The 566277-nt window shown below is 43.0% G+C and overlaps 2 protein-coding genes across 3 annotated transcripts; both read left to right on the top strand.

The window, feature by feature from the left end:
- The first annotated feature begins 22503 nt into the window (after positions 1-22503).
- On the top strand, positions 22504-77961 carry SLC6A5 (solute carrier family 6 member 5). Its single transcript, XM_074999018.1, has 15 exons — positions 22504-23007; positions 24658-24796; positions 27033-27164; positions 27663-27836; positions 32744-32885; positions 33296-33428; positions 42761-42895; positions 48167-48270; positions 51962-52086; positions 59393-59505; positions 59775-59906; positions 60964-61063; positions 72475-72575; positions 75772-75939; positions 77806-77961. The coding sequence occupies exons 1-15, from the start codon at positions 22504-22506 to the stop codon at positions 77959-77961; spliced, it is 2358 nt and encodes a 785-aa protein (XP_074855119.1).
- A 13580-nt stretch (positions 77962-91541) lies between these two features.
- NELL1 (neural EGFL like 1) lies at positions 91542-556581 on the top strand. 2 transcript variants are annotated; one of them, XM_074999015.1, is made up of 20 exons: positions 91542-91590; positions 99664-99789; positions 134614-134764; positions 155696-155866; positions 181110-181206; positions 189327-189399; positions 189634-189716; positions 195876-196010; positions 196837-196939; positions 202343-202416; positions 204839-204938; positions 216132-216260; positions 308750-308875; positions 367231-367353; positions 452287-452382; positions 510892-511032; positions 537762-537955; positions 545877-546053; positions 551573-551797; positions 556531-556581. In XM_074999015.1, exons 1-20 carry the CDS (start codon positions 91542-91544, stop codon positions 556579-556581), a joined length of 2424 nt encoding a protein of 807 aa, XP_074855116.1. The 2 variants fall into 2 exon arrangements, with proteins under 2 accessions (XP_074855116.1, XP_074855117.1); XM_074999016.1 differs by lacking the exon at positions 510892-511032.
- Positions 556582-566277: the final 9696 nt, after the last annotated feature.

The following is a 566277-nucleotide window of genomic DNA, read 5'->3' as shown; positions in this document are numbered from 1 at the left end:
CCCAGTACAAAAAAAAAAAAAAAGTGTCCCCAGCACTGATCCAGAGCAGGAGTGGGGCGGGGGTCCCTGCGGGACGCATTCATGTTTTTCATGGAAGGGCTCCCTACTTTACGTGTTTCCCCCGCAGTGCTTATCCGCAAGGTCTTGCACAAAGCCAGAAGGGAGAGAGCTCGCACGATACTCATAGTCCCGCTTGGGATCAGCAGCAATGGTTTCCCTTGCTTCTGCGCATGTCGGACCGCCCACCGCTCCCTCTACCGGTGGCGCCGGATTTACTCACGCGTGCTCAAGGGTCCATAGTGCACCCGTACCCATAAGGTCTGCACCTACAAGCATGGCTAATTCATGGCTCAGCTCCTTAAAGAGCACACGTACGGAGGGAGCACAACAAGTCCTGGAATGTAGCCGAAGGACCTCCACCAGGAGGACTTACAAGCACAAATGGACTCGTTTCACAGCCTGGTGTTCCACCAAGCAGTTAGCTCCCCTTGACATTCCTATACCTGTAATATTAGAACACTTATTGGAGCTCAAGAGAGGCGGGCTTTCTCTATCCTCGCTAAAGGTCCACCTCACCGCTATATCAGCCTTTTCGGCATACAGAGGAAGGGCCCATGGTATTCGCCCATCCTATCATTACCAGGTTCTTGAAGGGGCTGGTAAACCTGTACCCCCTCGGAAACCGCTTCCACCATCGTGGAATTTGGGCTTGGTGCTCAGCACGCTATCAGGTCCACCTTTTGAACCATTAGCCACAGTTCCCATACGTCTCCTTACGATAAAAACAACCTTCCTCCTTGCAACTATGTCAGCCCGCAGGGTGAGTGAGCTTGCGGCAGTGATGGCAACGCCGCACTGCACAGTATTCTCAAAGGAGGCGGTAACCTTAAGGCTGCACCCAGCCTTTGTTCCAAAAAGTCTCTCAGGAGTCCAATCTTAACGAGCCAATAGTTTTACCCTTGTTTTACCTGAAGCCTCACAGCTCCGGCAAGGAGGCACGCCTGCCTCTCCTAAATGTGAGGAGGGCGTTGGCTTTCTACACAGACAGAACTAAGTCCTTCTGGAAAACGGACAGGCTTCTAGTCTCTCTCGCTCCTGGGTCAAAAGGAGAAGGTCTCTCTTCCTGGAGAATCTCAAAGCACATTGTGCCCTGTATAACAATGTGCTTCGAACTTCGAAAGACTCCTTTGCTGGCCCCGCCCAGGGCTCACTCCACCAGGGCGGTGGCGGCGTCAACAGCCTTATTCACGGGCATCGCATTAACAGACATCTGTAGAGCGGCGACCTGGTTATCATATGACACCTTCGCCGAGCATTATGCCCTGCCTCGGGTATTCCAAGAGGATACCCATCTGTCAACAGCAGTCCTCTCGGGGACAAGCTGCACATAAACCGATTACCCACCTCCTTACTTGGGTTACTGCTGGGTAGTCACCTATTGTGGAGCACCCACGGGGACCACTCGAAGAAGAAAGAGAAGTTACTCACCTGTAGTAACGATGGTTCTTTGAGATGTGTCCCTGTGGGTGCTCCACCACCCACCCATCCTCCCCGCTTCGGATCTCTGTCTAGTGTTTTTCAGGAGCATCCGAGGCGGTTGGTCAAGGAACTGGCGGGGACCGGATCGTGCACGCGGCAGGGGGCACGCAGGGTGGCGGCGCGCACCGGCACATGCGCGATCCAGGAGAAACTGCTGGAAGATTTCCGATCTGCGGCGCTGGGCGAGCCCTACACCTATTGTGGAGCACCCATGGGGACACATCTTGAAGAACCATTGTTACTACAGGTGAGTAACTTCTCTTTTCCTGAGAGTATGCAGCACTTTCAGAGTGCAAGAATGGTTACCTTTATTGAGGGAGAGCTAGTCTAAAAACTGCATCTGCTTCCAGTGATAGTGAGTTATTTACATCAGCCGTCAAGTTTCCCACAGGTGTAATTTATTATAAAAGGTATATAGACCAAGGCCAGTCTGTTGCACTTGTTTAGTGGTTAATGACTAGCCATAGCCCGTCAGATGAACATGAGGACTCAGTGTGCTTTGTAAAGCACAATCAGACTGTGTGCCTAAAGCCATACCCATAAGTGAGCTGCAAGGATGCTGAACCCCTGCAACTACTGACTTGCATTTGGATGATGAACTACAGGAAACCCAATTTTCAAACTGACCTTTCCTCTTTTTCTGGTAAGCTAAAGTTTTTGGTGTGTGGTTCTCATGAATGGCTTTTGATCTCTTATTTAGCCAAACTGCAAAAGTGATCTCTTAGTTTACCGGGGAAGGAGAGGGGAAGTCAGATATTAACATGGATACAGCTCCAGGTCCTTCATTAGCAACTGTCTTTGAATGATCTCCCTGCTGGGGGCCCTAATAGGATTTCTCCATGCGTACCTTACTGTGCCCTTGCTTTTCATTTTATTGCCTGGTGTTTGCTTTAATGAGAGACAGTCCCTATGATACAGAATAATGCTTTTGATCTTCAGCTTGAGCTCTAAGGGTAATTCAGAAAGATCATGCATATAGTTACAAACACACCGGTAGGCTGCTAGCAAGATTGCAAGTCATTTTTTTATTCATCAGCCGAATTTTAAAGCGTGCACATCATCTACCAATTGTCACATATGAACATACCTGTTTCATAGTTCCTGAAGCTCCCTGCAGTTTTGATTCTTAACACCCTGCCAACGTTTTATGTCTCTGGTTGAATTCCACTTGAAGAAAAGATTGTTGGTAGTGTCCCACACAACAGTTTCACTATCTTTCTGTTGGAGGTTGTAGAGGGAGCCCAAAGCCCTGACCATTAATGTAATAAGGCAAAGATAGAGAGGAAGAGTGAGAACAAAGGGAGTGGGGGAGCTGCCTGCAAGACACTTGAAGCCTGAAGCAAGCTTGACCTAACCGGAGGCACCTGGTGCAGGGAGGGAACTACAAGCAGCTGGTGCCTTATAAGACAGACAAAGCAGTTGTTTTGAGATGTTAATCTGGGTGCCTGTAAAGTGAGTGAGATGTCAACTGGATAACTGCAGGTGAACCCTCCAAGAACTCACTAAAGAAACAGACTAGATGAAGCAACCCTGTTGGTCACCCGGACCCTGAGGTAAGGCATGCTTCGGAACAGACACTTGGGACTGTGAGGTTTACTTTCGAATGAGGATGGTGATTGGACAAGAAGTGTGTGAAATCTCTGTTAAAGGACCTTGATAGGGGACAATGATGGGCAGAGCAGAGGCACTTTGACCAAACAAGGATGCACAGGGCAGCCAATTCATCTACAAGCAATGAGAGCCAAAGCTTTGGGAAAGAAATGGCCAATATACCCACTAGCTGTGAATAGTTTCCAGATTATGGAAAACCCATTTGGTGGTAAAATTTGATTTCTAGAAATAAATTTCAGGATCCCATCTGAAGCAGCTTTGTAACACCATTAGTAACACCAGCTAAGTAAGGTCACAGTCATTCATCAAAATCCTTTGTCCCAGAATCACTCTTCAAATAGCACTAGGAATATATGTAATAAAAAATTCTGTGTAAAAGTGTTGTCTGCAGGGCTTTAACCACTTTATTAGCAAGATGGACTAAATTATTCCAGTGAGATTTTGTTCGTAAAAGTTTAAAAATTGTAGAAAATGACTGCACACCTAATGTAAGAGACAGGACTGTAACCATTTGAGAAGTCACATATCCAATTACCAGCTAAAACCTGAATTCTGTTGACATTAAATTCACTTAAAACTGTTCAGGGTCAGTAGTTGCCTCAGGGTAAATATAACTCTTGTAGTAAGGGTTTAACATGTAAGTATAGCTGCATTTTCTTTTCTATACTCTTTCCTATATTTGTCTACATGTGAGGTCAAATATTCGGTGACGTCTATTTGCACACCAGCAAGTGTCCAGGTGACAGAACCAAGCCCCTTTATGCACAGATGATACAATGTAGGTGTGTAACTCTTGTTATGCCTTTCTGCACAGGCGTTAGTGGTTGACAGTGCACGTCTCTCCACAAATAAAGGATGATTTGGCAACCAGTGGGGACTGGTGTTTCTATTGTTGATTGGGGCTCTTAGGCTATGTCTACACATTGGAAGCTATTTGGGATATTGTGGTATCTTGAAATAACTGTCCAACATCTATGCAACACGCCCGTCATTTCAAAATATTTTTTGAAATAACGGGCATGCTATTTCAACATCCCTGTGCACTTCATCGCAGTATTTAGACAGTGCTACACGCCGAAATAGCTTTTTTTGGAAATTGGCTCAAAATAAGCTATGCAGTTTGCATAGCACCAGTTGTGTAGCTTATTTCACATTTAGGCTGTCGTGTAGACATAGCCTTAAAGTTTAAACTTATAAAGCTATTGACACTTCAGATAAAAATATTTGGGACAGAGCATATCCAAAAGTGTCATGGGAGAACCTCTCTCCAAACTAGTCCTTAGGGTATTTGTCTGTGATGTAGGGATTCTTGGTTCAAGTTCTGCCCCCTTTTCCGATGAGAGAGACTTTGTACTGGGATATGCTGTTTCTTGTATGAATATCCTAACCATTGAGCTATGAAAATAAAGCAGTCAAGTAGCACTTTAGAGACTAACAAAATAATGCATTAGGTGATGAACCTTCATGGGACAGACCCACAAAAGCTCATCACCTAATAAATTATTTTGTTAGTCTTTAAAGTGCTACTTGACTGCTTTTTTGTTTTGATTGAATACAGACTAACACAGCTATCTCTCTGTCACTATTGAGCTATGAGATATTCTGAGGTGGAGTTCCTTTGCTTTTCTTGAATACTTTGGATGGCAACTGTGCATTCCAGGCAGAATGTCAGCATTGCTCTCAATAAATCTAACCATTAGTAGAGTTACTAGGTGTCTAGTTTTCAACAGGAACATCTGGTTGAAAAGGGATCCTGGGAGCTCCAGTAAGCACAGCTGATGGGTCTATTGATTTACCGGTTGGTGGCAATGCATAGCAGGGCTGGTAGGCTCTCTGATGGTCTCCACACCAAGTGGCTCTCTGGAAGCAACTGACTTGTCTCTGCTATGACTCCTGTGCACAGGGGCAGCCAGGAGACTCCACACCCTGGCCCCACTCCACTGCTTCCATTTGCTGGAAACTGGCCAATGGGAGCTGCAAAGCTAACATCTACAGATGAGGCAAAGCTGTGTGGACATGCCTTTGTATAGGAGCTGGAGGGGGGACATACCAGGTGCTTCTGGGAGCTGCTTGAGAAAACCATCAGCTGGAGCCTCCATCCTCAACTCCCCTGCCCCAGCCCTGATCCCTTCCTACACTCCTAACTCCTTGGCCCCAGCTCAAAGTACCTTCCTGCACCCCTCATCCTTAGCCCTGTGCTCACCTCCCTGCACCCCAAGCTCCTGTCCCAGCCCAGAGACTCCTCCCACACCCCAAACCCCTCAGCTCCATCTTGGAGCCTCCTGTGCCCTAAGCTCCTCATCCCTGGCCCCATCCCAAAACCAGGAGACCTCATCCCTTCTCCTATTCCAACTCGCTGCTTCTGCCTGGAACCTCCTCCTGCACTCAGAACCTTTCCTTCCCATCCATCCCCCACTGTGTGCTGAGGAGAGGTTGAAGGTGGAGGGAGCAAAGCTGGGTACTTAGAGAAGGGATGGAGCAAGGGGGTTGAGTTTTGTGTGAGTAGAAAATTGGTGACCGTAGAGTGTCCAGTAGAACAGGGACCCCAGGAGCTCAGTCAGCATTGCTGGCTGGGCCCTTAAAAGGCCAGTAGGTGTGGTAGTGGGTAGGTTCAGGAGCCCAAACTCTGAACCCACTTGCATGCCCAGCCTAGAACCCTCTCTTGCACCTTGAACCTCTCATTTCTGGACCCTGTACCTCCTCCCACACCAAGCCCTCAGCTGGATTCCCCTCCTGTGCCCCCAATCCCTAATTTCTGGCCTCATCCGAGAGCCCACACCTCCCAACCCTGAGTAAGGGGGAGAGTGAGTGATGGGGAGTTGGGGCAGCAATGGAGTAAGTGTCGGGGGAGGGGGGGCAGGATCCTAGCCAATGGTCAGTGCCAGGATATTTGGTTTTCTGCAGTTAGGGTTGCCAACTGAAAGTGGCAGTTTAACCTCCCAAAGAGGAAATATCAGCACTTCACGGTGCGTACGTTCACTGGGGTTAAGTCACTGGGCTGCTCTGCAGGAGGTCAGAATTCAAGTCCTGGCTCCACCAAAGATGATCTGTGTCATTCACTGACTAATCTTGGAAAACTCTGTGTGTGGAGATGACACCAAGAGATTTATGCATGTGCTAAAAGCTGAGCACATATGTACTTGTCTGCAATTGAATTCAACTGTACTGAAGTCTGCATCAGTACCTCAGTCCCAGCCCTGTAACCATGAGAATACTTCCGCCTTTCACTGGAGTAATGAGGATAACTGCACTAACATTTGTGTGGAAATGAGTGAGGGAGGGGAGTAAGCAATGGGGGGAATGGAGTAAGTGGGGGGGCAGGATCTTAGCCAATGGTCAGTGCGAGGGGGTGTGGTTTTCTGCCACTAGAGAGTTGGCAACTTTAAGAGTTCAATTACCTCCCAAAGAGCACTTCACCATGAGTAATTCACTGGGCTTTAGCCATAACACGGTGTGGGTTTGTGGTCCATGAAAGAATCTTGAAAGATATACTGAAGATTTCTTATATGGTATAAATTACAAAACACTGAAAAGCTATCAGCAAACGCTGACACTGGTTAAAACCATGACATCCAGTTGCCCAAAACAATGTGTAATGGATGATACTTTATTTCTTCTGTATGGAAGGCAGCCAGAGCAAATCAGGAGCAGAGTAAAGAATGACCCTGAGAGGTTAAACATGTCAAAAATATGTTTTGCCTTTGTTGTGAGGAACATATAGCAGGCAATATGAGGAAGGCTCAGCATAAAGGAGCTAAAGTATATAAAATAAATGACCAAAGTTTAGAGAACCTGGATTTCCCAGGAGACTACTGGAGAAGTACAACCTTTCACCTCATCACCCACTAGATCAGTGCAAGCCCAAGTGACTAAGACTGTAACTGCTCTGTGACTGTTTGGCCTAATACGAACTCACTAGATACAGCATTCTGTCATTTTTACAGTTGTCAGTAATTAGTCTCTCATGACAGCATCTGCAGTGCAGGAATAAAAAATCTGATCTGTCATCTTACTGCTTACGGTGGTCTACCTGGATCTGATGGAAGGCTTCTTAATAGGATATTTGAAAGTCTGCCTATATTGTCAGTAAATCACTAGTCTATGATTGAGAAGACTGCAGTTTCACGGCTACTAAACTCTGATTTACTCAGCTGTTCCCTCACCTTTCAGAACAGAAATTAGACCTTGTTCCACAGCAATGTGGGAACTCTTCCTGTGAAGTAAGAGCTTGACTTAGTTGCTTTGGATTCCTGCTTATACTTCCAGTGTTCTACACAGCTCTGGGGCCTGCCCTGGCTGATGAAAAGTGGGTTTCAGCCGTACCCATCAAAACAATAATACCATGTAACAATCAAGTACAGCTTTACAACACTTCATTGCTGCTCTTGCAAAGATTAACCAAAGCCAAACAAAAGCCTCGTAATGAGAGCTATAGCAAATTAAAGGGGAATAAAACTTACTCAACACGTTAATTCTATTTTCCACTTGGGTACTGTTCATAAGTTACTGTGGAAAATGTGTGTGGAGTGATAGCAAATGTGTTCTACTGAATATATTTGCCTCTTCACAATGAATCGATAAACCAGCTCTGCCGCACCCCTCCATCACAAATTGCTTTCCTCTAATTTGATGGGCAGAATTGCTGTTAAAATGCCCACATTGCATGTGAGATTTAGACAGCTCTGAAAATCACAAAAGGTTCCTAAGGAAGTTTGGTGCCCAAAATACTTGCCTGGTTTCCTAGGCTTGTTTCTCTACTGCCTCACACCTTGTGGTGATCCCTTATACAAAATGGTTGTCAAGTGTTCACTTAGAGAAGTGTGTTGATATGGTGGCTCCAAGTGGGTACGAAAATGACAATACAAGGTAAGGAAGGATCAAGCCCTTGGGGATGGTCTATATTAACGAAGTCTATATCACTGCAAGCTCCTAATGTGAACTTGCTACAAACTGACATCACCAGCTAAACCACACTGGTGCATGCTTCTCTTTGTACTGTGTCATACCATTAGGGATTTTATGCTGCAAAATTCCCCTACTGCAGACAGGTGCTTTAACTAACCATCTGTGCAGTATTATATGATACAGTAAGAAGCGAGGTGCCTATCCGAGGTTTGAGCAATGCTCTGTTCTGAGTGTAAATATAACACACTTGATCAACTAGCATGCAATTGTTTGCCCAGTTGTTGACAACAAGGTACATTGCAGTCCATTTTTGCCAGCAATTGCCTAGAATTTCGCATCAGATGAAGCCCCCAGCTTTAGGAGACAGAACAACTTGTCATGGGTGGGTGGAATTTCTGGTTAACAGAGGAAAGATAGCCTGGTGGAGAGTGTGCTACCCTAGGAGTGGGGCTCTGGGTCCTGTAAGTATTCATGATGGCAATAACTATGGGGGGGGGTCACTAGTCAAAACTCAGTTACCCAAAACAGAGCAATCAATCTCGACCAGTGAAAAAGAATTGAATTTTGATTAAGCCCTTTAATGAGTTATGCAAAGAAGGCGGGAGTGAGCAGGGATGGACTCTCCTAATAACATTGACCTCTGTCACAACATGGGACATCCTGGAGCCAAAATCCATTCAGCTGGAAAATTGGATGGGATGTGAGAGAGGAGCAGGACTCAGTTGTTATAGGTGAACTGCACTTGCTTGCCTGAGTAAATTCACACAAAGCTTTAAGCTGAGAAGAGACAGTGTCTGGGAAAAGCCAACAGAAATTCCTCCTTGCATCACCCGTTCCCTTGTAAACTATTTTTCGAGCTCTTTCACAACTCTGTATTTCTCAAAAGAGTTAAAAGGCCTCAGCTTTGCTTGGGCCCCAAAGCAAACACTGCCTCAGGAAAAGTAAATGTCATGCAGCCCTTTGTAAGAAAAAAAAATTAATTTTTATATATAATTTTTTTTAAAAGTGGGGGTTGATGTTGTTTGGAGAAGTCACCTTCCAGGCCGAGCCAAAGCTATTGTTACAGCATACACACTACTGGAGATTAAAAGATTTGTGAAACCTGGCACCTGGCGTGTCCCATCTGCCTTCTAAATGGGAGCATGGACACTGAGACAGGACACCCTTCAAAACTCTGAAAGCCGGATGGTCACACCTGCACCACCACCACCCAGGTGCACAGGAGGATCTGGAGTCATCGCACCAGTTCAGACTGGTGGGACCATCTGGTCATGAGGCAGTGGGATGACGAGCAGTGCCTCCAACACTCCTGTATGTGGAAGGTCACATTCCTGGAGCTCTGTGCCTGGCTCACCCCCCTGCCCTCCAGACACAGGGCATCTGGTGGCAGCCTGCCATCCCTGTGGGGAAGCGAGTCACAGTCACCCTCTGGGAGCTTGCCACTGCCGACAGCTACTGCATGTTGGAAAATCAGTTTGGTGTGGAGAAGTCCACTGTCTGGACCCTCCTCATGGAGGTAAGGCACTCTTGGGCTGCAGTCCCTGTACAGGGGTGGGGAGGTGTCCCGCCAAAGGGGGATCCTCAGCAAGCAGGGTCGGAGGTGTGCCAATTGAAGGGGGGGCCGGTGAGGGAAGCCCCATCTGCAGGGGACCAGGCCTTCCCATCCTTGCACAGCCCTGCTGCTGGGGTGAGGCCTCACAGGGGGTTCCCAGCAAGTTGAGGGGAGGGTGGAAAGGAGCTGAGGACCCCTGGAACCCCGGGACTCCGTCCCTCGGTCCCTGATGGGTATATTCAGTCTTCTCCCACTGCAGGTTGTGACGGTCAGCAACACCACCCTTCTGTGGAGCATCATCCGTATGGGAGATATGGATGCAGTTTTGGCTGGATTCACCACCCTGGAGTTCATGAACTGCATCGGAGCAACCGATGAGACCTACTTCCCACTCTGTGCCCCAGAGCATAGCACAGCCAGGTATATAAACTGAAAGGGATACTTCTCACTGGTGCTGCAGGCGCTGATCAACCACTGTGGCCAGTTCAAAACCATTTATGTCAGGTGGTTGGGCCAGGCACACAATGCCCATGTGTTCCGCAACTCTGGCCTGTGCTGGAGGATGAAGTGAGCACACTTGTCTCCCCATGGGAGCTGGTGGTCAGGGATGTTCAGATTGCACTGTGCACCCTGGGGGATGTGGTCTACCCCCTTATGGCCTGGCTTACGAAGCCTCACAACAGCCTGTTGGACCCCAGCCAGACACTTTTCAATACTCGCCTCAGCAGCCCTACCCTGTCCCCACCACAACCCCTCCTTTTGCCCTTTTACCCTCTCTCCAACCCCTTCCAAGTCGATGTGGTGCTGAAATAACTGTTCTTTTGAACCAAAGAAACAATCGTGCAAAAGAAATGGTGTAATAAACAATTATTTACAAACAGTGCAGTGAACTATTTACTGTGGGGGGGGGACTTGAGATGGGTCGGGGGTCATCAGAACTTGGATGGGGGGGTCTTGAGACAGGACTCGGGGGCCTCAAAATGTGGGGGAGTGGAGGTCTGAGTACCCAAGGGGGTGTGGAACCCTGAGTGGCATTGACCTTGGGATTCCCCACCCGCCATGGGTTTGGGGCGCCCATGGAGCTGAGACCAGGGGGTGATATGGAGGTAGAAGTGGCTGCAGTGGGGTCTGGGTGGGGAAGCATGGAAGGTGGGCTTGACCCTTGGCCACTGCAGAAAGTCCAGAAAAGCCTGTAAGTTGGCTGGTGGGCAGGGGTGGGGACAGCAGCTGTGGGCAGCTGGGCCCTCATGTTCTGCCACATGCTGGTGATGACATCAAAGCAGGACTTGGGGTTGGTCCCAGGCCTGCAACCACCACTCCCTGTTGTCCCACACCCGCTGCTCCATGAGATTGGACATCCTCCAGAGAGCAGCATTGTGGTCCCTCCAGAGGCCCTCTAGGATGTGGTGACAGCCTCTCCAGCTGCGGGCTCGGCCTGGTGGTGGGGTGGGGCTGGCTTACCCTGGTGGTGAGGTGGGTCTCACCAAGCCCTGGGATGGTGTAGGTTTAGCTGTAAGGAAGACAAAGAGGAGAGAAAGTGAATCATTTGTGCAATGCATCCCTTGAGGTCCTGCCTCCAACTGTGAGCCGCAAACCCCTCCAGCACGGGCCAAGGGATGGGAATGTCCTAGGAGCAGAGCCATGTGTGGCCTGCACAATAGGCCCCGCTGCACATGGAGTTTGTGGTGCCTCTGAAACTGGGCTGACCACAGCGTGCCCCTTTCTCACATCTGCTGGATGGGCTAGTGGCCTAGAGGGGGTGACCAGCCATAGATGGGCCCTCATCGGTGGTAGGTGAACCTGGAGTAGCCTGGCCTTCCCAGGTGCCCACACACCTGCAGCTCACAGAGCTGTCCATGGGAGCAGGTGCTGCCTCTTGCCTGCTGGCATGTCTGCATACTGGGTGCCAAACTCCTGGGTGTGTCTGGCGTCAGGCCATTGCCCTTGTGGCTAGCCTGCTTCCAGCCATGGCAGGTGCTTGCAGGGCCACCCCTGTCCTTGCCCCAGGGCATGGGCTTCATCTGGCCTCTTGTGATGCTGGTGCCTGTGCCTAGGGGCTGTCTGCTGGGCCTGGGTTGCACACATTACCTTGCACATGGTTCCATGTGCAGGGATGACAGTGCAAGGTCCTGCCTGAGCCAGCTGCGTGATGTTCTCAGCACACCCAATTTGCACCTGACTCCCATCCAGCTCCAGTGATGCCCGGGATGTGGTCTGGGTGGTGAAGACTGTGTCCAGAGTGATGACCAGTGCGTAGCTGGCCTCTGCAATTGTGTCTGCCTCCAGCTCCAGTAGGAGTTGGGGACTTGGAGGCCTGCTCCTCTTCCTCCTGGTGCTCTGACTGCAGTGGAGGGGCCTCCAGTACCATGTCGATGGTGCAAGTTGGAAGTGATGTGTCATCCACCCCAGGATATCATGGAGCTTATGTAAGAAAGGTGGGTGGTGGGTCCCGCCCTGCAGCATTGGGCAGCATCCCGGGCCTTCACATAACCCTACCTGAGCACCTTGATTTGGCCTGTCCTTGCTCTGTGGAGCAGGGGATGGGTATGGCCCTTTGACCAAGGCTGTGGCCCATTTGGCTGTATACAGCTGCATTCTGGCCCTTGGTTTTGGGGTCCTGCAGAGTCTCCTCCTTCCACCCCATCACCAACAGGGCCTGGACTTCGGCCCCTGTCCAGGAGCGGGCCCACCTCTTGGTGCCCCAGGGTGGATCCTGGGACCCCTCAGTCTGCTCCCTCTGAGGGCCGAGGAGGGGTCATGGGGTGCCTGCTGCTCAGCCATGTCTGATGCTCTCAGCTGTGGTGTGGCTGTGAGGGCCTGGGGGATAGCAGCCTGCCACCCTGCTGCTTCCACGCTCTCAGCTTCCTGCTACAGTTTCCTGGGCTCCCTGCAGCTTTAACAGGGGCCATCAGCAGGAACCAAAGAGCATGGACTGCTGTGGATATAGTGTCCCCTGGGACACCTGCACAGTACCCTGGAGGCCTTTTCTGACACCAGAAGCCCCTGCCCTGAGAGTGTCCAGACCCACCTTTTGTTGACAGATCTCTGTCAACCAGCATTTTACCTGCTGGGATGTGGGGTACGGCTGGCAACAAAATGATTTATTAGGTGATGAGCTTTCATAGGCCAGACCTAGTCCAGACAGCTCATCATCTAATAAGTCTTTTTGTTAGGCTATAAAGTGCTACAGGACTGCTTTTTTGTTTTGCCTAAGGTTGTGCAGGTAATCTGCGATTAAAGATACTTTGCCAGTTCTAGGTGATATTATCTTTGATTAGTGCAGGTTAAAGATCAAATTCAAACTTTTTTGGGGGAAGCCCATCTAAAATATGATCTTGGCAGGCTCCTGACACACTCTTCCTTTCTCTGTATAATTGTCAGTCAAGTCTTAAACAGAACACCTCCCTGGACCAGCATGGAGATTCTCAGAGTCTGATATAAATAATCTGGTTTCACTTTTTCAATGTGCGTAAAGATTGATCAGTCTGAACTTTTCCTCCTATATTTTGCCCCTTCAGTGCTACGGCTTGCATGAGTGGAAGACATGGGCTAGATTTGACTGCACAACAGATCCCTAAACCAGCTGAGTGCCCCATCTAGATTCCTAACCATGGGATAGTCCCCTACTGGTGTAGCTGGATCTCTACCACCCTTTGGCCTCAGGAAAAGAGGTGAGGCTGCTTTTACACACTGGTTGTTCCCTGCTCATGTGATCTGTGTTCATAAACTAGTATCACATGGTCACAATCACTATATGGTATTGTACTGGCCCAATACACTAACATACCTTGGACATGATAAATAAGTAAAGGCTGAAAGTTGCAAGTGAACCCTGCTTTGATTTAAACTGAGAATGCTCTTGCGAAAGTAAACGAGGAAAGAAAGAAAAGGTGCTTTTGTTGTGTGCAGCTGAATTTAAAGAGCCCAAATTCCATCAGGGAGCTGCATTAACAAACATAACTACAGTAAAACCTCAATTTACTGGACTAATGGGGAAAGGGGTGTCCATTAATGCTGAAAGTCTGTTAAATCCGAACGGTTCTACCCTATGATAATGCACTGACCTTCCCAGCCCATCACTCACTCCTGTCCTCTGCGCCCCATCTTCCCTATCCCCCTCCTTCCCCATTCTTCCCCTCACACCTCCATCTTCCTCTTCCAATTACTGGGAGAGGAGCTTCCTGCAGGCCTGGCTCCTTCCACCTCCCGCAGCCCTCAGCATGCTCAGCTCTGCAGCTCCTCCAGCCCCAGTGGTCCCAGCCACTCCAGTGGCTTCTGTAGCCCTGGAGGTGGCTCTTGGAGGCTCTGGTGAGTCACTGGCATTTAATTAAGGGGACTGGGCTCGCAGATAGTGTCCTTTATTTCAGAAGTGCCTTAAATTGGGGTCCGTTGAATTGAGGGTTTACTGTAGTTATGTTTCGTGTCCTGATTCTGGTCTTGTTGAAATTTAAAAGCAGGGATTAGTTGCCATTATTTTCAGCTGAAGCTGGCTTATCCCTTTAGTGCTTTGGTGAAGCTATATGCCTTCATTTTACATGGCTACAGATGACAGTCTGCAGGGTCAAAACCAAGTAAAGGTATTAAAACATGCTGGTTACTCACTGAAACCTTTGTGAGGGATAATGCAATGTTTCCAAACTGTACATGTGATTTTCTCACAGCTCAGCTGACTGGGAAAACTCACTTCCTTGTAGGTTCAGATACAGACACTTTACTGTCTTCCTTCTGAACTTCTGGCCACTAGACTCTTCATGGTTGAACATAGTTATGTGGAACGATGGGAAAGGTTTTTTGTGGTGTTTGGGAATGCACTGAGGCCAGGTCAGGTGCCCGCTGAAGCTAAGGAAAAGTGTTCATTGACTTCAGTGTGCGGGGGCTGGCTCCTAATAACAATGGATGTATGAATGGAATGTACTTGAAGCACTGGATATACTATTTATAAATAAATGTTGTCTTGTGCTAAGTGCTTCTTATCTGTTGGATTTCTTACTCTGTAACATTTTCCCATAGTAAGTCAGAGACTCTGATTCCATTTTATATTCTATTTGATGTGGAAATTCCCCTGTGGTCAAGGGAAATGTCTGGACAAATGAAGAAACATGTAAGTATGGGTTAAATAGCTGTTAGGAGCATGAATGCCTGACCAATGGTGCAGAAATCTCTTTCAGATGCTCCCACCTGATCCCCCCTCTGCTGAATGTCATTATTGCTCCTGGATGAGTTACATTTCCCTGAAAGGGAGTCTTTCATTTTGCAGTACAGACTGCTGGATTTCCTAGTTCTCTGAATGTGCAAGTGCTTGCGACTGAGTTACGCAGGTTAAAGCAAATCAACGGCACAATGAGCATGAGGGATTTCACAGTGGCAACAGAAATTAATGCTTTAAAGATTTGCCAGACTCTTCATTATCAGGGTGCAATTATTAGGCCTGAGAGGAGTAAAATATCCCCTAACCTGGTAAGGTGAGGCTTCTACATTAAAAAATCCAGACTTTTTGTGGACAATTGCACAGTTCGAGTACCTTGGCATTACAAAATTAATGTAAGGCTTGTTCCTGAAAAGAGAGGAGAAGTGGGACTGGATTGTGAGGGAGAGAATGTGTCAAGCAGCTTTCAGGATCTAACCCATAAACAGGGTTTTAAATCTTGTGGAATCCAGAAATATACAAATCTATAACCAGTGGGTGATAAAGAAAATTAAGCTGCTGAATGTCTTATATTTGTGGCTTTAAAGACATGTTCTCACTTGTATTCATTCTCTTTTATATAAAAATGAGTCCATGTGTTTACTTGCAGTTTTTCCCAGATATGGAGGCTTTTCTGCAAATTATTATTAGCTGAAGGCCCACGATGGGCACTATTTGTTTTTAGACCAATGACAGGTTTCAGGTCTGACATCTTGCACCCTTCAAGAGAGAGAAATAAGAGCTTTTTTATATTAGAGAGAGACATTTCCCAGGTTTTCTGTTGATATTCATTTGAGCTGACCCACATAACTTGCTTAGGTAGTGTGGGTAATATAACCTCCCGTACTCCTCTTACTACCACAGATCTATGCATATGTATACATGTTTACTCTAATGAAGCAAATGTATGTATATGCTTGTGACCCTGTGCCCTTCACCATGGGAAAAATGAACATTCTTATACAATGAAAAATTAAATTTTAAAATAAACATATAAATCATCCCTACGAAACCAACATTAAATGAAACATGAAGAGTGAGCAATCAAGCACCTCCAAGACAATAAACTCCAAAGTGTAGTTTTCTCTTTTCAGGTTGCACCTCTTATAGATTGTGTTTCATCAATTTAATAAAAAACAATTATATTAGCTCTGGTTTTAATGAAGGAAATGGTAAAATACGCACTTAATAGTAACTTAAAAATACTTCACTGTTGGAATTTACTGTGATGTTAGAAATGATTTCTGATCCTGTATATTATATGAAAAATATATTTTTTGCCTTTTGTTTAAAGGTGGGGCAGAGAAAGCAATGTAAATGGTTGGAGAATCTCCAAGATGCTTTTTTCTGAACATGCTGAATATCTCTCCCTTCTGCAGTAAGTGTGCTACCCCCTCCAAAAAAAAGAGGGGGGGGGGGCAGAATCTTCCTTTGATTTTCTTCAGGCTTCAGCTGTTTTTCTGCTTCAGTGAGAGCTACAAAACAAAGCTGAGTTTTTAAGTTTCTGAAATCAGCTTTGTGTTTATAGGGGTTGCAAAAATGTCAGCTGCTAGTTGTATGAAAAGTGGGGAAAAGGGGTTGCCTTAGGAAATTATGTATCTTGCTGAACATTTGTGCTTTCAGGCACCTCTTCCCACTCACCAACACCATCTTTTAAGCTAAGACCAATAATGGAAAAGTTCAGCCAAAATCAGATGGCTAGGAAACAGAGATATTTGGCTTGGAAACTGGAACTTACTTAAAAGGTTCCTGTGGGTTTTTAGATGTGTTTCTTCTGATTTAGTTGTATTTTAAAATCTTCTTACATCTACAGGACATGCCAATATCCATCTAAGTCTACACTTGCATCTCTTTTTTAAGGGTGGGTTATCTAGTGATGTTTTAATGTTATATATATGATATGTCTCACACACATTCAAAATCCCTTCCCTTTTGCTTTTCTCTCAAGCAAGGGGACAGATTCTCTGCCCCATGAGTAAACCTCCAGGTGTATCTGTTTCCCAACCTCCTCCTGCCTTTTTATTATCTGAGGGTCCAAGCCAGGATTCCTGGTGTTTCTGGGTTTATTTGCTTATCTGTAAGGAGGAAGGGGGGGTAGGGGGAGAGAAGGGATCGAGGCCAAAATCAATTACTATTTTTCATCTTTGACAAAGTAATTAAGACTGTAGTGACTGGTTAATTCAATGCGAGGGCCTGCTGCATTGATGGATGTGGATTCACAGGCAGTTCTGCTCCAGCGTAGGGAAGCGATTATCACTCTGAACAGGAGACCTGAGCGGGGAAGAGCTCCAAGAGGACGTGTTTTCTTTTTTAAAAAGACTGCAGCTTTCTGACTGGCACAGCCCGAGAGAGCAGGGGACCAGTGCAGAGGCAAGGCCAAGCCTCACATGCACCTCTCTAAGGCGCAGAGGGTGTTTTAAGCACTCATCTGTCCCCAAAGGGGTGTCTGCTGCCCCGCCTATGGCACAGCTCAGCACACAGGGCAGCTATCGGGTGGCACCGTGCATGAGGCCACAGCTGGAGTATTGTGTCCAGTTTGGGGGCCCCCAAGTATGGAAAGGATGTGGATGTGCTGGAGCAGGTTCAGCTGAGGGCAATGAAAATGATTAAGTGGCTGGAGCACAAGACCTATGAGGAGAGGCTGAGGGATATGGGCTTGTTTAGTTTACAGAGGAGAAGACCAAGGGTTGATTTAATAGCAGCCTTCAACTTCCTGAAACGGGTCTCAAAAAGGATGGAGAGAAACTGTTTTCAGCGGTAACGGATGGCAGAAGAAGGGACAATGGTCTGAAGTTACAGAGGAGGAGTTGTAGGTGGGAAATTAGGAAAAACTATTTCACCAGGAGGGTGGGGAAGCACTGAAATGCGTTACCCAGAGAGGTGGTGCGATCTCCATCCCTAAAGGTTTTTAAGTCCTGGCTTGACATAGTCCTGGCTGGGATGACATAGTTGGGGTTGGCCCTGCTTGGAGTAGGGGCTGGACTGGATGACCTCTTGTGGTCCCTTCCAGCCCTGTGATTTATGATTCTGTGCTGTGCTGGCGGTGGGCGCCATGTCCAGCAGGCTGGCGCAGGGGAGGGGGTCCCCTGCTTCTTTGGCTGTACTCGGAGGGAGTCGGCGCAGGGCTTAAACCAGGGAGGAATTACGCTTGAAATTGACACGGCCCGAGTGAAGCTCATTATTCTGCGTCGCTGGCTCGCCAGGCCCTTCATCTCCCGCGGGGCCGGGACAGGCTGCAGGGCTCCTGCTGGTATTACACCCGCTCTCCCCGCCTCGGAGGAAGGACCCTTGGAGGGGGCGGTCCATGCAGTTACCCTGCCAGCTGCCCCCGCCGGAGGAGGGCCAGGAAGGGGTCAGGGGCGCGGAGGGAGCGATCAGGCTCCTGGGCTAAGACTCACTTGCTGGCGCTTGGCGCCCACTGGGCACCATTTCCCCACGCCGGCCCTGGAGGCCCCCCGGCGACCTTAACTCTTCCCGCCCCGGCGCGGGGAGGGAGATCGCGCCCGCGCGTGGGGCGCGGAAGCGGGCACGGAGGGAGAACCTGGGACACGACACAGCCCGGGCCCCGGCGCTGCTGCTGCTCTGGGCTGGAGGGGGCGCTTTGCTCGGTGTAGGTGCAGCGGGGTGGTCCTGCTAGTCGGCAGCCGCAAAGGCAAGGAGGAGTCCGGGGCGCCTTATGCTATCGGCTCTGTTAGTGTAGTAGTAGGGCGGGGGGTGCCGGGAGCCACTGAACCAAACCGTAAGTCTTGTATATAAAGCAAACAGCCTTTAGCGCAGGAGCGCTGCATCCCCCCCCCCCCCGCCAACACGTATTTACTCCAGCCCCGCAGCGCTGACGTCAGAGTGCTCCTGGCGGACACGCCGAGTTAAGCAGGGGACTGGGCGCGTTGTCGCTTTACCAACGCCGGGCAAATTGCCGTGCGGGCGAACTCTAGGCAAGTCGGGGGGTGGTGCTGGGGAAAGCGGTGGGAAAAGCTGAGCGCTGTACAGCTGGTGGAGGTGCTCCTCTCCCTTTGCTTTTCCTTCTGGAACTGTCACACGGGCAGGCTGGTAGACCTCTGGGAGACCCCAGCTGGCTGAGGGCACTGGCTGCGCTGCCGGGGCTCCAAAGTGTGTGTGTGTGTGTGAGAAGTGTTAGTGTATAAGGTGCCACAAGACTTCTTGTTTTGTGTGTGTGTGTCCCATCTATCTATCTATTTATCTCTCTAATCAACTAACTAATTATCAACTCACTAACTAACTAGTTCTCCACTAACTAGTGCCAGAGAGAGAGCCAGGTTAGTCTGTACTCCAACAAAACAAAGCCGCAGACAAGTCGCACTTTAAAGACTAACAAAATGATTTAGCCGGTGATGAGCTTTCCTGGGAGAGCCCCACTTCTGCAGACCAATTTCCTTGCCAATACAGACTGACACGTGTAAGTACAGAGGACCAAAAAGAAAGAAAAAAAACTACCTACCTAACTAAGCCGAGCTAGTTTTCTTCTGCTTCGTGGTAGCAAAACACAGCCACGTTTTTCCTTCCGAGGATCAAGCGTGTGGTTCTTGCCTCACTGCCGAGGTCCTAGAGAAAAAGGAGCATTTCAGAACCAGAAAACCAAACCAAATCAGCCCTGGTTCTGGCTAGCCGGGGCGAGCTGAAGCGGCAGTCAGTTCGAACCAGGCACCCATTGGCAAGCTGGCCTGTCGCTTTTCCCTGAGGCTTTGAAGGTAGAAGTATTACTGTATCTGAGCGGGGGAGTAACTGAGCCAACCCACCCGTTCCTCGCCTCTGGCCAGGTGGTTCTGGAGTCAAATATATCTATCCTGGTTAAAAAAAATACTGAGCATCTTACAGAGAGGTGCAGATAAAACGTTAAAACAAACCAAAACTAGGCTGCACCCGCCCTTCCCACTATTTTCAGCTAACTGTACCTGGAGGCAACTTTAAACACAGCAAGTTAAGACGAGGTCGGGCTTCTGAGGTTGTGTTTGAGCCGAAGAGGAAGGCCGGCTAAAGCTCTGCTATTTTAAATGTTGGAAGGTGTAAAAACTTTTCCCAAACCCGCCTTTCCGTGGCGCCAGCCCCCACCTCGTGGTGCTTGGTGTGAGTTAGCCCTGCAGATGAGTCTCCGCCTGCGGCTGCAGTCAGAGCTGTAATTCAAAGCTCCTGGTGCTTTAAGGCCGCGATGGGCAGTCCCTGCAGCTACACAGCTAGTGCTGGGGGGCTGCCTGAGACTCCTGGCCAGAGCTGGCTGCAAGGGAGCAGAACTCTTAAATCTCCCGACCAGGCACCAAGAAGGATTCTTGTAAAAGGCAGTCGGTAGTGTGGAAGTAAGGCGTGTTAGAAGGGTTAGTTGTGGTGGTGAAAGCCGGGGTTGTGGCCTGCGCCAGAAGGGATGGGGCAGTAGAGCTTTTTAAATGTTATTTTAAAGTGGGATGGACTACGCGTGGCTGTAACAACCTCCGGAGAGGAAACGGTGCGTAGTCACAGAGCTCATATCCTTTCAAATGGAAGGCCAGGGTAAGAGCTGGTTGAGGAACACTGAGCGTTGTCAAAAGTAGATGTTACGATGACTTAGTTTCAAATCAATGACACATTTTGCTCAACTGTATTCAGCCGCCTCCCAGAGCCCCCCCCCCCCCCCCCCCCCCCGGGGAGTGATTAATGTGGGCATGGACGGATTCCTTCACTGGCAAATCAATTCTATCCCCAGCTGAGTATCCTGACTTTTAGTTCTCCTTGGCTTGCTTTTTGCAGGCCATCATCTGAAATTGGCAGGAACGTTGTAGTCCACCCCTTCCAACCCAACCAACTGCAGTGACGACTGTCTTGGTGGAAAGAAATATTTCTTAGATGATTAACTTTGTGTGGCGTTTCTCCCTCCATCTGTTAGGTAGGGCCTCTCGCCCCTCAGGTGCTGTAATAATAAACACATTAATTTTTTGGCCTAATTGTGGGTAGAGACGGGGAGGAAAAAGTCACTCTAAACAGTGTATGTCTAACAAGGTTTTAGTACAGGATTTATGGTCCAGGCAGGGAGCCAGGGACTAGAAATAGTGAATGCTGGATCAAAAGCAATCGCAGCCTGAAAGGGAGGGTGGTGAAAAGCTGCTCCTCTGGGCTCTTCTGCTTTGGGTGCAGTAGGACGTGTTTCTCACATGTTCCTCCTAATTACCAGCAAGAAAGTTTTGCTTTCCCCAGTGCTCTTGGCGGGGTTGCTTTAGTAGAGTCAGCCCCAGATGAATCACAGCTAACACGCAATCCCACTCCTACCTGAGTGACAGCTAACCGGCGCTCTGGCTTCTTCGTGTGCCTTTAAAATCTGGATCCAAGGGTAATGATTTATCAAACTCTTATTATCAAGAAAATGTCAAAGGAAGGGCACCTTGCTCTGCACTGACGCAAAGCCGATCTTTCCCAAGGAGGTATAGAAAGCTTTGTTCTTGGCTGAGCAAAATTCAGTCTATCAATCGTCTATACGGCCGTTTTTACCTCCACAAGTTGCTTTCTAAGCCATGGTAAGTGCTTGTTTTTCCGTCTTTGAGATGTGTTGAAGGCGCGGAGGGTGCGGGAGTCTCTTTGGAACTTTGGCTATACCTTGTGTAGTTTCTCTTTGTTATTTTCACTTAGTATTTCATGGGGAGTAACAACCACGCAAAATATCAGAAGTATTCGATGTTGCGGATGTGAAGGGGTTGATTTCAAACGGGAACTGTCCAAGGTGCTGAAAGGCAACTTTCCCCTCTGGAAAACGCCTTTTCCCACCTATCAGTCTGGAGAGAAGCAAGGGATGATATCCCGAACCGCACGTACTTCAGAGTTTGGTAAATTCGCTCTCCAGTTCTGTGCTGTTGTTTCATTCGCTGGCTCTGTGTAGGCTTGGAGATTTGGTAGAGATAAGAACAGTACGGACAAAGGAAACTGCAATCGGGCAATCGGGCTCCCTTTGGAATTAAGACAAAAAGGAGCACGCCTGGGTTTTAAACAGGACATTTTAAAAGCAGTAAGATTTCGCAGCCTGTCTCTTTGTAACTAGGCACATTTCACCGGTCAGACTGTTTGCCGGTTTCGAAAAATGTCGCTCTTTCTGACCAGTGTGATTTCCTTAGCTTAGAAAATTAACCGCTTGTAGAATAACTGCCTAGCAGTTGTTGTGATATGAAATATCACTTTCTCGTGTTGCCTTTTTCAGTCTTTTCACTGTACCTCCTAACTTCACTGGGAATATCGAGCCTGCTAAGCAATACTGTTCCGTTTGGCTCCAGCATCTCTAGCTGCCTACAGGGCAGCTTGTTTATTGCCCATAAAAAAGCCAGTGTGCATTGTTGAATGACAGAAAGGAAATGGGGCGTAAAATTAAAGAATCTTTCTGCAACGGCGATAGGGAAAGAGAGCATCCGACGGTCGTGATGTGAAATCCAACGAGGTCTGGAGGCGCGGAGCGATAGAAGTAGGCTAGAGATTTGTGTGTGTGTTTGCAGGCTTGATTATTGTAGTCGCCCGGTTATCTTTTTCAGAAGATTAGCGCGTAGTGTGCTCAGGCTACTGAAGAGAGAGCCGTGTAGACCGGACTTCCTGCAAACCCTTCCAACGACCGCTAGCCGCAACACTGCACCGCAGTTGTAATGCACAGGGCTTAGCTGTGAAATACAGATGTGAAAGTCCCAAGGCTTCTCTGGGTGTAAACTATGTTATGTTGTCATTGTAGGATCACGCCAGTCAAAGGGACATGAGCAAGCAGGTTGCCAACAGCCCTGAAACTAAGGCCGTCGGACAACTTGAAGATGGGGGAGCTACAGGCACCAGCCCCGACGCTGAGCAGCAGCACCTGCCTTCCAAAGCCCCCTTGGCCAAGCTCTCCAGATCTCTTTCCAGCGACAACAAAATCTCGCTGTGTGACGAGGCCAAAGGCAATGATTTCGAGAGGACCAAAGTCGGGATCTGCAGGCTCAGCAGCACCGCCGTCCAGGCGAACTCCACCACCCCTCGAAAGGAGTCGGTGGAGACCTTTCCGCTTAAGAGCATCCCCAGTGCGGGGAGCCAGGGGCAGGGCAGTATTCTTCACTGCAAAATCCCCCCCTTGCAGAGCGCAGCCGGGGGAGCTAACGCAAGCCTTGGGAAGAGCACGCTGGAGCAAAACAGCGCCAGCCCCGGCTGGGTGGCCATAAGCCAGAGCACCGTGGTGTTGGGCACAGACGGGAACACTTCTGTTCTGCCGGGCAGCGGGAACGGGGTAAGTGCTTTCCCCTCCCCCAGGGGAACAACTCCCCCCCCCGCGCGTGGTTTGACCCCTGGAGCGGAGCTTGTTCAAATACCCATCATGTCTGTGGGCTCCCAGCTCTGACGGCCCACCCGGAAAGGCCTGATTGGGGCGGCGGGGGGGACCGATCGTGTCTGCCGCTCCAGAGGGGACCCTTGCAGACAGAGCCCGGCCGGGCTGGAAAGCTGCGGGGTGAGGGTGGGAAAATGCAGGACCGGCCGGCCCAGCAAACTCCGCGTCGCCTGTCCCCGGAGCTGAGCCGCAGGGGGTGGATCTCCTACAACGGGGGCTCATTGCTCGGGCTTTGCCCCCCACGACCCCGGGAAGCTGCATGCGGTGGCAGCGCGGAGTCGCGCTGCGGCGCCTGCTCGCGAGGAGGGGAAGCTGGTTGCCTAGTTTTGTCTGGGTTCCCTTCGCCTTGCGGGCTCCGGAGCCCGGGGGCTGGTCCTGCGGCTAGCGGCCCAGTTCACACCGCTGCGGGCCGGGACATCTCTCCCTCCCTCCCACTGCTCCACCCCTGGGGGCCGGGAGCGACTCCCACGCGCGCTGCAGCGTGCGAAAATGGAACTGACCCGCCCCTAGCAGGGGCCTCTCCCCGGGACGTCTAATCCGGGAGCTGGCGCGGCGCGGCGCGGCGCGGGGCTAGGAAAGCCACGGGAGTGGCTCTGCTCGCTCTGCCACGGCGGCGGGGGCCGTTTGTAGTTAGGGGAAAGAGGCGGTTCCGGATCACTGAGCAAAGGTCTGGGCGGGGGGCTGGGCTGGGCTGGGCTGGGCTGGGCTGGGCGGGGGCGGGGGGGGCGGCCTCGTCCTATACTAATCTGAAAGATGTTTCCTTGTTGCCAAACTCTGTGCGTTCGGGAGGGGGTCGACTCACTCTGCTGGGGAGCAGGATGTGACTCCAGGGACCTCTCAGGTCTATGTCACTGGGGGGGGGGGCCCTGACTCCAGGGACCTCTCAGGTCTGTATCACGGGGGAGTCTTCACGGCCGCAGAAGAGCAGAGCAGCCCAGGCACAAGCCATGTCTATGTACCATGGCTCCGATTCCCAGAAAGAATTGCAACAGGAATCAGGTCGATGCCCATCAGGCAGGAGCTGAAGAAAAATTCAAGGCCCTAGAATGTAGATGCGGGACACCCCAGGAGAACATTCACCCCTGCTCCTGAGAGTCACGTTACGAAGCTTTGGGCCAAGCAGGGGGTCTGGCTGCCCCGGCCCCGGCCCCGGCCCCGGCCCCTCCCAGATGTGGAATGATGCCCAGGCCAAGGTTTGTTCTTGCTTCCACTGAAGTCAAGGACAGAAATCAGGCGGAGCCGGGTCCAGAGTTCGATGGCTGTAGCCAATGAAACCGGACGCGCAGAGAATCTTTGGCGCAGATGGGGGGCAGCGGGGGGCAAGGTGAAGACGAGGAGTCTGCAGGGTCTGGAGAGTGAGGGCCCTCTAGCCGGGCTGTTTCTCTCATTCCCCCACAGCAGCGGCCCCGCAATAACGTCTCTGGGGCCGGGCGGGGCGGGGCGGGGTGGGGCGGGGCGGGGGGCTAAACTAGCCTCTTAAATTAGCAGAACGGAGATTTCTGTCTGAGCTGGAAACAGCCACGTTGACGATGTGCTTTTCCCTCCACCCAGGATGACGATAAAGGGGATGAAAATAAAGCTCGAGGGAACTGGTCTAGCAAGCTGGACTTCATCCTCTCCATGGTGGGTTATGCAGTGGGGCTGGGCAATGTCTGGAGGTTCCCGTACCTGGCCTTTAAGAATGGGGGAGGTATGGCTTTTCCTGTCTTTTATACACCCTGCTGCTCTTCAAGCGCCACTGAGCTAGCAAATAACTCGGGGGGGGGGGCAGGTTGGAAGGGGGGGGCGAGAGGAAAGTGCCTGGGAAAAGACCTCCCCCCACCTGCCCTTCAAAACCCAGCTGCGAATATACAGCGTCACCCAAAGGTTTAGGGAGAAATCAGACCCTCTTAAAAACCCACTAAAATCCTCCCTGACATCAATGGCCCTCAGAAAACAGCATGTTCGTTGCGTTTTCAAATGAGATGGTTTCCTACCAATGCACAGATACAACAGGCGCAACGGATTTCACTCGACTAACAACATTCCAGCCACGGAATAACTAATATAAAAATTAAACAAAAATAATAGTGCAAAAATAAAATAAAAGAGGTGAATTTAAACCCACCCGCATTAGGTAAAACAGGAGACCCCAAAGAAAGTATAAAACAACAGGGGCGGGGGGTACTCTGTGAAATCGGGAAACGTCAATCAACATGCTGGCCTGAACTGTGAATGTATTTGAAACCCATTTCCCTACCAGAGGAATAGTATTTTTAAGGCTGAATAACGTTCCGCAAAGTAATATACCAAAGGTGGCTCAAACAGTCGCGGTTCTGTGCATGATAGAACACAGCAGTTGCCTTGAAAACATCCAGCGAGCCTAAAACAGCCTCTTCCTGCGGATTCCCACAAACGCCTTAAAGACAGCTGGAGAGCCTAAAAGACGCGCAGAACCGTGGCGCTGCCCGCCGAAAGAGGCAGCGGCCGCTCGTTAGATTTGCTTACGCGCCAGCGAGGCGAAACCCCGTTCGGTTTGTGAGCAGGGGTCCCACGCGCGTTTCTGCCAAAGCAGGAGCTCCTGAATCGCGGCGCAGACAAAATTTGCAGCGAAATCCCTTTATTCGTTTTAGAAAAGGGCAGGTGCCTCCGGGCCTTAATTCTCCTCTGTGGATCGGCGTTCAGGCAGCCCGGCGTTGGTTTATTCTCCCCTGGGTGAAATATCCGCTTTGGGGCAAATATCAGCGTTTACTGAAACCGCGAGGAACCAAAAGAGTCCCGAGTTTGGCTTTTTCTTCCAGATTATTTCATGCCAATCCGAACCGCCCGGTCTCCCTTTTCCCGGCTGCGCTCAAGGCGCTAGGGCTTTTTGCAAGAGGGAGAGATGAGCCGCAGACCCCCAATGGGGCATTCCCTAATTTCCCACCCCCATCCATTTGCCTGCAGTACTCAGCCTCAACCCTCTGCCGGGGTCGCCGCGCGCTTACTTACACCTTTGATCTGGAAAGAGACCGCGGGAATGCAACGAATCCACGTTTGAGCTGTGATAAACCTTTGTCGCCAGCAACGGGGTGGCCAGACTCGAGTGACTTTCCCAAAGAAGCCCTGGGGTTGCCTCGAAAGCTGGCTCGCCTGCTCTGGCAGGAGCTCGTACCTGCGCGGGGCTGCCGGGGGTGTAACGGCTTTCCCACGGGTCGCGTGAGGTTTTCCTGGCGTGAAACAATTCCCTGTTGAAAACAATAGGGTCGGAGAAAGATTCACGTGGGAGGGGCGTGGGGAGGGAAACAACAATGCAGGGGGCAGCGGCGGGCACCCTCCGTGCTCGCCCTTCGAAGTGAGCCCAGCTGCTAGAGAAGAGCTTCGACCTAAAGCTGCCGTTATGCGGTACCTCCCGCACGATGGGTAGAAAGTTGTCTCGCACCCCTCGCTGATCACTCCAGCGGGGGGCACCAGCGACCCTTGCCCTGACGCTCACCTGAGCCTGGGTCCCTTCAACCGCAGCCGAGGTAGCAAGGCACAGTTGTGGTTGACGAGAAGGGGAATTAACCCCGAGTTAATTAATTAGCGTCACCCCCTGCAGCGTGGCTGCCATTCAGGTCTAGCCAAAATAGGACACCCGGGAGGTGGCAAAGCGCAGAAGTAGATTCCTAACAGCCCCGGAGAAAGAATCAGGAGCGACTGAAATAGAGAGGACGGGACTGTTCTTTAGACATAAGACTAGCCCTGAGCGGCGTGTTTAAGATGTCTTCAGGGAGCCCAAACGCCCCTTTGTGTCCTTCCACACAGCACACAGTGCAGCAGCCTTGTTTCTCCAGAGGAGAAAGTTCTCTGGAGGCTTCCAAAACACCATGGATCTGTGCTGACTTGACTGTTGTTTGATGCTGGGAACTGCTGCAGCTTGAGCCCTTTCCCACCACGGTTCAGATCTCTCTTCTCTTTCCCTCAAGGTGCATTTCTCATCCCCTACTTGACGATGCTGGCCCTAGCTGGGATACCCATTTTCTTCCTGGAAGTGTCACTGGGGCAGTTTGCTAGTCAGGGGCCTGTGTCTGTCTGGAAAGCTATCCCGGCCTTACAAGGTGAGCCAGCCACACCTCAGTCCTACCCTTCACGTCGGAGAGATCTCCCTTAGGGAAGTGTTAATTGCTGGAAGCTTCAACGGTAACTTGTAAAGGGCTTTATTTGCCATGACATTGGTAGTAGAATGATGGTTTGTGCATTGCAGTCTTAATTTGCCCTAGGACTGTTTTTTACAATTGCAAAAGGGACTTCACATAGCTTGCCCTCTTTTCTTAGGAAACCCAAGTAATATGGTGTGTTAGTAATTTCATAATCACATTGTTTCTTTATATTACAGTTTTTTTTTAAACTCTTGAGTTGTATTCAATAAGTGACTTGCATAGCCAATGCTGGGTGTTTTTGCTGTGCCTTCTGGGAAATGATTTTTGTATGGGTAACAGATGAAAAAATGTCTTTCTGTGTGTAATATAGTCAGGTCTGGCTATTTTACAGTCCATTCATGGTATATGTTTGTAACACTGTGGTGATACCAGCCTTCCGTCTCCTCCTTTTTCCAGGCTGTGGCATTGCCATGCTGATCATCTCGGTTCTAATAGCCATATATTATAACGTTATTATGTGCTACACACTTTTCTACCTTTTTGCATCCTTTGTACCTACGTTACCCTGGGCTTCCTGCACGAATTCTTGGAACACACCAGACTGCAGAGATAAAAACAAACTTTCGTTAGGTAAGCAGTGACATGCTTTTAATTTTTTATTTATTTCAAAAGTCATTCTTCACCTGTTGGATTGGAGGATATATTATAACGATGACACTTTATTAGGGATTAACACTGCAGCCCTTCTTTTGACAGTACATCTATTTGACGTCAGATTCTGAATGTCACTGATGGTAGCAATTGACGTGGGTGAGTTAAAGTGACCCATATAACTAGGCACTCTTCTCTCAGATCTGCTGGTTGAATTTTTTCATTTTGTTTTTTTTGGTTTTTTTTTGGGAAGAAAGGGTAATAAAAATGTCCAAAATGGTGGATTGGCCAAGATGTACTTTTGTCAAAATTTTCCAGATCTTCAATGGAAAAAAAAAAAAGATGGTGAAAAGTTCTGTGTTTCAGTAAAAAAAATCTGGGATTTTTATATAAAAAAACTACAAGTTTTAAGAAAAGTCTTTGAATTATACTAAAAAAAGTTTAGAAAACAGAAACAATCTAAAAAACGGATAATTACGGATGGGGTGCATGAGTGTGGGGGAAAGTTTTACATTTCCCTCAAAGATAAAGTGTTTTTTACCAGCTGTTTGTAACATAAATATGATACTTGCACTTTCCTTTTAGGTTAATCTGTTCTTCCAATATCAGATGAATTTTAACACACTTAGACTGGAAATGCTATGATAGTCACCTCTTTGACCTGCAGGGCATGTCAATGAATCATTAATATTAAGTGATGCTTATAAAATCTCTTAACATGACAAATGTTTTTAAAATCTTGTTTGGGAAGAGTAGGGTGTGTGTAGAAGAAAAATGTAGAGGTTGAGTCCGTACTCACAAGCAAAGTTGAGTCAATTTTTCCCACAATGTATTCCCAGTGCTTTAAAATTTCTAACTCTTTGGAATAAATATTCCCCAAATGTCCAGTCATTGCACAGTTTTCTCTACTGATCTGCTGGAGAAAAGCAGAGAGCTAAGTCACATGTTTCATTTTATTGTAGGGCTTTGCCCACTGTACAATCTACCAAAACTCTGCTGTGGCACATGTAGGGCCCTTCCCAAATTTTATTTAAATAATTGGAGTCCCATTGACATCAGTGAGCTTTCAATCTGGGTTTAATAAATTTAATATATTAAATATTCATTGAAATACTTATATTGATTCATGTTTTTAAACAAACTTACTTTACCTATATTTATAATTCTGTTGTGTTTGAGTCCTGAAAATACTCTAGCAAAGGAAATGACCATTCTTGCCCTAGCAAGAAGGGTCATTTGCTCATTACTCAAGAGTGGATATTAAGCAGTCTTTAAAGGAAAGCTGATTCCCATTTTTGTAATAGGACTTTTCAGCCTGAGCACCCGATTCTCAGCATTTCATTTGGACAGGGAAAGGAAACTTATTAAGTGGCCTATGTCTCCAAACTGCTTGCATGGCAAATCTTGAGAAATCAAAATGCACCGTATACACACAAGCTACAGTTTCAGAATTATTTGCAGAAATTGTTGAATACATAATTTCAAATAACTAAATCCAAGAAATCTGTGAACTGTTAGTGAATGAGGCCCAAATTAGACCGGGGGAAGAAAAAATAATGGAATATATTATAGCTTATGATTTATTTGCTGGGCTTTACAGGACGCAGTGGTGTAATAAGAAACAAACACTATTTTGAGGTTTAAACTCTTATGTTGTATGTATTCAGGGCTCCTAGGCACAAGACTAGGATAATACACATAGTTTATAGTAACTAAAATAACAAGTTAGGGAAATGTTAATAATTACTTATGCACTGGCATCCTGAACCCTTAGGGTTTGATCCTGTAGTGTTGATGTCAATGGCAAAGGGCTTTTAGGGATCAATTTCATGGGATCATAGGGACAAATTCAACCCTGATGAAATCCTAATTGTTTTGCTGGAACTGAGTGCTTAAGCTACCACTGCATTTGATCCATAGTACAATCTGACTCACACGTCTCATGTTCTGAAGGCTGTCTTTCACATCTGCCTAGGATCTCCACATAAGCAGCTCCCTTTGTCTTTTCACACATCTAGCAAAGATCACTGTTGAACTGTGTGCAAATTCTGTAAAGCCAATGAATGATTTTCACATATTTGCTTCAAAATCTGAAAAACTTGATGGCTTTTCTAAAGGTGAAAATGTAAGGCTCTAAACTCCCTTGGAATGTTTAACCTCCTTGATGTTGAAGAAACCTAAGAAGCTACAATTTGAATGCAGTACTCTGGCTCCATTCAGCAAAGCATTTGAGCAATATGCTTATCCTTAAGTATGAATTACTTACGTGAATGAATTACAGACAATGTGACTCCTTGGGTGCTTAAAGTTAAGCAAGGTCTTAAATGGGTTCTCGAGTACAAGGGCATTATTTTATGAACTATGCTGCAGGGATGGTCAAATCTAACTTTAAGGTGCCTTTGTTTCCCCCTATAAAGTTGGGAAGAGCCAACTGCAGGTTGCCACATTGGCTTAATAAGATCATTTTCTCTGACCCATTTATCAGTCAACCAGCTCAGCAACTGGAAGGTTTCAGTCCATCTTTAAAAATTAGCCCTGCTAGGTCTTCAAAGACCAGAGATTGGCTTTAGCTTCTTCTTGCTACATTGGACTTAATTAAATTGCTCCTGTCTTTCCTGACTTTAAAAAGTCTGATTTAAAGTATTAATATTTGCGCATGTAAATGTAATTTCAAGCTAACATCTTCCAATATAATGTAATCATTTTTTCTCTTGTATATTCGGTTTTGATCGATAGCACTGCATGAGAAGAATTATATGTACATGGTTGCAGGGGCTTCTACAGTACTTGAAAGAACAATTGTGCCCTCTGCTGATTTTAAGAGGATATTGCAAGGAAACCAAGCTATCAAATGTTAATGCTGCGCCGAGTTGCTGCAGTGCAGCAAAAGTGACCTTAGGTGTCATCCTGTGAAACCTAATGTGAGCTGGTTGCAGTTGGATGTTAACTTAATATTTTCTGCTTGGAGCATCCATTTCACAGCTACTTACTGTTCATGATTATTGTTTATTATTTAGGTTTATCCTAATTGGAAGTGATAAGAGATGATTCTAAAACTTCTGTATAATCTATTGTGTGTGTAAGAGAGGGAGTGACAGCAAGGTGTATAAGTAAACAAGTGGTTTTATATTTAATTACTATAGTGTCTGTATATTTATGCACTTTGCACACACAGATATTTTAATAATTAATAATAATTAATTATTATTAACAAATAATAATAAAGAAAACCTTCCAACCCTCACTAAAATCATGTGCACCTGTATCAGACACCTTGCTCATACTTGCTTGCACATGCATGCACACACACTACATTGGGGTGAGCAACCTTTCAGAAGCAGATGGCCAAAATTTGACGTTTTAGCCTCTGTGTACAGTCGGAGAGCTGGTGATACTTTTAAAAGTCACTAATAGTTCTACTTACAATAGGTTCATTAATAAATAAACAAAAAGGCAGAGATTTACCATTTAGGTGGTGGTTGCTCACATTACTTGGCCTCTTGTTAATTCACAGGCAGGTATGGCTTTGAGCAAGGTTAATTTTAGTGGTCTTCATATCTGCTTGAAGGCAAAGCTCAGGTCAATCACGAAGTAGTGATGTCAAGAGTCTGGAGGGAGAGCAGATGACCGCTAAATTCCTCCCTCCTTGCTGGTTGCTTTGCAGTGTGACAATATCCATTTCAGAGAAGTCTGGATTTTCTTCTTATGAGAGATCTGAGATTGGCTGTATGAAGCAAAACAAATGGGAAGTGATGTCCTGCTGACAAGGCTTAAACAACTATGGAATATATTTGTATTTCCTTGTTACTTTTTATGGTCTCAAAGACAATTGTAATAACTATTCTCAGGAAGGAGATACAGAATCATAGAATCATTCTGTTTAGTATAGCAGTACAAAGTGTTTTAGAATTCTGTAAGCTCTGAGTTAGGAAGCTTCTCTCTCTCTCTGTTAGCTGTCTCTTGGCAATTAGTTCCTTCTGAAATGAAATACACTTGAATTAACAAAACAGTTTGTTTTAAATTTGTGATCGTTGGGAGTCTTGGCAAAGAAAGTCATATCAAAATTGCAGAGGGTTTCTGTTCAGACTAAAGTAGCCCCAGAGCACATTTGGATCCAGATCCAATTTCAAGATTCTTAAAGTCTGGGGGTGGGGTTTCAAGTCTGGAATTTTTGTCTGTTGTAAGGATAAGTATTGACATGACAATTATGTAAGAACAGTTGGGATTATGCCAAAGGTCCACCTAGCCTAGTGCCCTGTCTTCAAATTGTGGCCAATGGTGGGTGACCCAGAGAGAATGAACAGAACAGGCAAACATCCAGTGGTCTATTCCCTGACACCCATTACCAGCTTCTGTGAACAGAGACTGGGGACACCAGTCTGACTAAAAGCCATTGATGGACCTATATCTAAATCCAAACTCACCCCGAATAGATCTAAGGTTTTTGTTTGGACCCATATGTGGTACAGGTTCAATCAATTGTTTTTCATAGGTATACATTTTGTTGGCGATCTCCCTGTCTTTCTTTTTGTGTATTTACACCTTTTTAGCATATGGGACCTCCTGGATTCTGTTCTCAGTGTTGCCACGGATTAATCTTGCCCTTAGATGAATGAACGGGGACCAGTTCTGGATTATTTTATCACCCATACCTTCCAATCCATCAAGTAACTGAATCTCTCTGTGCCTTAGATTACCCGTTGGTGCTAAAAAGGATGGATGTTAAGACAATTATATCTATAAAATGATTTGAGATCCTTGGTTGAAAGATGATACAGAAACATAACATATCACCATTACATATCTTTACATGATACAGTGTTTGTTCAGTGTTGTTCCCATCAGCCCTGAACAGTTTCCTCCTTTTATTGTACCTTTTTTGACAGATTCGTGCATCATTGGTGATCACCCAAAAATACAGATCAAGAACTCTACTTTCTGTATGAGTGCCTATCCAAATTTGACTATGGTTAATTTCACCAGCCACGGAAACAAGACTTTTGTCAGTGGAAGTGAAGAATACTTCAAGTAAGACCCCCCTGTTGGATTAGAAAATGTTGAATTACTTTTCTGTTAATAAAGTCTGGGGGTTAAATTGACTGGATTAATTGTGACCGGTTCCCAAAGACCTGAACCACAGCATGTGAGAACTGACCTTCAGGCATGAAGGATAAAAAGCTAAGTTTCAAGAGAAAAAGAACCATCTTTTTGCTTTGTTTGTACAACACGTAGCACGAGGGGGTAGGGCAGGTCTATGACTGTCTCTCTTAGGCACTGCCATAATGCACATATATAATTAATAATAAAAGGCATAGTAATACTGGAACCTTTGAGGTAGTTCAGAGAAACTTCTCATCTTTATAAGCAGTGTTTAATATAGACCCTTATGCTGGGGGAATGCAGCTTGCAATCATTGTCATGACATTCTTGACTCTCAGGTACTTTGTACTGAAGATTTCTGCGGGGATTGAATATCCTGGTGAAATCAGGTGGCCCTTGGTACTTGCTCTATTTCTGGCATGGGTGATTGTTTATGCATCCCTTGCTAAAGGAATCAAGACATCAGGAAAAGTAAGACTATTTCTTTAACATAATAAACCAGTAACCATACACTATGTTCTTTAAATCCATAGTCCTTACAGCTTAAGACAGAGAATCATTTGGAAGCTACTAAAAGCAAAAACTTTATGGGACCTGACTGGAAGTTGAACTTACTAAATACCCTCAGTAGGGCTAGTGGAAAACATCAGGAAGAGATGCTGGTGTTACTCTACAGAACATTTTGGTGGGGGGGCGGGGGGAGGTAATCAATGTTATGGGAGCTTTGTGGAATGATTTTATTTTGGATCCAGGCCTATTTTCCTTGTACACTCAGAATAGAAACTGGACAAAGTGTTTTGACAAGAAGTTTTTTTATTTTGAGCAAAAATGCAGATTTGGTAACTCTGAAACATTTGGAAAATTTGTGTGATTTCACTAAATTGTTTTGGCCAAAATTATGAATAAGCTGAAACATTTCATTTTGATATTTAAAAATAAAACATTTTTATTTTTATTTCAAAATAGTTTTTCATTGCAAAATTTCCTTTAACTTTATTTAAAAAGAAAAAAAAACCTGTTAATTCTTAAGCAAAATAAAACATTGTGCTTGAACAGAAACCTTTTTTTCTTTTTGATTTGCCAACAATTTTGAAAAGTGTGATTTTTTTTTTTTTTGGTTCTACTGCAAATTATTTTTTGTAATTTCCAGTGAACCAAAACTTCTGTTGTTTGCCCAGTTATATTCCGGAGATTTCTGTTCACTTCAGTGGAAGTTATATATGTGGGATTCAGTCCCAGATGGTTAACATAACAAAATGTCAGTGACCTCCTAGGGAAGATATGAAGTATGGCAGGTGACCACTGTAGCTTACCTAAGAGACCTCTAATGATCTAAACATCAAAAGTACTCCTACAAAAATGGAAACTAGGTCAAATTACAAAGAATGTCTATAAACACAAGTATGTAGGGACAAAATTGGAAAGGACAAGACTCAAGATGAGCTCAAACTACATAGAGACATAAAGGGTAGTAAGAAAACATTCCACAAATATATTAGAAGCAGGAGGAAGGCCAACTACAGGGCAGGCTCATTACTGAGAGGGAAAAACAGACTATTTGGAAATGGCAGAGTTGCTTAATGACTTTTTCGTTTCAGTTTTAGCAAGAAGGTCAGCGGTGATTGGATGCTCAACATAGTAAGTGCCAGTGAAAATGGGCTAGGTTCAGAAACTAAAATGGGAAAAGAAGAAGGTAAAAATTGTAAGATGTCTTCACATCACCAGGATGTAACGAAATGCATTCTAGAATACTCAAGGAGTTGACTGAGAAGATATTTGAGCTATTAGCTATTGTCTTGGAAAAGTAAGGATTACAGGAAAGATTCCTTAAGACGGGAAAGAGGGCAAACATAGCATCCATATACAAAGAGAGAAATAAGGGCACCCCAGGTAGTTACCAAACAGTGAGTTTAACTTCTGTACCAGGAAAGAGAATGGAGCAAATAATCTAGGAATCTATTTTCAAACATCTAGAAGAGAAGGTGGTAACAGTATGACATTATCTCTTCTTTACTAATCCATACTAACTAACCTGCTATTTTTCTTTGATGGGATAACAAGGCTAGTGGATAAGGAGGAAGCAGTAGATGTGGTATGTCTCGACTTTAGCAATACATTTGATACAGTCTCAGATGGGTAGCTATGTTAGACTGTATCTTCACAAAGCAAAGAAAGCGGTCTGTACCACCTTAAAAATTAACTATATTATTTATTAGGTGATGAACTTTCCTAGAAAAGATCCACTTCTTCAGATCTGGAGTATACTGAAAAAAATAACTGAGAAAATTGAGGAATCAACTAAAGGGGGAAGGAAGGAGAGTGACAGAGAAAAAAACTCTGTGAAGTGTCAGTTATGTGGGATGTCTGCCATTACTGTGTATATCAATGCATAGGATAATTAAGATCTTTGTTGAGTTCAGGGTGGTAAGTATCAAACTTGAAAGTGAATTCCAATTCAGATATGTCCCTTTGTAATCTGGTGTTAAAATCTTTTTGGTGTGACACGCAGACCATTAATAGTGTGTTCTGCCAAGCTAAAATGCTCAGTTACTGGTTTGTGCATATTTGGATTCCTAATGTCTGATTTGCGTCCATTCTTTAGAGAAGGGATTTTCCAGTTGTCCAAGGTACATGGCAGAGGGGCGTTGCTTGCACATAATGGCATAGATCGCATTAGTGGAAGTGCAGGAATATGAGCCCCGATCATGTGACTGACTTTGATAAGTCCAATTATGGTGTCTTTAGTGACCCTGTCAGTCACATGATAAGGGGCTTATATTCCCGTGGAAGCTCATCACCTAATGAATCATATTGTTATTCTTTAAGGTGCTAAAGGAATGATTTCTTATATTGGATACAGTCTTACGTGACCTTCTCATTAACAAACTAGGGAAATACAACCTAGTTAGAACTACTGTAAGGGGGGCGGTGAATAACTGGTTGGATAAGCATTCCCAAAGAGCAGTTATTAGTGATTCACAGTCAGGCTGAAACAGCATAGCAAGTGGGGTTCTACAGGGATCATTTCTGGGACTGGTTCTATTCAATATCTTCCTCAACGATTTAGAAAGTACACTTATGAAATTTGTGGATGATTTCAAGCTGGGAACAATTGCAAATGTTTTGGAGGATATGATTTGAATTCAAAATGATCCAGACACATTGGAGAAATGGTGTGAGGTAAACAGGATGAAATTCAGTAAGGATAAATGCAAAATATTCCACTGAGGAAGGAACAATCAGTTTCACACATTCAAAATGGGAAGTGACTTCCTAGGATGGAGTACTGCAGAAATGGAACCAGGGTTCATAGTGGACCATAAGCTGAGCATGAGTCAATAATGTGATACTACAAAAAAAGCAAACATGATTCTGGGATGCATTAACAGGAGTGTTGTGGGCAAGACATGAGAGGTGGTAATTCTGCTTCACTCTGCACTAATTAGGCCTCACCTGAAGGAGCGTGTTCGGTTTTGGGCACCGTGTTTCAGGAAAGAGAAAAAGGTCCAGAGAAGAGCAACAAAAATGCTTAAAGGTCTACAGAAGATGACCAATGAGGGAAGATTGAAAACATAGGGATTATTTAGTCTGAAAAAAAAAAAAAGAAAAAGATTGAGAGGGGACTTAACAGCTTTCAATGGTCTAAAAGGTTGTTACAAAGAGGCAGGAGAAAAAAAAACATTCTTTTTAACCTCTGACGATAGGACAAGAAGAAACGGGCTTAAATTGCTTCAAGAAAGGTTTAGATTAACATTAGAAAACTAACTGTCAGGGTGGTTAACCACTGGAATAAATTGCCAAGGGAGGTTGTGGAATCGCTATCATTGGAGATGATTAAAAGCAGATTAGATAAACACCTGTGACAGATGGTATAGATGGCATGTATACCTGTAATGAGTGCAGGAGACTGACTTTGATGACCTCTTGAGGTTCATTCTAACTCTGTAATTGTATGTTCTGTTAGCATTTGTTTCTGCAGTTCTGATTAACTAGCAAGCCAGTGGAAATTGACAGATAATTTTGGCAAGAATGTTCACTCCCAAAACTGCAGAGGCTTTAAAAGTGATCCACTTCTTTATAAATACATTTGACAATTTTGTTTCCAGAAGAATTTGAAAACCTTTTATATTTCTGTCTGTTTTTCATAATTAAAGCCCCTTACCCATTCCAGAGACACTTGTACAGTCATGGGAAATATCTACGTGACAGCAATCCTTCCTGCAGTCATGGAAATTGAGCAACTTCACTTTATAAATTGGGGGGAATTTAGTTCAAATCTGAGTTGAGAGACACCTGTTTCTCAAGAACCAATCATTACAGTTACAGTGTAGCTATGGAATTTCTGCTGCCAACTGTTGCTAAGGGATCATGAGTATCATGATTTCTAACTAAAATTAAGCCTCATTCATGCTCTCATGAGAGAACTCTTGAATGTCAGGAATATTTTTCAGCCACTGCACAAATGTGTTTCTTGCCAAACACAATTTACCCCTCCTTAAACAAAGGAGGATTTCTCCACTGGACAGTGAATTCCAAAGTACTTTGAATGACAGTGAGAATTCATTTATATGTCAGATAAACAAAGCTGTCAAGATAACAAGAGACAGCTGGTTGCACCCCAGCAGGGAAGATACATTTCATCTGAGATAGAAGTGAGGTAGGGCCAGCTCTCAAATAAACAGCAACTGGGGGGAAAGAAAGTCTGACATACAGAGGTCTAAAAATGAGGCTTAATTTCATTTAGAAATGCTGTCAGTCATCCCAGGTATGGCCAAGGCTCTAGCTTTCAAAGCCAGGCATCTGTTCTCCTTCCAGCCTGAGAAGTGGGAGAGGGTCCTCACTTCAGACCTCTCCCCCTGCATGGGGAAGGTGAAGAGCTCGAAGGAGCAGAGGTGAGACTGAGACTGCATGGTGGCCAAAGTGAGGAGGATGTGGGCTGATTTGGTAAGTGTGGGTCTATATTGATGGTGGGCTCTGAGCAGACTGGTGAGTGCTTGGAAGGCAAACTGAGGACCTTTGTGGGTGTCAATGGTGCAGGGGTGTGTGAACTGATGAGGTGATGATAATGGGGGCTGAGAGGCTGAACGGAGAAGGACTTGGAGGCGAGAGAACTGATAGTGGATGAAGAGACAGGATTAATTGCGAGGCAGTAGATGGTCAGATGTAGGGAGGGTGACAGCTCCTGTAGCAGAGGCCAAAAATCCAACACATGTTGGAGAACGGGCAACAGTAACTAGCACATCCACACACCCTGGTGATGATGGACAGGGGACATTCAAAAATCAAGACTGGCCTAAAAACACGGTATAATCTTTCTTTTATAAAACTGCAGTGATTTTTGGGCCCGTCTCATGATTCTGAAGCATCCAACTCATGTTTTTTTCATCTCTTGAAATTGGCAATACTGGAATTTCTAGGCGTGGGAACAGGCCTTGTCACTTTAGGTGTGCTAGGAAAAATTGCATTGTGAAGGGTGTGGGCAAAGAAAGAGACGGTCCGGAAGTGAATAAACTGAGATTCGCATGCAACAGAACAATTGCTTCTGTTCATGAACCTAGAGATCTTGGAAAAATTCTGCCTTGTCAGCACTGACGATAGGAATTCTCCATCTAGCCACAGAGCAGGTTCTGTCTAGGCAGAGGTAATGAAACTCCTGAGCCACAAAATCTCTCCAGTTGGGTTCACCTACTGCAGGAAAAGGTCATGGAGACTCCAACCCACTTAATTCCCCTGCTTCAATACGGTGTCCTTGCCACATAGGACCCGAAGGGGTTAAAGTGGCTAGGTAGGTCAAGTAACTGCCCAGGCTGCACCTGGAGGAGGATCCAGGGAGCCGGCATTAATTGGACAAGCCTCAACCAGACAGGAGCAGGTGGGGACTGGATACAGTTCAGGAGCTGAGAACAGAAAGGGGCTGCATGGGAAGTAGTCTGCAGTCACTTTCTGAGAGAAGGGAGGAGGGTTTGTGAGTACAGAGGCATGTTGCCTACAGTTACTCCCAGGAAGTTGTGCAGCTGGCAGATCCCAAGATGGGGAAGAGCCAAAACAATAGGAAGTGCTCAGATTAAAGCACCAAGGAAGAGAGCAGTACAGACTTTGGCTGCTGATCATGGGACCCCTGAGCTGGAACCCAGAGTAGAGGGCAGGTCTGTGCTCTCCTGCCAGCCACTGAGGAAGTGGCACAGACCAGGCAGCGGAGAGTGGACTGCCTGGAACAGTTTGCCATGGTCTGTCTGGAAAGCCAAATCACAAAGTAGAAGCTGCAGTTCCTGAAGTGACAGGGGCTACAAGGCAAGAGGTCAATGGGTGGAGAGACAACCAGAGGAGGGCACAGCACCTGCAAGGAGCTAATTCCCAGAGTGGCCGAGAGGAGGCCCTTGACAGTGGAGTGGAGTCTACAACACCTGCGCAAACTGTCAGGAATGTTGCATTTAATGTGAGTGGTCATAATAAATTTCAGTCATTTGGGTAGTCTGCTCACTAGGAACTAGATTAAGGCTATTGTCTAATCTCAGAGTGCTGAGTAGTCAACATATTGTAGCATCATTCAGGGACTACTGACATCTTGATGTGAATCAATCATTCAAACTTTGTCTATGTGAGAAAGTTGCAGCAGTTTGAATTATACAGGTTGAAACTCTCTGTCCAGCACTCTCTCGTCTGGCAATATTCCTTGTCCAGATGTTTCTGGAACAGAGGGTACCTGGATCAGAGAGCTCCAGCTGTGTGGGGCTGGAGCAGAGGTCTGCTGGTGTTGGGAGGCCTTGTGGCAGCTTGCTCTGGGGAGCCCCAGGGGCAGCCCCAGGGCAAAGAGCCCCACTATGGGGAGCCAGGCTGGGGTTGGGGAGCCCCACAGTGGGGAACCCAGACCTGCTCAAGAACTCTGCAGTGGGAATCCCACCCAGCAGCCCCCGGGGAAGGGCATGGGGTGGCTCAAGTATAGAGTCCCTCTGGTAGCCCTGAAGCCAAGGGGACTCCAGTCAGGGTGGGGGAGCCTGGCAGTGCTGCAGCATGGAGACAGGGAGCCCTGCAGGAGCCCCGCCCTGCCTCCAGACAGACTGGTGGCCTGACCTCCCCTCGTTTGGTTCCCAAAGTTGCTGGATAAGGGTGGTACAACCTGTATAAGTGTTAAAGCTGATTTAAATTAAACTGCTAGAAATTCCAATGTGGGAACTCTTAGTTTGGTTAAAGAAGCAGAAGATGAAAGGCTGAGCCACCAAGTGTTTTTTTAGACAGCGGTCACAGTTTATCTAGTGTTATTCCTCTCACATCAAAGGAATTGAACTACGTATGAATGGTGCCCAGAGTTTTCATAATAGTACTGCATTTGTTAGACCACACTTTTTAATCAGGCTACCTTTCAAATAGTACACACCAAAAGCAATTTGGATGACATAAAAGCAGGGGTGTAGAATTTTTCCCTTTTTCTTTTTAAATTGGAGGTGTTCTTCTGCAAAGGGTGCCCAATGTGCTAGGGGAAGCAGTGCACTGAATTTGGCAGCCACAGAGTGGCAGTCTTAGGTTTAGAGAAGTAATAGAGAGATAGCCATGTTAGTCTATATACTATCAAAACAAAAAAGCAGTCCAGTGGCACTTTAAAGACTAACAAAATAATTTATTAGGTGGTGAGCTTTGGTGGGATAGACCCACTTCTTCCCATGAAAGCTCACCACCTAATAAATTAGTCTTTAAAGTGCCACTGGGATGCTTTTTGTTTTGTTAGTTTTAGTGAGGTAGCCGAGTTAGTCTGCATCTTCAAAAACAACAAGAAGTCCTGTGGCACCTTATAGACTACCAGATATTTTGGAGCATAAGCTTTTGTGGGCAAAGACCTTCTTTGTCAGATGCATGAGTGGGGGATGGGGGTTTCAGAGGAGGATTTAAAGAGGGGGTCTCAGTAAAGGGGAGAGCCAGAGCTGACAAGGTCTAGTCAGTCAGGATGGAAATGGTCCATTATCTGCAGTAATTGTGGAGCTGTGAACATCAGGAATTTTCATCTTAGTTCATTAGAAGAATAACATCGTGTGGGAATCTGAGAACGGCAGCATCTTACTTTCCATTTAACTCCAATTTTCCACTGGCCACCATCATAAACTTTGCATCTGCATACTCCTTTTTGATGACTAATTATTACTCAGTGAAAACAATATTAGTGTTTCCACTTTCCAGTCAGATGTGCATATATTTTGGGAGTAACTCAGTGCTTCTCTGTCACCTTAAAATCTAAGTGTTTTTGAATTTATTTATTTATTTATTTTGGAATCAATTGATATCAAGATTTATCACCAGAAACATCTCCAAACAGGCAGTCAGTCATGTCTTATTCGTCTGCCATGCATTTATATGTGTTAATTATGATATATTAATGTGAATATTATCTATAACTGTATTAATAATGTGCTGAATGTTTATTGACTGAAGTTCCATTAAAAATGCTTCCCTTGTAAAAGTCAATACAGATTTTTAAATTGTTCTTTGTAAAATATTTCTGCAACATATCTCATGATCACAGATATTCTGTGATTATAAACATTTTCACATTTATGTGATTTAAAAGCTTATCTCGTATTTGTGACCTATAATAATCATAGCATAAATTTTGAATATTTACAACCAAATGAGACAGGAACTACTTGCTGATGAAGTTCACATACAATTTTGAATGAGCAAATACAGAAAATTATGATCTGTTTGTACACTGAAAAAAAAAAAGGGATGAAATTTGTTGAGTAAACTATTTCATTAATTTCTCTGTTCTTCCCTAGAGTTTATCTGGTAATTAATTTTTATCATATTGTTTTTGGTAGGGTTATGAATTATATAAATTATTATGCTTTGGTAGAATCATAATTTTGTATTATTGCTGAAAGTGCAGTGAGGGAAAATACACCAAAGATATGGGCTGTGGGTGTTCCAAATAGTTCAGTGAAAGTCTCCAGCAGGGGTTCCTAGCAGAAAAGTTTATGAGACAGAGAGAAGAAGGCTGCAAATGGAGTAAGAGTGAGGGCAAGGGCAACTGATGATCTCAGAATGAGTCCAACTGCAATGGAAACTGGGAAAGTGTGTTCAAAAGTCATCAGTTAAGGAGGCTGAGGGTAGGGAGCTCACTCCCAATAAGAGACTCAGGAGCTGCAAGCTATAAAAGGTTTCTGTTTGTAAATCCTACACCATAGCCTCTAGCAGATCCTGATTCACTCAGCTTTTTGTGTATGACCAACTGGAACAACTCTACCTGTCAAACTATGCATGTTGACTAAGTCATACTTAAATGATCAAACACATTCAGTCTGTTAGATACTCAGGACTTGATCCAAAGCTCACTGAAGTCAGTGGAATTATTTGGATCAGGCCCATAATTTTTAGTTCCATATAGTTCGCAAAATGCAAGGAGAAGCACTTCATATTTAGCCAATATTTGAAAATGACAAGCTAGCACAAATTAGCATTGCTCACTTAATTGCCATAGAGCTATGTTGATTTACATCAGCTGAGGCTGTTTGGATTTTGTTCTAAACTCCAACTTTTTTATTTCAGGAAGTCTCTACTCCTTTCTAGTACTCCAGCTCTCCATGTCTAATCTTTAGTGCCTTTGCTATTCTCAGTAGCAAGAAGTGGTGTAAAAGTGGCCACATTGTCAGGAGTCCTGGGAAATAATTTTGCCTTCTCGCTCTGCTCCTCCTCCAGTGGGCTAATGAGTCTGAGTATACGACTGGGAAATTGCTGTTTCTAGGCAATGAAGGACTTTTATATTTATCTCCTCTTATAGCTCCTATTGAATAATAATTTCTGATCTATTTTCCTAGGTTGTGTATTTTACTGCAACATTCCCTTATGTAGTGCTCATCATCCTGCTTATCAGAGGAGTTACCTTGCCAGGAGCTGGGGCTGGAATCTGGTATTTCATCACACCCAAGTGGGAGAAACTAATTGATGCTATGGTGGGCTTGTTATTCTGCTTATAACACTTTGATAGGGAAAATACTCATACAGATATGTTATTGGTGACTACAAACATAGTGGAGATGTGGAGAATTGGTGTTCGAAAGTGTCAGCAGTGAAAGTTTGTTCTCAAACCCCTGATCTATGACCAGACCCACTGAGGGGTGGGTGGGTGGGTTAGATGGGGGGCAAATTAAGTATTTACCCCAATGATAAAAAGGGATCCAGAGCTCTGGGCCCTTTACGTTTCTGCAGGTGTGCTGTGTGGCACACTCTGGGCCACCCTGAAGGTTGGGAGAGAGGGTGTGCCACACCTCCGTGGCACTGAGAGTTGGCTGCCCTTGCCCTGCTCCTTCTGAGGGCATGGTGCAGGACCTCCCCTCCTTGCCTTGCCAAAGGCCCAGTGAGGCTACCAGCCCCACTCTCAATCACACATTTTATTGCATTACACTGATGTGCTACAGTCACTGATATTTGCATAGATAGGTAATGCATTGTTTCATGTTCTGTTGGAATATATTAGAGCCCCCCAAGGGGGGCATTTCAGAATAGAAGTGTGATAGATGTTACAAACTGGAAGGGAGTGGTAAATAATGAAAATGAAATATCTCTGAGACAGAGTGATCTGGGTTGCTTGGTAAACGGGCTACATCTACACTAGCCCCAAACTTTGAAATGGCCATGCAAATGGCCATTTCGAAGTTTACTAATGAAGCGCTGAAATGCATATTCAACTCTTCATTAGCATGCGGGCGGCCGCGGCACTTCGAAATTGACACGCCTCGCCACAGCGCGGCTCGTCCTGACAGGGCTCCTTTTCAAAAGGACCCCGCCTACTTCGAAGTCCCCTTATTCCCATCAGCTCATGGGAAATTAAAGGAGCCCCATCAGGACGAGCCACGTGGCGGCGAGGCGCGTCAATTTCGAAGTGCCGCAGCCACCCGCATGCTAATGAAGCGTTGAATATGCATTTCAGCACTTCATTAGTAAACTTCGAAATGGCCATTTGCGTGGCCATTTCGAAGTTTGGGGCTAGTGTAGACATGGCCTATGTGACAGAAGAGCCATCAAGTTTGGAATACCATGTCTAGTACTGGTGCCCACAATTCAGGAAGGATGTTGATAAATTAGAGATGGTTCAGAGAAGAGCCATGAGAATGATAAAAGGACAAGAAAATATGATTGAGGGCTTGTCTATGCTATTTTTTAATTAAAATACCCTTTTTTCCAAAGCCCCCCCAAAGTATTCACACAGGCAAGCAGGTAATTTGAGTTAAGAGGGCTTTCCCCTCAAAATTATTACTCCAGCCCTGCGAATGACTTTTGCTGGCCCCCTCCCTTTCAAGATCAAAAAGGTATGTGTGTGAAAAAAGCACAGCTATTATTGGCTCATGTGAAGGCGCCTTTGGCAATGTTGTGGTTGTAAACTGTGGCTGTAATTGGCAATGCGCCGTTTCGCAGTGCCATGGCTTTGTGAATGCAATTTTCCAACATTATTTATTTAGGCATTAGAAGGTCAAAATAAGTAACATCAAAAAAACATTGCAGTATAGATATAGCCTTATAGCGGCTAAAAGAGCTCATTCTATTTAACCTTTGCTTTGTTAGGCTAAGTGTTGACCTATTACTGCCTGTAAATGCCTGCATGGAGAACACCTATGTAGTAATGTGCTCTTCAGTTCACCAGGGATGAGTATAACATGATCCAGTGGCTGGAAGCTGAAGCTAGACAAATTCAGACTGGAAATAAATTAATAACTTTTGACAATGAGGAAGATTAATACCTTGGAACAGTATTTTGTTGGATTCTTCATCACTGACCATTTTAAAATCAAGATTTAATTTTTTCCCTAAAAGACTTGCTGTAGGAGTTGGAAGTTCTATCGCTTGTGTTATACAGAAGGTTAGAGTAGCTGATTCCAAAGGTCCTCTGGCCTTGGAATCCATGAATACACATTTAGAACGTATGGATTTACTGAGCTGGTGTTGAAATTGTTCTTGGTTCAGTTTATCCCATGATTAACACAACACATCTGCATGATTTTTGGTTTGTTGTTTTTTGTAAATGACCTTAGGGTTCAGGGTGGATAATTTAATACACACTGAAAAAAATTAAGATTGCTCTGAAAAGCAAATCATATTTTGATTATTATCAGATCAGGTTATATGTAACTGTTCCAGTAGTAATTTTACATTATATACAATTTATGTGTGGTTATAGAACACCTGTTAGAACCAAAATCATAGGTAACGAAAACTACTAACTATACAGCTAAGGTTGAAGAATTTTGGTACCTCAGTGTAATTGTAAAAAATATTACATCGTGAATTGGAATAGATCGGAAGGATATTATTTCTCATCTTTTAACCTGGCTCGCTCGCAAGTAATGTAAAGTGCTGTTTAAAGGTAAGCAATTAGAGCAGCCAACTTAGAACCTCAAAGATGTATATGTACCACGCGTTTGCTTACTCAGATACTGACTCGCAGCTGGGCTGCGGAGGTACATTACATTTAGGTTAGCTTTTAGTGATCACATTCAAGTCTAAGATAGGGTTGGAGTTCAAGTCCAGAAATTTAACATTGAAATTAGGTCAGGTGTTTTAGCAAGATGTTAGCTTCAAATTGGTGATATCTCAGAAATCTGCTGGTATTCCAGGATTTAAATCATCTTCCCTCCATGATGTTGGGACACTGGCTGTACCTGAAACACAGCTGGATAAACATTCCCTTCTGGTTATATTTTAGGGGTGGCTTTTTTTTAGCTACTTTGCTTATATTGGGTTGTTTTTAACCCTCGTTGCAAACAGTAATTCTGTTCTGCACAAACTCATTTTGTATTATGAGTACTAACATCCTCATTGGACCCCACATTGGGCAGTAAAGGAAATGAGAGCTGTTGTTTAATGGCAAACTGGAGATCTCTAACCATGCAGAAAGGGATATGTGTTTAAGCACACCCACTCACCCTTGGATACAACCAGTATTGTCATATGAATTTTTCTTCTACTTGCTCTTTAAGAGAAATGTCTCCCTAATCCTGTCATGCTTCTGTTTATTAAAATGATATTTTGCACTGTCAGATGAAACGATCCAAAGTTAACTGCTGCATGCCAGTGCAGTGGCACTGCATATATGGCCTAACATCACCAATTAAAATAGATGCCTCAGCAGTATTTGAACAGCATAATGGCAAATAATAATACTGATTTATTTATATCTGTCTATCTATTATATCTCTACCAATCCAGTGTTCTGGGATCAGATACATATCTTTATAAAATGACAGATAACACCAGTGCCTAACCATCCAGATAGTAGGGTCTGTGACTTGTCATGATATATATTGTATAGTAACATCTCTTTACCTAAGGACTGGGCCCAAGGTGGAAAGCTCAGATCACTGTTTTTTGTACCACTCAAAGGCTGAGAGTTGCTTGGATCTGACCTTTTGGTCCAGACCTATCTCAGATTTCCTTTCTTTGCTGTAGCTTTGATGGAAGAAGTAAAATTCTTCACTTGAGAAATGGAAAGATGTATGGATATCACTGGAAGGGAGGCTGCTAGGTTGCATTTCATAGAGAAAAAGGCCTTCTCTGCTCCATATACTTGTTGAGCTGTACATTACCAATACAGTAATCTCATTCATATCCTGCATTCTATTATCTAGAATGCTCAAATAACTGGCATTTTAGTTATGTTTTCCACAAGTACAGTATAATGAAAGTAAATATAAATATAGCAAATACAATATAAATACAGCAAATACAGTATAAATTTACAGTGTACAATACTGCTACTGTTTGTAAATAAAGTACTCTGCATACTTTTTTATCTTAATATCTAATCTTTTTTTTTTAAAGTGTTATGCATTGATAGGCATACCTCTCTATTATCCAGAATATTTGAATATTCAGCCACCTCCCAGTCCTGGGGCTGCCAGATATGAAAGAGTTTACTGTACTAAAGGAAAATGTGGTATCTCTCATTAGATAACTGTGTGACTTGATGCTCTGTCCCAGACCAATTGGCACAAGTATTAAATATGGCAATATTTCTACTTCTAATCTAAACTTCCATGGCCAGATTTTCAAAACTGTACAACTCCAAGATATATGTTGAAATAAGCATCAGATTTTTTTTTAAAAAATCTGAAATCTGTTCAGACGTGTCACATCGAGGGCTGCTGGAAATGAAGCACTTTTGAAAATATGCCCCTTATTTAGGTGCCTAAATAGCTGAGCTAGTTTTAAAAAGGAAAAACTCTTAATGGAATTTGTCATTTTTGTCATAACTAAGAGTCATCTTTCCTGCTAATCATAAAACCCAACAGATTTTGGTTAATTTATTTGTTTTAAAAATAAAGTGTTAAGATTTTGAAAAATGTAGACCTGCTATACCAAGTAAGATATTGATCTCTCTTGAAAATCTGCTCCTAACTGCAAGTGCTGAGCACTTGAATATCAGGCCTATAAATGCATCTGAGGCCTGTGCTCACAATGTGTGGAAAATAATCACTAACGACCTATTGCTTGGACAGTGTCTGATATGTTTATTTTTAAAAGCCTTGATCCCATGTACAGGCCCACCAATGGGCCCTTTTCTAATGCTCTGGCAGTCCTACTCTGGCTGCCTGCAGATGGGGGGGGTGGTGGTGGTGGACAGCACTGCGGTCTGGGTGGCTCTGAGGACAGACTGCATCCCTCGCATCTTGCCTAGGACTGTGGTGACTGTCAGGACGATTGCCCACATACATTTTCCTCTCAGATGATGAAATTCTGGCCAGTCAGTACCCACAATGCCTATTGAAACCAGAGCTGAACGTGGTTCATAGTGTGTAATTTAGTTAATGTAAAATAGCATTAGTTCCTTGGATCAAGAAGAGAAAATGTCATTCTGACTGGATTTGGGGATCTGATATATAACCTATTGGTATAGACTGGAGATCTTTTTCTCTCAATCTGCATTTTCTTTGTTGAACGCTGATAAATTCATTCTGTTTTATACAGAAGTAATTCACTGAAATATGTTTGCCAAAGGTTATATTCTGTCCCCATTCATGCTCAATTTAATGGCCAATTATCAGATAGGCCCTACTCATTTGAGGGCAGAATTTGGCTATAAGTTACTGTTTTATTAACATCAATTGTTTGAGTTAATTCAAACCATTTGTGTTAACACTCAGTAACATTTAATTATACCATTGATTTCATTAGCCTTTTCATAGCCCTTTATTGAAACTGACATTCTTTTCTCTCCCATGCTTTCTTAGGTATGGAAAGATGCTGCCACTCAGATTTTCTTCTCATTATCAGCTGCATGGGGAGGTCTAATTACTCTCTCTTCATACAACAAATTTCATAATAATTGCTACAGGTATGTAGAAGCTGAACAATCAATATTATTCAAGACACACTATCAAGTAGCTTAAATCCAAAATATGATCCAATTCTGATTTTTTTTTGTTTGAAATCTGGTTAGACAGGGTCTCCTTTTGCTGTAGTTTTTGATTTGAACATCCACCACCCAAAAATGTATATAGAGGTCACCACAGTCCCTGTGTGAGGTTTGTTCTTATTACAAGCAGATAGTTCTAGGATGAAAAGTAATTCAGCAAGCTGTCAAGAAGCCTAGGCAGCATCATGAAATCCAGCAAAACTGGTAATATGTGTTCATGAGAAACTCACGTCTAGAATTAGGTGTGGTTCAAGCTGTACTGAGAGCAGCGGGGCCAACAGTCAGCTTCTGGGCGTGGGGACAAAGGTGGAAAGGGCGGGGCTTAAGGCAGATAGCTCTGTCCCTGCTTATGCTCCATCAGAGCCACATGCAGCTCGGCAGCACAGCACTGCCATGGCATTTCAAGATTTGGCAGCAGCGGTGGCTGGAGCTCTGGGCCCCTTTGAAATGCTAAGCCTCTCACTCCACCATCGGCAGGCCTGATTGAGAGCTGTGTGAGTGGCTAGCACTCAGTTTTATTACCTAATAAATAACTTTTATTAGTTTTTGATGTGCTACAGGACTGCTGTTTTTGTTGGTGAAGGTACGGACTAACACAGACACCCCTCTGAGACTAGTTTCTACTTAGGTAATTCCTATCTATAGTAAGGCTGCTTATTACTTCTACAGTTTCATTTACACCAATGTTACATTTAAAAAAAAATCTCTAGGGTCACAAATTTAGAAAAATTGTCTTCACCCAGGCTTGTTTTTTTTCTTCAGAAAACCTATCCAACAAATGGTAATTTAAAAAAAGTTTCACTATTAAGATACCTGCAATGCTTATCATAAATGTGCCTGTGAAGCACCTAGTATATTTTTAGCAGTAATTACATGGGAAATATGTTTCTGCATATTTTAAGTCCCTGGACCAAGATTTAAAAAAAAATCTGAAAATTACTCTCTTAAATCCATAATCAGGCACTTAAATATGTGGCCTGTTTTTTTCACAGGACCATGAATGTTGCCAGACCCAGAGTGTCCCATTCATGGGATTATTGTAACCTTTAGTATTAAATATGAAAGAAATTTAAGGAGCTAAGTGCTTTTTTACCTATTGGTTTAATTTTATATTTCACACAGCTTGGAGGATAAAATAAGGCATGTCAGTTTCTCTATACAGCCAGCTTTGTTTTCCAATTGGTTCATTCTAACATTGCAAAGACAAATTTCTTTTATAAAATAGTTTAATTTCTTTACTAAACTTCATGAAACCATTTATAACTGTACCAATCATGCTTAAGTACTCTTGGTAACACCCACTAAATTTTAGGCGAAAAACTCTTTGCTCATGTCCCTTTAATGAAACAATGGATAATGTTTTCTATTTTTGATCTCTTGCTCCTTTTGAGGCTTATCCTCACCAAAATCCTTCCTCTGGAGCAAGATTAGCACGTGGTGATCTCTTTCCAAACATCTACCTTCAACAGGACTGAAGAATGACCATATAGGCTACATCTACACTAGCACACTATGGCTACGTCTACACGTGAAGCCAACATCAAAATAGCTTATTTCGATGTAGCAACATCGAAATAACGTCTACACGTCCTCCAGGGCTGGCAACGTCGATGTTCAACTTCGACATTGCACGGCACCACATCGAAATAGGCGCTGCGAGGGAACGTCTACACGCCAAAGTAGCACACATCGAAATAAGGGTGCCAGGCACAGCTGCAGACAGGGTCACAGGGCGGACTCAACAGCAAGCCGCTCCCTTAAAGGGCCCCTCCCAGACACAGTTGCACTAAACAACACAAGATACACAGAGCTGACAACTGGTTGCAGACCCTGTGCCTGCAGCATGGATCCCCAGCTGCCGCAGCAGCAGCCAGAAGCCCTGGGCTAAGGGCTGCTGCCCATGGTGACCATAGAGCCCCGCAGGGGCTGGAGAGAGAGCGTCTCTCAACCCCTCAGCTGATGGTCGCCATGGCGGACCCTGCTATTTCGAAGTTGCGGGACACGCAACGACTACACGGTCCCTACTTCGACTTTGAACGTCGAAGTAGGGTGCTATTCCCATCCCCTCATGGGGTTAGCGACTTCGACGTCTCGCCGCCTAATGTCGAAGTTAACTTCGAAATAGCGCCTGGTGCGTGTAGCCGCGCCAGGCGCTATTTCGAAGTTAGTGCCGCTACTTCGAAGTAGCGTGCACGTGTAGACACAGCTTATGTGAAAGTAGCCTATTTCGAAGTAAGAACATTGAAATAGGCTACTTCGATGCATATCGTCTACACATCCTCCGGGGTTGGTGCCATCGACGTTCAACGTCGAAGTAGTGTTGGGGAATGTCGAAAGGAGCCGCCCCAGAAGGAAATGTGGAGCATCCACACCCAAGCGCTCCCTGTCAAAATAAGGGGTCAGCAAAGCCTTCAGATGGGGTCATAGGCTGGACTAGCCCTTCTGGGGCAACAGCAAGCTGCTCCCTTAAAGGGCCCCTCCCAGACTCACTCATCCTGCACAGCATGAGGTCTGCAGATAGGAATAGCGATTTCGACGTCTTGCTGCCTAACGTCAATTTCAATGTTGAAATAGCACACAGCGTGTGTAGATGCAATGTGTGCTATTTTGACGTTGTGCCAGCTACTTCGAAGTAGCCGGCTAGTGTGGATGCATCCATATTATATTATCTTGTTTACCGGATGCACCATTAGGGACTTCAGGATTCTGTCAGCTCAGTGTGATTCTTGACAGCTTTCTGCCTAGCTTTTTGTCTTGGACCTAAAGATTAGATGGCAGTGTGACTGTGACCAATTCACACAACTTGGAAAAACTTATTTTTTCCAGGGTTTGAATTTTTGATAAGTGTCTTCGTTATTCATAAAATTTGAAGTGGGAGTCTGAAACATGCCTGTGTTCATGGCAGAATAGCTATTTTAAAACAGGATATGAGAGCTCTGAAGGGGCAGAATTATGGGTTCCTTCTTTATAAAGTTACATACATTGAAAGAAAAAAGGTCGCTACTTAGGCAGACACATCTCCTAGGCTTCTCTTTGCATCAATGAAAAGATAATAAACACCATATCAGGAAACACCTGTAAGAGACTTGATGTGGGGACTTGGGAGGATGATGCAGCATACGGAAAGCTTCACTTTTTGCTGAAGCAGCAAAGACGAACAAAGTAATCATGTCTGGTGGTTATTTGGCAAACCACACAAAATCCACTGGACAAGTATCCATGTCACAAACAATAAAATCCCTGCCCTCACAATTCCTCAGCGCTTTATCTGGCAGTTCCCTCAGAGGAGCCAAAAATTGAAAGGGCAGGAGAACAGAACATCCTGCTTAGCCCTTGAGAAGCTCTCTCCCGAACACTGGGCGGGGTGAGTCAGGGTAAGGAATCTTGAAGTGCTGTTCTTGCTGCTACTGTTAATCCAAAGACTTCTGTCTCCAGGTCAACCTGACATTTTTGGCAGCGCTACGTTCTCTTGGAAAAGGGATAGTTGTGTGGGAAGTACTTTTATTAATATTCTTATTGCTTGTGCATGTGTGTAACTTGAAGCACATATACTGTATACCAAACTCTTTTACATATTAAAACCAGTAGGCATGTATCTGTTTCTCCTCAGGGATACTCTGATAGTCACATGCACCAACAGTGCCACAAGTATCTTTGCAGGCTTTGTCATCTTTTCAGTTATTGGCTTCATGGCAAATGAACTCAAAGTAGATATTGAGGATGTGGCAGACCAAGGTACAGTATTTTTTCCTTACTTAGGTTGACTTCCAAAATGTGTGAATGTATTCAATTATCTGTATTTAACTGTATTGTTGCCTCACTGCAAACATGCATCAGTTGGAATGTGGGGAGTACTAAGCCCCTGTATATAGAGCAGTAATATAATATGGTTGCCGTGAAGCAGTGCAGTACTACTTATGGCCACTGGGAAAGTCCAGTTGCCACCCCAGGACCTCATGACATGCATAGGCAGGAGAACAAAACAAGCTAAGACTGCTAGTTTCAGGCCTCTGCTGGACTAGTTCTGATTAACCTACAGAGGCAGCGTAAGAACTCCTCTGTTCATACTCCAGGCATCTACAGTTTGAACCCCTCTCTCCCCCACTGGTTCCAGCCCAGCACTTAATGTAGATTGGAGAAAGTATGTGCAAGGGAGTGTGTGGACAACGTGTTTAGCATCATTTGCACATCTCCCCCGCATCAGCTCTCTACCCTTTCCATGAAATTTCTCCTCTGCTTCTCTTGCAGCAGCTGGGGTTCCTCACCACCACCCTTGATCATGGAGGTCCGGCAACATGGTGCTCTTCACCCATTTCCCTGGCTGGATGTTGCAGAGAGGGAGGCCCCAAGCAGCCAACCTATTGCTTACAGGAAGGGAGGGTGGAGAAAGGAGTACAGCTGCTGGGCTTTTCCCTCTCCCTATTGCCCTCCTTTTTTCTGTGACATTTGGCATGGGCTCTGGAGGGAAGTGAAGAGAGCTATGTCTATTTCCTGTCCAACCCACACACCTAGGTGTGGTTTGCTGCCCCATGTAGTGGCACCTAGACCACTTAAATAGAGAAAGAATGATCTCTTCTACAGCCTTACCTGAGATACAGCAGACATTTATCTCAAAGTGTGGAGGTTCATGTGCTAGAGTCTCAGGTTCAAGTCTGACTGTGGGTGGTTACACCTGCAGCAGCTCTGATTGACTGCTTGCAACCCAAGAGGTGGGAAAGTTGCCAAGTAGGTTTTTCTCCTAGTGGTATTAGAAATATGCATCCTTCAGCCCTTTGGCTTGCTTTTGAGAGACATTTATTTCCACAGGCTAGAGTTCAAGTTGACATGGTGCGTGTTATTCACTGCACAGGTCCAGTAACAGGTAACAGGAGTTGCTGTTTTAGAGGTCAGGAGTGAAGAAGGGGAGATCTAAATGAGGAGTAAGTTTGGAATGTGGGAAGGTTGGGAAATGTGGAGCCTGGGAAAGTGTTTCTGAACAGATGTGGCTAATAGAGAGGGGTGGTATAAATGGGTGGGGACTGGATTAATAGAAGTATGTGTGTGTAGTGTGTACAGCACTGACAGGTGAATTGGTACTAGGTGTGTGACTGTGTATGGGCTGGGAAGGTAGGAGGGCAAGAACTTTATTGGCAAAGACAGAGGTAAGAAGTTGTGGGGAGGTTATAACAGTATCACAGAGTGGAAAACACATCTCTCCTTTGACTTACTGTCTCCACAGCTGCTCCATGTCAGGTTGTACCACGTGCCTTCACACTTCTTATCAGATATTTTTTATCAATAGTGTCTATGGGTGTCCTCTGCACCTGTACCCTATGTATCCCTTGCTCCAGAACAAGGATATACAGGGAGAGGGACCTGTTGCTGCTCTAGTTTCTTCTCAGTTGCCTGTAACTTAATAGTGGGTGGGTCAATCTCCATTTGCTGGCTATGCAGCTTTCTCTTTTCCTCATTTCATTTGTTAGGGTTATTTCACTTACTGTTTTCCTTTTTCTTACTTAGCACAACTTTTGTGCTTTTGATGGGAACTCCCGCCCCCATTCTTTTTTTATTTATGTCTTTTTCTTGTTGCCTTTATTGAACCTCGGTTTCATCTTGGCCCTGGCTATCTGTGGTTTACGTGGTTCCAAGGCTGTAGTCCCTCACTCCCTCAGTACTTTGGTTTCAGTTGTTCAGAATGGTCCGGTGACTGCCTCTAGTCCAGCTATGTTAAGCAGCTTGGGGCCCCTTCAGAATTTTCCAGATATTTAAAAGGATGAGATCTCCCTTTCCAAAATGGGAGACAGAGAGATTTGGGAAGTCATCCTCTGAGCCTGAGAAAAAGGAAACCTTGCATCCTGGCATGGGTAACCTGAGGCTTCTCCCTCCTCTAGTACCAAGATCTTGGTTCCAACTAAGAAGAATATACTGAACACCAACAAATTTCCAGTGAGTAATTTCAGGTGGTAACTGATATGGCATCAGAATCAGAGCCTTCTAAACTCAAAAACTTCTCCAGGACCAAGACCTCAAAGCCATTGTTAGTAGTATCTTCTTCAGGTCACAGTAGAGTGTGCATGGAATGCCCTTTGATACCAACTCTGATGCTGTCTGATGTCCTGACTCCTGAGAAATAGCATCCAGATTCACCAGCATTTTCCAGGGTCCTTTCTTAGAAAGGCCTCTGCATCCTGGAAGAATATGAATCCCCCCTGTTTACGGGTACTGAGAGGGATTTCCCACTGGTACTTTCTTACACTTCAAAGCTGACAGCCTCCAGTTCTTCCATATACTACTTTGAAGGATGACCCCTACCAGGGTGTGCTCAGTGGCTTGCCATCAGTCTACTGAACCCTGTCTGTAAGGGATATCAAAAAGGATTTCCAAGTACTGGCTAACCCAGAGGTCTTAGCACAGACTTCTCAGAAGGTTTTACCATAGGTACTGATATGTTTACTGGTCCCTAATCAGCTTCCAGGATTGACAAGAACCCCTGCGCTGACACCTCTTGTTCCACTGCCCACACATAAGGTCACTTCCTCTGACACAGGTATGTCCATACAGGATTTCAACACCTCGTTCTTTCAGCCTCCCTTTCTCAGGAAGAGCCACTTCTTGTCAAACAAATGACCCAGCAACTCTGGCAAAACCAAAAATGCCTCTTTTCCCTTGTGTCCCATCACAGTAAGCCATGTGGTAACCAGTTTTACATGCTATAATGCAGAAGAACAATCAGCCAACAATAACTGGTCCCTTTCCATTGGAAGAACTCACAAAGAGTGAAAGCTCGGTGCAGAGGAAGTGACTCCACCTTCTCACAAGTTCTCTTCATAAGACAAGGCTGTTATCCTCTCCCTCCCCTCATTCTACAAGGGTGATTTCAAGACATTTCAGGCTCTCATGAAAAGGATTGCAGAGGCCCTAGAGATTCCATGGGAGGACATACATTCCAGGAATGGGTCCCTTTCCTTTCCCTAGCATCTTTGAGGAACCTTACAATTTATTAGCATCTCGCATACCTGTAACAAGAGGAACACACAGAATGTATTAAGGTCTAGAGAGGAAAGAGGACTTTACCTGTGGAGCTCCTGTGCATACTGCAGAAGTTATGAAAAAAAAGAATAAAAGCACTATTGTCATAAGGTTTTGTATGTCCCACAGTCTGAATGATATTCAGCTTTGGAATTCACAGATTACAGCTTCATTCAAATACTAACATATATACCAATAAAATGGAAGATGGACCAGTAGAAAACCAACAATCTTTCCATTATATGTATGCCTAGGATAATGGGACCCAGTGTCTGATTAGAACCTGTAAGCAACACCACAATACAAAAAATAAAGAATGATAACGTATGAGAGCTTTGTACTTTGTTTCATGAAGGCAGTGGGATTTTAGCTGGCGACTATCTTTAGTTATAATCTCATGAGCCCTGAATGCAGTTCTTTTCACATCAGAAAACTAGTATAATTCTTTTATGATGTTCCTCTAGATAGATGCTGAAGTACGTGTGACATCCTTCTCATGCTGTGAAACTTAATAGTCTTTTGTTTTTTTCCAATTTCATTTGAATGGAAGGTACTGTTGTGTGTTCTGTCACTGGTGTGTTAATGATCTGTTTCCCCCACTCCCCCTGAATCCTCTTCCAGTTAGGGAATATTACTCTTCTATTTGCAACGTTCATTAATTTCTGTATTTCCTACTGCCAGAGTCTTCTGGTCTCTGGGTTACTTTTGATTATGGATATTCTCATTATTTGTTTACTGCATTTGATTGGGCCTGGCCATCATGCTTTGAATATAACATTGCACTGAAGCATTTTCTACTTATTTGCTGTACTATTTAATAACTACTGGCAACAGAGGAAGCTCTGATGAAAATGACAAAGGGATGCTGTCCATAGCAGCACAGAGATCTTAAATAACATCAGGCATGGCACTGTGACTCCTAAATCAAAACTTCACATCCTTTTGACCATTGCCATTTGAAAGATGAGATGAGTTTGCCACAATTTGTGTGTGTGTGTATGTACGCTCACAAACACCAGATCAAAAGCAACTATGCAGCCATCAATAATGCTGCAAGTAGGAATGCTAAAAGTCTATCCCATCAGTATAACCTTCAGCACACATCTGATCCTTTCCAAGCACAGGAGGAAAATGAGGCAACAGCATCAGTGAGTCATAAGAAGAGGAGGGAGCACGGAATACAAAGAGGCTCCTAACAGAAGGGGGACTGAAGAGTTCAAAAAGCGAGCATCACGTACTCATGGCTCCTGGGCATGAAGATGTCTCACTGGCTGCATTAATGCTTATACAATGTTATTTTTCTGGCACCTTCATTGTGTGGATAAATCCAGTAGTTCAAAGTTCAGGACGTGATCTGAGGAAACTGATGAGCACCTTGATCGAAAGGCTGCATTAGTGAGTTGATAGTGGAACACAGAAATCAAGAAGTCTGGTCACCTTTGCAGTTACTAAGTGCTGTTTCTGGAGGAAGTGTTAATGAGAGTTAATTTCCATTCAGTGCTCAGCATCGCTGGGTAGAGTTGCAGGAGATGAACAGCACGCAGGTAGCACAAATTGATAATATTCAACAATCCTATCATACTGATGGGAATATTGCCTGTGCTGTGGATATACACATTTTCTGTCCCACTTGCCAGTCTGGCATGGAAGTGTAAGTTTCCCAGAGCAGTGATATTTTTCTAATATAATTACTGTTACAGTCAAAAAGTTTGCAATGCAGGCAAACTGATAAAAAAAAAAAGGACAATCTCATTGGTTCATTCTGTATACTGCTGTTCCCTAGACTAGAAGTGGTAGTATGCAGTGTTGGAAAAATAACAGCTGGACTCTTACTTGAGACATAAGAGGTGCAGTTAAGATGTAGTAAGCATACAGAGAATTAGTTTTAGATGCTGTGCTTGTCCATACTTTGAAAAACTAGCTTGCCTGACACAGAGTTCTGCCTGGTACAATCTGTTTAAGTGCTAGCCTTAGAGGCCCAGTCATGGAATGGATTGCTAATGGCACTACAGAAATAACTTGAGTGAGTAAAAGGAGGATTTTTCAGCACATTACTTGGTCCACTTTACCTCTTCCCCCCTACCGAAAGATAAGTGTCATGCTGTTTGGGAAGTAATCTTACATTAATTCATCCTTCAGTGCTTCAGCTTTTATATCTGTCACTGTCAGTTATTAAACCAGACAACCTTTAGTCCAGTCCTCCTCTCATAACTGGAGCCATTGTATGCTCATCCTGCAAATATGAGATCCAAGTGTGGACTCTTATACTCCATAGACAGAGGCTCTACTGAATGAGCCAATGAATGTCTTCCTTTGGCCAAGCAAGTGGAAGCTGTACTGAGCGTGTTTCAACTACGTCATGTCGCCTGTCTGTGACAGGATGGTAATAACAGTTTTATTATATGCAGTCTTACATGTTGGCTATACTGTACATCTGCTTCTGGCAGTCCTCACGTTATGATAGCTTGAGAGCAACTTTTTTATTTCCTTAGGAAAGAAACATTGGCAACAACAGGATTTGTTATGGGTTATGCTCGGGTGAGCGATGGTGCAAGAGTGTTCCTCAGAGTCTGCAAAAGCAGTGAACTGTAAATCAGTTAAACGATTGAGCCTATTAAAATAACTCATTTTGTGCTTGAAGGTTTTGAAGGTTACAGGTGACAAGTGTCTTCAAGAGGAACAGGTGAAAACATGTGCATAGGAATATAGCTCCATCCTAGGGAACATGCTTTCCCATCTGCTTTATTAGAGAGCAAAGTTGCATAGTTTAGTCTCAATAGTTGCTGATTATTGTTTTTGAGCAGCTTTTGATGGTTCATTAATTCAGAGCAAATACACCCAGCTTCCACAGCACAACAGGGAAACTTATCTGATGAGAACTCAAAGAGAGTCCTTTAGTTGAACTGAAGTGTGTTTAAAATGCAAGGTGGCCTGATAGAAAGCAAAGGCATGGGACCTTAACTCACCAAGGGAAATGTATTGGGGCCTTGTCTTTCATTCACTTGCCCGGGAGAAAAGACCCTGGATCCTGATGGAAAAAAATGAATTACTGTTTGCTGCTCTAAGTGTTTCCTATGATGGTTGTTTCTTAGTTGAAATCATTTGCATATTATCCTTTCATACTTCAAGAAACTGCTGAATTTACACCAATAGGGATCTTGACATAATTACTCATTTCCTTATGTGGAATTTAAGCAACAAACAAGCAGCCAGAGGAAGCCATTTGCAACACACAATTTTAATGGTCCTAATCTAAGTATTGCTGCGCAACATCTGCTGGCACCTTTTCCCTTAACTGTTTATCTATGTAAAGACAGAGCACTTGTGTAACAGAACCCTTACCCTTGCAGGCAATGGTAGGCAGCCTGTGGCCAGTCAGTCACACACTGCTCATCAGGGTAAGCCACTGGCATGCTGCCTGATTGTTTACCTTGTATCTACAGGTATGGCCACCTGCAGCTCCCATTGGCTGTGGTTCACTGTTTCTGGCCAATGGGAGCTGCATACAGCCATACCTGTGGACACTTTCTTCCTAGTGATCTATATGGAATTAACATATGGATGCTTGTTAATTCTGCTCCAAGGTTCAGACTTCTGTTGCTAAAGAACGATGGTGAGAAATTGATTCCATATTATGAAATAAAGTTGAAACTGAATTTCCCTGGTTGGTCTATTTGTCTGATGTGAAACTAGCTTTGTCCGAAGTGCTGTAATATCTAGGTTAAACATCCTGCAACATGAAGATTATTATATGTAACATATGCCGAAATCCAATATCTAAGAAAAGGACATGAAAGTAGTAGCCAATCAGAGACAAATCCTGCTACAATAACATGTAACAGCTAGGACTTCACTCCATGGACTAAGGAAGGCAGAGTCTGGGAATTAACTGCAAACAAACAACTAAGCATTGTATTGTTTCTTGAAATTTAGGTCTTTTTAGTTCTCTGATGAGTTCCTTTCTAAAAATAATCTTTATATGGCTCATGATACTAAAACCATTTCCTTTATTTTTTTTTCTTGTCATTTTTAGGTCCTGGCATTGCTTTTGTGGTTTATCCTGAAGCCTTAACCAGGCTTCCTCTCTCTCCATTCTGGGCAATAATATTCTTTTTGATGCTTCTAACTCTTGGATTGGACACTATGGTAAACAGCTTTTTTAACCTTTCCTCTTGCCCCATCAATTGCTACTGTTCCTAAACCTCTTTGATAAGAGAGAAATAAAATCAAGACAACAAAACTTAATTCATAGGGAAGTTTTGACGTTTCATACACAGCGTGTAAAATGGTAGGTGCTGAATACAATCATGTGTACACAATAAATTTAACAGTCGTCTATTTCTCGATCAGAATATATTTTGCATAAAACATTAATAATAATAATGGCCTTTGTTTTTGTTGTTTTGTGATCCCAGTTTGCCACTATTGAGACGATAGTGACCTCTGTTTCAGATGAGTTTCCCAAGTACTTGCGTACCCACAAACCACTGTTCACTCTCGTTTGCTGCGTTTCCTTTTTCATCATGGGATTCCCTATGATTACTCAGGTAAAATATTATTTTTGAGCACCTCCATGACTTGTTCTTTGATAACCATTATCCCAGTTTCTCAGTGGAGCCCAGCACTTCTGACTCTGGAACAGCTAAAGATATTGGATTTAAGAACTGTTCATTTGTTTTAAGATTCTTTTCAGAGATTATGGCTCCTTCTATACCCTGTAAACTGGGACACATGGGTTTTAAGGCCATGTCTACTCTGGGAGCACTTTACCAGTATAAGATACTAGTATACTATGCCAGCAAAGTGCTCCTAATGTGGACACAGCTACATCTACAAAGCACTGGTATAGAAAAACAAAACAAAAAAAACCCCCAACCCCCACAAATGAATCAAGCTTTATTGGTAAAAACATAGTTTTGCTGGTATAGCTGAATCTACTCTAGGTGGAGCTATGTTACTCAGGGTTAACACATCTTTTTAAAATGGCATGTTACGCTGGCAGAAATCTATAGTGTAGACATAGCTGAAAACACCAGATTTTGGAATGAAATCTCCATTTTGTAGTGTATATAGCATACACGCAGTACATGCTGGGCTTCTGTAGTAGCTCATAGATATTCTCCATGTGTATAACATGGAAATGAATATCGTACAATAAAATGAATTTCCTGCTGGACTAAGCGGTTGTAAGGTAGCAGTGGAGACAGGAGTAGCAAAGAATGGACAACCCTTGGGGGAGCTTCCTTATCCTGACACCCCAATATGCCTCAGCCCGAACTTGATCTTCATAAATGTTAGTGCGTGTGATTGCCAAAAAGGGGGTGGGGTTTGCCAGTGGTGATATTTTGCAATATAGATCCTTGTCTGCTGGGTACTGAACTGAAAACACCCCCACTCATTTCATATAAGCTACTGAAAAGTTGTGAACTTCTGGCATTACTGACCTTGAGATGGATTGAAACCAGCAAATTAGAGGTAAAAATACCTATATTTCATTGGTCCACACTTTATGCTATGCAGGGGGTGAGAATAGTAAATTTTAAAGAAAGATATTTATGGGACACATAGGCTATGTATTGTAACTGCCTTTGTTTTTAACTTTAGGGTGGACTATATATGTTACAGCTTGTGGACACTTATGCAGCTTCTTACTCTCTTGTCATCATTGCCATCTTTGAGCTTGTTGGGGTTTCATATGTCTATGGTAAGAAATCGGTGTTGTTATTGGAGATGTGTCTGATGAAAGGGATGTTTACAGTACATGACAAAATAAGAAATAAAGGAAGTGGCAGAGCATGAAACTTTAGCTGTCAATCTCCTCAGCAGTGCAATGCTATATTAACAAACTATAAATGCAAAGGGCTTCAGAAACCTTTTAAATTATGAATTCAGTAATACTTCCTTACCAGAGCAGTCCTCAAAAATTATATATTCTGGTGATAATAATTTTTCTAACCCCAGCAGTGTGCTGGCCATTTCAGCAAGTGGTTAATTATGATTATTTTTATGACGATGGATGAGATGATGTTTAAAATATGTCAAAAATTAAACAGTGAGTAAGATCTCCAGCTGGTGTAAATCAGTGTAGTGCTCTCAGCTACATCTGTTTGTATTAGCTGAGGATCTGGACCCTAAAAAATGTTTAGGATTGGCCCTGTCAGGAGAGCCACGCTTGGAAAGAGGCACTATTGGACAATGGCTATGGGCAATATGAAGCTCTCCCTTCTCAAAAGATGATCCCTTCCTTTGATCTTTAACATTCTCCTGGAGACACTTAGAGGCGTGTCTTCATTAGCAAATTAGGTTGAGTTAGAACATGACTTGCAGGGTCATGACAAGAAGGACAGTTCTACAATCATTGCACACAAGAATGAACTGTATCAGTTTGGAGTAGGTAATCCTCTAATTTTCTAGGGAAGTGAAACTCTGGGGCACACACAGTTTTTGTCTTTGGCCCTTCTCCTGCAATGTGATGTGCATGAGTACGTAGGTCCATCTGTAAACAAATTGTTCAATGCTGATCTCATTTCAAAGCACATTAACCTTGTGGTTATTGTAGACTCACCACTTCTTGCTGAGGAATGAAAGTTACGTAAAGAATGTAAAAAGGAGAGACTGGAGCAGAAGTGATATAACTCGGGCTATTGAGACAGTTTTGCCATATTATCTTCTACAAAAGTGTGGTAGTTAAACTGGTGGTCGTGTAGTTGAGGGATGAGCATGGCAGTGATTAAAGTTAACCTTTGCCATCAGTCTGTGCTCTGATTTATATAAATCTTATTACCTCATTAAAATGTGCAGAGCTGAATTCTCTAGGTCACTGAGGGACAATCTAGGCTCATGCGTGGGCTGCATGAATGAGCCTCCATCTTAGTGGGCCGCAAGATTGTCATAAGCAAGATGATCTCCCAGATAGGGTAGTTTTGCTAGTCATGCTTGTGTACCTAGAATTTTTGGGGTGTGCTGATTGGATGCAGAGGGATCACATGGATCTCACAGTGTTGTGTGCAATCAACAAGAACCTCACTTCTCATGCCCTTACTTTAAGGGCATGTCACATTTGGGTAGGAAACAAATAATGTAGATGAAACCCAGTAGAATCTGGCAAACTCTGTGCATGGGAAATGATCAACAAAATGTCTTATGGGTCACACATAGAACCTCAAGCCCTCAGACTGCAGGTTGTCCATCACTGCTCTGGATTCCTGGACCTGGGTTGAGTGAGTTTGCGTAGAGTGAGGGCAGAAGTCAGCCTTATGAATGGAAAATGTTTCCCAGTTGCATAATGTTAAAGGACGGCTTAAGACTCCTTGGCTTTTGTTTGATCAAAAAGCTCTTTGCTTCTGTGGCCACAACATTTATATATTTTAGTTCAAGATGACTCCCAATCAGAGGGTAGTCAGAGGTGTAGCTATGGTAGTCTGTGGCTTCACAAAAACCAAGCAGCCCTGTTGCACCTTAAAGGCTAACAAATTTATTTATTAGGTAATGAGCTTTCATGGGCGAGGTATCTGAGAAAGAGGGTCTTACCCATGATAGCTCATTCCCTAATACATTTGTTAGTCTTCAGATAATATTGGCAAGTGTTACTGGCTTGGCATCTGAAAAACATCCCAAAGGTACTCAGATGTGAAGCTTGGCAAGGGTTCCTGAGAAAATTGAAAGAACATATTTGGGATGAAGGAGGCTGGGGAAGGGAGAGATGGGTGATGGCAGTGGTGGCAGAGGGAAGCCTGGTTTCTGCTATTAGCTCCTAAACAAACTGCCTCACTTTACGTGAGGGAAGACAAAGGTAATTCTTACCTGTCTCTTTGGGATGTGGTAAGACTGAGCTAACATTTGTAAAGCATATGCTGTTCTCAGATAAAATATCAATGTACTAGGTGTGCAAACTATTAAACATTTTCACTCACACCATACCCTGCACTCTTCTTCAGACGTGTTACAGCATATCTGCTTTTCTCTCTTCACCATACTTAGCTCCCAGTTTTGAAAGGGGCCAAATATTTTAGAGAAGTTTTCGTCCTGTGCCTCTCATGAGCAGTTCCCACTGAAATCAGCTCAATAGAAACCACTGATGCATCCGTCTGAGGTCCATGGGAAGAGCTGAGTCCTAAATAACTCTGGGTCAAAGAGAGTGAGCATTATAAAGAGATTGTTATGATTTGCAAATTTGACATTTGAGGCAGAAGAGGTGAACAGCTTTTACCTTTAACTTTCTCCAGTAGTGAACAACAGTGCAAATAGTGGAATGTGGAGTTAAAGCCGAACACTTTATCTGACTGAGCCCATTGGCAATAGGTGCTAGGACAGCCCAAAACACAGGGCCAGATGTTGTTTATGAAGTGGAGTGATGGCACATTGCCCGGTGTTAAAAGAAAGCATGAAAATTACTTTCCATTCCTCTCTTGGACTTATTGAAGATGAATTGAATTCCTGCATGATTTCTCTTGAGAAGCTCACGGTGGTGAGGCCTGTTTATAAGATTTGTATTGCCACTTTGTGAGGAATTTTATTTTAATGGAAACGCATAAAAGGAATCTAACAGACAGAACAAATTCTAGTAAAGCAGCAGCCTCATGGGCTATGAAAGGACTGTGTGGGCAAAACACAGCACTGAGGGTCAGGATTGGGGTGTTATTGCTGGCTCTATTACAGACTTCCTGGCAGTGTCTGGCTGTTTTTTTCTGAACAGTTTTCCACCATTTTTAATAGTAGTATAGCTGCAGCAGCTGTCAGAGGTGATGCTAGCCATTGGGGGCTCTAAGTAGGAATATTATTGGGTCCCCTGCACACAACACATTTTGATAAAGTAAATAAGGGCCTGCCTTGAGCTTGCTCAGGGCCCTAAGCAATTGCTGAGTCTGCTTATGCCTAGCACAAGTTTTAGCAGTTGTAACAACAGAGGTGGAGTGCTGGCCCAAGCTGGGTTACAGGTGGCTCTGGGCTTAGCTAGTTATTGGGTATACTTCATCATAGCAGGTCTGCAACAATACTGTGGTAAAATTTCTGGGGGGTGGGGAAAGGGGGCTGATGCCTTGTCTACACTAGTGCTCCCATGGTCACTGTGCCAGTGCTAGCAGTAGTGGGTGGGAGGCAAAGGCTTGTTTAGCTCTAAGGCTCCACTATGACCCATGGGCAAGACACTTAGGCTGACACTTTCAATCGAGATCTTTAATTTTGGGATGCCCAACTTTAAGCTCCTAAAACTTTAAACTTCTCAGAATGTTACTGGGAGCAGCATACATGGCACCCGCTAGGCTAATAAAAATGTTGGGTTTGCATGGTTTTTAGCATTTTCCTCACCTCTTGTTCATGGCTCCAGTCTTGAATCTGGTTCCATGAAGGGGCCTTTGTGTGCTCTCACACCTCCCTAAGTTGGCTCTCAGATTGCAGGAGCAAGGCTGATGTCGATGTCTGAAGAAGGCAATGGGCCAACAGATGTGGGGTACTGTGACATAGTGCAAGGAATGAACACGTGAGCATTTTAGATGCTAATTAATTCCCCAGAGGTAGCTGTTTGGGGGGATTAAATAATCAGGCTGTCAACTAGGTGGGATAAAGATTCAATTTGGCCATCAGCCTAAGTCTGATAGAGAGTCAAATCAAAGGAAGGAAATGTCACTGGAGGGACAAGTGGGGAACAGAGCTAACTGAGCTCAGTCACATGCAGACCCCAAGGCCTGAGAGAGGCAAATCACTGTAGGTGATGTAAATAGACTGTCGTGGTGGTACTGTAGTAGCACTAGTGGAGAGAAGTTGAGATAGAAGGTCACAGAAGCCGTGTCTACTTCGAAGTAGCGGCACTAACTTCGAAATAGCGCCCGTCACGGCTACACGCGCCAGGCGCTATTTCGAAGTTAACTTCGACATTAGGCGGCGAGACGTCGAAGTCGCTAACCCCATGAGGGGATGGGAATAGCACCCTACTTCGACGTTCAAAGTCGAAGTAGGGACCGTGTAGTCGTTGCGTGTCCCGCAACTTCGAAATAGCGGGGTCCGCCATGGCGACCATCAGCTGAGGGGTTGAGAGACGCTCTCTCTCCAGCCCCTGCGGGGCTCTATGGTCACCATGGGCAGCAGCCCTTAGCCCAGGGCTTCTGGCTGCTGCTGCGGCAGCTGGGGATCCATGCTGCAGGCACAGGGTCTGCAACCAGTTGTCAGCTCTGTGCATCTTGTGTTGTTTAGTGCAACTGTGTCTGGGAGGGGCCCTTTAAGGGAGCGGCTTGCTGTTGAGTCCGCCCTGTGACCCTGTCTGCAGCTGTGCCTGGCACCCTTATTTCGATGTGTGCTACTTTGGCATGTAGACGTTCCCTCGCAGCGCCTATTTCAATGTGGTGCTGCGCAACGTCGAAGTTGAACATCGACGTTGCCAGCCCTGGAGGACGTGTAGACATTACTCATCGAAATAGTCTATTTCGATGTAGGCTTCGCGTGTAGACGTAGCCAGAGTGAACAGCTAATGAAGTTGGTGCAATTTTTGCATGGAGGAAGACAGGAGCAGAGCCACACCCTTACACATGTCTAGGATTATGATGTCCCCATTGATGGTGACAGAGGACCACACAGGGAAAGTTGGTGTGAGGAGCAAGGGTCCTGTGGCAGGGAACAGCTGTTGGACCTGTGGTAAACCTGTGTAAGATGGGCCCAGCAGAATGCCTCAGCATGCTTTTACTAAGTTTTGAGAGTATAATGATGAAAACTTGATGGGATAAGGGACTTTGGGCAATCTGTGTGGCATCCAAATGGCTTGGGGAACCCGAGGCAAGCTAATATGGCCCTGAGTGAGGAAGAGGTCTAGGGCTATCATATCATAAAAATAGCCTTCCAGACCAGATGTCTATGGCTGAAAAACACCTCAGAAATTTTAGGTCACCAGATGTACTGTAGGTGTGTGCCCTAATATCTTAATGCAAAAGTGATCAGACTGAGTGACATATCAGCTAAGGCCACACAGCTGAAGGGCAGGAGGAAATAAGGCATGATATTGGAACACTTTCCTCAGCGCTGCTCTCACAGTGCACGCGTTTGGGTTCAGAAGTAACAGCTGACAACCCTTGGAGAAAGCAGAGAGCTTGGAGAAGAGCTCGTGGACACAGACTTTCCCAGGAAAAGATTACAGAGATTTCAGGGACTGAATTCAGGAAGAAAGGCAGGGAAGTGGTAATCTGGCCACTCCCAGGACAACTGAAAAGGAAGATCTGAGGAGAATTCCTCCCGGTAACAGAGGTATGCTAGCGGTGAGGTTTGCTAGCAGTGTGGGTGGCCGGGACACATGAAGCCTGTTTTCACACAGTCCACTTCCTTCAGAAGTGGCATGCTAATACAGGGAGTGAAAGATGCCAATGAGGTGCAGATGTAGAAGTATGGCCCCGGGGGTGGGGGTCAGGCTTCCAGAAGGAAGTCCTCCTTCCGGAGGCCCTTCTTCCCAAAAATTTTCGGGAATAAGGGGACTCCAGAAAAAAGAGATTTTTATGTAGCCAATTGTGTAGCACCTGGTACTCAATCATGTTTTATTTCTCTTATTTTAGTTCAAACCTTAAATGAGATCACACTGGTATTTTGAAGGATTGCTACAACAATTCTTTTTTCTCATGATCTTAGTCTTTTTGGTCATATGTTTAGGCTTATTGCTCATACTACTATCCCAACCTTATTTAAAATCCTAGTTCTCTGTCATCTATACATCTACACATTTACTCTCTCAGCTGTTTCCTTAACTTCAGTAAGCTTGGTTTTGTAAGGACTCCATACAGGAGTAGGTGTTTTGTCCATGAGTTGCGTTGGCAGGAACTAATCTTTATTTGCATATTTATTCAAATAATGTTTTAAAATGATGTATTTTTGAACTCAAATAATTGCCTGTTTTACACTCCAGTGATACTTTTCTCCACGTACTCGTACTCTTCGTACGAAACACGTTGGCATTGCACCAGGCAGGAGCTTTTCAAGGTGAAATAAATCTGTCTTCAGCTCTTGTTATATGTTCTGCTGGCTGAACTCTCTCACTTTTTTAAATTAGAGAAAGAAAGCTATGCTTGGTTGCTTCCTTGCAATCACTTGTTCTTCATTAGTACTTATGTTATATAATCCAATCAAACCTTTGTAATCCACATGCCCTGCACAGACATTTTCCAATTGTTTAGATGATGGATGCATGATTTGTAAAGAGCAGTTTAGGGCCTCACTCTCTAATTGAATCATCTGCATAATCTCCATCAGTGTATTTTGGAGTATGCAGCCAAATATAAAAATGCCAGAGCTGGATGAAATACTGCAAAAAATGATGTGCTAGAAATTTTAAATGAATTCTTTTGGTACTCTTTGATTTTTTTTCTTGGGGAGAGCCTGGCAAAGAAATGTATTGTTGAAAATGTTCATCAACACAACAGCCTCAGCATATTTGTAGAAAGTAAATTTTTATTTGTAATTGTGAACATTTCTAGCTGCATCTAGATATTTACATGGCCTTCCTCATCACAGCGTATGAGCATCTCATGCCCATTAATGAACTTTATCCTTACAACACTCCGATGTGTAAGGAAATAGCCACATTTTAGGGATAGGGATCTGTGGCCTGGAGTAGGCTGTGACTTGCCTAAGGACACACAAAAAAGTGTGTGGTTCAGCTGAGTATTAGTTCCTTGTCTCCTGAGTCCCAGTCCAGTGCCTAGTTCCTTAAAATATCTTTCCTCCTTTTTATGGGAAACTTGACAGTAATATATATAATCATCCAATCAAGAAAGAGAAACATTGTGACCTGTGTCGAGTGCACTGTTTGACTTCTGAATTGCCAGTATCAAATACTCAAAGCAATATTTGCAGCAGCCTGTGTATGAGCAATCAAGAAGCTGAAGTAAGATTTATGGGAGGGCTTCAAATACATTTGTTAAGGCTGGGGTCACAGACCCTTCTGAAAAGAGAAAGGAGTTAAAACGAATGTCTGAATAGCTTGCAGCAAATGCCTCATTCAGCTCTACTAGACTGGCACCAAGCTATTAATAGAAAACAATGAGAGCCAAATACACTGCCGCATAAGTACAGCTCCCATGTAAGGCCCCCATTCAGCAAAGTGTAAGCAAGTGAAAAGCTTTGCTGATTACTATGGAAGCAAGATTATATACCTACTTTGGGGTTCTGCAGTATTGTAAGAGAAGTACTGGACAGGTCACACTGAAATGGTGAACTAAAAATTGCTTTTAACTGTACAAAACTATATGTGTTTTAAAGTGAAATGAAGAACAGGGCTGCGTCTACACGTGCACGCTACTTCGAAGTAGCGGCATCAACTTCGAAATAGCGCCCGTCACGGCTACACGTGTTGGGCGCTATTTCGAAGTTGAAATCGACGTTAGGTGGCGAGACATCGAAGTTGCTAACCCCATGAGGGGATGGGAATAGCGCCCTACTTTGAAGTTGAACATCGAAGTAGGGCTCGTGTAGACGATCTGCATCCCGCAACATTGAAATAGCGGGGTCCGCCATGGCAGCCATCAGCTGAGGGGTTGAGAGACGCTCTCTCTCCAGCCCCTGCGGGGCTCTATGGTCATCGTGTGCAGCAGCCCTTAGCCCAGGGCTTCTGGCTGCTGCTGAGGCAGCTGGGGATCCATGCTGCATGCACAGGGTCTGCAACCAGTTGTCAGCTCTGTGGATCTTGTGTTGTTTAGTGCAACTGTGTCTGGGAGGGGCCCTTTAAGGGAGCGGCTTGCTGTTGAGTCCGCCCTGTGACCCTGTCTGCAGCTGTTCCTGGCACCCTTATTTCGATGTGTGCTACTTTGGCGTGTAGACGTTCCCTCGCAGCGCCTATTTCGATGTGGTGCTGCCCAACGTCGACGTTGCCAGCCCTGGAGGACGTGTAGACGTTATTCATCGAAATAGCCTATTTCGATGTCGCTACATCGAAATAAGCTATTTCGATGTAGCGTGCACGTGTAAATGTAGCCCAGAAGTGATAAAGGGAGCTATGGGAAGGAAAGAGCTCATTTTTCTAGCTTTCATTGTATAATTTCCCCTAAACTAACTTTCTGTACTTTCATTCTTTTGTAAATTTGTGTTTCTCCTCTAAAGAGATCTTTTCTTCAACACCATTTTCCCTCTGCTTCATTCCACCACCTTCTATGTTACCATGAGTGGGATTTTCTCTTTTCAGATTTAATGCTTATATAGTACCCAGAGGCACTGAGCCCTCATCTGGGGTGAGTGAAGTCTCTGCTGTACAGCCTTGGCTAAGAGCCAGCTGGCCTTTAGCTCATGTGGTAGAGTGCAGGGCTTTAGACCCTATGCTTGTAGGTTCTATCCCTGGTGCCAGTGACCTGGGTCTGTTGGCATTACACTTGTACCAAAAGAAGTAGTAAGAGAAAACACCAATGTTACTATAATGTATGTGAGAACCTCAGGTAACAGATGTTTCCACCCTCACACTTCTGCCTCCTGAAAGCAGTGGATGGGGATTCTGGTGCATGGTGTCATGACATAAGTCATGGTGTCCTGTGGTATTTTTTCATCAAGTCACCACACTCTGTGCACGTACTTCTGCCACCTCTGTCTGTGTCCAGCAGTGATTATACTCCTCTGCATTGCTTTGTGAGGAACTTCCCAGTGACCTCTGGCCGAGTACCTATTTTTGCAGGGAAAATCAGATGGCGCTGTACAACAAATATGGACTGTCAAAAACTTAACAGCTAGATTATTCATTTGCATATGCCTCTAAGAAGGGGACTTCTTGAGTGAACTCCAGCAGATGTCAATAAAAACGTCTTCCACTGATGTCAGAAGAAATTGGCTTAGGCCTGTTGAAGTATGGGCATCATCTACCCATTCATTCAACACATCCACATGGCTGGTTATATAAGGGCAAAAGGAGAGACCAGTCAATGATGCTTTTTCTTGTAATCTTACTCCTTTCTCTTTCCTTTAACATTTTAGACTCCATCCACCTCTACTCATCATGCAAATTTTATTAACTGCTGTAGAAGGACAAGTAAGCAGGAATGATAGGTTTATGTAATTTGAATGGAAGAGGCCCTTTATTATTCCAAGTGAAATAATCTAAATGCAAAATCTGTATAAGATCAGAGAACTCAGCCTTAGGCTCAAAACTTTTCACTTTCCATCACTTCCACAGTAGGACAAAAAGTGGCATATTTAGTTCTATTTTGCAGCATTTTTGTTGTTCTTTCTGGATAAATAATTAATAAATGCAGCAACATTTTAATAAGATGTGGGGGTCCATTAGAAAATATTTGTTACTGAGCACAGGTAATCAGTGGTAAACAGGTGTGATGAACAGTGGTGACAGGTCACAGAGTGCCGGATCCTCAGCTGGTGTAAACTGGAGTAGCACCCCAAGTGAAAACCTGGAAAAGGCAGTTACACCAATTTATCCTAGTTAAGGTTTTAGCACAATGCAAATTAGACAGAAGACACTTTACCATGCATAGAAAATTGGTGTAACAAAGGAGGAGAGCTGACTGCCTTAGCCTGCAGATCATATAATCCTAGGGCTGGAAGGGACCTGAGGAGGTCATTGAGTCCGGTCCCCTGTCTAAAGCAGGATTAACCCTAACTAAATCATCCCAGCCAGCACTTTGTCAAGCCGGGACTTAAAAAGCTCTAGCAATGGAGATTCCACCACCTCTCTAGGTAACGCATTCTAGTGCTTCACCACTCTCCTGGTGAAGTAGTTTTTCCTAATATCCAAATTACACCTCATCCTCTGTAACTTGAGACCACTGCTCCTTGTTCTGCCATCTGTCACTACTGAGAACAGCTTTTCTCCATCCCCCACTTCAGGAAGTTGAAGGCTGCTATCAAAGCCCCCCTCAGATTGTCATTGACTTCAAATCAATGGAGTAATGACAATTTACACTAGCTGAGGATATGCCCTATGTCTTGAAAGTCAGCCTGATTCTGATCTTGATTTCCACAGTGGAAATCAATACTACTTACATTAAGCACAATATATTAACACCAGTGTGCGAATATAGATTTATGGAGATTTTGGTCAACCTTTACATTGACTGGCTGGTATCCATCCCTGATCTTTAAAGATTGTGGAACCACTGGCCTGCAAAAGCGAATAGAATACGTGTTTCAGTGCTAGTTATGGGAGGACTATATGGTTTGTTCTGTGGACTGCTAGGTGCATCACAAAACTATCGCTGGTATCTTCCCTAGCATTTCTTAGTTCTCAAACCCGACTTCTGTGGAAGAAACATGTGAATGATGAAGGTTTCCAGTCTAAACAAATCACACTAAAATGTCATGGGTTAATACCACATTAGTCAGACAATTAGTGGGTCAGTGTTAGTATTTCAAAAGTCAGGAGGTAAAAGGGCAACCCATTGACCTCATTTAACCCTCTTACAGAAATCCCAAGTCAGATACAATTAAAAAATGCAAAACTGGCAAAAAGTCAAAGCTGAAATCAGAGGAAAACATCAATCATTCATTCACTCAGTTGTGCCCACAGAGGAACAGTTCCTGGTTTCAGTCAGATGTTTATACATTTCTCTTTTATATTTTCATACTTAGTGGCCCAACTTTGAACAACCTTTTTTAATGCACAATGTTTGCGTGAAAGGTTAGAACAAAAATCTTTGCTTGCAAGAGTCACAATTTTGGTTTTTAATCTTTATATAAGCAAAATTAGATCTGAACCAGGCCAGTGGTATACAGTGTGTTTGAGACCATGATGTATGTTAAACTTACTACTTTTTACATGTGCTAGGTGGTGGGTGATTCTGTTGACAAAGGTTATCCTCAAAGGGAGAAAAAAGGACAAATAAATATAGAAATTTCACACAACATCACAGACCAGTAGCTAGCCAACAAAACAGATTTTGTGTCATTACATTAAAATGATTTTTTTTGAAAAATACTATATAATGAATTGGTGTGTACAATTTCAATTTGTTGTAATTTTTAGGGAATAAATAACTTCCTAGAATTGTGTTCTATACAGTGTTCTCCAATTATAATGTATGGTTAGAACATCTGTTGAAATTTTGAACTGGCAGGTCAGAGTTTGTTAACATAATTAGGCACAAGGGAGATCACTGTAGTTGTTTTGCAGCTAGTATCCCCATCTCTAACTGGGTTTGCATTTATTTACAGGCTTGCAAAGATTCTGTGAAGACATAGAGATGATGATTGGATTCCAGCCAAGTAAATTCTGGAGAGTCTGTTGGGCATTTGTGACTCCGACTATTTTAACTGTAAGGCAAAGAATTTTCTGCATGTGTGCGGTTTTCTTAGATTTTTTTGTTTTATTTTGTTTTATGAACAAACCTGCTGATTTCCAAAGACAATAATTCTAGCTCAAAAGCATATATCTACCAATGCTGTGTGTGCTTGTGTACACACACATACATATACACATAAACATATGCCTATATACACACACGGGATAACGATATGATAATTGCAAGCAGTCCTGTAGTACCTTAAAGACTAACAAACATATTAGGTCATGAGCTTTTGCGGGCAAGATCCACTTCCTCAGGTTACCCATGAAAGCTTATGACCTAATACGTTTGTTAGTCCTGAAGGTGCCACAGTAGTGCTTATTTGTGAAGGTACAGACTGATGCGGCTCCTCTTTTAAGACTGTATGTCCTCACATGCAAAATACAAATGAACTTCTTTCTAGAGGAATTGGAGGTGCGTTTTAGGACTCAAGAGTTTATCCTGTAAATCCGGATTGAGCAAAGCACATAAACACATGCACAGTATCCACAGGAATAAATATGGAAGGTGTAAAAGTGATGTATGTGCTTTATTTATTTTAATTTTTAAAATGCCTCCATAGGCACACATCCAAGCTATGCGGAATAGGGATGGACTTAGGCATGCGGTTTAAGTTGAGCACTCTGTTATGTGAATTACTTAATTGAGGTCTCAGTATATGATCCAGTGCTGCTGCTATGGTGGGAGTGGGAGTACACATATTTTTCTCCATGAGTGATAGTGGTGTCATAAATATTTCTTACATAGCCTTAGGAACGGTTTCTTTTGGCACTTAGCAAGACGAATAACAAATGCTCTGTTCTACTGGAAGCTATGTCAGTGTGCCAAACAAACTCATTTCTAGTGAACAGTTTGCTCTTCTGTATGCTGATTTTCAGTTGCACAAACACCATAAAGCAGCAGTTTCCACACTATGTTCCCATGGAACACTGGTGTTCCATGAGCTATTGCAAAGTGTTCTGCCAGTGACAAAATAAATTTTGGGATACGGTTTGCTCAGTTGTACAGTTTTGCTCACTGTTGGCTTAGATGTACAGTAAACTGTGGCTCAACCCCGCCCGCCCCCCAGCCCCAACCTACCCATGGCTCAAACCTCCTGGCCCCATGCTGCCCCAGATGAAACCTCCCGGCCCCATGTGGCTGCAGCTCAAGCACCCTTGCCCTGCATAGCTGCAGCTCAACCCCCACCAGCCTGGCTCAAATCCCCCCACCCTGTGCGGCTGCAGATCAACCCCCCACAGCCCCAGCTCAACACCCTCCAGGCCCTGTGCAGCTGCAGCTCAACCCATCAGCCCCAGCTCAAACCCCTCAGCCCTGTGTGGCCGCGGCTCAACTCCCATCCTCCAGGTCAACCCCCCCCCGCCCCACATGGCTGTGTCTCAAACCCCCTGGCCCTGAGCAACCGTGGCTCAAGCCCCCCGGCCCTGCGTGACCGTGGCTCAACACCCTCCCCACCCCAGCCCCAACTCAAAACCCTACTCAGCCCTATGTGGCTGCAGCTCAACTGCCCCCACCTCAGCTCAGCTCCTGCCCTACCCCCATCACCCCAGCTGAAACCTCCCAGCTCCCCGCAGCCCCAGCTGAAACCTCCTGGGCCCGCACAGCGCCGGCTTAATCCCTCATAGTTAGTATGATGGAAAAAAGATGAAGTGTTCCACAGAGAGCACTGTGACATCCAAGTGTTCCAGGACCAGAAAAAGTTTGGGAACAGCTGCCATAAAGACTAGCATACACCTTTTTCTTTCTAAGAATGGAGCAAGAGACTAGCTACTTTGTTGAAAGCAATGCTTCTCACTGCCACTAAGTGGCACTGTATGCTAGTTGTTTGGTTGTGATATCACTAATGAAACAAGTTATTTTGGGAGGCAATTTTTCTGCTGCTGTCAAGTTTGATGTGGAAACTGAATTATTATGTACAAATTTTAATTTTTAATATTAATATATAAAATATATATTTTAATTTTATAACTCCATGCCAAAAATGTGAAGAATATTACTAATTCACTTTTATTCTTTACTGTAATTTTAGATTTGCATTTGATGAAAAACATTACACACAGGCTCTGAATTTTAAAATCAGTAAAGCAAAGTTTTACATTTGCTAGAGTCAAAATAGGGGAATTTATAGAAGAATCATAGAAGATTAGGATTGGAAGAGCCCTCAGGAGGTGAGCTAGTCCAACCTCCTGCTCAAAGCAGAATCAGTCTGAAGTAAATATGTGTGTTTGGATAGCCTAGGATCTGAATCCCTAGCATACTTCATTTTCTTTTGAATCTGGCCATTGTGTTGTATTTTCTTTACATCTACTAAGCATTGGCACTGGAATGGGAGAACCTGTCTGTGATTCTAAAACTTCTGGTTTACTGCTGGGCAAAACAAAGGCTTAAGAATTGACAGCAGTCAAGGACGAGGATCAGAAACTGAATCTTAGCCTCCCTATGGCCTCTCATGCCCACATGTTTTGACCAAGCTGAAAGAATGGCAAAATATTATGTTTGGAGATTATAATGGTAAATGATTTATATTGATCCATCATGATGCAATCATTATGCAGAAGGAAAAGAGCACAGAAAACAAAGTAGTATCTCTTTCTACTGTGGTTTTCTGTAATACACATATCTGATGTATTTGAATGTCTTAAGATTAGAGTTTAAATTATTTCATGTGTCAGAAGATAAAACTGATCATTTTTACATGTGCATCCACGTAGCTATAAATCTACTGTGTGTAATTACTGTACATATAAGCAGTTCACAAAAGTTACTGAATTATGTACAAATGTATGCAGATGTATTACTATTTATACAGTAAGTGAAATGGAGTAACTTAACATAATTATATTAGGAAACACTGCCAATAGACCATGTAATAAAGCCTGTTACCCTAGGGAGAGGATTCCAGTTTTGATTCTGATGGTGTAAATCTAGAGAAAATCCATTGATTTAAATGCGGTTATGGGGTTTTACACTGGTGAAACTGAGATCAGAATGTGGCCCTAAACTTTCAGGGGCATTATTGATTATTACATAGTTAGCTACCCCTCCCTTCTCTCTCTTTCGCCATTGTGTACATCTGTAATTATACTCATGTTTACAGAAAGTGTGTATGTAAAGCACAGTGTGTATATGTGTGTTGCTTATGAAATTATATTTTCTCTGTTTTCAGTTTATTCTTTGCTTCAGTTTTTACCAATGGGCGCCGTTGACTTATGGAGCTTACCACTATCCAGGCTGGTCGATGGTCCTGGGGTGGCTGATGCTGGCTTGCTCTGTTATTTGGATCCCTATTATGTTTGTGATAAAAATGCACCTAGCCCCTGGCAGATTTATTGAGGTAATTCTTGAACAGCCCAGACTCCTAAAAATATAGTCACAAAAGATTATTTTGTTGGAATTGTGGACAGTTTTTCAGAAAACTTGTTTTTTTATTATGGTATAAAGTGCAGGTGCTCAGCAGACTGAAATGCACACCCACTTCCCCCCTATTCTTCAAAAAAAATGCTACTAAATCACTATAGGCTTGATCCTGTGAGGACTGAAGGTGCTCAGACTCTCACAGGATTGAGTCCTAAAACAGCTTCCGTTGCAGATGACTGACGTACTCATTGGTCTTTCTGCTCTTTGGTTGGTCTCAAATCTGCCTCTTGCAGAAGCAGAATGTGGACCTAGAAGGCAATAGGTACTAGGGAGCCATGAAGAGTTTCAGGCACTAGAAGGCATCAGGTTAGCACTAGATAGAGTCATGCAACAAGAGGCATCAGTCCTGAGAAGACATCAAGCACTAAGTATCATCTGGGCATATCACATTGAATGTCCCGCTTGTAGTTCAAGCTACATATGGTGAAAATGAACGTTATCTTTCCTCTCCAAACCTCTTTGCTGCTTCATTGTATTGAAACTACCCTGGCCCTCCCCATCACACAGACTTATGACTTCTGTGTTATTTATTTATGTACTAACTTTTGGAGGGGAGTTATTTCTCCCTCTGGCATTTCAGGGGGTTACTGACTCTCCCTCTCTAAAAGTTCAACATGTCCTATTAGCGACTCTGGTTAATATGGTTGGCCATTACATGGTTGCTTCCCATAACAGCTTCCACAAACTCCCCCCACTCCACTTGCCCATCTTACTCCCCTCTACTCCTTTCAAAATGATATGGCTAAGACTTATCTCCCAAGCTAACTACTCTGACGATAGAAACAATGAGGAGTCTTGTAGCATTTTAGAGATTTATTAGAGCATAAGCTTTCCAGGGTAAGCTGATGAGCTGGACCGGAAATACAAAGGCAGGTAGATATATGTAAGAAAATTACTGCAAAAGAGGGAATATCCATTGTAAAGTAGGGTGATCAATTAGAATGACTGTGGCGATTTAATGACGCTGATAGGGAGCTATGGATAAGCATTGAGTTGAGCTGCAGTTATTTCGACTTCAGTGCAGTATTTCCTGAAACACTGAGTCTTTAGAATAAATTTATTATTGGTGATTTGGGAGGCAAAGGTTGCAAACTGGTAATTAAGCAGGGAATAAAATAACTGATACAGAGAGTTGAGACAATTTAATTGGTAATATACATATAATTGTTCCCTCCTAAACCCTCAGTAATATGTTTTCTTTTTTCATATATATATGAATGCTCCAACCAAATTATACCTTCAATAAAGAGCTCACTGGAAAGATTAGGAAGGTTTTCATTGTTGATAATTTTGCCTGGTTAATCTACTACCTTTTTTTTTGCCACAGATAGAAGTGATATATTTTTGCCATCAGCTAATTAAAAGCTTTGCTCACTCATAGCAATGTATTACTTTTATTCATTTGTATACTTTTGGGAAATATGCTAAACCAAAATTCAATTATTTTGAAGCAGCTACCCACAGCTTAGAGGATTGGGCTAAGTAACTGAGCACATGTCCTTTAGTGAGTGAGTTCAGCAATCTGTGGCAGTGGTTATGAGTTCCCTTTGTATGCGGGGTGCCCGCGTGTGCGTGTGTGTGGGGGGTATATAATTAAAATCTGGGCATTTTATCATTTACTAATCTTGCAAACTTTTGCAAAAGAAGCACTGAGCAGCAGAGCATTTAATATCCCCATGAAGGATATTTTCAGTAGTTTCAGACTAAACTAATTTTCTCCATTGAATTGTAATTCTGCTCTATAATTTTAAGAAGTTTTTTTTCTGTCTCCTCCACTGTGCAGAGGCTCAAGCTGGTCTGCTCTCCACAGCCTGACTGGGGTCCGTTTTTGGCTAAACACCGTGGTGAACGTTACAAGAATATGATCGATCCACTGGGAACTTCCTCCCTTGGGCTTAAACTGCCAGTGAAAGATTTAGAATCAGGAACTCAGTGCTAGTAATTCTTATACTGATGCAATAATGTGTATTCTTTTTAATTTTTCTTTTATTAGTTTCCCACCTTCTCCTTCATTCTTTTTCACAGTTCCTGAATGTGGTTGCTTAGAAAGTAGAACTTGTTGTTGCATGCTGTAGTGAAGAACTAGACGGCCACTTTAAGTACTGTTCTTATTTTGTTGGTTTTTAGTGGTGCCCAAGATCTATTATTTTCTCTATGAAATAGCAACATGACGTGGTGCAATTGGTCAAACCCTCTGGCCCTCTTCCAGTCCCCCCTCCCCACTAACTATTTTTTTGTTGTTGTTGGCTTGCTGGTCTTGCACAGTCCAACGGGAATGATTTTTGTTTAACCATTTAGATATGGTTCTGCTCTGTTGCATGCAGGCACAGACCCTTTGGCATGGGACTGAGAATTCATTAGCAATGCAACTGAACAGATAATTTGACCATCGGGAAGGTCTGGGGAAAAAAGTGGATAATGTGGCCAGATTCTGACCTCCATAATACTGAAGTAAATCCAGTGTGGCACCACTGGCCCTGATGGAGTCATTCCAAATGTATACACTGATAGCAGAATGTGGCCTTTAGTGTGCAAACAACCCTTCTATCAAATAAGTGTTGATTATACTTACACTTACTGGAAGGCTTTCTGACTCAGTAGAGGAGTTAACCTTTAAACACCATGCTCTGGTATATGACACATGACATCAAAACAGGAAGGGCTCAATGAGCCATTCAACACTTCTGAGAAGAAAAATAAAAGCACATGTGAAGCATATTCTATAGATCAGGACCAAAGTTGTATTTGAGTCTGAAAGCTGGTTTGAAGTAGTGCCATAATGATGCAGATGGGCACCACTACTTTAATTAATTTAAGGATTTCCATTAATAATTTGATGTCTTCTTCATTAAAATGCCTCAGTTACATTAAGGACAGGTATCTAAACTTTCACTTTATTGACAAACTGCACACATAAGTACAACCCAGTTGTATTAACTTCATCCAAGTATTCCGAACATTTTCTTTGCTGTCTTCACTTTTGTTTAAAATCTCCCGTAAAGAAGCCATCATATAATTTGTGCCTAATTTTATATTCTTACAGTAGTAGGTGTACTCTACTTTCCACATGATAACAGTTATTAGAAGCTGTGTAGTTCAACTTTGTGAATCCCTTATTTGTTCTATTATAAACTTCTTGTAGATATATATTCTTCTCTTTCAGCCAAAGGGGTAAGAGCTGAACTCCTATTTCTGTCTCTCTCTATAGTGAGTGTGTAAACTACTTCAAGACAAAAAAAAATACTCTTCAAGACAATATCCTCTTATAATAATCTAAGCTGTGCATAGTTGTCCTTAATTATTTGCTGTCAACCTTTTAAAAACAAATACAAAGAAGTTATAAGACTGGATAGATAAAGTTATACTTAAGAGAATGGGTAGCTTTAGTAGATTGTAGTTATAAAATTGCATTACAGTAGCATAATCTCAGTTACTGAGAAATCCAATATATGTCTTAAACATTTCTGTTACCTAGTGGACAGAGTAAAAATATAGATTTTTAAGAGAACCTTTTCATTAACTGAATATAAATTACCCAAATTTATTGTAAAGTTGCACTGTAAAGAGGGAGAAAAATATGTCTTCAGTAATTGGTAAAACTGCAACCTTTATGTTGTATTATATACACACATGAGATTTTTAAAGAGTGGTCAGTGTTCATGTAGTGTGTATTAGTGATGTTTTATGTCCCTATAAATATCTTATCAACCAATGTAGAGATATCGTGAGTTTAGATTAGTGTAGCCTGGGTTTTTTTCCCCACTATTGTACTAGTCAATCTAAATGTAATTTTCTTTTGGGGGACTGTTTATATCATGTCCTTTTTTGTTTGTGGTCTTATTACAGGGTCTCAGGTAAATATTCAGTTTAAATGTGTCTGTAGATGTGATGTTTTCATCCTGTTGAAGAAAACAAAAACAACTAGACCTTAATGTAACATTTGCAAAAGAAATAATCTATTTTGTATATAGATGTTAAAAAAATCATTTTGCTGAACTTTCTCTTTCATGGGGCAAATAGTGTTGCCAGATATTGATGCTGCTAGGGATATTCAATCTTCAGGCAGTATACATGAAGCACAATCAAATATATGTCATTAAATCACGTGGGAATAGATTTTGAAGCATTGGCTCCTCTGAAGCTGTATTACGCTTTTTTCAGTTTGGTATCTTTATTTGTCCCTGTATTACACAGATCATTAAGATGGTGGCCATTTCACAAGCATCTCTGCCTTAAAACTGTACCAACTTGATTTGGCTTTGCCAGCTGATTCAATATAGAGCTGCTATTCTAACTTGTTCGGAGATTTATTTCTCTGTGTGAGCAGTGTTTGAGGAGCTACCCAGTTTTTGGCATAATGAAACTTCATAAATACAAGGTGAAAATTAGCCCCTCCAAGCCTCCTTGGCTGAGGGAAAAAGAAAACTGTCTCACATGAAATGAATTATCGTCTGTCTTTCCAACTAGAAAGGTTGGAACAACAATCACCACCATCTCTCTGGAATGGTGTGTTTTTAAGAAGATGAATAATTCTTGACTTTTTTTTTTTCAACCTTCCTGGCTAAAACCCAAGTTTGATTTTTTCTGGAGTCCAACCCAATTTTTATGAACTTCTGATATTGTGATTTTTTAAAAAAAATATTATAAATATTGTCATGTTTGCTGGAAAATGATGAGTTTGCCTAATAGTTGTGAAACCTTTTCAGTTACTTGTTTTTCAGAGAACACGTTTGTTTGAACTGAGATTAACTAATTCTGTAAACTGATACTGATAACTACCACTGCGTAAGAATATCAGTAGTTAATTTTCTGTTTTTAAAGTGTAAAGATAAATTGTTTGAAGGGACACTGATAACAAATCAAATATAAATAAAATATTGCTATGCCATTACTTAGATTACTAAAAGGGGGAGAATATGAAAAATATACTTATTTTCCATCATTCATGTAGCTGTACTTTTTCGGTACTTATCTTTGGCTTTGGGCCTGTTCCCACTGACAACAATGGCATAGAATCAGGCTTTCAGTCGAAAAACTGAAAATAAACTACTCATTTTCATTTTCTGATTTTCATGCACCACTGTTTGGCTTGCAAAACCTGCAGGGGATATATTAAATTTTAAAAAAGGGGAAACAAATTTTTAATTAAACTAAAAAAGTGGAAATACTTCTGTAATTTTTTAATTTTATTTATCAAAACTAAAAGTAGAGGTTAAATTACCTAAAAGTGTCCCTTCAAATGCGAAGTAGTATTACAGTTGGGGAAAGCACTTTATCATTATCTAGTAAAGTTTGCACAAACTTTGAACATTTTCTAAACATGAAAGTAATTGAGTAAGTCTATGTCTAAACTAAAATTTTGTTGACAAAACCCGCAGAGCATCTGCATTCCCAAGGCATTCTGTGGACAGTAAATCGGCACTTCTGTCGACAGCATTCTGTCACTCCCCTATGAGGCAGAAAGCCTCTGTGGACAGAGATCTGTCAACAAAAAGCCAGTCTAGATGTTCTGGGGGTGTCTTATGTTGACAGACAAGGCTTCCAGGAAATGGGGCAGCCTTGTCCTCTGTGCTTCGGTTGGCCGTTCTGTTGACAGAGTGGCTGGGAAATCTGGCTGCTCTCTGTCAACAGAGGAGATTGCTCTTACGATCTGCTTAGTAGTAGTCTGGCCACAATCTGTTGGCAGAAATTTTTTTGGAAGATACCCTTCGACAGAAGCTTCTGCTGACACGTGGCTGTAGAGTAGACATAGCCTAACTGATTAAATATCAGAAAGTGTTTTAAAGATGCGGGAAGCCATATTTTCAAAAAGTTGACCTATTTGCAAGCAGGTCTATCAGACTTATGATTAAAAAAAACCATTCAAATCTGGAGAGGATTTTCTCTATGGCAGTTTTTTAAAAATGAGATTAAATTTTTGGACAAGCTGGGCTGCACTATTCTATGCATTAAAATTATACTTAATGCAAATCTTTTGCCATTTTCAAATTCTTAGGGGTCTTCCTAGTGTTTTTAATATGCAAGCAATATACAGATCTGTGTTTGTTATTCACAGCAGCACATTGTTACCAAAAGAATGGTTTAACAAAATGACCTTTAATTGAAAAAGAGTTGGAATGTCTTTATATACTAATGTTTCATTTGGGTCAAGTTATCCTTTTGTTAGGTTTTGCTCCATTGATTGTATAGATGTGCCACAGCACTGAAGATCATCACTTCCCATTTATTGTGATTTCCTCTTGCCATTTCCAATTCACTTGTTTTAACAGCAGTCCTTTATTTGAATACATACACAGTTATGTGGCTTATAATGATCTCTTGCTAGCTGTGTTTTAATGGTTGCTTTTTTATGCAGACATTTATTTTTGTTTGTTTTGCATCTCTGTGTTTTGCAATCTGAACTTAAGAAAGACTGTTGTGGATTGTTGATGTTTTTAGTTGCAGGCTGCATGGCTTTGGCATGCAATGCTCATGGTTAGAAAGCATTTTAACTGGGTTTCTTAAAAGCTGCCACTAGGTCTGGTGGGTTTATGAGATGCTTGTTTCTTAGCTTGTAGATAAACTTCCTGTAAATAATATACTGTATTTGTGAAATGGCTGAGGCTTAGTATTCCAGGGGACTCATGCCACAGACTCAGAGGGAGAAAAGCATTTATAGTATTTATGGCTTCTGCCTTTTTCACCTTCAGGCAGCGTATAACTAAAGAGAGACTTTCTTGATGGGTTTAATTTAAAATGTGAGAGCTGGGCTGGACCTTATGGCTTACATTATTATGATTTGCCCATCATGTTTTAAATACATCTTCAGGTAACCATTTGCCTTATAGGTGTATTTCATTGTTAGAAATATAATTAATGTTCAGTATAATGTTATTGTCTGTAACTTCTAGTATGTAGTGTATCTTGTGGAGCAGATCCTCAGCTGGTACAGGCTGTCATAGTTCCATTGCAGCCAATAGAATTGTGACAGTTTATATCAGTAGAGGATCTGCATCCGTGTCTTTTTGGCACTTTATTGTGGACCTATCACTGAATAGGTTAATTCTTAATTACTTGCGTAATGTCATATACTTACAGGCATTCTCTAGGGGTACTGCTGCCTATGGATAAAGATATGTACCCTTATCAGGTTGTTGTACTTTTTCATTAGCTATACATGGAAAAAATTTATTATGTTACAAAGGATGCATCATATATATATATATATATATATATATCTTATATAGTGCATATTATATGCTGTACATTATTCATTTAATAAGTCATTACTCTTGAGGCCCTACCTCAGATTTTGTATTTATGTGTAAAAATGCAATTTACTGTATTATATATTTGCTTATTATATTCTGATGTTATAAATTAGAATTTATCCTGTAATGTATGGATTCTAAAAACACTAAATAAATGTCCAGTGTTTAAAAGAAAAAATGTTAGCGTTATGTCTCCTGAAAATAACCCCCTCCACCTCAGACATCATTCTTACTTAACACACTGCCATAAGGTATCCACGGAATTGATCCATTTGATTGTTAGAAGCCTTGAGCAGCAACCAAAAACAGCTCTCCTGGGAAAGAGAGAGATTGCACAGCTGCAGAAACAAATATCAATTAAATGGTTAGATTCTTAAGTATTAAGACTCTGGAGCTTGTTGAATAATTAATAATTTTTTTAAGGATGAATTGAATCTATTTAAGACCTTTTATTGTATCAAATCAATCACGACAAAGATTTTTGAACCACAAAAAACAGGAGGTGGAAAGAGATTGATATTGAGAGATGGCAAGGAAAAGAAAGAGTAGTGTAGTTATAGAAATGGAAGCTTCATGCTGACTTTTACAGCATTTCTCTCTTGTTTTAGGATGTAAACCTGGGCTTTTCCTGTCTTTGTAATTGCAATGTAAAGGTGAAAATATATACCAATATATATACTTTAATGGATTCTCAGATACCAGCACTGTGGTATTAAAGTGATACTAATTCAGCCATTTTCACTAACAGTGGAAAACCAGTGCAAAGTTCCAGTTTGATATCTAATCACAAGATTTCTGCATGAGACTGAAACAAACATACTAATGAAATAAAACCAAAACATACATTTGCATTGTGTTAAGGCTGTGAATGAGGTACATGTCAAGGGCCCAATCCTGGGAATTCCTGAGTGTTTGGGAGTTTTGCAGCAACTCCCAGGACCAGTGTTCCCTGTAAGTTGAGCACTTGGGCCGCCACCCTGGAGAGATTTAAATGCCAGCCAGATGATTAGCAGTGTGCCTACAGCTGGCAGTATGTGTTTTTGCTGGTGGTGCATAACTGCACATTCGCGGGTGCAAATGGATGGAAAAAGAATAGAGAGAACACTGCCCAGGTTCCCCAGACTGAGAAAATACATTTTTTTTCTGTTTGTAAACTCCACTGCTGTGGGAAAGACAGAACGGGAACTGATGATAAAACAGTATAAGACTCTGCGTTTATACCATGTATTTCATCTTAGAGCTCCACAGCTATGATTAAGCATTGCAACCTTCCTGAGAGTCAGGCAATTATTATCTCCATTTTATAGATGGAAAAACTGAAGCATGGACTTTATTTTCCCCAAGAATACACATTATGAATCAATGTTAGACCCGCTAATGGAACATCAGTGTGTCAGGAGTAGAATAGTGCTACTTTTCTGCTCTTGTTATTAGGAACCATCCTCTTACAGCATTATTTTTTTCTAAATTTAGAGGATGTAGCGTTCCATAAAATAGATTTTCGTTTACATAGATTTTAGTAGAATTTTTGAAGTGATCTTTGAAGCAATCTACATTCCAGAAATTATCATAAAATGTCCACATCCTCTGCTGAAACTGCAGTGGATGCAGACATTCAAATGGGTCCAGTCTGGTAAGCAGGGCTCATGTTAAAGTTCTCGTGGCCAGAAAATAGATCAAAATCAGACCTCCTGATCCTAGGACTATAGTATCTGCTCCTGAAAACAAGGCTAAAGTGGAACATAACTGCAAGGTGAATCATCGGCAACCAGCTCAGAGGGAGGAGTTCAGATGTTTCATATCTATAACTTTTCTGTTTGCTGTCTTGCGGGCTCATGAGCATGGAGAAGGCTGACTAGCCCAATGTCACATGCACAGAGGCACACATGCTGTGTGCATGCTCATGGACAAAAAGAAGCTATATGCTCTAATTTTAAGCCTTACAACAGAGGTCAGCAACCATGGCACATGAACTGATTTTCACTGGCATGCAAGGCATAAGCTCAGCCCTGCCCCTTTTTCATCATGCAGCAGGGAGCTTCCTCAAAGCCATGCCGCATGTGGATTAACAAAAGACAAGCTAGTGCTATCAATTACCACCTAAACAGTAAACCTCTGCATCTTAATTCAATCATTAATGAAGCTGTTGTAAGTGGGACTGTTAGTGACTTTAAAAAGTATCACTGGCACCTGGACCATATATAGAGGTCAAAGAGTCAAATTTCAGCACTCTGCCTTGGAAAAGTTGTTGGCCCTTGCCTCACAAGTATCTTGGACATCATCTAACTATGTATTTTGAAAACATAATGGAATTTAGTATATAACAGAGTATTTTAGTTAACTATTTATTTGGTAAGCATGATTGGAAGAGTGCTTTCAAATCCATTATAATCTATTAGGTAAATCTTAGCATAGAGTCTCTTAGACTGCTGAACTGATAATGAAACCATTGTGGTCGATTATGTCTGTCAGGCTGCAGGACCTGTATGCTAATATAGTTGCCCTCCAATAAATTATAGTTAAGTGTTTTGTTTCAGTGCCCTCTATTGGATGCCATGTCATATTTGCTCATGTGATTGTGCTGATGAAGCATTTTGTGGCTGAAGCTTGCAAAGCATATATAGTGTGATACCACTCACAGATTTTCCATGATCTCAAGTATAAAAGGGCCTGTGCTCTATCTTCACTGCCACATACATGTAGTTCAGTGGGTGACATTGTTCAGTGAATAGTGATTATAATGAACAATTTTAATAATTTTTAAACAGACACTGTTTCTTTGCACTTCCATATACCTTTCATCCAAGGAACTCAAATTGCCGTAAGCCTTCTGAGGTAATATACAGGCAACATCAATCTTCTGAAATGCCACAGGCTCTGTAACTAGCAGTTACACAGGCAGCCCCATCGCATAACAATTTAGTGAAGATGCATACAGCATCCAGTTGGAACTGCAAGGGAAATTGTTGGTAAGCAGAATATTATGCGAACTGAAAACTAGGTAGCTTGCCAGAGTTAACATCTTACTCTTGCAAAAAGTACCACCAGACTGTTTGTTGCTACAAACGTTCAAGATGTAAATTTCCCCGGTTTTGTCTGAGTCCAGACCATTCTGGGGTGTTGGTTGAGAAAGGGCTTGGGAACAAAGTACAACTGACTGGTGGATGGCAGCTCTATTTTGCAGTAACTGTGGAGGGGTTGATTTTTGTTTTCTTTTGTTTTGTTTTTGTATTAGGGAAAATTACTTTTAAATGTTTTGGCAAAAATGGAATTCAGTCATTTTGGGATTGAAACCTGAACTTTGTGTGTATGTGTGTGTGTGAGAGAGAGAGAGAGATGATAGTAGTCCGGGCTCTGGAAGATGAAGGTTTAATCCTTGCTCTGTCTGCTTCGTTATTCATCCTAGCCTACTGCTATGATGCTCTGACCTACTCAAGACAGCAGGGTCGATGGCAGTCATATGCTGTTAGTGAGAATGGTTGCTGGGAGGTGCCAGTTTCTATAACCCCTATCTCTACCTCCTCTGTTTTATTTCCATACTAATGAACAACATACTTCCATGCAACTGCTACTTGCCCCAGAATGTTGTCTGCCAAAGAGCTTCTGTATACTTAACAACAGTTACTCGTGTCCCTAGGACTCACTTTGCTTCAGGTGCTACCTCTAGAATAATTCACATCATTTTTTCCAGTACCTAGGTATTCTTTTCAGGTTTCCCAGCTGAATAATGACTTAGCTGAACATTGCTTAGAACTCTTCCACAAACAGCCTCGTGTAATTATAACTAAAATATGCCTTTAAGTTAGATAAGGCTACACACTGGAAACTCCTGTGTGCAACTTCTTACAGCTGTGTAACTGGTTTTTTTCTGTCTGGCTACTGTTACACTACAATGCTCTGTCGACAGAAGTCACTGACGGAAGAGATTTCCTGACAAAACTTCTGTTGAAAGAGAGGAACACACACAAAAGCCAATCAGAAAAGTGCTCCACTCTGTTGACACAGTGGCCCACCTGCCTGGCTGCTCTCTCCACAAAACAGGCACCAGGAAGCACAACAGACAGGGCTGCCCATTGTCCTGGTTGACCTGTCTGTTGAGAGAAGCTCTGCCACACCCCACCCAAAAGCATCCACACGGCCTTTTTGTTGAAAGACCCTCTTGACAAAAGGCACGCTTTCGCATCTAGGAGAGGCAGAAGGTTGTCAGCCTTAGCCTCAACTGGCAAGGAAATACTTTAAGATAAATTGAGGTGTCAGGTTTAAATTGGTTTAATTATGTGATAATATAAATAATAAAGCATCTTAAATATACACATTTAGTTAAACCCTGTGGAATTTTGTGTGTAGATAAATCACGTTAGTTTTTGAGCTCTGTCAAGATAACAGCACAGGTCATGATATAGCCTAGGTGATGTAACTGGCATGCATTAGAGAATGAAACTGCCCCATAATCCAAAGGATAAAAAGCTGTTCATAATTCATGATCTAACTGGAACACAGTAAAGGTTAGGTAGCTGCCTGTTGTATGATTAACTCTTCTTGCTCCTATTGATAGTTTCATGGGATGAGACTATTTCCAGCCAAGCTGAACCCTGAAAAACATCAGTTATTTCTCACAACCAAACAGCAAAGGCTACTTGTATGCAGTAGGGATTAATTACAGAGAAACTTTTGTATAAACAACCTTAGATTCCACAGCATACAAGCTTTGCCTAGAGTCTCGCATACCTGTTTTCTGAAGGTCTATTCAGTGATCTTATGTTACACATAACAAATCAAGTCTTAAACAGCAGCGTGTATATTTTTCTTCATTCCTTGTTACTTGTACAGAATTTAAAATTTAGAAAACCATTACCTGTGGGAACATCACATATATTGCATTAAGCTTCCAGCTAAAATGACACTGCCTGTTAGGTAGGAAAAAATCCACTGTCTTTACAGAGGAAATAGTAACTCGAATCACAGTGAAGCTAGAATAATATCTTGGAGAAGGAAGGAGAATTAGTATAGTTTTGTATTCCCTGAGAATAGAAATTACCTGCTTCCTAGTGCAGTGAGAGCTAGGTATGGTTCCTAAATTTTCTGCCAGAAGGTTGACCCACATTTTATCAGCAAGAACTGTTAGGTAACTTTTATTCATTTGGAGTTATACATTGCTTGACATACAGATATCCAAATGGGAGAGGTGCATACAAACAAATTCTTTGCAGTTGTGCTGTATGGTTTCTGTCATTGCACAAGTATCGGAGGGGTAGCCGTGTTAGTCTGGATCTGTAACAGCAATGAAGGGTCCTGTGGCACCTTACAGACTAACAGAAAAGTTTTGAGCATGAGCTTTCATGAGTCTGTGCTCACGAAAGCTCATGCTCAAAACTTTTCTGTTAGTCTGTAAGGTGCCACAGGACCCTTCATTGCTGTTTCATTGCACATACTCTCAAAGTCTTGCTGGAAGTAGGCATTATCCCAATTTTATAGGCTGGAAGATTGAAACAGAGTAGCTAAGTGGCTTGACTGAGGCACAGAAAGTCAGTAGAAGACTTTCAAGACCCTTATGGCATAAAAATAATGTAGGATCTGTTCATTTATCAGACATAATATTTTCCAAACTCAGTATTTTCTGATGGAAATTATTTGTAGCTACAAATGAAAGACAAAAGCAAATTGTCTGTGAAATAGAACAAGAATGACATGAGGGACAGTTAGGTATAATGATTCTAATTTAAAGGGTGACTACAGAACAGGGTGACTGTCCCTTTAATCCTGGGTTAAATGTATTGCTCACAACCTCCAAGGGTTAAATGCTCAACAAAGACTTGAAATGAAGGACACAATAAAAACAGCAGAGCAGGAAGCTTTCAGCTACGTGGAATTTAATATTTTAGGCTGAACAGCATTTTCTATCACCTTTCTTTTATGCTTGTACATTTCCCATATAAATAATTTACACTAGCAAGACAAACAGCAGGTTGATGAGTGACATAGACAAATGTGGATCTAAACGCTCTGGGATTCCTGTCGTCAGGAGGGGCAGTTGAGAGAGAGAGGTGAATGTCAGCATGTGTGACAGCTCTTTGTTTCACTCAGTGTACAAAGCCCAGAATCATAGTCAATGCTAAAAGAAATCTTCCATAAAATGATTAAGATAAGCGTGCAGAAGATGGATGTTATTAAGAAAGCTGAATGGGCCCCTTTTTCATTATCTTGGGATGCTAGCTAGAAGGAAACTTATCTTTCCTTTTCTCTGTGTGTGTGTGTGTGTGTGTGTGTGTGTGTGTGTGTGTGTGTGTGTGTGTGTGTGTGTGTGTGTGTGTGTGTACATGCACACGTGCACACAGGGGGAGGGAGTAAACCCAGAGTCACTGCCAGATGTTGCAGGCTAGTTGGATGGAACACCCCGATTTTAAATGAGTTCTGGCATTCTACTTTCTGGATACATTGAGGCCACATCTATACAAGTGGCTTTTCCTTGTAAAACCAGGCTTTTGCCAGAGAAAAACACTGAGCATCTAAACAGCAAATACGTTTCGTCAACGGTTTGTCGACAAAACTTGGCACATCCGTTGCCAGCATTATGCCTTGCCCCATTCAGGTATAACACCTGTCTAGATAGTGTTCTGTTGACAAAACAGCCTTGTAGATGCTCTGGGGCCCTTTTGTTGACAGATGGCTTCTGGTTCACTGGGCAGCCCTGTTTGCAGAGCTTCTGGTCAGCCGTTCTGTCCAAAGAAGGTGGGGCAGTTAGGCTGCTCTCTGTTGACAGAGCTGGTTGCTCTTTTGATCTACTTTTATGTGTAGCTGCGATTTGCCAACAGAAGTTTTGCAGGGAAAGCCCTTCCAACACTGATTTCTGTCTACACAGGCTTCTCCTAAGCTGGGTCTACGCTACAGAGTTCTGTTGACAGAAGAGGCCCTCTGTGGACAAAACTAAGGAGCGTCCACACTACAAATGCGCTCTGTTGAGAATCTGTCAGCAGAATGCAGCAGTTTTCCTGGCAGAATTCTGTCTTGATCCTACGAGGCATAGTGCCTCTGTCAACAGATTCTGTTGACAAAATATAGTGTAGACGCTGGGGGAGGGGGGAAGCTCTGTCAACAGAGAGGGCTTACGGTTCACTTGCTACCCTATTAGCAGAGCTTCCAGTTGGCTGTTCTGTGGACAGAGGGCTCGGCAGTCTGGCAGATCTCTGTCAACAGAGGTGGTTGATGGGGGAGCCTATGTCAGGTGTGAACGTGTTCTGTAGACACAGGTTCTGTCAGGAAATATCTGTCAACAATGACTTCTGCCGACAGAACCCCGCAGTATAGACCCCCCTGTGTAGCTGTTGCCACTGTTTTGTCAACAGAAGGACTCTTCTGTCCACAGAACGCTGTAGTGTAGATCCAGCTAGAGGGATGACTCAAGCTTGATGCTGATTTGCTTTATTGTAGCAGCCCCAGGGACTGCTTTGTGCGGGGCTCTTTACAAACTTAGCTGCACTGTTGACAACACAGGTGCTGCGCTTTTATCCCTCCAATCCATTGCAGCTGGACCACTCCCCAAACTTACACGGTCTAAACCTCTGTGTGCTTGCAGGACAAGCCCATAGCATAAGGAGCAGTCCCGGCGTTCACCCTTTATTCCTGGCGCCCCTGGTCTGTTCATTACATTTCCATCACGCCCCCTAGGCACGGGGTCTACTGCTATTTATCAAACCAGGGACTGGTCAATTGCGTTTCACCACATACACATCTCGCCTCTCATTTCTCTAGCGTCCAAGTGCTTTCCAGGAGCCTGCTCCATTGCTGATTTGGCTTATTGCAGCAAGCGGAGGGCCCGGTGCTCTGAGCGCGGGCCAGGGCAGTGCCCCTGCTCGCCTGTACTGCTCCGCCAGAGCGCCGCGCCGCGCCGCGCCTTCGGGGGCGGGCGGCTGATCCAATAGGCTCCGAGAGGGGGAGCCGCTGCGCACTCGAGCCTCCTGGCCGCCTCTGCTAATCGCAGGCAAGTGAAGCTGGGCGGAGCGGGGCGCCAGCCGCTCTGACGAGGACCCGGGACGCCACGGGAGGTCGGGCTTGAGCCGCCCAGTCTCGCCAGAGGGGGCTGTGGGAAGCGGGCAGCATCCCCGAGCGCGGCGCATGGACCGTTCCTGAGGAGCAGCGCTGGCCGCCGGCGGAGCCGCTGCTCTCTCCCCCGCGCCTGCCCGACCACGCGCTCCAAGTTTGGGGCTCCGCTCCCGAGACGCTGCCCGCGCGCTCCCTCTGCCTCGGCGGGCTCTGCGCGGGGCCGGCACCGATGGATTTCATTCTAGTCCTGTGGGCTTGCGTGGCCTCTGCCAGGGCAGGTAAGGAGGGATCGGTCGCCCAGGGCAGAGCTGCCGAGGAGTCGCGCGTGGGCGCGTCCAGGGCTGGGTTTCCTCTCCCTCCATCCGGGAACAGCGATCTGGGGCGGCCGGTGCCCTCCCCGCGCCGTGTATTGTCCCCGCTGGGTGCCGGCGCCGCCCGCTGCAGGTGCGCGTTGGCTTCGACTCCTCTGCCCGGCACTGCTGGAGGTGGGTGGGGTTCACGTGCTGGCGCCTCGGGGGAGCCAGCCCCGGGGGATCGCTCACCGCGTCTGGGAAGGGCAAGCGGCGCCGGGTAGCCCTGCTCCATGCCCCGGGAAGGGTCGGGTCGCCTGCCGCGGAGAGAACTCGGAAACTTTCCTCTGCGGCTGGCGTAGGGGCCGGCTCCAAGCCCGCCTAGCGGGGTGGGAAGGCAGGTACACAGGCTGTGCTGCCAGCATGGGGTTGCGGCTGGAAACGTGGCGATTAGGCCGGGCCTGAAATAAACAACATGTGGCCGCAGCCGTATGTGCCCAGATCTCCCCCGCCCCGTTAAAACGCTCCCTGCTGGCCGAGGTCCGCTCGGACAGGTTATGCATCCCCCGCCCAGAGCAGCCTTTCGGGGGGCATCAGTCCGCTGCGATTTCCCGAAGGGGTCGGGCTGAGGTTTGTCAGGGGTCAGACGCTGGAGCCTTTCCGCCTGGCTCCTTGTTTGCTTTGCACCTGGGCGCGTCTCGCGGCTTGCCCGTGGGAACAGCCTCTCGGCCGGTGTTCAGACTGGGAAGGACAGGAGCGGCGGGTAATCCTGAAATCAGAGGGGCAATGAAAACGACTCGTGCCAAAGCACAGCGATCGCATACACGTCCCAAGCCCCCGGCACTCCGTGGGGTTGCAACTAACGAGCAGTTCAATCCCCTTGAGTTGTGCGGGCTTCTCACTCGGGAAAGAAAAAATCCCATCCCCGCGCCCCTTTAGGGACTGAATACCCCCTTTGGGGACCGCTGCTTCTTTGGCCGGTCTCAGCCAGGGTAGCCCTCCCTTCCGCTGTCCACCGTAGTATTGAAGAGCCATTCTCTCAGGGAAGGCTTATGTGAAGCAAGATTCAATAATGAGAAGTTTCCGGAGTCTGCCTCCCTCGCTCCCTGCTGTTTGCTCACCGAGGGGAAGGATTGAAAGTAAGGACAGGTGAATGCTTAGCAAGCACGCTCTGGGAAAGGGAAAATATCAGGTCTCTCGGGGTTTCTTCTGACTCCGGCAGAGCACAACTATGCAGGCGGAATTCGTGGTGTAGCCTCCCCTTTAATAACGTTGAGAGAATCCTTTGCAATGTTAGCCTTAAACTGTAATTTGCTAGACAGGCTGCAACCTAGTGCCTAAAAAGCTTCCCCTGTGAACCTGATCTTTTCTGAGCAGTCTTTCTCCCCTATGCGTAGCCGTAAACCACCTTTTACTTGTGACCAGTGCCGGCTGTTTCTGAGAGGGACTTTACAGCAAGTCTCCGGATCATGTTGAGAGCATGCATAACAGATCACACAGGAGCTGGTAATACCCTGGTATCTTTCGTCTGCAAGTGTTGGTATATTGACTGCAATGGGGGCCATTTTAATTAAAATGTATATTTTAGCAGAACAGTGCTTGTTTGTATTTATAGTCTCCATGTGGGTTTTGAAATGTTTAAAGAGCTGGCAAATCCCCAGGAACAGTCAGGGTAAGAATTCCAAATTCCTGCTAGGAAGAATTAATAGAAATAATATAACACAAGCAAGCCTGGCTTTTGTGTGTGTGGAGTCTTTGTTTCCTCTACTCTTGTGTAGAGTACTACTCTAATAGATTATAATTTAGAGTACATCGGGGGATATGTTCTTGGTGATGTGCAAATGATATTTTCAAGGAAATTACCCAGCAAAATTACTGTATATTATCCAAGAAAATCAATGTTTAAAATGGCAGTTAACATCAGAAAGAGTTACAATATCAGCCCATTATCTAATATCACTAGATTTTGAAGGGTGTGACATAAAGATATCTAGGAAGAGTTCCCTCCCTCACCCCACAGCTAGTATAACATCATTATTGCATGCTGACACTCCAAATGGTAGTCAAAGCTAATCTGAGACTAATTCATTTGGTACTGAGAAGCCATTTCGAAAGTTGTGTGTGTGCAACAATTGCCATCCTGCTAATAATCAAAGATAACATACACACTATAGAATTCACTTTGTTACCTCTCAGATAGCAAATATCTGTATGAGAAGAACTACATTTTATCAAGTCCATTTCTGCTTGAAGTTCCCTTCCCAGTGTAACCTAGATGTGTACATATGTAAAGTATATATTGATAGATAATCTTTTTGTGTTTACCGTGCCTAGCACACTTGGGTTCTGCTCCATGTCTAAGTCTCATATATGGTACTAGAGTTATTAATTACTCCTGATTGAGTTATATCAAATAATTAATGCTTTCTGTGCGTACTTGTTCATTTAACTACTGACAGCTTCCCATGATTACTGGGACTCAAGTATCCAAATGGGCGATAAAGATGCAAATAGACACTGCAATTTGTCTGAGCTGTGGGACTGACTGAATTTCTTTCAGGGATTTCTTGGGGACATTGTTGATAGTTATGTGGCTCAATACCATATGCAGTTGCTTCTTCTCCCCTTAGAAGGGGCTGAGTTTCTCCTGTCCTAACTCAGACAAAACTCTCACTAAGGCTGCATCTACTCTTTGAGATAAATTAGAATTTAAGGCAGTTAGCTTGATAGTACCACGTACCTGTCTTCACTGTAAATACCATTAGCTTGATTTTTGGGAACGCTAAGATTGATATTACAATATTGTGGTTACCTGACAGGTAAAGCTTGAATTCAAAAGCTTGATTAAAGGTCAGTGTGGAAGTGCCAAGTCTTAAAATCGAATTTATTAGCCTCCAGGGGTGTCCCATGTGTAACCCGCAATGCCCTTCAGTGCTTCGCTCTGGCCACTGCTCTCCAGGTACACAGGAATTGGGTAACAGGAAGACCATGAATTTCAAATCAGGCCCAGGAAGCCTGTGGAGCCTGAGAAATGTCTGTCTTATTTTGCTATTCACGCTGTGAGCGCATCTACCCATTACAAATAGCCCCTGAATGGAAGTTGTGGGTCTGTCTCTACACTTTTTTTGCTGTCTGGTGCCAGCTGCTGTCCTACCACACCACGTGGCAACAAGGCTGTTGTGGGGGTCATGCTTACATAAGAGACTGAGAAACTTCTTCTCAGCAGTTTACATTTGTGTGTGGCCCCCTTCCTTCCCCATAGGCGCCACGCAGTTGGGGTCTTTCCTGTGCTCAGACACATCATGTGGGTAGTCCCCTACCCAATAAAAGGACATGCCTGTCATTCGGTGCTGACCATGCTGCAAGGCAGAACCAAGTCCTGGCTTGCACACAGTTACAGCTCGAAGGGAGGCAAAGATACTCGGGGGCTTCCTGCCGCTGGGAGGGAAGTCTACCCCTGTGGTTAAGATATTCGGGGAGGACTAATTCAACTGGCCCCCCACTGAAATCCCCACACACCCCTAGCAAGGGACCAGTGGGGTTTACTGCTGCTGGGGGGAATTCTCCCTGGCAGCTAAGATACTCGGCGGGGACTATTTCAACTACTTCAACATTTCAGCTGGCTCTGCAGCTGCAGACCACAGCCCCCCTCCCACTGCCAAAAATGTTCTTGGGGGTTTGCTGTCCATTGCGGACACCTGCTGCTTTGATATTTCTGTTATAACATCTTTTTCTTAACATTTCCTATCTTTCTTCATGCTTTGACTCCCCTGAAAACACAGGGTGGAGGGTCAGTTGAGATTCCTGTTTCTGTTGTAAGTTCAGTGTATGAGATTTCACTGCCATCCACTGTGTTGACAACGTCTGTGTAGTGAAGAGGAACACAAAGATCTTTTTTCCCTAGACTTTTACAGTCTCTTTTTTCTAACTCTGAGAATACCACCTGTCCCTGTGTTGTTTTCAGGGATCAGATGGAGGATAGTCAGTGGTTGGCCAGTTGAGATTTCAGTTACAGAAGAGAGAGATTTGTTAACTTTTTTGCCATCTCTGTGGATGCCCAGCTTTTCCTTCCTTCCGACAGGAAAAATGGATGTTTGCTTGCCACAGGAGGGGAATGTGGAGAATGCAGTGGGGGAAGATGATGTCAAATAGAAGTGAACATACCCAGAATGCTATGGGGATGAGTGAACTGTGGGATAGGTTCCTACAAGGCAGTGCTGCAACAGTTAATGTTTGCCGGTTGAGTGTGGCAGCTATAAGGTGACTTTGTGAGAAGCACATGGGGAGGTGAGGATAGTCAAACTTGAGTTTATACAAACCAGCGTTACAAAATTGATATTAATAAATTTGAATTTATCTCATGTAGATGTAGCCCAAGTGAGTTAAGGATTCGGCTCACTGACTTCAATAGGGGTTGAGAGCAGTGAATACCATCTGGGGTCCTGTCCATAGTTCACATGACTTTTGTGGATAATAATAATATAAAAATAAATAATATAAGTATATAATAAATAACATAAGGGTTGAGAATTCTCACTTATAAGAGGAAATGAGATTTTTCCAACTTTGTTTTTCCTATTCCAAAGACAAAATATGAAATACTGGCTGCTCATAGAGATGCATTTTATTTTCTTTGTATGACTGTCTGTCAGAGATCTTAAGTAAAAGAGAGTGGAAGACCCCTGGGGGAACAGAGACCTGCTTATAAAATAGGAACAACTATTTTAAAAAAAAATGTTAAATAACCAGAATTTTGCATGTCTGTGAGCAGTCCCAAGAGCATGACTTGGTATTCAAAGCAATGTATGGGCTTGCTAAATAACTGCTATGATAGTTGACAGAAGGTAGAGATACCTGATGGGCCAGACCCTCAGTTAGTGGAGCCACGTTGATTTGTACCACCTGAAGCCTGTTGCTGGGTTTGGAATCAGTAGCTTTCAAAAAAGTAGGGAGGCTGTTCTGCTTAATGTGTCCTCTATTTTTGCTGTATTAGGGACCAGTTCTTCTCTCCCTGATGTCAGTAGCAAAACTTCTGTTGACTGTAATGGATTCGGAATTTGGCTCATGGGTTGTAGCTTAGTAGTCCATTGTTCTGACATAAGATATTTTGGGACTGATTGATCACCCAGTGATACCAGTATAACATCTTTCCTGACTTAATTGGGCCTTTGGTTTTGGAACCACATATTTCCATCTCGTGGGTCAAATCAGCCCTTCATTTTTCCTGAATAGATCATGTTACTATCAGATTTTACTGTAGGATTTCCTTTGGATAAGACCTTAAAGAAACAATGTCCTGCTGGTATTGTGTGGACAGTAAAGTTCCCCAGATTTTTTTTTTTCCCAGGTGCTTAATCAAAATTTGTCCTGCCTGTTTGGTTTTGTTGAGTGTTATAAGCTGCTGACCTGAGATGAATGCCATTAAGCTGTTTGTCATGAGACGGTATAGGATGCTTTGGCTACGTGTACGTGGTGGGCGCTTTTTCAGGATATAAATGTATCCTGAAATAGCTGACTGTGTCTAAGCAATGTGTCCTTTGTCTCAAAACAATTTTCGAGATAACAAGCGCATTAGTCCAGCATCCCTTAACACCTCATTGCAGATGCTATGGTTATGCTAGTGAGTTTTGCTGACAAAACCAGTGGAACATCCACACACACAATGCGTTTTGTCAACAGTTTGTTGACAGAACTCGGCACTTTTACTGGTGGTGTTTTGCCTCTCAGCCATGAGGCACAATGCTACTGTGGACAGATTCTGTCGACAAAAAAGCTGTGTGGACGCTCTGGGAGAGCCTTCTCTCAACAGACAGGGCATCCAGAACAATGGGAAGCCCCATGTGCTGTGCTTCCAGGTGCCTGTTTTGTCGAGAGAGCAGCCAGGCTGTCCAGCAGCTGTCAACAGAGCGTTGTGCTCTTTGGATTAGCTTTTGTGTGTGGCCACACTCTGTCAACAGAAGTTTTGTCAGGAAATCTTTTCCCATAGTGACTTCTGTCAACAGATTCCTGTCATGTAACTGTAGCCTGTGAGTACAGGGGTGCCTTGAAATAGGGCTTTATTTTGAAATCTATTTGAAATAAACCACACAATTTGAATAGCACAAATTGCATAGCTTATTTTGAGCTTACGGTGCCATGTAGACAGAGACTTGGTGATGAAATGTACTATGTTAACATAAGCTTTAGCATTACCATTTATTATTCTTATCTCTCCATTTTGGACAAACAGAGGTAGCTGGATTTTTAAAAAAGAGTTTTAGTAGTGGGTTTAGCTAGATGGAGCGAAACTTGTTCGGGCGCTTAGAAGAGCTGGTTCAGCATTAGGAATGTTAGCTGTGCACATTATGGAAGATAGTTGCCACAGTCTGTAGTGAACTCTGTCACAGAATGGGGGCAGTGCTGGTCTGAAAGAGGCATCAAAGATTTTTGGAATTCTAACGTTGTTTCTGAGCATGTGGTCTGGATTAAACTAGTGAGAACCATAGGGCCTGTTGTTGCAGAATTTCCATATTTCCCTGTATATCAGGGCTTATATCATAGGGGTGATTTGTTCAGGTTCATTCCATTTGTCTTCATTTTTTGTGGAACAGTTGATTCTTACAGTAACATGAAAGCATAAAGGCAGCATGCTCTAAATATCCATAATAAGGCAAGCTAAAGTGTTTTTCTGAAGTTCTGTCTTCCTTGTCAGTGTGTCCAGGCCTCGAAGATGCACAGCATCTTAGATTGCTACTGTTTGGAGTGAGTTTAAAAGAAATCACTTTCTAGTTTCCTTTTCAAAAGCTTTTGCTACTCTCCATGCATTTTGTGAAGGGCTGTCACCTACATTAAGCAAAAGATATGCCAGGCTATTTTAAAATCTGAGTAAAGAAAAAGGAGAAGAAAGTGTTTTGTGGTGTAATTGATGTATAAGCAAAATTTTTGGTTTCTTCTTGGTTGTTATATACCCTGACAGTTTTTTTTTTAAGAGGGCCCGTTAAAGCCACAAACCAGGCTAATAGCTGCCTAACTGCTCTAAGGGAGCAAGAATGAAGTTAAACATAAAACTGGCTGTCACCTGGTGGAAGCCATCTGGCTGTACATTAGAGGTGAAATCCTGGCCCCCTTGAAGTCAATGTCATTGTCTTCAGTGGGGTCAGGATTTTATTCTAGGACTCTACTTCTGCTCCTAGGATTGAGTTAGTAGCAAGACTTGTTAGGAGGAGGATTGGGTTTTGCAACAAGTTTTTGCTGAACATGCCAGACATAGATCTGTTGTTGTACATCATTCTTCATGCTGCTAGACTGACTCCTCTAAGAACAAACAGGCTGGTCTCTTACCATATCTGTTGTTCCTTGTTTGCATGTTTAAATATCTACTTTGGTCTACGAACAAGCTGCTATTCTGAACTTCTGAGATGAAATACATGCAGCAACTTTGTTACCACTTGAGCATGAATACCCACTTGCCTGCATAGTGATGGTGTGGAAATCAAATATTGCCCATTGCCATCAGGGTGCTGTTCATGGGTGGGGAGAATTGCCCAAATTGGGAAATATACTACATCTAACTTACAGTGAATGGTGGAATTTACCTAGCCCATTAATATAAGACGGTAGCTGCAGCGAGACACAGGCTAGCATACTTCAATTGATCATGAAGGGAGGTATTCAAACTTCAAAAAGTTCTTAGTACAGCTCAGTGAATATGAACATTGCTGGTCTAAGGGATTACTCATTTCCACTGCCTACTGTTTTCTCTGTATTTTGTTCCTTTTTTTTTTTTTTTTTTTTACTGTAGCTAGATAAGTTTTATTCAATTGTGATAGTTCTGCTACCTCAAACTGATGTTACATGTAGCGTGTTTACCGTATTCTAGCTTGGATGCAGCAAAATCTGTAAAAATAAAAGGTACTAACTTGTAGTCAATGGAGAACAGTTTTTCTTTACACCTGGGGAATTTCTATCTTTTAAGTAATGTACATCGTATCTGGACATATCCCACAGTGTACTAGTGGGTCTTCATAGTTTTAATGCTTGATTTAACATGAAAATTGATTAAGCTTTTATTTTTTTTAACAGTTATAGGATTTGGAATGGATCCCAATTTACAAACTGATATTATCGCAGAACTGGATCTTGTGAACTCAACAGTTGGAATTACGCAGGTGTCGGGACTACATGCTAACAAAGCATTTTTATTCCAAGGTAAATCAGACATTTTAATTTACTAAAGACAGCCTGTCTCCATAAATTACAAAGAGACTGAATGTAAAACTTTATTCCCTGCATATTGTGCTTGCATTTTGCTATGGTTTCTGTTTTTAAAGTACTCTGTTGTTTTGCTGAAATATTAGTGCTATTTTTACAATGGTGATGTTTAGGCCCAAAATTTGAACACATTTTATTGGTTGGCTTTAAACATTCCGATATTTAACTTTCAGTTGAATACTCTCGTATTATTCCCCTGCACGTATCTAGTTATGTACACAGATATGAGGACAGCATTAATGCACTGAGGCACACCAATAGTAATATACCAGTCTTTGGTCAACTTCAGTGGAATTGCATGTGTAAGAAAAGTAAGCAATATCTTCTCTTCATTCTCTGAGCAGAGTGATGAGCACAAAGTAAATGAATTCATGGTACAAATAAGACTTTTTTTTTTTTTTTTTTTAAGTAATGTAAGTCTCAGTATTAAGATGTACAAGTGGTGAAATCATTTTTTAGCAACCAGTGGGTGAAGTCCTGGCCTTCATGAAGTTAATGTGGCTTTGGCATTGACCTCACCGTGGCTAGGATTTTAGTTCTTCTCACTTAAAGCCCTCAATAGCAGAAGAAATGAGTTGCTATAGTATGTTTGCACATGCAGAACAGAGAATTTTTTTTACCTAGCTTAGTATAACTTTTCTGTCACTTGCTAAATAGTTGCTTGGATGGCGGTCTTTTATTTTGGTAAAAATTTAGAGGGATGAATGGCCTGATTCTGGTATCATTTACTTTAATTTTATTCCATGAATGTCTGTAGTTATACATGATTTATACTAGTGTACATGATACAACAATCAGACCTATAACTTAGCATATTCTTTACCCATCTGGTAAATGTGTACAACAGAAGATTTACCTGTTCTTGCTTGGGTCCTTAACTCAATTAAATTTTGTTTTTGCTTCATTTAAATCATTGACCTGGGCTGGGGCTGGGGATGTGGGGTTCAGTATGCAGGCTGCTCCAGCCCTCTCTTACCACAGCAGCTTGGTGCCAGGTGAGAAGCACCTCTCCATGGCCAAGACAGTTGCAGCAGACATATCCAGGGAGTGGTACATGTCACCCAACTGCATGACAGACAGACACAAATAGGCAAACTCTCTTAAATACAGTAAACCCTTGATTTTTATGGACCCCAATTTAGTGGACTTCAGGAACAGCAGCTGTCTGCCAGCTCTGGCCCCCTTTGTTTCTGAAGCTTGCTTAATTGGGGGGCTGTAAAATTCTAAAGCCCACTCTCCACCCTCCCCCAAAATGTAAGGGACTTACTGGGGCATTGCTTCCAGTTGCTGTGGTCTGCAGCAGCTGAACCCTCCATAGCTGCCTGGACCACCACCGCTTGGAGCCACTACGTGCTCTTCCTACCCAGGGTGGGGCATGTACATGGGCAGACAGCACTAGTATACATGCCCCAGCCCACCCCTCCCAGCCCTTTTGGGAGGAGCACATGCTGGCTCTGGCAGCAGTGGCAACTCTTCCAGCTTCACAGGAGGGCCCAGCCGCACGCAGCAGAAAACCTCCAGCCTCATGTGGCGGGGCAGCTCCAGCCATGTGCGGAGGGGTCCCTCCAGCTGTGTGTAGTGGGGTCCAGTGGCTCCTCCAGTGGTGGCAGTCTGGTGAGTCTCTGGCTTTTTTATTTGATTTTTGGGTGGAGGGAGAACTGGGGCTGGGGGAGCTGGGTGAGGGTGGGCAGGCAGCAAAGCCTCATATGTAATGGACTTATGACCCCTCCCCCCATTAGTCCATTAAATTGAGGGTTTACTATATATGGTAAATAGCTGTTCCTTTCTCCACCCCTGCTGCCCCAATGGGGTGGTCATTTGTCCTGGTACACACCTATGGCCCCTTGCTGCCTCCCTGTGATCATTATACAGTATAACAGAGCCTGCTTTCCATCCCATATCCCCTGCTTTCCCCATATGGTCATTATACAGGAGAACTCTCTCTGTCTCCATTTTATGAGGAACAATCCCATTCCAGGCACATCCATTTTCTGGCGCAGCCAAACTCTTACCTTGCTTTAATTTACGGTAACAGGAACCTTCATACCAAATTTGGTGGTCCTGGCTCATATTGTTTAGGAAGAGCTCTTGAACACACACTCAGACAAACTTTCTCAAATATATGGTAGATGAGAGAGAGAGAGATCAGGTGCTATAACCGGGAAATTATTGAAGAATATGTTGAGAATTTATACAGGTTCACTTCCTTTTGGGACGTGAAGTCAAATGGTTTTGCTAATTCTGAGGTGCCAGAATTATCAGCAACCTCTAGAATGTAAACATTAACTTAAACTTCAAATCTGAAATGTTTTGCTTTAAATACTATTCCTAAAAAGTCTGTCTTATGCTTTGTGTTGGAGCACTGCCTAAGTAATCAAGGCAAAAAGTGTTAAAAGTCACGTCATTCCTCAGCAGACTGCAAGGTCCTAATTGGCTTAAATTATTTTAAAATTTCTCATTGTGGTTTTTTGTGGAGTTAATTGAGAACATATTGACCAACTGTCACAATAGATTTTCACAGTCAAGTAGTGCAGAATTAAAAAAAGAAAAAAGGGTAAAAAGATCTGCATGTGCAATCCAGGGCTTTTTGCAACAGTTGATATTAAAAATAAATTTTAATGGATAATATCATAATCTTACTTCCTCTTTGTTCTGGAAGATCCCCAAAATGATTACAAACTTTTCAAACTAAGATACTTATGATACGTGCTATGAAGTTCATCCACCAGTGAAATGCAACCGCCTCTGGGGTAAAATATTCCTAGCAACGCTGAACAAATATTCGGAACAGCAAGTGAAGAGTAAAGTTCAGGCTCAGATAGTCAGTATATTAATTCTTTGTAACTGAAATTCTCCTCAAGAACAAAATTCTGCCCCAAGATGTCTGTAGATAACCCCCAGTGCTTGGGTAGTTTCCTCTGTGCATACTCAAGCTGAGCAGGTTGGCTAGGGTAGAATTGCTCTCTGTATAAAGTTTCAGTCAGGATTAGGTCTGGGACAGGAATCTTGGCATAAGAGTGCTTGGCTGCATTCCTTGTTCCTGGATAAGGTCTGAAGAAGATTCTTTCCATTTCCCTATGGGCTAGGATGGATGTTTATTATGTGTTAAAAGCCAACAGTGTGATTGGCACTTCATGAGATGGAGAAGTCAAATAAACATAATAGACTGAAAACGCTTTCACTGAATGAAGCGACTGACCTTTGAGTGGTTTTCAGTTTTTTTCTTTTTCTTTTTTTTTTTTTTTTCCCCCAAATGTGGCGCCCTAAAATTTATGAATGGAGGTATGGACACATTTGAAAATCTTAGATATGGTCTGTGGACTCCTAGTGATCCTTAGACATCAGATTAAAAAATATCACTTATAACTATGATTTGACTTTGTACCAGATTATTTCTTTGTTTAGGATAACTCTGTTTTCCTCTAGTTCTTTCCTTCATGTATGTGGGTTTTGTATTGGTTTTACTAACTGATATTTGTATATGTATTAAGTAAATAGTAATACTTTTCCCAGATAAAGCTCCAGGGGAAGGCAAAATGTAAATTAGAGAGTAAATTACAGTGAGAGTTGGGAACACTAGAATGGGGCACTGGAAGATTGGAGTCACTGGTCTTTGTGCTCATTTTATTTAACATTTTAAATTGTTTTTTCAGCATTACAGATTTACACTGCAGTGCTCCCAAAATAACTACTTCTTAAAATAACTGGAAAATAGCACCTAGTTTTTTAAAAATGCTTAGTTTTGTTGGAGCACACCACTAATTTACTGCAAATTGTCTCTCTCCTTCATCCTCTTAGAGTAAGGAATTACAGCGGGAGTCAGAAGACATGGGTTCTAATATCTATTCCCATAACTTTAGTGTGCCAACTGGCATAAAATGGTAAGGTTCTGGTCCAGCAAACCATGAAAGTAGTCTCATAGAATGCTGGCTGCAATATGGCATTATAAGTTTCTTTCCCTTCTACGTAGGGGAGTGCTAGGTCGCCTTCACTCCTCCCCCCCGCCCATTATACTTGCAGTGAGGAAACCCTAAATCAGACCTTCTGTATTATAGCCAGGATAGTTAGCCCCACTTTTATTTAAGGTTGTCTGATGCTTTCTATTATAAGATCATGTTTTCTGTGGCTTATAACTTTTCTACATGTGAACTTTCCAGGCTGAATGTACCATGCTGGGTGTCTGACTCAGGGTGGAGTTCTGGGAAAGTGACAGCCAAAACAGTTAAGCTGTTTCTGCGAAGGAGATTAGAGGCGGGGATAAAACACATTGTTTGAAATCCTTTAAAAAAATCTATCTGTGGAAAGCTCTAATGCACACATGCTTCAAAGCAGGGACTTGACATTTGACAGGGAAGTGGCCTGTGTATCAGGGATGTGCCATTTGCCATCCTTGTAAGAATTCGTCCACATCAGACTAAGTTACAAGCCATTGAAAGAATCAGTTTTCACTAGTTCCATAGAGACTTAAATGCAGCAGCTACAATCTTGGGACGGTCTGCCCCCATGAGCGTGTTTGGATCTCCTGTAGTTCCTTGTGTTGGCCAATCTATGTATGTGCAAGCCCCATACATCACCTGAACATCCTCTATTCCTGAGAACCCCTAAATGTTACCTGGCTGCTTATTTATCATCCTCCCAGACTGATTGATTGATTTTTTTATTAGGTACTAGTCCAGGCTACAGGAATGAAGCTGGACTATCATTGTATGAGATCAGGTGTGAGTGCTGGGATGAATCCCCTGCTGTTGCCCCAGTACTGTTGAACAGGAAGTGACTGCATAACGCAAATGCAGAAGGGCCAATACTTGGACCTGGAGCCTGGCAGGGGAATAGATGTGTATGAAAAGGCTGGTGGTGGACTGTGATACTTTCATGATGATGATAGGTAGATTTCATCGTGGTGAATCCTTGCCCTTGAGAGAGTTTTCCTCTATGATGCTCCAGCTAAGCAAGCTGCTTAATCCAAACTTTTCAAATGTGGTCACTAATTATGTGCTCCTCATTTTCTGGAGGCCCAACAAAATAGTCTGAATTTTGATTTAAAGAAGTGCTGAGTAGCACAGCTGCAACTGAAGTCAATGAGAGCTGTGCTTTGAACATATACAGTGCTATATAATAAGTATTTTGAAAAACCAAGTCCTAGACATCTCCCATAGGGCATCCAAAATTAATGAATGTCCCTGACCTCTCTGTGCCTCACTTCTATAAAACTGGGATAATATCACCCTTACCTCACAGGTGTGTTATGAAAATCAATTAATATTTACAAAGCACTGAGTCATAAACACCATAGCCAAGTCCACGGGGAAATTATTAATTCCACTCCAGAGCAGGTTTTAAATAGTATGCTATATATAAAACCCGGGGGAGAAAACAAAATAGTGCATACTTGCTTATTAAGGGAATAGCATCCATCCTTTGCACTGAAGCAGGAAGGAATCCTGTGAAGAAAAATGTGATTGTCATTCAAGTCTGTCATAATGCATATGTAGAAGGGGGCCTGAATTAAGGTTGTATGGACAATTTTAATTCCTCTCATTTGAAAGCTTCATTACAGACATAAGGAGCTGTACAGCAGCATCATTCATTCTTGTTCGTGGTTTGTTTCTCCATTAAGCTCAGCCTGGTCGTGTGCCTGCATGTGATATTCCACGGTATAATCAGTGGTCAGCCTCTAGGTCTGAATGACCTTGGTTGCATTGCATTCTTTTCTTTAGCGTCTTATCATTTGTCTTCTGCTGTCCCTTCACCGTTGTAATCTCTTTGATTGCAGCCAATCTTGTATACTCCTACATCCTACTCTACTTCTCTACTTCTTCATTTGTCTTAAAATCATTCCAGTTTATCTATGCCATCTACTAAAAACTCTCCTCTGTACTGCCTCCAGCCTTCTGATGTCTGCTCCATTTAATAGAGCTGCTTCCAGACCATAATACTGCTATGAAACTGGTCTGATACATTTTCACCTTCATGGATAACAGCTAAACATTGTGAGCTGAAGCATTAAAACTTTAATTCTGGCATTTCTTGACTTCTGAGTGTTTGACTTAGCAACCTTATTTGTTTGTTTTTCTGGTGAGCTGTGTATATTTTTGTGTGTGTGTGTGTGTGTGTGTGTAAAATCAGTCTCTGTCACTGAAGTCAAAAAGCAATATTTTTTCTCTCTGCAAAAATCTAGCTACCTTCAAGAAAAAAAGTACTTACAAAGAACGAGGAGGGGATAAGTGAGACGACTCATCTACATATGGCAGATTGCTTGGAACATAATTACTAAATGGCATTCTGAATTTCTGGAAATAGACAAATATCTTTTAACTTTTTCAGTACCCAGAAATGATGACATGCTGAATAACTAGACAGGCCTACATATCCCCCTATGGCCTGATAGCCAAAGAACCCCCATGGGAATGGTCAGCATTTGAGTCATGTCAAGTTCTGTGAGAGATGAGCCCCACCACTCTTTTATAAGAGCTATATGAAAGAGGCTTGGTAGTTAGGTTTGCCAGCTTTCTATCTGCAGAAATCTGAAGAACCTGGCCATGCCCCTGCTCACTCTATTCTGCCTCCCTCTGTCTCTCAGTTTCCCTATCTTCACTCATTTGCTCACTTTCTCTGGACTGGCTTTGGGGGATGGGGGCAGGAGGGGTGAGGGCTCCAGCTTGGTACTGGGGGCTCCGGGGGTGGGGTGGGGCTAGAAAAGAAGAGTTTAGGGTGTGTCGGGGGGGGTTAGGCTGAGGGATGGAATCAATGGTTTTGGATTGTGGGAAGGGGCTCTGGGCTGAGGCAGGGGATTGGGTTGTGGAAAGGGCTCTGGGATCAGAGTGCACATTCTGGGTGGGGAGGGGGTCAGAAATGAGAGGTACTGAGTGTGGCAGGGGCTCCAGGTTGGGTCAAGGGGTGGGGGAGCGGTGTGTGTGGAAGCTCTGGCTAGGGGTGTGAGCTCTAGGGTTGGGCTAGGGTTGAGGGGTTTGGTGTAGGCAGGAATGGAGGGGCTTGGAAGGCAGAAGAGGGATCAAGGCTGTGAGGGTTGGGGAATGGGGGGTGGAGAAGGGATGCTCGGGTGTAGGCTCTGGGCGGCGTTTACCTCAGGCAGCTCCCGGCCACAGTGGCACATGCCCCCTCCAGCTCCCAGCCAATGGAAGCTACAAAAGCAGGCACTTAGGTTGGGGAGGATGGGTGGAGCCCCCTGGCTGCCCTTGCCCATAGGAGCTGGAGCAAGGGCACACCATTACTTGTGAGAATCGTGCACAGCCAGGGCAGGCAAGGAGCCTGTCATAGCCCTACTGTGCGACTGACTGGAACCATCTGGGTCCCTTTCCAACTGGGCATTCCCACTGAAAACCTGACATCTGGCAACCCTGTTGGTAGCTTAAGAAAGAGACCCTTAACGTCTCTTGATGATAGGATAACGAGAATGCTAATCGTATCTCTGTCTCTTCATTTCTGGCAGCTAAACTGTAGCACTGTAGGAGTGACCTGACCCATTCTCACTGACCAGTGCAAGTATGCTGGCTGGGATGGGAATGCAACATCTGGGGAGTATGTGCACTAGATTCCAAGGCAGTTATTTGTGTGCCACTCTATTTGCTATCAGGCTATAAGATTTGATGGGACAATTGGGTGAGGGGAAAGGGGCATTTAGATTGTTTGGAGGCTCAAGTAGAATGGAGACTTCTGAGGCCTTGGAAGTAGTTCCCAGCACATACCTTGAATACATGGCTGTGTGCTGGGGCCAGAGTTTGGTCTGGTTGGAAGGTATGGCACTGGGTACAGCTATGTAATACTTTGAAAGTTAGGTGACTTACAGTTTTGCCAGATCTGTAAACAAATGCAATTTCCAGCTTTGAGTGACATCGCTAGCAAGCAATTCAATTTTTGGCATTTCAAATGATTTTTTTATGGCAGCAAAGTACTCCTTTAGTATTATTTTTTTGTTTTTGTTTTGCAAAGCTGGCTGGCTGGAAGCTAAGGAAGCTAAGAGCTAGGCCTCTTGTAGACTTTCATGTGGTTAATTGGTGGGGAGGTGTTAGCCGATGGCTGGATAATGAGTGGTCTGTAAGCCTTATTTCACCCGAGTCTTTAACTGCTATGACAGACTGTCCCTTTGCAGCGGGCAGCCAGGGTGGTGATGGGTGCCCCAGGAGTCTGTCCTGTGGAGGCAACACGACTTGGTGCTCAGCTCTCGCTGCACCTTACCACTGACCATGCTAATATAGCCAAACCAGCTGGGGTTCTTTGTGTTCGGCTGAGTTACAGTAACTGAAAGGAGTCAGGCTGAACCTTAAATGGTTACTATTTATTAAAAGGCAGAAATAAGAATCTTAGCAGTTACAAGGTTATTGTTATATCTTCTTAACTACGAGTAGGATGATACATATGGCATACCAATTAGATTACAAGTTACATGTATAAGGACAAAACGCCTTAGCTTACAGAGCTCTTACTATTAAATTTGCACAAAAGTACATTGCAGGTATAATTCTCACCCCACGTCCTCCGACTCCGGCGTACCCAGCGTCGTTCACTCAATCCCTCAGGAAGAAGAGTACGAGGAGGGTGTCCTCTGGGTCCTCGGGAGGCAATGACCTTACCCGACCGGCAGGTATAGGTAATTGGAGCTCAGTTAGAGTGGGCTGCTGGACCCTTCTTTATACTCCTTGGGTCATGTACGCTCTTCCTTATCTAAAGGTGCCAATTGTACTGGTTTGCCTTTGTGACGCCAGTTCTTACAAGGGAGTTGCGACTTGATTTACACTTGTAAGATAGAGATAACTAAATCATTAAGACAAACATTCTTTTCGAATGGGTGTGAGATTCATCTCCTGGGACGATGTGTAGGCGTATCAATTATCGGTACCAGCCAAGGGCAGTTTGAGGCCCTTTGGTCATCGGCTGGCCTGTTAGCCCTCTTACTGTGTTCTTCTGTTGTCCAGGGTGGTGATGAGGCAGCACATCTGTGCTCTGAGGCATCAAAGACTGTGCTATTTCCTCCTGTCCTGTGTGCTCTGAGGCACCTAAGAGGGGTAAGATGGAGTAGAGCAGGGGGATTCTGTCTGGCTACAGGAGGGAGCTTTTCAATAGTCATGAAATATCAGTTTCCAAATAAAATCTCAACCCAGTAATTTTAGCAACACTAAATGAAAATGATTGGTTTCTACCTGGGGACATGTGCAGGAGAGGTGAAAATATTGCTGTGCTGTCTCTTTCTGTTATCTGAAGTATTTTGTGTTTCCCGAGCATGTCTGCATTAGGTACAAGAGAACTCTGATCATACGTTGCCACTGTCCTTGGCAGTTATTTCTTCTTTCCTGTGGGACAATAATTTTGCTGCTTGTCTGTCTGCATTGATATGGTGGTATATATGGGAAGGAGAGGCCTTTCTGTAGCTAGTGCTTCTCTGATATGCTAAAAGCTGTGAACTTCTCTAGCAATTTGTTGACAAAGACTTTTTAATAAAGATAAGCATAGTGAAAATATGGGATGCTTGTTTTCCACTCGATGCAGAGCAGGACACAAAAGGGTAACTCTTAATATTGCTAATGGGAGTTGCAAGATTCCATCTCAATATATCAAAGGTAGCATGAATGCTCAAGTCTTTCAGGAAAAAGTGTTCAATTTAGATAAAACTAATAGTAATGGTTTTCAGGGCTCCTTAGAGCTCCATCAAAATGAAACCAGAATGTGTTATGTCTTTGTCTTAAAGGGATGCTGTCATGCTATTAATCAAACTGGACCAATTCCATTTTCCTTACTTCACTGGAGTTAATGGAGGTGACTCACTGTGTAAGATACTACGTAACTGGAGTTAAGACATCAGGATCTGACCCATAATAATCTGGTCCATAATAATTCTATTCAACTGAAAATATTAAAATCCTAATTTGCCCCTCTCTATCTATTCTGTTTGCTCTTCACTTGCTGGAGTTCATTCTCATACAGAGGCAGGCATATATATTATTATGCTTAAATGGGTTGAACTGGGACTTGAAAGATGCATCAGCCTTGAGCTTGTCCGTGGCATTGGGGGTGAATATTGCCCAGTGACTAACGCTTACATGGCCAAATAGTTCTTATGGGCCTTATTCTTAGGTGTAAAACTATGTATGTCCATTGACATAACCTGATTTACACCAGTGTAAGTCAAAAAGAGAACTGGATCCTTGTTGATGAGGAAGTAAGGAGTTGTCTACATGGAAAAGTGTTCCAGGGTAGCTTTTCCTAGTTAACTTCAGTGTTTGGAGTCTCTTATTTCAGAATAAAAGAATGTTAGCAGTGTATAAACAGGGAGTTCATTTACAGTGGTTGATCAACTTTAAATATACACTGTTTTATTCCAGGTTAACGTCATGTGTAGGTGAGCCCTCAGTACTACTAAAGCTTTGTCTACACTACTCAGCTTTTAGCAACATGGCTGCGTAGCAGCTGTTTGTCAGTTCTTTTGCTGACAAAGTACCTTCTACTCCTAATGAGTGGGGTTAGCATGGTCTGCAGAAGTTCACGCTGGCACTTAAAGCAAAATTTTTGTTTTCCAACTTTTTTTAACACCTTTTGGAATATAAAATATTTTTCATTCAATTGCCAGAATAGACTTAGCCTAAAAGGAAAATGGCTTGAAGGTTCAGGATAGATCTATGCTACTAAAATAAGTGAACCTAAGATGTGCAACTCCAGCGTTGTGACTAATGTAGCTGAAGTTGATCTCTATCTACTTTAGGCCTGTAGTCACAGAGAGGCAAGCATTAGTTTGTATCTTCAAAAAACAAAACTAAAGAGCAAAAATGCGGTCTTGTAGTACTTTAAAGTGCTTTAATCCTGAATTTTCTGGATTTGAAGAAGTGGGTCTGTGCCATGAAAGCTCATCACCTAATAAATTATATTATTTGTCTTTAAAGTGCTACAGGACTGCTTTTGTTGCTTTTTTTTTTTTTTTACCATAGGTCAAGTTACTCTGGCATCTATGTGACGGGGTCAATGGGAGGTCATTTTCCATGGGCTCCTCCTTATTCTTTTTGTCAGGAAGAGACTGGAGAGCTATCTGTGGTCAGTTTTGTCAGGTCTTCACTAGACAATGTACTGCTCTCTACTACATTAGTCCTGGCTGTAAGATAGTCTCATGCTCAGCTTAGGCAACGAGGTGATAGATGTCACTTTTGTTCTTGTGCATTAGCACCCACAACAGTTGTAATTAGGCTCCAAATGTTGCAGGGGACTGCTGACACTTGCAAAACCATGTTAATAGGAGTTTATTTAAATCTAGTTGATGGAGAGAATTCTACTCATATCGCATTTTGTTTAGTCATTTCTAAAAGGAGAGCAATACCATACACAAAAAGGTAAGTTGACGGTATTTAATAAAATTTATAGATAAAAATAGTTAAATCATTGTGCATCTTTAACAGATTATGCTATAATCAAAGCATAATATTCTAGGTAGACGCAGGTAATTTCCTGTGTGGTGGGGAAATGTGCTAACTTGAAGTACCTGAAGGGAATAAAAATTAGATGCTACTTTTTGAGTATTCCTTATCAGCCAAAAAAACGGATCAGTCTTTCCACTCGAAATGGTAAATTGTTCACTATGTGAGGGAGAAGACGGGATGTTTATTTTTCATTTTTAGCAAATCGCTAAAGTTAGGTCATCGTGTTGTCAGTTTTTAAGGCATGATGCAACATTATATAACTGGTTGCAAAGGGAAAGTGATTGGACACAAATGTAGTGCTTCAAAAATTACAGAAAAGAAATTTAGACATATGCCATCCATTGGAATAGAGCTTGTTCATGAATTGTCAGATCAGTAAAGCCGTGTCTACACTAGCTGGCTATATTGAAGTAGAAGAGACAACATTGAAGTAGCAGGTGTCGCATCAAGGCTCACCGTGCGCTACTTTAAAGTTGAAATCAGTGTTCGGTGCGGAGATGTTGAAATCACTATCCCAATGAGAAAATAGGAATAGCGTGCTACTTCGATGTCTAACGTCGAAAAAAAAGAATATGTGTAGACTCTCCATGTCCACAATGAAATAGTGAGGTCCACCATGGTGGCAATCAGCTAGGACATGGAGACATGCTGCCCAGCCCCTGTGGGCTCTATGGTCAGTGCGTGCAGTGGCTCTTAAAGCCACACAGACCAGGAAACCCTGTGGCAGGAAGCTGAGAGCATGTAGGTAGCAGTCCCAATACATGCTGTCTCTGCATGCCTCAGCATGACCCCCAGCACAGCTGAGAGCAGCAGAACGAGCACCCGAGCAGGTGAGGAGCCACAGGGTTTCCCCTGCGAGTGCACCCAGGGGCAGGGGGAAGAAGCAGGGTCCTTCCTGTGTCAATGCTAAGCTCCACAACCTGCTGGGGCTCTGGGGTGAGGAGGAGGTGCTCCGCATAATGCAGACCAAGTGGCGGAATGCAGCTGTGTTCGCCCAGCTGGCCGAGGGCCTGACCACCCAGGATCACCCTGCCCGCACTCCTGACCATGTCAGGAGTAAGGTCAAGGATTTGCAGCAGGGTTACGCCCAGCCTGGGACACAGCCAGCTGGTCGGGAGCTACCCCCTGCTGCTTGCCCCTATGACTGGGAGCTTAGGGCTATCCTGCGCCACCAGGACACAATCCCCATGCCCCAGCCTTCCTCGACACCGCGGCTGAGGAGCCCCAGCAGCTCATGGAGCAGAAGCCAATACGGGAGGCCAGTCCTGCCTCTGCAGGGCCAGAGCCTGAGACAACACAGAGCCAGCAGACTGGTCCAGTGTGGAGGGGGAGCTGGTCATCGACCTCCCCTCCTGCACCTCCAGCCAGGCATCCCCTGACCTTGGCGGTGTACCTTCAGGTACGTACTCCACAGGGCACATACTCCTGGGGCATGGGGAAGAGGCACCATATGTGATCTGGGGCTTCCCACACCCATGGCAGACCCCACCCTCCCTGGGTCGAGCCAGACTATGGCCCCAGGATGGTGGCATGGCTGCCAGTGCCTATCAGCACTGGCACATACTCCCACATACAGCGCCACACCCCACCCCTGGGGGGTGAGGGGAGGGGGGTGGACCATACAAAGGGGCTGCCCACAGGGCCACCAAACCCACAGATGGGGGTCAGGGGACAGAGACCCAATGCCAGCAGGGGGATGGGGGGCGTGGGCCATGGGGCAGGGCTTGGTACTCATGGCCTTTCTCTCCCTTCTCCACGTTTCTGCAGTTGCACCATCCGAGGATCAGAAGAATCTTGTTGCATCTGAGGTCCTGGAGAGCCCCCTGGGAGGCATTGGATGGTGGCTGCCAGGAGGAACTACTGGCACTGAGATGGTCCTGCTCTTGTCGGAACCAGTGACAGCTGGCTGAGGACCCCCACATTGCCACCTCTGTCCAACGCCAGGTGGAACCGGTGGAGTGGCATCTCCGATTTGAGGAGGGGGAGGCTGCCTGGCACCGAGCAGCATGGCGGGGACCTTATGGTCACCTTCCAGGACCTGGCGGCTTTGTACTGGGAGCTGGTGGTCTGGCTGCCCCTCCTGCTGCCCTACCTACCATGGCCCCACCTGCCAGCCCCCCAGGTGAGGGGCCCACTGGGCCAGACCACTGGTCTGGGGCCGATTCCCAGCCTTATCTCCTTGTGCTCCCCACCCCCACCTGGCCCTGCCGGGGACCCCGGACAAGGGGGGTGGGGGCTGGAACCCAGAACTTGCGGGGGTCGCTTCCCTTTACTCCTGCCCCAGAATGACACGCCAGCATCTGGGCCATCTGGGGCCCTCACCCTCCTGTAAATAGTTGGCCTCCCCTCATGTACATAGTTTTCTGCAATGTTGATGTTTGAGGCATGTTGTGTGCTGTGTGCTCATTGGGGGCGGGGGGTGGTAACGTGTGGGGGGTGGAGGGTAGCTTGCGGGGGTGCAGGTGGGTAGAGTGCAGGAAGCCCACTGGGGTTGGCTGGGGTGGTGTTTACTGGGGCCCCTGTTTGAAGTACTGTTGCAGGGCCTCCCAGACGTGTGTAGCCAGACAAAGTCTCCCCCTTACAAGCCAGCTTGCTCGCTGCCCCCCCACCCCTCCACTGAGGAGCACACAGGGCACGGAAATGGCTGCTGACAGCACAGTCTTTGATGCCCTCATTGAGGCCCACATGTGCTAGCTCATCGTGACCCTGAGAAGCAGAAAGTACAGGTAGAGGGCTAACAGGCCAAACTATCAACATGGCGGGGGGACCCTCAGGAAATCACCCCAGCTGGCATTGATCAATATGATGACCACACAACCACCCCAGAAGGGGAAGTCCCCCGCCCACACAAAAGAATGTCCTGTACTCTCAAATTGCTTATCTCCTGCCTTACAAGTGCAAATTAAGTAAGAAATGCCCTTGTAACAAACTGGTGTCACAAAGACAGACCAGTATGATCTGGCACCATAGATAAGAAAGAGAATACGTAACCCAAAGGGGTATAAAAGATGAGCCCAGCAGAACTCTAACTTTGAGTGCATTCCACCAACTACCTGCTGGTCGGGTCAGGTGGTTGCCTCCCGAGGTCCACAACTGGGGACGCCCAACCTCGTATTCGTCTTTCCGCGGAATTGAGTGACCGATCCGGCTTGGCTACGCTGGTATCGAAAGACGCAGAGAGGGTAAGATACACCCATGCTAGGTCTCCGACTTTTTTTGTGCACAGCTAAAGAATTAGAGCTCTGTAACTAGATGTCGTTGTGTCAAGATATCATTGTGTTAGATGGTAACAGATATCTTTGTATTGGATTGTAACGTAACTTGTTAACACCTGTACTTTGCTAGCGTATAAGAAGTAAACAATAGCCTTTTGTAACCGCACGCTTATAACTGTAGCTTAATAAACTTGTAACTAGTTAAGCTCTGAGCCTGACCCGGTTATCCTTTTGTCACTACAACACAGCTGGCACAACAAAAAGAACTTTAACCCTTTGGTTACTACAGCCTGGCCGTGGGTGAGAGTGCTAGGAGCTGCCTGCTCTAACAGTAAAAAACTGGGTTGCTTAGGACCCAGGGGAGTACCTCACCGCACATTACCCGGCCACCGGTTAACAACGTGGACCCCTGCCTGAATGGCCTGGTGGCTAGGGGTGGCAGCTGGCTGGGGATAGCCTGTGCCAGCCTCTACCGCCCACTACTGCACAAAGGCCTCCCCCTTACACTCCATAATGTGCAGCATGCAGCAGGTGCCCACAACCTGTAGCCCATTGTGGATACCCATGTTCAGGTGGGCGAGGAGGCAGTGCCACCGTCCCTTCAGGTGGCCAAAGGTGCACTCAACCACCTGGCAGGCATGGTTGAGCTGTCTGTTGGCACTCCTGGATGGTGGTGAGGTGGCCCATGTACGGCCGTATGAGCCAGGTCTGGAGCGGGTATGCCGTGTTGGCCACTAGGTAGAGGGGCACAGTGGTGTCCCCCAGTGGGATCACCCTCCGGGGGATGTAGGTCCTTGCCTCCAACTGGTGGCACAGAACTGAATTGTGAAAGACCTGCATGTTGTGAGTCCAACTGGGCCAGCCCACATATATGTCCTGGAACTGGCCCCAGCTGTCCACCATGACCTGCAGGACCACTGAGTGGTAGCCCTTTCAGTTTACGTACTGTCCCCTGCTGTGCTCCGGGGCATGGATGGGAACGTGGGTCCCGTCAAGGGCCCTGAAGCATTTCGGGAACCGCAGTGTGGCAAAGCGCATGATGGCCTCGTCCAGGTTGCTGGTGAGGATGACCCTCTTCAGAAGCAGGGCACTCGGTGCATACCACCTGTGGGGAGGGGACATGGGCACCTGTGAGAGTGTGTGCAGTGTGTGTGGCACACCCAGACCCCCACCCCCAGTGGGTGTGTGCCTGGGCCTCATTACCTCCATGACAATGACCCCAAGTGTGGCCTTGTCCGCACCAAATTGGTGTCCCACGGCGCGGTAGCTGTCTGAAGTGGCCAGCTTCCAGACAGCTACCGTGACCCTCTTCTCGACGGGGAGGGTGTGCCGCATCCTGGTGTCTCAGGGTGGGGGACAGCCGCTGGCAGATCTCCAAGAAGGTATATCACTGCATCTGGAAATTCCAGAGCCACTGGTCATCATCCCACTCCCTCATGATGAGTCGCTCCCACCACTCGGAACTGGTGGGGTGGCTCCAGAGATGGCAGGGCACCCGGGGGTAGGGGGGCAAGGCGGGCCCGATAGTCTGGGGTGTCCCCTTCAACCCCTGGGGGTGGGGACTCCTCTTCCAGGAGCTGCTGGTTGGCCGTCCATGCTGCGGATAGCAGGGCACTTGCTCCTCAGGCGGTCATCAGGCTGCTGCTGCTCCATGCTCGTGTCTGTGGGCTCTGAATCTGCAGGGCTTGTGGCAACTCCGCAGGCCTCACGCAATGCAGGTCAAGTGTGTTTGAGAGGGGCCTTTTAAGGGTGCGGCTTGCTGCAGCCCCAGAAGGTCTTGTCTGCCTTGAGACCTCATCTGCAGCCTATCCTGGCCCCTTATTTCAAACGGGGCCACCTACATATGTGGATGCTCCCTTTCCGCATCTGGGGTGGCCCCTTTCAACGTGCTGTGTCACTACTTCCATGTTGCACATCGATGGCACCAGCCCCAGCGTGTGTGTAGACACTCTGCATCCAAGTAGCATCTTTCGATGTCTCTACTTTGAAAGATGCTACTTTGAAGTAGCACTCTAGTGCAGATGTAGCCTAAGAGTGCAGCTGCTAGAAGACCAAAGGTAATTGTGTAATTCCAGAAGCTTCTGAGGGAGTTCCACATCGCTGTATGGCAGCAACCAAAGCTGTCGCTGAGCATCTGCTTTTTGGTTTTCCAAAAGATAGTTACTTTTTTCATTCATTTCTTATGTAGTTACAATTGAATGGCCCATTGGTACTTTGAGCTAGAAGAAGAGAAAACAGAATCATAGCACCTACAAACCAAATAGTTTATCAAGTCCATCCCTTCCAGTACTTATAGGAAATTACTCTTTGAAGCTAGGAATCTTCCTATTGACTTCACTGGGCGCAGGCTTCTGGTCCTAGTATAGACAAGTTTTGATGGTCCTACTGTTGCATTTATTAAGTTTCATTCTTGAGATTCTCAGATCTTGAATATCCACTCTCTGAGCAAAATCAAAGGGTGTTTTGGATGTGCAAAGAATGCAGGATTGGATCTCAACCATCAAATAATCTTTGCCTGCTCATGAGCAATTTAAACACAGAAATGCCTCTCTCCCCATGGTTTTAACATACACGTCATAATGTGTACTCTGGAATCACAACTCTTGTGGAGGGAGGGAATGGAATAAGCAAACCAAGATTTGCAAAAAGATAATTTTTAGTCATGATTTTTCTAGTTCTGTGGAGCTATATACTGGTGCTCATTCTGTTGGCTCAGAAAATGAAGCCACAGAACCTTAAAAGAATTTATTTGTGAAATGCTCATGATTTGCAAACCTGAGGTACTGTCCTTTTATTTGGAATGTTGCTTTCTAAGAAGAGTATAAGGCTAGCTCTGGAGGCAAGACATTAGGAAGGTGTTTGTTACAGTGGTTTTTGTGAGAAGTAGTGGGAGTGGTGGTTGGGGAAATGAAGCAAGTAGCTAAAGATTATCTTTGTGTAATTATTTATGTAGCCAGTATGAAATTAACATCTGTATTGCCACATATTTAGAGGTTGTGCTATTTGACAGCAGCAGTATGTTTAATGTTTTCGATGTGCTGTTAGCACTTGCTTGCAGATGAGATGGTCTGTCTTTCTAGTTTGATGCAGTCCTTATTGTCTTGAAATGTGCATTAAAAAAAAGTCAGTCAACATTAGCGCTGGTGTTATTGCTAAAGGCAAGAAATACAAGGTGGTAGGGGGTACACATGTGGCAGTTCTATTTAAATAAAAGCCTATTTTCAGAAACAAAGGCTTATAGAGCAAAAGGGAGTGCTTAGTACCCTGAGCACGTCTGCTGTTACGGATGAACCCGCAGCAATGGATGCTATCAAACTTGTCATATTTTATTCATGAGTTGTGGTGTGCTTGGATGAAATAAGAAAAGCAATGCTCCAAATCATAATTATGGTGTAAAAAGATAAAACAGTTGTTGTTGTGACACTTTTGAAAATTCTTAAATCTCTCAAATAATTCATATAATAACTTACAGAGAATGACTAAGTGTGTTGGCTCTGCTTGATTCTTTCTGTTTCTTTGTGGAATGTAGTACAAAGATAGATCCTGAAAGAATATATAAATGCATGTGAGAGTATACCCACGTTCCCAATACACACACTGCTGTATTCTTTCAGGATGTCTCTTTTAACAGCGCTCCACAAAGACACACAGAGGATATTGAATTAAAAAAAATAATTGTACAGAGGCACACTGCAGAAATGATGCATCAGTATCAACACATATTACTTTTCAAGCAATGATAATGTAGTTAACAAAACAAAGCAATCCAGGGCTTCAATTGCTGAAGAAATATTGTGTCGTGATGTAAAGAAATTATAGGAGAAATTTGTATAAAACATATTCTATCAGAAATATGCAAAGAAAATGTGGCAAATGAAATAGTGTTATGGATTTTCTTTAAGATGAAATAAAATCCTTTAAAAAGTGATTTAAAAGTATTTTAAAATGTCAGGTCATTAAGAACCTGACTGACTACAGCATACAATTTTAACTTCAAACATATGACTCCCTTCTGACCCCTTTTGATTTCAGTGGGACTATTTATGTGGTTAAGAGCTTTGGTGGATCAGGGCCTAAGAAAATACCTGTGTAGACTTAATGTTTTCAGATAAACACATATTATGAAAGACTGAGGGCTTTGTTTGCCAGCACCCAAGTTCAGGGATCTTCTGCTGGAAGAGTTGATGAGTTCACTGAGGTTCAGATTTGTGCAAATACAAGGGTGTGAACAGGTCCAATTACAGGACTGAGCCTTACTACTTGGGGATTACACTGTGTGTTGATGGACGCTTGCTGTAATCCTCTTGACTGGAATGGTATTGCATGGGGGCATAAATGAGTAGTGCATGTGGACCATAAAATGGAGTGATGTAGATTCCTTACCAGCTTGGACCAAATTCATCTCTGTGGTAATTCAATAGAATGAATTCCCTGGGGAGCAAGTACTGTCTTTGTGTGGGACACTGTACCAACACAAAACAAAAAGCAGCTTTTGTCATTGGCTAGGGGACCTAAGCTTTACAGCAATTTTAAATAATACTTGAACTTCTTAGGGGTCCGAGCCGAAGCCTATTGATTTCGGTGGCTTTGGCTTAACCCATTTTTAATCAGCTTTGTCAGGAGACAGATGGATAGACAACTGATGTGGAGAGGGAGGTAGAGACTTTCTATTTTTCAAATAATGTAAGTTTGAAAACAGAATTTATTTGTTGTTAACAATAATACAGGACCTTCTATCTGAGCACCTAAAACCCTTTACAGTCATGAATTAATTTGTCTCTTTGACCACTTCTGTTACGCATTAAATATTGTAATCTCCCTTTTATAGATGGGGAAACTGACTCTTAGACTACACTTTACCCAACTTCCCAAGTATCGGTGGGATTAGGGTGTCTTGTATTCTTTTGAAACCCCAGGCAGTGTGACTAATTACCCAAGGAAGGCAAGCAGGATTTCTCCTGAATGTTCACATTGGAATCATGAACCACTATAGAAGCTCTAAATCTTGCTATCAGCTTCTGAGGAGATGTCATCCTGTTAGTAACATCCATTGTATAGGATGGTGTTTATTGCCTTTCACTGTGATATTGAGCATTTCAGCCTAGTGGGGATGCTTTTTTGTTTCTTAAACTATTTTCTGTTGTCTTTTTATCTATACCTGCTAGGGTAACCCACACACCTACTGGGTGTGGTTCACTGTCCCATGTAGAGAGGCATTTAGACTGCATACACTAAAAGAATGAGCCTCCTCTACAGCCTTAGCTGAGAGGAAGCTGGCTTTTAGTTCAAACTATAGAGGTTCCTGCACTAAGCTCCCAAGTTAGAGTCCCAAGTTTGAGTCTGCCTGTGGGCAGTTACACCAGCATATGCCCTTAAAATATGTGCCTATTTAAAAACATAATTTCTTTATTTCTTGCCCATATGTAGTCAAGCCAGGAAACTGTGAAGTCATAAAGTCAAGTTTATCTGAAAATGTTTTTTAGAGTTATTTGGAGGGGAGGTACCAGGTTTCCTTGGCAGAAAGCCAGACTACAGACAGAATTTTCAGTGTCTCAGGCTACATCTACATGAGCTCCACCCTTTCGGAAGGGGCATGGAAATGAGTGAGTTGGGAAGATGCTAATGAGGCGCTGTCATGAATATACAGTGTCTCATTAGCATAACGGGAGCTGTGCACGATTCGAAAGTGCTGGTTTTGAATCGCGCGCCGCTCATGTAGACAGGGGCCTTTCGAAAGGACCCCCCGGACATCGAAAGCCCCTTCTTCCTTAAACCAAATAGGAAGAAGGGGCTTTCAATGTCCGGGGGGGTCCTTTCGAAGGGCCCCCATCTATATGGGTGGCATGCAATTCAAAAGCAGCACTTTCGAAGTGTGCATGGTCACCGTTATGCTAATGACACTGCATATTCATGGCAGTGCCTCATTAGCATCTTCCCAACTCACTGATTACCATGCCCCTTCTGAAGGGAAGGGGTTAGTGTGGATGTAGCCTGAGTGTTTAGTGACGTTAATGTTTATCGTATTCTAAATTAAATCCCAAACAGTGTTTCTGTGAAAAGGATAGTAAATCTGTAACAAACCTTGGAAATGACTGCCTTCTCTTGGTGTTGGATACATTGCCAGTGACTGCTGATAGTTCTTGTGATTGTGTTGCCAGGGCACCATCTGCTTTCCATAATGCTCTTTAAATACTCTTGTGCAAAGCTGGAAAACAATAATTGCAACATTTAGCTTTTGCAATGATAAGGCAACTGTACCTTGTGGGCTGTACAGATAAGCAGTGCGAAAGACCTTATAATCAACGAGTCCTGAACTAATTAGCTAACAAAGCATGTAATTTGATTAGCTGACGTAATTTAAGAGCAGAAGATGTGCTTTTAGTGGTATTATGACTTCTCAGGCATTTTCACTGGCAGAAGTGTAGTCATTTAAGAGATCAAACAGTTGCATCTGCCCTAAATAAATTTGACTTCAGTCCTAGTAACTTAGGGGAAAACAAGCAAACAAAAGCATAACCCCATTGTTCAAAAGACAAGCCCGACAGCCACCTAAAATCTCTGAAACTCTCAGATGCATAAGTAGCAGGTGGGCAATAAAGTGGACCTAGGCAAGGAAAATACTAGTAAGCCCCACATTAGTTAATTGCTTGTGGTTATGCTAGAACTCTTTTATTCCATCTTGATTTCTCAAGGTTTGAACACCATGTCATTTTGTGGTATATCCGACTATCCAGGTCCTCTGGTTGACAGCATGTATGGATTCTGTCGCTGCTGAAGTGCTTGTTTGTTGTCATTAGTTCATGTGAGGAGAAAGAAAGTGAGGGCTCTAGAGATTTGAAGCCCTCTATGTACCTAAACAAGTGCTAGCACCTGCAATGCAGACTTCTCCATAACATTCTTCTAGTGTGTCTCAGCTCTGTCCCGCAGGGATCGTTTGTTGGTGGGAACTTAAAGAAGTGGTTATTTTTTTTCCTCCTTACTTTGTATTCATTTCCAAGTCTCTTATGAGTAAATACAGCTCAGTGTGTCCCAGTGTGCCAGATTTATGTAGTTCAGTTTTGAAATATTGCTGAGGCAACCAAAGGCATTTCTCTCAGACTCTGACAGCTACTTAATTAATATGATTCTGGTCATTCCAGCTGATGCTCAAGTTAGACCAATTTCCCAGGGGTGAAAAGACAGACATTAATCCACTAAACTAACTAAATTATTGGTTGGGGAGAGACTATGGCTTCATAAGTGGTTTCTTTCCAGTATGTTAATGGCTTAAAAATCTTGGTTTCTCAGGGTTTAGAAATTTGAAACAGTTTCCCTTTAAAGAAGATGTATTTTTTTAATTTCAAATACTAGGCTCCTATTGTTAAGAGAACTAGTTTACAAACACATGCACATTGGAATGACAGAAACACATGCATGTTTAAACCTGGGAAGATAAGTTGTCAGGGTACTTTTCCATCAAGCAGAAGGAAAGTTTATTTAGGAGAATACTGTTTTCCACCTTCTCTTCTCAAGCCTTCTTTGTTGTGCAGCCATGGGAACTTACCTTTGAAACATTTGCTGCTCACCCTGGTAATAGCTCCTTCCTCTAATTTAATGAAAACTCATTAAACCGAAACAATAATTAAAATGAGACATCATCTCTGTAGGAGGTTTGCATATTAAAATCAGTCAGCATTCCAGTATAGGCAGATCTTATTCTTAAAGAGTGTTTGAAGCAACATGCGAGAAGTGATTTATAATGAATAATAATAAACTAGAAAGCTGGGCTATTGAACATAATACCCTACTCTTTGTTGAATCTGAGCAGAGCTGGCCAATAGAGCATTGAAGTAAGTGCCAATAAAGCGTTTAAGAAGACCCCCTCACCAGTGAGCCTTTGCCTCTAGTTTAGAAGACCTATTTGTAACATTATGCCCCAGTCAGGCCTCTTTACTAATGTGACTCTATAAGAGTTTGTGTTCTCTCCTATGATTGGGCTGGAAATCAGCATTAAGTGGTAGCTGGCAGATTTTGATGTGTGTGCCTGCTGTATTGGTATAGACGGTATTGGCAAACCTGCAGTGATGTGTACTCCAGGTGATGAGTGTCCTAATAAAGTCTAATGTGCTGCTTATTGCTCATGTTCCGCACTGCACAGTGTGAGCTGCTTTGTGCTTATTCAGAGCTGTACCAGGACAGAAATCTGAGAGTCCTAGGCAATTAGGATGCCTGTCCAGCTCAGCTCGGGCTGGTGCAGTTGGCAGATTCCCTCCAGGTCACATTTAAGATAGAAACTTCCACGCTTTGTTCCGCTAACTCTGAAAAAAATACACACACCAGCCTTGAGTTAGAATCAATCTTTCTGGGGGAAATTGGGGTCTCCCCCCTCTTGCCCACTTTGAGCCAACTTAATTTTGCCTATGTTTGGTAGAAAAGGTATTTCCCTGAGAGTTTTTCCCCTTTGGAAGTGGAATGAACCCACACTGTCATGAGTCTTGTGATTTGGTGTCTTCTTCCTTGCATAGCCTTTTCGGGGCTCTTTTGAGACTACAGCTATTTTTTCCAGTGTCTTTTGGAAAGGCAGGATGATGTTCCTTGGAAACATCCCTATTTCAACCTTTGCTACTTCCATTAAAAGTTTTGTGTTGTAAAAAAGCCTGCCTCCCGCTCAGGCCAGAGCTGGATTTTACTTTCGGATCCCTTACAAAGAATTGTGATGTGAGTTGTATCTTCTTTTTCTTCAAGGGGGCAAGAGCTCCTAAGATGTGGTTGTCCAAGGTGTGTGGCTCTGAGTTTAATATTCACATGTCCTCTGCATCTTCTGTGAAAGGACTACATGACCAGTCTCTTGTACAATACCAAGTCACGAATGTAGTCTGAAAAGCAGAATATAAGTAGGATGATTTTCCTATTTAAGTGCAGTTATAAAATGAATGTTGACTTAAGTTAAACTTTTTTTTTTTTAATCCTGATGCATAATATAATGGCATCTCCTTACAAGATGAGAAGCTATGTAAAAGTTAAGATAGGGAACAAAGGAACACTATGCTTAAAAGCTAATAGTCTCTCACATTTGAGATTTCAGTTTGCTGTCTAGTTTCTAGTTGTGTTTTTACTCTGTTTCAACAGTTTGACTGTCATTGAATCCCAAGCTCTGCTTTGGCAAACTTCTGCTTGCTTATCAGATCTCTGAGCATGTGAGGGAATAATTACTGAAAGTCATTTAAAAGCCAGGTTGGAACCACAATTACACATTTCTTCCAATGCTTGCATTACTGGGGACACCAAGTTTGAGTGGAGTACAGATATTAATGTTTTGAAAGTACACCTCCAACAAGTTTGATTTTTTTTCCAGGCATAAGGGGCAGCTGACAAAGGGGGTTTTCACTGGCAGAACCACATCTACACAGTGTATTTTCTGCCAGCAGCAGCCTCTGCTGGCAGGGTAATCTTGTGCAAATATGCATTAGTTGTGTGAATATGCAAATCAACGGTCATTTGCATTTTCAAGAACCTCCTTTGCATCAAGTTGCCAGCACTACAGCTCAGTGTAGACGCAGCCTTCCTGCAAATGTAAAGAAACTTGTTTGTCTGAGTGGACAAGAAGTAAGACTGAGTGAAATTGTAGGCTCTAAAGTTTAATTTTTGAATGTAGTTATTTTTTGTGCATACTTCTACATACAAACACTACAGTGTTTGTAATGGTGGAAGTGAAATATTATTGGTTTGTACAGTGCAAATAGTTACAATAAAAAATAAAGTGAGCATTACATACTTTGTATTCTGTATTGTAATTGAAATACAATACTTGAGAAGATGGTAGAAGACATCCAAAATATATAAATAAATGCTGTTCTGTTATATTTCATGGCATGATAAATCACAGATTAATTACAATTAATTTTTTAATAATTTGACAGCCCTAATAAATACAGTTAATGCATAACAAGAAGTCTTGTGGCACCCTACAGACTAACCGATATTTTGGAGCATAAGCTTTTGTGGGCAAACACCCACTTCATCGGATGCATGAGTGGCAGGGGGGGTGGTTTCAGAGGGGTATTTAAAGAGTGGGGTCCCAGTAAGAGGGAGGGCCAGAGCAAGCTGTCAGCACTGGCCCTCCCTCTTACTGGGACCCCACTCTTTAAATACCCCTCTGAAACCGCCCCCCCCCAACTCATGCATCCGATGAAGCGGGTGTTTGCCCACGAAAGCTTATGCTCCAAAATATCGGTTAGTCTGTAGGGTGCCACAAGACTTCTTGTTCTCGAAGCTACAGACTAATATGACTACCTCTCTGATAGTGAATGCACAGGAGCTACAGGACTGCTTGTTTGTGAAACTACAGATTAACATGGCTACCTCCTAAGGCTAGTTCAGATAATAAGTGGTGATTTCTTATGTTAAAAGGTAATGTTGCTCACCATAGCGAACATTTTTTTTTCTCTTTTAGAATTTTTTAAAATTCTCTGTTTTTAAAGTTTTTTTTGTTTCTTTGCTTTGTTGAAGCTAGAAATCACCCTCAGCAGATCCTTGGTGAGAGCTTATGATACCAGTTTGCACTTTCAAATTAATATACAGAACTGCTTGTTCACATGGGTTTGTTTTGAGATACACTGTGTCATATTTAAAGAAACTCACAAATCCCCAGCATTTCAAAATAAGATAACCTAAGTACAGTAGCAGGACTTGAGAAAGTCATGTCTTCGTCCTTGTTTTTTTTTCTTTTCTTTTTTCTGATGTGGCATTGTCAGTCAAATATGAAATATGTCACTGAACATGACTAGCTGAAGCAACACTCCTTATTACAGTAAGGTCTCAGAGCATGCAAACCCAGAGTACGCGAGCCTGCTCTTATGTGGCTGACTCCGATTTCTACAGTAAACCCTGGAAATGCATGACTTCCAGTTTTGCTTAACTTGCTCCTGCCCAGCCCGTGCTCAACTTCTCCAGCTCCATACGGCCCTGTCTCAGCCCCCTGCAAGCTCCACTCACCACCCACACATAGCTCTGCTCACCCCCACCCCTCACCTCTGGCTCTAGCTCACCACCCTCCTAGGCCTGGGTTCAACCTCCCTCACCGGCTCACCACACATGCACGGCTCTGGCTCACCCCCAATTCCTGTGCCTGGTTCTGGCTCCAGCTCACCACGCCTCACGCGTGGCTCTGGTTTAAACCACCCACACCACACTCCTGTTCAAATCCCCCACGTGGGGCCCCAGTTCAACCCTCCCACGGCCTGGCTCACCACCTGAGTACAGCTTTGACTCAACTCCACCCCTAGCCCCTCTGCAACCCTAACCCACCCCAGGCTTAGCCCCCACTCCCGGGCCCACCTCCCATGTCCCCAACCCACTGCCAGGCTTAACACTCCCTACCTGCCCCCTCCACCCCAAGGCTTACCATTCTGCTGCTTCCCTGGCTGCAGAATGTGTGTTCTGGTGAGGAAAAAAATAGACCCCCACTTACGTGAAATCTGGGTTAAGCGAGGATGCATGGAATGGAACCTTTGTGTAACTCAGGGGTCTACTGTACACAGGAAAAATAGCACTTCATTTCAAGGAACCAGTGATTTTTATGAGAAATATAAAACTATCTTTCCCCTGTGGGCAGCTGCCTTACCCCTGCCCCTTCCAGATTTAAAATGGACAGCAAATAGAACTCAGAGCATACAATACTTACAGGGAATTTGTAAACATTCATTGATGTTTACAGGTCAGGGTATTTTTTTTTAGAGATCATGTGAAACACAAACTGCTTAAAAGCAGATGATGTACATGACAACATGTGGACAGAAGACCTGCATATTCTTTTTTGGCAGTGTAGGGTCAGATCCTGCAATCTGATCCAGGTAGGTGGATTCCTGTACATGTGTGGAGTCCCTTTGAACAAGAGAAAACTGTACCCAAGCACAGGAGTCCAGCTATACAAGTCAGATAGCAGGACTGGAAGTCCATTTTTACCATTCAGCCCTTGAGAAAAAGTCATGGTTTCTAGTATAGTGTGTTTCAGATGTTTAAAAAATGTATCCCTATCCTCTTTACCTGTCAGAAAATGTGTACCATTGCTAATGTAAGGCTTTCCCTGCAAATGCTTAACTCTGAAGGATTATTAACTCACTTAACTCACTAGGATTATTCATGTTAATAGCAATATACTGTTACTAAGTGTAATAGCTTAGAGTGGGTAGCTAAGTGTCTTCAGAATTGGGTGCTTTCAAATTACTTTCCCTTTTCAATAATATACTGCAATAGTAATCCAAAACTCTACCTCAGTGATGAGCAACCTAGGCTGGTGAGTGGGAGTGGTCCTCCTTCAGCTCAGAGGTCTGCAAGGTTATTGTAACTAGGACAGTCTCCCAGAACAGAGTAAATTTGCTAACTGCTCTAGTGTACCTAAAATTTTTCAGGAACTGCAACTGTGCTTTGATTGGACGCGGAGGCAGCACATGGCTCTCATAGTCAATGTTGTGTGCAATCAGCATGTACCCGTGTCACTTCAGTAATACCAATGGGAAAAACAACTGTAGGAGTGAGAGAGGGAGGCCAGGCAAGGCAGGGGTTAAGCAAGGCCCGTTAGCCCAGTCAGCCCCACCTCGGTTCACCTGTAGCCAGTGTCAGGCCTGGAGGGGTATAAAGGGAGGGAAGCCAGCTCAGTTTGGGGCTGACCAGTGAAGAGGCAGGAGGCCCCAGGCCAGAGCTGCCACCTGGTTAGCCGCTGGAGGGCATAGCCCAGGACCCTCCCCCAGGTACTGAGAGGAGCAGGGAGCCCCTCTCTGGGGAATCCTTCTCCTGCTAAAAAGGGGAACTAGATTTTTGGGACCATGCCCCAAACTCAACCCAACAGCCCTGGCCAGGGGGCCTAGCCACTAGGCCACCCAGGCCCAGTTGCAAACCGCTCACACGTGGTGGAGAATGTGGGCATAGTGCCAGCCCTGCAGAAGGGCTGTCCTACTGTGCCAGCCAAAGACCCAATAAGTGCAAACCGCTGAAGCAATGGAGCCCCTGCTGAAGTGGATGGTGGAGCAGCAACGGCAGCATCTGCTCCAACAGATAGCTCAGCCACAACTACTTGGGGAATTAGCAACCCACCAGCAACAGCTGATGCAGCAGGTAAACTCCCTGATACAACCCCGAACCCCGGATGGGCTGCCGGCACCGGCACCAATCATACTCACAAAGATGGGCCCAGAAGGTGACCTAGAGACATCTTGGAGACCTTTGAGTGGGTGGCCACTGTGGCCTGACGGCAGTGGGTGGCCATCGTGGCACCTTACTTGATGGGGGTTGCTCAGACTGCCTATCGGGCACTGGATGCGGTAGCTGCCCAGGACTATGCCCAGGTCAAGGCAGCAATCCTGGACGCTCTGGCTATCTTGGAAGAGACTTTCCGCCAGTGCTTCCATGGGGAAGTATGGGCCCTGGGAGCCTGACCTCACCTTATCGCCCAGAAGCTGCGGGATGCCTGCTGGAGGTGGTTGAAGCCTGAAACAAAGTCTGGGGTGCAGGTAGCCGAGCAGGTCCTGCTTGAGCAGTTCACCCAGATTCTGCCCTCTGGGGGAAGGAAATGGGTGATGAAGATATGACAGCAGCCATCCAGTTGATGGAGAATTATCTAGTGGCCAAGTCCAGGGGAATGACTCCCTCTGTAGCCCCCACGTCAGTCAGAGGCACCCCGGCATGAGGGATAGAGGGGGGCCAGGAGTCACAAGGCTGGAGTGGGCCCCAGCATCTGCCGCTCCTTCCTGGGCCCGAAAAGACTTGGAGTTACTGGGCTAACCCTGGAGATCTGGTTCCACAGCCATCCCCAACACAGGACCCTCAAGGAGACCCCCCCCAAAAGGCCACTCTGGAACAGGACTCCTGCTTCACATGCAGGGGCAGTGGGCACTGGTCCTGAGACTGCCCATACATGAAGTGCAACTTTGGGAGGCTCCGGACCCTGAAAACACGGGCACACTCCTAAGGCCCTGCCAAGCTGACTATCCCAGTGTTTGTCAATGGGACAGAGGCAGTTGGGCTGGTTGACTCAGAGTGTGCCCAGAACCTGGTTCGGCAAGTGCTCGTGCCTGAGGTAGGGCCTCCCCAAGGCACCCTCAGGCTGCAGTGTGTCCATGGGGATGTGAAGGCCTATCCCTGCACCCGGGTGACCCTATGGGTGGGAAGGCATGAAGAACCAGTGATGGTTGGCCTGGCCCCAGCTCTTGCCTACCTGGTAATACTGGGTAGAGACTGTGGACATTTTCATTAACTACTAGTAGGACTTGAGAAGCCTTCAGCAAAGGAAAGGCAGGGACTGTAAATCTGGCTGGAGTAGGGGAGGTGGCAGACTCAGGTGAAGGTACTTCCCAGGGGCCAGGCCCAGGCAGGTGGACCCAAGCCCCCATCAACTGGAGAAGGAGCTACCCCCACTGCCTGAATCTGCAGTCCTCGCATGGCCCTCGGACTTTGGTGGGGAGCAGTGGGTGGATGAGACACTGAGCTGCGTATAGGATCAGGTGCCAGTAGTTAATGGGGAGACCACAGGGGCCCATCCAGCGGGACAGTTCTGCCATTTTGAAATCCAGGTAGACCATCTCTACCGCGTGGAGAAGGACCCACAGACCGGAGAGGTGCACCATCAGCTCCTGGTCCCCCGGCCATATCGGAGAGAGGTCATGTGGCTTGCCCATGCCATCCCCATGGTAGGACACCTGGGGAGAGACAAGACCCTGGCCCAGATCCTGGTCGGCTTCTTTTGGCCCGGCATCCATAGAGAGGTTGCAGACTTCTGTGCCTCCTGCCCAAAGTGCCAGTTCACAGCCCCTCAGTCAGTGGAGAAGGCCCCATTAGTTCCCTTCCCACTCGTGAGTATACCCTTTGAGCCGATTGGCGTCAATATAGTCGGCCACCCTGGAGAAGAGTGCAGCTGGATACCAGTTCATCCCCGTTGTTATTAATTATGCAACTTAATATCTGGAAGCCATGTTGCTATGCTCCATGAGTGCCAAGAGGGTGGCAATGAAGTTCATGAACATCTTCACATGGGTCGGGGTCCCACGGGAGATCCTAATGGATCAAGGGACAAACTTTGTCCCAAATGGTGCAACAACTTTGCCGGCTGCTAAAGATCAAGACCCTCTGAACATCTGTCTACCACCCCCCAGACTGAGGGACTGGTAGAATGCTTCAGTCGGACTTTGAAGGCCATGCTTTGCAAGTTTGTGCTGACGGATGCATGTCACTGCCCTCAAGTTTGCAGTTCGGGAGGTGCTCCAGGCCTCCACAGGGTTTTCACCCTTTGAACTCCTGTATTGGAGGCAGCCGTGGCGGATTCTGGACCTAGTAAGAGAGATGTGAGAGGAACAGCCCTCCCAAAGCAATAACGTGGTGCAGTATGTGCTCAACCTACATGAGAGGCTTGAAGCTCTAAGGACATTTGCTCGAAGCTCTAAGGACCCTCCTCCAAGCACAGCAGGCCCAGGAGGCAACTTAAAACAAATAGGCCAGACTCCGGGAGTTTGAGCCAGGGGATTGAGTACTACTACTGCTAAGTACTGACTCTAAGCTCCTTGCCTGCTGGCAGGGCCCTTATGAGATCATCCAGCGAGTGGGCCCAGTAAACTATGAGGTAGACCAGCCAGATAAGCGTAAGGGGCGGCAGATCTACCATGTACATCTCTTAAAGCCCTAGAAGGCCCAGGAAGGGCTACTAATCACACCCTACCCACCAGACCCAGAACTGGAGCATCAGGCAGCGGAGGTGGCAAACCCTGGGGAGGTACAGACTGGGCCCGACCTTACCCCGGAGCAGAGACTTCAGGCCCAGAAGTTAGTGGCCAACTCTTCCTTGGTCTTTTCAATGAAACCCGGTCAAACTCACCTGCCCGTCCACCATATCCAGACTGAACCCGGGGTTAAGATCCAAGAAATGCCTTGATCCCTTCCCCAGAAGTTGAGGGATGTGGTCAAGCAAGAACTGTAGTCGATGCTAGCACTGGGGGTAATCGAAGAATTTTTCAGTGAATGGAAAAGCCCAATAGTCCTAGTCTCCGAACCGGATGGGAGCACACAGTTTTGCATTGACTTCTGGAATTTGAATGCCATATCCAAATTTGATGCCTACCCAATGCACCGGGTAGATGAGTTGCTCGATCAGCTTGGGGAAGCTGAATACGTCACTACCCTTGACTTAACAAAGGGCTATTGGCAAATCCCCCTCACGCCTGAGTCCAAGGAGAGATGGCTTTCTCCACGCCCTTTGGACTCTTCCAGTTCTGAACCATGCCCTTTGGGCTGCACGGTGCCCTGACTACATTGCAGCGCCTAATGGATCAGCTTCTACGTCCGTATAGCCAATACACCACAGCATATTTGGACAATATAGTGATCTACAGCCGCGATTGGCAGACCCACCTACAACATGTCTGCTGTATTGCAGTCCCTCCAGGAATCAGGCCTAATGGTGAATCCAGCAAAATGCTGCCTTGGAAGGGATGAGACCACCTACTTAAGGTACACCTTGGGGAAGGGTATGGTATGCCCCCTAGTCTGGAAGGTCCAAGCCTTCCAGCAGTATGCCCCTCCATCCTCGAAGAGACAAGTGCGCCAGTTCCTGGGGTTAGCAGGGTATTACTGCCACTTCATCCCGGGCCTCTCCTCCATCATGGCCCCTCTTACCGACCTCCTCAGGAAAGAGGTTCCCAACTGTGTCCCATGGACCCCAGCTTGTGAGGAAGCTTTCCAGGCCCTAAAGACCCAGCTCTGCTGAGAACTGGTCATGTACAACCCTGACTTCTTGAAGGAGTTCCTGCTACAAACGGATGCCTCAGATGTCAGGGTGGGAGTGGTGCTCTCCCAAATTGTGGGAGGCAAAGAGCACCTAGTTCTTTATATCTGCCGTAAGCTCTTCCCAAGGGAAAAGGCCTACTCAGTAATAAAGACAGAGGTCCTAGCAGTCAAATGGGCCATAGACTCACTCCAGTACTACCTCCTGGGCAGACACTTTACCCTCATTACCGACCATGCCCCCCTACTCTGGCTACAAGCAATGAAAGAGACAAACCCCAAAATCATGAGGTGGTACCTCTCCCTCCAACCATTCTCCTTCCAGATCCAGCATCGTGCAGGAAAGGATCATGCGAATGCGGACTTCTTTTCCCGGGGAGATGGAACACAGCTGGGGGAGGGGCAGACCCCTGTGGTGGTCTTGGGGCCGGGGGGTGAGGGGGAAATGTGTAGGAATGTGAGAGTGAGGCCAGGCAAGGCAGGGGTTAAACAAGGCCTGTTAGCCCAATCATCCCCGCCTCCGTTCACCTGTGGCCAGTATCAGGCCTGGAGGGGTATAAAGGGAGGAAAGCCAGCTCAGTTTGGGCCTGACCAGCGAAGAGGCAGGAGCTGGCTGTGAGGCAGGAGGCCCCAGGCCAGAGCTGCCACCCGGTTAGCTGCCAGAGGGCACAGCTCAGGACCCTCTCCCAGGTACTGAGGGGAGCAGGGAGTCCCTCCCCGGGGAACCCCTCTCCTGCCCAAAGGGAGAACTAGATTCTCAGGACCATTCCCCAAACTCAACCCAACAGGCCCTGGCCAGGGGGCCTAGCCACTAGGCCACCCAGGCCCAGCTGCGAACCGCTCACAACTACTATGTGGACTAGTGGAATCTGACAACTCACCACTGCCCTAAGTTCAATATCAATTCAGTAGTTTGGGCCACTGTTGTAGAAAATGGTAGTATTTCACATCCATATTTTTTAATCTTTTAAAAAGTAGCTGAATGCATAAGAGGGGTGGTTAAAATATAACATTGACAAATTCATGTGCTATTAGAAGGGCCAGGAATAAAATATTTCAGTGTTTTTGTTAAAATGAATGCTGAGTGTATTGACTCGCAAACCATGTGGATTAGGAAAAGAAAATTCTTGATGTGAAAATCCTCATTTGTTCTGGAAATAATATAATTATATAAATAATTGAAGATTCTGTGAAGATTGTCTGAAATGTGCAAGTGAAAATGTCGCATGCAAAGAAACTACCAGCGCTTTCAGTGTAGATTCATTATTATCTGAAAAATTTTCAAAAATAGTTTGTCATATTTTCTGTTTGCCAGATAGAGTTTTGCAGGATTTTCCTGACATTGTAATGTTTTCCAAACTTCAAAACAAAGAGCACATCTTCCTATTTTCAAGGTTTTTGGATTTTGTACTGAACTCTTCTCACTTTTTGTGCCCTTCATTGATTCCTGATGTAATTTTGCTGTCATTAATTTTAAGTCTGTTTTGCTCCAACATTTGACTGACTCAGCAGGCTGACTATTTTTCTTTTTTAAATGAGAATTATCCTTTCCCTAACATTTTTTTAATTCTTTTTTAAAACAATGGTTTAAATATGAATTGAGCCAATGTGTTAGGTAGGGGAGCATGGAAGATCTTCATGGAGGATATTTTCATGCTCTCAAGAAGGCAACTGAACACTAATTAACGTTTGGGTGTATACATTTATATCTCTTGAAGCTAAATTTCAAAAATAACTAGATAATTTTATGGCCATTAATAACATTTGTAGCTATGTAAGCTAAACCAAGGTAATGATATCGATAATGAAATCTCTCTGCTTAAGGACATAAGCTGGTCACCTACAGCGGACAGAAAGGATTTTTTCCACTCCTGTGACATTGTACAACTTGCTGGCTACATTAGATTTTCTTTTTTAACCTGAAGCTTCATGCTTTTGGCAGGATACGCCACTACACAGACTAACAGTTTGTATAATAAATCTTCAGGGGCGAGTTTGAGCCAATGGTTAGACAGTTAAAAACGAATTGTGATATTTTTTTTTTTTTTTTTTGGGTGCCTCAACTGCCTACCTTTTAAAGATACAGGATTTCTGTGTCGGGGAACAGACAGCATGTCCTGAAACTACTTCTACTTTAAGAGCACAGAATCTGGATTCTTTCCAGGGACCATCATTCCCTCTATGTTAAGGGGTGTTTAAATGTGGTGTTTTTTTTCTGTGCCCACCTTCTTTTCTGTACTTAGGCCCAATAAACATAAATTTATAACAGTGCATTAGCTTCTTTATAGTGAGACTCTGCATGGTACATTCCATCTTTTTATCTTTGTCCACTACCTTACAGGACCAGAGCCTTCAGTAGTGCTACTCTGATTAATACCAGCTAAGGAACTAATGTTCCAGATGTTTGGCTTCAAAGAAAACCTTTCTAAAGAAGTGGCACTTGGCTTTTTAATTGGTAATGGCATTCAGGGGAAAAATAGCGACACAGGCCCTGAAAACACATGACAAAGTGCCAGCATGAAAGACATGACAAAACAAAATAGCAGAGGAGGGTGAAGTGATGCATGATTCATGCCTTTAACAGATTTTCAACATTCCCCTCACTTTTGTTGTTCATGGCCTCTGAGGGTGTCAGTAAGCAGTAAGAAATGGTGCGATAACAGTGGGTGCATTAGAACAGAGGTGACTGGGTATGTGACGAGGAGAATGGGGAGGCATGCCACTGATAGACAGCAGGCGATTAGCAAGACTGAAACATTGCTGGTCCTGCCTGATCAGAATGTAATTTAATAAATATTGTATGAGCTGTCACCCGTTGCTTCTTTAAACTGAAGAAGCCCAGAAATGATAGTGTGTTACACACATTTCTTTTATTTAATTTTGGGCAAAGGCATAGCTATCTGGCATTATTAGCAAGAATATATTTCTGCCCTATGTAGTGCAAGGATGGGGTCCTCACATGTATCGTGGAATGATGGTAGCTGAACCAGTGGTATAATTGAAACCGGACCAAGGACCAAGCACTAAGACCAAGCAGTTTCTCATATTGCTCAACATGTAGGACACTGTTTATCTGACTGGAGCGTACCTTATTTACCGCAACTTAATCTGTTCTCAGCAGACCCATATTGCTCAACATCCTGTCAGAATTTATGTCAGAAAATCAGTGGCTGGCCAATTGTGAACTTGTCCAAGTGACAAGTGGGCACATTGACAGAGATGGCATTTGGGGTTTTGCATTGAATGAATCCAGCTGTAGTGCTCAGAAAAAAAAGTATTGATGTGGAGAGGAAAATAAGTGCAATGTGAATCCTTCAGACCTAGCATTTTTACTGTGCCATTGCTTTTTTTTCTTCTCTTCTTGTCAATGAAACTCTTAGACATAGAAAGAGAAATCCATGCAGCACCCCATGTGAGCGAGAAGTTAATTCAGCTCTTTCGGAATAAAAGCGAGTTCACGTTTCTGGCTACCCTGCAACAGAGGACATCAACTTCTGGCGTTATACTGTCCATTCGAGAGTTGGAGCACAGGTAAGAGGAAATATCTTCTTTGCAGAAAGCTTTGCTTCTCTTCTGTAGCAGATGGGTCTCTGCACTTAATGGTCTAGCACGACATCAAGCTAAAGTAGTAGATGAAACATCGAAAGTGACAGTTAATGTCTGTTTCATAATTTGAGTAAGCTAAGTTTGTGTTGAAAACAAAAGGACGCAGGATACTTCATTCAAGTATCATTCAGTAAAAAACTTCATACTACTTCTGGTTTTTGTTTGTTAATTTTAAGCACATAAGGTATGTACTTAACATGCCATAGAAGTTAAAGATGCTGTAACATCTTTTAGTTCATGATTTTTCACTTCATGAATGTTAAATTTACATACCTTGCAAAGTCCGATGCTTATTACTTTCCTACATTTGTATACAGTAAGGTCTGAGTATGCGAACTCAGAGTACGTGACCCCGCTCTTACGCGACTGATCCTGATTCCTATAGTAAACCCTGTAGCACGATTTCCAGTTGTGCTTAACTTGCTCCCCCCACCCTGGCTCAACCCCACTGGCTCTGCATGGCCCGGGCTCAGCTCCCCACTCCAGCTCTGCTCACGACCTGCACATAGCTCTTGCTCAGCCCCCACCCCTGCCTCTGGCACTAGCTCACCACCCCTCAGGCCTGACTCCGACTCAGCCTCCCTCGTCCCTGTTCAACACCCCCTGCCGGCTCACCACCTGTGTGCAGCTCTGGCTCACCTGCCACCCCTGCCTCTGGCTCTGGCTCGCCACTCCTCACATGTGGCTCTGGTACACCCTTCACCCCCTGCCCCAGTTTAACCCCCCTCCACGCGTGGCCCCGATTCAGACCCCTCGCATGCGGCCCCATTTCCATACTCCTGACCTGGTTTAAATCCCCCATGGACGGCTCTGGTTCAACCCCCCTCCAGCCCCCCACGCACAGCTCTAGTTCCACACCCTACCCCCAGTTCAACCATCTTGCTGGCTCACCACTCACACCTGGCTCTGGCTCCGGCGCAACCCCCTGCCGCAGCCCGGCTCACCGCCCACGCACAGCTCTGGCTCATCACCACCCCTTGTGCAGGGCTCTGGTTCACCCTCCACTCCCCACCCTGGTTCAAACCCCCATGTGTGGCTCCAGTTCAAACCTCTCGCACGTGGCTCTGTTTCCATTTTCCGGCCTCAGTTTAAACTCCCATGCATGGCTCCAATTCAAACCATCCCACCCCCAGTTCACCCCTCCCCCTGATGTCACTACCCGTGCCTGGTTCTGGCTCTGGTTCAACCTCCTGCCGCGTCCTGGCTCACCACCCCGCACACAGCTCCAGCTTAACTCCACCCCTCTCCCCTCTGCAGCCCTAACCCACCCCAGCCTTATCCCCCCACCACCTCCCATGGCCCCAATCCACTGCCAAGCTTAACCCTCCCCAGCTGCCCCCACCCACCCCAGGACTTACTTTTCTGCTGCTTCCCTGGCTGCAGACCATGTGTTCTGCTGGGGGAAAAGCCAGACCACCACTTATGCGAAATCCGGGTTACGCGAGGGTGCATGGAACAGAATCCTTGCGTACTTTGAGACCTTACTGTAATTTTAAATAGTTTCTGTTCTTTTGACATTTAGACCGTTATTGAAACCTGTGCTTTGGATATTTTACATATGGTGATGGCTTTTATGCTCCCTTCTTGAGGCATAATATAAATTAAATTTTTTTTTCCTTTGTCAATGGAAAAATGGATCTGTTTGGATAGCTGTCATATATCCATAATGGCAGACATTCGAGATTCTCCAATAAGCAGGAACATTTAATAAGTAACAGGATTAGTAATATAGTTATGCCATTGGAGTTTTGATTTATTTATTGTAGATGATACATTGTATCAAGTGGTCAGAGCAAGGGACTGGGAATCAAGACATCTGGGTTGTGTTGCCATCTCTGCTACAGACTCTCTTTGTAGCCTGGAGCATGTGACTTTTTCGTAGTTTTTTTAAGCTGAAAGGGCCAGGGGTTGATCAGGGCTCCCTCTAATTTTTCCCATCCATAGGCTGAATAAACTTTATGTGCACCACCAACAGAAAGACATGCTGCTGGCTGCGGTTCTCTGCTAATCAACTGGATGGCACCTGAATCTTTCCTGGGCGGATGCCCAGGCTCTCATCTTTCAGAGTACACGTGTTGATCTTTCAGTCTGTCGTCTTGTAGAACACAGGCCATAGGACCTCCTGAATTCTTTCTTGTTTGAGCCAGAGTTAGTCCCAGGGGAGTTCTGTAATTTTTACATTTGGAGCCATCGTAAAATTACACGATTTGCCCAGGACTGCAGAGCGTAGCTTTGGAGAAAAACAGCCAATCCTTTGCAAAACTATTCAAATAGTTTACCATTCTCTGCATGTTATTTCCAGTCTGAATTTATCAATCTTCAACTGCCAGCCATTGAATCTTGTTCTACCTACCTACTTTACTTCATTCTGCTCTTAAGTGGGGATAACGCATGCATATCTTATTGGGCTCCTATGAAGCTTCTTTATTTAATGTTTACAAAGGCCTTCATATTATAGACACTGTGTGCAGTTACTGTTATGCATATCATATCCTGACACACGCAAATTCCCTGACTCTCAATATTCAATGTTAATGTATCTGTGCCTTTTTGGTAAAAGTTGGTCAGACTAGGCTTTGGCTTCCTAGAGTCACTGACTATAGGCTAATTTTATTATCTAGAAATTTTTCTTTAGTTCTTAAGCATCAAATTCAGAATGACCTGTAAGGCGATGTAAGTTGGACACTCCCCACTTTACGTTCACAGAGACGCCCTAACTCTGTTAGCTCCTTTCACACCCACTTACATGCATGTGTAAGGGAGCCTAAATGGGTGGAATTTCCAAAAGAGGAACTGGAAGAAACTACATTAAATTAGGGTGCTGGGAGGGGCATATTTTTATCATTTGTTACTCCCCGTTGTTCCAAGCCTGATGGAAAGTGGATTCTTGGGACAGAGGAGGATGAAACGAGCATCTTTACCTATAATTTTATCATGGTTGAATCTGGACTGAGGCTTTACCATGCTAGGTGCCACACAGGCACTAAGGAAGACACAATCCCTGTCTGAATTTAAGAATTATTTTTATATTAGATGTAGCTGTCAGGGGAGCTTGCTTACTTGCCAGGTCCCTGGGCAAGTTGGGGAGGGAGTGCTCTGTTCTCCCTGATTAGGTGTGGCCTCATGCAGGTGGGGCTGGGCTGGGCAGCTAGTCCCCAGCACCTCCTGTATCATGCAGCTCCCCTTACTTGTCCTCAGAGCCATGCCTGTGGTGATTTAGGCCCCAAGTCCTTTTGAATGGCTGGGTCCTTGGGCAGCTGCCCTCTTCTTTCCCCTCCACTCCTTATGCTGGTGGGCCTGATGGTTATGCATGCATGCCCCTCACCTAGCCATCACAAAAAGGTGAGTTCTTACAGGCATCTGGAAGGGTCTGAAGAGGGATGGAGTTCTGTGCCTTTTTTTTTTTTTTTTTTTTGGGTCAGAGATGTTGTTCTCTGCATACCACACAGCATGGAGGGAAAGTAGATGAAGATGGGACCTTGTTAACCATTTTTCCTTTTGTGGTGTTCCTAGCTATTATTTCTCTTGTTTCTTCTGCTTCATTTTCCATTGTTAGGATTTTTTCTTCCACTTTATTTATTGCTCCTTTCGGTTTCTGGGAGAGGAGCTGGTTATTTTTCCTTCTCTCTTTCAAAATCATACCTCTTTTCCATCCAGCCTGTCTTTATTTCTTTCAAGCCTTATTAGGTCAACAAAACCTTCTAAAATAGCAGCTAAGATGACTGAGGAAATTCACTACATTTAAGGGGAGGCATTTCCCCTTTACTTGTTATTGAACCTTGAGAATAACTCCCTATGCAGCAGCATATATGCAGTGAAATCCATTACTAGTATGAGCTATGCAGTCAAGTGAGCACTGGCATCATGGTGGCCTAGTGCAAGGTACCTGTGTTTGTAGAAATGACTTATATTCCATTTAGTCACTTGACTGCAGTTCTGAGCACTTGCCAGGTTTCTTGACCATCTCAGGGAAGGGAAGTGTGGCAGAGAGTTGAGAGTCCCACAGCAGCAGTCTCTGTCTGAGCAAGGAGCAGTGTTGATGGTCCCAGAAGGAACCTGGGATAATTTTTCTTGCTCAGCAGGGTAGTTCTGGACATGCAGGTTGTGGAGTGTGGGGTTAGTCTTAGTATTTGAACAGGTGCTCAACTGCTAAAAAATATGAAGTGCAAGATGCTGAGTTTGGGTAAAACCAGTGTAACCATGTGTAGGACCTGGCACAGAAACATCCGTCACCACTAGTGCTTGTTACTTATACTCTCACAGTTTGTTAGGGTTATGCATGTCAGCTGAATCACTACAACTATTTTTCTTATTTTTTCTGTTCACATCCCTGCCTAGGATATTTGTTCATCACTTAGGACAGGGCTGGTACTGCTTCTCTAAATCTCTAAAGTTCTTATCCAAGACACTAATAGGGACAGGGCTTTCAAATCTGTACCTCTGCTGTGACAGTAGCAATTCTTCAACGAGGAAAAAAACACTTGAAGGTGGATGAAAGAAAAATAAAGCAAATATTTGGACATAATATTTATTGCTCACATCATCCCAGTCCTTAGTTTTGCTTGTGAACAGATTAGAATAAGGTTGTTGAAATGGACAGAGGCCTTGATGTATCAAAAGACTTTCAAATGCTGCTTTTGCCAATCTTTGAATAATTACTGTTATGGTTTTATCTTGATTACCAATGCATTCTTAGCTTCTTCTCATTTCTAAGAAAATAGCCATTGCAAAGAGATGACTAAGGATGACCAGAGGTGGCTGGGGTCTATTCCTAGTCCTGCACCTTGTGATGTTAATTTTTTAATCAGGAGTGAAGATGACACATGGTACAAGGTTGGGGAACTGAACTGATCCTCTCCCAGCCATCTCATCATACATGGAAATTTTCTAATTGCTTAGAGACTACAGATACAGATGCTTTAATAAAGACAGGTTCAGAAACCAAGGCTATGGAGACCTTACAGAGACAGTATTGCCTTCGTGCAGCGAAATACTGCATAAAAATATTGGCTAATCTTGACCTTGTCTTCAGTCTATATGGAAAACTACCACGTGAAATTTCAGCATGGTGTGAGTCTTAACACCTGTGGTAACATGCATACATAGCCAGTCACTGTATATATTTAGCTAATAGCTGTGCTACGAAAAAGCCACTCAGTTTTACCAGAGATTTTCCCCATATGTAAAATAGAGAATAACTCCTCATTGTGTGGTAGCTTTTAACTTTTTAATGAAGCCACTTCTGTCCTATGAGAGTCTCATCTTTACATCCCTAATGGTTGAGTTAACAGAGAGGTCCATTAACTGTCGGTAGAAGATTTTAGATATCTTGAATTCTCCAAAAACTAGAAGGTTCATTACTACTGCACCCTGATAAGCAAGAAAATAGGTCTAATTCCACCTAGTAGAGGACAGTCGTGTGCATGTCTCCAGCCAGTTGATTTATGTTAGTGGTCAGTCTAAAAGGCTGGTATTTCTCAGCACACAACTGAGGTGATTGGCATGGGCGATATATGGAAATTGAACAAGTGTGCCTTTAGTTGTGTTTTCCCAATATAGATGATCAGGAATTTAATTCATGGTAATATAATGGTACTCAAATTCAAAGACATGATGATTACTTTAGAAATACCTAGATGAATAAGATACAGTTCTTAAGACATTGTGAATAATGGAAAAATTTAATTAAGCAAAAACGAAATGATTATAAGAAAGGCGAGTACAACTTACCTAGAAGCGTCTGTTGAAACAAACTCTTTTTAAATGGATACTTTACTACATTTAGTTAGTAGTATTAATCTGTGTTGTTGTCGTTTAATGGGATTTGTAATATGTAGAAGATGCAATAAAATAGTAACAAATGAATTCATCATCTTGAATTATCTTAATGTAAGTGCAGGTTTAATGTTTGTTTTTTCATGATCCAGATGTGTTAATCTGGAATTCAGAAAATGGAAATTTTAATTAACACAGATTAAATCTAATTGAACAGCCTACTAATAAATACATAATGATCTGGACTATTTTAGCTGGAAAACTGTGCTGAGCCCAGTAGTTCTGGTAGGCTTTATGGGTTTAGCTAGTCAGAATCTTTGCCTCTCCAAAATATACCCTACAGATTTTATGCCTACTTAGTCCAAACCAATAGTGGCCTTGAATGATCTGGAAACCATACCAAAATGAAGTCAGCATTTCTTTGTGCTGTCAACTCCCTACATAGCTAGGGTTTATGCCACTCGTGAAGTTCTATGTATTGCTGGTCAATTCTGTCTCTAGATTCTTCACTACCCTGGCAAGACATCCCTCTTGGCTGTTGGCTGCATGTGTGGTACCTAACCATCACTTCCTGGTAATGAATGGTTCAGAATTCAGAATCCGTTAACTTTATTTAATGTTTTCTTTTTCTTTTTAGTGTCCAGGTTTTGGTTCCAAGTGAAGATATTAAGACAGAGCCGTCCTGTGGGCCTCTAAATACATTGCTTGTCTGATTTATTTTTTAAAACATTGTACTAACGAGATGCAGTCTGATGCACTGGACTGGAACTGGGAGACCTGGGCTCAGTTCCTGGTTCTGACATTGATTTTCTGTCAGACACATTGAACCCAATTTTTCTTTTCTTCTTTCGTGAAGTTTACTTGCCACTATTTTTGGGTGCTTCTCACCCAATTTGGCATCCAGTCATTGTCAGACAGTTTAATTATGGCTGAACTTTGTCAGGTGTGAGAAAGGGGCTTCATGATAGGCTTCACAACTACTTCTGAGGTTCTCACCTTGTTTTGAATCAGCCGCAAGTCCATTGAAATCAGTGGCATTAAACTGGTATTGCCAACTGCTCTAAATTATGAGACAAGACCAAAGAAGTCATGAGTGATTTTTTTTAAAGAATATCGTATTTTGGGCTCTTCATTTGCCTTAGGGATTTGGCCTTTTAGGAATCACGCTTCCAAGTTTTTTGTCCAAGTCATGAAGCCTACAAACTTACTTTTTTAAAGAATGTAAGATGAGTTTCTTACATTAGCAACTGGCTCTAGGAACTGGGGCTTTAGGTGAGGGGGAGAAAAGTACCAAGTATTACAAGATTCACAATACAATTGCAGGAGTTAGCTGCACTGCTAGCATGAAACATATCACAGAAGATTTGAATTTGGCCCTTCAGTTGCAAGTGGCAATCGAGACTGGCATGGGCATACAACTGGGCTCTGCTAGAAAATTCTTGTGCATGCAACTGAAATGTATTAAAGTGTCATGTGAATGTTGCTGTTGCATGTATTGCCTATTCACCACCATTACAGCCAAAGCAACTTTGAAGTTCACTTGAAAATACTTTCTGTAAAATCGGTCCATGGATTGCAGCTTCAGGGTCACTGTATTATAGTTACAGCCGTATAAGGGGACAGAAGGGGAGGATATATATAAACACTGTGAGAGAGCTGGTATGAAGGACTGTACCAGGTTTTATGAGTAACAATCTAATGAAATAAAAAATTAAGCCCGCTTAGGGAAAAGGAATCTGTGCAAGGGACTTTTGATCCTAATTGCAAAACTAAAGGAGCAGTTAGTGTAGTATTTCGGGCAACTTGCTCCAACTTGTATATGTGCATATTTGACTCTGGGTTGCACAGTATTGAAAAAATGGAAAAATAGCAAATATAGCCATTAACCTTTACATTTAGGGCAAAAGTTACAGCTTCATTAATATTTATATGTTGAATCACTTTAGCTGTGTGCAGAACGCTCAGAATATTTAAAGAGTCTGCCTTGTTTCCCTTGCCTCTGAATTAGCAGGCATGCAGTGTCCATATAACACATGCACAGATTTTCTGTAGTGTAAAAAGAACTGGTGAATTTGGCTGATAATGGAATTTGTTTTTCTGTGCTGAAGGCCTGATCCAAAGGTCATTGCCCACTGTAGCTGATAAGAATCTTTTCAATGTGTCAGACACTACTCTGACTTCTGGATTCTAGTAGGAAGAAGAAGAAGAAAAATGGGTGTACGTGGAGGCGTGGGTGTGGGGGGAGGACATTAAACTCCACACGCTTCCCACTCTTTTGAACTCTCTGAAAGAGGAGACATTACCTGCCATCTTGAGGCCTCTCACTGAGAGCAGATGTGTTATGTACAAGGGGCTGACAGTTGTTGTCCATCTGAAGCATTAATGCACTGACAATAACCAGCTGTTGAAACACAATGGCTGTACCTTGTCAGCTATTGGAATGGAAGGGATGACAGTTTGAAATGCTTTAAGGCTGAAATTGGACAGTGCTGAGATGTCAGGGTTGGCTAGAAGCAGGCTGTGTAGGTCCCCCAGGTATGCTTTCCAGTACTCTGAGTGTTTCAAGTTGCTTGTTTGAGAGCACTCTGTTGGAGTTCTCTGTAATTTAGACTGAAGGAAACTTTCTCAACTAATTGCTGAAAGTTCTACATTCATTGTGCTGGCATTTGGGAATGGACTGCTACTAACCAGTGTGTGTTTGTTGAAAATTAGTAACTGTTAGAGGCACCAGAAAGACCACCCTAGCCATCAAACTGTTCTGCTGGGCTGAATGGAGTGCTGTTGTTTGTGACAGATGCCGTTAGGGAGTAGCTAACCTCTTCTGATTTCCCAAGCTGTATGGGATGGGGACATTTACCACGAATGAGGGGAGTGGTAGCTCCTCTGAGGAGAGCATCAGCCCACTTTGGGGGGAGGATGTTTCTCCCTGGCAGTAGTTTAATTTTTCTCTTCCTGCCCTGCCTCTCCACCAATTTCATCCAGCTGCTGTATTCTAGATACAATTACTGTATGGTGTCATGGGATAGCTGCTCTTTTGGGGATATTGGGCCGTAATCTGCCTTGACTGCCTTATAAAAGTCCCACATGAGGGTAATTGACTCCCCCTAAGTGGCTTGTTAGTAAATAAGCACCTGGATCTAATAGAAATTGGTTGGCGCAAAGCCCAAACAGGGGTTGGGGTACTCTTTGTAGGAGGAAGCTTCCAAGAGAAGCCTGAACCAGAGACTGCCCTGGGTAGCCTATGGGGATGGGAAGCATGTAGGAGGAGCTGATGAGGACAGCTTCCTAGAAGGAGGACTGTAGTCAGCAGGTATCCTGGAGGGCCTGCTCTCAACCAGGGTGTCCTGCTGAGGTTGGCCTGGGAAGAATCACCCACAGTCCTGGAGAAGAGTCATAGTGTACCCTGCATACACCCACCCTCCCTCCCCCGCCCTGCCCCGCCCCGCCCTGCCCTGCCAGACACTAGAAGAGAATATTAGTTTGGTAAGGGCAAGAGGCCTAACACTAAGTGAAGAGCTTGGAAGCAAGAGAACCCAGAAGAGAGAGCCTGGGTAGAAGTGAACAATGGATTCAGGTGGATGACCTGGGCTAAGAAGGGGATATTGGTGTGAAAGTTTTGTCTGCTTTGAGTTCAGAGCTGTCCCAGTGGGCTCAGGCAGTGGGCAGGGCCCAAGGCAACATGCTAACAGCAGGGCCTGGCACGTTGGACCCTGAAGGTGCAGGGCCCAAGGCAGCCATCTTGTTCTAAGTCCAGGCCTGTCTGAGTTGGCTTTTCCATTAATAAAGGAGACTTCCACAAGGAGGGGCTTTTTAGCACTTAAGTGGCTGTATGGATTTGTTGATAGCCTCATGGAGAGGAAAATCTGTTAAGGGCGCATCTGCAACTCTACACTTCCTTGCTGGGTCAGACTGGGATGGTGAATTTGGCAGTCAGAGGGATGGATCCAGCACCATCACATCTGTAGCTTTTGGCCTACTATCTTGCTATCCAAGGACAAGCATGCTTTTCTGAGTGAGATCACCAAGTTAAGACTCGCCTCCCTCACAAGAGGCCTGAGGGGCAGAAGTGCTGTCCTGAGTGTTTGTGCAGAGCAGAGTTGTCTGTCCAACCTGAACAGCTATATTGCCCCAGGGTTCCCTCCACCCTGGAAATATTTTCCAAATTCTCAATCAGTTCCACTTGGCATATCCCAGATCTGTGGCCTGGTGGTATATTCTACTCTAGCCAGTTCTAGTACTGGTGGTATATTCTACTCTAGTCAGTTCTTCCATTTATAGCTGGCCCATCAAAGGATAACAGCCTTGTACTGCTATCAACTGAAGCAGCTGTTACTTTACCTCAGTGTATGGGTCAACCTGTGATACTGATGGTTCCAGGTTTGAATGATTGTGAGCTATGCTGCTGGTGGTTGTTACAGTGGCTTGAGTGTTATTCTTTTAAGATGGGGGTAAATAAACTCTTTAAATACCCCTCTGAAACCATCCCCCCCACTCATGCATCTGATGAAGCGGGTCTTTGCCCACAAAAGCTTATGCTCCAAAATATCTGTTAGTCTATAAGGTGCCACAAGCCTTCTTGTTGTTCTCAAAGCTACAGACTAACATGATTACATCTTTGATACTATACACCTTGAATGTCACAGTGGAGGCATTTGTCGTTATATATTTCAGACTAGGTTATTATAAAGTACTTCAATTATAAAGTGTTGCTTAAAGGTGTGTGCAGTCTGATTCCTTTATTTTAGGATTGAGGATACAAGTGTACGAATGAGCATCATTTAATTCTCTCTGATTCATGTATTTGGATATGGAGTATGGTGACCCAAGATAGTCATATTTTTCTGCCCCAGATTTCTAAAATAAGTGGTGGGATGCAACAGAGTCTTAAATCTGCCTTATTTTTTCATTTTCCTGAGAATGATGGGGACTTTGAGTTATATTTGGGAGATTAGAGTAATCCACACAGAGATCCTCTAAATACTGACTAAGAATTATGTTTACAAAGATCAGTAGTGGATACTATATTGGTAGGCAAGATTATAGGTTAAATCCAAACTACATTAGTGCCCAGTCTTAGATGACAGCACCATAGAAGGTGAAATTGAAGGCATTGTTGTCACTGCAAAGGCTGTTCAGACGCCTCTGTGCACTTTTAGACCATCCTCATTCAGCTATTTTCAGAACTGCAGAGATTTTGTCCTGACATTTTATTGAATGCATCCTGAGATCAGGAGCATTTCTGAATGAAACTGATGATCATGTGGTAATTAGAGCTTAACGTCTATACATCAGTAGAGATGGGTTATTATAAAAGCCGATTCTCCTAAGTAGCTGATAGGCAAACCCTCTCAATTCTTCATCTAATCTTCCCTGCACCTCCCCTCCATTACAGGTGTTCATACATTTGTGTGAGAGAGATTCTTTCACTGATATTCTCTATTCTATATCCTTTGGTCGCTGGATCCATAGCAGCTGTTTCCAGGTTGCAATATACTGCTGAGCATTTTATTCCCAAGATTTTGAACTGAAATGAGTTGTGAAGTGCCTGGTTAAAGCTTAAGCATGATTATGATGAGAAAAGGATAATGATCAAGCAATAAACTTCAATAAGGCAAGCATTATCCTCTCTTAACAAGACCCTTGTGTGAGGTACACAAGAGTTCCAAATGCGAACAGAGGGATTGTAAAACACATTGAGTTGATTGTAGGATAATAATGTCCATCTCCAAAAGGATTTGTAATGATTTTAAAATGTCCAATTTTTATGTGCCTAAAGCCCATTCTGAATTTAACAACATAATTTGGTTATTTGCTCTTTGACACTAGAATTTGAATAGGCAACTGATGGCACATCTGTAAAGTGTGATAATCTTCAGATGATCTAATTACTTAAAGGGGGCAGCAATCATTTATACCCTAAGAAATAGTATCTTCGTCCAGGCTTGTCTCATTGTTCACTCTGTTATTACTCAGGCAATATATTTATTTAATATACATACTGGAGGTTTTCATCTGTCAAATCATATCCTATTTTGGATAATTGTCTTAAAATATATAGAAGTCCTGGGGCACCATATAGACTAACAGATATTTTGGAGCATAAGGTTTTGTGGGATAAATGACTGTTGGTCTATAAGATATCCCAGGACTTCTTGTTGTTTTTGAAGATACAGACTAACTCGACTACCCCTCTGTTACTTAAAATTTATAGATCATCATCATTCCTTAAACATACAAGCAACTGACACTCAGTAATGACACATTTTTCAGCCAGATAAAAACCACACTCAATTCTCTTGTTCCTGGATAATGTTATCAGAAAGGTGATAGAAGTCTTCTATTGCATAATGTGGTATGCACAAAAGACAACCCTTTCTAACTCCATATCACACTGACCTGTCAGAGAGGCAAGGGTTGGAAATGATGATGGACAATCTCCATAGGGCAATATCTCTGTCAGTATTTTTAGACTTCCTCATTGATGACCAGATCAGGAGAAATGAGTGCTGAGGCCTACTTTGTTTTTCTGGGTGCTACGGTTCCTGTAGATAACCTAGATGCTCCCCAGAATCAGAACTTTCAACAGTCATTCTGTTGACAATCTAAGAGCTCAGGTGGTCTGTAGCAGGCTGCCTGATTGGTTGGAAGAGTCAGCAGGCTAGCTGTTAAGTCCAGCAGCTGCTCAAAGCATTTACCTGTGACAGCTCCTGCACCTGCTTGTTCCCAGTCCTGCTTCTGCTTTGTTCCTTGCTAGATTCAGTCCTGCTCCTGCCTTTGCACCATTTTACCTCACTCCAGGTAATCTGCTTCTCACCTTGAACTAGGATTCCAGACCCCTGATCCAGCCAGCAATGAGAGATCCTTCATAAAAGTGAATGGGCCATGAGGCCCTACCCCTCTGTGTCCCCGTCCATCCTATTCTTCTCAAGGCCCCATCACCTGGTCTGGCCAGAAGTCAGAGCCTGCCCAGGGTAACATCCTCCTGGGCTGTTATGGGGAGTCCTGGAGCTTCCAACTGCTAACCCTAGGGGGTGCTCTCAGGAACCCTGTCTACGTCAGGTGGACAGTCCTGAGAGTCTTGTTCCCACAGTGGCCTAGGTGACTGTTAACTTGGCCAGGCTCCAACTTTTGTGCCTTTCACAGAAACACCACTTGGGAAGAGCATTAATTTACCATGTTAACAGTCTGGCCCTTATTCAGAAGCTATAAAAGGAAAATACAACAAATACCGCTAAAATGGTCAAAATGAATCCATGATGCAACACCATTGATTTCTGTGAGGGACAGTATGGATCAGTTTGGACTATTATGTTAAGAGACTTCAACCAAAAAATCTCCTGCATTTACTTCCTTTTGCTCTTCAGTAAGGGGAGGGGCAGAAATACAAAGGGTGCTGGTCACAAAGTCTTGTATTTTCTCATTTATCTGTCTCTACAACTCACAGAACATAGAATGGGTGTAACACAGAACACATTTATTTCAGGAACCAGTCGACTGCCTTCATTATTGCAGTTGATAGACGCTTTCATCTATCTTCTAAAGAGAGGAAGAAAAGACAGTAATCTGATAGTGAAGGAACTATTTCTAGGCAAATTAGAAATTTAGAATAAAGCCAGTAATATTCTTTGAGTTACCTTTATGCACTCTTTGCCTTGTATGCTTTGCAGCTTGTGAATGTTGGCAGCATTTGTGCAAGTATATATGTAGCTGAGCTCTCTGGTGCTGCGAATCGAAGCTTCCCTAAAGTCAGTGGGCCAGCTCATGGTTTTTAAACCTCCTCTCCATAGATTGGGCCTGATTCTCCACTCACTCCTGTTTAACTCTGTTGAGTACAGTGGAGTTGTTTTGATGTACACTGGTATAAGTGAGATACCAACCAGGCTTTAGTTTTGTGAAGTGATATGCTCCCACTAATTCAGAGGGGCAAAACCTCCAGGGTGCATCCAGTCCATGGGCACTATAACAATATACATATCTACATTGTAAAGAAATGGCTGTGCTGCTTCTGCAGTGACTTTCCTGATATTGACTCTTAATTGGGCAATTTTGGATGTTAGTCAGTGGCTTGACACCAAAATAGGAGGATCACACCCCCAGTGCAGCAGCAACACCTGTTTTCATTCCTGGAAGTAACCATTACTACAAATGCCTGTCAAACAAGAAGCCACTTTTGTCTTAGAACACATTATGTCAGTCCACTCATATGGTTTACATATGTTTATGTATTGATAGGGTGAATTTTTCAGGGCTGGGATGTTGTCCTTTAATAACAAACAAAACATTGAGTAGTAAGTGATTAGCTCTGTGGCTAAGAGGGATTATTAAGAATCATTGCAGAAAGTGATGCATCTTATATTATAGCTGCTTATCTTGCACTCAGACCTTTAAGCTTCTGCAATAAACTTCCTAAATAAAATAAATATGTATATTTTTTTCTGCCATCTTATTATTTCTGTAGGAGGTCCACTCCTTTTCCATGGAGCTTATGTCAAGAAGAGAGAAATCCACTTAAATGACTTCTTTTTGTACTTTAACAGTAGATGGCAATTATGAAACATTTAAGTTCGTAAGTGCAACATCATTGAGAGTGCTTGTCCTAGCTATTATATCTTGCAAACTGCCAGCAGCATCTCCTTTATATCGACAAAGCTCTTACTGAATATCAAAAAATTAAAATAATCTCTCTAGAATCTTCTTGCGTTTATAGATGAGTTTTTGACTCTGCTTATCAAAGCTCTGCTCTTCCTTTTAGAAAACCTAGATTCTTCTGCATTTTTTTTGCTTCTTACATGAACAAAAGGTTAGATCCTTCATTTTTTAATGTTATACAGCGATTTCATTTGTAGGGATGTCTGTCTGTCTGTCTGTCTCATGTTTTCCTTCAGTTTTTTTTATTTTGCTTTTATCTGCCCTGACCATCTTGTCCCTTGCTCTCAGATGTATGTTTCAGTCTGCTCTATAATGCTTAATTACTACTTGGGAAATTTCAGAGGCAAACTTCCTTTTGTGTCTTCCTTGCTAGGCACACATTTAAAAAAATTTCAAGTCAGCATCTTATTCTCCCTACACCCTCCAGATCTTTCCCTCAAGTGCTTTCAATTTCTTCCTTCTGCATGTTAAGTAGCTCTGCCCATCTTTGTGGTAAGAGAAACAATTAGTTTACAAACTGTGCAAGACTGGTGCATTGTACCCTCATTTTAGGCCTAGTTAGGACATGTCTACACAGCTAATGGCAGCGAGCCTCCTAGCTGGGGTGAACATGTTGGGTTTGCAAGGCTCCTGCTAGCGCTCTGAAAATAGCTGTGGAAATAGACCTTTGAAGTCAGAGCTCAGGCTGAAGCTTGGGCCCTGAAGCCTGAACTTATAATGCAAAGGGACCTCCAATGTAAACAAAAATCAGGCCCTAAGTACTTTTTTTGTTGTCAGTTGTGTACAGGCCTTGCACTATAGACAAAGCAGATCACTGACTACTGACAGGAAGGCATAAGGCGAATGAATGCGTGCACCTTTGAAAGCAGACATTTTATTATACCTGGTTTATTTTGAGCTGATGGCCAAAACCAAGTGCCGCTTTATGGATTTATAAATGCAGTAAATTGCTCCTAGTGATGTTAATTGTCGTCACTATCTGCTAGTGTGTGACTGTGGAAACTGATCAAGTGCTGTTTAGTTCTGAAGTGTGGACTGGGACCCTAAATATTGCTTGTTCTGATAGCAACTCTCTGTGGGCCCTTGGGCAGATGGTTTAACCTTTCTGTGCCTCATGTTTCCCTCTGTGAAATGGGGGGATGATGGTATCTGCCTCAAAGGCATAAGCTTCTCTGAGATTCTCAAAGGGAAGGGGCACTGCTCTAAGTGCAAAGTAGGACTGGTCCAAATGTTGATTTTTTTTCCCCCCTTTTGTGGCAGTGATTATTTTGTTTGTGTGTTAGCACCTAAGACTACCAGCTACAGACCAGGACCCTGTGCTGCTAGATGCCTTACAAACACTGAATTAAAAGCTGTCCCTGCCCCAAAGAGCTCACAGTCAGTCTCGGGCTATGTCTAAACTGCATGATAAAGTGGATTTTAAGGCAGTTAGCTCAATTTTACAATGTCACTGTCTTCATTGTGAATGCCATTAGGTCGATTTTAGGGGGAGAACTAAGGTTGATATTATTACACCAAGCATGTGAGTCAGCATAGCGCAAGTTTGAATTTAAAAGGTCAGATTAATGCTGTTGTGGAAAGTGCATTTATTTACATCAACTTTATTGGCGTCCAGAGGTGACCTGTATGTATTCCACAGTGCCCCATGGTTGTCCATTCTAGCTGCTTCCATCTCTGCTGATCTCCAGGTGTACAGGAAGTAGGCAACAGGAAGCCCATGAATTTGAATTTGACACCAGGAACCCCGAGAAATTGAAGTGGGCAGCTGGCCCATTTTGAATTTATTTCTTTATCAGTGCGGCAATGGCATCTAGCCACAAAAAAACAAAAAAACAAAAAAAAGAGCCCCAACACAGGGTGGTGGCTTCTTTCCTGCACAGGATATAGCAGGAGAGCCTGAGATTTATTTTCAGCATTGGCGCCAGCCCCCACCTAACCACAAAAATGTCCCCTCCATGGGAGGGGAATGCGGGCAATGCACCGTGGGAAGATGACATCACATACACACAACCACTTGTGGGGCATTTTTTCCCATACTGCACCACCAAAAAAAACCCTAGAATAACCTAGAATGCTAGAGGGCTGAGGGAACTGTGGGATAGGTTCCCACAATGCACTGCTGCAACAGTTGATGTTTGGCAATTTAGTGTGGCAGCACTAACTCAACTTTGTGGAGAGGTGAGGATACTCAAATTTGAATTTATAAAATTAAATTTAATAAAATTGAATTTATCTCATAGTGTAGACATAGCCTAAGATGAGAAAACAGAAGGATGCACAGACATCAGCTGGGGAATATAAGGAAATGAGACAATATTGTCTGAAAAGACAAGTTAGACACAGGGTCGGGGACGAGAGAGAACACGGAAAGCAAGTAAACAGTGAGTGGTGGCAAATGGCATGTTAGATCATTTTTGTTTATTTGGGGGGCATAGTTAACATGAGATCAGCTAAATGGACTGCAAAATGAAGCAGTGAGTGGGGCAGAGGGTGAAGAAGGACGTGGTATAGTGAAGTTGAAGTGAAGGGAGTGGTGATGGAGGTGGAGGTTTGGTGCAAACAGCCAATCAGCACAGGGCAGAGAGAATCAGAATGTTGTGTAGTCTTGATCGGAATGTTCCCTCCTGCTCCTATTGGCTGAACTGTCAGGCTGGCTGCATTTGGCAGTTTTCCCCCAAGGTTATGGGCTGGAAGCAGAAAGGGCACTGCCTGGGTTCTTGTTCCTAGGGGAGGTTTCCCCTACACGATTGTTTTAGGGTGGTGGGTATCCCTGGTTGGGTCCCAGTTTTACCCCTCCCCTACTACAGCAGTCCCTGCTTTGATGAATTCTGCTCCAACCAGGAGCCTTTGGCTGGCACTTCACAAAGGGAGCACTCCCTGACTTCCCCCAGACTTGCCAAACTAGTACTGTCCCAAGAGGTACACTAGCAGAAAAGTCCCTGAGCAGACTGTTTCAAGTGGCACTTACATTAGAGCAGTTCTGAGGTATAAGGAGTCAAACCAGCCTCTGGCTGCATCTAGGGGCATAGGGTGAGACAAGGAGGTAGCAGAATGGAGTTCAGGCTCTGGTTGTACAAGCAACGTAAATGAGAGGGTAGTATAGTGTTGGTGAAGAAAACACAATGAAGAACAAGAAAAGCAAACTGCCAGGAACAGCTTTCCCTGTTTTGGGCTTACCTTGGTTTGGTTGTGGTGATCTTGAACCTAGATAGTTTATCTTCATTCTCATTTTCATGAATTGAATGAGGCTGTTTAGTTACAGCTCCTTGTGTTCTATCTGTACTGCTTATTTTCTTTCCCTGGGTGGCTGGATTTTGTTTGTTAGTAATCTCATTTAACTGCCTGTTGCTCCCACTATTCCAGTCTTGCCAGCTCTCATGGGAATGTGACTCTGCCTCTCCTATATGTTTGCAGATCCATTGATTTTGGTGTCCTCTGCAAATTTGTTCATGACTGAATTTACATCAAAGGAACACCTGACAAAGAAAGCCTTGAAATGATTTTGTGAAGTGCGGAGAAAGGCTTTTTTTGATTTGTGTTTAGTGTATTTGGTTAAAGTCTCCAGAAATCCTACAATAATCTGAGACTCAGATGGAAGCATCCCTGCTGCAGGGTGCTGGGCCAGTTAGAGAAACATTGCCTAGAACAGCTAGGTAACCTGCATTGTTAATTACCTCTGTATATTTGAAAGAAAATCGATAACTTCAGGAAATGTGTCCTGTGAGGTAGTACAATCTATCAGAAAACAGTGGTTAAGTGTGTCTCTTCCATCCTATTATACATGCAGGGTTCCTCTGTCTATCAATTTGTTTAATTTCATTGTTGTCCATTAAGGGGATGAGCTGTCTCCAATCTCTCAGATGACCAGAAGCCAGCATTTTAGATGGATGTTTCTTCTTAGTTTTCCAATTAATTGGACTGGCACATGGAAGGAACTTTGAACTGACCTGCTTCAAATGAAAGAAGTCATGTTTCTCTTTTTACCCTCTTCCATCTCTTCTCTGAGTGTTAACAGCCTCTTTTGGATTTTACACATTTCTATTGTCAGATACTTTAGGCCAAAAAGTGTTAGTTTTCTTTAAAGAGGGAACAAAATTTAAAAGAAGCAACAGTGAACTACATGTACTTGTCAGTTGACAAGTACAAAGAGTTTTCTGTTTTGATGTAGTCAGTCTCCGGAAGCATTTGTGTCCGAAATGATGCAAACCATTGTGCTGCTGCAGAATGAAACTGACTACAAACCAAAGTGAACTGCCAGTATGGTGCAGAATGCTCAAAATAGACATGTGGCACGAATGGCAAAGAATACATGAGCTGTTTTAAATTTTTCCCTTTTAATAATCTCTGGAGCTTTAGCTAATCAGACATCTTTCTTTTTTATCCCTCAGAAAAGTTTCTTTAATCCCATGTGTTTCAGTGCCTTTAAACAACGCATCCCTATTTTATTTCACCAGTTCTTCCGATTTCTACCTGCTAAGAGCTAGGGAGGTGTTTTGCCTCGCCTCCACACCATTTGTTCTTATTTCTCTCTTTTTTTTTTTTTTGGCTTGTTTCAGTCTTTACTCTTCATTTGGTACGAGTCCCTGCCTTACATCCTGCATGGTCTGCCGAATGCAGTATCGTGCAAATCCCCTTCTGGCTGTGGAGGTCAGGCCCATCAAGATGGATTTTCTTCCCTCTCTTAGAGACGCTTGCTAGACAGTGAAGCAAAGTATTCCCTCTCTGCTCCCACATCAGTAATCCCAGCTTCAGTATGACTCAAACTTGGATGTACCACCAGCAAACATTTACTGTCTCTTCCTCCTTTTCTGGTTTCATTCTTGTCTTTGCCCAGTAATAATTTTCTTTCCTCCTTCATCCTCTTTGTCTCCTTTCACATTCCTTCTGTACTGTTTATCTTATGTCCTGTTTCCTCCCAAAATTCCAGACCACACCTACAGCATTGGAGGGCTGTGTGTTCATGCTTCCTTCAAGGCCACAAGAATTATGCAGACCTTATTAGTTCCATGCTGTTCTTGTTAGATCCTGCTGCATCCTTCCCTAGCAATTTTAGGACAGACCTAGGATTACACAGGCACAGCGTCAAGTCTGCAGACAGCAATTCCGAGCCCCAGAGCAGAACACACGGTGGGCCCCCATGCATGTGCTTGTGCAGACACAGTCCACCTGATGTTTGGGTGTTTCTGCTGGCTGTGCTGGGTGATGCTTGGCAGTGTCCTGATATGACAAGGGCTTCCATGTGCCTGCCTGGTAGGGTTGGCAATGGTCTAATCCCACAAACCCAAAGAACCTTGCTCCATCCTTTCCCTGAGACCACACTCCTGTCCTTCCCCTTCTGAGGCAGCCCACCCCTGTTTATTCCACCCACTCCCTCATTCTCACTCATTTTTACCAGTCTCTGGCAGTGGGTGGGGCTGTGGGGTGGGGGCTCAGGGAGTTTGTGTGCAGGCTGTAGGCTAAGGCAGGAGGTTGGAGTGCAGGAGGAGGGGTAGGGGTCAGGCTCCAAGGGAGTTTATGTGTGGGAGGGGGTGCAGACTCTGGGACTCTCACATACCTGCGCAGAGCACAGTCTCTGCTACTGTCCTTAGAGGCTGTCTGTGGTAGACCAGCTTGGGGAAGTAGCTCTGGTGCTGTGTGTGTTCTGGTGATAAAAAGAAGACTACTATCATGGTGCCTTTTCCAGGGACTGAACTCTTTATTGAAAATGAGCTGGCTCTGTAGTTCCTCCAGCAAGTGTGCTATCCCGTAACTGTTCTGCTATGACAAATGTCCCTGGGTTCTGCTTGACATTGCCAGACCTCTATCTGGTAACTTTAATTTACTTGTAAAACTGAAACATTGCAGCCCTCGAAATAAAAGTCAATAAATGGATTAAGCACGAAGTGTTGAGGAAAAATTTTGAAAATAAGCCTTTTAAAATAAGATTTGTGACAAGTAGATACTACTCTGCTAATTGCCTGGTGTTGTCTTCCTGTACCCCTTCTTTGGCATTAGTAATGGTGCACAGAGCCCATCACTTATAGGTTGCCATTCAAATCCAGCCCAGAGATGAAGCAAATTGGTAGAGCAGTAGAAGGATACTTTTGTTACAGCTGAGTCCGGAAACTGTACTGTGGATAAAAAATGGAACTTGGATCTCCATGGTTCAGTGTTTTAATACGTACAATCGTCATATGAAAAACATTAAATAAAATGTTTGTATTCTGAATGTAAAATATTTAGTTTTACTTTCTCCCTTTATTAAACATAATAAACTAGAAGATCTAATACCCATACTGTGTAATCTGTTTTTGATTCACTACCTAACATATGGGGACTAATTTTAATGTGCATGAACTGATTTTAAGCCTTAGAACAGAGAGGGAAATGGTGGTGATGGCATTGATAGCACAGTCTGAGAAATGGAACTGATTCTTCATCTTTCAAATGCAGCTACTTTGAACTGGAGAGCAGCGGCCTGAGGGATGAGATTAGATATCATTACAGATATAATGGAAAGGCAAGAACAGAGGTGTTCCCATACCGGATGGCAGATGGACAGTGGCACAAGATTGCATTGTCACTTAGTGCATCTCACCTTCTGCTTCATGTCGACTGCAACAGGTAAGAAACTGTTTCGTAACTTTTTTTTTTTTCGAGTAATACAAGCTACCTCTTTTGCCCCTGCTTTGTTCACAGAAGAACAAAACTGCAGTGGGTGAAAAATAAAAAGCATTGTTGTACATTCTGAAGTGACCAAACACAACAGAGTGAGAAATAAAACAAAGCATAAAAATGAAATGGTATGCGGTGATTATGAACACACGTATGAAAGGTCAATAGCTGACTGGGGAGTCTTAAATATACCTCCGTGTACTGTAGATCTTGGCTGATGTTGCTTTCAGCTGTGATTACATTTAAGTGTGATACATGGTTGTGCAGTCTGTTCTGTCTGGAGTGCTTCACTCAGCATGGCTGGAAATTTGAAAGCGGTGTTTGAGCTTCTAATTTAATTTTGCTTAATCAGGTGTCCTTCAAAACTAAAGAAAATTCTCTAGGCTTTTTAAAGACCTATTTTCTAAAGGGAAACTTCTAAAAGGGGCTGGGATTCTGAAAAGTTCTGTATTGGTAACATTCATTTTCTGGCTGTCAGTTCACTATTTCCCTTTGAAACCACCAGCCTTCCAGATCAATCCCCGTCATCAGCCACTGGATCCCCTCTCCCCATTCACTGTTGGTGGGTTGGCGGCTGGGGAGGGGAGAAGCAGGAAATACAGGACAATGGCCCATTTTAAAAATAAAAGTAGGGACATGTGCAGGAAGGCTTCAATATGGGATTGGGTCTTTAAAAATACAACATCTAGTCACCTTATCTATTGTACACTGTTCATTTTGGAGTCCTGGGAACTATTGGGCAATTAGGACAATTTCAACTTCATTCCAACATTAACACTTTATGCGGGGGGCAGGGTGGGATGAGGGGGTTCAGAGACTCATTTCAACTTCTTTGATTTATTTAACGTACTTTGTAAGTAATCAAGGAAATAGGTATCACTGATAAGGCAACAGAAAATGGTGGTGGCTTATCTCCATGATGGGTCTTGGAAAAAGAGTCTCTTTAACCCTTATAGTGGCTTATTTACTCTATGAAATAATGAAAAACAAGTGAGCACCAAGAGGATACTCATGGCCTATTTTTCCAGTCCCTTGTGCTGGTGCACAGACCGAGGGTAAGAGGATGCAAGGAACTTTCTAGAAGGTCAGGTTCTATGCCACCGAGGACAGGGGAGCATGACCATGGCCCCACTCCCTCGGTAGTAACATGCAGATCTGGACCAGCACAGAGAGGAGAGCAGACCATACCATAATGTGAAGTAGTTAGTTCAACATCCACTCCTTGTGCGAAGGGAGGGATTGTTCTTTGTGGAGCATCCCCTTGGGTGGTGCAGCTCAGTTTTTCTCTTGGCATGAGGCTATAATTAAATATCTTTATTTGGTTCTATACTTAGCAATAACTTCCAAGGCAATGGAACTATCTTTAAAGCATGGCTTGAGCATAGAATGTAGTAGCGGTTTAAATGGGTGTGTGTGGGGGACAGGAGGGAATCAGTTGGGTTTAAGTCCTTGGCTCAGCTATAGCATCTCAATTCAGCTAATGAGTTTTCTCCAAGTGTTGGCCTGATCAAATTGCTTTATATCTTAACTTCCTTACACCTTTGAACTCAAAGAGGGCGTCTTGCCTTTATTTTTAATTGCATCCGTGTGTCCTGCTGAGATTTCAGTAAATTTCCAAAGAACGTGAAAGTGATCAGTTGTGTGGAAAAATACAGAATGCCAGCAAAGGATACTGCTGAGAACTGCCAAAAATCTGAGCCCTCCTAATCTTCACTGGGAGAAAAACTGCATCTGGAAGTATGCATGGAATCGGATATTAGATAAGGTAGTTTTTTATAGGTAAACTTCAACATTTTAGGATGGCTTAGTGTCATAGGCTTTGAGAGAATTCCTGAATGCCTAATAAGAAATGTCCTTATGGACTCAATCAAATGAATTAAGTCACCGGAGAAGACAAGGCTATTTTAGTCAATCGATGAATGCTTTCTGTCTCCTTTAGGGTATTTCTGTTGCTCTCACTCTCTGCTTCAGTCTTTCAGTTCAAGCTAAATAAATACTGGGGGTGTGTATCTAATTAAAGAACTACTAGTCAAGAGAACCACTGAGTAGTGTAAGGGCTGGTTTTTTTCATTGACGCCTCACTGCCACCTTTACTTACTTGTGTACAGTTTTATGCATGCACAGAACTGTGTATGCCCTTTTGATGTACTAATATCATTGCATAGACTAGAAAGCATTGAATGTTTATGAGCAGGCAGGTGGTGTAATTGAAATGTGCAAAACTGTCACTTCCCAATGTTAGAAAATATCACTTGCACGTGTTAGAGCATTACAAATGTATGTGAAAGGATGTGTGTGTTGTGAGTGTCTGTGCAGCCAGGAGCAGAAAACATGCTCTCTAATTGATGACAAGGTTTGGCTTGATAACCAAGGTTGATTCCTGCCTATAAAAGTTACAGAAACAGTAAAGAGGTAACAGAGCTTTTAAATCTTGAACAAATCTGCCAGTCCATTGTTATACCTTCCATAGCCCTTTCATCAATCTCCTGCTGACTCATATATTCAAATCAACACCTGGTGCTTTATTAATCATTGACCTTAATCTTTCAAATTTGGGGTAAAAAGTCTTTTTTTGTACTTGGATATATGAGAGGAAGATGCTTGACAATTAGTGAAAACCTTTGCTACCTGAGAGTCGTCTTTAACATAATATAATTTGACTCTGCGCTAATGAGATGAATGTAGGAGGTGGGTGAATTGAGTATATCAAAGGCTGTAAATTTCCCCAAATGAGTTTCATTTAACATCTGCTCTTCCCGTGTTTTGATTGCTTTTTTCAATGCTCTTGGAAGACTGACTAAGAACCATTACAGAGTCTAATATTGGAGTTCTGAGTTGCTAATACATGTAGAGAGATTTGGATCTGGGTTTAATGTCTTATAAAATCAACTGGAATTCTTCCATTACCTTCAGTGGACTTTGCTTTCAGCCCTTGAGTAGCAGTGAGGGGGAATAAATGGTTATATGTAGCCAGTGATATAGGACAAATATTACGGATTAATGGGAAACAGAGCTACTTGCTGACATGTCTTCAACATGCAACTCTAGTAAATAAGACACCTTAGAGATGGGCAACATGTGGTTCTGATGGATATTCTTGCTTGTTTTCTTTATTTTTGTTAGGGACAGAAATATAAACAGAACAGACTTAAAGTGGGGTCCAGCTGAAAAAAAATTGTCTGCTCTTTTTATATTTCTCCTGCTGGAGTACAGCATCTAGGAATAAAAATTGCATGACTAATGAGAACTTTTAAATTTGAAAACAAAGAAGAAAAAGACCCAACAACATCCAAGTACAGGAATTAAAATGTTCTCTCTTTTTTACAACAACAACAACAAAAGGTTTGGCACTATGCTGGTACGATACTAAACTAACATTCCTTTGTTCCTACAACTTTAAATAAAAATCTAGTAAATATTAATGTGAGAGATCAGTGTAAAAGGAATGGGACTGGGGGAGCTTTGTGGAGCTGGAACCAGTTCTGTTGCATTGTCCTTTGTTCTTCTTGTGAATCAAAATTCTGCTCAGCGAAGTCGCAGGAACTATCAGAGAGGAGGTTAATCAGGTACCGTGTTGTGTACAGTGTACTATAGGCATGCCAAGTTTCTGGCCTAGAATATTTATGGAAATTATTTTTTCTACTCTGAGTGCTGAAATCCACTTGAGTGTGTCATGAAAGAGCTAAACCTTTTAGAGTAAACAGTATCTCTAGATAACGTCAGGTGCTGTCAGATCTACAAAATTATAGTTATCATAGTCCAGCTACAATGAGGGACTCGGAATGTGTTCAGTGTGACTCCATTGCCTAGAGAAAGATTATTTTTAACACTCTGTACATTAGCAATGCTAGGTAATTATTCAGCAAAAGGCTTGTCTTAGGGTTAAGACAGGAAACTCAGAGACTGTACATCTTAGTTTTGGCTGTGGTTCATCCAGAGAATTCCTGTATAATTCTGGGCAAGTCTGTTGAGTTTGTTTCTTAGGCCTTGACTCCACTATGTGGTGGAGCAGCTATCAGTCCACTGGCCATCAATTTATTGTGTCTGCTGTAGATGTGATAAATCAATCTCTGAGCTCACTCCCATCAATGCCGGTGCTCCACAAAAATGAGAATTGTAGTCGGTGTCTATGGGAAAGCAACCCCTGCTGACCTTATCACAGGTGAGGTACCACAGTAGGTATGTCAACTTCAGCTATGCTGTTTGCATAGATGAAGTAGATCTATGGTGCCTGAGAGTGTGGACAAGGCCTTAGCTTGCCAATCCATAAAATAGGGATATAATAGTACTTCCCAGTTTGCTGAGTGGGATGGGGAAGGCATTAGCATCTGGTGATCAGCAGCAAAAGGAAACCATAAAATAAATAAATCTGTGGCTCTGTTTTTCTCTCTTCCAAGGGAGGTAGCTGCATAAGGCCACCAAGGGGAGCACCATGAACATTATCTGAGAGCAGAGGTGGGCAAATACTGGCCTATGGGTTGGATGTGGTCCACCATGATTTGTTTCCTGGTGGGCTTCCACCTCTCTATCTACCTGTGCCTCCACAGGTATTGGGCAGTTGTAGCTCTTGTTGGTCACGGATTGCCATTTGCAGCCAATGGGAATGGCTGGAAGTGGTGTCCCAGTCTGCATTGCTTCCTGCTGCTCCCATTGGCTGTGGTTGGTGATCCATGGCCAACAAGAGCTGTGATCACCTGGATAACTGCAGAGACACAGGTGAACATAGTGATGATAGCCCTCAGGGGTTTAGTATAGCTTTTTGAATGGTCCCATGCCTCACACAGAGTTCCACTATGCTTACAAGGGGCCTGGGCTAGAGCAGAGATACCTTTGACCTCTGTGTGTTGGAGCGCAGCAGAATTCTGAGGAGGCTGTTTTTAGAACATGATCTTATTGCCATTGAAGCTGGTTGGAATTTTGCCATCTATTTCAAGTGGAGGAGGAACAGCCTTGAGCTTTTTTTTTTTTTTTTTAATGTCAAATAATGATTTGGCAGTGTAACTGCTAAGTTGCAAAGGCCTACAGAGCTTCAAAACTTAGTAGCTGCCGATCCTAGCTTCTGTTCAATGGAGAACTTAGCAATGTATTTTTAGACTGACAATGTCTTTTATAAAGTTGAAAATGTTGGTAGACAGGTTCATGACTTCAGTAGGGCAGGAATAATATTTTGTTATGCTTTACTATGACATCTTGTATTCATCTTATTTGTATACTACCAATGCGCTGGAGAGAAGATGCATAATGAGAGAGGAAATAAGCTTAAATCAAGACTGACAAGGCTCACATGAGTTATTCAGTCATTTTCCAAAGTGTGGAAAAAGATCTATTATGCTATTCTCAAACATTAGATTCACTTTTTATGCTATCCCAATATATGTTGAGATGTTACTGCACAGCGATAAACTTGCACAATAGATGAGTTTTCTTAGAGCAAAGATATGGTGAAGTTGTGTTTCAGGGAATTTTTCAAAGGGAATCTTTTGTTGCTTGGTTGCACTTTTTGTTTGTGTGTGGGACTAATGGCATTGTAGTGACAGAAAGGAGATCAGGGCAACATGAGAATCACAAATGCTTAGGGTTTTTCCTTTTCAGATTGTAAAAACAAGTACTGTGCATCATTCAGGAAAGTGAATTTTGGTCCAAAAATGTATTCTAGCACGTTCAGCAAGCCCATGGAATTCAGCACTGTAAGTGGTCATGTTGTCCAATACTGGAGCTGTGTTTGTAAATGGGGTAACGAAATTTTCTGATCCATAATATTTATAAAAGGATTGGGCCAGAGCTGAAACAATAGACTTCTAACAATTAGGAATGCTTCCTTATGTGTCTGTTAAAAGCCTAAATCTAGAGGACTCACAGTTTGGCAATCTTTCTGATAACCTGAAGACTGGGAGTGTGTGCTGTAAATCAGGAGTAAGATTAATGGAGTCTATCTAACTAACCCAGAGTTTTAAGAGTGACTAGTGATTTTGAATGCCTCCCTTTTTGGATGCCTGATCTGAGATGCTTTTAAAATAGGCCTTATGTTGAGAAGGTGAACGTACTGCTGTCCAGAAATTAGTCTACTTTAAGGTGCTCCAAGCTGGGAAGCCAGAAATACGGGCTTAGAAATGTTGGTCAACAGATATTTAGGTATTTAACTGGCCCTATCATTGTAGTATCTAAGCAACTAACAAACATTTGATACGTTTAGCCTCATGACACTCTCGTGAGAGATGGAAGTGCTGTTATCCCTATTTTGCAAGTAAGGAATTGAGGCACACAGAGATCAGATAAATAGTCTTTGGCTGAATAGGCTGTTAAACTCAGGCATTCAGTGGAATTACAGCTGGTAGAACTGGTCTAGCTGATCATTATGGAGTCTGGGAACATCGAGATTCAAATTCTGTAATTTGAGCTCGGCCTTAGTTTGTGAATATGCCAGTTGGGGAAATAAAGATGATCTAGTATGCTCCATGGAATAAACTCATTGCTGCAGGGATCAGGAAAGAGTTTGTTTTGTTTCGTTTTGTTTTTTTCCCTCTAGGGACACATTGCTCAATTGTGTAGTTGCATTAAGCTATTTGTATTTTTTCTGATCCATCAAATTTTGGTGACTACTGTAGGCAAGAGCCTAGACTTCATGGACCATGCTCTAAAATACTTAATGTAATGTTACTTTGTATTAGTTGGAGATGAAAGATAAGTGGTTTGATTCTGAGAATGAAAGCAAAAGAGAGACGTTTTCTGTTTTTAGGAGTGCTTTTCATATCTAAGCCCAGTCACGTAGGGAGGAGTCAGAGACAAAATGTAGCTTTTGGAATTTTTACAGTGTGCTTTCAGCAAATAAGCAATAAAAAAATTTAAAAACAAATAACACAATGTAAATAAAAATGCCACTTTGTCAAGCCATCTATTTGCATATAAGGATGCACGAATAGATGACTTGCAATCTCACTGGGGTGAAATCCTGGCTCCAGTTGTAACCTACACACCTAGGTGTGGTTCACTATCCAATATTGTGGCACCTAGATCACTTATGCAGTGAGAGAACAAATCTCTACAGGCCTAGCTGAGAGCCAGTTGTCTTTTGGCTCAAACTGTAGAGTATGGATGCCCAAACTAGGGGGCATGCCCCCTCGGGGGCGTATGTAAAGAAACTCCGGGGGGGGGGCACAAGGCAACCCAGCCCCCCACCCAAAGAAAGAGACGGCCTTTGCTTTTAGCTCTCAGCCCCTGCCATTTTACTTGGCTGACCTGGCGCAACTGCTATAAAAAGCAGGCAGCCGGTGAAGACCCACATGGAGCTAGCTGCCTCCTGTGAAGCTGAGTGAGTGTGGGTTGGTGCAGGAGGAGGATGGGGTCAGACTGCGATCTGGGGGTGCCTGGCTTGGGTGAGGGGGGTGGGGTAACAGCTGGGAGCTGGTGGTGCCTGGGTTTGTGGGAGGGGAGGGGCTCAGGTGGGTGGCTTGCAAGACTTATGGGGCTCAGGTGGGCTTCTGGCCCTGGCAATGTGGGGCTGGGGTGGGCAGCTGGTGGGCGGGTGGCTGGTTCCAGCAGTGCAGGGCTTGGGCAGCCAGTGGGTGGCTGGCTAGCTCCTGCGATGCAGGGCTCAGGCAGGTGGCTCTGTCAGCACAGGTCTCAGGTGGGAAGGCAGCTGGCATGGGCAGCTCTGGCCTCTGGCATGGGGCTCAGGCAGTTGGCCAGTTGGGGCTGCACCAAACACCTGCAAGGGGCCAGAAAAAAATTGGTGCTTATTTTTAATTTTAAATAACATTTTTGTATTGTTTGTGTTTGTTTTAAATTGCAAGTTGAATGTTTTGTTAAAAGGGAGATTGGATGATGGTGAAGAATCATAGAATTGTAGGACTGGAAGGTAACTTGAGAGATTGAGTCCAGCCCCCTGTCCTCATGGCAGGACCAAGTACTGTCCAGATCATCCCTGATAGACATTTATCTAACCTGTTCTTAAATATCTCCATAGATGGAGATTCTACAACCTCCCTAGGCAATTCAGAAAAGGTTGGGGGGGGCATGAGGGTTTCTCAAAAATCAAAGGGGGGGCATGATGCCAAAAAGTTTGGGAACCACTGCTATAGAGGCACCTTCACTAAGCTCCAGAGGTCCCAGTTTTGAGTCTGCCTGTGGGCAGTTACACAGTGAATTTGTGGCAACACTCCCATAGACAGGTTTTCACCTCCTGAAGTTCAGATCCAGAAATAGATAAACTCCTGAACTGAGGGACCTTACTTGAAAGCGTTCTGCTCCCAGCCAGTATATCATTTCTCTCTTTTGATATCCATGCATCCTGATGACCCAGAGTCCCAGGTAATCTCAATGCCAGGGTTATTGCATGAATAAATTGTTCTTAATCACTGAGAACAGAACAAAAAAAAAAGGCTCAAATTGCAGCAAGGGAGATTAAGTTCAGGCATTAGGAAAAAAACCTTCATAACTCTGCGGGTAGGTAACCTATGTTATCTAGGAAGGCTGTGGAATTACAGTCACAGGAAGTTTTTTAATAACAGTTGAGACAAATGCCTGTCAGGTAGAGTTTAGAAAAAATACATAGTCCTGCCTCAGTGCAAGGAACTAGAATAGACGATCAGTCAAGGTCTTTTGCAATCTTACCTTTCTATGAGTCTGTGAAATGCTGTGAAGGTTACCCAAAGCCTAAACCATAATGTTTGATACAGACTAACATGAATACTGTAACTTTTAGAGCCAATGTAACGTCTATTTCATACACTTGTAATCGTGGCCAAATAGTCATTATGGAAAGTGTACAAGGAGTGTATCGTTGTGGGGAGGTGGGAGAAAGGCAAATGAAAGTATGGGAGAACTGAGATGAGTCTTATGTTATCTCACTGCGTAAAACTAGTGAAAAATGTGAGTAATGCCGGTGGACTTCAAGAAAAGAAGTGCTTAATGGGAGAGGCTGCCATATTATTTTACAGTGCCTTTAAAAAAAAAAAGTTCATCAGAAGAATGTTTCATAGGAATATGGGAGAAAATATATAACTGCCCAAAGCCAATCCTGTGGCGGCTCCTCTTTCACATGCCTTCCCTTTGAGACAAATTGAGTCTGGAATATTGATAAAATGATTTAGGCTATGTTTACACTAGCCAAAAACTTCGAAATGGCCATTTGCATGGCCATTTTGAAATTTACTAATGGAGTGATGAAATACATATTCAGTGCCTCATTAGCATGTGGGCGGCTGCGGCACTTTTGATGTGGCTCTCCACTGCCCAGCTCATCCTGATGGGGCTTCTTTTCGAAAGGACCCCAGCTACTTCGAAGTCCTCTTATTTCCATCTGCTCATAGGAATAAGGTGACTTCGAAGTAGCTGGGGTCCTCTCGAAAAGGAGCCCCGCCAGGACGAGCCACGTGGTGGTGAGCCACGTCAATTTCGAAGTGCCATGGCCACCCACATGCTAATGAGGCGCTGAATATGTATTTCAGCGCTTCATTAGTAAACTTCGAAATGGCCATTTGTGTGGCCATTTCGAAGTTTTTGCTAGTGTAGACACGGCCTTAATGATTATGGGTAAATTATTTAGTGATATTATCCTCTTGTTGAGATGTTCCTGTGACGCAATATTCGGCAGGATGATTAACTACTTGGCAGAATATTTTGGAAAGCAAAATGTGGATATATTTAGCAGGGAAACTCATGGTGATTGGCCCGTGATTTTCTACTCTTTTTCATTTTCCATAGCAGCATAACTCAATTTTGGAGGCTGATTATTTTCTGTTTCACCAGTTCTCCTCCTTCTCCTCCTCCCCACAACTGTTTTTACTCATATGAATAGGGTAACCACCCATACCGTATTGGGCGGGAGGGTCCCATATTTGGGATGCCAAAAAGGCTTCCTGACTTACTGTTTAAAAGAGACTAATTGTGCCATACTTAAGCTGTCTCCTGCTCCCACTTCCCTGAGCCTCGGGGAAGTAGGGGGAGCGTGGGCAGCTGCCTCTTTCCCAGGGCTCCGGGGAGGGCTGAGGCTGTGGCTTCCCCAGGGCTCCAGGGGAGTGCTGGCAGTTATGGCTTCCCCGGGGCTCTGGGGGATTGCTGGTAGCTGCTGCTTTCCCAGGGCTCCCAGGGAGGGCCAGCAGCTGCTGCCTCCTCCCCAACTTACAGGGTCTTGGAGTAGCCATCCCTTCCCCCATGTTATGGCTCCTTCCCCACTTTAGCAAGATAAATGCAGAAGTGGGGGCCAGCAAAAGTACCTCCAAAACCTTATCTACCAGGTTTTGGTATAAACTTCCCCCCAAAAATCCTATAAACCTTAGATTTTGGGGATAAAATTTGCTGCCACCACCCAAGTAATAATAAGGAAACCAGGGAGAGACTACTTGGGAAATCTTAGCCCCAAAAGTAAAAATCAGGACACAAACATTAACCAATACCAGGTTAATAAAAAGAAGAACTTTTATTATTACAACAGTATTTGTGTTGCAAGCCTTATGACTAGACGGAAGAGTTACAAAGTAAAACACGTGGGGAGTCTTCACCATGGGCCTAGAACTTAATTTTAAGGAGAGTAAAAGAACACTTCTAAAAAGTGCACAGACATTAGACCCCACTTTCCAAACCATAAAACAATAAAGCCTAATGGACTTATTTAAACTTTACCCTACTTACAGAAAATTGGAGGGCCTGTTTTTGGAGGGAGATATTGTGTTTTTTCCTCTTATGGCTGGAAAGAAGAAGAAGAAAAAGACAGAGAACAGAAGAGGGAGGCGCCAAAATTTACTTTTGGCCTACATTTTTATAGGCCAACCGCACCTGGCTAAGGAGGTTAACCCTTTTACTCCCAGGCTGCTGGCTAACCCTTATGATTATGACACCCCATATTTCCCTGCCCTGTATTTGAAACAGGAATATATGGTCGCCCTACATACCTAACTCAACTGGCTTTCTGATTTACACAGGAGCAAGGGGGAGGAGAATAGGGGCCAGTGTTTTCTGACTACTGTTTCTTAGGAGCCAACACGTGGCACTTTGATATGCCTGCAGAATGCAGCTTTAGTGAGGCAAACATCTATCTCCCTTTGCCAAAGCCACATCATGGAAAGATTGACATATGCACCATCTGTAAAGCAGCATCTGGTGGAAGGTGTTTCGAATTTGCCAAGGTCCCTTTTTCTCTTCTTTTACAAAAAAGAAATAATATCCTTAGATCTTCAGTATCATGGTGGTAAAATGTCCATAGCACAATATTTTCATGTTTTCGTTCTAACTAGTGGAGTCTTTTGGTGCATCAGCAGCGCCGTGTTCCAGTCACATGGAATAAGCAAGCCTGAATCGTTGCTATTGGATCACAGGATGGGATTAGGTCTTTTTTAATTTATCACCCATCCCAAACTACTACTGCCTTAAAGATTTTTCTTTTGTTTTATATTTTTGGATTTTCTTCCCTCCTCCCCCTTTGGAGTATCTAGCATGTTAATTTCCTCCTTCACTTCCAGGATTTCTTTGCTAGTAGGGCAGTCTTAAATTTATGATGTATGTCACCTGAGATGTATTTTAGAGATTCAACTTGTAGATGGTGAGAGAGCTTCTGGGAAGCGATTACTGTGGGGACATTGGTATGGTAATAACTGGCAAAGAAATATGTTCTCCTGATAGAAATATGTAGCAGAGGCATTTAGGTGGTATTGTTTAGCACCTGATCCAAAGCCCATTAATACTAAGTGGAGTTACTTCCCGTGACTTCTACTGGGTTATGGCTCAGAGCTTTACTATACAAGATGTCTCCCCTCCGCCTTTGGAGTTATGAGTTCCAGACTGGTTTTAGGTCATGAATAAAACAGGGGTTAGTGGTTGTCTTTTGTTCCTTAGTGGATATTTGAATGCATCATCAAAAACATTGCTTCATCTTCCTACATTCAGACTCAGCAGTGTCTGCTCATGAGAGGTCAAAGTCTACAGTAGCAGACGTGTTGCTGGTAAAGACTGAGGTGCAGAATTGGGGGAGAGATGCTTAAACTGTGTGGCTAATGTTTTCGAATGTCGATGCTTAAAATGAGGCATCTGAATCCATACAGACTTCAATTGGAGCTGTGATGCCTAGCTCTTCTGAAAATCAGGGTGTATAGGCAAATTTTAACTTGGGTGCTTTCCTGTTTGATTCGAGTCATTGCTTTGGGACTGTTGTGAATGCTCTGTTGTTTGTATGACGATGAGGCAGCACTGTGGCTTAGTGGACTCAGAAGACTAGGATTTCGTTCGTTCATTCTGAAATTGACCTGTCCAAGTCACCCTGGGGAAGTCACTTAATCTCTGTGCCTCAATTCCCCTTCTGTAGGATGGGGATAATGATTTTGACCTCCTTTGCATTGCCCTTGGAGACCTACTGATGAACTGCCCTATCAAACAGATAGGTGCTGTGGGATGTTTGCCCCTGGTGCTGCAATCACTGTATATGTTAGCTGGTCCTCACATCTTCTATGCGTCAGTAGCCCATTGGCTTTCCTAGCACTGATTAACACAATCTCCTTTTGGTTCTTGCTGCACTAATGTTCCCTTTGCTTCAAAGTCTGATGTTAATTATGCTTAGGGTGACCATATTTCCCTATGTTACATACAAGACAGCTGGTAAAATGACATGTTCAAGTTGTTCAGTGGTAATTAATCAGAATGATGCAGCACAAACTTTCAAATTAACATCAAGTCGATTAAGCCCTTGTTAAAAGAAGCACTACCTAGTTGGAGATTTTTATTTACCTTTGTATCCTTAAGGCTTTAGGGCTCATGCAGGGAGGGGTGAGATACATACCTCTGTCAGATAGAGGGGAAGACCAACTGACCAGACCCTCCCTATCTGGTGCGCTCTCCCTTCACATTAGGGCGGACCCACCTCTCCTGGAGCCTGGCTTCGTATCTTCATGAGGCAGTATGTGGGAGAACACGCAGGGTCCCAATTTTCCCTCTACAGTGGCTTTCAGTCTAAGGGGAATGGGATGACTTTGTCCCACCACCAGCCTTACTCATCTATCCCTGTCTGTGGCCCCAGATACTGCTCCCACTCACTGCTGGTGAGCAGAAATCCAGGCAACAGCAGGACATGTCAGTACAGATGTGGGGAGAGGAGCCAAAAAAATGGGACAATTTGCCGATTTTAAAGAAAGTCAAGACACCTGCAGAAGAGCTTAAATGCAAGACTGTCCCTTTAAAAATGAGACATCTGGTCAACCTATTTGTTGCCACCTAAACTAGCAAGTACAGTAAAGCCAAGTTTCCCTGTGGCTGTTATGTGGGTAGTCACATTTAGTTTAACAGACAAAAAACAAGGATAAAAGAGTGATCCATAGCTGTGTTAGTTTGTATTGGGATGTGTACCCCAAGCAGGCTGTAAAGGGGTAGATGTGCCTGAAAAGCCAGTTACCTTACCTGGCCCTAGCTGTAACTGATACGGAAGCCTAGCAGAGCAGGGGGTGAGTGGTGATCATGAAGCTAGGAAGCGGTAAGGTGCTTTGTTTGCTCTTTGCTTCTAAAGCAGAAAGGGGGCTGCAGGGAGAGAAAGCGCAGCCTGCCTCTCGGGAATGGAAGAGGTCCACAGAAGCAGCAAGGACTCTGAGGGAATAGATCTTGTCTGGGTAGGTATGGGTCTCGGAGCCCATGAGTTGAGGGAGAGCCTAGCCACCCAGGAACTTGGGGTGAAACCTTCTGAAGTTAGAAACATATGATGCCCAAAGACAGACCCTTAAGTTACAGGTTTTGCTGGGCTCGGTTACCCAGAAGCATGATCTGGCCAGAGGCCCAAGTTACGGGGAAGGAGTGCAGCACAGCCAAGGAGTGACTGTCAATAGGGGCACCATATACAAGAAGACGGCCATTGTGCCAGATCTAGCCACAAGGAGGTGTTTCCACAGGAGGTAAACCCATTCACAAGTGTTCTAAATGCCAGCCTAGTTGCTTACTTTTAGGTTTAAATGAGACTGTTTTGCAAGCGAACATTTAACAAAGACTAGTTAAACAGTGCATGTTTGTCTCTCTTTGGGGTTTACTCTCTGCCCATGGTTTTTTTGGTCTATTGTTATCTTCTTAGTACTCCTGTTTTGTTGTGTCGCATTCTTGTGCTTTTTATGGTGAATTTAATGTTACCACCTTCTTTTTTGAAAGTGTTTTGTTTAAAGAAACAGTGTTGGATACACTTTTTATTTTTAAATTTTGTAGTGTGGGAGATTGGTAAGGCAAAGGATAATTAAACTGATAAGTAGGGAAGTTTATCATGATTGCAATAAGAAGAATGATGACCTGGTTTATCAGAAGTGTACCATTACAGTTTAAATGATTAAATTTGAGCTTGAAAAGAGCTTTAAAACTGGGAAAGCATTTTCTAGTTTTTCACTTAGCACAAATGCTATAAATGCTCATGACTCTTTGCTTTTTATCCTTCCTCTCTGAACAATAACTTTTTGATTAAATAGTTGGCTATTGTATGTTCCAAATTTAATAGAAATAGCCTTCCTACAAAACCTGAATTTTATCTAAATTGCTTTCCTCTTGTTCAGTGATTGTGAACTCCTGTAGTACGGCAGAGGAGAGGGCATGAAAAATCAAAATTTCTCTCAAGATTTGTTTTGTCAAAGGCAGCTGAAAACTAGATGAATAATTCCGTTAAACTTGTTACAAAACTGAAGACATGTCCAACAGCATCTCCCATCTGTAAACACTATTAAAAAAACAATCACATACGCATTGACATGTTTTCATTGGGAAGAATATAGACAACCAGCTGAAAGAGAAGCCTGTAGAGACAACCTGGGATTTCTTTCCAAAAGCACTTCTTAATCCTTTCAAAGGAACTGAAAACAAAGACAAATGCCAATAGTGGTGTCTTACAGCTACAGCGTCTCAACTGTGACCTGTTGTTTTCAGCACTTTTTTCACTCTAGTGAGATACACAAAATAAACAGGCCAAATTGTCAGTTTGTTTTTTTTTTTTCCTGGGGAGGGTGGGGGGTGGTAGTGGAGAGCCTATAGTAGGAGCCGAGGGCATGAATTTCAGAAATGTTGAATAGTTGAAGCTCCAGCTGAAGATAACTGGGACTGTGGTGTGTCAGGTTGAAACAAACACTGAGACACCTAAACAAAGTAGATACTTTTTTGAAAAAGTTGGCTCTGCTGTTAAACATGACGTTGAGGGAGGTGAGCTAAGTAATCACCAGCACATTTAAGGAATCTAATGAATGCAAACAAAGTAAGCTAAAAGTGTGTTTAAAGGGAAAGCAGCCTTTAGTGAGTGGCCAGCTTTAGGATTAGGCTGAGAGATGTTGAAATCGTTTTTTGATAATTCACTCTAGCCTCAAATATGATGAAGACCCTGCGCAGACTGTGCCTGGTAGGCTTATCTGGTGGGCCCATTTTTCCCCAGCCTAGGAGAACAGTATGATCTGAGTGCCTCTTTGATGAAATTAGGGATTGGGACATAAGGGTCATTCATCTCACAACTCTAGATGTAGTAAAGCACAAGCTGAAGCTGGTTTGTTCCTGTTAAAGTTAACAGTAAAGAAACATTACAAACCAGGTAAACCTAGTTAATATCTAGTACTGATGAACAGTTTTAAGAGCAATGCAGGAATGTTTAATAATGCTGCTAATGTTATTTAGCTTCAAAAGAAGTTTAATGATTTCGGGGAATCCTAGGGCTGGAAGGGACCTTAGGAAGTCATCTGTTTCAGACCTCTGCCTAAAGCAGGGTCAACCCTAGCTAAATCATCACAGCCAGGACTTTATCAAGCTGGGACTTAAAAACCTCTAGGGATGGAGATTCCACAACCTCTCTAGGTAATGCATTCCAGGGCTTTACCACCCTTCTGGTGAAATAGTTTTTCCTACTATCCAACCTACACCTCTCCCTCACCATGTTGGATTTGTTTAATCTTGGTCAATCCATGTTTACTTGTATTGTGTACAATTAATGTGAACAAAGCATTGTTTCTGGTGCAACCAGGTAATTTGGAATCGCACAAAATACTTTTGTGCGTGTGTGTCTGTGTTTATTCCTGCCCCCCAGGACTTGCTGCCTTATGTTGCCTGTGCAAAATCTCTGATGCAGGAGAAAACTTCCATGTTTGTTGGAAAGGAAGGAAAGACCAGTTTTTAGGGATTTAGCCTAGCATCTAGCAGGTCTGGCTAAGATTCCTTGATCTTCAAGAGATTTTGTAGATGACCTTAAGTGAGTTATTTTTTGATATGTCTATCCTGAAACTTAAGGCCTGAGTGAGTGGGATCGCACAGGCTAAGTATTTGTAAGGGTAAGTGTGAGTGTCTATACTGAATCATCACCTTAGGTTTAAAAGTTCTGGACCTTGGTCTCTCACACACATGCTTTAGTGTTTACGCTGCATTCTGCTGACCTCAGTCAATCCAGCCTCTCTCTCGTTTCCTAGCTCCTTCCCCGCATTAGCTGCTCTACCTCTGTGTTCATACTTCATTGTTCGTCTCATGGCAAATGATGTGAGGTTGTCACATCCTGTCGAGAAATGTTTTGGTTTGTACATTCCCAGTAACTGGTGCTGTCAATGGGGAGAAGTCACCATTTGAAGAACTTACCCTTCTTGGACTGAACCGCAAAAGTTCGTGGTGCAAATGTTTTCAGCCAGTGATGTGTCTACTTTTATTGACAAGCCAGGATACTATTGCTACCAGATAACATTGTCATAAATTGAGTAATTGTCCTCATTGTTCTACCATTTTTGCTTTGGCTTATGAACTGTATTCTGATCTGACAGGACCCGTTGAAAGGAAATTTTAATTATACTTTCAGTCAGCATAGAATCAGGATTTGAAGTCCCGTTCATGCTGTTGACTGAACCATTTGGGTTCCATTGTCGTTGGTGTCTGCATTATTGTGCCATGCTGTGCTCGACACAATCTTTGTGAATTCAAAGGTGAGCCATTTGTCTATCAGTGGAGCAGTGCTCCCTCTATTTTTTCAATGTTTATGTGTAGAAAGAATTTTATTATGTGCTGCAATATGCAGATGTGTGACACAGCACCAGAAGCAACGTGTAGGAGGGCATGAGGGGGTACATAGCTCCCCATGCTGTGGGCAGAGGAGCAAAGGCTAAACTCTCTGGGCATCTGAGGGACTAGAGGGAGCCCTGGTATGTACAGCAGCAGTCTCCTTCCCCTCCAGGTTCACTAGCAGTGTCATGGAAAACAGAGCAATGTGGTACCATCTTGTTCTTTTTCTCCTGTTGTGTGGCTGGCGGGAGTGGGCAGGACTGCCCCACGCCTACTGGCAGGAAGCAGCAGGATGTGCCTCAGGAAACAGAGTGAGTTGGGGCCACTTCACTTCTTTTCCTGCTGGTGACTGCTAACAGCAGCCTCCACACCCCAGCCCTGGTAGCTTCCCTGCTCTCTCTGACTTCAGGGAGAGGGAGTGGAGCAGGGGTGAGGAGATGCAAGGCCTGAAGGGGGGTTGACCCGACTTTTTCCTGGGCGGGGTGGGGTCACATGGCTGACATTGCCCCTCACCACTTGTACCTACACATGACCTCCATATTGGTGCACATAACAAAATTCATTCTGCACCTGGATGATATGTGGTGGGGTCAAATGGTATAGAGAGTGGGAGGGATGAGGGCTCTGGCTGGAGGTAGGGCTGGAGATGAGACATTTGTGGGACCAGGAGAGAGCTTCAGGCTGGGGCTGAGGGGTTTGGTGTGTGGGAGTGGGCTCAGGGCAAGAGGATGGCATTGAGGTTCATGGTCCATGTGGGAGTTAGGGTGTAGGAGAGGCCTCAGTATTGGGGTGTGGGATCTAGGAGGGAGCTAGGGTGGTGGAACAGGCTTTGGGCTGGGACTCTGATTTGGGGTGTGGAGTCTGGGAAAGAGTTGGGTTGTGTGATGGGGCTCAGGACTTGGACTAAGGGTTGGAGTGTGGGGCACATACCTGGGTGTGTGGGAACAGGTGGCCCCATGCTGTTCTGTGCTCATCTGCAGGCACCTCAGGATGGAGAAATAACAGAGCTCCTTTGTGCTCACAATCACACCACTCCACCCTGTGGTGGTGCTGGGGGAGAGGAATGGCAGCATGCAGAGCTGTCTTATCCCCCTCTGCCAGCCAGGAAGTTCTGCTCCAGATCAAAGGGGCTTTAAGAGCTGTAGCTCTTAGAGCCCCTTTCTAAATATGCTGGGGCTGGAAGAGCATGTCTCTTTTGGGGAGCTCCTTCGGCCAGGGGAGAGGCATGCTGCTTCCATCTCAGCATGGAACTACTGGGGGACAGGAGCCACTTCCCTGGCTGCACAAGTGTGCAGCAGACCTGAGCCCCTGTACAGGACTTATTGGACCTCGAGGGAGCCCTGTGGGGGGACCTGTGACAGTAATGGCTGGTTGAACTGGTACAATCGGCCAGAAAGTGCACCTGTCACAGTTTTAGGAGGATGCACATGGGAAGTGGAAATCAGGGATGCTTAGTCCGCTTGCAATGGCAAAGGGAGACTAGCATATTTCTCGATGCATAGCAGTTTTTATAGTTAACGAAGTATTCTTGCTGTGTGCTAAGAATAGGGTGTGTGTGAATCTCATGAATTGTTAATTGTGGCTGAGATGACTACGCAGTGTGGTGGAGGTTGGCAATTTGTGTGACTTGAATTGTAGAGTTCTATTATGGATTGATCTGAATAGCTGTGTGAAAAATTGTGTTGAGATGCAGCTTTTTAATTGCATCTTCTCATTTTTATTTTTATTCTTTAAAATACACATTATCATCACCACTGCATCACATTACATAGACTCTTTCAATAAAACAAAAGCCTTTATTTGTGAGTGTTCCAAAAAACAATATTAAAACATTGTCAGGCAAGCCAGCTGCTTTTATAACACCAAAACACCAGTAATAAACCAGTGTTTAAACCAGTAATATAGTGCACAACACAAATGCTGAATGGTGCAAAACATTGGATAGCAGTGCAAACATGTTGCCAGCATTTGTTTGTCCCCTGGACTCTGTCCCAAATTCTCTCTCTTCCTAGCATGTTTAGTGTACTCTCGATGCTGCTGCACAGGGGTGGAGGGCTGCTGGGAGAACATTTACCCTGTCCAACTAGTGCTCACTCTGCCTAGCGTGGGTATCCAGTCATGTGTTTTCTAATGTGTTCCTGGTCTGCAGGACATAGTACCATGGAGGGGATTCAGGATATGGTGCAGATGGAGCAAGAATTTGAATTCTTGCTGTCGTTAGCACAAACAGCCTCTCAAAGAAGTCTTTTTGCTGAGCTCTGTCGTCTTCCCTCAACCAATATTCTTCTTCTAGAAATTGTGCTGCATGTGTCTCCTCACACACTGCAAAGTTCTCTGATTTTGCTGTGCTACAAGCCTGTGCCTTTCCACTTACCAAGAATACTTTCCCCTTTCATATTGTACCGGCTTAGTGTCCCCATCTAGGAGATGTACTGTAAGTTCATCATGAAAATACATCATCTTTGACCAGTACGTGACCATTCAAATTCTCATGCTGCTGCTGTAGTCTGGTTGACCTCTTAAGGTGGAAGGACCTGAAAGTAGACATCAAACAGTATGTTGTTGTCTCAGTTCTTCAAAAAATGGTCAACGCATCTGCAGAAAAAGTTGTCTGTTGAATTTTACGGTCAAAAAGGAAAAAAACTGTCCCACTTTGTAAAAATTCAGCTTCAGTATAGTTTTAGGGGAATCCTTCAATTCCCAGAAGCTTCATGTACTCAACAGAGTTACCCTGAAAAGAGTACTCAGAATTGTAAGTTGAAATGTACACGTGAAATACGTTTAAAAAATTGTACACCATTATAGGCAGGGGAGGAGAGGTTGTCATGGTTTTACTACCATGGTGTTTGAGTTCTTTCTTCATTCAAAAAAATCCCGGAGGTTCCTGAAGAGCAAAGAGATATTCTATTCTAAGCTGCCAGTGGTAAGTCATGTATGCATGTCATAGAGATTTTCAAGTATATGGGGACTGAGCAACACATCTACAAGTGAAGTGGGCTGGTGTCTTATAGAGGAAGAACTGGAAAATATGCCCTTCCCTAAAATGTGACTGCTTCTCTTGTGTGCCTACTATGGAAGAAGTTTGCAGCTATCAGCATCCTGTGTTGGGACAAAATTCATAGGGGAATCAATAGGAGGCATGGTAGTGTCTCCATGGATTTCTGGCTCCCTACAGTTTAGGGTACAGCTTGTTCTGACTTCATCTAGCTGTGTCCTACATGTAAAAACACACAATAATGTGAACTCTTAAAGAACTGCATAGACAGATACCATGAAACACTGCACTGCATACAGCCCCCCATCATACTACAGACATTGATTTTTGTCACCCACGCACTGTTTCCCCTGGCCCTGTACAGTTTGTTTATAGTTGGTTCATAGTGCTGTGGCATGGGCAGTTTCTCCAGTGTGGTGTACTAAATGGGAAGGCAATAGATGGTTCTTATTTTTAACAGTCCAGCACATCTTTTGTAAGAAAGTTAGCGTATCTACTTATAAATTAATGGTCAGTGCTTGTTCAAGTATTTGTGCTTCCCAGTCTCTATTTTGAATTCCAGTCTGTGGCAGTGCTGGGATAATGCCAAGTTGCTGGTGTGCATTACTCCATTATGGGATATACACTGCTATCCACAGTGTATAATAAACATTGCACTGGGTCATAAACTCCCATTTCTGTGTTGCTAACAGACAAGGAGTCAAAAACATCAGGCACTGGTTTCAACTTCCATGAGTCTGCTGCTGCTCTGCAGGGTTATCACACAACTCCTGTGACTGGACCCAGGAAGTTCTGCAGTTGATTTAATGCAAAGCCTCCTTTGGGATTGGTGTGTATGGCAGATTTTCTTTGCCAGCCTAATCTGGCGCTTGTTGTATAGCACAAATGGGAGCCTAGATTCAAGGGTCCGAAGGTTCCAATCCTGCTGGCCAGGTTATTGTGAACCACTGCAGACCCAGGGCTTAGCAGGGCACAGAGTACCTGGTCAAAGTCCTTGTGAAAGAGTCAGGATGAGAGAGAGTTCCTAAAGGTTCAGTTCTCATCCCTGGCTTTCTGGAAGCCACTCTTGAGCCACTTGATCTTTCTTCACAGGTCACTGAACCACTGAATTCCCAACACTGCTAAATGACCCACTGTTTCTTGGTACATGTGGACATGTCTGAGATTCTTACCAAAGTTGAAAATGTTGCTCACTTTACATCAGATTTATTAGAATCTGACTACGGTGACCACCTGCACTTGGGAAAGGACTTCTTCGTGTTGGTGGCGAAAGCTAATGTAAGAGATGGTTTACTCTGAGCACAGGTCCATGGGATTTTAAGATATCTGCTGGACATGAGCCTGGGGGACTTGGGCCCAAGCTGTGTCCATGTTGTAAAATGATGCATTGTGGAGCCAAGTCTCACTGGGACGCTGGCTTGAACCAATCCCCCTAGTGGGGTCTAAGAGCTCTGCTCCTACTGCTTACTCACATAAGCCCACTAGAGGTGTGTGTAGGCAGAAGTGGGACCTGGACTTGAGTATGAGAATGGGCATGCCCTACAGTGTAGATGTACTCTCCGGGTCAGTTTCCCATCTGTAAAACAGTGGTCAAAGTACTTCTGGTCCTTACAGAGCATTGGGAGGATAAATGCCTTAAAGATGATGATGTGAGGGAGGCTATGTAAGTATCTAATATGCATAAACACTCCACTCTGTAATAATCTGTGTATGAAGGGAAGGGTGTGTGTGCTTTTGGTCTTATGAATATTTTGCAATTATTTCCCTGATTTATCTCATGTGATCATCTTAACGAAAAAGCTCTCTGTATTATTCTATTCCGTGTGTCGTAGTGGCTGTTCGTAGAGGTGACCATTTGAGATGCTTACTTGTAAAAAGATGTTCTTTGATTTGCATACCTTTCTTTGGTGAGCTGTAATGTGCAGTTCATGTATATATATTTTCTTAAGGGGATGGTGGGTGGTAGGAGAGGAGACACTACAGAGTGCGGAACAAGGGAGAGAAATGCGAGGAATTTGCGAGGGTTCTTTTGGGACTAGTTGGGGGCAGCACACTATTTTGTGACTTTTAACAGAAAGTCCATGTAGGAGAATGAGGTCAATAGGTTTTGCTGTCCTGGGATGTAGGGTACTTAACCTCTCCCCTCAACAGTAAAAATCGTGGAAGCTCATTTTAGAGCTGCACAGGTCTTGATGGACTTGCAGGTGACGTAGTCATCAGCACATAGCCTTATGTTTTCACACTGTCTTGAGAGCCCCTTGCCCCCTAATCCTTTCCTAGGGCTTTCCTCATTAGCAAATGTTACTCAGCCTCTGTAAGGGGTGGTGGGAGTGTTGGGAATAGACTTTAGTCTCAGTGAAGCTTTCCTTTTCTGGTGCTACAGACCTCTGGTAGTGCTTTCATGATTTAAGCATGGAACTTGGGTGGCAGAAGATATGCTCTAGGGGCAAGTTAGTCTTACTGTGCCTCTTCTCTGAGGATCTGCAGGTGTGAGGCTTCATTTGCTAATATTTGTGAAGTCCTTTGATTTTAATTGTCATTAAATCCTCTGAGTGCCATGGTAATGCACAGTTTTATCAACGATCAGTTCCCTTTTATTCATTCATACAAAAGCTTCTTTGTGACAATTGTTTTTGTTCATGTTTTTGTCATCAGTGGCATCTAGTTTGTACTCATGAAGCTTTGCATTTTTTTGGTTTTTTGCTTTTTCTTTTGTTTTTTGGTTTTTGGCTGTGTGCTGTTTTAGTCTTGGATTTAGCTCTAAGATGCCAATCGGGTATTGTGTGCAATACCACTCTCATCATGATCTGCTACAATCTGCTTATTTCTTTAGATACACAGATGTGGGTTTTAACCTTTTAATTTGCCAAAAATGTAGCTCACATTTTGGTGTGGTAATAGGTTGTGCTGTTTTGTGGTGTCCTTCTCATGTTTCACTGATTTAAGCAATGTGTGGTAATAAGGTTTATTCACATAATCAGTGAATAAGATATCATTCAAGCCCCTTTTCTGTTTTAAAAAAAAGTAAACCCACACTAATCAATTTCTATAGCTGACACCAGCACATTAATTATAAATAGATCTATGGGCAGATCTAGAAAAATATATTTTATGGCCTACACAGACATGAAGATCTTCATGAGCATTGAAAGGTACATGGAAGAAGGCACAACTCTTTATTTTTAATCTGAGTGCTTGCCTGAGGGAGAACCTAGATACATCAGAAATGCAATTAGAATAGAACAATGCGGAGAGAAAAATGAAGAGTCCATTGCCACGTAGCATATACCATATGAATGGGAGTTCCTGAAAGGACCCTGGAAGATAGGTCATTATAGCTTTTTCCCCACAAAGGACAAAAACCTTTGTTATATCCTCAGGAAAGCCAAAGCTAAACCACTTTGGCCTGTGTCTCATTTGTCTTCCTTATAGCATATTATTGACCTATAGTATAATACATTTTGATTTGTATGCTTTACATTGAAAAAATTCATTCTTCTTATATAATTGAGGACAGATATCATGAAGTCCCTTAAGAGCCTGTTACTAGGCCACGTAAATAAAAATCCAATATTCTCTCATAAGTGGTGTTGTAGACACCACTGTGTTGCTTTGTTTAAAACATTAGGGCTTTGTCTGTTAACAGAAAATGGAGTTCTTCATGGAATATTGACTAGTATTTTACAAAGACTAGGTGCTTTCCAGAGAACCTGTTATTAACCCAAGTCATGAATAAAGATGTGCTATATATCCAAAGAAATTCCTAATGTAATTTGTGTGATTCAGTGACTAGCTTTCTCAAGGAGCATGTCAATTATACTGTGCCTTGTTCAGACTTTTAAAGCAGTTTTGTATTTGAGTAGATGTTTAATTTTGCATGCGTTATAGCAGAAAGGATATGCTTATACTTTAAAATATTGATAGAGATAATATGTGTGAAATCCCCATAATTCCCTCAAATGGTTTAGAAGAATACCCCCGTTTTTCTGTTCAAACAAGTAAAATAGCTCAGCATGAAAATTTTACAGCTAGGATAGGTATTTACCTAACAGAACCTAAAACGTCCCAAAGCTTTGAATTTAATTTGAATCTCTCTTTTTTTCTTTTTTTCTTTTTTCATTTTGTTCTGCAGCGTGTTAAGAAATGTGGTGAATTAAGGTTGACTGTAATGACCATAAACTTGATTGATTAAACTCACAGAATTATTTGAAGAACTCCTTTGAAATCTCCACTAAAATTTTTAAACTGTGGGGTTTCTATGTAACTGTTTTCTTATTTTTAAAAAACACATTTTTTTCCTTTCTCTGGCTTTTTAGGCAGATTATTTACCCATTATTCTGGCAAACTGTTTCTTCTTCCTTTTCTGGGTAAACAAATGTTGGAGGAGTACGTGTTTTTTGTTTTGAATACCTTCATTTTGATATTTAAACTTAGCAATGTTTCTCTAACGTTCTTCAAAATGCAGATAATTTTGGAGCTCAGAAAATAAAAAAAAATCAGGGATTACATTAGTTGAGTCTGAGCATGAAGGGAACAGAAGATTAGTGAAAGACGAAACTGAAGGATAACTATTCAGTGAGTTGTTGATTTATTTATGTTTTACATTGGTAACTGCTCACAATTGTTTTAAAGCTGCAGTTACAATGTTAGAGTGGGAGAGAAAAAGAAAACCCTGTCATCCATTTCTTATTAAACATACAGATACATAACAAGTGAAAGAATGTGGCAAGTTTAGAATCTATTCAATTGACTGGTTTGCTGGTATGATATGGAATGAGTGAGAGAGTAAGGGAAATATATTTGATCATCTTCCTTACCACACTTGTTCTGAAATAAGGCAGCGAGTCTGTGCCTCCTGACTATAGGAGTGACATTATAGATAGTGGTCAAAGCAAAGGCAGAAGGAGTACAGAGTGTTCTGTTAAATTCCTGGCCCTGGTGCTGGCACTTGGCTTCTCCATGCTTGAGTTTCCCATATTGTAAAATGGAGTTTATATACTCACTATTTGCAAGTGTTTTGAGAGCTTGAATAAAAGGTGTTATATAAACTGTCAAGGATTATTATTATTCATTACACTTTAGTAAAAATAATTTATACTCTATAAGGGTATTTAATCATAGAGAATTTTTGAGCCAAGCTTTATATTGGCTTTTTCCCCACTGATTGATTTTTTTTTATTAGACTCTTCAGAGGGAAGAAAGACTTATTCCCACTAATGTCTTTTCCCTCCACAGGATTTATGAACGTGTCATCGATCCTCCAGAAATGAATCTAATGCCAGGAAGCAGTTTATGGCTTGGACAGCGGAACAGGAAACATGGGTTCTTTAAGGTAAGCAGACACACAGTAGCAAATGTAGAGCCCTAATCTCAGTTTTGTTACCTTGCTTGCCCCAAGCCCTTCCCCTGTTAATGGGAATTTCAGTGGGGATTGTAAGTGTCTGAGGACCACAAGTAGGGGTCCAACTTGCCTCATATGGGCCTGATTCTGTAAGGTGCATACTTTGCTCTCAATTGCAATTATCTCTCCCACCCCCACTTTCCAGCACAGGTCAAAAATTATACCATCTTGTGCTGCACGGGGAACTGTGCAGCATAAGCTCATAGAGTTTTCCACCTTTGCCCCACTCCCGCTATGGAGAAGCATATGCAACAGCCTTGCCCCTTTGTGTTAAGAATTCCCATGCACTTCACTCCAATTCACTGTTTTAGATAAAGCAAAATCAAGTTTATTAACTACAGAAGTGATCTTTTTAAGTCATTATTAGTGGTACCACCACAGATCATCTTGTAAATGAACAAAAATCTAAACTAAGTCTAGGATACTAGAAGGATAAGTTATAAATTAGCAAATTCTCAGCACAGCTGATGATACAAGCAGGATGAGGATTTTCAAGCTCTCCAGCTGCATTTGATTTACAGGTTGCACTCCAAGTCTTTCATATGGAGGATAGAAATCCCTGGAACCTGGGTCTACCACTTCTCCCAGTTCAGTTTTTGTTCATTAGAGGTTTCCAGGAGTCGTGTGGGGAATGAAGCAGATGATGTGTGAAAACAGAGCTTTAGCGTAGGGAAGAAACCCTTTGTTTCAAAATGTGGTTCCCAGACCACTTTATGGAAAAATACTGCCATCCTAATATTGGAGTCCAGAGACACGAGGTCTGGTCACATGCCCTTGTGGGACTAGAGTAGCCATTGCTTGCAGTCACACCAAAACGTTCACAGGGAGGCTAAATAGGCTAAATTCTTCCAAGATCCATTGTCTTTGCTGATGCATCATCAGCACTGTCTGGTTTCTTGATTGTTGTGGGTGTTACCCAGCATAAACAGGATTGAAACACAGGTAAATAATTTCTAACTTTAGATACAGATACGATACATGCATACAAATAGGATAATCATGTTCAGGAAATCATGACTTTTCCTGTCTTGTACAAAATGCATCATAACTATGCCATAATCTCTCTCTCTCTCACTCACTCACTCACTCACTCACACACACACACACACACACACACACACACACACACTCTCTCTCTCTCTCTCTCTCTCTCTCTCTCTCTACTGTGAAGAATACGGGGTTCAGGGTCACATTCTCCTCCAAAGTTTTCCTTTGGTAACCAGCGATAAGTATGTGCCCTATGCTCATCTTCATTGATGTAGCTGACAGAGCATTCCTGCTGTCTGGCCTGGCCCAGTTGCACATTTCAGGTTGTGGCACGTGCTACACCATCTTCATGGACTACTAGACCAAAATTGGGATGTGGATCAACAAACGCATAGGGAAGGCATCAGTCCTGAAGGCAGGTGTCTCAAGGTCTGGATACCCAGTTTCCCTTACCACACCTCCTTTCTTCTATTCTCTTTATCCTCTGATAAGCCTTGCTAGGATTATGGTCCAGCCTAGGAGTCTCAACCAAAACAGCAAGAAGAGCGATTTTTCGAATTCAGTAAAAAACTCAATAATTCAAGAGCCGCAGTGCATGTGAATATGAGATGGTTCTTAATAAATAATGTCAGACCATACCTTTCGTAACCCTATTTTAAAAAGAGTGCACGCACAATGATTGGTAGTGCAGTACATGATTACTGCAGGACATTCACAAACTTTTTACATATTCTATTTCCTCACACTTTAAATGTGGGTGTTTGTACCGCTATCTTGCTGACTTTCTCTTCTGAACCTACTTTAATTGTCAGTTTTACTTCGTTTAATTTGTTTTCCTTCTTAAAATGCATGTTGCCCTTCACAGCAGGAAAGCCACAAGCTTCCTTTACATTTTCAAAATCAAGACTTTATCGGAAGCATGATCAATACATAGATACAATATCATATCCCACAATGCATCGCACATATAAAGCCAGGAATTATTCAAAGTTTCGAGATCATGTATCATTTACTGTTTAGATATGAGTTGTTCATTGTTGGGCTTTTAGACATTCACCATTTATTGAAAATAATCAGTTCTTTTTAAACTTTGTAATTATAGTATTGCGAGCCACAAAGAAGTTCTTAAAGAGCCACATGCAGCTCCAGAGTTGCAGATTGTAGACCCCTGGTCCAGGCTGAATTGTTGTAAAACTTACAAATAAATACTTTGCTTCACAGGCAAACTTACAGTTCTAGCTGACAAACTGTTGTATCTAATTTTGTGCCCAGTGGAACTACAAGTATTGTGAAAGGTCTCTCATCAACTAAAGGACATGCAGTTTAGTCAGTTGACAGGTGATCTATAGCTAAACTCCTGATAATAAATATCTTGGATAAAAGAATCCAGTTTAAGGATTCACTCAAATCAAAACAGTATCTGTTTGATAAAATATTCCATAGGATAAGCGATATGCTTTTCTGCATCATCTTGAGACTAGCATGGTTTTCCATTGTTAGGATGGTAGACCACTCATCTGAATTTCCTTTTGAAGTATTTGTTTGAACTGATGTTACAATTACTTGTTTTTGAAGACCACCCCCCTCCAAATTTTGTAAATGTTTCAACAAGCCAAGCAAGATATAAAATGCAATATTGCTTAAATAATGTAATTGGTCTGGCAACTCTAACCAGTTCAGTGTGTGTGTGAATGGATAGGTACATGCATGCACTACTTCCATCACTGTTTTGCTTTTATGTTTAAGGCCCAAGAACTGCACCTTACCTGGACTTCATTTCTTGTTGCAACAGCTGACCTGTCATTGTGAAGTGAAATTGATGGCATTATTTTATTCTACAGCTGTTGTTTTTTACCTCAGCTGCTTCCCATAATTCCACAGATGGTAAACATATGTTTATAGCTGCATAGAAAATAGGAAATTATATTGGATTCACCCATCTTTAATTCTTATTTTATGTAGCCAGCCAGAGTCTCAGAACTCTGGGATACTATACATTTGCAAATTAATATTTCTACGCATTAACACTTTGGAAACAGCGGGGTAGCTAATGATATGCTAATGAGCTGCCACTTTTTATTGATCATAATGAAAGTCGACAAGTGCCTTTCTTTGCTTTATGTTTGCTTGAATATTTTACTAACTGTCTGCAGGGCAGAAATGCATAATTGGTTGCTTTTTTTTATCCTGCTTGTGAGTTTCAGAAGTCTTAAGATTTTGTTACCCACTGCAAAAGCTTGGAGTTCTCAGTTTATAAACAGTATGTGTCTACATCTATATATTTTCGTGCTCAGTAGGAACTCCCTTCCATTTTCAAAGCAATTTGTTTCAGTGTTTTAGCGCACAAAAAAATAAAACTATATTCCTCATTGTAAACAGATCTTCAGGGAAGTAAGATCACTAAAAAAGAATTAGCATTTTTTTGTGTGGTGGAGTTGTGATAGTATTTGTATGTCGAAAGCATTGGGTATTAGCCTGAGCTTTGGCCCAATCATGGTTATTGTAAAAATATTAAAATTTTAATGGTGTAATTTACTATTCATCCTGTGCTTTCTTCTGTCTCTTCTTAAGAAATGAGAAGATGTCTTAAATGAGTACCATAAATGCCCATTTTGGATGAGGATTCTCTTGTGGTTCCTTAGGCATCTTTACAGAAACATCATGTAAGGAGCTAAGGGACACTTTACGCCTAGATCTGCCCTCTTGTTTACACTAAATCACTTCTTACTGAACAAAGAATCCCATCAGAGTTTGTGGGACTATTGGTTAAGTGAAGCACTGCTCAGCATAAAAGGGAATCGGAATCTGGTCTTTTTATGAGAACATCTAACAATATGTAATGTACCCTGTACAAATACCTCTGCCTGTCCATTGCCCTAGATTTCCAAAGCACTGAATGACTTCCACTCTCTTTCAGGTTAGTGGAATTTAAGGTGCTCACCACCTCACATCTCATAATCTTACTCTTTCCAGGGTAAAAGATAAAGGCAGACAGTGGAATGAGATAATAGAGACAAGATTTTTTTTTTGTTTCCTCTACAAGAGGAAGTGCATGAAACAGTATTATTATTATTATTATTATTTTTGATACCGGTATGGTCCAGTATGCCATCCTGACACCTTGGCAGCCACAGCTAGGATCCCCAGCTAGGTGGCTGGGGGGACCCTACCAACCCTGCATCTGGGAGCCAGCTGGGGCATGAACCCTGAGTGTGAGCTCCAGGCTCAGGGAGCCAGCAGAGCATGGAGCGCGCTGGCATCCTGAACTGAGGGAACCCTAGTGGGGGTGAGGGGGTGGGCAGCTGGCTGTGCACTGGCTCCTTCTTTTACAAAAAAAATCACTGGCATGAGCTATTCCATTTGTTGATCATCCAGGTTTCTTCAGTGTATCCTGGGAGCAAGATCATCTCTGTATGCTAGGGATGATACTGGAGTCAGATTAGGAAACAAAGTAAAGAAAACTGAAGGGACCCAGAGGAAGATGAGTTTCAGTAGCAAACCCCAAACAAAAAAACTCTTCCCAGAAGAGATTGGATGGAATCTTACCCTTGCTAAATTCAGCTCATGATGAAAAACGCAATTCTTGCATAATTTACAAAACCCTCATGCCAAAATACAATGTTGAATAGGGGCTTTGGAAATAGATATTGATAAATAAATGAACAGAGCATACTTATGTGGCAGTACACATACACAAGGTGCTTTACATATAAAAAGCGAAGATTCCCCCTCCAAAGACAACATAATCAAAATCAAATAAATGATACATAGGGTCATGGCTGGGGCTCAGGAAAATGATGTGTTTACCCTAGGAAGGCTCTGTGAAAGAAGTGGGTTTTGAAGAGAGAGAATAGTAGTATGAAATCAATTGAATTAAAATGCAGACGATTAGGCCACTCAGAGCTTCCTGACTGTATCAACCTTTTCATATAAGGTTAGTGGAGTAGCTCATCATATAGAGCAATGAAAGCATCTATAAACACATCAATGCTTTTCTATCAATGTATGGAATGACATTGATATTTAAGGCTCTGCTCTTGCTTTGTGCCCACTATTGCAAAGCTCTGCTGACTTCAGTGAGACTTCATGCAGGTGATGGAGTCTTCCTTAGGTTGCGAGTGGGTAAGTATTTCATAGGGAAGCCATGAATTGGGGTGGGGAACCTCTTTTTGGTTTGGGGTCCACTGACCCACAGAAAAATCAGTTGGAGACTATATAAAAGTCAGAAGAGAAAAGCCCACAAAACCTTACTGATGTGGCCTTTGACTGAGACACCTCACTCCCTTTACACTCCAGCACCATGGGTAGGGAGCCACAGAAGGTGGGACTGAGGTTCAGGGCTTCCCCTAGGCCAGATTAACTGTTCTGGGTCCTTGGTGATTAATGGGGCAGAAGGGAGGGTACAGGAGTGAGCTGGGGGTGAGTGTCAGGGTGGGAAAGGGGAGGATGCAGAGACAAGCGGGGTGTGGGTGTCTGGGGGGTGCAGGAACAGGTGTGTTCTGGGCAACTGATGGGGGGAACGCTTACCTCCATGTGATGGCACAGCATCCCTCTCCCCAAGAGAGACGCTTTTCACCCATGGCTCCCAGGCATTGTCCCCCACTGCTCTGGCCCACATTCCAGCCAATCAGAGCAGCGGGGGTGGTGCCTGGGAAAAGTAGGGAGAAAAGCCTCTCCAGGCAGCTGTATTCTGCTGTTCCCCTAGTTGGGATGGGAGGAGCAGTGTGCTGGCACCACTGCTTCCTGCCCCCAGCAGGCACAGCCAAGAGTAAGGAGAAAAATATTCTTAACACCTGAAGTTAGGAGAAGAAGCAATGGGCTCAAAGTGCAGCAAGGGGCGTTTAGGTTGGACATTAGGAAGAGCTTTCTAATGGGTGTTTTAAGCATTGGAATAAATTGCCTAGGGATCTGATGGAATCTCAGTCGTTGGAGATTTTTTTAAGAGCAGCTTAGAACAAACATTAGTCACAGATGATCTAGATGGTGCCTGGTCCTGCCAGGAGTCCAGGAGAGTCAACTTGACCTCTGAAGGTTCCTTCCAGTGGTATGAGTCTATAGCGACGCCCACTTTTGAAGCCAGAAATCCTGACAGGTGCAGAGAACCAACAGCTCACCTCACAGGCTAAAACTTGAAATTAATTTTTTTACCTTTTATTCAGCCTTATTCAGGAAGGACACCAATGGGAGTTTCTCCTGAATAAGGAGAATTCCTGGTAAGAGTTTTTGTATGCTCGGTACCCAATGCAGAAAACTCTGATCTACTGCAACTTCATTTATAGTGAGGTAGGATGGAAGTCCCACTCTGTATAAATGCAGTATAGCAATTCTGATTGTTGGAAAAATCAGACAATAGGAAAATCCTGCTCCCATTGAGATTAATGTGAAGGTGTCTGGCTGTTCCTGGCCACATTGGCCCACCTGTAGCTGTAAGGTATATGACTATAAACAAAGAGAGAATTTCCCTCCCTGATTGCTTAGTTTTCATACTTTTGTTAGAGAACTTACTGCTTGACAGGGATCTTTTAAATTATGTATGCAGAAGTTAATATATAAAATACATATTAATTTTATTTTAAATGTAAAATAATCACAATTGCAGTAAAGCATTTAAATGTGTACTCAACTTTAAGCATACCCTGTTCTTGAACAGGGATTCTTTCCTGAGACAGGGCATATGCATTATTTGGATGGTCTTCTGTCAGTGTGGTGATTATCTGATACTTCAATCATTTAATTGGAGAGAATTGAGCCTTAAAAATGTGTTTATGTGCTGCAGCTGTTAATTGTTCACTACTGGTCACTGGAAACAAGTTTAAAAAAAAGTTCTTCAGTTTTGTTTGATAGGCTGCTTCTCCTTATTGTGATGGCTTCATTATCCTCATAGAGGAAAAGGTTAATAAATAAATATATATTCTTCCGCTACAGAAGTGGTATGATCTAGTTATTTCTTATTAATATTTTCAATTAATATTTAGTCTTGAAATAACATGCAGGAAGCAGTGGCAGCTAATTACTTTCTGCTGTTTTTTTTTTTTTTATTTTTTTCTAAAATGAGCACAAGTGTTACTGCATTTGCTATACTTCAAGTACCTCTAAGGGCTATATTTTATTTAAGGATTAACCTCAGTATTTTGAGAGAGCCACTTTCTTCTGCTTTTGTAGAATCCATTCTACCACAATTTAACTAAAAATAAAACAGAATAAACCTAGATCAATACTTTCATTCAAAGACAGCAAATCTGATGATAAATTTCTTCTTTAAATTAGAGAGCGTCTTCCAGATCAGGTAGGTGGCAGAGCCATACACTTTGATTTACAGTGAGATACTTTGATTTCTCTAGGAAAATTCCCACTTCTCTTAAAGTTCATTAAGGGTCAAGAGATCATTTAAGACACTGAATGCCCTCAACTCCCTTTAAAGCTAGTGAATTTTGTAGGGGACGAGAGAAGTGTCGAGCCCCTGAGAAAGAGCTTTAGGGTTTGGCCCTTAGGAGCAAATCCTATCTTCAGCATTCACAGTGTGTGTGTTGCCAAGGTTCTGGTGGAAGATACAGAGAAAGGAGGCAAAGACTCTTCTCTTCAAAGATCTCATATGACAATAGGCTGCATTGTGTGTAATGTGCTTCAGCCTGGAATGCTCTGTGCGTACAGAGGAATGACATGGGATTTGCACAGTTTCCATATGCAGAGGGGGCCTTCCTTACCTTTTGCATAGGAAGATTGACTCCTAACTGAGCAGCAGAAAATTCAGTATGAAATGTCCTTTAAATATCATTTGATCTCCTAGGATAATCTGGCAAAATGAATAAATAACTTTTCTACATCGAGTGCGATTTTTGTTTGTTTTATCAAATACAGTTCTGGAAAATTTTTTCTTGGAGAAAGGGAAGGTTTTGTAATCATTCACGTCTAGTTCAGCTTCACCTGAATTTTTCAGGTGGAGTGGTGGTCTCTCTGGTTTTTAAAAAAAACGAGTTTTTCATGGCAGAAAACTTAAGAATAATATTGGAAGCTTTCATTTTATGACTAATCTATATTTACCATCAATTTCTCCTTCTGCAAAGGGTATTATTCAAGACATGAAAGTCATCTTTATGCCCAATGGATATATAACACAGTGCCCTAATCTGAATCGCAGTAAGTAGCGGTTTATTTACTTTGCCAATTGAATATTTTAATATTTTGATATTTTAGAGTTGGTATAGCTGAGCTGTGTCCTGTATCTTTGTACACTTTCAGTATGGTCAGTCCAGGGCAGCAGACACTCTATTTAAGCTGTTGCTCTTACATTAACAGAAACAGCACATTAATGGTGTTTCAACAGTTTATCAGTCTTCATTGATTTATTTTTTTCCTACTTCCTTTATTGAGCATGCCCAACCTGCAGTGATTTCTTAAGTCTGGTGCAAGGAATCATGGATTTACAAGAGCTCTTGGCAAAAATGACTGCAAAGGTAAGTGCCTAAACTCCATTATCAGTTGCTCGTTTCGTACATGATGAGAGGACTATAAAAGCAGTTACAGCCTAGGAGAGCTTTAGTTTTACTTCAGGAGATTTATCTATAGTGGATTTACCAGATAGCTTCCATGGTGTCACTAAAGCCTCATCCAACTTCTATAGTATTTGAGAGGACATTTAATAAATATCTGTTAATGAAAAGAATGTAGTATAACAGATATGCTTATTACAAAAGGGTCTGATTTTTTTTTTTAAAGACATCATACCATGTGTACCTTCATGTGCTAGCAGATAAATGCAGTTACTAAAAAGGGTAAAATCCTCAATGATTCAGATAGCTAGGAGAGGCCTTCATACAGCAGACTCGTCTCTCCTTGCCAGTTCTGGAGACCCAGGGGCTCACCCAAATATCCAGACAATTCCAGTGGAGGCCCTGCATTTGGTCTCTTCAGCATACTCTTTCCAGGGAGATTTTTTTTCCCACAGTCTGAACATACTAACAGAAGAATTAATCAAGTTCCAAACTACACTAATTCTCTGCTGGCTTGTGGTGGTCTGGAGGCGAATAGGAAGATTTACCCCTTCCGTAGCTCTGCTGCAGGCTACACCAGCAGTCACTTTAGCCATAATACTTAGTCTGGGGTCTAGTTAAGGGATGTGGTGATCTATGTTAAGGGATGTGTGACCAAAGACTTCATGATGTCCTCTGACCAAGGACGCAAGTTACAAGGCTGACCAAAAGTGGTCATGTGAGGCCCCTATTGAAAAAATGGCTCATCATCGTTGTAAAAAATGTGAGCAGTTTCATCTCAGCAAGAGACAGAAGCTGTGTTGGTGGGAGAGTGTGTTGCTTCAATGTAGCCCTTGTGTGATCAGTGCTTAGGCTGATTTGAATTTGCATGATCCATGAGAGTGGCTTTTTCGCTCCTGTGACTGACACAGCTTACACTGACTTCAGTGATCATGTAGACAAGCCCGAAGTGCAGTGAGTTAAGCAGAGCAGTGATCCTAAATGGCATCTAGTAAATTGATGCATACTGTTCCTTTGGGAGTACTCTGTGTGGTTGGTATTGGCAAAACCATCTGGCCCAGGATTAATTCTATCATCTAAATGGAATTAGTTGTTACCTGGTGTGATGCTTATATGCTAGTTATTTTTGATCAATGTGTAACTAGAAAATCACCTGTAGGTGCATTTAATTACAGCATAGTTACCAAACATTTTCCGAAAGTATAATGTGCATAGAAAGGCAGTGTATATATAAAGATGGTAAACTTATAATACTGTTTCCTCGTGAATCATACTTCCTCAGCTGTCCTTAAGACTCCTTCTTTCCTAAAAGGAAAGCATGTCTTCATTATACTGGCACTCTGTTCACCCAACCAGCATGTTTTTGACAGAGTCACTCTGAGAATAAGAACGTTAAGCTTTTAGTTCATTTTATTGCTCTAAATGTGAAATAGCAATAATTATTTTTAGCCCTGCTGGTGGTATGAGCAGGTTCCAATTATGTACTGTATTGAGTGACTCGTTCTCTGCTGTTAATTATATTTTTGCTTGCTAATACATTTTTGGGGGCCAAATAACATGCTACTGATACTCTGAAGATTACATGTTCCTAAGAAGCAGTCATGAAATGACCTTTTTTGCTTGTTCCTTTTTTCCACTAATGTTGTTTTGCTCTTCCAAGCAATGCATTAACTAAGTGTTTTGTTGTGTTAGTTATAGGAATACTGTTGTCCAGAAAGAACAAGCAAAGCAATGCAAGGAGTTTTAATTGTGAGACAAATGCAAATTAGACAGTGGGATTAAAAAACAGAAATTTTAATTGGTGTTTTTTCCATCGTAGTCCGAAGGAGAAAATTCAGGCCCTAGGTGATATTTGTACAATTTTCAGTGTACACTGTTGTGACATTAATGTATGTCTGGCCTAGGAATGGGTCTGTGCACAGCAGCCTAGGGGGATTACTTTTGCCAGAACAAGGAATACATATTGTAAAATACATAACAATTGCCCCTAATTCCCTTCCCATTCTGGGAACTGCAGTGAGTGAATTTGGAAGCATGCAGAAAGTGTCCCCCATGTTTCCACCTCCAGCTGTTTCCTTTAGGCTGTGGTAAACCAGAGTCTTGAATTTGTCTGTAGATTTGCATTAGGTAACAATTTAATTACAAACTCAAGAAGACCAATGAATGGTGCTTGCAGTGCAAGTATGTAACCTGGAGAATTACAATGACAAGTAAGGTGCACAGTAAGTGAACTATCATTATAGTCTCCTTCCTGTGAACTCTTCAAATATTTAAACTAATCAAAGATGTTTAAAGGATAGCTCTTCTGAGTCTGAGATTTATATTTTCATGGTAGGAAAAGAGTTTGAACTTTTTGTATTACCTTCTGCATGCTGCTGTTTTATCTCGTTCATCTTTCAACCTTAAATAGAAAAAGGTAGTAGAGCAAATTGTTAAAAAAGTAATTAAAATATAATTACCTTGGGTCAGGAAGGACAGTTGGTTTTCACTGGGCCCAATTACTATGCTGGTTATGGAATGTTATGGTGGGTTGACAACTCCCTAAATGTAACTGGCCAGATCTTCAGTTGGTGTAAATCTGTACAACTCCATTGAATCGAGGGTCTTTGAAAATGAAATGCAGTTCCATTTTAATAAAGTAGGTGTCACACTAGGAACTGTCTTGTCTTTGTAATCAGATGTGTTCCTTTTAGTGGCTGGAGATAATTACTGGGGTTTCCAGCCCATAATTTCTAATGAACTTTATTGCTGCTAAATCTGACTTGGGTAATGGTCAAAGATTTCAGTGCTTGGTTTGGTCGGCATTAGTATTGAAATACTGAATGACAGAATTTACTGTTGACAAAATCTGATTGGCTTGGTTACCCTACATGTATTTTAGATACTTGTGACCAATTAAATCTGAACTTTTTGACTCAAAGGTCTCTGGGGCTTTCATGAGACCAGAGTTTTCTTTGCAAGATTTTTAGTGCTTTTGTGCATCTGGATGGTTGTGAAGTGAAAACAGTTTTTATCTTCACTTTGTGATGTGGAAAAATTTAAAAAGATGTTGATCTAGTTAGCCAAGTATCTTTGAAACCTCAGATAACTTTGGAATTGGATTCACATTAGAAATGGATGGCTTAGTGGTGAAGTGAGGTTCCAGTCTCTCATTCATTGATTGATTTGATTTTCTTAACCCAAGCCCATATGATGCCAAGAGCTCAGCCCCTAAGAATTTCCACTGATATTTCAAATCTTGGACAAATCTATTTATGCAAATTGACAGCATTTGGAATGGCATTTCAGTTTGTAACACATATAACATTAGTTTGTTGAGCTTGATGGTGATTTTTCAATTATGTTTGGAAGTTTAAATACCAATAGACAATTTCTATTCAATTCCATATAGCAAATGCCAACTAAATAGTATTTCAGAAAAGATAAACTCGTGTGTTTGAGATACATCCATTGACCTACTACTATCAGGAAGTTCATTGTTGCATGTTTTCATATCTGTAAAAATAACACTGACATTTTCTGTGTAGTTGCAAAGATAAATGCATTCCAGAGGTAATACTGATCATACATATCTCTTATTTACTAAAATATTCATTTTACATCCACAGTCAATCTTCAGAATAAGAGATGGTGTGTTTTATAAATATAAATTTAATGTGACAGTGACAATCACAAAATATGCAATTTTTTAGTTGGTTAGTGTTTACAGTTGCTTCTCTTTATTGTTCCAGGAATTAACACGAAAAAGTGTTAAATATTTCAAACACAGCTTTTGGATAACATCCTTTCCCCTTTTATGTTCAGCTTATACAGAATCATAAGAAATAAAAATGATGAATTTTACATATCTGTGATTAAAAAGACTAAAGAATGGTACAGGTAAATAAACTGCAACAAAACATAGATTAAACGCAGTTGTAATTTAGCGAAATATATTCTATTTTATGCAGTATAAATATAGAAACCATTTTCAGGTCACTGCTAAAAACTGACAGGATTAGCAATTCCATAAGAGGATGATATTTGCCTTTTAAAGTGTGAAAAGCATTTCTGAAGTCACAAGATCATGCTGGCTTTGGGAGGGCTGAGTGTCAATTCCAGTAATATCCCAGAATCATGACTTAACAAAAATCGAAACCTTTCACTTGAGGCTTGAGTCAAAAATAAGAAAGTTTACCGAGTATCTTCTGCTCATTTTTGTTTCTGTATCTGCTGGTGTTTGAGATTCACCTGGCAGGAAGTGTAATAAGGATTGACAGGCAGGTTGGAATATCCCCATTAAAATAGATAATGGTAGAAGTCTTGAGAATCTTTTTAAAATACATATAATTCAGGTGCGTGCCAATATGAAAATATGACCATATTACAAAGTGATCTCTCTAAACAGAGTAAACTGGCTATTGTAAGCAGTGGTATTTTAGATCATTTTGTGACATACTGTAGTATGCCATTTACGAGAGAGATCTGGGCAAGGATTCATCTCTCTCTGGACCAAATTCCGATACCTCACATTGAATAACACCTGAAAGAAGAGTGGGACTAATCATGCATTAATGCAGCATTTAATGCAAATAAAAACTTAAGAATTAAGCTGTTTAGCCCTTTCAAAGTTCCTACGTTATCTGGGACTTGTGGCTTGCTGGGTTAGATGGGTGTTTTGGGGTTGAGTCCTGCCAAGAAGTTTGAAGAATTAGTAGATGGGACTCAGTAACTTAGTTTGTATTGTGCATGGCAGAGGATCTTGCCTGTGGCAGACACATATTGGGGATATTATGCCCTGTGTTGGACCTGATCACAGGGTAGCTAGTCCTTGAGGCGATGGGCCCATCATTCCTTGTCAGAGCAGGTGGACCTAACTGAGGCAGTTTAAAAAGTTAAGGCTACATGTGGACCTAACAAGGGCCTGTCAGAGGACAAGGAGAGGTTGAGTGATTGGGACTGACTCTGCCTAGGGAAAAGAACCCACATGAGTGCTACCAATCCCTGCGGTTGCTCCCAGGAACAAAGGGCTGGGTCCTCCTGGTGTTGGTGCCATGCCCAGTTCCTCCTCTGCAACACCAAGTGTTCAGTACAAAGGAAGACTGAGGAAGATCTTTGGTGTACAGTGAAGAGAGAAGAAAATGGAGGCTGGGGGTGGGGGGGATGGCCACCGTATTACAGATCATCTGGAAATTTTCATTTGCATGAAATATGCTTTGTTTGGGGATGACCAACATGAGCATGGTGGCAACAGTCTGCGTGAATGCCTCGGGGAAGGTCGGAAGAAGTATATGACTTCAAGAAAAGGTATAAAATGCTCATAGTAAGGACAACAACTTGGAGGGGTCAGATTCCTTCATCTGTCATTGCACGGACCATCTCTCTGCTCTTTTTTGTTACAGGAACAATTTCCCCTCCTGTACAATGTTACATACCATTCATCAGGCAAATATGGCAGTTGCTTGCCTGGAAAAATACTACTAGGAAAAGATTATATTTAACAGCTGTTGATACATTCTAGCAGCTGGCAATAAAGAGATACTGATGGTGGTATGACCACCCACTCTCTGCTGCGTATCAGCAAGTGCTTTGTTGGCCACCAGTAGCCAAGAACCATAGCTTGGGAACATCTATTATACAATATTTAAATGTCATCTTTCCTTGTAAATCATATTTGCCTTATATATTGTAAGGCCTTTCTGCAACCTGTTAGGTTGAACAGAAGGGATCAGAGCCTGCCAGCATTCATGCTCTTAAATTACATGTATGCCAATAAATGAATTCAGAATATCAAAGATTTCAGTTTTTGAAGTTTGAACTGAAAGTACTAGATTCATTAACAATCTGAAGTCCTCAAGGTACATTCTTAAAAAACATTTTGCTGAGATTCATTAGATTAGAAGAGCCAATCATACAGCTCATCAGTTGGTGTATGTAGCACATTTCTGTTTAAGTAAATGTATGCAGGCTGATTTATACCAGCTGAGGTTCTTGCTTAGTGTGTCTTCTATTTAGTGTATTTTTCAACTGGCATAATAACATCTGATTCACCTAAAAGTCAGAAAGCTGCTGCTTTTCTTTTTTTCTTTGTTAAACCCATGTGTATGAATTACAGAAATAACATTGAGTAACTTTCACTTATAGCTAAATTATGCAGAAACGAGGCTAAGTCAATTGGAAAACTGTCATTGTGAGAAGACTTGTCAAGTGAATGGAGTGCTCTATCGAGACAAAGACTCATGGGTAGAAGATGATCACTGCAGAAATTGCACGTGCAAAGTAAGAATCTTCTGATGGGCCTAGGGGGTAAGATGCCTAATGATAGTGTGAATAATCCTTGAACATATAAAGCGAGCTGTGAGACTTATAACCTTTTTAGTTTGCATCCAATAACGGTGTGAACAATTGAGAGGAAGTGACAAAGAATTGCTGTTTTTTATTTGAATACTTAGTAAATAAAATCTGCTTTCCCTTGACAACTTTCTTATTTGTTCTAATTTTATCTGTAAGATGCTCATCATTTTTCAGGATGCAGTGGGGGAAATCATGGTGTTGTCTGGGTTTTGGCTCAGAATAGTTTTGCTGGAGTACATGTGGTTTTTTTAAAATATTATCATAATTTTATTCATGGGTGCTCAATTGCATGCTGCATGGTAACAACATGCAGTTGCTGTTTAGGGTGTTTATCATTTTTGAAAACCAGTGGAACAGGAAAGAATTGGTATGTAAATCTTGTCTCATTGAAATTATTTGATAGATATCTGAAGAGAGCCTTTGTTTGCCTAAGAAAATAGAAAATTGATTGTTAAAATTTGGAAGTTGATTGGCAGAGCCTGAAATAGGTGGTATTTATGTCCTTGTAAAGAAGGTTTTATTTTTGTCTTATCCACCTAAACAGCATGGGCAAGTGGGATAAGATGAAGATTTACATCAAAAAAATAATGCAGGTGGCTTAGTTCATATGGTAGCATTCAGATAAGATGTTGCTGAAGGAAAAATCTGAAATCTTGAATGCTATTTTCATTTTATCATACAGTATTTGTGCATTTTATAAAATATAAATTATTATACACATCCATACTTCATCTTTCTAATCTTTGCTTAGAGCGGAGTAGTGGAGTGCCGAAGGATGTCCTGCCCCCCTCTGAACTGTTCTCCCGACACCCTCCCAGTGCACATGGGAGGCCAGTGCTGCAAAATATGCAAGTGTAAGTACATTAAATTTGATATTTTCCTCCTATTTCCTATTTAAGTGGAATCACACCTGTCTTGAAACTAGGAGCAGTTGATTTTCATTCCCCCTCCCTCCACTCTTGATTTTTCACAGGTCCCGATAAATTAATGTAGGGAACATGAGTCATAGTGACAGCTTTGTTTGAACAATGAATAAATAACTATTGGCCAAAAAAATAAAAAGAAGGTATGATTCAGTACTGCATGTTTCTAAGACTATTTCACTGCATTATTCTGGAATTAAAAAGGCCATGCCCTTGTTTGTACCTCTCCAAACAAAAAAGTCTGTCTTCTAGTACTAGCTGTTAAACCCAATTGATATTAATTAGTGCAAAGCAGTTTGGTCTGTATTTTTAAAGAAGGGTAATTACTTAAAATTTGATTGTCACTCTGTTCATAACTGAAGGTTCTTTGGATATTGTGGATTTTTTAAACAGCATAATCAGCAGAATAATGAAAGTTTGCAATCATCTATATCGTGTAGTTTTGTATTTTGTGAGCCATAATAGTTTATGCAGTTTATTTCACGTTGAATGTGGAAAAGAAGACAACAATAAATTCTGTAGTTGGACCAATTTATGAAATTTCCTTCTCTCATCTACAAATGGAAGCCTTACTTGAAATAGAGTGTTTAGCAGTCAGGCCTGAGGGGACAAAGTCAATTGAGCATATGCGTGCTCAAGTAAGTGGGAATAAATTCCTTCCTGCTCTCATGTATAAAGAAAAAGTGAGACCTTTTTCACTTCTCACCAACCTAGAATTGTGTGCAGAGCTCTTCTCCGTTCAGACTAGTCAGTGATGTCACTGTTGTCTGACAAGTTTCAGCGGTGTAGCTGTGTTATTCTGTATCTGCAAAAACAGCAAGAAGTCCTGTGACACCTTATAGATTAACAGATATTTGGAGCATACGCTTTCATGGGCAAAGTGGGTCTTTGACCATGAAAGTTTATGCTCCAAAATATGTTGGTTTATAAGGTACCACAGGACTTTCTTGTTGTTTTTGCTGTTGGCTGAATTAGAGTTCATTAGAAACCAAAAATAACACTTTTATCCTTCTAGAAAATAATCAAGTTGTCATTGTTTGATTTCCCCCTTTCAACTTCAAGTGGACATTCATGAATCTTGTCCAAAAAGTATACACCTATTCTGCCTCATAATGAACAGGTGCACAGCTTTCACCTTTTTTCCTCCATTATACACAGGTCTATAAGTAATCAGTGCACAGAAGGACAAATTACTTTTTATAAAACTTGTGGATGAGGCCCCAACTCCTAGCTTTCATCCCACAGAGCACAAATACAAGTGACTAACCTGCTGAGAGTTTGTGGAGGGTTCTTTTCGTGGCTCTAAGAGCTTGAGGCTGTGCTTTTTCTTATGTGTGCTTAGCAACAAATGCCAGCCAGAATTTGGCTCAGAGAAATTCTGAAGGACTAAACTGTAGATTGAATGTGATTCCCAAAGTGTAGATTCTGTTTCTGATTCTATAATGGAAAGATGAACAAACTCACACTTAGCCAGTGATTGGCACCAAACGCCACTAGTTATCCTGACAAGGACTCAGCATGTCAGTCAATGGAAAACGATGTACGAAAGTTGATTGAAATTGATTGTAAATGCCAGCTCCTTGACAGAATGATATGCTAGGGCCACAGTTAATCATTTTGGGGTATGCAGTGGCAGCTATTGAGGCTATTCACATTATTACACTGTGGGTGCTGATTTCTCTGAAGTTTCCCCATTTAGTCCTGGATAGGACCATCAATTGTAATTTTCTGTTTCTAGGAGTTATTGAACAGCTTGATGGTTCTCTTTTGAAACAAAATACCAAGCAGTTCTCATATATTAAATGTTTAGTGGTTTTAAAATGGGTGTTCCTTCTTTCTTTTCTACCATCTCGTGTTAACCCTTCCAAACCAGCATTTGGACGAAAGGCCAAAACTATATTCGAAGCCCATATCTAGTTAAAAAAAAAAAAAATGCATGGAGGATAGGTCCATCATTGGTTATAAGCCAGGATGTGGTGTGTCTATCTTTTGTTTGCCAGAAGCTGGGAATGAGAGGCAGGGAATGAATTGTTCCCTCTGGGGCACCCAGCATTGGCCACTGTTGAAAGACAAGATACCGGGCTAGAAGGACCTATGCTCTGACTCATTATAGCCATTCTTATGTTCTGTGTCTCTTCTCAGTTGTAAAATTCTTTTTCTCATTTGTTCAGTGGAAGTTCTACTTAAGTTACAGGCTGTCAGGTGAGACAATAGCAAGAGTAAAAGTACCTCGGTCTAGTTCACCTTTCCCAAAATATTCATCCTGATGCAATCTAGACACGCTGTCGTGATCTAGTCTGTTTCTCTCAAGAAAGTTGAGCTCATATTGAACAATGTAAGGCCACATCCAAATTTTCAAAAGAACTCCTGGGTTGTCTTTTTGGATACCTTAATATAGTAGATTTTTCAGAAGTGCTCAGACTGTATCTTCTCACAGTGGAAGTTGAGTTCTTTAGAAAATCTGGTTGTTTTGTTTACATGTGAGAGTTTAGACTCTCCCATTTCCAGTAATCTGAACATAGAGATTTCTGAAAAGCAGAATAGTGTCTGAAAGACATCATGGATTATTCTAGCATTTAGATATACCTGGCTGGTAAATGTTGCAAAAAAATCAAAAGTAACTTATTAAGTAATACCTCTTTGGCATCAGAAGGAAGGGATGTATACTTCTCATCACAGCATGGAAGAAGGCAGGTATGGTGGGACCATTACTGGATGAGCTGTAAACAGCTTCACTGAGAAACAACAATTTGAATTGTCTTGGTTCTGTTGTCAAATGTCAAGTCTTATTGATTTATAGCAAGGGTAGGCAACATTTTTGGGGTCAGGGCCACTGACCCACAAAAAACTCTGTTGAAGGTCACATGCAAGTGAGAAGTGGAATACCCTCTTCCCCCCAAAAAAACCCATAGCCTCACAGATTTGGCCTCCAAAAGAGAAGCAGAAATAAGATATTCACTTTGCTACCCTCAAGCTCCACCCTAGGGCCTAGGGGGACTGGGGCTAGTACATTTTTGTGAACAAAATGAGCAATTCAGTGCATGGGAAGGGGGCTGCTGGGGAGCAGGCTGGGGACACCTGAATGGGAGGGTGGGTGCAGAAGTGAACTGGGCAGGGGGAGGGTGCAGGAGGATGCTGGGGCTGGGGGTCTGGGGTCTGGATGGGAAGGCATACGGAGCCTAAAATAAGGGGGTGGGGGCACTTGGGAGCACTCTCCAATACTCCAGAAGAGAATAGTATCAATATGAACCAGGTGTCATGGACTTTACCAATGATGCGCAGAGTGTGTATGAGATCAGTGAGCCTCCTAGTGTGTGTGTGTGTGTGTGTGTGTGTATACGCATACCTAGAATTCTTGGTTAAATAGCGCATGCTTACTTTGGATTCCACTTGGAGCATTTCTCTGTGTTCCTTAGAATGTAAAATTAACTGGTGGCAGTCACCTCAGAATGGTCACTGTTTGGACCCATCAAGCTTACGTGGATGCCATCTATTAGTGGATCAGTTTTTCCATAAAATATTAGAAATTTTAAGAAGAAACTAAACATGTGTCTGCAACAAGATGGCCACCTTTATCTAGCTAAAGAATAGGGGTGGCCCAGAGAGTGATAAGATCTTGAAATAAATGCGTCTTTTCACAGCAGTGGAGAAGCATCTGGCATAGGCAGAGGGACATATTTGGCAGTTAATAATAGCAGTACACTTAGCAGTTGGTTGCATAAGCAAGCCAGCTGTCTTGATATCAGTTGCACCTGTGAGAATGGAAATGAAAAGTTCCTGGAATTCCAGGCTCACTGTTGCCATGAGTGTGCTAAAAATTGTTCTTGTTTGCTACACAGAAGAATTGGAAAGAAATTCTCTGTCAGCAGGTACAAGGAAACACCGGCTTGGGAAACAGGTGCCTTTTCGTGATCTTGGGTTTTGGAGCTACTTTGTCCATGACTCTCCACTGCTACAGAGACAGTGATGAACCAAGATGATGATTGTATTCTGGATTAACTGATTCTTTGAATTCTTGTAACTTGGAGAGCAGGACCCATGATGTTGCTCAGCATAGATAATGGTTATTTAACTTATGTCTTTCATACTGGAATGGATTTTCCCAGGCCTTCATGCTCACTTATTAATCCCGATGCATTTACTCAATCCCCATTATAATAATATCTGAGAACCTCAGAATTAGTCATGGATCTCATCATCACAACTTCCCTGTGAATAAAATTTGTGACACACACATGGCGTACCAGTTGTACCATTGGGGAACAGAGGCATAGGGTAAATTAAGTGATCTGTCCAAGATCACATTGGAAGGCTGGGAACTGAATACTTTTTTGTTCACTAGATGATTCCTGAACTCTGGAGATAGCAACATTTGTCACCAAATAGCTATTTCTCATTTAGAGGGATATTTGGAGAATCCCCATTCGCTCTAGAAAGCTATCTGTCTTTTTGCTAAGCAACATGGGAGCTTTTAAGGGCTGTTTAGCTCAACAGCTTAGGCACAAAAGAAGGAAGGTGTAAATGCCTGCAGTTCATTATATGGTGCCTGGGGAAAAATAGAGCAAGTTTTTTCAAGTCACATGCCAATGCACTCCATTATAAAAGTTAGTCCAGCTAATCAAGCTAATTGTTAGCTTGGTTTTGCTCCTAGAAAAGGTACAGGTTCTGTCTGTCCCTCCTTTGAGCCTTGGCATGAACCCTCCTTGTTCCATGTGTTTATTAACATTGTTTCTGTTAGTGATGTACGTGATTTTTTTTCACTATTTAGAGTGGGCAAGTTTCAGGCTTTGTCTATTTTGGAACCATTTCTGTAGTTCCACAGGGCAAAGCTGTATCAAGGATTCTAACCTCATTTGTCCCCAGGTACAATGAGAAGACTTAATTAAAACCCATGAACCTGTTGTTCTCTTCACATTCTGTGCCTCAGTGTCTGTCTGGCTGGTTCTGAAGTGCTTTAAATAACCTGATGCAGACATATAGTAATACAAATGTACTGTATTTAATCTTTGGGATGACTATGCTATGAGTGATTCTGTTAATGAAATGGGTCTGGTATCTACTAAATAATGCTTTATTCCTGTTACCACGTCAGGGAATTAATAGGCTAGTTTGTCATTAGAGGTATTGTGTTTCATAATAATGGTTTTTTTTAGTGAATTTACTGTTGTACTCAAGATAAATGAAAGCAGTCAACACTGCCAAGTGAAGGCAAAGTGACTACATCATATTTACCACAGTAGGTCCATGTTTGCATATGTATCAATGTATTTTTACTTAAATTTCTACATTCATTTGCTACTAAACTATTCATTTTTATTTATTTTTAAATTATAGCCAAGTGTATCTATGGAGGGAGAGTGTTAGCAGAAGGTCAGAAAGTTTTAACCAAGAGCTGCAGGGAATGCAGAGTAAGTTTAATCTTACTAATTTCTCTTATTTTTTAAATAAGTATGCAATGCCCATAAATTACCATGATAACCTGTTATATTACTTTAGGCTCCTTTCAGGCGTATGTAGTATCCAGTGTTTTCTAATGTTGGTGTAACTTCAGTGGAAGCCATACGCACACAGACAAATGTGGAACATAGCTTATTTAGGGTAGTAAGTAATTTAGCGGAGAATGTACCTTTTCCCATGCTCCTTATCTAGATTTTGGGAAGAGGTGCCATTTCAAGGCCAGAGTCTGACCTCATCCACATTGGCTTAAATCCTTGGAGTTACTTTTGATTTGGACAGGTGTAACAGGAAGTTTCCGCCCCTAATTTAAACCCTGACTTCTTGCATGTTGAAAATTTAGAAGGTGCTTAAATGTTTTGCTGGGTTGGAGCCTTGATATACTGAGTCACAGTACTTCTGTGGAGTAACACCTCTGCATGTGAATAACCCCATATAAGGAAGCCTAAGTTTGCATTTTGGAAAAGTTGTAGTCCATGTTTCTCAGTAGAATATGTCTGAACTCTCACATAAGTAATTTAAATGGAGCTGCTCCAGATTACATCAGCAGATTTTAACCTTTGTACACATTTTCTTACTGTAGAAATAAGGCCAAATGAAATCCTGGAGATGCCAGCTGATTCTTTGTAGGCTTCAGGGTCAGTAGCCACAGAAAATGGGGAAATTTTAGGAAGCTGTTGTTAATGTGAAGCAAATATGGTCAGACTTAGCCTCTTGTCTTTTCTGTGATTCTCTAATAAAGACATAAGCTTAGTCTGAATTGGTTATGAGCTTTTTCTGAATGATATGATCCATAATCTCTTTATTTCTTGCCGTGTTTTTGACTTATCAGTACTTGCTGTTTTGTACAGTGCTGTACTGTGCCTTTCCTGATATTATTGCTTTGACTGGTATGGAATAGGTGGTCAGTTATAGCCAGTACCTTTGCAGCGGGGTTAGTTTGATAAAATGACTGACAGTGATCACTCAGTTCACTGGTTCTTTTCTCACTTATGCTGCTGTAATTCCATTGACTCTTGTGGGACACTTTACAGCAGTGCAAGTGGGATGAGGATCAGTCCTAATGTCTCAGTTACTTCCCCTCTTTTCATGTGGGCACCCACATAACATGGAATGTGCTGTTTCCTCCTGTAGGATGCCCTTCCTCTTTGCCTCCACTGAAGCATGTTCCCCCTTACATGTGAACACAAAACTTAACACCTATGGATAAATAAAGTATAACTGTGTAGCAGAGAGCTTAGAACTCAGCAGTTCTCAAATGTGGGACTCAAACCCAAAGGAGGTTGGAGTGGTGTGGCCAGGAGGAGTAAAGTTTGCTCATTCTTTTACGATCCCTGCCTGCTGTCACATATCTTTCATACCTTGGGCATTGTCCAATTTTGCCAGCCTCTAGAATTTAAAAATCATGAGTCTGACCATAAAAATCAGGAGTTTATTAAAAGAAATTTCAGATGCTCTTATTTGCCTTCTGGTATCTGAGCCTTAAAGGTGCACTTAGGTCACCTCTTCAAGCTTTTGTCTGCAACCCTTAAGGCTAGAAATGTATTTTTTAAATAATGAAAGCTTGTCTAATCTCTTGATTTCAGCATCTGAAGCACAGTGCTAGAACGTGGGTGAGACTTGCAATATCACGGTAACATTTGGCAGCACTACTGGCAAAGCTGCTGCCTCAAGGTGTCCTGTAGACAGGACTGGATGTCACACATGCAGCAAGTCATGGGGAAACTACATGACTCGAGCTGCAGCTGGGCCAATAGGGCTGCTGTGTCTCCTACTGAGCAGGCAACAGGTGTCTTCTCAGTTTTCCTCTTGGTCTTCTGTCTCTGTCCTTTGCTGGCTCCTAGACTGCTGGAGACAGCAGAGAGGAATAAAGTGGCAACGGTAGTGTTATCCAAGTCCTTCTGCTGAAAATCAGGCGCTTGCCCAAAACTGAGGCACCGAATTACAGGTCATGTTTAAGAGTCTTGGCCATCTAACCTCCCTGCTTTGTCTCATTGGTAATTCAGTTATCAACACAGCATATAGAAGATATAAAATATCTAAAAGCTAATACACAAACCTCATGTAAAGCAGGAAAAAACCTTAAAATATTTTATTAATTTATTTAATTACTGCAAGTACTTATGCAGATTCAGAGAAGGAAAAACATAGGTGAAATAGTTTAAGCATGGTCTGTTCTTTAAACTGTGGGAGTGAAAATGTCCAGTAAATTAATTTTATGTTTGATATTATAGTTTCAAAATTGAATGAAGCTTGCTGCCTATTGCTTTACTACTGTTGTTACTAAAGATCACTAGAGTTCTGGGTAGAAAACTGCGTCCCTTGCCATCGGATACACTTTCATCAGTGTCATTTCTTTTAACATTTTGTTTCCAGAATGGAGTCTTAGTAAAACTAACAGAGACCTGCGCTCCATTGAACTGCTCTGAAAAAGATCACATTCTTCCAGAGAACCAGTGCTGCAGTGTTTGCAGAGGTAAGCAATACATGCTTGGATGCAATGTTGTCCCAGAGTAATTTCTGGGATATCTTGTAATGAATCATTTGTTTTTATTTGATGAAACACTGGCTACTTACTTAAGCATGTACCTGGAAACAGTGTTCTTCATAAACCAGCCTGTGCTTGTCCTTTGGGAGAGAAAAGTTATCATGGACAGTGTAGTAACTTTTCTAGGCGAAAAAGGACAGTGGACCCAGTGTCTCAAGTTGCCTACTGATCCCAGTGAAGGATCAGTTACAATGAAAATCGGTATGTTGTGAGATGGTAGGTTAAGATCTGAATGTCCAGAGGTTGAAGATGTTTGAATATGGAATTTTGGGTTGGCCTTTTGTAGAAGTAAGAGCTAATGTGAAGTTCATATCTTAGTCCAGCTCCAGCTTTGAGGGTGCTTGGATTTGAGGTTTTCTTTAGGCATATTTACTTAAGGGAAAGTTCCATATTGCTCATTAAAGTACAACTCTGTTTCTAACTCTATATCTAGATACATAGCTGGCAAGAACCAAGCTTTAGTCAATAAATATTGAATTAGTATATATGTGTATAATTAAATATTCACTGCCAAGGCAAGCAACAGCATGCAATAGTAGTGGCCTATGCTTTTGAACCAGCTTATAAGATTGGTTCCTAAGCATATAGACATCATTAATTTTTACTCAGTGTTTAGAAACATCTGTAGTGGTTGCAGTGAGCAGTAAATGTTGCAGCTGCCTCTCTCTGAGGGGGTCACTGTCTTAATGAGCCTTTGTAGCAGATGGCCCAATTTGATCTAGTGCGGGTTCGTTGCTTAAAAGCATTGGAAATCTGCAAACTTCGAAGAAAAGATGACTTCTGGAACGAGAGAGTTAGGTTCTGTGTTGTTGTTATTATTGTGGGCACTCTTTTTAGGTAGTCGCCCTAGATGTGTTATGTTATTTTATATAGTTCATATCTGCAGGTGGTCTTCAGACATAAAAGAAGGAAAAGCACTGCCACTGCTAAGAACTCTGATTTCTAGTGGTTTCAAATGGTGAGGCTGATATTTAGTCCGAGTCAGTATTATCAGGCTGTTAAGGTGGCAGCTCCCTCTGTTTGTTTTTTTTTGTTGTTGTTTGGTTTTTCTTCTTTAAATTCATTTTGTTTCACTTACAAGTGGATATACTGAAAAAATATTTAATATATTAAGCTGGAATTTTTCTTTAAATAGAACAAATCTTCTGCTTGGTTATTCTGTGCATCGGTTTACAAAACCTGAAGAAATAGCAGAGTATGATAATGTGTAGGGCTTCAACTCCCACAAGTATGAAAACATGGGGAGGATGTGATTCTCTGCTGGTTTGATCTGCAATATGTTACTACACTATCCCCGGTTCAGCAAAACATTTAAAAACTTGTTTGGGGCACCCAGTAATCTGCAGAGTTGCCTGCTTTTTGAGCCTATATTCTACTTTTATTGTGTGTGTGACACCTTTGGGGTCAAACTTGAAGTGTGATATTTAATATAGTCCTTGGGAATCATTGCATTAACTGAAATTCTTAATGGATTGTTGGAGCAAATGTGCAAGGAACCATACAGTAATTGACATTTGTCTTTCAAAATATATTTACTCTAGAAAACTTTTCTTTAAAAAAAGTTGGCTTTTCCAGTGGATGTTTATCAGTAACTGATAAAATTATCATCCATAGTTTAATGGTAAATCAATTAATTTGCACTTGTTGACCTGTAGAGCAAGTCTTCATCTTTGCAAGTGCCTGCCACTTTGTTTTCATGAGGATTCAGTCATTTTATTATAAGTGCTTGTTTAGAACAGCAATGGGTACTATGAAATAGGTAGGTTCTTACTTTACACCTATCTATTCCTGTTGTTTGCTTCTCCCCCTTTTCTTCTGCCCTACTACACATTAATTCATCCAAAACTACTTATGGTCAGATTACATCCCTGCTGCCTGAATTTTTGCAGTTAAAATGATACATTTGGCAGTTGTGCAATGCTGGTTGCTGAACTACAGCGAAAGAATTTATAGGCTAGTGACTGAATAAGTTAGGGGAAAGGGAGAAAAGAAGGAAAAATATGATAGCACTGTGTTCTTACACTATACTTGTCTGCCAAAGAGGTTTGCATAGTGGATATCTTTGTACTAATGAAGTGCCTTGGATAATATATGATACTCCATGGCTACGTCTACACGTGAAGCCAACATCGAAATAGCTTATTTCGACGTAGCAACATCGAAATAGGCTATTTCGATGAATAACGTCTACACGTCCTCCAGGGCTGGCAACGTCAATGTTCAACTTCAATGTTGCGCGGCACCACATCGAAATAGGCGCTGTGAGGGAACGTCTACACGCCAAAGTAGCACACATCGAAATAAGGGCGCCAGGCACAGCTGCAGACAAGGTCACAGGGCGGACTCAACAGCAAGCCGCTCCCTTAAAGGGCCCCTTCCAGACACAGTTGCACTAAACAACACAAGATCCACAGAGCCAACAACTGGTTGCAGACCCCGTGCCTGCAGCATGGATCCCCAGCTGCCTCAGCAGCAGCCAGAAGCCCTGGGCTAAGGGCTGCTGCCCACGGTGACCATAGAGCCCCGCAGGGGCTGGAGAGAGAGCATCTCTCAACCCCCCAGCTGATGGCCGCCATGGAGGACCCGGCAATTTCGACGTTGCGGGACGCGGATCGTCTACACGGTCCCTACTTCGACGTTGAACGTCGAAGTAGGGCGCTATTCCGATCCCCTCATGAGGTTAGCGACTTCGACGTCTCGCCGCCTAACGTCGAAGCTAACTTCGAAATAGCGCCCGACGCGTGTAGCCGCGACGGGCGCTATTTTGAAGTTAGTGCCGCTACTTCGAAGTAGCGTGCACGTGTAGACACAGCTCATGAGAGAAGAAAAATCTGTTTACATAGATTCACATTGTGAGTCAGCAAAGTACTGGTGAAATACTCTAATAGACCCACCTGGTTGACTTGCTACTCACCCATTATTGTTGAAAATGGTTAGAGTAATTACTGCTTATGATTGTTTCTTTTTTGTCCTCTTTCCATTCCTCAACTTTCCCTGAGATGCAGGAGTGTGCTGAACAGACCCATGTACTGGATCTGGTCCTGACCAATTATAAGTAATATACCTAGCTATGTGGGTTGCTCACCTGACAATGCATCAGGCAGATGTTTGGTATAAAATTACAGTTGTAGTGTATTGTTGACTTTTGGGAAAATTCACAGCTGTTCCATTAGACCCAAATAAGTTGATTTAGAATCAAAGAAGAATATTCATCACTAAGTAAACAAATTTGTAAATTATTTTCCACAAATCTTTATAACTTTAGTAGTCACTTTAGGTTTATTTTGAGTGCCAAAAGGCAAATACAATAACAGTAAAACAGTTTGGCAAAAATTTGCTGTGCCTCTTTTAAGTGTTGGTCTCTTGGCTAGAGATACTGAGAAATTTTGAATGGTAGCTTGCATCCCATCTCTTTCTCTTGTTCAGTGAGTGATTCAATTAATTTTCCAAGAGAACTTTGCTGCTACTTGGTTTCTTTTGTGTCCCCAACCCCAGCTAACCCAGAGTATTCCATCATCTTATCCTTGAGAGAGTGGGGGATGGATAATAATGAAGAGGTGAGAAACACTCAATTTCTATGTAAAGTAATTTGTGTTCAGTACCCAGTAATATGGTTTGGCTGATGGGTTTAGATTAGCTGCTGACACTGGTTGGCAGCAATTGTAGAATACTCCTGATAAACTGAAATGTGCATTTCATTGAAGAAAACATTGGTATAATACAAAAATATGCCTTCTGTCACCCTTACATTTGGGTTTTTTTTTAAGTTTGAGTTTTCAATTGCAGCTCAAGGAGGCTCTTCACTTAGCATGTTTCTCATTTCTCCCTGTCTAGCTGAGACACTCAGGATTTTTCTGTCTGGAATTGAAAATGAGAGCATTTTGGTTCCTCAGAAACAAATATCAAACATTTCATAGCATTCCTGTGGGACTTTGAGCTATCTTAATTTTTATTAGGGCTCTGACAGAGTTTGAAAAATATGAATTAGTTGTTTCCTACACGTAAGGACAAGAATACATAAGATTTAGAAAGTGCTCTTTAACATACTAACTTATTAAAACTTATAACACTCTTGTGTTGGTATATAGCTTATAACACTCTTGTGTTGCTATATAGCTACCACACAAATGAGTTTAAACAATTTCCGCACACATTAAGAAAATTAGGAAGGATTTTGTTTGATGTCACACCTCTGAGCTCAGGGTACACAATCTCCAAACATGCGAAAGAGTCTAGTGGCCTACTCATGGCCTAATAATACTACTTCACATAATAAAAGACTAAAGTTGCTAATTTACAATTACGATTCTTCATCTGAGTTAGTCCTCTGATGTTCAAGCTTATGGAATAACAGTTGAAGCAGATGAGAGTTTGTAACTGTTTTGAGGGTAAAATGCCTCTTGACCTGTAGAACGTTGATCGACCCCTGCAAATGGAGCATCACCTGGCCTTAAATACAAATTAAAAGCCTCAGAAGTGTAGAACAAGCTATGAGAGTATGACTGCTCCAGGATAATGTATAGGGCAGCAGGTGGTAGATTCTGGGAGTCATGAGATAGATAGCCAGGAATACTGGAAATTGTAGTGATACCATCAGCAAAACATCTAGGAAAACTCCAGAAAGGGATGAGACTTCTCAGAGATGACCATGAAAGTTAAACAGAGATGTGGATAGATTGCCTCCAGCCCAATAAAAGGGGAGTTAAGCATATAGGTATTTTTGAAAAACCCACTAGGTTCTTCTTTACATCTTCAGGGACTTAACTATTAATTTGGCCTGCAGAGCCATATCTACAAGGGTGTATATAGGCTTCTAACTTCCTTTGAAGTCCATGGAGGTGACGAGGTTAAATTCATGTATGGATCTGGATGTCAGTGTCTAACTTTAGATAACATACTTTGAAATTGTTAGTACTAGAATATTGTGCTGTTCCTTCCTGGCACCACATTGGTGATGAGTTCATGGCCTGAAGTATGAAATTTGATTACTTTTGTAGTTTTAATTTATTGGTCGCTATGCAGTCAAACAGCTTCAAAAGGCACTCCCCATTTAATAGAAATAGTAATAAAAACACACAAGTTTGTTCTTTAGTGAGGAAAAAAATCAATTGTAGATCAAGCAACCAACAGCATTGAAAGAGGAGTTAGTAATATGACCAAAATATTTGGAAAAAGAAAGATCATCCAGATACTCTTTTAATCATTTAATCCCTCTTATGATAATATTTAGTTTTATTTAGAATATCTTGAATGACTTTGGGCTGTTCTACATATTTGTAGTGGTTCTGCCATTTTTTTGCAGGGGAGGGGAGAATTGGTCCTTGACATCTGTTGTGGATGCATTCATCTGCGCTTTTAACTCATGCTCATTTGCCTTGTCAACTGTCTTAGACAGAAATTAGTTGATTATCAGTTTGGTTTTAAGATTTTGTTTCTGTTTAAATCCTCTGTAAGTGCCTTCAGGCTGGGATACAATTATTTTCTTTTTAATCATTTTCTTATGTCTAGGGAATGGCCAACAATATTGGATCAGACATTCTGGAATATTATGAAAGCTTGACAGTTAATTTTTTCCTTATCTAATATAGGTGTATGAATTCTGTTGTTCTGTTAGAAGCTGGGAATTCCATGATCACATGGCAATTCAGTTGATGGTTTCTATTGGTCTAGATCTCTGCACAAATTCATTTTTCCTTTAAAACACCGAGTCAAAATTTGCTGTTGGCATTCATTTGATCCATGAATACATTAGTACAGAGCTTTTTTGTAAAATGAAAAGGAGCTGACGCTTAGCTGGCTCCCTTCCCCCACCCCACCATCCCCAGCCAATCCTATGGCTGGAGCTGCTGAGTTGCCAGTACTCAGTACTGGCAAGTACCAGGACAAAAAAAAGCACTGGATCTGTAGCAACTCTAATTCATCCAAGTATTGAAATTTATGCTTAGGTCCATCTCTGTATAGTAAAGTACTCAAGCACCTACTTAATCAATGGAGGTTAGGCATGTGCCTAACTTTAAGCATGTGCTCAAAGTTCTTTGCTTAATCAGAGCCTCTAGAGGTGAGAAAATCATAAGAAACCTCATTTTTCCACAGTATGTTCATGCAGCAGGTGCCCATAATTTGGCTGCTTGCAGGAAGCTTTCAGAAGCAGTCAGGCAAAAGCTGTTAGCAGTTCTTCAGGTTCCAGAGAGTCTAGTATTAAAGTAGGGATGTTTTCATTCCCCTACACCCACATCCACAGCAGCAGAGAGGTATGTGCCGAGAAGAGGCCTAACTGCATTTCGTACGTGTGTTCTGGCATGTTAAAACTACTCTACATGTGTAGAGGAATAATTCCTGCAGAGTCCCTGTACAGGTGAAGCTCTGAATCTGACTCTCAAAATCACAGTGCAGCACTTAATATTTTGAACCTAAATGTACATTTCTTGGCTTCTTTGTATCAAATTTTAATTTGTTCTATAAAAACTTAGTGAAATATGATGTGAAAAAAATAATACACTTTCACAAAGATATCTTGCCACTTCCTGCTTCTTAAGGTTCTTGCCAACTTTAATCAAGTGCTGTGGGAAATGAAAAGATGAGGCTGGCAGCAGGTTTTAAAATCTAGGTCTGACAATCATGCTTCACAAGTCACTTGCAATAACAAACGTTAAGCCAATACACAGATGGAGTATGGTATACTTGTTTAATTAGGAATTCATAGTGACACAATAAGAGAGAGTTCTCTAGAGTCTCTAATTAAATGTCGTTGTTAGAGAACTAGAGCATTATTTGTTTTTGTTATGACATTTTATCATGGTTTGTAAGCCTGGAGAGAAGAGAGAGGCTGATTTTGAAAAGAATTGAATCTGACTGTTATCAACTAGAAGGTGAACAATGAATCGAGGCCTTGCATTGAGAACTCTTAAAAAGGTAGCAAGTGTCTGAGATCGATAACTAGGAGACTGCACTTCTGTGTAAAATTAAGAAGTGAGAGAGTCCTGTTGAAATCTCATCTGGTACTGAGAACTTGAGGTCTTTGGAGAAAATTCTGATTTAGAGATGAACAGTTGGAGAAATGATGAGCAGATGAATCTCCAACTACCAATTCCTGACTGACCAGAAAGCACATGTAAGAAAACAAGTATGTTGAATGTAAAAACTTTATTAATCCGTATATAAATGCGAATGCACATACATAAGAACAGTAACACATTTCAACATTTGGAATGAGGTAGATGAGCCTGATACTCAGCAACTGAATGTGCTATGCCTCTCTGCCCATCTTTGCACACCCCAGTACATGTAGCAGTAAATCCCTAGCATAGTGTTTTTAGCCCAGTTAAAATAAAGCATTTTCCTATGTAGGAATATGAAGGGGGTTTAACACTCTAGGTAATGAAATGATGGTGATGGCCTTAGTGATTTTATGTGACACAGCAAATGTTACGGAATTCTTTGTCTCTAGCATGGTAGCTAAAGAGCAAACAGAATTTTAATTGATTAACCCTAGTGAAAGGGTAGAAATTAGGTGTTGTATGGATCAGTTTGGATAGATGGACTTATTGTTTGGCAGTGATTATAATTGCAAAGGGAAAAGCGAGTGGTCAAATCCTTTGAGGGCTCAAATGGGCAAAATCAAAAGCATGGTGCCCTTTTACATCAGTACAGATGCCAGCCAGGGTAAATGAGGTTTATTTGGAAAACCTGAGTGTGTTTTACCAGACTGTGAAATGAACATAGACTGGAAAGAGTATTAGCAATTTTATCAAAGGGGGGAAAAAACCCAAGAAACAAAAATAAAAGAACACATATTTTGTCGAAGGCAGGATAATAGTGAAAGAAAGCCATCTTTTATCACTGATTGCTATTAATAAGATTAGTCAGAATATAAGACATTGGCTACGTCTACACGTGAAGCCAACATCGATGTAGCAACATCGAAATAGGCTATTTAGATGAGTAACGTCTACACGTCCTCCAGGGCTGGCAACGTCGATGTTCAACTTGGACGTTGCGCGGCACCACATCGAAATAGGCGCTGCGAGGGAACGTCTACATGCCAAAGTAGCACACATCGAAATAAGGGTGCCAGGCACAGCTGCAGACAGGGTCACAGGGCAGACTCAACAGCAAGCTGCTCCCTTAAAGGGCCCCTCCCAGACACAGTTGCACTAAACAACACAAGATCCACAGAGCCGACAACTGGTTGCAGACCCTGTGCCTGCAGCATGGATCCCCAGCTGCCTCAGCAGCAGCCAGAAGCCCTGGGCTAAGGGCTGCTGCCCACGGTGACCATAGATCCCCGCAGGGGCTGTAGAGAGAGCGTCTCTCAACCCCTCAGCTGATGGCCGCCATGGTGGACCCCGCAATTTCGAAGTTGCGGGACGTGCAACGACTACACGGTCCCTACTTCGACGTTGAACGTTGAAGTAGGGCGCTATTCCTATCCCCTCATGGGGTTAGCGACTTCAACGTCTCACCGCCTAACGTCAAAGTTAACTTCGAAATAGCGCCCGGCACGTGTAGCCGTGACGGGCGCTATTTCAAAGTTAGTGCCGCTACTTCGAAGTAGCGTGCACGTGTAGACACGGCTATTGACACTTAAAGTGCCAAATTTAATGTTATTTTGGCAAGTGAACTCACACTCCAGTGGTGGATGTAAACTTTTCAAGTTGAAAATAAAAGTGCAGTGAAAGGACAAGATACATGCAAGAGCTTTAGTTTATTAATTGGTATTTGGAGCTAATTTTATTTTCAAATATCAGATTTAGCTAATCTTAGAATAAACCCATGAATACTTGCTGGGATTAGATAACAATGCCATTTCTTAGATGCTAAATTCTGCAAAGAAAGTGTAGGTAATTTAAGAGCAAGGATATGAAAAATCTGGTTTACAGGGCCACCGTTAGAGATTTCGGTGTTCTGTGCATGCCGTGATAGGGGATGCAGAGTGAGGGCATGGGCAGTGGGGTGGATGGTGGGGAACAGACTGAGGACAATGGCTCAGTGTTACTGACCAAGATGAGTACAAGCCAAGTTAAGAACTGCCTCTAGAAGTATGAAATCCAGGGGTACAGACTTGGTGGAGGCCGAGGACATAGGTCAGTGAAACTCACCTACGTAGTGACCTTGCTGGTGTATTTATTTTAGAATTTTAGGTCGTCTTGTATTTCTTAGCTGTCCATAGAGGAACTTATGAAGTGTTAGAATCATTAAAGTAGAACTTTTTTGTATGGGGGAACTTTCTGCAATTCCTCTGTAACCAAAATGTGAAGCACTAGAGTGGTACATTTTATGCAAGTCCTAACTGTTCAGTGCTCTAAAAGAACATGGCCATCTTGCAAAAATGAAGTGTAGATTAGAATTATTCTTAATCTAATAGGGATTTATTGGAAGTTCTTGTATAAAATCTTCAAAGTTGTGTTTAGTATCCAAATTCCATAATGTTCTTGGGATTCTGAGGCGTGAACTTCAAAGTCCATCGTAGAAGCTGTATAATTCCTTTTTATTGGAAACTCTGAGTCCAAAGAAAGGTATCTAGAAGACAAAAACCAAAATTTTACTTACCTATTTTACTGCTCTGTGACACAGGGTGATAGGATTTGGCCCAGGAAATTAAAGAAACAAAATGGGGAAAACCCCTCACATTATAAAGTTCTCTAGTCATAGAATCATAAGGTTAGAAGAGAACACAAGGGTCATATAGCCTTACACTAAGATGCGGAATTTGTTCTGACAAGCCATATAAGACAGAATGAGAGTAGATAGACTTTCTCTTCCGTGAAAATAGTGTTAGTCCAATGGAGTGAGGTGAGTATTACAGAATTAAAACTGAGCACATAATTTGGATCTCAACAGAGTGAAGGGAGGAATCTGAGACTGTGTGTGTTCATGTCATGTAAATCTTATGACATTCATAATGCAATATGTAATGCCATCCCTGTAGAACACGTTTATTCTTAGAAATGATCTGTGATTTTAAAGAATCCAAAGAACCTTAGTTTTTAAGAATTGAGGGTGAATGTAGAATTTAAGCTAGATGGGGTTTTGTATAGGCTCACCTTGCTAATTCAAGACTCTCTGGTCCTCCAACATCTATGATCCAATGGGATCAGAGAACCCCAGTGACTGGGAGCGGGCACCAGCTGGGATTCTGGTAGCTGAGGGACTGGGGGTACATCTGGGTGGGTGTCAGTGGGGCTGTGGCCAGGAGCCTGTCCAGGACTGGAAGTGCAACTGGGCCAGTTGTGGGAGAGACAGCAGCAACGGAGCCCATCTGAGGGCAGGATCAGAGCCTATGAGCCAAGAGCAGTGGCTCTGAGTGGGGCTAATGTTCATGAGGGAAGTCAGGGAGTGGGGGTGGTGGCTGAGGGTGAACCTGGAGTCTGGCAGTAGAGGAGCCACTATTGACTTCCACCAGTCCAGCAAACTTCCTGGTTTGGAACTGGTCAGGTCCCAAGGGCACTGGAGCAAATCCGTCTTGATAGAAAAACTTTACTGCTGCGTCACTATATACAAGTGAAAGTAGAAGAGAGATCCTATACTGTAGAGGTTCTTTTTTAGTATCATTGGTATTACTTTCAGGATAAATAGGAGAATGGAACTCAGAGCTGGTCTGGCATGTTAACGTGTAGCAAAATATTTGAGGAAGTCTTCCTTTTCAATACATCATCTTGTTGCAATGGAAAGTTGCCTTTCATGCATACTCTCTTCTAACCAACCTTTTTCTTCTCCTTTATGTACTAACTTACTGTGAAATTGCAATGTAGTATGCTTTAATAGTAACTGCAATTGCAGTGATTCATTGTGTCCTGAAAAGATGGCTAGAAAACAATGCACATCATCTTCTGTTGGTCAGTGCATACAGTAGCACTCATGTTTGTTTTGGGGTTGTTTTCTCTCCATATTGGAAGCTTGAATACTGTGGCCAAAGGCATCTACGAATAAAATTACATTTAATTTAATGAAGTGGATTAAGTAAAGCTCTTTTAGATCAGTTTTTGCCAGGAGAAATGAAGGAGAGTTCTGGAGTATAGCAGCAAAGAACTATACAGCGTATGGCACGTTGATGTACACAGATCAATACGGATTTGAATTTAGCATGTTCTAATAAAAGATTGAATGTACTTTGTGTTTCAGGTCACAACTTTTGTGCAGAAGGCCACAGATGTGGTGAAAATTCAGAGTGCAAAAATTGGAACACGAAAGCTACTTGTGAATGCAAGAATGGTTACATCTCTATCCAGGGGGACTCTGCCTATTGTGAAGGTACGTGAGATATTCAGTGAAGTAATTTCTTAGCATCTGCTGTGAAATTTACTGCTAAGTAAATAGCCGCAGAATGCATTTTGTTATGATGGTGTTTTTAATTGTAGCCCTTTATGAATTGATGCATGGAAACTTCTGATAACCAAGGTAGGTGGAAAGTTTGCTGGGATATGGTCTATCCATAGGGATCATCACTACTATGTTATCTTCCTCAGAATATCACTTTCCGGTAGTGAGTGGAGAATATCATTTTCAGGTAGTGAGTGGCACTTATGCTGTGCGTAGTGTGCAGGGGTCGATTCATCTTTCTTAGCTATAGAGATAATTATGAAGGTGGCAGTTTTAGGAGCAAGGTTAACTTCTCTGATGCTTAGAGAAGTTATGACTGCTCACAGATACATTAACCAGTAGTCCTTCTTTAAGCTCCTGCAAGTCAGGTAACTTTCCACAATGACCTTAATGCTGCATAGAGTAGACATATTTCCCAGGAGGCTCTGTTTTGTGTTGCTGTGCTTCTTCTGTTTGCTAATGATGTACTATTCTGCCTCAGGAAAGAATGCAGTATGCCTTTGTTCTCATTCTTGGCTTTGTGTGGCAAGGATCCAGTACCATTTTCTTTTGCTTGCTCTTATTTTTTGCTGGTTTACTCATTACTGGACAACCTATTTAGTATGATAAATCAACATACAGAGCATTTTTTTTGCCTTGTAAGGTATGTGGGCTTAAAACGTGTCCCAGTATTTTGATTCTTAATGTTTTGATTTTTGACTTTACACTAGTTCTCTAGGTTCCTCCTTCCATCCATGTTGATGATGGAAAGGAGATGACATTTTGACAAGTTGATAAAAAATATTCTGTAAGAATGGGGAGACAAGACTGAAGAATATGAAACAGATATGTTAGAATGGTACCAAATGAGCTTAACTGATCCCATTGTTTGAAAGAGATTTTTTTTTAACCATATACAAGTGATCAGGACTGTAGATATGAGGAACAAAGGTAGTCGGCAAATTACAACAAAATATTGCAATTGTTGGAGCATCTCTTAAAAGAACAAAATCAAATGCTCATGCTTTCAGGGAATACAGGGTATTTCCAATCGTTTACTACTTGGAGTACAGCAAAGACGCAGTACATTAAGAACTTAGGTTTTACTGAAATTATGGGAATATCCACTGTATAGATGCTACTGACACTACTGTAATGTACTTAGTGATGAGACAGTAAATGGTATATTTTTGGCTGCTTTAAATAAATTCTTAAGTCCCAGTTTTGAAAACTCCCTTCATTAGCATTTAGTGTGTTTGTTAACCTTATCGCAGTTTCTCTAATTCCTTTATCTGGCAGCATTTTCAACATCTTTTCTCCAAATAGTGTTTAAGATGTTAGCCGTATCGGAATGGGAGAAAAGTCTAAAAAGCTGTCTGAACAAATTAGCTGAACTTCTGACATTGCTGGTCTGCTAGTCTCTAGCTGTACTATTTGCAAAGCCAATCCGGCCCTGTTGTCTCTGGATTTGTCCTGAGCAAAAGACAGCAGAGCAAGGCAGGGTCTGCTTTGTGAGGTCATGAGATAGGAGGTAGAAGAGAACTACAGTTCACTTAAGAGCTGTGTTTTACAGGGCTGAATCAGGCTCCCCTCATGGGGGTCTCTGGCCTGACAAACTGATTAGCTCAGGAGTGACTCCATTATTTCCTGAAGACTGAACCCCTTTAACTACCCACAGAAAACTCCCATGCGAAGCCTGTTTAGCTCACAGACTTGCCGCTCTTGTCTAATTACAATAATCTATCTGCCAATTCTATTGAATAACACTCAATTCAATGTCATTTGACAAAATTCTGCTCTGAAAGGCAGGCAGAGCTGCCAATGAAATCAATGAGGACCATGCTTCTGAGGGCAGAATTTGGCTAAGCACAACATAGGCTACAGTATTGGATTTTATGCAGTGCTGTATTCATATATTAGCAAATTGGATTCCTGTATCTGTTGTTTAAATATTAAATGGAAATACATCTTAATGGACTGAGACAAATGTATGGTATCAGAAAATACTCATTAATTACTAGTAATGCTCCAAATTAATTTCTGTTGTTCCTATGCCTTGAAATATAGTGACATATAAGGTCACATCTTCTGAGACCTGTAGATTAAAATATCTCCTGTTATGACATACCTAGATACAGTGACACTTCAGTTCAGAATTCCATGGATCATTAAATCTGACTTTCCAGGTTTCATGCTTTTTTTTTCATGTTACATTGTCACCCCTTATTTCCCTGCACATGGTTTAGGCATTGTAGCATCTTCTCTAAAGACTTGCTTTGTTGTTTGATTTAGTTTCCTTAAGGGTGTGGTTTTTTTTTTTTTTTTGTAATTTTCTACCATTATATTTTCAAAATTACATTGACTTTGTCATGGGAGAACTTCATTGTGATTCCCAGGTCCATTAAAAACATCGATGAATACTACATCACATTTTAAAAAAAAATCTGACATGGAGCTATGCTTTATACTCGTGAACAGCTTCCTTTCAAATTGCAGCGTTAAAGCAAGCTTTTTAACAGAAAATGTCTGGGTATGCCTTTGGAATAACCAATTGTTAAAAACTATATTTTTTAAAAAAATCAAGATGTTTCTTAGCAAAGAAGAAAGGGTTCAGAATGAATACAGAAAGTGATTAGAGAGCTGTACTGTAATAACAAGAAAATAAGTCCCTCTTTTTTTACTCATTAAATGTCATAGGTTTTTGTTTCACTGACTCTTCATCTACCTGCCATGTGTGTCTATAATAAACATAGAATTTGCTGTTTAGTTAGGTAAGTTACCTTCAAAATCTGTTGTGGGGAGGAAAATTCATATCAGCTCCTTTTTTGTAGATGGGGATAGTGAGGCATGGAAAATGTAAGGGCCTGTGTTGAGTTGTGCCTATATTCAGCCACCATTTGCAGCTGAAAGAAATTGCATGTGCACAGGCAGACTTGAGGGCTTCATGTGTGGGGATTTGCAGTTGTAGAGGTTGGTCCTGGAAATCTGACTCTGTTTTTCTTAGTGCAGTGGAACAAGCTAGTGGCAAAACTAGAATCAAATGAAAGGATTGTTCATACCACACTCAGTCCTCTTCAAGACTCTGCTGCTTCTAAAATAAACATTGCAATACTTTGTACTTCTGTCATATCTTCTGCCCAAGAATGTTGGTGCAATTTACAAATATTATTGAGATAATCCACAAGGTGCAAAATGGGATAGACAATTCTCTCTCTCATAACCCAGACCACCAACTCTCTTACCTTCTAGATGCTGATAAGCAAGGAACTAAACTTTCATTGAAGCCATCGGGAGTTTTGTCATAGATGTCCATAGGGGACAAGATTATTCCTAATGTTTCTCCACCATTTCAGTTACGTTTCCCTCTTTGTTATTTTGGGAACAAACTGCTGTTTATATGTCAATGTTGTTATGTGCAAGGAATATAGGAAAAATGTACCTTAAAAGAATTATTTGTATTTAAAACTAAAAAACTAACTAAAGCTAACCAGCTGTCCACTGCCCCCACAATAGAAATGCTAAAAAATTGCAAGCTATTTTGTCACGCTTCCCCACTCTGGTAAACCAGTGTCATACTGAATATTCCTGTGATAATAGGTGACCTGTACAATATCTGTTGACCAGAGTAAAGGAGACCTCTCTGATTGTTTGTCTCATTTTGTTAGTATTTTACAAGCTATTTTTCTTCTCAATTAACAAAGTTAAGTGACAGATACTCTGTCTTCTCCCAATGGATCATGCGAGGGACATAACTAACAAGCTTTGGGAATATGAACTGATCTTTTTAAATCAACTAACCAACCAACCAACAATATATTGTAACAGGAAAAATAAAATTTCCATGGCACTAACAGCACTGATTGCATATATTGGCCTATGGGTAGAGCAGAACATCTCAGCCAGATATCTGTAGCCATTGGAAAGGAGGTATAAAAATTTCCTTAGGTTAAATATGGAAATGGAAGTAGTTAAGTTTGTTGCACTTCTGAGACCAAATTTGGGTAGCTTAAGGCTGGAAGTATATGAATTCTGTGAGGTTTATATATAATTCTGGTTAGTCGTCTTATGTGGTCCCATGAAATAGTGCCTAGGTAGAATATTCACTTTTTGGTATGTGGCTCAAATGGAAAAATCACAAAGTTTTCCAAGGTGGTTATTTCATGATAAGTAAAAGAGCCATGTACATGTCCTTAAGTATCCCATGAAGAAAGTTGTGCTCATTCCACCAGACTAGTGGCATCAGACATCATGGGAGCATCCTCAGCCCATATGGATTTTGGTTGCTAGAATCTGCAAACACTTCTCCTTGTATAATTTTTTTATATCTCCTTCTGTCCACGCCACTACTAACAACTTGGATTGATATTGGTTCACTTGCTAGTGAATGAGACAATATTGTTTTATTTGTAAATTCATCTTTTCTTGGGAGTGAAGTACAGCCAGGCCTGTAGGAGTTAGGTTTAGTCACAGCAGCGTGCAAATCATGGCTAATCTGTATACAAATGTTGGCATTGAAGAATGGTGCCCGTGTGGCCACTGCCTCAGAGAATGGTCCCAGAGGCAGGAGAAAGGAAGGGCAAACAATAGAAAAGAAGAATTAGGGATAAGTATTTTTAACGGATTTTCATTCAAAGTAGCAAATTGAGAGGCAATACAAAATTGTCTCATTCTCTGATCTTCAAGCTTTTATCACATTTTTAAACTACTCTTAAACTGTAGTCTGAATGCTAATGACAATGGTTGCCATCTCTCGTGGAGAGAAAATATTTTTATCTCATCTCCTCTTTCTTGGCTTTATATATTTCTGTACATATCCAATGTATCATAAAAGCAAGTGGTAAATAAAAATGGGTATCAGTATGACTTAACCATGTTACTGACCTTTCGTTCTTAAGAATCTTGTAGTTCACAGCAGATTGAAATATTTCAAACAGAATGAATTTTTCATTTTAGTTTGATGGAGGAGAGACAGAGGACCTAAATTAAAAGATTAATTGGAAACCTCTTAAGTATGCTTGGTTTCTGGTTGATTGAACCAAAGTTCTTTTCTTGAAAGGTCAATGAGCTATTCAGTAATTCTTCACTGCTTAGTGGGGAAAAAATAAGAAAAACCCTACCTACCACCTCTTCTTCCTGTTTGTTTGCTTTGTAGACCTTTAAGAGAGATGGTACAGAATTACGTGCATTAAACGCTATTCATATACAGTAACTCTTGGCTAAATGCTGTAGTTATAGTTCTGAAAAATGAGACTGAGTGAAAAGATATTCAACAAATACAAATTTTCCCTGTCTCAGGTTCCTGGTCCAGCAGCAAGTGGAGGCCCACAGAGGTCAATTACCCAGGGATCTGCCCTTCTGCCCACTTCATTCAGCTGGGCAAAGGCACTGCTCTTTCCAGTAATGTCTGGCTGTGTCTACACTACCACCTTCCTTTGAAGGAAGGATGGTAATTAGGGTGATGGGCGTTTACTAAGGAAGTGCTGCCATGCATAGGCCCGTGGCAACTCCAAAATTTTAAACTTCGAGGTACTGGCAGGCATCTAGCCGCAGCGCACCCACTGGTACTTTGAAGTGCTGGGGCAACTTCAAAGTCCCCTTACTCCCCAGCTTCAAAGTACCAGTGGGAGCGCTGCGGCTAGATGCGTGCCAGTACTTCGAAGTTTACAATTTTGGAATTGCCGCGGGTTTATGCGTGGCAGCACTTCCTCACAGAGACACAGCCCACTGCAGGCAAGGAGGTTAGGAAATTCCTTGGATAGCTGAAACAATGGCTTCCCCTCACAAGAACAGGCTCTGCTGCTGTTGACTTTGCCAGGGAGCACTTAACCCCTGCGTCTGCTCCCCTCCAGGCCTGCCTCTTCCTGCACCTTTTCCATCTCCTGCCCAGGGTGCTCCTTTCTCATTCCCCACCCCACAGTCTCCTGAACCCTGCATAACAGCTGATTGCTGCAACTGGAGGCCAGGGAGGAGGGAAGATGGAGGTGGTGATCCATGGGGGTTTGCTGGCAGCTGGGGAACTTATGAGGGGTATTACCACCATTCCTGGTTACAAATTATGCAATGCTCCTTTATAAAGTCACGGAACAGAACATTGCACAACTGTAAGTGATCATGTTCTGTAGTGGAGCAGGGAGGTAACCTTGAAACATTGCCAAGCAGCAGGATGTTAGGTGAGGAGTTACTGTATATTTTAACATGAAGTGTCATTGTGTAGAATTAGTTGGGAAGTTTGAGTGGGAAATAGTTAATTTTTCTTAGGAAAAAAAAACTCTGCAAGTCTCTTTTTTCGCATTCAATTTATGCTGATAAATACTAATATCTTGTTCTGTTTATTTGGTTGTTAGCTGCATAAAAATGTAAATTATTTTAATTAGATTCCTTTTTAGAGATTGGCTAACTCAAAATCAATAGGATGCTTTGGTGTCTTCAACTCAGTTCATTTCAGTCTGTGTCAAGTTTACAGTGACCGAAAGACATTAAGATATGCCAGTGGTTCAGCTGATAAAGTGAAGAGGTGCTGATGTCAGTTCAGTTCACAGCTGGGTGGGCATCTCAGAAACCATGATGATAATGGACACTAATTGACACCATAGCTAGCAAGTTCACTGGAGACGCCAAAGATTGAACAGCATAGAGATTGAATTACTTTCTCAGCCTTAGGTTAGCTTTCATGAGTTTGTGCGATAAAGTTGCATTTGTTAAATCTGTTCTGTGGTGAAGTAAAGGACTTTACAAGCAGCTTGCTCTTGATTATATGGTCTAACTGTGAATTGACTTAGTTGGTTTTACCCTACATTTAGTTTCATGGAAACGAGAGCAAAAAGTTTGCCCCCCATTTCTCATACTTTTAGTTTGGCAGCTTAAATCACTTCTGAAATACGGTATTCCTGCTTGCATAGTGTAACCAGTAGGGACTGGATTCTGCCAGCCTTACTCATGTTGAGAACTACCTAACTCAGCAAGTAGTTCCACTGAAGAAAAAAATGCCAAGGGAATAGGATATTATTCAGTGAGATTAAGCATGGCAGTATCTGGCCTTAAGTGACTAATGATACAGTCATTAAGACTTGCAGTGTCATTCGTTACAGAAGCTCTTTTTGTTGTATGTTATGCTTCCATCAACTAAGATGTTCATTTTGCTGAAGGAAATTAGACTTGTCATTTGTTTTCATTCCACTACAAGCACTTCATCTGAGCCCCAACCTTCCCAATTTGGGAGCAAAAGACCCATAATTTTTCATTTTTCTCACTTCCTTCCAAGTTTACTTAAAATGCTGAATATGTTTAAAGTTATTTGATGGTGGGTTTTTTTGTGTAAGCAAAGACATTTATGTACTAGATTATTAATTCAGAGTTGCAGTTTGAGTATATAAGTAATAAGGTTTTCTGGAGCAACTTTAGTGCAATTCAGATGCTGTCTCTGGGGTTATTGTGTTATTCTAGGTCAATGGTTAAATTGAGTTAAAAGTGAGATCTCAATTAAAAACTAGTACTGACTGTTCTGATGATATTTTCCCCTTATTTTAATTGTTTTTTTCCATAAGATGACCTATTTGTACGTTCATTCCAGTTGTTGTGAATTAGTGTTCTATTGTTCAGTGTGATTCAATGTTTTATTTTCATTTGGTTATGAGGGGTTTTGTTGCTACTGTTCTGTAAAAGGGATACATTAAAATACAATACTTCTCATCCAAATGTTAGCACTTACTAAGTTTCATGTCAAAGATTTTTAGGGTAGTCTTGCATTCAGGAAATCTGGATGCAATTTCTAGCTCTACCGTAGAGGAATTTTGGGTCAATTACTTAATCAGTGTGCCTTAATTTTCCATTTGTAAAATTAAGATAACACTAGCTTTTCCCCCAGTCATTGTCCATTTAGATAATTAGCTCCATGGAAGTTTGTACAGTGCCTAGAACAGTGAATCCTCAGTATCATATCCTCTGGACACGAGCATAATATAAATAGTAAATGAGGATAATAACAATGGCAAAAACAATCAAAGTATCAGTTACTACGTATTCTAAGAGTATGTCTTCCTTACAGGTGGGGTGTGATTTGCAGTATGTGCATATGCACCTGACCCAGCTTTAAGAGCAGTGAAACCATGACATCACTGGCTTCAGTGCAGGTAGTATAGCCCGCCTAGGACTCTGGGTTCTTATTCAGGCAACTTATCCTGCACTGAAGTCCATGCTGTCAGTAGTCACACTACTGAAATTGAAGCTAAAACCATGAATATGGACATATGTGCGGCAATAACTTTTCCAATCACTTGCCCGAAATTTCAACCTTCTATGACCACAATGTAATGATTTCTCTGTTGGATTTGAACTTACCATTAAAAATGAATACGCTTGCCATGGCTCTAATAACATTACTGCTTCTAATGTCCCAACAAGGATATAAATTTAAAGGAGCTTTGTTAGTTTCCAAGGGGGCTAATCAGGAATTTTCCAGCAAAGTGAGTTTAATTGGAAAATTCTGAATCCTGGAACTTTGGAGAAACACCTGACGTTCAACAAATTGTTTTTGAGCAACAGTGATTTTTTTTTTCTCTTGGAAACTTACCTGGTTTTCTGGCTGGCTTCTGGGGAACCCAGCTTTCCGGGGTGCTAGCCCCAGGGCATCCCTGCCACGTGGATTGCCTGGGATGAGCATCCCAGTCTTCCAGGGTCTGTGATTCAGAGGTATCCCATATTATACAGGGTTTTCAGGCTTTTTTGTTTTGTGACAGCCCGGCCAATCAATTTTGGCCATTGCTGGTTTCAAGCATAAATACGTGTAGATGAACGGAATCAAATGTTTGCAGTAGTTAAAGCATATAACTAAAATAATTCCCGTTAGGAAGAAGAAATCTCATTTCCTTGGGTATTAAGGCACAGAGAGACATTTCTAAAAGAGGATTAAAATGCACTTGGTGTTTGAAAAGTCAACAGTGTAAACATACTTTCTCCACGCAGCTTCTGATATACGTTTTCAGAGTCAGGTTTGATAACGCAACACAGTTTTTGCTGTACTTTTAAAACTCCTGTTAGCCTTTCAGAGCCTGTAGTGCTGAGAGTGGGTGAGATGGATTATGTTTCTAGTCATATGTCATCCATAGGACTGTTGTTTGAAAGCTGGGATTGCACAGGTGCTTCTGCAGGTTGAGTTTGAAGAACATGGGTGTCAACAGTTATAACTGATGGGCAGGTTGGCCTGCAAAGCCTTTGTGGAAGTGCAGGAATGAGAGACTCCAACTTGACCCTGTTGGCAGTTGGATGCCTCCCCTCTCTGTTTACTTGTACACTGAGCACATTTGATAACAGTGATGACCAATAGACAGATTCTTACACTTTTAGTCTTACAGAGTAGTGCCTTACTCAGGAGCAGTCAGTACTTCTTCAGGGTGATCCAGCATATCGGAACCTGGCCCCAAGATACAATAAACATGGATTCTTGTGATGCCATCGTTGCAGTCATTTTGTTGACTTGACCCGTTTATATGTATTTGGTTTGAAGGAGCAAATATCCCATTAAAACTTCTTTAGAAACATGAATGGTACCATACAGATCATCTCAGCATTCTCCAGATCTGAAGTGGGTCAGTCCCACAAAAGCTCATCACCTAATAAATAATATTGTTAGTCTTTAAGGTGCTACAGGACTGCTTGCTTTGTTTTGTTGTACCATATAGTCTATGTCTGCCCTTATGGCAGTATGTAGGTATCCAGCTAGTATAGGTATAAATAGTAATGTACATTGAGATATGGCTTAGATGAGTAGAGTAGACTACGGTGCTCTATGAGCTTGAACTCTGAGGCTATGTATACACCCTACACAGCTCACCTGAGCACTGAAGCAGTATCTTCCATGTCTGCACTATTATTTTCAGTACAGCGTCATGCTGCCTGTTTGCTTCTGGAATATTTCCCTACCATATCAAAAGGCTTTGGTAAAAGAGAAGACTCTGGCAGGGGGCATGTAATGGGAAGAGGCTCTGGAAGTGGGAAAGAACCAAGGCATTCCCCTCTTCTGCAACTTTTCCTTGCTTCCAGGGCCTTTCGTTGTAGTATGAAGCTATCGTACAGTGCCAGTCCTCTTACAAACTGCTGTTAGTGTAGATATCGCTATAGAAGATCCAGCAGCTGAATTGCCTCATAGTAGTAACAGAGAGAAAGCTGTGCTTGTCTATATACTATCAAAACAAAAAAGCAGTAAAGTAGCACTTTATAGACTAACAAAATTTATTAGGTGATGAGCTTTCGTGGGACTGACCCACTTCAGATCTGGAGAATGCTGAGATGATCTATATGGTACCATTCATGTTTCTAAAGCAGTTTTAATGGGATATTTGCTCCTTCAAACCAAATACATATAAACGGGTCAAGTCAACAAAATGACTCTTCTTCAGGCTATAATGACCCAGAAAATTCACATCCGGGTTCAAACCACGTGTTAATGTGTCGAATTTGAATATAAAAGAGTCTGAGTCATTATAGGGCTCTTTGCATACTTGGCTTAATCTAATTCTTGACTCCCCTCCCACCCGCCCCTCTACTCTCTGATTTGCTCACCTTGATAATTTTTTTCTGATTTGTCAACCTTGATTACTATTTTTGGTTCTCTGTGCCTTAAATATTGAGTCTGTTCTGGTATGGCTATGGTCTGAAGAAGTGGGTCTGTCCCATGAAATCTCCCCTAATAAATTTATTTTGTTAGTCTTTAAAGTGCTACTTTACAGCTTTTTTGCCTCATATTAGATATAACTAGGCAATTCATCCAGCTAAATAAATAAGTAAATTATGAATACCTTACTTTCTCCAGATTTGCAATCCTCAAATATCTCCACTTCTCTCCAGAATATGCAGTGGAAATATGTGTGTTAGCTGGTTGTAAAATAATATTTAGAAAAAAACAAATTGTGACATGCCATGGAAGTTGCAGCAGATTTGATTGCTGCTGAACAAGGAAGAGAGTCTATTCCAAAGTTGAGAGGCAAAATTTGGGTATTTCCTACCAGTAAACTGTGAATTTGCAAGCCCATGTAAGAGAAAAACAAAGCAATTATATGTGGGGGGGCGGAAAAAGTGTTTTCCACTTACTTAAGGAATTATTATTAGCAATAGGGAGTAAATATAATACAGTTAAGAAAGCTTAGACATGGAGTTGCTGATGTCTGCATTTTTAAAAAATGTTTTTTGATTTTCATCATCAGTAACCATATTGTGTAGTATGCAGCAACAATAAAAACCTTTCTGAAACACTCCATAGCATCTGTTGTAGGTAGAATTAGAAAACTATCCTCTCTTTCTTAGGTCAGACTTAATCCTTTGATTAAGTGTTTACTGAACATAAGCCACTATTACATTTTGCATACTCAGACATAGCTCTTGTTGACATTGCTAGACATTTTACTTGAATAAGGAATGCTGAATAGAGCTCTAAGGGTAGAAGTTAATTAAAAATCTGCTGAGTTTCCACAGCTGGACACTGCTACACAAAATAAATATATAAAGTCTATTGTTGCTTTTTTTCTTTCACTATGTAATGTTTTCAATGTAATGGATACAGTTTCATTACATTGTGGCTCTGGAGATAACATTAAAGTTATGTGGTATCACTTAAACCTTCATGGCAGTGATATATGACTGTTTTTGGCTGGCATCCATTGGCATGACTTTTGGATCAATTTTTAATGATTATCCTTCTGTTTGTCCTCCTCTCTTCATACAGCCATTCCATACTAGATGTAACATTTTCTGTAGTCACCATACAGTTTATTCCATAAGAAATCACACCCTAGACTCTTCTGTATCCTAAAATGTGTTTAAGAAATCTCATTGCAAATAAAATTCCTCATTATGATGAGTTAAACTAGGTGAAGTCTAATAGTTTTAAAAATACCATTTACCTTTCAAAATATATTGTCCTGGATCCTACAAAAACTTTCTACTGTGCTTAGTGTTACCTATGATGAGTTAACTGTGAAGTTACTCTCATTGACTACAGTTACACTGGTAAGTTTTGCCGACAAAACCAGTGGAATGTCCACACACAAAATGCGTTTTGTTGACACTTTGTCAACAAAGCTCAGCACTTTCACCAGCAGTGTTCTGTCTCTAAGCCATGAGCCAGAACGCTGCTGTTGACAGATTGTCAACAAAAAAAGCTGCGTGGCTGCTGTGGAGGGGCCTTTTCTTGACAGACAGGGCACCCAGAACAACAGGCAGTCCAATCTGTTGTATTCCAGGTGCCTGTTTTGTCAAGGGAGCAGTCGGGCAGTCCGACCGTTCTTCTGATTGACTTTTGTGTGTGGCTGAACTCTGTCAACAGAAGTTTTGTAGGGAAGTTTCTTCTGATGGTGACTTCTGTTGACAGATCGCTGTACTATAACCATAGCCATGGCGTAAAGGTTTCAGACGGGTAGCCATGTTAGTTCTTATCTGCAAAAATGATGATGATGAGTCTGGTGGCACCCTAAAGACTAATAATTTTATTATGGCATAAGCTTTTGTGAGTTGCAACTCAATTTGTCAGATACATGAAAGGAAAGAAAAAGAAACAAATAGTAGGGATACAGAGAAATGTCTGAATTAGCTCTGATGTGACTGTCAGGGTGAATGTGGATAAGAAGTTGAGAATACTTAAAGTTAAAAATTATTTATTGTAATGAGCCATTCCCTTTCCCTATTCAGACACACTTTGATGGTTTCAAATTTTCCTATGAGTTCCAGCTCATCAGTTTCACACTGCAGTCTGTTTTTGCAGTTTATTTTCTTGAGGATGACAAATTTCAAGTTTGTAACTGCGTGTCCAGAGAGGTTAAAATATTTTCCCATTGGTTGCCAATCTTAATGTCTGTTTTGTGTCCATTTATTTTGTTACAGAGGTAGTCAGCTTAGAAAAAAGAAGTGTGAGATGGGGATATGAGAGAGGTATATAAAATCATGACTGATGTGGAAAAAGTGAAAAAGAAAAAGTTATTTGCTTGTTCCTTTAATAAAAGAACTTGGGGTCACCAAATGTGTAGCAGGTTTAAAATTAAGAAAAGGAAGTTTTTCTTCACACAGCACATAAGAGGGCCATGAAACTCCTTGCCAGAGGAGATTGTGAAGACCAAGACTTTAACTGGGTTCAGAAAAGAACTAAATAAATTCATGGAGGGTTAGGTCCACCAGTGGATATTAGCCAGGATAAATAGGAATGATGTCCCTAGCCTCTGTTTGTCAGAGGTTGGAAATGGATGTCAGGACAGGGATTGCTTTTATGATTACCTGTTCTGTTCACTCCCTCTGGTGCATCCAGAATTGGTCTCTGTCAGAAGAGAGGGTACTGAGCTAGATGGACCTTTGCTGTGATCCACTGTGGCCATTCTTACGTCCAATGCACATGGAAAAGGGTCACCACTGACACATGTTGTCATGGCTCACATTAGTAGATGCTCAGGTAAATGAGCTTTGGTGTGGCTTATGTGGTTGGGTCCTATGATGATGTCATTAGGGTAGATGTGTGGACAGAGTTGGCAATGGGGTTTGTTGCAGGGATTGATTCCGAGGTTAGTATTCCTTTTGTGGAGTGTATGGTTGGTGATTATCGAGGATCTACAACCTATCCTAGACGAGGATTGTTTGCTCTCACAGGCCTTGGGAGGCTGAAACACATACTCACTACAAACCACAAATGAGTCACCTTCTGGTATGAACTAGAGTAAATGGTGGAATTTTTGTAACTTTAAGTCTTTAAATCCATCAGCTGAGGGCTTCAGTAACTCAGCCAGAATTTATGGGTCTATTACAAGTGTGTGTGTGTGAAACTCTGGTCCCCTCCAGCTTTAAAATCTATGAACAATGCATGTGAAAGGTGGAATAAGTGCATTTGGTAATTGGAAGGAAGGTTTGGAAAGAAAAAACATTAAACAAATTAATGATAGATTTTGAGTCAGATATAAACTATGCAGTCTCAGAAACTTGCAGGAAAATGCTAACATTTGTGCCTGTGCTTGCCTGTGGATGGATTATTTGTGTTATCAAAAATCGCTTTTGTATTTAAAAGTGAATCAGTTTAAATTTCATATTGTAATTGCCAAGCCCTTGAACAGTTAAACTGAAATTATTTGCTGTCCCCTGGAGTTACTTCTGTTGTTTTGGTGTAATATCATGCTGAGATTTATATGAAAATGAATTTTAATTTCTAATAAGGTAACCATATGTTTTGGAGTGGTTGTAATAAAGTGTCATAAATAGTTATTGTTCCAAAGAAATTCAACCTTGCAGCCATCAGTTCTTCTGCTTAACAGCTCACATTTGAAAAAGATTACAGCCATTGCCATAGATTAAAAAAGCAAATCCAACCAAACAAAAAACCCATCAAAATTGCAATAAAAAACTGCTACTGAAGTTGTGTGGTTATTTTTGTCCTCCCTCAGTTTAAAAAGAGCCATCCTGTGCTTTTAGGTTTACATGTACAACTTATGGGATGTCTATAAACATGTACCATTATTTTCTGCATTTTTTAATTGCCAAGAAGCATAGGGCAAATAAATTTTGCTGATCCTGTGCCCACTGAAGTCTTTCAGTAGCCCTAGCAGAACTAGTTTTGATTACCTCTTATATTATGAAAGGGAGTATGGCTTAAAGTGGTGGTTCTCAACCTTTTCAGACTAGTGTCCCTTTCCAGAGAATGAAGTGTGAGGCCCACTGCCCAGGGCAGAAGCATATAATTTAGTTTGTGTTCCCAGGCATTTATCCCACTTACCCTCTCTCTTAATGATGACTTTGCACAAGTTGTAACGCCCCACCCCACCCCACAAACCTATCATGTGACTCTCTTCTTGGAGCTCAAAACCATCAAGTTGAGAAATACTGACCTGGATGAGCTGATGTACCCCCAATGGCCTGTGTGTACTCCCAGGAGTACGTACACCTGGTTGAGAATCACATGTATAGAGAGAGATTTCCCAAGCTCTAAAACCTAATTGACCTGCTGAAAGATTCAGGTCATTTATACGCTCTAGGGACTGTAGTGGCACATCTATGACCCCATAGCTATTCTGGCATAATCAGTATTCTAGGTACATCTACAGCAATGGAGGCAGTTTTTCTGGCTGGAATGCCAGCTCCTTGAGTGGCAGTAGCTAGGTTAATGGAAGCATTCTTCCACTGACCTAGATTCTTCTACCCCAGGAGGTAGGTAGGCCTCGCTTTGTTGCTCAGTGTGGTACTCAGGGGTGTGGAATTTTTACACATGAGTGATTTTAGCTTTGTTGATCTACATTTTAAGTATAGACTAGGAAAGTTGCATAGTTCCTTCCCCTTAAATTTCTAACTCAAGCTCTTTAGCTCTGTCTACATTTGCATTCCCCTTTTGAAAGTGGAATGCAAATGAAGTAAATCAGAATTGCAAATGAAGTGCTGATTTACATATCCCACACTTCATCTGCATAATCTCTTCGGAAGAGATTCTTTCGAAAGGAAAATAGCAGTATATTTGGGGCTCTTTCAAAAATAAACTCCATTTTCAAAAGAACACTGATTTAGGAAAAAAAAAAAAGCAGCAGCAATGTGTAGGTAATCTACAAGTCTCCTCCACTTCGCTCCATCTTGGGACAAAACTTCTAGCTGACTGCAGGACTACCCCAGTTGTTGTTCTTCAGTCTCAGTAGATCTTTTCCATGTTGTCCAAGGTCTTCCTCTTTTGCATTTTCCCTGTGGGCTCTATTTGAGAGCTTGACAGATTTTTCTGGATGATGGTTTTCTAAGAGTGTGGCCTAGCCATCCCCACTTCTTTTGATTTGAAAGTCAAGTGGCTCTTGTCTTGCTCTGTTCCAAACCTTCTCATTTGTGACAAAGTCATGCCATTTGATGCAAAGGATGTACCTCAGGCATCGGTTTATGAATGTCTGTAGCTTGTGATTTGAAGACTTTTTAGTACACCAGGTTTTGCATCCATACAAGAGTGCACTCTTCACATTTGTGTTCACGATCTCTCATTTCCGTCTTTGCAGATGTTTGTGAACGCCATATGAAATAGAGAGTCTTGAATGTAGCTGTTGCTTTCCCGTTCCTGACATTGCTATCCTTATTTGTTCCTCCATCTCAGCCCATAATATTCCCTAAGTAAGTGAACTGCTCCGCATCTTCCAGGTCATCCACTCACAGTGCGGTGGTGGTGTTGGACTGGTTGATCCTCATTGTCTTGGTCTTTCCCTTGTTGATGCTCAGTCCAGTCATTTAGCCAGTTTTGTCTAGTGTTGTTACCTTTTATTCCATGCTTTTGTGTTGCTGTGAAAGGAGGGCAACATCATCAGCAATATCAATGTTCTCTAGCTGTTTGAAAAGTGTCTGCTAAATGCCTCAATGATGGCCATCTGTTATCCTGTTCATAATCCAGTCTATTATGATCAAGAACAGGAAAGGTGACAATAGGCACCCTGGTCATGATCTGGAGAGTACACTGAAGGATTCTTTCCAGACACCAGTGTGAACAACTTGGCATGTCAAGGGTTCGTACATTGAAAAGCTCAAGTTAATTTTGGATTGGAAGCCATGCTATTGCAGCAGTTTCTACAAAGTGTCTCTATCAATGCTGTGAAAGGCTTTTTCAAACTCTGTGAAGGTTATATACAGTGAGGGAGTTGCACTCAAGCGACTGTTCTGTGATCACTCTGAGGCTATGTCTACACTAGCCAAAAACTTCAAAATGGCCATGCAAATGGCCATTTTGAAGTTTCCTAATGAAGCGCTGAAATACATATTCAGCGCCTCATTAGCATGCGGGTGGCCGCGGCACTTCGAAATTGATGCTGCTTACCGCTGCATGGCTTGTCCCGACGGGGCTCCTTTTTGAAAGGTCCCCGGCTACTTTGAAGTCCCCTTATTCCCATCTGCTGATAGGAATAAGGGGACTTCAAAGTAGGCAGGGTCCTTTCGAAAAGGAGCCCCGTCTGGATGAGCCGCAAGGCAGCAAGCTGTGTCAATTTCGAAGTGCCACGGCCGCCCACATGCTAATGAGGCGCTGAATATGTATTTCAGTGCTTCATTAGGAAACTTCAAAATGGCCATTTGCATGGCAATTTCAAAGTGTTTGGCTAGTGTAGACACGGCCTGAGGGTTGCTATTTGGTCAGGTTATTTCAAAACTCATGTAGTTTTGATGGCTCAGTGTAAGAGAGCACAGAATGTAGGTTCCAACTATATTAGCCCTTCCTTTTCACCCATTTGACACATCAGATGATAGAAGGAACCTGCAATTTACATACTCATCCCTTGCTTACAAGTACTCACTTAAACGAGGGACACATTAACTAACTTACCTTATTTCACAGTGAACTTCCCCCGTGAATGAGGCTAATCCCCTCCCCGCGGCTCCAATCTGCCTTACTGTGACCCCCACCTCCCCCGCAGGCCCTACCCACGGCAGCCTGATCCCTGCTGGCCCCAGAGCGCCTACCCATGGTAGCCTGACCCCTCTCCCCTGCTGGCCCCCTGGCAGCCTGACCACCCTCTGCCAGCCCCGCTCCAGCCTGACCCCTTCGCCACCTCTGGCCTCGCACCAGCCTGACCCCCTGCTGGTCCTGCAGTGCCTATCTGTGGCAACCTGACACCCCCACACCCCTGCTGGCCCCATGGCAGACTCACCCTGCACCCCTGCTGGCCCCATGGCAGCCTGACCACCTCCTCCCCCACCAGCCGCACAGCAGCATGACCACCCGCCACTGGTCCTGCGGCAGCCTGACCTCCCACTGGCCCCACAGTGCCTACCCATGGCAGCCTGACACATCCCCTCCCCGCTGGCCCTGTTGCAGCCTGACCCCGCACCTCTGCTGGCTTTGCGGAAGCCTGACCCTTCCCCCCTACCAGCCCTGTGGCAGCCTGACCTGCTACCCAGCCGCCGGCCCTGCAGACCAGCCCCGCAGCAGCTTGACTCCGTGCTGGCCTCACAGCCCCAACTCATGGCAGCCCGATCCCCGCCTCCCTTCCCAGCCTGCCTGGTAGACCTAACCCACCACAGTCTGACCCCCCCCTCACCGGACCACACACCCAACCTTCAGCATCTTGAACCCTCCACCCACCCCATGGTCCCAACCGGCCACCAGGTTTTAACTGTACCTCCCACTCATGGCTCTAAACCGCCCCCAACCTTTAACCTTTTCCAACCCCCAAACCCAAGGTTCACTTACCTTCCAAAAGCAGCGCCACATGCTGCCACTCCTTTGCTGAGCTCTAGGAACCAATCAGAGACTCTTATGTATTTTAACGAGAATTTAGTGCCCCTTTTATGAGTTTTCGCTTACCAGCACAAAGTTGGGAACCCATTCTGGTTGTAGAGCGAGGGATGAGTGTGTTTACTTTCCCTTTTTATTCTCAAATGACAGTGTAGATTACTTATTTGTTTCCTTGTTACCAATTATGAATGTGCCAGAGAAAAACAGTCTTCTGAAGAGAATTGCATAGGCTGATTCATGAGAGATGATCAGTTTAGAATGTCATTTGGTGGTTTAGTTCTAGTACATCTCCCTTTCCCTTTTTGTATCTTAACTTGTGTTAAACCTCCTGTTATATCTCTACTGGGTAACCTTGGGAGTTTGCTATAATCAAGATCTTCTTTCACACTTCTAACTGCTTTTTTAATCTTGTTTGTCTTGTGCTGCCCTTCAGCCTACTTTGTGTGTAATTAGTCCTATTATTACAAAAAGCAATCTTCTTTCTCCAGGCTTATCGGATTTTGGAAAAAAAAATACGTCAAAATCTTATGGGCTGTTGAATAGTAGCAGCCACTAATTTGAAAGCACTGGGCTTGGTGCTTGCCGGTGGGAGGAAAGTGTCAGTTTTTCACTAGCTCTTACGTCCTTTTCTTCATTGAGAACTAAGTGCTGTACTGAAAAAAAATTGTGGAAAATCACTTTTTGTGCATCATACAAGTTAAAGAATTGGGCTGCTGTTTTTCATTGACTCTTCTAAAGGGAATGAGTGTGGCCATATTCTAGAAACCTATTCTAATACAGTATACTCTTTCATATCTGGCATTCTATTACCCAGAACTCTCAAATAACTGGTGTTTTAATCATAAATAATTTTAGTCACATTTTCCATAAGTACAGTACAGTGAAAGTAAATACAAATAAATATGGCAAATACACTATAAGTTTGCAGTGTACAATACTTCTGTTAGGAAGATCATTGTAGATGGGATCGAACTAGAGAACTTAGAGAAGTTCATGTACCTGGGGAGCAACATGATGTGTGATCTAGACTGTAAGAAGGGAATAGAGACTAGAATAGTGAAAAGAATGAGTTTGAAGGTGAGGGATAAAATCTGGAAAAGCAAAGTGATAAGCTTAGGAATTCAGCTGAGCATCTTGAAAATGTGTGTATTCAGCAGCATGTTGTATGGATGTGAGACATGGGTGATAACGAAAGATTCAAAGAGAAGGGATTGGTGTTCCAGAGGAGTTGTCATAGAAAGATACTGAGAACAGGGATATATCAAGAAGGTCACCAACAAGGAATTACATAGGAAGGTACAGCCGAAAGAGAACCTACAGCAGAAGGTTATACAATGGAAGTTACAGCTGTTTGGGCATATCTGCAGAATGAATGACCAACAAAAAGTCAAGACCCTGGTATACATCGTAATGGAAAGTTCAGATAGGAGAGGAGTACCACACAGAATGGGTAGATGATATAGTAGGTTGGTATGGAGCTAGTCTACAGAAACTAAGCTACTCCACACTGGACAGAGAGAGATGGAAGGAAATAGTGAGGAAGCTGTCCGATGCTAATGGGCCCATGGTTATTATTGATGATGATACTTTTTTTTGTTTGTTTATTAATATCTAATCTTGTTTTTCTGTATTGTTATGCATTGCTAGGTATACCTCTCTATTATCCAGAATATACCGGTCTCCAGACTGCCGGATATGACGGAGTTTACTTTCTGTCCTATCATTGGCTGGCTAATATTTTTATATACTTAGGATGAATTCCAAGAAATCCAAAGTGAGAATGTACATTGCAAGGGAAATGAACATAAATTATTTTTCTAAATCAGACATGAAGCAACCTGATCTGACATGCCATGTTATTATCTGGGATAGGCAGAGGTCCTTAGCCTCAGTTTGCCAGAAGCTGGGAATGGGCAACGGAGAATAGATGACTTGATGATTACTTGTTCTGTTCATTCCATTTGGGGTACCTGGAATTGGCCACTGTCAGAAGACAGGAAACAAGGTACTAGTTGGACCTTTGGTGATACAGAATGGACTTTTTTATTCTTATTTTGAACCTTCGCTTGAATCATGGCCATTCAGGTAATTTTTTTTGCAGAACAGTATTTAATAGTTTTAGATTGTTTAATAGATACTGAACTGAAACTGCACAAAAAGGATTTATCTTGATGCCACCATTGCGTATGTGATTGTTTAGTTACATTTTGTTGAGTATCTTGTAGCTTGTATTCGCACCTTTCTTGCATTGTAGAAATCAGTTCATTAGTCCTTTGCCTAATTGATGCACATAGAGTACATGTTCTATCAGTACCAAAGAAAAAAATAGGTTTACAGAGCGGGAAATAAAGAAGGTTTACATATTGTGACAAAGCTCCTTATTTCACAGAGTGGGTTCTGCTCTGGGTGGTGGTAGGCTGAGTAATCTCTCTCCCCATCTGTGCAAAATGTCAACTCATGGTCTAATTGCTTGCCACAGTGGCTCACGACAGGCTACCACCTTTACTTCAGGAGCAAGACATAGTCTGATTTAGCCACTCACAACATTGGCATTGTGAGGAAAAAAAATTGGTCTTTATTGACCTGCAGATGTGGAGGCACTAGTCTATATTTCGCAACTCAGTCTTTCCCTCTCTAATAAGGATTTACCACCCTTGGACTTTTGGGGCCTGAAGGAGCTCTTCCTCAGGCAGGGCTCCCCTGTCCTCTGCTCTGCACCTGCGGGTTCCCTCCAGATAGCTGACTGGCATCTCTACACTTCCTGTTCTCCACAGATACGTCCTGGTGCTGTTAAAGTGACAAAAGGGGAGGCTTTTAGCAAGTTCCAGATGGTCCTTGAGTGGTTCCATGTGTCCTAATCAGACCTAACTGCCTCAAATGGTTCTAGTACATTCTAGATTGCCTCCACTTGTCTTCATCAATGTAACTGTGTCCATTAGTTAATGCAGGTTCTTGCTCGACTCAGGGTGTCTTAATTAACCTGGGGTAGTCCTTGCTTTATTACTTTCTTGTGGCCATCTGGCCTGACCCTATCACAATGTCATGAAGGAGGAAATCTAGCTAGTGAATTTATATCTGGCAGTGGATCATTGATGTAGAATATGAATCTTCTTATATTCAAAGACTGGCTTATTAACATACAGACACTAAAAAAGATGTTATCTTTTAACAGTCCTAGAAGTTTCATTCTGCATGAAAGAGAGATAGCGGGCCAGTTCTTGTCCTCAATTACACTGTGTTTACATGACTGTAATTGAGGGGAGAGGCTGGTTCAGTAAACATAATCTTGCATCTTTTTCCTTATTATATGAATACATTCTGTTTTCAGTAAATGAAAAACAAATGGTTCTAGAAATCCTAGATTCTTCAAAGTTACGACAAATATCAATTTATAGTGACACATTTTCCCTGCAAGACATAATATGTGACACATTAATATTATTCTGGGTACTCATAACAGGAATAGTGTATAAAACAGCAGAAATTATTGGAATTAAAATTACTGCTATCCTAAGGCTGCATTTTCCAGTAAGTTCCGCATTCTCTTTTTGGAATCGAACATGTATATATTACACCACTTTTTAGTCTCACTATTTGAAGCAGTATATATTTTATGATGGAGAAACTCAGAGTTTAATTACATTCTGTTTGTGTGGAGAATATCTGCATTAAATTCAAGCTAATGTACTCATTTGAAGAGACATTGAGTGTGAATCATGTGATATAAATAAGGATAGCACCATAGATATCAGTGGAGTTACACTGGTGTATATCCAGTCCTTTTTCTGTGTTGGTTCTTGCCAGTACTGAGTAGTGGTACCTCAGCAACCCCAGCCATAGGATTGGCTGAGGGTCAGGGAGGAGAGCCAGCTTAGTTCTGGCTCCTCTTTTTTTACAAGAAAGTCACTGTATATAACAATCACTAGATATACGCCAATATCACTTATATTAAGGTACAATATAGGCTTTACAAAAGGTAAACGTTTAAATTAAAGTTGTTCCTTTTCCAACCATATATTAATTGTCTATGTCCTTAGTTATTTAATATCTTCTTGGCCGTGTCTACACTAGCCCCAAACTTCGAAATGGCCATGCAAATGGCCATTTCGAAGTTTACTAATGAAGCGCTGAAATGCATATTCAGCGCTTCATTAGCATGCGGGCGGCTGCAGCACTTCGAAATTGATGCACCTCGCCGCCGCGCGGCTCGTCCCGAGGGGGCTCATTTTCGAAAGGACCCCGCCTACTTTGAAGTCCCCTTATTCCCATGAGCAGATGGGAAAAAGGGGGGACTTTGAAGTAGGCGGGGTCCTTTTGAAAAGGAGCCCCGTTGGGACGAGCCATGCGGCAGCGAGGTGCGTCAATTTCAAAGTGCCGTGGCCGCCCACATGCTAATGAAGTGCTGAATATGCATTTCAGTGCTTCATTAGTAAACTTCGAAATGGCCATTTGCGTGGCCATTTCGAAGTTTGGGGCTAGTGTAGACATAGCCCTTGAGGCTTTAATTAGAAGTTAAAACAAAAAATGAAGAAACACTTTTAAATGTAAACATTACTTTGCAATGTTGTGAAAGTGCATGGTATCAAAATTAACTCTAAAGGGAAAAGAAATTCACAAGTTTCATCTGAGCATCCAAATAAAGAAAGCACTGAACTAGATTTTTGGAGACCTTGGTCATCATCCTATTTCTGCCAGACTTCCTGCATCACTCTGAACAAGTCATATACAAAGATCTGTCTCTGCATTACTTTACCATCTCCAAAATGGGAATATTAAAAATATCTTTCATTGCAATGCTGAGTGTAATGAAACTAACTTTATTATTGTTCTCACATACTTCAGGTAATGGCTGCTACAGAAAAACCTAGAAATAAATCAGCTGAATGAAGTGCAGCAAAGTAAAACAAACATTAAACAAGAGAAGTGCATTTTTTTCATACCTACTAAATTAGTTAGTGACACCGAAGCAAGGGGCTTAATTTATATAGATAGATAGGTAATGGTGTACACGTGTTTGAATTTTATATGCATAATCCCTTTTTTACATGAAAATAAATCATGTTCTGTTGGTTCATTGTCAGTGGGATCTATTTAAAGGCTCTGTATGGGCTAAATCTTGTCCTACAGCTGGATTTTTAAGCGCATGTAGGAACCTAATGATGCCAGTGGGTGGAAGACAGTGCTCAACTCCCAGGCATCTATTGGAATCCTTAGAAGCTTGTAATGAGCCTTTTAGGCCATGTCTACACGTGCCCCAAACTTCGAAATGGCCACGCAAATGGCCATTTTGAAGTTTACTAATGAAGCGCTGAAATGCATATTCAGCGCTTCATTAGCATGCGGGCGGCCGCGGCACTTTGACATTGACGCGGCTTGCCGCCGCGCGTCTCGTCCAGACGGGGCTCCTTTTCGAAAGGACCCCTCCTACTTTGAAGTCCCCTTATTCCCATGAGCTGATGGGAATAAGGGGACTTCGAAGTAGGCGGGGTCCTTTCGAAAAGGAGCCCCGTCTGGATGAGACGCGCGGCGGCAAGCCGCGTCAATTTCAAAGTGCCGCGGCCGCCCGCATGCTAATGAAGCGCTGAATATGCATTTCAGCGCTTCATTAGTAAACTTCGAAATGGCCATTTGCGTGGCTATTTTGAAGTTTGGGGCACGTGTAGACGTAGCCTTAATAGCACTTTTGAAAATCCATTAACTGCTTCTGTGAATCTTTGGCTCCTAAGTATCTTTGAGGTGCCATCCAATGCATCAGCTGTTTGTAGGCAAGAAAGAATCACAATGACAGTTGAGGCTTGCATTGCTGTAATTATCAGAAATGTGACCATTTAAAATATATTTATAACAGTGAAGGATATTGTTCCAATGGTTAATCTACCCAGGAAAGTAGTGGTTTCTTTTCTGATCATGACGGTTACTTTCTGGAAGAAATGTTGTTGTCAAACAATAATACAGGTATAATTGGGTGAAATTAATGGCCTGTAACTTACAGGTGGTCAGACTAAATGATCTAATGGGCCTCTCAGGCTTTAAACTCCATGAATCTTTGAGTAAGCATGGTATAGTATCTAGGAAGATAACACATTTATCTGTGTATTTTATTTGTGCACCCTCTTTAATAGTCATCAAATCCACTGAAAACATTCATAAAAATGTTTACTAAGCTACCATTCCACCCTGAGGTTGCTCCAGTTAGTGGCCGTGTTTCCTTTCTAGCTAAAATACTGCACATGAGCATTGTATTATTGTGCTAGCTTTTTACTTTATTTTTCTGATTTTTTTGTCTCGACTTTTGACTTCATATTTCTCATTTTTTCTTTTTATTTCTGAGACATTTCTTTATCACCATTTGTTAACTTGGTTCATGATCATAGCAGCGCCATGCCTTGATACTGTACATACATTCTGAATTGTTTAATTATATCTTGCCCCTAAAACTTCCCCTAATATTAGTGTTGGCTATCATAGTATTTCTGCATCCAGTCCTAAACTTTTCTGAAGTATGGATGTGGATTTTACAGCTGCAACTTGTAACCATGGATATCACTATATTTCAGTGGTGGTAAGTTAACATATCTATGTATTTAGGTCTTTAAAAGTGCTGGGAGATTGTTTAAATGAAATCAGCTATATTAAATGAAAGCCAGGGTTATGTGCTCTTTTATGGTCATTGCTATGTATTCTCATTGAACAGGTATTTTTTTGTTTACTTCTTTAATATACCACCATTCTTTTATTCCAAAAAATTAGACTTTGTTTTGGCTAATTTTCCTTCACATCTTCATGTTTGATGTGCTTATCTGAATGGCCAAGGAGACAAATTGCAGCATTTGGTACTCATTGGAGTTCTGTAGGTGCTGAAAGGTTCATTCTCAGGTATATTTCAGCCAAGAGTGCATACTTACTTATGCCACACATGGTGGAAGAAATTTAGACTTTTTGAATGGAAGCTGACATCCTTAGGGACCTTACGCCTATAGGGTTAAGAAGCTACTGAGCAGGGATCTCAGTAGTACTTATGTTGCATTTATGTAGCCAGTTACATGGCTACGGAAGTGATATTGTTTTGAAGTCAGTGGAAGCATGGAGTGTTTCATGCTTTGCAGGATCACTCTTGAAGACCTGATCCAAACCTCATTGAAAGCAGTGGGATCCTTTGCATTGGCTTCAGTAGACTTTGAATTGGGCTTAAGGGCATAATCCTGAGAAAGTAAGGGCAAACTAGATAAGAGAGTTGTGCTCATATGATTGTTATGGGGTTTGGGCACTGAATACTAATACTCAAAGTGAAAGCCAATGTTTAACTTCCACAAGTTGTGGGTAAGTGCTGGGCACTGATTGCCACTACACGTTGAGCCTCTCTAGCTTGGCACCCATGGGACCTACCTGGCGCCAAGCAAGAGAATTTACTGAACCATGGGAGGTCAATATTGTCTGTTAACATTACTAACACTTCTGCTGCTTACTGGGTTCTTAGAAGACATTTAGGGGTAAATTACAGCTGTAGAACAGCACAGAACACTGACAGCCAGGACCAGTGACTGTAAATAAACTTTATGGGACCACAGGGTACTTGGTCACACCCATGATAAGTGGTCATCTGGCTAACTAAAATCATGCTGGATGTTGTTGGATCAGACAGTGCCAGACTAGAGGGGTTCAGCCTGTACTTTCATTTGCCATTGGGGCCTGCATGGGTCAGCATTGTTCAGTCACCACATCTCTGGCTTCCCTACATTTATCCTCCAGTGTGTTGCAGAGTCTGACCTCTGAGGTGTCCTTGGCAGCAGAAGCCATCTTCATGAGATCTGCATTGCTATAGTTGGGTTCGTTTTCTGGCACAGATACGGACAAGTGCCTGATTGTGCTCACCCTTAAAGTACTGTAAATATTGAATATTACATGGATGCATTGCTCTGATTCTCCTTTACCCCTGTTCCACGTGTCTGTGAATCATCACAATTTTTACACATGCTCTGTGTGTGTGTGTGTGTGTGTGTGTGTGTGTGTGTGTGTGTGTGAATGAACAAAGTGGAAGGCAGTGAAGAATCAGGCCCCATGTAAAACCAGTGTGAGAGGACAGAATTGGGACCATAACATTTAAACTGGCTTGTTCATTCAGGTGACAAACCCTAAGACTGACATGGAACAGAAAGGCACTGGCCTTAGATATGCAACACTGGTTTTCAGCAGAGTGCATGCTGCTTTATTAAGGAGCCTGCACTGGTGACAAACACTCTCTTTCATTTGGTTTTGGGGGCTGACAACATGAACCTTTGAAGCTTTCGACTCTGTTTTGCAGCTAGCTTTAACCTGTTAGCCTTAGGTGACTTTATTTGCTTCTTGGCTTTTCAGTCTTGCTAGCTGAATCAATGCTGTTGTGAAAAGGTCAGGAACATTTTGAAGTGCCTTCAGTTTGTGGTGGAACGGAAGGCACAGTTTCCAGTCTTTCTTTCCCATGGGAATCAATGTACTTGCCACTATGTGAGTGGTTTCCCTCTAATGATTTTTCTGTAAAAACATTAACTTCAAAATATGAGTAAAATATGAGCACACACCTTTTTTTAGTAGGACATTGCTTCCTTGACTACAAAATTCACATTGTCCTAACATACCTTTTTAGTAATCAGCCGCTTGCTGTCTTTTTTGTTTTTTTCTGAACATTTCTCTATACAGCTTTTGTCTGTATAGAGGGCTATGTGCTTTTTGTGGGTTAGTTGGACTGTCTTGCTTGTGTGTGGCAAATAGTGATAAATCAGTAGCTCACCTTGGTGTTGTGTGAAGGGCCAAAGGTTCCATCAGTTGGTTTTTAGTATTGGGGGTATGGGAGATTCCTTAATGCAGGTGTGGGGAACCTTTTTTTAGGTGGGGCCCACTGACACACAGAAAAAACAAAAAGCAGTCAAGTAGCACTTTAAAGACTAGCAAAATAGTTTATTAGGTGAGCTTTCGTGGGACAGACCCAATTCTCCAGACCCACAGAAAAATCACAACCAGGGCAATAGGCTGGGGCAGGGGAAGCCTCTCCAGGCAGTGGGACATTGCTGCTCTCCAAGCTGCAGAAGGGGAAAGGAGAAGCAGTGGCTGCAGCAGCGGAGCCACGTCCTGTCCCCACCAGGCACAGCAGGTGGGCTGGGTCCAGCCCTGGCCTCAGCTTGCCTGACTCTGGCCTATGAGGCTCAGGGCTTCACACCCTCCCATCTGCTGCAGGCCAGATACTGAGGAAGGGAACCATGGAAGCTAGATTCAGGCTAACCAGAGTCCAGGGCTGGTGGTTCCCCACCCTGCCTTAATGGATAGCAGGCAATGAATGCTGCAGGAAAATGTTGGACTTTCCTCTCACTTGAAACATTTGGGTACAAGTGAATGTCAGTGCAAGGTGAGAGGAATTGCTTTTTTCCTCCATGAACAAAAAATGTAGTGCTCAGTTATATCTGTTTTGCAGTTAACAGCACCTTGTAATGAACTAAGTTGATCTGATAGTATAAATCCGCATGAACTGTATCTGATACGGTGTTTTGTGCGCCTTGAACTGCCTTTCATAGTGACTGATCCCTTTAAGGGGTGATGGACCCCACTCTTCCGATGACTGATTAGTTGCCTCTCCACTGAGGCTGTTGTGCTAGGAGTCAGTTGAGAACCTGAAGAGCACTAGGTCCTTATACACGATAACAAGACCTTAATTGAGCTAGAAATCTGAATGGAATTAAAAGCCTCTTGTGAGAGTTTCTGGATCAAAGAGACATGAAAGAAAAGCCTCTGGGAATTCTAGCCTATGTGGGCTCGAACGACTTCATTTTATCCTGCTTTTGTTTAACAAATAAATTGTCCCTTAATACAGGGTCCCAGAGCACATTCTGGTGGGGGCATTGATCCTGCCTGAGTTGGAGAGCTACCAGTCTTGCATAAGTCACCATTCTAAATCAAATATTCAGGATTATCCTTTTTTTCCTGTTAACTTGGTTTAAATTAAAAGGAAAATTTAGGCCTATTTGTTTGGAGGTTATACATGGCTCATTCTAGGAAAAATGGGAAACGAAAATTTCCCTGACTGGCTTCAAATTGCAAAACCCTTCATCCTTCCTGTTACGAAACCTTATAGGTTTCTGATTTGCTTAGTATTATCTCTGGTTTTAGATTGGGATGTTGCGCATTGTGTTGTGCCTGGCTCTGTATTCTTTGAGCATACAAAATTCTGTTTCCTGGGAGTTAAGTGAGGAACAAATGAAGAAGATCAAAACCATTGTTTATATTATGCGGAAGGATAGTATTAGAGAGATGATGTTCCTGTACACAGGATTCATGGGAAATTTCTCATGCTTAATTTTACCATGAGCCCCTTCTGACACCGAAAATTACAACATAACAGCAGGATAGGGATCAAAGCCTGAGCCCAACCACCTGAAGGAACATCTGAATCCCACTGCCCCAGGCAAGGAGGAACCAAAGCTGAGACCCAAGGTTTCATCTGTTGACCAGGAGAGGAATCTGGTTCGGACTGTTTGTTTAGGTAACTGCTGGCCAATCTGACCTAAGAACTCTTGTCTGGAGGTAGGTCACAGGACCTGTAGCAATCTTATAAACAGTGCAAACCATGTAATAGCAGCACAGGATTTATTGCATTTAATGGGGTTTACAATTAAATATTTCCTCATTTCCTTCAATGAGAAAGGAACTGATAGTGATGTAGTTTTATTTTAAATTTCACATAACAATTATGACAAGACCTAAATTTCCCTTCCTTGATTTCAGCCTCTTATCACTTTGGTTATGTATCCACCCTATCGTTTTTAAAATGGATTTCTTTGTATTAGCTAGGATTAGTGGTTGATTTGATTCACTCTGCCAGAACCTGACCTATGAACATGTGCTCTGAAAGCTCAGTCCCAGCAGTATCAGCCACCAGGAGCAGACCCTCTGTTGGAAGTGAGATAGTTAGCATATTGCTTCCCACACCACCTGCCTTGCTCATCATGACATGGTGGGTGTGGAGGGGGTGCTGAGCAGATGGTATAGCATTGACAGTTGGAGTAGAAAATACTTTCCCAAGCTTTGTACCATCAATTCTGCCTCTTGGTGGATGGTAGTATTTTTCTAAACCACTCCAATGCTTTCTAAGACTCATTATGTGATCCTTAACTCCATTTTAACTGGAATTAAAAATCAATGTGGCTCAACAAAGAGGAAGAGGAACTGCCCAGATTTGCCGTTGTTTTGTTACGGCAGTCTCTGCATGCCGTGTTCCATGAATGTCCCCTAGGGTACCAAAAGTTATCTTTGTAAAGTAGTAATGGTACACTAGCTTGCATAGGGACATTGGGACAGTATGGACAAGGGATCTGATTAAAAATGTCTTTTCTATTTTCAAGGAAGATGGAAAAATTTCAGCAAATGCCTTATTTCAACAAAAAGAAAAATGTGTTTCAAGGTATAATTGGCCACTGCAGGACATTTTCCTTCTGCAAAAAAAAATTAAGCAGTCTTCACAATCTAATTGGCATGATTTAAAAAGCTCAGGAGGTCATTGAGAGTCACTAGGGCATGGGTAAATCAAGTTATCCAAGACTACTTATGATATTTCAAATGACAGGAACCTGCACATCTGGGAGAGGTGACAGTCTGGGTAACTGAATGTTATCTTGTGAACTGAACTCCAACATTACATTAAATATTTTTTTTTAGGGTCAGTGAACAAGGTCTTCGAAGGACTACCATAGGCAGTAAGAGAGTATTGTAAAAACCAAATTGTAACTGTTCTTCCATATCTGTAAACTAAATTTCAAGACACTATGATGGCTTACTGATTTGACAAGCTCATGCTGAGCCTTCCTTGGTTTTGCAATGTGGTTTTTTCTTTTTTGATTTACTGACACAGTTTTCTAATATGCTAAGATGCATAGACCCAGTTTTTCAAAGATATCCTGATGGCTAAGTTCATCATTTAAGGGCAGCTAACATTTTCAAACTACCACTTGCTGTTGTCAAACCCGGAGGCACCTCTGTTTTGTAGTGTTGCCTGGGTTCTGATGCCACCCCACAGCTGATGAGCAGCTCCAATGCTTTCCCAAGCTGAAGGCCCCTAAGTGGGTATGCCTGTCTTGCCCAAAGGATCAGAAGGGCTGTTGAGCTCTAAGCACACTTAAACCCTGATACCTGTCAGCCACTGCAGTAGGAAGATCAGATGCAGACCCTTAACAGGTGGGGGTAGGGACAACATGACACTTTCACAAAAGACAGTTGGGAGTAGAGGGTAATGTCGAGTCATCATAAGAGACATAATAAGTGTGATCAGAAGACAGTTCAAGCTGTTAGAACAACAGGCTACGTAAGCAGCTGGCTTAGGTGTATAACACCAGCTGACAATCATGATGTGAAGGTGTATGAGGATCTTGTAAGCTGGGCATATTGGGTAAGTCACTTAGTGTAAGTCTACACCTGGGGGAAAAATGTGGAAGTAAGTTAGATACCACATCAACTGATTCAGACTCATGCTGGAGCTCATGCTAAAAGTAGGAGTATGGAAGTTTCTGCTCAGGCTGAACCTTGGGGGTCTGACACACTTTCCTTTGCTGAGTTCAAGAGCACTATCTGTATCCTATTAGCATGAGCATGAGGCTGTCTCTACTATGAGATAAATTTGAATTTAAGTCAATTAGTCTGATATTACAATGTCACAGTCTTCACTGTAAAAACCATTAGGTTAATTTTAGGGAGCACTAAGATCAATATTCTGACATCATCAGAAGCGGCTGGGTGTAATGACAAGTTTGCATTTAAAAGTTCAAATGAAGGCTAGTGTGGAAGCACCATGTCATTTAATCAAATTCCTTAGCCTCCAGAGATGTCCCGTATGTATCCCAAAATGTCCCACAGTGCTCCACTCTGGCAGCTTTCATCTCCTCAGCCTCATGCACAGGAATTAGGTAACAAGAAACCCATGAATTTGAATTCAGCACCAGAAGGCTGTGGGGTCATGCTTGTATGAGAGGCTGAGGAACGTCATTCTTTACTATCAGTGGCATATGCTCATCTACCCATTAAACATGGAGTTTATGGTTCTGTCTCTACGTTGCTAACAAAGCACTTGAGGTTTCTTTATTGCGCTGCCCCCAGCCCCTGCCCCACTCCACCACGTGGCAGCTAGGGAGATGGGAGTGTCATCTTTGGATGATAGGACTAGAAACTTCTTTCCTGCTGTTTACATTTGTGGAGGGGTCCCTCCTTCCTTCCCCACAGGCACCATGCAGTCAGGGTCTTTCCCATGCCCAACCATATCATGTGGCTAGCCCCTCAACCCAATAACAGAACGTTCCCGCTGCTCAGTGCAGACCATGCTGCTGGGCAGCACCATGTCCTGGCTTGTGTGCGATGAGGGCTCCAAGGGCGGAAAAGATTTTTGGGTGCTGGCTGCCACCTGGGGGAAGTCTCCTCCAGTGGCTAAGATTTTTGGGGGCTTGCTGCTGCCTGGGGGGGGACTGCTTCAACTGACCCCCAAGCCATGGGTCCCTCCACCCCCCTGGAAAAATATTTTGGGGTCTTGCTGCTATTGGGAGGAAGTCTGCCCCGGTAGCTAAGATTTTCAGGATCTTGCAGCCGCTGGTGGGGGGACCATCTCAACAAGTCCTCGAGCCACGGACCCCATGCCTCCTGCCCAAAAGATCCATGTCAATCTGGCCTTTCATCCTCCCAATCCTCCCATGGGATGAGAGAGATGTGGCACCCTAACAGTCAGTCAAGGCTGGCTTCCCCCAACCCAAGTATCACCACTTGTTGAAATAGGGCGAGCACCATCCCCTGTGTCGGACAACTCTAGTGAAATGGGAAGCCCAAAATCTTTTTCCTTACCTTTTCTATCCTCTTTCTTCAAGCTTTGTCCTCCTTACCACACAGAAGAGTGGGTGGAGGGCCAGCAGAGATGACAGGCACAGACACCTTGCTTCACTTTCAGCCCAAAGCAGACACCTGCTACTTATTGTAAAATTTTTGATATTTGCACTATAAAAGCAAGAGATTTCAGCCTCATCCTGTTTTGGACAACTGAAGTGTTGTGGGAAGCTCAAAATATTTTTACTAATATTTTCCATCCTCTATTCATTCTTTGGCTCCCTTAACGCAGGGAAAAGTGGGCAAAGGGCCAGTTGAGAAGACACAGACTGCTGGGTTATCCCAGGGCACAGAAGCTGTGTAATGGACTGGGAAGCCAAAAACTGCCTCACAAAATCTTTCTTTTCAAAATCTTTACTCTTTCGTCAAGCTTTGCATTGTTCCTGTATTATTTTCAGGGAACATATGTAATCAAGAGAGAAGCGGGAGAGTGGCTGGAAGGCCAGTTGAGAAGACTGACACCTGCTGCTTTTTGTAAAATCTTTGATTATTTAGCTACAGCTACAGTTATAAATAACAATTCAGTTATAGAAGCAAGAGATTTCAGTGAATCTGGTGATGTTTGTTAGTATCCTGCTTTTCCTTCCATTCTCCTGGAAAAATGGCTGTTTGCTTTCCCCGGGAGGAGAATGAGGGCAGTGCAACGTTGGAAGATGACATGACATACCCACAACCACTTGCAGGGCATTTTTTCCCATGCTGCGCCAGTGAAAATACCCAGAATGCTGTGGGGATGAGGGAACTTTGGGATAGGTTTCCACAATGCATTGCTGCGACAATCGATGTTTGCTGATTGAGTGTGGTAGCAATAAGTCGACTTTGTGGGAAGCCAATGGGGAGGTGAGGATACTCAAATTCACATTTATAAAACCCAGGGTTACAAAATCAATTTTAATAAATTAAAATTTATCTTGTAATGTTGACATAGCCTGAGTCAACTGATAGGGACTTTGCTCTGTTTCCTGCGGTTTAGCATTTTATGCTTTTTTGGGTTAATGCATAGAATTGTTCTCTTTGTGCGTTTGATCAATATAAGGATGTGCTTAATAAAATTTGCAATAACCTTTGTTTTGTGTTCTGAAAATGTTTCTCACAAAATAGGTACAAAATAAAAGATCACAAAATATTCCTGGATATAAAATAATTTCTTAGAATAGTTCTTCCAACAATCAGGACAGTGTTGAATAGATGCAAGAGAGGACTCCAGATGATCCTAATGTGGGTGATTGATGACTAATATAAATGACTGCTTAATAATGCATAATGTGCACATACCCATGTGCCCATTTTCATTGTGCCAATCAACTTTCTCTTGAGACACACACAGTCAGATTTATCCTAACTGTTGACGTGCAATGTAAAAGTAGTCTGTGTCTTTGGTGGCCAGTGTGGCAAAAGCTGCTTGCTTCTGTATTGATGATGATGATGATATGAAAAAGCTGCTGATGGTGCAATATGTAGCTTTGTGTTGGGCATTCCTAGATATCTTGCCAAGTGGGATCATATACTTAGTGGCTTGGTTTATGAGTTCATGATTTAGGGTGGCAACAAGTTCTCTGAAATGAAGTTGGTGGTGTTAGAATCTACAAACCCATTAAGAATTACCCACTGAAGAGGAAATATGTTACCATCTCAAGTTTCTGATTTCAGTCAGTTTAAAATTTCTCATGGCAGATCCTTCATCTAAAGTCTTCACCAAGGGCAAATTTATTTTATATTCTCCTTTGAAATACGTGCCAAAACTAGGCCCGGGATCCTAGTGGAGTCAGGCAATTTACAAGTTTGTTTTTCTTTTCTCCAAGGCAGTGTAATATGCCTACTGATGCCAAATTGCAAGATTTGGATTTAAAAAGCTATTGGTTACTACCTGGTAAGATCAAAAGTCTTCTTTCTAGAAGTCATCCCAGTCATCTCTTACTTATAGGGAGACATACAAGTGGGAAAGCAGTTCTAAGTTTGTCTATACTGTTATACTTCACTTGTCACTGTGAAATCGAAGGATGAGGGTGCCTGAATGAAGTCAGATTTTACCTCTCATCCTGTTATGGCCAGATTGAACTCCATATTAAGTTTCATGACTCAGAATTCATTCTACTAGAGTTGCAGCTGCCTCTGTGCCTCACCATCACAATGAGTGAGAGTTGATGTTTGCAAAGCTGCCACCTGGAATTTCAATTCTCAATATTGATCTCTTGATACTGAAGACAGATCAGATACCTATTAGTGAAGGTAGTTCCTCAAAATTTTTAATTAGTACTGTTTGAAGAAACTGAAGGGTTCTTCTACTTGCTGCTCTTCTATATGGGGCTTTCATGTGAGAGAACTTAATGCCATTTGCTAGTAGTTAAAGCAACCTGAGTATATTGACTTTGCAGAGCCACATGGACTCTTCTTTAATTCCTCTTATTCTTTTTAGTGTGTATAGCTAGATTTTGATCAGCTAAAGTGTGTCCTGGGAGAAGATCAGGGATGAGGTCGCTTATAGCCTTGGAGAGAGAGCTCAGATCTACTAACACATAGACTTGGCCCTGAATGATTCCAGGACCTGTAAGACACAGTCCAAGGTACATTCTGCATAGATGAGAAGAGGCAATGTATTATGGAAATTTGTTATTTTAAATAACCCCTTGGTTTCCCCAGGAACTCTCTTTTTTCCCTTCAGATTTTCCTTTTGTTCTTATGGGGAAAGAAAGAGAAGAATTGGTCTGAAAACAGCCATTTTATTTGTAAATTTACTGTTAAATCATTTTAGGGTTTTTTAATTGCAGTAGGTTAAATGAAGCATTTGCTGTTTCAGAAATAGCACAGGTCTTTTCTGATCTAGTAACTGCTTAGAAACAATATGGGCTGAGGATAAATAACAAGCATAATAAGTATGTAAAATGCCTTGTAAATTGTGAGGTCCAAAGTTATTGCTATCTGTTTCAAGATATATAGATATTTCTATTTCGAGATATGCAGTTCATCCTTGACTCACAAATGATCTTGATGATATCCATTGTGATATGAATGCTCATGGTGGAGTCCATACCTTGGGAGTAAAGGCAACACATCCTCAAAAGGTGTAAATCAGCATAGCTCTATGAAATCCTATGGCTCAGTTCAGCAGAAACACTTAAATTCAGCTTTAATTGTGTAAGCAGTTCTATTGAATTCGTAAGAACTACGCAGGTGCTTAAGGTAACGTACATGCTGAAGACCTCTGCTAGATCATGGTCAGTAACACTTTATTTTCATAAAGCTTATAGTTATGTTTGTGCCTTGTCTGATGCAATTATTCTCGTAGTGCAATGTTTTCTCTGATGGATCATAATTTTCTGAATGGCAGTTCACTAGAAAAATACAATAGAGCAGGTCGTATTTTGCAGGCAAAGGTTATCTTAACCATCCCACGAATACCTGATTCTGCAGGGGTGGAATCTGCTATAAAAATAGCATAGAATAACAACACTGTACAAATTGGAACCACTTTTACATGTAATTTGCTATGCTCGTGTGCTCTTCTAGTCATTGTGGAATTATGCTGTATTTGTCATGAGCATCACTGCTGGAACTGCTTAGATTTACTAAGTGTCCCTCTTCCAACAATTTTTGAATTTTGAACAGCATGCCTAGAAGAGGAATTAAAGTATCTGTTCACATTATACATGTGGGTCAAGGTTGTTGAAACTTCTCTCTCTAATGATTCACAGTACAGTGAGCTCATAATTTTAGTCTGTGTCAGTAGAGTCTCTGGAGCAATTGGTTGCCTGAGTAGCTGGATTTTCAGTGTTGTGGATGATTAAGAATAGGAGATGATGTCATATTCATAGTAGCAATTGCTGTATATTGTTATGAGTTCTTTCCATGCTTTTAGTCCTGATTAATATTGTACAACACAGATAATATTGTTTACAATTGCAAACTAGACAGGGACTGAAAAAATACATATTATAACAGATTGTAAATGAAAACTGTTTTTACATTCAGAATGATTAAAATGTTATCTGACATATCATTTAAATATTGTGGTGTTGACCAGCAGATCATCTTTAACTTGCTGAGTGCCTGGAGCTTCTCTCTTATATGTTGTTTTATTAAAGAAACTTTCAGAGCATTGATTCATATCTGATGGGAAGTGCACATATTGGAATTGACTTGATCAATAAATTGGTTTAATTAAGGAGTTTTGATTTAAAAAAATCAGAATTGGTCAACATTTATAGTTGTATTTCCAGGTCTTCTGTCTGTAGCTGTTAATAAAGAGACTCTATGATTGGTCAGATTTTGTGGAGAAAGTTTACCTAATACATTATTTACAATGCATTATGAAATGACTATTTATGATGGAAATGAATGGGTTTAAGAAATACTTAAAAAACAAACAAGTAGCATTCCATCATAAGTGAGCCCATAAGCTCTAAGTTTTTATGAAAACAGAATTTTATGCTTCACCTTAAAAAATACAAAATCCAACAAACCCAAACCTTCAAAACTTTTGAATTATTTATGGCATATGTGATATATCTTGTCTTAGTGCAAATATGTCTTAGTAATTATTAGTAGTGACTAGTTGTGTAACTCCATGCAAGACCTTAAGATTATTTTAAAATTTTAACTTTGACAAAATCTTAGCATGACCACTGATGAGGTTGTACAGAAGAAGGTCAGCCAGTAACATTAGTAGACAGAGTTAAAAGCTTTGGAAACTTTTTTTTTTAAATAGGAAATAATTGGTGTCTGCCATTGTCAGTAATATTTTTTTTCTTGTTTTCCTTTTCTTGCAATGGGAGGCTATGTGTTTTTTCTCCCCTTTGGCCTTGGGATAACATTAAAAAGCAGTATATGAGGAAGCTATAAAGGGGAAAAGGAGAAAACTTGATTTCAGCTTCTTTCTGCATATTGATAATTTTAGTAATAGTTCTGTGAGTGACAATCTGACTAGAAAACTTACCCTACAAATGTGATTTTTTAAGATGGTACTGTTTGAATCTGCCTTTCTCAAAAGTTGATTTAATAAATGCTATGCACATGGTACATAGTAGCAGATGGAGAAAGGCAGTGATATGCACCAAGTGGTGGTGTGATTGCTATGGTATTTTATAGAATAATAAAACATTAGAACTGGAAGGGCCCTCGAGGTTATTGAGTCCAGCCCTGCCCTCACGGCAGGACCAAGCACCATCTAGACCATCCCTGATAGATGTCTGTCTAACCTGCTCTTAAATATCTCCAGTGAAGGGGATTCTACAACCTCCTTAAGCAATTTATTCCAGTGTTAACTACCCTGACAGGAAAGTTTTCCTAATGTACAACCTAAGCCTCCCTTGCTGCAGTTTAAACCCATTGCTCCTTGTCCTATCCTCAGAGGCCAAGGAGAACAATTTTTCTACCTCTTCCTTGTAATCCTCTTTTTATACTTGAAAACCACAATCATGTCCCGTCTGTCTTCTCTTTTCTAAACTAAACAAGCCCAGTTCTTTCAGACTTCCCTTATAGCTCATGTTCTCTAGACCTTTAATCTTCCTGTTGCTGTTCTATGAAATTTCTCCAATTTTTCCACATCTTTCTTGAAATGTGGTGCTTGGAACTGGACACAATACTCCAACTGAGGCCTAATCAGTGCTGAGTAGAGTGGAAGAATGACTTCTCGTGTCTTGCTCACAGCACTCTTGTTAATGCGTCCCAGAATCACGTTTGCTTTTTTTGCAACAGCATCACACTGTTGACTCATGTTTAGCTTGTGGTCTACTATGCCACCTAGATCCCTTTCTGTAGTACTTCTTCATAGACACTCACTTCCCATTCTGTATGTAGGAAGCTGATTGTTCCTTCCTAAGTGGAGTACTTTGCATTTGTCCTTATTAAACATCATCCTATTTGCCTCACACCATTTCTCCAGTTTGTCCAGGGCAGCAAGCTACCCATTAAATACCCATGGCATAGAAAATGTCTTTCTAACTAAGCTTACTTCTTATGGAGTACATTTTATAGAGCTGCGTTCTGTTATTCTGCATTTTATAGTTAGGTTCTATTTTTTAAGTGAGTTAAATTGCCTTTGACAGGTATTCTTTTCAGTTGGCTCTCTTTTGTACTTTCATTGAAGATTGGGGTAAGTAGTATTTTTTTCCTTTTGAGCCTACCTTAGTAACCAAAATAAAGTTTGACTAAGTCCCAGTCTGTCTTAAATGACACAGTTCCCATTTTGGACATTAATTTTCTGTAGGTGTGACTTGTTCATTCTAGAGAATCCAATTTATTTTTCAGTTGTAATTTTTCTTTCCTTTCTTAGTTTGATTTCAGGATGTACAATGGAGGAATAGCCAGTTCTGTGGAAGGAAGCACAGAGCCTAAGTCCAGATATGTGGTCACAGGGGGATGGAGAGAGAGAGAGTGAAAGCCCTGTGTTGTTGGTTGGTTTTTTCTAATGTGAAATACAGAATAAAAATGAAAACCACTGTATAAAGAGAAGGAAATCCTTGTGCTGCTCCCGTCCTACAGGACTGGGCCTGGCTTCTTGCTCTAAGCATTGTGACTTGATGCATGAAGTTGCAGGGTGGCTGAAATTTGGTCAAGTGAGTTCCCTTTTCCTCTTCTATATCAAGAGTTGGGCTCGCCATGCTATGCCCTGAGTAGTGCTGCAACACTGTGCGTCAGGTTGCAGTGCGCAGAGCAAGGAGCCAGGTGCAGCCCCATGGTACAAGAGCTGCCTGCATATGGTGAATATGCTGTTTAATTTTACCTCAGAACCTTCCATCTAACCCTCTCTCCCACCTCCTTGGGGTAAACTAAAATAAGAAATTCCCAAATCAACAATTGAAAAAAAATAGAGGACTTTCACACGGCTTTAGACATAGCAGATAACAAGAAAGCATTGTTTGGATGTATTGCTTTTTTTCCCTCTGCCATGGTGTTTTTTGTCTAAAATGTCAACATTATTTCTTCAGATTGGCCCCTTAATTATTGAAGTCTCAAAATGTGGAAGAAAGAGTTTTTAAAAGCTTCATATCACATATCTGTATAGCACCAAGAGCAGCCACAGTAAAGTGTGTCACGTCTCATAAGCACTTCTTAAGGATGCATCTACACTCCAGCTGGGGTATGCTTGCCATCTTCACCAGAAAGATGTTCTAACTCTTCTTGAGCTAACATGCTGAAATAACAGTGTAGCTGTGTGTAGCATGGGCAGTCAGGGCACATTTATCATCAGGCAGCTCACTGAGGTGCCACTTGGATAACCCCAGCTACACTGATATTTTAGCTGCTATTTTTAAATGCACAACTTTTCTTGAAAAGAGCTAATGTGTATCTGTCTGTCTGAACTGGGAAGCATGTTCTCTGCAGCAGTATAGATGTACCCAATTATTCAATTCTCTTATTGCAAGAGCTGGCGTATTGTGGAGGGAGTAATCTGTTGCACCTGTACCAGCAACAAATTTTTATGTGCTGACTAATGCATGTAAGGTGGGAGAGTGGGTCTTGGTTCCTTCCGTTCTTCATCTCTCATCTTCTCTCTGGTCAGGAAGATTGAGGAGAGCACGGTAGCCTGAGAAAGCGTGGCTTCATTATTTCTTACACCTTCCTGCAGTTGTGTGTTCCAGGTGAAAATGTGCACCCCCGGAAGGTTTGATTAAGACATTCAGAATTTTGAAGACAGAAATGAAACAGATCAGATGTTTATTTTAACCCTTTTCCAGGAAAAACAAAAGGAATAATAGTAAAAACATATTACTGACCAAATGCAGAGTGTATAGTGAACCTGTGCTAGTCATTGCTGCAGGTGGTGATCAAATCAAATGTTGTGGCTGAGTTTTTTAAAACACTTGGATAACTTTATGACAATGGTAGGATTTGGTATTATGAAAAATAAGAGAAAGATAATCAAATGTCATGATTCAAGGCAGAAGATAATCACTGTACTCATCTATGAAGAAGTTCTGCCCACCCATGCAGCATTATGTAGTGGTTTATGTACCTTCCCCATGTAAAATATTAGCCAGAGGCTCTGTTCTGGAACTAATTGGCCAATGGTCTGATCTGGGACAGGAATGCTCTTATATAGGTTTTGTAGAATTAGATTAAAAATAAAATAATTTCAGTGGATATCATCAAAGTAGGCTTTTAATTTTATCAGTTTAAATTAGAGAATCTGAAAGTATAATGGAGTTAGTAATTATATAATGACAATATACATTGTGAATCAAAAGTTAAAGCTTTAAAACGCAAATGATATCAGATATCAAAAATATATGAAGCAAATAGCTTTAATAATTTCTCAGGTGCCATTTTTCTAACTTTGCCTATCTGTAAATTGTGTGTATTTTTTCTCATTTTACTTATGTTTTGAAATCAGTGTTCACTGACCTTTTTAAAAAAAAAAAACAACTAATCTTTCTGAGCCTACTTTTAGAGCAGATTCTGTTGGATAATGTAATCCTAGCTGGTGCTTAAATAAATGTATGTTCATTAAAGAAATGGCAAGGATTAGGCCTTGTGATGGCATGTCTACCCTCTACTGGTGTGCAAGGGATTAATGAAGCCCAAGGGAGGCGGCGCAGGAAGCAGCCAATAGGAAAAGGCCCTGTGTGGAACGGCCATTCAGGGATCAGCAAGCTCATATAAGAGCCACAGGATAGGGCAGGATTAGTGGCTACCCAGGGCTCAAGGAGGGAGGGCTGGGTGCTTGGCAGGCAGAAAGAATCTACTACTTTTGGACAGAGCAGTGCAGGGAACATGGTTTCTAGGTAAGCGATGCTACTTGGTTGCTTGGATTTGTCACTCAGGGCCCTAATGCAAAGTCAGTGGTGCTGGGGTTGGGGCAAGCAGCCAGATGATTTACCCAGCAGGGACTGCAGCCAGTGTTGAGACAGTTTGACTGCTCCCAGAAAGTGGAATCTTCAGTTATGACATGGCCAGAAAAGACCAGAAGAAAGGGTGCCAGGGGGGTTAATGAAGCCCTCTTTGGAGGGCTCCAGTTCTGGACCTGGTAACCGCCTATGATGATGCTAAGAGCACACTGACAACTAACATATACAAACGCATCTATCTCAGCTTTTAACTTGTTCTCTAATCCCCGTATGTTGGGTTATTTATTTGTTGTCTCTTCCTGTGTCCCCTGACGGAACTCTCTGTGGTGGTGCAGTGCCCAGTATGTGCAGTGATTCCTATTTAGGATGATGAGGAGGGATGAGAACTCCAGGTGTAGACACTTACCTATGGAAAAGATAATGATAATGGCCAACCTCAACGACAAAGGCATAGCACTATCCAGTATCTGAAAGTGGAAGGGTGGCTTTGTCTGAGATGCCAATTCCTAGCTGTGGGAGTGATTGAACAATGGAACAGTTTACCAGGGTCTTGGTAGACTCTGCCTCACACTGAGGCCTTCTGAGGATAAGAGAGATCTTTTAAAAAATCACTGTAAGCAGTGTTCCCTCTAAGTTTTTTCAATCCATGGCATGTGTGGATATGCATCACCAATAGAAACCACATGCTGCTGGCTGTGGGTGTTCTGCCAATTAGCTAGGCTGCACCTGCATCTCTTGGGTGGCCATCCAAACACTCTGCTTACAGGGAACGCTGACTTAAGCCAGATTCTGGGAGAAACGTGGACAGAGTTAGGTTGGATGATAATGGTCTCTTCTGTCTTTAGAATATGTGAATCTGATTCCCTCTCCTCACCCTTTGCTGGGCTGTGGAGAGAACAGAATTGCTTTCATTACCTTCTACCCACTTATAACACTTGTAGCTCCGAATTAAGATGATGACTATAATCAAATCTCATTCTTCAGTCATCTGGTCACTTTCAGGGAAGGCTTCTGTCACTCCCCTGCCCTGGTCCTAGATGCACAATTGGCTGGATATGTTGTGGATGCATTTTCTCCTCCTTTCTTTGCAGTATGAGCGGTTGGCTATGGCTGGAAATTGAACACTGGATGGGGTACTCTGAGGTGGTACAAGCATCTTCTTTTTGTATATTGGCTCATGGGCACAGAACGTGTTCGTGTTAATGGTTGATACTCCACAGTGAGGTGCAGGCCTCAGATCTCTCAGCTGCCAATGCAATGGAAGTAATAAAGTAATACTGTTGTTTTCATGAAGAAAAAAATGCAGAGCTTGTCTGCTATGAGGAGAAATATTTTGTTAATTTAATTTAAAAATTTAGCTGTAGCACTATAGCTTTATGATATGATGGGGCTTTTGTGGTTTTTTTTATAGATTTTTTTTTTCCTATGGCCATCACTCTCTGTTTGAAGACCATAATAATTTAGGATGTTCTGAAAAATGGCATTTTGGGTTTACTGTTTCCACTACTATCTGCAATTTATTTTGTATCCCAGTTTAATCAGTGCCTGAGGAATTATTAAGAGAATGAGAAAGAGGAAAGGGAAAAATCCTTTGATCATTTTTTGCCCATGATAATTTTAAATTCTTCTGTTTTTTTTCCTCAGTTTGATCACATGTAGAAGATCAAGCAAAATTTGAGGTTAATTTGTATATATGGTACAATTCTTAGGGCACATTATGGACATACCTGCCAGGTGCTGCTCATAATCTGGCTGGCTGCATGCCACGGTACAGATAGATGGCTATTACTGTTCTAGTGGTCCCATGTTCTAAAAACCATGAGGGGTGCACACACAGTGTAGCAAATCCTCCCACAAGTTCCATCGAGACATACTCTCTAAGGTTAGATCCTCTTGCTCCAGGCCTGCTTACTGGGGGTGGGGGGAGGAGGAGGTCAAATGTGGCAGCTTCCCAAGAGCTGGGGCCCATGTCTTTGGTCCTGCTTCCACTGTGGCAGCAGCGGGAGTCACTGTCCCTTTAAATTGCCACTGGAGTGCTACACAGTGGCACATGTGCTCTGGGCCATCTTCCAGAGCTTGGTACCACACCTTGCCTAGGGTCCGGCAAATCTGTCAGCCCTCCCTGTATTGCCCTAACCCTTCCTCTGTGAGTGGTTTCACTGGAGTCAGTCTGAGTGAGAATGGCAAAACCTTGCTCTCTGAAGCTGTAACTGAATGTGTGAAGTTCTGGGTTAGACGTTTTCTTTCTAACTGCGGTAATTCCCAAATCAGTCTTAGGCTTTTTGTGTGTAGGAGGCGTGGGATAGCTAATGAGGTGCTTTAAAAACCCACCAATTAAAATGGTTTATTTCTAAATTTAAACCTTATTTGTAGTGTTGGCAATCCAGACAAGACTGTTTTGAGGGCACAGGAGAACCAAACTGAAAAAGTGAACATCATTCTAAGCAGAAAAAGAGTGATCGGTGTAGAATACAGCTGAACCCAACTGAAGAAAGTTCTTCTTGGTTCCAGATAGTCAATTACATTTTGAAGCAGTGCAAGAAATGTATTGGTTTAAGGATTACTGATCCTATGAGAGAAATCAAGAGGAGACAAGCGCAAGGTTGTAATTTGGTCTACTATTAGTGTGTGAAGGGCAAAAAGTAAAATGCACAAATAGAATTTACAAGATTTCAACTTTACTAGCCTAGGGTGTCAGTAAGTAATAAAGACATAAGGACATTTTAAAGAAAATATAATAGTCCTCTACTTCAGGTTTTAATTTTGACACCAATGGGGTCAGTATTGGCTCCAAATGTTTTCTAAATAACCCTAAGCCAGACTCTGCTCTGAGACTGGTATAAAAATGGAATAACTTCTGGTGTCCATATGACTGTGATTAGAACAGAATCTCATCCTCTAAGACTATATCTTTTGTTAGCACTGGTATCTTTCTTTCTTTCTTTCTTTCTTTTTCTTTCTTTCTTTCTTTCTCTTTGGTGTATGGCTTTAAGTTTGAATACTGGATCTAAAATCAATCTTGTTTTAGGGATGCATCATAGTCTGACAAATTGTTATTAAAAATTCCAAGAATAGAATTGCTATTGATACATCTTTACATAGAATATAGCTTTCTGAATGTAGTTCATAAAATTTTATTGTCCCTTTGTCTATGTGCTTTGGCATCTTCTCCAGTAATAAAATAATGGATTTTTTTAATCCAGGCATTTAAAAAGCAAATTAGATCACTTTTTGTTCAGTCCAGTAATTTTAAAGGAGGACATAGAACAGTCTCTCTGCCTGAATAGCTAGGCAAAATTTTACTGTAGTAAACATTATGATTTAAAATCCAGTTCATGACCAGGTAACAAATGAAGTTAGAGTAAACAGTTGATAGGCTTATTTTCTGCATTGCTATTTTGAAAACAATTTATATTTGTTTAGGGCCATTCTAGCTAAAGAATGAACATTGACAAATAAAAATTAATTCACCTACAACAACAACATTACAGCTACTGAGGTTGAATATGCTAAGTAGTTTTTTAACTATGCATCATCCACAGTCAGACTATACCACATTATGGCTACGTCTACATGGGGATGCTACATCGAAATAGCTTATTTCGATGTAGCGAAATCAAAATAAGCTATTTTGATGAATTGCGTCTACACGTCCTCCAGGGCTGGTGCCGTCGACATTGGGCAGCACTACATCGAAGTAGGCGCTGCAGGGGAGCGTCTACACACCAAAGCGGCCCAAATCGAAATAAGGGTGCCAGGAACAGCTGCAGACAGGGTCACAGGGCGGACTAGCACTTGCGGGACAATAGCAAGCCGCTCCCTTAAAGGGCCCCTCCCAGACATGCGCAGCCTGCACAGCACGCGGTCTGCAGAGCCACAATCACGCACACCCTGTGGAAGCAGCATGGACCCGCAGCAGCAGCCAGAGGTCCACACACCCGCCCCTGGAGGAGCAGTGCTTGCCCTGCTTAGTTCCATGCAGGAGGCAGCTGACCATCTTTTATTTGAGGAAGATGAGCTGCCCCCAGGGGATGAGGAAGCAGCCCCAGACCTTGCTGCCCTCCCAGCCCCCCTCCCACCCGGCGCACATGCCGCCGGCTGTGGAGCTACCCCACGAGCACGGACTGGTGGGAGCAGCTGGTGCTCGGCAAGTGGGACAATGACCGCTGGCTCCAGAATTTCCGGATGAGCTAGCAGACATTCCTGGAGCTCTGCCAGTGGCTCACCCCTGCCTTACGGCACCAGGACACCTCCATACGATGTGCCCTCACCGTCGAGAAACGGGTCGGCATTGCTGTCTGGAAGCTGGCCACTCCAGACAGCTACTGATCCATGACAGCAGTTCGTCGTGGGCAAGGCCACTGTCGGGGCTGTCCTCATGGAGGTAAGAGGACCTGGGGAGGGGAGCCCTCGGGGGGTTGGGGGGAGCCCAGGGGTGGAGGGCCAGACACACCCTGCACACCCCTCACTGGTGCTCTCTCATGTCCTTCCGCTGCAGCTCATCTGCACAATCAGTGCCCTGCTCCTCCACAGGCTCGTGCGGCTTGGGGACCCGGATGCTGCCATCACGGGGTTTGCCAGCCTGGGCTTCCAAAATTGCTTTGGGGCTCTGGATGGGACCCATATCCCCATCCGTGCCCTGGAGCACAGTGGAGGACGCTTCCTCAGTAGGAAGGGATACCATTCCATGGTCCTCCAGGCCTTGGTGGACAGCTGGGGCTGCTTCCTGGACATTTATGTTGGCTGGCCTGGCAGCACCCACGACGCCCGGGTATTCAGAAATTCGGGCCTGTGCCGCCGGCTGGGGACCTACATTCCCCAGTGGGAGATCCCTGTGGGGGACACCACCATGCCCCTCTGCGTCATCACAGACGCGGCGTACCCCCTCCAGCCCTGGCTCATGCACCCTTACATGGGCCATCTCACAGCCAGCCAGGAGCGGTTCAACACGCGCTTGAACCATGCATGCCATGTGGTTGAGCGCACTTTTGGCCGCCTCAAAGGGCGCTGGAGGTGTCTCCTCACCCGCCTGGATGCAGGCCTCACCAACATCCCCCAGGTTGTGGGCACGTGTAGCAGACTCCACAACCTGGTGGAGAGCAAGGGAGAGGCCTTCTTCCTGGGCTGAGCTATGGAGGCTGGCAGGGCCGACGTCCAGCCACTCGCTGCCCCCAGTTGCCAGGTCGACCCTGAGGGGATCCAGGTCCGGGAGGCCCTGTGGGCCCATTTTGACCAGGCTGCGGGGTGAATGCTGGCAGGGCCAGCTGTGGGTGAGCCAACCACTGCACCACCCCATCCTCCACAACACTCACTGCCCCCACGCCCACACCACAGAGCACCCGAGAGCACACCCCCCCCCAACACTTTTCTTTGAAATAAATGGAAATGTTGTTGCAAACCAAACAGTGCAACCTCTTATTAATAACATAGAAAGAAAGGGGGGAACTATTTACATGGGGGGGCAGCTAGCAAAACAGGGTCCAACAAAAACTATATACAAATGGGGGATATGTACAAAGGAGGGGGGGCATGTCCTTGGCCCCGCATCCTAATATCCACCCCCCCAGTGTTGGGGGGCGCGACCCACATCTCGGCCGGAGCCCTGGTCAAGGCTGGGTGGGGGCCGGGAGAAGCGGCAAATATGGCCAGCCGGTGTCTGCAGGCCCATGGTGCCCCTCGGCGTTAGGTCCCAGGGTGGCAGACGGTGGAGGGACGGTGGGCAGAGCGGCGGGCGGAGCGGCGGGGGGGCAGGTGCTGCGCAATGCGGTCAAAAGTGCGCATGAAGGTCCCCCAAGCCTCCTGGTGCCAGGCCAGTGCTTGCTTCTGGAGCTCTAGCCGCTGGTCGTCCACCTGCAGGCGCCGCTCCGACACCTCCAGCTGACGGCGGAGGGTCGCAACCAGCTGGGGGTCCGTTGCCATCCGTGGGTGGCTCCTCCATCGGCCTCGTCCTGGGTCTGGTCGGTGCTGCGCCGAGGGGCTGGCCTGCTGGGATGGCCCCAGTGGGCTGTCTGTGACCACAGACAGCTCGCTGGCACTCTCCGGGCCCTCCGATGGTGCAGCTGCGGAACACAGGGGGGAACAAGTGGAGACAGCCGTTAGTGTGGGCCCTGACCCATGGGCCCTGACCCATGGCCCTTGTCCCTCCACCCCTCTGCTGCTGGTTCCCCATCCCCGTCCCCCAGAGATGCTGCTGCGGCTGATGGATGTCCCGCCCCCCCGGGGGACCCTAGGTTCCGCTCCCCCCATCCCCAGGGATGGGGCATGGCACTGTCCTGCTGGGGGGCAGGGGCTGATGCACTCTTCTGAGGGACATGCCACTGCTGTCCTTGGGGCCATGGTCATCTGGGCATGTGGAGGGCCCTGGTCATGTCTCTTGTCCCCTCCCCTTAACCCCGGGGGTGTGCACCGGGGGGGTACATACCTGATGGTCCACTCCCATGTTCGGGGGACGCCCATTGGGCGGACGCTCTGCTGGAGCTGTGGGATGGGAGGGTGATGCGGAGCCCCCCATTGCTGGAGGAATGCCCCTCTTCCTCCTCTGGCGTCCCAGGGGTGGGCTCCTGGGGGGGTCCCCAGGGTGCGGGGCTTGCCTCCGGGGCAGACTCCGTCTCCAGAGACTGCTGGGGCTCGTCGGCCGAGGTGTCATGGGGTGCAGGATGGTGGCTTGGGGCTGCTGAGGTCCGTGCAGGCTAGGCACATGGCAGTGCTGCTGCCTGCACGAGCTCTCAGCTTCCTGCACAGGAAATAAGGGGGCGGGGAGCTTTAAGGGGCTGCTGCACGCGGCAACCATGGAGCTCAGGGGCTGGAGAGAGTGTCTCTCAACCCCTCAGCTGATGGCCGCCATGGAGGACCCCGCTATTTTGATGTTGCGGGACATGGATCGTCTACACGTGCCCTACTTCGACGTTCAACGTCGAAGTAGGGCGCTATTCCCATCTCCTGATGGGGATAGCAACTTTGACGTCTCGCCGCCTTATGTTGATTTCAACTTAGAAATAGCGCTCGCCACATGTAGACGCGGTGGGCGCTACTTCGAAGTAGCCATCCAGTGTAGACGTGGCTTATAGGTCAGTAAAAGAATTCCCTGTCCTACTTCAACTTCAGTTTAGGAATTGAATGTAATCACTTAAATTAGGATCTATAAAAGCAGTTTTATGTTGTACAGTATATGAAAACTGGTACCACTAACAGTACTGTTTCCTTGCTTCATATAGGGGTGTTGAATCGGTAATGAATAAAAGGAGAGAGTGCCAAATATGGGATCACCTATGGCCAATACAACTGAACTTTTTCTTGAGGTTTTCATATGCAAATGGAGATTCACCCTTTCCTGCTTAGCTTGTGAAATGTAACATGATGACAGACTAAGAATGTCTTACAGTATGATTTCCTGTATCAGTTCTTTTTTAAATAACATTTTGGCCATGTCTACACTGCCCCTCCCTTTTGAAAGGGGCATGCAAATGCAGCTGATCAAAAATGCAAATGAGGTGCTGATTTGAATAGTCAGTGCCTCATTTACATAATTACAGCTGCTCGGCATTCCAGAAGTGCTGTTTTTGAAAGCCAAAACAGCTGTGTAGACAGGGTTCCTTTGAAAGGAAGCCTGCCTTTCAAAAGCACCCTTCTTTCTAAATTTTTTCAGGAAACGAGGTGCTTTTGACAGTGGGGCTTCCTTTGAAGGAATCCCATCTACACGGCTGTTTTGGCTTTTGAAAACAGCACATCTGGAATGGTGAGTGGCTGCCATTATGCAAATCAGGTGCTGGATATGCAAATCAGTGCCTCCTTTGCATGCCCTTTTTGAAAGGGAGGGGCAGTGTAGACACGGCCTTTGAAAAGTGAAATTGGTGACAACTCTTATTTAACATGAAAGCACATGCCTTAACGTTTTTAAACATAACGAAACTAATATAGAAAAGTAGGGGATCAGGTGAAGTATCTGCACATGTACGTTATGCATGTGTCTTAGTTTCAGACTACATAAGGGGGTTTAAATATTTTTAGGCATTAGATTTAGAAAATGTCTTCATTTTTAAAGCAGTGTACGTATCCCTAGATGAGACTAGAATGAAAAGAATCTCTCTCTTTAATTGGGATAAGGCTACTTCTGTTGACAGGCTCAGTATGAAAGGGAGAAAGACAATTCAAAAATCACAGAGGGAATATTTTAAATCATTGTAAAAATAAGAAGATCAATCTCATGGAATGCAGTATGGTGTCCAACATAGAAAAGGATCTATCAAATGGAATGTTTGCTTAGCAGGAAGGGTGCCCATGAAGAGAACTGACAAAAATTCACTGAAATTGAAAATGAAAGTTAGCTGAAACTGTCGATGTATCATGAATAAAATATGGATCTAAATCAGATTGTCCCCAGATTGGATTCTTATAAAACTAGTATATTATAAATAGGTTTTATTTTAGACTAGATAGTACCACCTACAATACTTGTAAATATTTGCATAACTAAGAATATGTATTGGTTTATAATAATTTTATTTCCATTCTATTCTAAATAGGTACTTATGTTGCAATCATCACCACAGTACCAGAGCACTTTTCAGTAATACGTTAAGCAACATAATTACACATCTGTAACATTTGTTCTTTCATTTTCTCTTCAGGGGGAGATGTTTGTACAGTGGAGTATCTTGTTTTGATAGATTTGGAGGATTTTTACTTTAAATATACTTGCTGATATGTATTTATATTTGAGAAGCCAACATGAAACATGCCTTCTATTTAGAGCAAAAAATGGTGGGGTTTGTAATGTTCCTTAGTTCTTGCTGGTGTTAATTTCACAGTTTCACATTCACACACCAGAAAGCTCTGTCTTCCACGTCATTTAGCTTTACTTTTTTAGTAGAGACTTCCTTGGTGTCAATCATGGTCTTGATTCTGGTTTTGTAGCTGATCTAAATATTGTAGGCCCAGGAAATAGAGTACTTTGAAGACGTGCAGGAAAACTTTGCATTTGATTCAGTATTTTACAGGAAATCAGCACCATACCCAGCTGTGGGTAGTGACTGAAGGGCATGTTGGATGGACTCCCTATAGCCTGTGTTGCCGAGGAGATGCACTGCTGCATTTTGTGCTAGTTGGTGTTTTCTAAACCCTGAAGATTTCATGACTAGGTGTACCTGTGACACTGTGTACATCAAAGCATGACTGGGGAACTCCTGTAGTTACCACTTTTATATGTCACTGTTATGGTCTATTTTGTACAAAGTATGGCCTGTGAGATATCATTTCAAAAATATGATCTGTCAGTTATAAATATTTTGTTGAATTCTAAGTGCTATGATTGCATATGGAATTATGGGGTTTTGGTATGTGTGTGTAAATGAAGTACATTGTGAGATTGGGAAAACTGACCATCAGACTTTTGAGGTACATTAGTGGAATAGCCGGACATGCTGATTGCCCCTTAAAGGGAATTCACTCTTGCAATGGTCATCCCAGAAGATTTATCAGAGAGATCATATATACAATAAAGACTGCTTAACCATGGGGCTGGATCCCTACACCATAAGTATAGATTTTTCCAATAAGGTGGAAAATGTAAAAGAAGGGAAGATGATATCACTAGGCCTATGCCCCATACCCCCAATTAAAAACCTGGAAACAAGTTTGAAGGAAAGACTTGGAACTGGGGAGGGTGGTCCCAATCCATGAGAGCTTCAGCCAATGTATTGAGGATCTATGGCCTGTTTGTACCTTCTTTCAGGGTGAGCCTGTTTAGTTTAGTGATGGGTGGACAATGTCATAAACTTACACTGTCCAGGCTTCTGACCAGTGAAAGGTGCTACAGTTCTTGGGTACAAAGCTGGGTTGCTCAGGAGATTTGGCTGGAGCATCTGTATTGTTGGTCTATGAATGGCTGCAAAAACATTCATGTAACTCGGGTGTGTGTCTGCCTGTAGAAGTCTCTGTAAGCGGAATACCTGTAAGGTGTTTGTGGCTTAACACAGCATCACAGAGAGGGATACCACAGGTTGGTGAGACAGAGGTCTCAGCAGTTCCACAGCCCAGATTGTACCCCACAAACCCTCTCTCAATGTCATATTGCTATAGGCCAGTGAAGGGATGACAAAAATTTTAATAACTGAGGTAAGGTTATCTTCTGCCAGGATGGGGTAGAGTTTCCTAATCAACTACAGGTCACAGAAAGCTTTACATATGGCTGTTGCAATGAGAGAGTTTAGCATCAGTGAGAAATCCAAGATTACTTTTAAATTCTGGACTGACTTGGTCAGTTGTGGATGCTGTCTTTTAGCCAAAGGAGACTGCTCTATGGATGTGAATTCTGTTTTTTGCTCTCACCTCTGTCTTGTTTGGGGTCAACTTCAACTGCCTGTTCTGCTTAAGCTGATTTTGCTTGTACCCTGGTCTATCTTGATAATGGAGTGGAAGAAGATCATCCACCAGTGCCATATAATTTTCAGTTCTGTATTTTCACCTGCATCCAGGTTGTGATGGGTGTACAGTAGAATGTTAGCTTCAGTTAGCTGGTTTTGGCCCATGGTTAGCTTCCCTATGAGTCTGATCAGTAGTTAGGGTAGGAGGGGGTTGACCAAGGATGGCAGTTGGCTAGAATAAAGGGATTGTTGTTGGCTAGGATCAATACATCCAGGAAGATTTCTTCAGTATTGGTTGAACTAACTGCATGTGTGAAGGAGAAAGTGAAGACTTCTTTACTGGAAGGATTGTCTGTCTTTGGCAGCTGTAGCACTAGTTCATGACTCTTTCACAAACAAGGAAGGACAGGTAACACTTTAAAGACTAACAAAATAATTTGTTAGGTGATGAGCTTTCGTGGGACAGATCCGCTTCTTCAGATCATAGCCATACCAGAGCAGACTCAATATTTAAGGCACAGAGAACCAAAAATAATAATCAAGGTTGACAAATCAGAAAAATTATTATCAAGGTGAGCAAATCAGAGAGCAGAGGGGCGGGGGGTGAGGGGAGTCAAGAATTAGATAAAGCAAAGTATGTAAAAGAGCCCTTATAATGAACTAGAAAATTGCCATCCCGGTTCACACCATGTGTTAATGTGTCAAAGTTGAATATAAAAGAGAGTTCAGCAGCCTTTCTTTCCAAATGTTTGTGAAAGTTCCTTTTCAGTAAAACACAGACTTTCAGGTCATTAACAGAATGGCCCGCTCCATTAAAGTGCTGTCTGACAGGTTTGAGAATCAGGAGTGTTTTTGTCTGTTTTATGCTCATTAATTCTTTGTCTAAGAGAGTTTGAAGTCTGTCCAATATAAAAAGCATGTGGGCATTGTTGGCACATGATGGCATATATGATGTTAGTTGAGGAACATGAGAATGTGCCTGTGATTCTGTGAATAACCTGGTTAGGTCCAGTGATGGTATCTCCAGAATAGATATGTTGGCCACGGGCCTTGTTGCAAGGAAAAGTCAACCTAGTCAACCTTGATTACTGTTTTTGGTTCTCTGTGCCTTAAATATTGAGTCTGTTCTGGTATGACTATAATCTGAAGAAGTGGGTCTATCCCACGAAAGCTCATCACCTAATAAATTATTTTGTTAGTCTTTAAAATGCTACCGGACTGCTTTTTGGTTTTGATATGATACAGACTAGCCTGGATTGCATTCCCAAGTCTTAGGTTGGGGTTCAACTAAGGTGTCCAGAAGTTTCTGATGTGTGGATTTGCTGACCTCCCTGCATAGAGGTGGTGGGCACGCAAGTGTTGATGTGAATTTACATGAAGACAGATCCATACGGCCCTTGAAAACTACCTCTCTGTCTGTGTACATGTGTGTGTGATTGCATCAACAGCTTAGGATGAACAAATGGTTCAGCACCCTGGATAGCTCCTTGCAGGCAGGAAAGGCTTTTTAAACTGATACTGGTAGGAGGATTTCTCTTGGCTTGTAACAGCCTCAAAAAAGAGCTTTGGCTTTGAGGAATTTGTTTCATCCTGCCTGAATCAACCTTTGTTTTCTGCCATGGGCATTTAGTTTCTGTCCCTATCCTCATCTGGTGCAAGCTGTCAGAAACTCAGGGTGGTCTTCATAGGGGCCCTTGTGGAGTCAGAGTTTGGTGACCATCTGTCCCACTTTCACCAGGGCAGTCCCATATTTTAGGCAGGCATCCCACCTTTTTACAAAAATCCAATTGTCCCATATAGTCACTGCCCTTTTACAGCTGTAGCTCCAGGTAAAATCAAACAGGAGCTGGCCAGACAGCACATGCAGCATGCTCTGCCTGGCCAGTACAGGCAGCAGCAGGAGAGGGAGCTGGAAGCATGGGGCTTCTGGGGAGCTTACCTGCAAGGCAGCAGCCTCATTCCCAGCACTTGGACATGTGGGATAGTTGGGAGCTGCAGCTGCCCCACACAGCCAGGAAGCACTTCCTCCCCCTCCTGTCTTGCAGGGCAGCCACAGGACAGCCACCACTGGAGCCAGGGAGCATCCCTGCAGCATTCTCAGAGCTCAGCAGCATGGGGCAGCTGGTGACCCACCCCCTGCACACCTTCTGCAGGGCAACCACCCCTGCAACCAGGGAGCTTTCCTGTGGGGCAGCAGCCCCGTTATGGTGACCCATGGCCTGGGGCAGCCAGGGAGCTGCACTTGCTTGGCGGCCGCAGCTGGGTAACTGCACCTCACCCTGCAGAGTGTCCCCTATTTGGCATGGGGAAATATGGTCATCCTAAGTGAGTGTATCAGTGGTTGAGGCTAATGTACAATAATGATGACTCACCAAGACCTTGACTCTTTGTCCTGCTGGTGGAGAGCTGTTATTTTTAGCATGCTCTGCAATTTGTTGGAGTGCATGAGAATTGTATCAGGGAGACTCTCCCTTGTGAGTGCCCTTAACCTCCAGGCTCTGGAATCTTTCTCTGTCCCAGTAATTCTTAAACGATTTATCCATGGTGAAACAGTTACAACAGATGAGATTGAGGGTCTGAACGCCACAGCTCTGGTTATGGATCTCTTCTGAGAGCTGAGACCACCCCCCATGCAAATCTTTGCTTCCCAGTCAGAATGGGGCAGGAATTAGACTACGCCTCCTATATATTACTAAGGTGAAAGTCAGAGTGAACCTCTCCATCTCCTTCAGCTGTCATGTGTGACACGAGGAACTCATTTTCACAGAAACCAGCTTAGGTGCCTAAGCTGCCTGAGTCCAGGAAAGGGGTTTGTAATTGTGGCTCACTAACAGAGGCAGGCACCTCTGAACAGCCTGACTTTGGACACTTTGCTCCATAGGAAGGTCAGGAATTGGCACACTGCCTTTTTGTTGGTATCTTCCATGGGGTAGCTCAGGCAGCTCTCTGCCTATTGTGCTGGCTCATGTGGTTCACACTGTAAGCCACATATCTCTCTGTATTTCATGTATACTTTATAGATAGCCTTGCAATATAACTCAGCCTTTGTGGATCAGAGTTTTGTTTTTGTTCTTGTGTAGAAGTTGATTGTAACAACACCTAGAGTCCCTTTGTGAATCTGTGGCTCAGTGCTGTAGTTTCCCCATGGAGCTGTTATGTAATAGTTTTATAAATACTGTATGTGACCTAGTTATCGAGAGAGATTGTACTCTAAGGTGAGCATAATGATTACTATATACCTATGCTGCTTTCATTCAATGGGGGGCTATCTCAAAACAGAAGACAAGGGTTCTTGGGAAAGTAATCAGTTTTGAAAATCCTGTCTCCGGTGACGTTACAAGTCTAATTTGCCAGTTCTGAGAGCTAATGCATAAGCATTTAAAATGACTTAGTCCTTTTAAGGCTGCTGATTTAAAAAGATTGAAGAGGATTTAAAGACACAATTTCTGAAACAACAGAAGTCAAATGGCTTGAAAATTAAGGGAACAGATTATGTCACTCCAGACTCTAGATATCTTGGGTTTTCTTTAGGAAGATGAGCTACGACTCTGTGTTAGTCTTTAGCTTCACAAAAAACCAAGCAGTCCTGTAGCAGTTTAAAGACTAAGAAATATATTTATTAGGTAATGAGCCGTCATAGGTAAGACCCACTTCTGAAAATCTGAAGAAGTGGTTCTTACCTGTGAAATCTCATTGCCTAGTAAATGAATTTTTTATTCTTCCTGGTATTATAGGACTGCTGGTTTTTAGGATCTCTTGTGGGAGGTGGATAAACACCTGGTATGCTCGATATTCATATACTCTGTTTTTATAGATCTTTCTGCCTGAAATGCTTTGGTTCTAGATTAAACAATACATTGCTTTAAGAAGGGTCACTGGGTGCTGCTTACCAGACCTTCTGGAAAAAGAGAACTGTAGATATTAAACCTAATTTAGGCTTCTTAAACTGGTCATGGTTAGTACTGGGGGACTGTAGCTCAAGGCTGCTCTGAGAGTGGAGGAACTGTGTCATTCCACCCTAAAAAAGCTAATAGCTAAAGGCCTGAGATCTAAGAGAGGTGAACTCAATGAACAGGAGGAGTAGGGGCCATTAGATCAGTAACTGACATTGCCCATGTGTAAAACAGGGATGACAGTCCTTCACATCCTTACCAGGTTGCTTTAAGGCTACTGGGACTTCTGATCTGCCATTCAGCCTTCTTGCCTTCTTTCCTATATGCTTAAGTTCACTGAGTATCTTCTTGAATGAATTTTTGAAGACCCATTTGTTCCAGGCTCCATTCCTGTTAAAGACCACAAACCTGTTCTGTGATTGTTGTGCATTGGATTTTATCCACTTATAAATTCACCAGGGGAGGGACTCTGTTGTTCATGTGGCCCATTTAGCCCTTTAGAAGGCACATGGCAAAGCATTTACGGGGCTATACCAATGACCACTACAATTTATTATAACTGAGTCTCTGCTCAGGTGCGTCTAAAACTGCATTAGCAGGGAAAGCTATAACGACATATTAGATGGGTATGGAAGGTTGTATGTTGACTGTTTTCACTATTTCTCTCTGTTTTCATCAAATGAGGCAAATGCATAGGCACCAAATTATTTTTTGTCTTGACTAGAAAGTATGTAAAATCAGGTACATAACAATGAGCTTTTAATGCTTACATTTCTACAACTGTGAAAGACAGGGTACTCCACACAAGCCTGTGATGCCTGAAAAATCCTAAAGAAATGCATAAACTAGGGCCAGGTTTTCCAGCCTTCTGAACCACGAAGGTCACCTTATTCCCTGCGTAGTGTCATTCTTTTGAATAGGACTGCAATCAGATTAAGGGCCCATAATTGAAATTTTACATATGTAGCCCTAAGTATTGTAACACTACAATTTACCATCATTTAATACCTCCTTTTACACTATATTCAGGGTATGAAATAACTGTAGTAATTAGATGATAGGAGTTGGAAAATGTTGCCGTTTTAATGTTGACCTCTGCCTGCCTGCTTCTGCTTAAATTGAGATACTGGTTTGTTCAGAAGACCAGTTTTTAATGCTTTTTTCTGCTTAAAAATTCAGTAATCATTAAATCTTATAGTCTAAAATGCTAAAAAGCTTTGCAGAGGGGAAAAAAAGCTGTGAATGCTGAAACAAAGGTGTTTCACCTTCGGATCATTCATTACACATGAAATTGTTATATAGTGTAAATGCCATTTGTTGGTTTGCTTGCTAAAGCTCTCACTTCCTCTGAGAGATCACAGGTAGTGCATCTCTTTGAACTCTAGTTTTGAGAGACTAGAATCATGACAGGCTGTTTTTAAGGCTGCTTTTACCAGCAACTTTGGTAGCTCAGGGTGCTGTCAGATATCGATGGAGGCTTACAAAAGTGCTTTCCAGTGCCATTCTGCATTAATGTTTAGTGATTTTGGGTTTTTTTTTTTTTTTTACATCTTTCTCTTTTACAGCTGGAGAAAATCAGCCTACGTTATTCCTGAATTGTGATGTTTAACAGAGGTCCATGACTCTTTAAATGTACTATTAAACGCAATCAGATAGCTTTTGTTGGGTGGTTTTTTAGAGAGCTAGAAGATGCTGGGAACCCCTTATCGACGACCACAATTAAAGGAAGCAGGCAAAATGCTGCTGAACTTCCTGACTGCAGGATGAGAATGAAGGCATGGCTGGATAGGTATTAAACCTATAGGCTGATGGGTATGGACTCAGGCATGGCACCTGACACTGTATAATTGGTAGAGTTTGTAAGCTTAGCGGTGGGGAGTCTGCATTCTTCTCTCTAAATGGGTGGAGCAAAAGCTCTCTGAGCATGTTCCCTCAAGAGACATCATCAGCCTGACCATACACAGACATAAAACCTTCAGTCCATTTTGCTTGGATGCGAATCACTCTGTACCCTTCTCCTGCAGCTCAGACCAGCAGTGCAACCCATAACTGGGATCATTACTCCCCCTTGGCCTGAAGTAAGAGAACCACTTCGTACCGGGCCTCCCTCTAATATCAGTGTGAGCAGAATATCAAAACTGCAAATCACCCTGAGGCTGTAAGTGCAAAATTTGGTCTCAATCAGTGAGAGCTTTATTTTTTTTATTCACTAGGGGGAGGGAAGGGGGGCATTCCTTTATAAAATGTGTTATCATCCGCATCAGGATAGTTCTCATTTGTCATTTTTTGCAGTACTGTGTTCCACTCATGCCCGTGTGGCATCCAGCAGCACTGAAATGTGTTGACATGGCAGGTGATTTTTGTATTTCTGGGTCACATGGGCTGGTGCTAACTCTGTAAGAAGCATTAGTAATTGGAAGTGACAGCTTCCACATTATCATGAAAATGCAATTGTGTTAGCTCCTGATAACATGTAAGTTGTCACTACTGTGTGCTGGGGAGAATGTATTTAGGATGGCAATTAAAGCTTGTTTATCAAACCACCTCAGTCTATTAAGTTGCTTGGTTTGGCACAGGGAATGATTAGAGCTTTTAATATGCCAAGGGTGGACAGGTAATGTGGAGGTCAAGGCAGAAAATATTTCTTAAATTGAAGTATTTTTATCTGAAACAACAGAAAGACATGATTTGTACGAAGTGCTGGTTAAGAGATTACAACGTCTGAATTATGGGCACCAAGATTTCCCTATAAATGCATTCCTGTATTGCATACCCATAAGGCATGATATTCCCTTGCACCCACACCTGTGAAAATCAGGAATATCTTCATTGAACCAAATGGAATTACATCAGTGTGAAACTGTGTAGTTGAGATCAGAATCACAACACTCTGTGCTCACTGCTAATGCGTAAGCTTAGCAGTCAAGAGCACAATTGTTGTAAGGAAATAACCCCACAAAACCAAAAACCAAAACAAAACACCCTGTTTTAATTGTCTCCTTATGACACGTCAATTTGCATTAACAACCTGTTGTCTAGTGACATCCTGTATGTCTCGAGATGTTGTGGACTTGCTCTGCAGAATGTAATGCATGAACAGTTGTTCCTTATTTATATGGACTGGGGATAAAAAGCAACAGGTTAAAGTTAGTGTGTTAAACTGCAGAAACACAGAAGTTTCTGAGAAGATTTACCCTGAAAAACAAATACGTTTTCATCACCAGAATAAAAAGTAGACAATGTCTGAAAAAAGGAGTGGGGAAAAATGTGGTGGGGGAAAAGGAAGTATTTGTTTCAAGGCTGTAATGAAGTAACTATGCCTAAGCAGGGGACCATATCCCCCTGTCCCAAACAGGGGATGGGGAGGGGAGGGGCAGGGGTGGCTCCTCCAAGTGCTGGGGAGCTGGTGAGGAGGTGGCTGTTCCCAACCCTGCCCTGGAGCCCTGGGGAAGCGGCGGCCCCTGGTGCTTCCCAGGAGCCACTGGGAAGTGGTGGCCACCAGTGATCTTCTGGCACCCTGGGGAAGCAGTAGCCGCTGGTGCTCCCTGGGAGCCCTGGGGAAGTGGCAGCTGTCCACACTCCCCCTGCTTCAGGGAAATGAAGGCTCAGGGAAGTGACTCCCAACAGCAGCTGTGCCTGCGCAGTTGCTGGCAGAAAAAGTGAATGGCCCAAATATGGGACAGTGAGTCCCTTTGGAAAAAAATAAGTTGGGATGCCTTTTTGGCATCCCCAATATGGGACCGTCCCGCCCAATGGGGCAGATGGTCACCTATGCCTAACAGAAATCCAATAAGGAATGTGTTCCATTTTTTTTCCTCCTCAGAAGCTAGATATTTCTCCATTGTTGAATAATGATTTATTTTACATCATTTATTGGCCATATCAGCAATACTGGAGGGTTTGATGCTTTAATATTTGTGTGTGAAACAATCTCAATGTACTAATGGGGCCTCAGGATTTGGGACTTCAGTATGTTGTATATTCTCTTAATGGTGTTGTTTACCTGCAATATCTAACTTGCATTATTCAGACAAAATTCCCATTGACTAAGGCTTTGTCTGCATTTTCTGGTGCCATTAATTAACTTCAGCTAAGCAAACAGTGTAGCTGAAGTCAATATACTCACCATGGCATCTTGTGTGTGGTAAGGTCAGCTGGACCTGCTCTCCCGTTCATACCAGCTACTCTGCTTGTGTTGGTGCAGTATCACCATCAACAAGAGTGGTGAGATCAGTTTATCAGATCTGTTGCAGACATGGTAAATCAATGGCCTGTATGTTGATCACTGCAGCTTTGTCCACTGTGTCGCATAAACAAGTCCTGAATAAAGATGGCAGGATTTGGGTCTAATATATATGTTTGTTTTCATGTGGTTGGCTGCCTTTTGATGATTTCTTCATTATTTCAAAAATTGCTGTCCTTTTAATTCCATTTAATTACATGTGTGTACAGGAGCTGGATGGGGGTCATTTTGTTTTTGGAATTATAATAAGCCCTGATCTTGCAACTGGGTGAGTGCATGTGGATCTCTGATTGGGTACTGGCACCTGCTAACTTGGAAGCAGTTGGGTGTTAATTGAATAAATACATATTTGCCAGATCTTCAAATGGTGTAAATCCGTGATGCTTTATTGCCTGTACTGGAGCTACAGTGATTTACATCAGTTGAAGGTCTGGCCTATGAACTTACCAGTTAACCTCATGAGTTCCACATTAACTTTATAAGTAAACAATAGGGCCCTGCCATCCAAAAGAGAATATGTTTCCCTAATGTTTCTGGTCATGTCAGCTTTAAGGTAGGATTCTATGATTAGATGAATGTATTTTTGGATACTTTTTTAGCCTAGTTGGAAAACAGCAAAAGGATTTGCATGACCCAGAATTTGCAGGTAGCAGCAAATTACAAGATTACATAATTATGATTATCAGAGCTTCACATCAGCTTTCCTTTGATTAGATCTTTAAACCACTATGCAAACCGCAGAGCAACTCAAACCCTCTGATTTTGATATTTCTGTAGAGTTAATATCCTTTATAGTACTTCAAAAGTCGAGGTATGTGCTGTTAAACTGGACCTTTTTATATGAATTTCCAAGGTCAGACTGAGACTGCTGTCTCTACTCAGGGAGACCTACCAAAGAATTGGTGTGCAGAATCTGAATGTAGAGTAATTATGTTGGGAGGGGAATCAAAGTGCAGATGAAACAATGATTGATGGAAAGTTCTGGAGAAAAAAGAAAATAGACTGATTGTCGGGAAGAAGTTTCATTGTGCTTAGATCTCCAAAAGGAGATCATTTAACTTATTTAAATCCAGTTTGGGAGATCACTTGAGGGACGCTGTTGGGGAATTATCTTTCATCAGCTGGATGAGACTTGGTCTTTTTTAACTTCAGTTTCATTGTTCCCAGAAAAGTCAGGATTTTCAGGGGCAGTTGTTAGCCGGTGGCCGGGTAATGTGCGGTGAGGTATTCCCCTGGGTCCTAAACAACCCAGCTTTTTTTTACTGTTAGAGGAGGGAGCTCCTAGCACTCTCACCTATGGCCAGGCTGTGGTAACCAAATGGTTAAAGTTCTTTTTATTGTGCCGGCCAGTGTTGCAGTGACAAAGAGTAACAGCAGTCAGGCTTAGATCTTAACTAGTTACAAATTTGTTTAAGCTACAGTTATAAGCATGCAGTTACAAAAGGCTATTGTCTACTTCTTATATGCTAGCAGAGTACAGGTGTTAACAGGTTACGTTACAATCCAATACAAAGATATCTGTTACCATCTAACACAATGATATCTTGGTACAACAACATCTAGTTACAGAGCTCTAAGTCTTTAACTGTGCACACCGAAAAAAGGAGACCTTGCATGGGTATATCTTACCCTCCTTGCGTCTCTCAATACGAGCGTAGCCAAGCCGGATCGGTCACTCAATTCCGCGGAAAGACCAATACGAGGTTGGGCGTCCCCAGTTGCGGACCTCGGGAGGCAATCACCTGACCCGACCAGCAGGTAGTTGGAGTTCTGCTGGGCCCACCTTTATACCCCCTTAGGTTACGTATTCTTTTTCTTATCTATGGTGCCAGATCGTACTGGTCTGTCTTTTGTGACGCCAGTTTTTACAAGGGCAATTCTTGCTTAATTTGCACTTGTAAGACAGGAGATAAGCAATTTGGGAGTACAGGACATTCTTTTGCAGGGGCGGAGATTTCCTCTTCTGGGATGGTATGTGTGTGTGCATCGAATCCATCAATGCCAGCTGGGGTGATTTCCTGAGGTCCCCCCCTTGTTGACAGTTTGGCCTGTTAGCCTTTTATCTGTACTTTCTGTTTCTCAGGATCACGATGAGCTAGCACATCTGGGCCTCAATGAGAGACATCAAAGACTGTGCTGTCAGCAGCTATTTCCGTGCCCTGTGTGCTTGTGAGGCACCTCAGTTGGGAGGGGGGGGCAGCGAGCAAGCTGGCTTGTAAGGGGGAGACTTTTGTCTGGCTACAGGAGTTCAGCGTACCATACCCATTTCACATTATTTTTTTTCTTTGCTTTTATTGAATTCAATAAAGTGACGTAGAAGAATGAACAAAACATGTAATCATCACCTATTGCCTGTTCCTAGCTTCTGGCAAACAGTGAATCGGGACACCATCCTGGTTAATAGCCATTGATGGACCTATTCTCCCTGAATTTCTCTGGCTCTTTTTTTGAACCATGGTACAGTTTTGACCTTCACAGTATCCTCTGGCAAGGAGTTCCGTAGGTTGAATGTGCATTGTGTGGAAAAAATACTTGATTTTAAACCTGCTGCTTGTTACTTGCATTGGTGACTCCTAGTTCTTGTGTTATGGGAATGAATAAATAATGCTCCTTTATTAACAATGAGAAGTCCTGTGGCACCTTATAGGACTTCTAATTGTTTTTTGCGGATGCAGACTAACATGGCTACCCCTCTGATACTTTCTTACTTTCTCCACACCAGTCATGATTTTACACACCTCTGTCATATCCTTCGATCATTATCTCCTTTCAAAGCTGAAATGTACTCATCTTACTAACTTCTCCTCATGTGACAGCTCTTCCATACCTCTAATTATTTTGTTGCCCTTTTCTAAATCTTTTCCAATTACAATTTTTTTAGATGAGGCCATCACATCTGAATGTAGTATTCAAGATGTGGGCGTATGATGGATTAATCATAAATCAGCACACTTTTTTTGTGACTACCGCTGAATAATGAATGAATGTTTTCACTGAACAGTCTAGAATGACTGAGATCTTGCTGTTGAGTGGTAACGGCGAATTTAGATGCCATCATTATAGGTGGGATTATGTTTTCCTATATGCATTACTTTGCATTTATCAACATTAAATTTCATTTGCTATTTTGGTACCCTGTCACCCAGTTTTGTGAGATCCTCTGGTAGCTTTTTGCAGTCTATTTGGGATTTGCTTATCTTGAATAGTTTATGCCTTTTTCCAGACCCTGTATGAATATGTTGAATAGGACTGGTCCCAGTTCAGACCGCTAGGGGACACCACTATTTACACGTCTACATTCTGAAAACCAACTTTATTCTTGCCCTTTGTTTTCTATGTTTTAACAAGTTACCAGTCCATATGAGGACATTCCCATTATGCTTATTTTGCTTAAGAACCTTTTGGAGAGGGATATCTAAATACACTGTGTGTCAATTGGATCCCTCTTGTCCATGTGCTTGTTGACCCCCCTGAAAGAATTCTAGTAGCTTGAGGCAAAAACAACATTGACTCTTCCCGAACAAATTATGATCATCTATATGTCTGACAATTTTTTTCTTTACTATAGTTTCAACCAGTTCTCCTGATATTGCTTACTGGTTTTATAATTGTCAGGATCCTTTCTGGAGCCTTTTTTTTTTTTTTAAATTGGCATCACATTAGGCATCCTCCAGTCATGTGGGAAACTAACTTAAATGATAGATGACATGCTAAGGTTAGTAGTTCTACAATATGACATTTGGATTCCTTCAGAACTCTTCCGTGAATACCATCTGGTCCTGGTAATTTATTGCTGCTTAGTAGCAGTTTGTTCCAAAACCACCTCTGACATCTCAATCTGGGACAGCTCCTGATTTGCCACTTAAAAAAAAATGGCTCAAGTGTGGGAATCTCCCTCATGTTTAGCCATGAAGACTGATGCAAACAATTTACTAAGTTTCTCGACCATGACCTTGTCCTTGAGTGCTTCTTTAGCCTCTTGATTGTCCAGTGATTATATTCCTGCTTCAGTTGTACTTACCGTTTTTTAGGTAGGTTTTTTTTTTAAGCTAGTTGTTCTTTAAATTATTTTTGGCCGTCTTAATTGTACTTTTTACACTTTGTTTGCCAGGATTTGTGTGTTTGTTTTTAACTCACTGGGATTTATCTTCCACATTTTATAGGATACTCTTTGTCTATGTCTACACCAGCCCCCTTCTTCAAAGGGGGCATGGTAATCAGCCTGAGCAGAGAATACTAAAGAACTGCTGTGATGCTGTGCAGCACCTCATTAGGCTAGTTTGCCCCATGACAACTTTGAAGTTGCAAACTTTGAAGCACCAGCATACCTCTAGCCATGGGCACTTTGAAGTGCCCTTACTCTCCCAAATTTTGGGCACTTGGAAGTGCCTGCGGCTAGATGGCATGCCTGCACTTTGAAGTTTGTAACTTCAAAGTTGTTGCAGGGAGAATTAACCTAATGATGTGCTGCATATTCATTGCAGCACTTCATTCGTATTGTCTGCTTAGGCTGATTACCATACCCCTTTGGAAGAAGGAGGGTAATGTAGACACAGCCTTTGTGTATCACTGCTTCTTTTACTCAGTTGTTTAGCCATGGTGGCACTTTTATGTTCTTTTACTATTTTTTTTATTTGGGGTATACATTTAAGTTGAGCCTCTATTTTGGTGCCTGTAAAAATTTTCCATGCAATTTGTAGGGATTTCACTTTTGGCACTATGCCTTTCAATTTCTGTTGAACTAACTTCCTAATTTTTGTGTAGTTCCCCTTTCTGAATGAAATGCTACAGCATTGGGTTGCTGTTGTGATTTCCCCAGTACAGGGATGTTAAATTTAAGTTTGTTACAGTCACCATTATAAAGTGGTTCAGCTATAGTCACCTCTTTGACCTGAGCTTGTGTTCCATTTGGGACTAACTCAGGAATTGCCTCTTCTCCTCTGGCATGAAGTACTAGCTGCTCCAAGAAGCAGTAATTTAAGGTGTCAGGTAAGTTTCTCTGAATATTGTCCTGAGGTGACATGTACCCAGTCAGTGTGGGCATAGTTGAAATCCCCCATTGTCATCGAGCTTTTATTTTAATAGCCTCTTTAATATCTTTCACAGTCACGACCTGGTCAGGAAGTCAGTAATATATTTCTACTCCTATATTCTTATTAGACCATTGAATTATTATCCATAGAGATTCTGTGGCAGAGGTGTTTTTTTTTTTAAGATTTTTACTTCATTTGACTGTTTTCTTTCACATATAGTGCCATTCTACCACCAGCACAACCTGTTCTGTCCTTCTGATATTTTTTGTATCCTGATATTACTGTGTTCCATTGGTCATCCTCATTCCTCCAAATTTCTGTGAAATTGGCTTAGACTCATTTACTGTTCCAAGGGGCTGGAGACAGCAAAAACGTGAACTACAAATTTAAAAGCATATTAAAATCAGGAGTGGGAGTTTGGGAGGGGAAAAAAACTATTGCTTTTAATTGGAGAAAAAATTAGAAAAAGAGAAGCTTATCATTAGTATGAACTTAATTTATGTTAAGTTATCCAGATTTTCAACTGCTGCTGAGTATAGTTGATTGTGGCACTTACACCCAGGGGCCGTTTTTAACCCACTCCTAGCTCCTATGTAGATTAGGACAGCCTGGGAGCAGCTGTAAACAATGCAGACTAGCATCATTAGATGGATATAAGCAGAACACAGCATGCTTCAGTCCATCCCCGTCTCTGATCTATTTATATTTGTTCCTTTTCTGTCGCATTTCAGACAAACGCCATATTGTACTTATTGCACATGTGCTCATTTTATGGTGCTAATACAGGACACAGACAGACAATTTGGCTAGTCAATAGGTTAGCATATTTTCCAGACAACTTGATGCACTGATGCAACTGACAATACAGTAGTTAAAGCAGAAGGGGTGCTTTTGACTGGTGGCCTTATATATGGATTTTGTGAAGCATGAAAAAAGGTTTAGGGTTCTTTAGCAGAATGTGCAGGACCCCTCCCTCCCACAAATGAAAAGGAGGAAAAAGACTAAAAGGAGAAAGAAGGCATTGCTTTAGTGCAGTCTGGAAGTCACAGAATTGTACTATATACATAGGATGAAACAGAATCTCAGGTTAAGGGGGGCAAGGAAATGAAATAAAGGGAAGCACATGTATAGAGGACATATGCTGTAAATCCCCAAACCAGAGTATAAATCAATATAGAATTGAGGGGAAAAAAACTCGTGAAAGCATCAGGATCATCTTGATGGGGATTCGTCTTATCCAGGTATATGAGCTAATGGTAGGAGGTGGCATTGGCAATAAAATCTGTACATTGTTTTTGGATCAGCAGGTATTGCAGTTTGTGTGCATACATGCATGTGTGAGTTCTGGGAGGGAGGGAGGTGGGAGGTGTTACTGTCCCTTCTTTTCACACTACCGCTTTCTCTGTGTTTATCTGCAGCATTGAATTTTACCTCTAGACTTTCTCCAGAGTACCAGGCTGCTCTCAGGTCATGCTGAGGGCCAGAAGGATAATTCTATGGGACACCAACATTGTTAGGTCTTACTTGCCTGGTCCTTCCTGAAGGAGAGATCCATTCCTATTTAAAATGGGAATTGTAGACAATGTAAGCTTTGGGCTACCACCACCTTTCTCTCGTGCAGCAGAAGTAAAAGACATTCACTGTTGCTCTCATGTTTACTCCTTTATTGTTCATTCCCCTTGGTCTTGCTGTTACCATCTTACTACTTGTCTACCCACTTTGTGTCCTGTATCAGGGTGGGCAATAATTTTGCATGGGGGGGCACTCCAGTCATTTGAGGTTCAAGGGCTGCACTCTTCTGAGATATTACTAGAGGTGGTGTAGGGTTTGGTGTGGAGATGGGGTGCAGAAGGGAGGTTGTGGTAGGGGGTTGGGGTACAGGTGGGGGTGTGGGACCTGGGATGGAATTTGGATGAAGGAGGGGCTAGTGACCTGGGATAGGGAGTTGGGGTGCAGGAGGGATGCAAGTTCTGGAAGGGGATTTTGGAGTAGATGATGATGATGATTCTGACCTGGGGAAGGAGTATAGGAGGGGATGCAGAACCTGAGAGGGGGTTGTGACCAGGTACAGGAGGTCTTGCCGAGGGTTTGGGTTGTGACCTGATGCAGGGAGCTGTAGTGTGGAAAGGGTTGGGTGACAGGTGTAGTCTCTGGCCAGGAGGTTCTTACCTAAAATCCCAGCAGGACCCTCAGGCAGACTCCCTGCCTTCCACACCCCTGCACGTTGCTCAAAGTGGCTGCCTATGGGGACCATATGCATCTCTGGCCAGTGGGAACTGAGATTGTGCTGTGGGTGGGGGCAACAGGTGAACCCCGCCCCCCAGACATGTGGTGTGCAGGGACTCACGTGGTCCCTGCAGCTGGCTGCTTTCAGTGGCATGTGGGGGTGTGGCAGCCAGGGAGCCTGCATGAGGCACTTGCTGGGTTGTGGGCTGGTGGTGTACTGGGATCCGGCAGTATCACATGCCAGCTCCAATCTGCGGTTGTATTTTGCCTGTCCCTGTATTCTCATACCTGTAATCCTTTGCCTCTGTCTGCCTCTGCTGACTCTCTAGTCACACGAGTCTCTGGCTCCCTTTCTCTGCACATCCCTCTCTCCTTCCTTTAATTCTAGCCAAACTCTAGGGTGATATCTCTTTTTCTCACTCATTTTATTTCCCTTGCTTGCATTCTGGGGACCTTGCTGCTTCTCCCATTGGGCCATGTGTTGAGGCTCAACACAGAGAGATTGGCCCCCTCTCCAATTGCCTGCTCTCTAGCTCTCTTCCTAGATTGTCTTGACACCTAACCCTTCTGGAGACATTTTCTGCTGCTGTTAGTAGTGAGATGTATGCTGGTTACTGCTTCTCTCCTCTGTCAGGAAAGGCAACTACCCTCACTGGAATAACAGAATGGTAAGTCCCCTCATTCTTTGCCCACCTTCAGCCCTCTCCTCCCCTGCTACAATATTGTGCTGGCTGCTTGCAGAGGAGTCAGCTCGTCCATCGCTCTGCTCCACCTAAGAGGGACTGAACCATCCATCTGCCGACTGGACCTGGAGTCGTGTGAGGTGTGCTGTTTATCAGGAGCTCGAATTCAGGATGTGAATGAAAGCCTTACAAAACTGCTTAAGCTTTCAAAATACTACCCCTTCCTACTTCTGCATGTGGGAACTAAACATATAGCCAAGAATGACCTTGAGCATGTTACTGCGGATTATGTGGTACTGGGAAGAAGGGTCAAAGAATCTGGAGCGCAAGTGGTGTTCTCGTTCATCCTTCCTGTTGAAGGGAAAGGGCTAGGTAGGGATCATCAAACTGAGAAAGTAAAGGCATGGTTACGCAGTTGGTGTCAGAGACAGCTTTGGATTCTTCAATCATGGGACACTGTTCCAGGCACAAGGATTATTGGGAAGAGATGGGGTTCACCTATCTAAGAGAGGAAGGAGCATTTTCACAAGTAGGCTTGCGAACTTAGTGAGGAGGGCTTTAAACTAGGTTCGCTGGTGGACAGTGACCAAAACCCTGAGGGGAGAAAGGAGCTTGGAGGCTGGGAAGAAATGCAAAGAGGAATGTACAACAAAAGTGTACCCCTGGTTCGAGTAGAGAGGGCAGAGAGATCGACTGGTTATCTAAGATGTTTGTATACCAATGCCAGAAGCCTGGGTAACAAGCAGGAAGAATTAGAAGCCCTGGCCCAGTCCAAGAACTATGACTTGATTGGTATAACAGAGCCCTGGTGGGATGACTTGCATGATTGGAGCACTGTCATGAAAGGGTATAAACTGTTCAGGAAGAACAGACAAGGGAGAAAAGGAGGAGGAGTTGCACTGTACGTAAGAGAGCACTGTGATTGCTTCGATCTCCATTACATAGAGGGATAAAAGCCCGTTGAGAATCTATGGGTCAAGCTTAGTGGTCTAGGCAACACTGGAGATGTGGTGGTTGGTGTCTGCTACAGGCCGTCAAATCAGGATGATGAGGTAGATGAGGCTTTTTTTGGACAACTGAGAGAAGTTTCCGGATTGCAGGCTCTCGTTATCATGGGGGACTTTAATTACCCTGACATCTGTTGGGAGATCAATACAGTGGTACACAAGCAGTCCAGGAAGTTCTGGAGAATGTTGGGGATCATTTCTTGGTACAAGTGCTGAAGGGCCTGACCAGAGGTTGTGCGCAGCTCGATCTGCTGCTTACAAACAGTGAGGAACTAATAGGGAGGGTAGAGGAGGGTGACAGCCTGGGAAGCAGTGATCATGAGATGGTAGACGTCAGGATCCTGATGAGAGGAAGGAAAGAGTGCAGTAAATTACACACCTTGAACTTCAGAAAGCAGACTTTGACTCCCTCAGGAACCTGATGGGCAGAATCCTCTGGGATGCTACCATGAAGGGAAAATGAGTCCAGGAGAACTGGCAGTATTTTAAGGAGGCCCTATTGAAGGCGCAGAAAGAACCATCCTGATGCGCAGCAAGAGAAGTAAATATGGTAGGAGACCAGACTAGCTTACTGGGGAAATCCTTGGAAAACTTAGGCACAAAAAGGGAGATTACAAAAAGTGGAAACTTGGACAGATGTCTAGGGAGAGATATAAATGTATAGCTCGAGAATGCAGGGCAGTTATCAGGAAGGCGAAAGCACAACTGGAATTGTGACTCGCAAGGAATGTGAAGGATAACAAGAAAAGTTTCTACAGGCATGCTAGCAAGAAGAAGGTGATCAGAGAGGGCATGGGGCCCCTACTGGATGAGGGAGGTAACCCAGTGACAGATGATATAAGGAAGATGAAGTATTTAATGCTTTCTTTACCTCTGTCTTCACAGACAAGGACAGCTCCCAGACTAATGTGATAAGTGATGCACTGTGGGGTGAGGGTGGACAGCCTTTGGTGGGGAAAGAACAGGTTAGGAGCTATCTAAAAAAGCTAAACTTACATAAATCCATGGGCCCGGACCTAATTCATCCTTCTGAGGCAGTTGGCATATGTTGTTCACGAGCCCCTGGCCATTATCTTTGAAAAGTCGTGGAGATCAGAGGAGATCCTGGATGATTGGAAAAAGGCAGATGTAGTGCTTATCTTTAAAAAAAGGGAAGGAGGATGATCCAGGGAACTATAGGCCGGTCAGTCTTACATCAGTCCCTAAAAAAATCATGGAGGGGCTCCTCAAGGAAGTCGTTTTGAGGCACGTGGAGGAGGGGAGATTGATCAGGAATAGTCAGCATGGATTCATGAAGGGCAAGTCATGCCTGACCAATCAGATTGGTTTCTACGATGAGATAACTGGCTTTGTGGATAATCAATGGATGTGATTTATCTTGACTTCAGCAAAGCTTTTGATACGGTCTCCCACAATATTTTTGTCAGCAAGTTAAAGGAATGTGGATTGGATAAATGGATGGTAAGGTGGGTAGAGAGCTGGCTAGAAGGTCGGGCCCAGAGGGTAGTGATCAATGGCTCGATGTCAGGATGGCAGTCGGTTTCTAGTGGAGTGCCCCAAGGTTCAGTTCTGGGTCCAGTTCTGTTCAACATATTTATCAATGACCTGGATGAGGGGTTGGATTGCACCCTCAGCAAGTTTGTGGAATGCACTAAGCAAGGGGGAGAGGTAGATACGCTGGAGGGTAGGGATAGGGTCCAGAGTGACTTAGACAAATTGGAAGACTGGGCCACAAGAAATCTGAGGAGGTTCAATAAAGACAAATGCAGAGTCCTGCACTTGGGCCGGAAGAATCCCAAGCATTGTTAAAGGCTGGGGTCCGACTGGCTCGGTAGTAGTTTTGCAGAAAAGGACCTGGGAGTTGTAGTGGATGAGAAGATGGAGATGAGTCAACAGTGTGCCATTGTAACCAGGAAGGCTAATGGCATATTAGGTTGCATCAAGAGGAGCGTTGCCAGTAGATCCAGAGAAGTGATTATTCCTCTTTATTTGGCTTTGGTGAGGCCGCATCTGGAGTACTGTGTCCAGTTCTGGGCCCCCAATTATAGGAAGGAGAGGGTCCAGCGGAGGGTGACCAAAATAATTAGGGGGCTGGAGCATATGACCTATGAAGAAAGGCTGAGGGAATTGGGTCTGTTTAGTCTGCAGAAGAGAAGACTGAGGGGGGATTTGATAACAGACTTCAATTTACTAAAGGGAGATTTCAGAGAGGCTGGAGAGAGGTTGTTCACGGTGGTCACAGATGTCAGAACATGGAACAATGCTCTCAAGTTGCAGTTGTGAAGATCCAGGTTGAACATTAGGAAAAACTTTTTTTCTCTAGGAGGGTGGTGAGGCATTGGAATGGTCTACCTAGGGAAGTAGTGGAGTGTCCATCCCTGGAGGCATTTGTCTCGGCTTGACAAAGCTCTCGCTGGGCTGATCTGATGGGTTTGGTCCTGCCTTGGGCAGAGGGCTGGACTTGATGGCTTTTGAGATCTCTTCCAGCTCTATTGTTCTATGTTTCTATGATTCTATGACCCTGAGGTCACTGGTTGCACTACTCAGTGAAGAACTGGAATAACTGCAGATTAGTGGGTAAGAGAGAGAGATTATAACTGTCCTAGTGCTAAGCGTAGCAGCTCCTCAAAAATGTAGACAGCCAAGAAGGGTATCTGGAAGGGACCATGCATGCCTCCCATTATGCCTCATGAGCTCAGAGTAAGGGCTACATCATGCTGCTTTGCCATTCCAGGAGTATCCTAACAAAGAAAAGGTGATTGAGAACAAACAATTCCATTCCTGTTCCTCCTCCGGCTTGTTCTAGAGTGAAGGGGGGGGTGTAATAATTTGCTGTTGGGAGAGGCAGGCAACAGTCCACTCATTTCCCACTTCCTCCACATTGTGTTCACCCATCTGCTCCAGAGTCTTATACCCAAATATATGTGCTGGCATGACAGATTTTGAAATTTGAGGGGTTGTTTTGTATTTTCAAAATTATTTATTCATTAACTCAGAACTTTGTTTAAAAAAAAAAAGAAAAGAAAATGAGGGGTACCTAACATAAAGGGTTTGCTAGTTGTAAGGATTGGAGTTGCTAGAGCTTTATTCAGGAAGTTTGTTCCTTTAGCCATTACAAAGTAGCATGTTTTTGTTCAAGGACAAGAATCCCACCTGGTCATATTGTGTGGTTTACATTATGCTGTGCAAAACAGCATGGCTAACTTAGAGTAATATAAACATGCAGTCCCCCACCTCCATCGACACAAAAGCTTGAAATGTATTTGTGCTGAGGGAGGGAAGCTGTGCAAAATGAAGAAGCTTTTTAAAATTCTTCCTTTTGATATTAGTTTTGCTACCCACAGCTCATTTACTTGTGAACTGTATTTGCAGCTTGAATTTTTTATAGCTTATTTACAGCTACTCTGGACTCGCTAGTGAAATCGGATTATAATTTTACTACTTTTTAATAGAGGTCAGGTAAATCCATCATGGGTATATATGGAAATCTCCTACCCCTTGGTGCATAAGAGAAGCTGTACTCTGATTTCATTGATGTTTTCTGTCCCTGGAGAAAATGATTGTCTGTCATAAGCATTGATCTCAGAATTAGAATGTTTTAAATAAAACTTAGCTACTTCAAAACCGGAGAGGCAGCATTGGCCCAGTGAAGTAAGTACAAGGCTCATAGCCAGGAATTGCTGAATTCTAGTCCCGTCTTTTCTGCTCACTCACTCTGTGGTCTTGATTAAGTTATTTACCCTCTCTGTGGCTTAATTTTTCCATCTGTATAATATTTATTAGTTGGCAAGATTAATCAGCATGCTGTCCAGCACTGTGCACTTGACCCAAAGCCAGCTGTAGTCAGTGTGAATCTTTCTGTCAGCTTCAAAGGACTCTGGCTCAGGCTATGTTGGACTAACCTGCTACCCTAACACCTATTGGGTAGTACCAGACTTAAGAGTCCAACTGAATTCAACAGAACAGCACAGAGAAAGTGAGAGTCTGCTAACCTGACATTGAATATACCAAGCTTTTTTAGTATTGTCATTCAGTTCAAATGTATGTGTGAGAACATGATAGAATATAGCCCAAAAGTAAGGTAATGTACAATATTAATGGGACTGGTAGAATTGCACCCCGGTTAAGCCGTGCTGGTTAATATTAAGCCACGCTGGTTAATATTGCTAATGCACTAGTAATTGGGGGTCAGATTGGTGCCCTTACTCGTCATGAGTAGCATCCAGATAGGGTTCTATTACAGAGCCACACACTATCAGGACACAGACTATGTTGACTCTTCTGGGTGAGCCTCAGGGAGCCAACATCCAGAACAAGACTCTTAGAGCCCTTGGGCATACTGTAAATGCTGGCTTCCAGCATATTACAACCAAAATGCTATGTTCAAAAGCCATTCTATCAGGTGATAAGGAGTTGTTTCTTTCTTGCCATCTGCTATCAAGTTTGCCTCTTTATAGCTACGTCTACACGTGCACGCTACATCGAAATAGGCTATTTCGATGAGTAACGTCTACACGTTCTCCAGGGCTGGCAACATTGACGTTCAACATCGACATTGCACAGCACCACAGCAAAATAGGCGCTGCGAGGGAACGTCTACACGCCAAAGTAGCACACATCGAAATAAGGGTGCCAGGCACAGCTGCAGACAGGGTCACAGGGCGGACTAGCGCTTCCGGGGCAACAGCTAGCCACACCCTTAAAGGGCCCCTCCCAGACACACGCAGCCTGCACAGCATGCAGCCTGCAGAGCCATAGGCACGCGCACCTCGAGCGACGCAGTCATGATGGACCCCCAGCAGCAGCAGCAGCTGCCAGAGGTCCACCCAGCCTCCCCTGCAGGAGCAGTGCTCGCCCTGCTCCATGCCATGCAGGAGGCAGCTAAGCACCTCCTTGCCACAGAGGAGGAGCTGCCCGCAGGGGAGGAGGACACAACCCCCAACCCTAGAGCACCCCACCCCCCCACCCCGCCTTATACGCCACTGGCTGTGGAGCTACCCCACGAGCACCGACTGGTGGGAGCGGCTGGTGCTCGGAGAGTGGGACGACGACCGCTGGCTCAGGAACTTTCGCATGAGCCGGCAGACATTTCTGGAGCTATGCCAGTGGCTCACCCCCGCACTGAGGCACCAGGACACCGCCATGCGGCGTGCCCTCAGTGTGGAGAAACGGGTCGACATCGCTGTCTGGAAGCTGGCCACTCCAGACAGCTACTGATCCATGGGCCAGCAGTGTGGCGTCGGCAAGGCCACCGTCGGGGCTGTCTTCATGGAGGTAAGAAGACCCATGGGGGGAGGGGGAGGCAGCTCTGGGAGGGCAGGGTAGGGTAGGGGGGCCCTGGCAGGGGAGGGGAGAGCAGGGGAGGGGAGGGGGGCCCTGGCAGGGGAGGGCCACACACACCCTGCTCACCGCTCATTGGTGCTCTCCCATGTGCTTCCCCTGCAGGTCATCCGCACCATCAACGCCATGCTCCTCCACAAGCTCGTGAGGCTTGGGGACCCGGATGCCGCCATCTCGGGCTTTGCCACCCTGGGCTTCCCCAATTGCTTCGGGGCTCTGGATGGGACTCATATCCCCATCCGCGCCCCGGAGCACAGTGGAGGACGCTACATAAACAGGGCTACCACTCAGTGGTCCTCCAGGACTTGGTGGACAGCCGGGGCCGTTTCCTGGACATTTATGTGGGCTGGCCTGGCAGCACCCACGACGCCTGGGTATTCCGGAACTTGGGCCTGTGCCACCGGCTGGAGGTGGGGACCTACATCCCCCAGCGGGAGATCCCTGTGGGGGACACCACCATGCCCCTCTGCATCATCGCAGATGCGGCATACCCCCTCCGGCCCTGGCTCATGCACCCGTACACGGGCCATCTGTCTGCCAGCCAGGAGTGCTTCAACCAGTGCCTGAACCACGTGCGCCAGGTGGTGGAGCACTCATTTGGCCACCTCAAAGGGCGCTGGAGTGTCTCCTCACCCGCCTGGATGCGGTCCCCACCAACATCCCCCAGACTGTGGGTGCGTGCAGCGACCTACACAACCTGGTGGAGAGCAAGGGAGAGGCCTTCTTTCATGGCTGGGCTGTGGAGGCCAGCAGGGCCAATGTGCAGCCACCTGCTGCCCCCAGTCGCCAGGTGGACCCCGAAGGGATCCGGGTCCGGGAGGCCCTGCGGGCCCAGTTCGACGAGGCCGCGGGGTGAACGCTGGCAGGGCCCCCACTGCTCCCCCCATCCTCCACAACACTCCCTGCCCCTACGCCCACACCACAGAGCACCCAAGAGCACACCCCCACCACTTTTCTTATAAAAATAAAAGCAGACAGTTGTTTGTCAAATCAAACATCTTTTGAACTCTTATTATAATGGAAATTCTAACTTATATATGTATATATTATAAAAACAGGGATAACATGAAAGGGGAAGACAGGGAAGGGGAGAACTATTTACATGGGAGGGTAAGGATCAGCATTGGAAAACGGGTCACAAATACAAACTATTTACAGCAAAAAAAAACTTGAAAGTGGGGGGAATATACACAAAGGGGGGGGGCCATGTCCTGGGCCCCATGCCCCTACAGTCCAGCGCTGGGGGTGGGCGGCCGGGATCCCCGCCTCAGCCGCAGCCCTGGCCGGGGCTGGCTGGGGGCTGGGCGGACCGGGAGATACGGCCGGCGAGTGTCAGCTGGCCCCAGGTCCCCCTTGGTGGCGGGTGGCGGTGCGACAGCGGACGGCGCGGCGGCTGGCGCAGCGGCTGGCACAGCGGGTGGAGCAGGCAGGGCGGGCGCAGTGGTGGTCGGCGCGGCATGGGGGGCCAGGTAGTCTGCAATGCGGTTGAAAGTCTGCGTGTAGGCCCCCCATGCCTCCTGGCGCCAGGCCAGCGCCTGCTCCTGCAGGTGGAGGTGGCGTTGCTCCACCCGCAGCCACTGCTCGGCGACCTCCACCTGCTGGCGGTGGAGGGCCAGCAGCTGGGGGTCCGTCGCCGGCGGCTGCTGGTGCTGGGTCCGCCGTCTTGCCCGCCGTGGGGCCAGTTGGTCCTCCGCCGAGGGACTGGCCTGGAGTGATGGTCCTGGAGGGCTTTCCGGGACCACTGACGCCTCGCCGGTGCTCTCCGGTCCTTCCGATGGTGCAGCTGCGGAACACAGGAGGGGGGGAAGAAGAGTAGAGACAGCCGTTAGTGTGGGCCCCGAGCCATGGCCCTTGTCCCCCCACCCCTCTGCTTCAGGTTCCCCACCCCCAGGAGATGCTGCTGTGATGGGGTTCAGGGGTCCCCCTGCAGTGCACCCCATCCACTGGCAGGAGTGACTCTCACTCAGCAGGTATGACAGGAGAGGTTTATTAGGCAACATATGCCCAGTTTCTCCCAGAAGCGACAGTACAGCAGTCAGAGACGGTCCTTCCAACCCGTCCTGGGGAGAAGACCCCGAGGGGTGCCCCTCTGGGGTGTAGCTTTCCCCCTCCTCAGGCTGGCTGCCTTCTAGGTCTCCCTTCCCCTAGTCTCTAACTGCCGCCCCCGATTCAAACCCAGCTCGGCTCCTCCCTCCTCTTTGCTCAGGGCAGAGGTGTAACCTGCCAGTTGTAGCCCCAGGATCATCCTTAGCCACTGGGAGCTATTCAGCTGGTTTCTCTTATCTAGCCTGAGTCTCGCATTTGCACTCCCCCCACTCCATCACATGCTGCTGCTGCTGCTGGGTGTCCCACTTCCTCCCCCTGGGGGACCCTAGAGGTTCCGCTCCCCCCAGCCCCGGGGATGGGGCATGGCACTGTCGTGCTGCGGGGGGCAGGGGTTGATGGACTCTTCTGAGGGACATGCCACTGCTGTCCTCGGAGCCATGGTCATCTGGGCATGTGGAGGGCCCTGGTCATATCTATTCCCCTGCCCCTCAACCCCAAGGGTGTGCACCGGGGGGGTACATACCTGACGGTTCACTCCCACGGTCGGGGGACACCCGGGGGCGGACGCCCGGCTGGAGCTCTGGGACGGCATCATTATTTGGAGCCCGATGTCACTGGAGGAGGAGTCCCCCTCATCCTCCTCCTTCTCCTGCTCCGGTGCCCTGGGGGTGGGCTCCTGGGGGGGGCCCCCGGGGTGCAAGGCTTGCCTCCGGGGCGGACTCTGCCTCCGGGGCCTGCTGGGGCTCCTCAGCCGAGGTGTCAAGAGTGGCCGGAGGGGAGGAGGTGTGCCGGGGGCCCAGGATGTCCCTGAGCTCTCTGTAAAAGGGGCAAGTGATGGGGGCGGCCCCAGATCGGCCGGCCGCATCCCGAGCCCGGGCGTAACCTTGCCGCAGCTCCTTCACTTTACTCCGGACATGATCCAGAGTGCAGGGTGACCCCGGGCGGCCAGGCCCTCGGCCAGCTGAGCAAACGCATCCGCGTTCCGCCTCTTGCTCCCAATTACCTGGAGCACCTCCTCCTCGCTCCAGAGCCCCAGCAGGTCCCGCAGCTCGGCCTCCGTCCAGGAGGGGCCCCGCTGCCGCTTTGCTTCCTGGCTCCCGGGCTGGGAGCCCTGGCTCCCCTTGGAGGGGGGGTCCGCTGGGGGGGCTGCCGGGCGGCCATCGCAGCTGGGTGGGTGTCTCTAGCTGGCTGAGGGACGTGCAGGCTGTCCACGTGTCTGGGCTGCCGCCTGCACGTTCTCTCAGCTTCCTGCACAGGAAGGGAGGGGGTGGGGAGCTTTAAGGGGCCGCTCCACATGGCCACCATTGAGCTCAGGGGCTGGAGAGAGTGTCTCTCAACCCCTCAGCTGATGGCCGCCAAGGAGGACCCCGCAATTTTGATGTTGTGGGACGCGCAACGACTACACGTTCCCTACTTCGACGTTGAACGTTGAAGTAGGGCGCTATTCTCATCCCCTCATGGGGTTAGTGGCTTCGACGTCTCGCCGCCTAACATCGATGTTAACTTCGAAATAGTGCCCAACGCGTGTAGCCGTGACGGGCACTATTTCGAAGTTGGTGCCGCTACTTCGAAGTAGCGTGCACGTGTAGATGCGGCTTATATCTGTTCCTCGTAATTGGATCCAGTGGTACTAGCTTCCTATCCTATATGTGCCTGAGAGAGCAGCTATTCTTATAATTCTAGGTTTCCTTTGCTTGGGCACTCGTAATTTTTAAAAGAAAAAAGCCTGAGATATAGGGGAGCCTTGCCTTTGAAGTTTCCCTTTTGAATCCCAGAGGGTTGGTGCTGTCTGTCACAAGCACTTTGCTCCATGAGTGGGCCTACTTGAGGAGTGAGGGAGTAGCCAACATGAGCAGGAGTATTGGCACTCTGGCCTTGGTAAAGCATGTATGAGGGAAGAGACATGACCGGTGGTGGGCATACTGCAAGCAATCGCTCAGACCCTTAGTGCTATTAGAGAAGAAATAGCAAAGAGCTGAGCATCCCAATTTAATGCTTTTTAACTATAGCAAAACTTTCACTCTGTTATCGAAGAGAAGAATTAAATTGCTAGTTCAGTTTCATAGCCCAAAGCAAACCAATTAAAATAAGATTTCTTACGAGGCACTGAGGCAAAAATGAGGGCAGGGGAAAAGTCGTATATGATCATCTGTTGGATAGGGTTTTTTCTTTGTGGTTTACAGCTCTTCTAGTTCAACTCACTTGAGATTTTGCCTAAGGTTAGTGCTGATGAGATCTGCAAAGCTAAAATGCCTGCTCTGGTAACCAGAGTTATAAATCACACTCGATTACCAAACTTTGTAGGCTGAGAAATCAATCTTCCATGTTTTGGTTATGCTGATTAAGCTAATGGTTGTAAGAAAGAAATTATTTTTTAAAATGTGAGAACATATTTGTGGACTCTAAGGTTAGTATTGTTATGCATGAGTAAATAACCTGGGTATATGGATTTAAAAATACATAAGTAAGATGGACTAGATTGTATTACAGGAACACAGCCCAGAAAAAGGGTTACAGTATTTTGCCCTGTGACATTCCACAAATGTTCCAGAGAGGGAGTTGTGGCTGAAGCACCTAAAATTCTGTCTGTGTTCCCTCTGTGTCTTGTTCTGGGGTGTGGCCTTTGGCAGTTGCCTTTCTGTCCTTAAATTAAAGAACTTGGCTGTTTTTGTTTTGGGTTTTGCTGCAGAGCTCTACGGTTGGTAGATGACCAACTGGGTAGATGTGAGTGATGATGTTTCTTGATGGGTGCTTGAAAAGACACAGAGTGTTGAGGGAACCTAGGTAGCATTGTGGAAGCCATAAATAGGAAAGAAAGGACACAACAAATGTATAGCAACATGAGACAATATTTCTCTATTAACTGCATGCTGTTTTACACTGAATGGATTGGTCATCAAGTAAATGAATTATTTCAGCAGCAAAGTAGTGGAGTATTAATTTTGTATGATGGGTTGCTATTAAAGTATCACATTTTTCATTTGTTATAAATGTATGCATTAGAAATGGCTATGAGATGTGATGCCAATGATTCTTCAGGGACTGCAAATATTCTTAGGCATGGCAAAGACAAAAAATATCACCGTTTTCATCACTATTTAATTTTTTAGAGAGCTACAGAGTCCTTCAAAATGCCACAGTAAAAGGTTGCCGGGGGCACAGGGATTCTAGATCAATTATATGGGCAGCCTGCTACAATTTATCATTTGAAGATAGCATCTATGTGGATTTGAAAGAGTGAGCTAGTCAATATCACAGGACATAGATAGAAGGACACAGACAAGGTAAGAGTATTAGAGATAAAAATAGAGCAGTGCAGCAAAAATTGTGGGGGGATGGGATAACATAAATGCTGATGGAGCCAGGTATTTTAATGTAATTGCTTTAGATATAGCTGTGTTGGGAAAGAATTATTCATTTTGAATATAATAATCCATTGTTCATCCAGATCCATTAGTAAAATCAGATAGACTGGAAAAGAAAAAGTATGTATTAGTTAAATGAAAATGGATATAATTATTTTAATGTATGTAGCTTGCTTAACTAATGTTGGTGAATGAAAGAGCTTACAAAATCTCAGTAGGAATCCCCTAAAATCTGTAAGAACTCTTTGAGAGGGTTAATAAAAATATGACAAATTAGGTTGTAAAACTATTAGATAAGTCCTTCACAGTTCTTGTTTCATTACTGCTATTTGAGACCCATAAAGAGGTTTATAATCAGTGTAAAAAAGGAAGAAAACAACGTTATCGAAGTCATGTATATAGTCAGTAAACCAGAGGCAATCTTTCTAGAGAAAAATAACTTAGATTGTAAGAGTAAGGTGATTATTATACAGGTTTGTTTTCTAATGGGTTGCAACATATTTGGGAGCGGTAGTACTGTACTTTTTATCTGAGGCGGACATATCATGAAACCTTTTATAATAGCTAGATTTAGATGATATCTGAAATATAAAGAGCCGGCAAAGAAGAGAAATAGCAAAAAAAGTGGCATTAAAATGCTAAGGCAGAGAAGTCTGGTTGGATTTATTAGATATAACTCTCCTTCCTTCTATTCCTGTGGTAATTTGTTGTCATGGGTGCTAGCCAGGGAAAGGTGGTTAATGCCCTCAATGTTCCAGAGAGGCAAATTGTTGTCCTGAGGAGCACCATTTAAATAATTGAAAAACTCTTTATAGACTATTCACATTTTTGTTGATTTTAGTATATTAATTCATTGTATGAGTATGGGATATATCAGATACACTTCATCCAAGAAATAGTGGGAGAATAGTTTGTGTGTTGATTCTAATCTTTAGAACTTTTAGTTGGGCAGATTCATCCTTTCTCAAAGAGCTCATCTACATATATATCCCACTGCAGTAGTTATGGTCACATGAGCACTCCCCTTGTTGTGTTTAGGGATGATGGTGGGTGTTACCCGAAATCTGAGATGGTTGGACCTCACTCTGTGTAGTCTGGTGATCCCAAACCTTCTCTACCTCAGGGAAGACACAATGGAAACTATGTGAGAGTAGCCTGCTATGTCTAGATTACAGTGATTTGTTGACAGAAGGTTTAGTTGGAAGATATTTTCCGACAAAACTTCTGTTGACAGATCACCGCCAAACTGCCAAGTGGATCGCAGGAGTGATTCTCTCTGTCAATAGAGAGCAGCTGGGCTGTCTGGCTGTTCTATCGGCAAAACAGCCAACAGGTAGCACAGCAGACAGGGCTGCATGGTGTCCCAGACACTATATCTGTCAACAGAGGGCCCCCAGAATGTCCAGGCTGTCTTTCTGTTGACAGATTTCTGTAGACACAAGTGTTATGCCTTGTGGGGAGTGGGATATGGCTGTCGACAAAAGTTCTGCATTCTGTCGATTTACTGTTAACAGAATACCTTGGAAATCTGGATGCTCCCTGGGTTTTGTTGAGAAAATTCTCTTGTGTAGACATAGCTCAGAGTTGTCTTATTTCTGTGGCCCTCTTGTGCAGGATGGCAGGATCCAGCTGCTGTCTGATGGGGTATCTGATAAGTTGTCAGGAGTTGTCTCTGTTCAACAACATTTTCTTCTCCAGCAGGAAATATGTCATAGGTTTTTGCCTAGTTGTCTTTACACCAACCAGCATGTCCATCAGAATTATTTATTTGAGAATTCATACGCAAATGGCAAAAACTTTAAATAATTCTGGTCTGTTTAAAAGGACACTGATACATACCTATGTGGATAACCTAATCTTAGAACAAATATATAAGTGTAATGACTGAGAATATAACATTCATTATAGAAGAGTGTGCCATGTGTGGAAGGAAAATATTTTGTGCCACCTTTTAAGACAAACTCTCAATGGACTGTATAACAGGGAAGCTAGTAGCATTTGAGGCTACTTGTCACACAGGTTTCTTTCTGATTATATTTTTATTTTACATGTTTTTTTAAATGCATCTGATCCTTTTACTGTGTTAATCTTTACTCCTCCATTTGAATCTAGCCCTTTGCCCATTATTTTATACTTGGCAGTGATGTCAGGTATGTTATTTTCCTGCAAAGGGAGGCAGGAGTAGGTGGAGGGTTTCTGACTGCATCATCAGAATGCTACCTTCTGGACGTGGAATCTGAATTAATCAGCTTTGATATTAAATGCCTGGGTGAAGTAGTGGGGGCTTTACATGCCACCAAGCTCCATTGTAAAGCCTTGTCCAAAGACACAGTTTCTTTGCCAAGAACGGGTTTGGTCTGCAAAGCGCTGAGAGCCCACAACTCTTATTGGGCCTGATTGAGTTAAATCTAGTAATTCAGGAATAACTCCATTTTTAGTTCATGGAATTACACTGGTGTAAATGGAATCTGACTCGGAGCCATTAGTTATGCTGTTGTTGAGGAGTGCTGAAGACGATGCAAGGCCCCCTTTTACTCTCCTGATTTTGGGACTAAGTATTGGGTCAGTCTCCTGGTATAAATTAGGCTGTAACCTGTGGCAGCTGCCAACAGTCTGTTATTGCAGCTGACTACTGAAGAGCAGACCCAGTTACTGCCCTAATCCCCAGTCATGTCTTGTCTAACAGCCTCGAACAGTGATGGTAGAAGGGGCAATATAGTACTCATACACATCCAGAAATTCCTCGTTACAAGGGTGATTCTCTGGGTTTAGGGCTGAGTTGCTCTGGTAGAACAGCGCATAGCAGCCAAAGCTGGCTCAGGAGCCATTAAAGGAGTATGAGTTTAGTATACTCACTACTTTAGCAGCTCATACTCAATCACAAGAAAAAATACTTCTTTCATTACTGTGGCATTTTGCCACACAACTTTTGGAAAAGGCAGTTAAATAGTGGCTTTGAAAAGAAGACTTCACACCCACTCAAATCCACCATTTAGTAACCTTTTGTATTGTGCTATTACATACTCATGGCACACTTCCAAAGAGCAGTTTAAAAAAGTAAAATGCTGAATAACAGTGGGTTGTTGTTGCTATTATTATATTTAACAAAAAACAGGTAGTCTTGATTTCTTTTAGTCAGTTGCTGTATTTTTGAGCAAATGGCTGAGTGTGTCCTGTTCACTGAAACCTTTTCCCCTGCAGTGTTTCCATCCTGTTTCTTGTTATTTTTAATCTGCCTTCTCTAAGCTGCATTACCGTATGTGAATTCTAGCTGCATGTTTTAAAATTAATTTATTTGTAACTGTCATCACTGCCTTATGAATAACTTATCAACCAACCCCGGGAGCTATAGTGGCAAATATGTTTAAAAAATATAGGAGTAAGAATATTTTCCATTAATGCATTTATCAAACAGATGCAGCTATTTAATTAGGGCTAAGAAAAGATTTCATTATATTAATGCCACTTTTCCCACAAATATCTAACATTACTTGATTTTTGTTTTTTAAATAGTGTGGCAGCATACCAACTAATCGTAATTCTTTTATGACAACAAGTCCGACTTATGTAACCCTATATGTCTAGAAACGTCAAATACAGCCCCTTAATAACGTACCCTTGGCTTGACACATGGTCGGTGCAAAGGAATGTCTATGCTAAGACTTGGGTTGTGGAGAGCTTTATAGGTTAAAAAACAAAGAACCAAAACAACCACCCCACAGTGGAGCATAACTAGATTAATGGTTGGTGTATCTGAGCTTGAAATTAAGTTGTAAGAACATTAACAAAAGAGTGGGGATGTGGAGAAGTGAGCACATGGTGTACTCTGGCAATATTCTGAACGTGATATATACCAAATTCACCATGTCGGAACATATTTTAGCAAGCAGAGGCTTTGTAAGAATGGCTGGTTGCTGGACTGTTCCAAAATGTACTAGAGAAAATAACACCAATGAAGGGTCCTGGGGAACCTTATAGACTAACAGAAAAGTTTTGAGCATGAGCTTTCGTGAGCACAGACTCACTTCATCAGATGCTGGTCTTGGAAATCTGCAGGGCCAGGTATAAATAAGCCAGAGCAATTTATACCTGGCCCTGTAGATTTCTGAGACCAGCATCTGATGAAGTGAGTCTGTGCTCACGAAAGCTCATGCTCAAAACTTTTCTGTTAGTCTATAAGGTGCCACAGGACCCTTCGTTGCTGTTAAACATCCAGACTAACACAGCGACCCCTCCGACAGAGAAAATAAGTACTTTAGGAATATCAGAAGTCAACCTTGAAGACAAAAGGTCATCTGTAAAAGTTAGCCAGCAAGTACTTGTGTTCCATATATCTAATACGTTAAAAAAGTCAGTCCCAACAGATTAAAATTAGACTTTACACTTTCAAAATAGCTGTAACAAAACGTTCTTTGCTCCAGCAGGGAGACGACACTTATGTGTACATGGCTGGAAAGGTTGAAGAGATCAACAGAGAATAAGAATATGCCGGTCTGATGTATCAAACCTCTAATTCAAATTCTTCAGCCAAAGCTATTTTTGATTTTGCTTCTTGAATGAATGTAAAAGGGACACATATTGCCTGTACTATAGAGATCCATGTGCCTGTCTGAAGCATCAGGGCTCCTAAAAGTTCCTGTGTGGATGGGATATTTCCAAACAACTCATACCACAGGGCTTTCCAGCCTCAGTTTAGTCCTCATAGGAGTTGGAACTGTAGTCATTGCAGAATTCTGCAATTGTTGCACTTAGAGCTATAGTAAAATTGCAATTTCCCCAGGCACTGGGAAGATTAGGAAGTCTATATGATCATGTGTAGCTAAAATGCAAGGCATTTTTGTATTGTTTGCAGAGGGACAAGCCCTTGGAGGACTTATATTAAATCTTTCATTTATCTGATCCAAATCCAGATGTGAGTCTCTAACTAGGTGTAATTTTCGCTAAGTATTATAATTTAATATTTATGTTGCAGTTGCTTTTCTTTTTGGGACTAAAGGTATGTCTGCATTACGCAGCTTATAGCGACAAGGCTGTGTTGCACAAAGTCATCATCTTTGAGCACTGTTGGTCAGCCCTTTTGCCAACAAAATACTTCCACCTCCTATAAGCGGGTTTCACAACGTTGGCAGGAGCCACATTCAGATTTTGACTTGCCACTGCAAAACTGTTGTTGTTTGTGGGGGTTTTATTAAACATGTGTGAACAAAAAAGTTTTATAGCTCTAGTGTGAGTGTAGCCATACCTTACGAGGGAGAGGAAGGATAATTTAATTCACTTTCTTTCATCTGTAAGAGGTAGGTTACTCTAACTAAAGCTTAGCCTGCACTTGAAGTTTTGCTAGTATAACCAGTTCAGGTACAGGTGTGATTCTTCTTTTAATTAGTACAGTTATACTGGAAATGTATGTATGTATGTGTGTATGTAGTAATACAGATGAAAAGATGACATGCCAATATAGCTTATTCTTCTGCTTGTATGGAAATAACTTTACGGATATAAAGTACTTTTAATACTGATATATTTGCCGCCACCTGAAGGGATTATGTTTATTTGAATCCGCTGATATAGTTAAAGCACTACAACTTCTAGTGCAGCAAAGCTTACTTCCTTTCGTTTCTTTTGAGGCTTGTTTACTTTAAGAATGTCTGCCCTGTCACAACTACCTAAATTTTAACTTAATAAGCTTTTTATAATTTAATTATAGTTTTATTTTGTTTTAGGATTGTGATTAGTCATTTGAAGCATTCAAATAGAGACTGACAAAATACTAGTAGAAATAGGTAGATTTTGAGACAGAATTTGGAGACAAAAGGCCATGGGGAAATAAGTCTCTCAGGCCTGGGACCCATTGGAGCAGCATGGAAAGAACACAGAATTCTGACTGGGAGAAGATGGAGTAACTAGGAACCGTTAGACATGACAGACAAGAAGTAGAAAGGGTAGAATGATGGATAACATCAAAGATGAGGCATGAATATGTTAGGAGGCCAGTAGAACAAGAATATTCTATTTGGATTTTTACCTCCCTATCAATTTAGGTTGTTTGGAATTCCAGGATACCTTTTATGTTCCATTGTTTAGAATTTTTGTGTGTGTGTTAGCATCAGGCTTTCAGTGTGCATTAAGATCTGCTTTGGGCCTTTCAGGAGCTTACCATTGAGGCTGTTAGGAGGAGCTTACCACTGAGGCTGTTCCTACTGGTGGGAGGAAGTCCTGGGTCATTTAGATCAGGCACAGCATATGTCTTAAAAACACCACACACCATTTTTTTCTTCTAGCGCATAACAGGAAACATCAGTTTCTGGTTTCAGGGATGAGGAACAGAGATATTGGAGTAGGGAAGTGGAAGAAGAGTTGTGGGATGTTCCCCTCAAACTGTTTGCAGTTTAAGATTAAATTTGGCACAATGTGATCCCAAAATAAAAAGCAAATAGGTTTTGAGATGATTTTTTTTAATGATAGCATTTGATTATGAAATTAAGCCCAGCAGGTAGAAAGATCCTGCATAGACTTCCGAAGAAATCAGTACTGTTCTGAAACACTTTGTAAAAAAAAAAAATATATATGTGTATATATATATATCTATATCTATATATATATATATATATATATATATGTATATATATGTATATTTATATTTTATATAATATATATATATATATATATATATATATATATATATATATATATATATAGGTACATAGATGCTACTGTTTCCCATTAGATAAGCACTGGAATCTCAAACAACTAGTGATGACATTGACCCTGTCAAAGAAGGTTATTTTAAAATGCATGCAATTACCAATGGGTCATTTGAATTGTTTTGCCTACAAGGTTATTCTGACAGGCTGCATATTTTCATTACATGTAGCAGCATCAAAGGTGGGTGGGGAAGAGCCACATCATTTCATTACAGAACTGAGAATCTGAAGAGGAAGATCTGGACAATTTTTTTCCTCTTTCTTTTAATTGCTAATGCTTTTACAACGTGGAGGGGGCAGCCTGAGCCTCCCCTTAGTGACAAGACTGAAGGGAATTGCTCTGCACATCACTATACACAGAGGTTCATATTCTGTGTCTGCTTCCTTAGTTGCTGATGTGGCTAACGTAATGAAAATAGTCAAATCATCCCTAGGAATAAGAGACACAAACGCCATCTCAGTAACAAGAGTTTCACCCACTTTACGTTAAGGATGAATCTGGCTGGATATGATTAAAAACAGCAGGGAAACTGCATGAAGAATATTACTGTAGCCTGTGTGAAACATATATTTGTGGAAATATGTCTCCAGAGTGGAACTCTGCGAGGGGAAAGTAAAGACCCATGTGGCCAAACCCACATGTTGAAGAGGACTAACAGGCTACATCTCCTAATTTGCTTCCAGTCCCAGCATATAAGGCATCACCATGTCTATACAGTTTCCTTAGCTCCCCAACACACTGGGGCTGAGGATTCATTCCTTGAGTCCCACTGTGTTTTAGCACATTTGCAGGTGAGGAAGAACCCTAAGAGTGAGCAGAGTTGCTTTTTTCAGCAAACAGGTAATAATATTTTTGAGCCAGAAATGTAGCAGGGTATGTACCTGCTCGGTATGTTAATTTATCTTGCTTGTTTTTCTCTTGGAGCATGCTTGGTTTTTCAGGGGTTAGTTCTGAATTTGTTTGCTTTCCCTACTATATGGAGTACTTATCTTAAATGGCTTTTCACCAACTTTTAGCTGAATTGAATGTGCTTACATGACGTACATTTAATAACTCAATAGTATTAGAATTTATATACATGTCATTTCTACAGTAATAAAACTCATTGTCCCTTGACCCCCTAATGTTCTCCTGACTCCTTCCCTGCTTTATCAGTGTTGATGTTAAAGAGGGTTTTACAAGAATAAGGTCATCCATGGTGATATTTTCTGGCCTTTTTAAAACATTAGGAATGATTAGACTGTGGCTCTTCAACATCAAGCTGATAGAGGACTGTCCTGTGCTGGCCACAAGGAAAACAGAGAGACAGATCCTCTTCTAGTGCAAATTGGGGCAGCCCAAAAGAGGTCAATGAATTTATGCTGCTTTGGATGTTCGAGGAATCATCTCCAAAATTAATACTTCTGTTTCCATTTTTATTATTAATTTTGCCTTTCTGACGAGCTGAATCCCATTTTAGGAGCAACCCCATGTGGTCTGCCAACATCAAATGTTGTACTAAGAAGCATTTGTCACAGTCAATAAAACCTATTTATGTGACTATTAAGCAAACACTTTGAACCTAGTAAGCATATAACCGTCCTTTCCTTATAAAACCAGACTATAACCCATAATGCAGTGATCCTCACTATAAAGCTCTAGCCCAAAAGTGTCTGTGTTATCAAAAAAGCAGCCCTGTAGCACATCAAAGACTAACAAAATATTCTTTATTAGGTGATGAGATTTTGTGGGACAGACTCACTTCCTCAGAAAGCTCATCCCAGGAAAGCTCATGAGCTAATAAATAATATTGTTATCTTAAAAGGTGCTACAGGACTGGGTTGTTTTTTTTTGTTTTGTTTTGGGTTTTTTTTGTTTGTTTCATGGAGATGCAGCCTAGCACCTCTTTGTTATTGTAGAGAACTACTTTATGCAGATGGAAGTTGGTAATATGTGAAGGATCATTATGCTGTGTCAAGTTTAATTTTAAAGACCATACATATACCTTTTTCTAAAAGAAAAACAAACTGCTTCATGAGCCAAGAGAGAAACATAAGTCATGTATTTTTATCACCTCAAAAGACCACCAGAAGATGAGCTCTGGTATTTCAAATGTGACAAGCAATCTGTACGCATGAATCACAATTTGAGTTCTATTACACCCATGCTGGTACATACTACGGTGTGTTTCATAGACAATACTCTAACAATGTCAAGTAAAAACCCAAAGCTTAGTGTTGTGGATTGCTAGTACTAAAAAGGACTTTGACAAAAAATTGTCACCTAAACAAATGGCCCTGGCACTGCTCTCCAGACTTTGTCCCAGCAAAATACTGTCGCCAACTTGTGCCATCTAATCGCTATCCCTTAAACATAGCAACACACAGATTAGGTTTAAGTATTACAAGAGGAGTCCAGAATATAAAGGGCTGAAGGCTGTAGCTCAGTTATTTAATGCTTATTAATTTCTAATAAAATCTTTAAGGATCTGGAAGATTGTGGGGTTCCAGGGGTGGCAGGATCCAAGTTATTAAGTTCAGTATCTGGGTGGGAGTCCTGGTGTGCACAATGAATAGATTCTCACTGAGGGCAAAGCAAAGTTTTAACAACTTTTATGAACACACTTAGTAAAGGGACACAAACCTCATAAAAAGACCGTATAAACACAGAGCTAAAGTAATGTCTTGTACCATTACTTGTACTTACTTACTAACACCCTTTCTTGGGTTCTGGTGACAAGAGACAAACTGCTCTCTCTTTGGCATGGTAAGTGATGGCCCTTATCTAGATCAGCCAACATCCATCCTTCGTCCTTCTCCCCCTGCCAAATCTTACATGGTAGTCTGGCCTATTACAAGGCCTATCCTGAATATTCAATATGGACAAAGGAGACTAGACAATTTGAACTGCCTTATCCCAATAATATTGGAGTTTCTTTGTCCTACTGATTAGTATATTATTAATGTCAACTAATTATATATATCAACTCATTACCAAGGAGACTTCATGGGTAATCATTTGCCAACGTTTTATCCTAAAATAGCTAAGGATAATATTAGTTAATTATTCTTGTGACTACTTGGTATCGTTATGCACAAACTTCCCCGTAAAACATGCAATTCACTGTTCCCCAAGTCTCAGGTTAACTGTTCGGCCATTTACCTGTGCAGAATGTACAGGCCTCAAAGTTGTATGATAGCAACTTAATTCTTATGAGATACAGGGCACCTAATACAGCTGTATGCTAACTTCTTAGATAGTGGCTGATATGATACACGTTGGTTGTTCCTTTGTGTTACTGGCAATTAAAATAAAATGCTACAGCTAGATTTATGGGTTACCAGGTGACTCTATGGCGTATAAGATGAAAACGCACAAGATGAATTTGATGATGGGCCTGTGTTGAGTGTTGGAAGAGGGCTTCTGGTCACTCCTTACACCTCTTTTGCCAAACTGCAATTCAGAAAATCTTTTTACTACTTGAAGAGAAACACTGCTCTGGCGAACTGATAACGAAATCAACTTTTGAAATTGTCTCCTTTATGAGTTTAACAGGATCAAGTCACTGCTAGATATTTTCCATGGGATTGTATATTTCGTTTTAACCAGTTGTAACTTGGAAACAGCCTTAGTTATTTCTTCAGAAAGGAGGGGATAGCACTTTTCTTATGAATCAAATTATTAATTTCTCCATTTTCAAAAAATAACAATAGCTTCTTTTTACTTTTGGGTCATTTTTTCCCAAATACTTTCTTATTAAAGTTAGAGACAAATGTGGGTAATTAAATTTGCATTATGATATTCTTGCATTTGTTTTCAGCCATCCTTCCCTTCCCTCATATGCCTGAAAACTATCAGACATGCAAAAGCAGAATTCCTCGCAGCTATTAATGAAAATCGTGTTTAAAAAGAAGCCACAAGTGGAGCAGTGTAAATACACATAAGTATCTTGATGGGTCCCAGGTTGCCATGGCATGCAATAGTGTTATAAATAGATGCGTGGTGTTGGCGGGGATTTCTTGGCATGGGGCTTTTGTATCCTGCTGCTTTTGACATTTTTGTTAAGAGACTCAGTCTTTAGAAACAACGTGAATGAGGGCAGCTCAAGGTGTCTGTAATGGGTTGTGAAGTCCTTTGCTGTCAGGTTGTCATTTCAAATTCAGCCCAGTTTGGTAGTTATCAGTAGTCATTGCCAATTACCTGCTGTTTGGTGGCCAGTATGAAATTATTTAGTTGTCCTAGTCTAGTTCCTAGTGCAGGGGTCGGCAACCTGTAGCTCTGGAGCTGCATGTGGCTCTTTAAGGAGACATTTGCAGCTCTGGATGCTGCCACCACTGACTCCTCTGGAGCTCCCTGCCCTGCCATCATGGAAACATTAGAACTAAATTAACTTGGTTTAATGGCTGGCAGGAGGGGTCCAGCTGTTAAACCAACTGAATTTAGTTCTATTATTTCAGTGGCAGCAGGGCAAGGAGCCACAGAGGAGTCAGCAGCAGCAGTGTTCAGAGCTGCAATGACTCCATTCAGGCCTGAGAAGAGAGCAGTAGGGCCTCACATTGGCCAGCTCCCTCCTTTTCCCAGTGCAGATCAGTGGAGCTGGGTACTGAGAGGGAAGGGGAAAGCGGAACAAGCAAGGAGTGATGGAGGGGCCTCAGAGCTCACCTGAGGTGGGCTCCCTGCTCCACCGGCAGCGCATGAGGCAGGGAGGAGCTGGGGCATGCTGCTGCCACCTGATGGGCAGGCAGGGAGCTGGTCCTGGGTCTTGTGCAGAGCAGGTCCTGTATCTAACCACCACTCCTGGGAGTGTGGAAACTCAGGCTGCCTTGAATCAGCAGCAGTGTCAGTTCCTAGGACACCGAGCATGACTGGCGCTTCAGCTCTGGCTGGGACAGTGGGCATAACATTGAGTGCCATCTGCAGGGAACTTGCTGCCCAGTTCTTCCTCAGCATGGAGGATTGAGGCAAACATTGCACTTTCCTGCTTATCCCCAGGTGTAGTGTTTTCCTTTTCCTCATTTGCTTTCCAATCCAGGGGTGAAAGTAAATTAAAATTTCTAACTGGTACAAATCATTGTGTGTGTGCTATTTATAAAACAGAGGCTACAAAAAGTATGGTTTAACATTTTTTATTAAGGACTGTCATATTCACATCATTGTAGCTCTTGAAGTCTTGATTTTTGTAACTAAATTTGAAAAAATGGCTCCTCTTGCTATTTTGGTTGCAGACCCTTGTCTTGGTGGACTGCCGTCTAATAGCCTAGAAACCAGCACAATTAGTATGTTTGTTGCAATTCTCAGCACAAAGCCAGGGACCATAGTAGCACGGAAACTGAACAGCTTTCTCACCCTTGCAAGTTCTTTCGGACCAGAGTTCCAAGTGTGAAGAAGGCTGTGAGGAAGCTTGCAGTGTTGCTGTCTGATTTGTGTCTGTACAGTGGAGATTTAAAAAAAAAAAAAAAAGACTTCAGTCTCTGGTGCTTCTGTCAGTTTAATTTCTTGGGCATGGACATTCAATAAAATAACTTCGAAGGAGAATGTAATAAGAAAAATAGTTTTGAGTCTCCATTCACTTACACTGGCATACATAAATCAAGAGTAAATCTTGGAAGTCAATAGAGTTACTTCATATAAAACTGGAATTAGTGAGAAGAAAATCAGTCCCAATCAGAAAAAGTCATTGTTCAGGCCTAAAATAGAGACATACCTTATATTTTGGGGTAAAAGATTGCATCTAAGTGAGCTTTATAATATATAATTAATGGCAGTTTCAATTCTCCTTCTCAGGCAACAAAAATTGTTTTGAGTGTTGGCCTTGAAATAGATATTATGATCTACTAATAAATAGATTTGAAGGGGAGGTCCATGCCCATGTTAAATCTGCTTTGGCCTGTTATGATAAGGCAAACCAGATGAAACCCTGGCTTAAATGGCCATTTGAGATTCCTTCTTGTGTAGGAGTTTTATTCAGTGACACGGAGCTGAAGCTACTGTCTCACTTCTACCTACCTTCTTGTACCCAAGGCACAGGGATGTATCAGGGGAGTGGAGGCATAAGCACTGTTTGGCTAGTGACCTTAGGCTGCTTAGTAGCTGTTGCAGTTTGTGCAAATTAGCAACTTGCAAAATCAGAGCACATCTGTGCTGCATAACAAATGCTACTATTTCCTGTATGTCCGGCTTTACTCCTGACTGATACGCTGCAATACGTACTACACCGAGTATCATTGTACATGGAGACACTGCATCTTCATATTCTAGTTTCTTTCTGATGGCAAAATTAAAGTTGTATGTTATATTGTTTGGGAAGTAGTTCCTAAACAATTTATTTCCTGGTTCTTCTTACTTTGTGATTATTTTTGTTATAATGTGAACGTAGTCCAAGAAAAATATGGGGGGGGAAACTTCAGTATTTCCTGCTTTTCCAGCATTTATCTTTACAGTTTAGAAGTACACAGCAGAAGGAAGATGCTGTGTTGCAGCAGGCTTACCTCCTGTTTAGGAAAGATTTTTGGTTGTAAATTTACACTAGTATTTTAATAATAGGGTTTACCATATTTCCTTTTTTTTTTTTTTTTGCAGTTCTTTTGGGGCTTGGAATTGGAATTACTCTTCTCATTTTAATATTGAATCACTGTGAGCATTTAAGTGTGCAACTCACTTTATTCCTGCTGTCTTTCTTCCTCCTCAGATATTGATGAGTGTGCTGCTAAGATGCATTATTGTCATGCCAATACTGTGTGTGTGAATCTGCCGGGATCATATCGTTGTGACTGTGTCCCAGGATACATCCGCGTAGATGATTTTTCATGTTCAGGTGAGCTTTTCACATCTTTGTAATAGCACCACGGTACTCTTTCTTGTGTATTGACTGACCAAATTATAGTTGGCCCTCTGCAGATGTGCAAGTGAGTGAGGACGCACCAAGAACCTTCCTTCTTCTGAACAACTTTTAGGTACAGAATGACCTACAGGCACTGTGTGAGGTTAAAACCATCAGACTGGGGTTCTGCCTCAGACTAATGAAAGTGGCAGTATGGCATCTGTCTATCTTACCTTGGCATTGTATGTGTAATGGAACTGACAGAATGTAGGGAAACTCACACCACATCCACTTTCCTGCCTTGATGGGTGCCATGAGCTTACTCTACACACCTATTGTTTTATGAAGGCTCAGAATGATCAATTTTGTGCATCAGACCAGTGTAATTTATTAGTGAGGTTTAGGGAGGGAGATTGAGGAGAGGGGAAATCTACTTATTTTTTGTGGGGAAGAAGGAAATGTGTCTTTAGTAGACCTTTGGTGTTGCTCAATGGTTTGAGAAAACAAATAGTCAAGTAGTGGATGAATTCATGAACAGAGTCAAGGAAAAATGGTCAGATGTGAAGCTGTAGGTGAATTACATAGATCATGCTGTATGAATGCTGATTAAACCATGTCACATCATCCTGTATTCTGTAGAGGTTAGAGGGAAACTAATCAAAATGTTTGAGAGTTTGACAGTTTTACTGAGATTAATTATTGTATCCTTCTGTCTATAAAGCGAGTACCCTTCTTTGCCATGTATCCTACCCCACAGGGCTCAAAGGATGGAGAAAAATTAGAACCACTATAACAAAACTTCTGAAATATTTTTTAGTATACATAGCAATATCATCACTTTGCTATCCAATAACACAGATATTCCAGGACAGAAAGATGTAGCCATATTAGTTTACCCCGTAAATATCACCACTGATGTAGTGATGTGTGTCCATATCTGTTATAATCCTCTTAAGCATTTGTTTCTCTGACGGTCTCAAACATGTTAGTGTTAATGCTGGAAGTTAATTTTAGGAGTTCTTACTTCTGCTTTTTCTAGGTTTGATAGATAGCTCAAGGTATAGAACAAATACAATTGTTTTATACATCTAAGTAGATAAATGTGAAAAACTCTCAGCAAAATAAGTACTTAAAAGTCTTAAAGGATCTTAGATGAGTCTTATTTCCATGTGCACATCTGAAAGGAGGCTTCACTGGCTATCACAGCAAAAGGGTTTCTCCAGAATGTGAGCAAACCTCCTGAAGTGATCTGTCCAATGCATATCTAATATGATAGCCTTGACTGAGTTCCTAATTGAATGACATTATGTTTAGGACTATTTTGGTTTGCCTCAGGGGCAGCATCAGGTACCTTTACTGAAATAGAAATAAACTTGACCCCACCACCCAGGGTTTGATATTGTATTGGTAATCTGTGTTCTCAACTAGAAAAAAGGCCAAGAAATGGTCAATGTGAGTGTGATTATCCCAGGCTGCAAATAATCTACATATGTAATGTACATAATATCCTTTTTGGAAGTCTGACAGTGTATCTTACTATACCTAGTATCACGTATCTTAGAGAACCTTTGGAAAAAGTCCTCACTTCTTGTAAGAGGATGATGCTAAACAATTTATTTTTGGTAGCCTGAATTGTTTTTTGCCCACTATTGTGTGTCTAAACCACTTTCTCTGTCTTGCAAATAAGCCCTAAATTCTCATTGATCGTTTACAAACCATCATGAAGGAGAAATGTTAGCCATTGAATTTTGTAGGGTGCTTGTCTTCTGGCCTTCCTCCCTATACATGGTAATCATTTTTATAACAATAGTAAACCTTTTTTGGTAGTCTGCCACTAGCTTTCACTTCTAAGTCCCTAATAATCCTTTCATTCCAGCAAGAGTGTCGTTAGACATGGAAATAATTTAAAACACAGGGTATTTGTGATTTACAACAAAAGTGTGCAGTAATAATGCAAGTGCTTGACAGTAATGGGTGAACATTCATGTAGTGCTTAGATGCACAAAAATTTCTGTAAAAGAAAGAAGTGATGGAATGAGTAAGAGAACCTATTCTGTGCAGTTTTCATTATCTCACTTAGAACCACTATTATTTTAGCATTCCAAGCAGGAGTTCTCAAAGGGAGCATTCATTCCACATAGTTGAAGAGAGCCTTGATTGTTGTGGTAGTTCATAATAATAATGAGTTACAATAATAAATGCATTTAAATTAAGTAATTGTGCAATGGGAGAAATACTCCTTTTGTAGTTTTTTGCTTTTAATAAAAGGGAAAGTTGCCTTACATGAATGTATTTCAGGAAATGTAGCAAATACTTAGTTTTTGCCTCCACTTGCTGCTACTGATGCTTTCACAAGTCACAATGAATGCAACAATTGCTCAGTTACCTAATGTACTCCTAGTAACTGAGTCAAAGCCAATGGGAAGGTCTGGCTTTGTTGACTTAAGTGTTTTGTGATGAATCCTGAGAGAGCTTTACTAGTGTGAGAGTTTGGATAACTTCCACTTGTGCGTAAGGAGAGTGAGCATGTCTCTTTTGACCCAGAGATTTACCAGTATAAATGTTCCTGGACTTCAGATTTTATCTTCCAAGATATGCGAACATACAGAGTTTATTTTATATAATTCAGAGGTAAAGGCAGACATTCTTATACATAGAGCAAGTAGCATCCTCCTTCTTCTGGAATAACTCTGAGCCCAATTCTGGAAGCTACTGGAAGCCAAGCCACTCTGAGAAGACAGGTTGCACTACAATAGCTGTCCTCTTTCCCTAGCCATACCTTTCATGTAATGAAAATATCCTGCCATGTTGCTTGTATTGGAAAAGTCCCCTGTAATATTTCTTGCTCTAATATAGTGCCACAGGAATTATTCCCAAATATAAATTACGTTTTTCTTTTCTAAAATGGTGTTATAAATCTTGTATATTCATTTTTAAAAGGTTGCATCTATCTTTTGAGATTTTAGCTCTTGTCACATGTATCTTTTTGTACATCATTCTGAGTCACCATATAATGCTTTTAACCTGTATTCTCCCATTGATGAACAAATCAACTGTTTAGTATCAGGCAGGCCATAAAGAAGTCTTCAGTTTCTGATATCTAAACATACAATACTTATGTGTAGCACACACAGGATGAAGTTTGGCCTGGCACATTTACTGTACTGGGTCTATTGCTGGCCCGTATTCGGCAAGAAATGAAACTTGTTATCATAAAAGACCTTGTTGGCTTTAAAACTGTCTGAGTATCACGGAGGCCACATCTACACAGCCCTTTAGTGCAGTGCTATACTAATGACAGTTGAAGAAATTGCAAACAGAGGACTAATTAGCATAGCTGCACAAGATTTTGCTGTTGGTGAGGTGTGTGCGTGTGCCAGCAGTACAGAGGTCATGTGGATGGGCCTCCGCTGGCTAAGCCCCACTCTGTCGCTAGTCCCTTATGTTTGAAAAAGTTCTTGAGTAAGGGACTGGTGACAGAGGGGGGCTTAGCTGGCGGAGGCCCATCTACATGGCTTCTGTACTGCCGGCACCACCCCCAGCCAACAGCAAAACCTTGCATGGCTATGCTAATTAGCCACCCAAGTTCGCAAATGGTTCTCCATTTGTTCTGGATGAAAATTTGAAAACTTCATAAAATCATGGCTTTAGATTATTCCAATCTAATCTGGAATCCCTACAAACCCTGATCCAGGCACAACTCCCACTGCAGCTTGTATAGTTGGTCCTAAATAAAAACTGTACAAAATCCTCAAGATTTGGCCCTGCAAATACAGCAAACATGTAACCCATTTCAAAACAGTCAGTTTTGAATTTTTACTAAGGGTGCGTCTACACTAGCTGGCTGCCTTGAAGTAGCTGGCACAACATCAAAATAGCACGTGTCGCCTCTACACGTGCACTGCGCTATTTCAACGTTGAAACTGACATTAGGCAGCAAGACGTCGAAATCGCTATCCCTATCTGAAGATGGGAGTAGCGCCCTACTTTGACATTCAACGTGTGTAGACGATCCGTGTCCCGCTACTTTGAAATAGCGGGGTCCTCCATGGCGGCAAACAGCTCTGTGGTCCCCATGCACAGCAGCCCTTAAAGTACCACGGACCCGGATTTCTGTGGCAGGAAACTGAGAGTGTGCAGGCAGCCGCAGATGCACGTGCTAGCTCTGCAGACCCTCCAGAGGCCCTGAAGCATCCACCCAGTGCCATGGCATCCAGCTTGCCCCCAGAGCTCCCCCCTGAGGGGACCTAGGCACCCCTGGCAGCCAAACGGGGGGCCAAAAAGAGGTGGGGCCCCTCCTGGTCGGAGGCTGAGCTCTGAGACCTGCAGGGGCTCTGGGGTGAGGAGGAGGTGCTCCACATGATGGGGAGCAAGCAGCGGAACATGGAAGCGTTTGTCCAATGGGCCAAGGGCCTGGCCGCCTGGGGTCACCCTGCCCGCACTCCGGATCACGTCCGGAGCAAGGTGAAGGAGTAGTGGCAGAGTTGCCCCCAAGACTCGGCCAGCCTGTCTGGGGCCACCCCCGCCACTTGCCCCTATTACAGGGAGCTCAGGGCCATCCTGGGCCCCTGGGACACCTCCTCCCACCCACCCCCTGGCCACCCTTGACGCCACGGCCGATGAGCCCCAGCAGGCATCAAAGCTGGAGTCTGGCACAGAGGCCAGCCTCGCACCCCGGGCCTGACTGAGGAACCCCCACTCCGGATGGCGGAGGAGGGGTCCACCAGCTAGGAGGAGGGGCTCCTCATAGACCTCCCTTCCCAGAGCACCAGCTGGGTGTCCGCCCACCAGGGTTCGCCCGACTATAGCGATGGATGGTCAGGTACGTACCCCACAGGGCACATGCCCCTGGGCCATGGCGCAGGGCCACCAGACATGACTGGGAGCACCACACACCCCCAGTGGATCCTGGAAGATGCAGGGGCGTTGTGTGTGTAGCCGGGCCAGCCCATGTAGACATCCTGGAAGTGGCCCCAGCTGTCCACCATGGCCTGCAGGACCACAGAATGGTAGCCCCTGTGATTGATGTATCTTCCCCCGCCTGTGGTCCGGGGTGTGGATGGGGATGTGGTTCCCGTCCAAGGGCCCAAAGCAGTTCAGGAACCCCATGGCAGCAAATCCGGTGATGGCTGTGTCCAGGTCCCCGAGTCGGACGACCCTCTGCAGCAGCATGGCATTGAGCTCACAGACCACCTGTGAGGAGGGAACACAAGTGCCCATGAGGGTGTGCAGGGTGCACCAGGCCCCTCCTCCCAGACCCCCCTTCCAGCCACCTCCCCGGGTATCCCCCACCAAACCCCTCTCTCCTCAGCCCCACACCCAGCCCATCTCTCCCTGGCACCTCTCCCTCCCCAGCCCCACACCTGGGACCCCTGATGACGGCCCTGACCATGGACTTTCCCACTCCGAAATGGTGTCCCACGGAGCGGTAGCTGTCTGAAGTGGCCAGCTTCCAGACGGCTATTGTGACCCTCTTCTCGACGGAGAGGGTGCACCACATCCGGGAGTCCTGGTGCCTCAGTGCAGGGTGAGCCACTGGCAGAGCTCCAGGAGTGTCTGCCGATGCATGCGGAAGCCACTGGTCATCATCCCACTCCCCCACGACCAGCTGCTCCCACTGCTCAGGAGCTCCAGAGGCGGCAGAGCGCTCAGTGGGGGAGGAAGAGGGGAGTTCGGTGGTCAGGGGCATCCCCATCTGCCCTCTGGGAGGGCTCCTCTGCCGGCAGCTGCTGGGTGGCCTCCCATGCAGCAAGTAGCATGGTGCTTGCTCCCCGGGTTACTACCTGGAGGGCTTCCAGCTGCTTCTGGGGATCTATAGCTGCTGTGCGTCGGTCTGCGCAAGTGTGGCTAGTGCTCTGCAGGCCTCATGCTGTGCAGTCCAGATGTGTCTGGGAGGGGCCCTTTAAAGGAGTGGCTTGTTGCCCCAGAAGGGCTAGTCCAGCCTGTGACCCCATCCGTGGGCTTTCTTGGCCCCTGATTTCAACGGGGAGCACTTGTGTGTGTGGACGCTCCACGTTTCCTTCCAGGGTGGGTCCTTTCGATGTTCCCCTTTGCTACTTCGACGTTGAACATCGATGGCACCAGCCCTGGAGGACGTGTAGACGATACGCATCAAAGTAGCTTTTTTCGATGTTCTTACTTCAAAATAGGCTACTTCAACATAGTGTGCTAGTGTAGACGTAGCCTTAGAGTTTTGTATTTGTACCTGGGCTGACTTAACATCTAGATACCATGGTGACGGGTGTGAGAGACTTGCTTATCCTTTAAGTAGACAGAACTACCTTTCACACTTCATGAATGTTATCTAATTGTAATGTTTCACTGAGATAATTGCAGCCTGTGCTCCACCACGTCACTTAGCCCAGAATTTCCTGTCAGTCTTCATTTTGGTTTATTGTTTGTATTAGTTCATTTTTTGCTTTAGCTTTGCAGAAGCAATGAATCACTAAACAAATTACATATTTCTAAGAAACAAACGCTTGTGTGCTGTAACTAGGCTGTTTTCAAAATATATAATTTATCCTAGTGCTTTTCCTCATTTGAATAAAATAATTGACTTTTGATAGAAACACATTGTTTAAAAATCGCCTTACAATTTAAATGTTACTTAAGATGTAATTTGTAGTATTTGCATTAGTGGAGTGAGATAATAGCGGATGACAGAACCTAATGGCTTTTGTGGGTTATCCCTTAAAGTCTTTCCCATTTGTTCTTTGTGGTATTTGGGGTAATATATAATTTTTAATCTACGATGTCAATCAAAAGGATCACCGTGCCCCCTGTATTACTTGATGTTGGCAATAAGCAGGATGGGAGTAAAGCAGAGAAGTACCTGGAATTATGGGGGGGCGGAAAACAAACAAAACTGTGCTGTGGGGAACAGAAATCCAGAATAGTAGCTCAAAATTACAGGGATTTGATCTTACAGTATGAGGAAAAAGTTGGAGAAGTTGTTTGCACTTTCAATAATCAGTGTCTTTACAGCACAGATGTTGTGCTTTACCTGTCAGAGCTCTGAAGTGATGTATTTGACCCAGTGATGATAATACTGCTAATAATAATAATAATACTGCATCTTTCACGTAGGTGAAGTGGCAGTCTGAAAGGGCAGTGAGTTAACCAGAATCAGTGTTGTTGAATAGGTCTCAAATGGACTTTTTAACATCTAGGCAGCAAATAGATACTGTGGACATTCATGCAAGGAAAATGCTCTCACTGAAATCTATTCCTCTGAACACATTGCCTCCCCAGCTTGTCGGTGAATTAAGTAACCATTCAAAAAGGAAACATAAATAGTTTAGGTTTAAATGCACATATTTGCAAAGTTCCAAACAGTGTGTGATCCATTTGCACAAGTCTGAACCAACGCATATCGAAAATGTAGTTGCCTAGAACAAAAGCATTGAGAGAAATGAAACAACATGTAATGAATTAAAAGCTAAAATTTGGGCTAGTGAGCAAACAAAAATGGGCAAAAAGCTTCCTAAAGTAGTTAGAGGGGACTTTTAATAACCTTAGTAGTGTACTGAAATTTGTTCCTTGTGGTTTAATACATTATTTGGCATTTTTGTAGTGCTTTATAATTTCCAAAGTTTCTCCAGTTTTAGCTAAGTAATCCGGACCAGAGCCCGGGCAGACTATTATATAACTATTTTCCCTATTTATAGACTGGGAAATAGACTCAGTTCCAATTTATGTATTATAAACCTATATGATGTGACTAGAGGCCTCAGACACATCACTGTCCTCCTGTACTCGCAGACAGGAATGAGATTCTCTCTCCCTCAAAGATCTTAAAATCCTCCTCCGATATGGAAAACCCATAGAATAGATTTAGTGTGGAGGAAATATCACAAAAGATATCAAGTACTGCATACCAGTGTATTGAGATCCCTATGGCAGAGTTTGTGTGCTTGTCAACCCTCCTCAAGCTGTCTTTGGGTTTATGTATCTGCGCATTTCCCATTGCTTAGGACTATGTCTTGAAAGCAGTATTTAGTCCAGGAGTCAGCAATGTTCCCAGGGTAGGGGTGCTGAAATTTGACCTTTTGATCTTTAAGTACAGTCTAAGTGCCAGTGATACTTTTTAAAGTCACTAATAGTCCTACTCACAACAGCTGCATTAATAAATAAATTAAGAAACAGAACTTTACTTTTCTGGTTTTTAAATCTCTGGCTGGCTGGGTTTTTAAAATGTCTAAAAATGCCCAGGATTGTAATAAAGGTTGAATGTCTCTTATTCCAGATTCTGTGGTGTAGCAACATCCAGGGTCTCAGCAGGTATCGCAGGCAGCCCCACAGGCTGGGAGCAGAGCTGCTGCCAGCCAGGGATGGGGAGCCCCCAGTGGCTGAGGGAGGGTACAGTGATAAGGAGCCACCCCTTCACTCAGTCTGCTCCTGCCCTCTTCTATTGCCCAGATCACCCCACTCTGCTCTTACATCTCCTCTTGCCCAGGCCCTTCCTGCCCAAACCCCCACCCTCATCCTGTTCCTCCACCCCAGTGTGCTCCTACACCCTCCCTCCCACCCAGACCTCAAACACCCAACCTCAGAGGTGAGTAGAGAAAGCTATCTGCAGCAAGTTCTATGGGTTCTGTGATGGGAGCTCTGGCCCTGGCTTCATGCTGTGACAGGGGCTCCAGAAGGGCTCTGGCTTCAGCCCTGCAACAGGGGTTCTGGAGCAGCTCTACTGTGGGGGCTCTGGCCCCAGCCCTGCTGCAGCGGCCTGTGCGGCAGGAGCAATGGTGATACAGCTCTGTCCCCAGCCCCGTGTCATGGTGGGAGGCTATGCAGCAGGGGCTCAGCCCCATCCCCATCCTCTGGCTTGCTTCTGCATGGGAAAGGAGGGGCGGGGCTGAGCTCCTGCTATGTGCCATTTTAAAATCTACTCATGTGCCAACACTGGCATGCCTGCTGTGGGTAGCTCTAAATACTTTGGAAGCTGACGAGACCAGGTGGATGAGATAATATTGAGCCAACTTCTGTTAGTGAGACAGAATCTTTTGAGCTACACAGACACTTTCCCAGGTCACTACTCTCGGGCCACCCTTCCTTTCTTAACCAGAACTTGAGTCTAAGAAGCTTCAGTGTAAATTTATGCAAGGGTTATTGTTAGCATGGAATATATGAAATTTCACATCTAACCTCCAGCATGAGATTAAACATCTTGTTGCATTTTCATCTTTGAAAACAAGTTCCTGAGAAGCTGGAATTGAAATCCATTTTCCCTTTTTTAAAAAAATAATTATACAAACAACCCTGAAAAGTGGCAGAGGGGCGGCCATGTTAGTCTCTATTAGTAAAAACAATGAGGAGTGCTGTAGCACCTTAGAAACTAATGGATTTATTAGGGCATAAGCTTTCGGGGTAAAACCCACTTCTATCTGATGAAGAGGGTTTTACCCATGAAAGCGTATGCCCGAATAAATCCATTAGTTTCTGAGGTGTTACAGGGCTCCTCATCGTTTTTAGAAATAACCCTGTGACTGTGGCTGCATTGCCTCACTAATTCATGTAGCAAACACATTCGTCTCCTGGTTTTTCTTCTTCTGGAGATCTCTGTCGGAAGTGTTGGAGCAAAGAACATCATTTCATTTTTGGTGTTAAATAGTACAAATATTTGGCTTACAGTCACCTTTGCACTTGCTCTTACAATTGCAAATTGAAAATTATTTCATTCCTGCAGCCTTTAAAATGCAGACACATTTGTTTGAATCCCGAAGTGGGCTCTTGGTTGAGTTCAGCAGCATGTAATCTGTATGCTGATGGGCACTGCCATCACTAGAGAGCATTTATCTGCTCAGCAGGACAAGTCAACAAAGGCAGAGATAATTTAGAGTAAATCCAGCCAAATGAAAAAGGAGTCACCATAAACAAAATCACATCAAATGCCTTGATCCAAAGCCCATTAGCTCAATGAAAGTCTTTCCATTGCATTTATTTGGCTTTTTATCAGGCCTTAGTAGTAAACACTTGCCAAAGCTCTATTTATGACTATACTAAGAAGCAGAATTAGTTTGTATTTCCAGAGTACATTTTTTCTAAGGCCTAGAAGATGGTGTACTACCATTAATTAATTATGCTTGTCAATGTTCCTCTGAGGCCAATAAATATTTTAATCTCCAGTTCACAGAGGGAAAGCTGAGGCACTGAGAAACTGAATAACTTGCCCTGAGTTGTATTCAGGATGGCATTGGAGACTCACTTAATTGAACCATAGAAATGGCTGGTGGGAAAGATCTAAAAGTATGCTTACAAGAACTGAATCAGCAATGAGATGTGTTTTATGTGATTTTACATTATGTACAAAGCCAACACAAATGCATCTTTTGTTGTAACCTTTGTCCCCTTCCTCAAGCTCTCCATACAATTTTGCCAGGACTTTTTCCTATCATTGGTACACCCAAATTCTCTAAAATGTAAATGAGTTTGTATATTCCTTAATTTCCATCCTACCCCTCATTAGTCACTAAGTTTGATCACCGGGCACATTAGCTTCCTCTTTTTAAAGATTGTCCAGTAAGTCTGAGTTGTTTGTGCCTGAATTCTCTCATTTTGGGAAATATTGGTTGAACTTCTCTCATCTGGCACTCTCAGGACCTGACTGGTGCTGAATGAGAGAATTTGCCAGACCGTGGCAGGTCAGGATTGTTGAGCACCTTACCAATACTTCCACTTCTTATTGGGCTCTTCCAAGATGTTTGGGGTAATTCGAGTGAAATACTAGCTAGAGCACTGAGAGCTAGGACTGGTGGCTGTAAACAAACTTTGAGACAATGGAGAACTTGGCCACATCTGTGATAAGTGGTCATATATCTAATTAAAATCATGCTGGATTATATTTGTTGCTGGATGAGAGTTTTCTGGATACAGGTTCAATCTGTATATGCCAAACAAACTGAATCTATTGCAGTGACATTACCTTTTTGATAAATTTAACTTCAGATATGTTAAGATACATAGATGCAAAAACACATACATACATACATGGACATGGATGTGAAGGCAGTGCTAGGTTATATTGAACCTTGTGACTCTTGTCCAGTTCTTTTTACTTTAAGTGCTAACAAAACCTTAGCTACAGAACAGTCTGACTGAAATAAGATAAATTTAAATTTCTTCAAACTCTGTCCACTTCTAAGACAAGAAATTTAGGTAATACGGATGATAGTCTAGGATAACAAACATTGCTTAGGTTTTCATAGGTTTCAAGTTTTGTACAGCTCCATGTGTGACATCATGTGAATTATTTAATCAAGTATTTTGCATATTTGACATTTGCTTAAGTATGTTGACACCAAGTTAAAAGAAACAATGTGGTTGTATTGCACCTTTAGCTCCAGTCAATGAAGCTCTGTTTAGCAGCGGTGCTCAACTTTTCAAGATGTGGATCCATTTTGAAAATTCAGGAAGACTTGCTCACCCAAGGCAATTCAAAACTGGGGTGTAGGGGGGGTTCTCCCCTATGAAAAAATGAACCGTCCCTCCCCATCTTAACTCCTCTCAGCCACTCCCCATTTCCCTCTCATCTAGGGTTGGTGGGTTTTTGGAAAATTTATGTGGGACAGGGTGAACAACCTGGGGGATCCCCAACCAGGGCTGCCTGTCCTGTATAAGATTTTGAAAGCCCAGGATGGGGGCCAGAAGCAGGAGGGAAGGAACCTGTCCTTGCTTGAACTTTCAGTGGTTTCTTTTCTAGCATTGCAAATGTAATTTTATTGAAAGATGTCTAGTCCAAAGTTTTTAAATAAAGTTTTACTATTGCTATAAGTGTGCCTATGCAAAGAGCAAAGATGCTCAAAATGAGGTCATGTTTCTATTAAATAGCTGTTGCAATCCTTCCACAATTCTAAATTTCATAGTAGTTTTGGCACCTAGTAAGGAAAGGGGCTGAGCACATACCAAACACATATTCTATATTGGTGCTTCAAGCTCTACATCCTTGTAAGAATCAGTGGAACAATTCCCTTATGCTTAAAAAAATCTTACATTTTCAGCTTTATGCCCATAGTCCACATTGATGCTGCCAGTAAGAGGGTCTCCTTTTGGGCAGTTGTGGTATGTCTTCTGTCACCTGAATCTATGATGTCTATCCAGTTCTTATTGCACTCAGACCATTAGTGATCCTGCAGAGCTAGATCCATTTGGTAGACCGCTAACCTGGGCCCGTGTGATGCTCCAAGGGAATTCTACATAGGCATCAATGTTGGCCATTGCAGGACTGACATTCCAAATTACAGAAATTTAGATCACTCTTCTACTAGAATTTGAACCAGTGACCTAGAAGTGAGAGACTCCATTTTCAATCACAAAGCCCAGGAAGGAAGTTTATGTTAGCGTTGTTTTCTAATTCATTCTTAGAATTCTACTTTAGAAAATACATTTGTTCATAAATATTTCTGTTCTCGCTATTCAAGATTTAAAGAAATAGAAAACACCCTCCCCAGCAGTAAAATGTACAGTTCATTTGAATTAAGGACCCAGAAATTATGAAATCTCTTACTGAAAATAGTGTTAAACCTGACTTTTTTATCATTCCAGATATTCAATTTGATGCAATTTATTTTTTTTCCTTTTGTTATTGATGCATCAAGAACATACATGAATGACTGTTTTATGATGGCAATAAAAGAGTCAGCCAGTTCAGTCCAGGGAGAATCACAAAGCATCACTTGTTTTTGTGGATTGGGTTTCCATAGCTGAAACATGATTGAAGGTTGTAAGAAATTAGCAACTCAAATTTATTATACCAAAGTGGCTGAAGTAGCTGGATAAAAGAGAACGATTAGACAAAGTTATCTGAAAAGACCATAATTCCAACATTTTAATGAGATGTGAGAAAACCGGAGAAGGAGAAAAATTCCCATTAAGGTTACCGTAAATAAAATTTATGCATATGTAGGGGCCAGGTTTTCGCAAATTTTCATTCACAGATCCATGCATGTCTGCACATATTTTCCTCTGTAGTGAAGTATTTGTGTAAATATATAGCAGGTAGACTTATTTTTTGCCTGTGTGTGGTTTCAGGTGAGGCAGTGTGATGTGTAAGTACTAACTTAAATAATAGTAACTGCAGATGCAGCTAAAAATATGGTGAAGTTGTATGTGCAAAAACACAAGCAGGGTTGATGCTCAGCTGGAAACCTAGCTGCAGCTGCTTACATAGCTTCTTTTTTAGATCAGACTCTGGGAATAAGTCTAATTTTAACAAGGTGCATTTGATTAGTTGAAGCAAGATTGATGCTTTATTAAAAATGATCTGTACCATTAGATTATCTGTCAGAATCAATAAATTGGGTTCAGGAACAAGGGCAGTCATTACCCTTTGTGGATCTTGTTTTTGTAGTGGAGAAAAAGGATGAATTAATTCACTGACAAAATGAATTTCTACTTAGTTTGAAATGTGAAGCCCTTATCTGATTATTTCCAAGGTTCATAAGGGTATATGTTTTATTTAAATTATTTAATGAATTTCACTACCTTTAGGTTCTGAATTTCCTGTTTAGCCAGAAAGTTTAGTGTCCTATTTTATTTTATTTTATTTTACCTGAGATCTTGAATTTAAAATAGGGTAACAAAGTACAGCAAAGTATGGAAACTAATGCTGCATGAAGGTTAAGTACTTGATTTAATGTGCTTGGCACATCAATACATTGAGACAGCTCTTGAAGGACATTGGTGAATCAATTTTGCACGTCCTGGTATAACTTGTTACAGTTTATGTACATTTCCCAGCAACAGATGGCTTAATGGTAATATATTTCGGTTAACAAAAATTAGCTTCGTTGTGGCACCAGTGGGTGCTGAAACAAAAACTTTGGTGACAGTACAGGCCCACTGGTGAAGATGTGAATAGGTCCATGTCTACTCAGAGGGCCAACATAACAATGTGAAAAGATCATTCAGCTCCACATACACTGATACTAACTTGAGAGATCCTACAGGGTTTTAGTGATGCATAATGCTCATGTTTGATCTTCTGACAGATGAAATTTGCCTCGTGTCCACATGCAGGTGGGACTGTAACTTGTAAGATGATGAACAACTTCTGCAAAGCTATAAGTAAGGGTATGTGTACAGTGTGGCTGTTGCAGCAGCGAAGGGGGTCTCTGGATAGTCAATGGAGCTCAGGCTGCTAGTATGAAACTGCTGACTGGGCTACTAGGCTCACTTTCAGTTGCAGTGTAGACATAAAGTGCTCTCTCACTCCTAAGCCATGTCTACACGTGCATGCTACTTCGAAGTAGCGGCACTAACTTTGAAATAGCGCCCGTCACGGCTACACGCGTCGGGCGCTATTTCGAAGTTAACTTCGACGTTAGGCGGCGAGACGTCGAAGTCGCTAACCCCATGAGGGAATAGGAATAGCGCCCTACTTCGACGTTCAACGTCGAAGTAGGGACCATGTAGTCGTTGCGCGTCCCGCAACGTCGAAATTGCCGGGTCCTCCATGGCGGCCATCAGCTGAGGGGTTGAGAGACACGCTCTCTCCAGCCCCTCAGCTCCATGGTGGCCGCATGGAGCGGCCCCTTAAAGGTCCCCTCCCCCTCCCTTCCTGTGCAGGAAGCTGAGGGAACGTGCAGGCGGCAGCCCGGACACGCGGCCAGCCTGAACGTCCCTCAGCCACCTACCCAGCTGCGATGGCTGCCTGGCAGCCACCCCCAGTGCCCCCAGGGGACCCCCCCCCAAGGGGAGCCAGGGCAGCCAGCCCAGCCAGTCGGGCAGCCAGGCTGGCAAGCGGCAGCGGGGCCCCTCCTGGATGGAGGCCGAGCTGCGGGACCTGCTGGGTCTCTGGAGCGAGGAGGAGGTGCTCCAGGTAACGGGGAGCAAGAGGCGGAACGCGGATGCGTTCGTTCGGCTGGCCGACGGCCTGGCTGCCTGGGGTCACCCTGCCCGCACTCCTGATCATGTCAGGAGTAAGGTGAAGGAGCTGTGGCAGGGTTACTCCCGGGCCCGGGATGCGGCCAGCCGATCTGGGGCCGCCCCCGTCACTTGCTCCTTTTACAGGGAGCTCAGGGACATCCTGGGCCCCCGGCACACCTCCTCCCCTCCGGCCACCCTTGATACTTCGGCCGACGAGCCCCAGCAGGCCCTGCAGCCGGAGTCTGCCCCGGAGGTAAGCCCCGCACCCCGGGGGCCCTCCCCCCCGAAGCCCACCCCCGGGACATCGCGGCAGGAGGAGGAGGAGGAGGAGGAGGAGGAGGGGGGCTCCTCCTCTGCAGAATCTGGGCTGCAGATCCTCCTCCTGCCATCCCGGAGCAGCAGCCGGGCCTCCGCCCCCCGGGGATCTCCGGACTGTGGGAGCGGACCGACAGGTAGGTACCCCCCTCTGGTGTTCACCCCTGGGCTTGAGGGGCGGGGGGTAATAGATGTGTGTCCAGGGCTCCCCACATGCTCACATGGCCATGGCCCTCACAGCACTGCATCAGCCCCTGCCCCCCCCCCCCCCCGCACGACAGTGCCATGCCCCATCCCCGGGCCAGGGGGGAGCGGAACCTCGAGGGGCCCCTGGGAGGAGGGGGTGGGACACCCCACAGCAGCAGCATGTGATGGAGTGGGGGGAGTGCAAAAGGGAGACTCAGGCTACATATGAGCAACAAGAGCCGAATAGCTCCCAGGGGCAAAGGAGGATCCTGGGGCTACAGCTGGCAGGTGACACCTCTGCCCTGAACAAAGAGGAGGGAGGAGCCGAGCTGGCTTGGAATTGGGGGGGGAGGGCGGGGGCCACAGGCAGAGGCTAGGGGAAGGGAGAGCTGGAGGGCAGCCAGCCTGAGGAGGGGGAAAGCTGCATCCCAGAGGGGCCCCCCTTGGGGTCTTCTTCCCACGATGGGTTGGAAGGACTGTCTCTTCCAACAGCTGGTGCTGTCACTCCTGGGAGAAACTGGGCATCTGTGGCCTAAGAAACCTTTCCTGCTGTCAGACCCTGCGGAGTGAAGTGAGAGTCACTCCCACCAGGGGACGGGGTACAGGGCAGGGGGACCCCTGAACCCCATCCATCACAGCAGCATCTCCCAGGGACGGGGATGGGGAACCTGCAGCACAGGGCTGGGGGGACAAAGGCCACGGCTTGGGGCCCACACTAACGCCTGTCTCCATTCTTCTTCCCCCCATCCTCTCCTGTGTCCCGCACCTGCACCATCAGAAGGACCGGAAGAGAGCGCCGGCGAGGCCTCAGTCGTCCCGGAGAGCCCTCCGGGACCATCGCTCCAGGCCAGCCCCTCGGCAGAGGACCGACCGGCCCCACGGCGGGCTAGACGGCGGACCCAGCACCACCACCACCCGATGGCGACGGACCCCCAGCTGCTGGCCATGCACTGACGGCAGCTGGAGGTCGCGGAGCAGCAGCTGCAGGAGCGGGCCCTGGCCTGGCGCCAGGAGGCATGGGGGGCCTACATGGAGACTTTTAACCGCCTGGTGGACTACCTGGCCCCCCATGCCATAGTGCCCGCCCTGCCTGCTCCACCAGCCCCACCACCAGCTGCTCCGCCCGTCGCCGTCCCGTCCGCCGTCGCCCCGCCACCCACCGCCGAGGGCCGGAGCGCCGAGGGACCCCTGGAGCCACCTGAGACTCGCCGGGCATCATATCTTCTGGTCCGGCCCGCCCCCAGCCAGCCCCGGACAGGGCTGCGACTGCGGCGGGTCTCCCGGCCAGCCACGCCCGGTGCCGGGCTATAGGGGCGAGGGGCCCGGGACGTGCCCCCCCCCCCCCGTATATAGTTTAAAGTTATTATTTGGTGCCCCCCGTTTGCCCCGTCCCCCCCATGTAAATAGTTCTCCCCTTTATCCTCCCTGGTTTTCTTTTTATTCATGAGGACACTTGCTTCTTAGTATTGTTTTATTTTTGTACATATTAGTTTGTTTCCACATGTTTGTATATAGTTTGTTCTTGTTTCATATATTTACAGTTAAAAAAAAAAGTTCTGAAAGAAAAAGAAGTTTAAGTTCAGCCACAAGTGCGTGCTGTCATTTGTCCAGGAAAAGTGGGAGGGGGGTGTGGTGGGGTGCTCCATGGTGTGGGCGTTGGGGCAGGAGTGTGGTGGAGGAAGGGGCGGGCAGTGGGGGGCCTGGGCAGTGTTCACCCCGCGGCCTCATCATTGAAGTGGGCCCGCAGGGCCTCCCGGACCCGGGTCCCTTCGGGGTCCACCTGCCAACTGGGGGCAGCAGGTGGCTGGACGTCTGCCCTGCCGGCCTCCGCAGCCCAGCCCTGGAAAAAGGTCTCCCCCTTGCTCTCCACCAAATTGTGCAGGGCGCAGCAGGCACCCACAATCTGGGGGATGTTGTTGGGGCCCGCATCCAGGCGGGTCAGGAGACATCTCCAGCGTCCCTTCAGGCGGCCAAATGAGCGCTCCACCACCTGGCGTGCGTGGTTCAGGCGCTCGTTGAAGCGCTCCTGGCTAGCGGAGAGATGGCCCGTGTACGGGTGCATGAGCCACGGCCGGAGGGGGTATGCCGCATCTGCGATGACGCAGAGGGGCATGGTGGTGTCCACCAGAGGGATCTCCTGCTGGGGGATGTAGGTCCCCGCCTCCAGCCGGCGGCACAGGCCCGAGTTCCGGAAAACCCGGGCGTCGTGGGTGCTGCCAGGCCAGCCCACATAAATGTCCTGGAAACGTCCCCGGCTGTCCACCAAGGCCTGCAGGACGACAGAATGGTAGCCCTTGCGATTCAGGTATCGTCCTCCACTGTGATGCGGGGTGCGGATGGGGATGTGAGTCCCATCCAGAGCCCCGAAGCAGCTGGGGAAGCCCAGGGTGGCAAAGGCTGCGATGGTGGCATCTGGGTCCCCCAGCCTCACGAGCCTGTGCAGGAGCATGGCGTTGATGGCCTGCACAACCCACAGAGAAAGCACATGGGAGAGCACCAATGAGGGGTGAGCAGGGTGTCCATGGCCCTCCCCTGCCCTCCCCCGCCCTGGCCTCCCCTCCCCTCCCCTGCCCTCCTCTGCCCGGGCCCCCCTCCCCTGCCCTGCCCTCCCCCCGTGGGTTCTCTTACCTCCATGAGGACAGCCCCAACGGTGGCCTTGCCGACACCAAACTGCTGCCCCACGGATCGGTAGCTGTTGGGAGTGGCCAGCTTCCAGACAGCGATGCCGACCCGTTTCTGCACTGTGAGGGCACGCCGCATGGCCGTGTCCTGGTGCCTGAGTGCGGGGGTGAGCCACTGGCACAGCTCCATAAATGTCTGCCGGCTCATCCTGAAGTTCCTGAGCCAGCGGTCGTCGTCCCACTCCCACCAGTCGGTGCTGGTGGGGTAGCTCCACAGCTGCCGGCGTGTAAGCTGGGGGAGGGGGCGGGGTGCTGCAGGGTTAGGAGTTGAGCCCTGCTGCCCTGGGGGCAGCTCGTCCTCCGGTGTAGCAAGGAGGTGCTCAGCTGCCTCCCGCATGGCATGGAGCAGGGCAAGCCCTGCTCCTGCCGGGAGGGCTGGGTGGACCTCTGGCTGCTGCTGCTGCTGCTACTGCTGGGGGTCCATGACTGCGGCGCCCGGGGTTTGTGTGCCTATGGCTCCTCAGACCGCGTGCTGTGCAGGCTGTGTGTGTCTGGGAGGGGCCCTTTCAGGGAGCGGCTAGCTGTTGCCCCGGAAGCGCTAGTCCGCCCTGTGACCCTGTCTGCACCTGTGCCTGGCATCCCTATTTCAATGTGTGCTACTTTGGCATGTAGATGTTCCCTCGCTGCGCCTATTTCGATGTTGGGCTGCGCAACGTCGAAGTTGAACATCGACGTTGCCAGCCGTGGAGGATGTGTAGATGCTATTCATCGAAATAGCCTATGTCGATGTCGCTACATCGAAATTAGCTATTTGGATGTAGCGTGCACGTGTAGACGTAGCCCTAGCCTTGAGTATAGGTCGAGGGCTATCAGCACTTCTGCAGAGAGGCTTCCATACATTGGTATACTTCCATTCCATTAAAGGACCATTTTCATCTGAATGCAGGATAACTAGTTCTGAATGCACTGAGGAAAACAGGACTCTGAAGGCAAAATCAGCATTGCCTGAACCCAGATTAATGGAATGTGGCAAAGAAGCTTGAAGAAGGATTATCAGTTATCAGACTACACTCCCTCCGTGCTATTCCTCCCACTAATTTAGTTTCTGTACCTGATCCTCATCCAATCTTTTAAACTCAATGAAGTTGAGGGATTCAAGAATCTTCCTGAATGATAGGACCAAACAGAACACTGGATCTGAGCACTCCCAAACTTTTTCCATGTTTATTTTCTGTGTGTCATGAAGGTCAGAAAACTGAATGGCTTTAAACAGTGATTATGGGCATTAATTCTGCTAGGAACAAAAACTATTAATGTTTTGCTCTTTTAATACAGCAGTCTTCTTTTCTCTCCAGCTTATGGCAGAGAATACAAGCAGCCCTCCACAGAGAAGCTGTCAAAATTGAGACATTCTTTAATAAGGCATCAAAGCTCAAAATTTTTTTTCCTGAGAGTGGACATGAAATAAATTCACTCCGTTTGGAACATCAAAGTTTCTTTACAAAATATAAATTTCTACAGTCCCTTAGGATTTTGTCTAATTGTTTCTGGAATGATTCCTGCTTGTGCATACTTTCTTTGGAGACAGTTCTACACATGTAATAATTTGATGCACATTAAGGTCCTTCTGATATCTACTCTGACTTTGTTTCCTTTGATTTCCATTTATATCTTGTTGTTTTGTGATTCTCTGGAAAATAGTACCTTGGGCTGACCTTATCTAAACCATTTATTTTATATTCTTCAATTAAATCCTCACTTACCAATTTAAGGCTTCAGCTGTTGTGGGTGGTTTTTTAAAAAAATATTCTCTGAGCTCATGAATTTTGGACCTAAACTTTTTGTACATTTTGTACTCTGTCTATTACCTCCTCAAATTACAGATGTGCATATATTCAGGTATTTGATTGGATGTATAAGAGATGGTTAGTATGAAAGGACTCCACTTGGCATGTTTTTCTCAATGCCACATTACAGAGCACTGTGGGCTGCCTTTAGACACAGACCTGAACAAAGTGTGGAGCGTAAGTTTTACTTTTCCCAGAGTTGTTGCTACTTAGGGACACATCTAAGTCACATTTGTTCCCTGCTCCTTTCTTGCTCTGGAAGAAGTAATATCTCACCTATACAGGTAATAGATTGTCACTGCCTTTTTTAGTGTGTTCTGGCTAGTGATTAGGGTGTTGGGATCCAGAGCAGTACCCTTCCTCAATCCTCCCTACCCACCTTGTAGTTCCCATTTACACCTGTGTGCCCAGGCCAAAGGCCCAGGTATCCCACAGAGGGTTTAAGGGGATGGTTCTTACTCCTTTTCAGTCCCGTGCAGGCACAAAGGCAAAGATATAACCAAGAGTTATGTTGGTTTTGCACACTGAGTTCAGAAGACAAAATTAGAAGTTGAACTTAAAAAAAAAAATTTGGAACTTTTTCTTTGTGTCATGAATTCTTAGCCACTCCTGGTTGCTAGTGCTTGAAACTGGTAATGAACATGAGTCCTAAATGCTGTACTGGAGTTATACTGGTATAAAATAGCAAAACAAAAAGCAGTCAAGTAGCACTTTAAAGACTAGCAAAATAGTTTATTAGGTGAGCTTTCGTGGGACAGACCCACTTCTTCAGACCATAGCCAGAGACAATAGCACGTTGGGCTCAAAGTACACAGGAGATTATACTGTCCAATGTACCTGCGACAGGAAACCTGAGTTATATTTTTGGGTGTGCCTCTGATCTGTTTGTGGTCTTGGGCAAACACCTTCTTTGGTGTCCGCTGATGCATCTGTAAAGTTGTGAGACTAACCTTCCCTTCCACGCACTTACAGGTGAAAATCATGATCACTGCATTGGGGTGTGTATGAACGGGCAGCACCAATAGAAACACAAACAAACTAGCTGCGAGCATTCTGTTCAGTGGTATTTGAATCTTTCCTGCATGGTCACAGAAGCTCACTGCTTATGTGGAATGCTGCCTGGCATGGTAATGTGTGAATGCTTCCCCAATGATGCTTGTGCTTAGCTAGCTCTGCACCACCTATCTGCCCTCTCCGGCTCACGCACTGTCCACCCAGAACATACCAAGGGTGGAATGAGGCCAGGGTGAACAGTACATTGCTAGATCCCCGGCTATAGCCAAACTGAATAACTTAGAATGGCCCAGGGCTTCTCCAAGGTACTCAATGGGAAATTTTAGTCCCCCCAGGGCTCAGTATCAGGCAATAGGAAGGTAAGTGACAACCAAATTCTCCATCTCTCCCATTTGTACCCCATTTTACTGAGTGTAAACATGCTGCAGTTGAAGACTGAATCCAGAGAACATAACCCATCTGAATGCAGGTTGCAGTTGGAAAGCCAGATATTATGGACATTAATCCAGAACGCCCACATTCCTGTGGCAACCAACATTGTTTGAGATAGCAATCTAAAATTTGTGATTGTTTCTTTTTCCCAGGTAACTGCTGATCACCAATTTAATGGAAGCTTCCATCTTGCTAGGTCTAGTATTTGACACTAGTCAGTATTCTTTGTTACAGAGAGAGTGTAATCCTCCACCCAGCTATATCATTCAAGGAAATCTTTTCCAGGCTCCATCAGACTATCACCTTGGGACTTGAACCCTAAGTACTGATACCCTTTTCATTAAATCCTAACTAATGTTACTACAGATGCTATGCCTACATCTACGCTACAGAGTTTTGTTAACCAAACCCTATCATTTGTCAACAAAACTTGCGGAGCGGCCACATGCAAAATACATTTTGTTGGCAGGATGTTGACAAACCTCAGCACTTTTGCCGACAGCATTCTACCTCTCCACCAAGAGGCATAATGCTTTTTTCGATGGATGGTCACCAAAAAAGCTGTGTGGATGCTCTGGGGAGGACTTTTCTGGACAGAGCAGTCCTCCGTGGCACCAGCTAGCTGGCTTGGGGGATGCTTTGTCAACAGCAATCACAGCTCTTTACTCTCTGCCTCCAGCCACTCTCAAAACTGCAGGGAGCCCTGGAAACCCCGTGGAAGGAAGCTGAGCAACATGGGCACCACACTGGCTGCACACACACCCTCCCAGTCACTCTCAGACGTGGTAGAGGCCAGTCAAGACCCCCTGGATCTTTGTGGGATATGCCCGAGGGGTCCCAGCACCACCCTGAGATTGGGAGGGCCCTCCTGGTCTAGCCCTGGACTACAAGACTGCCTGGGCCTCTGGGACAAGGAAGCCATCCTGCTCAACCCCACAGCAAAGTGCCAGAATGCCCCAGGCTCCACACACCTGGCTGCGGCCCTGGTGAAGCGTAAATACACTGCCTGCACCAGGAGTAGGTTCAGGCCAAAGTCAAGGATCTTCACCAGGGCTACATGCAAGCCCAGAATGCATGCTGGAGATAGGGGGGAGGGACAGCCACCTGCCCCTACTATGATCAACATAACTGGCTCCTGGGGGAAGAGTATGGTGCCCCCACCTAGGAAGGTGTGGATAGGGCTGAGGTGGCTCCCCCACCACAGCCAGAGCTGGACCACCTAGGAATCCCACTGGAGACCCAGCTTGAGGCAGAGTCAGACCCAGACTCCAGCCAGGGGATTGCAGTGTTTGTGTCAGCCCCACCAGTGAGGAAACATCCCAGACATCACTGGACCTCTTCATAGAATCGTAGAATCATAGAACAATAGAGCTGGAAGAGACCTAAAAAAGCCATCGAGTCCAGCCCCCTGCTCTAAGCAGGACCAAACCCATCAGATCAGCCCCACCAGGGCTTTGTCAAGCCGAGACTTAAACACCTCCAGAACTGGACACAGTACTCCAGATGTGGCCTCACCAAAGCTGAGGAAAGAGGAATAATCACTTCTGTGGAACTACTGGCAATGCTCCTCTTGATGCAACCTAATATGCCATCAGCTTTCTTGGCCACAACGGCACACTGTAGACTCATGTCTATCTTCTCGTCTACTACAACTCCCAGGTCCTTTTCTGCAAAACTACTACCGAGCCAGTCGGACCCCAGCCTGTAACAATGCTTGGGATTCTTCCGGCCCAAGTGCAGGACTCTGCACTTGTCCTTATTGAACCTCCTCAGATTTCTTGTGGCCCAGTCTTCCAATTTGTCTAAGTCAGTCTGGACCCTGTCCTTACCCTCCAGAGTATTTACCTCTCCCCCTAGCTTAGTGTCATCGGCAAACTTGCTGAGGGTGCAATCCAACCCCTCATCCAGGTCATTGATAAATATGTTGAACAGAACTGGACCCAGAACCAAACCTTGGGGCACTCCACTAGAAACCGACCGCCATCCTGACATCAAGCCGTTGATCACTACCTTCTGGGCCTGACCTTCGAGCCAGTTTTCAATCCATCTTACCATCTCTTTATCCAATCCACATTCCTTAACTTACCGACAAGAATATTGTGGGAGACCATATCAAAAGCTTTGCTAAAGTCCAGATAAATCACATCCATTGATTTTCCCCTATCCACAGAGCCAGTTATCTCATCGTAGAAACTAATCAGATTGGTCAGGCACGACTTGCCCTTTGTGAATCCATGCTGACTATTCTTGATCACTCTCCCCTCCTCCAAGTGCCTCAAAATGACTTCCTTGACCACAGGGAACCCTCTGGTGAGTATCCCCAGTGTGTAGGGGGCAGACACACACAGGGCTTGCTGCATGACTTACCAAACCGGCCAAGGTGGGACCCCCAAGCTGCAGGCCCAGTATGTGCAACCACGCGTCCAGCAATGTGTCCCACCAAGACTCAGAAGACAGCCCCAGCACAAGCGCTGGCATGGGTGCCAACCCTCTGCCAGCCCATGGGAAGTTGCACTAGCTCCAGAGCCCAAGAGAGGGGTCAGCCAGACCACCCCTTCCATGGCTGTGAGCAGGCCAGCCACACAGGCGATGACCCAACCCCACACACACCACCAAGGAGTGTGCCCCCTGCAAGCGGACATGCCCACAGGTGACAGGCAGCACTTGCCCCTCTGGACAGCACGGCAGACTGCACGTGTGCAGGGAGGGCGTCCTGTGTAGGGCCGTGCTGCACCTGGCTCACCTGCCACTCGTGGGGATTCCTCTGCGGCTGGAAACTGCTCCGGGTCTGCGAGACCATAAGGCAGAGGGGCCAGTGGGTATGCAGTGGTCAGCCTGGTCTCCGAGGCTTCTCAAGGTCACCATTTGGCAGGGCCTGCTGTGCAGACCACACATGCCTCTGCTCCTGTGGCATTCCTGTCCCATGTCTCAGGGTGCGGGGCTGTGGCTTGCAATGGGGGGTGGCCTTGGGGGCTGCTTTGCAGGAAGGACTCATCATCTCCCTCTATCTCCTTACAGCTGCACTGTTGGACGGATAGGTCAGCCCCCCATCCCATGCTACAAGGGCCAGCCAGCCCAAGGGCTGTGACTAAGAGGTTTGGCACCCCACCACCATGGGGGCAGCCCTGCGTCCAGGGAGCCAACTGCGGGGTCACTGCTACTCTGTGGGCCTACATGGCCACCCTACAGAGGCAGAAAGACCTCCTGGAGTGGTGGCTGCTGGCCAAGTGGGAGTGGCAGGCATGGGAATGGGAGTGGAGGATGTGGGCCTGGACCGAACTGTCATCTCAGCTGGCTGCTGTCACTGGCATCCAGTGGAACCCATCAGACCAGCCACCCTTGGCTGCCACCCATGCTTTCCCTGGCCCTGTCTCCCCAGCCCCACTGCCGCACCCCCACGTGGCATCCCCCAGGTGGTCCTCAATCTGGCATGGTGGATTATGGCTGTGGCCACTCCCTAGGAGGCCCTGACCATGCCTGTCCCCGACTCCCCCAGCTCCCCCCACCAAGACCCTGTCGACTCCACATCCTTCATACCTTCCCATGTTCCCAGGCCCATCCCATCCCTGACAGGGACCCTGAACCCATGTGAGGAGGGGATCTCATGGCCAACACTGCTCAGGGTGCCACTCCCCACATGGGTTCATGGCCCCCAGCCCCTCCCTAGATTGAAGCCCTCCCAGCACCTTTACCAAGTCTCTCCTCAAGTTCAGATGCCCCTGACTGCTTGTCCAGGACCCCTCCCCATATTACGAGCTGCATTGTGTAAATAGTTTCCTTTAAAAATTATTGTTTTTCATGAGTTTTTCTGTTTTTATGAGTAAAGATTTAATTTTTGCACCAACCCTGTGTCCCTTGTCACTGTGGAGGGGCTGGGGTGGGTTGAGTGGGGCAAAGGGAGTGAGCTGTGGGAGAAGCTGTTCCTCAGGGCCTCCCAGATCTGCAGCCCATCCCTGTCAGTTTGGTGGTTGGGAGCCATGTCTAACTGTTCATAGCCATGCCTGGCGTCAGCCCCACAACCTGGGAAGAAGGCCTTCCCTTTCCCTCCACAATGTTATGGAGGGCACAGCAGGTAGCCACACCATGTGGAACATGATGATCCCCCACATTCAGCCTGGTCAGGAGGCACCTAAACTGAGCTTTCAGATGGCTGAATGTGCACTCCACCTGGTTCTGTGCCTGGTTGAGGTGGGTGTTGAACAGGTCCTGGGTGGGGTCAAGGTGGCCAGTGTATGGCAGCATGAGCCATTGCATGAGTGGGTAGGCAGCATTCCCCCATGATGCACAATGGCACGTTCACATCCCTGACTGCCAGCTCCTGGGTGCGGGGGATGTAGGTGATTGACCAGGGTCTGCAGCACAGTGGAGTAGTACCGCTTGTGTTCGGTGAACCGGTCAGTACTGTGGTCTGGGGAATGGATGGGGATGTGGGTCCCATCAATGGCCCCAACGCAGTTGGTGAAGCCCAGGGCAGCCAAACGGCCATGAACACATCTGGGTCTGTGAGGCAGATGACCCTCTACAGCAGGGTGGTGTTGATGGCTCTGAAGGACAGGGGTTGGCCAGGTGCAGAGCTCCAGGAAATTGTCCTTTCTCATCTGGAAGTTCTGGGCCACTGCTAGTCATCCCACTGGCCCATGACAAAGGAGTCCCACCACTTGGCATTGGTGGTGTACCTCCGTATCTGCCTGATCATCTGGGACAGGGAGGCAGTGGGTGGGAGGGCCCAGGACGCTGCGGTTGTGCTCCCTGAAGGTAGTGTGGGGCTCATCCCCCTGGAAGAGGTGGATGATGGCTACAATCACTATGACCAGCAATTCCAGCAGCTCTGCCTTGGTCCAGGTTTAGCTGGGGGGCTGCTCTGGCTCCATGGGTACCTTGCAAGCCCAGTTTCCCTCAGCCTCAGCCTGTGTGTGGTTCCTTCACAGACTATTCTGTCCCTTGTGGGGGTAGGCAAGCTTCTGTGTGTGCAGGGAACGGGTGTCTTGGTCCTTTAAGGAGACACCTCACCGGAGCTCCTGAAAGGGCTTGCTGGCCATACAACCCCATCTGCAGGGTTCCAGGGCCTGTTCTGTCGAGAGTGCGGCAGGGCAATCTGGCCACACTCCGCTGACAGAGTGGATAGAGAGAGGGTGATCTGCTGACAGAATTTTTGTCGGAAGATATCTTCCAAAAGTAACTTCTTTTGACAGATCACTGAAGAGTAGACATAGCCATTAACGGAAAACCCTAAAACTGCTTTGAATATTAGAAACTTTCCATCGGTAATACCCTTTTATGGAGTTTCAAAAGTTAATAGTTTTTGTTTTTTTTAAAGGGCTATACTTCCTTTAATCCATATTCATTTTTTGCCATATAATTACCTCACGTGCAAAGTTGTTAACCATCGTAAAAAGAGCCCTTTTTATTTACAGTTCATCATTTTGCACATCTTTGTCATATGTCATATTATCATCTTGTAGGATATTGAATAATCATAATCTTTTAAAACTTTTTATTTATTTGCTTAAAGAAAACAAATGGGATCTTCAGAGGAAGCAAGTTAAGTAGATATATGAATATTATAGTGACCTTACATCAATAATATTTTTTATCTTTTCATTTCTGCTGAACAGAGAAAAGGATAATTGCTATCTATTTAAATCCTTCTGATTCTATTTCCTGGTGTATTTTCAATTGGACATAACGTGTTATTTCAGATGTTTGGATTTTAATCCCAGACATAAAAATGATCACTTAAATCTTAACGAGAAAAGTCAGGATGATTCAGTCAGGTCTTTATGAAATATGGAATTAAATTAGGTGTAATTTGATGTAATTTAAATAAATCTGCCATAAACAACAATATGGGAGAAAAATAAGTGCCAGAAGGCTTTTAATAATAACAATTATTTGATAATGTTTTGGCTTAAAGGTGAATTGAAAACAGTAGTGGATTGAGCATCCTGACAACCTTATGAGGTAAACCATTATTCTCCCCATTTTAAACACAGGTCATAAGGGAATCTCTGGTGCAGCATCCCAATTTTTCTTCCTTTTATTTTAAATCATTTGGGTCCAATCTCAGCCCTTAACCTGCAGCATATATACATATTGTGACATGTGGATGCTTCGTTCTGGTCATTTTGGGGATTAGGTCTACCAGACATTACACCCTCCTCTGGTGTGGTCTTCACTGCTCCCCACAGTTCCAATCTCTCCAGGCATTGCAGCCCACCCTTCATGACTTGGCTCTGTCCAGGTTTCTCCCTGGTTTCCCTATCCAAGAGTTACCTAGTGTCCTTCCACATAAAGCATCTTGGTCAGCGTTGTCCAGCATCTAGCATTGTTGTGATCATACCCCTTCCCAAGTGGCCAGTAGAGACCCCTACTCCTGCAACTGTGGGTTGCTTTCCTGCATCTCTCGTTTCTCCTTCTTCAGACTTTTTCCTATGACTCCTTATTTGTCATCCTTTTCTATACATTATACAACCCCAACAACCCGTACTCCCCAATGTTTTATGAAAATCGGTTTATAAATATGAATACGAGTAATTTAAAGATGCTTTATGCAAAATGCGTCATGAAATATCAGTTTTCAAGTTTACAATCTGCTGAATGTGTATATTCTATTTTTGTGCTTGTTAGAGGTATGAAGTGTGGATCTGCTTATATATCTGAATTTGCTACTGAGGGCCACTAATGATTCTTTAGGAATTTAATGGGTCAGAACTCAAACCAATGGTTTTATTTTTTCTGAAAGCCCAAACTGTGATTGGTCATGAAAAGATGTGACTGTGCCACCTGGTGCTGTAATCCATCTTGCAGCTGGTATTTTTCCATGGGGATACAGAGGCTAGACAAAGGGTTGCTACCCTGAGGAAAGTCTCTTTGAGGATGGAGAGCAATCAGTCATTTGTCTTCAGCTGGCTTTTGAAATCACCTCCCCACACTAAGAAGATAAGCATGAAGAGAACTGGAAACAAAGAACTATAGCAAAAAAGTTAAAGGCAAAGCTTCTGGGCCCAGGTTAGAAAAAGATTAACTCTGGCATAAGAGATGAACTATTCTTGAGAGTAAGAGTTTGAATGTAGGAAGCTTCTTAGTGGATTAGAATTAGCTGGCATCTTTTGTTTGTTTTAATTTAGTAATTTACTTTGATCTGTTTTCTCTTGCAATCATTTAAATCCTACCTTTTATTTAATAAAACACTTTTATTTATTATCATGCCCAGTGTAAATAATTGTTACCTTGGAGGAGCACCCACTCTCAGCAAATTTATGAGCTTATGGATTTTTTGGGGGGCTGTGCTCCTAGGTACTATCAAAGGCCTTATAGCTGAGCTCTCCCACAGCTGACCTGGTTCAGTGTGTTGCTCTGCTGTGGGGTTAGTAACCCCAACTCTGTGCCTTGACTCGGGGGACCAGAGCTTCTGGCCCAGTAGGACTGGGTGGTGGGGAGCGCCAGAGGGCAGGGAGTTAGACATCAGTGGCTTGATCAGCACACTGGGTGACTGACCCCTGAAGGGGACCTTTCAGCCTTTATCTGTTGCCAGCTTCCTGGCTTTAGAGGCCCTTCCTGTGCCTGCTCAGCTGAGCTTGCTTTAAATCACTTCCCTGCTGCCTGGCTCCATACATGCTGGAGAGAGTTTCCTAGGGTACAGTAAGTCAGGACAACTGCCCTGTATCCCTTGCTTTGCTTGGCCCCATGCTTCATGGCTGGAACAGTTTCTCTACCAGATTTGCTCCCTCATCCCTGTTCCCTCCTGCCCGTCAGTGGGCCCCACCATTCAGTGCCTCCCGTTTCCTCCTAGCATCTACTGTGTAACAGCTGTTTTGTGGGATCAACAGATTCCTGTGGGGAGAAGGGAGAGGAGCAAGGACACAGTGGACTCAGGGGAGTGGTGGAGCTGCATGGGGAAGATGTGGAATGAGGACTTTGGGGAAGGAGTGGAGTGGAGACATGACATGAGTGGAGCCACAAGGAGCACCTCACAGCAGAAGAAACTCAGCACCTGTGTCCTGGGCCCCACATGACCCGAGGGGTAGTCCTAATGCTAGAACTGCCAGTGCTGCTGAACTCCTGGCTTGAAGTGATTTCCACCACAGGATTTACAGTTTGTTCAATGGCTCTCAGCAGCCTCACTATAAATTGTTCCAGCACCCCTGCCTGGCTCCTCTTCCAGTTGCAGCCGATGGATTTAATTAGCTCATTTTGCCATCTTATCACCTTTCATTCTCATGGGTGTAGACACATATATGAGGGAAGAGATTTGGCCCTGAAAGGGTATAAACTTCATATGCAGCATAATGAGTTTGTTTATATCTTTTCTGTGTTCTATTGACATTCATGTCTGACCATAGGTAATTATCCTATTGATTCTTCTTTCTTTTCAAGCACTAGCGCGTCTTTCTCTTGTAATGTGGTAATGAGAACTGAATGGATGTGACTTCCGAAAAATTACTTTATACATACTGTCTTAGTTACACATTCTTGCACTCTATGGGACATCCTGCTGTGACACAATTGTCTAGACATGGTTTTGGAGAAAACACCTACGTTGCTGTTTTAAATTCTCTTCATCTAGTTCATCCCAATTCATTTTTCATCTGTTCAGTTCACCTCACTGCCTCAGATGAGTTAATATTAAATTCCATTTGTTTTCCATTAGCCCTTTTTTAGAAGGCATTAAAATCATTTTGTTAAACTATATACAGTGCGGCTGCTTCATGCTTGTATTGACAAGCTATTGACAAATGCACACAATTTGTATCTTATTTCCTGGGCTTTCTCTATTTCTGTAGAAAATTGAAACCCATCAGAGACAGGTTATTCCTGTAGCCACCCTGAAGGACTCAGTTTCGAGGTTGTCTTTTTTTCCATTCTTTCTTGTGATCAGCACTAGCTACAGCCCCGGTTGCTGATTTTGCACACACCAATAAGTACAGCATAATGAACGGTATTGTGCTTATTTTGGTTTAATTGGTGCTTTGGCTTCATGCTAGCAGTGATTATAGATGTAGAAGTCCCTGTCAGTCTAGAGAGCAAGTGAGTGAAGGCTGGCCCAAGAAATGGTGGTATGGAGCATGCTGCAGTCCTTAATGGCCTTCATCTGCTAGTGATATTGTTATTATAAAACCCCTGATGTGCCTTGTCAGGCAAGAAGTGAACAGGAGGACATAGCCACAGAAAAATAGCTGTTGTAGTATGAAAGGGACATTGAAAACCTGGTAACAGCCATGCCCTTGGGCTATAATATCCAACGCAATTCTTGAAGAGGGCGAAGGATCCAAAGTATGAATTCTTTGTTGCCTGTGGTTACATAAGAAGGAGACTGGGAGGAAGGGCTCTCCAGGCATATGGATGTTTCCCAATAATTAGAAATGGAAATAACCTACTGGGCAGCTTGTGTATCACCTCTCAGTTCAGTACATAATCTCATGCTGGAAATGGTCTAAGCAGTAATGTAGTAGTCCTGCCTCTTGGCGGTGGGCGGGGGAGGGGCTCTTAGAATCTCATAATTATCAATCTGTGGGAACAGAGCAAGAACTGAATAGCAGGAGGTTTATCCTGATGATCTCCTTTTCATTATTTCATCCTGTTCCTTTTGGTTATCCTCCCTCACCTTTTGTAACGCACTAAGTAAGCTGTCTCCCTCCTTGGTGTTTTATCTCCTTGAAATATTTTTAGATTGTGAGGCCCCACTTTAGACATCCTTCATATGCCCTAAACATATTTTATTCTTGTACTGTGTTTTCTTTAAGCAGTACCTCTATCACATTGACCCTTTAGAGGTGCTAGTCTTAGGAGTCCAGGTGCATCTGGTTCACCCTACTTGACGAGTTTCCTACATGTACAGCAACCACCATCAGGAGTGCGGGAAGATATTTTTTTTGCAGAGGGAGGTGCCACTCCCATGTTTTGTCCCTTCCCAACTTACTCCTGTCCATGTGACACCCCACCTACCACCCGCAGAGCTGGGGCTAGGAGTGGGGCATGGTTTGAGGGTCGGCGGTAGATAGAGGTAAGGCTGAGACCAGGATCCAAGAGCAGAGCCCTGGTTTGGAGTCAGAACTGGCTGCCAGTGGCAGATGGGACCCCATGTGTGAAGCTCTGGGCATGGGGCCAAGAGGGAAATGAGAGCCCCCAGGAGTGGGGCGAGTGGCAGCCAGAAGACCTGGGCTGTGAGCTGAGCCACTAGTGCAGGACCAGGAGCAGAACCTGGGGATCTGCAGCACCCCTGAAGTCCCTAGTTCCCATGCCTATGCCCACCTTTCCACTTGGAAGCAAGCATCTTTACGTTGGCTGTGGCGTGTGCAGTTCAGGTGGCCAGATGTGTGTCAATTAGTTAAGTTCTTTGTTGAAGTAAGACTCGTTTCTTCCCATGCTGGGATTTTTAAGAGAATTAACATTGCACATATATTAATTTTGCAAGAGAAATGTAATTCCTGGAATGACCTTACCCAGCATCTTGTTAAATATTTGGAATACATCTTTCTGAGCTTCACTTGAAACCTCACCTTCCCCCTCCCATGCCACAAACCCAAGTGAGGTGTACTGCATAACATGACCAATGGCAGCTGCAGGAAGCAGCATGGACTGGGACACCATTTACCATAGCTCCCATTGACTGGGAATGGCCATCTGCGGTGGCCAATGGGAGCTGCGATCACCCATACTGGCAGAGATGCAGATAAGTACAGCAGCAGCCCACCAGGAGCTAACCCTGGGGAATCGGATCCAGGCTGTGGGCTGGTATTTGCATAAAGGTGCCCTAGATCTGTATTTATGGGAGAGAGCATTGTGAGATTCTTTATGGGGCCCCTTGATCCTGAAATCCTCTCCTCCATTGCTTTCTTCCAACAGGTGATGTATGTATTGATCATCAGGACATGTAACAGAGCCTGTCTGTAGAGTAAGGTTTTCTAAGGGTGGATTGAATTGAGTAGTCAAAATTCTTCAGTGTGAGAGAGCTGCTAATAGAGCTGAGGAAATAATGGATGTTTTTGGTTCATTGGAAATTGTGAAAAGTTAAAAAAAATAATTTCTTGTCAGACTGAAAACAAAAATTTTCAAAATGGTCGGCAATTTGGAAAGTTTCATGACCAGTCAAACAAAAGATTTTGTTTTGACAGAATCAAAAAGCTTCATTTCAATTGCAACTATTTAACAAGTTTTTTTTTTTTTTTTTTTTTAAGAAAAATGAATTTGAGTAATTTCACTAAGGTGACCATCTGTCCAATTTTTTCCCAGGACAGTCTCTTATTTAAGCTGTCTCACAGGCATCCCAACTTTTTTAACAAAAAGGGTGAATTGTCCTGTATTTTATGGGGTTTCTGTTCTCTGGCACCCAGTGTCTTGAGGCAGCAGCCCCTGCTGCTAGGGAGCTCCTCAGCTGGGTGGCTTCACCATTCCCTGGCACCCCATGGTGGCAGCCCCCACTGTCAATGAACTCTGCCACAGGGTGGCCTCTTCATTCCCTGGCAGCCCCTTGCTGGGAGTTTGCAGAGTCCCATCTTCCACTCCCCCTCATCAGGAGTCTGTGGAGCCCCCAATCCTGGTGCCTCGTTGTGAGACAGCTGCCCCCATTGCTGAGGTGCCCTGACATGGATCAGCAGCTCCCCATCCCTGGAAGCCAGTGTCCCATATTTGCCATAGGGCAATATGGTCACCCTAAATTTCAACCAAATAACTACCAAAACCACTCATTTGAAAATGCCAACATGAAATGTCTGAATCTTTTCTATCTTTTTCCCAAACAATTTGGTTAAATCATTCTCTGAAGTATTTCTGTTTCTAAAGTGTAGTCCATGTTCCTAGAAACTTGGTGACAAGTGTGGCCTTGTATATTGGGAAGATAGTCAACCTAGTGATTCAAGCACAAGGCTGTATCCTGGCTGAGTTTTGTTCTGATCTCTGCTATAGTTTGCTGTGTGACCCTGAGAGAGCCACCTAATTGCTCTGTGCTCCAGTTTCTCCATCCATAAAATGGAGGTGATTGTTCCTTACCTTATGAGGGTGTTGGGAGACATAATTTTTTGATGCTTGCAAAGTGCTATGAGCTTCTTAGATGGATGGATGGCTCTGTAGAGACTGTAAGGTGGTATGCATATGACTATATTTCTTCAATGTTTTTGGCAGGAAGGTGGGAACTTCTCTTGATTCTTTTTCTTCCCCTCCTGGGGGATCTGCTGGGACTTAAATCTTCATCCTCTATCCATGCAGTGTCCCTGTAGAGCACTATCACATGGATGTGTTTGCATTGAATGTTGTCCTGCAGTACTTAGTTTGGAAACCCTTTGCAGGATGGCTCTCTGTTCCTTAAAACATGTTTCCATACTAAAAAGGGTGGACGCACACTGCAGGGGAAGGGAGAGGTACTGACTGCTGTCCCAGTTTTCCTGAGAGCAACACTTAAAAAAAAAATGAAGGGGGGAAGAAACATCTCAGACTGGTTCCTCTGGAGTGTTTGTAACTGTCACATTCCACATAAGATGTGGGTGCTGAAAAAGTGGCATGGTATTCAAAAGAATGCATGGTCTGCAACTATCTGGCCGGCTTGCCTTAGTGTGCACACAACCATGTTTGCCGAGAGCAGAGAGAGTGAACCAGGCAGAGCAGATCAAAATCAAGCTCAGCAGCATGAGTAAGATTGTCCAGAGCAGAGTTGAAACAGAGACAGACGTTGTCGCCATGTGCAGCTGCCAAGGCATGTCTGTCAGTCTAGGAACAGTCAGCACCTTAGTGTTGATGGCTATGGATACAGTAAACATTTGATGGGCTTTCTATGGGATATCTGGCTTAATGGTGCTGTAATGATATTTTCTTCTTCGAGTGTCCCCGTGGGTGCTCCACGTTAGGTGTAGGGCTTGCCCCGGCACCGCAGGTCGGATCTTCCAAGCAGTTTCTGCCGGACCGTGCATGCGCCGGTGCGCGCCGCTCCCTTGCGCGCTCCTGGCCACGTGCGCGATCCGGTCCCCGCCAGTTCCTTGACCAACCACCACAATGTCCTCTTCAGGATTCAAGAAGTGTGAGTCGTGCCGCGAGGCAATGCCAGCGTCTGATGGGCACAGTCAGTGTATAAGGTGCTTGGGGGAATCCCATGTCACTCAGAAATGTTCCTTCTGCGCCAAGTTAATAGTCAGAGCAAGGAAGGACAGGGAAATGCGGCTGAAAATGCTGCTGTTCGACAAGGCCCTCCAGCCAGACGTGCCGGAGCGGCCACAGCAGGAGGGACCCTCCGGGGCCCATAAAAGGAAAGCCGCGTCCCTAACCCCATCAGCACAAAAACGGAGGAAAATCTCCCCAACCCGATCCCTGCCGGCAGCAACAGTGAGCGGGACGGGTGGAGCGCACAGCTCCCAGCCGCAGCTACAGCTGATCGGTGGCGGCGCGGAGACGCACGTGGCGGAGGTTCAGCCTCCGATGATCAAACAGCCGCCCCACACCGCGGGCAGGGCGGTGGCCAAGCAAGCGCCGGAACCGGCGGCTCCGCAAACAGCGGCACCGACCCCCGGGGAACCGGCGGCGCAGAGCGCGCAGGCACGCAGCCTGCAGGCACTGGGAGAGACCGCCCGTGTGGCACCGCCGAGGAGCGTGCCAAGCGCGGTGCAGACTACGGGGCCGAGATCCACGACGCGTCAGGGCGGAGCCACCCCCACAGGGGAGGGGAAAGGCAGCACAGAAAACAGGGCACTGCAGTCCCTCTCCAGACAGGGCTTCAGAGCTGCTTTCTCTGAGCCCTCCGCTCGTGCTGCGGACTCCAACGAGAAGGCAGGGGTCCCCCCTAGCCTATCCGGAGCCCCCATCTCCATTTCTACAGCCAGCCTCCCCATGGCTTGGACCACCTTCGCCCTTCTTGGGCTTCGAGCCACTTGAGTACTATCACAAATCGGTCTCTCCAGCGTCCCATGTCTCCAGAAGATCTCGCTCCCCCAGACGTAGGGGATATGCACCAAGGGAGTGGTCCAGGTCACCATCCCAGGAGCAGTGACCATGTTGCCATGGTTGCCCCTATCATGCGGGGCATAGACACCATAGGCATACTACCAGGGACAGATCCCCACAGACGGTTCCGTATCCCTGAGGGCAATCGCGAACGGGGACAGAGACTCAGATATCTCAGGGGGAGTTGGTTCTGGAACCCCGGGATTTTCCCTCGCAAGCTTCTAGTGAGCGGATGTGCCACCGTCAACAGGACCCAGAGGGGTCTAGAGAGGCGTACCCTAGCGGTTCCTCTCTGTCCTCCCCGGATGAGGCTATGGCCCCGGGGGACGTCCATCCTCCGGACGATCTCAAACAGTTCCAAGAGCTGTTTAAAAGGGTGGCCTTCATGCAAGGCATCCAGACAGCAGAGCTGCAAGAGAAGCATGATAAGCTCCTTAAAAATCTGAGACCTCCGGCCTCCTCTAAAAGAGCCATACCGCTTGACGAAGCAATCTTGGAGTCCGCCACCATGATATGGCAGACCCCTGTGACTATTCCACCTATCCACAAGACAGCGGACAAGAAATACTTCATGACAGTGAAGGGCATGGAGTTCCTATTCAGCCACCCGCAACCAAATTCTCTGGTGGTAGAATCGTCTCAACAGAGATCAAAAACGTCTCAGTTCAAAACAGGGGGAACGGACAAAGATGCCAAGAAGCTAGAGCTGTTCGGCAGAAAGGTCTACTCCTCCACCACCCTACTGTTGAGAATGGCGAATTACACAGCACATCTAGCGAACCACAATTTCGACAACTACTCTAGGTTAACCTCCCTCATGGACTCGCTTCCAGAGGACAAGAAGCCGGTGCTCAAGGCTATCGTGCAAGAAGGCTACGCAGCCTTGAGGACGGGAGTTCAGATCGCCCTGGATGTTGCGGACACAGCAGCATGCTCAACAGCTATGGCAGTGGTAATGCGAAGGGAGTCCTGGCTCCAAACATCAGGTATACCGAGGGATCTGCAGGCGAAGATCGTCGATCTCCACTTCGACACGCAGAAGCTGTTTGCCGAATCAACTGACTCGGTCCTTCATTCCAGTAAAGACTCAAGAGCCACTCTTAGGACCTTAGGGATCTACACCCCTCCATACAGAAAGAAAAAGTACTACCCTCAGCAAAGACGGTACCAGTATCAACCACAGGGGTTACGAGCAAGGGCGACACCAACAGCATCAACAATATAGAACTCCCAGGCGACGTTCCCAACAGAGCCGTGCGTCCTTGGGGCAGGGCCAAAGGCCACAAGTTTGACACACAGATCCAGGGCTGCGCCATCACTACCATCGCACAATGTCCTCTGAAGCTGTTATTCCACCATTGCCTCCAACCATTCTACGACCAGTGGCAAAGGATCGCCGCAGACAAATGGGTGCTGGAGATCATAGCCACGGGGTACGCCATCCCCTTCCAGTCGCTCCCACTGCCACGACCTCCACCCAGGCCCCACCTGCGGGATGCCTCCCACGAAGCGAGACTCAAGCAGGAGGTAGACCATCTTATGCTCATAGGGGCAGTGGAAAGAGTGCCGGAGCGACTGCAAGGGAAAGGGTTCTACTCCAGATACTTCCTCACGGAGAAAAAGACAGGAGGCTGGAGGCCCATCTTAGATCTTCGAGGCCTCAACCGGTACCTGCGCAAGCAACGCTTTCGGATGACCACAATTGTCTCCATCCTTACGGCACTAGACGATGGAGATTGGTTCGCAGCCCTCGACTTACAAGACGCGTATTTTCACATGACTATCCATCTGGCTCACTGACGATTCCTCCGGTTCATGGTAGGCAAAGAACATTTTCAATACAGGGTCCTACCATTTGGCCTCTCCTCGGCCCCCAGAGTCTTCACCAAGACCTTGGCAGTGGTGTCAGCCTACCTGCACAGACAGGGGGTATTTATATTCCTGTATCTGGATGACTGCCTACTCAAAGGGGCCTCGAAGGAGGAGGTACGACGCATGATACGCGTCACAGCAGGCACATTCTCTTCACTCGGCCTGGTTATCAATCTGGCAAAATCAAAGATAGACCCCACACAGGACATAGAGTTCATAGGGGCACGCATAAATTCTATTACAGCGAGAGTGTATCTACCAGAGACACGCTTTCAGGCCATCGGCTCCCTTGTGCAAGTCATCACCTTCAGCCCTACGGTGCCGGTTCTGACGTGCTTACAGCTGCTGGGCCACATGGCAGCAGCGACGTTCGTATTACAGAACGCCAGGTTACACATGAGCAGCATGCAGCACTGCCTGGCGAGCGTATACAAACCGGTAGCACACACCGTTCACAGGGCGGTGTCGCCCACGACAGAAGTGCGCAAATCCCTGCAATGGTGGGTAAACCCCAAGAACATGCTAACAGGGGTACCCTTCCACCAACTACAAGTATCGGTTTTTCTTACTACAGATGCCTCCCACATAGGGTGGGGAGCACACGTGGGCGAAGAGGTGACACAAGGACTGTGGTCCTCCACGGAACAGTCACTGCACATAAATATACTGGAGCTCAGAGCGGTGTTCAATGCCTGCAGACACTTTCAAGACCATATACAAGGCAAAGTAGTCGGGATCAGTACAGATAATACCTCCACCATGTTTTATATAAATTGGCAAGGAGGAGCTCGGTCCCGTGCCTTATGTGCGGAAGCAGTCCGGTTGTGGAACTGGTGCATCACCAACAATATAACCTTGAAAGCCTCGTACTTACCAGGCGCTCACAATGTGAAGGCAGACCAGCTGAGCAGGCGTTTCGCACTCATGCACGAGTGGCAGATCCGTCCCTATCTGCTACGACCGATTTTTCACACATGGGGTTTTCCCCAGATAGACCTGTTTGCCACTCAACACAACAAGAAGTGCCCACAATACTGCTCCAGGGCAGGACTGGGACGGGGGTCCCTGGGGGATGCATTCGTGATCTCCTGGAGGGGCCCCCTGCTTTACGCTTTTCCTCCCACAGTGCTGATCCACAAAGTCTTGCAGAAAGCCAGGAGAGAAGGAGCCCGAATGATCCTGATAGTCCCAACGTGGGATCGACAGCAATGGTTCCCCCTACTCCTGCGCATGTCGGACCGTCCACTGATGCCCCTCCCGGTGGCGCCGGATCTGCTCACGCAAGCCCAGGGGTCCATAGTGCATCCGCACCCCCAAGGCCTGCGGCTACAAGTGTGGTTAATCTATGGCTCAGCTCCCTAGAGAGCACATGTACGGAGGAAGTGCAACAAGTCCTAGAAAGTAGCAGGAGGGCTTCCACCAGGAAGACCTACAAGCAGAAGTGGACTCGCTTCATGGCATGGTGTTCTACCAAACAGTTAGCCCCCCTTTCGGTGCCTATACCTGTAATATTAGAGTATTTACTGGACCTCAAGAGAGGAGGACTCTCACTATCCTCATTTAAAGGTCCACCTTGCCGCCATTTCGGCATTCAGACACGAAGAGGAAGGTCACACGGTGTTCGCCCATCCCATGGTTACCAGGTTCCTCAAAGGGTTTGTAAACCTATACCCCCCTCAGAAACCGCTTCCACCTTTGTGGAACTTGGACCTGGTGCTTAGTGCGCTAACGGGACCACTGTTCGAGCCTTTAGCCACAGTTTCCCTCCGCCTCCTTACGATAAAGACGACCTTCCTTCTCGCAATCACATCAGCTCGCAGGGTGAGCGAGCTTGTGGCAGTTATGGCAACGCCACCCTGCACAGTATTTTCCAAGGAGGCGGTAACCATACGGCTGCATCCAGCCTTTGTTCCTAAAGTTTCTTCTGAGTTTCATATTAACGAACCTTTTGTTTTACCCTCGTTTTATCCAAAGCCTCATAACTCTAACAAAGAGGCGCGCCTACACCTCCTGGACGTGAGGAGGGCGCTAGCTTTCTATATAGACTGGACCAAGTCTTTCCGGAAAATGGATAGACTCCTGGTCTCTCTCGCTCCCAAATCGAAAGGAGAAGGTCTCTCTTCGCAGAGAATCTCGAAGCACATCGTATTCTGCATAAAAATGTGCTACGAACTCAAAGAGACTCCTTTACTGGCCACGCTCAGGGCTCACTCCACTAGGGCGGTGGCGACATCAACAGCCTTTTTCAAGGGCGTTGCGCTAAAAGACATTTGCAGAGCGGCGACCTGGTTATCCTTTGACGCCTTCGCCAAGCACTACGCCCTTCACAGGGTATTCCAAGAGGATACTCAGCTCTCGACAGCGGTCCTCTTGGGGACAAGCTGCACATGATCTGATTACCCACCTCCTATTTTGGGTTACTGCTGGGTAGTCACCTAACGTGGAGCACCCACGGGGACACTCGAAGAAGAAAGAGAAGTTACTCACTGTAGTAACAGTGGTTCTTTGAGATGTGTCCCCGTGGGTGCTCCACCACCCGCCCATCCTCCCTGCTTTGGATCTCTGTTTAGTGTTTTGCAGCAGCATCCGAGGCGGTTGGTCAAGGAACTGGCAGGGACCGGATCGCGCATGTGGCCAGGAGCGCGCAAGGGAGCGGCGCACACCGGCGCATGCGCGGTCCGGCAGAAACTGCTTGGAAGATCCGACCTGTGACGCCGGGGCGAGCCTGACACCTAACGTGGAGCACCCATGGGGACACATCTCGAAGAACCACCATTACTACGGTGAGTAACTTCTCTTTTTCTGTGTATGTCCCCTTTGGTTTGTGCTTCAGTACTCTGCTCTGTTGGGATAATAGTTTTCCTGTGTTAATATTACCAGTCACTTTCTCAGTGGACTTGTCTGATTTGCTTCAGCTATCTCCTGTACCATTAGATCATTATCTGCTATGCAGTCCTGGTTGTCACTTGATTATTTGTTTGCTTGCTTTCGTATTTATCAGCTATCTCTGAAGTATCAATTCCATTGCCCTATGTCCTGAACTGTTATCTATTCCCCATCTACCTGTGCTTTGAGCATTCTCGGTCCTGATCTCTTATTTCAGATACACTGTCCTCCAAATTTAGGTTACTTGCCACTGTGTGGTCAATAGTATCAGTAAACAATTGGGTTCCAGTGGGGAACTTGGAGATTTCTTTTGCATGTTGCACTTGAATTGTCTTTCAAACATCGACATCAGTGCCCTTTACAGAGTGTGGCCAGGCCACACAGCCATTCAATAGGACTGGAAGAGAACTCGTGTCTCCTGAGTCACAATCATATGCCCTAATCATTATCATCTTTGTGATGCTGTTCAGACAGAGGGCCCTTTTACAGCATTACTATTAGCCTCCTGCCCTCTTTACTGTAGTACGGCTCTGGTTCTGTTGTCTGTTACTTATGCTGGAAAAAGGTTTTCTTCAGAATGCAACATGCACTAGTATTTCAGTGCTTTGTTTGGAGGCAGTTTTCTGTCAGATGCAGCTTTCCTGCTCTTTAATTCAGCTTGGGAGGATCAGGCTATATATAATTGGTTTTATTTCTACCCCTTGTCAAATACTGCAGGGCCAGACACTCATGCTCCTACTGAATATCACCTTACTTGGCAAAGAGTTTTGTGGATATCCGCGGAGTAAAGATACTGCCTGATATGAATAAGGATGGCACAATCTGCCTTTAAGTTTACTTTGGAGAATGTGCGCATTTTATGCTTTAGTTATTAATATAAAGTTTGCTTCATATATCTTTGTCTCATTGCATCTCACTTTAAGGAAGTGTAATTTAAAGAAGAGAGAGAAATTGAAGACCTATAAAATGTAGGCACATTGCACGTCTCGTTTGCACTTGGAATTGAGGCCGAGTCTGAATCGGGGCAGGGCTGGGGGGAGTGCCTTAACTGGAACAGAGCAGGGCAGAGAGAAGTCACTGAGACAAAACATGTAGGATTAACTGGCTTCTGAGGCGCTTTTGCCTTGAATGTCAACATTTCTTCTACGTGAAGTGGTGAATAGGTCACCCCCAGAGATATCACTCCTGTCTTGCTGGTTTGTGCTGCAGACCTCACTGATGACCTGAGGAGCGTTGCAAACTGACAAGTCCCTTCCTGTGCAAGAAGGTTGGCAGAGGTTAGAACTTCCCCCTGAAAATTATTTTGGGGGTACAAGAAGTATGGAAAATTAGAAATAGCCTTATTAAAATATAAACATACTCATTAAAGCTGGCAAATTTCTAGTCACTTTTTTTAGGAACTTGGGCTGCTGACCTTCTGGGCTTTTCTGGCTCCACAGGCTTAGAGACTGCTCTCCTTTCCAAGGAGCAAGCAGGTATTTTCTTCAATCATAGTCCAACTCTTCACATCCCATCTTATCTCTTCTCTTGGCCTATGGCTTCCAGCACTCTCTAATATAAAACACCATAATGCCACTCCTTAAGCCTACTGGCTTCTCTTGTACACACTGAAACTTTGTCAGTAACTTTCTGGGCTTGTAATGAACTTGAATGAAAGTTTCACCTGTTTGGATTCCTAGACACAAAGAATTAACATGTGAACTGTAAATTTAACATTTTTTTTGCATCTTCTTTTGTGAATAGATTTTTGCATGTCACCTTTTCTGCTTGTTTTTCTGAAGTTTTTTTAAATGATTATCTCTGCCAAAGACTTCATTCTGTGTTACTCTGCCTACAGTGGTATTTTCAGATTGTACTTTTTGAATCAGGGAGCGTTTAGTGCTTTAAGAAAAAAAAAACCAAGAGCAAATGAGCGTCTCCCTCCTTTTCTGAAGGCCCCACCTTAATCCCACAGTGCATTTATATCACTGCCCTTAGATTTTGCCACTTGATATTTCCAGTTTTTGCCTCTATCCTTCCTAAACTCCTGTGCTAAGCTTTCTTGAAGAAAAGGTGCTTCTTTTACAGCTGTGGTCTTGCATAATCCTGTACTTAAATTCTTATTTTTCTTGGCCAGTGACATGGTTTGTTATCACTCTCCTATGGCTGCCTGTGACTTTTTTCATTCATTGAGTATAAATCCTTTAGAAACGAGTTCCCTGTTTGGATTAACATCAACCAACCATGTATTTTTCAATGTAATGCATTGTATGCCCAGATATTTATTTTTTTTAAGTTAAGTGATAAGAATATGGAATAAAGTTGTGCTGTGATTATCCAGTGACAAGTGAGTCCCAAATGCCAGAGCAGTATGCCACATACTGTCTGACTTAGCTTTCATCTCTGCGGTGGAACCTCCAGTGTACTTATATCAGAAAAAAGTATTTAAAGTTATTTAGCTGTGGCCAAAACAACTCATGCTGTGACGGAGTCAGATCTCATAAGTTGTGTGTGGTGAAATGTGGCTGGTATTTGGATGGGAGATCTAGAAGGAAATACGTGGTAGCTTTAGGAAGAGGTAATCCACTGTGCCACTTTTGCATATGAGTCAATGTTGAGCCAGTGCTTCAGCACAGGAAAATGCATTGCTGGAGGTGCAGTTTCTTAAATGAGAAGTCAAATTTTTTGACCACTTGCTACCTTTTAAAATTCAGTGTGATTGTCTGTGAGGCTAAATGAGGCTAAGATAAATGACCAGCCAAAATAAACAAGTTTGCTTTCTAAGGTGCTGAGCACCCATCTAGCTCAATTAAACTCAGTGGAGGTAGCTGGATATTGAGCATTACTGAGACTCAATCTGCTTATTAATTTTAGGTGCCTAAATATGGACCTACAAGCCCAACTTTAGGAGCCTGCTTTTTAAAATATTGGTCCAACTATCACAGCCAAACAGTAGTTTAGGTGTATACATTCTGCATATATAAAATTCTGTGTCCACCTATGTATTCAGAAAAAACTTCAGTGTTATATCTCAGTTCCTGGAAGGACTTACACTTACCCTGAAATTTATCATTCTTCTGGAAAACACTCTAGTATATGCTTAACTATAAGTGTATGTATAAAATACATAAAAACTTTTTGTGATATTGAAGGTTATAATGGGATACATCCTACCAACTCAAAACAGGAAAGATATGGCAGTAATTAAGGGAAAGGTCTTCTGCAATCTTTACCACTGTTTAAATGCTGTCAGTGTAATGCCAACAGGTGGAACCAATTCTGGGACCTCTTCATCTTAGTGCATGAGCCTCTACCACTTGTGCTAAAAGCCAGCTGGCTGTCAGCTAAGGCTGTAGAGGAGACTAAGGCTACATCTACACTTACTGAGGAAAATGGAACACTTAGGTTCAATCTTCCGGGGCACCATTTTGCACGTTCCAGGGTCAAAGTCGAGCCCTTAACTCCTTGCGAACTGCAAGGATTAAGGAATGTCTACAGGAGGATTGCTCCTGTTGACATCCTGAAGTGAGGACAGGGACCAGTGTTGACAGCTGCAGAATCGATTATAGGTACACAATTGGCATAGCTGAAATTGCGTAGCAGCTGTTGACATTCCCAGTAAGAGTAGATGTAGCCTCAGTCCAAGTGCCACTATGTGGAACAGGGAATCTCACCTAGTATGTTTGTGGTTACATCAACACTCACTCCGATGCTCTGCAAGTTTTTCAGTCCAACAGAACAAATCATACATGCCTGAGTTTATCAAACTTTCTTTCTAGCTCAAAACTTTGAGTGACCTCAGATAGTTTTGTATCATCAGATTAGTGTGTCTCAATCTCTCATATTCCATCTTATTGAAAGGAATTCTGCCTTAATATTGCTGCTACTGTTAAGCTAGTGTTCAAATTTGAAGTTGATGTACATACTGCTTTTTGAACATTAGAAAAATAGAAGTGAAAGCCCTATGTTGTGTTGGCATGAGAAAATACAGTGAAAAACAACAGGCAACCTCTTTCTAAATAAACTCTTATTAACCCAATTTGCATGAGATTATCATGAAAAATGTGTCAGTTGACATTTTGTTCCACTTTTATTGCTTGAGATTTCTACTAAATAAAGGTTTAAAGCCTCTGTTATTTGGAAAACTTCTGACTTAATCTTAATGTTAGATGCCAAAAGTTACTCCACAAAGCATATTTCATATTACTCTTTACTTTCCTTTGTGAATACAGAATGAAAGTGTTAGAACCATCTCTAGTTGTATATTTTTACAACATGCAGCCGAGCTAAAATGGTTTTCTAAGATGTAATGGTAACAGGCACATTTCCATAACCTGTAAATTAGGCAGTGGTAATTGGAAGACAAATTCTCAGTTTGCTGAATTGTCTCATTACCTCTGATTTAGTAGTTGCTGATTCTCCTCAGTGTTTAAATTTACAGTATGTCTGACATGATATATTCATCAGAACCTTACTTACTACTTCCTTATGCAGATAATTGTTTTAAGTGGTGTGAAGACGAAAGAATTTATGTTTTAGATTTCCTGTGATTAAGGCAGGTGAGATTTTCATTGTCCTGTCCCCTCCGTTGGCACTCTTTTTGATTAGTACAATACCTTTTAGTGATGGCTGGTTTACTTTGATGGAGCTTTACACTTGCTGTCCTATTTAGTATATTACCCTGACTTCCAAGTCGCTGGGTACGTTTACATTCAAGCTGATAAAGGTAGACGTATTAGTTTTGATTGAGCTGGTGCACGAAAATAGAAGAGGACCTGTGGAGGTACAGCCAGTGTACTTGCTGGTCCCAGTATGGTTCTTTTCATGGTGGGTAGCCCATCCCATCATCCATGCTACCATACATGTCTACTACACTAGTTAATCTATTTTCAGTGTACTAACTTGATCAAAATGAGCATCTGTACATCTACCCAAGCTGTAAATTAAATGAAGATGCAGGCACCATCTAGCTCAGCACCTGAGCTTTCCAGGTCTGAAGCTACCTGGCAGTAGTCTCCTTTACTGAGTCCAGGTGTGTACCAGAAAGAGTTTGCTGGTATAGCTGTGCCAACAAACCCTCCTCGTAGAGAGGAAGAATGTCTTTGCTGGTACCGTTTATAACTTTTGTCCAAATGTGGTAAACTATTGCTAGCAACAGATGCCTTTTTTGCCAGTGTACGTGCTTCTACACCATTTTGCTGATGTAAAAATATATTGAAGAATCACACCTCTCACCAATACTGTACCCTGGGAAAGTCTGTCTCATTTGACAGCAGTGTCCCCTCAATTCCCCAACCTGGAGTGTCTCTTGCATTACTTTACTGTGAGAGCAGCAACTCTTGACCTGCCCCTGCACGGCCTCCAGCATGTAAATTACTCCTAGCTGTGATGCACAAGTGTTATGTCCCACCACTCGGGCATTACATTTCAGTGTAATTCACCATCTACAGGAGGGAACACCAACAACCTCCCTGTTCTGGACTTCCCCAAAAATCTTCATCTTATTCTGCATAGCATGATTCTGGAGCACACAATGTTTTATTTAGTCAGTCATTTCGTTAATAGAAAATGATATGCATTAACCTTGCTATCTCACATGGAATTTCCCAAAGTCTTTAATCCAAATACCCACTAGCTTAGGTAAACCAGGAAAACAAGCTGGTTAATTAAAGGAAGGTACATTTAAGTGCACAACCCAACCATGGGTACAAAGAGGTAAAATGCAACTGATACATAGCCAGGTCAGTGATTTCAAACCAGTGTTTCTCACCATGTGTTGTAGCAGTTTTGCTGGCTGGTATTCTTCCAGCCAGGACTTCTCCCCCAGTTCAGCACAGATTACTTGTCGTTAAGGTGGTGCTCATACCATGAATAGAGATAGAGAAAGCTACATTTTGGGGCTTCCGCTCACCTTTCTTAGAGATTTTTTTTAAACTGAGAATCATACCCAGGTGAGATCTAAGAGTTAGCTGATCTGTGGAGATGGGAGCCTCCAGGTGTTTGATGCTAAGACGTAAACTTCCTGCTCACACCCTTGTCCTGCCAAACCAGGTTGATCATACATTTGTTTTTATTGACAGTTTGTTGAGGTGTCAGTTTGCTTCAGGGCTGATGAGAAACTTGCCTGGGCCCTAGGAGAGAGCTAGTTCTGGGGGCTATCATCCTCAAACCAGCCCTTTAGTGTTGTCTGGGTGGCAGGGCACATACTGCCAAGCATTCCAGCAGCAATTGAGAGGGCCTGGAGCTCTGGCCATTACTATGGCCAAGGTAATGGCAGTGGTGGCCAGGAGCCCAGGACCCTTGCTGCCCCCTTTATCACCTACCCTTGCACTGTCGGTGGCGCTGGTTTGCCTTTTGTCTCTGAGGAACTGGTTTGTGCCTGCTTGTGTAAACTTGAGCATCCCTTAGCAATGTCTTACTGTAGACCTGGCCTGAGTTGAATTTGATTTTCCACCAACACAATTTCACACAGGTTTTGGTGTCCCAAAGAATATATTAGGTTTCCAGTGAGGGTGTGTTTAGAATGACTGACTTAGTTTTCTTACATAGTTTTGATCTTATGAGAAGTACATTAATGTTTGATTTTTCAGCGTTGCTAGGAGATAGTAATAGATTGAATCTATAGCACACTATGGAAGAGGAGTGTCACCTAACTGAGGGCCCTTTTCCAATGAGATCCCTGTTGTCTTTGTCACTGAATTTTTTCAGAGGGTTATTTTGTAAAATTAGGGAGCAATAAAGCACTGGAGGTGACTCTGCAAGCTACTGTAAAACCTGCAAAGCCTGCATCACAAAATACTTCCTGAAACTCCAGTGAAGATAAGCATCTGACTTAAACTGAGGAATTTATCAGTTTTATTGCACATTTCGCCACAGGACCATTCACTTGCTAAGGGCTCATTTCAGAATTTCATTAAATATGTCAGTGCTGTTACTGTATACATATCATACACATTACATGTCAGAAGAAAACTGATGCTACAACTGTTAACACCAAAAACCCAGTAGCTATTCTTCTCTATTAATAAAAAAGATAGGGAGCACATTTCTGGCTCAAAGTGGAGAAGAATGAGAGAGCCAGCCAAATGTATTGTAAGAAAGAAGGGCAATAAAAAGACAACAACAATCCAGATGAGAAATAGCACATAAATTACACCACCACTGAGTCTGTGTTTAGCTAAAGCTTGAAGCAAAGTCCCTTCTCATCAATGATGACCTTTCCTTTGGCTCCAGTGGACTCGGATCAAGCCTCTAGTGCATCAGAATATAACATTATCCTGAAGGTCAGATTTTCAGAGGTAGAGACCTCACTTTCTGTTGTGCATTGTCCCCTCCTCTGCGTATACACACAACTAATAGATACATAAGCACTTAAAGATCCACATCAAACTAGTTTGTAGTTGTTGATTGTACCTGCAGAATCCAAATTTGTGTATGCTAAAAGGCTTTTGGTAATACAGAACATATAGTATCGGAGGAGTAGCTGTGTTAGTCTGGATCTGTAACAGCAACAAAGGGTCCTGTGGCACTTTATAGACTAACAGAAAAATTGTGAGCATGAGCTTTCGTGAGCACAGGCTCACTTCATCAGATGCTGGTCTTGGAAATCTGCGGGGCCAGGTATAAATTGCTCTGGCTTATTTATACCTGGCCCTGCAGATTTCCAAGACCAGCATCTGATGAAGTGAGTCTGTGCTCACGAAAGCTCATGCTCAAAACTTTTCTGTTAGTCTATAAGGTGCCACAGGACCTGTTACAGAACACATAATGGCACATAAATATCTATTTGCATACATAATGGATGCCACAATTTGAAGGCGCATGTGTGGAATTTTCAGGGTCCGAGTGATGTATCAGGTGTTTTGGAAGCAAGTTAGAAGCCCATATTTTAAAATTTGGTGCTTAGATGATGATGCTTAACATATATTCATAATCAACAACAATTGTTGAATGATGCTAGATCATAGAATTATCAGGAGCTCTGTGTAAAGGACATGCAGATGCCTTGCCAGGAGACTATGCACTGCATTGAGACTATGCACAGGTCTTGTTCTGACTAGATAGCTTGTAGTATGCAAGCCTGTCGTAAAATTACTTTTCCTAGTCTAGACAGTGTCTCAGATATTCACAGTTCAGTGCCAGAGAGGGTCAGCAAGCTGGGTCGGCTCTTTACATAGCACAGTTTACTTGGCTAGCCAGTGAATTTAGAGGGATACAGCCAAAGTTCTGCTTGCTCTTTGATCTCCCACGCTTGATTCACCAGCACCAGATGGGGTCTAGCAGCCCTGCAGAGACTGTTCTGTCCTCTGCAGGGATACCAATAATGGTCAGAGGTTGACCCAAAGTAAGGTAAATGAATGAAGTACAGATGCAAATAGGTATTTTCCACCATCCCTGAAAAGACTTGCTTTCTTTACTAGTGTTGGATATATTACTAATGTGTAAAAATAGGCACATACACCCACACAAGGCAAAATTGGAGCATGGGAAGTCAAATAACTGCTGGAGAAGAGGTTACTCACCTTTAGCAATTTTCATAAAGTTGGGCAGCAAAATAGATTTCAAGGCATAGAGTATGATTTAAGATTGTCCATGTGATAATGACAAACCTCTACGTACTACTGTCTTATATATTAAGATGTCCGTTGCATGAGGAGCGCAGGGCAAAATAGCTTATGGTTATTAATAGCAGAAAAATATGTGTGTGATGATCTGGTGTATTGGCTATTTCAAGTGAATAAAAAATAAATTATATGTTTTGCACTCTTTTGTAGAACTGAAAACAAAATATGAGACAACAAATGAATTATTTAAGTGGCTAAGGGGTTTTTATTTTTTGATTTGGAATCTGTGATTACTGTAGTTTTGTGTATGAAGTTTGGAATGTGAATTGTTTTTATATTGCTTTGTGAGGACAAAAAGGAAGGTATGGTAAATGCTTCTTTTTGACATCTTGCTTACCTACTTCTTAAATTAATTTTTAACCTACAATGCTTTGAAAGGTAAGATTCTGTTTGCTAAACCAATATAAGGAAAAGAGCACAGTTACAATTACTGTTTTTTATCTTGTCAAGTATCGGAGGGGTAGCCGTGTTAGTCTGGATCTGTAACAGCAACAAAGGGTCCTGTGGCACCTTACAGACTAACAGAAAAGTTTTGAGCATGAGCTTTCGTGAGCACAGGCTCACTTCATCAGATGCTGGTCTTGGAAATCTGCAGGGCCAGGTATAAATAAGCCAGAGCAAGGGTGGGGATAACAAGGTTAGCTCAGTCAGCAAGGGTGAGGCTTACTACCAGCAGTTGATCTGGAGGTGTGAAGACCAAGGGAGGGGAAGCTGCTTTTGTATTTAGCCAGCCATTCATGTGTCAATACAAAACCAGCATCTGATGAATACAATACAAGACCAGCATCTGATGAAGTGAGTCTGTGCTCACGAAAGCTCATGCTCAAAACTTTTCTGTTAGTCTATAAGGTGCCACAGGACCCTTCGTTGCTGTTTTTTATCTTGTAGGATATAGAAGCTTGTGGGATAATGTAGATCAGATTTTTGTACCTGCACTGTCCCTTGGTATAAAAATAGCATGTAGGATCTTGTTATCTGGCTGATTCTCCTCTTAATGGACACACTAGGCCAATGGCACTGCTGGAATTTATGCCAGTTTGCAACTGTGACATACTACCTCAGTGATTATTGTTAATGAGATCTATTTACACATGTAAAGCAAGGTCCCTGGCCTCTGAAAATCGTTTTGTTTTTATTGCTAATGGAAAATGAGGGAGCCTGGTTTGCTCAGAGCAGTGGGGATAGGAAAGCTTTCAGCTCTAAGGTACCATGTAAAGTCCAGTTCAAGACAGGAGTGATCAAAACCCATTACCATCTGTCAGTTGTGAAGTGATCTGTGTGAAATGAGTTGGTTGTCTCAGTTCAGTTTCTTCTGGACATGTCAGTGCCACTGCCATCAATATTAAACTTGGCATTAAGTGTCTTGGATTGAATAAGTGTGGGGAAAAATTTCTGTTTTGATATTAGATCTGGTTCATCTGGCTCAAGATTGGGTCTTACTGATTACTCAGCATGGGCAAGATTTCACTGCTCCTGTTTAGAATAATAGAATCATAGGACTGGAAGGGACCTCAAGATGTCATTGAGTCCAGCCTCCTGCTGAAAGCAGGACCAATCCGAATTAAAACTTCCCAGCCAGGGCTTTGTGTAGTCAGAATTTAAAGACCTGTAGAGAAGGAGATTCTACCACCTCCCTAGGTTAACCCGTTCCAGAGCTTCACTAGTCTTCTAGTGAAATAGTTTTTCCTAGTTTGTTGCAGCAATATGTCCCAGCAATTTGAAAGGGCCTGGGGCTCCTGGCTGTCACCACTGTGGCCGTGAACCCTTTAAATTTCTTCTGAAGCACCACACCACACACTCCAGGCATCATTGAGGTCTGGGTGTTGCTGAGGGCTGGCGGCTCTGGCTCCACCCATTCTGCTGTATAGACTAGCACGGCTTACTCTCTGTTACATTCCTCCACATTATGGTTAGCTTTTCCGTAGAGCCTGATCCTCAGCCCCCCATTTGTATTTTAACACAGATACCAAACAGACATAGCATGTCTTAAATCTGTTCTTAATACTTAATCTGTTTTGAGACACTGTGTCAGATGTAGTACTACTTTTGAGTCTAAATGTATGCAACTTGCTACCCACTTGAAGCTAAGTCTGGGCGAATTACTTTTGCTTCAGGTATAATTATTAATTATATAAGGGCATGCAATACTGAAAAATAAGATTCTCCTCTTGGATTATTTGTTAGCAGATATCCCAAAGTGTTCTAATCAAGATAAACAGTTAATTTCATTAGATTTTCTATGACCACACGAGAAAGAACTACCCCAGAGATCTGTAACTACCATGCATAGCATTATATGTATCTAATGGTACATAAACAACTTCAGTTTTTCCAAACCCTCAGTGATATCATTGTAGATTTCTGTTCAGGTTCATGCTGTCTCTGTTGCCCGAGGCAGGTTGTTAAATGGAGCTGACTTTCCGGTGACAAGATTTTCAAATAGAAGTTTTCTGTGGGGACTTTACTTACTTTACGGATCTACAGCGGGCTGTGACTTTGGGAACAACAAAGGCAGGAGGGGAATGTTCATCCTCAGCAATACTTTGTAAAAATAAGACTAATTTCTTGGAAGTAATTTTCAAGCATATATGAAAGCAAGAGTGCATCTTTACCCTATGGCTGGGTAGAGATTTTTGTCTTTGTTTCACAAAATATCCTGCTGCAAATATGAATTGAGAAAATACTGTGGCTGTAAAATAATCCTCTTGTGCATTTCAGGAAAGGTCATAAAAGATTTTGAAATTCTAGGGAGACTTTGACTGGTAACAAACAGCTTAGTAATAAATTATTAGATTGTTGTTTTTTTGGTTCAGGCTGGCTAGGTGAGGAATTCAGGAAACCTGTACTTTACATTCATTCTGCTTAGTGCTACAGAGAGGAGAAATTAAAACAGCAGAAAGTAAGCCAGCAGCAAACACTTGATTCTCAGATTCATACTAATAAAGTAGTAATAACACTCTAATAATGCAGCATCTTACATTTGAGCATTCCAAAACTATGTATTATTGTTAGTTAAACGTCAGAATATTTCTGATGGATAATTATCCCTATTTTACAGATGGAAAATTGAGGCACAAATAAGTTAAATGATTTCCTCAGCCTCACTCAGCAAGCCTCTACTACATACGAAAATGTAAACCAGATCTCCTGACTCCAGAGTTACTAGGCCACACTCCTTTTTCATTATCGAGTAGTATATATTCTATAAATACCAGATATGGAAGACCTGAAAATGCAACCTCCAAGGATTTCATAAAGAAATTACCTTGGCTGTAAGGACTTTTTGGGTGCAAAATATATTCGTCCACCACACTGCTGCTGTGCATTTCAAATTACATTCCTCTCTTGGCAGATGATGATTGCATGAACTACTCCAGACTTAGAAATCTCATGCTTGACTTGCCAGAGGATAAGCAATCTGAACTCCAGTCTATCCTCATTGCATCTGACGAAGCAGGTCTTTGCTCACAAAAGCTTATGCTCCAAAATATCTGTTAGTCTATAAGGTGCCACAGGACTTCTCGTTGTTTTTGTAGATACAGACTAACACCACTACCCCTATGATACTTGTCCTCCAGGAGAGGGAGACAATTGTGCATGCTGCTATACAGGCTTCTATGGATGCTGTAGATGCAGCAGCGTGAACACTGACTGCAATAGTCATGAATAGAGCTTCTTGGCTCCAGGTGTATGAGGTCACTCAAATGCTCCAGACCAAGGTGAAAGATTTCCCCTTCCCCTTGACAAGGTGCAGTTATTCGTTTCAAATTCCTCCATTCTATGAAGGGCTCATGAATCACCTTGCATGCCATCAGTATGTAGATACCACTGAATAAAAGGAAGCACTACAGGATGTATCAGAGACCTAGGGCCCACTTTTCCAGTGACAACCACTCTGACCATTTGACCAAATGTCTAGACCTCACTGCCAGAAGCATAGGTGAATCCCACAACTGCACTCATCACCAAACCTCGGTCCCGCTTCCAGGATACCAGACTGAAGGTTTGGCTGAGGCCTTGAATGACGTCTTCCATTCTACATCTATTTCCAGTGGCCTTATTTACTCAGATCCTTCACCCTCTTTACTGCCAATAGTCTACCATCACATCAGACTGATGGATGCTGGAGATAATCCAATTGGGATGTGCGATCCTCTTCCTTTCCACACTACCCACCAACTCCCTTACCTAATCTCTCTTCAGGGAACTGTCCCATGAAAATTTCTAGTTGGAGGTTGATGATTTTCTTCAACTAAGAACCATGGATCCAGTCCCTGAATGATACCATGGAAGACCCGTCCTGGACCTCAGATGTCTCAGCAAGCACATAGACACCCACTAATTCAAAATGGTAACACTCAACTATAGTACAGTCTCTGGAAAAGGGAAATTGGTGTTCAGCCTTGGACCTTCAAGATGCTTATTTTCATGTTTTCACTCCCAAAACCAGAAATGCAGGAACTGTTGCTCCAGACTTGGGACAGAACTGGGGTGAAGGACAACACCTTCCTCATCTTATGGAGAACAACCTTCTCTCAGGCATTCCCTCCCATACTCTAACTATTCACGATGCCACAGAAGGTTCAGAAGGATGTAGCTGAACTTATCCTCATAGCCCAGATATGGCCATATCACCATGGTTCCCCTATCTTCATCACCTCACTTATATACCCACCAACTACACTCCTGAGCATGCCAGACTTCCTATACCAGAAACTTTGGTGCATCTATCACCTGAATCCCACTGAGCTCCATCTCAGAGCATGGCTTATCAGTGGTTCCAATCTGGGACAGTGGCCTGTTCCAAAGAAGTGAAACATATCCGCCTCAACAGCTGCCAACCTCAACTGGCTATGTTTACAAGAATAAGTGGACCCACTTTACCATCTGGTGCAATGAGAGACAGTTACATCTTAACACAGTGCCTTTATCACATGTGCTAGAATACCTATTTCATCGTAAGAGCTTGGGGCTCACAATCAGCTCATTAGGGGTGCATCATTCCGCTATCTGCGTTTTCCATGACTTTGCAGACAATGCCTCTGTATTGGTACATCCCATTATAAAGCAATTCCCTGCTGGAATTTCCAAGCTCTACCTGCATGTTCAACAACCAATAGATCCCTGGGACTTGAACCATGTCTTGCACAACCTTATGATACCTCCCATTGAAATGCTTGCAAAATGTTCATTATTGTACCCATAAGACTCCTTCCTCATGGCGATCTCATCAGGCAGGAGACTAGGAAAATTGGCAGCCATCATGTTGTTGCCACCCCACATGACATTCTCTGAAGGTTGGGTTTCACTTTCACTGCACCCATGTTTTCTCCCTAAGGTCATATCCAAGTTATATGTCATTGATTGGTTATTCTTCCAACTTTTTACCCAAAGCTGCACACCACTCCAAGGGAAATGACACTGCACACACTGTGTCTGTAGAGCTGTTATGTTCTACATTGACAGAACAAAATCCTTCTGGGCATCCAACCATCCGTTTGTTTCCATTGAAGATGAGTCTAAGGGCATACATATCTCATCAGGACACATGTCCAATTGGATCTCTTCAAGCATCCATCTTTGCTGTATGGTTCACCACATGGATCTGCCGTGCACTCAACACAGGCGATGGCCACATCGACAGGTTTCCTGCATAATGTTCCACTTACAGATATTTGTAGAGCAGCTATGTGGTCCTTGGAACACACATTTGCCCAACGGTGTGCATTATAGCAAGGCCCTATACCCACTGCAAATGTGAGACGAGCTCTTCTCTCTCCTGCTCACGAGTGACTCCAAAGTTCACATCCATCACTCTCTACTCCACTCAAGTGGAGCACCCACAAGGACCACTCAAAGAAGTAGTCACTTACTTTGTGCGCTAGTCATGGTTCTTTGAGATGTGTCCCTGTGGGTACACAGCTACCCACCCTCTTTCCGCTTCTTTGGAGTCCACCTCATACAGCTCACTGTGGAGAAGGAACTGGTGAGTGCTGCACTGTGCATGGGCAATAGGCAGCCAACAAAGAACCTCTGCTGCCACAGAAAGATATTGCTCAGAAAAACTTCCAAGCTGCTGTCATGAGAACGCTCCGATATCTTAAGTGGAGCACCCTCAGAGAGATCTCAAAGAACTATCATTACTGCACAAGGTGAGTATCTGCTTCACCATGGTGTTGAATGACTGGGGCAGGTGTTGTCTTTTGAATGAACTACCAAACAAAACCATTTATTGCAAAACTCTTGGGCCATTTCTACACAGGCCACTTTCTTCGAAAGTGGCATGGTAATACACGGCCCAAAATATGCTAATGAGGTGCGGATGCAAATTCCCTGTGCCTCACTAGCATACGGTCACATGATTTGGAGTCTGGAAGACCATTCTTCCGGACTCCACAACACAGTGTAGAAGCGCGGCCCCCGGGGAGCTTACAGAAGGAAGTCCTTCTTCCAGAGGCCCCTTCTTCCCGAAAATTTTTGGGAAGAAGGGGCCTCTGGAAGAAGGACTTCCTTCTGGAAGACCCCCCAGGAGCTGCGCTTCCAAACGGCATTTTGGAGTCCAGAACGGTCTTCCGGACTTCAAATCACGTGACCGTATGCTAATGAGATGCGGGGAATTTGCATCTGTGCCTCATTAGCGTATTTTGGGCCATGTATTACCATGCCACTTTCGAAGAAAGTGGCCTGTGTAGAAACGGCCTTGCAATATTAAAAATAGCAGAACACTTTCTTGTGACAATGAGAGTGCTAATCCTGGTCAGTCTGATTTGTCTTCTGCTCTGCTTCTCTGAAATTCCCTCTGTAGGTTTATTTCTCTTTCTGCCAATGGTTACATAGGTTTTCGGGCTACAATTTGCCATTAGAGAGTTTTGCTTATGCATGTTATGAATCATGCCAAGGTGAGGCCATAAAGTTTAGGAATTTTTCATGAATGCTCTTTAAAGAAACAAAATATAAAAACCACACCATTCTTTGGTAAAACCTTAAAAGGAAGAATGAAATACAACATAGGATACTGACAGGGCCTTAAGAATTTTCCTTTTCTCACAGGCTAATGTCTTTGGAATAAAAAAAATGTGTTAACCTGACAGAAGATCAATTCTGACTCATTCATACTACATCTGTAGCTAACTCTTCTATTGCTTTGTCTACACAAGGGACGTTTTTTAAAAAGTTCCCACCTTTGTAGCTGCCCTACTGTTATCAATTTTTGGACTATCTTACATAGTTGCACTGGTGTTAGCAAAACTGTGCTCCCCTATGTGGGTTAGTTTCCCACAACCAGAACCATTGTTAACACTGTGCCAACTAAATTTTTTAGAATATATCTAACTGACACCAATGTGTAGAAGGCCGCAGCTGTAGAACTTTGTTTACATGAGACGCTCTATTGTTGTATGCACCTGGGGAGAGCCCTGAAGGAATTGAGTTTTTTTTTCTTCCAAACATAAATATTTCCCCTTAGATGGGATGTTGTTTTTACTGTGAATGGCAAGAGAGGAATTTATTTAGATTGTCAGGTTTTTAGGGCAGGGCTGATTTTATTTGTGTATGTGGTGCCCACCACAATGGGGGCCCCCTGTGCTTCTCATGATACTGAAATACAGATCAGTAAATGCACCAACTTTCCTCTCTAAGTGAGATTTAGAGGAAAAATGTTGTTTTGAAAGAAAATGTTCTAAGAATGGAATTTGCTAGTCATCTCCGGGGATGGTTGGATGGTTATCACTATAAAAGTTTTTCTTTAGTATGCCACAATGAGCTGAGTTGTGTGTGGTGGTTTTCTTAATCGAGATAGCTGTCACAAGACCTAGGTTGCTGTGTAGATTCCTTTGAGTTGTAGAAGAGTTCATGCAGTGCCCAGGAAGGAGCCTAACATTCAGAATAACTAAGGCTCTGGAAAAAATAGAGAATAGCTAGAATGAGTCCTACAGCAGAGCAAGGCACCAGCATAAACATGAGCCTGAAATTATCAGCTGAAGCCAGGTATATTTTATGCATGAATTTTCTGTTTAAAATGTGAAAAGGAAAGAATAAAGTATCCCTATGACATTCTTTTGAAAAATTATGCAAATTCCATATCACCTAGCCATCGAATGTGTTTGGAAACATTATAAAGCCAATAGATAATGTGCAAAGACATATTTATGCTGTTTTAAGAAGATTTATTCTAGCAGAGCCCTTGCAATCCGTCACTCAGACAGCCTGAATTATCCTGCGGTACATTGTCAACCTGGAATTTGGTAGACTCTGTTTATAAGGCATAACCCTGTTCCCACTAAAGGGTACCTTTCAGCTGTCCATTAAAGAAGAGTCCATAAAGTCCAACTTGACTTTTGTGTTAGCAACAATAAAATAAACATGAGCAAGAAACACTTCAATGTCTGCTTTGTAATCCCATCCGTTTTCTTGCACCCCAAGCTATGCTTTGCATCAATGCACTGTAATTCCTTCACATAAAGAGAATTAACAAATTAACTTCAGGTAATTGTTGTCATCCTTTTAAAGCATTCAGCTTTGATTTCTGCTTGCAGTTCCCCTGCAAGAAGCAGGCAAAATATGACCACTATATTTCTAGGATGACACGTCAGCATCTTTTATTTCCTCCCTTTCCCCTCCCCATTTAACTTCTGTCACATATGCAGAGGGACAGGTCTGGCTAAGCTGTATGAGAAGTGGGAGGCTTTGCAGTCAAGGTGGCTGGTTCTATACTACCTTAAACTGATGCTTTTCTGGAGCAGAGGGTAGCATCACACACAGGCTATCTCTAGACTAGATGGATTTGTCGGCAGAAGTTTTTGTCAAAAGATAGGTTGAGAGAAAAACTTCTGTCAACAGACTGCGGCCACACCGCAGGGCAGATCAAAAGAGCAATCCACTTTGTTGACAGAGAGCAGCCGGAGTGCCCAGCCGCTCTGTCGGCAAAACAGCCAACTGGAAGCTTAGCAGACTGGGCTGCCAGGTGTCCCAGAAGCCCTGTCTGTTGACAGAGGGGCCCCCAGAACATCCAAACCAGCTTTTTATTGACAGATCTCTGTCGACAAAGGTTTTCTTCCTCATGGCGAGTGGGGTACAGCTATTGACAGAAGTGCTACATTCTGTCAACCTGCTGTTGTCAGAATGCCCTTGGGAATCTCAACACTTCCCAGGTTTTGTCAACAAAACAGTCATTTTGCAACAAATCCCTCCAGTTTAGATATGGCCATACAGGTATGAGGGGGGGAAAGTACGTTGGAGGCCCCTCAGCCCTGATGGCAGATTGAGTAGTGAGAGTAACACAGGGCCCATGTATCTGGAATATGCTTTGAGATCCCTTAGTCCAGAACCTCAGAAGCATAGAATACTATTTTATACCAAGCTTTAACCCAGCACGAGTTTGTGTGTGTTTGACTTTCAAAGACCACGTTGTGAGTGCACCTCAGCATAACCAGTTCTCATCTAAGTATACTTACCACTCTTGTTAATGGGCTGTGATGGTGAGGCTTCCCATCACCTCGGAGATGCTGCAGTGGTACACTTTATACTGTGACTGTTATGGTAGCAGTGCTGTGCAATCTGCCTAGGTAGTTTTCTTGTCTTCAGCCTAAATAAACAAGCTACTCCTGCCACAAATATTTCATTGAATCCTGGAATTGAAGCAGTCCCACAGTAGGTTCTGACATCTGAATCCCTGCTGTGTTCAGCCATTGTGGCAGCCTTGTTATTCGTTCTAACTCAGTTTTCAAATGTCAGATCAGCAAACTGAAAAGCAGGTCTTTTTCTCTCTTGTATTTTTTTTCTGGTAGAGCATGATGAATGTGGCAGCGGACAGCACCACTGCGATGAGAACGCAATCTGTACTAACACTGTCAGGGGACATAGCTGCACCTGCAAACCTGGATATGTTGGGAATGGGACCATCTGCCGAGGTAGGTCTGTTACTCTGGGAACTTGATAAAAGCTGAAGACTCTATTAACATTTTTGACAACTGCCTAAGTTCTGGTGACTCCTGATGCTTTGCTGGCTGACTTATCACTTGGTGAGTATAGTGTGCATAGAGAGAACTGATTTGTGCGGAACCTCAGAACAATTCCTGAATTGTTTAAAAATGCCTTTAAGTTTATTGCCAATTAAAGTTGCAATTTAACTCTGGGTCATGAACTTTTAAATTGTTCTTTTTCTTAAGCTGAGTTAGTGTCAGCAATGCCATGAGTTACCACCTTTATGTTCTAAACTAGCACCCTTTCAGCTAGTATAATCTTTTAAACTAGCATCATGTAGCAGTGTCATGGGATTTTTAAAGTTACAGAAGTGATTTGATAGTGATGTTTCTGTCCATGATGTGTTTTAGTTTACAGTACACCTACAAATAAAGATCTGCATTTAGTAGATTTCTCTGTACTTGGTATCTGGAATCAGTCCATCTCTCTGTAAAATGGTAGGGAGTTTTTCAGTTTTTTTGTTTTGGTTAAGAAAGAAAGATTAAGCTGTTTCATAAAAATTGAAGAGGAATTAGACGCCATCAACCAGCTGGCTCACTAACAACTGCAACTTGGAAATGTCATTGAATTGTGCCTGCAACGCCTGTTGTTGTGTAGTTTAGGATTTTACTTGTCGCATAAAATGCTATTAATTGTCCCATCAGTGATTTCCCAATTCCTGGCTTCCAAAATACTATCGCCATAATGGCTAATTTGTTGGAGAGTACTGGTGATGAAAAGTAATAGTCCATCCTAAAAACATTCATATGCACTTAGATTTGGGGAGAAATGTTAACTTTTTCAGTGTTACAAACTGGCAGTATTGTCTTGAAGTTTAGATTCTTTACCACAGCTTCCACAGTATATCATGTGTCAAAATAGACTGTGTCATGTGAGTATCTCTCCATAGAACTAACTCTCTGGTGTGCACAACCATGTCAAGATATTTAGAGTACATAAAATGGTTTCTAAGTGAAAATGGCACAGGCTTCAAAAATGAGAATGCAGTGAAGACAATAGTCCACGTTTATGCTAAAGAAGACAAATTTTGGAATCAGTTTTGCCTACTCTTTTTTCCTAAATTTTGCTTGCAATGATTGAAAGTTCCAGTACTTCCAAATAAAATTTTGACTGGGGTGAATGAATACACTCCTTTGTAAGTCTGACAGTGGCATTTCCTCCCAGAGACTACAGGGTGTGGGACAAATTAGTGACTCTGCTTTGTGCAATGGCTCAAACAGTAAATTTGTTGTTGTTGTTGTTGTTTTACTTTGCTGTGTTTACATACCCAGAATTTTACTTTGAGGTTCAGGTTGAAAGGGCTGAAAAACTTGATGCAAAAACTCATCTAGCACCTGTGAGTTTACCTGGAAGATCAATAGAAAAAATATTCAGTGTTCTTTTTTAAAGAAGAAATTAGAGAGAACCTGGAAGGGGAAATCAACAAATCTGTTATGATTTATGAATAAAATTTTAAATCATTAATAAAAGCACATGGTAACAGGCTGCTGGTTGGAAAATTAATGCCAGTTGGAAATTTTAATGAACTTGTGCTGAAGTTAAAGCTTGAATTGAAATACCAAAGCAAGAGAATTTTAATTTAATTTCAAAATATTTCTCCCAGTTTTGTTGTTGAAATGCCTAGAATTACACAACTGAATAAAGCCATAATTGCCTTTCAAAAAGTGGATATTGTGGAAATGCAAAAAAACAGAACTGAAGCAAGTGGAATTTTATGGTTGTTTACACCCCAACTGAGAAGTTTATCGACAGAACCCATACTGAAATTTTTTGGAGTCTGAAAAAGTTACATTCTCTAATATTCTGGATGAGAGAGCGCTTCTCAGTGGGAGAAGCTGTGGGATTTTAGGTAATACTGAAATGGTAAGAGACATGGTAATCACTAAACACAAAGGCTGTAAAATAATGGGCCAGATTGCTTAATAGCAAATTGTGTAATATCAGTCAAGTCAAAGGAGCAATGCGGAGGATGAAACCAGCTGAGGATCTGGCCCAGGTCATGTTTTACTTGAAAGGTTTTAGAAGTGTTTTATACACTTTTACAAATGGTGTTTATTCACAGCAATCACTTCCACTACCACTGATTGTGAACCAAGGCAGCTTATAGTCACACACCACCACCATACACCAATAGGGGAAGGATAATTTTGTAGCTGAAGGAGAGTACATAGTGTCTGTTCCAGGTTCTACCATATACTTCTCATGTTGCCAATACAGCTATACTCTAGCTTATTGTCTCTCTTGGTAAATTGTGGCTGATGATAACCATGTGGTGAGGCTTAATCAACAAACTCAGCTGTCCTTGGAAGGTTCTATAAAAATGTAGAATTTTTTTTAAAATATATTTTAGGATAGCAAGAGTAGTTTCATTCTATTGAAACGTCGAGAGCTTTCAGTAGACACAATGAAAGTAGCCTCATAAGAATTTGTCTTGGACACCTGAACTAAAGAGAGGGTGAGTCTGGGTGTGGGTCAGGTAAAGTAAAGAGAATCTGGGAAGCCGAATCAACAATCTCTCGATTTATGAATAATAATGTTAAATCAGTAATAAAAAGCATACAGTAACAGGCTGCCAGTTGGAAAATTAATTTAATGCACAAAGGATTGTGTCTGTTTCATCATAAATATAGTGGGCTAGAGAATTCCAGAGTATAACTGAAGAAGGACAAGGCGCTTTAAAAGTGGGCATGGAAATTATCAGTAAGAAGAATGGTGTAAAAGGAAATACAGTAATCCCTCGATTTACACAAAGTTTGTGTCCTGGGCAACCGCCACATAAATTGAATTTTGTGTAAATTGGGGGTAGGGAGTTGGGGAGATCCCTGAAATTCCCCTGGCTGGGGGAGCGGGCAGTGGGGGGGAAGTGTGGAGGGGGAAGCCATACAGCCCCAGCTTCTCCCAGCTGGGAGACACATAGCTGCTTGCTCCTCTGTCTGAGTTATCGCAGCTGGGAGACACTGCGGCACAAGCAGCTGTGTGCCTGCAGGACTCCCAGCTGGGGGCTGGAGGAGGGGGCAGTTTCAATTTGCATTTAACTCATTTCAATGTGAGCTAAGCGCAAATCGAAATCCGTGCTTCTTGGGGGTTTGCTATAGACCAAAGCAAAATGCATGTTTATTTTAAAAAATAGCTAGAGACCTTAAGGAGAACAAGAGTAAACATTTAGAAATATGTGAAAAGCAAACACTGAGGCAAAGAGACAGCAAGGTCACTTCTGGGCAAGTGTGGAATAGTAGAGACAAATGAGGGCTTTATTTGCTATAGGCATAAACAAATTCTTGGTCTCAATGTAGAAGAGGACTGTAACATTGGGAAGATGAACATCTTGTTGGGGTGGGGAGAGATGAAGTGGATGGCAAGACAGTGTGATATGGTGTCACAGCAAATAATAAACTTGACAAAATACCAAGTGAAGTCAGATAAATTACATCCTGGGACTTTTCAGGCAGCAGCAATGAATATGGGAAAGCCTGTGGCAAAAATATTGTAGCACTAAAAGACAGAGAACTGGAATGTGGCTAATATAATATAGATAGATTCTGGAAACTATATACCTATAAAGTTGCTTTTGGCTACAGAGAAAATGTTGGCAAGATTGATTAAGCAACAAGAATGTAAAATATTACATATACCGCAGTCCAGAACATAGAAACTAGCAGAAGTATATAAAGGAAACTCATTCCACTGAAGTTTGCCTGAACTACTTGAATATATCATGGAATTAGTAGGAGAAGGATGAAACCATGCTGTAGAGCATGTCAGCTAGATTTCAAGAAAGGACTTAGGACAAAGCAAATTAATTGTCAAAGAATAAAAAGTAAAACGGGTTAGCAATAGAGAGTCTCAAGAAAATGGGGAAATTGAGGATAGAGAATGGAGAATCATAGAGCTACAGGACTGGAAGGGACCTTGAGATATCTTTTAGTTTAGTCTGCAGCACTCCTGTCAGAGCTACATCTTATCTAGACCATCCCTGACATGTTTGTCTAGCCTGCTCTTAAAACACTCCAGAGACAGAGCTTCTGACTGTAAGGTTGGACATTTTTGTTCCTCTTCTCAGGACATTCTCCAAGTTGTTCACCTCTTTCCTGAAATGGGCACCCAGTTAGAGATACAATATGCCAGTTAAGGCCTAATCGGTTTTGGAATAGAGCAGAACAATTTCTTCTGTCCCACATCCACTGCAGCAGCAGGAGCAGCCTGGCAACCTCCTCTGCTCCTCTCAAATGCCCTGGTGACTTGAAAACATCTAACTACAGATGTTTCAGTTCTTCAGTTTAAGTGACCTTGTGGCAGGCCATCATTTCAGTAGTAGACAGGAATAGAGCCAGCAAGTTCAAAAATTATTTAAGGTTAGATTTTTGGAGAAAATATCACCTGGAGACTATCAAAGCATAGGCATGCTAATGTATTTTGAGGGTTACAAACATAGAGATCTGAAGAAGTAGGTCTTCTCCCATGAAAGCTCATGACCTAATGCATTATTCTGTTAGTCTTTAAAGTGCTACATGACTGCTGGTTTGTTTTGTTAGAATATAGACTAATGAAGCTACCTCTGTTAATATTGGCGTGTGTAAGGGATGGAGACAATGTAAGAAGCCTTTTCTGGCTATTGTTTAAAATGATAGGAGTAACACCACAGTCTTAAATCTTGCACAAACTCTGAGTATGTGTATTACTGACTGTAGCATTAGATGCAGCAGAGTCCAGAGTGCCAAATTATGAAGGAAGGTGCATGCTGCTCCACTACAGGACTGTTGGAGCTTCTTTTCAGATGTGTGCTCTTCTGGTATGCCTGTGCAAATTCTTTTCAAGGCCTTCAGGTAAAACCAACAAGATAAAATGTTTTTCTATGACTTTTCTCCCTGATGTCATTTCAGCACAAGTGTTCACATTGCTGAGTTAGAAAAGATGCGCTGAGTTCACTTTTCATCCCTCCCGGTGACTTTGGTTGGACAAGAAATTTGAAAAATCAGGGCCAGAGAGTGGCATTGCTGGAAGGAGTTTTGATTACATTTTTATAATTGTGGCAAGTGGTCATTTCTGGGTTATGGCACATGAGAAGAAAACATGAAGTACAAGCAACTTAATTTTCTACTTCTGACCTAAATTCTGGCTCTCTAAAGGTTTGTAACTGCCTTATGTTAGAGGCACAATGTGTAGACCCATATGTCATTCTATAGAAAGAGCATTGCAGTAGAGAATAACTACACAGCTCAGGAATATAAAACTTTGTAAAGAAAATAGCCTTTTATAAGCTTCCTATGTTTAGCTTGGAAAAAGACAAGAGCATAGAGAACATTCACAGTAGTCAAAAATCCCAATAGAATCATACAGTCAAAAATTGAGAAAGTAACAGGAGGTCATAGACTAAGGTCAAAGAGAGGGACTAGAATAATAGCAAGATGGGCAGATTTTCATTCTAAACCAAATGGATGACATTTAATATTGACTGCCTAATAAACAGGATTTTGTGTATGTCAGTATTAAAGGGGTTTGCAGACTTTTTTTTTTGAGAAAAAGGCCAGTATTGAGTGCTTGCTTGAGTTGAGATTAGATGAGTTGAAATCACCTGGTTTGTATTTTTCTTGTTTCATTAGGTAAGACCCTGATGTAGCATCCTGGTCTCTCCTAGATCATAGTTCCTCAAAAAAAAAAAAAAAAAAAAAAGGGCTGGGCGGGGAGAGGGCTAAAAAAACCAAAGCCAAGCACTCCTGTGTTGTCTTAAAGACTAACCAAGGTATTTATTAGATAATGAGCTTTTGTGGATAAGACCCACTTCAGATTTGAGCAAATAATAAGAATCCAGGCTTTATATGCGGGGTGAGGGGATGAGAAGGAAGAAGGAGAAAAAATGAGGGAGTCGCATGTCATTTAATAGGACCAGTGGAGGAAGTAAATTAAGTGGGATATGTGCCATTCCTGCTGGAGCCAGGGTGGCCCTTCCACACCCATCCCAATCTGGGGGTGGTCTGGCATCAGAGCTGACACACTGGGGAGATGTGCTGCTTTTCCTCCTTGCCACCATAGCCTAAACCCCCTCTGGAGCCCTTACCCACTTTCACTCCAATCCCTTATCCCGCCACATTAATTTTGTTAGGCACATCAATATGAAGGCGATGTGTCCCACACTGCCACCGTTTTGGTGCACATAACAAAATTCATTCTGCTAAGGAGCGGGGAAGATTAGAGGGAACACTGTAGTGTGGCTGAAAGTTGTAATTCCAGTTCATTGCTGTCTCATTTAAATTTCTACAGAGCTATGGAAAAGTATTTACAAGGTAAGAAGAATAGGCATGTGGAGATTATAATTTTAATCCTTTTAAGGTGGCTACTGGCAGTCTACATGGTAGTGATAGTGGCTTGAAAATTACTTTTTCTAGCTTAAATCCATAAAGCAATTTTTTCACATTGTCTAAATAACATTTTAGGTAAGTGGATGGACAACTTGTTTATTCAAATAGTAAGTACAGTACTTTCCATAATTATACCCTCCTTGGTATAATTTCAAAAATGGCTATGTTTAATAATATTGAAAAGCAATTCATGAGCTGACAGAAATGGCACCTAAAAGAGGTTCAACTTGAATGTGTGAACTGATAACATTTAGAATAAGGGAAAAATGACATACTTTTGGGAAATGATAGTGAAGCAGAGTAGAGAGAAAGTAAAATGAACATAGAGAATATGCAGATGGAAGCGATTGGGTGAAGGGAACCTAAGTGAAAGGAGAGGCAAATATTGAATGGAAAAGAGGGAACATGAGCTCATATATGTCACAACCCATTTCCTGATTAGATGGAGAAATGCCATCAACTTGAGTGTAGGGACCTGCTTCACTAGGCCAATAAGATAATAATTATTAGTTGATGCATAGCTCATTCGTTGGTTAAATAATGGATTAACTGCAGAACAGTAAAAAGTAGCAGAGAAAGTGTTACCAAAAGGCTATAATAAACCACGAGAGGATATGAAACAGGTAGTGTTTCCACAGGTTTCAGCAGGGGATGAGCCATCAAGACTCCCTTATTTAGATTTATTTCTCACATCTATTTTACACTGTTGTAATTCTAGTGATTTAATTTTGCTTACTCCTGGGTTTTGCTGGTGTCAGTGAAAGAAGAATAGATCTCCTGGTTTTATTTCTGCCACTGCCAATAGGTTACTTTCTGATCTTTGGTAAGTATAATTAAATCTCTTTATACCACAGTTTGCCCATCTGTAAATAGGGTTGTAATGGGGTCATCTCACAGCTGTAGCAACTTCTATTGGTAACAGTAAGAAACAGCTCAGTTTGTCTCGAGTGTGTCTTTTGGTCACCTCTTACTCATTGTCTGTTCTCTGCTATCTGAACCCACATCACTTCCTGGCCCACAGTGTCCTTTTCAGGATGCTGCCCTCTGGCTGTGCCCTCCACTCTGTTGTCTCCTCCATCCAGTGGTATCAGCTGTCCTCAGTCTCACAGCTGTCACCATGGGCAATTGCAGCCCCCAAGTCAGGCCCCTTGCCTCAGGGACAAGCTGCTGTCTGTATAGGCCATGCTCCAGTGTGGCCAGGTGCAGTGCAAGGAGGGACCCACTACTCTGATTTCTGACCAAAGGATTCTCTGTCAGCAGCCATCTTCTGCTCTTTCCTCCTCTTTCTCTCTCCTTGACTGCTCCTGTTCCCTGGACTATTTCCTTCTGACCCTTGCACCTTCTTGTTCCTTATATCAAGATACACAACCTGACAGGTATCAGGCTGGAGCTTCTCTCTGGCTCCCCCTGAGTCTGCCCAGGACTGCGCTGTCCAAGGTGCTGCTGTTCTCTCCTGTACCGGGACCTAGCTCCTTCTTCTTTGATGGGTTTAGCAGAGGGGTGTCTGACAGGCAGCCCATGGGCCAGAATCCAGCCCATGGAGCCTTTTTATCCGGCATGTGGGGCCAGCTACTGCACCAGCACTGGTTGCCATGAGGCCGAATGCTGCAGAGCCCTGGTGGCTGGGGCACGGAGCTGTTGCCAACTCCAGGGGCAAAGCCCTGGCTGAGTCATGGGGCCAGCATCAGACCCCCTGCATCTGGAGCACCAAGCCACCACTGGCCCCTGGGGGCAGAGCCCCAGTTGGGGTGCAGGGCCAGTAGCAGAGCCCCTGCAGCTGGAGCACCAAGATGCTGGGGCATGGGGCTGGCAGTAGAGCGGTTTGGGGCTACAAGGGGGGTTAAGCCAGGGGGCGGGCAGGGGACAGTTTGGGACTGCAGGGGGTTTAAGGGAGGGCACTGAGGGGCAGTTTGGGGCTGCGGGGGTCTTAGACTGGGGACAGTTTGGGGCTGTGGAGGGATTAAGGCTGGGGGCAGAGGGTGATTAGTTGCTGTGAGGGGCTTTAAGCCTGGGGCTGGTGGTTTGGGGCTGTTTTGTGTTTGTCCCCTGCCCCCAGAGCACATAAAATATTGCCATGTGGCCCCCAATGGAAAAAAGGTTGGGCGCCCCTGGTTTAGCCTTTTATAGGAACCAGCCTGGCTGGCTGTGCCTCATCCTGATTGGCCAGATTTGCACAGGCTTCCTTTGGCCTGCTTGTAACCTTCTCTCTACTGGGATGGGCTACAGCACCATGCCAAGAGTAGTCTGCACTTTAGTTGCCATAGTGTCAGAGAGATCACTTTTAGCATGGATATGATGGGACGTTCTCCTTACATTAGCCCTGAAGTGCTTAAGTAGGAAAGAGAGAGCAATTAGCCATAGGCTCAGGGCTGTCCTTAGGATTTTTGGTGCCCTGCACAGCCAAGCATCTGCACCCTCCAGTGCCTGTGGGGTTTGGGAGGACGTTCCATGGAGCAGGGTTGTTCTCTGGGCTATGAGTGCAGGAGCTGTGTGGGGGAGGTCAGGGATGCCATTGGGGGAACAGGCAGACAGAGGCACAGTGAGCTAGGGTACAGTGAGGCTTAATAGGGAATGAAGCTTAACTGGTCAGAAACAGATCGGGTTTCTATAAAACCAGGGGGCTTGCAACAGAACAGCACAGTTGTACTCCCTGATATAATGGGTTGAGTAGGTACATCTAGTAGGCAGTATAGGAAGCAGTCTAAGGAAGGAGCAGTGAGGGCTGGGAGAATGAAGACCTGTACGACTGAGGGGAGTCCTTGGACTGGAACCTGGTTGGGAAGACTGGCCTAGGTTTCCCTACAAGAGCTGCAGGAACAGCTTCTTTGCAAACTGCTGGGGACAGTTAGACTAGGAAGGGGGAAAACAAAGTGATTTAGCCGGAGGGCTGAACCATGAAGGGGAAAAGCTGGGAGCAGGAGAGAGAGACTGTGCAGTGGGTTAGTGGGGAAGAAGATGGACTCAGCAACCACGAGAAAGAATGTCAGGCTATGAGGTGAGCAAATCCTCAATAGGCAGGTAGGAAGCGAAAGAGCAGTAAGAAAGCCCTGCTCTTTCATGAAGTGCTTTATTTTGTAAAACCTTATGGGAAATGGCAAGAGCAAAAATGCAGAATCTGAACTTTGAACATAATTTGAATTTTTCATGGCAATACAATGAAAAAATGAATTGATACAGGAAAAAATAAAAAGTGTGTTAAAATCAGCCATATTGACAATTTTTCCCCACTGGACTGTCTCTCTTTTCTGTGTGTACCTTTCACACTGACCCTGGAAGCATAAAGGCAGACTGACATCCCAAATGCCTGGATAGTCTGACAGGCAAATGTAGTGGTGTGTTGATATAATTGCTATAAAAGCATATGGTATTGCTGGGACGTGGATGGCTTTTGGGTATCCATTGGAGATGGAATTGAAAGCCTATAATGGCATATTGGATTATATTATTGACAGCAGTGTAGGCAATGTGAAAATGGAAAAGAATGTATAGGGCTTTCTCTGAAGCTCCTGATTGCCGTGCTTTTGTAGATTTGGGATGGACTAATAATGTGCACATTAAAACTGCACATTTTTTACCACACTCTCTAATCTTATTTTTCAAATGCAGTAATATAGAAAGTTCTGTATTTTTAGGTTTGTGATTACACATCAGCTCAGCCTGGTGGTTTTATTACAAGTCAGAGATAAGACTTCCTCCAGTTCATTATTTTATTCTTTTCCTTTCTCAGTAGGGAATGTTGGGTTTTGGTTTTTTTTTGAAGTTGTGTCTAGTGAGATTCATGTGGTCTGAAGGAAGACATTTATACAAACAGACTGTATAAAGTTTCTGAACTATTGTAGCATTGACTGCTGACCTTGCATTGGTTTTAGAGCATTAATAAAGTAATTTAAGTTAATTTTTTCTTGTCCATAAAGTAACAAGATGTAATAGAACAGATCATCTGACAAGGAAAGAAGTTGGAAGTCTGGGGAAATATTTTTATATCCAGCTCTAAATTATACCATGCGGTCTCAGTCTGCAGCCTTTACTGACACATAAATAGTTCTTCTAAATTTTTCAGGACCCTGTGTGAAGAAGAGGCTTGAGAATTGAGACCATGAATGGCTCCAGTACTTCTTGTGAGCTTTTAAAAGATGGTTTATTAATTATCTGTCATGACAATGTATCTTTTTAAAGTATGCATTCTGTGGCCAGATAAGGCTCCCTTTCTGATGCAAGTAGTTTTACTGAATTCTACCATCAGCGAGTGTAAATCAGTGTAAAAACTGATTTTCATTAGCTGCATTTAGGGTGGGCCAGATCAAAACTACTGTTAATTCTTGTATGAAACAAACAGCTGTTGAGTCTAAATGATGTATTGTGCTTGTTTTGTTTGGGAAATAATTCAGACCTTGATCCTGTAGCCTCTTATTTCCAGGAGAAGCCCCACTAAGTTCAACAGTATTATTCAAGTCTGCTTGGGAAAGAACTGATCTTAGTGTAATAGGTTCAGTTTCTGATACTTTTACTTACATTGAGTATTGCTTTGCTACAGATGAGCTCCATTAAAATCAGCGACCATTCTGGGCTCAGAATATTGTACAATATGAATAAAGGGACTGCAATCTAGATTACTGATATCAGTGAAGAGATTCTCAGTGACCTTCCTCGAGAGTTGTGGGAATATGATTTTGCAGGGTCAGATTCTTGATTTTTACTGTGTACTGTGTGTCTTGGAACTTGCCCTTTTTGGTCTGGCCTCCTGGACACGAGGCTAGCAGATATAGATGCTATGTCCTAAACAGCGTATTTTGGTTGAGGTGGGTATGTATGTGTGTATGAAAATGTATACATATCTATAATTTTTTTGAACAGCATAAAAAGCACAGTGTTTTCCATGCTGATGGTTCCCTCTCATGAGTTTAAAAACCTGGTTAAAATTAAGATGGTCAAAGCAAATAATTGCTTTTAAAAAAAGATTTTTTTAAAATGGAATAGTTGCCTCATTTGACCTCACACATTCAACTGTATTGATCCAGTAACCTTATAGGCTAGGAAATAAATGTGAGAAGATATTTAATTCCCCTGGCAGGTTTTTCTTTTATTTTTGTACTGAATGATCCACATGAGATATGTGTGCTAGTTCAATTCAAAGCAATAGCAATTTCATAACCACTCAGTCAGTATCAACAAACAAGAAGCCTAAAAAAAGTCCCTGTCTTTTTAATGTATTGATTCCAGACAATACATTCTGTTGAACATGGCTGGGAAGCCAAAACTTTCAATATTAAACTTGTTTATTGCTTTTTCTCTTGCTTTTTTAAAAAGAGGAGTTACTTTCTAAAAACAAAAAAATATAACATTATCCACTTTCTGTTTACTCTGGCTCTGGTGTTTTTTGGTATCATTTCCACAAATAACTGCTGCTATCATCAGCAAGTCCTGAGACAGAGGAGAAAATATCCCTAGATATTACGATCACGTTTGAGTTTCAACAATGTTTAGAATAGTTCAAATAATTTTACGTGCTCGTCACTTGAAATAGTGATTTGCTGTCTTTGTAACAATAGAATTTATGGTTCAGTCATTACATTTGCAGTAGCTAGTTGTTTTAGCTTGTAATCAGGGCTATCAAGTGATTACAAATTGAGATTCATCACACCGTTATACAACAGAACACCATTTATTGAAATACTTCTGGATGCTTTCTACATTTTCAAATATATGTCAATTACAACACAGAATTCAAAGGATATAGTGCTCACTTTATATTTTTACTACAGCTATTTGCACTGTAAGAACAAAAGAAATAGAGAAACATTATCTTCCTTTTTTAAAAAAGGAGCTTGTTTGACCTGTCATCTCTTGGTAACCTGCCCTAAGTTCAAGGCTATAAGAATAGAATTTCTGGTTTAGATACATAACTTCTTAAATTCTGTTCTTCTTAAAAATCTCTTAAAAATTCTATCCCTCCTTGCACCAAGAGGTCACAATGGTTACGTTACAGTTGTCTTGTCCTTCGTCAGCTTCTCCATGCCAACTTCTGCACCTCTCTTCACTAAACCCACTGAAAAACCCACTGAAATCAACATACTGCACAGATTATGGTGAGATTCTGCCACACACTCTCTGAGAAACTGAGGAACCACTTGATCATCATCCTGTACAGCAAACAGGAAAACATCAAAAAAGCTCTGAGATCTGGAGACTCTCATAAAAAAAACAACCTTCCATACAAATCTCCACATGGCTGGACTTTACTAAAACAAGAGAGGAGAGTTACAATGCACATTTCTCTTCTCTACAGAAGAAAAAGGACTGTAAACTATCTGAAGTCCTGCTTTCCACATGGGGCCACAATAGTGATAGCCTTAACTCACCCAGCGATATTGTCAATCTATCCAACTACACACTCAGCCTTGCAGAAGAGTCTGCCTTTCTAGAGGACTCCATTTTTGCTCTCCCCCTGCCATAAACTTGATAGCATTCTGTGGGGATCTGAAGCCTACATTTGCCATCTTCAACTCAAGGAATACTTTCAGCATGACACTGAACAACCCACTGACCCACAGGTCCCCTCCCACATACAGTTACAGGAAAAAAAATTCTTCATGGACTGCCCTGATGGTCAAAATGACAGACTGGACCTATACTTAGAATGCCTCCACTGATGTGCACAGGCAGAAATTGTGGAAAAGTGGCATCACTTTCTCCATAACCTCAGCCATGTAGAATGCAACGCCATCAACAACCTCAGAAACAACTTTGACATTGTCATCCAAAAGGCTGACAAAGAAGGTGCTGTGTTGTCATCATGAATAGGACAGACTACCAAAAGAAGGCTGCCAGGTAACTCTCCAATACCGCATTCTACAAGCCACTGTCCCAGATTCCCACTGAGGAGTACACGAAGAAACTACAGCATCTGCTCAAGACCCTCCCTATAAAAACACAGGAATAAATCTACACAGACACGCCCCTAGAACTTCAACAGGTTTATTCTATCTACTACCCAAGATCCATAAACCTGGGGATCCCATCATCATCTTGGGCATTTGCACTCTCACTACAGGATTGTCTGGATATGTGGGCTCTCTACTCAGACCCTATGCTACCAGCACTACCAGCTTTTTTCGAGATGCCACCTACTTCCTTAGGAAACTACAATCCATTGGTGACCTCCCTGAAAACACCGTCCTGGCCACTATGGATGTAGAGACCCTTTACACCAATATCTCACATGAAGCTGGACTTCAAGCTGTTAGGAGCATTATCCCTGATGAGATCGAGGCACAAATGGTGGCGGAGCTTTGTGACTTTGTCCTCACCCACAACTATTTCAGATTTGAGGACAATTTATACCTTCAAATCAGTGGCATTGCTATGGGCACCCACATGGCCCTACAGTAAGCCAATATTTTAATGGCTGATCTGGAACAGTGTTTCCTCAGCTCTTGTCCCCTAGAGCCCCTCCCCTACTTGTGCTACATGGATGACATCTTCATCATCTGGACCCACGGGAGAGAGGCTCTTGAAGAGTTCCACTGTGATTTTAACAGTTTCCACCCCACCATCAACCTCAGCCTAGACTGGTCCACACAAGAGATCCACTTCCTGGACACTACTGTGCAAGTAAGTGATGGTCACATAAATACCACTCTCCATCAGAAATTCACGGACTGCTGCCTCCAGCTTCCATCCAGGGCACACTACTTAATCCATTGTGTGCAACCAGGCACTAAGATACAACTGCATTTGCTCAAATTCCTCAGACAGAGACAAACATCTACACGACCTTTACTAAGCTTGTCTGAAACTACAATACCCACCTAAGGAAGTAAAGAAACAGATTGACAGAGCCAGACGTGTACCCAGAAGCCACCTGCTAGAAGACAGGCCCAACAAGGAAAACATGAGAACACCACTGGCCATGACATACAGCACCCAACTAAAGCATCTCCAGCGCATCATCAGTGATCTATAATCAGTCCTGGACAATGATCCTTCACTCTCACAGACCTTGGGAGGCAGGCCTGTCCTCGCCTATAAACAGCCTGCCAACCGTAAACAAGTTCTCACCAGCAACTATAGACCATACCACAGTAACTCTAAACCTGGAACCAATCCCTGCAACAAACCTCGGTGCCAACTCTGCTCACATATCTACACTAGTGATATCATCACAGGACCAAAGCACATCGACCACACCATCAGGGGCTCTTTCACTTGCAAATCTACTAGTATAATATATGCCATCATGTGCCAGCAGTGCCCCACTGCAATTTACGTTGGCCAAACTGGACAGTCTCTAAGTAAAAGAATAAATGGACATAAATCAGACATCAGGAAGAGTAACATACAAAAAACCTGTAGGAGAACATTTCAATTTCCCTGAACACTCACTGATTTAAAAATATCAGTCCTACAAAAAAATTACCTTCAAAAATAAACCCCAAAGAGAAACTACAGAGCTGCAATTCATTTGCAAATTTGACACCATCAACCAAGAACTGAACAGAGACTGGGAGTGGTTGGCCAACTACAAAAGCAGTTTCTCTGCTCTTGACGTTCATACCTCCACATTAGCTACTGATAATGAGCCACATCCCCCCACCTGAACTGACTTGATTTCTCCTCTCTTGATGTTCACAACTCCACCTTATCTGCTGATAATGGGCCACATCTTCTGTGACTCCTTGTCAACTCTGGCCCACCCCTTGACTGAGACTCCTCCTTTAAACCCCCCTCTGGAACTCTACCACTCATGCATTTGATAAAGCAGGTCTTTGCCCACGAAAGCTTATGCTCCAAAATGTATTAATCTATAAGGTGCCACAGGATTCCTAGGTTTTAAAGATACAAGCTAACTTGGCTACCCCTCTGATACTTGTCATCACTATATCAGCCCATATTACTTTCTCTTCTGCCTGTTTCCTATGCTCGACCCACTTGCCCTATCCACAGTTCCCTCTCCACTTTGTTCATATTCTCTCCACTATCATCTTCTCTCTCTGCCACGTTCTGCCCATCTTGGCTCCTGTTCCTCATTACTCGTCCCTCGGTATTCAAGTGGTGGAGCTTGCTCTTTCTCTTCCACTCTGCCAGGGCAAACACAGGAGATGTTTTTCTGTACTTTCAGTTCTGAGATCCAGGGCCACATTGGCAGCCTCTTCGGGTCCAGGATGGAGCACATTCCATTGCTCTGTTCAGGTGACACATGCATGGTCTGGTCAGCATGTCAGAGTTGTGATGTAACAAAATACTGAGGAAATTCCACTTCCAAACTCTTAATGGGTCTGTATTAAGAATAAGTGTACTGGTAACATTTTACAGTGATAGAAAGAGGCACATCCCTGATGGAAAAAGGCACCCTGGTGCCAAATTTAAAGTCCTTGCTTCAAAGCATGGGGGAACTGGAGCTTCTTGTAAGAGTTGTTTTAGTAAGGACAAAACATAGTATTCCTTATTCTTTTTGTGAAAAATGGCTGAACTGTGTTTGCTGAAATTTTGCAAAATAATACAGTAGATGCTAGACACCTAGCACGTGAAAAATTTAAGATGAGCAATGTTAACCAGGTACTATAATGTAGCTTGTCGGACAACTTTAATTGTAGGTGTCTATCTGTGCTCTCTGTAAACACAGTTGCTTAATGGGTTTAGAATAAGCCCTGCAGTTGAAATTGCTACTTGTTTGTTGAGTATTGGATGTGTGTGCGTGGGGGGGGAGACATTCTAGAAGCCATGTGGGTTGCTTGACAAGCTCATTTGCATGCTAATACCCAGGTTGCTTTTCCATCTCACAGCTGTTGCACAGCGGTGCTGTTATCTTATCTCTTGGAATATGCTGAAAAGTTTAGGCACCGTTGTGGGTTTACAGAGTTCTTATCTATAGCATTATGCAGTAACAATAATAAATGTGACTATGCTAAATGAGCATATGCTAAGTGAAGACTAATTGCAAGACTAATAGTATACTCTTAATGGTACCTGAAAAACTGCGATAGTGAAAAATATCCATTTCATTCTGCTAAAAATGAAATTGTTATGAAGAGCGTATCATCAAAATGATTTATTGGACACATTCAGTGCACAAACTGGAATGAGGATACAAGTAAAAAAAAAGCGTAAAATAGCATAGGACACATTGGGTGTAAAGAGAACGTGAAGCTAAGATGCATCAAGAAGATGAAGTGGTTGAAAAGTGATTCCTTCATCATTTGAGATTCAATCAGCCCAAAGGTAAAGCTGAATGTTTCATTTGACAAAAAAGTTGGTGGTCATGCCTTAGATATTTCTCGAGGTGTGTCGTGACCTATCATGATCTGCATTCACCACCAGGCTTGTAAAAACTCCAGCAGCCAGGTGCGTCACCTAGCTAGGATTAGCAGCTTTACCCTTTAAATTGCATCCATATAGATAGAAACTGTTGGGCTGGTCTGTTGAAATTAAGCTTCTTTATGTCTATTTATCACTAAAATTCTATCTCACATGATAGTTCTGAACTTTAACCTCTAGAATCAGGTATATTTCAAGGCTGCAAGATCAAGTAACAGAAGAAGTCTGACTAGTGCAAAGACCGTATTTTCTACTTAATCTTTTCCTACTGTTGTTCTCTAAATAACTATTTCACCAATATAATGCAATTCCTTTTCTTTATACCCTCAATCTGAAACAAAGATGTATTTTGAAATTTTAAAGTACACTGAGTACAACAGTTGAAGGATGGACTTCTAGCTAAGCTGCTTCACTATGCAACTATTTCCTAGCTGTGAACAGAATCCAGATCTACAATCCCCTAATCCAGCAGCTTTGGTTTATAAAGCAGAAATATCTAAAAATTTATCTTCAGTTATGTTGTAGGACAGTGGTTGTAACCGATGCTTCCTGTAATCTGAGCAGCTAGGCAATTGCCCAGGAGAGATTCAGGTGCCATTGGCTGATTAGCAGAACGTCCAGAGCCACCCACAGCTGGAAGCATGCATTTCTATTGGTGGCTGCACATCCACACGTGCACATAACATTTTTTCCCACCCATGAATGGAAAAAATAGAGGGAACACTGGTTGGAACCAGAATAAAAATAGATGAGAATTTGAATAGATGTTGTCCCTTATGCCTGATGATGATCTCTTGGGCCAAACTGATTTTGAATGCTCCATTTTTTTTTCATTGCATAAGCATTAAAATTCTGAAATGAATCAAGCATTAATTTCCATTATAGTTAAAATAGGCTTGGGTGATTACTCTAGTCACTGGAAGAGTTACTCCAATAGCTGTTGTAAACAACTACCTACCACACATAATACACATGATATGGAATCTAATAAGCCTTCACTGCTAAAGATAGATTTTACAAATTGGGGCAATATTTCTTCACAGTGCGTGCTTAAAATTGAAAATAAAATGTACATATTAAGCAGAAACATGATAAAATGGTGAAATATGATTTTGGATGTTTTTATGATGTAGTTCTAAGTTCTGAATTGTGATTTTTTTAATATAGGTTTCAAAACCTTTTTTATTGCTTTTTCCTGGCAGCCACTGAGAAACATGCAGGCCTTCAGTGCTAATAAAATATGCCACAGAATGTGACTAAATAATTTTACGCAATCCTGGCATAGTATGTTTGCATCAAAATATAGTTATTTAGTTCTTACCACTTAATATTCGGCCTGACATTCTGACCCTGACGAGCGCCATAAACCATGTCTCCTAGGTTATATAAGACAGGCGCAGTCATGAGTGCATTCATTTTAGATCCCCTTGTTGAGCACGTGTTAAAAAGGTTACATAAAAGTGGACAGATTATCTATTCTTCCCTTTAAAATTAGTTTTGGCAAATAGTAGTTCAAGTTGCCTGAGGAGCCTAAAATTTTACCACTGAGCAGCTTGTGTAGGTATTATGAAGGAAAGATCTTCACCAAGAATTTATTCTTACAGTCTAAAGAATATATATGCACTTTCTGTACATTTACACTGTTTATTTGTGACATAGTGTAATACTAAAATGCTTCATAGTACTGATTGTTCTTAAGTGTACTAGATTGGTGTTTGTGTCTTACACTGATGACTTCAATGTTTTGCAAAAATATTTATCTCCACTTAGCTGAGCCATTAAAGTATTTGTTCATGTCTGTAAACTGGTTCTCAACTGCTACACAAGGTTCAAAATACTCCTAATATCAAGGAAATTATCTTCACCCTACAGCTGATAGCAAAGCAGTGTATTAAATATGAAATAGTGTGAGTTTTCTGAAGTTTGTGGCTTTGCAAGCAGGTATACATCTTCATATAGGGCATATTTATTGTTGAGGGTTACTGAGCACATGCTCACAGTCTAATCTATCCAATGGTAACTCAGAAATAGTTGAGGATGCAACTATTTTTAAAAAAAATCAGAAGCCTTTCTAGGGGCTTAAAAGACAGATCAATTAGTTCATCATTCATTTATCAACTAGAAAGGGAAAAGACTAAATGTAAATTGGATTTTTTTCTTTGTTACAGAAATCTGTGTTAATATTTTCCTCACTCTTTCCAAAACCATTGATTGTTTATGTAATCAGGTTTAGAGGCTTTATATGCTATATAATCAGTGGTGCGCTTGGTGAATGCAATGTAACTGTCTCTTCAATGGAAGTTCACAGTTCAGTAATCAACCTTATTCAGTCATGTAGGCATTGCTCATTAAACGTTAGTAATTACGTATTTTGGAATGTCTGCCAATGATTCTGGTGAGAACGTCTCGTGAATCTATGGTGATTTATGTTGGAAATGGATTGTACAATAAATGCTCCTGATGTCAAACAGTAGTTTATTTTAATTTTACTTGTTTTTGCAGTTTACTTATATGTGATCACTGCATATTATATTACATTTACTCAAGCATGGGGGAAGAGAGAGGGGAATGGGGATGCAAAAGAGCTTGAAACATACGAAACTGCTAGGCTTGAACTAATACATAATCTGTTATGTGAAACTTCTACCAGTCCTCAATACTTGTAATTCTAAAGGCTCAATTATAACCTGTAAATACAGGTATATGTTTATTTTATCTACGCATTTGAAGGCCTACCTGAAGTTTGTGGTGTTGTCATGTTCAAAATTCAGTTTCTGGGTGACAAAATACAGTTGTACTAGGAAACCACTGGGTTCCAAAACATCATTTGTGTATGTGTAATTAGTGATTCATGAACTATAGACAACATTTTTACTCATGTAATTCAATACAAATTATAAATATTTTACATTTTCAGCTGTTTCAGACCAAATGTGGGAGCAAACAGAACAGAAGAAAGAGAAGTGACTCCAGCTTGTTTTGACATGTAGCTGGCCTCACAGTGTAGTGAAAAACTGTCACACTCCATTTTCTTAGTCAGACAAGCAGTAGCCTAGGTGATGTGTCACAGCTGATGACAAGACTTTTACTTTATCAAGAGATGTCAACAAATCTCAGACTGATATAACTAACAGCAAAAGGTTTCGGAAGCAAAATGTAATGTTGCTGAATGGAGTCTAATTTGTGACTGTAACACCAAAAGGTAAGATAAGGGGACAAGTATTGTGTATGCACATGTGCACATATAAATAGGAAATGCCCATACTGAGTGTGTGTGTGTGTGTGTGTGTGTGTATGCAGTGTGTGTATGCAGTGTGTGTGTATGTACAATATATACAATGTACAGGGTACACACACACACACACACACACACACACACACACACACACACACACACACACACACACACACACACACACACACACACACACCCCGAGTAAACTTTCATATACAGCAGTCTCAGGACCAGGAGTTTGCCAGATATTCAAATATGCTGGATAACAGAGAGGTACACATAGTGATGCATAACAATAAAGAAAACAACATTAAATACTGAGAAAACAAAAATGTATGCAGATTACTTTATTTGCCAACAACAGTAGTATTGTACACTCATCCCTTGTTTAACAAGTACTTTACTAATGAGTACTCACTCAAACGAGGAACAAAAATACCTACCTTTATTCACTATATGAATGAAATTCCCCCCCTTATATGAGCAGGGTCCCTGGCCAGGAGTCTGGGAGACCTGCAGCTCTGCGGCTGGCTCCTCTTCAGCTGTGGGGTCCCAGGCGGGGATACCCACAGCCCTGTGGCTGGAACCTTCTCCCTCCCTTCCCTCAGACATGCAGCTGTCTGACAGCCCTTAGGCTGGGGGAGGAGAGGGAGGAGGCCCTTAGTCTGGTTTCCTCCCCTGCAAGGCAGGAACATGAAACTGACTAGCGATGAGCTGATCATTTTCCTGGCCCCGCAAGCCATGGGGAGACTGGAACCAGCCTGCCACTGGTTCCCAGCTTCTGTCACTCTGGGAGGCAGGAAACTGACCAGCCCTGGTGGTTCTTGGTTCCTTGCCCCTTGCAGGAATATTTGAGTTATTCAGGGGTTACAGGAACAACCCCTGGGTAACTTGAGTGTTTACTGTATTAGACCCCCCTGACCTGTTGACCTCACCCTTGGTCAGGTTTTAACCTCCCCCCAGCAGCCCCAAACTACCCCCAGGCTTACACCCCCCCAGCAACCCCAAACTGCCCCAAGTCTTAAACCCCCCTTGCATCCCTCAAGAGCCCCAGCCTTAGACATTCCTCCTCCTCCTGCTGCCTCTTCACCAGGGCTGCTAGCCTGGGTGGCTCCTCCAGCCCTCCTGCTCCCAGCAATTAACTCAAGTGTTAAGGTTTCAGCACCTAGGCATAACGTAATTGCTATCCCTACTGATAGAGGGAGCTGCCATCTCCAGAAGCTATCTCTATTGATAGATTTCTGCCTGAGGCAGCAGTGTTAAGAAGCTGCAAATAGCTTCTTTAACAGCCACATGCACAGCTGGGAACTGCCCATCTGGCGACCTTTAACAAATCTAATGGGACGCATGTTTGGGTCCCGACCCATAGATTGGGAATCCCTGCCCTACATACATACACTACATCCTATTTCTGGTGCCAAACTATTCAAATCCATCAGAAAAGTACCTAAACTCAACTGGTTTATGTCAAGTTACAAGAACTTGGAACAAATCAGAGACTTTTACATGTATTTTAATGGGAATTTAGTGTCGTTCTTATGAGTTTTCTCCTATGAGCAGAAATTTGGGAACCAGTTGTGCTCGTATTGCGAGGGATCAGTGTACGCTGTAAACTTATACTATATTTGCTGTATTTATTTGTATTTATTTTCACTGTACTATACTTATGGAAAATGTAACACAAATTTACTTATGGTTAAAATGCTGTTGTTTGAGAGTTCCGGATAATAGAATGCTGGATACACACATTCTATACTATGCAAACTTTATTTTCAAACTTTAGCTCTTCACATGTCACCACTTTGGGCGTAGGGTGTGTGGTGTGTTATCCTATATGACATGTTGTTGACTGTGTTCCTCCAGTAGAACACTGTATAGTTCTTAATGTAAATTTACTCTGTTGTTATTCTGAACAAGTGGAACAATGCACATGATGGATAGGCTAGAAACAACAGTATTGAGGTACAGAAAAGGGTGGAGATGTAAGATGAACTGTATGAGGCAAAAGCATAGATATGAAAATCTTCCCCCCATGCAGATCAACAGGCACATATATTGACTTAAAACAGATCAGTATTTGGTTAACATTGTATGCCCTTCCCAACGCTATGCTTCCTTCACCCAGTTGTTCACTTCTTGCCCAGAGATCCAAGAAAAGTCTTTAGTTTGTTAGTAGTATTGTCAATATTTTGGAATGCCAATTATTAAGGTAATTGAAACAGAATTGGTTACCAATGTCTGCCACTGCTTGCAGTGATCAGTGTTGTTTGTGTAAGCTTAAGAAAATAAGGAAAATGGAACTTGTAAGTAAGCAATATGAGCAATTGTCACTTTCTCTTTTTGTCTTACAGAAATCAGAAGGGGAAATATGTATGACATAAGTAGGGGCTGGGATCATTATTTTGGTCCATATGTGGTCGATCTTTCCTCTGTAGCTTCAGGATTAATGACATCATGATCCAGAATTTGCTCCTGAGAGACCAGAGTCTGGTACTTATCACCAGGGTGCGCTCTGTACTGCTTCACAGAACAGCTGGCTAATTGCATTATAGAACAGGGACTCTGGCTTCACTCCACTGCAAGATGAAGCACACTAAGGCTGTGTCTACACAACAGAAATAACTTCAAAGTTGCTTACTTCGAAATACAACTTCGAAGTTGAGTGTCTACACACACCCTGCTTCAAACTTAAACTTCGAAGTAGGGCACTACTCTATTTCCAGGAATGGATTAAGGGCTTCAAAGTAAGGGAAAATGTGTGAACTCTCTGCTGACTACTTCGAAGTAGCGCCTAACTTTGAAGTTAGTTCCTAGTGTAGACACACCCTTACTACTGTTTCAGTGCATTTATTTTCCATTACCTAGGTCAGAGGGCATGTTAAGATTGCTTCTTAACCTGGGTCTCCCAGATGGAAACATGATATAGTTATCTTTCATAGTTATATGATTCCAGAGGTAGTGTTGCCCTTTGTCAGTCTGGATGGAGAAATTCATCTGCATATCGGGTTTATTAATTTGAAAATGTGTGTTGTAAAACTGACTGCATAACCAGCCAAGGGTGGGGGAAGGGGAGCTCAGTAGTTTGAGCATTGGCCTGTTAAACACAGGGTTCTGAGTTCAATCGTTGATGGGCCCATTTAGGGATCTGGAGCAAATAGATTTAAAAAAAAAACCAAAAAATGGGTTGGTGCTTGGTCCTGCCAAGAGGGCAGCAGACTGGACTCAATAACTTCCCAAAGTCCCTTTCCAGTTCTGTGAGATGTGCATCTTCATTTTTTATTTTTTATTTTAATGAATATTAAAGAATGTCCCTAAGTGTTGTTTCAATTAGCATTCATCAAAAGAGATGTTAAATCCAGTGGTAAATGTACTTTCTTCTTTGTAAGTGTATATGATGTTGATAAAAGTTGGATTGATGTTCCTCTAATTTATTTACAGAGCAGTTGAAACAATGACAGCAGCAGGGAAATCTTTTCTGCATTTCACCATTGTGATGGGATCTCTGAGGTATAGCCTGGGACTATAGGACCAAGTTGTCCCTTTAACTCTCCAGCCTGGGCTGTTTCTCACTGTATCCTGCTAGTGACACACAGCAAACCCCTCCAGTGGCTGTGATTACTCAGCGCAACAACCCAACACCCAAGTAGATTGCTCTGGGAAGCTCTAATGAATGACCCACAGAAAAGAACTAGTCAAATTCTCTTCCCTCTGCCCCCGCTTTTCCAGGAATATGACTTGCACTGCTAAAGATAAGCAGTACAAATTTATAATTGGTTCACCACTTCATGAATGGAACTGGACATATGCCAGCCTTTGCAAACCTGAGCAGGTTACTAGGCCCTTCAAGCAAACTCACTGGTAAACAGTTAAACTAATTACTTGACCACAAAACCTAGGTGTTAAGTGATTATAAGTGATAGGGAAAATGAATAGTTACCAAAGCAAATAAAGTATAAGCATACAGTTTAAACTCTCAGTGCTATTATACTTGGCAACAACAGGATAAAGCAGTTTTTCAAACCTTACTGGAGAGTGTAATATTTAATATACAGGTTTATTCCTTAAACGTGGGCCAGTCTACTCTGTTGAAGCAGAAAGGTGAAGCATGTTCTGTTTTCTATCCTCAGTTCCATGTGCTTGGAGAACAAAAGTCTAGGCATTTCTTGTGGGCATTGTTGAGTTTTCAAGCGAGGCTGAGCAATTTCTCTGATGTGGCCTTCGTTGGGGAGTCATTGAATTGTTGTTCCCTTGCTGGACGATGGCTGTTAATGGTTGTTTGACACCTAATCCAAACATTGATTGCTTTCCTTGCTGTTGGCTCTGGGGAGCTAATATCTGGTTGATTTCCAGACTTAAGGCAAGGCTATGGCTTATATCCATAAAAATGCAATCTCATAACTTCATATACATTAATGATATACATATTCAGATAGAAAAATTGCTTTCACCAGATCATAACCTTTTTCTGATGACTTACAAGGCATGCTTTATATGCAATATCGTAATTATATATACATGAGGGATATGGGCGTTACAAGGCATGTCCCTAAAGAGTAACACATTACACTTGCCCGTTAGTTTTCTTCCAGAGAGTAGTGTGGTATTTATAGTCCATCCATCACTAATCCATCACTGGGTAAGAATGACAACAAGATCAAGTAGTACCAGCTATTTTGGTGGGTTTTGTGATTTGAGTATCTGTCTACTGAAAGTCCTCATTTCATATTGTCTTAATTCTGTAAAAATCTTAATCTCCTTTCCTTCATCCCAGAGAACCTTAATGAATTTGTCATCCTATTTCAAGAAAAGTAAACAATTATGAATTATTTATGTCAGAAAACCAAAGTTCAGATGGGATAAACATCTATTTAAGATGAACAGGTTTCCCTAAATGGGTACTAACACATTAGTTTTATGCATTTTAAGCAAAATCTTTTTCCCCTATGATTAATGTTTCTCTGACATTAGAAGTTTCTTTAAATCTCAATTTTAAATTAGAATAGAAGTGTGGCCAGTTTACATTTAGGAAAAATGTTTAATTTCCAATTAAATATGAGGTCTGTGATGCCTCTGGGGGGAATTCGCTGGTTTCAGTTGTCAACTGGGTGATTATTAGCAATAGAAGATATTGAGACTTAATTATAGCTTCTGATCTGGAGTTGTGTATTATGATTAATTAAGTCTGGAAAGCTGGTATTTCACATTTTGTCTTTAATTGAAATGTACTGGCTTAAAGAAGAAATATTTTAAAGCTTGCAACCTGATTTGCACAGGAGGAAAAATATTGCAGGCCTTTACAAAGACATGAGCTCAGAAGTGGAAAAAAAAGTGTTTTGGCTAGAGAACAGTCCTAAAAGAAGTTAAGTAGCTTATACTGGTGTACAAAGTCAGAGTACTTAGCTAGGTAGGAAATTGCTGTGGAACACTATAGGATATAAGAAGTTAGGTTTGAGATTCAATAGATAGCATTCTTTCTTCTTTTATGCCATTATTAGGCCACTAACATGGCACAGTGTGCTGTTCAATATACCATGTTTGAGATTAAACCAAATCCCCAATACAAAGGAGCATGAAGGATCTTGTATTGGCACATTTTTCAGGCATTTATATGTTAGCCCCAGTGTTTTGGCCAAATTCCTGTTGCTGTTTAGTATTACTTTATACTTTTGAATAGTTAATCTTCAGAGATAGCTACATTTCATTAGTGAAATAAGTGGTTCCTGTAACAGTCTTTACAGTAATACTTGGTATGAAATGAATTATGCAGGGCTTAATCTGCAAAAGTTAAATGAATAAAGCTCCTGTTGGATGCATAGCACTGAAAAAACAAAACAAAAAAAAAAACCCCACCTTGCTCATGCCCTTAACTTTAGAAATTCCAGGATCAAGGTGCCCTGTTGTCAGTTACATATTCACACTGCAAAATTAACTTAAATGATGTACATTTGAGTAATTGCAATGGTGTAATAAGCTAGATTTAGCAAGTTGTTGCTTTTTTTTTCCCCCACTGCTATGCGTCTATACAGGAGCTTTATTCATTTGTGTATTACTAGGGCTTCTTGGGGCACATCTTAGTTATCTGTGCTTCTTTATGGATGTCTTTGAAGTGTATTGCGGAAAAAACTTGCCTGTTCCCTCGAGGGAGCCTGCCTGCAAAGGTATGAACTTGGCCACTCATTAAATAAATTAGTTTCAGCTTGTACTACTCCAGATTTCTGTCCATGGCCTTCTTTCAAAGCAGGCACAAGCCAAGGATCCTACCAGGAATGATGTATTGCAGTGGTATCCAAAAGAAATTTCAAAATCACCACAAAACCCTCCCCCAGAACTAGGTAACACCCCTACAAGATTACTAAGTAGAGCTTCTGGTGCACGTGTGAGTGAGCTGTGGTTAGAGCCACTTTGCATGCACAACACAGCCACTGGGGCCACAGGAGCCCGTGGCTCTGAGCTGTAGGAGGGGCCACCTCTACTGCTGCCACTACTGGCTTGTTTCAGCAAGTGGTGTGGTGTGTGCGCTTAGCCAGTGGAAGGTGCTCCATTTCGCACACCACAATTTCCTGTTTGCCACATGTGGTGGAAGGGAAGTGTATTGGACACCGCGGGTGTGTTAAATGTAAACATTAGCTGAACATTAATTTTGGCAAGAATAGGAAAAAAATCCAGGACACTTCACCAATGTTTTCTTATGGTATTGAGTAAGCTGCATATAGAATAGGGGGAGTGAGTAGTATTCATGCAATTTTTAATGTCTGAGTTCCCCAGTCTCACTTGTGGTTGTAGACCAAGCCTACAATCACTGAGTGGTTGAACTATATCGGGGTGTCCAGTATGTTTGCTCCAATGGCTCTGGTGAGTAGTGGGCATTGAATTAGAATGTGGGGGCTGGGGAAGGTGTGTGGCTCTGGGGATGGCATTAAATTATAAGGGGAGATCTTGCGGGAGCTGGGGCTGGGGAAGGGGGAAGGCAGTTATTTAAAGGGGGGCTGGGAGGGCCTGGCCCTATAAAGTTTTGTATAATATAATGTGGCAAATTTGCAAAGACAACAACCACAAGTGTGGCAATCTTTGAATTCTTGTTGAACACTACTGGACTATATTATGTAAAAATGACTGATAAAGGGCCCAGAACTTTTTTATAAGAAGGACCGTATTGCTGGTGCTCACTACATCCCTTCAGTGCAAGGACACACAACGAGAAGGTCCATAATTACCCAGAAGTGGATAGTTATTGCAGCCTGCAACTGGATTAGCATGGATTGTTATAGAACTATGTCCCACTGCCTTGTGGGTTATCCTGGGAAGGAGCAAGGCTAAGGGAGTAAACCCTGACAGAAAATCCAGAGGGGAGTCCTAAGGCGGTTCTGTGCCAACTTCTGGCATTGACCCGGCAACTCCTGCAGCTGAGCTGGTACCAGACATAGAGGTTATCGTCTTCTTTGGACTATATCAGTAAAGCCGAGAGGGGAACACTGGCATCTGGGCAGCCCAGAGTCCCAAAAAATTGACCAGGCTCGCGCCTGGAGAGGTACTCTAGCATCACTGGATGGTAACAGATACCAGTTATGCAGCAAGGACTGTCACTCTTGTGTGGGCCTTCACAGTCACAGTCAGTCAGTGGTGCAAAGGATGATCCCACATGGAACTACGAAGGGCGCGATCCATAGTCTATGTAGACTGAAGGATGCTACTATGCTGTACTATGCTATAGACCTATGGCTAATCAATTTGGCATCAGCATGTTAGGCATCGGATCGGATGTTCAGTTTGTTTGCCAGACAAAAATTACTTTGTTTCGTCTACTGGTGGTAAATGTTGGCAGTGCACTCTCAGCTTCCTGAATTCTGCTGGCACCATCAATGGCATAGATATGCTCATGAGTATATAGTGAGGAAAGGAATTTACTTGTTATGCAGGCCTTGTTGAATCACAGAGGTTGGCTCGTGGGTACAGTTACCGGCAGAGTGCACCATAATAGGTTATTCTACAGATCTGGCATACTCGCCTACCCAGTAATGGAAATGTCAATATGCATTCTGTCTTCTTCATTGTTCTGGCAAAGCCAGCTTATCTTCTGCTTTGATCTGCAAGAATCAAGTAGAAGAAAGTGACACTGAGTCAAGGTAGGGTGGTGGTGGAATGTGCCTTTGATAGACTGAATGCAAGATGGTGCTCCCTCCAAACTGGAGTACAATGTGTATAATTCAGTTCATGTTCCTGAGGCATGCAATGTACTGCACAATGTATGTGAGAGAAAGAGGGAGTACTTTGGGCAGGAGTGGATTGTTGATTTTGCTGCTCTAGTGGTAACTTACCAATTATCTTGAAAAAGGGATCAGGCCGAGGAGAGCTAGGGAAATAAAAGAAGCTTTGTATTTTCATATTATTGATTGGGAAGGAGAGATGTTTTATTCATGATTAGTTTGAAAAGTGAGATAAGGAACAGTGTTAATAATTGCTGGGTTTGCAGTGTTAGGGTCAATTGCATAATTTGGAAATCTGTAAATGTTTTATTTCCAAATGACTGTCTCCCATGTAAGTTTTGTCTAGCACACTCAATAGGATTGTAGAAAATCATTTATTACAGATTTTCAGCGTAAAACAGGTTGGGGCCAAGAAACAGTGCACTTGGAAAGCGGTGTAAAAGGTGCTATATGCAAAATATAATACCCCAAAACAACAAAAGAGTGACCAAAGAAATGAGTGAAACTAAAAAACTAAAGTGCAAATGTAAATCAGTTATGCAGGCATTGTCATCATTAGTTCACCTGCTCTCATTACCCTGTGCTGGCATGGAGGTAGAGTGGCTTGAGTAAGGCTGACTACATAGAATCTTTCTATGCATGGACTGCATAATGTGATAGCATAGTGATGATGTGATTGGAGTCCTGATTTTGACTACTGTGGGCGTGTCTTCAAGGTGTGTAAGCAAATATTGCAGTCTCTCTCAAACACAACCCTCAGTAGCTGTTGTTTCTTTCCTTCATGATCTCCTCGTGTTCCTTCATTGCCAAGTGGTGCTGTAGATAGTTGTTCTCTATTTTCTTCTTCCTCTCCAGAATCATCTCTACTGTGGCCTGGTTTTGCAGTTCTGATTCATAGAACTTCCGTGGTCTGCTGGCAAACTCCCCTTTGCATCCCTACAGCAAGTATTCCCAGCTTCTTTTCCCCCAGCTTCAGAAATTCAACAGCCTCTGGCTTATCCTGAATGGCATTCTGGACAGAAGCCTGTCTTTCTTTGGGTTAGGTAGCCCCCTGAAAGCCAAACAAAATAAAACAAAACCAACCAACCAACCAACCAAAAAGCTAACCCCCAAAATACAAACAAGAATGGTTATCATATTTCCAGGGGAAAAAAATTCTCTTCCAATTTTGCATCATAAAAGCAGAAATTACAAATTTATTTCACACTGAATTCCAGGTAGCCGTTCACAGTTCTGTTTTGTGCCAGGGTTTCCCCTTATAATGTGATTTCTATATGCTTTATATGGCAGGCAAGGTGTCTTAAAAATTATTTCCAGATTAGAGATGGGAAGAAGCAAAACATTACTAGTGATGATCTTAAAAAATGCAGGTTGTAGTCGTAGGAGATATGAGCGTTAGCAATTCTAGGATGGAAAAGAGGACAATATTCAGTACCTCTGGTAGAAAATCATCTGTTTGTGCCATAAAAATATTTTGTCACCTAGTGCCCGATGGACATATTAATGATTGGAGGGATAGAATATGTGAGAAGAGGGAGACAATTTGACTCAAAAAACTGCCTGTCTGACATTTGAAAATGAAAATCTTCCCAGAATCAGTCCACAAGTGGCCCACAGTTTGATTCCCCCCAGATATCAAGGATGCAAAAGCACAGAATCATGATGGATTTACCGTTACACATGCTTATTCCTTTTGATTGAAGACAATGGGACTGCTATTCGCACTTACGGTGCATGATCCAAGTGCCTAATTTTGCATTTTGAGCATTTTGCTTAAATCTGTGTCTCTTCAGGCAATCATTTTTTACTCTTATGGCAGATAAACTGCAGTTTACAGCTGGACTATAACCTTATTTGTATCGGTGCATAGTTTCCATTAATACTTGTACAGGAATGCTACAGCTTCTGTACCCTACCGATCACTGCATGAGTGCCTCTAGGGTAAAGGGCATAAATCGTAGAAATTAGAGCCAAAGAGGATCGTCCAAGGCCTGATAAAAGGCTGGCTGAAGTCAGTAGAAAGACTTTTATTGATTTAAACAGGCTTTCTCTCAGAACCTTACTCTTTATCACTCCCAATACAGGACTGTTCCCTATAGTGTATTCTTAATGTTGGTTTAATTAAGATATGGTATTGCTAGTGTTATATAATCACTTGATATGTCAGAAGAAGGAACAAGCAGAAAATGTTCATTACGGCAACACCCACTCTAGCATCACAGATGTTTCTTTTTTAAACAGCATCATTGTATCCTGCAGAGATTTAAATCGGTAAATGTACAGCTGAAGCTCTATCCTCTGTTACCCATAATTTGCAACTTCATCAAGATAATACAGTATCATTAAATAAATCATCCCCATTTATAAAATAGGACTATTAGATATGTTTTCTGATCTCCCCTTTATCTCTTTTATTAAGCTCATCAGAAAGCTAAGCAACAGGTAGGGTCTTGTGTTATCTGAAGATGTTGAAATAAGTTAATTAGTTCACTAAACTTGAACTAAATGGTAGATAACATAGCCCTGATCTTAAATAAAATAGCATAAATCCACTACCTTTCTGAGTTACTTTTCTGCTTTGCTTTAATCAAGTTACTTCTGATGATGCTGGAAAGTTAGCCTTTTTTGCTCCAGTCTTTGGAATGTTTTGTCTGGTTTATTTAACTGTACATTATGGCAAATTTATAGTTGTCCTTTTTGGAAATTACATAGCCCAAAATTTGACCATTTATTATTGTAGTTTATGCCTATGTTTTTTCTGATTATTATGATGTTGCCATATATGATATGGAGTAGATGGATACATGAAAGCATTACTTTATTGACAGTAATGAGGAGTCATGTGGCACCTTAAAGACTAACACATTTATTTGGACATAAGCTTTTGTGGGTAAAACCCACTTCATCAGGTGTGTTGAAGTAGAAATTACAGAGTCAGGAATGCACATGCATACCCATGCATGTGTATGTCAAGAAGGAAGTTTCTTGTAAAACACAAGACCAGTGTTAATGAGGCCAGTTAAGTCAGGGTGGATGTAACTCAGTCCCAGCAGCTTTACAGGAGGTGTGAATACCAAGAAAGGGCAAATTGTCATTGTAATGAGATAACCACTCTAAATCCATATTCAGATTTAATTTGATTGTGTCTGTTTTGCTAATGAATTGTAGCTCTTCTGTTTCTCTTTGTAGTCTGGTTTTGGCATTTTTTGTAGAAGGAAGGCTAATTTTAAATCCATTACTGAGTGTCCAGGTGGTTTAAGGTCTCTCCTGCTGGTTTCTGCATGCTACCTTTCTTGATGTCTGATTGGTATCCATTTATCTTTTGGTGCAGAGATTTTCTGGTTTCACCAGTATACGTGGTAGAAGGGCATTTCAGGCACATGATGACATAGATCACATTGTGAACAGGGTTGCAAAAAAGAATGAAACTTTTCATTCACAAACAGCAAAGGGACAATTATCTTTCAAAGGGTAGTGATATGGTGAGGTAGAACTTTCTTATCAGGTTCATTTCTTAATGAGATGTCAGGATGAGCTAGATGGTCCCGACTTTGCCAATGGAACCTCATGGTCATTTCTTTAACCATCCATAAGTTGAAAGGATATTACCTAACTGCCTGGGAGGTTGTTCTGGTTACTAATCCACAAAAGTCCTTCCAGAGAGCCATGTTTCAGGTAAAAGCAATTTTTTTTCTGTTCTAAAGTCTCTGTGGTCCTGATTCTGTGCCATTAAAGCCAACGGGGGGGTTGCTGTATAATTCAGTGAACCCAGCCCTGTGTGGTGGTTTGAATGGGGCTGATAGCACTCCTTGTAATTAAGGTCACTTTGCTCTTCCCTTTGTGAGACCTTTTCAGTTGCTTATACATTTGCCAAACTTGGTGGGGAGGGGATTGTCCCCTTGAATACCTACCCATATTTGGGCAAATTTTGAGCCTTTAAAATTGTACACCATCACTAGAGAATACTTAATTTTTTTTTAATGCTTCAAATGCAAATTTGTATACTTCAGACTACAAAATGTGATGTTGCAGCTGATTTGCACCTATATAATATGGTGAAGGTGTGTGTATGTAAATTCCAGTTAGAGGCTTGAAATGTGTTCATTGCTAAAATGAGTTGGATGTGTGTGGGGAAGGGAGTTTCCCATTTATTCACCATAAAATTGGTAGTGTCAGTAAAGAAACCCCAGAAACTTTGAAACATAAGAGAAACATTTCTATAGATTCAGGAATTTATGCCTTATTAAATTCTTATCAATATATTGTATGACGAATATCATGGAAAATTTTAAAGAACAGTAAATTTAGAAATAATTATTGATGCACACTTTTTCTTTTCTGCATAAAGTATGCATGTTTGTGAGAGAGAAAGTGAGATGGAGTATAAGTTCTTATTGATCATTATAGTCTGCCGCTCAGGTAATCGATCATAAATACAGTGTAATATTTATTAAGGGAGACTTAGCCACAGTTTGGAAATGGCTGGTGGTGCTGTGCATCAAAATCATTGCTTAGCTGGCATGTGTAAAAGAGAAAAAGTTGGCTTTGGGATAAGTGGAACTATTTTAGAAGGGGCTAAAAAAATGGATAGCAAAGCAGGAAAGGATGAAGCAGGCAAGCTATCTTCATACTCTTCAATAATGTAATGAACTAATGGATGAGGAAAAAACTGGACTAGAAGCTAAGTGCTGTTAAGCAGAAATGTGAATGAAACTGAGGAGAAAAACAGCAAATGAGGAAATATTAAAAAGTTAGTTTCTCATTTCAGGCAGGAGACAAAAGTTCAAAGTCACATATTTTAAATCTGGTTGAGCTTTGGAGTTGTTCCTTGGAAGACAAGGTACATGTGTGGTGTGTGGGAAAGGGAATGAGACAGGAAGGAAAAAGGAGGGATGTGAAAGAAGGGTGCAGTTATCAATTTGAAACTTTTATACACCAGTTCCCTACTTGGACTGTTGTCCCTCTGTGCTGACCCCATGAAAAGAAGTGTCAGCTCAGGAGATTTAAATATAATACCATGTGCCAGAGCCTCACTTGCCCTGTGTTTATGCTAGTGTAAAGAGGAGCAAAGCCAAAAAAAGTTTGGTGACTTGAACTGAATGAGGAAAATTGATATTCACAGGTACGTAACTGTTGAAAAATTGGAATCTTAACACCATATTTGCAAACATTTAGGAATCAACACAGCATAAGCTGGCATAGTGAATAAAGAGGAGCATTGAAGTCAGAGCTTGCATCATTTAAGCATCTGGTCTATTACAGTTAATGACAAATTTAGTTCACGTAAAATAGATGTAAATGAGTGTGTGTTGCAAAAGACTAAAAAATGAATATCTGTGAAGTGGAAAGGTGCTGCAGCAAAGTGACAAGAAAAGAGATTTTGGAGTTATTGTACAGAAAGCCTCAGCTGTTATACAGCTGCCGTGAGGATGGGAAGTAGGCTTCCAAAATCCACAGGTAAAGAAATTCATGTAAAAGGAAATGATATTAATGCTATTTAAGACACTGACTGACTAGGCCTCACCTAGGACATTTTATGTACTTTGTCTGTGTTCAGAATATTATTTTATCTTGAAAAGGTGGAGCACATAATACTCAGCTCCAAATACAATTCTCTCTGCTCCTATACACATTTGAGTCTGGGCACAAGAGAAAGTAAAAGCTAGGTGCTTAGTACTTCCTTTCAAGCAGGTGGACAGGGAGAGAGTGGAGAGGGATGCAGCTGAGCCAACACATGATGGGTTGTGGGGTGGGTTGCTAAACCAGTTAAAGTCTGTAATGAATTCGTCCCAGGTAGCAGTAAGGAGGGTTTACATTGAAACGGCATGTATTTCTGCACTGGCATTGCAGCAAAGGTTGACTGAAATCTAATTCAGGTGTGCACAAAATGGGGGTGGGTCACCTTGGTGAGCATGAAATTTTGTAAGGACAGAGCACAACACTGTTGGCTGCTGGGTCTCAGGGTTATCCACCTCATTAAAAATGTTGAAATATGTTAGTTTTTATGTATGTGTATTCACATTTATATACCGATTAATAAGGTTTTACATTTTACGTACTTATTTTCTCGCACATTCTGAAAGGTTTTTTTTCATATTAACATAACTGAAATTTCTATGGCCTTGGATTATATTAGACAGGTTGAGGGATGGAGCCCTGCTAATTACAGGGACAAAAAGTGGTGCCCAATGTAAAAAATTTGCTCACCCCAATCTAACTAGATAGCCCAGGAATAAATAATAGTGAAGCCATGGCAGGGCTTTACAGTTGATGCATAAGTCCATGCTGCTAGAGCTTCACTGCTATCTGTACCCAGCATTTTCAAGCATGTCTACCTATGCAGCAATCGTACACATCTTGATTGTAATGTAGACATACCCCAAGTCACAACCTTTCCTTGGCTAGCACATTCTGGGCCTTGAGAAAAGGCTCATTTAAGTGCTCAGTGATTGGATTTTTTTGGAGGAAGAAACACCTTGCTCAAGGAGCTTTTGAAAAAAAAAAAAGCAAACATGATTCTGGGATGGATTAACAGGAGTATTGTGAGCAAGACACAAGAAGTCATTCTTCCATGCTACTCAGCGCTCATTAGGTCTCAGTTGGAGCATTGTGTCCAGTTCTGGGTCCCACATTTCAAGAAAGGTGTGGAGAAATTGGAAAAGGTCCAGAGAAGAGCTACAAGAGTGACTAAAGGTCTAGAGAACATGAGCTATGAGGAAAAGTGAAAGAACTGGGCTTGTTTAGTTTAGAAAAGAGAAGATTTAGAGGGGACATGATAGTGGTTTTCAAGTACCTCAAAGAGAGTTACAAGGAGGGAGAAAAATTGTTCTCCTTGGCCTCTGGGGATAGAACAAGGAACAATGGGCTTAAACTGCAGCAAGGGAGGTTTAGGTTAGATATTAGGAAAAACTGCCCAACTGTTAGGGTGGTTAAACACTAGAATAAGTTACCTAGGAAGTAACAGAGAGAGAGCTGTGTTTGTCTATATACTATCAAAACAAAAAAGCAGTCCAGTAGCACTTTAAAGACTAACAAAATAATTTATTAGGTGGTGAGTTTTCGTGGGACAGACCCATGTCTTCAGACCAGAGCCATACCAGAACAGACTCAATGTTTAAGGCACAGAGAACCAAAAATAGTTATCAAGGTTGACAAATCAGAAAATTGGAATCAAGGTGGGCAAATCAGAAGAGAAGAGAGGCAGTTGGTGGGGAGAGTCAAGAGTCAGATAAAACAAAGTGCGTAAGAGAGTCCTTATAATGGGCCAGGTAATTGCCATCCCCGTTCAGACCATAGTTTACCTAGGGAGGTTGCGGAATTTCCATCACTGGGGATATTTAAGAGCAGGTTAGATAGACACCTATCGCAGATGATCTAGATGGTGTTTGGTTCTGCCAAGAGGGCAGGGAGCTTGACTCGATGACCTCTTGAGCTCCTTCCATATCATGTGACTGTGTCCAGGAGCTCAAAAATAAGTTCCTTGTCATTGATCCTGTATGACATCTTTTTTATATAGCATCAGAAGAAAATTACTTGGGGCAAAAATGAAACCGTGGACATGGATCTGACCCTGCATAGCTTAGACTCTCCTGTTGAAGAGGTCACTTTTTTCCTGAAAACCAACCATGGCAGATCAGGTCCTAAATAATGTCCACATTTGGATATGAGGCAACTGGTGCTGTTCTAGTGGAGTATCTGATGAACTTCTCTGGTTGGTCCCACAAAAGCCAGGTCTGAGGCTCCCACAGAGCAGAATTGTGGAATCTCATACTCTGCCTCCAGATAAAATGAGTTCTCACTGGGAATCCTCAGGGCATCTTCCTGAACAGTGTCAAAGAATTTTTGCCTTTGGTTTTGACTGGTCCCTTCTTAGCCAAAACAGATTCTTAGCCAAAACAGAACTCCTCTGGCTAGGGTCCACAACTACTGAATGGGGGAAATCAGGCTTTGGAACATCTTTGACAAGTTCAGCGATGATGTGTGTACGATAATGTAAAGCAGATTCTCATTTGACATTAATGTGTTGGGTGCCATTGTAAGGGGCTGGGTGTGATGTGTGGATGCTCCTTTATACTACACATTAAAGTACTGACCACTTCTGAAGGAGATCTGTGGGCTTTAAGGTACATACTCTTCCATTTCAGTACCTTTCAGTGATGAGAAGACCCAAAGATGTTTGAATACCCCCCACAATGAATATGCCATGGAGGCAAAATCACTCCACTATTCTCCCTAATGAAAATTCTAATAGTTTACCTTGTGATGTTCGTAGTCATGATGTTTTCCTATCCTCAGAGCCAGACTTGAAAAACCTGGGCTGTGTGATAAATGTATTCCATTAAGGAGAAGATGTGAGACTAGAACGTATTTCCATACCATTTTTAGAAAGCTCTGTTCTCCATAGGTAGCACAAGATAACCACCACAAATCAGGGCTTCTTTTGAAGGAAATATGGGGTTATGGACTTTTTAAATTTATGGCTCTTGAATTCACTGTCTCTCTAGGAATTTTGGTAAAGTAGCTGTAAGAAACATAAGATCCGTTGTTTTTTAATGTGGGGAGAAAGGGCTGTATAGTTGGATGGGTTCCACCTCAGAAGGGGAACCAATCCATCAACTGGGTGTTCAGCTAAACACAAAAAAAAGGGAGGAAAATATGAGCACTTAACACAAAATCAAGACGACAACAAAATTAATCAAGGAACTGAAGGACACAAAGAAAACAAATTCTAGAATTGGTTGTACACCAATGCTAGGAGCCTGGTTAACAAACAAGAATTCGAATTGCTCATGTATGAGAATAAATTTAATCTAGTTGCTATTATTGCAACCTGGTGTGATGATTTGCATGATTAGAATGTTAAAATCAAGGGTTATAAAGTATTAAGGAAGAACTGTGTGTGCAACAGGGGTGGAGGGAGTGACAATCTGTGTTAAAATGGCATTAGCTGTTTCAGACTCAAAAATAATTCAGACAAAAATGACCTTGAATGCTTATGGATCATTGTCTAGGAGATAAAGAACAAGATGGGATAAGTTGATGACTGCTACAGCCCATCAAATCATTCTAGAGAACAGAATGACTGCATTCTTAAATGCTTATCTATAATGTGTGTGCATGTACCGGGAGGAAATGCAGGATCATGGAGGGACTTGAATCTGAATGATACATGCCGCAAACCTCATGCTGCCAGTATTCAAATATGCTTGGAATTTCTAAATCTTGTAGATGACTATTTCCTAACTCAAAGGGTGTTTGAGACAACACAGGTGTATTCTTTGTTAAACCTTGGTGCCTACCAGCTCTGTGTTCTTGGTGCACCAGGTCATACTATCCAACTTGTCTGACTCATGAAAGCCCATCCCCTCATTTCTCCCAGCTTCTGCTTGAACCAAAGCTGATCAAAATGAAGACTTACGAAGAGCAGTGACAGTACAGGGGAAGACACAGCTAAAACCCTCCAAACAAAGGTGACAGGATTAAGGAAACATCCCAGTTTTATTTGCGCTGGAGATGGGACAGGAAGGCATTTCAATTAACATACAGAATGGAGGACAGAGATTCTAAGGCAAGAACCTCACTGAACTCTGGGACACAGAAAGAATGGGAGCACTGCCTGATGGGAAATCTCTGCTCCAGATGCTGATGAACCCACACCTGCTCACACCCTGAATGGAAACAAACAAACAAACCAAGCAGTCATGTAGCATCTTAAAGACTAACTATTTCATTTATTAGGTAATGAGATTTTGTGGGTAAGAACCACTTCATCAGATCTGATGAACCCAGTGATGGGAATGTCAGGCACAGGTTTTTTTTGATATACCATGAAGTTTATAAGCGATTTATTTGTAAATGCTTTGTAGTAAGAGCCAACCAGCTGTCCTGCTGAATACGGCATTCAATATTATGCAACATGATGCAGCTCTTCTCTGTTTTACATTTTCTGCATCAGTATTTTTAGGCTGATTTCATATTTTAAATTTACTCTTAAGTCTTCATAAAGTAATCATTCCAGATTACTACATGTTAAACACACTGCCACAAAGTCATTATTTTAAATTAATCAGAGCCATTGAGCGTGTTCATAACAAAGTTCATAGTTTTTAGAAAAAAAGGAGCAATAAGCTATTGTGTGTGATTGTCATAACAATAGATATGTTTATGAAATTCCACCATGTGTTTGTATTAAATAATGCTTCCAAAGATTTTAGGTGTAATAAAGGATTTTCTGTCTTGGTAAGATACTTATTTTTGTGGAGGATTATCTTAGTTCATCAAATAATCAGAAGTAAAGAACGGCAACCTCTATTGTCCAGCTGTCCTTAAAGGTTCTCTTCAAGAGGAGGCTGAAAAGTGGGCAGAGGTTGGTAGGACAGACAGGAAGACTTTGGATGCAGGTTTTTGCATCATAATAATTAAAACTAAAATGTATGTTTTGTATAAAGGTGTTCTAAAGCTGAATAATCAGATTGTGAATCTCAAATCCCATGCAAGGATTTTAGAGGTATGGTTTTTATAATCTTCAGCAACAAACTAATGAAATATTTAGAGCACATTTTAAATTAAGATTCTGTACACATAATAATGCACAACTGATTTTGTCAGTAAAGAGGGTTGACACGTGCCTCTTAAATAGACACAGAGAGGGAGCCATGCTAGTCTATACACTGTCAAAACAAAAAGCAGTCAAGTAGCACTTTAAAGACTAGCAACGTTATTTTGCTAGTCTTTAAAGTGCTACCTGACTGCTTTTTGTTTTGATGCCTCTTAAATGTTTTCCTTACTACTAAAATGGCTCTTTCACAGGTTTAATGTTATGCTAATAGGTCTGGCAAGCTGGAAGTCTTTTCACTTTTAAGTTAAATCTGGGAGCGGGGAGAGACTTGCCAGGCTGCAGCAGCCTGCTGTGGGAGCTTACTGGAACATCAGACTAGGGACAGGAAGAAGCGAGCAGTTGAGCACTAAGACCAAACCTCTTATACTTGCCACCCAGGAGCTTCACAAAGAAAATGTTCACTCACCCCTCGTTTAGCAAGTACTTTACTAATGAGTACTCGCTAAAACAAGGAACTTATACACCTACCTTTATGCACTATATCAGTGAACTTCCCCTGCTTATATGAGCAGGGTCCCTGGCCGGGAAGCAGGGAGACGTGCAGCTCTACGGCTGGCTTCTCTTCAGCTGTGGGGTCCCGCGCGGGGAGACTCGCAGCTTTGTGGCCAGAACCTTCTCCCTTCCCTCCCTCAGACGTGCAGCTGTCTGACAGCTCTTAGTCTGGTTTCCTCCCCTGCGAGGCAGGAATGTGAAACTGACCAGCCATGAGCTGATCACTTTCCCGGCCCCGCAAGCCATGGGGAGACTGGAACCAGCCTGCCACTGGTTCCCAGCTTCTGTCACTCTGGGAGGCAGGAAACTGACCAGCCCTGGTGGTTCCTGGCTCCCCTCCCCTTGCAGGAATATTTGAGTTATTCAAGGGTTGCAGGAACCACCCATGGATAACTCGAGTGTTTACTGTATTTCACCCCCTGCCCTGTGGACCTCACCCTTGGTCAGGTTTTAACCTCCCCCCAGCAGCCCCAAACTGCCCCCAGGCTTACACCCCCCCAGCAACCCCAAACTGCCCCAAGCCTTAAAATCCCCTGCATCCCTCAAGAGCCCCAACCTTAGACACTCCTCCTCCTCCTGCTGCCTCTTCACCAGGGCTGCTAGCCTGGGTGGCTCCTCCAGCCCTCCTGCTCCCAGCAATTAACTCAAGTGTTAAGGTTTCAGCACCTAGGCATAACGTAATTGCTATCCCTACTGATAGAGGGAGCTGCCATCTCCAGAAGCTATTTCTATTGATAGATATCTGCCTGAGGCAGCAGTGTTAAGAAACTGCAAATAGCTTCTTTAACAGCCACATACACAGCTGGGAACTGCCCATCTGGCGACCTTTAACAAGTCTAATGGGACGCATGTTTGGGTCCCGACCCATAGGTTGGGAATCCCTGCCCTACATACATACACTACATCCTATTTCTGGTGCCAAACTATTCAAATCCATCAGAAAAGTACCTAAACTCAACTGGTTTATGTTAAGTTTCGAGAACTTGGAACGAATTGGAGACTTTTACATGTATTTTAATGGGAATTTAGTATCTCCTGTGAGCAGAAATTTGGGAACCAATTGTGCTGGTATAGCGAGGGATGAGTGTAACAGGGTGACCTGATCAGTCTATAAATTTGCGTGATGAATATATATTTAATAATTGACTCTTCAGTTTAGCACTTGTGGCGATATTTTCATGAAGCCACATTCTTAGGAACAAAGTTCTCGTGAACATTTTTGCTCCACAATCATTGATTCACAACTATTAAAATGAAATGGGCAAGTGTCTTCAATGTTTCACATGGGAAACCTCCTTGATATGAGTAGCCTTGTTTAGGTGTCACAGAACCTAATTCAGCTCGTTGTTTATTTTAATTTTGGTTTTTAATAGCAAGAGCATCTCTCTCAGAATTCTTTTCACTCCTGTGTGTTGCATATGCGAAGTGACTGTCTCTGTTCTCACCCCTGAAATTTCTCCCAAAGTTACTTTTCCCACTATTCATATGAAGTCTTCTTGGGGGACAGACCAGTACTCCTTTTTTCTGGGTTTTCCTGCTTTATCTTTCCAAGTAGACATCATTGATATCCCTCTGTTATTAGTCATCAAATATGAGAGGATGTTGTTAAAAAGGAGTTTGCTACAGGTTGTAACTCTTTAATCTGGCTCCCTCAGAATCTGAATGGTGCCAAACAAAAGAATTTGCCAAACCATGGGCGGTCAGTATTGTCCAGTGGCATTACCAACACCTCCTCTCCTGACTGGGCGCATAGAAGACATTTAGAGGTAAATTAGAGCTAAACGTCAGCCCAGGAAACTGAGAGCCAAGACTGGTTGCAGGGGCCATGGAAAACTTGACCACAGCCATCTAAATGTTCATCTGAAATAACTAAAATCATACTGGATTATGGATGTTGCCAGACAAGAGTGTTTTGGATTAGGGAGGTTCAACCTGTACTAATAAACTGTGTTCTGCAGTGTCTTCTAGTGCTTGATATTCAACCAGTTTAACAGCAGGCGTTGGTTCACCATTTTACCTATTGATATCCTTTCCAGGGTATTTCATTTTTCTTCTATTCTGCCACTTTCTCACACCAAAGCTTGTGGTTTCTTTGTTCTTTTCGTACCTCCCCTTCACCTCTTCTCTCTGAAAAGAAAAATAAATCACACCTGCCTCTTTTTCCAATGCAGAGTTTCTCAGTAAGGGTCATACTGCTGTCTCTGGCCTTTCCTCCCTTCAGAAATCATTCAGGAAGGTGGTATTTGAAATTCCATCTGTCATTTGTCTCTTAGTTCCAAAATGCTTTGCTGTCCTCTCACATCAGGATGAGTTCTATTCTGTGCCTTCTGTTATATTGTCTGCTGATACTGATAGGTTTATTTCAGTGATGGGGAGAAAGAAAGAAACTGTGTCTCACTGCCAACCAGAGGCTTCTCTCACACACTTTATAAAGGAAAATCTTTCTAATGAGGATTGATTCATCCTTGTTCCTTTAGGCATGTTCTTCTTTTTCTGTCCACTGACTCTCAGTCTGGCAGATGGGACAGTAAACCTTCCATTTTTCAAACACAGGTTATTTAGACTGAATATGGAACACTATATTCCAGTATACATCCTCTCAGGATATTAGCATTTCTTTGCCACAGTTACATTTTTTAAGCATCCTGGCATGCTGAACTTCACAGAAAACTAACTTAAAATGCACAGAAAGAGAAAAACTGCTTCTCTTATAGGGCTCCTGCTGAGCTGATAACAGTCTACAGGAAGACATCTATTTAAACAGAAATAAACATGCCTTAGGATGCTTGGATCCTATTTTCAGCTTTATTAAGCTATTTTCAGCTTTATTAAGAATGCTGTGTTTAATTTTTTCAGTATTTCCAGCCTCATTAATTTAGTTTACACTGCATTTGGATCAATTAGCACACTGATGATAATGTAGTATTAGCTTCTCTGCCTATTTAGACCAAGAGAAACAAGATGATGGATTTTGATTGGATTAAAGATTTTGGATTTCTTCCAATATTAAATCTCACAGTCTGGCCATGTGAAAACTAAAATCCATGTAGAGTGCCTGGTTAATGGCTCCATCTCCTTTCTACAATGACATCTCAAATCTTTACTTTGCATCCTCTTATTTTTGTTTTTAATCTGAGTTCATATGCTCTAAGGATTGCAGAGCGGAGATTACAGAATTAAAAAATAAGTAACTTGCAACATGAGCTAGAATTATAAAAACTGAAAACTAGGAGAATGACTTTAAAAGAGAAGGTGCTCAACAATACCATTTTCTGTTACGTGCATGCAGCCTGATTAAAATCATCTCAGTTTACAGGTGCTTTGTAAGTCTCTACTCCATATTTTCAAGCAGGTCTTTACATGGTTCTTTTTCAGAAGGCTAATTACTAACCTTTTGTTTTGAAAGAGCAGAATGTATGGACAGAACTCTGCCATCTCATCCATACTCAAACTGACATCTTGTTGCCTTACTACGTCCACGTGCAAAATAAACAAAAAATAAAAAAAATTAAAAAGTGCCAGTGTAAAATTTGAGCCTCATTGATCCTTGAGATTGAAGTAGAAGTTGCTCTTGGTTTTCATGTTTTAATTGTGTTTTGTTTTTTTTAAAATGCATGCCATAAAAGGCTAAAGACATTTATCTTATTACAACATTTGCAAATGTAGGTGAGTACAATTCCAGCCATTATCTCTGACAGTTCTTGCTCTTTGTTCAAGGTTATTGGCTGCGCTCAAAGACAATGAAATGTTTGATAAGATTTTTATGGGGCATTCTGCCTTGAATGCTCTGAAATGTTAAGCTATCAAGGCCAGACAAGTGAATTCTAACAGAGTATGGGAGGGACAGGCCCCTCAAGTTCTGTTTCCAGTTCTGCCAATTAACTTTCTGTGAAACCTGTGACATGTCACTTAATCTACCTGTGCCTTAATTTACCTACCGATAAAATTCAGCGATATCATGGGGGGAGGGTTAATGACCCAAGTATAATTAATATTTGCATAGTACTTTGAGATACTGGGATGAAAAATACTTTAGAATGGCAAAAATTTCACTATTATTGTAGAGATTTTTCTATAACTCTGCGTTTTTGTTCACATGGTGCATAACTGGAAGTGCCACACCAAACCTTAATCAAGCTCTGGCGGCATGTATTGTTTCTTTCTTTGGGCTTGTTTATACCCCCATTTAATGCCATTTTAGTTGACAGTAAACATTTAGGAGTTTCCATACATTGAGCCCTGTGATGCCATTTGCCTTCACAAGCTTGATGAAGGGCTCCAAGAAATATTGTTCATTGAAGTGCCTGTTGTGTGGCAAAATATGGAAGGTAGATATAGAACACATTAAAATCTATATTGCAATGCTGAATCCAGCATCTTATTCATCAGTAGATGAACTCAAAATAGCTATTACACCTAGGGACTCCAGCCAACCTCTGAGTTTCAGATTCCTCTATGTCCATTTTGGAAAATTTATCCTTCTTCTTCGAGTGGTCCCCGTGGGTGCTCCACAGTAGATGTCGGGCTCGCCCCGGCGCCGCAGCTCGGAAAATCTTCAGCAGTCTCCGTCGGGTCGCGCATGTGCCGATGCGCGTCGGCTCTTCGCGCGCTTACGGTCACGTGCGCGATCTGGTCCCCGCCAGTTCCTTCTCAACCACTAACGGCTGCAGACGGAATCCTCTCCGTCTCCAACGCCTGAGACAGATAAATCTTATTTTTTTCTCGTGTTAATAGTTTTTAACAGTTCATAGTTAGCAGTTCTATAGTTACTATAGTTAGTTACTCTGTTAAAAGTTGTTAAAAGCTAAAGACTATCTTAAAACCGCAGCAGCTGCCTCCGGGCGGGCCCGCTGTTTTTGTTTGTCGGCTTTCAAAGGCCAACGGTTATTAACATCACCTAACAGACTGTTAAGTGTGCCATTAGCACCTAAGGACTCAGAGTTAAGTTTTAACAATGCCATCCCCTGGCTTTAAGAAGTGTGAATCTTGCCGGGAGGCCATGCCTGCTTCGGATGGCCATAGCAGATGCATATGGTGCCTTGGGGAGATGCACGTTCCCCAGAAGTGCTCCCATTGTTCCAAGTTGACTAATAGAGCTAGAAAAGATAGAGAAATGAGGCTGAAGATGCTGTTAGTTGACAAAGCACTTCAGCCTGCCTCATCGGAGGCAACGCATGCGGAGGGCTCTTCAGGACTGCACAAAAGGAAGGCTGCCTCTTTGACCTCCTCTGCGCAGAAGAAAAGAAGAGCCTCGCCTACTCGATCCCTGCCCCTTACTGTTGGGAGTGGGACGAGTGTAACAAAGGGCCGACGCACGCTGGCTTCCTCTACTGGTAAAGCCGCGTCGCATGCAACCACTCAAGGCCCTGCAGCTACTGGGGAGACGGCACCGAGAGCCGTGCGGGCACTAGTCAGTCCGGCACCGGCTACTGCGGCACCGATCGAGACTTCCCCAGAGGCACTGGGATCGACGGCACTGGGATCGACGGCACCGAGGACGACGGCACTGGCAACAACGGCACCGGGAGCAGTGGCAATCAGCATGACACCTGCTCCGGTACCAAGTTCACCGACAAGACCACCCAAGAGGGTAAAGGCTAAAATGAAGACCAGGTACCGCAGCCCCTCTCCTGAGGTAATTGCGCTGCCTCTGTCACCACGATCACCACCAGAGATTCAACGGGCAGCAACACCTTCAGCCTGCCACAGACGTCCTTCTCCTTTTCTTCGGAGTCCATCCCAGGGGTCTGCACGCTTTTCTCCATCATCTAGCAGAGATCCCTACGAGTCTTCTCACAGAGGCTCTCCTCATACGTCGGTATCATCTCGGAGGTCTTGACATTCCAGGCACCACCCTTACATCCTTGGGTCATGGTCCAGGTCTCCATCGCCGGGCCCCTGTCCCTGTTGCTACGACCGCCATCATTATGCGGGGCGTCAGCGTAGGAGGTCGACGTCTCACTATGGATCCCCGTCGACCACCCCTCAATGCCACAGTGTTCTGCTTCCACCGGGGGGAACACCACGAGTTCCCCAGTCAGAGGCGGGGTCTAAAGACATTGAACCCCACCTCGAAATTCCACAAAGGCAATCACATCAATACAGCCAGGATCCAGAGGAATTGGAGGAGAGATACCATAGTGATGCCTCCTCATCCTCGCCAGACAAGGCCGTGGTCCCTGGAGACATTTCTCCCCCAGATGACCTGAAACTGTTCCAGGAGCTGTTCAAACGAGTAGCTCAATCCCAAGATATTCAAGTGGCGGAGGTGCAGGAGAAACACCACAGACTCCTTAAAAACCTCAGGCCTCCATCTTCTTCTAAAATTGCTATTTCTCTGGACGATGCAATCATGGAGGCAGCCACTAATATATGGCAGACTCCAGCATCCGCTCCTCCTACCAACAAAAGAGTGGACAAAAAGTACTTCGTCCCTGCGAAAGGTATGCAGTTTCTATTTAGTCATCCACAGCCAAACTCGTTAGTGGTTGAATCGTCCCAACACAGGTCCAAATCGTCCCAGTACAAATCTGGGGGATTGGACAAGGACATAAAGAAGCTGGATCTTCTGGGTAGAAAAGCCTACTCCTCCTCTACTCTATTGCTCCTCATGGCCAACTATGCCGCCCATTTGTCAAATCACAATTTCGACAACTATTCCAAGCTTACTGCCCTCATGGACTTCCTTCCGGAGGATAAAAGGCCAATTCTTAAGGCAATTGTGCAAGAGGGCTACCCGGCTTCTCGAGTGGGCGTGCAGATTGCACTGGATGTGGCGGACACAGCGGCCCGCGCCGTGGCCACTGCAGTGGTAATGTGGAGAGAGTCATGGCTTCACACATCCGGCATTCCAAAGGAGTTACAGGTCAAAATTGCAGACTTCCCCTTCGACAAAATAAAATTGTTTGCTGAATCAACCAACTCAGTCCTACACTCGAGCAAAGATTCCAGAGTGACACTTCAGACTTTGGGGATATATACCCCACCGTTCAGAAGGAAGACATTTTATCCTCAGCAATGCCGTTATGGTTACCAACAGCAACGTACCCAATTTCAACGGGGGTATGATCAGGGACATCATCAACAAACACATTATAAGGACCCTAGGCGCCGGCCTCAGCAGGGCAACGCCTCCGCAGGGCAAAGTGCAAGACAGCAAGTTTGATGGGTATGTTGAGGGCCGCGAAGTCAAGACCGTACCTCAGTGCCAATCTCAGTACATGTTCCATCACCGACTCAAGCCATTTTACCCACAATGGAAAAGCATCACGTCGGACAAGTGGGTATTGGAGATTGTAAACACGGGATACACGATCCCCTTCCAGTCTTTACCTCCACCAAATCCTCCCACCGCACCCCTTCTCAGAGATCCCTCTCACCTACCAGAATTAAGGCGGGAGGTGGACCACTTCCTATTCATAGGAGCGGTGGAGAGAGTACTGGAACAATTTCAAGGCAAAGGGTTCTACTCCAGGTATTTCCTGACGGAAAAGAAGACAGGAGGGTGGAGACCCATTTTGGATCTACGCACACTGAACCAGCACCTACGCAAACAGCGCTTCAAAATGACTACGATGGCTTCAATAATCACGGCACTAGACCACAGCAATTGGTTTGCAGCCCTCGACTACAGGATGCGTATTTTCATATCGCAATTCTTCCAGCCCACAGGCGTTTCCTCTGGTTCCTTGTGGGCACAGATCATTTCCAGTACAGAGTCCTCCCATTCGGACTCTCTTCAGCACCCAGAGTCTTCACCAAGACCTTAGCGGTGGTGTCAGCATACCTACACAGACAGGGAGTTTTCATTTTTCCGTACCTGGACGATTGCCTGCTAAAGGGAACTTTCCGGGCGGAGGTATTACGGATGATACATATCACCACAAAAACATTTACCTCACTGGGCCTCATCATCAATTTCTCAAAGTCAAAGACCGACCCCACGCAAAATGTAGAGTTTATAGGGGCTTGGATAGACTCAGTCATGTCAAGGGTGTATTTACCCGAGGCTCGTTTTCGTGCCATCGAATCTCTCATACAACTACTATCGTACAGCCCCACTGTTCCAGTTCTCACATGCTTACAACTGTTGGGGCATATGGCAACCACCACGTTTGTGGTGCAAAATGCCAGGCTGCATATGCGAGGATTGCAGCATTGGTTGGCAACCGTATGCAAACCCTCAATCCACACCGTCCACAAGAGGGTGTCACTTACAACAGAGGCACGAAGCTCGCTAACATGGTGGGGAAACCCCAAGAATCTCCTAACAGGGGTGCCCTTCCGCCAACCGCAAATGACTGTGTTTATTACAACAGATGCCTCCCATATGGGATGGGGGGCTCACATGGACAACAAAACCACTCAAGGATTATGGTCCCCCGCAGAGAAGACACTGCACATAAACATATTGGAGCTCAGGGCAGTGTTCAATGTGTGCAGGCATTTTCACAATTATCTGCGCGGAAAAATAGTCGGCGTGAATACCGACAACACCACCATCATGTTTTATATAAACCGACGGGGGGAGCCAGGTCTCGTACGCTTTGTGCGGAGGCAGTCCGACTCTGGAACTGGTGCATCGCCAACAATATAATCATAAAGGCTTCATACCTACCGGGGGTCCACAACGCCAAGGCGGACCAACTCAGCAGACACTTTGCGCCCACTCACGAGTGGCAGATCCGTTCAGACCTACTTCACCAGGTGTTCCGCAGATGGGGTTTTCCCCAAATCGACTTGTTCGCCACCCGAGAAAACAAGAAATGTCCCCAGTACTGCTCCCGAGCGGGCATGGGACAGGAGTCTTTGGGGGACGCCTTCATGATGCCATGGAAGGGCCCTCTACTTTATGCGTTCCCTCCCACGACACTTATACACAAGGTCTTGGAGAAGGCCAGAAGGGAGAAAGCACACATGATACTCATAGTCCCAACCTGGGACCGGCAACAGTGGTTCCCATTGCTCTTGCGCATGGCTCAACATCGGCCATTTCCCCTACCAACAGTACCGGACATTCTCACTTAGGCTCAGGGGTCAATACTGCACCCACACCCGAAGAGACTTCGGCTACAAGCATGGCTAATCCATGGCTAAGCGCCTTAGAGACTACATGCTTAGAGGGAGTACAACAAGTCCTTGAATGTAGTCGGAGAACTTCCACCAGAAAGACTTAGCAGCACAAATGGTTACGTTTTTCCGAATTGTGTTCCTCCAGGCAACTAATACCCCAGGACGCCACCATACCTACGATACAACTCAAACAAAACGGACTTTCCCTATCCTCTATAAAGGTGCATCTGGCGGCTATATCAGCGTTTCGACATGAAGAGGATGGATCAACCACCTTTGCCCATCCTGTTATCTCGCATTTCCTAAAGGGGTTGGTGAATCTGTACCCCCCTCGGAAACCAATACCGCCGTCATGGAGTTTAGACCTAGTTCTACACACCCTCTCGGGACCGCCCTTTGAACCATTGGCTACGGTCCCCCTTCGACTACTTACTATTAAAACGAATTTCCTCCTGGCAATCACGTCAGCTCGCAGAGTGAGTGAGCTCACAGCCATAATGTCCACACCACCCTGCACGATCTTCTCAAAAGAAGCGGTGGTCTTACGATTACACCCAGCCTTTGTTCCAAAGGTCTCTTCAGACTTTCATATCAACGAACCAATAGTGCTGCCCTCGTTCTATCCTAAGCCTCACAACTCAAATGAAGAGGCACGGTTGCACTTACTTGACGTAAGAAGGGCACTGGCCTTTTACATCGATAGAACTAAACCTTTCCGGAAAACGGACAGACTACTGGTGTCCATTGCATCCAGGTCAAAAGGAGAAGCGCTATCTTCACAGAGGATTTCAAATCACGTTGTATCTTGCATAAGACTGTGTTATGAGATTTGCAAGACTCCTCTGCCAGTTCCGCCAAGAGCCCACTCTACTAGGGCGATGGCAGCGTCAACAGCCTTCTTCAAAGGCATCGTGCTGAGAGATATCTGCAGAGCGGCGACGTGGTCTTCCTATGACTCCTTCGCCAAGCACTACGCCATGCACAGGATGCTTGATGAGGATACACGCCTGTCGACAGCAGTCCTTTCACGGGCAAGCTGCGCATAAATCGGGTACCCACCTCCTTTTTCGGGGGGGGGTTACTGCTGGGTAGTCATCTACTGTGGAGCACCCACGGGGACCACTCGAAGAAGAAAGAGAAGTTACTCACCTGTGTAGTAACGATGCTTCTTCGAGATGTGTCCCCGTGGGTGCGCCACTACCCACCCGTTCCTCCCCACTTCGGAGCTCTGTTTGTATGTTTTCAGGGGCGTCCGGAGCGGTTGATCAGGAACTGGCAGGGACCGGATCGCGCACGTGACCGTAAGCGCGCGAAGAGCCGACGCGCATCGGCGCATGCGCGACCCGATGGAGGCTGCTGAAGATTTTCCGAGCTGCAGCGCCGGGGCGAGCCCAACACCTACTGTGGAGCACCCACAGGGACACATCTCGAAGAACCATCGTTACTACACAGGTGAGTAACTTCTCTTTTCCTTTCTAAGCATATATCCCCATTTTTTGTATTAAATTGGAGGCTGAAACTCTCTGATACAGGACAGCTGAGTATAATGTAATTGTGGGTTACTGTGAAAGCAACGGCTTAATGGAAACCTCAAAAGCCCATTTTATTTGTGTACAGTGTTCCACTACAAGAAATATTTTAAATCCTTGTCTTATCCTTCAGCTGTTTTGATGTAGTACTAACTCTCCACAGCTTGAGACATACTATGCTGGCTCTATAGTACATAAAGTACAATTTAAAAGGCTTATTTTGGAGTAAATATAGAAGTCCAGTTCAGTCTTGAGGCACACTAGCATGGTGACATCCGGGAACTGGCACTGCCAGTGACAATATCTGTTCTGAGGATAAATAGATGACTTCAGATTCTAAGTTCTGATTTGATGTTCGAGTGATTTTTCCCAAGCTTTTTCAGTACCAGCACAAATAACAAAACACAAACTTTGCTGCCTGGGAAATCATGACGCATATACTAGAATGAAGCTCAGCTTGGATGGTTGATTTCGCTTCAGCTTTTATTTTTGTTGAAATTTTGCCTTGCCATTTATATATCAGCAGGAGATGATTTCAGTATCCCATGGGAACATTTTTCATTGCCATCTCTGATGATGTACATTGTAAGTGGTTTAATTTCTTCTTATTAATCTACTGCATGCATTATTCTCCAATGTGCTCTAGCCATTTCATGTCAGTAACAATAAATTCCAGGCATTTCAAAATAATACCAAAGTATCAGCATAGCTTGGAAATATTACAAGTAAGTCTAAAAGCTTTTTGCTGGAAGTGTAAAAATAAAAAGATAAAAGAAACCAATGCCAAACATTTAGGTGTTTCAGAAAGCAAAGCTCTTCACTAGCTCTTCTCTCCTTCCAAACCCATACATCTGAATCTTGTCAGTGATTATTTCATATTAATTCATATTAGAGATGACCTGTTGACATTTTTTCAGTAAAGTCATACCTTTTCCTAAAGATCAAACCCAATTTGTCTCAAAGATGACTTCAAACAGACACAGCTTTCATTCCTATTCAGTTTCAAGAAAGTAAAATCTTGAAGTTTCAGACTTGGGCTTTTTATTATTATCACCACTCAAATGGAGCAATTCATTTCAAGAGGTATCTTTCCTCTGCTAGAGATGACATTAGTTAGAGCAACTCTAATGAGGTCAGACAATATTTAAGTATTCGCTTTTTCACAGCTCCAATTATATTTCCCACTGTACATTATTGGGTGTGTTTTCAGTTTCGCAAAGAGGTAGTTGGACACATCAATCCAATTTGTTTTAGAAAACCTAGTATTGCTTGTCTACATTTCCATGCTATAAATACATTTCACTCCTAGCATAAGTAGCATCCCTTGGTGCTAAGCTTTAGATATGCTTAGGATACAGTGATTCAGAGGATGTCAGAGAACTAGATATAGAGGAAAAGGAAAAATGTTGACATAACTTCATGACTCACAAGTGACGACTGACGAGTGTTATGTTAATGTCTCACTAATAAGATATATATATTATTGAGCCATGAATAAAGGTTTCAAAATATGTTTCCTTTTTATTAGTAATGGAGAGGGAGCTGTGCTAGTCTATATACTATCAAAACAAAAAAGCAGTAAAGTAGCACTTTAAAGACTAACAGAATAATTGATTAGGTGAGCTTTCGTGGGACAGACCTATTTCTTCAGACCATAGCCATACCAGAACAGACTCAATATTTAAGGCATAGAGAACCAAAAATAGTAATCAAGGTTGACAAATCAGAAAAAAAAATTATGAAGGTGAGCAAATCAGAGAGTAGAGGGGCAGAGAAGAATTAGATAAAGCTTTGGAAAGAGAGGCTGCTGCACTCTTTTATATTCAAATTTGACACATTAATATGTGGTTTGAACCAGGATGTGAATTTTCTGGGTCATTATAGGGGCTCTTTTGCAATTCTTGACTCTCCCCTGCCCCTCTACACTCTGATTTGCTCACCTTGATAATATTTTTTTTCTGGTTTGTCAATTTTGATTACTGTTTTTGGTTCTCTGTGCCTTAAATATTGAGTCTGTTTTGGTATGGCTATGGTCTGAAGAAGTGAGTCTGTCCCATGAAAGCTCACCTAATAAATTATTCTGTTAGTCTTTAAAGTGCTATTTACTGCTTTTTTGTTTCCTTTTTATGTTATGTAGGCTGGCTTGGTCATATACATGTAGTCTGCTGGAATTTCATTTCAAGGCTACATTCTAATTATCTAGGGTATTCCTGAAATATTGGGAGGTAATATTCTGAAATAATAGGTAAATAAGGGCTTGGGTTTTTTTCCCTTTTTATAGGAGTGTTTCTCCTACTCTGTGTGTACACAGATGCTTCAACTCTTACACTAACCTGTTTTGGGGAAAGCTTTTCCTGTTTTTCATTGTGTTTCAGAGGGGTTATTTTATGGAACATATTGTCTATTTTTTTTTAAGATGACATACTGTGACCGGCAAATTGAAGGGATATGTTTTTGGAAGTATATTTTTAGGATTAAGAGTTTAGCAAAGTTTAATACCACTCCACCAATGAGCCTTTGTGATGTCCCTCTAAGATGTAATGGGAATAACAGTCTTTGGGTGTGGCAAAGCCAGGAGCTGTCCATGCACAGTAGCTGATGATATTAGGATGCTAAAATAGTTAGCATGAAGAGCAAATGTTCATGTGTGAAAAATGCCTTAGAATCCGATGATGGGTAAATTATGAAGGCTACTGAACAATTACTCCACATGGTAGCTTTTCATGTAAAAAGACCAAAAGTCCCACTGTCTTCTATGTTACACTTTGTGTGTGGAAAGCCCTCTCAAAATCAGGCTCTGACCTTATCTTCCTTCAGATTTCTTCTTAAGACCCAGTTCTCTCTTAATATCTATGGCCAAATGATAGTCACTCATCATGTAGACTGTATGGTATGATCCATTAATATCATATCCTATTTCATTAAAAAACGAACAAGAAGTCACGTAGAACCTTAAAGACTGACAAAATAATTTATTAGGTGATGAGCTTTCGTGGGGCAGACCCACTTCTTCGGATCTGGAGATATGCAGTACAACACTGATGATTTTATAACACAGAGAGCCAAAACAAATTGAAATAAAAATTGACAAACTGGTACATAAGACTAAAAGAGATTGTGGGGGGCAGCAAAAGGGAGGGAAGAGGGGAGCAAAATACTAAGTATCCTGCCTGAGATTCCTACGAATATCAAAGAGTGGGAAGCGGTCTTAATAAGATTTGGTCTGCTAGGATAAGGTAGAAGCATGTGCTTGTTGTTCTGTAATATGTGGGATGTATTGGGTTATGAGCAGTAAACTAAACTGCATGTTTTCATAACAAAAATAAACACCATAGCTTTACTAGTTTCCCACACAGTGTTTAATGGCTATGAAGAAGATTATTGATGTTTCACTTCCCTGATAGCATTTGTTAAAATAAATGTATTATCCATGTCATAAAATTAAATCGTGCATTGCAAAGTATCTCTCTTGTCAGTTTTCTGTAAACTAAATATTATGAAATTAAATTGAAAAAGAGGGACATAAATATGCATAGAAACATATTCCATTAGAAAACACATTGATGTAGCATGGCCTGTATTTGATATATGTGCTACTTTTGAACCACAAATATACTGCTTCCTGTTTACAGGCATCCTTTATGATACATAAAAAAAAACTAGTTACATTTATATGGAACTTCCTCATTCTAAGGGAACCCAAGCTACCACAGTCTGTTATATGCTCTGTAAGAAGATCAGAGTGGATATATTGGGTCAGCCCAATGGTCAGTTCAGCTTGATAACCTGTCTGGTAGTTGCTAGTGTCAGGTGCTTCAGTGTGAATAAACACAGCAGGGTAATGTGTTCCCTGTTATGCAGTTCCAGCTTTGTGCCATTGGATGTTTAGGGATATGCCAGGTTGCATCTCTGATCTTCTTGGCTAATGTCCATTGATGGATCTGCTCTCCATGAACTTAGTTCATGTTTGAATCCGTGTATAATGTTCAGTATAACAAGTTCCACAGGGTGACTGTGTGTTGTCTGAAGAAGTATTTCCACATTTCTATTAATTAATTTAATTGGGTGACTCCTACTTCTTGTGTTATATCAAGAAGTAAACATTACTTCTCCTTTTCACTTTCTCTGCACTGTTCATAATTTTATAGACTACTGTCACATATCCTTTTAGTTGTCTCTTCTCTAAACTGAATTGTCCTGGTCTTTTTAATCTCTCCTCATATGGAAACTGTTCCATACCACTAATCCTCTCTCTTGCCCTTCTCTGTACCTTTTCCAATTCTAATGCATTGTTTTGATGTGGGTTGAGCAGAACTGAATCTGGCATTCAATTTTTGGGCATACCATGAACCGAACTGTGCTCATCATAGGACCTGAGAAGATGGAGAAGGATAGCCAGAAGTAACAACACTTACCCACTGCCAAGTCACTCCCAGGAACTTGGTGCACCTGTGTAGCCAGACAGAGTCCCCCCTTTTTGCTCTACTCCATCTTGTCTCTCATAGGTTTTTCCCAGCACCACAGGGTTAAAAGAAACAGCTCAGCCCTGGAATGCCCGAGAGCGCAGATGTGCTTATCTCAGGCACAGTATTTTGATGCTCCTGAGCAAAACTGCAACATAACGACCCTGAATGGGCCAAAACCAGACAACAAAAGACAAATGGGCTAACAGACAGCCGGGGCCTCAGGCTGCCCTTGGCTAGTACCATCCGTTGATCCGCCTACACAAATGTCCCAGACAAGGAAACCTCCGGCCCATAAAGAAAGAATACCCTAAAGTTATCTCTACCTCACAGGTGTGAACTAGATCCTTGAACTCCCTGTGAGAACTAGTGTCATGAGACGATCTAATTTAATTGGCATTTTTTGAGATAAGGAAAAGCGTATGTGACCCAATGGGTATAAAGTAGGGCCTGGCAGCCCCGTCTAACTGAGCTCCAATTACCTCTACCTGCCGGTCAGGAAGGTCTTTGCCTCCCGAGGTCCCAGGGGACGCCCTTTTCCTTGTATTGCTTCTTCCCGAGGGATCGAGTGAAAACGCTGGTCACGCCACGTTGGGTAATGCAGGGGTGAGAATAAGACCTGTTCAGTATATTGCTTTTGCTTTTGTGCACATTCAATAATAGATCTATGAATTGTTATATGCTAGCTCTTAGTAGCTAAAGAAGGGAAGTACAAACCTTGTAATCTTGTAACCATAAGAGTTACGTTTCTTAGTCAATAAATAAGTAACTGGTTAAGTTTTTAACCTGACTCTTCCTATTACTGTGCAAACCGAATACAAACAAAGAACTCAGCTGCTTTTCAGCTGTTTTAGCCTGGTCACTGGTGAGGCATACTGAGAGCTGAGCACTGAGTCATGCTGCCTCCACGGAGCAGACGCTTGGGGCACGTCAGCCTCCCTGGCTGCCCACTGCGAAGGGACTATCTGTCCTAGCAGTTAAAGACTCGGGTGATGGAGGCTGTCAATACAATCTTTGGGGCACCCATCAGCCTCCCTGGCTGCCCACTGCAAAGGGACTTTGATCTAGCAGTTAAAGACTCGGGTGTTAAAACCGTGGGGCATCCGAAATCCACCCCTGGCTGCCCTCTGTGAAGGGACTGTCTGTCCTAGCAGTTAAAGACTCGGATGAGGTGAGGGCACATGTGGTATCTCACCCCAACCATCGGCTAACAACCTGTTGGATCAATTTGGTACCTTAGCCTAATGTACAGCACCCTTAGGAGGCCTTTATTCTAAGGCATGCTCCACTCACTCAAGATTGTTGGAGCAAAACATGCTCTGACAACATCCACTACTTTCCCTGGTTCACCTCTGTGTACAAAAGAAACTAGGAATAAGTGGCATAGAGCCATCTAAATCAAATCTCTGCCAGCTCAACATCATTTGTGTGGGTTGGTGGGCAGGCTCAGGGCTATGAGGAGCAGATTTTATATTTTATGTTCCCCCATTTATCTCTAATTTCATAATTCAGTCAGTACAGAATGAGCTCTCCATAGACTAACAGCAAAAATGAAGTGTAGAGAAATATTATTACTGTTTGTTGTTTGTGCTTTGGAACCTAAATCAAAGACCAGGACCCCATTGTGCTTGGTGCCGTACTGTACACTGTAAGGTTGTAAATATTGTCAGAGCTATGAGCCTGGGTACGTTCATATGCAGAAAATGACACTAATGGAAAACAAAAATGCATAGTAGAGCCTGGAAATACAAAGACTGAGGGGTCAAATAATCAATGAATGTGTAAATGTTTGTAGTTTCATTGTAGCTGCCAGTTTATACTAGCTTGGAGTCTAGCCTTTAATGTTTCCCAGTAATATTAGTATAGCTGCATTGGATGAAGATACAGTAGTATTTTCTGTTCCTCATTTTCCAGTTAAGCAGGTAGTTTAATATAAGCTTATTTGTGTAGTTAACTTTACATCATTAAAGTACCTGGATGGATCAGATTTTTAATATGTGCTTATTTCACAGAGGGGGTTGTAAGGTTTAATTGTTTATAATGGACGTTGAGAGTCTCAAATGAACAGAGCTATGTTAGAATAAAGTGTTATGATGATTATAATGATGGTGTTGATACATACCATACTGCTGTCACACCAGAATGAGCAAAGCCATGTTAGCCTTTTGATTTGCACAGCACTGCACTAGGAATAACAGCATTTCTTCTATGCATTTTTATTTGATAATAATGGACTTAAATAAACTAATTGGAAACATTTATAATACATAGTACTTTTTCATTAAGTGACCTTAAGTACTTTAGAAAGGAGCTTATCACTCCCATTTTATCATCACTCCCCATCCCGTTCAATACCCTATTTGCTGAATCTCAGCTGTGCTCTCTGCATTAGGCCACAGTTGCATCAGGGATAGTTTTGGGGACATAAATAAAAAAGGGAAATAATTTTAACACAAGATGCCATATAAAAATAAGCTATGAATCTTTATTGTCCGTAACCCTGGAATACTCCCATAAGAGAATATGATCAAGTTTAGAGGTATATAAAGAATTTTGAAAATCTGGAAAATGTCCCCACGTGTTTTGAGATATTCAATAACGCATGGTTTAAATCGTGATGGGAACTTTCTGAGTCACTATAGGGGCTTGTCTGCATACTTGGCTCAATCTAATTCTTGACCTTCCCCCCCCCCCCCTCCACTCTCTGATTTGCTCACCTTGATTATCTTTTTCTGATTTGTGCTCCGTGCTTACTGTTTTTGGTTCTCTGTGTCTTAAATATTGAGTCTGTTCTGGTCTGGCTATGGTCTGAAGAAGTGGGTCTGTCCCACAAAAGCTCACCTAATAAACTATTTTGCTCGTCTTTAAAGTGCTACTTGACTGCCTTTTGTTTTGACAGTGTATAGACTAGCACGGCTTCCTCTCTGTTACATATAGATCTTGTGTCATGAATGTCATCATGATATACTCTGTGTGAAGATGTTCTCTCCCCAGAGATTTCATATTACTCTGAAAAGAGATGTTTACACTTTGGGATTTAACTACTACACAAACCATTCCTGTTATCAGTAGAAATAAATATTATCCTACACGGAGGAAAGGAGACTGATTTAAGGATTTGGGATTATGTATTTATTGTGCCTTTCTCCTGTTCATAGACATTAAATATAAATTAACACTCATCAGCTGACTCAAGGGTACTTCATTATGATCCAGCTTTCAGATAAAAAATGTGAATAATACATCAAACTGGTGTAAATTCCACATTTTTAGATATGATACAAGCTCTGCAGCCAAGAGACATACGGTCCAGAAATAGAGCAAAGCAAAGTAGTTAAGGGAAAAAAAATACCTGCTAAGTTTAAAAATGTAAACATATCTGTCGTTAGTACTAACCTGGATAGAATAGCTTCAAAAACAGATAGTGTCCTTAAGTTTTAGGACAGCACTTCATTATACTAAAGCATCTCACAATAACATTAAAAGATGATTTATCCTTTGGAATTAAAATTAGATAAAATCAGTTCTGGTTCAGTGAAACAAAGAGACTCTTGTGCTTATACTTAAGAGGCCAGTTCCTCAGTCATTTTGGTCCCAAGCACCAGTGTAAAGGGAAAGTGGCTTAGAGCTCAAGAGGAAGGTGTCAGTCCATAACTACTCAAAATTGTTGCTAGGCAATATGGCATAGTCACATTCAGTTGAGCTTTGTCAGTGGCCACTCTAATTAAGGGATCATTGATTTGGTAAGAGAAGATGAAAGCACTAAACCAAATTCTCTTTCTACATCACTGTGATCTTATGGCCAAAAATATGTAATTTGAATGAATCAGAGGAAGCAGGCAGGCCTATAATTCGTAGCTCCAATTAAACTGATGTTGATCGGAGAAGCTCCTTTCAGAAATCTCTGTTTTTCTTGAGGGTAAATTGGTGTCTTTTTGCTTATAACCTAGAAGTTACGCCTGCATGCTGAACTGTGGGTTGGCCCTAAACAACTTCTGTGAAGCGTTGAAAATATTGGAAATACTGTACACAGTTGTCACAAAATTTGTCCTTCTCAATAATTCAGCAGCATAGCCCTGAATCTCTGGATCAGGTGCCAGATAGCACCAGATCTGCATTAATTGTCCTTTAAAGTTGTCCTTGGTGGCTCATCTTCAGGTCTTAGTGGTTGAGGATGGAGCTAGAAATCAAAAGTTCCCACTCTTATATTTTCCTGTCACTCTTTTGTTCCCTGATTTGCAAATTTTGGAGGTGCTGTTCAGCAATAAGAGCAAGGAAAAATATATCATCTGTTGGCTGATCTGACTAAAAAGCCTGGCTACTGTAGGAAACTCCCATAATTTGTGTATTAAGATTCTTCTTATATAGAAACATTTTCCACAAACTGTAGCTTTTAGGAGCCATTTTGCATCCCATGGTTTTTGTGTGTTTCCCAAATGAAGTGAGTACATTTCTTGTACATAGACCAATGAACCATAGTGAAAACAGCATGCCACTTTTTTTAATGTACATTTTATGAAAATCTGATGTAGAAGAACATTTAGATAAAATATTCCAAACCTGTTCTAGGATTAATACCTGAATTCTCTGCTCTTCTCATGCTCTTTTACTCTAAGCCAATGAATATAAAATTAGAAGTGGAATGAATGAGTGCAGAATGTCATACTGACCCACAAGGGACACAAGAGATGAAACAGCATTAAATATTTTGTCTGTGAAATCAAACTTTCCTTTAATTTTTCTCTTTTAATGTTGCCTTTATCATTTTCCCTTTACCTTATACAAATTTGATTTGATTGGGATAGGATGGCTTGGGACCTTGTTAATAGGGTAAAGAGCTGTTCTTCTCTGGGCTGCTTGTTCGGATTTGAACCAGTTCATTAGTGACTGAAAATCGGTATGTTAAAAACTGCTTGGTAAGCTAAATGGAATGGTAACCTCTTCATGCATTTCCAAAAGGAAAGTAACAGAGAGGGAGCAGTGCTAGTCTATATACTATCAAAACAAAAAAGCAGTCAAGTAGCACTTTAAAGACTAACAAAATAATTTATTAGGTGAGCTTTCGTGGGACAGACCCACTTCTTCAGACCATAGCCATACCAGAACAGACTCAATATTTAAGGCACAGAGAACCAAAAACAGTAATCAATGTGTACAAATCAGAAAAAAAAGGATCAAGGTGAACAAATCAGAGAGTGGAGGGGCAGAAGGGGCGGGGAAGGAGACAAGAGTTGGATTAAGCCAAGTATGCAAACGAGGCCCCATAGTGACTCAGAAAATTCCTGTCCCGGTTCAAACCACATGTTAATGTGTCGAATTTGAATATAAAAGAGAGTTCGGCAGTGTCTCTTTCAAGAGTGTTGTGAAAATTCTTCTTCAGTAACACGCAAACTCTTAAGTCATTAAGAGAACGGCCCACTCCATTAAAATGCCGGCTAACAGGTTTGTGGATCAGGAGTGTTTTTATGTCTGTTTTGTGCCCATTAACTCTTTGTCTAAGGGAGTTTTAAGTCTGTCCAATATACAAAGCATCTGGACATTATTGGCACATGGTGGCATATATGTTGTTAGTTGAGGAACATGAGAATGTGCCTGTGATTCTGTGAATAACCTGGTTAGGTCCAGTGATAGAAGTCTATATCTGATTTGGAATCATTCTTGATAGTCTCAGTGGGAGATTAAGGACTGTATGGACTTGGAGAATGAGCTGCCTTTTTACTCCTGCTTCTTCAGGGTAGCTGGAGAGGAAACATGTCTAAGACATTTTTAAAAATTCACTTCCCAAAAAGCCCATATCCACATTCCAGGAAAAATCCAGGGGAAAAAATGGCTTTCAGGCACTTGATAACATTTTATTTTGATAGTTTTTTATTTTATATTTTACCAGAATTAATTTTAATTTCAAAATAAAAAGTCATTTCACACCCAAAACCTGGAATTTTCCATCTTGAAAATGTTTAAACAAAATATTCTGACAATTTCAAAACTTTGTTTCCAAAATAATTTGGTTTAAACATTTGTGAAAAAATTCAGTGTCAAAGAATCAGCATTTACTGATGGAAAATTCCCAACCAGTCCTGTCCTGTCCTTAGGTTTCATTACTTGGGCACTGTGAGGATGCTGCTCACTGTGTCCTCTCTGCTGTGTGGACCATAGACTCTATGGCTTATCTAAACAAGCTGTTAGTGCTTGGTAAGGTCCAGTGGTAATCTGTGGAATTCCCAAGTGAGTACTGATGTACTGCTGGTGTGCAATGAGTCTGTGCACTTTGGAGCTTTGTGTGCAGTAACAGCAGGGTCCACACCGATGGTGAGTGTACGTCGCAGGAGTATTGTAGGTTTTCACCTCAGCTTGCTGTGCAGTATTGCGCATTTTGACATGCTTTTAGTTTCTAAGGCTGTCAGTCTGGCACCCATTAATTAGCACTAAACATTTTATTTAAAAAAAAAAAAGAAAAAGGGAAATTTGACTTTCTGTGTTCTATCAGCCAGGGATGTGTGGGATTTAGAAGCACATTTCAGGGCATTTTCAGAGCTGCAAGCAGGGACTTAACTTTGAGTCTACCATAAATATCATGTAATGTCAACATGCGGTGTCACTAGTGGTGTGATGGTCCCAGGATATTAGAGAGATAAGGCGAGTGAGGTAATATTGTTTATTGGGCCAGTTTCTACTGGTGAAAGAGAGATGCTTCTGAGTTTTGTGTCAGCTTGAAAGTTTCTCTCTCTGTCCAGCAGAAGCTAATCAAATAAAAGATATTACCTTGTTCACCTTGTCTCTCACGTAATGAATGTCAAGATGGTGACTAAAGCTCAGTGGGATACTTTGAAAATGTCTGACCAAAGGTTTCTTAAGGACTTGTCTGGGCTTTAATATAGTTGTGAAATTGCCACTGTCATTTTACTTCTGATGTGTTTTTTTTTTTTTTAACTTCACTGAGCTGTCAGTGGTACCTTAACAAAGCAGAATCAGAGGCAGGTGCTATGTAAACAGAAGTAAACAAGTGATTTTAGTTCCAGTTCTCATTTTCACTCTAGCCCTTCAAAAATGCCTTGCAGTTGAATTAATTCTGTAAAAGTTATGATTATTTCAAGAGCAACACCATCTTTGCTCCCAACTAATGACAAATAAAAGATTCACTCCCTTCCAAATTTTCTTTTAGTGTTCAGATGATGATAACCTTCATACAATTACCAGTTTCCAGTAAAGTGATGTTTTATTGAAGTGCCAAGCATATTTTGCAAGTGTTGAGGCTATTCTGCATTCAAACTGTTTTATAAAGCATGGTTATTTTAGTTGCAATGAAGTTTCCATTAGGCACTGTACAGTAAATATCTCAAACTGCTGTAATTTCCTGTAGAAAGACAACATTATGGTTTATTGTTAATGTCTCCCATTGACAATGCAGCAGTATTTAAGGAGTATGATTTTTAGGTCTTGTAGTATAAAAACTATGTAAGTAAATATTTTCATTTGGCATCTTTTTATTTGGAAGTATTTACGGGAATAGGTCATAATTTTTTGTGTGTGAAACACATAGGCTGTGTCTACACTAGCTTCCAACTTCTAAGGGGTCAATAATAAGTAGGGAGTCGGGAGATTATTAATGAAGTGGTGCAGTGCACATGCAGCACTTCATTAAGCTAATTCTCCCCTGCAGCAACTTCGAAGTGTTAAACTTTGAAGTGCCAGCTTGCATGTAGCCGCAGCTAACCTGCAGGTACTTCAAAGTGCCTGGGCTACTTCGAAGTCCCTTTACTCCTCCAAATTTGATTTGTATGGCTTTATTCCTTTCCTTCTAGGCAGATAGAGGCAGAGATGCTGGAACTTTTTTTTTTTCCTAGTAGGCGAGCTGAGAGCCATGGAACCAAACTGTAACCTCAGTGTATACCTGAAAATCACTTCATACCAGAGTGCCGCAGCACCCCCTGCACCTCTAGATACAAGTAGGCTCAATGATACTGCACCTCAATTTTCTTCTGAAGTCAGTGGAAGTTTAGAAATTAGATGACATCTACATGCAGTACAGTGGGAGTCTTTTGCATGGTGCATTCTACCAGCAGCACAGAGACCTGATTCAAAGCTGGCCAAAGTCTTTAGTGAGAGCAACTTTGATCACATTTTGTTTGATCAAATCTCAGAAGCATGCTTCTAGAATGTAATACAAAGAAATTCAAATTATACAGAAGCTGTGTTTCTACCAGGACATGTTACATAATACATTCATCAGAAAACAGTTAAATTCTTTCTGGCCCTACTCACACATTCAGCGCAAAAGCAGATATATTCTACTCAAATATACAAGAAGCAGTTTGTCTGTGTCTACACTAGCTCCCAACTTTGAAGGAAGCATGGTAAGTAGGGTGTCAGGAGATTATTAATGAAGTGCTGTGGTGCATATGCAGCACTTCATTAAGCTAATTCTCCCCCACTTCAAAGTGTTAAATTTAGAAGTGCTGGCTTGCGTTAGCCATGGCTAACCCGTGGGGACTTCAAAGTGCCTGGGCTTCTTTGAAGTCCCTTTACGCCTCCTCAAAATTTTGCTGGTAGGATGCACCATGCAAAACACTCCCACTGTGCTGCACATAGATGCCATCTAATTTCTATTGGTGGGGAGGGGTAGCTCATCAGCCTGCTAAACCCAGAGCTGTGAGTTCAATTCTTGAGGAGGCCCTTTAGGGACTGGAGCAAATAGATGTCAGGGCTGGTGCTTGGTCTTGCCAAGAGGGCAGGGGACTGGACTAGATAACCTCCCCAGGTCCCTTCCAGTCCCAGGGGGTGTGTATCTTCAATTGCATTTTATATATATTAAAAAAAAAGTTGCATCATCTCTGCTTGTATCCACCTAGAAGAAAAGGAATAAAGCCGTACAAATCTAAAACAGGAGTGATTGTGAATTTTTCAGTCAAAACAATTAATATTCAACAATAGGACCAACAAATATAATACCATTAAAGTGTATGGTGTCCTTCAAAATAATGCCAGCAAAACAAAAGTGACTTCCTTTCTAGTGTTGTAGCTCTAACTGGGGTTGAATTTTACTACAAAATGGTATATCCAGTTTTTGTCTACTATGTGAGAAATGCTACATTACACCCTGTTAGGGTGATCAGCCATCCCATATTTGATGGGATGATCCTGTATTTGGGATGCCAAAAAGGTGTCCCAACATACTTTTTAAAAGGGATGAATTGTCCCATATTTAGGCCCTTGGGGACTAGGTGTGGGGGCGAGGAACGCCTACAGCTGCTACTTCCCCAGGGCTTGGGGCCAGGAGTGTCTGTGGCCACCTCTTCCCCAGGGCTGGGGGTGGGTGCCGGCTCCCCGGGGCTTGGTGAAGCTGGAAGGAGTCACCCCTCCCCTACCGGACAGGGGATTATGTTTGCCCTGCACTCTGTTTTATTTGGTTTGGTAGCAGGGCTCTGGAAATAACATTCCTGTTGTCCTATAACCAAGTGCTAAAAATGTAGAGAGCCCTGCCCTTATTATACATTACATAAGAAGCATGACACTTACAGGTTGAACCTCTCTACTATGGAACTCTCTTGTCTGGCAGCATCCATAATCCATGATGATTTTAGTTTGCTGGACAACAATTTATCATGTGTATGGCCAAGTTCCTATGATCCTGTAAAGTTTGTTTACAGCCACCAGTCCTGGCTGTCAGTGTTCTGTGCTGGTATTTAGCTCTCATTGACCCATCAATGTCTTCTAAGAGCCCAGTATGAAGTTGAAGTGTTGGTAATATGCCAGACAATATTGACCTTCCATGGCACTGCTAAGTCTCTCATTCAGCACTGGTTGGGTCTGTAGGGTCCTGGACTAGAGAGGTTCAACCTGTGTTTGTTTCGGATATTGTGGTTTAAGAATGTGGGAGAGAGTTCTGACATGGTCTAATAACATATCAGGTACATATTTTATTAACTTTATTGCCTTTTATTGTTTCAATTCATTTTATTTCTATTTATGTACATTGTAGAAAATTGATTTATTATACCCTTCATGAGTACTGTAAAACAATAGAGGCATTAACAGCCATATTTCATCTCTGTATTTTACCCAAGAGCAAACAAAGTGAGAAATCTCTGCTATTTACATGTTTTATCCATTCCACATATTTTGTGAGTTTATATAATATATTTATATATTGTTTGTTCATCAGAAAAGAGTTTGGCTGTGAGACAGTAGTATTAACAAAAACAGGTAATATATGCATTTGAAAATAAGCAGCTCCTCTGTTAATAAACACTAATTATTTTGCTTGAATTAGTATGGAAAGCTAAAAGTACCTGGGATTCATTGTATTAATTGTGTGGAGTTGATGTTTCAGCATTCAGAAATACAATGTCCCTAGTCAACTGCATTTGACTAAAGTGTCATATAAATGAAGTGCTACCTCTGCAATCTAATGGGTACAGCTTGGTTATGACATGTTGTTGATCAGAAAGTTGTGGGAGAGATAAAGGAGGTGTAATTCTAAATTGTTGGATTGTGAGTAAATTCATTTAAGAATACCAAAAATATTTTGTACATAGAACAAAAAATGGGAGGCCAGCTCTTACTAATTGTTGCTATTATTACCAGATTGGCCATGTGAGCCCCACCCCCCCAATTTCAGTGACAGGGGTTCTTTTACATGTATCAGGGTATACCATCTTCATAACACAGCAAAATAATCACAGTTCTTAACCATGAATATTTTATTATTGAAGAAGAAGAAAGAAGACCTTAAACAAACTGATGCAAATGATAAATGGGTTACTTTCATTATATACTTTTCTGTTGCTTCTCCATGGAGAGCTTTAGAGAGAAATTACACCTTTGAGAGTAGATCTGTATCTGGGGGGTCAGTCCTCATATGGTAAGTTAAGACCAAAGTATATTCTTACCCATGTTTATTGTGAGCACAGTTTAGTAGCTTATTGATACTTAAACTTCATAATTGAGCAAAATAATTTGTTTAAGGGCAGGTAGGTTCCATCCAGTCTTCAAATGATCACATACACCATTTATCATTGGGCAAAGTAAGCAACCTTAACTAAATTCTCCAAAAGAGAAGAAAAGATTTAAACCAGTCACTTAGAGAAATCCATTTAAGGTAATGTCTTGACAGGCCTAATTTGAATATTCAGAAAGTTAAAGCGAACTGGTTTTCCATGTTTATTTCCAGTTCCTCTCCAGTAACCAGCTGGTCTAACCAGGAGGATTTACTAGTATAATAAGTGACAAAAGGATTTCTACACCTGAATAAAATCATTAAAATAATTTTAAAGTTAATCCGTTGGCATTGTCCTTGTTTATGAATAAGTAGTTTTGTTAATGCAGGTATGCATTTAAGTTGTAATTCATTTATTGACAACTTTATTTCCTTTGTCTTTTACAGTAGGAAGTTCTCAGAACTCTTTCTTTACACTGAGTCCATTTCTGAGATATTACTTCAGCTTTATTAGAGTTCAAAAGAAAATTTAAAAAAACCCAAAAGTCTGAGGACTCCTGTTCTTTATAGGTATGCTTTCAGTTCGTGATACAATCTTTAAGAGACCCTTTTTCTTAGACTCCTAGGACTGAATGGAACTTGAGAGGTCATATAGTCCAGCCCCCTGTACTCATGGCAGATCTAAGAATTATCTAGACTATCCATGATAGGTGTTTTGTCTAATCCGCTCTTAAACATTTCCAATGACAGAGATTCCACAAGCTCCCAATGCAGTTTATTCAGCTTTATAATCACCCTGACAGTTAGGGAGCATTCCCTGATGTCCAATTTAAACCACCATTTTGGCAGGATTGCTTCTTGTCTAATCCTCAGAGGTTAAGGAGAACGATTTTTCTCCCTTGTAACAACACTTTATGTAATTGAAAACTGCTTGTTACTGTCTCCCCCCCAAGGTCCTCTCTTCTCCAGATTAAACAAAACCAGTTTTTACAATCTTCCTTCCATTATCTTTTCTATATCTTCAATCATTTTTGTTGCTCTTCTCTGAACTTTCTCCAGTTTGTCCACATCTTTCCTGAAATGTGTAACCAGCACAGAGTACAACAGAAGAATTACTACTTGTGTCCCATTTATAAAATTCCTGTTATTACATTCCAGAATGATGCTCAGGTTGTTTTTGGGTGTTTTTTTCCCCCCAATAGTGCTACGCAATTAACTCACATGATGCCCCAATCCCTTTCTGTAGTACCCCTTCTAAGAACGCCATTTCCCTGTTTGTGGGTGAAACTGATTGTTCCTGCCTAAATGGAGTACTGATGCAGAAATCCAGCATCGTCTGAGCTGTGCAAACTCTGGTTTTCCCCATGAGATAAAGGGTCTTTGAAAACTGGGACATCTATGCCAAGGCAAAACTAGTATACCATGCAGTGGTTATTCCAGCACTCCTTTATGCATGTGAAACCTGGACAACATACAAGCATCATTTCCAGGCACTTGAACAATATCATCAATGCTGCCTCAGGAGAATCCTAAATATTTCCTGGGAGTATAGGCACATGAGCACTAGTGTCCTGGAAGAGTCGAACATGACTGGCTTCGAAGCCATTAGCATTCACCAACAAGTTCTTTGGACTGCTCACGTTGTTTGGATGTCTGATCAGTGCCTCCCAAACAAATCTTGTTGTCTGAGTTGGAGGAAGGACAGAGGGGCACTGGGGGCCAGAAGAAGTGATATAGGGACATGCTGAAGGCACACATGAAAAAGTGGAGCATTAGTGTTGACACTTGAGAGAGCCCTGCCAAGACTGTCTCAGGTGGAGAATGGTAATCCATGAAGTGGAGCACAGTTTGAGAGGCCTTGCCACAGAGCAGATGAGGAGAAGCAGAGAAGAAGAAAAGAGCAGAACAAAACTGCCCTGCGTCCCTCCAACAGCTATCAACAAGTCAGAAAAATTGTAATCAAGGTGGTTCTGACTCTTGACTTCCCCCCCTCTGTGCTCTGTGCAGGGCTTATTAGGCTACTGCAGGCCACACACAGCTTAGAGGGAACTCTGCAGCTTGTGGCTACACTTCGTTATTTAGAAAAGGTGCAAACAAGTTTGCAGACATGTAATATTAGAAAAGAAGTTGTAATAATTTTACTAGTACCATTTTCCATCAATGTTGAGGTCTCTTCCCTACAGAGACATGAAGAACACTTAACATTATGTGCTGAGTGCCTCTTAAAGATGTCCTTAGCACCCTCAGCTCCCTTTTCTTTCAGTATTGAAGGCACTGTGGTCCTCAGTGGAAGCACTTGGCACCGTACGGGTTTCAATCCTAAAGTAAATGCCGAAATACCCCCTAACATAAACTCATAAGGCCGTGCATAATCTTGCCCCCTCCACTTTTTGCCTTCCAATTTTCCTATATTGCCCATTTCTCTCTGTGCTCATGCCAGTCATTTCTCCCTAGTGCCCCTTCATATGCTGTATTAATGCCTTTTGTCACAACACCTCTACACTTGGAAGTGTTTCCCCATTTGATGTAGACGAATTGTCCTCAGGAAATCCCTTCCCTAACTCCCTGTTTATGAATACCATTGTGCCTCAGTGGGTCACAGCTGAGAATACCTAGTTCAGGACAAGTTGCTGAGAATTAGGACAGATGCTCCCCACACTATGGTTATTACCAATCCTGTAACAAAAGTAAACTTCAATCTCACCACATTGGCTAACAAGAAGTCAGAAATGCAGCCTCTTTAGGTTGTCCAGTTTAGATTCAACCCCTAGACTTGATGAGTGTTACATACAACCAATTTACCAAACAAATGATTCATATAACAATTGCAATATTCTTTGATTAGGCTTGAAGCACTGTTGAAATAAACTCATGGCTCATTAAGTCTCTGGTTGTTTACAAATTATTTGAAAAATTATTGATTAGAATTCTACCATTAGTAAAAATCCATAGTCTGGTGATTTGAGCAGGAAAGAGCCAAAACGGAGATGCTTCCAAGGCTTTTAATAGCTTCTGATATGTGACTGGAACCACCTAGGTTCCAGCAAAGCCCTTAGCATAGTTTGTGGAAAAGTGCAGCAACACAAAACAGCAATTAGTGTCATGTGGTCTAATCACATGCCTTGATGAGTCAGGTCAGCCAATTACCCATACTCTAGCTAGAATTTCGTCAGGAAGGTCCATCAGTTGTGTATAAACTTCTTTCATGGTACATTGTAAGTTAAATGTTCTTGATGGGACATATAGCTTGAATAATCTATGTACAGTATTCTGGACAGATTGGATACAAATTATCCTGTGGGTGTTACTACAGAAGCAAACACATTTGAAATACAGGTACATCGTTTTTTAATTACTTTTCATATAAAAATATACTTGCATATAAATAGGACAATAATATTTAGAAAATCATAACTTTTCTGTACACACCTTACATGACATACTCTGCCCAAGATTTGTTGGAAATATTTAAGCATTAGCACTGAGCAATAATGATCTGCATGGTCGTATTTTAATCATATAACACCACACTGAATCTTTTCTCCACTGATCTATCCATTTATCTTTCTATCTATATACCTGTATCTTGGCTCCTCTCAAGTCTTCTGCCATTACTGTTATACTCCGGGCAGTGTAATTAAGTTTTGTAAAGTATTTTGTACATTTATGGCCAATGTAAATATAAGGCAATGGTTAACAATTATAACATTTTAGTATTTTGGTCTCTTCCTGAACTGAGCTAACTGTCACATGTTTTATATATAGTACAAAACAAAAAGTAAATGGAGAGTTAACTGGTAAGGAGGTGAAATGTCCAACTAAGGAGATAGCTTATTATCCTTGGGATAGTCACTCTCATCCTCTGTCATTGAACTGCTTGTTACATTACTTCTTACCCCCAATACATGGGAAGAGATTTTTTCCCGGACTGTCCTAAGGGCCCACAACTTTCTCATGCCAGATTTGTGCTTTCCTGACTCCAGCTAGCTTCACTGGCCTTTTACAGACTGTGTTTAAATAACTCTGACCCTGTGGCTGATGGACCAGAGAGGGTCTTGTACTTTTATAAATAACTGTGTCACACTTCAGTACTGAGAAAGAGAAAACAGAATTTCTTTTGCTTGTGTTCCTTGACCTTGCTTTTCCAGTTCTCTAAATTAGTCTCCTCAAGTGCTATGATCTGATTATTCTGGCATTTGGCACTAATTGTTGTAATACTAGCAAGTATCCCCTTTTGTGTATTTGGCTGGCTAAACCCATGCTGCTAATGAAATCCTAATCTCTTCCTCAAATGGTAACAGAGAGGTAGCCGTGTTTAGTTTGTATTCTATCAAAACAAAAAAAAGCAGTCATGTAGCATTTTAAAGATTAACAAAATAATTTATTAGGTGATGAACTTTCATGGGACAGACTCACTTCAGATCTGAAGAAGTGGGTCTGTCCCACAAAAGCTCATCACCTAATAAATTATTTTGTTAGACTTTAAGGTGCTTCCTAAAATGTTTATTGACTTGCTCGGGTGGTTCACTTAACTCATTTTTCTCTTCCACGTATTCCTCTCTATAGAGATACATGTGGAGCCTTTGTTTAGCCCTTTCTTTGCACCTATTCTTCATTAACATTGGGCAAACTTCTGTTTGCTGGTTTTAGTTAACAGCCTCCTCTGCTATAATTTGATTTGAAGCACTGCTGCATTATTTGCTAACTCTGAGTAGATTGAAGTATCTATTCTTTTTCTGTAGTGTTGCACCTCCTGCTGCTAATGGAACCTATATCAACATCTTAATTATTTCCCCTACACAAATATATATGTATGTAACCCCACAGGCACTGAGACCATTGACAAGAGAGAGTGAAGTCTCTGCTCTACAGCCTTGGCTGGGAGTCAGATGGATTTTAGCTCATGTGGTAGAGGGCCCCCTGAGGTCACAAGTTCATTCGCTCCTGCTGAAGACCTGTGTGAATCATCCTTACACATACATATGTCAGGGTAAAAGCCACCATGTATACCCAGAGCAAAATGTACTTCTGTCTCACTTCCAGATTGATGTGCTTGCCAGATTAGAGAGGTCTGCTGCCCAGTGGACTAATTGCACAGATGCTTTTAAAGCACTTCTGGAGATGGTTTTTTTTTTTTTTTACACAAAGATGCTGTTTGATATTGCTGGAGTTGCTTTCTTTAGGTGACATTGGAGGGAGGGAGCTCTAACAACTTGGAATAATTCCAGTTGGATGTTTCTCTCTCCAAATGTTTGCTGGATCCCAAAGAGTGAAAGATAAATGGAGATTTTTTTGTTCTCTCCAAGAGTAAAAAGAAGATGGGTTGAAGGAGAAAGGGGACTGATTGAAGCTCATATAACCAAAGTGTTCAGTCATACAGCTAGAAAAAAGAGAAAGAAGGTGCATTATGCTATATTAGAGGCACAAGTATATAAAAAGAATTACCCGAGATATGTCATTAATCATCCACATAAAAACCCTTCACACTGACTTTTAGAGTGTGTGAGGATGTATTTCTTCATAGTCTAGTGAGCATTGCTATTTAAACTCTTAGAAAACATCTACTGTTGATCAAATCTTTATTGGGACATCATAACAGAGAGGTAGCCGTGTTAGTCTGTACTCCAGCAAAACAAAACAGCAGAAATGTTGCACTTTAAAGATTAACAAAATGCTTTATTTGGTGATGAGCTTTTGTGGGACAGACCCACTTCTTCAGATCAATCTGATGTTTTATGTGATGATCTGTTTTATTGGGGCATTACATTGAAATTAGTATATTCTAGTTATGGTGATTCTTGTATTAAATTTGGGAGTCCTGTGCATCCCCATCCCCAATGCATCATAGATACATTAGAATTCCTGTTTGCAGTACCTCACATTAGTTTTCTGCTACTTTGTGGGAAAGACAGAGCACCCTTAAAATGATCAGTGCTGCTCTGTGTGAAAAAGGTTGGGAAGTAAAGGACAAATCATCCCACTTTTCCTGACTGAGTTTCAGGTGGTCCATCGGTAAGGTGCTTGAAAGCACAAGGAAGCCTGTGTCAGCACTGCTCACAGAAACCATCAATTCCTTCTTAGCTTTTGTCTGCCCTGCATGAGAGAGAATAAGACAGGCAGAATTCTAGTTGTTTGCTCACAGGATTGCATAGTTCTCTGCTCTCTATTCTCTTGAAGCACACAGTGTCCCAAAGGGAGAAGGCAGAGCCATGGCTGACTGCACAAAGAGAAGTAATCTGAATCCCATAAAGGGGTGTAGTGGAGGACATGCAACTTCTGAGTCTCCAGGAATTTTGTTTAGAAGTTCTGCAGTATCTTCTGGTCCTCTCAACTAAAGGTGGTGCCTCTAAGGCACTGTGGAGTCCCTAGAGCATGTGTACTCTCAGTAACTCCAACATCTGCAATAGTTTGATGTGTGCTGAATAAACTCACTTGATGCAAACAGCAGTCCTGTCTCTAATCTCTTCCTCTTAGGAAAGGTCATAGATAATGTAGAAGCTAGCCAACTTCAGCACTATTTCCCATCATATCACATCTTAAGTGTTTACACTGCTAATCAGATATCACTCTTGGTTTGGCACAGAGATGGTGCTAACAGCACTCATGAGCAACCTTTTCTGGACTATTTGTGGCACTGAATATCATGCTTTGGTAGCAAATATGGACTGACTACAGAACTTGCATACGGATGCCAGAGGTACTGATCATAAGATTCTTTAATGCTCTTCCAGTTATGTCAGAGATTATTTTAAATCAGTGGTTCTCAGCCTGTGGTTTGTGGACCATCAGGCCAGTATAATTGAGGGGCCCCATAAACATGCCAGTAACCAGAGATAACATGTGGGCTGGCACACAGGGTCAGGTGGCCCTCCAGATTTCTGCTTTCCATTTGGCCCCACTCCCTGAAGGGCTGGAGTAGCAAGGCAGAACAGTAGCTAGCTGTTGCTTGCTTCTTGAGTCAATGGGTATGAGGCAACCCCTTCTGATGGTATAGGAAGATCTCTCTTATGCACTGATGCTGCAGTTTTGGGTTGTGCTGAACCCCCCTCCCCCAACCCCAAGACAGGCTGGGTGGCTCACTGAAGTGATGTGGGTGTGGAGGTGCCATTCCATCCCTGAGCCCTGCCATGTAGGGCTGGCTTGAGCTGCCAGGATGCTTTCCTCCTCGAATGTTCCTCCACACTTTCATGACCTCCACAGTCAGAAAAGCTGTCTAGGGTGAAGCGGCTAATAATTTGAAGAATGTGCCAGTATGAACAAACTCCATTAAAAGGTAAATCACAGATGATGCACCTGATACGAAGGACCAGTTGTCAAACAGGATTTAAGTAAGTGGGAAATATAGCTGATGATGGGACAAATCTTTGGATGTGTCAGGTGTGATTCAACAGTTAGTTTGTGCACAATACATCTGCGATAAAATAAGAGAGAATCTGCTATTTTGCAGATCGCTACTGACAAAAATGAAAAGTGATGAGATTTTGAAGTGTGTGGATTATTTTATGATAAGCAATAATTTAGACAGGGGACAGCGTTATGGTGTGTGCACAGATGGCATTACTGCAATGATGGAAAGGCATAATGGGGTTGCAAAAAATTACAGCTGTAGCACCATACACAAACATAATACATTGTGTGCTTCGCAAGCCGAACCTAGCCACAAGAAAGATGCCATTTGACCTAAAAGATGTACTTGATGAGACAGTAAAAGTTGTTAATGTTATCAAAGCACACTGGATGAGTGCACATGTTTTTTCAGCAACATGTGCAGAAGTGGGTAAATTGCATCATGACCTTCTCCCGCACACTGGTATCAGATGGCATTCCAGGGCAAGGTTTGGAATCCTGTGTTTGAGCTTTCTGACTCTCCAAAGCTATTTTAAGCTGTGTCTACACGTGCACGCTACTTCAAAGTAGCGGCACTAACTTCAAAATAGCGCCCGACGCGGCTACACGCGTCGGGCGCTATTTCGAAGTTAACTTCGACGTTAGGCGGCGAGACGTCGAAGTCGCTAACCCCATGAGGAGATAGGAATAGCGCCCTACTTTGACGTTCAACGTCGAAGTAGGGACAGTGTAGACGATCCGCGTCCCGCAACATCGAAATTGCCGGGTCCTCCATGGCGGCCATCAGCTGGGGGGTTGAGAGACACTCTCTCCAGCCCCTCAGCTCACTGGTGGCCGTGTGGAGCGGCCCCTTAAAGGTCCCCTCCCCCACCCTGACTCTGCAGGAAGCTGAGGCAACGTGCAGGCTGCAGCCTGCACACGCGGGCAGCCTGCAGAGCCCTCAGCCCACCACAGAGCAGCAATGGCGAGCTAGGAGCCCCCCCAGCGCCCCCAGGGGACCCCGCCCAAGGGGAGCCAGGGCAGCCAGCCCAGCCAGAGGGCCACCCAGTCTGGGAAGCAGCAGCGGGGCCCCTCCTCGACGGAGGCCGAGCTGCGGGACCTGCTGGGGCTCTGGAGCGAGGAGGAGGTGCTCCAGGTAATGGGGAGCAAGAGGCGGAACGCGGATGCGTTCGCTCGGCTGGCTGACGGCCTGGCTGCCCGGGGTCACCCTGCCCGCACTCCGGACCATGTCCGGAGTAAGGTGAAGGAGCTGCGGCAGGGTTATGCCCGGGCCCGGGATGCGGCCAGCCGATCTGGGGCCGCCCCTGTCACTTGCCCCTTTTACAGGGAGCTCAGGGACATCCTGGGCTCCCGGCACACCTCCTCCCCTCCGGCCACCCTTGACACCTCGGCTGACGAGCCCCAGCAGGCCCTGCAGCTGGAGTCTGACCCGGAGGCAAGCCCCGCACCCCGGGGGCCCCCCCCGGAGGCCATCCCCGGGACATCGCGGCAGGAGGAGGAGGAGGAGGAGGAGGGGGGCTTCTCCTCCGCCGAATCCAGCCTGCAGATCCTCCTCCTGCCATCCCGGAGCAGCAGCAGGGCCTCCGACCCCCGGGGATGTCCGGACCGTGGGAGCGGACCCACAGGTAGGTACCCCTCTCTGGTGGACACCCCGGGGCTTGAGGGGCGGGGGTAACAGAGATGTGTCCAGGGCCCCCCACACGCTCACATGGCCATGGCCCCAAGGACACCAGGGCCATGGCCCTCACAGCACTGCAGCCATCAGCCCGTGCCCCCCGCCCACCCTGCATGACAGTGCCATGCCCCATCCCCGGGCCAGGGGGGAGCGGAACCTCGAGGGGCCCCCGGGTTGAGGGGGTGGGACACCCCGCAGCAGCAGCAGCAGCATGTGATGGAGTAGGGGGAGTGCCAAAGGGAGACTCAGGCTACGTATGAGCCACAGGAGCTGAGGAGCTCCCAGGGCCAAAGGAGGATCCTGGCGCTACAGCTGGCAGGTGACACGTCTGCCCTGAGCAAACAGGAGGGAGGAGCCGAACTGGCTTGGAATTGTGGGGCGAGGGCGGGGGCCACAGGTAGAGGCTAGGGGAAGGGAGAGCTGGTAGGCAGCCAGCCAGAGGAGGGGGAAAGCTACATCCCAGAGGGGCCCCCCTTGGGGTCTTCTCCCCACGACGGGTTAGAAGGACTGTCTCTTCCAACAGCTGGTGCTGTCACTCCTGCCAGAAACTGGCCATCTGTGGCCTAAGAAAGCTCTCCTGCTCTCAGACCCTGCGGGGTGAAGTGAGAGTCGCTCCCACCAGGGGACGGGGTGCAGGGCAGGGGGACCCCTGAACCCCATCCATCACAGCAGCATCTCCCGGGGACGGGGATGGGGAACCTGCAGCACAGGGCGGGGGGGACAAAGGCCACGGCTCAGGGCCCACACTAACGCCTGTCTCCATTCTTCTTTCCCCCCTCCTCTTCTGTGTCCTGCACCTGCACCATCCGAAGGACCGGAAGAGAGCGCCGGCGAGGCCTCGGTTGTCCCGGAGAGCCCTCCGGGACCCTCGCTCCAGGCCAGCCCCTCGGCCGAGGAATGACCGGCCCCGCGGAGGGCAAGACGGCGGACCCCGCGCCTACTACTGGCAGCGGCAACGGACCCCCAGCTGCTGGCCATCCTCCGCCGGCAGCTGGAGGTGTCAGAGCAGCACCTCCAGCTGCAGGAGCGGGCGCTGGCCTGGCGCCAGGAGGCATGGGGGGCCTATATGCAGACATTCAACCGGCTGGTTGATTACCTGGCCCCCGTGCCGCGCCGGCCGAGCCATCGCCCGCCCTGCCCGCTCCTGCAGCCCCACCACCAGCTGCTCCAGCCGTCGCCGGGCCGTCCGCCATTGCCCCACCACCCACCCGTGAGGGCCACAGTGCCGAGGGACCCCTGGAGCCCCCTGAGACTCGCCAGCGCCGGTACCTTCCTGTCCAGCCCACTCCCACCCAGCCGCGGACCAGACTGCAGGCACGGCGGGGCTCCCAGCCGGGCATGCCCAGTGCTGGGCTCTAGGGGCGAGGGGCCCGGGACGTGCCCCCCCCCCTTGTTGTATATAGTTTGAATGTTTGTTTTTGGTGCCCCCGTTTGCCCCGTCCCCCCCATGTAAATAGTTCTCCCCGTTCTCCTCCCTACTTTTCTTTTTTGTTGATGGCGCACACTTCTTTGCTTTGTTGTTGTATATTGTTTTATTTGTGCACATCTTGCTTTTGTTGAACGTTTGTCCCTCCTTTTTGGTTTCTGTTTCACATATTTATTTATTTACAAAAAAAAAAAAATTCGTAAAGAGGAAAAAAAAGTTTACATTCACCCACACGTTCGTGCTGTCATTTGTCCAGGACAAGTGGGGGGGGGGGTGCTCCATGGTGTGGGCGTTGGGGCAGGAGTGTGGGGGAGGAAGGGGCGGGCAGTAGGGGGCCTGGGCAGAGTTCACCCCGCGGCCTGTTGGTCGAAGTGGGCCCGCAGAGCCTCCCGGACCCGGGTCCCCTCTGGGTCCACCTGCCGACTGGGGGCAGCGGGTGGCTGCACGTGTGCCCTGCCTTCCTCCGCGGCCCAGCCCTGCAGAAAGGTCTCCCCCTTGCTCTCCACGAGGTTGTGCAGGGCGCAGCAGGCACCCACAATCTGGGGGATGTTGTTGGGGCCCGCATCCAGGCGGGTCAGGAGACATTGCCAGCATCCGTTGAGGCGGCCAAATGAGCGCTCCACCACCTGGCGTGCACGGTTCAGGCGCTCATTGAAGCGCTCCTGGCTAGCGGAGAGATGGCCCGTGTAGGGGTGCATGAGCCACGGCCGGAGGGGGTATGCCGCATCTGCGATGATGCAGAAGGGCATGGTGGTGTCCCCCAGAGGGATCTCCCGCTGGGGGATGTAGGTCCCCGCCTCCAGCCGGCGGCACAGGCCCGAGTTCCGGAAAACCCGGGCGTCGTGGGTGCTGCCAGGCCAGCCCATGTAAATGTCCTGGAAACGTCCCCGGCTGTCCACCAAGGCCTGCAGGACGACAGAATGGTATCCCTTCCGATTGAGGTATCGTCCTCCACTGTGATGCGGGGTGCGGATGGGGATGTGAGTCCCATCCAGAGCCCCAAAGTAGTTGGGGAAGCCCAGGGTGGCAAAGGTGGCGACAGTGGCATGTGGGTCCCCCAGCCTCATGAGCCTGTGCAGGAGCATGGCGTTGATGGGATGCACGACCTGCAGAGAAAGCACATGGGACAGCCCCAATGAGGGGTGAGCAGGGTGTGCGTGGCCCTGCCCTGCCCTGGCCCCCCCCTGTGGGTTCTCTTACCTCCATGAAGACAGCCCCAACGGTGGCCTTTCCCACACCAAACTGCTGCCCCACGGATCAGTAGCTGTCCGGAGTGTCCAGCTTCCAGACAGCGATGCCGACCCGTTTCTCCACAGGGAGGGCACGCCGCATGGCAGTGTCCCGGTGCCTGAGTGCGGGGGTGAGCCACTGGCACAGCTCCAGGAATGTCTGGCGGGTCATCCTGAAGTTCCTGAGCCAGTGGTCGTCGTCCCACTCCCCAAGCACCAGCCGCTCCCACCAGTTGGTGCTGGTGGGGTAGCTCCACAGCCGCCGGTGTGTGAGGCGGGGGGTGGAGCGGGGTGCTGCAGGGGTAGGGGTTGAGCCCTGCTGCCCTGGGGGCATCTCCTCCCCTGGGGCAAGAAGGTAGTCAGCTGCCTCCCACATGGCATGAGCCAGGGCAAGCCCTGCTCCTGCCGGGAGGGCTGGGTGGACCTCTAGCTGCTGCTGCTGCTGCTGCTGCTGCTGGGGGTCCATGACTGCGGCGCCCGGAGTCTGTGTGCCTATGGCTCCTCAGACCGCGTGCTGTGCAGGCTGAGTGTATGTGGGAGGGGCCCTTTAAGGGAGCGGCTAGCTGTTGCCCCTTAAGCGCTATTCCACCCGTTGACCCTGTCTGCAGCTGTGCCTGGCATCCCTATTTCGATGTGTGCTACTTTGACGTGTAGACGTTCCCTCGCTGCGCCTATTTCGATGTTGGGCTGAGCAACGTCGAAGTTGAACATCGACGTTGCCGGCCCTGGAGGACGTGTAGACATTATTCATCGAAATAAGCTATTTCGATGTAGGCTTCACGGGTAGACGTAGCCTTAGAGTAGAGGACGCACACACATACTAGCAGTTAGATTCTCTGAGGAGAACTGTGTTCAGGGTGCTTGTCAGGTATGTCTTTGGTCACCTGAACCAACTTATTATTGGGTGTGAGGGTGCCAATACTCTTGTCAAACAAAGTGATTTTATCTGTTCATTGAGAAAGTGGATCTAAGGCAGAAATGAGTGCACAAGGAGACTATTAGCATGTTGCTTCTCCTTCAAAATTTTGGAATTTTGACAAATTCAAGGCCAACTGCCTGGTTTTATGACAGAATACATGGAGTCTGTACTAGTTCAGAACATAATTCAGTGACATGGTTCACCGTACAGAAATGACGTGAATCACAAATCCTTTTTTATCTACTTATGCGGAATTGCTTGAAATGGTTCCTGAAGAGAACAAATTTATTGACCTGAAAAACAGTGATATAAAAGGTGTCCATGAAACTATGCCTCTTGAATTCTGGTTGCATGTATCTGGTGAATTTCCTGAACTGGCTAAACACATTCTTTAAGTCCTTTTATTTATAGCCACTTACCTTTGTGAAAATGGATTCCTAACTCTCACCAGCATTAAAATAAAGACCATTTGAGAGTGAATGTTGAAGGTGACCTTTGAACTTGTCTAACTGAGATTAATCCTCAACTGGATAAGCAGCATGGTGCAAAACAAGCGCAAGGGTCACCTTGGTATCAGGTAAGAGACCAATATTTTAATTTGCTGTGAACTTTTTTTAATCTGTTCAAATAATTATAATTTTTCTACAATAAAATCAATGATAACAGTTAAACTAAGATGATATAAATCAATTAAAAGTAACAATATAATGAGTCAGGGAGTTAGGGTGTCTGCACTTTTGTCTAAGCTGGGGTCCTTGAATTAAAAATAAATAAATTTAAAAAAAAAATCAAGAACCACTGCTTTAAATCATGTATTTTACAACCCGTGTCACCTAATGGCAGAATAGTGTAACACAGTTTAGCATTCCTTTACATCTCCACATTTAAGTTGTGCATTCCAAACTGGCTGACTGTTAATAGCAGTGATTGGCTAAATTGCTGGAATTCTCGAGTCGTCATTTTGTGAAGAATGTGCCATTTGTAGCATTCACTCTGCTCATTGTTCTTTCTCAGAAACAAACTGTGGTTATTGATGGTTTCTCTTGAACTCTCCTCTGCCAGTCTCAATCTCTTATGATCTGAGTGCTAAATTCATTTACTTTCAACATCTCGAGTTGCCCAGCCTTTTTTTCCATCCAATTTGATATGAACATAGGTCTGGCAGTTCTCTGGCAGACTCTTGGACAGGCAGCTCTTAAACTAAGTGCTGTATGTTGTAAGTGTTCATAAGGTCTTTAGCCTTTTTTATCCAATTTGACTACTCTCACGTCTGGCCACTCTGTAGGTGGAGTTCTTTTCCCCCAATGTTGGAACAATAGTTCTGAGTTGTCTTCACATAGTAGGTTGCACTGGACTATATCCAGTTGTGTTCACCTGTAATTCAGAAGATCAAGGAATGGATCTTTCTTCTGTAAGTTTTTTTCCTTGAATATCTCTAGAACTGTCTGAGCCTTTCCTTCCACAGTTTGCTAGTCATATGATCAAAATCATACTTCATTTGGAATTACTTAAATTCTCTCATAGGGAATGGTGGTACATTGTCCATCAATAGCTGTTCTGGAATACTGAAGTGAGTAAGAGTGCACTTCAGGTTCTTGAGGTCACTCAGATATGTTATGCCTTTCAAGTATATTATTTCCATATGCCTAGCAAAATGGTCCACAAGGACCAGGTTATGACGATCACTGAATTTGCATGAATCTCCGTCTAATATCTTCTATAGCTGTCTGACAGAGGTGGTGTCACATCATGATACTTTATTCTGTATGTCCTTTGTAGATGAGACCTAGCATTGCTCCTTTCATTTCATTTGGACTTGTATTGTAATTGCTTTCCAGCACGATTCCACCCACTCACTGAATTGTCCATGAACCACAAAGCAGTCTCCTGTCACTACCATATACCCTTTTAGACGTGACCTGGCTGCTCTTAATGTCACTTAGAAATCCCTGATGCGACCTGTCCATTGAGGTTGCTTTTTGTAGCTTGACTAGACTCTTTTCTAACTTAGATCTGCATGTGTCTGCAGTATTCATATATGCCTTTATGATGTTGTTGAGCTCTTGCATAGCTGAGTGTGATGCTGAGGTCCTTGACAGAGAATCTGCAACCACCAGATTTTTCCCAGAACATATTTAGTACTTGGGTTATGTTTTATTAACCTTAGCAATAGGTGTTAGTATCTCGGAAGTGTTTTCTTATAATGAGGATTACAAGCAGTTTACGGTCTGTTAGTATAAATTAATCCAGTCATCCCAGATATAAATGAAAATGTTCATATACACATGTCCTTTTCAGACTCACCTTTTTAATCTGCACATACTGTTTCTATGCAAGATCAAAATGCAGCTGGCTTCCACTCAGCTACAACCATGCATCATCTAAGCCACTGCTGCTAGAATTTGCACTGACTATTGTGGGTTTGCTCACGTCAGTGAGAACTGGAGCTACTAAAATATTTTATTTTATATATTTTGAGCAGGTGATTTTGCGATTTGGCTCCTCTAGACACAATGTGTTTATTCAATGGCTTTGGGACTGTAAAAGAGTTTTATAGATATTGACTGAGGTAATTTATGATCTCAGCTATATGTCTCAGTTCTGGTACATTAATTGGTGCATTCAGTTCTCAAATTACTTTTACTTTCTCAGGGCTATGACTGCTTCCATTTTGTCTGTCTGAAAAGCTCAATTTAGAGTATGTGTGAAATTGTTTTTTTCTTGTTTAACTTCAGCCTTGGCCCACTGATTAGGGGTTTGAACTTCATGGAGGACTTTGTTGTGTTCGTCCATCAAAGTTCCATGTATCAGAATTTCCCTCATAAAAAGTACAGCTCCATTTGTATTAGTAACAATTTTTCAATCTTCCTTTCAAAAATTTCAGGTGAGTAGGTAATTCCAAAAGATAAATATGTTTAGCAAAAGAAAGTGACTTTAGGAGATTGTCACCAAATGTTCCATTGAGATCTTCCACCTTACTCACTAGAGCTGTCATGACTGCCATGCTACAGTGTGGAAGGCTGTTGGCCTGTGATTCTTTGACCACACACTCAATGTACAGCTTTTGGGTTTTTTTGGGTTTTTTTTAGTTTGTTTGTTTGTTTTTTTGCATGTGGTAAACTGGCCCATTCAATTCACAGAGTTAGTCAGAGCTTTGTCAGATGGCTTCAGCTATGGAGGAAATTTAAGTTAACTGTAAGTCCCTCCTGAGATGACTGATGTCAGTTTTTGAGTCAATTTTAAATCTATAGTCTTGTGAATGTACACTTTCACTCCTAGTTACTCATCCCAGAAACAATGGCTCTTGATTGTCTGTAATATGAGTCAACTTCCTAACTGCAAACAGCTGCAAAATGTCCATATTTCCTGCATATATTACATTGTAAGCCTTTCGATGGGTGTGCCTCATTTCTTGGGCTCTGACTTATTTTCTACGCCTCATGCAAATAGACTGGAATTTGTTCCTCTTCACCTAGAAGTTCTTGCTCCTTGCATCAGGGGTTTTTATGATAATGACTTTTAACACTCAAGTGTCTGTTTTACAGCTTTGAAGCTTGTGTCAGGTATTTTCAAAATGCCTTTTGTTCTGTTTGACTAGTTCTGACTTCTGCTGTCTGAATAGTTAAATCTCTTCAGCTGTGACTGCTGAGAAACGTATTCATTGGTTAAACCAATAACCAGACTATCTTTGATATTTGCATGTTTTGTATTACCAGAATGAGTGTTTTCAGCTATAGTTATAAGCAGAGTGCTCATAAAACATGAAGCACTCTCTCCTGGTTCTTGAATTCTCTAATGAAAACTTGCTCTCTCTTAAACCACATTTCTCTGGGGTATAAAGTATACAGACATAGCCAGACCTCTTTCACAGTTATCCTTTTGGCTGTCTTCAGTAAACCGAAGGAATTTGAAGATATGTTCTGCTTGCTTCCTCATAGCATACATTAAAAATAATGTAGCTCTAGTTTCTTGATGCAGTTTGGTAGCAATGCATAATCTTGTTTCCAATCTGTCCACTTTGAAGGTTCTTTAAAGCATAGGTTCTCTGAGGCATCAGAGAGTAGCATGTCATATATTGAGAATAACATGAGGTGAAGAGTAAATGAAGAACAAAATGTACAAAGCAATGAAAGCTGCAGAAAAAAAGACTGGAGCATGCTCAATGAAGGTTTGAGAACTCTCTTTTTTTTTTTTAAGGCGCCAAACTTTAACAAGCCTCTACTGAGCATCTGTGAACTGAATTTTTTTCCCAAGTCCTACCATATTTAGGCAAATTTTCAGGGGGACAAGAATTAGATAGTCTCATTGAAATAGCTACACTCGCTTTTTACTAAGGATAGAACAATGTATTTTCTCAAATCTTGTGCTAGGATATGTCGAGCTGAAAAATTTTAGAATAATTCAGCAGATACTTAGCTCTTGTTTCAGCCCAAGTGGTTAAAGTTCGGAAAAGTTACAAGTGACTGAAGTCAAGGTCTTCTCATGATAAGTCCTGACTTACCTTCACTTTAGGTGGTGCTATCAACTCTGGCTATAGTGCTGCAGATTCTTCTCAGCAGTTACAGAAAGTAACCTTTAAACAAACATCTCTGGTTTCATAGCCACTATTTTCTGGGGGTTAACAGAATGATTCCATTCCAGATTAAAATGATTAAAGGGTATGTAGCTGGTGGGCAGAATCACCAGCTGTGGAAGATGAATAATGTTCTTACCACTAGCAGAGTCTGTGCCTTTCCTCGGGCCTTTCTTTTACTGAGCCATAAACAAAGGATAATAAACAAAACAAGATACTCAGAACAGTGGGTCTGAGTTTTTAGAGGATTTTTTGGCCAGCAGGGAGGGGCAACGGCACATCCTGCCCCAGGTAGCTGTTGCTGAAGCCTGTTTTCATTTCCCTTAATATCCCCACTCCTGCTCACCCATGTAAGAAGCAGATGATCTGGGGTTTGTGGAGCACCTTTCTTCCTTGCCACCCAACAGTGCAATAACATATTGGATCCCTCAAAGCCTCACTATGTTGATACTATTACAGTGTGATTGTGTTGCGGACCACTACTCATACGGTAGTGACAGTACTCTATCGACAGAGTGTTATGCCTCAAATTTTTGAGTGATAACTCTGTTGAGGCAAAAGCAGAGTTCTGTTAAAACACCGAATGCTTTGTGTGTAGACTCTTCCTGAGTTCTGTTGATAGAAGGGACCTCTCCAGTGTAGACACAGCCTAAATGTGTTCGTTTGCACTTTGTCAATTGTTAGCTGCTTAGGAATTGTTTTCCATAAGAATGCTAAGAATGGAACAAAACACCATATTCTAGGAAAAAATGCATGAGAAAATTTGGTAATCGCATCATGTTTTTCCTAGATTTAGAGTCTTACTCTACCTTCTTCCTCCTGTGTACCTCAATATTCCTTTCTGTCTTGTGTGAAATTATTTTTTGTTCATACTTTGGAAAATATTCAGTGAGAATTCAAACCTATTTTATTGCTCTTTAAACATTTTATGGGTTATAACATGAGTGAACAGGATGAAACCAGAGTAGACACTTCAAAATTACTTAAACTAGACACAAGAAATAGCAGCTATTATTGGGCAAGTGGTTGCCACGTTCCCAGAATCCATTGTATTTTTCTGTTTCCATTTTCTATGCATTATTTTAGGATTCTCCTTCTCATACATACTAACCAAAACAGAATGAACTCCAGCAAAGTATATTGCTAGAGTGACAGATTATGTTATCAATAAAATCAGTCAAGTGATATGCTTTGCTTCTTTCACCGTCAAGCAGTTACAAATTACGAGTGATATTTATTCACCAGGTTTTCATCTGATGAAGCAGGTCTTTGCCCATGAAAGCTTATGCTCCAAAATATCTGTTAGTCTATAAGGTGCCACAGGATTTCTTGTTATTCACCTTGTTATTCTTATTAGGACTTTTCAATTTGAAAAAAAAAACTTCTAAAGCACCTCATCTGTTATGTAACATTTTAAATCTCTTCATATTATTTGTAACATGTAGTTGCCAAGACTCTATCTCTGATTTTAGCTTGCAGATGCAATTTGCAGTGCTGCTGTTATTAACACAGGTGCTGAATTCTGTTCAAATATTAGCTTCTCTCACTAGTGTCCATTTAATACCTCAATGTCTGCAATGAGTGTTAAGGAAGGAAGTAGAAATATGCTCTTAAGCATGTGCTTCACAATAGGACCACTTTGCTTTCAGTGCAGCCGTTGTCAAACCTTTCTGTGGGACCAGGCTTTTTTTGACTTCTCACTGGGGTTAAAAAATAAGAATAGATTTAGACTAGGAAGCCTGATTCTCTTCTTTTGGTGTAATTGCATTCTGTTTGGTGGAGTTGTTTGCAGAGCTGCAAGAGAAGAAGCAGAAAGATTGTTTATAAGAATGGGCATGATGTATTGGTTTTCTTAGTTATAATTACTGGTTGGATAAGTTTTTAGGGAAGGTATTTTGTACTGTGAACCACATCTTGATAGGGAAATTCTCTCTTGGTCCCTTTCCGCTCCTGTTTTCAACTGTGGAGTCTCTCCCTTTTGTGAATATACAACTTCTTTATGGCAACTGCTTCAATGAGCAAACAAATTTAGGAGATTATTGTGTTTTGACAGACTTTCAAATGAAACTTGTCAGCTGGAAGCAAAGAGGAGGAGCCAATGTGATGTGACCAGCCAAGTGTTTGATGGCCCCCACCAACTGCTCTGTGGCTCATTGCATTGCTATTGCAAAACTCCCATTGAGATCACTTGAGCTAGGATGAGCCCATTCATTTATTATGCTCTATTTTTTTCCACTATCATTTGCACTTAGGTGGATATTAATTTTTTTGAAAGGGTGGTTTGCCAAGTGGGCAGTCAGGTAGCCATCCATACCAGCTACCTGGATATCCATCTTTTGTTTACGGATGGTTTGGATTATAACATTTTGAATTCTTTTTCTGTTATACAATGTTGTGATGATTTTCTTTAGCACCTCACAAATATACAATAGTAGAAATTGTGTTTTACAGTAGTCTGGTTTTCTCTTTCAGCATTCTGTGAAGAGGGATGCAGGTACGGTGGGACCTGTGTGGCCCCTAATAAGTGTGTGTGCCCTTCTGGATTCACAGGGAGTCATTGTGAGAAAGGTAAAACTCTCTTGAAACTGTCCTTTTGTAATAAGAAAAAGATGACTTTCAATGGATGGCTGCTGCTTCCCATTGTTTTATTCTGGAAGTTGTTTGTTCTTCTGTGAATGGTGTGAATTTTGATTATTTGGTAATTGACTTTCCCTTCCTGAAACACAGGTTTCATTTAACACAGGTAATTTAAAAAGATCAAGGCAGTGCCCGCCATTGTTTACAGTGGACTTTGTTAGTGCTTATTAGAGGTAAAGCCAGATGGATCAGCATTGCCACACCTGTTATATCTGGTGTCATCTGAAGGTGACTTTCTGATTTTCCTCACAATCTGTTGCACAAATTAGATTTAAATTTGAAATGCTTGCTTGCTTGCAGTGTCATTAAATAATCCCACTGTCAGTGGAACCTGTTGTACTCTTAGAATTTGATTCAAACATGGAGTGTCTGAGCTCACAGTCAGTCGAAGACTTTCAAATGTACAAATGTACCTGAGTAATGCCCGCTAGATGCTTTTCAGTACCATCTCATTTTTTTTTCTTCATAGGCTATTTGGAGTTTACATGTAATATTTACTGCACTTCAGTATCATCATCATTCTACTCAAAAATTCATCTCTGGGAGAGAGACAGATTTGGAAGCATATGATTCATCTGATGTCTGTGCAGATATTGACTAACTCCAAATGTCAAGAAAGGGCTAAATTGTCCTAGGCTTGTGTGCCAGTGTGTACTGAGGAAAGACAAAATAGGTTTTCCACTCCTCCTTTCACATCTCATTCAAAGGCTACTTGCAATTGTAGTCTCTGCACTCAAAAGATTGCAGATAGTGTTCCATCCTTCTGGCTTCAGGGGTACAAGCCAAACCACATGTGGGGAAGGTGGAATGAGAAGGAAGTATGACTGTGCATCTGCCATGCTAGCCAGAACTGTCCAAATTTGCACTTTGCTGACGGAACATGCATTCATGGAGCACCAAGGGAGGAAGGGGAAAAATTCAGCCAGAACCCCCTGGAGATTCTACAGTACCCTTCCCAGTGTGTTTCGTGTAATTTACACAAGGTGGTGCCAAATGTGTAGCAGCAAACTAAAGAACCTGTCTGCAGAATAATGATGATAGTGTAGGTGATAGTGTAGTATTACTAAAGAGATGCTCATTAGAAGAAGAAAAGATAATCAGAAAGGAGCAATAATCAAGAGACTGATAATATGAATATGACTTACACCTCCCTGATCAGACACCCTGGGGATCTGACCTGTAAAAAAAAAAAAAAAAAAGTGGGTAATTTGCTGGACAGGGAGGCAGGGGGGAGTTATCAATGCTGATCCCCCCCCACCACTCCCTGCCATTGACCATAGTGGCTCTGGGGCTCCCCTCCTGGCCACTGGCACACTGGTCCCGGGTCTCTGCTTTTCCCTAGTTTGGCACTATTCCTGGCTCCAGCCCACCAGTTTTTCCCCAGAACACCCATGCGGTTGCTGACAATGTGGGACTAGGGTACTGCCAGACTAGGGAAGCTGGGATTACAGAGGTTCAGATGGGGATTACATCAGTTTAGCTAAGTAAATGCTTGAAAACATGTAAGAGGAGTTGGGACAGATTCTGTGTCCCATTCTGTTCTATTTGAGCTGCTAAAATGGTACATAGAAAATAGAAACTGGCATCGTCCCCCAACCCAGGCACTCCTTCAATTCCCTATGTGTTTAGAGGTAGCTAGGTGCTCCCACACCACAAGACTCAGGGAGGAAGCGTGGGTACAGTTGGCTGTGCTCAGTTGGCAGATGGTCTCTTGAGGGCTGTTGTCAGCTGGCCAATTTTAGATCATCCTCAGAAGCAATATTCTGTACCTTGGGCCAGAGTTGTTTTATTGGCACCCTGAAACCACTCTCCCTTGGGCACATTCTTCTGTGCATTCAACAGAGACCCTCGTTCATTTTGCCTGTTATTTATGTAAGAAGAAAGGGACACCAGAGGAAGACGTAAAACTGTTTGCTCAGGCTATCAAGAAAACAGACTTTAGATTTTATTTGCTGTGTGTGCTGTGTCTGCACACCATGATAAATGCTCTGTGTTTGTTCTTCCAGACTGTGGTCAAGGCCAGTACTGACACAGGCAATATTCTGCTGTTTTGGGTCATAATTGGCTGAGCTGAGAAAACAAACAAATGGAACTATTTTTATATAAGAATTAGTACATTGTTGTTTTCTATCTAATATGTTGGCCATACCATAATGCAAAATGACTTACACAAGAAATTATTTATCTGCTTGTATCAGTCAGGTTTGATAGACGTTTTTATTTTTGATACAGACACTGAAACCAATTTATGGTGGGCCATTAGAAATCCCATAAAAGATGTTAGTATTTAGTTGATTATATCATGTGTATGGTCCACCTAAGATGTCTCATACCTATACCTTGTTCAGTCAGTTCACGCATATGAGTTCTCATCTCCTGGTTGTGGTTACTGATTTGAAATGCTCATTGATTAGCAATCAATTACAAAGCTAACATTTGTTAACATATTTGTTTGGTACCTATGCTGATGGAACTACAGAAAGACCAGATGAAGGTTCACAGGGATTCTGAGTTAGCCCCTAGGGGCATGTTTACACTGCATCTGTGGGCAAACCTCCCATCCCAGGTCCATAAACATGCTTTGCACTGGTGCTCTAAAAGTATCTATGTAGGACATTTGGCTTGGGTTTGGGCTCTGCGGCTGAGAGCATTGTGTTTAGAGAGAGCTGAGAAAACAAACAGCAAAAAATCTGAACTCTGATCAAAACTCTTCATCCCTCTAAATGGTTTTCCAGCCACTAGCCCAAGAAGTCAGGCTGCGTGCAGTGAATTTTCTTGGGGTAGAAACCACGGGATTGCTATATAGGCCTTCACTGCATGTGTTTCCTTCTGGCAGTTGCAGGATCTGCCAAGTTATATAGTTCATCCTAATCCACCACTGCCTGCTCCAAAACTCTCCAGCATCGCCACTGCTTCCACAGACCACATGTACAGTTCCACTGTGTATCTTAAGCAGAACATCACATATTGACCCACTCAAGTTTCTAAATTAGGTGTTCCTTTTCAAAGGGTGACTGTATTGTGAATGTATTTAAGGAGCCCAATCAGTGACTGAATGTATCAGAGAACATACAAAGCACTTGAAAAACACTGTCTTATTTGAGCAAATGTATGTGCAATTTGGATTTGACAGATAAGTAATATTTGCCTAAGAAGATTTTCTCTAATGGTGTGCAAAGTGGAAAGGCTTTGCAACAGATTGCTTACTACCTCCAACTCCAAAATGAGTCAAGATATAAGGTCCGTATATTCATTGTCCTTAGGTTAAAAAAATAACCTGCGTCGGGCTCAGTGGACTAATGCAGACAATGTGCGTGGTATGGTAATTTCTGCTTGTTGCTAAGCTAGTCCTTTATCTTTCCTTGGATTTTGCTGCTTTTTGCCTGGGTTCTGAACATGAGGATGGCGTGAGGGGCCTGGCAATTGGCTTACTAGCAACAAAACTCACTTGCTGAGGCTGAGAAAGGTTACATAGTGACTCTCAGTTCTGGATTCCCCCAAGAAGGAAGTCACAGGGAGGCACAGCCCTTACCAGAAACAACAAAACGATTGATGGATTGCATCAAAGAAGATGGTCAGCAGCTGGACTTAGTTCCTCACTGAATAGGTGAAGAAGATGGAATGCTTGAATATTGACCTGAGACCACTGGATGGGATAAGCAGAAGGCGGCAAAATCTTTATATTAATATTATAACTGTGTATTTCTGTAGCAGAAATATATAATTGGAAATTATAGTAACGGAAACACAGACAGATCCACCTCACACTGTCAAACACTTTTTATGCATCAGGTGAAACCATTTTTGTTGCCACAAGCCTATGTAGTATTAACAAACCTCTTCTGCTGCATCTTACTGCTCCTATAGTTCCAGTGGAGTAGTGTGGTGGAGTACCAGCCATCCAAAGAGTCAATGGGGTCATGTTCATTAGAGCTGGATACAACCTATAAATCTGTCTCCCCGCAAGTGTAGCACATAGGATCTGATTCATATTAAGCCCGTGCATATCAATGGTAACCTTTGCATTGATTTTAGTAGGCTTCAGCTCAAACCCATAATCTCCAGAGAGAGAGGGGAAATAACAGATATTAAGCTGATGCTACGCTTGATATTGGACAAGTAACAAGCATAAGAGCAGTTATGGTCTTCATGTTATCTTTTCCAGTTGCCTTGTGTTTGATATAGCTTAAATGGAACAAAAATTACTTTACCTCAAGGCAGTATGCATCAAAGATATTTCAAAATTCTTAGAATGTTCTGATGAAAATCTGTCCCACCCTTAAGCTGCGCTGGAATAGAGAGCTCACTAAGTGCAGCAATCATTTCTCCCTTTGAAAAAGAGGATCTAATTTAGCAACTTGAGCAGTCCGATATGCAGTGTTCTTTACTATTTAAGCAGCGTAACATCTGAATTAGTCCTTTCAGAATGAAATATCTACTAACTGGATCACACATTTCAAACATAAAGAGTGGGGGTTTATGTGAAGGAATGAAATAGCCTTTCTTGTTTGAACTTCCTAAGGAGCCATTCTCTGTATGCCAATGGCCTTTTGTTTTGTTCTTTGGAAATTATACTCATCTGTCTTTTGAATGAAACAAAAGTGAAAGCCCTAAATGTTTGTAGTCATTAAAGATCCAGTGGAACCTGGATCCAATTTCAGCTTGGGTAATTACATTTTACCTTCCTTAGTATTTTCATTTAGAGAAGTTACTTACTTAGCCTTCTAAAACGGTTGTGTTGTATGGTTGGCACAAGAAAGACAGATTTGGGTTTACCTTGGAGGTGGCTGCATTTCAGTGGGTGCACTTAGTGATATTTTATTCTCACTTACAATGTTTTAAATACAGAATAATTCCATTGAGCTCCATGTCAAATGTTTTAGATTCTTCAGAATCTAAATCACTGTGCTTACTAGCAGAGTTAGCTGGATACAGAGAAGGAAGCCATGAATATTTCACAAATACTAGGAGTGTGATTCAGTTCAACCATATCTGAACTCATAAGTATTCATGAATTTGTGAAGTGCAGGAAGTGGTTGAAAGCATTCAGTCAAATAGACATACTCAGTCCCCACTGTGTGGGTTCTTTCCACTAATGACATGAAACACTTTTTCCGGAGTTCATATTCCAAATATCAAGGTTATATACTTTGCAAAGAATCCACAGGCTGTTGTGTGATACCTTGTGATATCTGTTTAATCTTTTCAAATACTAAATAGGTTTTTAACTACTAAGACAGGTGTGCTCTGTGAAGCCAACAATGCTGGAAAAATAGTCATAACAGTGAATGATTGTTTGGCCAGATGCAATTATCTTTGTGTTTCCTAAAAAAATGATATTGGACATTTTTCAGTTTACTGCAAAAGAATATTATATGATTTAGGTCAGAGTCCTACAGAAGTTAATTAAGTTTAGGACACTGCAAGACAGGTAACCTTTTCTGCAGAGCCCTACATTCCATGATTCCCTAGAACAGATGCCCAGTGCCCTCAGTGTTGCTACCTTAGCTTTAGAGACATTACCAGTTAGTCCAAATATAAAAAGTCCAAAAATGCCTACCAGAGTCCTGGGTACCAAGTATGTTAGGCCATTTCTACACATGCCACTTTCTCCATAAGTGGTATGCTAATAAATGGCCCAAAAATGCTAATGAGGCAAGGTGTAAATTCCCAGTGCCTCATTAGCATACGGTCACATGTCTTGGAGTCCGGAAGAAGCTCTTCTGGACTCCAAAACAGCATGTAGAGGCGCAGCCCCTGGAGGATCTCCCAGAAGGAAGAAGGGGCTTCCGGAAGGAGGACTTTCTTCTGGGAGATCCCGCAGGGGCCATGCCTCTACATGCTGTTTTGGAGTCCAGAAGAGCTTCTTCCGGACTTTAAATCATGTGACCGTATGCTAATGAGGTACTGGGAATTTACATCTGTGCCTCATTAGCATTTTTCAGGCTATTTATTAGCATGCCACTTTCTCCAAAAGTGGCATGTGTAGAAAGGGCCTTAGAGTGCAGGTGGATTATAAGCCCACAGTTCAAACATCTTTGCTCCTTATGGTCTATTGAGAAAACAAGAGAATTTACCTATTTGCTGATTTCCCCATTTTCCAAATCTACTATTTTTCCCCTTAAACTATTCTGCTTCCCACTCAAATTTTCCGTTCAAAAGTTCTCCTCTGCTTTAGCTTAGGATGTGTGTGTGTGAAATGCAGACAGCTCATATTTGAGAATCTCTCTCCCATTTTCTGTTGTAAATTCTTGTCTGACTTTTGTTAGTGAGCTCACAGTTGAGGCAGTTTGTGATATTTGTGGGCAATAACAACTCACTTCTTCCTAGGCTTGTGAGTCAGACACTATGGCCATGTCTACACTGGCACAAAACTTTGAAATGGCCATGCAAAAGGCCATTTCAGAGATTACAAATAAGGCGCTGAAATGCAGATTCAGCACCTCTTTAGTGTGCCGCCAGACGCAGCACTTTGAAATTGCTTCGTTTCGCTCCCACGTGGCTTGTCCAAATAGGGCTCCTTTTCAAAAGGACCTCGCCAACTTCGAAATCCCTTTATTCCTATGAACTCATAGGAATAAGGAGATTTCAAAGTTGGTGGGGTCCTTTTGTAAAGGACCACTGTCTGAATGAGCTGCACAGGAGTGAAACTCGGCAATTTCGAAGAGCCGCATCCGGCGGCATGCTAACGAGGTGCTGAATCTGCATTTCAGCACCTCATTAGTAATCTTCGAAATGGCCATTTGCATGGCCATTTTGAAGTTTTGTGCCAGTGTAGACGTAGCCTATGTGATGGTGCATACTGTTCGTATGGCCTTCCATTTCAAATGACTATGTGAGTCATGTGTCTTTTTTGTAGATAGTTTGGGGAGGAGGGTTAAATGATTTTTCTTCTCTATGTTTTTCAACAGGCTTCACTAGATATATTCATCCGGGAGTTAGAGGAAGGAAAATGAACAAAGTAGTCAAATAATGTCAGGGCACTCCAGCTCAGTGGTTTTCAATCAGCGTGGTGTGGCACACTGGTGTGCAATAGGAACTGTTCAAGTGTGCTGTGAAATGTCATCAAATTCCCCTTGCTGTGGCTCTTTGCAGAGCCCCCATAGGGAGGGGGGAATTGATGATCCCATGCCAGCTGGGGCTCAAGCAACAAGGTGCAGGGCTTAACCCCTTCTCCTCCCCCTCTCCCCATGGTGGCTGTTTGAAATGCTGATCCTGTAGGATGCATTCATACCAGGAGACAGCTGAAATGCTGTTTCCCAGCCCAAACAAGCTGGCTGGGAGCCCACCCCCACTCCCTGCTGTGGCTTGGGGGAAGAGTAGGAAGGTTGGAAAGTAAGTATGTAGCGGTCACCATATAAAGGTTGGAAAATAAGTATACTTATTTTCTTACCCATGCCAAAAAGGGTTTTTTTTGTTTTTTTTTCATATGAACATAACCAAAATTTCCATTGATTTCGATTACAGTAGAGAGCCTGTTGGAGCTGGGACCAGTTTAAATGCTTTATCATGGCTCGAACGGACTGGAGGGGAAGGGAGCCTGCTTTCATTGGTTACTTGTTTACTCAGCAACCCTAGCGTGGAGTTGAGCAGATTTTGAAAATGTGTCTGTGCTCAGTGTCTGCGACAGTGTATTCTGTGGTGAATTTGAAACTTTAATGCATTTGATCCTTATTTAGCTTGTTGTATGCCCTACTATGTTGCAAACCTCTCTAGTAATACTGTAACCATAGTAAATATGACATTTTCAAGCAATCAGTTCAACTGCAAAAAAGCATATGCACCATGGAATTGCTTGTCTCAATGAAGTGCACTGTGTTACTGAAAAGGTTGGAAACACTGGTCTAGCTCACTGAGGAAACAGAACCTGACCACTTATGACTAAAAGTGGTTACCATGTAAAGGTTGTGTGAGGTCTTGTTTGAATGAGTAATTTGTCCTTCGGCTCCCACTGTGGTGGATGATTTATAAACATTTAAAGAATCAAATAAAAAATTATACAAAACAGGTGTCGGCCAGTAAATTAATATAATATATAATAGTATAGCGGCAGCTGTAGCGGCCTCAAGCTATTATATTAATATGTACAGTTAACTCACTGCATGTGAAATGAGTTGGTGGCCAAATCCACTTTTTATAACCACCAAAATAAGATGCCCACCCCAATTAACATCCTTATCGATAGTCTCCACGATGAGGTGAATGGCCACAGAAAATAAATTGCTCTTTCCCCAGTAGCGAGGGTACCTTCAAGGCAGGACTAAGACCCACTGACAGGGCAATGAAATGACAGTGCCCCTTTCCCTGCTGCTGTTGTCCTAGGCAAAAGCAGAAAGCAGTAGTCTTCAGTGCATTTAATCTGACAGATTTCAAGAACGCTAAATGCAATTTAGACGCAATATGTAAAGTATAGGATGTTCACCTTCTTAGGTTTCACAGTTTACAGTCTTTCCATGCTACTTCACATTGCCAGAAATTCACTGCCCCATTTAAAAGACAGAAGAGGTTTATAAGTCCAATTGAGAGAGAAAAATGGGGAAGAATTATAAAAAGGGCTTTCTGTCTTTCAAATCTAAAAATGCCAGATGTTGAAAGCTGCCTGTAACACCAATAGCTCATTTCACAACAGAGGACAATGTTTTTGAAGCACTGAAAAAGGAAGAAACAAACCCGGATTAAATAGCCCTATCAGCCTTTTTGCTTCTTAAAGTTTATCGTCCTCCTGCAGAAAACATATTCTAACTGCACTGAAACACTGCACCTCATCTGAACCTTAATGTAATGTAGAAAGTATCTTTCCTATGAAGAGATAAAATGTGACTGGTTTTCCGCAACACTTTGATTTATACTGACCTTAGTTGAGCAGAGAGAAGAGATAATAAAGGAAATTTAATTGAGATAACAATGTTATGAATGGCTGCTACCCTTACCCATGCTGACTACTGTATTACTCCAGGCTGTGCAAAGTGGAGGGTGGGCCCCCTTGAAGGGCATGAAATTTCATACACGGGGATTCAGCTGCTGAGTCCCTGGCTCATCCATCGCATTAAAACTGTTGAAATATGTTACTGTTTTATGTATGTGTATTCATGTTTATATACCCATTAATAATGATTTTACAATCTACATACTTATTTTCTTACCCATGCCAAAAGGTTTTTTTTTCCATATGACCATAACCAAAATTTCCATTGGTTGGCATTTCAATTGACAGGTTGGGGGCCCTTCTAATAGGAGGGATAAAACGTGGAGCCCAATATAAAAAGTTTGCTCACCCCGTACTCTGGGTAGTCCAATTAATGTAGTAGTGGACTGACTAATGTGAGAATGGGGGCAGAATCTGGCCCCAGATGCAAGCCCATTAAAACAAAGGGAGTACAGTAAACCCTCGATTAAGTAGACCCCAATATAACAGACTTCAGAAATAATGGACACGCTCTGCCAGCCCCACTGCCCCCCACAAATAAATGTCAGAAGCTCCCCAGAGTCACCATTGCTGTTGGAGATGCTGCCAGAGCAGCTGGGGCTATTAGGGCCAGAGGAGCTGGGGGGCAGGCTGCAGTGGGGTGCAGGAACTCTCCTTTCCCAGCCCTGGGTGCATGGAGCATGTTGGCGCCCATCCACTGCTGTCTGCAATGGCGCTAAGTAGCAGTCATGGTGTTGGAGCTGCTGCCCACTGGCAGGCTGAGGGAGGCCATCCTCTACCTTTGCTCATGAAGCTTGGAGCCACGAGCTGGAGGAGTCACAGAGCTGAGAGCTGCCGGAGGTGGAAGGAACCTGGCCAGCATTCAGCTCCTCTCCTGGTAGTTGGGAGAGGGAGATGGAGGTGTGAGGGGAAGAATGGGGCAGGAGGAGGGAAGGGAAGAAGGGGGCAGGGGACAGGAGCAAGTGATGGGCTCGGAAGGTCAGTGCATCATCATGCAGTAGAACCATTCGGATATAATGGACTTTCGGCGTGAATATACATCCCTTCCCCCCATTAGTCCATTAACTTGAGAGTGTACTGTAGTTGATTAAAGGACATAAAGTGAAAGATTTACTCATGGTCTCAGTTTTAAAAAGCAGCATTTCATTCAGAATAATAAGATCATAGATCAAAGTGTAGGACTGGAAGGGACCTCAGTAGGTTGACTAGTCCAGTACTCTGCCCTCAAGGAAGAAGTATATAATCACTAGACCATTCCTGAAAGGTGTTTGTCTAATCTGCTCTTAAAACCCCTCTTACAGCCTCCCTAAGCAATTGGCTCCAGTGTTTAATATCCTGATATTCAGGATTTTTTTTCCTAATGTCTGGTATACAGCTTCCTTGCTACAATTTAACCCCATCACTTATTGTGATGTTGTTGGAGGTTAACGGTTCTGGGGCCTCCTTGATACTTTTTATACATATGTTGTCATGCTCCTCCTGCTGCCCCCCGCCCAATCTTCTCGTCTCTTTTTAGACTAACCAAACAGTTTTTTAAATCCTTTCTAAAAGGTCATGTTTTATAGACATTTAATCATTTTGTTGCTTTCCTTTGTCCACCACTTTCTCAAAATGTGGCACTGAGAAGTGGACACAGTACTCCCCTATCAGGGTGGAATAGAGCAGAAAAAATTACTTTTGTGTTTTGCTTACAACATTCCTGCCAAGGCATCCCAGAATGATGCTCATTTTTGTTTTGCTTTGTTACACTCTTAAGTCATATTTAGCTTGTGGTCCATTATAATCTCTAGATCTCTTTCCAAAGTACTCCTTCTTAGGCAATCATTACCTATTATGTATGTGAGCAATTGATTTTTCTTTCCAAGTGGACTACTTTGCATTTTTTCTTATTGAATTTCATTTTGTTTACATCAGACCTTTTCTCCAATTTGTCCAGATCATTTTGAATTTTAATCATCTCCTCCAAAGCATTTGCAGCCTCTTTCGACTTGCTATTGTCCACAAACTTTATAACTCTATTCTCTGTGCCTTATCCAAATCTTTTCTGAAGCTATTGAACAGGACTGAATGTAGGACTGATCTCTGTGGGATCCCACTCGATACGCCCTTCTTGTCTGACTGGGAACTCCTGATAATGACTCTCTGGGAAAAGTTTTCTCATCAGTTATACACCCACATGCAGTAACTTCACCTGTATTTGGATGCTATGTATCTTTTAACATAGCAAACTTTCAGATTAGGCCACAATTAAATGTGTGCAATTTCTTTTTCCACTAATAATTAGGCTCAGGATCTAGCTATGCCAGCAGATTATTGTTAAATCCTAGGTTCCCTATGGTGCTATTGTTTTGATTCAGAAGGTTCAGATAGACCATAACATGTTCTAAGCACTTGTTGGAATTATGAAGAATTGAATGGCTTGATTCAGTGCTCTGGAGATGTGCAATGAATGAGTTTCACCATCCCTAGGAGTATGACACTTAATGGAAATTGATTTGAAGGGTTCCAGAGGTAATTAAACTACTCAAGAAGAGGGTGGAAATAGACATGACCATATAGCTGGAACTTTGAAATTCATTAACTTCCAAAAAAAAAAAAAGAGAGAGAGTAAATTTAAATAATGCTGGGTTGGAATGCCTGACTAAGCCTCACAGAGGCAAAGAAATTTAGTAGTAAGAATGCAATTCCCATTTCTGTCTCGTGTCAGATAGTGTATATACTTGCACATTATGCAAGCACATGCACTGTTTGCAAACTGCTCCAATACCAGGTACCATATTACAAGTAAAACATGGTGGTTAATTAGCTCAGAACATTTTTCATTTAATTTACATAAAAAGCATAACATCTTTGAGTATTTTTGGAAGGTGTTTAACTCACTTATTTTTACAATAGAATAGAGTTGGGGTGAAGACATTAACACATGGAAGCTCTGAAATCTGGCAAAGAATTAGCATAGGAGATAATTTTTATATAGCACTTTGCATCCTTTTAGCTGTACAATCTGTCTTAAAAAGCTACTTAGAACTATAAATAGGGAATGTGGAAGCAGAATTTATTTACCAAGCACACTGGAACAGTATGCTAGATACTTTCAAAAATGGATTTTAATTTTAGACTGGTTAGTCATTAGTGTGCTGTTTGATTCTTCAGCATAATACGTTGTAGCCTATTTTGATCAAGAGCACGGAACTTTTGTTGATTATCCTGCACTATTACACTACTCCATAGAAGTACATGGAACTTAACAGACAATTAAAGACGCTGTTTCCTCTCTTAAACATTATTCATGAATCTGGATGTTTATGGATCCAGAGCCTGAGCAACAGTTCATCAATCTTGAGAAGTCTGCCATTTTTAAAAAAAATCTCTTTGATGTCAATAGCTGTTCCCTCAGTTTTGAGGCAGCTTTCCTCTTACCGCCATGAGGGCTGCTCCAGCTTCCTCCAGATGTCTGTTGTCTCGAGAGGCAGTTACAATATCTAGGCTTCAGTGCAGTAGTAAACAAATACCCTAGGCCAAAGTGCTGTCTTTTTGCATCACGCACTGCAGAGGCTATAGAGTAAGGAGACTGCATAGCTCTGCTCATGGAGTAGCTGGTTACGCCGGCTTTAGAGGAAAAGTGTCAAATGGCAGGCCAGCATTTAGCCTCAAGTTTTTACAACCAAGGTTCTCCTGACAAAAGATGTTTATTTTGAAAAAAACAAAATAGAACAGTTAATACTGTGCTAGTAGGGTCTGAGCTATACTTAGGACAACGTACTTATAGTCCCAGAGCCAAAATCAAAAGTTGTATGCACATAATTATTGCTTACACAAATTGTCTGCATTTGTGTGTTGTAGTACCCAGTGGCACTGAGACCTCATCTGGGGAAAGTAAGGTCTCTGCTCTACAGTCTGAGGTGAGAGCCAGCTGGCCTTTAGCTCACGTGGTAGAATGCAGGGCTTTAGACCCTATGCTTGCAGGCCCTATCCCTGGGGCCAGCAACCCATGTCTGTTGGCGTTACAAGTGGGGGCTCGTCTGGGATGAACTGCTGGAAGGTCTCAGAAGCTCGGGATGTGCTTTCTCAGCCCAGGGAAGCAAGCATTTCCCAGAGGCACTGAGACCTCATCTGGGGTGAGTAAAGTCTCTGCTCTGCAGCCTTGGCTGAGAGCCAGCTGGCCTTTAGCTCACGTGGTAGAGTGCAGGGCTTTAGACCCTATGCTCGCAGGTTCTATCCCTGGTGCCAGCAATCCAGGTCTGGCAGCATTACATGTGGTTAAGGTTTGCAGATCTCCAGGAGATCTTGGGGAAGCCATTTCACATCCCTTACTTCTATAGGCATACAAGAGCCTGTCCTTTCCTTGACATGTTTGGGAATGGCTGGGAGGGTGAGCTCTATGAAATGCGTTAATGAACTGTTTGGAGTTGGGCATCCAGCTCCCTTGTACCTGTTTTTCCTTGCTGATAATGGTTTCTCTTTGGAAAGTGATTTACGATTCTCTAACTAATCGCCTCTGACAACTGGGCTTGTTTGTGTAAGGATATAAAATACTAGAGTTAGCTGCATCAAGCATCCTTGCTGGACCTTGTTTTACGGGTGTCCAGTTTGGCTCATCTGTTGCCATATTGAATTCAATAAAGCTGAATATTAGCCACCTAAACACAGAGAAGTCTTTGTGCTTCAATAATCTGAATAAGACTGAAGGAGCTGGCTGTGTATGTTGATATATGGCTCCAATATTTATGACTTCCCATCATTATTTACTCTTTTCTTTTGTTTCTTTTAGCACAAAGCACATAATTAGCTTTTTGTTATTTTCCAAAGTGAACTTCAAAATCATATGGATTCTAAACAACAAGAAGTCTTGTGGTACCTTATAGACTAACTGATATTTTGGAGCATAAGCTTTCGTGGGCAAAGACCTGCTTCACCAGATGCACAAGACTTCTTGTTGTTCTCGAAGCTACAGACTAACATGGCTACCTTTCTGATACTTGTCATAGATTCAAAATAAATTCTGTCCAAATATCCTTTCAAGACTAAATTAGCAACAAAAGTAGGGTTGCATATTGTTGGATCAGCCTTTGAACTCAGATGACACAACTGTGAATTGTATCTTGCTAGCTGTTAAGCATGGTTGGAATCTTAGCGTAAATTAGTTTTATTCATTTTTTGGGATAATTTCAAAGACAATACAATGCAGGTAGTTCTGATGATTTATTTTTCTTACAGATTGATCATACAAATGTGGCATTGGAAAGAAAATGTTCATGAAGCCAGAATCTGGTGCCTGGCTGAATTGTGAAAGACATAATGCATTGTAGTGGAGTGAGAAAGTGGCATAAAATCTGAATGTTGCTTGATTTATGTTGGCTGACAGTGGCTCTGGGACTGAAAAGAGCAGACCAAAGTAGGTAGGCAAAAAGAAACCCTTGCTACCCTCTTCCATCTGGCCAAGCTCTTCACACTGGTGGCAGGGGTGGCCAGGCTGACCTAAGGCCCTTTATGATGTCATTGTGCCATTTGAAGTTTCCTTGCTCTGATGCAATTCTCCAGTAGGTAAGTTAGGCAGCTTTACAAGCAGAACCCACTGCTAGAGTGGAGCAAAGCAGTCACATGGCATCCTCGCTATCTGTATCATCCCATTCTAGTGCAGTATTGTTCCCTACAGGTCAAGTTAATATGAAATCCCTTTGGTACTGTATGAATGGCTAATGAGTATTTGAAGCCAATTCAGATTCTGGAAACGTATACATTTTTCCCCTCTATAGTACAGGAGCATACCTAAAGAGCTTGATAAACATTGGTGATAATATTTTTTAAATGATTTCAATCCTGGCTGCAGACCAGATCACATGCTGTGCCCTACATTTGGGACTTGACAGAGTGAGAAGTACGTTGCTAAAGATAGCTCACACCTGAACTTCAAGTTTTTGGAATTAAAATATAGGCAAACCATTGATTAACTTAGTATTTGCCAAGACACATTTGATGCCATATATTTGGAGTTATTTGCTATTGACAGAAAGAGAGAAAATTATGACCTGGAAATGCCTACATATAGTTCCTGAGACAACTAGTGCATCAGGTTTAAAGCATTATGAAATAAGGTATTCTGCTTAAAAATCAATGGCATAATACAGCTTAGTATATTTTTCCATTAAGAAAGAAGGCCAAAATCTTAGTATTGAATTTTTCTAGTTTCAGAGAAAGCAGAAAATGTACTTCCCTCAACATTCCTCAATTTAGCATTGAGTAAATGTGATGCCTTTGACAAAACAATGATTAATATTAGCAATTATAAGAACATCCATAATGCATGCAGGTGCAGTATGACAGTGGAATGTGCATTTCTGGGAGTTCTACAGTATTTCTGTTGTTTCAGATTTCAGACTCTCCTGATTTTCATTCATACTGAATTTTGTAATAATTATTTGTTTCTGCTAGGATTAGGGTAAAACTTGCCCATACAGTTCCCATTGTGACCTGTTTGGACAAGAATTTGAAATCTAGGGCATCAGAAGTAATAAGCAGAAGAATTTTAAACAGCTGACAGGCAAAACCGTTGTTCGACCAGGAGAAAGAGATTCATATTTTCAGTTTTGTGAAAGGCAACTCTCTGCATTGAGAGGCAAGTTTTTTGAAGACTAATATGAGATGTAATTGCATAATACAGAAGTAGACTGAGAAAGGAATTTAAAGCATACTGTGGTAAGAAGCTGATAGTTTGTTCATTGTATTAAAGTGGGGTACAGAATGAAAACGGTGCAACATAACATATGAAGATGAAGTGCTGTACTGGATGAGACCAATGGCATTTCATTTATTATCCCATCTCTGATACTGCTGAGCATTGACCAGAAATTGTATTTAGGCAAATATGAAATAAACCTGAACACAGGGAAGTTTTTCTCCTAAGGCCCACTAATAATGGTTAATTTACACTCTTGAGCGTGATAGTTTGCAACATTATCAACTCTTGTTGTTAGGTTTTATTTTAATCCTTGCCATAGCAAGTCTGAATGTGCTCATTATTCATATAAAGTCCAAGTCTTTCTTTCTGTGAATTCTGCTAAGCTCTTGACCTCAATATTGCTGTGTAGCAATGAGGTTAGAGCCTTTGTTTTTTTTTTTTTTCAAGGCTATATAGAAATTAGAGAATAATGAAAGGAAATATGTGTCTCCAATAAGATGATCTAAAAGAGGTAAGTGACATGCAAGGTGGTAAAGGTGAGTCTGAAAGAAATAGGTTGAAACCTTTTTGTTTTTCAGTGAACAATATAGCAATTCCTTCTCAAGAATCTTTACCTGTGTCGGACAGCAGAGGAAATGCAAAATACTGAACTGTCATACCCCATGTGTAAGACCTCTGTTTCTGGCAGCCAATTAAACTCTCTTTAGTTCACACCTTTGGCAGTTCTGTTGATTTTGGGGGGAGCAGGACGGAGAGTCGAATAATGAAGTGAAGTAATGCACCTTGGATATGAGCGACTTGTGGGCTATACTTTGTCTTGCTTTTCTGCTGCCGTCTGCTTTTCTCCATGGGTCTCAAATGAAGAGCAGTCCCACAACCAAAAGAAGCCTTTGTTGGTTGCATTAGGATGGTTTCCAATTTGTGCTCCTAAATCTGCTCACTGCAAATTGGTTGTGAATATAGGTTTATGGAAGGTACACCTTGAATCAGCACATCTCATAAGTCTCCTGGCTCTCAGATTCTTTAAGAAGACGTGTTTTATCTGCCACTTCAAAATCTGAGAGTTGCTTTCCCATTGTTGGAAATTATTCCTGTAGCTATAGCTATATTATTCCTGTAGCTATATAAAACTATGGTACGCCCACATCTTGAGTACTGCGTGCAGATGTGGTCTCCTCACCTCAAAAAAGATATATTGGCATTAGAAAAGGTTCAGAAAAGGGCGACTAAGATGATTAGGGGCTTGGAACGGGTCCCATATGGGGAGAGGCTAGAGAGACTGGGACTTTTCAGTTTGGAAAAGAGGCGATTGAGGGGCGATATGATAGAGGTATATAAAATCATGAATGGTGTGGAGAAAGTGAATATAGAAAAATTATTTACCTTTTCCCATAATACAAGAACTAGGGGACACCAAATGAAATTGATGGGTAGTAGGTTCAAAACTAATAAAAGGAAATTTTTCTTCACACAGCGCACAGCCAACCTGTGGAACTCCTTGCCCGAGGAGGCTGTGAAGGCCAGGACTCTATTAGGGTTTAAAAAAGAGCTTGATAAATTTTTGCAGGTTAGGTCCATAAATGGCTATTAGCCAGGGATAAAGTATGGTGCCCTAGCCTTCTGAACAAGGGCAGGAGATGGATGGCAGGAGATAAATCACTTGATCATTGTCTTCTGTTCTCCTTCTCTGGGGCACCTGGCATTGGCCACCGTCGGCAGATGGGATGCTGGGCTGGATGGACCTTTGGTCTGACCCAGTATGGCCATTCTTATCTTCTTATGTTCTTAGCTGTAAGGGAAGAGAACAATTGCTAGTAAAGTTGGAATGTGGTTTTTCACAGTATCGAAGAGAACGTAATCTTCTGCCTAGCTTACCCTTATGCAAGCCGTTGTCATGGTGTGAAAAGAATGACTTACCCAGTGCAGGCGGAAGAGAATTTCTTTTTCCTGGTTTAGAAATGAGGATTGAATTTGTCAGCATGTACCTAATAACAAGAGGCAGTTTGGTAGGTTTTAATACTTTATGATTGACAGGTTTTTACTCTCATAGTATCTGCATGGGTCTGGATCAAAAATGCCACAAAGGATGACTCTTATTGATCTGTACCTCCTTTGAGTTTGGGGGGAGGGGGGCTTGTTTGTGTGTGTTTTTGCTTCTTGGTTAGTTAAAGGATTCAAGCTGTTACTGATTCTCTATCATTTCCTTTGACCTGTACCACTGTCCTTAATCCCTGAAAAGCTGAAAACAGTAATCTTTTTGGCATTTGTTCTCACCTGAAAGAACAAAAGGGGGTGGAATGGGAAAAGGAAGTGTCACATTAGCTTTCAGGCTTGGAAACCTTAAACAGAAGGCAGAACTGGAGGTTTATGATTGTTTCAGATCTGTATAATGTTCAAGGACTGCTGTGTTCACTCAGCGGTTACTAATTAGGTGTACTCTACCATGTATTTTGTGTCTCTGTGCTCCTTAAAATTCAGCAAGTATTCCATCTCTGAAAGGGCGGGAGAGGCTGCTTTGTAAGGTGCTCTGTCTATAAGAAATTGTGACTCTTTCGGGTTTGAGGTACGTATATTTGGGCTTGCACAGCTCTCCTGTGGTTCAAATGCACTGGGAAACAAATGCATTTCTCACGTAAGTAAATAAAACCTGGAGCTAGTCTCCTTGAAGCCTGTTTTGATCCTAGGCCGAAAACAAGATTGTTTCTGTGTCCATGTTGGCCGTTGATCTTTGTTCATGAGGCTGCGGAGCACATGCATGTTATAGAGAAAAAATGAGTGAGGGAGGATAGTGATGTCAAGGAGATTTGTTATGGCCAAAATTGTTAATGTAAGACTTGAGTGCTGGATGCCTTCAGATAAATACACCTCCTTGGTAGTTAGCACCATACATGAATTATTTTCTTTTCAAGGAGCACAGTCCTATATATGGCTAGAGAATTGTTACATCATTAATTAGCTGTTTTTAGGAAGAAACATCTGAACTATATCATACATTGAAACCTGACTTTTATTCAAGAAGTTGGCTATAGCCATTTACTAACATCTGCACAGCAACCTATCTGGTGTCTGTGCTGATTAGATCTATCAGATCCTTTTGAGACCAGAGAATGTAATCTCCAGGCCCGTTGTCTTATAACCACTTTTATTCAATACATGTGTGAGGCTGTGAGGAGATATCTGCTGAAGGTCTTTCACTATTGTATCACATATTTCTATTAATCAAGGGTAGAGAGTATGCGGTCAAATAGCTACCTGGAGTCTACCCGAGACTGGGGCATAGATACGAGCAAATTGGTTTTGGCTTTTCATCCTGAAAAGATGCAGGATTTTTATGCTGAACTGAGAGAAGCACCTGAAATCTGCTGGTGGAAATAACATATTCCTGGTGCTTGCTTAGGCAACTTACTTCACCTTGCATGGCCTCAGTTTCCTCACTTGTAAAATGGGGTTAATTATCCAGACCATGCTTTTATTACCTTCTAGTTTGTGTTAGTGTAATATGTTATATGGATTGCTACACCTCAGAAACTTCAGATGGTGCTCAATGGACCAGCACTTACTTCCCAGAGCTTCTGACATATCACCTCTTATACTAGTGTCCGCAAGAGTGCCTGCATTTCTAGCTCATTCCAGAGTGCAGCTCAAGCTCCTCTTAGGTTTGATCTTTATCATACAAGCTGATGGTGCCCAGACAAGTCTGATTGAGTTCCAGGGACAAAGTAAAAGTTGTACCGCCCTGGTCCAGCACTCCTGGAACCTGACTAATCCTAAATTATGGAATTTGTTGTACTGGGGTGGCCAAAGTGCTCCAGTTGCAGCAGAGGGTCCAGCAGTAACCAAGCAGGGATTGAAGGGGTTTCTCAGGAGAAGAGACAGGGTGCATACAGACCCCTGTTTTTGGGGTCCAAGAGCACAGCCCCATGGTAGTGCACCTAGCCTCATGGCTACCATGCTGAACTCTTGGTCCCTGACTGTGAAGCACTGCCCACCTGTCCCTGCTTCTCCCTTCCCTCCATGAGCTTGAGCACTGCAAATTTGTTATTTGCAATGTTCTGAAAGTTCTTGGGGCTGGAGGGGGAGGGGGTGAGAAATTGCTGAATGTGGGGCCCCAGCTCTTGCCTGGGAGCACCCCTGGGGAAGATGGACCACAGATGCTGCCTGACAATGGACCTCTCGACTGTAGAGGTTCAACCTGTGGAAAGTATAAATATGACTTGCTGGGCGTGTTGCAAGTGTTATCTGCTTTTATCAGTCATGCTTTAAAGTAGCTGACTGTATTGAATTGAAAAGATTAGGATCCATTTTTTTTTATTATTTTAACCATACTCATTTCAAATTTTCTCTCTTTAAAATGTGTCCTCAACTCTGGATTGCTACTTTTTAAAAACTGAAGTAAATCATGTCTGAGATATCGCTGTTACTATCTATCCTTAGTCCAGGTGAATATAATGGTATGCTAACTGTTGGCAAACACTGAGATTTTACTTGAGACCATTCTATTTAATTTGTCGCAAATTTCAAGCATGTAGTGTTTCCTCAGATTTGTGTCCTGCATGTTTCTGGGCTCTGGCTATTGGCTGAGCTCTTCAGCTGTAGCGAAAGTGCCAAAAAGACCAGACATTTCTGACTGATTTGCATAAAGCTCACCTTTGCAGTTGAGCTGTCACTACACTGCAGGGCCAATTACTTTACTCTGAATTAGGGGAGCCTATACATTTTGTGAAACACAGCCCCAGTGTAGAAAATGCAGCCAAAGACTGTTACGTATAAGCAGAATGGGATCTGACCATTAATTCATGCAAAAAGAGTGCTTTCATATTCACACATTTCTGATAAAATGCCTCAAAATTGAAAGGCAATGATTACCCTCTTTTGCTCAAAAGAAAAACCTCAATAATGTATTCACTTTTATGGGATTTATGAGTTATTAGTCTTTCATGTGCCTGAAAGAACCATAATGACTACCCTTCACAGGTGATCTGTCACCATTTATAAGAGATTGGGTAATCTATACAGAAAAAAGTACAAAAGGGGAAAATAATTATGTCCAGTGTAAAAAAGATTAAAATAAATCAAAATGACAATCTAGCCTGAAACAGATTCAGTTGACCTCAGGGTCACTAAGAGGCATGAATATATGTGATACACAAAGTTCTTTGATTTTTCGCGACCTCAGTAACTTATGGATCAGCTGCCTGGTATTGTTGTGCATTTAGTGTAAAAATCTCACTAAGCACTAATGTTGTAATTTTGCACTGAAGTAGTTAAGAGCTCTGACAGCCACTTCTATTACAAGCCTCTCTTTTCAGGGGTCTTTTACATAGCCATAAAAATTCAATTGACATTTGGTGTCTGTGACTAGGAGCACTTTATTAAAAGAAAAGTAGTTTAAAATTTTACTATTTAAATATTTAGGTAAAGTTAAATATTTTACTATTTCTGAATTACAAAAATAAGTTTTTTTCCCAAATTAAAGGGGGAGATTAGATCTTAAAGACACTATTTTGACTCCCCTAAGGACTAATTCAGATTTCTGTGATTTTTAAACAAAGGTCTACATTGTATGGTAATTTTTAATTGAGCTACCCCAGATCCTGCCTAAGAGTCACAATTAGAGCAGGATGAATAATAGATTTTTTCAGTTCTCAAAAAAAATTGAAAGGTATAATATTAGGTCAGATTGAAAGCAACCTTTTTCAATATTTTCATTGAATGTTTAAAAAATGCTTTTGCTCAAACAAATTTTTTTGATTCCAAACTCTTTAAAATTTAAGTTTTCAAAAAAAATTAAAGGAAATTGTCATAAAAACCATTTTGAATGAAAAGTTTCGGTATTTTCTTCTGAAAATGTTGAAATGAAGTATTTTGTATTTTCCGATACTTTTCCTAATTGAAAGGTGGGTGAAATCGACATAAAGCCATAATTATTGTTACATTAAATTGAATTATTGCATTTGTGTTTTGTACTGAAAAAAGTTTTGATTAAAAAAAAATTGCCCAGCTCGAGTCAAAGTTGCCTTTTTGGCCCTGCTCTCTCCCTCCTCTGCCCAGCATTGCAGGAGAGACAGGCGAGGGTAATGGTGCAGCTATCAGCCTTCTGCATGTGGGGTTGAGTGGAACTATGACTTGGCTTAGCCTCCACCCTGTTCCTACCATCCGCACCAGGGTGGAGTTTGAGGAGTAGCAGTTCTGCAAAATCTGCTGCCATTCCTGGGCTGATAACTGTGATGTGGGAAACCTTTCATTCCAATGCATTTCTTTCAGGCAACTATTTCATTTCATTTCATTTCAAATTTGTTACCCTTTAATAAAAAGCATGTATCTATACAGTGGCTAACAGATGTTATTCTAGCCAGATCAGAGTATGTGCAGTCAACTGCAAATGCCCTGATAATGATTTTCCTACATCCCTAAACTTTATTTATGGCATTTTATTTATTTAAGGTTCGTGGCATCTGAGCACGGAACAGTCTCATACTCAGTAATTACCAATAAAGAATGTAGGTAACTGCCCCTAAAAATGATCAAATACATTGCAGCCCTCAAGACATGGAGCCTGATTTTTTTCTCACTTATACTGGTTTAATACCACTGTAACTTTACTCCAGACTTACACTGGTGTAAATTACAGTAGAAGCCACCTCTTTAACGTTTGCCACCTTCCGTTAGTGGCCTCATAAAATACGCCTGGCTGAGCACATCTTACCATCTGCTCTGAAGGTCGCTGGACTTGGCTGTGGTGAATAAACAGAGAGAGCCTCTAAGGATGAGAAGAACGTCTGCTAACTATTCCAGGGGGTAAATCTAACGGTAGCACAGGAGAATTCCAGAGGTGGGGTTCCTCAAATGAGAACACTCTGCAGCCAATCCACTGACTGTCTGTCAGATGTCATGGTGAAAGGTACAGTACAAAGAATGGAATAGGATTCTGTAAAGCTAGATCCTGTGCAACACCTGCAAAAAGCAAATCAGTGAATTCCAGCTTCTGTTGTGGCGTGTAGAAGAGGAGGCAGTGAACAGCAAAGATTTTTTTTTAAATATAGAGCACTGTTTATGATCTTAACAGAACATATGTGTAGACCTTAAAAAGAGCAGTATGTCTTGAAACAAACATCTTCTCGGTCAAAATCTGAGCCCAGGATTTGGGATGCTGTGTTCCCCTGATAATAATAGTTTATAGTATCACAATATAAGTAGTATATTAAAACAACCTCCTCTTCTCTCCCACCCCATGGATCTGATCCAGACTGACTGAAGTCAGAACCTGGCTTTTTGAGTATCTCTCTGACAGGCGACTTAAGTCTGGTCTTTGAATGCATTTTAAAAAGTATGAAGCTACTGATTTGACAACCTTCTGGCACTCAAGTTTGAAAACACAGACTGTAACAACTCATTCCTAGAGTATACAGTAGGTGTGTAAATGATTCAGTGTTTTGGCCAAATTTCTGTTGAGTAGATGAAAAGGCTTCTATGTTAAATTGCTTCTGAGCACTGCACTCAACTAGTGTCATAAACTGACTGCTAATCAGCATATGGAATTATGAGTCTTTAGGTTCTGAATATTCCCACAGACAGGTGGATCATACTTAGGTTAAATGCAATATTTAGATTTGCCAGCAGAACTATATTAATTGCCTTCATGCACTTGAAGCAATACATATGCCACTAGAAAATGAGTTTTCACCCATGGGGACTTCAACAGCATGTCAAGATCTCACACTTGGGCATTCCATTTTTGACGTGTCATTGCCAATTCTGTGTTCCTTTGTGACTAGCTGCAGGTCCAAATATGGAATTGGTACAACCTGTAGTGAAGCCTGTTATTGAAAATTGAGCCCACTTTGCGTACACTCTTGAAAGCATTAATAGAAAACAGTGAATTTCCTTCTCGTGTATTAAACAGTGATGACTGCTCAGAAAAGAGCAGATCTGCATTTTGCTTTATATCCATTTAGCACCTCCATTTTCTGTCAATGGGGGAGACCCAGGGAAAGCAGTGTCTGGCTATGTGGCTCCTTATCCTCCCCGGAAGGATGGGGCTGGCTGCACAGCTCCCTGACACCTCTCCTCAGGAGGTCTGGGGCTGTCTGTGTGGCTCCTCAGCCCCCCTGGATGCTGGGGCTGGCCATCTGGTTCCCAAGTGCCCCCATGAAGGCCAAGGCTGGCCATGCGGTTCCCCAAACCCCAGGGAAACCAGGGTGGGTAGGTGAGCATAGCTAGCAGGGGGCACACCCCACTGGTAATACATAAACAAATATGGCAATGTAAAAGTATTAAAACAGAGAGCAGAGCAGATGCGGTGGGTAGTGTCCTGTGTGGGGATGAGTATCATATGTCCAGCATCTGTATCCGATATCTCATTTTAATAGTATTTTTGGAATGTTTATCCCATTCCAATATTCATGGACAATAAAAACAGGTAATTTTTTTCTTGTCTAAAACCATTATGGGACAGGCTGTGCCTTAGGTTAGCCACTCCATTTTATAAACCCGGAATAAGCATATAGAAACAAGACGTAAGTATTAATTCTCCTCTAATGCAAGAGACTTCCCTGTTTTTCCCCATGAAATGAGACCATTAGATGTCAAAAGTTCTTTTACATGGCAGGGTCATTATTAGAATTGGATTAATGCATGTCCTTCTGGACAATGCATGTGGCTTAATGAGAATAGTCTAATTCAGGGGGAAAAGAAGTTAGATGCAGTTAAAAGAGAAACTTTGTGAATAACATCAAAGACTACGTTGATAATTATATTAAGAACAGTGCCCTCATGGATAGATCCCTTGGAACTGGATGAGAGGCCTTTAAGCAGTAATAAGGAGACACATAATCAAATACACAAAAACAGGTAAACTTAGGCTTGTCTACAAGAACATTTAATTGGAGGCAAGCTGGGGTGTGAATCTCTCCAGCACTAGCTTGCTGTGGGCTAACTGTCCATTTGGACCCTGCTGAAATATATTAACAGTTTGTTAATGCACATTGATGTCATCCTTTTTGAAATGGGACTAATCAAAACACATTAGCAAACTGTTAATGTCTATCAGTGGGATCCCTTGAACAGTTAGTTTGAGACAGGCTAGTGTGGGTTAGATTCTCAACCCGGCTTGCTATGTTCCAATTGTTTGTGTAGATAAACCCTTACAGGAACAAATATACATTTTGTTGAAGCAATATTATGTGCCTCAGTGCAGAGTTGTTGCAAGAGATTAAGAAAGCAAAAAAGAACATTAGAAGCAGCATTAACAGAAAGGACCCAGGCAGCTCCCTTATTTGGCAGAAGACCCAGAACAGTCTTAAGGACAAAATTAGAATATTACAAAAACAAAGGAATTAACAAAATACCAGTTGAATATTTTGTGCTGAATTTACTAGCAAATATGTAAAAGTGCACTTACTTTTGGGCATCCATGAAACACCTGATCAAACAAAAAAGAAAATCTGAGCAATATCAAAAAATAAAAAAGTGCTTTCAAAGCTGGGCTGAATAAGATAGCTTTTAGATACTGGGACAATATCGCTATGGTAATTAGAAAGAAATCTTTAGGAATAAACAACCATTAAAACAGGTGTAGTTGATACAGATAAGGATCACTTTAAAAACACTTTCAGAGGAGAAAGGAACCAACAACAAAGCTATCAATATTAGAAAGTTATACACTGGCTTGAAATTTCAGAAATCAAGAAAATGTCTAGAACATCTCTCATGATAGTTTTTTAAAGGAGAAATGGCAGAAAGCTATTAGCTGTGAATTGCAGGCTGTGAATGTAAAATAACAGCAAAGGAGGGAAAGAGAATGCAGTTGATAAATATTCTCTCTAAAACCAAACACTCTAAATTCAGTACCTTTTAATTCATGGAATTTTCCTCTATCTCCATATAATAAAATACATAATATTGTCCCATCTATCTTTATAAAATACAGAACAGCCAGTGCCAGTGTCATTTATATGATATTGGACTGCAGGATGGTTTAAAAAAATTCAAAAATCAGCCTGAAAAAAATGCTAGAGAGAAAATTTGAATGGGACTTCAAGATGTGTGTTAGGAGATGACCTTGTCAATAGATTCAAACTGGGCCAAGTAAGCTACTGCTATTTTCCCTTTTTATGGGCAGGGAAAAAAGCCGCAATCTTATGTTTGTGGTGATTTGTACTATAACTCTCAGACCATGTCTACACTAGTGAGTTTTTTCAGAAGAGCTGGGGATCTTTCTAAAAATCCGTGGAGCTTCTACATATAAAATGAGTTATTTCGATATTAAATGATAAGAAGGCAGCACTATTTCCGGTGGCCCTCTTCCTCTTCCAGATGAGGAAGAGTGTCTTTTTTTTCCAAAAGATTTGTTTAGAAAAAAAATGTGTCAGTGCCCCTGGAGCCCTTTTTTTGAAAGAGCTGTCCTCTTGGTGCCAGCTTTTTCAATCCCTGGCCTGTTCTATCAAAAGAGCCGGGGGCTGTGTGGATGCTCTCTATCGAAAGAGCGTCTCGATTTTTTTTATCCATTTTTTTGTGTGTGGACGTGGTCTTTTGAAAGACGTTATTTCGGAAGAGAACTTCCGGAAGAACTGCTTTTGAAGAATTGCTGTAGTGTAGACGTAGCCTTAGTGCGCGTGGGTGGTGGTGAACTATTTTAATATAGTAGGAAGTACTGGAAAATGTCACAAATTTTGTGAAAACAAGTGCCAATAACTTCTCTCTCTCTCTCTCTCTCTCTCTCTCTCTCTCTCACACACACACACACACACACACACACACACACACACACACACACACACACACACACACACACACACACAAGCTAAAACTACAGTAATAGAAAAATAGGGTATAGAAATATTGAAACAACTGAGATGCTCTGATACTTATATAGGAATCACTTACAGGATAGTCAAAAAGGCTATTTACATCCAGGATGATGACTGAAGCACGTGCTCCTCTCTACTAATTTCCTTTTTTTCTGTTCTCCTGAGATTCTTTTCTTCTTTCTTCCCACCCCAGGATATATTCAGCTTGTTTCCCCTGCCCCAGTCTTTCTCCCGTCAAAGCAAAAGAAGTTAACATGGGTAGTTTTTAGACTCAAACACTCACACAATGTTAAGGTTGTGTTTATTTTTTGAGGAAAAATAAGAAACAGTCAAGGTATAACAATATATGATTAACGTAATATATGTTACTTAATATTGTTAGATCTGTATTAAAAGATGTGCCTAGATATATGTAAATATATTACTTTATATGACACAAAATAGCAATAGTATAATATTTTTCACCACAAAAACAGGAAGTAATTGTTCTGTAGTATTACAAATTGCTCAAATTTCTGTGGGTTTAAGAAATGTGATACTTTGCAGTGATGTAAAGCAGAAATGAGGCAAATTTGCTATCAGCACTGACATGCTTACAAAAATACTTCTGAATTAGATCCATTTCAGACTATAAAACAGCCCCCTTCAGGATTTCTGTATGAGGTAGGTTATTGAACCACAAATTGGCCCATTATTCTCCTAGTTCAGGTGCAGTTCGGTGTGTTCACCATTTATTCTCACTTTTCTTCTCTTTTCTTTCCCTTTTCCCCCTCTCCACTTCATTCAACCCTCATAACTTCTGAAGGTTAAAAATGTCAGAAACTAACAGCTTCTGCCTCCTATTTCTGCGCATAAGAACCTTTGCCCAGTGAATTGGAGGCAGCAATGAGACCTGTTTTACTTGTTCTCCAACTAGTGCTATCTCACCAGTTTTGCAGGTGCTGGAATTTGTTTACACTATTCTATTTTGAGTTTGGATTTTTGCACTAATTACCATGCAGTTAGAGAGGAGCAGGATGCAATTTGCTCAGCTGCAAACTTTCCAAGGTTTCAAAAATGAAACAATATTCCACTTCAGGACAAAACAGACCTTGGAAGTATTTCACAAAATAAACAAGAAAATAAATAAAATAAATAAATAAATAAATGAAAATAAAAAGGAATAGACCAGAGTAACTGATAGCCTGGTGCCTCGGGCTCAGCCAGCTTCAAATCCCTGTTCTGTGATTTTATGCGTTGCCAGATGAGTGCCCTAAACACCAGAGTACATGATAGTCAGGGATGCAGGAGGGATTTCTCTCAATACCTCCTGATGAAACTCTTCTGCTTTCATACATATAAATATATTGGAATAAATATTTGAACTTGGGGTCTCCTGTGTTCCAGATGAGTCCATTATGCCTATTCTGCAATAGAGATGGGTCTCCCTTTCTCTTTCCGGTTCCATAGAAATTGGTTTAGTGAAAACTAGTATGTTCCCGTGAAAAGTTTCGATTTTGTCCAAGTGTCATTTCTGATGAAAAAGCATTTTCTAAAAATTCCCAATTAGCACTCCATGTAATAACCTCTCTATCACACTTATGAAGTTTACTTGGATTAATGGTGCATAGTGCATGATACTACAGCCGGAGTCTGAGTTTTTATTCTTGACTAATTCTGTAATTTATGTGACTGAGGATAACTCACTCAACTACTCCATGTCTCAGTTTACTTGCCTGTGAAATAAGTAATATTGCCTTACAGAATATGTCTGCAGGTATTAATTTATTTTGCTGAGACTTCTCAAAATTCCCAGATATGCAGAAAGAACATAAGATGAGGCCCCCTGTTTTTGCCTTTTGGGGTTGGTCTGTGCCCAGGTCATAGGAGGGTGGTGTTAATCTACAGTTTTTTACTGCATGTCGGTAACTTGATTTATGCATGCTGCAGTAACAGCATGCATACAGGATAGTATGCACTGTGTGCATCATTGGTTTTGCTGTGGACTAAGAGTGTAATGTTCTCGGCGGGTATCCCACTACTCCTTTGCTTTGCTGCTGAGCCAAGTGCATTCTGTGACTTCTCCCTTTTCTCTCTCTCTGGGATGCATAGAAGAAGCCAGGATATATCAAATTTATTACATATACTGGAGTTGTTCTGCCTCCTCTCTCTGTTATTTTTGTGGATGGACAAAGGCCATTTTTGAATTGCCATCAGCCTACGCAGATCCAACAGTGCTCCATGCAGTTGTGCTGGCAGCCTGAACTATACAGATCCTGCCATATTTCAGCCCACAAGCTGAATGAATGTCTGCTCAGTTACAGAATGTCAGTGGGGTGTATACTTCAACCACTTGTGGACTGGTTTGGAAACAACGGAAGATTGTAGTCACATGTTGTATTTTGTATGATAGTTGTGAGAGAGCTTATGATATTTACCTATGATAGTATGTGGCCCATCCTCAGCTGCTATTGACAAACAGCCAAAGATGGGACACTAAATGGGGAAGGCTTTAAGTTATGACAGAGAATACCTTCCTAAGTGTCTGGCTGGTGGATCTCACCTGTGTGTTGAGGATTTAATTGGTTGCCATATTTGAGGTCAGGGAGGAATTTACCCTGAAGTCAGATTGGCGAGGACCTGCAGCTGTTGAGGCAGGTAGGTTTGTCCTCTTATGTAGTGTGGAGCATGGGTTATTTGTTAGCTTGACCTAGATTAAATGATTGATTCTCTGTTGCTTGGAGTCCTTTAATCATGTTTGGAGAACTTCAGTAACTCAGCCAATTGTTATGGTCCTGTTGCAGGAGTAGGTGGGTGAGGTTCTGTGGCCTGCAGTGTGTAGTCAGATTAGATGATCATGATGTTTCCTTCTGGTCTTAAAGTCTACCAGCAAGAAGGAGGAAGTCTGAGTGATGGATGAGAGTTTGGAGTGTAGAGACTTGCATAGTTTGAGGAGCCAGCAAGGCATTCAAAACAAAATGTGACCAGCGGGGGTGATATTGCTAGCAATGCCTGTTGCTCTTATTTTGAGTCTCACATCTAAAATGATGCAGCTGTTCTTCCTGCTGACAACATATGAAGTGAGGGTGGGAGTTGGAGCAGTTCAATGTTCTGGGTGATGGAAGTGCAACACTGTGGCTGTTGTTATCATACCATGTGCCTCTGCCTACATGTGTTTGTAAAAGCCTTATGCATTAGCACTATCTTGATTATTTTCTTTGTAAAAATGAACCGTTGACTCCTTTATGAATGAAACTTTTAAGGTTTTTTATTATTTAACAATCTACAGTATTTCAAAAAAATGACCCCTCAACTGAAATGAAAATGAAAAAAACAGCTTTTAATTATGAAATGACACATTACAAGCCACTCTGTTTTCTAGAACCCTTTCATTAAACCAGCAGTGAAACAGCACAGCCAAGTGCAACAGTGCAGAGCAGGCACAGTGCAAGGGATCAGGGGGGTTTTAAGCTAAAAACAAATATTTGTCTTGGGCCTGCCTCTTCTGGTTCATGGGGCTCCTGGTGTGCAGTGGCAAGGTTCAAAGTTACCAAGGGCAATAGGGGTCCCAGGTGCCACCATTCAGTGCTCTGAACTGGGTCTGTGGAGGGGAGTGGTGCCTAGGAGAATTGTGGGGAAGAGATTGATGATGTTGCCAGGAGATGTATAATCCATGGGCTGCATAATATGGCTTAGTACTGATTTACAGTCCTGCACTGCCTGCTGACCCCAAAGCAACATGTACCGCGACATGTTTATGTTGTCTTGAGGAGTTGCCTCTGCCTTCAACCACAACAGTTTTTTTCCTGACAACTCCCATGCTCTCTCTTGCCCCTCCAATGATCTTGAAAAGTGCTATGTCAGATTTCCCCTCTAGTCTTCACGTAATGCCTCTCCATTTTTTGTGGGGGCTGGGGAGAGGGAGGAGAAGGGGAAGGAACTCTCTATAGAAAACTGCAAACATTGCATCATGAGTTTACAGTTTCCCCCTGCCCTCAGGTTTGCCACCTGCTAAGCCATTAATAAAGACCCTGTTTTCAAGGCATTTCTGGCATTACATCTCTAAGATTCTTCCCAGACTTGGGACAATGTCAGAGATGGTCAGTGGTGTGTGCTCTGGAATTTTTCGCCAGTGCAGCATATGCTGTGTGGCTTTCCCATTGTGCCTTGGAAGACTGCTGGAGAGAGGGAAGTTGTAAATTATGTTCTTGGTCTGGCTATGTAGTTTTGTCCCATCCTGAAAGTGCTTATGTGGTATTTTTTTTTTGGGGGGGGCAGGTAAACCTGAGGGTAAGATGGAGAGTGATTCCCTGTAGGCAGCCAGGGTAGCCACCATTTTGAAAGGCATTCAGTACTGGTCAGATAGCAACAGCCAATGGAGAGGAGGAGGGAGGAGTTGGGGAGGTCAGGCTCAAAGAGTTTCTAGTGCTCCCCCACCTACAATTGCTGCAGCTGTGGATCCCTGGAACCATATGCCATCACAGTAATAATGATAATTAAATAGTAAATTGTTTACAGGAAAATAAAAACTTACCTGATGAGGTTCCCTCATCTCCAGTCTGGGATGGTGCCTGGAAGTTGTGCCCCTCTCCCACCACGAACACCTCTCTGGCAATGTCAACAAAAGGTCTTTATTTCAGTGGCTAGCCCCAAGAACTTCTTACACTGATGCTTCTCACCAGATAATGTTGAGATCTGGGGCCTCAGCCCAGCTCCAAGCAGCTCCTCAAGGCATGGTATATGGCTTCTTAAGTATTTTCAAAGCTTTTGCAATAAACTAGAAAGCGGGAGTGAATGTACAGAAGCTGGCGATATGCTGTCAGCTTTTAAATGGGAGGGGGAGGTCACAATAATTTGAGTCTTGAGCAGTGGAGGGCACACAGGTAAAAAGACAAGTCAGCAATGATTTGCCGCAGAGCTTTGGAAGATGCTAGCATTGGAAGATTCTAGACAGTTTGCAGCTACATTTTGTGTACATGAACTATCGACTGAACTAACATACTTCACAGCAAAGTTAGTTCACTTTGAAAGAGAACTCCAGAGTTAGTGATAAATGCGGAGGCAGTGTGTCATGTGTATGCGTGTGTTTTCAAAGGAGATTAACTAGAAAAGCTTTGGATTAACGCTCTTCTCCCCTGGTAGACAAACTGTAAGTATTGACAATTAAAGGTTTATGCATCTAATGATACTAATCATAAAATTCTAAGGACTTAATCGCCTTTCATTTAGCTAGGTTTTTTTCCACTGGTGGAATTCTCTGAACTTTGATAGACTTACTTCCGATTTACACCAGCCTGAGATTAAATTCAGGACCACACAATAAGCATCTCACTTTTATTGATGGGCAGTCATTTATTAAAATTGGCAAATGCTTCCTATGGCATGTGCAAGTCTTTTTCTTCTGATGATGCCTATCAATAAGAAATACCAGATCTATGAATACAACTTGTAGACAAATTATAAATCAATAAAATCACAAGTTTATGCTAGAAATGTTTGGTCTGGCATTTATTTTAATGGAGCAAGAGAGACAGATATAATACTCCTTCACCATACATCTACATCATTTCAGAATACAGTTTTGCTGTTCAAAGTTTGTGGAAGAGAAATGGACTTGTACAATTAAAAAAAAAAGTGCCTAGGTTCCCAGAACCTTAATGAAATCACAGAATAAGAGCAGGGATGAACAAGATAATACAAAGGACAATGAGTGTGCATCTGAACAATTCATCTGGTAAATTGTTACTAATTTTTTTAAGTCAAATACTGTTTTAATTCAAAAGCAGCAGCCGTCAGCATGAATCGTTGTTCTGGATGATAGGGTAGACTCTCGGTTGTAGCAGTAAGCCAATTATGGGTTATATTCTGCTTCAGTTCTAATCCTTGTGTTGGAACTATAAGGAAGAAAAAATATGGAAATGATTACTGCAGTGGATTTATTTTTTTATAATTGAATTACTGAGTGTTTTGCTGTGGTGTCTGTAAGTGCCTTTTTGGCATTTTGCACAAGAAAAAGAATAAGGAAGCAAGTTTGCTACAGTTTGGATATTGTCCATAAGCATGTGCAGTAACTGACCTTTCAAGCTAAAACATGGTTGGCTCTTGCATGGATGGGCAGGGTGCAAGCAAACAGCTCACTCCCTTTGTATGACTGGCATAAGGGCAGGCCATACTAGCTTCCCTGCTCTTAGGTAAGCACAAAGGACCTTTTTGTCACAATGCTCCTGTAGAGTTGATGCCCCAAAAGAAATGAGGAGGGTGCAGAATCAGTGCACATGAGGGGAACTATGCTGCTCACTTTCCAGGGTGCAGGAATGGGTGTACTCCCGCTATGGGCTAGAGGAAATCTCTGCACCTCCCAGCTGGGATGAGCAGTTTCTCTGCTGCCCCCATCTGCATAAACTGCACAAGTGAGCCCCTAACATTTTCTGAGAAGCTGATCAGCACAAAAAATGGTTTCAGAAGATGCACTGGTTTGAAAAGGTTCTCGTACACACATACACATCAAACCCTAAGGTGGGTAACAGCTGAGAGGAGTAACATAGCACTGGAAGTTGTACACAGGGCTACAGCATATAATCCATACTGTGCACAGACTCTGGCCAGGCTTCTCTGCACCTTGAGCTGGATCTGGTGAGATTGATTTCATCACACGAAGCACTTTGCTCTGAGCCTGAGCACAGTTGCTATTCGATTATGCAGGCTCTTGGCTGAGACTACTAAATATGGTAAATTATGTGATGGCTTTTCAATATGGGCCAAGTCACTACACCTGTCATATACACATGGGACCAAATTCTGGTCTTAATCTGGATTACTTTAGCTAATGCTGCCGCCACCATCATCATCAACAACCATGGGCTCAGCGCCCGTTGGTGTCTGAAGCCTCCCTCACTATTTCCTTCTATCTTTCACCTGTTCAGTGCAGAGTGGCTTAGTTTCTGTAGAGTAGCTCTGCACCAAACTACTACATCATCTACCCATTCTCTGTGGGGTCTGCCTCTTCTATTCGAACCGTCCATTATGCCAAATACCAGGATCTTGATTTTTTTCATTCCTTGTTCATTCTGCAGATATGCCCGAATAGCTGTAGCTTCCGTTGTATAGCCTTGTGCTGTAGGCTCTCTTTTGGCTGCATCTTCCTATATATTTCCTTGTTGGTGACCTTCTGCATCCATCCTATTCTCTGGACTTTTCTATAACTCCTCCTGAATGCCAATATCCTTCTTTTTGAATCTTTCATTATCACATCCATATAACTGCTGAATACCCATTTTCAAGATGCTCAGCTTTGTTCCTACGATAATTGCTTTGCTTTCCAGATCTTATCCATCACCTTCCAACTGACTCTTGCTTTCACTATTCTAGCTGCTACTTCCTTCTTACACTCTAGATCATATGTTATGTTGCTTCCCACATAACATGAACTTTCTAAGTTCTCTAGTTGGATCCCATCTATACGGGACTTTTTCTGGATTTAGAGCAGCACTTCTGGGCTCAGAATCTGTCTGTATTTGAAAAGTGGAGAATGGGTGCCTAACACAGCTGTTCCAGGGGCAGTATCATGCTTGAGTTGTGGTGTCAAATCATGTGAACTTAGTAACCTTGGGCCTTGCTGAGATGCCTGAAAGTGCAACTGACACAGGAGGTGCTTGGTGCTGTTTAACTGGTAGATGATTTCCTGAGTGTACGGCAGGCACTGTTCAGTATTTAAGCAATAGGACTGAACTGACCAGTATTGCATTGTACTTTGGTTAAGATGAAATAGCAGCCCTGAATATTGTGGCCATAGTTTAACCCAGGCCCATTGTTTTGCAGGTGTGAGTTATTACCTTCCAGACAGCATTCTGGCCAAGCTGCAGTTTGGGCAATGACGTTCTGTCTCCATAAAGTCTGCCTGCTGTTTCATTGAAAGGGATATTTTTCTTCACTTTCCATTCTAAATTGTTGTTTAATGCAGCTGCATGCTATGAAATAACTGCTACATTCCACTCCAGAGTGAGCTGCATTTCGTTGCTTGCCAAAGTGATTCCTCAGTACACTGTGAACTGTGTGTAAATTGTTTGGGGATGAAGCCAATTGAGTTTTATTGGTAAAAATCACCTAGTATATTAAGAATTATATTTACCCCAAAAAACAAAGATTCAGTTCTATTCAGAGGGTTGATTCTGCTCTCCTATTACAGCCATGGTACAATTCCTTTTGACTTAAATTGAGTTACTCTGATTTACTCCAGTATAAATGAGATCAGAATTCAGACTCAAATAAGGTAAATACAATTCAGAAATACATTCCACTAATTGACCAAACAGTGGTCCAAGCTCAGAAAGAGATTATTGATTTAGAAAACCAGGACTAATTTCTGCAATTGTTTATTAATAAAAAGCTTTGAGGTAGCAGAGTTTTTAAATGAAAGATTTGAATAATAAGTGGGTGGTGACTGCAGCAGAACAAAAGAAGGAAGCTGGCTTATTCTAGCATTTTCCAACAAAACATACATTTACCTTTGGTCTGAGGTTAACTTTGCATATATTCTTCTGAACCCAACAAAAGGTATTAAAAGCCCATGTCAGACATCATCCTTGGAATCCTTAAGTGCTGGCCTTCCTCTCTTGCTTGTGTAGCTGGTCTCTTCATTTTTATTTTTTCCTTCTTCCTGAGTTTGTTGTTGTTTTTTTTGTTTAAAAAAACAGGAATGTATAAACATGGATAAATGAACAATAAAAAACAGGAAAAGGCTTACTATAGACTATATCTCCCTTAAAGCATTGTTAGAGGCACTATTGTTCATATCTTTCCTACTGCTTCCTTGATTCAATATCTCCTGTTGGCACATTAAAGAGACCAAAAACAGCCCCAGTAGCTTTCTTATGTATAAGCCAGCCAAACAATGCCTCCCTGAAGATGATCTCTCTTCATTCATCTTGAGCTTGCTGAGCAAATGACCTCACAACGGTACTGCAGAGTCATTCCCTGTAGCTGATGCAAGCTATTAAGATTATTATTGCTGCCAGCTCTACAGAAGTCTATCAGTTGACAGCTCACAACATGGTGGCTCAAAAGGGCTCATATGAGCATCCCACAAGAGTCTGGCATCTACATTGTAACAAGCAAAGGGAAAAGCAAAGGAAGCATGAAACAGGCCTTTAAAATACCAGCAGTGGTCAGGGAGTAGGCTGCTGCCTGGAGGAAATCAATCAGAAGGGGACAACCAGCTGCACAACCAACCATAGCAAATAAAAGCAGGAAGCATTTCATAGCCCACAGCGAAGCCAGGCTCTAGCAAAAAGAGACTGCTGCGGCCCTCCCTCCCCCATACAGTCAGACACTTGGATCACCCCCAACCCTTCTCAGCACGACAAGCTGCATTCAACTCATCAGCATATAGACCAGACAAAACCATGAAGTGAAATTAAAATCCTGCATTAACTCATGCAACACATTATGTAAAAGCAATTTTAAAGTCCCTAAGTAATAAGAATTGCACCATTGACCAGATGCAGTAACTTACCTAAATATTATTCTCACAGTTCATATATGCTTTACTAGCAATGTGGGTATGTACAGTTTCACCATATGCATTCTCATTACAACCTTGACTCTGACCTGTCAGATACACTTAAAGACATTTCCAACATAGGCATCACTAAAGTGGTTATTTTAAGTGCTCATATTAGTGATGTCTGTGTTGAAAGAGTTTGGGTCACGCGTAAGGTTGTCATGGGGACACTGAGGCTAGAATTGCACCTCACAAAGATTAGTTTTTAGCCATTTGGGATGAGAAGAGATGATGAGCTCTTTTGTGGTATAAGAGCCAGTGGAGATATGCTAATTTAGACCAGCAGAAAGATGGCCCTGTATGTTTTTGCAAAACAGGAAGCAGTCATACTTGCAGTCTCGTGCTGGCTACGCCAGCAACAGTTGTGTGAAATGGATAAGACTCTAGCTGTATGTTCACTTTTCCCTAGAGAGTGGATGTCAATGGATGGCTGCAGTGGAGTGGCAGATGTGTGCAGGGGAGGGTGAGGCGAGGGGGAGAAATGGCTAATGTAAGGTCAGGGTTGGACTGCCTCTGATGACATTCAGCCCCCTCACTCAAAACAGCCAGACCTTCCCTGCTGCAGCTGAATTATCCTTGGGGTAATTGTGAAAAGGGAGCTGTTTGGCCGCTGGATTGGATCAGATTGCAGTAAATAGAAAATATTTTCAGAATATTCCTGGCCATTTTAGTCTCAAAGCTTTTATTTGTAATTGTACAAGATGAATTCTGTGCTACATCATTAACCTACACACAATATTTGTATAAATAAAGAAGAATGGTTTGCAGCAAACATACCTGAGACAAATTTGTTTGACTGGCAGTGCTGCATGCCACCATGGACATAAGATGACAATTTGCTTTAAATGGAAAAAGATAATTTAAAAGATTCCCAGGTTTGTCATCCCCTTCCTATGTCCATGTAAATGCCCCATGCAGCTCCTGTTGTTGGCATTCCTTTGTTTATAAGAGGTGGTGGGAACTGTAGCCTATAATTTAGTTGAAATAAAAAAGCTGTCCTGTAGCACCTTCAAGACTAAAAATATTATTAGGTGATTAGCTTTCATGGGAAAGACACACTTATTCAGATCTGGAGAATAACTGATAACTGAGAGAAAAATAATCTAATGAAAAAAAAATCCCCTGATAAATCAGCTGGATGTGGGGAAGGAAGGTGGGGAGAAAAAAAAAACTTCTGCAAGTGTCTATGAGGTTAAGTGAGATGTTTGCCATCACTGTGAATATCAAAGATGGTGAAATTGTCCTTGTAACGCATAAGATAATTGAGATCTTTGTTGGTGATAGGTGTCAAACTTGAAAATAAATTCCAGTTCAGATGTCTCCCTCTGTAATCTGGTCTTAATAGCTCTTTGTTTTAAAACACCCAGCATTAAGTCTTCAATAGTGTGTCTTGCTAGTTGAAATGCTCACTTAGTGGTTTGCATGCTCAGATTCCTAATGTCTAATTTGTGTCCATTCATTCATTCTTTGGTGAAGTGATTGTCCAGTTTGTTCAATGTACATGGCAGAGCGACATTGCTGGCACATGATGATGTATATCACATTAGTGAATGTGTTGGCATATGAGTCCCTGATCATGTGACTGATGTGGTTTGGGCCAAGGAAACGTTCCAGGATTAGTATTTCTGTGGTATGTTGTGTGGGTGTTAGTGAGAATTTTCCTGAGGTTCCCTGAGCTCATGGGAATAAGGGGACTTCGAAGTAGGCGGGGTCCTTTCGAAAAGGAGCCCCGTCTGGACGCGCTGCACGGGGGCAAGGAACGTCAATTTCGAAGCGCCGCTGCCGCCCGCATGCTAATGAAGCGCTGAATATGTATTTCAGCACTTCTTTAGTAAACTTCGAAATGGCCATTTGCGTGGCCATTTTGAAGTTTGGGGCACATGTAGACACGGCCGTGATGTGTCCTGAGTGGAAGCTGGAGGCATTTAGGAAAGAGTAGTGGTCAGTGGATTTCCGGTGTGTAGTGGTAAGTACAGGAGGGATAATAGAGGATTGGAGCTGAGGAAACATTGTTCTATGTCAGCCATAAAAATGTTAGCATACCGTGCGGCCATACAGGTGCCCAAAGCAGTGCCACTGATTTAGGTGGTTTGCAGTGTTTCGTGACTGAATAGTCCTGTGGTGTCCAATACACTCCCTATTCACCACATGTGGTGAATGGGGAACTGGAGTGTGGCAAAATGTAGCTCGGCATAGCCACACACATGGAGCAGCTCTCCACCCACTCCGTGCATGTGCCCCACCACTTGGAATATGTGCGTGATGGCAATGGCGGAGGTGGCCCCTGCAGTACCCTGGCACAGTTCCTTCTGCCCTGGAGCAATTGTGCTGCTCCTGCAGCTGCTGTGCAGAGCCACCCACTCCTTCGGCTCTGGCATGGCTCCGGGGGCTCCAGCCAGGAGCTGTGCTGCTCCTACTGCCCCAGCCTGGGCACAGGCTGGTGTGGCTTCTGCAGCCCATATGTGGCCACAGGCCACATGCTGCTGTCCTGGCTTCTGCTGCCACAGCATGGCCACAGGCCAGCTTCTGCTGACCTGGCGCAGCAGTGGGGAGGTGTAGCACAGCTTTTGCAACCCCAGTGGCCCTGGCTCCAGTGACGGTGGCTCTGGTGAGTCACCGGACTATACATTGGGAGTGGGGGGGTGGAATGGGATGAGGGTGCCTGCCTCTGGGGGAGGCTGAGGGCATTCATATGTTGCGGGGTGGCTAATATGCAGGGATCAGAACCACAGGTGTGGCGATCCTTGAATTATTATGGAGTAATATTACACTGGAGTAATCCAATCCAACATTTGCATGGTCTTTGGGAGAAAGGTGTCTGCGTCCAGCTGGGGATACCCCTCGTTGCATAGAAAACATCCAGGTGTTCTCTCCAGGATTAGATAATGTGCTCGGACAATCAGGGTCCCCACTAGTCATGCCTTCTGTGAGTGATGAATCATGTGGCAGTTTGACAGACTGAACCTTTTGAGCCCTTCAGAGTTTTGCCAAAATTTTTGGGTTGTGATGGGGACGTGACAGTCCCTCTGGGGCCATCGTTCCCAGATTCTTGAACCATGGATCCACCCAGTCATGTCTTCATATTTATTTCACTGTTAGTCTTCAGGCCTCATTGCAGACAGTGAAATACTTTCAACATAGCTGCATTCAACAGGCTATGATTTTTGGTAGTTTTAAACGGATTAGAGTCCTTTGCCTTTACATACAAATTTGCTTTTGTCTGTGATCTAGAAACCCTTTGAGAATGAAAGCGTGCAAGCTTTAAAAGATATTTCATATCAGACAACCTATGAACAGAGAGTTCATCGAAGGCCCTTTTTTTAGGGCTGATGTTTGCAAGGGATCAGTATCATGCAGAGAGAGAAGCATTTTTCTGACAGGTTTCAAGCATGGTAGACTTCACAAAAGCATACTGTACTGGCTTAAGTATCGGAGGGCTAGCCATGTTAGTCAGTATCCACTTCGTCAGAAGCATTCAGAATGCCCCTGACAAAGTGGGACTTAGCCCATGAAGGCTTATGCTCCAGTATGTCTGTTAGGCTATAAAGTGCCACAGGACTTATGGTTTTTGTACTGGTCCAGCACATGATATTGATAGTAAAACTTCCTGCCGATTTACATTTGCTGGAACAGATGATTCTTCCCAAATTTGGGAAAGCTTCACATTCTCCTTGTTCTTCCTTGCCAACATTTTACTTCAGCTCAGTTAGTCATTGTTTCAGATGAAACTGTTTTTGGCTTATTTCACCTTTCCTGTAGTCCTAGCAGGTTCACACACTCAGCATTCTCCTACCTCTCTCTCTCTTCTGGAGGGTCTAATTTTGTTTACCAACACACAACTGCCTCACCTGGGACAGCACACTGATGGTGCTGCTGCCTCCCTCACCAGTGCCCCAAAGCCCAGAGGGAGATGCTGGTTCAAATCCCCATTCTGCCTGACTCTGAGCAGGGAACTTGAACCTGGTCTTCCAGTTGCCAGGTGAATTCCCTAATCATGGGGCTATAGGCTATTTGAAAAGCAGGAGGATGTTCTTCTCAATCCCTAGTGTTGCATCTGCTACACTGTGTACACATTAGGCTGAATAGAGTGTGAGAATGCCTCTACAACTGATTACATTAGGGCATGTATCCTTTCCTCTTTAATTTAATTTGAGAAGGGCTTAGAGATCTCATTTCAGGAGAAGTCTGTGAATTCTAAGGAGGAGATAGGTATCTCCTTCCCTTTAGCTTGGAGTTACCAACTTCTTTTGAAAGGCAGTGGATTCCTTGAAAGTCCTACAAAATTCTGAGCTATTTTTTCACATTCTAACGAACCCTCATTTCAATTGTCATTTTTTGCAGAAGGGTTGTAAAACTGAAGATGCGTTTTCAGCATGGCTGTTATGGGCAATTCATTTAAGTTGTGACAGATTGAATTGTTCTATTCCAAAGTTCAAGAAAGAAGAAAAGCAGATATGAGAAATCCTGTATTCATCTGAATTCCTTTTAACCTAACTTTACTTAATGCCATTGACTGCCAGCTGTGTTCAGATTCTGAACTGAATGTATTTGTGGCACACAAAATCATTCTTACATATAGGAACATTTTCTTTACCCAAGTAAAATGAAGGATGCCCATCTTGATTTGGATGAGTGGAGGGCTTGTTATTTATTTAACACACATTAGCTGCGTCTACACGTGCACGCTACTTCGAAGTAGTGGCACCAACTTCGACGTTAGGCGGCGAGACGTCGAAGTCGCTAACCTCATGAGGAGATAGGAATAGCGCCCTACTTTGACGTTCAACGTCGAAGTAGGGACCGTGTAGACGATCCGCGTCCCGCAACGTCGAAATTGCTGGGTCCTCCATGGCGGCCATCAGCTGGGGGGTTGAGAGATGCTCTCTCTCCAGCCCCTGCGGGGCTCTATGGTCACCGTGGGCAGCAGCCCTTAGCCCAGGGCTTCTGGCTGCTTCTGCGGCAGCTGGGGATCTATGCTGCAGGCACAGGGTCTGCAACCAGTTCTCAGCTCTGTGTATCTTGTGTTGTTTAGTGCAACTGTGTCTGGGAGGGGCCCTTTAAGGGAGCGGCTTGCTGTTGAGTCTGCCCTGTGACCCTGTCTGCAGCTGTGCCTGGCATCCCTATTTCGATGTGTGCTACTTCGACGTGTAGACGTTCCCTCGCTGCGCCTATTTCGATGTTGGGCTGAGCAATGTCGAAGTTGAACATCGACGTTGCTGGCCCTGGAGGACGTGTAGACGTTATTCATCGAAATAGACTATTTCGATGTCGCAACATCGAAATAAGCTATTTCGATGTTGGCTGCACGTGTAGACGTAGCCATTGGGAGCTATACTTATGCTGGACACAGACATTCTTTGGATAATCAAGTGAGCCAGACTTCAGTGTTCCACTTATTTTTTCCACAAGGATGTTGTGAGGTACTATTATTCAATGCTCATATAATTCACATCCCTACTGGGTATGGTTCACTGACCCATGTAGTGGCACTTAGACCACTGCCAGAGAGAAAAAAGAGTCTCCTGTACAGCCTTAGCTGAGCATCAGCTCATTTTTAGCCCATGCATTAGAGGCTCTTGCAGTAAGCTCCAGAGGTCCCAGGTTTGGTTTCGTCTGTCAGTTACACTCATAGGCTACGTCTACACGTGTATGCTACATCGAAATAGGCTATTTCGATGAATAACGTCTACACGTCCTCCAGGGCTGATGCCGTCGATGTTCAATGTCGATGTTGGCCAGCACCACATCGAAGTAGGAGCTGCGAGGGAACGTCTACGCGCCAAAGTAGCACACATCGAAATAAGGGTGCCAGGAACAGCTGCAAACAGGGTCACAGGGCGGATTAGCACTTCTGGGGCAACAGCTAGCCGCTCCCTTAAAGGGCCCCTCCCAGATACACTCAGCCTGCACAGCACGCGGTCTGCAGAGCCACAGGCACGCACACCTTGAGCGACGCAGTCATGGACCCCCAGTAGCAGCAGCAGCAGCCAGAGGTCCACACAGCCGCCCCTGTAGGAGCAGTGCTCGCCCTGCTCAATGCCATGCAGGAGGCAGCTGATCACATCCTAGCCACAGAACAGGAGCTGCCCGCAGGGGAGGAGAAAGCAACCCCCAACCCTGCAGCACCCCGCCCCCCCCCACCTCACATGCCGCCGGCTGTGGAGCTACCCCACAAGCACCGACTGGTGGGAGCGGCTGGTGCTCGGAGAGTGGGATGACGACCACTGGCTCAGGAACTTTCGCATGAGCCGGCAGACATTTCTGGAGCTGTGCCAGTGGCTCACCTCCGCACTAAGGCACCAGGACACCTTCATGCAGTGTGCCCTCAGTGTGGAGAAATGGGTCGGCATCGCTGTCTGGAAGCTGGCCACTCCAACAGCTACCGATCCATGGGCCAGCAGTTTGGTATCGGCAAGGCCACCATTGGGGCTGTCCTCATGGAGGTAAGAGGACCCACGGGGGGAGGGGAGCCCTGGCAGGGGAGGGCCACACGCACCCTGCACACCTCTCACTGGTGCTCTCCCATGTGCTCCCCCTGCAGGTCGTCTGCGCCATCAACGCCCTGCTCCTCCACAGGCTCGTGAGGCTTGGGGACCTGGATGCCGCCATTGCGGGCTTTACCACCCTGGGCTTCCCCAATTGCTTCGCGGCTCTGGATGGGACCCACAACCCCATCCACGCCCCGGAGCACAGTGGAGGACGCTACCTAAACAGGAAGGGCTATCACTCAGTAGTCCTCCAGGCCTTGGTGGACAGCCAGGGCCGCTTCCTGGACATATATGTGGGCTGGCCTGGCAGCACCCATGACGCCCGGGTATTCTGGAACTCGGGCCTGTGCCGCCAGCTGGAGGCGGGGACCTACTCCCCCAGCAGGAGATCCCTGTGGGGGACACCACCATGCCCCTCTGCGTCATCGCAGACACGGCATACCCCCTCCAGCCCTGGCTCATGCACCGTTACATGGGCCATCTGTCAGCCAGCCAGGAGTGCTTCAGCATGTGCCTGAACCACGTGCGCCAGGTGGTGGAGCGCACATTTGGCCGCCTCAAGGGGCGCTTGAGGTGTCTCCTCACCCGCTTGATGCAGGCCCCACCAACATCCCCCAGACTGTGGGTGCTTGCAGCGCCCTCCACAACCTTGTTGAGAGCAAGGGGGAGGCCTTCTTTCAGGGCTGGGCTGTGGAGGCCAGCAGGGCCGATGTGCAGCCACCCGCTGCCCCCAGTCGCCAGGTGGACCCCGAAGGGACCCGGGTCCGGGAGGCCCTGCGGGCCCAGTTCGACGAGGCCACGGGGTGAACACTGGCAGGCCTCCCACTGCACACCCCCATCCTCCACAACACTCCCTGCCCCTACGCCCACACCACAGAGCACCCAAGAGCACCCCCCCCACTTTTCTTGTAAATAAAAACAGACATGTTTTTCATCAAACCAGAATATATATGTTGAACTCTTCTTCTTATATTATAACTATGTACAGCCAAAATAAATAAATAAATATATATATATATATATATATACGTATTATAAGATGAAAGGAAAAAAAGGGGAAGACAAGGAAGGGGAGAACTATTTACATGGGGGGGCAGGTATCATCATAACAGAACAGGGGTCTAATACAAACTATTTACAAAACATAGGTGGGGGGATATATACAAAGGGGGGGGGCCACGTCTTGGGCTCCACACCCCCTAATGTCCAGCACTGGGGGTGGGCGTCTGCGACCTGCGCCTCAGCCGCAGCCCACGCCGGGGCTGGCTGGGGGCCGGGTGGACCGGGAGATAAGGCCGGCGGGTGTCAGTTGGCCCCAGGTGCCCCTCGGTGGATGGGCCCTCGGTGGCGGATGGCGGTGCGACGGCGGGTGGAGCAGTGGGTGGAGCGGTAGGTGGAGGAGGCAGGGCGGGCAGAGCGGCGGCCAGCGCGGCATGGGGGGCCAGGTAGTCTGCTATGCGCTCAAAAGTGCGCATAAAGGCCCCCCATGCCTCCTGGCGCCAGGCCAGCACCCGCTCTTGGAGCTGGAGGCGCTGCTCCTCCACCTGCAGATGCTGCTCCGAGACCTCCAGCTGCCGACGAAGGATGGCCAGTAGCTGGGGGTCCATCGCCGTCCGGGGGTGGTGCTGGCTCCGCCATCGTCCCCACCCTGGGGCCAGTCGGTGGTCCGCCGAGGGGCTGGCCTGGAGTGATGGCCCTGGTGGGCTCTCCGGGGCCACTGACACCTCGCCGGCACTCTGCGGTCCTTCTGATGGTGCAGCTGCGGAACACGGGGGGGAAGAAGAGTGGAGACAGCCGTTAGTGTGGCCCCTGAGCCATGGCCCTTGTCCCCCCGACCCCTCTGCTGCTGGTTCCCCATCCCCATCCCCAGGAGATGCTGCTGCTGCTGGTGCTGCTGATGGGTGTCCCACCCCCTCCCTCCGGGGGACCCTAGGTTCCGCTTCCCCCATCCCCAGGGATGGGGCATGGCACTGTCGTGCTGGGGGGGCAGGGGCTGATGCACTCCTGTGAGGGACATTCCACTGCTTTCCTTGGGGCCATGGTCATCTGGGCATGGGGAGGGCCCTGGTCATATCTGTTACCCCCGCCCCTCAACCCCGGGGGTGTGCACCGGGGGGGTACATATCTGATGGTCCACTCCCACGGTCGGGGGACACACGGGCGGACGCTCTGCTGGAGCTCCGTGATGGCAGGATTATTTGGAGTCCCTTGTCGCTGGAGGAGGACTCCCCCTCCTCCTCCTCCTCCGGTGCCCCAGGGGTGGGCTCCTGGGGGTGCCCCTGGGGTGTGGGGCTTACCTCCAGGGCGGACTCCGGCTGAAGGGCCTGCTGGGGCTCGTTGGTTGAGGTATCGAGTGGCCGGAGGGGAGGAGGTGTGCCGGGGGCCCAGGATGGCCCTGAGCTCCCTGTAAAAGGGGCAAGTGACAGGGGCGGCCCCAGATCAGCCGGCCACATCCCAGGCCTGGGCGTAACCCTGCCGCAGCTCCTTCACCTTACTCCTGACGTGGTCAGGAGTGTGGGCAGGGTGACCCCGGACGGCCAGGTCCTTGGCCAGCCAAGTGAACACATCCGTGTTCCGCCTCTTGCTCCCCATTACCTGGAGTACCTCCTCCTCCTCACTCCAGAGCCTCAGCAGGTCCCGAAGCTCGGCCTCCATCCAGGAGGGGCCCCGCTGCTGCTTCCCAGCCTGGCTGCTGGTCTGGGAGCCCTGGCTCCCCTTGCGGGGGGTGCTCTGGGGGCGCTTAGGGGGTTGGGGGGTGGCCATCGCAGCGGTAGGGGTTGTTGTGGCTGCAGAGGAGCGTGCAGGCTGGCCGTGTGGCTGGGCTGCCACCTGCATGCTCTCTCAGCTTCCTGCACAGGAAGGCAGGGGGCGGGGAGCTTTAAGGGGCCGCTGCATGCGGCGACCATCAAGCTCAGGGACTGGAGAGAGCATCTCTCAACCCCTCAGCTGATGGCCGCCATGGTGGACCCCGCTATTTCAATGTTGCGGGACGTGCAACGGCTACACGTTCCCTACTTCGACATTGAACGTCGAAGTAGGGCGCTATTCCCATCTCCTGATGGGGATAGCGACTTCAATGTCTCGCCGCCTTACGTCGATGTCAACTTCGAAATAGCGCCCGCCACGTGTAGCCGTGACAGGCGCTATTTCGAAGTTGGCGCGGCTACTTCGAAGTAGCCGGCACGTGTAGACGCGGCTATAAAGTGCTTTCAGATCTTTGCATGAAAGGTACTATAGGAATGGAAAATATTATTTATTTATCATTAGAACTCGACATGTCCCTTGCCCTCTCTTGCAGGATTTTCCATTTATTTCAGTTGTGCCTATTTAATTGCGTAGAGAGATGATCCAATCATATCTCTCTGTTAATTTAATTGGAATTACTGATGTCTGAAGTAGTACCCAGTCTGAAAAATTGAGTTTGGTCAAAGTTTAATACAGAATGGTTTAGTGAAGTTATAAATCTAGCTCCTAATTAAAAAACACGAGGGGGGCACACCCTAGATGCATGATTTTTCTTCTGGGAATGGTTAATTCTATTTAGAAAAATAAATTTGTTTTAGTGCTGTTAAAAAGAAAAGCTGACAACAGTGACTTTCAGCATCTCATCCTGGATATTTGCCAATGACTAAAATACAGATTTCTCCACTCTTTCTTGGGATTTTAATTTGGATTAATTAATACTCACATCACCTACCAATCTCTTATAGTTACTGGTTCTTTAGTTTAAACTAGAGCTGTGCAGTGGATGAAAATGCAGTTTTGCAAAGAATTTTGAGTTTCAGAAATGATTTTGTTCTAATATGGAATGAAAACAAAACAAAAAAATTAGAAATTCTCCAAGAAAGAAAATGCCGGAGAAAATAGTTTTGGCTTGATTTAGATTGCTCCCCACACTCACAGGAGACAGGAAATTGGAATTGTATAATCCAGCAGGTTTTGGTTTTGTTGAAGTTTCTCCAGCCAGCTCTAGTGTCAGTTTCTTAGCTTACCCAAAGAAGATGGTGTTGAATATACGTTCTGGATTGTGTGTGGGATGTACTCTGGAAAACTGCTTTCATTCTACTGCAAGCAAGACAAGATAGAGAGAGACTTGTATTGCCACAGTGCACACTTGCAAGGGTGGTGGGACACTTGTTATAGTGGGGATAGTGAGAGCCATTGAACTGTGAACGCTGACAGACCTGGATTGCCAGCACCAAGAATAGAACCTGTGAGCATAGGGTCTAAAGCCCTGCACTCTACCACATGAGCTAAAGGTGAGCTGCCTCTCTACTGAGGCTGTAGAGTAGAGACTTCACTCACCCCAGATGAGGGCTCAGTGCCTCTGGGTACTACAGAACCAAAGTAGAAACCCTGTATAACATGGAAACCAGTTCTAGCACCTGTGGCAGCTAGAGTGCCACAGAGTGAGTGTGCTGTATAGATAGTTAAATTCTCTCCAAACAATCCTTCCAACCCTTCACTTTCTGATATTTCATTAAGGTCTTTCTTTGTACCAACCTGCTATTAAAAATAAACACGCTTGTCCTATGATGAGCAAAACTAGCTATGAATGATCTCTGGAAGGCTTTTTGCATTGTCTGTTTGTGATATTTTTCGCTTTGGAACATTTCAGACTTTACTGAAAAAGCTCTTCTGAAGCTTAAAAATACAGATTTTTTTTAACATCAAACTGGCTCAGAAGCTTATTAAAGTAACTGGAGCAGTCTATAGGGTGTGTGTACAATATATATTTATCATTTGGTTCTTTTCTTATGCCCTTGGTTTTAGGATTACAAACAGGAGTTTTGAGGATGACAGCTGACATTTTTCTTAGTGGAGATTATTTACCTTTTATCTTCTTCTTACCAGCTGCTGCCTCCTGCTAATGGTGAAACTGTTTTCAAAAGTAGGCTGTGTTGCTCTAGGTGCTCTGTTGTGTGAGGCAAGGTTTTGAGCCACCTTGTCTCTCTCTTTTAAAACGTGTTATTTAGTCTCAACCACATCTTGTGTAAAGGCTCAAACTAGTGAAGTGATGTTCCCAATAACACGGGCATTAGGTTCCCAGTAAAATGGGGAGGGCTTCATCAAAAGTCTTGTTGAAATGATGCAGGGGAAAATAGGGTTGGTGGGTGAAGGCCAGGCTTGGGTAGGCCCCTTGTGTGCCCACTAGATTCCAGCCTCCATTATGGCCTCCATCCTCCCCCTACTCGCACAAAGCTATTGCATCCCTCCTCCCCTCCAGCAGTGCCAGGAGTCACACAGCCCCAGTCTCCCGCCCCCAGTCCTCCTTCATGGCTCCCTGCTGCGTGTGGCTCCAGCAGCAGCTGGGCAGCCCTGACCCCATCCCAGCTCCATCCTGGGCACAGAGTCCAGTATAATGAAAATCTTAAATGAACCAAACAGCGCCATAGAATCTCTACGGATAGAAATTCCATGATTGAATAATGACAGCAGGACTATACGACCAAACATGTGACCAGGAAGGTAAAGATGACTGTGAAATGCCCAAGGAAATCAGAGAGGCTAAAAACCAGAAACCATAATAATAAGGGATTTAAAACTATCCTCATGTTGATTGAGTACATGCCTCCTCAAAAAAAAAAAACATTTATAGACATAATTAATGACTGGGGTGCACAAATAACATTTCTAAAAAACAGTAATAACTGCTTCCCATTGCAGCTAGTTCTGAAACCAACAAGGGGAGGGGCATGTCTGGATTTAATTCTACATAGTGGAACAGATTCTGTGTTCTATTTGCCAAGAGGTAAATAAAGCTTAACCATCTGGAAATGGAGACCGTAACTTTGTTAAATTTAACATCTTTGCAAAAGAGAGAATACTAAAGAAATCAAGCAGAGCAACAGTTTTAACATCCAAAAAGGGAACTACACCAAAGAGAGGAAGGCTAATAAAATGGAAATGAAAAGCAACAGTCATAGGAGTGAAATGCCTGCAAGCTGCTTGGAAACTATTTTCAAACACCATAATAGATGCCCAAACTAAATGCATACCCCTAAATAAAACAATCAGAGAACCAGTAAATTTCACCAAGGCTAAACAGCAGCATAAAAGAGAGTTAAAGGCAAAAAGGCATCCTTTAAAAATCAATCAGATCCTAGCAAGGAAAACAGAGGCACAAACTCTGGCAAGTCAAGCGTACCTGTTGGAAGACAGGATACTGGACTAGATATAGCACTGATCTGACCAAGTATGGACATTGTTATGATGATTTTTCACTTCCAGACACAAACATGCTGTCTTTTTAGTTTCTGATCCAGGTAATGAGGCAAGATTGGTTGTAAAAGTGTCTGCTATGGTCATCATACAAGAATAGATCTCCCCTATTAATTTTATCTTTTCGTTCTCAAGCAGTTTTTGTCCTAGTGCCCATGTCTAGTAATGTTGAACCCGTTTTGGTTGCTCACTCACCAGTACAGGTAACACTGCACAACGTGGGGTCTGGTAGGTTGGTTTAAAGATCTGTTTGTAGTAATTATGTGGCATAAGAGTGGCCTCATTGTTTAGACGCTGATCTTTGAAACAAGAGATTGGATTCTATTCCTGTCTCTATCTTATGCTTTCTGAGTCATTTTGGGTGACTCACTCAACCTCTGTGTATCTAAGTTGCTCTGTCTATAAATCAGGCATACCACCTATGCTACTATAGAAAATCCTATAAATATGGTCTTTTGTTTGTGGGACTTTGATCAAATGTTGAGTTTAAGAGTTCATACAAGTAACTTTAAAATGGAAATTAGTACAGGAACACCGTAGTCAGCTTGCTCCCTGAATTTTCTAGCATTTTAGTTATTTATTTAGCACAGTGTCTATTGAACTGCTCATAGAAGTGCTGCCATGAATGCTGTCATCAAAAGGCAGGGTTTGGCAACCTGAGGCTCTTTGTCTTCCTTCTTGTGGGCAGTCATTTTCTGAAAAAATTAAAAGCCCAGTGGTGCATTGGGGCTCAGGGAGGCTGTCTGCATGCCATGGCCCCACACCACTCCCAAATGCAGTCAGATGCTTGCATGTCTGTGTGCACACCTGGTGGCTATATGCTACCCTCACCCCCCAGCACCATACTCATAGCTCCCATTGGCCAGTTCCCAGCCAGTAGGAACTGCAGGGGTGGTGCTTGTGGGCCTGGGCAGTGCACAGAGAACTCATTCTCCCTTCCCCACAGGGGGCATGCAGAGATGTGCCAGCAGCTGGCAACTTCTGGGCATGACATGGGGCCCCAGCATGCAGCTTCTTTGAGTCTTGCTGCACAGCTTGTGGGGAGCTGCATCCCCTTCTGCAACCCTGCTGCCCAGATTAGAAACCCTTCCTGCACCACACTCCCTGTCAGAGCCACATCTTTCACACCATCCTCCACCCTAATCCTCCTACACCTGCTCGGATTGTGCATGTGAGGCAGTTCTGAAAATATTTAGATCAAAGAGAAAACAAAAAATAATGGTTCATGTTTTTGGAAGGTTGCTGACTCCTGTTACAGGGGAGTGGTGATGTAAGGATGGTCCAAAATGGGCATTCCAAGGGACCAGAGTTGGGATGCAAGCACCACCCCTGCAGCTCCCACTGGCTGGGAACTGACCAATGGAAGCTGATTGTGGAGCTGAGGGTGAGGGCATTGCACAGAACCCAGCCGCCCTGACCACTGGTACTCAGAGACGTGCCAGCAGCTGTCTACTTTTGGAAGCGGTGTGGGACCATGACATTCAGGACAGACTGCCTGAGCACTGCTGCACCACTGGACTTTTAGGCGTGTTTTTAGAAATTCAACCCAGCAGCTCTCCCTTTGCCTAAAAACATTCCTACAGACTTCTGTGGCATTGAGAAACTTCAGTGCCCAATAAGAGAGATTTGCTGAAAATGTGCAAGTCTTGATTTTCCTCTGATTTTGGCTTTATATATTTCAGCCAGTTCATCTGAAAGATTGCTTTTCTTGTGATGTTTGATACCTGGCCAATCCAAGATCAGGGCAGACCAAAAATGGGGGCTACAAGCCACATTACCCATCAGGTGGGCCGTAATGTGATCTCAGCAGAGCTAAACATTTATCTTTCATAGTTACAGTTAAACCTGCAAGAAATCCCAAACATTTGAAGGCACAGAAGGCCACAATTCAACTAATCCAAAGTTATCTGAGGGTGTCATTCAAGAGCCAGCCAAATCTTTCTCCTTGTGAATACTGGATGGCTTGTTCACCCCAAAAAGAACCATAATAGTGTTTACAGCCAACCAAGAAACCTACATAGTGCCAACATGTCTCTGACAAGCCTTCATTTTAGGGTGTCATAACTTCCTGTCCAGTTCTCTTTGAATTTGGCAGAAAATTTGAGTCTTAATCGACCAACTTTGAAACCAATATTTCATTGTGGCTCACAGAGGAATGTCTAAAACCTAGTTCAGATCCGAAATTCAAATACACCCTTAATTGTGGACTTGCTACTCTCAATTCCTGATAATTAGCTGCTAAAATTCCCCACTAAATACTACAGCTGTATTTTTATTTCCCAAACATGTCTTTATGCTTGATAGCAAAGAATCCAAAACTTTGTCTTAGACAATGCATTGTGCTCTGAAAACCATCTGGCTAGCTCACTGACTAAATTGCAGCCTTCAAGTGTCCTGCAGATTAGCATACAAATAGACTAATATGATGAGACGTCCACTAAACTGGTAAAGAAATCAGTTTGGAGTGTTCATTATAAATGGATTTCAGTAAATTAAGTGTGATATATTAAAAGAATTAATCTTAAAAATTGCTGGTATCCACTAGCCTATTATGCTTATAGCTTCTGTTAGTCTGTTCTTGGGTTAAACTAATACTTTTAAATTTACACGCACATTTTCCAGCCAATTAACAATGCTGATAATGCTAATCCACAGTTGCACAATAACTATGTTACAGCTGCTCTTTAATGGTAATAGGTGCCTGGGCACACCATCTACTTCTTAAGTACCATGTAGCTGTTACATATACTCAGTTTTTATTGGGATATTGTGAATATGAGATGTATTCGTTATATTTGCAAATTGGACTTTATTTTTTTATTTTACTTCCCTGTCCTCATGTCCTTGGGTCTACTTCTGTACCATTACCCAGGACAAACTCCTACTGCTGGAGTTCAGACAGCGAGATACAGCTCAATATAAATATCGCATAACTAAAATCACAAGTTGTAAAAAAACAGAGTAGGGTTGACTAAATAGAAAGAGAAAAAGAATGTTCGCACCATTTGGTGCTGACAACTTGCTCAGTATCTCTTAATGGGATGAAATTGAAAAAGTTAAAAGTAAGGCTAAATAGGAAATTAAAATTCCCTTGAAATACCGTTCCAAAGACAACCACAAACTTCCACCAGAAAACAATGGAAGCTCTGTCACTTGGAGCAATTAAAACTGGATTAGATAAAAATTGACTGTAGGGAACAATGTGGAATAGGAAAGAGTTTGAGATAACCTAGTGACCTCTTTTCTATCTCAAATATCTGTGATTCTCTGATGTACTGATAAGTATGGGCTGATTCACAAGGTTCAGAAACAATCATTAGCCCTTATTCAGTTGTTACCCTTATAATGCTATCCATTGGTTCATATAACTAAACTGCTTTTCCTGATTATTATCACTATTGTAGATATTTATCCCATAATAGAAATATGTACATGAGAATAATGCAGATAGGGTAGTAAACTCACATTTTCCTCTAAAGCAAAATTGGCAGGTATTCAAGGAAGACCTTTAATGACAGAATTGCAGCTTTCATCATAAACATTTGAGAGTAAGCATCACTTCTTCATGCCAGCTGGAAAAGGGTATTAGGGCCAGCAGAAAAGGTGGTAGTAATTGACTAAATTCAATCCTGAGGTAAGCAGATGCAACCGTTGACTCTAATGGAGTGAGGACCAGTTACATGAGGACTGAGTTTGGCAAAGATTAGGAGATATATTTGTTTGTTTGTTTGTTTGTTTGCTAGGGTGGGTTGTGGTTTTTTTTTTTTGAGGGGGGAAAGGCTGTTGGTTATTGTTTTATTGTTTAGCTTATATATCTGCCGAGTGGGTAACATTCAGATAACATGCCCCTTCTTCATGCAGTTTTTTAAACAGTTATTTTCTGAGGGAGCATGGAGGGACTCTTGAAGTTAGTGCATGTCTCTGCTGAGGTGTTGGGGAGGGGAATCACATTAACATAAAGCTCTCATCCACATTTAGTTTTCCCTATCTTCATTTTATAAAAATGGGGATAGATAAGATTCATGCCTCACTTGTCCAGCTGGGTAGTTGTGAGGCAATTTTACGATAAAAAGACTCTCTAGCATGATGTTCCTTTGAAACATATAGCTATGAGACATTCCTGGAATTAGTATACTTAACAATTCAAGAGTATCGTTTCAGGTTAGGATGTCTGAGATGTCTGTGATGCTGTATTCATTGGTGAAAAATAATTAAGGTGTTTTCCAAGTATCCTATTCAATAAAGAGCTAAAGAAAATGATTTATTTTTACATGAACAGTAATACTTCTGTAATTTGATGAGTAAAGCCTTTTATTTTAAAAACTCTTCTGTCTCATGAGTATGGAGCCTCTGCTACATTATAATCACATAACAGAAATACAGTGAATTATTTTAAAAGATAGGCTTATTTTTATTTACCATTTTTCTTCAGATCTGAAACAATTGTGTTTTATTTTGAGGTAAATTATCCTATTTATTGTGTCTGCATAAATACCCCTATGAATAATACAGGAAGCTGGAATGATAAAAAGTAAATCTACAGCCTTGTCCTCAAAGGACAGGATTAGCATCCTGCAAGAGCTTTCTCAAAACCCACTGATGTCCTTGTTGTACACTGGAAAATTGCATCATTTCATACCTTCTGCAAAACCATCATAATGGGGTGTTGTCAGATCCATTAACAATTCTATGCTAATGACAGTTAAATAACCAACTAGGATAAAAGCATTTATTAGAACATGCTGCATAGTAACTCTTTCCAGAGGGGCATTGTGAGCAGGGCTTGAAATCGGGGGGAGGGAGAGATTGGAAGGAAAAGGGCACCAATGGGGAATAGCTGCAGTGCCCCTTAATAAATCAGAGTTAAATAGAAAATGTAAAAATTACATAATGCAGACTAACTGTTCCACACAGCTGAAAGTCATGCAATCAGGAGATACAGAAATAGAGATTCGCACCAGAACATTAATTTGTCTGGGTTGAACATGCACACTGTTTGTTTTATGTTATGTATTTAATAATGTAGCACTTGATCCAAAGTCCATAAAAGTCAATGTCAGTGGGAGTCTTTCTGTTGATTTCACAGGGTTTTGGGTTATTCTCATAAAGATGAATATATTAAGCTGTATATTTTAAGGAGGAATCTTCTTATCTCCCTTCTCCTCCCACCTTATGAACAATTGTAGAGGGCATTAAGGTAGAGAGGACTTTTGTGCTTCTTCTGAGCAGAGTGTGTCAGCATCCTGAAGATCTGGTGTCCTTAAAATACAGAGAATGTGGAACATTGGTTGGGTGTGGGCTGGGAGAGGGAGAGGCACAGCCTGTGACTGCATTTCCTGACATCCACAGTAGGGGATAGTCCCAGAACAGTTTTGTAGTACTTGTTTGAAGAAATTTTGTTACACTGTTTTTATCCTTAAATCCCAGATACATAGTTTCCTCCCTTTACTTCAGTTCAAGACATCTTTTTGTATGGACATTAGACCTGTTGACTAATCACAGCTAACTCACACGATTAACTCAAAAAATAATTGTGATTAATTACAGTGTTAAGCAATAGAATACTAACTGAAAGAAATTTAGTAAATATTTGTGGCTGGTTTTTTTCCTCTTTTCAATGGTGATTTCAGTTATACCACAGAATATACACTGTGCAGTGTTCATTTCATATCATTTTTACTAGAAATATATGCATTGTAAAATGTTAAGAATATTTTTCAATTTATCTCATACGAGTACTCTACACCATGAAAGTGTAAATTGCAAAGGCAGATTATTTTGTATTATATAATTGCACAAAAAAAAATCAAAAGGATGTAAATTTAAGAGCCTGTAAGTCCTCAGGAATGGTACTTGAAACACGAAGGGACATGTGAAACTTTTAACACATCTAGAACGTCAATATGTTGCAAAACCAGCTATGATAGTGCCGTGTGAATTCCTGTTCTCATTTTCAGGTGACACTTGTTTGGGTGAGTGTTTGGCTGAAAAAGAAGTAGGTCTGAGTGGATGTGTAGGCTCTAAAGTATTACGTTGTTTATTTCTGAATGCAAGTGGTTTGTACGTAAGTCTGTATTTGTAAATTCAATTCTCATGATTGAGCTTATGCTACAGTACATATATGAGAATAATTGAAAAATACAATTCGTTCTTTATTGTGCACATATTTGTAATAAAAATGAATATGAAGTGAACACTGTACATTTTGTATTCTGTGTTGTCTTTGAAATCAATATATTTGAAAATAGAGAAACCATCCACAAATATTTAAAATAAATGGTAATCTGTCATTGCTTAACAGTGTGATTAATTGTGATTATGTCTTTAATTGCTTGACAGCCCTGATAGAAATAAATGCATACACACTATAGCACAGTAGCCAAGAAAATCTTATATTCTAATGAAAAACATGGCACTGATATATTTGTATCATATGCATTTAAAGTCTGTGTACTTAAATATGGCAAAATGCTCAATGTAGGTGAATGAGTGTATAAAGATGAGAAAACAGAGAGCTAGAGGGATGAAGTGATGTATTTGAGGAGCCAGTGGCAACCCTAGAATGGAACCCAGATATCTTAATTTCCAGTCTTCTAATCCAGCCGTTAGATATTCCAGAATCTTCTTGTATATAAATACTCCACATAAAAGTGTTTCCAAAAATGTTGAGATGGGAAAGCTCATTGGGTCATCTAGCCACAGCCCCTGCCAGTGTGGGCTTGCTCCCTCCAGTACACGATTTACATATTTTAAAACATCCCTAATTACAAAGGTCTCTTTGTGCCAATAGACTTAAATCACTCAGCACGTACAGACCAAATTCATAAATATTGTCCATCTATGACTTGCTAAAAATAGGGTAGATGATAATAGGATCAGCTGAAGGGCTTCATTAATTTTTTTCACCTTTATTGGACATCTGTGCAAGTATGTGAGTAACCATGCATTAGATAAATTGAATGTCTGTTTTTTTCCCCTTTACCTTGCAAACACTACTTACCAAAATGTCATCGTCTAGCTTTTTGCTCTATCCCTATAGGAAGCTACAGACAAAGGTACAAATAAGAAAGTAATCTAGGTAGTCTAGAAATAATCGGCAATTTTATTTTACTTTTCCAACTTAATCTGCATAACTTAATGTTCTGATTCCTTTCTCCGGTGTTTAAATAGGAGCAAATGCTTAGCTTTGGTCTCTAAGCAGGCAAGCTTTCTACAATGTGTTCTACTAATTAGCATCCTGCACTATAACCCTCAATCATCCATTGTTTCAAAGGGACTCTGCTTTGGAGATGAACGTTAGGAAACTCCATTGATTTTGTAAATTAAAAATAGTAGAATTGAAGAAAGGGAAGTCAAGTAAAAAACTGACCAGGAAAACAATTTTTAGTTCATAGCACGCCTGGATTCACTACAAGGGAAGAAAGAGAAGCAAGGAGGATTCATTTGCAAATAACCTACAGTAGGAAAGTCATACACTTCCCAAATAGGATTAAACTTGTTCCATCAGCCATGACATGTGAAAAGATCATGGTTATAAATTCCATTTGCTGTAATGAATTGAAAGCATCTGAATTTTCTCATTGATGGATAGATAGATTTGTATGTTATTTTTATGCTAAAATTTAGCTTCCACAAAATATAAAATACAGAAGGGGTGATATCAGCAACAGAGTTTAAAGAGTAAACACTGTTTTTAGATTGAGTGTGACTAATGCTAGAAAGAAATGGTGGTTACAGGCCAGCACTATACTGTAGAAAATTACATTGCTTCACTTTTAAGCAGAGTATGAACACAAAAGTGAATAGGGGCCTTTGTTTCTATTATGTTTAGAGATTGGTTTAAAGAAGAAAACATGCTATTATTAAACGAAAGAAAGATGACTCCATGTTTTTTTATGATGCACTGCTTATATACAATAATAAAACATGGTTGAATTTGGAAAGTACTAGGTTCTGATATACCTAGTTCTGATATACCCTGCTGTAGATCAGAATATTTCAGTGAAGTCAGTGGAACCACATTGGTGTAAAATATTTGTAAGTGGAGATACGAGTCATAGCTTCCCAATCTTGCATCAGGATTCATGGGTGAGAGCCCTGCACCCATGCTCAATGCAGAATTGAGGCCAAAGTCTGCAGATTTCCATTGTGTTTGTGATACAACCTTTTATTCTTGTTTTATACGCTCTAGCTAGGAATAATTATCAGTGGATAAAAGCAGCTCATCCTGGTTGAGGAAAAGACATTCATTTATAATTGTGAAGATCCCCTGCAGTGGTGCTGAAAACTGTCCAAGGCTTTTTTTTTCCCAAAAAGGTTCAGGCTGAACAGAAGAATCAAACAGTTTTTATGAACATCATGAAAATATAATAGCTTCTTAATTACTGGAAGGTTAACATAAAATTAATTTACTAATTTTAATTACAACCCTCCAAAATATACTGCATAAATGCTCAAAGGAGAACAACAGCCAGGTGCCAGCACTAATCAGCCAAGGTTATTATAGATTATGAGGTCCGTATTAACCATGTGAAGGAAGGTTTAGAAAAATCCTTTGTAAAAGGCAACACATGTTTACTGGAGCTCTGCAGGGAATCAAACTAGCTGTATATTTCCGCTGCTACAAAATTATGGGTATATTGCTATTTGCTTCATTCTTTTCCAGAGGATCTTATAATTGAAGTTGCAACAAATGATTGCTTTTCCTTTTTTGTCACATGCTATTACAATATATTAACTTTCATCACAGAAATAGTGTGAAAATTGTAATTATGGCAATATATTAGTTATTTTTTGTAAAGTGCATTGAATTTGTAAGGGCCTGTATAGTGGCCAAGCATTAACTCTAGAATGGAAATCCAGTTGCTGAAAATTTGTCATCTTTTGCATACTGTATTTGGTTGCCCAGTTTGGAAATGAGGTATATTATTCAAATTGATTAGGGACCATTTTTAGCACTTTTGCTCACGTTGCATCAGACTGTCTCATTCAGCCAAACCCAATGACCCAGAGGAACTTTCTTAGTCCTTGAGCAGGCCAGTGGTCCAGTCTGGTTCACAGGGAAGGTTAGAGTAGCACTAAGGACCATTCAGACAGCAGGCAATCAGCAATCAGAGGCTTCCCCACCATGATTCTTTTTGCCCTATCATACTACCTGTATTTGCGGGGTAGGAGGGACATCATGGAAGTTGCAACAGCAGCCCTATATCAATAGAGATTTTTCCTTTTATGCCATGAGTTTGTCTGCTCTGCTCTGGAAGACTAATGCAAAGCAGACCTAGTAGGCTTGAGAATCATACCCAGTGGGGCTACTTGTGTAGTTAGATAATATTCCATGTAAGGTGGTAGTACAAGGAGGCCCTTAGGATCATAATTGTACACCCCAACCTGCACAGTACAATTACTTTAAAACCAGTAGCAGCAGCAAGAATTATCTCACCTTTTGTTTTCAATCATTAATCTTTCATTCTACAGCATTACTCCAAAATTCTCAGAAAAATATACAGGGCCAGTTCTCAGCTGAGGATCTTCCTCAAAATGTGGAAAAAATAGTTCCTTATGGCTGCATAAACACAGCATATTTACATACAGTAAAATTATTTACTTTTGATGTTTCAAATGTCCTACTTATTGTTGTTTCTGTTGTTGAACCAAGTGAGTTTTTGGAACCATAAAACATCCAATCTCTATTTTAAAGGAAGACTTATTTAAAAGCATCTAAAATGTTGGTGTCAAAGGAAATTAATTTCCTGGCTGGCTTGTGTTTTTCTCTGAGGCAGATATTGATGAATGTGCAGAGGGGATCATTGAGTGTCACAACCATTCACGCTGTGTTAACCTCCCAGGGTGGTACCACTGTGAGTGCAGAAGCGGTTTCCATGACAATGGAACCTACTCGCTTTCCGGGGAATCTTGTATTGGTAAGCAATGATCAATCGGCATAGAACTTTTTTTTTACTCCTGCATGGTTTCATACTGACTAGTTGAGACAGTGGTTACTATATTGAAGGCTATAATTACGATATAAACAACCATTTGGTAAGTTTATTAGTGTCCTTAATAATACAGTGTGGACATGAATGAAAAAGACATGAACCATCACATTTCTAAATGGCTATATGGAAAACTAAGAGGCCAAGCATGTGGCATATTGTCCTTAGCCATTTATCAGAGTAAGTCAGTAACATACTCCTTGTAGGTTGTTTTGCAAGTGCAATGGGTTACAGAATAATACTAACCATCATTTTGAGATTTCAGCACAAAGATTTGGGAGCACGTTTAATCCTATGTCAGTGTTATTCATTATGTAGTATTGTTTAGTAACAGAGAGGAAGCCGTGCTAGTCTATACACTATCAAAACAAAAAGCAGTTAAGTAGCACTTTAAAGACTAGCAAAATAGTTTATTGGGTGAGCTTTCATGGGACAGACCCACTTCAAAAGTGGGTCTGTTCCACGAAAGCTCACCCAATAAACTATTTTGCTAGTCTTTAAAGTGCTACTTAACTGCTTTTTATTTTGGTAGTATTATTTGTTTTTATCTTATGTTATCTTTAGGGTTATTCAGATAGCCTCAAATTGCTTTCTATGCTGTGCATACTGAATTTGCAGCACAAAGTCATGAGGAACCATTTTTGAAAGTGTAGAAAGTGAAACATAGGAATCTCACTGTACAGTTAAGCTCCTTGGTCTAATGCTATGTCTATGTGAGGGATATAGCCCTGGTTATGCCACTGTTATATGCTATGTGTAACTTTGGTTTGGTAACTTTACTTCTTGGGCACAAGACAGAGAATATAATGGAGTCAAGCAGTGAGAGACCACCAGAGAGAGGACACTGAGGAGGCCATACCTCTTCTGTCATGGTGCTGCTTCCCTTTCACTACCCTTCTTACTACTCTTCATTGCCTCTCCATATGAGGGTGTATGGAAGAGACCTTGGCTAAGACACAGAGTGGCAAGGACACCTATGTGTACCCCAGCTGCTATGCTGCATTTTTCTAAACACTGTGTTCCAGGTAAAATCTATGTACAATCAGGCCTGCTGATGGGGAGAGGTGGGGGAGAATGGGGCAGTTGTCTCTGGACCTGGTGTTTCAGAGGGGTCCAAAGTTCTGAGCCCTTTAAAGTGCCAGCAGCGCTGCTCCAGCTGCATGTGGCTGAAATGGAGGGAGGGGCCCAGTACCACAGTCCTGGCAGAGCTGAGGATAGAAAGCCCTAGGCCCTGCCCCTTTTGCCCTTGGCCCCACCTCTTCCGGGCACAGAGCTGGGCCCCCCTCCCATCTTACCATAGGGCCTGTGGTGGCTGTTGGTGCTACTGTGTACAGTGTAAGTTGCTGTATTTTCCTGTAGTGATTTTCCCAAAGCAAATCTCACACCAGTAAACACCTTGGGCTCTGCACCCAGCTTCACCTTCTGAATGATCATCTTTACTCTGCACGTTTCTCCTGTGTGTTCAGCTTTCAATCCACTATCCCTGATATTGATTTCTACCTGCCCTTGTCTCCCACCAGGAACTTCAACCACTTGATTTTTAGTTTCAGTACTCACTCACTTTCCTGTGTAGACAGATTTGCTCACATCTTTCATACTGGTTGAGCTACCACACAAGGAGCTATGCATACTCCTTTCCTCCTGGTGACCTCAGGACTCTGGTTTGAGTGTGTGTGGGCTCTTTCAAAATGGTGTAGATTCTACCTGGATCTATAGAGTTCTTTCAAAAAGATATCGATTCTGTGTATTTCCTCTCTGATTCAGTGGTAAAAGATGCTCACTTTGGATCTGATCTTTGGCCTAATTTGGCACCATTGAAATCATTGGAAATTTGCCCTTGGCTTCCAGTGGGAGCAGGTTTAGGCACTTGTGCTTTTCTTTACACCTGTGGAACACCATTGATTTCTGTTGCTTCTCCTCATTGTGTAAACCAAATGAGAGTCTGGCCTCTTTGAATAAATGTTAGAATTTGAAGCTGGTAAAATAATGCTGAAGCCAGTAAGGTGCGGTCCCCAGAGGCAATCCAAGAGAATGTGGTCCTTGAAAATGGGTGTCACTATCTTGCAGGGGTTACTCCTGGAGTCCATTGGAAATCAGTCCCAGAAGGTGGAGGGGTCTATGGTCTAACCCCTGGGAGGGATGTGACCTACCTGCCATGTGGATGGTACTCTGAAGGGGTTCTTTTGGGGAATCGTGGGGAGCTGTGAGCACTGTGACTACCTTTGTGGGAAATTCTAATAAATTTAATAAGGAATTATGCCTTCTTGACAATTTTTAAGCCTGCCTATGTAATTCTATAACAGGAAAATGATTCCCTTCTAAATTTTCTGATACGGTTTAAAAAACACCTTTAGAAGGAATCTTGTTCTCTTTACGGAGAGAGATTTGGGTCAACTTCTTGTAATTCTGTTGTTTCTTTTGACTTCTGCTGATTTCGTCCCTATTCAACTCTGAGAGTATTCCGTAAATGTGATATTTCTATGTTCTGTGACAACGATTTGTATTTAGTTGAAAAAAAAGTTTACTTTACCTTGTAAGTTGATTTTGAAGGTTTGCTTAGTGTAGACAAGGGAGAAGGTTCTCGTTAAAATTTCTCTTTTTTTATTAGTAAATTGCAGTTCTTTGAAGAAAAATATCAGGCCCTAATTGGCTGATCCTGTGTGCAGTAAAGTTACTGGACGTTTGGTTAAAGATTGGGCCTGTAATTTAAGAAATACAGAGAAAAATCTACAATTAACTTTCAAAAGCAATATTTCATAGACTGTTTAGCAAAATTATATTAGCTTTTTATACTTGTTCTAAACAGGCTCTTGCTAACAGGCAATGTATGTACATTGAATTCTCAGTGGTAGATATCATAAGGGTGGTTGGATCAAAAATAATGAATTTCACAGCATTTCATGGTTTAATAGATACAATTCCACATGAAAGTAATTTATACTCAAACATATTCTTAGATATTTAAAATTCTGCTTGCTCTGATTTATTTAAATACTATAAAAAGAAAGTCAGTGAGAGAGAGTCTCATTGTATCACAAAGTAAAGCAACATGAAACGCAAGAATTTTCCAAATGAGGAGCAACTCCACCAGGCCCTGGAGATTCAAAGGGGCCTGGAGCCTCCAACACTGGCAGCCAGAGCCACAAACCCCTTTGAACTGCAGCTCTGTGTGTTGGGGGTTGGGACATGCCTCAGTCTGAGCAGCACTAAATGCTCACTGCCTGAGGTCCCGCCCCTTCTGGGACATGGAGCTTCCCCCTCCCTCATTATACACCCTGCCCCTGGACCCCAGGCACCTGTTGGCCCCACTACAAAGAGGAATACGCATAAAGGACATCTGCAGAGTCCCTTCTTGCCTGCCTGTCTCAGATATTTCTGTGGTGCCTACCGTCCTGCTGCATGAGCACTGGTAACAAATATAATAAAGGCTTTGGACCAATTCTATTGAAGTCAGCAGGGATACACCAAAAATGTGTTGAGCCCAGCATTCCCACTACATTAAATTGCCCAATTTTCCTTTTATAGATGGCTGCACCAGCTGCTAAAGCCAGTAGTCTCAGGTGCAGTTGATGGCAGTTATGCTCCTTTAAAGGCAAAACTGAGCCCAAAATGTTACCATCTATGATACACTTTAAAGGTTGGAGAACAGTGTGCTCTCTTCAAAGCAAACTGCCCCTATTTTGACCCACACAAGCTACGTCTACACGTCAATGCTACATCGAAATAGCTTATTTCGATGTAGCGTCATCGAAATAAGCTATTTCGATGAATAACGTCTACACGTCCTCCAGGGCTGGTGCCGTCGACGTTCAACGTCGACATTGGGCAGCACTACATCGAAGTAGGCGCTGCAGGGGAGCATCTACACACCAAAGCGGCCCACATCGAAATAAGGGTGCCATGAACAGCTGCAGACAGGGTCACAGGGCGGACTCAACAGAAAGCTGCTCCCTTAAAGGGCCCCTCCCAGACACACTTGCACTAAACAGCACAAGATCCACAGAGCTGACAACTGGTTGCAGACCCTGTGCATGCAGCATGGATCCCCAGCTGCAGCAGCAGCAGCCAGAAGCCCTGGGCCAAGGACTGCTTCACACGGTGACCATAGAGCCCCGCAGGGGCTGGAGAGAGCGTCTCTCAACCCCTCAGCTGATGGCCGCCATGGTGGACCCCGCTATTTCGATGTTGCGGGACGCGGATCGGCTACACGTGCCCTACTTCGACGTTCAACGTCGAAGTAGGGCGCTATTCCCATCTTCTCATGAGGATAGCGACTTCGACGTCTCGCTGCCTTATGTCGATTTCAACTTCGAAATAGTGCTTGCCACCTGTAGACGTGGTGGGCGCTATTTCGAAGTTGGCACGGCTACTTCGAAGTAGCCGGCACGTGTAGACACGGCTACAGTGAGTTAGGAGTTCACGTGAGACATTTTTCTCACTGTGTGCAAGCAGTAAATGGAAAGTGAAATTGATGGTATTTTTTTAATTAAATAGCTTTTCTAAGTCATCTGCTGCTGAGCACCAGTGCCAAAGAGAGCAAACCAGTTTCTAATAATCTTTTATACTGGTTTAACTGTTAGAAATTAAACAGAGATTCTGCTCTTCCATTCTGAAGCAGATCATTTAAAGATTAAATGATTACATTAAAAAAGGGAATGAAACATGAATATTACAAGCACATTCCAGTTGAAGACAAACTAATGCTGTATTACCAAAACCCTGATTTGAATCACTTTATAAAGCTTATTTCCACAATAAAGTTGAGTCAAGGCCAGAGTTATTGAGCTTTTTATTCTAGATGAGTGATGTTTCATCTTCATAGGAACTGTCCTTTGGTACATTTTACAGTTCCATTGTGGGCCAAAAGCACAGTGGAGTTACTCCAGGGATGAATTTGGCTCACTGTGGCTATGTCTACCTGAGCCCCAAACTTCGAAATGACCACGCAAATGGCCATTTTGAAGTTTACTAATGAAGCGCTGAAATGCATATTTAGCATCTACACAATGAGATAAGTTCAAATTTAATTCAATGAATTCGATTTTACCATGTGACTGTCTTCACTGTAAATACCATTAGCTCAGTTTAGGGTGCACTAATCTGGAGATTACAAAACTGCAGTAACCTGACGGGTATAGCGTGAAGCTCAAATTCAGAAGTTTGTTTAAAGGCAAGTGTGGAAGCACCACGTCTTAAAAGTGAATTTATTAGCCTTCAGGTGTCCCATATGTAACATGTAATGGCCCTCTCAGTGCTCTGCTCTGGCTGGTGCTCTCCAGTGACGGGCAGACTGTTAATTTGCAAGTGGGAGCAGCAAAGCCTTTAGCTGTGGGCTTGTATATTAGTATGAGAGCCTGAGAAATGTCTGTCTTTCTTTGCTATTAGTGCTGTGAGTGCATCTACCCATTCAAATAGCCCCTGCAGGGAGTTCACAGCACTGTCTGTACACTGTTTTTTTTTCCACGCTGCCTAGTGCCAGCCCCTGACCTGCCGTACCACATGTCAACAAGGCTGTACGGGGGGTCATGCTTTCATAACATGCCAAGAAACTTCTCAGCAGTTTACAGTTAAGTGCGAATCCCTTTCCCTCCCTCACAGGTGCCACACAATCTGGGTCTTTCCCTCCCTCAGCCTCGTCATGTGGGCAGCCCTCAACCCAACCCGATAAAAGGATGTGCCTCCAGTTTGGTGCTGACCATGCTGACAGGCACACGTTTAGGGCTGCAAGGGTGGGAAAGATATTCTGGGCTTTGCTGCTGCCACTGGGAAGTCTCCCCCAGTGGCTGAGATGGGGGGTTTGCTCCTACCGTTGGGGAAGTCTCCCCTGGTGGTTAAGGTACTGGGGGCTTGGCTGCCATGATGGGGAAGTCTCCCCCAGCAGTTGAGATACTGGGGGCTTGGCTGCTGCCGTGGGGAAAGACCACCTCAACTGTCCCCTCAACGAACCCTCCCCTTCGCCCGTACCGGGCCTTGCTGTCGCCCAGGAAAAGTCTCCCTTGGAAGCTCAGGGGCTTGCTGCCACTGGGGAAGTCTCCCTAGGCAGCTGAGAAGCACAGAGACCCCTGCTGCTGCTGGGGAAAAGTCCGCACTGGGGCTTGGTGCCACTGGGGGTAAGTCTCATGAGCGGTGGGGGCTGATCCCCATGATTGGACCATGTCAACTGGGCCCTCAGCACTTGCTTTTTTTTCCATACACTTTTGTAACCTCCTTCTTTTCATTTTAAAAAACAGTCTGAGCATCTGTATTATTTTCAGGGATCACACGCAATGATGGGAAGTGGGACACTCAGTGAATGGCCAATTGAGACAATCGTTGCACCTGTGTTGGCAATATCTGTACAATGAGTTGGGAAGCCAAAAATTCTTTTTTCCTACACTTTCCTATCCTCTTTCTTGTCACTTTCAAATACAGTCTGGGCCCTTGTATTACTTTCAGGGATCACATGCATGCAATGATGGGTGGTGGCCAGTTGAGAACACAGTTGTTGCAGCTGTGTGGCCAATATAATGTGGGATGAAACCAATAATTCTTTTTTCCTGCACTTTTCTATCCTTTTTCTTCTAACTTTGAGGGTCCCTGCATTATTTCTAGCGATCAGCATATTTTCAGGGATCTGGAGAGGAATTAGGAAAATGCAAGGTGGGAAGATGATGTCAAGACCAGTGAGCATACCCAGAATGCTACAGGGATGAGGGAACTGTGGGATAGCTTTCCACAACACAACAGTCAATGTAAGCCAATTTGTGTGTGGCAGGAATGACTCAACGTTGCGGGGAGTACATGCGAAGTGAGTAGGTCAAATTCGAATGTATAAATTCCAGAATTAGAAAATCAATATTAATAAATTCGAATTTATTATCTTGTACTGTAGGTGCAGCATTATTTACCCATCATTGCAAGGAACACCTCTGCACAACTTTTAAAAAATCTTCGTTACATTAGTTATCCTTTTGTCATTTGATACAGAGGACAGTTATAAGGAATAAATTCCATATCCCAGTTAGGAGTTCTATAATTTCCTGTAGAAGTTGCTGCAGAATTTTTTTGTTGATACCATCTTGTAATATTATCTTATTACTGTTTTAATTTATCAGTATATCCTGAACCCCACCCCCATCAAATGACCAGTCTGGGAAAGTTCATTTGCCACCTAAAAAGAATTGTATCAAGTGTGGAACCTTCCCTTACATTCCTTTCAGTGAAGAATGAGACAAAGAATTAGCTTCTCCCAATGGCCTTGTCTTCCTTGAGTGCTGCTTTAGCACCTTTATCATCTAATGGTCTTGCTGGTTGATTTGCAGGCTCCCTCCTTCTCACCATTTTTGTTGTCTTTTCCAGATGCTATTCAAATTCTATTTTGGCCTAATTATGCTTTTTCTTGGCAGAGTATATGATCCTTCCTATTTTCCACTCTAGGATTTGACTTCTAATTTTTTTAAAGGAGTCCTTTTGTCACTAATTGCATCTTCGATGTGGTGGTTTAGCCTTGGTGGCACACTTTTTCTCCTTTTACTGTTTTGCTTTATTTGGAGAATGCAGTTTGATTGAGCCCAGATGTTTTTAAATTCTGTCAGTGCATCAGGTAGTTTTTGAATTGTGTGGGCACCCTCATGCCTGTACCTTAATTTCCCTTTTTGAAATTAACTGCTACTCTGGTGGGTATATTTTCCCAGAGGATGTTAAATTTAATTACGGTCACTAGTTCCAAACAGTTCTGCTTTATGAATTTCTTGGTGAATATTAGAGCAGATCCTCGCTCCATTTAGGACTAAATCAATTTTGCCTTTCCCTTTGTGGATTCTAGGTCTAACTGTTCCACCAAGGAGTCATTAATGGTGTCTAAAAATTTTATATCTGCATCCCACTCTGTGGTGGCATGTACCCATTCAACATGTGCATGCTTGTAATTTCCCCGTGATTACTGGGTTTTCTGGTATTTTAAACACTTCTAACCTCCCTGAGGACTTCATAGTCATCTTCACCATCCTGGTCAGGTTGTCACACTATTTGTAAATACATACTTGCTACAATCTATGTAAATTACAGTCAGCCCAGTGGTTTAAAGAAAATAGTAATTAAGAATTAAGTTTAACTCCATATTTATCTGCTTATAAAGGCACAAACCAATGAACCTAACTTTTCAGGACTTTGTTTTGTATTTTATATTCCTGTTGCTATATGGTTATTATACAAGTGTGGAATTTCTATTCGTAGAATTTTTAAAGTAGTGTTTGAGTCAATAAAGAGTTGTACTGTATTTAACTATGCTTTTGTTCACCTATAATGCCATGCCCTTCCCATTGTGACTTACTCCCAGTCCTCTCTCTCTATATATATATTACTCTGTTATTTCCATGTTTCATTGATAATCCTCATTCCAACAACTTTCTATTGCATGTGATGCCAATTATGTCAATAGTAATAATAACAGTCTGTGACATACAGTGTTGCATCACAGACGGCCAAATCGTGGAAAACAGTGCATAGCCCAAGAATTTTTCTTTAGTTAAAGTTCACTCAACGTTCACAGTGAAGAAGGAAGAATGCTTCAACACCAATAATCACACAGCCCCTGTGCTACTCACTATTCTGCTCTCTCCTACCTCATGGTAGCAGACAAGTGGCCAGGGAATTGAGCCATCTTTTGAATGGATTATCTGACTTCTGATCTATAAAAAAAGCAGAAAGTTGGATTGTACAGAGTAGATCAGGATTTCAGCCCAAGCCAATATTAAAATGGAATATGGTTCCATCCTGATAGTCTCACAAATGTCATCACTTTGACAAAATGGTGGTGACCAGCAGGAGCTCTGAATTAGAGTTTATTTTTAGTTGCAGTTCGAGCACATGCATGATATTACATGCTTTTTACAAAACCATGTTCAAGACAAATCATGACTGGTTTGGTGTATTGTGTTCAGAGTTCATTGTGGGAATCAAAGCAGATGGGCTGGTTCCTCCCCACCCCCCAAAATAAAATTCTGCAGTGATAAAAGTAGGGAACCCTCAACTTTCTGGTCTTTACCACTGGAAAAGTGATTCAGAAGCTTTGGCTACACTAGCTCCCTACTTCGAAGGGAGGATGGTAAGGAGGGTGTTGGGAGTTTATTAATGAAGTACTGCAGCGCATATGCAGCACTGCATTAAGCAAATTCCCCCCCACAGCAACTCTGAAGTGTTAAACGTCGACGTGCCAGCTCGCGTCTAATCGTGGCTAACCCACCGGTACTGAAGTCCCTTTAGTCCTCAAAATTTTGAAGTTGCCCAGGCAGTTCGAAGTACCAGTGGGTGAGCCTCGGCTAGACACGAGCCAGCACTTCAAAGTTTGACACTTCCGAGTTGCCGGAGGGGGAGAATTTGCTTAATGAAGTGCAGCATATGCACCGCAGCACTTCATTAATAAACTTCCAACACCCTACTTACCATGCTCCCTTTGAAGTAGGATGCTAATGTAGACAAGCCCAGAAAGTTCAGAATACTTATGCAATGTATTGCATGTGTTTTACCATTTAGTAATTACTACCTAAAGATCTCATGATTTCCCTGTTCTAAAAACCCATTAGATACTGCTATCTGGCACCTGTATGTAAATAGTATTTCTTAATGGCAGCCTCACTTATTATCAGTACCACAAGAAGAAAATGGGAAGCAAGCACAGCACTCTGTCCTTGTGGTTTTATACTAAATGAAGCACATGCCTGGCAGGCCACACACTTAATATTTACTCAGTTCTCAGTACATAAAAATGCTGTTCACCAGTGCAAGGCTGCTCAAAGCCTCTAGTGATTCACAGCCTCTCTTTTGCCTTTTGTTTTGCATCTGCAAGCACTGCAAACAACCCAATGCAGGCCCCTTGTGTGATTGAGTAGAATAAATTCTAAGCTCCTAAGCCCAGTGCACGTGTTCTCCATACCAGAAAGCTGTAGGATTCCTCCATTTTAATCTTAAAGATGTGTGTTAACCAGATCCTGCTGTAGGGATAGGATGGCTAACATGGACAGTGGGTATAAGGGAAGACAATGTTTTACTCAGGTCTTTGTGCTCAACCTCTCCCCTCTTCCTATCCTTATTCTGGCTGTTCCTGAAGGCTCCTGCTGCAGGTTTTTGTACACTCATGAGTCTTCCACCAAGTGGATCTATTAACTGGAAAGTGAAAAGCCTTTCAGCTTGCCAGCCCTAATAGCATAGCATTGCAACTGTGGAAGGGCCATTAACTGGTAATGAAGCTATTTTGATGTGGTATATATAGCTACATATGTCATGGAGCAGGAAGGGACTTTGGGAGGTCATCAAGTCTAGTCTCCTGTCCTCTTGGCAGGACCAAGCACCATTCCTTTTTCTTTTTCCAAGATCCATTTGCCCCAGATCACTAAATAGCCCCCTCAAGGATTGCGCTCACAACCCTGCATTTAAGAGGCTAATGCTCAAACCACTGTGCTAACCCAGAGATACAGGCTGTCAGCATCCAAACAGACTGACAAAAACAGTTGTGTATTACAATGTGTACAGGACCTTAATTTAAAATTTCCTTCAAATATTTCATTAATTTGTTGCTGAAGTTTACAAAATCACATCTCTCCAAAAACTCCTTTCATGGATTTTTAGATACATAATCTGAGTAACCAGCTTTAGCCTTAAATGCTTGGGTCTTCAAACATTTCTTTGACCTTTGTATCCATCCCTATTCTCTTTTCTCACGCTGTTGAAGAGAGCCCTTAAAGTGATGCTTTTCTTTTTCTTCCAGATAAATGGACAAATGAATTTCTCTTTCTTTACTTCTACCTATTTGATGAATGTGGCAGGGTGGGGCCACGAAAGCCTATGGAAGGACGGGTGGGAGGGTGGGCGTAGCCCACGCATGACTAAAAAGCCCCTCTCAGGGCGCAAGGGAGCCCACTAGAAAGAAGCCACGGCACCCAGTGAATACGGGGGACAACAAAAGAAAAAACAGGGACGGGAGTGAGGGTCAAAGGTTCAAAATGAGGGAACCGGAGGGGGACACCGAGCAGAGAACCCCGGACAGCGCCCACCGCTCCTCAAAGCTGTCGAGGGAGTCAGTGGATGCCGCCCAGAGGAACTCTGCCCGGATTTGTGACCGGAGGGAGGAACTGAAGTAGGCCCCACAATTGTAGGTCGGCCCCTCTGCCAGCCTCCTCTCCCTAGTTTTGTAAATGGCCATTTTGGCCACGGCCAGGAGGAGGCTGACGAGGAGGTCCCGTGAATTCGTGGGGTCATGGATAGGGTGTGAGAGGTTAAGGAGATGTGGGGAAAAATGCAGCCAGAACCTCAGGAGGAGGTTCTGGAGGAGCCAGAAGAGGGGCTGCAGCCTGGCACACTCGACGTAAATGTGTGCCAGGGTCTCCCTCATGCCGCAAAAGGCACAAGTGTCCAGGGTAGGGGTGAACCACGACAGGTACACGCCCATGCTCACCGCTCCATGAAGGATTCTCCGACTGATGTCCCTGGCGGGCCAGGGAACCAAGGTGGAATAAAGGCTGGCCCACCGGGGCTCCCCACCTTCTGAAGATGTTAGGAGATCCCGCCATTTGTGGTCGGGGCAGGACACGAGGGTGGGGAAGTGGAGCGTGTGAAGCACGAGCGTGTACAAAAGATGTCTAGGCGTGGTTCGGAAGGGAACTGGCTGCAAAGTGTGCAGCCAGCTGGGATGGTGGGGGCGGGGGGATCATGAGGCCGGGGGCCCACAGAGAGGTCTGGAGGCCAGGAGTAAGAGGGGGGCGGGGTGCACTCTCTCGCGGGACCTGACCAAGGTAAATGTGAGCAGTAGGTGATAGGGCAAACTTCACCTCCTCTAGTACACGCCGGGGGGAGTGTAGGGTTGAGAGCCCCATGCGCCGAGTGAGTGCCGGGGCCTCCATCCAGTCTCCCCGGTCGTAGTCCAGGAAGTCTCCAACCCTGGTGATTCCACCTAGGACGAACCTCCGGTGCACCGCAGGACACTCCGCCACCTGCACACGAAGGTTGGGGTTGTGTAGCAGGGGCTCCGCGAGGAGGTCTTCCCCCGCAGTGGCCCCTAAGGATCTGGAGGCTGCAAACAGCCACCAAGTGCGGAGGAGGTCCTGGTAGAAGGCTGGCAGCTCTGAGAGGCCTCGCAGATGGTCTTTCAAGGATAAATAAAGGAGCTGCCGGTCGTATCGGAGCCCTCAGTAACAGCAGAGGGAAAGCATGCATCAACGTACTCCATGCTGGACTATCTGCACTGTTGGTGTTGAGAAGTCCCTGCAGGGTCCAGAGGCAGAAGACATGGTGTGGCCCGGGACGGTGTAGGTCTGGTCGGGGTTGACCACGTCCTGCAGCACGGACCCCAACCGGCACGAGATGGCTTTAGCGATGATCTTGTAGTCCGTGCTGAGGAGCTAGATGGGACGCCAGTTCCTAAGGTCACGGGGGTCCCCCTTCTTGGGCAGCAGGGCGAGGATTGCTCACCTGCACGACAGGGGGAGGACTCCACTTTGCAAGGCCTCGGCCCAGATGCTGACCAGGTCTGGGCCGAGGACATCCCAAAACATGCGGTAAAACTCCACGGTCAGTCTCTCCATGCCCAGGGTTTTGCTAGTGGGCATAAGACGGAGGGCTTCCAAGAGCTTGGCTAGAGTGAGAGGAAGCTCTAGCCAGTCCTGGTCGCCCATGCTGACCGAAGGGAGTTGGTCCCAAAGCACCCTGCAGGTGTCTGCCAGATCCGGGGAGAAAAGGGTCTTGTAGAAGGCACGAGCCGTCTTGCTCATCTCCCCCGGATCCATAAGAGGGGTGCCATCCTCTGCAAGAAGGCAGAGGATATTTTTTTTGGCACCCCTCTTTTTCTCCAGGACATAGAAGAAGCGGGAGCCACGGTCCATCTCCCAAAGGAGTTGGATTCGCAACCTCACCACGGCCCCCTGTGCCCGAAGGGCGTCGAGGGCCCTGAGCTCATCCCTCTTCTCCCGGTACGTGTGGCAGAGGGATGGATCTCTGGGGCCGGCAGCTAGACGCCTCTCCAGCTCAAGAACCTCCCGCTCCAGCTGCCCTATCAGCGCATCCTGCCGCTGGCCGGCCCCCCGGGTATAGTCACAGCAAAAGAGCCGTGCATGCACTTTTTCCAGATCCCACCACCTCCGTGCCGAGGGAAAGGTGCGCTGTTGCCCGCTCCAGACCAGCCAGAACTCCCGGAAGGACGCCACGAAGCCCACATCCTCCAGCAGGCTGTTGTTAAAGTGCCAGTAGGCCGACTCCTGCTTCCCCGGCGAAAGGGAAGCTTCTACAGCCACGAGGTGGTGGTCCAAGAAGGCAGCCTGCTGTAAGCTGGAGGTGTGGTCCTGGGAGAGATGGTGTTGAGAGATGTAAATGTGGTCCAACCAGGAGTGTACAGATTTATGGCCCACCACCTGGACGCAGGTGAAACCAGTGTCGTAGTCTGGGTGGTGGCTGCACCAGACATCCACCAGGGAGCGATGGTTGAGAAGCTCCTTGAAGATGTCTACAGCGGCCGGGCACTGCTCAGTCCCCATGCGGTCCCATTCCTCGAGGGTGCAGTTGAAATCCCTGCCGAGGACCAGGCACTCGCGAGGATCAATAGTGTTGAGGAAGGCTGCTGCTTGCCGAAAGAAGAGAGTTCTCTCCGGGGCGAGTGTCAGAGCATAGACATTAACAAGGTGGACGGGCAGCCCCTCCACCTGCACTCGGAGATACAGCAGGTGGCCCGGCACACCCTTGACGCTCCCCAGCACCTTGGGCTGCAAGTCTCGGGAGAACAGGGTCACTACCCCAGCCCGGGTGGCCGAGAGATGACTAAAGTAGACCCCGTCTCCCCACTCCAGCCGCCAGTTGGCTTCGGCGGCTGGGATAGTGTGGGTCTCCTGCAGAAAGGTGACTGAGTACCCCCCCGCCCCCGGAGGAAGGAGAGCACTCGGCACCTGCGGAGACCCGACCCGCAGCCCCTGGCATTCAGTGTGGCAAGGATGAGCGGCACCAGGGGGAGGGCTGGGGAGGATTCTCACTGGTGGGAGCACCAACATTCCCCGTGGGGCCACGCAGCAGCCCATGACCAATCCCGAAAGCAATCAGGGCATCACAGAAGCCACCAGCCTGTTGGTAGGCCATGGCGTCCCTCCTCCTGGTCCCCTTGCCCTCCTTTAGAAGGGCCCTCATGGACTCGAGGATGACATGGAAATCAGCCCAGCACTGAAGGGTGAGAGCAACCTTGTTCTTGGAGCCGCGAACGTCATCCAAGAACTAGTGCATCTCGCCCACCAGCGCGTGGGGTGCTGAGGCCTCGGGGTATCGAGTGCCCATTGGCTTCATATTCTTGTGGGCCCCATGGCCGGAAAAAAGGTCCAAGCGGGGGTTAGAGTCTAAGTTCAGGAAGGATGGGGGCGGCAGAGGGAGAGCAGCCCCAGAAGTGCTGGGAGAGGGTGATGCGGCAGGGGCCTCCCAAGTGATCACAGCCTGGGGGGCAGATGTAGATGCACAGGGGTTAAGGTGAAGAGTGGGGGTTGGGGGTGAGGGTTTGAAGGGGAGGGGGAGGGTCGTGGAGAAGGGGAGGAGGTGGAGGAAGAGCAGGGGGAGGAGGAAGGGGAGGGAATGGGGGAAGAGGGGGGGGTCTGGAGGGGGGAGGGTTATGTGTCCTGGGGTGGAACACTGATTGGAGGAGGGAGTAGGGGTAAGGGTGAAGGCGGGGAACAAGGTGGGAGTGGGGGGGGGACAGGAGCGGAGGGGGTCTTGGTAGGGGGGGTTTCCACAGGTCATGGTGGTGTGGGGGTTAAGGGCAAGGTGTCCGCGCACTCGGGAGTGGGTGCCGGCAGGGCGAGGGGAGTGGTGTTGGGGTCTTCAGGTCCAAGAGGGGAAGTGGGGTATAAGGAGAGCACTAATTTCTCCGGGGCGTCAGGGGCGTCCAGAGGGAGGGAGGGAGGGAGGGAGTGAGCTGGGGCCACAAAGGAGGAGAGGAGCCTCAGTAACCTAGGGAGGCTGTGTTGCCCCAGAGAGCCTGGAGCCCCACCAGAGACTTGGAGGAACTGGTCAGCTGAAGGAGCCAAACTAAGGAGGAGACTGGCTGCCATGACTACCACTCAGGGAAGGGGATACCAGGGAGAAGGGTCTGGGGGAAGTGGCCCATGGAGAGAAGCTATAGGGGCCAGGCCAAAGTAAGTCAGCCCTCCCAGGTAGCGGCTGTCCAGGGTCCTTGGGCTGGAACCTGGAGCAAGTGGGTGGGGACTGGGTTCCCCCCCGCCCCAGACTGCCCCCTGCCCCAACAAGGGTAACGTGGTGCATATGGTGGGGCCAGTGGACTAAACAGAGGGCCTGGGACCCAGAATGAGTCTGACCACACCACAATTAACTAATTTTAAGGAAAACTTCCACCAAAATCAGTACCTTACTGAGAGAGAGAATCCTTTAAGCCGAAAATCTTGGGAAATATATTGTAACATAGATATATGGTGAATTTTCATAAACCTGTCTAGTATTATGAAGATCACCCAAAATAAGTGTTCCCTTTTTCTAAAAGCAATGAACTTTGTTCTGAACAACTGAACTGCTCCAATTAAATTAAAATAATGTTTTTGTTTCAGTGCATTAAATCTGTAGTAATCTGGAATGATTACTTTTAAGCCTTCTTAAAATGCATTTAAAATATAAATTCAGCTTAGAAATGCTGATTCAGAAAATGTTAAACAGAGCTTCATCATATGTTCCATGATATTTAATCGTATATGCAGCAGGGTAGCTGACTTGCCCTTCTTACAAGGGCTTTTTTTTTTTCCCTCCAACTAAATCTCTGACAAACTTCAGGGTGGCCGTGTCTACACGTGCCCCAAACTTCGAAAATTCGAAGTTTACTAATGAAGCGCTGAAATGCATATTCAGCGCTTCATTAGCATGCGGGCGGCAGCTGCGCTTCGAAATTGACGCTCCTTGCCGCCGCGCGGCGCGTCCAGACGGGGCTCCTTTTCGAAAGGATGCTGCCTACTTCGAAGTCCCCTTATTCCCTTGAGCTCATCTTTTTTCTTTTCTTTTTTTTTTTTTTTTTTTTTTTTTTAAAAAAACAGTTTAAAGGAATATTTTCTGTCCTAATGTCATTTGCTACATATGGTCTTCCGGAATTTGGCTGGACGGGCAGATTGGAAAGAAGTGGGGAGGGGGTGTGGCTTGGGCAGAGTGGGGGTAGAGCATGAGTGGAGTAGGAGTGGGGTGTGGGCAGGTCACAGGCTGGGAAGCATGCCTCTCCAAGCAGCATCTTCACATAACACCCATGATGGCTGGTGTTAAAATGAGGGAGACCATCTGGAAGGCATGAAGAATCACCAGCTTTCTAGCTCAGAGAGAAGTCTCATCTTTTGTTTGTCAGAATTTTGCGTATTTTGGGTTCAAGAATGCTTCAGTCTCAGAGTTAAATTGGAGTGGGTTTGAAATGTGATTTATATAGCACCCTGGAGTATTATCTCTTAGCCAGTGTGTAGATTTGAAAACAAAAATGGAAAAAAAGCTTCCTTTGTGGAAAAGGTTTCCTTTGTAAACCCTCCCACGTACTGAATTGCTCTTCTGTCACTTGTATGATGGGTGGGTGCAAAGACAATGAGCTAAAGAGAAGATATCCAAGGAAACTTTTAGAATTTACTGTATTGTCACTGCCTTTATTTAGTGTACACTCTTATTACTTCTTGCAATGTTGGCATCCATATCTTCTGCAGGTAAACTAGGAATAACCACTTTGTAAGCATAAAGAGACAGCTTTGGTTAATGAGTGAGAGGTTAACCTATGCCCCAGTATTCTTAATACTATCACAGGATTCTCATCACATACCTGACATAAAATCTCAGAACCAATCTTCATTTGTCTTCTTTCAGTAGACATTATAGTGTTGACTTTGATATGACAGTACCTTACCACCAGCTACTTGACTCCTGAATAATCAATGATGATAGTATAGAAATTTCTTAGTGGAATTGCTTGAGGGTTGGGCAGAACTCATGATTTAAACTTGATTCAAACCCCCTGGTACTTTTCATAAAAGGCACTCAAACATTAACTGCAAGCATTTTGTTAGTGTAGCAATCTCAAAATAACTTAAAGGGGCACTACATGACAAAATTCACAGAGTGGATTCTGTACTCCTGAGCTCTGCTTGATTCACGACTGGTGTGGAAAGAACACATCTGTAAGCCAGTATGACATTTCCTAGCTAGGTGAGCAAGTCCCCCAGGTAAAAGTGTGTAGCAATGTCAAACCATTGTATTTTGCACTGAATGCCAGTGGCCAGGGTTCATTCCAGCAACTGGACATTGGCAGGCTTAGAGTTGCCCTATCTACGTGCCTTTTCTTTTGGACAACTCTGACAGTGTCTTGAGCAACTGGAGAATTCCTCTGTGGGAGGACCTGAGGAAGGCGCAATGAACCTGGTTTTACAGCTGCTCTGAATCACAAGACTCACATAACAGAGCCAGGGCTCACTAGTGAATAAGATGCCATGTGTTTAAAAATGTTCATACTTCTGGTGCAATAAGACCTAAGATTAAAAGAATTTTAAGAATTTGCTGTGCTCTTCAATAGTTATCCCTGTTTGTTCACTTTATGTATGTCAAGTGTACGTTCTGTTCATTGTTACTTCTATTTTTCTGGTTCGTTCACTTGCACAAAACAACCCCACAGCTCTACCCTTTTAAAGTAAGCACTTGGTCATATCTGGATTTGTATAAGGAATTTTTAAACCAAAATCTACATTTCTGAATCTAACATACTTGACACTGTCCTTTTCCAAGGTGTTAAGCCTTTATGGATAAAAGTTATAAAAGCTTTTCTGAAGAAAATTGGATCTTTTTCATGATTTCTTTTTTAAACCACAAACACCTACCATTAATTTTGATTTAAAAGAATAGCAAAGAAAGTGCCAAGGTGATAAGTTGCCTGTGAAAAATAATCTCAGAACAATATTAATCTTTAATTTGTACATATATTGTTGCAAACCCAGCATATATTTGTCATATCAGATTACATTTTAATGGCTTAATGTACCATTGAAGTTGAAATTAACACTAGTAGTTTTTTTCTGCAACAGTTTCTCATGCTATCAGAGTTCCTTTTTTACATTACTGACATTCACACTTTGAAGAATGTTATAGAAAAGACTGAAAAATGAAGTTTGGTGAAAAGAGATCAGTTTAGTATTTCAGTGAAATAATGCTAATGAATTTTGTGTTGGAATATATATTCATAGTCTCATAGGACTGGAAGGGATCTTGAGAGGGTGTCTAGTCTAGCCTTTTGCACTCATGTCAGGACTGCATATCATCGAGACAATCCCTAATGTGTTTGTCTGATCTGCTCTTAAAAATGTCCAATGATTGAGAGGATGAAATCTCCCTTGGAAATATATTCCAATGTTTAACTACCCTGATAGATGGGAAGATTTTCCTAATGCCCAATTTAAGCATCTCTTGCTACAGTTTAGGTTCACTGCTGTGTGACCTATCTTCAGAGGTTAAGGAGAACACTTCACTTCCCTTTTCCTTGTAATGACTTTGTGTACTTGAAAACTGTTATCATAACCCCCCCATGCCCCCTCAGTCTTCTCGTGACTCAATAAACCCACTTTTTCATTCTTCACTCAAAGATCACAATTTCTAGATCTTGAATAATAATTATTGCCCTTCCCTGGATTTCCTCCAGTTTGTCCAGATTTTTTCTGAAACTGAGAACCCAGAACTGAACACAAGCATCCAGCACAGATAATAGCATAATTCTTTGTGTCTTGCATACAACCATCATGCTAATACATCCCAGAAATACATTTGCTCCTTTTGCAGTGGTATTTCACTGTTGACTCATAATTAGCTTGTGATTCACCATGACCACCAGATCTCTTTCTGCAGTACTCATTGGTAGGCACTCATTTCTTGTTTGTAGATGTGCAATTGATTGTTCCTCCCTAAATGCATAGTTGGCATTTGTGCTGGTTCATTTTTCTTTCTATTGACTTCAGACCTTTTCTCTAGTTTTTCCAGATCATTATGAACTTTAATCTTGCCCTCTAATACTCTTGAAACCTTTTGCAGCTTGGAATCATTCATAAATTTCAACTGGACTTGAGAACTAATAAGCTGTATGCTTGATGAATATATTGAACAGAAATGGTCCAGAACTGGGATCTCACATGATACACCCCTCTATCTTGAGTGTGAGTCACTGAAAACTATCCTCTGGGACTGCTGTTGCCACCAGTTATGCACCCATCTTCCAATAGCTCCATTTAGGTTGCATTTCCCTGGTTTGTTAAGAAGAAGGCTGTGTGAGATTGTATGAATGTTACTAAAACCAAGATATATGACTGCTTTGTCCCATCCATGTGGCTTGTTACCCTGTCAAATAATGTTATTACCTTGGTTTTACGTTTGTTCTTGATAAATCCGTGCTGACTTATCTCCCTATTTTCTTCTTAAAGTGCTTGCTCATGTCCATTCAATATAGGTGCGTCTGATTGTCAGGGACCCTAGTACTGGAAGAATTTCCCTAAGCAGGGCCTGCGGTAGTCAGTTTCAGCACCCTCTGGAGTGGCGTACATATACTGCTCTATATAGGGTGCTGCCAGCCCCCTCCACATTCAGTTCCATTTTGCCATCCGCGATGCTGCTGAGAACTTCAGTGCTACAGCACTTGCTGTCACTTCCCTTCTTAACTTAATTGCTTGTACATAATTTTCCCTTCAGTTACTCATTAATAGTACATTACAGTAGTTAGCAGTAGCTTAGGGACATTAGCTGGAGGACAGAGCATGCCCTACCCCTCCAGTTTTAAGTTGTTTGGTAAATGTTGCCTGCATATGCCTGTTTTTGACGCACGCAATGGGTGTCTACGGTGCTTAGGAGATGCACATACCATCTGTAAGTGCTGGATCTGCAAGTCCGTTGGGCTGCGGATGAAGAAGGAGATGGACACTCATTTGAAAGCTTTCTTCATGGAGTCAGTTCCAGCTCCAGCACAGGACCAATGATCTGACTCTGCACCGATCGCCAGTGCTATGGGGTGCAATGCCCCATCGGAACCAATGTGTGCACAGCACCATCACCCTTCCCGTCCCCCCAACCCCACCCCCATCCACAGCCTTGGCCAGGAAGCTGAAGAAACTTCAGAGGGTTGGATTTCCAAGTCCATGTAAGGACAAGGTGAAGCAGAGAGTTACTATAACCCCTTCAATTGCCGTGCCATTGGCTGGCACAGCTGCTGTGGAAAAAGAAACCCAGGCCATACCCCACCCCGACACTGGACAGTGGTTCTCATCTACAAGCTGAATTTGTCCCATGAAGTGTTGTTACCGTGAAGTGTTGCTCCATGAAGTGTTATAATCAGAAAGGGGCTAAGGAGGCTTGCTACTTCATCTATAGGACCTGCCTCTTCATTCATAGCTGCCTCGTTTTATTTACAACAAGTTTTTACTTTGCTACCACATAATGCTGCTATGGCTGGGAAGGAGCAACTTTTGCACAGCTCTGCTTCATCATGCATAATGAAGAGTTCTCAGCTTTGTACCGAGCCCCTCTCCAGACCTTTTATGGCTGATAATGGAGAAAAAAGAGCAGTTGGTTTCATCAGGTGGGTGGTGAAATGTTTGCATTTATCAGACATTTTCCTTTGAGTCAAACCAGGAGTCAAAATTAGGGATGACATATAAGAGACTTGTGGCATCATTTTTCTCACTTAATTTCAAATTAACATAATTGAAGCTGTATATTTTAATATTTAGGACTGAAAATTGGGCTAAGTTTTCTACAGCAAATTCAACATATTATGTTAGCTAAGTGTTACTAGGCCATCATTAAGTGATTTTAAGTTGCTGCAATATCCAGTGCAGAGCCAGTTCATTATAATGAAGATTTCAGTCTACTTTCCTGTCACTATCACAGCAAAGTCGTTCTTTTAAAATCATTTACTGGTAAATATGGATTATTTTCTTCCATATTTTAAAATTCCTCTTCTAGATTGTTTTACTTCGTATCAGTTACTCATTTATACCATTTGCCCGTGTTGCTAAAGGGGTAGCTGTACTCAGGCAAATGAGATTGGAATCAGGTGTTTAACCTGTTTACCAATCCCCCACAATTTAATGTCCGAATATGAAAAAGGACACTATCAAATTAAGCTTAAAATGTCTTCTGGAGTTATCGGCAATATGGATGGTTTATTCAGGAGATCTGAAACATAGTCAGCAGCAAGAGAACGTTGCCACAGGGATGCACGAAGAAAATTAGTTCTATTAAAAGTTCAGCTATTGAACGGATGCAGCTTTCAAGCCTTTTTATATTTGATTAATTACTACAACATTTTAATAATAAAATGCAATAAAATAATAGGAGCCATTTGCATTAAGAAAGAAAAATGAATTGAGCAGTGATTAGAGATTTATGTAGAAAATATGTTGCTTGGCTTTTGCTTGATTGGTTCTTTTATCATGAATGGCCTGCTTGCTAGTTTGGGCAACTCTCAGTAGGGCATCCTCTTTATGTGGCCACAGTTGCAATATGTAAATAGGGCGCCTCTTCCCTTTTGGATATGTATAATAGATTAAGTTGGCTTTGTGCAGTGCAAACAGGTCTGTAGCTCTGAGAATATGAATAATGTCAGTTTCCATAATTGCTAACATCTGGCTTTCCATAAATCTGTTAAATGGCATGGAAGCAGAATTAGATTTCTGTATCATAAGTAAAGCAATTACATAGAACTCTGTAGGCAATATGGGTCTATATTCATCTGTGGCATCCTTTTAGTTTTGAGCAGTAAAAGCTACTCTTTTAATTTGCACCCTACTCCTCCTACATGCATACACACACACACAAGCACACACACACAATCTACATGGGGATGTATTAGTGTTGTGGGAAGAATATTGACAATGCTTGCATCTCTTAAATGTGAAATCACTGACTATGAATGAGTATGTTTCATTTGTTTTCAAGACAAATACATCAAGCTCTGAAGCGACAAGTAGGAGAGGGGATTTTCAAGAATGCTCTTACACTCATTGATGCTAATTGGTTATCATCTTCCACTGAAATCACTGATTCAGTTTCAGCTTATTCCTGGTCCAATTTATATATATTTATTTTCCCCTTCATCTTGCCGTTTTTTTTTTTGTCTTCATGGTATGTTACAGAATTAATGAGTCAGGAGTTGTTTATAATTCATAAAGCCTCTCTTTTCCATCACCTGTAGTAAACCTACCATGCAGTGTCCTTTATTAGACAAAGGATGGGAGTACACTTAAGGTGAAAAGGTGTGTACATGGAGATAGTCTCCCCCCCAAAAAAAAGTCAAATTATAACCAGCTGCTTCATCAGGGACAAGGCGGCAAAATATAGCAGTGCCAGGGAAGTCCAAGGGCTGAACAGCTGTGAGGGCTGTTCTCCACTCTGACACTCTGGCCATGTCTACACTAGCCAAAAACTTCAAAATGGCCATGCAAATGGCCATTTCGAAGTTTACTAATGAAGCGCTGAAACACGTAATCAGCGTTTCATTAGCATGCGGGCGGCCGCGGCACTTCAAAATTGACGCGCCTCGCTGCCGCGCAGCTCATCCCGACTAGGCTCCTTTTCTAAAGGACCCCGCCTACTTTGAAGTCCCCTTATTCCTATGAGCAGATGGGAATAAGGGGACTTCGAAGTAGGCAGGGTCCTTTCGAAAAAGAGCCCTGTTGAGACTAGCCGCGCGGTGGCGAGCCGCATCAATTTCGAAGTGCTGCGGCTGCCCACATGCTAATGAAGCGCTGAATATGTATTTCAGCGCTTCATTAGTAAACTTCAAAATGGCCATTTGCATGGCCATTTCAAAGTTTTTGGCTAGAGTAGACATAGCCTCTGAGTGCAGAAGGCAGGGGCCTGCAAGAGACCTTAAAAATACCTTGTCTCTACAGGCTTCTGCTTAAAAGCTTCCTAAGGTCACAGATTTGCTGACCCTGGGAAGTAGCTGCCACCACCCAAGTGAGAAAACTCCTCTTTAGAACCCAGAAAGACACATTTGGAATGTGTCTTTGTGGGGTAACCCCAAGCCCTTAACCCTTCCTGAGGAGAGAACTTGTAAACAAAGAGGAAGAAATTAGGCTGCAGTCTGATAGCTGACCTTGCAATTTTAGGCATCCACATACACAGACCCATTTCTAGAACACAGGAACCAAATCACTGACTTAAAAAAGGTGGTTTATTAACGAAACAAAAGGTATGTATGATAAAGCATACTTGGCTGCTAGGTGTTACAGAGCAACTAAATATAGTGTAGATTAAAGCACAGAGAATGACTTCTTTGGGATTCAGATTAAAAATTACAGCGTAAAGGGGGGTACATCTGCCAGCCTGGGAAGTCCTGCATCTCTCTCTCGGGGTTTAACCCATTACAGGCATTCATTTGAGTGTTATTCATGTGTATTCAACTTCTTATTAGGAACACTACTGAGCAAGGGTTGGCTTGTAAATTGCATCACCTCAGGGGGCATCGTACTTTGGAGATACCTCTCTGGGGCATGACTGCCTGACTTTTGCTCTGGGGAAAGGCGATGATGGAGAGGAGCAGCAATTTGCATATGGCTGAAATGGTTGGTTCAGTTCTGGTCAGCGTGTTGGGGTCAGAGCCAGAGTCACATTTGTAAACTGACAAACACAAATATAATAGGAAAGGTCTAACGATTTGGTACCTGGATATAACATTAATATGCCCTGACCCAAATGAGGGACATTTATTTAAGATCTTTTTAATTCTTATTGATGCAAATCTTGAAGACTTTTCCCTGAGTTTTTAGTCAGTCCTTATAAGTGCTTTTTTTCTAGGAAAAAAGGTGCAGGAACTCTCACTCCCTGCTCCCTCCCTCAACCACAAACTTCCACCAGGCTACATCCACACACGGGGAGAGCACAACTCTACCCAACACACATGCAGGCAAAACCCAACTCACAAAAGAGCCACAATGCCTGACACAAAACATGCACATAATCCCAATAAACAAAATGTCCATAATGCTCAACACAACACCCACACAATCCCAATATACAAAATACAAGTCTTACAGAAAACACACACACTTCCATCCAACCTCATACAGCACAGCCCCCAATACACCCTGGAACACAAACACATGTCTCCACTCCCACAAATAGCAAGGCACAAATCCACAGCCTCAGAGTAGTGTCCCTGCCCCACACCTCCTCAACACTGTGCCAAGTCTCCATCATCTCCAGCCCCCTCGGGCACCTGGGTGCACTGGGGAAGGGCGGCTGCCAAACCAAGACCTGCTCCCAGGAAGGGAGAGGTGAGGCCTGCGAGCAGTGGCTGGAGGATGGGGACAGTGGGCGCAGGAGAGAGAGGTAGGGAGCTGACATGGAGCAAGTGGGGCAAGGCAGGCTGTGAGCACCAGAAAGGGGGGCAGAGGCAGGCAAGTGGTAGAGGGGTTGGGGGGTAGGGCAGGGGGTGGGTGGGGGACAAGGTGGGGTTGTGAACAGGGAGAACTGGGCATAGGGCACTGGGCAGGGTGCAGGACAGGGTTCTGGCAGAAAAATAGTCCTGATTCTTATCTTAATAAAACTCCCATTCATATCAGTTTAACTTTTGTTTGGGTAGAAACAGAATAAAAAACAGAGAAAGGGCTTCAGGATTTGGCCCAGTGAAAACATATGGTCCTTTGGGACATATTTATGTTGTCACTGCTGAGCAAAGTGCACTGTCCCTATACTGGCTAGATACCCTGCAATTGTACCAGGTCAGTATGTGAGCTAGCCAAATGTCCTAAGATTACCCATGTTTAGTGCAGACACCGCTTATCTACCTCTGTTTCTTAATGGTTACTGTAGTATCTGAACACCACCATAATCTTCATAACAACCCTCTGAGGTAGGAATATACTACTAAGAGATGGGGAGCAGATGGATTAACTGACATTCCCAAGGACACAAAAGAAGTCTGTGGCAAAGCAGGAAATTGAACCCAGTCCTTGGCTCGGTTTCTAACCACTGGACCATGTTTCATCTCTGGGAGGGTTTTACTGAAAAGAAAACCAAGGTTGGCATAGGAAGTACTGTTGGCAATGCAGTAGCTAAGAGTACTTTCAGTATTAGAGCTAGCTCTGTAACCTTTGAGTATACTGTGCTTATAGAAATGTTGTCTTTTGGATAAAATGTAAACCAAGATCCTGACAGCTTGAAGAAGTCTCTAATGATTCCCTGGCACTTGCCACATTATCATCATTAGCTCTGTTATCCTGGCCAAATCTAGATTGAGTAAGATTACTTATCTAAATTCTCTTAGCAGCTTCAGATGTGTACTATCTCATTCACTTCTTTTCCTAAACTCAAACAGTTACCATATTTCAACATCTTACAGAAGTAGCTGCATTTTAATTAGTAGGTGTAGTGATTTTATGTATCAAGTGGTGTCTAAAGTTTTATATAAAAGTGCTTTAGAATTCTTCAGATGTTTTAGAAATACAGTGTAAAATTTAATCATCTCTTCCCCTTCACATCTGTGTATGTATGTACACATATAAAAGGTGTGTTGTATGTATGTGTATATATTTATATAAAATGTTTCATCTCATCCACATCCAAAACTTTGTTCGCCAATGTAGTTAGGCTTTTGAAAGTTATAGAAGAATATGAAAACCTACTCAATGTCACTGGAGCTAGAAATTCTTTCCATCTCTTCTTAAATGCTGCTCAGAAGATTGGAAGATAAACATGCCTGTTTTTTGAGATGGCACCAAGCTGAAAGATCTCATTGTCTTTTTTCCAAGAGATCACTCCTGAGCATGTTCAAACTTGGAATAATTACATTCTGTCCATCAGTATTTCCCCAGCAATTTCAGTAGGGTATAATATTTCACTTCTTCTCCAACATTAAGTGATTTGGTAGTTTAAAGTCATTTATGAAAAAGAGGCGCTTTCTCCAGATTTATGCTAAATTCCCTGATGCCTTTCTCAAACTTGCTTTTATAGTGCTGTTTTGTACTGCTTGGGAGCACTAGGATTTCTTTTATCTACAAAGTGCCTCTGATTTCTTCCCTTTAATTCCTTTTCTCTTAAATCAGTGAGCAAAAGCTGTGATTGATTACCTTTAGTAGGGGGAGATTTAGACTATGATTTGAGGTCAGTATTCTCTGTAAGCTGTGTGTTTGTGCAAACACGCAGGAGGGATTCAAATGCCGCCCAGTTGATTCGCAGAGCACTCAGAGCTAGGTTTTGGTTTCTACTAGTGATGCACATTCACATGCCTCAGTGTACTTTAAAAAAATATTCTTCACATGAATGGAAAAGTTTAGAGGGCATATTGGCAGAGCTTATGAAAACTTGTATGTTTGAGTTTTAACACCCAAAATGGGATGTGCTCTAATTGCAGAGTCATGTGTCCAGTTGCTCATGCTCACTGGGAGATCACATGACTTTGTCTAGCAGATTATATTTGTTTTTGCTACATAGTCCCAGCAGAAATGTAAGTGTTTACAATCAAGTATATGGCAGGGGATTTAAGACTGCTTAGTGGAATTGTAAAACAGTAACACCAAACAATAAACCTAAATTCTGTGTTTCATACTTTGCTCCACCAAAACAGACAAGCACTATTTATTTAATGATAAATTTCATGGTACAATCTGTCACCTGAAACAAGGATTAGCACTATTAACTGGCTTGTTTTGCAGATATCGATGAATGTGCCTTACGGACCCATACCTGTTGGAATGATTCAGCTTGTGTGAACTTGGCGGGAGGTTTTGATTGTCTTTGTCCCTCAGGACCATCATGCACTGGTGACTGCCCACACGAAGGTGGCTTGAAGCGTAATGGTCAGGTGTGGACGCTGAAGGAAGATAGGTGCTCTGTTTGTTCCTGTAAGGTGAGTTTCTTGAGACCTGCATATGTGTTTTCTGGGATTCTCTAGTGTTGTCTCTCTAAAGGAACTGTTTTGACTTTAGTAGACCGCTAGAAAACTTAATTTGGAAGCTATTGGGCCTGAGTCTCTACATGCACATGGGTCTTGGCTGGGGGTAATACCACTGAAGCCAGTGGAATTACGCAAATGTAAATACAGTTTTAGAGAGAGATACATTCAGAATCAGATTAAAATGATCTTTATACCAGTATAAATGTAGGTCGCAATCCATTGACATCTATGGTCAAAAGCCTGTTGTCTACAGAAGGAGTATGACTGAGGCCTTGCCCAGGTATAAGTGAGATGAGCATGGTGCACTGGAAATATGTAGGAAGCAGGGGTGTAGAAATGGAATATTGCTCCACCTGGCTGGCTATTTGCCAGTTAAGATCTGTTTGTTTGAAGTTACAAGGAGGCTTTTAACTCCCATAAAACTAGAATAGCACAGTGGCATATCAGGCCATCAGAATCAATGCAATACTCAAAATTCCCTGCTGTTTGTTTTAGGCTAGAATGGAAACACGGTCATATTAACATGCATACTGTGTTCTTACTTCAAGCAGATAAGTCGATATCTTCAGGAGTGGAAGACTTCAACTCTGAATATATAGTGAGCTCATATTGTAATCTTAAAGAATGGCTGGTTCTATGAAAGGATTTTGTGTCAATGGAATGAACAGCTTAAAATATGTGAAGACATCTGGTCTGCCTTTGTAGAGTTTTAATGATTAGTATTCTCATTTTAGTTAGTCTTGTAATTTATGCCTTATTTGCCCTGCTGTACTTCTCATGCTGTGTGCATCTTACTAGTATTTGAAAATATGTGATGTGATCAGAGATTACTGTAAATAGAGATGCCAACTTCATGGATTCTCTGGTTTCAGAGCAACCTGTGAAAAAAATAGTAGGTGTTCAGCACCCAGCACCTGCCCAACAGACAGTTGGTAGCACAGTGAGGAGCTTAGAGAAGGCAGTGTTAGGTTGTATGTGTGTGGGGGGGAGTGGAGAGGCTCAGAGAGAGGATGGAGCAGGAAGAGGTAGATTGAGGGCAGGTCCTTGGGGAAGGGGGAAGAATAGGGGCAGGAAGTAGCAGAGGGAAAGGGGTACTTAGGAGAGGGCAAAGAAAGGGGGATATACATCCTGGGTAAAAATAGAAGTCAGCCTCTCTGAATGTAGCTATTTCAAAATAACAGTGTCATTGTATGTAGCCAACCTGGTGCCTTAGTTCTATTTCTTTATACCCCACTCTCACTCTCTTTTCTTTCTCTTTTAATATTTGCCCTTCAAGCACAAAGACCCATCTCCTGGCCGTTAGCTCAAAGTAAGCTTAAGGGGGCCTGCTGGATCCTTCACCCACTGCTACACAGAGCACAGGTTCAATGACTCTTTCAGCCTGTAGGTTACAGTAGCAGCTACCTTGCTCACAGTATAGCAAGGATTGATCAGCGGATCTGCAAAATCTCAGCTGTGTTAGCCATGACTGCACCGTTTGACTGATGACACAGAGACAGCTGCCATAGGATTCAGTCAGTGTGGGGTTCCTCTGCAGGTTCTGCACTTGGGAGTTACTAACAATCTGGGGGACTCAGCTATATTATACCTTTTAGTGGTGTCTGTGTGAGCTTTGAAAAATGCTACTCTGTTGTTTTGCCCAGAGAAAGCAAATTATTGTTTTATATCTTTGACTCAAATACTATAAAATAAGTCCTAATTATTATTTTTGAAAAGATCAGATGAACAATTTTTTGCCCCAGCCGTGTACATTTCCATGATACTTCTGCAAGGCTGACTTGTAAGAAAATTAACATAAAATTCAAGATTCACGAAAAGACATGCTGTTCCCAGTAATTTATGAGAATTATGTCATATACTTCAGTGAAGCACAGTCTAAAACTCACAGTTTTGTAACTTACTCCACAATTGTCTTGATTTCAGAGAGGCTACTCATGGAGTAAGGGACCATCCAACGGTAATAATTATATCAGACTTAGCCATTCCTACTCCCCAAGATCTGAGTTGAAACAATTCTCTTTTTTTGTGAAAGACAAGGGATTACGATAACACTTCAACAAACATCATGTGGTGTTAATCCTATGTAACCATATTGTTGACTGCATGCATGAGGACACAATATAAAAAACATTAAAATTCCTAAAGCTTCATTAGTTGAATGCAATAATTAACAAAGTAGCCTCAAATAGCTTGCTCTGCCCTCCCTGAGTCATGACAATTGCTATACAGGACTGGCAGAGGAGAGTTGTTTTTTAATCCTGGTTTGTGGTTGTTCTATCATTTTGTGAATTAACCAGTTTAGCTGGAGTTATATACTTCAATTGTTTCGTCCTATGCTTATCCTTCTACCTTCCTTTTAAAGAGAGCTTGTACAATTCTTGGCAGAGAGGAGGACGTGTATAGTTCAAGAAGAGATATGATGGAACTCTGAATGTGCATCCTCTTTAGGGAGTACCAAATAGTAGTAAGGTGGGTCTGGATTCTGTTCGTGACTTGGACTTAAAGGTCAGAAGGTGCCCTCTTGATCATTTAGTCTGACCTTCACGATACCTCATCCAACCACTTTCTAACCTCTAGCTGAGTTACTGAAGTCCTGAAATCATGACTGATTTCATGTGATTTGGTGTGGGCCAGATCCATCAGCCAGGCATTGCAATGACTCAGATCCTTCTCCACCTAAGCCACGTTTACACTACAGTTACCTTTTGAAAGACCAGGTCCTCACACCAAAAGTGGATCAAAAGAGCAATCTGAACAAAGGTACCCTGATGTGTCTACACATGCTGTTTTCTGAAAGACTCTTTCAGAAGAAGGTGCTCTGCCTCATTTGGGAGAGGAAGAGGGCCTCCAGAAGAAGAGATGCGATATTTCATAAGGAATTCAAAAGAATGCATTTTGTGTGTGGATGCTCCGCTTGTTCTTTCGGAAGAGGGCCTGATTTTCCAAATGACTTGCTAGTGTAGACACAGCTCTGGTGTCCCAGCACCAGCCATTGGAGATATTCACTGCTAGCAGCTGCAGACCATCTATGTGCCATTGCAGGCAGGTTCATTATACATTATCCATCCACACCATACATTTTCATGATCAGCCTCAAAGTCTGTTAGGTTTTTTGCTCCTAGTGCTTCCCTAGGAAGTGTGTTCTGGAATGTCTGTCTTCTGAGTTTACAAGTGTCACAGCTCTATGCTGGTGGAAGAGATCTTCCATTGACATAATTAAACCACCTCCAGCTGTAGCTATCTGGACATGAGAGCTTGTCTCACCAACATAGTGCTGTGCACACGCTATTCAAGGTGCAATATTCACACCTGACTGACTAATTTATTCTTTTGTGGATCCAGATTGATGCTTAACTGAATTAACTCATTTCCCTCCCTGTTGTTCATCTTTCTGATGTATTTAATGAGAGCAATTATATCTTCCCTAACCCTTCATTGGTTAGGCCAAACAACCCAGGCTCTTTGAGTCTCCTCTCATAAGGTCTTCTACTGGTCCTACCATCCTAGCAGGCCTTCTTTGCACCTGTTTCCATTTGAATTATTCCTCCTTAAACAAAGGAGACCAGAAATGTACACAGTATTCCAAATGAGGTCTCACCCAGTGCCTTGTGTAATGGAACCAACACTGCACCCTCTCAACTGGAAATCCCTTGCCTGAAGCATCATAGGACTGCATTAGCCTTTTTTACATCCCATTGACAGCTCAGTCATCTTGCGAACAATTAATACACCATGGTCTCTCTTCCTCCATCACTTTCAACTGATATGTCCCCAGCATATAAAAGTACTTGGTAATCTCTAAGGCTATGTCTATGCTTAGAAAATACATTGAAATGGCCATGCTGATGGCCATTTTGAAGAATACTAATGGGGCACTGAAATGCATATTCAGTGCCTCATTAGCATGCTGCTAGCAGTGGCACTTCAAAATTGCCATTTTTTGCTCCTGCATGGCTTGTTCAGACGGAGGTCCTTTTTGAAAGGACCCCACCAACTTCGAAATCCCCTTATTCCTATCTGCTGAATAGCATGGCCATTTCAAAGTTTTCTCCAAGTGTATAAATGTCCTGAATATTTGACCTTCCATTTTGCAGTATTAAATTTCATCCCCTTGCTATTGCACCAGTTTTCAAGGTGGTCCAAATCTTGTATGATATTCTGGTCCTCCTCCATATTGGCAAAACCTCTCAATGTTGAGTCATCCACTTTTTTTAAGCACACTCTTCCTTTTTGTGCCAAGGTCAGTAATAAAAAATGTTAAATAAGATTGATTCCAAGCCCAATCCCTGAGCATCTTTGCTAGCACTCTCTATCCAGCCTGATAGTTTACCTTTCAGTATGAGTAGACTCTGCTGTTGTTTGAGAACCTTAGTCATTTATAAACTGTACTGTGCCACAGATTTCACATCTTTAATAATACTCTCTTACCAAAATTAAAGACTGCAGTGTATAAAGCTCAATTCATTAAAGTTTATGAAGGGCCTAGAGGCTCTTGGGTGGAAAACCATTTTAGCATCATATGCTTTGTTGGCAAGCTTAAAATGTATATGTTATCATAATCCCACTAAAAGAGAATAAATGATTCTGTGTATCTTCATTAACTTATTAACTTCCAAATTTATTTTAGAAATGGCAAATTTGAGTTGCGAAGGAGCAATAGGGATGGTGCAGCTAAAAAGGCTTTTTTGACTTGGAGCTGGTGCTGTGATTCCCACCTTGTGCAAACATGCTAGCTATGTCTACACTACCCCAGAACTTTGAAATGGGCATGATAATGAAAATAATCAAAAGATGCTGATGAGGCGCTGCCATGCAAATAGGAATAACCAAAAATAACCAAATAGGAATAAGGAGATTTTATAGTGTTCCGGGTCCTTTCAAAAAGGATCCCGTGTAGATGAGCCGTGCGATTGAAAGTGGCACTTTCGAAGTGTTGCGTCCGCAATTGTGCTAATGAGGTGCTGCATATTCATTGCAGTGCCTCATTAGCATCATTTGATTTGGTTCATTATCATGCCCCTTTCAAAGTTCTGGGGCTAGTGTAGACATAGCCACTGTGCTAGGTTTACGTGAGCTAGCATGCTGAAAATAGTGAACAGCTAGAGCAGCATGGACAGCAGTGACCAGTGGCATGCACTAGCCACTCTGCGTACTGTCTGCCTACATTTCATGAGGACATACTTGGGATGCTTAGTGCATGCCACTGCCCATGCTCCCATGTCTGTACTCCTGGTTTTAGTGCATTAGCTCAGTGAAAGCTTCAATGAGTACGTGTACTCAAGCTGGCAATCGTTTGCCCAGTTCCAAATGTAGGGGCAGCCTTTGTGTCGTAGCATTATGGAAATCAAAATGCTTTCTGCAAAGCTTAGGGCCTAACAAAGGTGCAAACAAAGCATGATGCTAAACAGAAGAGGCAAATCGTGCATTTTCAAAGGTTTCCAGCAGAATTATCAAACATGGTCTGTGTTCTGAAAGAGAAGGGTGGTAATATAAAAGGTTAGTTACTTCCCTGAACAGTGCAGGAGTCATAAGTAGCACAGAACCACCAATGCAGTTACCAGTTCAAAGGGGTAGTTTTAAAAATCTTCAGGCAAAGGATGCCATTCTGAACAGGGTGGACAGGTTATTGCTCAGTAGCTTTTAATCAGAATTCCTGCATTCAGATATGAAATAATGTATCACTGTGACTACATCCTGGTCACACAGAGGACTTGCACATGACTGAATGTGTGGAGTCAGTCCTCATGTTGGAATGTTTCGGCAAAATTGTAACTTTACAGTCTCCATAAGTAAGGGGCAGCATGCAGAAGAGGAGAAAGATCTGAGCTGAGGCGCTCAGTTTTGTGCCAGCTACTCATTTGCACAGAGAAGGAAATTACTTTGCTCCTTTTCCTGAAGCACTTTCTTCCTCTTCCCACTCTGCATCCAGCTTCCTCTCTGGCCAGCAAGTCTTACAGGGAGCGAAGGGTGTGGAGAGTGAAGGATAAAGCCAGAATTATTCCTGCTCTCTGCTCTCCATAACATTTCCTCTCTGCCATATCAAATGAATATACCCTACTCTCGCCAACAAAGGTGGAGGGATAAGCCCAGCAGGAAGTCAGGGCAAACGTTAATTCTTCATATCACCCTGCACTGCCAAGTAAGGGATATGACAATCTAGCCGTCTGCACTGTTGGTGGAAAATGCAGTTGAGTCCAACATTTTATAGGTGTTATTCACTCTACTTTTCCAGGCTTCTGTGACCCGCCCCCCCACCTTTTTTTTTGTTTTGTTAGACACAGTATGCAATATATTCAGTTATTCCTACAGTCAAATTTAATATGCTAATCATTTCAGGATTATTATTGAACACCTGCAGTGTCATTAGCTAACATGAGCCTTATGATCTTTTCCAGTGGTGTTCTGCATATTGCTTTGCAGCAAAGTTTGGTTTTGTTTATTGGACTTTCATTTTATTTTATTTACAAATTTATACTTATGAATACAAAAAATAAAAGCAACTGCCAACACATCTTAGTGATGTTTTGGCTGACTACTACATGTGGAGAAAGCCATTTTGGCTTATCCTCAATCTTAGTGATCATCCTTTCAAAGCATTGTGTGCGGGGGGGGGGGACGGGGGGGACGGAGATGATTTAAGAAAAACCTGATTAGTCAGTTTCTTAATATCATCCTAGGACTGCTTCTGTCTCTTGTAAGCATGAAGTGCTATGATGGCATTATTAAAGGGTATTTGTATTTGTGCTTAGTGAGGGTATAATCCTTCAGCTGTTATTCAGTGACTTAATTCAGAATAATTTAATTGAGTCATTCAGGAATTAAATCAGTGTAACTCAGAGCAGAACCTGGTCCTTATTCTTTACCCAGCCAAACATTTCCTTGAAAGCAACTGAAGTTTTGCTCAAGTCAAAATTGAACAAATCAATAATCTAGTTAAAAAGCAAAAATTTTCAATAGTATTCTTCATTATAAATTAGGATTTCAGTTTCCTAATCCATCTATAGATTAACCATGTGTTGACTCACAGAGAATGAAGGGTGTAATTTATAATAAATTTGTCACCACAATTCTCATTAAGAGAATTAGAACAAATTAATTTAAGAAGAAATTGTGTTTAGTATGATAATTCAGATTGAGTATTTATCACACTGTTTATAAATACTTAACACCTGAAATAGGAAAAATCATATTTTATCATATATTTAGGGACTCCATAGAATAAAAATACATCTACAGTTCATAACTCCAGATTATTATGCAATCAGTTTTTCTCTGATAAAGGTCAAGGTGCAGAGTAAATTAAGATGGAAGAATACGTAATGCCACTATGGGTTTGCTATCTTAGGATCCTTTGACATTTCTGGCTTCCACTGAATTTTTAACATAGTGTGTTCCTGTTAAATTTATTGAACCACTTATATAATTTCAAATTATTTAAAATTATTTTCTTGACAATCACACAGTTATTCAAAAGATAGTGCAAAGGAAACTATTGTTCTGATATGTTCTAGAAAAATAATTGCCGAGATCACATTAGTTAATTCCATCTGAATCCATGAGGCTCCTCCTCTTTATTTTTTTAAAATCCAGATCTGAGGAACAAGAGGGACACAATAATATTTGTCTCAACCTCAGAAGATTCTACTGAAAAGGAAATGCTATAGAGAAATAAATGTCGACTGGCATTTTCACAACAGTATGTGGTTTTTTACAATAGAAATTGATCAGGCTCATTTTTTGAAGAATTGGGCCATATATGAATATCTTCAAATTCTTTAGGTAGTCTACTATCTTTGATGGCCTTTGCTACTCATCTGATACTCCCCTGCTATTTACCACTTGCTTGATACTTGTGACAATTTGTTCTCTGCAGAACGGGAAGATATTTTGCCGGAGAACAGCTTGTGATTGTCAGAATCCCAGTGTTGACCTGTTTTGCTGCCCAGAGTGTGACACAAGAGTGACAAGTCAGTGTTTAGACCAAAAGGGTCATAAGCTATATCGTAGTGGGGACACCTGGACCTACAGCTGTCAGCAGTGTCGTTGTCTGGTATGAAAGCAAATTTAACATTTTCAAGAAAAACAAAAGCAATATATTTTTTTAATTACAGCAGCATACTTTATATTATGATATTAATCCTATCTTCTCCTCCTTTCTACTATTTGACATATTAAAGTGATTTTAAAGGACAAAGTCATGGGTCAGAAGCAAGGTAAGTCAGGATATGGACAGACCACCCCTCAGCTCTGTGTAAATAAACTGGATCAACAAACAAAATTTATAGGAAGCTGGAAAATTTTGAAACTATTTCCATTATTGTTGGCTAAAACAGATCGAGTAAAATATCAATTACAAAGTTTTTATTGGGATTTTTTTCATTTTCAAGTCAATGGCTTTTCATGAGGTCGAAATTATCTGTTAATGATCAGGGAAGATCTTGGTGTCATTATGGATAGTTCTCTGAAAACATCTGCTCAATGTGCAGCAGTGGTCAAATATGCTGACAGCGTTATGAACCATTAAAGGGATGGATAACACAGAGAATATGATGTCCTTATATAAATCCAGGTACTCGCAGATCTTGAATACTGTGCGCTGATCTGGTTACTCCACCTCAAAAAAGGAAAAAAAGGGGTAACGGAAATTATTATTGTTATAAAACAGTTTTTGAGTGAGGATATTTAAAAAACTAGGATTATTCAGCCTGGAAAGTATAAGGGGTGGGGGTTTTGACAGACATCTCTGAAATTTTGACTGGTAGGGAGTAAGTAAATAAAGAAGTGTTATTTACTCTTGTACATCACCCAATGCAATTAATAGGCAGTGGGTTTAAAGTAAGCAAAAGGAAATACTTTTTCACACAATGCACAATCTGTGGAACTCATTGACAGGGGATGTTGTGAAGGTGAAAACTATAACAGTTCAAAAAAGAACTAGATAGGTCCATCAGTGGCTATTAGCCCACATAAACAGGGATGCAACACCGTGCTTTAGCCTATCTATGTTGGAAGCTGGAAATGGATGACAGAGGATAGAAAATCTGATGGTTTCCCATTCTGTTAATTCCTCTGAAGCATCTGGCATTGGATTATATGGACCTTTGCTCCGACTTACATGGCCATTCTTGTGTAAAATATTTGATTTTGCAAAATTTTCCCACCATGTGACTGAACTTCCATATCAAAATTGAAAGGTCATAAATCAAAACTATAAATCAGAAGTCAAGTCCTATAAACAGCCATTGAAACACAACGCATGAGGACAGTGACCTAATACAACAGGGAAGGAAGAAAACTGGAAAAAAGTTGACCCAAACACACAGACTGAAAACAAAACAAAACAATAGGTTAGCTTTTTCATTTCCAACAGCTATAGAAAAAAAGTATTTCTCCTTAACTTTTTTTTTAAATCACTATACCAACAATTCTTTAAGTCCATTTTTATTTGAAAAATATGCTCTGCTCTACACAGACAACTGTCTTTGTTTTGGAGAACTGAGTCCTCTGGGCATAATGGATTGAGTTATAACATTTGTCCTTGTAACAGCTGCTAGTGCTTTGCTGGACAATGGCAAACCATTTACTTCAGTGAAGTTTTGAGTATATTTTCCTGATTTTTTTAAATACTTGCATAAGGAAAGAAAGGGGAAGAGATTTTCAGGTACATGTTTAATTGTATTTCCAAGGTATACATAATTTAGTTGCAATATCTTGTTTTTAGAAAGATTTTTGTTCTTGCCTAATATCATAGCTGGGTTAATAGTTGTAAAAAGGCCAAGAGATAACAAAACTGAAATTTGGATCCAATCCTAAATCAAAATAATTTAGACTTCCTGCTTTTTTTGTATGAAACAATGCCCATCTTTAATTGCTAGTCTACTTTATTTTTTTTTCCTCTCATTCACCTTCTACAAGGAACGTCCTGCCCCAGTGGGAATATTACTGTATTTGTAAACACTGTCCATATAACAGATCAAATCCTAAAATATGTACCTAAGGGTTTTTTACATTTTGATTATTGAATTTGCAGTTATAGAAGAGTAGAAATAACTTCCCTGTTTTAATACTTTCTAATAATTCTTTTTTCCACAGTGTACTGGAAAAATGGCAGGAGTCTGAAATCTGGTATGGAAACAGTTCTAGTGAGGGCTGCCTCTTCTTGGGGTGAAAAAGAAATCATTTTCATTTAACGAAGTAAAGGGATTTAAAAAAATTATATATGACTATATGCATTAGGTAACAAACCCTTATCATGACATCTGGGTGCTCAGATAGCCCTAAAGCAGCTGAAAGCTACTTTAACAGAGCAGCTAAGGATTTTCTTGCTATAGGGGAAAATCTGAGTAATGTGAAGTAGGCATTCTGTCTTTGCTTACTCTTCTCTGAGTGGGAGGCATGAGGAAAGAGCAGGAGAGATTATTTGGAGGTAGAATAGAATCCCCTGCACACTATCTAATGCTCTCTGAGATCATGGCCCCAGAACAGCACAAGATTCCAGATTCAGGGATGGGTAATTTACACCTACTGCAGATGGCAAGTACATTTTTTTAAAAAAAACAAACCAAGTCTCTCATAACTTTGTCAAATGAAAACCGGTTCCTTCCCTCCAAGCAAAGTCACTCACTAGAAGTACCAGTTTTCAACCTACAGACAGCCCTGCCCTCACTATCCTTTTGTGGGATTTGGGTTTGTACTTTGGCTGCTCCCGCAAACCTCAGGTTAAACAGTAAAATGAGCACCTTCCAGAAACAATGGCTGGCAGACTAACCATGAGTTGAGGGGCATTTTAAGCAGCCTTTTTAGGATCTCTTAAGTAGTGCATTTTCATACTTTGCCCCAGAGATGCTGACCTTAGCCTACACCATGAACCGACCTTACGTAGGCAGTTTTGGGCTGTTATACATTAAAACTATGGATTGGTAGGCTCCAGAGATTTTGGGTAACTACTGCCTGTCATATAGCTAGAGACATTTTTCTCCTTAAAAACAGAAGAGTAAATGCAATAAACTATACCAGGAGTCAGCAACCTTTCTGAGGCAAAGTGCCAAAATTTGACCTTTTGACTTCTGTGTACTGCTGATACTTTTTAAAGTCACTAATATTCCTACTTACAACAGCTTCATTAATAACTAAATTAAGATGCAGAGCTTTACTGTTTATGTTGTGGTTGGTAGTGTTACCTGGTCTTTTGTTAATCCAAAGGCAGCATGGCTTTGAACAAGTTCCCAACTGCACGGGGGAGGTGGGCAGAGCATATGCTGATACAAATCCATTCGTATGCTGCTCTTGGTGCACACGCTGGGGTTGCTGACCTTGGGACTATATTGATGTAGTATTATTAATTCAACCAAAAGCACCAAAAAGTCAGGAGTTAGGAAAGGTAAGTTTGAATGTATAAGCTTAATCCTCCTCCTAAGCTGATACGTGGGTATTTAAATGTGACTATGTGCTGCCACAGGTAAAAACAAATTGTACTTTTTGAAAAATAGTACGATACAATTATAAACTATAATTTAACACCAGGCATGCCATTCGAGGTGTTTGTATCATCATATATCCACACACATACATGTACACCTTAGTATTTAAAAGTTCCAGATGAATAATTACAGAAATTCTAAAATAATCTTCTACAGAGATGAAAAATATTTTGTAAAGTGATTAGTTTGAGTGTACTTGATGTTCATTCTGAAAGTACTGAGTTACTTTGCCAGAAAAAGAAAATGCCCATTCATGAGTTAAACTACTAACTAACTGGAACAAAGTCTTTTGTGAAATAAAACAGCAAAGATTGTTGGGTGCTACACTAGCTTCACTTCCCAATCTGCCTCACGTGCATTTTAGCTTTGGAAAGCCTCATGAATTTACAGGGTCTGGATTATATAGCACACATAAGAAGTGTCCCAGAATACTCCAAGACTTTTCATATTATGCTAACACTTCCCCGCTAAGCATTAGTGACAAGATTTAAAGCCACAATTTCTTTATAATGTCTTCATTAGACTAATCAAATGCCACTTACATAGGTGATATTTATGCAATATACTGGAACCTTACAAAGGGCTGGGGAAACTGTTTCAACTACTGCATATCAGTGAATTCATGAACAGACGTGATCTCAAGTATAAGACTCTTAAGCACCTTTAAATGTACTTTTTTATTTGTTTTGATAATTGTAGTTTAATGTTATAATTAGTAGCTTATTTAACAGCATATTTGTTACAAAAATATGACGTTTGATCATATGAAGTGTTACTTTTAGTATAAAGATTGTAAATTGGCAACATGCAGGTTAGTAGAGTCCTGCAGTTCAATCAATGGGGTTCTCATACGGTGAAGCATGAACTCTTTAGCTGGTCTACACTGAGCTGGGTGGTGACATGATTCTGGCTACGTGTTATTTCCAGCTGTTAAACTACTCTGAAAGAAGTTACAATACATATTCAGAGAGGGTTTTCAAAAGAGCCCACCACTGGCTAAGACAACTTCTTACCGTCTGACTACAATGGGAATCTAGATAAGTCAGTGCTGAGCACCTTTGAAAATCTCTTACTCTCAGTTAAATATTTCCCTGTTGTTATTTGTCTATGTGTAAGTGTGAGAGGGCAGTTGCCCTGCATTGATGGAAAGAGGGTTAAAAAATGACCTGGGAGATTACTGTCCTGGGAACCAATCACGGGGGAAGGCTTGTCAGGAGGACTGCATAAAAGAGATGGCTGGCCAGAGTAAGCACAGTCTTGCTCCAGCCCTGGATAGAAAGAGGGACCTAGTTGCCTGCTTGAGTCAGGTACCACGGACAGAGCAACTCTGGAAAATAGCAGAATGGACCAGAGGAGCTCTGGCCAGGCAAGCCCCATGCTGCAGGGCCTGAGACAAGGCTTGAGGGTACTAGGGCAGCAGAGAGGCAGCCAGGACAGCAGGTTCCACCCCTTGGCAATGAGGAGTGACCATTTCAGACTGCACTTTGTCAATGAGGTAAGAGGCTAGATGGAGACCAGTAGTGGGTCACTGAGGTAAGGAGGGTATAGGGATTTTGGGGTTTCCTGGGAGGGTAGGACCCCAGAGTGTTGTGCACTGCATTATGGCAGTACCCTAACATAAGGTGGAGAACAAAGGGATGGTCACAGTGGGAGAGACAATGGCTAGAAGAGGTGCTCTGGAAACTGGGTGAGCTAATTCCTAGATGACCAGCAGGAGTCACCATGGTAAGTGATTTGCTGTAGCTACCAAGAGAAATATGGAAGTATGAATGGAAGACTACATGGTCCATGAAGCAATAACTACGTTGAAGTATGGTCCATGCTGTGAAAAGGTATTAGACTTCGTGGTTTATTTTTTTCTTTAAACAGGCACTTCTACTATCATGATGGGTAAGATGCAGATTAGGCTGTTTCATTAAGAAAAAGTATATATTGTACTGTAACACAGAAAATGTAAGTTTCAAAGTCTAAAAGGTTGGACATGAATCTATTGTAATTTGATGCCAAAAGGAGCTTTCAATATTTTAGATTTTTTTCTCAGCTAATGAGTTGGAAGAAATTTTCATGGACCTTATTTTTATTTCTACAGGAAGGGGAAGTTGATTGTTGGCCACTTTTATGCCCAGATCCAAACTGTGAGTACACAGCAATCTCAGAAGGAGAGTGTTGCCCCCATTGTGTCAGTGACCCCTGTCTGGCTGATCAGATCACTTACGATATCAGAAAAACCTGTATAGATGGCTATGGAATCACAAGGCTCAGTGGTTCTGTATGGACAATGGTTGGATCTCCTTGCACAACTTGCAAATGCAAGGTATGAGTCTATAGTAGTGATGTATATTTGTATTATATTGCAAATATAGTCATTCTACCTCTTAAAAGTTCACACACAGCTCCCATTGAAATTAATGAGATTCAGGGGCACAGAATAGGTCTGACAGTATAAAGGTTTTGCAATGAATGTATATATGGTGGAAAACCATGGTAATTCTTTGGTTATTTTCTTGGAAATACAAATGCAGATATTTAACATCATTCTGCAACTTTAAAATTTTCCATCTGAAATCCCCATGTATATACTTAATATGAATCTAGGCTATGTTACTAATTGTCAAGTGTTATGTTTTTTATGTTTTTGACAGAAATTCTACTTATTAGAAGCTAATACAATAATAACATTTGCACTTCATATTACAAGAAATTTTTTTGCCTCTTTTCAAAACAAACATTTTAGCTACGTCTACACGTGAAGCCTACATCGAAGTAGCTTATTTCGATGTAGCGACATCGAAATAGGCTATTTCGATGAATAACGTCTACACGTGCTCCAGGGCTGGCAACGTCGATGTTCAACATCGACGTTGCACAGCACCACATCGAAATAGGCGCTGCGAGGGAACGTCTACAAGCCAAAGTAGCACACATCGAAATAAGGGTGGCAGGAACAGCTGCAGACAGGGTCACAGGGCGGACTCAACAGCAAGCTGCTCCCTTAAAGGGCCCCTCCCAGACACAGTTGCACTAAACAACACAAGATCCACAGAGCCGACAACTGGTTGCAGACCCTGTGCATGCAGCATGGATCCCCAGCTGCGGCAGCAGCAGTCAGAAGCCCTGGGCTAAGGGCTGCTGTACACGGTGACCGTAGAGCCCTGCAGGGGCTGGAGAGAGAGCGTCTCTCAACCCCTCAGCTGATGGCCACCATGGCGGACCCCGCTATTTCGATGTTGCAGGACGCGGATCGTCTACATGTGCCCTACTTCGACGTTCAACTTCAAAGTAGGGCGCTATTCCCATCCCCTCATGGGGTTAGCGGCTTCGACGTCTTGCTGCCTAACGTCGATGTTAACATCGAAATAGCGCCCAACACGTGTAGCCGTGACGGGCGCTATTTCAAAGTTAGTGCCGCTACTTCGAAGTAGCGTGCACGTGTAGACACGGCTTTTGAGATCTTAATCACATAAGGAGTCACTCGAAAGCATAGGTGATATGTAGGAAGGAATAATTTACATATTGGTTTCCCAGAAGTAAATGGTACTCATGGTATATGATGGTAGCAAACTGTGCCCTTAGTCTGTATGTTGTATTAACTTAGAGTCTGTTACACCTCTTCTCTGCTCATTCTCTTAGTTTTCACCTCAGTCGTCAACATAAATTGGGGCAGAAGCTTTCTTACAGTAAAACAGAGAATACTGAAAATTACATAGGAAAGTGTTTTCATGAGAGTTCCCTTTTAATTTTTAAATGTTAACAAGTTTCATGTAATCCGAATGGATCAGTAAGGCCATGTCTACACTAGCCAAAAACTTCGAAATGGCCATGCAAATTTCGAAAGGACCCCGCCTACTTCAAAGTACCCTTATTCCGATGAGCAGATGGGAATAAGGGGACTTTGAAGTAGGTGGGGTCCTTTCGAAAAGGAGCCCCGTCTGGACGAGCCATGCGGCGGCGAGCCGCGTCACTTTTGAAGTGCCGCGGTCGCCCGCATGCTAATGAAGCACTGAATATGTATTTCAGCGCTTCATTAGTAAACTTCGAAATGGCCATTTGCATGGCCATTTCAAAGTTTTTGGCTAGTGTAGACATAGCCTAAGGCTGTGTTCACTATATACAATACAGTGGAAAAAAAACCCAACAATATAGAATAACACCATGTCTAAACACTATAAAGCTAGACTCATGGGAGTCTGTCCATTGATTTCAGCGTAGTTTGGATGAGGCCCTTATATGAGTGTGGAACTGGGCTAATACACTGTATTTGCAATCAGTGTGTTCCAAACTGTCATAATTATTAGATCAGTCACAGCCGTCAGGGATACTGAAACTAAAATCATCAGGTCTTTGACTGGGTCTATCATTAGAATGGAGGGAGAGCTTGTGATCTGTGTAAATCATACAACTGGAAGGGACCTCAAAAGGTCTTCTAGTCCAGATCAAAATTGTATTAAGTGGTTGCAAAGCTGATTAAAGACTATACTTAAAGAGTAGTTATCAATGGGTCACAGGCAAACTGGGAGTAGGTATCTCCTGACAGGGATCGGCAGAGATCTGTCCTGGGTCTACTAGTCTGCAATATTTTTATTAATGCCTTGGATAATGGAGTGGAAGGTATGCTTGTAAAATTTGCAGATAGCACCATACAGAGGCAATACAAGCACTTCAGAGGGTAGGAAGAGTCTTCAAAACAACTTTGAAAACTTGGAGAATTGGGCTGAAATCATCATGATGAAATTCCTTAAAGAGAAGTGCAAAGAGCTACACTTAGAAAGAAAAAATAATCAGATGCATAAATCTCAAAATAAGGAATAACTCCCTAGACAGCAGCATTGTATCTGGAATTTCTACAGGGGATAACACATTGAATGAGTCATCAATGCAATACCATTGCTCAAAATAAATCAATAAAAACACCCTAATATCATTGTTGAGTGTATTTACAAGGGTGTTATATAAAAGACACAATAGGTAATTGTTCCCCTCAATTCAGCAATGGTGAGGTCTCAGCCAGAATACTGTGTCCAGTTGTAGGGGCCATCTTTTAACAAACGTGAACAAATTTGAGACAGCTGCAGAGGGGACAATAAAAATGATAAAAAGTTTAGAAAATTTTACCAAGGAGAAAAGATTAATGGGCATGTTTAGTCTTCCTAGTACACTAGACCTGGAATCATAGAACACTAGAAAGAAAGAATAATCAGCATGCTGGGGGCTCATAAGTCTTCAAATAGTTGAGTGCTATTACAAAAAAGGCTGGTGATTGGTTGTTCATGTCCACTGAAGGAAGGACAATAAGAAATGGGCACTAAGGTAGGTTTGCCAAGGAAGCTTGTGGAATCCCTTTTAGAGGTTTCTAAGAGCAGGTTGGACCAGAGGTTGGCAATCATTTTTGCAGAGGGGCCACTCCACAAATTTTGGTACTGGTTATGGGCTGGCTCTGGGACCCCCAGAAGGGGCAAGGCCTTGGACAGAAGGGCTGGACCTGGGGTGACAGAGTGTGTGAGTATGAAAGAGAAGCACTTTGTGCGCTAGAGATGGACTTTGTGACAGTGGTTGTCACATATATACTACAGCACACACTCAATCTGTGTCACAAAGTCTGCCGCTTATACCCACATCTTACATCTTTTTCATACTTGCGTCCTCTTTTACTAGTGTATGGAAGGTGAATTACAAGCTTGTGCTTTATATCACCCACCTGTAGAGAAATGCTTTTCTTTGATTAGTCCTGAAAGTACTGAATGGAGATTTATGAAATGACGTCCACGGTTATATAAAATACTCTATGAAGATTTTATTTTCCCCCTCTTGTGCCCTATTTTAGGAGGGAGTAGCTGGTGGTTCTGAGCTTTAACTCTCTGTGATTAGCTTTCCTGCCCCTTTTTTGTGGCAATTCCCTAAGGCCACATGATGGCTATGTCTATACTAGCCCCAAACTTCGAAATGGCCATGTAAATGGCCATTTCGATGTTTACTAATGAAGCACTGAAATACATATTCAGCACCTCATTAGCATGCGGGCAGCCGCGGCGCTTTGAAACTGACGCAGCTCGCCGCCGCGTAGCTCGTCCCAACGGGGCTCCTTGTCGAAAGGACCCTGCCTACTTCGAAGTCCCCTTATTCCTATGAGCAGATGGGAATAAGGGGACTTCGAAGTAGGCAGGGTCCTTTCAAAAAGGAGCCCCGTCGGGACGAGCCACGCGGCGGTGAGCCGCGTCAAATTTGAAGCGCCGCGGCTGCCCACATGCTAATGAGGCGCTGAATATGTATTTCAGCGCTTCATTAGTAAACTTCGAAATGGCCATTTGAATGGCCATTTCAAAGTTTGGGGCTAGTGTAGACACGGCCGATGGGTTTTAAATTATGCTTTTCTGTCAGTAAGATTCCTGGGCATCTGGCTAGGTGTTGTAGACTCAGAGCTACTGCTCCTGTAGTTAAGCATAGGACTACTTATCTGAGCTCTCTTCAGTGAATTGAGAGTCTGGACTACAGGAATGTGTTCACATAGGCTGGAATTCTCTCTCTCCTTATTTTTGACTGATAATTTGGGAGACAATAGCAACATAAAAGATCAGTTGTTGTCTTTTCTCAGATATGCTCTGCCATTTTAATATTGCTGCTTTTTTAGAATATAAATTATGCTCATGAAAGGGGACCGTGGCTCAAAGCATTTGTCATGAGGTTTACTGAGTATTTCACACTTTAGTTTCTGGTTTAAACAAAATTCAGCTCATACATGATGCAGCTTGCAGGGGCCTTACAATCTGACCTGTGGGTCAGTTATATAATGGAAAAAGATGGCCACATCGTAAGAAAAGTCACCACAAATATCTGCTTGGAGAACTCCCAGCAAGAAATGCCTGAATGCACCTCAACTGTACTAACTGTTGTGGAGGGCCCAGAACAAAAGACAAAATAAAGCCCCATCCCTTTCTGTGTTTTGTGCATATATAAAGGCTATCCATCTCCAGATCTTACAAGCACTATGCTCTGAATTTTTTAAAAAGTTGTGTTGGGTGTATAACTAACATTGATTTGTTTGTTGTACAGAATGGGAATGTCTGCTGTTCTGTGGATTTAGACTGTCTTCACAATAACTGAAGCACTAAGATTGGACTCTGTAAGGAAAACTGATGCAGTTAACATCTAAAATGAAGTTGTAAGAGTTGGTGTTTTATACAGACAGTTACCAAAGTCTCCACCTGAGGAAGATGTTTGGGAGTTGCCTTTGGGACCTACCACTACGCTAGCCGTGTCTGGGTGACTTTACAGTACAAAGCATATAAATCTATGGTTGTTAAAAGTTTTCAGTGTTGTAAACAATACACTTTTTCCTGCCAAATCATTTCTAAATAACTTTAAATTATTCCATGGGTAAACTAATGATGTAATTTTGGTTTAATTTCTGTATTGACAACACAGTCAAAACTCAGATTACTTTACTTTGGATCTAGATTCCACAACTGTCTGCCTGTTGTGATTTTTGTCCCATAAATACTGCAAACTTAGTTCTGAGGTCCCTGTCAGATGTATTTATGAAAATATGTATGTATGTACAGTCAAATTACATAATACCTATATTTCATAGTTGTCAAACATACCAAGGTAGATTTGATTTGTACAGGCTGGAAGTACTCAACCCTTAGTCTATCATTTAAAAACTACCAAGACAAATAAACATGAACTAGTAGCAGAATTCCTGTATTGAAAGACAGCAGTAAAGCATATATCAAGGAAACAATACTGCTTATTGATATTGGAGTTAGCAGAGCCATCTACTTTGCAAGTGAAACAACAGCTAGTGGATGTGGGTGGGATTGAGCTGGATTGTAAAGCAAGCAAAGAGCTTTAATGGTGTTCTGAACTGGTTGGACCTTAGTTTGATCTGAATGGGTGTATCTGTACTGCAGTTGAATACCTGCTGCTGATTTAGGGCCCACGCTAGTGGGCTGGGGAACTTTCCCCACTTCACAGGATCCCAGGCTTCAGCTCAACTCTGAATGTCAAAGCTGCAGTTCTGTCAGCCCTCGATGATGATTGCTGTGTAGAGGAGTCCATCATCTCTCCCAGTGTATTTACTTTCCTATAATGAAACCTGCCATTCATAACAGGCTGAATCATTGGAGAGATGGCAAGAAATGGTGTAAATGACAATTGCATTTAGCCTGACTGTCAGCATACATCACAGTATACTAACCTGAGCGATTGGCAACATTCTGTGTTACAATTTTCATTACATGTAATATATTCAAGAAGAAATCTGGCTCCTTTTTGTGCTCTGATATTCAAAAGAACTAATTTATGAAAAAAACAAAGGAGCTGTCCTGTGGCACTTTAAGGACTAGCTTTATAATTTATTAGGTGATGAGCTTTCATGGGACAGATCATGATGAGCTTTCATAGGACAGAACCATGGTCTGTGCCATGAAAGCTCATCACGTAATAAATTGTATTGTTAGTCTTTAAAGTGATACAGGACTGCTTTTTTGTTTTGTGAATATACAGACAAATATGGCTACCTCTTCATGGATTTATTAAGTCAACCATGCATAAAATGCTTTTTGAAACCACAGATCTAGGCAGAAATCCTAATTAAAACTCTAACACTGCATTGAATGTTAGGTTGTTTTTTTTGGGGGGGGAGGGGTGCGGGTGAGGGCTGGCTTTTAAAAGGAAGATGCAACTCCCGTTATTTTTGTGAGGCTAGAAAGTCTGTAGTAGTGGAACAAAAATCTTTTTCAAATCTGACAGCATACGCAGCTTAAATGCCACATTTTTCATGTGCTGTTGTACTCTGTTCTGCTTATTTGTGCAGTTTTCTTTGCCTCTCCTACCCCTTTTTCTTTAATTAACTACACAGCAGGTGTTTGGAAAAAGATTGCAGATATAAGCATAGTGACTGTCCGTTGGAAAAGTATACATTTGTGAGTTTTTCGTAGCTTTATCCAGGAAATGTGAAATTGATTTATAAGAAAGATGTGTGACTGTATATAATGGAAGAATATTAGAATATTCTTTTAAATAATGTACTTTTATGTTTCTCCTGAGGGGATTTTGCAAAATGTTATAAAAATGACTTGCAATCACTTAGCTATTTTTAGTCCCCTATTCATTATTAGCATTTGATAATTTACTTAGGTTTGTTCATGACTAGGATCTAGCCTAAATATATAGTCATTATTTTCTTTAAATGTCCAGTCATTTTCAGCTTCCCATGTCTTGATGACATTTGCATTGTTCCAATGATTGTATTATAAGGGAAACAGTTGTGTTTTATATGAGACTCAAAAGGATGTTTGTAAATCACACTGTCAGTTCATTTTGTAAATCACATTGTAAACCCAATGATAATTCAGTTGGAGGAGACAGTCAGTGGGCTGGCATACAAAAGGGAATGATTTAAAACTTGCGGGCATCTAAATAAACTCTTATGTACAGAATGCCTTTCCTTAATCTTATCAGCAATATTGTAAAAAACCAATGAGGGTTTTACAGTCAAGTTTATTATACACATTTTTTGTTTTTCAAATATAAGATGTATTAGCATAGAAGTAAATTACTCCTCTTGCTACAAAGAAGGATTGTTTGTTCACAGTGAGCTTGAGCACCAGAGCTATAGGATATACTTCCTTTACCCTCAAACCAAACACTGTTCTAGAGCCAGTCCATTTGCAAACATCAACCTCTTACATTCTGTCTGCACACACAGAGTTTGGAATCCAGCAATTCTTTCTTCGCCCAAAGGCCCCTTCGTTCTGCCAGTCATTGGGCTCCCTCGGGCATAAGGCAGAGCCAGCTGAGGGAACCTGAACCTAGGAGATTCCCATTCTGCAAAAGTCATATTGTCTTCAGTCCCTGAAAAACCAAAAGGCATGGTTCATCTAGCAAGCCCTTTGGTGAACTGAATCCTGGAAGGTTGTGTAGTCCTGTTTAGCAAATACTGTTTTTATGTCCTGAGTTAAAGATTGAATTGTTCACATAGGTAAAGAGCAGATACCCTGGTGCTCCTATTTATGCCACATTTGCCCAATTAACATGACTATGATGAATAATTCCTTATGGGAAGATCACCACTAGGGACGCCAGAATAAGAGATAATGGAAAATTTATAGAAATATAGTCATCTCAACCAATAGTGGATGGCCATCTAGTTCAATATGCTTCTTGATCAGAAGAATGACATTTTGTAATATTTTACTTTCACTATACATTCTGGGAAGATTTTTTTTCATCAAAACCAATTGACACAATGAAATATATGGTGTTTTAGAGACCTGCCAATGTCCATATTTTCTGAATTTCTCTGCTCCATTTGGAGTGTAGTCCTGCTGCCACTCATGGGAGTTTTCACGCTAGCTTCAGTAGATGCAAGAGTGGCTCAAATCACTATTAGATATATATACACAAAAGCAGGTGGTTTCTGGTTAAGGGAACAGGCCTTTTAAGGTCAAACTCTGACTGAGGGCAGGTCTACACTACAGTGGAAGGTCAAATTAAGATATGCAACTCCAACTATGCTAATTACATACCTGTAGTCAATGTACTTTCATTCAGGATTCTAAGCCATCTCCACGGTGGGAGGCTGACAGGAGCACACCCTCTCATAGACTTCCCTTATCCCTAATGGGCATAAGAGTACCGACACCAATGGGGACGCACTGTAAATTTCATTTAGTGCGTCTTAACCAGGAGCACTACACCGAACTCTGGAAGATCAACCCACTAGTGAAGATGTTCCCTAAAGGTAATTGTAAGCATTCAGCCTGTTTGTCCTTTGAAGTCACTAATCCTTGTGTGTGGCCTGATCATTTCAGTGGCAATTAATGAGTTTATGTAGCAAAGGAAACTGACTTGGTGAATAAGGAATGAAAAACGGGAGGAAGACCAAAGAACAGCAACAAAAAGATGTAGGCAGCAGAGCTGGGTGAGAGATGCACTGGCATGAATTTAAGGACTGGGACCCAAGAGCTCTAACACTGTAATTCTCCCATGGGCTTGGGTAAGTCACTTAATCTTTCAGCCTGCCCCTTCTGGCTCCTAGAGTCCTTCCCCATGCTATGCAATGTATCAGGACCCTTCTCTTACTCACGTACCAGACAGGATCTCTGATAACTTGATTCACTGCTTCTTGTATAGTACTTCAAAGGTGAAGCGCTAAATATTAACGAGCTCTAAATAAAATGCTTTCCTGTATTTTCCATTATGAGCTGTCGGCAACTTTTCAAGTTTAACAGTGTAACACAGTAAAACATTAGCTTAATTAGAGTTAACGTTCCAATGACTGTGGCTCCAAAACAAATAAATTGCAGCTGGCTTTCAGTGTGGCAGACAGTTATATTTCAGAAAATGATAAGTAAAACCTCAGGAATAATTAAGCAAATGGCAGAGAAAAGGCTGTAACTCATCACATTTACTAGAAGGGAAGCAAGTCTCATTTATGGTACTTCCATAATTGTAGTTAATTGATAGATTAGTGACACAATTTGATGCAATTTTGTAACAAAGTGTTATGGAAAGACAATTGTTTTGGGAACACGTTGGAAAGATAAAGGCCTAATGTTGCTCTTGCTCACCTAGTGCAAATTCAGATGAAGTGCTCTAGTTTTGTATTGAGGTGATTGAAACCCTGATTTTGCCTCTTACATATGTCAAGGATCACTCTACTGGAATTTAGAAGCCCAACACTGTCAGAAAACTCTGTACCTGATTCTCCTCTCACATAGGTGAGTATCTGCAATAACCCGTTTTTAAGGGTTGCACCAAGGTAAAAACAGCATCAGTGAGATGAAAATCAGGCACAACCAAGGCCATGTTGCTGCAGAAGTGCATTACAGGTTGAACTTCTCTTGTCCAGCACCCTTGGGACCTGACCAGTGCCAGATGAGAGAATTTGCTGGACAATTGAAAGTCAATATTTAGAACATTACCAACACTTCCACTGCTTAATGGGCTCTTACAATTCATGTAGGGGTAAATAACAGTGCAAAACACTGAGAGCCAGGACTGGTGGCTGCGAAGAAACTTTATGGTACCCTAGGAAACTTGGCCAAACCCATGACGAGTGGTCATCTGGTGAACTAAAATCATGCTGGATTATGGAGTTTGCTGGACGAGAGTGGTCTGGATTAGAGAGGTTCAACCGGTAGTAAAAGGCTGATGTATTTAACTGTTTTAATGTCATTTGTTGTAATATCTTAATCGACTAACTTTGTTGGTGAGAAACTAGCTTTCATACTGATTCCAAGATCATCTGCAGGTCTACATACTTATACCCAAAAAAAGAGTGTTGTGTAAGCTCACCAACAGAGGCTGGTCCAATGAAAGCTGATACCTCACCCACTGTGTCTTTCTAATAGGCTCTGGCAAGTCAAAATAATTCATCAACACACACCCACATGCCACTTTACCCAGCCACTGAACTGGCATTGGGAAAGCAGCTGATATCCAGGAATACAGGGCAGCCCAACACTACTCAACACATAAAGTGAAGATTTCTGAAACAAGACCATTATGAAAAAGTTGGAAACAAGAGGATGCTATTCTGACCCTTTTTCAGTCATGCAATTGTTTGCAGTCAGAGTGCAAAACCAGCTTTAAAAGTTATCCTACATTAATAACCAAACACGTGACCTAATATAATGCTGCTTTGTACTGTTTTTTTTGGGGGGGGGAGATTTCCTCTGCACATCTTTTGTAGTTACAGTTTATTTGCTATTGGAATGTGTAGCCTTTTATCACATTTGAGTGCTGGAAAGCAAGAGGGCTTTTATTATGAGGTCTTCAGAGTTGGGTTGGGGGTCAGAGCGTTATAACTGCAAAGTTTTATTATATACATTCCAGGACTTTCCCTCAATTTTGCTAACCTTGACTGTCTTGTAGTTTAACATTAATAGCATATTTTTCATCTTTCAAGCGAAAGATTTGAGGCAAATACCTTTCATTAACAGTAGTGTCAAGCCAGTTGGCATTGTGGGTTGTCAGGACATCAAAAGGATCCTACAGAAGCTGACATTAGATTTATTGGAATCAAAGGCATTGTTTGTGTGACACTCACATTGTACATATGACTTTGCTTAACACTTCCAGATGTCAATTTTTTTAAGGCAATGGCTTGGAATCAGGTTTTTTGCTACACAGCTTTTCTTTTCAAGAAATAAATGAGTACACAACATTATCTCAAATGAACATTAAGTGAAAATACATGCTAGTGACAAATGCAGGCATTGCTTTGGTCAAGCATCCAAAGTGAAACAAACATTTGAGCTTGCCACTGCAGCTACCTACAACTATCCAAATCTAGGCCATACTGAAAGTAAAATAGGCCCCTCTAAAAATAAAGCAGATTCAGCAACAGGAATATATATGAACAGTTTGCAGGAGAGACTAAGAGTCCTTCTGTTGCCAGCTCATGGCACTCAGCTAATCCCTACCCATAAAGCACAACAGTGTTCCCATCCAGCTCTTTGAAAGGAACCAGAGGGATAACAGACATCTGAGAATGCAACACAAATTCTGGATCTCCTTATGTTCCAGTATTCTCTAGACCAGAAGAAAAGATTACTAATAAATCTTTTTGGAGTAGAACAATAGCACTAATGAATAACTAACACATACCTATGATTAAGTGGCAGGGAAAAAATCTGGGCTAGTACAAGTTTGTAATTCTGACCACAATGGCATGCAAAGTTTTAGAAGAAACTATGGAGGAAAGTCTGATTAAATTCATGTGAATGAATGGTAAAAGGGGATGTAGTGCTAAAGTGGGTTTATCAAAGCCAGCTCATGCCAGATTAACCAGATTTCCTTTGTTGAGAAAAATAGGTGATTTTTTTAAATAAAAAAAGGAATAGTAGATCTAATATATTTAAGGATTTGACAGAGTACCATATGGCACATAATTAGTCCAAGGAGGGAAGATGGGGACCACTACGAGAATTGTTAGAGGGAAAAGAAGGCAACAGATTATGCTTATAGCTGATTTACAGGAGGGAGGTTACTTGTGGAATTCCTTTATGCTCAATTTTATTAAACATTTTTAATGAAATGTGCTTGACATGAAAAGTAGGAATGTGCACCAGCTGCAGATGATACAAATTTGAGAGGCATCATTGCTACTGAAGAGGACACAGGAAGATGTGAATGACCTTGGCGTCTGGTGTGATACCCATGAAACTCAGGAGCAAAACGTTGAAGGTGATGGCCGTAAAGTCCAACAGTAGTTTATATGACAAACTGAGGGATTGTCAGTTAAAGGGGACACAGGAAGACAGAGACCTGGGTGTATGGCAGCTGTGAAAAGGGCAAACATTAGCTTAGAGCGTATATTAGGAAAGGCATTTCCAACAGAGATTTAGTATTACCAACATTGTACAAGTCACTATCATGACCTTATTTGGAATAAGTTATAGATAGGTTCATCCATGATCAAGAAAGATAAATTCACACTGGAATGGGTGCAGGAAATATCTACTAGTATGATCAGGGGGACTGGAGGGCCAAGCTAAGGAAGAGTTTGTCTTGTTTAGCCTAGGAAAATAAAGATTGAGAAGGGCTTGCATTACTTCAATGGGGTAAAGATGAGAGTGTGCGAAGCAATAGTTGAACTGAAGGGAAATGGTTACACTCCACCTGTAAACAAATTCTTGCTCAAAATGAGAGGTTTTTTTTTTTACCTATCATGGAAGAGATTGTCTGGAAAAGCTTCTGCCTAGAGGGGGGGGAGAGAGAGAGAGAGAGGTAGGGTGTGTGTGTGTGTGTGTGTGTGTGTGTGTGTGTGTGTGTGTGTGTGTGTGTGTGTGTGTGTGTGTGTGTGTGTGTGTGTGTGTGTGTGTGTGTGTGTGTGTGAGAGAGAGAGAGAGAGAGAGAGAGAGAGAGAGAGAGAGAGACAGAGAGAGAGAGGTTTTTAGACCGGCGTTGTTTCTGGTCGAATAGGCGAGAGGTTGGACTCATCTCTGGTTTATGTTTCTGAATGCTCATGCGTCAGAACAACACCCGCAAGGGTCAGCACGTCATTCCTCCTTTACCTTACTGTATTCACTGGGGGTGGGGGATGTGTGGAAGAGCATGGCTTTTTCCTCACACACCAGAGATGGCCCCAGATGGAGAGTGGAGGACACTGAATATGGTGTGCTGAGATGACACCAATCATTCTCTCAATCGCTGAAATAAAGCAGGGTCTTTCTTTGTATTGTCCAAAAACAAAACCCTCAAGGCCTTAATTAAGTTAAGGACCCAAGCGATGCTATGTAAAGCTGCCAGTGAGAAAGTGAAAAAACAGCTCACTAAACTATAGCTATGACACTACCAGCAGAAAACTAAACTATATAGGATCCTGTTGTGAAGGGTGGCTCAGAATTTAAGACTAGGAGATGCTGCAAATAGGTGAGAAAGGTGCCCTCATAAACCAAAGAAACCTGTAGCTTTGCTATTTTGAGACAATAACACCCCCCCCCCATAAATTCACAATGATTAAATGGGCTTGATTAAAGCAAGGGGGGGGGCAAAATATGGCCTGCCAACAAGCCAGATCCAGGCATAGCCGAGATCCGTGCCTGCCCTGTCTCCTGTGCCAACAGTGAAGGCCACCGGCTGTGGGGCCCATGTGGTTTGCTAACCTCTGCTGTGCGCCTGGAGTGGGGCACAGGAAGAGGCTTTATGCACTGCTGCTACCTTCTCCCCTGGCTTGCAACACTCAGCTCTGCAACTGGTTCCCCCAGCTGGCAGCTTTTAGTGATGCGCAGGGGCATGGCAGGCAGGCAGCCTGACTGAGGGACCTGATGGGCTACTGGTAGGCACTTAGGTAAACACCACCTGGCCAGAGCCTGCACCTGGCACTCCATCCTCTGTGCCCTCTCCTGCACCCCTGGCTCAAAAATCCCAAACCCTTTCCCCTGCCCTGCCATCCTCCACACTCCTGTGCCTATACCCCTTGCCCAGCCCCTGCCCCAGCTCACAACCCAAACACCTGCACCTGACACCACCACCCCCCCCGCCCCCAAGATCACATCCTCCTTCCAGCCCCTGCATCCCATCCTGCACCAGAATCTCCAGCCCCAGGTCACAACTGCTGCACCTCCTTCATTAATGTCACAGCGGAGGGCAGCCCTTGGCCAGTTACCAAATTCTTGGAATGGCTCCCCTAAAACCAAAATGGTTTTGCCCTGACAGTTGAGGGGTGGACCAAAAAAAAAAATCATTTGAGACTGGAGAGTTGATTGTACCCAATGCAGTGAGGATAAACACCCCAAGTCAAGTACTAAGCAAGGTAAAGCATTCAGTGAATCTCCCAGGCCTACCAACGTATTGGGGGCGGGGAGGGTGGTGGTGGTGGTGGTTTAGGCATGGGACTCCTGCATCAGGGCCCAGTGTTTCAGATGGGCCAGAGGCTCCAGCCAATGTAGCAGTGGTGGCGGTCAGAGTTCCAGGGCCTTTTGACGTGCCATGGCCATGCTGCTCCATGGGGCTGCGATGGGATATGTGCTAAGGTCTGATGCCCAAGGTCCCACCCCTTCCCAGTGCTCTGAGGCAGGCCTCCTTGCAGTGGCTGTCAGCTCTCTGGCAGGCCTGCAGTGGCTGTTGGCCCCACTAGAATCTCTAGACCTACTTCTCTGGAGGCCACACCATCACCACACTCTGAGAGGATGCTATTTGCAGAAGGTGGAGCAGCACACCAGGCTTGGCCCCCTTCTGTCAGGTACCCACCTGCTCCAAACCATGCCTCTCACGGCACACAAGTGACCCATCTGCTCTTTCTTCTTGGTCAGAGAAGAGGATGGAGTGGGGACGACTACTGTTGCC

Source organism: Carettochelys insculpta, chromosome 6, assembly GCF_033958435.1.
Source record: "Carettochelys insculpta isolate YL-2023 chromosome 6, ASM3395843v1, whole genome shotgun sequence".
Taxonomy (NCBI): Eukaryota; Metazoa; Chordata; order Testudines; family Carettochelyidae; genus Carettochelys; species Carettochelys insculpta.
This window is presented reverse-complemented; position numbering and strand designations above follow the sequence as displayed.

Excerpts from the sequence above, each read along its gene's own strand:
- NELL1 (XM_074999015.1), top strand. The coding sequence starts at position 91,542 with ATGGATTTCATTCTAGTCCTGTGGGCTTGCGTGGCCTCTGCCAGGGCA. Across the intron at positions 91,591-99,663 it reads CGTGGCCTCTGCCAGGGCAG|TTATAGGATTTGGAATGGAT; the intron begins GTAAGGAGGGAT and ends TTTTTTTAACAG. Across the intron at positions 181,207-189,326 it reads GGAAACATGGGTTCTTTAAG|GGTATTATTCAAGACATGAA; the intron begins GTAAGCAGACAC and ends CCTTCTGCAAAG.
- SLC6A5 (XM_074999018.1), top strand. The coding sequence starts at position 22,504 with ATGAGCAAGCAGGTTGCCAACAGCCCTGAAACTAAGGCCGTCGGACAA. Across the intron at positions 27,837-32,743 it reads TAAAAACAAACTTTCGTTAG|ATTCGTGCATCATTGGTGAT; the intron begins GTAAGCAGTGAC and ends CTTTTTTGACAG. Across the intron at positions 59,907-60,963 it reads GATTCCCTATGATTACTCAG|GGTGGACTATATATGTTACA; the intron begins GTAAAATATTAT and ends TTTTAACTTTAG.